We start from the raw sequence: 576716 nt of genomic DNA on the forward strand, positions 1-576716 counted from the left end.
TGTTCTATCACATGATATAAGTCTTGCTTATTTCAATATTTTACTACAGCCATGTGACCTGTTATGCACTCTTCCAGACTAACAGACACTTTTACCATAGCAAATAACAATCCTTTGAACTAACAGATGCTCTACAATAAAACTATTACTCAAACATAGTTTGCACTGTCAGAAAAAAATTGTCAAAATATGTACCCCAAAGAAGTGCACTTTTGTACCTAAATAGATTATATTACTATCTCAGAAGTAGATATTGGACGCTTATTAGGACCACAAAAACACATATATCTACTGGCATGCTTTTTGGGTCTTCTAACTTCCTGTGTATTTCTAGCCATCTCACTGCTATGGCATGATCATACAGTTGCAATGCCAGCGAGGTGCTTTTTTCTAAGCTCTATGGTTCACAGGCTGCATATAGTCAGTATAAGCAGAGCGGCACTGTGCCATTTATCTGCTCTCTCTCTCTCTCTCTCTCTCTCTCTCTCTCTCTCTCTCTCTCTCTCTCTCTCTCTCAGTAGTGCTGTAGCAAAGAGCTGCTGGCTCATTAGATCGACAGGCGGTGAATCCCACACTGCCTTCACAGGCCAAGTCATCCTCACATTCACATGACATCAGTGCCAACGGCCTACAGCCACAGCTATAATCTCAAAGCTGAGGCAAATTTGTCGATGATGTAATGTCAACAGCTATGGTTGGTAAACAATGAACAAGAAAGGGTGAATGAATTTATGTTTCCCTTTAGGTTTTATGTAGTACGCAGAATGAATGTAATAGAGTTTAGGGGAAATATATTTAAAGGCGGAGTCCACGATGTTTGAAAGCCAATGTTGATATTTGAAATCACCTAAACAAACACGCCCCTACCCCAATAGAATCTGGACCTTCGGTTGATAGACCTGCCCCACACATACACAACCCGGCAAGGATGTCGGTTAGTAGACACGCTCCTTACTGCTGATTGGCTATAAGTGTGTTTTGGTAGTCGGCCCGTCTCCTTTTCCAAAGCGTTTTTCAAACATCGTGGACTCCGCCTTAAACATATTTTACGCTTGTGTGAGATCTACTTTATACAATTAGCACACTTTATGTAAAAAATGTAGTTTTTGAACTAAAAGTGAAAAGTAGGTTGAACATGCTTGATTAACGTTGCATACTGTACAGTACAGACTTATATTATATCATCATATGCTTCATATTAGAGCATGTGATTACTGTTTCTTTTAGCATGATAGTTTTACATTGATAATACTTCAGGTAGAGTGCATTTACGTTACTAGGGTGGTTGCTAGGGTAATCTGACCCAAGTCAAAAGAGCCCACCTGTAGAATTATAATATTCTGGATCCTATCTTAATATATGCTAGGTCTTTGTCATTTTAAAATCATTTAACCTTCAACACCTTTCCTTAGTAAGCCACACCACTTGAGATATCATGCATAGGTGTACAAATGGTGGGACAAGTTATCTCACCAATCCATGATCTACGATCCTTCAAAGTTTAGCTCCAGCCAACTCCATCACACCTGACTAGATGTTTCTAGCAGTCTCAAACACTTCGATAAGCTGCTTTAGGTGTGTTTGAATAGGGTTTGAGCTAAACTCTGTAGGACTTTGGACCTTGCTGGAAACCTCTGGGTTAGGGGAATGTTCAGCCCCTGATCTGAAGAATGAGCTATACAATAATAGTAAATGACTTACCTTTCGTTCAAATGCCTAATGCATAAATAGCAATTTCACACAGAGGCTATATAAGAAAATATGCTTGGGTTTGATACATTGCAACAAAACAGAATAATGTACTGTCATCATTTAGTATTAAACTAAGCACATTAAATTGCCATACATTTAATAGTTACTGTGTGTACTTTCGTCGTATAAAATGTGACCCGGTCTGTAAAAACTGAGAAAAAGTGTGATATGTGTGATTTAATGTTTTCTACATAAAGACATAAAGAAACTTCTGTGAAAATATAATCTTGATATATTTAATATTGACTGAGGTCATGTCAAAGATTGCAATCCATATAAAAATCAATGACTGAAATCAGACTTTGATGCTCCTAATCTCATAATTAGATCGAGAATTTCGACTCTGAGGTGTCCAGTAACTGTTTTAGCCACCCATGTTTACATTCACTATTTTGTTGTAGTGCATTACCTTTGCAGATTTAAGGATGAAGGCTGATGATTTGACACCAGCCTTGTGTTTCATATCCGTCTGTGTAATCTTAGTGTGAAACGTGCAAAGAAGATGTGGACAGCATGAAAGCATAAAAACAGAGCCATTTGGGTCTAGACCTGCTGAGTTGACCCAGTCCAGCACGGCAGAAACAGTGACCCTTAAACAGCGGATGATGAGATGATGATGAGAAAGAGTGCCATGGATGAGAGCCAAGGTTCTGTCTCATCCCTTTAACTGTTAGAAAATGGATTGGTGGTTAGCTGGGTAATCTGTGTGTGTGCGTTCGAAAAGCTGTCTTAGCTAAACATAAAGGGAATATACTGCCAACGCCAAAAATAAAAAACACACATGCACACACAATGAGGTGCTTTAGATGCTGGGGCCAAATTTCAGACTGAGAAACAGCTATGAAATGGTTCACAATCAAGCTTTTGCTTTGATTGTTTTGGAAAAAACCTATCAATGCCCCAGTTAGACAGGCAATGGGTGTTTTGATGACATTTACAATGATCATTGGTTTGATTCCCATGGAAAACACATTTAATGAAAAAAATCTATAACTTGAATGCACTGTCACTTTGGAGGAAAGTCTCTAGCAAATGCATAAATGTAGATTTACCGTGCAATAGAAATATACCAACCATTAACTTGCATAGATATAACCCTTAATTTGCATAGTATTTTATTCACTTTTTTTCAAATATACAGAACATTTCGTAACACTTTACTTGAAGGTGCGTGCATAAGACTGACATGACAACTTTATAATCATGCATGACACGTGTTATGATCATGAAGGAGATTTTATGCACGTTTATGACAACTGTCATTAAGTGTCATTCATTCAGAGATGACATTGATGGAGATGTCTTTGTTATGACAACTTGACATAAACCAGTACATCGTAGCTTGTCATAAATCTGCCATAAACATGACATAGCTTAAGAAACTACCTAGCTTTATGGGGTAACATTACATTAAACTGTCATTTAAGTGTTAGTAAGTGTTAATACTATGTCAAATAGTTTTATAAAAGCATCATGAATATTTTTCTTGACCTCAACTACAGTGGTACAAATTGAACTTGTCATTAAAATGTCAATAAGTGTTAATACTATGTCAAATAATGCAAGTGTTAAAGGAATAGTCTACTCATTTTCAATATTAAAATATGTTATTACCTTAACTAAGAATTGTTGATACATCCCTCTTTCATCTGTGTGCGTGCACGTAAGCGCTGGAGCGCGCTGCGACGCTTCGATAGCATTTAGCGTAGCCCCATTCATTCAATGGTACCAATCAGAGATAAAGTTAGAAGTGACCAAACACATCAACGTTTTTCCTATTTAAGAAGAGTAGTTTGGTGGTACAAAATAAAACGTAGCTCTTTTCTAAGCGGATATAAAAGAGGAACTATATTTTATGGCGTAATAGCACTTTTGGGAGTACTTCGACTCGGCACAGTAACACCCTCCCTCTCCCATTATGAGAGGGAGAAGGGGATCGGACTTTTCAGGCGAGTCGAAGTACTCCCAAAAGTGCTATTACGCCATAAAATATAGTTCCTCTTTTAAATCCGCTTAGAAAAGCGTTATGTTTTATTTTGTACCACCAAACTTGCTCGTATAACTACTCGTCTTAAATAGGAAAATCGTTGATGTGTTTGGTCACTTCTAACTTTATCTCTAAATGGTACCATTGAATGAATGGGTCACAGCACGCTCCAGCGCTTACGTGCACACACACAGATGATAGAGGGATGTATCAACTCTTCTTAGTTAAGGTAATAACATATTTTAATATTGAAAATGAGTATACTATTCCTTTAATACTATGTCATAACAAAATGCAACAGACATGTCAAAACATTATACTTAATTTTATGTATGTGCACAATACATTAAAAACAAAACTAATAGAACTTTCTGACATAGAAAAAAATAACAAAACATTTAATTAATTCATTTAATGTAAATGACTGTTTTGCAGCGATATGGACCCAACGCTGCATGGCTTAACCCTGCATGGCTTAAAAAACTTTGTGATATACAATGAATTGGCAATTTGGACCATACCTCTGTAACTTGGTTAAAAATTATAGGAAATTTAAGGCAGAGAGAGAGAGAGAGAGAGAGAGAGAGAGAGAGAGAGAGAGAGAGAGAGAGAGAGAGAAAGAATTGGGATGTTACGCTAACAGGCTTTAAACGCATCATACAATGTGTACTATGTACATATATCATTTTATGATTTTCAACATAATCATCTGCATTTTAAAGAAACCCGAATCTCTCAGATGAACATAACAGAAAATAACTTTCCCAAGACATTAATTTTTTGTTTTGCTCTAATGCATGCATAAAAGAGACAACGTGATCAGAATCCATCTACGTGGCTTTAAAGAAATCATTAAATTTCTTTCGGCATGCTGTTCTATCAGGGGCTTTTCAAGCCAAGGGCACTTCAAGAAGATCTTCATTCCCTTGATAAGCAACAGATGGAGGGCTCCTAGGTGGATCCTACCCTATCGCAAAGGGTCATCTGATCCATTTGCAATATAAACATCAATTCTCAATAAACCTTCAAAGGTCTCCATGGGCAGAGATGGGCATAAATACATGGAAATGTATTTCAAATACAAATACAAAATACTGTGTCGAAAAATGTATTTAAATACAAATACAAAATACTGTGAGGAAAAATGTATTTAAATACAAATACAGTATTTTGTATTTTGAAAATACACAAAATACATGTGAAATTTGTGATTCTGTGCAAGTATCCCTATTAGGCTGAAATCTATCTGGGTCTATTTCTGAATGCCAAAAAGGATTTAGATGTGTGCAACTACTTAGAAACTTTCATTTTATTTTACGTACCTCTTGCTTTCCCCTGCCCTGTAAAAAATAGAAAACTAGAAAAAAAACTTGGTAACACTTTACTTGAAGGGGTGTGCATAAGGCCGACATGACACATTCATAATCATAACATGACGTGTCATGAACATGAAGAAGATTTTATGCACATTTATGACAACTGCCATTAAGTGTCATTTACTCAGTTATGTAATTTTTAATGCAAAGATGACATTGTTTGAGATATCTTTGTTATGGCATTAAGTGTTAATACTATGTCAAATATTATTAATACTCGGTCAAATTAACATTACGAACTGAAGAATATTCATGATGCTGTTATAAAAACTATTTAACAGAGTATTAACACTTAATGACATTTTAATGACAAATTATATTTGTATCACTGGTAAAAAGAGGTCAGTTATGTTGTCTTGGTTAATGTCAAGTTGTCATGGCAAGTTATGATGTATGGGTTAAAGCAACACTATGTAGTTTCCATGTAAAAATGACTTACAGCTCCCCCATGTGGTTGAAAAGCGCAACAGTGCCTGGTATCAGACACTCTTCTGCAGGCAGGGGGAGGGGCGGGCTGTGTTTCTTACCCTCCACCGCCACTTTCAGAGTGTGCGTGTAGCAGCTAGGAGGCTGCTCAGGTTGCAGCAACAGTACAATTTGTCCAGTTAAAAGTTGTTCTATCACTGAAATAATTTTAGAGACATTATTTAAAGGTAAAAAAAACTACATAGTGTTGCTTTAATGTCAAGTTGTCATAACAAAGACATCTCAAACAATGTCATCTTTGTCATTTGTTCAATTATGTCATTTTTATTGCAATTAATGACAGTTGTCATAAACATCCATAAAATCTCCTTCATATTCATGACACGTGTCATGTTATGATTATGAATGTGTCATGTCAGCCTTATGAACACCCCTTCAAGTAAAGTGATGTTTTATAAAAACATCATAAAAACGTTTTCATGTGTCGTCAAAATGACCCACAACCTAATCAGTTTATATGTTAAGAAATCCATGCATTTACATACGTCTCAAGAGACAAATTATTCGGCAAACTAATTCCTCTCATTGCTGCTTTTTGATGGTTTTGAGAACAATTACTCACGAGTCGCCCTCTGTCATTTCACAGAATTATACAATGGATAGCACGTCAAGCATAAAAGCCTTTTAGGTTTACACAGTTTTTCAATATTTTACTATGTTCTTACCTGATGAATGAATACATGCCTATCTTTTTTCAATACTGTATGTGCACTTAATCTTTGCACGACATGTCATGAATGTGTTAGCATTTAGCCTAGTCCCATTTATTCCTTAGGATCCAAACAGGGATGAATTTAGAAGCCACCAAACACTTCCATGTTTTCACTATTTTAAAGACTGTTACATAGTTACACAAGTAAGTATGGTGGCACAAAATAAAATGTGATTTTTAAGTGAATAAAAAATGAGAACTATATTGTATGGCGGAAGAGCACTTAGTTTGCAGCACTTCAACCTCTGGCGTAGTAACATCATTACTCCTGTGAAGATGTTACTGCGTACTGAGGTCGAAATGCTGCAAACTATGTGCTCTTTCTCCATGCATTGAAAAAAGAGAGTTATGTATTAATTTGTCTAAGTTGAGGTAAGAACATAGTAAAATATAAAAAAAACTGTGGTTTTCCTTTAAGTCAAAAGTGTAGACCAATTTGTCAGCGTTCAACACTCTATCTCAGTCGTGCAATGTGCAAGTGCAATAGCGTGCAACTGCCTGCCAACATGCAAGTGTGAATTTGAATTTCCTTTTGCGACAGTTATAACACAAATCACATCACACCAAATAATTGAATCGCCTTTGCTTTATTTCCCACTCCAACATTTCAATTATTGCCCACTAAAAGCTGCAGAGATATATTTGCTTACCTGAACTCTGTTGTCTGGTCTGAACTAGTTGATGCATGAAAACAGCACCCTGACTGGTTGACTGACTCAAAGTATTTTGAGTATTTTAAAAATACAAAAATACTCATCTTAAATGTATTTAAATACAAATTACATTTCATTTTTTGCAAAGGCTTTAAAATACAAAATACAAAATACTATTTTGTATTTCAAATACGTATTTTAAATACATGTATTTGAAATACTGCCCATCCCTGTCCATGGGAAATGTTCAATGAAGATGTCCTTGGTATGTGTGTAGTCACAGTTTTGGCAACTTAACTGATAATGGATTGAGCTAAACCACAGTCACATCAGTAGTTTGTTTGGATTGGTTCCATTGCATGAAAGCCAGCAGATATGGTGCTTCATTTTTTTATGCAAACATAATTCTGACAACCCCTGTGGTATTTGGCATATGTGATCTACAAGAACATGGAAGTAGAGATTTTCTTTTTTTTAAAAGTAAGTTACCTGGTTGCCTTAAAATTTAGATTTAAAAAAATCTTTGCTGCCATAAATTTTTCTCGGAATTACAAGTCATTTTAACTTACTATTATTTATCTTGACTTGAGATGAGTTGTTATAACTTATATTTAAAAAAATGTTGACTTCATTTTATAAGTTGTAGCAACTTATCTCTTGTCAAGATAAATAATAGTAAGTTAAAAAAAACTTGCAGTTGATTAAACTAAAGAAAATTAAAGGGATAGTTCACCCCAAAATTAAAATAATGTCATTAATGACTCATGTTGTTCCAAACTCGAAAGACCTCCGATCATCTTCGGAACGCAGTTTAAGATGTTTGATATTTAGTCCGAGAGCTTGTTGACCCTTCATTGAAAATCTATGTACGGTATACTGTCCATGTCCAGAAAGGTTATAAAAACATCATTAAAGTAGTCCATGTGACATCAGTGGGTCAGTTAGAATCTGTTGAAGCATCGAAAATAAATTTTGGTCCAAAAATTACAACTTTATTCAGCATTGTCTCCTCTTCCGCATCTGTTGTGAAGTGCATGTGCGAGACTAAAGTCACGTGACTGCAATGACGCAGATGACGTGTTATCCTCAGACATGTTTGCAAAGTATTTTTTTAAACTTACAGCGGTTTCTCCCTCAGACTGTATATGAATGATGTTTTTATTACCTTTTTGGACATGGACAGTATACCGTACATAGATTTTCAATGAAGGGTCAAAAAGCTCTCGGACTAAATATAAAACATCTTAAACTGTGTTCCGAAGATGAACGGAGGTCTTACAAGTTTAGAACGACATGAGTGTGAGTCATTAATGACATTATTTTCATTTTAAGGTGAACTATCCCTATAATGTTTACAGTTTGTGCATTTTCATTTGTATTTAATATTTAAACTTTTGATGGTGTTTTCAGGCAACTAAGTTGGATTATTTGCTTCTGTTATTCCAAAAAATCTCCAACAAAGGCATGAGAAAGAAGACTCTTATTTGAAACCTGATGCAAGACCAATAAGATTACTTTCCTTACAATTCAGATGGCTATTGCGAATCTCGCTGCTACAACCTTACGGTAATTTATAGGCTTGTTAAGGGAGTTTCTTTGCACAGAGGCGGTTTTCATTTTAAAGCTACCACCAAATTTTTATGTTCGTACCCTACAATTATGAACAGGAAGGGCTTCCAGTTTTCCATATTATGGGCTGCACTAAACCAAAATCAGCTGGATTTACACTGCCAGCTCTGTTTTAGCATCGTTTTTCATGATTACATCTGAGTTGGCTTACTGCCTCTTTCTATTCAGCTCATTCTGTGAGCATTACACCATTATGACTGTCAGTCATTCCTCTGCATAAAAGGCTTCATTTGAAAGCCTCAATGAAAATCTCATATCTTACATAAAACAGCCTTGATTTATGTCTTTTCTGTTAAAGATGTAACGGTCCTGCATGGCTCAGATACAGCCTTTCAACATCCAGGCAAAGATACAGGAAATTTGCAGGTTGTTTTTTCTGTCTTATGTTTTTTCTCAGTCAATATCTGCCAACAGCAGGTGGTAAAAATAAACTGCCGTACGGCCCCTGGTGGTGCAAAGTGCTAGACTTCAAATTGAGAGGGATGGTGGGTTTCGGTAGGGTTTTACTCTGAGTATGCCACAGACACATTATAGTCTAAAGGCATGGGATATAGAAAGAGTATAAGAGAGGAATGCTTAATCTACCAATATCCCCGGGCCCTTCTGTGATATGAAACTGCATTCCAACAATCTATATTTGCAAAAGTCTGTTACTGTGGGTTCACACCAGACGCGTTTGAAGCGTCAAATTCGCATCTACCACACGTAGTTGGACGCTTAAACATTTTGAGTGTTCTCGCTTCATTCGCGCATGAAAGCTGTGCGTGAAATTCTAGTCCTCGAGACATTCACGAGACATTCTGATTTGTGAACACGGCATGTTTTTCTGCCAAAGTTCAGATTTTTCAACTCGCGCGTTTCCCACGGCAACGCTCAATTTGCGAACTAAACACACGAATGAGCCGGAATCGTGTCTACCGTGCCACGCTAAACGGCTCATTCATGCCGCGAGACCTCCAGACGCGCGTTAGCGCATCTTTACATTGACTTAACATTGAAATCACTCGCACTTGATGCCTCTAACACGACTGGTGTGAACGCAGCATTAGGCCTCCAACTTTCATCAGTTTGCTTAAAGAAATTAAGGTAAAATTCAGAATGTGGTCACTTTGGGGGCTTGAAACTGATATTAAAACAAAATGGGGGGTCATACTGAAAGAATACAATTTCCGATTAATAAAGTTTGTCAGGCTAGTGCACTTACATTTACACAATTTGGCCCACAGTGCATTATAAGGTATACATTTTTATCAGTATGTGTGTTCCCTGGGTTCACACGCATTATCTTCTGCACTAGTAATGCTACCACTGAGCTATACAGGAAAATATTCTATAGCTGATAGAGCATGGTGTAGCAACATCAAAGTCATTGGTTTGATTCCCATGAAACAAACAACTAATAAATGTAAATGTACTTATTTCTGCTTACGTGTCATTGTCACGTATCTGTTACTTAACTGTTTTCTCCTATTTTCTTACCACTGTCACTTCCGTTTAGGGTTAGATTTACATAAAATGACACCCTTACCCAAACCCAACTCTAACCCTAACGCCAGGCGACAATGGTTTAAAAATCACAAAATATAATAAAATTAATAAAAGTATAAACCAAGACTTAAAGTGACATCCTAACGCAAACACCAAATCTCCGAAGCGACTATGGTTTGAAAATAGGACAAAACAGTTGAGTAACCAATACGTGACAATGACACGTAAACAGAAATACGTGATACAGTCAAAAAAAAGTGGGAAAACGTGACAGTGTCACGGAAAAGAATCACAAATTTACGTGACTATAGGTACATAATTTCGTGATACAGGGTTGGATGGTTATGTCACACACAAAAACACTTTGCAGAAAAGTCCTATTGAAACAGTACTATCAAATGTCATAGCCGCAGTATATGTCTTGTTAATATGTTTAAAGTTACTGAATTATGTTTAAATAATAAATGTATAAATATTATGCATTAAACATGTTTCACCAGTTTTACTGTAATTACATTTGTGTTATATCGACCTCATACACTATCAGAAATAAAGGTACAAGAAGGTACAAAAGTTGTTTTGTACCTAAAAGGTGCATATTGGTACCTCAAAGGTACACATTGGTACAATACCTTAGAGGTGGTTCCTCAAAGCTACAGTACATATCTGTGCAAAAATGGTACATGTTAGGGCCTTTATAAAAGGAATAGTACCAGTGACAACTTTTGTACCTTTTATTCTAAGAGTGTATCGACCAATCAGCCTTCTTAATATCAGTAACGTATCAATAAAAAAAAACATTGGTCGACCACTACTCATGGGTACATATATATACCTAAATGGTACATATAAGGACATTTTAAAAAGTGTACTTTCCCAGTGACAGCTTTTGTACCTTTTTATAAAAGTGTAGATCTGTTTCAATGTCATACAAACATTTGTTGGCAAATCCGTCTAGTATCTGTTGTCATGCATGCATTAACTGTATTAGCCAAGAATATCATTATTGAACTGTTTTCGAGTAGTCAATACAAAGCACACTGCATTAGCACAGTTTGCTTTCATTGTGCATCAAGGTAATTTTTCAAGAATTATATTTGTATGTTTTAAGAGACATTTACATTGATAAATATGCAAGGGATTACATGTGATTTTATAATACATCTGGAAATTGAGGCACAGTGTGAGAAATATGCAAAGATGTGGCCAGGCTTTTCTCAGAATAATCCTATAATCTCACATTTATTCGTCCCTCTATAAGAAATGCTTCTGTCCTAGACTGGCAGTAATTATTTATTATTTATTGCAAGATTTATGCATTGTGGTTGCTTAATTTTTTAAACTCTCTCAAGTTCATTCATGCTCTGATGATATATTTAGGCTCGGCTAAAGCTTTGCGTATACAGATATATTTGGAGGGTACTTGAAAGGTAAAGTATAATGTAGATGCTAAGTGATCTTGAGCTATCTTTATCCCTATTCCGATTTTAGTGCCAACATGGTACAGAAAAACACATATAACCTTCAGCATTATTTAGCTGTATGTTTATTGGCCTTTAATGGGACCAGTCTACAGTACAATTCTGTATGCCTTTGCAAATGTTGTGCGAATGAGATATAGCCTACACAATATTGTATTTGTTCAGTAGTTTAACTCTTTCCCCGCCAACATTTTTTTTTTGAAGTTGCTAGCTAGTACCAGCATTTTTAGGATTTTCACAAAAGTTTATTGTCTTCCAGAAAATGTTCTTCTTTAAATATATAAACATACATTCTTGCTGTGCCACCCTTGCCCGTTACGCTGGAGTTCCCAAGCAAGGTAACCATCACCATTTCCTCTAAAGTCACTGGGTTTTGATGATGTCCCCATCCAGCTCTAGGTAGGTACTCCAGATAGTACTTTTTTCTTAATAGTACTTTTTTACCATTTCTTAATAATTGATTTTATTGTACCCAAGCAATATTGAAAATAATGTACTTAACCCCTTCCTTGTACATTTTTAATAAATTTTTTGTTGCTCAAGAGTTGATTTTGTCTTGGTTGTTTAATGATTTAATAACTTAATAGGATTTTGGCCTTACTAGATAGTTAGATATTTCATAGTAGTGATGGGGACGAGACCACCTATGCCGAGTCAAGACCGAGTCTTTGTAGGGTCAAGACTGAGTCGAGACCGAGTCTGTTGGTTTTCCAATACAGTCAATGTTTGAGGAAGCAAGTCTAAGTCGAGACCAAGTCCTTTAGGAGTCGAGACCGAGTCGAGACCAAGACCATAAAAACATGTCAGTTTTCATATTCATGATTTAATATCACCCTAGTTAATAATCAACAGTTAGGTCTACATATTGGGAATTGTTTAGAGGAGCAGTCTTTTACTATCATTAAAAAAATCCCTACCACATGCATCATTTCTGCCTATTTTTCTAGAGATAAATAAACGGCCCTGATGGCAATATCTTTGCATTGCACCATGGGATGTCATTTTCATTTGAATTCCCATCAACCTTGCATTTTATTATTATTGTTGTGTGTGTTTTTTTATATGAACATAAAAAATGCGTTGGTCTCGAGGACTCGATCTGAAATTACGAGTCCTTCTCCTCCCACTGTGGTCCGAGCCGACTAAAGACCGAGTCTTTCAAGGAACAAGTCCGAGATGTGTCCGAGAAAGCAGAAATCGGTCTATTTTATAGTAATATAAATTGAAACCCCTCCAACTATGTACTGGTATCCGATATGGGTTGCACCCCATCTCTCCCAAACCATTCCTCTGGAAAAGCACATTGACCCTTTCCATCATTGGGATGTTTTATTTCTCTCTGTGTAGGAAAGTCCTTTCATCAACACCTAATGGGGCGGTTTCCCAGACAGGCATTAGTCCTAGACTAAAATAAATGTAAGCGCTGTCCAAACTGAAAACAACTCGCACTGAAATATCTTAAAATACATCGTTGCTCTTTGTTTTCTCTCAAAATGCACACCAGTAATGTTTTTAGTAAGGCATCTTTGTTAAAACTAGTTATATTTCCTAATTAAACTAAGGCCTAGTCCTGGTTTAAGCTAATCCCTGTCTGAGAAACCACCCGGGTGATTCTCACGAAAACTTGGTTTTGAAAATGTCGAGCATGAAAATGTAAAAATTGCTTAAATTTACTTTTTTTCCCACCAGACATTGAAAAACAAAGTCTGGAGTAAATGGGAACATTAATTTTTAAAACTTTTACTTATCATTTAACACTTTTTGTAACATAATTAAAAAAATTAGTCCTAAAAAATCTCATTACCGCAACAGTCAGAAAACATCAACACTGACATATTTTCAAAATGACATGACAAACCTGAAAGAACATAATTTGGAGATTCTGCACATGCATTTAAAATCAAAGTATTATGCTTCTATTAATTAAATTAACATTTAATAAGCATCTGTTGCGGTAATGATAATCAAAATGTCGTGTAAGCATTCTGACAAGACAATATTTCAAATTAACTGTAAAAAAATGATCTTACCTGGTAGCCATCTTGAAGTAACTGGTCCATGTGCTTGGTCATTCAAAATCAAACTTTATTAAAATTCTGTATGTGTGCTTAAACTGTTCTCAAAAAGTGTTGCGGAGGATAAGAACATCAGGCATGGACACATAATTTTCCTAATTTTTCTTCATTATTATTATACATGAATATTCAGTAAATATTTTTTCTGTCATCTAAAGTAGTCTAGCAAAACATCCATTTATTTTTGTTTCTTAATATTTTTGTGTTAATTTGATTAAATTACAACATAACGCATGTTCAAACACAGCCGGACACATTGCGGTAATGAGAATTCCAGCAGAAAATGAGATCAAATTTACTATTATAAATTCTTATGTTGAAATCACACATTGTGCAAGGTAGAACACAGTATTGTGTTAATTCTGATGCTTTTTAATGTTACTATATTACACATTTTAAAGCTAAAATCATTAGTGCCTTGGTGTTTCAATGGTTTCGTGAGAATCACCCACCCCAATATCTAATACCAACAAAATGCTATGAGGGCCCCATCCTTCAGCACCGAGGACAACTCACATTCATTGTCTAAGCAGAATTTTTAAATTGCATTATTAAACATTTTATGAGATTCAGTGCAGTTCATGTCAAATTGTATGGAAATAGAAGGTAGTTTGGAGAGACATTGTTGTAAAGTTTCTGCCCCAGGTCTCTAATCATTTGATCTAGTCCTGTGTGATCATAGGCCGACAATAAAAACTGGATGTTGGCAACTGTTAGGGCTATACAGTAATGTGCTTTTTCCTATTCTACAACCTTTACTGTCGCTAAAAGTCTCTGAAGCTTCAGGGTAGCTGCAAGTTCCCTCGCCAGTCTACAGCAACCAGTCGCCCTCCAGTGTGAGGGACTCACACCATCAATCAGTCGGACGGCTAATGAAATATCCAGTGGAGGGTGGAGGAGGTTTGCCTTGTTGCAACGCAGAGCCTCAGGACAAATGGCAGGAAAACATCATCGCCAATGAAATCTCAGAAACTACAATTCCACTGACAAGCTGTAACAATAAAAGCTTTCCTCAAACATGTGAAATCCATCAATTTGAGTGAAAATAGTTCCTCTCGCGACATTAATCTATGATATTTTCTTTATATCATTCATCCATTTCGGCGAAAAATTGCCAAGCGAGCATATGTCCCAGTGTAAATGAAATATGTCCGAAGAGTTAATTTGTATTAATGAGAACCTGTAGTGTGTTTTTTTTAAGCTGCCCTTTAGAACCGCTATCCTTTAAGAGCGTTTACAAAAAGAGTCTCTGTATTGTCCTCATGCACTGTGCCACCTGCACACGAGGAGGGCTAACAGCCATCGCTCCGGTGGCACAGAGGGGCCATGACAGGGCAGAGAGATAGCAGCTAAAGCGCTTATTTCCTCAATCTCTTTATCCTTTTTAACACTGTGAGATGTTGACAGTAAGTCAGTTAACTTCAGCCAGTGGCAGCTGCATGGGTTTTGCATAATTAATTATTTATACCAAGCCAGACACAGTAATTACCATCCAGATGAATATGATATTCTAATCAGCCACGCTTTCATTTTAATTGCCCTCCAGCATCTAACTGTCAGCGGTGGCCGGGCTTGATGAAGTGAAGACTCACCAAGTCTATTAGACATCTGCCTCAAGACCAGTGGCTCCATTAGCCGGTAATTCAGCTACTATCAGTTTAGATCAATACAGCTAGAGTTTGTCTTGGAGATGTCATCTGGTTTGTCATTTTCGCCCCAAATGTAAACTAGAAAGAAACGAGTGTTCGTCTGGTTCAGTTTGTTTTGGACCGGTTTAGATTGAGGCGATATGAAGGCTTTACAATAATATTCCAGTGACAGATGGTCTGTGTGAAGTATTAGCCAAACACGTACGGCAGCCAACGTGTGTACGCAGAACATAGGAGGTTTATTGGATTCTCTCATATGTGGACAGTATTATGGTAATTCATGCAAAGTTTAATGTGAACTATATTAGCTTATAAAACCTGAAATATGGAATTGTCTTTAGGTATTATTTTATAAATGTCTTTTATTTAATAGCCTGTTGTGTCACTTCTTCTTGCATTTATTGTTTGTTTGTTATTTGTTTTACACATTGGTATATGGCAAGCTGAGGCTTTAATGGCGCAGTTTTAATGATGCGAATTGTGATTGCCCTTTAAACACAAGCTATTTGCTTCAAACACATTACTGCGCAAGTTGAAAATATTCAGCTCAAGGAAAAAAACTTCATGATAAATCCCACGAGTAGCGAGGAACGCGATGCATTTGGTGTGTACGCAGTTACAGTACATTCATGCATTTGAATGCTTTTATCTAAAGGAACTTACTGTGCATTACAAGGTACACATTTTTATCGGCGTGTGTGTTCCCTAGGTTCAAACCCATGACTTTTTACGTTGCTCATCCAATGCTCTACCACTGAGCTACACAGGAACATGACTTATGAGTAGTATAGATAGCAACACCATAAACAAACGGCGTTTGTGGCCCTAACTTAACTTACGCTAGACATCCGCAATGCCAGCCTTGTCTCACTGTAGTATTTACATGTACCTAAACATAAAACACAAAACATACTTTTTTGTACATTTAAATAAATGCTGAAGCATATATGAAGAATTATTTGCAACATTTAATAATAGCATTATTACATTTTTATAGCTACAAAACGTAAAACATTTACAAATCTTTCATACCATAAAAATTGCTGTATAATTTTCCTTTAAACAGTTTATCGATAATGTTACCACCCTAACCCTACCCCAAACATTTTTTATACAAAATGTTTACAATAATGTATTATTTTTATATCATGCGACGTAACAGACAGATATGTGTAGGAAAAAAATTATAACAATAGCAACAATTTAGCATTTAAAAGATATTTTAAGCCGCAAATACAGCCCTACTCCTAAACTACCCAAAACAGTTAATTAAATATTATGTAGTGTTAGAAATAAGAAGCATAACAGACAGACAAGTGTAATCACAAAAACTTATTTATTGCGAAATTTCAAAAGCAGTACCGAAAGTTGTTAAAATAATGATGTGCTGTAGCCGCTGTCCTCTCGGGAGTACATAGAAGTATAAAAGTTATTAATCCACAAGAACATCCTCTAATCCTCTCTGTTAAGGCACGCATTTCAAATTTCAAACGCACGCTGACTGAAATGTACCATTAAGGTTTTTGTGTCAATCATATAAATTTTAAAGATATGGATTACAGTGAATTAATAAAATTAACATCTTTTGTGAATTTTTGCTGTGTTTTGGTGTATTTATTGTTGCATAGGAGAAAAAGCTTTTTTGTGTGTCATGGCAAACAAACTAAATATTACAAAATGGTGAAATGATTACAGAAATGTTATTCATTTTAAGGTTTTAAAGTAGTGTCTTGTTTAATATTGTGTAATTCTCTGACAGTCATGAACATTTCATTAGGTAAATGAGTAAACTGTCTTAAATAAATAAGTCATGAAAACATGTCATTAATATGAATAAGAAACGCCAATGCCCGTGATTTTAATATTTATGAATAGGAATGCGTACAAATTTGTACGTCTTGTAAAGCTGTTAATACGTACAAATATTCCAGTGCAAATTATGTCAAAACGTCGATATTATGCATTTCAGTGTGTTTAAAAAGTAAGTAAATGCACTTTTGGTCCAACCACATGAGATCACGTTGGCAATGCGCTAGAATCAATAACAGAGTCAATTTGAGTCGATTATTTATGTCAAATCATCGTTAAAGCGGATTAACTACTACACTGCGCTAACGTTATTGTTTAAAATTAATGATGTATATCGTCGCTGCCCGATGAAAATCACATATGTCCAAAACGGTTACTTTTCAGGAAGTGAAAAAAACACTGTATTTCAAATGCAGTTGAATGTAGCGTTGTCATACTTGGTACAGCATATTTACATGTAACCATATTCTTGCCAGTGTAATGATATAATCCACATTTGACCAAAATTGAGTTTAAATGGACAGTAACCGTGGGCGATACGCGTTCTTCCGATCATTAATTAGAATGGCCAAGTCGCGTTTCATATTGACAGATGAATACGCTCAGTTTATTAAATAGCCTACGTCTTAGTTTATTAAATACGCTTAGTTTATTTAATATTAATTATGAATTTATTAAATGTCTCTTGCAACTATGAAGGGACATTGAATCAATACACTGACATGGTAATGCTAGACAGATACTTGTTTGCATAGTCCTACCATAATTTTGTAACTCCTAAACGTACATCTGGCGTCGGGGGTAAACGTTTACCTCGATGAAGGAAAGTCATTCTCTCACCAGGCTATGTTTATTCGACTATCCAGTGCTGAGCTTCGATGAAACTTCACGAGACCGGCGAGATACTTCCACAGGGCGGGAGATACGCAGCGTGATTGACAGCTTTGACACCAAATGGATATACGTGAAGATCAGATGACATGATTCACAACTTTTCATTGGCCATTTAGATATGTGAAGCATACTGTATACAGAAATTAACCTGGACATTTAATCCGTCTAAAAATCTAAAAATCTGCAAAATGGACATACGTGGTTTTCATCGGACAGCGACGATATATTAGTTACAGATCGGCTGCCAAATCTCTCTTCGCACAATAGTGATGCATGCTCACCGTCTCCCCTCGTCCTTAGGAAACCAAAACATTTTTATTTTCGACAATGTACAGTAGGGTAGCCACTAGGGCACTAACTTCTTTTTCGAGGGCGCACGATGTGAAGTTCGTCATAACATGCATGTAGGCCCATCATGTGTGTGGTTCGTAATTTCAAAATATGTTTTCTGCATGTCGAGTGAACCTATGCAGATGCTTCTAAAGGATAAAAGAGACACTCGCGTTTGCTAGATACTTGCATAATTTCATGTGTAATCAGAGTTTAGTGTTAAGTGAGTGTCTTGCGTGTATTTTGTGAACGTGAGCGTCTCTTTTATCATAAACGGTTTTGACGCGTGGGCAGCAGGCACCTATTTTGACAAAACATGTGATGCACATGGTTCACATGACGCAACAAACACACATGACACTCTGAACACATATTTTGAATTTGCGCCCCTCGGAAGAGTAGTAACCAGCCGCCACTGTTGACATGGCCTTACTCTGTCAATATTATATATCAAGGTTTTATTTTCAAAGAATGTTCTTTTACATACTGTAGGGTGATTTTTGTAGAAAATAATAAATCCCAAAAAATGACCTTCGCTGAGTTTTCACAGGCATTTTTAACATGCCATTTTGCAGGTTACTTTAAACAACTTTTCTGGGTGGACTACGGAGTATGTCTATAGTACATTTTATTACTTAAAAATCCATGAAATGACCCTTTTTAAACTTTTAATGATTTTAAATCATTCTTATGCTATTGACTGGCTCATTTACCTTGTTCATTCATGCCCAGGAACATATAAATGGGTTACTAAGTCCCTTCAAATTAGATTTATAGTTTCATTGTCCCACACCACAGAGCCATTCATAGCCCTACATCACAGTAGATTGTCCAGATTACTGAGGTTTCATTTGTAGCAAGCATAGGGACAGCGAATATAAGCAATTTGTGTTTGAGCAGATAGTGTGTAAAATAAAGACTGGCCTATAAGCATAGGTAAACGCATTAGCGGTTTCATTAGCTTTTTTAGATAATATCTCTGTTCTTGCTTTGAATCCTTGATAATTCCAAAATATTCTGCTAATCCTTTACCTGTACCGCTTAGACCTTCAGTGCTGATTATAGTATAGTGCCATGGATTTATGCATATATTTAATGAATCTCTGTCAGTCATTCTTTCTCTTGATACTATTAAAGAGTACAAAACGTACATCTAACAACATTTTGCTGTACCCACAAAACAACTGCATCACAAGTTGCTCCTGAATCTACTCTGCATTTGGTTACATTTCATCCATGATGAAGAAAGTGAAAAATACCATACCAGTTTGTAATACTGTGCTGTTGCAATACTGAACTTTGCAATAGTATGGAATCATCTTGTAATTCTGTGTAACTGCATTCTCACTTCGTTTGAAAAGAGTCAGCGGTGAGATTGAGTGTACTTGCTATTGATCTTCTGCAACAGTTCCCACTGATGGCGAGCACAAAGTTGTGTGTGGATGACTGAAGTTTCAGCTGTTTGAGTTTTTGGTAAAGCATCTTCCACTCTTTTAGTCTAGAGGAACAAAGACGGAGCTGAACTCTCTTGTAATCCTGCCTGCAAGGCTTGAGCAGAGGGGTCAGAGGGAAGCCAATGAAATCTCAGCTAGATCTGAAGAGGATGGTGGAAGTGGAAGACAGTGTCTGGGAAGAAACTAATGAGAAGAAGCTGTTATCTGTTACTTTAAGTAAACTTTAACAAAATTTGGGGCAATGGTGAAAAAATAAATATATCTGTGATAATTTTTTTCTAATAATCCTGGTAAATGTGTAAAGTCCGAAGTTGAAATGTGACAGGTTGATCAAACACAACACAAAATGGAAAAGTGTTCGTATGGTAAAAATGTCTTCTGCTATAATGATAAAAGTTAATATAGGCTGTAATCTTAATTTAAATATTTAGTTTAATAATGTAGATAAGAAATCTGTAGATGTGTGTTAACTCTTTTGCTGCCAGCGTTTAAAAAAAAAGCCAGCGCCAGCATTTTTCATGATCACAAAAGTTTAATGCCTTTTAAAAAAGGTTCTTCTTTAAATATATAAATATACAATATATCAAATAGAAGAACAGAACCTCTGCTTTAAAAAAAATGTCATCCTACCTTCATTAGTTCTCTTTTTATCACCTCTCAAAATATGTTTCTTCAAAAACACAACATTTTGAGCAAAAAGCTGAGATAATTCCATTTTTGTGAAAGACTTTTATTAGAGATCAGATTCAGAGCGATCCTCAAACATACACGGACATACAGCTGCTTGCCCTTAGGGCGATACTTCCGGGTTTTATAAGTTGTGAATAATAACGGTATTGCGGAAAACCGGAAATTCTCGTCATTGGCAGGGAAGCGTTTTCTCTTAATTGAAGAGATAACTCGTCAATTGCAGTGAAAGGGCCCTATTTTAACGATCTGAAACGCAAGTGCGAAGTGACTTTGTGGGCGGATCTAAGGCGCTGTTGCTATTTTCCCGGCGGGAGAAATAACTCTTGCGCCAGGCGCAAATCAATAAGGGGTTGGTCTGAAGTAGGTTCATTATTCATACGTGTGGTTTGGGCCTAACGTCAAATAAACCAATCAGAACACTATCCAACATTCCCTTTAAATGCAAGGGCGCAAGTTCCATGGCGGGTTGCTATTATTATGACGGATTTACCAGGCGCACACCAGGAGCGGTTCACAGCCGAGGAGACCGACGTTCTTGTAAGAGCAGTCAAAGACAGAGAAGTTGTTTTGTATGGGGATAGGAGAAACCCGCCCAAATCAGCGTCGGTTAAACAGGCGTGAGAGGAAATAGCCACAATTGTCTCATCAGCTGGCATCCCCATCGTTGCGGGAAGCGCTACAATGATGTCAGGAGACGGGGGAATCCCAAGCTTGCCAGCATAAATCGGGCACGCCTTGTAACGGGAGGTGGATCTGCCTCTACAGCAGAGGACATCCCTGCGTCCACCGTCACCGCTCAAAGGGTTTGTGGGCTTTGAAATCAGACCCAAGAAACGCAAGCAAGGTCCAACCCCAAAGTACACTTACAAATCAAGTTCATATACATTAAGGTTTCTTATGAAAACATTTTAATTATTATTTACATAAAATAAACGTAATACAGCCATACAACAAACTTATGAAAATATTTTAATCGTTATTTGCCTGATAATTTTTAACACAGCCACACAAAATAAATAAAAACTATAACCACAATGCTCACTATAAAAAATGGACTTAGTGGGTCTTTGAATTTAAATAAAATAAACATGTATATGCAACACAAAATATTTATATTCCTTGTGTAAACATAATTTAATTGATTAGGATTAAAATGTTTTGTTTGAATGTAAAATGAACACATTATTCTCACATTGATTAAAATTGATTGAATTGAATACTTAAAACAATAAAATTGGGTTTGGACACAAAACGGCACCTCCTGAGCAGCAGGGGCAGTATAGCTCATTGAGAAGGACATCGATTGCCATAAAAGAAGAATAAAGATCGTTTTTTTGGGCGCCAAAATGAAGACTTATGCTGCGTTCCAGGCAGGCTTTTAAACTCGTGAGTTACGACTTCAAAACCACGACTCACGACCCTATGCGTTCCAGGGAGCCTGTAACTCGTGTTTTTACAACCTTCTACCGGTGAAAGTGCACTGGAACGGCAGTCAAACCCGTGACTTCCCACCCGTGAACTCGTACTAGATCGATGTACTCCCAGTTCAGAGTCGTAAGTCGTGGTTTTGAACTCGTGAGTCACGGGTTACCGGTTGCCTGGAACGCAGCATAAGCACAGCAGTCACTGCCAGTCAGTCAGAAGAACTCTCTCAGACGGACACCACGTTATTAAAGTAAGTTATATTATTTATTTATGTTCGCTTCATACGTGATATATCTTCACTAGATAGACTATTTTTTTGTTTACAATATGTAGCCATTGCAATGACTTGTAGTAAATATTAGTTTGGAGGAGGTTGGTGGAGTAAGTCAGTCAAGCTCATAAAGAAAAACACAGCGTTTTAAAAACGTCAGCTGTTTAATGTTATTTCACGTTTGGTAGTTTTATCTGAGTTGAAAACTGTCAGCTTTGAGTTGACTTTTGAGGCACTTTTTACTCAGTTGTTCTATGGAAACCTGTCAGGACAAATAAAACGCTAACCAAAAGTTATTCTGTCCAGAGTAACGTTATCCATGTAAGTAATTTACCAGATGATATCAATTAACTACATTAATAATGACATTGCGTATGAAACAAACGGTCTGCTTAATCAGATGAACAGACCCGCGTCAGTTATTCATGACTTCGCTACGCCACGAGCAACACTTGATTCTATTAGAAAAAGCTTTTTTAAATGTCTCGCGTGACGTCTGGTATATTAACTGAAAAAAAAATCGCTTTGAAGTGCCACACCTTAAAGCTGACGTTTTCAGAAGAGCACCTTGTTGTTTTAAGATCTCATTTTGTCCAAAATTGCGTCCTATGACAGATATAATACTTATTTCATTATTGCTCTGTGTATGTGTGGTCTTAATCATTTGAGGTTATGTGTTGATTTCACCTCTGAATACTTCCTCTTATAGGTCCATCATCCTTGCATGCGCTACACAGCATTGGTAAGTCATTTCTTTCACTTTTGTACTGCTGTTAGGAGCTAAATCTTATTTTTGTAACTAATATACAATTATTATTCTTTGACTCGCAGTACTCAAATATACAATGGTTGGTTAATTTGTTTTCAGATAAATGCTGAATTTGAAAGAATCACTACTGTCTTATGTTCCTGTGTCACCTGGACCTCCAATCCAAAAACATGATGAAACTCTTCTATCAGAAAGGAGGACAGCTAGCAAAAAAGGCTTCAAACAATTAATAATCAAATGACAGATGTAAGTAATATAGATTCATAGACATAAAATGTGTAAACCTTGTTGGAAGTACAGAACATTTAGTATGTTTTAGTTACATCTTTTGGCACACGGGTCATTAAAACACCTGGGAAGATTTAAAGGGGTAGTTCATCCAAAAATAAAAATTCTCATCATGTTGTTACAAACCTTTATAAATGTCTTTGTTCTGATGAACACTAAGGAAGATATTTTGAGGAATGTTTGTAACCAAACCAATCATAAGCCCCATTCACTTCCATAGTGGGGAAAAATAATACTATTGAAGTGAATGGGGCTCATGAACAGTTTGGTTGCAAACATTTCTCAAAATAAATATCTTCCTTCATGTTAATCAGAACAAAGACATTTATACAGGTTTGTAACAACATGAGAGTGAGAAAATGAGAGAATTCACTTTTGCTGTGATTGTCAGGTATGGTAGCACACACTCGAAATGTGGCCTCTTTTTTTAACTCAAACCAGTGTAGTGAACACACACACACACACACACACACACACACACACACCCAGAGCAGTGGACAGTGCAGCTGCCTTGCTTTGTATATTTGTAACCAATTGTAACATGCTGTGGCAATGCACATGGGTCTGTATACTTACATTTATTTGTTTGCATTGTACTAATTTCCACTGACACTTTTATTGTAACAGTAACCTTTTTTCTGTTTCTTTAACTACATTTGTTTGTTTTGTACAGGGCATGGATGAAGTCAGCATCAGTGAGGTCATTTGAAGACACCAATGTTGGGATTTGTGCTCTCAAACAACATGCTTCTTGTGATGAAGAAGAGGATCTTTGTATAGTCCTGGAAGGCATGAAGGTGTTGCAACATCGTGCCATGTTGTTTGAGCTGATGTATGCCTTAAACCTGAGCTATCCTGATCTCCGCTTTATTTTTGAGGAAATCCAAAAGATTTTAATGGAACTGCATTGAGAGTAACTTTAACGAACAGTTTCTTTCAGTGAAAGGATCAGAAAGACTGTGCTGCTCATTTTTGACTTTGTTTATCTGTTTTAAGTGTTTTCTCTTATTAATACATTAACCGTTTGCTGCTCAGAGTCGATTTTGGAAATGGTTGTTGTATTTTGTTTTTGTTGAATCTATGATTAACAGTTTATACAAATGCTGTAGCTCTGACTTTCTGAAGGATTGATATTTTCCAGTTTGTAAATCCATTTTAAAAATAATAGTACTTACTGTTTTGCATGTCTCTTTGGAATGCAGTGTTTGTGTTTTAGGACTTCTAAATCTACTGTGATAGTAACTATTTTAAACATTTGGGTCAGTTTCATCCTAATATAACTAGGGCCTAGTCATGAATTAATCTACAACCTGTTTGGGAAATTGCCCCTTTATGTATGTACTGCATGTGCTGATTGTTGTAATAGTTATTGACTGTTATTGAATTAATGTGTAGTGATTTAAATGAATTGATGATCTGAAAGCAGTGGTTTGCCTCAATATCACTAAACATTTGTACAAAACTCTTCACTTTTTATGCCAATGCAAATGTATTTTGTATTTAAAAAGAAATAAATAACATTTGGATAATTATGGGTGATTATTCTGGTGCCAGAGACATAATGAAATTGCTTTAGAGTTACATAATCCCATAATATAAGCATTAAAAAAGCATGTTGGAATTACAGATGAAAATCTAGTCCCCTTACATAATTAAATTACTTAAACATTACAAAATAAATGTGTTATAGTAAAGAGAAATATCACTTTGAGTCAACATATTTGTATTAGACTACTTAAAATAATTTAAATGTTTTGGTCTGACACATAAAAATTATTTGAGGAAAATTATTTTGGTTTTAAACAATCGGATCATGTGGGACCGATGTACACATTAAAATTACGTAAATTGAAAGGATTTTTTTTTCAGTGTACAATGATTTCCTTATCTCATGTGTTAATATTTTTTATTGTAACAATTTATGATTTGCAAAAATATCTGTTGCATCTGTGTAGATTAGATAAGCAAAGTGTGTGCGCGTTGTGAACGCTATACATTATGGTTAAGCATGCGCCCTTAAAATAGCATAATGAACCACGCGCAACGCACCACTGACTTTAGACTAGTTTTTTTTTTTTTTTTTGGTCAGTGGCGCAATTGTTTTTTGAAACTGCAAAATAGCATCAGGGATTGGTTTGCGCCGGAACACGCCTCCTTTTTTGCGCTGAACCACCCAGGGAGCGCAAGTTCATTCCCTAGTTTGCCGACGTGCGTCTGTGGAGGGAAAAACCCGCTGTGCGCTGGTGCAAAATACGAATGATACATGCGTCACTGACAAAGTCAATTGCGCTGGGTACAAGATAGGGCCCAAAGAGTTAAAAGTGCTGTCTGACTTGATTATTATCCTGAACTAAAAACTAAATTGAAACTATTAAAACATGTTTGATATTTTAAATCAAATAAAATATATAAAAATGAAGTAAATGACAATTAGAAATGTTGAGGCACAAACATTATTAACTGAAACAAAATAAAAACTAAAACTGAAACAAATACATTTAATACAATTTTAAAAATTATTACACGGCTCGTTGGAATGCTGATTGGCCAGTCGCAACATTTGCAGGTTTGTTTTTCCACATAACAACCACTCAAAACACACAGTAAACTGGATGCTGCAAATCATTTTGACAGGTACAGTTTATAAATATGTATTTTAATAAAATGTATTACATTATATTTACAAATGATTAAACCAAATAGTGTGTTTGTGACATTTCAATGTCGTGTCTTATCTTTAAACCGAAAGTAAATGGGTTTTCTTTGCGGAAGGTCTGCATTCGTTAAAAATGAGCAAATAAAATATTTTAAATCAATATTTAATGTACCTTACTTATGAGATAAACAGTGTTGAGGAAAGTTACTTTTAAATGTAATTACGTTACTTAATTACTTTTAATGGAAAGTAATCCTTAAGTTACTTTTAAGTTACTTTTTTTACTTTGGCTGAGGTTTAATCTCTTTCAGGCCTCGCTGGTGTTTTTTATGAGAAGTTCTGCATTCAGAATTTGTATATTTCCATGGCAAAAATGTCAAGCTCTGGCCTACCATCTCCAGTGTGTAATTCTACGTGACTATGTTCAGTTTAATTCAGTACATTATATTTTTTAAATCAAATTAATTAAATGGAAAAGTAACTCGCATTCTTTTTTTTAAAAAAGTAACTCAAATATTAATGTGAACATTTATAAAGTAATGCGTTACTTTACTCGTTACTTCAGAAAAGTAATATTGTTACATAATGCACATTACTTGTAATGCGTTACCCCCAAGTTGTAGCTCGGTCAAGCTGATCTTAAATCATTTGTTTTTATCTTAAAACTCGATTTTAAAACATACGATTTTTGGGTTATCAAAAATAGGTTATCCCGACAATATCCTAATTAGAAAAAACAAAAAACATCTGAACGCTCTAATTTAACTATTTTCTTCAACATCCTGAACACCCGCTACTAGCCTGTTGCCTGCTAGCATCAGTTACTGTTTGTTCTGTTTACCTTTTTCTCACATGTAAGATTACTATTCACCTGTTCAAATGGTAATATTTTAGATGTGTGTTTGGACACTAAAAAATATCAAAATAAAAGCTTATTCAAAAAATATTAAAACTACAATAAAAATAAAATAAAAACTTAAATAACTTGTAAAATGAGTCTCTTGTATGTTCTTTTTAAATAAGAGCCATGCATGTCAGTCAAGCAGGTCTGATATGACATAAAAATCAAAGATGTGTTCATGCAGATTCATAGATATAGACTATAAAAACTTCGTACCCAAATCCTAAAAGCAACAGAACAAGTAGTATTTCTATGACATATTTATCTAACTCATGCATTTCATTTATTATGACTGAAAAGTCATATAGCCTTTGAAGATTCAATATTTTAGATCACCTAAAGTTGATGCCATATCATTACATTTCTTGCTGTATTTCCTGAGTTTGATTGAAGTTCACGTTGACCTCATTAGAGCTCTGCTGCAGTAACCTTGCAATCCACCTCATTAATGGGGATTCACTTCATCTGCGTCTTCTGAAAGATTGGAATTGCAAAGATGAGTCATAAAAACGCAGTTTGAACTACATTTGTGATCATAAAACCTCATGGGACAGTAAAAGCATGACTGTTTTTTAAAAAATATCCTGGTAAAACTCGGAGAATTTTGTAACAGGTACGTCAATTAGTATTAGAAATGTTTTTTGTAAAAGACAGCAAGATCAAGGTCTATATGATTATAGTATTTCTTGTTTGCATATATGTTCTATGTGCTGTGAAATAAACAGTTGTTCTGTTGCATTTGAAAATGAAGAGTTTGGTTCCAAAACGCGATAAACGCCATTTTTGAAAAAAATGAGTTACTGCCAAAATCAGTATTATATCAGGTCAGTAGTTAAAAGTAAATTCTTAATTTTACGCAAAATCCAATATCCGTTGTGTTATTCTGTCATCTTTTCTCCCTTTTTTCCCAAAATGCGATAAACGCCACTGCTCCTTTTTTACAGAACGCAATAAATCGATTTCTGATATTACAGCCCACCAGTCACGCAATGTAAACAAACAATGGCAGACGCGCTGAGTCCACGGAGACCTAGTGTTCCTCATCTACTTTGTACTTCGTGATCAACAAACAAAACAAAATAATACTTTAATTGCATCGCTAAACCTGTGATGGTTTTCTGTGATGGGAAAGAAACGTAAGCCATCAGCATCTAATATTTTCCCTGAGAGGCACTCGGGAGACGGGTGCTTGTTCTCCCGACAGCATCAAGCTTCTCATGCTAACACATTGACCCCAGGGGATCTTATGAAAAACGTTCCATAATTTTACTCAAAGTCAACGAAAATCGAGCAGGACCAAAAACATTTTACAGCTGATCTCTGTGAAAGACGTTAAGCGACGACGTCAAATAACCGCAATGACATGATCTTAATATGACAAAGTAAGTGTTTTGATTAATGACATTAATGTTTATATTTTTAATTAGTGTGTACAACTAGTCAACTAAATGAATATAACATGGCAAAGATGAATGCACATTTATATAGGCTATTGATTCAATAGATTTATAGCATTTTGAAAAAAAAAACTTGTTATGGATTTATTGCATTTTGTGGAAAAAATATCCGTTTCTATAAAAAATCTTTGAAAATCAAATTATGGATTTTAATTTTTTATGTTATTATAACCTAAAGATGCTATGTGAAAGTTTGTAACAGAAAATAGTTGTTTTCATCTTGTCACTTTCTTGGTATAGAAAACACGTTTTTACCAAAATTTGTCAAAATGGATTTATTGCGTTTTGGAACCAAACTCTTCAAATGTAACTTTTTAGTCATACGTCCTGCTGTGCAGCTGGCAGAGTTTAACATTAGCGATACCAAGGTTATTGGTTTGATTCCAATAGAGCACATTCATTGTTCAAGTGTATATTGTGGGTTATGAGCTGGAATGGTTTGGATAAGCATCTGCCAAATGCATGAATGTAAATGTAAAATCAGTGTTGAAACACAATGTGCATTTTCTAAAGGAAATATCCATGAATGAATAAATTCTTAAAAAGCAAAGGCTTAAGCCTTTGGCTTTGTTTAAATAAAAAGCTTTTCAAATTTATTTCCATTGTCATGTCACTCAACATGTATCTTGTTTTCAAACCCAATTTAGTATGCAAATATGACCTATTAAATATTTTTTATGTAAAATACTTAGTACATATGTCACAAGCCAAGGGCGGGCCGCTAATGTTTAGCCACGCCCCTTCTAAACTTCCACCTCGAGGAGGTCCCCAAAACCAACCCAATGACCAGACAACAACGAAGAACAGGTAAGTATAAAAATATTCTTTATTTAGTTAAATATTTAAAAAGTACTGGGGAATGGGGAAAAAGGGAAATTAAAACTAAAGTCCAGCTCTGCCCTCCAGGGGGCCACGAGCAAGTGAGTAACAGGGGGTGGGGGTTGCGTCGGGGAACGGGCTCCCGCCTCTAGTTCCCTCTGCCCGTGGCGCGCTCCTCTTCCTTCCTGGAGGCAGAAGAAATCAAAGTCAGTGTTTGTATGGACTTGTTCCTATTCCGTGTACCTGTAGCTCGCTCGAGGCGGTTCACCGCCTATCTCGTACAGCTCCTCGCTGGTCGACTCACTCTCCTTCCCTGTTCTCTCTTTCTCCACAGATGATTACTGGGACACCAAGACACAGTGAATCGGTTTCCAATGGTTTCTCTCACCTCGTCGCTGACTACAGCTTTGGGTAGGTATGGCTCTCTTCACAGTTCGTTATCCCGACATTCACGCTGTCTCTCTCTTTCCACAGATGACTGCTGAGACACAAGGGCACAGTGAATCGGTTTCCAATGGTTTCTCTCACCTCGTCGCTGGCTACAGCTTTGGGTAGGTATGGCTCTCTTCACAGTTCGTTATCCCGACATTCACGCTGTCTCTCTCTTTCCACAGATGACTGCTGAGACACAAGGGCACAGTGAATCGGTTTCCAATGGTTTCTCTCACCTCGTCGCTGACTACAGCTTTGGGTAGGTATGGCTCTCTTCACAGTACGTTATCCCGACATCCACGCTGTCTCTCTCTTTCCACAGGTGGCTGCTTGTCGCTGACTACAGCTTTGGGTAGGTATGGCTCTCTTCACAGTTCGTTATCTCGACATTCACGCTGTCTCTCTCTTTCCACAGATGACTGCTGAGACACAAGGGCACAGTGAATCGGTTTCCAATGGTTTCTCTCACCTCGTCGCTGACTACAGCTTTGGGTAGGTATGGCTCTCTTCACAGTTCGTTATCTCGGCATCCACGCCGTCTCTCTCTCTTCACAGATCTTCACGACACACTCCTCTTTCCTGTCGATCAGGCAGTTTTAACAGGTTATATTTCACTGAACAGGGGGGCGGACTTACGGTGGCTGGCTATGCGGTGCGTCAACTAGACGGTGGTTTCCTAGGTGGCGCCGGGGGCCAAAACCCTCTCGGCGAGCTCGTTGGTCTATAGAGGGGCGAGAACCGTCACGCCGGCTCACCGGGTCGAGCGCTGCCCTTTCCTCGAGACCCGTTGGTCGATCGAAAACTGGACCGGGGCGCCCTTTCGTCGAGACCTCGGGCCGGCGGATCTCCTTCGCCTCAGGCTCTATGTTGATCAAAAAGACACAGGTAAGGGAACAATATCATGGATGATACTCACGCACCGTCAGTAGCACAGTTCTTCACCGCCACTCCTAAGCTCAAGTCCGCCGAGCGTTTAGCTGGGAAAATACTTTGAGACACACTCCGTGATTTGAAGACTGAAACACACTCACAGCATAATTATGTACAGGTCTTACTCTAGGACCGTTCTTTCCTCTTCGTCGTCTCAAGAGCGAGTGACTGGAGGCGGGGGTACGTCAGACAAGACAACAGCAATCCCACTGCAATACACAGCATTACACAGCACCACTTCAAGTGAAAATTTCTACATCCAAAACTCACCCACCACTCAGTGCACACATTAGACGCCCGTCTTCCTTGACTTTGCTCTGGACGAGAATGTAGCGATGGTGACACGGCCTAGTGTTGGTTTTCGTCGCTGGAGTTGGTTTCCTCACACAGACCCTTCGGCTCACCCACCACACTAGCTCAGGGGTAGGGCCTTCCACTCTCTTTCAGAAACACTCAGAGAAGCATACAGGTCACATATATATACAACACTCCCATAAGAAGGTTTCCGTTACTCACAACTGCTGTAATTTCTCCGTCTTAGATTGCCTTCACACTGCAACAATTCCAGATACACAGACAGGGCGTTTTCCAGCCACCATCAACACTTTTCCGCAGACGTATACTCACAACGGTGCGTCTTGCCTTCGTTTCTTTCCTCCAAGACCAGCATTCGTTTAATCCCTTCACCTATAAGGTCTTCGGTATCTTCCTCAATGTAAGTCTAGAATCCAGACGAGAGAGAGAGAGCAATACAACAATCCAGAACAGCGTACCCGGTGAGCCTAACTCAGCGCTCCATACACACCAACAGCGGGGATACTAAGCACCCAAACTGTGGTTCAGACTGCTCTAAAATACTCTCCTGAGTGTCGTCCTCATCCAATCACCCGGCGCTCCTCTCAATAACTCTCAGCTGTATGTAATTCAGCTGATTACAGCGTTCGCGGCGCTACCGGATGTCCGGTGTCTTCTCTTACCGGCCCGGGCGGAAACATCCGGGCGGAACCAAACTTGCCCAATTTTTGGTTCCGCCTAAAAGATCGTCACTCCTGTGACATCCTCCCCCGCCAATGCATTCTAGTCCCTGGAATGCCTCGGCGTCGTCCACTCACCGTACCGGGCAGGGGGGCGTCCTCGGCTCTCCCGTTGGGAGCGTCTCACGGGTGACTCGGGTTCGACTGGCTCGGGTACTACCTCTGGTTGCATCTGGGCCGCCGGGGGTTCGACCGGCTCAGGCACCAACTCAGGCGGTATCTGGGCCACTGGGGGTTCAACTGGCTCGGGTGCTATTTCTGGCTGCCTCTGGGCGGCCGGGGGTATCGCCACCTCAGGTCGACCTGGTACCACAGCCCATCCCTCCATCCAGGGGGCCGCCGGTACTGGCTCTGTGGGCCCCTCTATCACAGCCTCGGGGTAATTCGGACAGGGGCGGAGCATGTTCCGATGTACTACGCGTTCGGGGCCAGATTTTCCTTCGGGCCGAATGGTGTACACCGGCTGTCCCGGTCTCTGCTGCTTGCACACCACATACGGGATAGCCTCCCAGCGGTCGCTTAGCTTTCCCTTTCCTTGCCGCCGGTTATCCCTCGCCAGAACCCTCTCACCTGGTAACAGGGGGGCATCTCGAGCGGTCCGATCATACAAGCGTTTGTTCCTCTCTCCTGCCATCTGTATCTTCCTAGAAACTTGTTCATACGCAAAGTGTAAGCGCTGGTGATGGCGCCCCACCCACTCCGTCACACTCACTTCTTCCCGGTCTGCTGCTACTCCCAGGACCAGGTCAGTGGGCATCCGTACGTGCCTGCCGAACATCAGGTAAGTAGGGGCATACCCCGTCGTGCTATGAACACTGTTGTTATATGCTTGCAAAAGGTTTGGTAAAGCACTCACCCAATCGCTCTGCTGCCGTTGATCTAAAGTCCCCAGTAGCCCCAATAGGGTCTGATTGAACCTCTCACAGCTTCCGTTCCCCTGGGGATGATACGACGTGGTGTGGGTTTTGGTACATCCATACAACTGGCATAATTCACGGATTACCTTGGATTCAAAGTTTGCCCCCTGGTCGGAGTGCAGGAACTCGGGACACCCAAATGTCTGGAACACATTTCGCCATAGAGCTGTGGCGGTGGTGTTGGCTGTCTGATCGAGCGTCGGGACTGCCCAGGCGTATTTAGTGAATAGGTCAGTGATTACCAGAATATTTTGATATCGATCTTGAGGGCGGCCCAGCGTCAGGAAGTCCATCGCCATTATGTGGAGGGGGGCTTTCGCGTGAATGGGTACCATCGGTGCTCGGGCCTCCCGTCTGGATTTAAACAGCATGCACCGGGGGCAAGCTTGAATTAAGTCGTGCACAGACGCCTCCAATCCCGGCCAATAGAAGAATCTACGCAGTAGGGATACGGTCCTCTCCTGTCCCTGGTGTCCCAACTGGTCATGATAGACTGAGACCAGGGCGTTTACCTGGTTGGCAGGCACCACGATCTGGCACACTTCTTCGCCCACTTTCGGATCGCGGGTCTTCCTACAGAGCACTCCCTCCTGTAGCTCCAGCTTCTCCCACTGTCCCAACAACTTCTTTCCAGTCTCTGTCTGGGCCAGCCTTTCCGCTGGCGTGGGCCGTCGGCCCTGCTCTACCCACGTCCTCACCTGACACACGTCCCGGTCCTGGGCCTGCCTCTCTATCCAACGGCGGGGGTCCCACCCCCAGTTCCCTGGTGCAACTTCCTGCTGGCCTCCTGGCGCCTCCACGGCCCCTATCATATAGCCCTCCTCACGGCTATTCTCCCTTCGATACCCCTGATGCCTGGGGCTCTTTCCCTCTGGTAGTCTGGAAAGGACGTCCGCGTTCGTGTGCTCTCGTCCAGGCCGATACTGCAGCTTGTAATCGAAGTTGGCCAGCTGAGCCACCCATCGTTGCTCCACGGCCCCCAGCTTCGCCGTCTGTAAATGTACTAGAGGGTTGTTATCGGTGATGACTGTCACCTTAGCTCCCCAAAGGTAGTCCTTGAACTTTTCGCTCAAGGCCCACTTCAGGGCCAGCAGTTCCAGCTTGAAGGAGCTGTAGTTCGCGTCGTTCCTCTCTGCCGGGTGGAGACTCCGGCTCGCATAAGCGATCACCCGCTCCGTTCCCTCTTGCCGTTGGGCCAATACTGCCCCCAGTCCCAGGTTGCTCGCGTCTGTATATAAGACAAAAGGTTCAGAAAAGTCAGCATACGCCAAGATGGGAGCCTGTAACAACTCCTGCTTCAGCCTCTGAAAAGCCATCTCACAATCATTGTCCCAGTTAATAGAGGGCGATCCACGGCCCCGGCTTCGTCCCGTGCCAACCAGCAACTGGTTAAGAGGCTTTGCAACCTTCGAGAAATCCTTAATAAATCTCCTATAGTATCCCACGAACCCCAGAAAGGATCGTACTTGCCTCACAGTCTTAGGTGCGTCCCAATCCTTTACTGCAGCGACTTTCTCGGGGTCCACGGCCACCCCCGCTGCGCTGACCACATGGCCCAGGAACTTCACTTCCCGCCGCAGCAAGTGGCATTTGTCCGGCTGCAGCTTCAGCCCGTACCTTTCCATGGCGCGGAAGACTTCCTCTAGGTGCCGGAGGTGGGAATCGAAATCTGGGGAATACACAATCACATCATCCAGATATACCAACACTGACTCCATCAACTGACCTCCAAGACAGCGTTGCATCAAGCGTTGGAAGGTGGCCGGAGCGTTGCAGAGCCCGAAAGGCATCCGGTCCCATTCAAATAGTCCGAACGGGGTCGTGAAGGCGGTCTTCTCCCGGTCTGCCTCGGCTACTTGCACCTGCCAATATCCACTGGCCAGATCTAAGGTGGAATACCAGGCCGACTGCGTGAGGCTAGCGAGGGAGTCTTCGATTCGTGGTAAGGGGAAAGCGTCTTTCTTAGTTACCAGGTTCAGCTTGCGATAGTCAACACAGAACCTCCAAGCTCCTGTCTTCTTTTGTACGAGCACGATGGGGGCCGCCCAGGGACTACTACTTTCTCGGACAATACCCCGGCTCAACATGCCCTGCAGGAGTGTACGTACTTCCGCATACAAGGTAGGTGGGATCGGTCGGTATCTCTCCCTACTTGGCCCTGCATCCCCAGTGGGGATGTGGTGTTCCACCACCCTGGTGCACCCGTAGTCCTCGTCGTGCCTCGCAAACACATGTTGCCACTTCCGAAGGAGTGCCTGCAGTTTCTGTGCCTGTACCTGTCCCAGGTCGTCCCCTTGCAGCGACTCACCCGCTAGGTGCTTTGGCACACCTCTCCCCTGGTTACTCACTGGGGCATCCATTTGGGTCAGGGCCACCTCGATCACAGTGGGGCACACCTGACGAAAACTGACGTCCCTCTCTTCCCTCACTTGGTGAGGTGTGACCATCGTCAGCCGAGCCAGTCGTTGATGCCGGTATAACTGTACTGCATAAGGGTGCTCGTTTCGTACTCTTACCGGGATTCTCCCCCCGTGGACCGCTGCTAGTCCCCGTGCTACCTCCACTTGTGGACAATCTGTATGTGGCTCTACCAACACCCACTCCTCTGGGTTCGCTTCCCGAAGGGGCACTCTTGCCCATACGATAGCCTCACTCCTAGGGGGAATAGACAAAGCAAAACGACACATTACTCTTCCCACTTCCTCCCGATCTCTACGAACCTGATTTAGTTGGACCCGACGGCAGTCGGCCATTACACGCTCCCACTTGGGTCTCTCAGTAGGTGAGATCCTCGGACCAGGCCTAGCCTGGAATATCTCCTCCCAGCATTCGGAGAGGACATTCATGCCCAATAAGGCTCGGTGGGCGCCCAAACACTTATCTTCGACAATGATCACACCTTTTTGGGGGACGACTACCCCATGCACCTCAAGATCCGTCAGGCGATAGCCAATGTAGGGGATTTCTAGGCCATTAGCGCCCTTCAACGTCAGCCAGGGGGCCTCCGCCCCTTTTGTTCCTCCCTGTCCGAATATCTCCTTGGAGAGGCTTTCTGCGAACATCGTTACCTGTGAGCCCGTGTCTACCAGGCACTGAATCCATTTGCCACACACTTTTACTTCTGCCACCGGGCTATGCCCGACCATCTGTTGCCTAGAGCTGTCCCTTCTTCCCGGGTCTTCTCGAGGGGTCCCGGCCACACGACCCACTGTGGCCGGTCGTCCTAAAAACCCCCCTCTGATGCCCTGCGGGGCCCACACTGACGGCTATAATGTCCTGGCTCACCACACCGGTTGCAGATCGGCCGTCCCTGCTCATCCCATTCGAAACGGGGCCGAACATAGCGGTTTGGGCGTCCAGGTGGCTCCCGGCTGCGTCCAGGTGGCTCTCGGCTCCTCTCCGAGTATGCTCGCTCTCGGGGTGCCGGCCTTGGTTCCTCCCGCGCCTTACCTTGGCGCAGCTCTCCCAACAGAGCACTAGATAATTCTGACATCTGCTCCCGGACATCCTTCAAGAGTTCTGCTTTCAGAGCCTGCTTCCAATCCGCGCGTTCTGGTTGTGTTGGCACGCTCTCATTTACAGCCGCGCATACTGGGGTCTCACTCACCTCGACCTCATCGCCCTCCAGAGCTAGCGCCTCCTTCCTTAGATCTTCAAATGTGAGGTCGGGGTCTCTCCGAAACTGGACCCTCAGGCTCTGTCTCACGGGGCCCTCTTTCATCCCCAGAAGGAACTGGTCGCGCAACAAAGTCTCTCCGTCGCCCAGCCCATGATCGCGGCGGGTCTGTAGCCGGGTGAACTGTTCACGCAGTCTTAGGGCAAATGCTCTAATGGGTTGTCGGGGGCCTTGTTTTATATTAAAAAATTGGGAACGGAGGACGGCTACAGGGGTGTGGTCACCATATTGCTCGGTGAGAAACTGGAATATAGTTTGGGCACTGGTTCGGACAGCTTCAGGGGCGGCCTGTACTTCTCGCCGCGCTTCTCCCTCTAGGGAGTTCAGCACGAACTGTAGCCGCTGGGCTACACTAAGGCCTTGTAGGTCGGCTAAATACTCTAACTGAGCCTTCCATTCCGTTAGCCGTACTCCCGACTCTGTCCCTCCATACTTCTGGATCCAAGGGCTGCCCATAAAAACAGGCACCGCACGGGGTTGGGCTGCGGGCCCCGCGTTGTCGGTCATTGGGCTAGTCTGGTTACTCAACTCGAGGTGGAACCCTGCCGACTACGCCAAAATCTGTCACAAGCCAAGGGCGGGCCGCTAATGTTTAGCCACGCCCCTTCTAAACTTCCACCTCGAGGAGGTCCCCAAAACCAACCCAATGACCAGACAACAACGAAGAACAGGTAAGTATAAAAATATTCTTTATTTAGTTAAATATTTAAAAAGTACTGGGGAATGGGGAAAAAGGGAAATTAAAACTAAAGTCCAGCTCTGCCCTCCAGGGGGCCACGAGCAAGTGAGTAACAGGGGGTGGGGGTTGCGTCGGGGAACGGGCTCCCGCCTCTAGTTCCCTCTGCCCGTGGCGCGCTCCTCTTCCTTCCTGGAGGCAGAAGAAATCAAAGTCAGTGTTTGTATGGACTTGTTCCTATTCCGTGTACCTGTAGCTCGCTCGAGGCGGTTCACCGCCTATCTCGTACAGCTCCTCGCTGGTCGACTCACTCTCCTTCCCTGTTCTCTCTTTCTCCACAGATGATTACTGGGACACCAAGACACAGTGAATCGGTTTCCAATGGTTTCTCTCACCTCGTCGCTGACTACAGCTTTGGGTAGGTATGGCTCTCTTCACAGTTCGTTATCCCGACATTCACGCTGTCTCTCTCTTTCCACAGATGACTGCTGAGACACAAGGGCACAGTGAATCGGTTTCCAATGGTTTCTCTCACCTCGTCGCTGGCTACAGCTTTGGGTAGGTATGGCTCTCTTCACAGTTCGTTATCCCGACATTCACGCTGTCTCTCTCTTTCCACAGATGACTGCTGAGACACAAGGGCACAGTGAATCGGTTTCCAATGGTTTCTCTCACCTCGTCGCTGACTACAGCTTTGGGTAGGTATGGCTCTCTTCACAGTACGTTATCCCGACATCCACGCTGTCTCTCTCTTTCCACAGGTGGCTGCTTGTCGCTGACTACAGCTTTGGGTAGGTATGGCTCTCTTCACAGTTCGTTATCTCGACATTCACACTGTCTCTCTCTTTCCACAGATGACTGCTGTGACACAAGGGCACAGTGAATCGGTTTCCAATGGTTTCTCTCACCTCGTCGCTGACTACAGCTTTGGGTAGGTATGGCTCTCTTCACAGTTCGTTATCTCGGCATCCACGCCGTCTCTCTCTCTTCACAGATCTTCACGACACACTCCTCTTTCCTGTCGATCAGGCAGTTTTAACAGGTTATATTTCACTGAACAGGGGGGCGGACTTACGGTGGCTGGCTATGCGGTGCGTCAACTAGACGGTGGTTTCCTAGGTGGCGCCGGGGGCCAAAACCCTCTCTGCGAGCTCGTTGGTCTATAGAGGGGCGAGAACCGTCACGCCGGCTCACCGGGTCGAGCGCTGCCCTTTCCTCGAGACCCGTTGGTCAATCGAAAACTGGACCGGGGCGCCCTTTCGTCGAGACCTCGGGCCGGCGGATCTCCTTCGCCTCAGGCTCTATGTTGATCAAAAAGACACAGGTAAGGGAACAATATCATGGATGATACTCACGCACCGTCAGTAGCACAGTTCTTCACCGCCACTCCTAAGCTCAAGTCCGCCGAGCGTTTAGCTGGGAAAATACTTTGAGACACACTCCGTGATTTGAAGACTGAAACACACTCACAGCATAATTATGTACAGGTCTTACTCTAGGACCGTTCTTTCCTCTTCGTCGTCTCAAGAGTGAGTGACTGGAGGCGGGGGTACGTCAGACAAGACAACAGCAATCCCACTGCAATACACAGCATTACACAGCACCACTTCAAGTGAAAATTTCTACATCCAAAACTCACCCACCACTCAGTGCACACATTAGACGCCCGTCTTCCTTGACTTTGCTCTGGACGAGAATGTAGCGATGGTGACACGGCCTAGTGTTGGTTTTCGTCGCTGGAGTTGGTTTCCTCACACAGACCCTTCGGCTCACCCACCACACTAGCTCAGGGGTAGGGCCTTCCACTCTCTTTCAGAAACACTCAGAGAAGCATACAGGTCACATATATATACAACACTCCCATAAGAAGGTTTCCGTTACTCACAACTGCTGTAATTTCTCCGTCTTAGATTGCCTTCACACTGCAACAATTCCAGATACACAGACAGGGCGTTTTCCAGCCACCATCAACACTTTTCCGCAGACGTATACTCACAACGGTGCGTCTTGCCTTCGTTTCTTTCCTCCAAGACCAGCATTCGTTTAATCCCTTCACCTATAAGGTCTTCGGTATCTTCCTCAATGTAAGTCTAGAATCCAGACGAGAGAGAGAGAGCAATACAACAATCCAGAACAGCGTACCCGGTGAGCCTAACTCAGCGCTCCAGACACACCAACAGCGGGGATACTAAGCACCCAAACTGTGGTTCAGACTGCTCTAAAATACTCTCCTGAGTGTCGTCCTCATCCAATCACCCGGCGCTCCTCTCAATAACTCTCAGGTGTATGTAATTCAGCTGATTACAGCGTTTGCGGCGCTACCGGATGTCCGGTGTCTTCTCTTACCGGCCCGGGCGGAAACATCCGGGCGGAACCAAACTTGCCCAATTTTTGGTTCCGCCTAAAAGATCGTCACTCCTGTGACACATATGTGAAGTTTTAGCTCAAAATACCATATAAATAATAATATATATAAATAATAAATAATAATATTTATTTATTTATTTATTATATTCCTTAAAACCAAAAATAGGAAATCTGGTAAAAATGTCAAAACACAGAAATTAAGGCTATAATGTTAAACATTTCATGCTAAAATTGAAAACTTATAGTAAAAGTTCAACCAAAAATGAAAATAGTAAGTGAATTCAGAACACTTAATATGCTTTGAAGAAACAATCAATGTCAAGATATGTTGTTTTGGAGATTTTTTAAATTATTTTTAAATATTGTCTTTTGTCTCTGACCAAGGAAGAAATTCATGCAGTTTAGCGCCATTTTTTTTTTGTATCCCTTTAAGTTTTCAACATTTCCAAACTTTTCCTGAAATATCAACACATTATAAATTTCCTACAGCCTTTGTTGTTCCCTTATAAAACAATGATGTTTCGGTGAATGGGTACCATTCTGAAACTATATTATGTGCATGTCGGTGTGTTTCCAAACTATTTGACACAAGCTGCTGAACAGGAATGCCTTCCCTATTTCACCAATCCCTTTGAATTCAGATCCTAGATAGTAATCTGGGCTGGGGAAACCGTCTACAGTTTAAATTGAACCCTTAGAGACTACTCATCCAGAGAGGGAGAGCAATTATTAAAAGCTGTGGGGACCTGGAGGTAGACCTCTAGTCCCATAACTTGTGTTGAAGACAAGTTAAGGGCCCTTGGCCCCCATTTAAATCAGACCTGGGTTCAATGTACTCCCAGCCGAGGAGCCTACAAAGTACACATTGAAGAACTGGCAACATGAGTCTTCCTCAGTTGATGACTTCCCTGGTTCTTGATATACAAAAACGTTAGGAAAGTCTCAGATCTTAATGAAAAAATGTGCACTGCATGCTAATGTAAAACATGAATCCAGGATGAAAGTAAGAATATTACCAGAACATAATTATTTAAAAATAAGTCTTAAGGTGAGAAAAACGTATTGTTAATGCTGTTTCTGCACTTTTGAATATTTATAACCTTTTTTAACAAACCATATTTTTTTAATGAAATGAGCAAACATAATTTATAACATTTAAATCCTCATGGATATGTGTATTTTTCTATACTGTCAGAAAAAATGGTCCCTAGCTATCATTGGGGTGGTACCCTTTAAAAAAGTCCAAAAAAAGGAGTTTATATACACTCAAAAAAAAATTCATTGGATTAACTCAATTAAATTGTGGGCAGGATTTCCATCCAATATGAACCCCTAACTCATAAAAAACTGCTTTACACAATTAAAATATATTGAGTTTGTCCAATTCAATTTAACGTAGATGGCAGTACTCCATTAAGTGTAGTTGCCTCAACTCAATTTAGTGTACTCTAAATAACTCAATTAAAGGGACACTTCACCCATTTGCATTAAGCTTTGTATAGTTTGAACCCCAGTCATGTTTTTGAATGGTCATGCATCATTCCTTCAGTTTTCACTGAGACAGGAGAAATACAGATTTCAGTGTTGCACTTCCTTCTTTCAATGATGTAAAAATCATCATATTGCATCATTGAAAGAAGGAAGTCCAATATCTTTGTTGAGGGGGTGAGACTACAAACACCCATTTTCTCGGTCAAATAGGCACCAAATTCGAAATGTATGTTAGATTTCGACTACAAATATGACAAACTTTCAATAAAGATTAATGTTTCTACGGGTGAAATGCTCCTTTAAGTGTAGTTTGAATAACTCAATTTATTGTAGTTTTAATAACTCAATGTAGTGTAGTCTGAATAATTCAATTCAGTTATTTTATATAAAACATTTTTATACTAATTAGCATGAGCACATGTTAGCACGCTAATAATAATAACATATAATACTTTGGATGAGCATGCGAGAAGAGACTGATCTCCAAACAGGCTATGTTTTAAAATCTAAAAGAAATGCTTCTAAATCAATAAGATAAACAAACATTAAACACTATTAAGTCTTTCTCTATACCTAAAGATGCATAAAATAACTCTCCAAAAGCAGTTGCATGTAAAGCATGCTGGGAAATACAGATCCACGGCCCAGTTAGTAATAGCAACAAAAATCATTTATGTTGTCCCAACATAAAATTATTAAGTGGACTGAACATGATAAAATTAGGTTGAGATAAAAACGGTATTCTTTTTCCAGAACCCAAACTCAAACTAATTGTGTTAACGCAATTAAAAAGAAATCAATAAATTATAGTACATATTCATTTTGTGTTAGACTAATTTAATATATATAGTTATTTCTTTTAATGAGGTATTTTAAATTAATTGAACACAATTTTAATGTGTTTTTTTTAAGAAGGGCTTGAATCATTTTTGAGTGTACCGATGTACATATTATTGTTACCAAAGAGTGCATATTAGAACCTCAAAGGTACACATTGGTATCAAATGTATTCCAATCTGTACCTACAAGGGATAAAATGGTCCCAAGCTGTCACTGACCAGGTCCTAATACACCCATATGTTACTGGCAAAATCATATTTCTCATGTTCTTATCTATTCCTATCACCATACTTTCATTTACAAATAAATTAAATGGAGTTCCTTATGAAACATCATATTTCTGCACAGCTCAAATGCATTACAATAGCAGACATTATTATTTCAAGCCTAGTAACTTTCTTTATTAGTCTTCATAGCTGTCGGGAAAACCAAGTGATTGCTTATCTCTCCCATTTGCATACAGAGATAATTGTAAAATGGCTCAAGCTAATCCGCCCTTAGAACTGTATACTGGATCATTTTCTAGCTTTCAATTCATTAATGAAATTTGTTTGAGCACTGGCTTGAATCATTGCAGTAATTATGCCACAGAAGTTATTATTTGAAGTTATCTCTAATTATGTGTTTTGTGTCCCAGATTTGCATACATAAATTGCAGTAATTTTGTCACAATAATTAATATGATTTGGTCAACATATTATTATGCATAGAGCAGGGTATATAAGGGGAGCCTGGAGCAAAAAGTAAATATTTTAAATATTGAATTAGGTTTCTGTAAACGAAAGCTTTTAGTTTTCTTTTTTTTTAGAAAATCAATTTAAATGTAAATGTCTTTACAATGTCTTCAGAAGTACAGATATGAAGTTGTACAGATGTAGTGTTTCCAATAGCTTATTTAGTGAAGCATTGTGTTAGGAGCACAACATTTTTTTGGGTATGAGATCCAAGGTAACACACATAAACTTACAATATGTTTACCTTGTATGTTTATTTTGGATAAAATCTAATGTGTAAATCTAATAGGCTTAAGTTGTTTTAGTATTTTAAAATTGTTTTGACAAACATACCTTGCCAAAAACTCACTTGTGTGCATCTCGAAACAAAATAATGTCATTGACTGATTGATATATATTTAAGATATGCCGGTGCAATCTGTTTTTAGTTAAGACAGCTCAAACATACATTTAAGTCTGGGACTAGACTTAAACCCTATCCAGGAAACTACATATAAGTGTTTCAATACTTTAAATAAGAATGCTACTCAAGCCCTTAATATAGCCCTTAAAAAAATTGAATTTTTATCTTTCACAAATACGCCATACTAATCATTCATGACAGCATTAGCCATTTGCTTGCCAGGTGCTCTGCTGTCCAAGTGGCTGACCCGGAGAACGCTGGGTAATTCTTGACTTAAACACAGTAGGAGCTGTTTATGTTTTGAGGCCCAGACCACAGGGTGTAACAATACCACCCAATTACCTTATACACGCCTATTCAAACTGACACCAAGACACTGAGCCAAGTCCTGTCAAATATGAGCTCATAAATAAGTGCATAAATCAAGCAATATAAGAGATGTAGTGTCAATCATGAAATATACAGTGTGTTTACATTTTTTACTTCGCTTTGAATTAACAGTGTAAGCATTAGCAGTATGTAAACATTATTCTTATTAATTAACTAGAATAGCTCCAATCTACATAACGGTCAGCAAATTAAAATATTTGCAGATTTTTACAGTCAGTCAGTGCATACATTTCCTGTGCTGACTTACTGCCACTGTGCTGTTGTGTTGTGGGTTGTTGCCAGCACTGTAAAAAAAACTACTTGTTGCACTCACATTTTTATGTTTACTAAACTTGAATTTAAAATTATTTTCAACTTTCTTGACTATTGAGGAGTTGCTATAAATTATAAAATAAAGTTAAGTAGTAGCATCTCCTCACTATAGTCAAGAATGGGCATTAAAACTTCTCAAAGACTTGCTAAAAGAGAAAAAAATGGAGACATACAAGTATGAAGCAGAGGATCTTAATAAGGTATTACGATCATTTTATGCATCTGTGCAAAGTTTCGCGGAAGGATAAAAATGTTAATTTAAAACAAATATGCCAATAAAATGTTTCAAATTCATATTCATGTTCAGTTTTTTTCTTATGTGGCAAGTAGACGTGTAATAAGCGGGATAATGTAGAGGCAGCCGGTAGTAATCGGGTAAATAAGCCCCTTCAGTGTGATACAAGACCCTTCGCTTTGCGTTGGGTCCTGATCACACTGTCAGGGCTTATTTCCCGATAACTACCGGCTGCCTGCCTCTACATTATCCCTTACATAAACCCTTTAGATGCGTCTGCAGCAGGCACTTATTTTGACAAGACACATGATGCACACAGGTTCACTTGATATGCCGAACACATATTTTGAAATTACGAACCACACACATGACGGGCTACATACATGTTGTGACGAACTTCGCATTGTGCGCCCTCGAAAAAAGAAGTCACCGGTTGCCACTGAAAAAACCTTGATTTCTTTAATATTGACTGAGTAAGGCCATTTCAAAGATCAAGTAAAATCAATGAGTAAAATCTCATTTTAATCTCATAATTAGATTGTGAGACTTTAGCCTGCATGGATTTTACAGACATGGTGACATTTGGTGTGGGGTTGAGCAAGTCTAAGTCCATAAGCAACTACCTGCAACAAAATATCACTGAATATATCTTTTTCTATCTCTTCTCGGGATGCATCTGATCTTGGCAGTTGTCCAGTCAAGCTGTCATTTCAAGGCCTCCACCCTTACACTACACTGATGTGGGGGCACACACACCAGGGCGTTTGTGCCTGGCATCTGCCAAACATACTGAAAACTGTCAGCCACTCAGTCTGTTTGTCAGTGAGTAATTGGCACACACCAAAGCAGACACATGCAGGTGGCTGTCTGTGCTCTGAGGTACCTTCACTTCCTTCACTAGAGGACCCCTGGGATGAGTTTGAGCTGGAGCCCCGCTGCTCCAGGCTGTATTGTGTATACATTACAGCCAATATCCTGCTCTCCTCCACAAAGCTTAAGTGCCCGCATAAAAAATAATTGGCCGTCTGGAGTCGTACATTATGACATATGTTCATTTTTAAGGTCTTGCACTTTATTTCTTAAAGAAGGACCATTCCTTTTGGTTGTTTGTTTATAACAGATGGCATTTGTTCTGAGGTCCTGTCCCGCACATCGGCAGAGTTAAAATTCAACAACATATGTGATTCGGCAGGGGTGTTAGTTACGCTGTACTAGCCAAATCCCAAACAGGTTTTAAAGTCAGGTCTCTCCCTGGTGCCTCTCTAAAGCTCTGGAGTCATGCAAAAAAGCTTTCTTAGGCTGTACTGTGATTTGCAGGAGCTGGACAACTACTAGTTGCCTGTCAAAAAAACATGGAGGAGTAAGTAAGCAGAACACACAGCCCATTCATGATAACTGCATGAAAATACAATGTGCATAAATAAAAGCATAATTGTCACTTTTGGGTGAACTTACTGTTTAACTCATACTCATTCCCCGCCAGCCTTTTTTTTTAAGTTGCCCACCATTATTTGTGATTTTCATAAAAGTTTCACAAAATGCCTTCCAGAAAAATGTTCTTCTAAAAATATAAACATACAAATATATCAAATGAAAGAACAAACCCTCTGCTTTCAAACAAACCAACAAAACGGGGGGGAAAAACGTTTCATCCTATATATATTTTTCTCTGCTTATAAACTCTTAAAGGGGTCATATCGTGAAAATTTGATTTTTTTCATGTTTAAGTAGTATAATTGGGTCCCCAGTGCTTCAATAAACCTAGAAAATGTGATAAAGATCAACCCAGTAACTTATTTTGAGTAAGCAAGTTTCTGCAAGCATGTGAAAAATTAGGTTGCCTGTTTTGTGAGGTAGGTAGCAAGGCGAATTACAATAATATTGCCCCCTTTATCTGCACTAACCAACCACGGCACTGCAATTTAGTGCAGAGAGAAAGAGGGAGAAAAGAAGGACTTGACAGCACAATTAAGTTTCAATTAAAACAAACCACCATCATTGTGATCAGTGCTTGCATTTCATTACCTCATTTGCATTTTAAAGGACACACCCAAAGCAGCACACTTTTGCTCAGGCCTACAAATTTGCAATTTTAAAATGTTATAATAAATTATCTATATGGTATTTTGAGCTAAAACTTCACATACACACTCTGGGGACAGCAAAGATTTATTTTACATGTAAAAAATATCTTATAATATGACCCCTTTAAATATGGGTATTTTTCTTAAAAAATAATTTTTTTAGCAAACAGCTGAAAAATGCATTTTTGTGAAGGAATTTTGTTAGAGATCAGATTCAGAAAGATTATCAAAACATACATAGAGTTTAAAATAAGTAAATAACGTTTTGGCTTCAGGTTTTTTTCCCATAAATTGGGTAAGTGCGATCTAGTGGATAGTCACGGTATTGCAGATTAACATAAAAATTCCTCAGAAACATGTTTTTTATGCAAATATTTTCTCTTAATTGACGAGATAACCTGTCAAGTTAATAGTATGTTTTTATGTATTGCTATATGCATGTAAAACCTCATTAGATGATGTCAGAATCTCATCATTACACTAATTGTTTCCTCTGCTTGGTTATTTTTGTGTTTATACCACGGGCCTGTTAAATGCTTTATTCTGATTGGTTGAGAAATGTTCCACAGGTATGCATTATTTTTTGATATACGCACTCCTAACGTTTCAAATGTCTTGAAATAACCACCAGAGTTTGTCTGTGGTAACCGTGGTATAAGCGAAATAATTGCTTTCGGTCCTTTGAATTACTCCGCTTCGCCTCGTGCCGCTTTACCACTTTTGATGTGCATTATTTTCGAATAATTCAATGACCCATCATCAATTATTCCTTAGCTTACTTAACTGTTCCTCCCAGACACAGTGAGAAAAAGTAACAAAGATGTATAGTACTGTAGTTTTATAAAGTTTATTTCTCATTAACATTTGCTGGCATGCATGCATGCATGCATTCATCCCATACAACTCTGCTATATTCACATGTACTGTAAGGCCTGTCGCCTGTAGAGCTGTCGACTGCGAACAGTCACGTAAGCAGAATTGCAGAGGATTTATATGAGGATCTTAAAAAGCCTGAATTTCTTAGCTGCTCTCTAAAGTTTAAATTGATTTCTTGGTGAACCAATGAATCATTATGAAATAAGTTTAATAGATATAAACTAGTTTAATATCCCCAAGATAATAGGAGACCCTGAGAAATTATTTCATAGCATGGAAATGCCTTGCGCCATTAAAAATGTGCCCTTATGTAAATCAGTCATTGCCAGAGTCTCTGCTGAGGCTGAAGATTTTAAGGCTTTGGTTTACAATAAAGATGTTAGAACTGAACTGTATAGTTAATATGCATTTCACATGTATGTACGTTGCTGTAAACCTGTGGTTTCCTGAAGTGATTGTGTCATTAAACAACTACTTGATACATAACGTGCACTTATTCTTCTCTGTTTCTTTGGTAAAAACAGCTTCAAACTTAAATTTGTCCATGTTTGCATGTGTTAAAAAAACAAAATAGTTTAAATAGAAATGTGAAATAATTCATCCATAATTATAAACTTTATTATTGCAGAGATCAAACAATAACATTTCTTTTTTACATACTGTAAATAAAGGCATATTTAATTCTTGAAACAAAGTCATTTTGTATACTTCTTAATGTTTCCAACCAACTCAGCAGGGATTTTATTGAAGCTGGAAGGTAATTCCACTAGCGGTGGTGCATACTAGATTATAAAAGCAGTAGGGTATTGTAAAATCATTTACGAGTCTCAAAAATGATATTTTTCACAATTCATCTGATTTGTATGTAAAGCGCATCTTTGCGAGTCAAGACAATGAGACCCATAAGAAATACCACTCGGCATAATGCAGCAGTGCGGCCCTCCTGTTGACACTCGTCAAATCAGGTCGTTGTAAACCAGAAGCAATGGGTTCCCTGCTGAGTCCTGTGAGCCAATCAACTCAAGCCTCTGGGAGGCAAAAATGTAACGCATAACAAACGTCGCTACACTGATGCGTGATGCCTGAGTTTTACTTAAGTAATTGTGCTGGGGAGTGACAGGGCTTTCGAAACATCTAGTGTGCAATGAAAAAGTTTTCTACAGTATTTATTTACATGATGTTTATCCTATATTGACCTGGATGGGTCTTTGTTGTACACAAGTGTAAATGTCTATTCAAAAGAGTCATGAGGTCGGTGGTAAACAGTGTGTTCATGTGAAAGTCCTATTAAAGGTTTCGTTTTCACAGGAGAATTTTCGTCTGGGACGTAACAAAAAGAATAAACAGAGTACTTCCGCAGTGAGATCATGTGAAATGGTGGAGTTTTCAAAATCTCATTAATCTTATTTTTTAACACAACGTTGTAAATGTGTTCCAAGGGGGGGAAAAATGTTTATACTTCTAATGCAAAAACGCAATGGCTTTCCAGACTGCTGTTTTTCTATTTGAGCTTTAGTAGACATGGATATGCTGGCCTCTTGGGACTGCCTTGTGTGAAATGGTACTCTGGGGTACCAGAATGAAAGTCTAAGATGCATTACATAAAAGTCCCAGATGGCCAATCAGAGTTTACGCTGTGGATTATTGGCTCAATTAAAAGGTGATGTTTGGTTTTTTATCTATAGGAGCTTTTCCAAATGGTTAAGGTTCAATAAAATTCAATGCAGCAGGTGATGTATATGTCTGGGTACATTGAATAGAGAGGGTAATGTTCCTTTGGGTGGGTACAGGCTAGACCTCTGTGTGATATAATAATTTAGGTTTCCTGAGGTCTAGCGTAAATACCAGTACTTATAATGTTTGGTGGAAATGTTTCCCAAATGATTCAATTCTTTTTAAATACATGCATTATGAATGGACAAGAATTAGAATGAAAGAAAGCTTCAAATGAAATACATTTAAAAGAAAATAAAGGAAAGGTTCACCCAAAAAACGAAAATTCTCTCATAATTCACCCATTTTCATGCCATCTCAGCCTTGCATGTCTCATGACAAAGTATATGAGATACACAAAAGACAATTACATTTGAAGTTACCAGTTTGCCATAATACCTGAATTTAGATCTGCTATGTGTATTAGATCTAATAAACTCAAAATGTTGTTTTCTCTCACAAATGTTATATTTAAAAAAATGCTAGGCTATTTTCAACCCAGCACTGGGTCAAAAATGTATACATTTGACCAACACTATAAAAAATCTTTTGCACTTACATTTTTAACTCATTCCTCTCTAGCCGTTTTTTGAAAAGTTGCCCGCCATCACTTTTTGTGATTTTCACAAATGTTTCACAAAATGCCTTCCAGGGAAAAAAATTCTAAAAATATATAAACATGCAAATATATCAAGTGAAAGAACAGACGCTAAAATTTTTGCAAAAAGCTGAAATAATTGCATTTTTGTATAGGAATTTTGTTAGAGATCAGATTCAAAACGATTATCAAAACATACATAGAGTAATTAGTAAATAAAGTTTTTGCTTCAGTTTTTTATAAATTGGGTAAGTAGACCTTATTAACATTAAAAATTCGTCTGGAACTAGCCTGACGTTGTCATACTCAATTCAGAATTTGAGTCTGATACCGCTCCATTGGGCTATGATTATGGGGCGTGTCTCAACCGAAAAATGCCTCTGCACTCAATTGGATAGACCTACAACCAATCAGAGCAACTGAGTGAATGACGTATGTTGAAATGACGTCTTTAGCAGTCTGACCGAACTGCTAGTTATTTCGCTACAATGACACTAACATTGTGATAAAACTAAGTCTGAGTTAGCAAACGTACATCAATACCTACTATGTTTACAACATTTCATTTATATCACAACATTAAAGCATAACTAAACCCCTGGTCAGAGCCTGACTCCACCCACTGGCAATATTTGAAAAATGCAAGAAAAGTGGACAGATCCCAACGGAGATAGAGGGGACGAACCAAGCTCGTACCAAGTGTGTGGTGAGATCGTAACAAGGGCGTGGTGAGCTTGAACCTGCTTACGTCACGAGTCATTTTTTGGACCCAACATCCAATAGGAAAATTCAACTGCAGTAGCCACCGTTCAACCTGAAGAGGGCAGCACTCAGACGTTTTTACACCATATATTGTAGTATTGAAACACTTTATATCCAAATGTCAAAAAATGTACTAAAATCAATGAACAGCACTAATAAAGCATCATTCTTACAGATCAGTAACTAAAAAAAGTTGGTTTAGGGTTTAGTTACTCTTTAAGTATTAATTCATACAGTCAGACTATTTCTTACCATTTGTACATTAGGCGAACTTCATCCACGACGATACCCATTACGTTGGCCTCAAAAAATATCGGAGCCTAGCATGTCCCTCCACTTATTCAGCAACCATGATTCCGGGCTTCCAAAAAAACGCTGGCAACGACCGCTAATTATATCCATCTCGTCATGCACGCCGAGTTGCATCACCGTGATACCCATTTCAGTTGCTTCTTTAACTTGGTCCTCCATAAGTACGAACAAAGGAGAAACAACAATGACAATAGGGTTTTCATGTCCCGTTTTCATAGCGACCATCGGAGCTAGCTGATAAATGAAACGTTTGCGAATCCCGTAGGAAGCAAGGCAAAAACATCTTTCCGATCAACAAATGCCTTGATCGCGTTTCTCTGTTGCTCTGTCGATATCTTTTAGAATAGACTCAATGTCAGAATCCACACATTTGAATTCTACAGCGGCAGCCATTTCGTTGTAAACAGATTCAACGCACGCGCTCTTTGGTGACGTGGTTGATTACGTTACTGTTGATCATCTGTCCATTATCGTATAAAGCCCGCCGTGACAATTTGATTGGTCGACCAGCTTTGGGTTTCGCATAGAAGCTCCTCAACGGAAAAACCCCAGACCGATCTTTCCATTTTCAAAATGTTGTGGGCGGGGCTAAGATCGGCTGGCACCCAGGCTAGGATGAAACACTTTTTTATGCAAACGTTTTCTCTTAATTGATGAGATAACTCGTCAATGGCGGAGAAATAATAACGCTCAATCAACTAGGATTTACAAGTCATTTCAACTATCTTGGCAAGTGATGAGTAACTTAATAAATCAAGTTGAATTTGCTTTAGCTGTGTCAACTTAATTTTATACTGTAAGTTACAGCAACTAATCACTAGTCAGTACAGTTAAAATGACTTCTAAATCAAATGTATGCTGGGTTGTTTTACCGCAAAATGCTTTTTCATGTTTTAAATCATTGTTTGGTCAAATATATACATTTGGGATTTTTTTAAATGTACATTTTTTTGTTTTTTTTTACTTTTTTGAGTCATTGGGTGACTTCGAATACATGCTCGTGAAGAAAATAGTTTAGTGAATGTGAAAGTGTACAGTAGCATGTTCCTCTGTAGCAGCAGATGTGATAATCTTCATTCTTAACTTAACATATTGGCTCCAAATAATAGATACAGCACTTTCAGGATCCACACTGAATACCTTACAATAGACATGATAGATTAGCTATTTGGTTTACACTTTAACAGACATAGATGCAGTTAATTGCGTCTGATACACCCTCAGAATGTAACACATGTGACTACAGTCAATACATAATCCTTCACAACATGACATTTCAAAATGGTTTGTTAACCCACTGGAGCCATTTGGATTACTTCAATGATGAATGGATGTGCTTTTTGGAACATTTTCAATCCAGTTTAACATGATAAAAATGATGGCATTTTAATATAAACATTTAATATAATATTTAGCAAGGAGGCTAATTCATATTAATTTTTACGATCTCATTTGTAAGTTTTAGTACAATCTGCTTTCACCCCAGTGATATTGAGTTCTGGACTGGAGTTAGTGATGGGACTTGTGTTTTCTACGAATTATAATTAAATTACAAATTTATTTATACAGAATCGCCAACTTGTAAAATACACATTGTTTTTTGTTATGTTATTTAACACATTTTTTGTGAGATCTGGTTGCCAGGTCATCTAGGATGTCATGAGGGTTAGCAATTTATGAAAAAAAATTCATTTATTTTGCGGTGAACTTTTTCCTTTTGTGTTTCTATAATAATTTGTCTGTTGTGTATCTGTACTGATTTTTACAATTGCATAAATTCCCCTTTCTGTCATTCCATTACAAATATTTATTTAACATCTTTTCGAGTCTGGCCAATACAGTTCCAACCTGTGATTTAACAAGTATGCGAATTGTATGCTTCAGCTCCCATCGGGAAAGTTTACTCTGTTAAGTCAATGATCTGGTATGAATTATAGTACCTGGCAAAAAAATGTGTGGCCCCTCACCTATCAACCACAGAGCATTGCTATTCCTGCTTGACTAATCAATAAAAAATATGCGCTCTTACCCAATTAGTCTGACACACGGGGAGAGAGGTGAGGAAAACATATTCCATGTTGATACACATCTAAGGCTGTCAGACACCCCAGGTGGTATTGATTTAGCCTAACCGCTCCAACTAAGCAGCAATCTGATGGCGCTCGACCCCTCATCATTAAACCCTTCTTTGGAGTTCTGTAGCCCCCTAGAGTAAGCTGCCATTCTAGACCCATCCACGCTCATTCGGTTCTCCCCTAATGTCATGACGACGACCCCCTGCTGGTGATAATAGGGGTGCAAATCAGGTCTGGGCATCAACATACATCTCATCCCTCAGGTGTTAGCCTGCTGGTAATGAGGACAGGCGCTGCATTCACCCCACTTCTTCTCCCATCATACGCACATACAGACAGCCAAATGAGTAGAGGAAGGAGCTCTCTGCACCTGTTTTGGGCTTGATTGGAGGCAAGATGAGTTCCACATGGCACCCAATTACGTTCCTGGTGCATTTTTCATGTTTCGGTTTGTGTTTGCTGGCAGCTTTGTTTGTATTCACAGTTCAGTTCTAGTGGCCTGATAAATGTGACCGGTCGTTATAATATATTTATTCAGGTTCAATAGAAAGATGTATGCTCAACATGCGTGCAAAACAGCACAGCCCTGGAAGCGGGCGGATCAATATTTGAATTGCTAAACAAATGGATGTTTTCGCACCGGCAGTCCAGGACGAAAATTATTCGGAGGGTGCAAATTGCTTCTGCTCTGACCAACTGACCTTTGACTTCTCTCATTTATAGCAGCCGTGTGATCTGAATGCAGTTCCAGCTTCTATTAATCACAGAGATGAGCAAATGGTACATCTGTAATTAGAATTGGTATTATGCTTAAAATTGTCTTTTATTGACACCAGCCAATACATTTTGTTCATTAAAAACGAGCAACGTAAACTAAAATTGTAGTCGCTGATCATTAGGACTTGAACCCCACCAAAGAAAGTTTTAGCATAGACGAAATTAAGTCTTGTTTGCCTAAGGTAGCCAATTATGTTTCATTTAAAAAAAAAAAGTATGGCATAACAATAATGCAGGCTGTCTATTGACTTTTATAAGTTTGTTACAAAAAGTACCTTTTTTTATTTGATGTCATTACTACAACTTTGAATTAGGGCTGTGCAAAAAATCGCCTACGATTCTCGTGCGTGTTTCATCAGTAAAGCCAGTGATTAGTAGTAAATCCCCATCACCTGCTTTCAGATGGAGCAGCATTTACTACACAGATCCATATTTTACAGAGAAGCTACCCTGCTGAAAAAAACAATAAAACCATTACAGAAAATTGTAATGGTTTCCATTAAAATGCCAATAGGAACCATTAGCTTTTACCATTAAAACCACTACACTGTAGTGTGTTTTGGGCAATATTCCATTAGAACCAATATATAAAACCAATAGAACCAATACATACCATTAGAGACCAACAAAAACCAATACACTGTAGTGTGTTTTGGGCCATATTCCATTAGAACCAATAAAATTCCCAATAAAACCATTAGAATTTTCTGTAATTGTTTTATTGTTTTTTTCAGCAGGGAAGGCAAAATTGCATTCATAATCGAGGAAAATCAACTCAGAATACTACTTGAATACTTTGAATACATAAAAAAATGCACGATTTTGGAAACAGAATACATTATGCATGCTCTGTGTGTGAGGGGCTACATTTACAAGCCAAGTGTTGTACAGCATCACCCTGAGATATTTTAGCACGCGATCAATAATTCCCCATAAACCCGATCAGAGAGCTGAGCTTTGAAGTCCTCTGACAAGTTAAACCCGTCCAGTGTTTAGAGCGTTAATGGCCTGAGACGCTTTATATTGTAGAATTTTCATTTTCGCACAACACAATTGTGTGATATTCAGAGTATTAGAGGATCTGCTATGTACTGAGTCCTTGATAGCCTTAAGTTGTAGCTTAGGGAAAAAACAAGGCACCTGACACTGAACAGAGCAACTGCTAGAAACAACGGCACTTTGAACGGATGACGGCACCAGATAAACTTCTACATTTTTTCTGAGGCAGGTTTATTTGAGTGGAGTAAAATGCCCTCTGGTAACTTTCCTCTGAAATGTGAGCTGTACATTTGAGCTAATGAGACCAGTCTGACTCCTACAGTAAGTCTATGAGCAAGCTGTCGATCAATTAGCAACAGCGCTACTTTTACATTCCTCCATGTCTTATTTACAGTTTGCTTTGATCGATACACTGAGTCCTGCAAGAACAAAATCCACTCTCTGAAGAAAAGTGGATTTTTTAGAGTTATTGCTCTCTTTTTTGTTTCTTGACGTCTTTTTTTTACTTAAAATATCTTTTTCCATCTCATTGCTCAGTCACTAAGGTAACCACATCGGCAGGAGGTCGATATGGTGCAACTCAAAGCCAATTCAAGAAGTGGTGGTGACATCTCTGCATGGTGCACTGTGAACACTCTTCAAAACCCATTTCAGCTCCGCTGCTGCAAAGTTTAAGCTCAAATATCACATCAGAAGTGTGAAGTTTCGTCTTTGTGACAGGGCAGTGTGTTATAAACAGGAACTAATTTACACAGGTTTACAAAGAAAAAATGTGAATTGACTAACACTTTTAGTTTGGTGACATGCTGGTATAGTATGTAATGGGTTAAATATCATTGTATACCTTTTTATGGCTTTCACTTGTATTGCTTTCAAAACTTAACAGTATATATTGCCGAGCTAAAACCTGTTCTACACATGAGTAATAATCTTGTTCATTAGATGCTTTAAAAGACAAAGAGATTAGATGAGATTAAATGAGAAGGTATTTGAAGGCATGATCTCTTCCCCCTTACTAAGCCTGAAGGGGGCTGACCACTGATACTCAATTACTTCTCTCACTTTGTGGTCTGAGACTCCAGAGGCCAACTGCGAACATCTGTCTGTGGCTGAGACAACACACTCCATCTTCACCTCATGATGCAAGAATGTGACATCGGGCAAGGCCACACGAGAGATGTCTGCGGCTGACAACGTGTGGTACCTCATCCACGCCATCCAAAACATATGGGACTACCCAAGACGCTGCCGTAATTGGTGCTTCCTGGATTGGAACCTTACAGGCAATTGGTTGCTGGGCAGACTGTATTCATTTTGGGAAGGCGTTTGTAGCAAGATCCTGTCAACCAAATGCTGATGACAGCTTACAACACCGTGCAAGACCCCCAAACATACGGGCTGTTTTTGCACTTTCCTCCAGTTAAAGTGAGAACAATGACAGATTTTAGCCATTTAAAGATGACAATAAAACAAAAACAAACTCAGTTTACAATTAAAAGATGTTTACATTATTAAAACAGCTGTGGTCAAGATAACCGTGAAGCAGGCTTGTAAAAAAGGTGCCTGGACGGAGTGGGACAATGAAGCAAGGTAATAAGGTGGAGTTAATGAACAGACTACTAATAACAATTTGTTTTTCAGCGTGTCAGGTTCTACAAGCCAATAACTCATATGAAGTTAACTATGGGGGTCTGCCCTGTGTGATTTGGCTGCCCCTTCTACAAAAATCAGTTCAATTAAGGGGATGCTATGAACCATTAATTAGCCTGACCAATGAAGCTTGTAATTTGGCATATGCAGTGCTCCTACAACAATAAAGTTGTAGATATACAGCGGGTGACTCCAAGTGCTAACATTTGAAGCCACACAGAGCTCAAAAAACAGGTATGAATCATCTTTAGGATTTGGAAATTCATTTTAGTTCATTGATCACAGCGGGATAAATGAGCAAATTGGTAACAACACAGTCTACTTTCATCTGCTTTGGCAGTGGCTATGTTTGATCACAAGCTTTGCTTTCTCACGGAAGTCTACCAAAAACGTCAATAGCTTAGCATTACACTCTCTATAGGATTTGTCAATTATTGGGATAGTGTGCAAAACAAAAGCCTGATGACAAGTTCCAGGATGTGGGCAGCTTCTGAAGGCTGGATGGTCTGTTCGTTGTTCGGCCTAATGATCTGGTCTTGCTGAGACTTTAGGGGTTAACACAGTGGAAGCATCAAGTGCAGAAACAGGGGGGTACAAAAGCAGAAAAATCCCCCGCAGCATCTACAGGCCAGGAAAATGCACAAGAGGATATACTGTAGAAGCAATTACAGCATTTTGCTTGAGGGCTTCTGCTACACTGAGGGGTCGACGGAGAGGTAAGAACAATCAATGCAGCCTACTGAGGGGTCCATGTCAGGCCACTTACTAGGCAGACCACCCCTGTGAGTTTGACTGCCCGATTGCAGCTCCACAGCAATCTGCCCGAACACCTTTCCTTCCTTCTTGGCTTGCGTCAAGACATCCACATCATATAAAGAATACAGGTGGTAAGACGTGGAAGGTGCAAATGGGACATGAGTTGGGAAAGTGGAGCTATAGACGAATAAGGGGGGAAATGTTCTACGGTCACCTGTCTTGTCCCAAAACTTGGCTGCAGTTCAATAGAGAACTTGTGCTGTCTGATTGACACCACCCTGCGGAGAAACATTTGTCAGAGGTGGACAAAGTGCTAGTGGGGTCATCTCTCACAGGACCACAGCCTCCTCCAGACAGCAAAGGGTAACATGTCAGGTGGACACACACCTAATCAGGGCTGCCACACAAAGAACTACATAAACTAACCCCATTGTCCTTCTCTACAAGACTCTTTCTAGAATACTCCCTAGATAAACAAGCTTTGACCTTCAGTGCACTTTGCACCAACCTACAATCTTTACAATTCTTTGACAGAACAAACCGTCTGTCTTGGCTTTTTACTCCCCAAAGTGAGAGCACTGGTACTGACAGTGATCTGTACGAAACCATTACCGTCGGAGTCTTACGCCATAGTTCAGAATACATTACAGCTACTGTCTTGGTTCTCTCATTGGAACGCGCCGATTCTTAATCTTCCGGTTTAAAGGGTTCATTCAGTCCTATTAATTGTCATGCTTGTGGTTTGTCAGAGACTCATTAATGAGTAAGCCTGTTACGTGGCCCTGTCGGTTCCGCTCCGGTGGTCACATCTGCCTGCGCTAACCTCCGGAATCACAGAGGTGTCAAATTGAGGTGCACACCCAGCAGGTATTAGCATATTGTCACTTTTGCCATTAAAAGCAAAGCTGAGAAGATTATGATCCCATTCAGAGGGAAGAATGACACAGACATGAATGATGGCACATCATAAGATCCTTAATAAAAGGGGAGCAGCGAGGAAGCATGGAGATGCATACATAATGCTGAGTCTAATCAGAGCTCTTTCTCGTTCTCTCTTGCTTCCTCTCTGTCTCTCTCTCTCTCTCTCTAAACACTATTTTTGTAGTCTTGTGCAACCAGACCTTTGGCTAAACTGGTATGGGTACACAAAATCCACAATGCAGGTAATTCTTGCCAACTGTCAACAGAAACTGGAATAGACTGTGTGAGAGACATCTAAAGAAACCAACCACTTGTTTAACATGCTAATAAGAGATACAAGTTCATCTGAAATTGATTATATTGGTTAAATACAATACTCTTCTTAGTAGGCTATCTTTATAGTTTTCTCATAAGGCAATGAGGTAGAGTAATTGCCAAAGTAGGGTAACCCATATGTGGAATGTGACTTCTGCATTTAACCCATCCAGTAAAAACTGAATACATGCACTGCAAGTTGTTAGCACCAAAACACCCTGAGCGGTGCGGTGAGCGGTTCATCAATAAGCTTTTTACTTGAATCGTACTTTTTCATGGAGCAGACCTGACTTACATTTCACTGCTGGTCATTATGCTCTCCATATAACCATGTATGTGACAAATTAAATCTTGAATCTCTCAAATTCAAATAAGAGAAGGGATCTTTCACTTTCAAAATCATGTTCCAAGTGATGCTTGAACTCATAACTTCAGCATTGCTGCATATTGCCTAAGGAGTCCCACAAGCTGACCGATTGCACCACTGGAGCTCTTGGACACACACAAATTGTAGTAGTGCTTCTTGTATGACTAGTTTATGACATGTGTACATAGAAAGTCAAATCTCTGGTCTCTGTAATTTAAAGCTTACTGGTTAACTTGACAAAGGGATTTCTTTAATTTCTTAAAATCATGCTCCAGGTGTGGTTCGAACTCACAACCTTGGCACTGATCTGCTGTGTACTGCCTTATAAGTACCGCGTGCTGACCGATTGCACCACTGGAGCGCTGGGATGGCATGCAAATTACAGTGCTGCTAGTTGTAGTTGTACAGTATTTTTAGAGTACAAACCTTTTGTTGCATGTATGTAAATTATTCTTTGAGATTACATTGATCATGTAGGCTATCCATACATTTACAGCAAGTAAAAGCCTACTATTTTTACTTTGACTGAAAGAAAACAACTTTTAAATGTGTTATTACAAAAATAACAAGTTTGATGCAATTTTTTAACATCAATCTTAAACTGGTGGTCTTCTTCCTCCAATGAGTTTTTCAGTTTACGAAATAGGTAATTGGCATTGCTGAGTGCAACTAAAGGGGATGAGAGATAAGAATCTCATTGGTTTATTGCAAGTTATGCCCAAAACATGCCCATTACTCATTATGGGAATAGGAACAACCCTTTTAGACCATGCGCTAGGCGCACAAACCATTTTTCCCATCATTAAATTAGCAAAAGTGGATTTGGACACACCCTTTTAGACTGTGTGCCATGTGCTTTAGACCATGCACTTAGATTGTTAAAATAGGGCCCTAAGAGTTAACTTGGCAGACAGAGGATTCTTTCATTGTTAAAAATTGTGCACCAAGTAAGCCCAGGGCCGGTAATTGCTATAGGAAAACTAGGCGGTTGCCTAGGGCGACAAATGTGTCGGGGGCGCGCCCCAGTGTCCCGGGGGTGGGGGGGTTGTGTTATATTATTATGCAGGTGCGTTGATCTAAAATAATTTTACTTCGCTACATTCGGTGGGGTTACTGGGCTACTGTCAAATTGTAATAATTATATTATTTATTATGAATAATAGAATTATTACAATTCCCATATAGCACCGGTGAAGCGCCTGTGTAGAACCATACGGGGGCCATATAGCACCATATGGTTCTACATGGCACTATATGGTTCTATACGGGTGCTTCACAGGTGCTATATGGCACTAAAACAGTTCTTCTATGATTACGAGCAAAGAACCACTTTTAGTGCTATTTAGCACTGTTTGTGTAGATAATAATTACACACAGCACAAACTCATATATTATTACTTTTATTTTGTATTAAATTAATCTAGATTAATCTATGCCCAGGAATAATTTATTTTCTTGCTGCTCCACATTTCCTCAAATAATTCTGAATGTCAAAGGTCTGATACCACATTTCTGGCAAAAAGTCATTATTTCTTTAAAATAGCATGTGTGTCAACCTAAACACATCTTTGATACATAAACCCAGTCAATTAGATTATTGCTTGTCTGAGGGAGAAAGGCTTTCATGTCTCTGAGCAACATCAGACGGTAAATGGGGCTAAACCTAATTTCTGTTAGGTCATACGGACAACTGGAGTGAATTATTTGGCTGTGAGAACATGTTTGTGTTGTGTTTCCTGAGGGCAACACTGATTTGTTTATGAGCCTTTCCCATGCATAACAAATTAAAATTGTAGTATGACTGTACAACAAGAAAAAATTCAAGCCACACTTATAAAGGGACTTTATTTTAGACATTTTTTAAATAAACTTGTTTCTCTGTGTGGCAAAGCCACCACTGCCAATCTGTGTATATTGTCAACGTGTGATCTTCAGTATACTTTACAGGCCATGACAATATGGGCTTGGTAAGACTGTAAAATCCCCCTGGAGCATAATGGACCACATCTTCTCATTATCCTACAGGGCAGTGTTAGCCCATATTAAAACAGGCTCTCAAACAGCAGGACTGAACTAGTGATAAAATGCGGGTATAAACCGTTCCTATAGGAAATCAACCACAGCGCATTCGCAGAATCTAAAGTGGAACTTGTAATATGTTAGGTGTTTTTATCACATCGTTTTTTTCTGTGCAGACATTTATGTAAGTGATTTTATTGCCTAAGCCTGCATCATGGGGATAGGAAAAGCTAGTTTATTAGATTAGCACAGGAAAAAAAGACATTTTCAAGGGGATGCTGATCTTGTTGTTTAACTTATAATTGTTTCTGTAAAGGTATTTCATACCTGCACAATAAATGTGTTACAACTTTTGCTTTGTGTTATAGAAAGCAGGTTAGATGTAAAGCCCAACAAGTTCAGTTTGATGCATATGACACACTTTTGCTGGAAATGCTTCAGCAGCGTGGAAAATGTCCTCCTCTGGTTGAATTAAACAGGATTTCCAAAAGACGTGTGTGTCGCGTTCTTTAAAGATTGCATAACACACCGTTTCTGCCAATCATATGTTAATCTTGGTTACCTATATAGTATTATTTCATCCTTATTATGTCTTTCGTGTTGTCAGATTTATAAAACACAGAACAGCCTTTCCGTTTTCCCCGGAAAAAGTCAAACTCTTGAAGGCGTATGGTGGGTGGAGCTAAAGAGTTACGAGTTCAAGCAGCATTTGGATACTAATCCAACAGCTGTGACATTGATGTAAATAAAACTTAAATAAAAACAGTCAGGTACAGCAATACATGTATATGATCCAAATCGGATACAATAAGGTGCCGTAATTTTTGATGTTGTATTTTTATGCATTTGCCAATAGACGGGTTGCCTAATTTTAGTTGGATCTGTTTTTATGTCTTTATTTTTGCATTGTTACTCTGATACATGTATGAATTATAATGTTAGGCTAGTAACGTAATAGTCGCATCTACTGGTATGTTAACATCAGGCACCCAGCACTGGCTCTGTACTATTATCCACGCAACAACTCCTTGGCATTTTGACTTACAGACACCGCTACTAGCCTACAACACAATGCACGTCTCTTCTTTCTGCCTCTCGGTTGCACGCGCAATCGGTTATGATGTCGCCGAGCAACCCATCTATTTTAAAAGGTGTAAATGTCATAAGTGCAGTACAATGGCAACTGAGGCGGAAAATGTTTGCTGTTGTTCTTGTTGTTTACATTACATGCACGTATGCAGCGATTGCAAACAAAACACGTGACATTTTGATTTACTTACAGCCTGTGGTTCCGACTCCTTAACGGGGTCTTTGGAGCACTTGCCTGTGGAGCAGTCAAACTGAGCCTTGTTGGTAAAGCAATCCTCTCCGAAATGCAGGTAACCTATTCACAATTATGTTGCTGTCCATGAAAAACTAAATGGATCCACTGTTATTTGGTTTACTTGGAAAGCTAAACAAGATATTCTTCTCTTTACATCCAAAAACACAACTCAAACCATCTTAATATAAAATAATGTTGTTGCATGCCGTGCAGTAATACCTGTGACTTGTACTCGACAAAGCTACGCTTATGCGCATTTTGCTCTCACTCTGATTGACATGCGGGTGTGCTTTTCCAGGTCAATATGAGGTCAATTAGACATAACGGGAATAAACTTCACGAAACTTGTAGGAAAGAGGAGGCGTGATTTTGGCCCAGAAATACTCTGTCACAAGCTGAACTGCTTTTTTGACACTTTGCATTTGTTTAGCATGAGGATAACAACTCTTAAACTGTGTAAGTCAGTATGCATGAACTACCCAGCCCAGTCACACGAAATTACAGAGGTGCAACCTTCCAGTCTCTCTGATGAAGCCAATACGGAAGTGACTTAAACTGCAATTCATCGAATGGCCGCTACAGGCTGGCTCCAAATAGGAGACAATCCCCATAGACCTCCATGTTAAAATGGGCAACTTTACAGTAGATAAAATGTTTACAGCCTGGTACCAAAATTGTTTATGGTATTTATAGCTAATTTTGCCCTTCATGACAACTGTAAGGGAGGTGATTTTTTTGTAACTCATCTGTTTAAATAATATTAAGCCTTAAACTTCTGCATAATTAAGTGATGGTTGAACAGCCACTGCCGAGTCAAGCTAAGTGGGCGTGGTTTCAGCAACCAATCACCTCAGCTTCACCCACGTCCTGCCTCTTTCCCCATTTTCGGATGTCCGCGAGTAGTGTGCGGTGAAGCGCGGCCAAGATGGTGACGGCAGGCAACGCCTACTTTAAGCTTCAAAAACGATCTTCAGAAACCTATGGGTGACGTCACGGACACTACGTCCATCTTTTTTTACAGTCTATGGAAATTAAGTACCTATAGTTTATTATTTTCCGTGATACTGTTTGTTAATGTGCCATTGTCACGTATTGGTTACTCAACTGTTTTGTCCTATTTTCTTACCATTGTTGCTTCGGTTTAGGGTTAGATTTACATAAAATGACATTCTTACCCAAACCCAACTCTAACCCTAACGCCAGGCGACAATGGTTTAAAAATCAGAAAATATAAAAAATAAATCAGAAAAAAATAGTATAAACCAATACTTAAAGTGACATCCTAACACTAACACCAAATCTAACCCTAAACCGAAGCAACAATGGTTTAAAAAATAGGAAAAAGCAGTTGAGTAACCAATGACACATAAACATTGAGTGACAGTGACACATAAAGAGAAATTTGTGATACGATCACAAAAAATGCGGAAATTTGTGAGAAAAAGAATAAAAAAAATATGTAACTATAGGTACATAATTTCAACTGGGTAGGAAATACCATTAATAGACATTATTTGTTGTAACAATTATTTGTTTGTCATAATAAATAATGATCAGCTGAGTTTTGAAATATTTTTTAAGTACAGTTATTTAAATTGAAGGAAATATGTGTTTGAAATAGATTTTATATTTATATCTGATCTGGATTGCAATCTTTTAATGCTATCTCTGGTTGCATTGCATTGAAGGAAAAGTACTGAACAAGCAATGTATCTTACATTAATTCCTGACAGATTATAATCACATATTCCATACCACCAGCTAAATTATAAAGCTTCATCATTGTAAGAACAGCTTAGAATGATATTTAGATAAATCAAAAGATGCTTTGTGATTGCACCTCTGCTGGTTTGGCTGAATTAATAGGTTTCAGTCAGACAAATAAAATTAATTGAATTCTGAGCAATGATGTCGCAAGAGCAGTTTTGCAGTTGCTTGCTTATGCTGATGTTGGATTTGCTAAGATTGCACAGAATCTCGATAAGCACACAGGGACTCGTGTGATGTCAGTAAGTTTTATAGCACCGGAGCTGCACATATATAAAGCTGCTGACTCTACAATCTAAGGCATGTGTTCTTTTACTGCTATTACACTCTTCTTAATCTAAAATGCTCCCGACAGCCTACAGTAATTAATGAGGGTGGGATCCTGATGTAATTTAACTCACTCAGGGTAGAGATATACATTACATTGGACTGTATGGATCAGGGAGACATGTGCATGAGGGCTATCCCAAATCAGAGCACATGTGTTTAGGAAAGACCGCTCATTAAGACCAATATTTCACAATGTTTTAATTGTGTCGTGGATCAAAGATGCCTTGAAAGCCTCTTCACAAAATAGCTATAGGATATGTATTAATTGAGCAGGCTTGTTGTCAAATCCTATAGTTGTTATACATTCCTGCTAGCATGCTAACTTTCTTCCATCTCATTAGCAATGCTCAGTGAGAATCCAAAATGGTTGTTAGTTGTAAGCCCTCCTTTTAGGCAGAGCTGTCCTAGTAACTACCCAAACCTCACCCTTCAAAATTTATCATGTTTGTACTACAGTTAAAACCATGGTTAACACAAAATAACACAATATAAACCTCGAATGTAACAATGGGCTACTCGTGTTCAATGTGAAATTATAAGTAATTTTTCATTTGTTTAAAATTCCATCTGGTATTAATAGACCACGCTTGCGAGTTATTGACCAAAGCAAAAATACAGGGACCTTTTCACATCAGGTCACTTCATGTGTTTTATATGATTTGTTAATATTGTTTCATTTACATAGGCCACACAAATGCGTCTTGGCAAAATGGATATCAATCCGATCTTCTACTCCCGCGCAAATTGTAAATACACTATTCATTACTCCCCCTTAAAAAACTTAAGGCGACGCTTAAGGCAGCACTTACTGTATGTTTACTGTATGCTGGGCAGGGGACGCATGTCTTATTGTTCGGCTTGAGCTGGATCACGCAGTACAGAACGGCAGGACAGTGAAACAGCGTGATAACTGACAGGACCATGATGGGGGAAAACGCTTGACACAGCTCTCTCAAAGTTTTATTTCTTTGTTTAACATAATCGAGTTTTGCATTGGACTATTTTTTTGGTTCTAGAAAGCTTTTTGACCCACTGTCGTCGCTCCATAAAGCAATTAGTGTGTCGTCTTTGTTTGTCTGGCTCTCTTCCGGCTAACTTGCGAGTGCTTACGTTTGGAAGGAGTGTCTAGTTTCATCTTAAATGCATCCTAGACCACCTCCTGAAGTGGTATCAGATTTAAATCCATCTCAGAAACGTTTTGGAGGGCATTCACACCTGGGGTCTCATTTATAAAGCGTGCGCATGCACAAAATGGGGCTGGAAACGTGCATACGCCAGTTCCCACGCAAAGTTTGTGATCTATAAAAAACAAACTTGATGGCAAAATGGGCTTAAAGGGTGGGATCTGAGGATGATTCATGTACGCACACTTGCAGGTGATCTGTGATTTATAAAGGGAACATTGCTTTGTTAAGTCTTAAAATTTTTTGACGTTTGCCATTTTTGGCTTTTGTGCGTACGTAAACTTTCAGTGAGGATCCTACGCACAGTTTTATAAATGAGACCCCTGTATACATTCACTTTGAGACACAACTTGTTTTTATGAGAATAATTGCCAAGACCGTGGTATATGTATTTCAGGATAATTTTGTGTGTACGTGTCCTGTCAAGCACATAGAGATGCTGTGTTTGTGTGCTTTTGAAATGCGCGTCTCCATGCACGCGCCTATGAGTGTGTGTCCATTTGAGTATGTGTGTGCATCTGTGCACACAGAAAAAAATTGAGCGATTAATATGCTTATTAAAGCGATTATTATCATGTATGCATGAGTATCTTCTGCTTTGCCACAAAAATGTTTTCTGTCTCTTATGACTGGGTGGACCAGCCGTTAATCTGATTGTGCCACCCTGCCCTTTATATAGCCTCACCACTGAGCGATGCTATAGAAACACCAGGGCTGCGTTGAGCCCGACAAAACATTGCACAATGTTTATTAAACAGAAACAGTGATGTTGAACACCCTGTTGTGATGACGCAAGAGTTGCAACTATGGTAGCTGAGAGGCCATTATTTGTGTTCTTTTTAATGTTTCAGGCCCCTAATGAAATCGTAATAAATAAGTGTTTAATACTGTAAAATACGCTCAATGTTACAGTCACTGCCCTTGCCGTCCAGAATGAAAGAGAACATTCCAACTTAAACCCATTGTGCAAGCTGTCTCTTTAGTACTCTTTGGTTTATTTGCATATTGCTGCTGATTGGACTGCGGTTCTGACAAACCCACCAAACAAGAGAAAACGTATCTCAAACCCTGTTGCACATCGGTGCACACTGTTTATAGGAAACATGAAAAACCTTTAACATCTGAAGAATCTGTTTTTAAAAAGATTCTATTAAGGTTAGAAAGAAACTGTTATTTTAAAAACCTTTGACTGAATAGTTTGACTGAATGGTGTAATGTGAAGAACCATTTGTAGCACCTTTATTTTTAAGAGTACAAAAGGGTTCTGTGGATGCTGAATGTTCTTTGTGTAACCATACAGACCTTCAAACAGTGGGGGCCGGTGACTTCTTTTTTCGAGGGTGCACGATGCGAAGTTTGTCACAACATGTATGTAGACCGTCATGTAGTCATTTCAACATATGTGATCGGCGAGTCCAGTAAATCTAATGTTTTGTCAAAATAAGTGCCTGCTGCAGACGCATCTAAAGGGTTTCTGATAAAAAAGACACTCACGTTTGCCAGATAGTTATTTAATCTCATGCGTAATCAGAGTTTACTGTTAAGGGAGTGTCTTGCGTGTATTATGTGAACGTGAGCGTCTCTTTTATCATAAACTGTTTTGACGCGTGTGCAGGAGGCACTTATATTGACAAAAAATGTGATGCACATGGTTCACATGACGCAACAAACACATATTTTGAAAACACGAGCAACACACATGACACTCTGAACACATATTTTGAATTTTTGCCCCTCGGAAGAGCAGTCACCAGCTGCCACTGCCTACAAAGACATTTTTGGAACCTATATTTTTAAAAGTGAACCTTTCTGTTGCACAAAAGATTTTTGTAGGTTCTACAAACAACAAAAATGTACATTCTTTTAAGGGCCTTTGACTAAAAGATTCTTTGGTGAAGCACAAATATCGCATCTCCGTGAAGAACCCTTTTTTAGCTCTTTTATTTTTAAGAGTGTAGAGGTGCACGTTTATGTCCTAGCATATGTGATTATGTTTGTGCCGTAATATAAAGTATTCCTAGGTGTTCCATTTGTCTCTACGATTAGTGCTTAATTTTCATTGGTGTCCAAACATTTAAACATTAAAGCCAGTCCGTGAAGCACACACCGGGGTTGGCATTCGCAAGTAAGTTGCAACAAGTTTTGTAATTGGCAAGATTAATAACATTTACAGCGTGGCGATGCAAATCGTCCTCTCAGCACATGAATAATGGAAGGCGAGCCATCACTTTGAATAATTCATCTCAAAATATCCTTTAGTGCAGTTTTTAATGACCAGGGGCATTTCTAGATATGTGACAACAGCACTATGCCAAAGTAATTAACGAGCGCAGCAGCACTCACTTAATTGCTGTGAGAAAGTTCCTCGATGCTGGCAGGCTCTGGAACCGGGGGTTGAAATAAACAGGAGAGCTGAGGTTAGTTATGGAAGACCCATAGAGAAAACGCTCCACAACGGAGACTCAGTGGCTTAACGCACACCGGGTCTGATCACCACTCATGAGTAGAATATTGATGTTGGGAATTAATTACTTGTTTTACATAGATCCAGACAAAGCCCTCGGAGGCAGAGCAAGCTTTGGGAGTGGAGCACACTTTGATGGAGGTGGGAAATTAGAATGGGGCTTTAAAAGCTAAGTTGATGTGCGCGCTGGGGAAGAGACTAACGATGGCTGAGATCGCCGATGATTACAATTAGAATTACTGGCGGACTCGCTTGGAGATTTATTTCACGAACATTGTTTCTTTCAAAATGTATTGCTTTGTTCTTTTAGACTGAATCAAAGTGTGTTCGTCTAAGCTGTCAATCATTAAATAGTCCTTTTATCTGCAGGAATTTTTTCTCACTGGACATAAATGTAAAATATCATGATAAAATAAGAATCTTAGATTTAACTTTAGATTCCAGGCCTTTTAACTGGATTAACCAGCACGTCATCCTCGTTTGATCATACACAAAGTTTTGCTAGTGAATAGCCTGATTCAATTGCTGCAGCTAGACCAGCACTATCTAACATAAACTAGCTTGGATAATTTTTGTGACAGTGTTCTGGATCTTGACAGTTTGTGAATTAGTATAGATAGTGCTATGGATAAATTTATCCTAACGCCAGTGTTGTATTTGAGTCCAGTTTATTTGAGTCTTAGTTCAGACTCCAATAAGCTGGACGTGACTACAACACTGCCTAATGCTTGTAAGTGGTACATTAAAATAAGTTTCGGACATTACCTTATTGTGTATTCACTTCACAAACTATCATTGACATATACTCCTACAATTGCTATTTATGTACATTGTGTTCCCATTAGACCCTCTTTTGATTTGATTTGTTTTACTTCCCTTTGATTTTCTATTTTTCCTCTCTCCTCTTGTTTCTATTACAGTAATTACCTCTAACAAACAACTAGGACCCATAGTCCTTTAAGGTATGTAAGGCTTTCACCTCCCCATCTCAGACAGGAGAAGGGTCGACTCAGGCCTTGCAGAGAGCAGAATCGATCCACACAGCGTAATGATGGCTGAGAGATAGCTTGCTTTAGGGACTGATCTGGGCACTGCAGTTGGATTAAGGGAACCATGGATTGCCATCGATTTCTATCTGATACAATCATTTCATTCAGACTCAAATCTCCTGCCTCGTAGACAGAGACAATCCCTGCAAAGATCTTTTAATTCCTACCTGGGACCTTCATCACAGACCCCCAATCACTACATGTTTCACAATCCTGCCAGGTTAAAAACTATTGTTGTTCTGGCTATTACTGCCAAAGTTATTACTGAAGCCACAACAGAAGACCCTGCTAGTCCCAAAGGGCTCTGCTTCCTTCGTGACTGTGCAGAATAAAGTTTCAAGGCAGGTTTACACCATTTTTTCTTTATGACCCTATATTTTTTTTACTGAGAGACAGATTATCTTTTCCTTTGCATTTTCTCTGCAGAATGCTAAATCTACAGTATTACTACAGTAATGCAGTACTGTATTGCATATATTTATATGTGTGATATATTGTGCATTAACTTCCAACCAGTCAACATCATCATGTTGCATGAGTATTTTGTCCTATTAAATGAACGGGGTGGTTTCCATGTTGTTTACTGGGTTGCAACGTTGCCTTCAGTCACTCAATTTGGATCTCTTACATCCTGTGCATATAGATCAGCTTTCAGTGTTTCATTTGATTTGGTAAAGAAGTTATTAATTTCTTACCATCCAGGTTCTGTTTGAGAGTAAACATTTGCAGATCAGCATCAAAGATATTCCCGGCTGGGAGCTGATCCATTTTCCTTGATCCATGTTTCTATCGGCTTATTATGTTAGTCTCTTGCCATGCAGATCAATTGCAGCCTTGTGCATCACAATTTAATTGACAGCTTTCTTAAAGGCTTATAATAAATCGCACACTTCAATTAGTCTAATTTAAGTACTAAGGGACTGATTCGCTCCTACGAATAAAAGCAAACAGGCATGGGATTTATTGATTTTACCCAGCTTTTGTTTAGACTTTGATTAAATCTCTGTATTATCTCCCATAAAGGTGTATAGAGCAGGGAAGTGTTGCTCTTGTAAAGTTCACATCTAAGGCCACACAAGGGAACACAAGCAAAATTCTGAATTTTTGTTTTGTGATGTTATAATATGTTTTTATCTGGCTGTGGCAATACTATCATTTGCATGTTTTCCCAGAGCTCCAGTGGCGCAATCGGTCAGCACGTGGTACTTATAAGACAGTACACAGCAAAGCAATGCTGAAGTTGTGAGTTTGAGCCAGGGCCGGCGCCACGAGGGGGCGTAAGGGGGCGTCGCCCCCTCATCGGCACTCTCCCGCCCCCTCAGATCACCATTAATGTTGAATGGGATTTTAATGATAATATTTTATTTAAAATCACATTTGCCTTGTGTATTGTCTTCCTAAAGTGAATTTTACGGTCTAATTATTTAACAAAACAAAAAAATCAAGTGTGCATGTATTCTACCGTGACATTAATAAACACACGTCCACTCCATGGCTTGTTACACTTCAAGCGGCGCCACTAGAACTGTGAGGCGATGACGTCAAAGCGCCGCGAGAGCGAGACGAAATTACACTTTGCATGATTTCTCGAATCGTTCTCGCGGTACTTGGACGTCATCCTGCTGTTGGTTCTTGCAGCGCCGCATGGAGTTGAACAAGCCTATTGTGTTGAAAGCTTGACGCACGTCGACAATGAGCCCGCGTTCTCAGTCTCAGCGGTAAATCAAGATGTCGAAGTGCGAAAGTATATCAAAAGTTACAGAAAGGAGTGGGAGAGTGACCCGGGCCTGCCCTGTAGCAATGGATATATGTAAAGTAGCGCTGCAAATTCTGCAAACCGGACTCCGGATTATCACACATCAATTATCGGAGCATTTCAGGTGCACAGAACCAAATGTTCGGCTGTCATGTCAATTCTGGCACCATGAACTTCAGCCAGACTGTACATTGTTTCGAAAAGTTCAGATGTTTATGTTCTTCAGCATCCTTGCAAGTTAAAGTACAACCTATTATTGTTCTGCATTTAACGTTAAATGTAAGCATACGATCTCTCTCTCTCACACACACCTGTGTATCAGAAGTAAAATACGTGTATTATTATTAATATTAATAGATAAAAAACAGACATTGAATTTATAATTAACGAATAGGTATTTGAATTAGTCTATCCTAAAGCATAGCTAAATGTGTAAACGAGTTATTGTCATTTTGCTATTGTGGTTCTCTATCTGCTGGTGTTTAATTGCTAGCTTATGGTGCATTACTTGTGGCAGTTTAAATAACTACGTTAAATGATCAAATTGAACCAAAATTTTGATAAAATGTTGCGTTTGGACCGTTTTTGCGCTAGAAACCATTTGCAAACACTGTCCCCCACCATTACGTTAAAATTATTTGCACTACGGACTACGTCTGGGTCTGAACTTCAAATGAGCAGTGCTGTGCTGTTAAGTAACATTAGGTATGCTTTTTTGTTGTTGTATATAGTAAAAGTGTTCAGATCATGTACGTTGCTCACTATAGCTGTAGTTTTTGTGGTTGTATTACAGAGATGTTTGTTTATATAACACGTTAAAGCTTAAGGGACGTACCAACGCAATATGTATTTTCTAGCTTGGGGAATTAAATGCATTTTGTGTTATCGCCCCCTCTGGTATCATCAGCGCTCGGGCTGGCGCCGGGAATGGTTTGAGCCTCACCTGGAGCAAGATTTTAAGAAATTGAAGAATCCTCTCTATCTCTGTTGAATTAACTGTTAATCAACACTACAGGGACCAGCAATGAGCAAAAGTCCTAAACTAGTCATACAACTAGCAATACTCTACTTTGTTCATTTTCCCAGAGCTCCAGTGGCGCAATCGGTCAGCGCGCGGTACTTATAAGGCAGTACACAGCAGAGCAATGCCGAGGTTGTGAGTTCGAGCCTCACCTGGAGCATGATTTTAAGAAATTAAAAAATCCTCAGTCTCTGCTGAGTTACCTAGTAAGCATTTATCTACAGAGATCAGAGATTTGCAAAAGTCCTAAACTAGTCATACAACTAGTAATACTCTACTTTGTACACTTCCCCAGAGCTTCAGTGGCGCAATCAGTCAGCGCGCTGTACTTATAAGGCAGTACACGGCAGAGCAATGCCGAGGTGTTTAGTTCGAGCCTTACCTGGAGCATGATTTAAAGAAATCCCTCTGTCTCTGCCGAGTTACCAAGTAAGCACTTAACTACAGAGATCAGAGATTTGCAAAAGTCCTAAACTAGTCATACAACTAGTAATACTCTACTCTGTACACTTTCCCAGAGCTCCAGTGGTGCAATCGGTCAGCGCATGGTACTTATAAGGCAGTACACAGCAGAACAATGCTGAAGTTGTGAGTTTGAGCCTCACCTGGAGCATGAAATTAAAGAAATCCCTCTGTCTCTGCCGAGTTACCTAGTAAGCATTTATCTACAGACACCAGCTATTTGCAAAAGTTCTAAACTAGTTATACAACTAGCAATACTATACTTTGTGCACATTCCCAGAGCTCCTGTGGCGCAATCGGTCAGCGCGTGGTACTTATAAGGCAGTACACAGCAAAGCAATACCGAGGATGTGAGTTCGAGCCTCATCTGGAGCATAATTTTAAGAATTTGAAGAATCCTCTCTATTTCTGTCGATTTAGCTAGTAAGCATTAATCTACATTACAGAGACCAGCAATGTGCAAAAGTCCTTAACTTGTCATACAACTAGCAATACTCTACTTTGTACACTTTCCCAGAGCTCCAGTGGCGCAATCGGTCAGCGCGCGGTACTTATAAGGCAGTACACAGCAGAGCAATGCCGAGGTTGTGAGTTCGAGCCTCACCTGGAGCATGATTTTAAGAAATTAAAGAAATCCCTCTGTCTCTGCCGAGTTACCTAGTAAGCACTTATCTACAGAGATCAGAGATTTGCAAAAGTCCTAAACTAGTCATACAACTAGCAGTACTCTACTTTGTACACTTTCCCAGAGCTCCAGTGGCGCAATCGGTCAGCGCGCAGTACTTATAAGGCGGTACACAGCAGAGCAATGCCGAGGTTGTGAGTTCGAGCCTCACCTGGAGCATGATTTTAAAAAATTAAAAAATCCTCAGTCTCTGCCGAGTTACCTAGTAAGCACTTATCTACAGAGATCAGAGATTTGCAAAAGTCCTAAACTAGTCATACAACTAGCAATACTATACTTTGTACACTTTCCCAGAGCTCCAGTGGCGCAATCGTTCAGCGCGTGGTACTTATAAGGCAGTACACAGCAGAGCAATGCTGAGGTTGTGAGTTCGAGCCGCACCTGGAGCTTAATTTTAAGAATTTGAAAAATCCTCTCTATTTCTGTGGATATAACTAGTAAGCATTAATCTACACTACAGAGACCAGCAATGTGCAAAAGTCCTTAACTAGTCATAAATCTAGCAATACTATCATTTATATGCTTCCCCAGAGCTCCAGTGGTGCAATCGGTCAGCGCGGTACTTATAAGGCAGTACAAAGAAGAGCAATGCCGAGGTTGTGAGTTCGAGCCTCACCTGGAGCATGATTTTAAGAAATTGAAAAATCCTCAGTCTCTGCTGAGTTACCTATTAAGCATTTATCTACAGAGATCACAGATTTGCAAAGTCCTAAACTGGTCATACAACTAGTAATACTCTACTTTGTACACTTTCCCAGAGCTCCAGTGGCGCAATCGGTCAGCGCGCAGTACTTATAAGGCAATACACAGCAGAACAAAGCCGAGGTTGTGAGCTCAAGCCTCACATGCAGCATGATTTTAAGAAATTAAAGAAATCCCTCTGTCTCTGCCGAGTTACCAAGTAAGCACTTATCTACAGAGATCAGCAATGTGCAAAAGTCCTTAACTAGTCATACAACTAGTAATACTCTACTCTGTACACTTTCCCAGAGCTCCTGTGGCGCAATCGGTCAGCGCGCGGTACTTATAAGGCAGTACACAGCAGAGCAATGCCGAGGTTGTGAGTTCGAGCCTCACCTGGAGCATGATTTAAAGAAATCCCTCTGTCTCTGCCGAGTTACCTAGTAAGCATTTATCTACAGAGATCACAGATTTGCAAAGTCCTAAACTGGTCATACAACTAGTAATACTCTACTTTGTACACTTTCCCAGAGCTCCTGTGGCGCAATCGGTCAGCGCGCGGTACTTATAAGGCAATACACAGCAGAGCAATGCCGAGGTTGTGAGTTCGAGCCTCACCTGGAGCATGATTTTAAGAAATTAAAGAAATCCCTCTGTCTCTGCCGAGTTACCTAGTAAGCATGTATCTACAGAGACCAGCAATGTGCAAAAGTCCTTAACTAGTCATACAACTAGTAATACTCTACTCTGTACACTTTCCCAGAGCTCCTGTGGCGCAATCGGTCAGCGCGCGGTACTTATAAGGCAATACACAGCAGAGCAATGCCGAGGTTGTGAGTTCGAGCCTCACCTGGAGCATGATTTAAAGAAATCCCTCTGTCTCTGCCGAGTTACCTAGTAAGCATTTATCTACAGAGATCAGAGAGTTGCAAAAGTCCTTAACTAGTCATACAACTAGTAATACTCTACTCTGTACTCTTTCCCAGAGCTCCAGTGGCGCAATCGGTCAGCGCGCGGTACTTATAAGGCAGTACACAGCAGAGCAATGCCGAGGTTGTGAGTTCGAGCCTCACCTGGAGCATGATTTTAAGAAATTAAAGAAATCCCTCTGTCTCTGCCGAGTTACCTAGTAAGCATGTATCTACAGAGACCAGCAATGTGCAAAAGTCCTTAACTAGTCATACAACTAGTAATACTCTACTCTGTACACTTTCCCAGAGCTCCTGTGGCGCAATCGGTCAGCGCGCGGTACTTATAAGGCAATACACAGCAGAGCAATGCCGAGGTTGTGAGTTCGAGCCTCACCTGGAGCATGATTTAAAGAAATCCCTCTGTCTCTGCCGAGTTACCTAGTAAGCATTTATCTACAGAGATCAGAGAGTTGCAAAAGTCCTTAACTAGTCATACAACTAGTAATACTCTACTCTGTACTCTTTCCCAGAGCTCCAGTGGCGCAATCGGTCAGCGCGCGGTACTTATAAGGCAGTACACAGCAGAGCAATGCCGAGGTTGTGAGTTCGAGCCTCACCTGGAGCATGATTTAAAGAAATCCCTCTGTCTCTGCCGAGTTACCTAGTAAGCATTTTTCTACAGAGACCAGCAATGTGCAAAAGTCCTTAACTAGTCATACAACTAGTAATACTCTACTCTGTATTCTTTTCCAGAGCTCCAGTGGCGCAATCGGTCAGCGCGCGGTACTTATAAGGCAGTACACAGCAGAGCAATGCCGAGGTTGTGAGTTCGAGCCTCACCTGGAGCAGGATTTTAAGAAATTAAAGAAATCCCTCTGTCTTTGCCGAGTTACCTAGTAAGCATTTATCTACAGAGATCAGAGAGTTGCAAAAGTACTAAACTAGTCATACAACTAGTAATACTCTACTTTGTACACTTTCCCAGAGCTCCAGTGGCGCAATCGGTCAGCGCGCGGTACTTATAAGGCAGTACACAGCAGAGCAATGCCGAGGTTGTGAGTTCGAGCCTCACCTGGAGCATGATTTTAAGAAATTAAAAATCCTAAGTCTCTGCCGAGTTACCTAGTAAGCATTTATCTACAGACAGCAGCTATTTGCAGAAGTTCTAAACTAGTCATACCACTAGCAATACTATACTTTGTGCACATTCCCAGAGCTCCTGTGGCGCCATCGGTCAGCGCGTGGTACTTATAAGGCAGTACACAGCAAAGCAATGCCGAGGTTGTGAGTTCGAGTCTCTGCTGAGTTACCTAGTAAGCATTTATCTACAGAGATCACAGATTTGCAAAGTCCTAAACTGGTCATACAACTAGTAACACTCTACTTTGTACACTTTCCCAGAGCTCCAGTGGCGCAATCGGTCAGCGCGCAGTACTTATAAGGCAATACACAGCAGAACAAAGCCGAGGTTGTGAGCTCAAGCCTCACATGCAGCATGATTTTAAGAAATTAAAGAAATCCCTCTGTCTCTGCCGAGTTACCTAGTAAGCACTTATTTACAGAGATCAGAGATTTGCAAATGTCATACAACTAGTAATACTCTACTTTGTACACTTTTCCAGAGCTCCTGTGGCGCAATCGGTCAGCGCGCGGTACTTATAAGGCAGTACACAGCAGAGCAATGCCGAGGTTGTGAGTTTGAGCCTCACCTGGAGCATGAGTTTAAGAAATTAAAGAAATCCCTCTGTCTCTGCCGAGTTACCTAGTAAGCATTTATCTACAGAGATCAGAGAGTTGCAAAAGTCTTAAACTAGTCATACAACTAGTAATACTCTACTTTGTACACTTTCCCTGAACTCCAGTGGCGCAATCGGTCAGCGCGCGGTACGTATAAGGCAGAACAAAGCCGAGGTTGTGAGTTCAAGCCTCACCTGCAGCATGATTTTAAGAAATTAAAGAAATCCCTCTGTCTCTGCCGAGTTACCTAGTAAGCACTTATCTACAAAGACCACCAATGTGCAAAAGTCCTTAACTAGTCATACAACTAGTAATACTCTACTCTGTACTCTTTCCCAGAGCTCCAGTGGCGCAATCGGTCAGCGCGCGGTACTTATAAGGCAGTACACAGCAGAGCAATGCCGAGGTTGTGAGTTCGAGCCTCACCTGGAGCATGATTTTAAGAAATTAAAGAAATCCCTCTGTCTCTGCCGAGTTACCTAGGGAGCATTTTTCTACAGAGACCAGCAATGTGCAAAAGTCCTTAACTAGTCATACAACTAGTAATACTCTACTCTGTACTCTTTCCCAGAGCTCCAGTGGCGCAATCGGTCAGCGCGCGGTACTTATAAGGCAGTACACAGCAGAGCAATGCCGAGGTTGTGAGTTCGAGTCTCACCTGGAGCATGATTTTAAGAAATTAAAGAAATCCCTCTGTCTTTGCCGAGTTACCTAGTAAGCATTTATCTACAGAGATCAGAGAGTTGCAAAAGTCCTAAACTAGTCATACAACTAGTAATACTCTACTTTGTACACTTTCCCAGAGCTCCAGTGGCGCAATCGGTCAGCGCGCGGTACTTATAAGGCAGTACACAGCAGAGCAATGCCGAGGTTGTGAGTTGGAGCCTCACCTGGAGCATGATTTTAAGAAATTAAAAATCCTAAGTCTCTGCCGAGTTACCTAGTAAGCATTTATCTACAGACAGCAGCTATTTGCAGAAGTTCTAAACTAGTCATACCACTAGCAATACTATACTTTGTGCACATTCCCAGAGCTCCTGTGGGGCCATCGGTCAGCGCGTGGTACTTATAAGGCAGTACACAGCAAAGCAATGCCGAGGTTGTGAGTTCGAGCCGCACCTGGAGCATGATTTTAAGAAATTGAAAAATCCTCAGTCTCTGCTGAGTTACCTAGTAAGCATTTATCTACAGAGATCACAGATTTGCAAAGTCCTAAACTGGTCATACAACTAGTAACACTCTACTTTGTACACTTTCCCAGAGCTCCAGTGGCGCAATCGGTCAGCACGCAGTACTTATAAGGCAATACACAGCAGAACAAAGCCGAGGTTGTGAGCTCAAGCCTCACATGCAGCATGATTTTAAGAAATTAAAGAAATCCCTCTGTCTCTGCCGAGTTACCTAGTAAGCACTTATTTACAGAGATCAGAGATTTGCAAATGTCATACAACTAGTAATACTCTACTTTGTACACTTTTCCAGAGCTCCTGTGGCGCAATCGGTCAGCGCGCGGTACTTATAAGGCAATACACAGCAGAGCAATGTCCAGGTTGTGAGTTCGAGCCTCACCTGGAGCATGATTTAAAAAAATTAAAGAAATCCCTCTGTCTCTGCCGAGTTACCTAGTAAGCATTTATCTACAGAGACCAGCAATTTGCAAAAGTCCTTAACTAGTCATACAACTAGTAATACTCTACTTTGTACACTTTCCCTGAGCTCCAGTGGCGCAATCGGTCAGCGCGCGGTACTTATAAGGCAGAACAAAGCCGAGGTTGTGAGTTCAAACCTCACCTGCAGCATGATTTTAAGAAATTAAAGAAATCCCTCTGTCTCTGCCGAGTTACCTAGTAAGCACTTATCTACAAAGACCACCAATGTGCAAAAGTCCTTAACTAGTCATACAACTAGCAATACTATCATGTATATGCTTCCCCAGAGCTCCAGTGGCGTAATCGGTCAGCGCGCGGTACTTATAAGGCAGTACACAGCAGAACAAAGCCGAGGTTGTGAGTTCAAGCCTCACCTGCAGCATGATTTTAAGAAATTAAAGAAATCCCTCTGTCTCTGCCGAGTTACCTAGTAAGCATTAATCTACAGAGATCAGAGATTTGCAAAAGTCATACAACTAGTGAAACTCTACTTTGTACACTTTCGCAATCGGTCAGCGGGCGGTACTTATAAGGCAGTACACAGCAGAGCAATGCCGAGGTTGTGAGTTCGAGCCTCACCTGGAGCATGATTTTAAGAAATTAAAGAAATCCCTCTGTCTTTGCCGAGTTACCAAGTAAGCATTTATCTACAGAGATCAGAGAGTTGCAAAAGTCCTAAACTAGTCATACAACTAGTAATACTCTACTTTGTACACTTTCCCAGAGCTCCAGTGGCGCAATCGGTCAGCGCGCGGTACTTATAAGGCAGTACACAGCAGAGCAATGCCGAGGTTGTGAGTTGGAGCCTCACCTGGAACATGATTTTAAGAAATTAAAAATCCTAAGTCTCTGCCGAGTTACCTAGTAAGCATTTATCTACAGACAGCAGCTATTTGCAGAAGTTCTAAACTAGTCATACCACTAGCAATACTATACTTTGTGCACATTCCCAGAGCTCCTGTGGCGCCATCGGTCAGCGCGTGGTACTTATAAGGCAGTACACAGCAAAGCAATGCCGAGGTTGTGAGTTCGAGCCGCACCTGGAGCATGATTTTAAGAAATTGAAAAATCCTCAGTCTCTGCTGAGTTACCTAGTAAGCATTTATCTACAGAGATCACAGATTTGCAAAGTCCTAAACTGGTCATACAACTAGTAACACTCTACTTTGTACACTTTCCCAGAGCTCCAGTGGCGCAATCGGTCAGCGCGCAGTACTTATAAGGCAATACACAGCAGAACAAAGCCGAGGTTGTGAGCTCAAGCCTCACATGCAGCATGATTTTAAGAAATTAAAGAAATCCCTCTGTCTCTGCCGAGTTACCTAGTAAGCACTTATTTACAGAGATCAGAGATTTGCAAATGTCATACAACTAGTAATACTCTACTTTGTACACTTTTCCAGAGCTCCTGTGGCGCAATCGGTCAGCGCGTGGTGCTTATAAGGCAATACACAGCAGAGCAATGTCCAGGTTGTGAGTTCGAGCCTCACCTGGAGCATGATTTTAAAAAATTAAAGAAATCCCTCTGTCTCTGCCGAGTTACCTAGTAAGCATTTATCTACAGAGACCAGCAATTTGCAAAAGTCCTTAACTAGTCATACAACTAGTAATACTCTACTCTGTACTCTTTCCCAGAGCTCCAGTAGTGCAATCGGTCAGCGCGCGGTACTTATAAGGCAGTACACAGCAGAGCAATGCCGAGGTTGTGAGTTCGAGCCTCACCTGGAGCATGAGTTTAAGAAATTAAAGAAATCCCTCTGTCTCTGCCGAGTTACCTAGTAAGCATTTATCTACAGAGATCAGAGAGTTGCAAAAGTCCTTAACTAGTCATACAACTAGTAATACTCTACTTTGTACACTTTCCCTGAGCTCCAGTGGCGCAATCGGTCAGCGCGCGGTACTTATAAGGCAGAACAAAGCCGAGGTTGTGAGTTCAAGCCTCACCTGCAGCATGATTTTAAGAAATTAAAGAAATCCCTCTGTCTCTGCCGAGTTACCTAGTAAGCACTTATCTACAAAGACCACCAATGTGCAAAAGTCCTTAACTAGTCATACAACTAGCAATACTATCATGTATATGCTTCCCCAGAGCTCCAGTGGCGTAATCGGTCAGCGTGTGGTACTTATAAAGAGGTACACAGCAGAACAAAGCCGAGGTTGTGAGTTCAAGCCTCACCTGCAGCATGATTTTAAGAAATTAAAGATATCCCTCTGTCTCTGCCGAGTTACCTAGTAAGCATTAATCTACAGAGATCAGAGATTTGCAAAAGTCATACAACTAGTGAAACTCTACTTTGTACACTTTCGCAATCGGTCAGCGGGCAGTACTTATAAGGCAGTACACAGCAGAGCAATGCCGAGGTTGTGAGTTCGAGCCGCACCTGGAGCATGATTTTAAGAAATTGAAAAATCCTCAGTCTCTGCTGAGTTACCTAGTAAGCATTTATCTACAGAGATCACAGATTTGCAAAGTCCTAAACTAGTCATACAACTAGTAACACTCTACTTTGTACACTTTCCCAGAGCTCCAGTGGCGCAATCGGTCAGTGCGCAGTACTTATAAGGCAATACACAGCAGAACAAAGCCGAGGTTGTGAGCTCAAGCCTCACATGCAGCATGATTTTAAGAAATTAAAGAAATCCCTCTGTCTCTGCCGAGTTACCTAGTAAGCACTTATTTACAGAGATCAGAGATTTGCAAATGTCATACAACTAGTAATACTCTACTTTGTACACTTTTCCAGAGCTCCTGTGGCGCAATCGGTCAGCGCGCGGTACTTATAAGGCAATACACAGCAGAGCAATGTCCAGGTTGTGAGTTCGAGCCTCACCTGGAGCATGATTTAAAAAAATTAAAGAAATCCCTCTGTCTCTGCCGAGTTACCTAGTAAGCATTTATCTACAGAGACCAGCAATTTGCAAAAGTCCTTAACTAGTCATACAACTAGTAATACTCTACTTTGTACACTTTCCCAGAGCTCCAGTGGCGCAATCGGTCAGCGCGCGGTACTTATAAGGCAGTACACAGCAGAGCAATGCCGAGGTTGTGAGTTCGAGCCTCACCTGGAGCATGATTTTAAGAAATTAAAGAAATCCCTCTGTCTTTGCCGAGTTACCAAGTAAGCATTTATCTACAGAGATCAGAGAGTTGCAAAAGTCCTAAACTAGTCATACAACTAGTAATACTCTACTTTGTACACTTTCCCAGAGCTCCAGTGGCGCAATCGGTCAGCGCGCGGTACTTATAAGGCAGTACACAGCAGAGCAATGCCGAGGTTGTGAGTTGGAGCCTCACCTGGAACATGATTTTAAGAAATTAAAAATCCTAAGTCTCTGCCGAGTTACCTAGTAAGCATTTATCTACAGACAGCAGCTATTTGCAGAAGTTCTAAACTAGTCATACCACTAGCAATACTATACTTTGTGCACATTCCCAGAGCTCCTGTGGCGCCATCGGTCAGCGCGTGGTACTTATAAGGCAGTACACAGCAAAGCAATGCCGAGGTTGTGAGTTCGAGCCGCACCTGGAGCATGATTTTAAGAAATTGAAAAATCCTCAGTCTCTGCTGAGTTACCTAGTAAGCATTTATCTACAGAGATCACAGATTTGCAAAGTCCTAAACTGGTCATACAACTAGTAACACTCTACTTTGTACACTTTCCCAGAGCTCCAGTGGCGCAATCGGTCAGCGCGCAGTACGTATAAGGCAATACACAGCAGAACAAAGCCGAGGTTGTGAGCTCAAGCCTCACATGCAGCATGATTTTATGAAATTAAAGAAATCCCTCTGTCTCTGCCGAGTTACCTAGTAAGCACTTATTTACAGAGATCAGAGATTTGCAAATGTCATACAACTAGTAATACTCTACTTTGTACACTTTTCCAGAGCTCCTGTGGCGCAATCGGTCAGCGCGTGGTGCTTATAAGGCAATACACAGCAGAGCAATGTCCAGGTTGTGAGTTCGAGCCTCACCTGGAGCATGATTTTAAAAAATTAAAGAAATCCCTCTGTCTCTGCCGAGTTACCTAGTAAGCATTTATCTACAGAGACCAGCAATTTGCAAAAGTCCTTAACTAGTCATACAACTAGTAATACTCTACTCTGTACTCTTTCCCAGAGCTCCAGTGGCGCAATCGGTCAGCGCGCGGTACTTATAAGGCAGTACACAGCAGAGCAATGCCGAGGTTGTGAGTTCGAGCCTCACCTGGAGCATGAGTTTAAGAAATTAAAGAAATCCCTCTGTCTCTGCCGAGTTACCTAGTAAGCATTTATCTACAGAGATCAGAGAGTTGCAAAAGTCCTTAACTAGTCATACAACTAGTAATACTCTACTTTGTACACTTTCCCTGAGCTCCAGTGGCGCAATCGGTCAGCGCGCGGTACTTATAAGGCAGAACAAAGCCGAGGTTGTAAGTTCAAGCCTCACCTGCAGCATGATTTTAAGAAATTAAAGAAATCCCTCTGTCTCTGCCGAGTTACCTAGTAAGCACTTATCTACAAAGACCACCAATGTGCAAAAGTCCTTAACTAGTCATACAACTAGCAATACTATCATGTATATGCTTCCCCAGAGCTCCAGTGGCGTAATCGGTCAGCGTGTGGTACTTATAAAGAGGTACACAGCAGAACAAAGCCGAGGTTGTGAGTTCAAGCCTCACCTGCAGCATGATTTTAAGAAATTAAAGATATCCCTCTGTCTCTGCCGAGTTACCTAGTAAGCATTAATCTACAGAGATCAGAGATTTGCAAAAGTCATACAACTAGTGAAACTCTACTTTGTACACTTTCGCAATCGGTCAGCGGGCAGTACTTATAAGGCAGTACACAGCAGAGCAATGCCGAGGTTGTGAGTTCGAGCCGCACCTGGAGCATGATTTTAAGAAATTGAAAAATCCTCAGTCTCTGCTGAGTTACCTAGTAAGCATTTATCTACAGAGATCACAGATTTGCAAAGTCCTAAACTGGTCATACAACTAGTAACACTCTACTTTGTACACTTTCCCAGAGCTCCAGTGGCGCAATCGGTCAGTGCGCAGTACTTATAAGGCAATACACAGCAGAACAAAGCCGAGGTTGTGAGCTCAAGCCTCACATGCAGCATGATTTTAAGAAATTAAAGAAATCCCTCTGTCTCTGCCGAGTTACCTAGTAAGCACTTATTTACAGAGATCAGAGATTTGCAAATGTCATACAACTAGTAATACTCTACTTTGTACACTTTTCCAGAGCTCCTGTGGCGCAATCGGTCAGCGCGCGGTACTTATAAGGCAATACACAGCAGAGCAATGTCCAGGTTGTGAGTTCGAGCCTCACCTGGAGCGTGATTTTAAAAAATTAAAGAAATCCCTCTGTCTCTGCCGAGTTACCTAGTAAGCATTTATCTACAGAGACCAGCAATTTGCAAAAGTCCTTAACTAGTCATACAACTAGTAATACTCTACTCTGTACTCTTTCCCAGAGCTCCAGTGGCGCAATCGGTCAGCGCGCGGTACTTATAAGGCAGTACACAGCAGAGCAATGCCGAGGTTGTGAGTTCGAGCCTCACCTGGAGCATGATTTTAAGAAATTAAAGAAATCCCTCTGTCTCTGCCGAGTTACCTAGTAAGCATTTATCTACAGAGATCAGAGAGTTGCAAAAGTCTTAAACTAGTCATACAACTAGTAATACTCTACTTTGTACACTTTCCCTGAGCTCCAGTGGCGCGATCGGTCAGCGCGCGGTACTTATAAGGCAGAACAAAGCCGAGGTTGTGAGTTCGAGCCTCACCTGCAGCATGATTTTAAGAAATTAAAGAAATCCCTCTGTCTCTGCCGAGTTACCTAGTACAGTGGTTCTTAACGTTATTCCTGGAGGCCCACTGCCCTGCACATTTTGTATGTCTCCCTTATTTAACACACCTGATTCAAATCATCAGCTCATTAGAAGAGCTCTCCATGAACTGAACTGAGTCTTTCAGATAAAAGAGACATACAAAATGTGCAGGGCAGTGGGCCTCCAGGAATAACGTTAAGAACCACTGACCTAGTAAGCACTTATCTACAAAGACCACCAATGTGCAAAAGTCCTTAACTAGTCATACAACTAGTAATACTCTACTCTGTACTCTTTCCCAGAGCTCCAGTGGCGCAATCGGTCAGCGTGCGGTACTTATAAGGCAGTACACAGCAGAGCAATGCCGAGGTTGTGAGTTCGAGCCTCACCTGGAGCATGATTTTAAGAAATTAAAGAAATCCCTCTGTCTCTGCCGAGTTACCTAGGGAGCATTTTTCTACAGAGACCAGCAATGTGCAAAAGTCCTTAACTAGTCATACAACTAGTAATACTCTACTTTGTACGCTTTTCCAGAGCTCCAGTGGCGCAATCGGTCAGCGCGCGGTACTTATAAGGCAGTACACAGCAGAGCAATGTCCAGGTTGTGAGTTCGAGCCTCACCTGGAGCATGATTTTAAAAAATTAAAGAAATCCCTCTGTCTCTGCCGAGTTACCTAGTAAGCATTTATCTACAGAGACCAGCAATTTGCAAAAGTCCTTAACTAGTCATACAACTAGTAATACTCTACTCTGTACTCTTTCCCAGAGCTCCAGTGGCGCAATCGGTCAGCGCGCGGTACTTATAAGGCAGTACACAGCAGAGCAATGCCGAGGTTGTGAGTTCGAGCCTCACCTGGAGCATGATTTTAAGAAATTAAAGAAATCCCTCTGTCTCTGCCGAGTTACCTAGTAAGCATTTATCTACAGAGATCAGAGAGTTGCAAAAGTCCTTAACTAGTCATACAACTAGTAATACTCTACTTTGTACACTTTCCCTGAGCTCCAGTGGCGCAATCGGTCAGCGCGCGGTACTTATAAGGCAGAACAAAGCCGAGGTTGTGAGTTCAAGCCTCACCTGCAGCATGATTTTAAGAAATTAAAGAAATCCCTCTGTCTCTGCCGAGTTACCTAGTAAGCACTTATCTACAAAGACCACCAATGTGCAAAAGTCCTTAACTAGTCATACAACTAGCAATACTATCATGTATATGCTTCCCCAGAGCTCCAGTGGCGTAATCGGTCAGCGCGCGGTACTTATAAGGCAGTACACAGCAGAACAAAGCCGAGGTTGTGAGTTCAAGCCTCACCTGCAGCATGATTTTAAGAAATTAAAGATATCCCTCTGTCTCTGCCGAGTTACCTAGTAAGCACTTATCTACAGAGATCAGAGATTTGCAAAAGTCATACAACTAGTAATACTCTACTTTGTACACTTTCGCAATCGGTCAGCGCGCGGTACTTATAAGGCAGTACACAGCAGAGCAATGCCGAGGTTGTGAGTTCGAGCCTCACCTGGAGCATGATTTTAAGAAATTTAAAAATCCTAAGTCTCTACCGAGTTACCTAGTAAGCATTTATCTACAGACACCAGCTATTTGCAGAAGTTCTAAACTAGTCATACAACTAGCAATACTCTACTCTGTACTCTTTCCCAGAGCTCCAGTGGCGCAATCGGTCAGCGCGCGGTACTTATAAGGCAGTACACAGCAGAGCAATGCCGAGGTTGTGAGTTCGAGCCTCACCTGAAGCATGATTTTAAGAAATTAAAGAAATCCCTCTGTCTCTGCCGAGTTACCTAGTAAGCATTTATCTACAGAGATCAGAGACTTGCAAAAGTCCTAAACTGGTCATACAACTAGTAATACTCTACTTTGTACACTTTGCCAGAGCTCCAGTGGCGCAATCGGTCAGTGCGCAGTACTTATAAGGCAGTACACAGCAGAGCAATGCCGAGGTTGTGAGTTCGAGCCTCACCTGGAGCGTGATTTTAAAAAATTAAAAAATCCTCAGTCTCTGCCGAGTTACCTAGTAAGCACTTATCTACAGAGATCAGAGATTTGCAAAAGTCCTAAACTAGTCATACAACTAGCAATACTATACTTTGTACACTTTCCCAGAGCTCCAGTGGCGCAATCGTTCAGCGCGTGGTACTTATAAGGCAGTACACAGCAGAGCAATGCTGAGGTTGTGAGTTCGAGCCGCACCTGGAGCTTAATTTTAAGAATTTGAAAAATCCTCTCTATTTCTGTCGATATAACTAGTAAGCATTAATCTACACTACAGAGACCAGCAATGTGCAAAAGTCCTTAACTAGTCATAAATCTAGCAATACTATCATTTATATGCTTCCCCAGAGCTCCAGTGGTGCAATCGGTCAGCGCGGTACTTATAAGGCAGTACAAAGCAGAGCAATGCCAAGGTTGTGATTTCGAGCCTCACCTGGAGCACGATTTTAAGAAATTGAAAAATCCTCAGTCTCTGCTGAGTTACCTAGTAAGCATTTATCTACAGACACCAGCTATTTGCAGAAGTTCTAAACTGGTCATACAACTAGTAATACTCTACTTTGTACACTTTCCCAGAGCTCCAGTGGCGCAATCGGTCAGCGCGCGGTACTTATAAGGCAGTACACAGCAGAGCAATGCCGAGGTTGTGAGTTCGAGCCTCACCTGGAGCATGATTTTAATAAATTAAAGAAATCCCTCTGTCTCTGCCGAGTTACCTAGTAAGCACTTATCTACAGAGATCAGAGATTTGCAAATGTCATACAACTAGTAATACTCTACTTTGTACACTTTCCCAGAGCTCCTGTGGCGCAATCGGTCAGCGCGCGGTACTTATAAGGCAGTACACAGCAGAGCAATGCCGAGGTTGTGAGTTCGAGCCTCACCTGGAGCATGATTTTAAGAAATTATAGAAATCCCTCTGTCTCTGCCGAGTTACCTAGTAAGCATTTATCTACAGAGATCAGAGAGTTGCAAAAGTCCTTAACTAGTCATACAACTAGTAATACTCTACTCTGTACTCTTTCCCAGAGCTCCAGTGGCGCAATCGGTCAGCGCGCGGTACTTATAAGGCAGAACAAAGCCGAGGTTGTGAGTTCAAGCCTCACCTGCAGCATGATTTTAAGAAATTAAAGAAATCCCTCTGTCTCTGCCGAGTTACCTAGTAAGCATTTATCTACAGAGATCGCAGATTTGCAAAAGTCCTTAACTAGTCATACAACTAGCAGTACTCTACTTTGTACACTTTCCCAGAGCTCCAGTGGCGCAATCGGTCAGCGCGCGGTACTTATAAGGCAGTACACAGCAGAGCAATGCCGAGGTTGTGAGTTGGAGCCTCACCTGGAGCATGAATTAAAGAAATCCCTCTGTCTCTGCCGAGTTACCTAGTAAGCATTTATCTACAGAGACCAGCAATGTGCAAAAGTCCTTAACAAGTCATACAACTAGTAATACTCTACTTTGTACACTTTCCCAGACCTCCAGTGGCGCAATCGGTCAGCGTGCGGTACTTATAAGGCAGTACACAGCAGATCAATGCCGAGGTTGTGAGTTCGAGCCTCACCTGGAGCATGATTTTAAGAAATTAAAGAAATCCCTCTGTCTCTGCCGAGTTACCTAGTAAGCATTTATCTACAGAGATCAGAGATTTGCAAAAGTCCTAAACTGGTCATACAACTAGTAATACTCTACTTTGTACACTTTGCCAGAGCTCCAGTGGCGCAATCGGTCAGTGCGCAGTACTTATAAGGCAGTACACAGCAGAGCAATGCCGAGGTTGTGAGTTCGAGCCTCACCTGGAGCATGATTTTAAAAAATTAAAAAATCCTCAGTCTCTGCCGAGTTACCTAGTAAGCACTTATCTACAGAGATCAGAGATTTGCAAAAGTCCTAAACTAGTCATACAACTAGCAATACTATACTTTGTACACTTTCCCAGAGCTCCAGTGGCGCAATCGTTCAGCGCGTGGTACTTATAAGGCAGTACACAGCAGAGCAATGCTGAGGTTGTGAGTTCGAGCCGCACCTGGAGCTTAATTTTAAGAATTTGAAAAATCCTCTATTTTTCTGTCGATATAACTAGTAAGCATTAATCTACACTACAGAGACCAGCAATGTGCAAAAGTCCTTAACTAGTCATAAATCTAGCAATACTATCATTTATATGCTTCCCCAGAGCTCCAGTGGTGCAATCGGTCAGCGCGGTACTTATAAGGCAGTACAAAGCAGAGCAATGCCAAGGTTGTGATTTCGAGCCTCACCTGGAGCACGATTTTAAGAAATTGAAAAATCCTCAGTCTCTGCTGAGTTACCTATTAAGCATTTATCTACAGAGATCACAGATTTGCAAAGTCCTAAACTGGTCATACAACTAGTAATACTCTACTTTGTACACTTTCCCAGAGCTCCAGTGGCGCAATCGGTCAGCGCGCGGTACTTATAAGGCAGTACACAGCAGAGCAATGCCGAGGTTGTGAGTTCGAGCCTCACCTGGAGCATGATTTTAATAAATTAAAGAAATCCCTCTGTCTCTGCCGAGTTACCTAGTAAGCACTTATCTACAGAGATCAGAGATTTGCAAATGTCATACAACTAGTAATACTCTACTTTGTACACTTTCCCAGAGCTCCTGTGGCGCAATCGGTCAGCGCGCGGTACTTATAAGGCAGTACACAGCAGAGCAATGCCGAGGTTGTGAGTTCGAGCCTCACCTGGAGCATGATTTTAAGAAATTATAGAAATCCCTCTGTCTCTGCCGAGTTACCTAGTAAGCATTTATCTACAGAGATCAGAGAGTTGCAAAAGTCCTTAACTAGTCATACAACTAGTAATACTCTACTCTGTACTCTTTCCCAGAGCTCCAGTGGCGCAATCGGTCAGCGCGCGGTACTTATAAGGCAGAACAAAGCCGAGGTTGTGAGTTCAAGCCTCACCTGCAGCATGATTTTAAGAAATTAAAGAAATCCCTCTGTCTCTGCCGAGTTACCTAGTAAGCACTTATCTACAAAGACCACCAATGTGCAAAAGTCCTTAACTAGTCATAGAACTCGTAATACTCTACTCTGTACTCTTTCCCAGAGCTCCAGTGGCGCAATCGGTCAGCGAGCGGTACTTATAAGGCAGTACACAGCAGAGCAATGCCGGTGTTGTGAGTTCGAGCCTCACCTGCAGCATGATTTTAAGAAATTAAAGAAATCCCTCTGTCTCTGCCGAGTTACCTAGTAAGCATTTATCTACAAAGATCGCAGATTTGCAAAAGTCCTAAACTAGTCATACAACTAGCAGTACTCTACTTTGTACACTTTCCCAGAGCTCCAGTGGCGCAATCGGTCAGCGCGCGGTACTTATAAGGCAGTACACAGCAGAGCAATGCCGAGGTTGTGAGTTCGAGCCTCACCTGGAGCATGATTTTAAGAAATTAAAGAAATCCCTCTGTCTCTGCCGAGTTACCTAGTAAGCATTTATCTACAGAGATCAGAGATTTGCAAAAGTCATACAACTAGTAATTCTCTACTCTGTACACTTTCCCAGAGCTCCAGTGGCGCAATCGGTCAGCGCGCGGTACTTATAAGGCAGTACACAGCAGAGCAATGCCGAGGTTGTGAGTTCGAGCCTCACCTGGAGCATGATTTTAAGAAATTAAAGAAATCCCTCTGTCTCTGCCGAGTTACCTAGTAAGCATTTATCTACAGAGACCACCAATGTGCAAAAGTCCTTAACTAGTCATACAACTAGCAATACTATCATGTATATGCTTCCCCAGAGCTCCAGTGGCGCAATCGGTCAGCGCGCGGTACTTATAAGGCAGTACACAGCAGAACAAAGCCGAGGTTGTGAGTTCAAGCCTCACCTGCTGCATGATTTTAAGAAATTAAAGAAATCCCTCTGTCTCTGCCGAGTTACCTAGTAAGCACTTATCTACAGAGATCAGAGATTTGCAAAAGTCATACAACTGGTAATACTCTACTTTGTACACTTTCCCGGAGCTCCAGTGGCGCAATCGGTTAGCGCGGTACTTATAAGGCAGTACACAGCAGAGCAATGCCGGTGTTGTGAGTTCGAGCCTCACCTGCAGCATGATTTTAAGAAATTAAAGAAATCCCTCTGTCTCTGCCGAGTTACCTAGTAAGCATTTATCTACAGAGATCGCAGATTTGCAAAAGTCCTAAACTAGTCATACAACTAGCAGTACTCTACTTTGTACACTTTCCCAGAGCTCCAGTGGCGCAATCGGTCAGCGCGCGGTACTTATAAGGCAGTACACAGCAGAGCAATGCCGAGGTTGTGAGTTCGAGCCTCACCTGGAGCATGAATTAAAGAAATCCCTCTGTCTCTGCTGAGTTACCTAGTAAGCATTTGTCTACAGAGACCAGCGATGTGCAAAAGTCCTTAACAAGTCATACAACTAGTAATACTCTACTCTGTACACTTTCCCAGACCTCCAGTGGCGCAATCGGTCAGCGCGCGGTACTTATAAGGCAGTACACAGCAGATCAATGCCGAGGTTGTGAGTTCAAGCCTCACCTGGAGCATGCTTTTAAGAAATTTAAAAATCCTAAGTCTCTACCGAGTTACCTAGTAAGCATTTATCTACAGACACCAGCTATTTGTAGAAGTTCTAAACTAGTCATACAACTAGCAATACTCTACTCTGTACTCTTTCCCAGAGCTCCAGTGGCGCAATCGGTCAGCGCGCGGTACTTATAAGGCAGTACACAGCAGAGCAATGCCGAGGTTGTGAGTTCGAGCCTCACCTGGAGCATGATTTTAAGAAATTAAAGAAATCCCTCTGTCTCTGCCGAGTTACCTAGTAAGCATTTATCTACAGAGATCAGAGATTTGCAAAAGTCATACAACTAGTAATACTCTACTCTGTACACTTTCCCAGAGCTCCAGTGGCGCAATCGGTCAGCGCGCGGTACTTATAAGGCAGTACACAGCAGAGCAATGCCGAGGTTGTGAGTTCGAGCCTCACCTGGAGCATGATTTTAAGAAATTAAAGAAATCCCTCTGTCTCTGCCGAGTTACCTAGTAAGCATTTATCTACAGAGACCACCAATGTGCAAAAGTCCTTAACTAGTCATACAACTAGCAATACTATCATGTATATGCTTCCCCAGAGCTCCAGTGGCGCAATCGGTCAGCGCGCGGTACTTATAAGGCAGTACACAGCAGAACAAAGCCGAGGTTGTGAGTTCAAGCCTCATCGGCAGCATGATTTTAAGAAATTAAAGAAATCCCTCTGTCTCTGCCGAGTTACCTAGTAAGCACTTATCTACAGAGATCAGAGATTTGCAAAAGTCATACAACTGGTAATACTCTACTTTGTACACTTTCCCAGAGCTCCAGTGGCGCAATCAGTTAGCGCGGTACTTATAAGGCAGTACACAGCAGAGCAATGCCGGTGTTGTGAGTTCGAGCCTCACCTGCAGCATGATTTTAAGAAATTAAAGAAATCCCTCTGTCTCTGCCGAGTTACCTAGTAAGCATTTATCTACAGAGATCGCAGATTTGCAAAAGTCCTAAACTAGTCATACAACTAGCAGTACTCTACTTTGTACACTTTCCCAGAGCTCCAGTGGCGCAATCGGTCAGCGCGCGGTACTTATAAGGCAGTACACAGCAGAGCAATGCCGAGGTTGTGAGTTCGAGCCTCACCTGGAGCATGAATTAAAGAAATCCCTCTGTCTCTGCCGAGTTACCTAGTAAGCATTTGTCTTCAGAGACCAGCAATGTGCAAAAGTCCTTAACAAGTCATACAACTAGTAATACTCTACTTTGTACACTTTCCCAGACCTCCAGTGGCGCAATCGGTCAGCGCGCGGTACTGATAAGGCAGTACACAGCAGATCAATGCCGAGGTTGTGAGTTCGAGCCTCACCTGGAGCATGATTTTAAGAAATTAAAGAAATCCCTCTGTCTCTGCCGAGTTACCTAGTAAGCATTTATCTACCGAGATCAGAGATTTGCAAAAGTCATACAACTAGTAATTCTCTACTCTGTACACCAGGGCTATTCAACTCTTACCCTGGGGGGCTGGAGCACTGCATAGTTTGGCTCCAACCCTGATCAAACGTACCCACCTGTGATTGTCTAGTGATCATGAAGACCTTGATTAGCTTGCTCAGGTGTGTTTGATCAGGGTTGGAGCTAAAATCTGCAGTGCTCCGGCCCTCCAGGGTAAGAGTTGAATAGCCCTGCTGTACGCTTTCCCAGACCTCCAGTGGCGCAATCGGTCAGCGCGCGGTACTTATAAGGCAGTACACAGCAGATCAATGCCGAGGTTGTGAGTTCGAGCCTCACCTGGAGCATGATTTTAAGAAATTAAAGAAATCCCTCTGTCTCTGCCGAGTTACCTAGTAAGCACTTATCTACAGAGATCAGAGATTTGCAAAAGTCATACAACTGGTAATTCTCTACTTTGTACACTTTCCCGGAGCTCCAGTGGCGCAATCGGTTAGCGCGGTACTTATAAGGCAGTACACAGCAGAGCAATGCCGAGGTTGTGAGTTCGAGCCTCACCTGGAGCATGATTTTAAGAAATTTAAAAATCCTAAGTCTCTACCGAGTTACCTAGTAAGCATTTATCTACAGACACCAGCTATTTGCAGAAGTTCTAAACTAGTCATACAACTAGCAATACTCTACTCTGTACTCTTTCCCAGAGCTCCAGTGGCGCAATCGGTCAGCGCGCGGTACTTATAAGGCAGTACACAGCAGAGCAATGCCGAGGTTGTGAGTTCGAGCCTCACCTGGAGCATGATTTTAAGAAATTAAAGAAATCCCTCTGTCTCTGCCGAGTTACCTAGTAAGCATTTATCTACAGAGATCAGAGAGTTGCAAAAGTCCTAAACTAGTCATACAACTAGTAATACTCTACTTTGTACACTTTCCCAGAGCTCCAGTGGCGCAATCGGTCAGCGCGCGGTACTTATAAGGCAGTACACAGCAGAGCAATGCCGAGGTTGTGAGTTCAAGCCTCACCTGGAGCATGATTTTAAGAAATTAAAAATCCTAAGTCTCTGCCGAGTTACCTAGTAAGCATTTATCTACAGACAGCAGCTATTTGCAGAAGTTCTAAACTAGTCATACCACTAGCAATACTATACTTTGTGCACATTCCCAGAGCTCCTTTGGCGCCATCGGTCAGCGCGTGGTACTTATAAGGCAGTACACAGCAAAGCAATGCCGAGGATGTGAGTTCGAGCCTCATCTGGAGTTCAATTTTAAGAATTTGAAGAATCCTCTCTATTTCTGTCGATTTAGCTAGTAAGCATTAATCTACACTACAGAGACCAGCAATGTGCAAAAGTCCTTAACTAGTCATACAACTAGCAATACTCTACTTTGTACACTTTCCCAGAGCTACAGTGGCGCAATCGGTCAGCGCGCGGTACTTATAAGGCAGTACAGCAGAGCAATGCCGAGGTTGTGAGTTTGAGCCTCACCTGGAGCAAGATTTTAGGAAATTAAAGAAATCCCTCTGTCTCTGCCGAGTTACCTAGTAAGCACTTATCTACAGAGATCAGAGATTTGCAAAAGTCATACAACTGGTAATACTCTACTTTGTACACTTTCCCGGAGCTCCAGTGGCGCAATCGGTTAGCGCGGTACTTATAAAGCAGTACACAGCAGAGCAATGCCGAGGTTGTGAGTTCGAGCCTCACCTGGAGCATGATTTTAAGAAATTAAAGAAATCCCTCTGTCTTTGCCGAGTTACCTAGTAAGCATTTATCTACAGAGATCAGAGACTTGCAAAAGTCCTAAACTAGTCATACAACTAGTAATACTCTACTTTGTACGCTTTCCCAGAGCTCCAGTGGCGCAATCGGTCAGCGCGCGGTACTTATAAGGCAGTACACAGCAGAGCAATGCCGAGGTTGTGAGTTCAAGCCTCACCTGGAGCATGATTTTAAGAAATTAAAAATCTTAAGTCTCTGCCGAGTTACCTAGTAAGCATTTATCTACAGACAGCAGCTATTTGCAGAAGTTCTAAACTAGTCATACCACTAGCAATACTATACTTTGTGCACATTCCCAGAGCTCCTGTGGCGCCATCGGTCAGCGCGTGGTACTTATAAGGCAGTACACAGCAAAGCAATGCCGAGGATGTGAGTTCGAGCCTCATCTGGATTTCAATTTTAAGAATTTGAAGAATACTCTCTATTTCTGTCGATTTAGCTAGTAAGCATTAATCTACACTACAGAGACCAGCAATGTGCAAAAGTCCTAAACTAGTCATACAACTAGCAATACTCTACTTTGTACACTTTCCCAGAGCTTCAGTGGCGCAATCGGTCAGCGCGCGGTACTTATAAGGCAGTACACAGCAGAGCAATGCCGAGGTTGTGAGTTTGAGCCTCACCTGGAGCATGATTTTAAGAAATTTAAAAATCCTAAGTCTCTACTGAGTTACCTTGTAAGCATTTATCTACAGAGATCGCATATTTGCAAAAGTCCTAAACTAGTCATAGAACTAGCAGTACTCTACTTTGTACACTTTCCCAGAGCTCCAGTGGCGCAATCGGTCAGCGTGCGGTACTTATAAGGCAGTACACACCAGAGCAATGCCAAGGTTGTGAGTTCGAGCCTCACCTGGAGCATGATTTTAAGAAATTAAAGAAATCCCTCTGTCTCTGCCGAGTTACCTAGTAAGCATTTATCTACAGAGACCACCAATGTGCAAAAGTCCTTAACTAGTCATACAACTAGCAATACTATCATGTATATTCTTCCCCAGAGCTCCAGTGGCGCAATCGGTCAGCGCGCGGTACTTATAAGGCAGTACACAGCAGAACAAAGCCGAGGTTGTGAGTTTAAACCTCACCTGCAGCATGATTTTAAGAAATTAAAGAAATCCCTCTGTCTCTGCCGAGTTACCTAGTAAGCACTTATCTACAGACACCAGCTATTTGTAGAAGTTCTAAACTAGTCATACAACTAGCAATACTCTACTCTGTACTCTTTCCCAGAGCTCCAGTGGCGCAATCGGTTAGTGCGCGGTACTTATAAGGCAGTACACAGCAGAGCAATGCCGAGGTTGTGAGTTCGAGCCTCACCTGGAGCATGATTTTAAGAAATTTAAAAATCCTAAGTCTCTACCGAGTTACCTAGTAAGCATTTATCTACAGACACCAGCTATTTGTAGAAGTTCTAAACTAGTCATACAACTAGCAATACTCTACTCTGTACTCTTTCCCAGAGCTCCAGTGGCGCAATCGGTCAGCGCGCGGTACTTATAAGGCAGTACACAGCAGAGCAATGCCGAGGTTGTGAGTTCGAGCCTCACCTGGAGCATGATTTTAAGAAATTAAAGAAATCCCTCTGTCTCTGCCGAGTTACCTAGTAAGCATTTATCTACCGAGATCAGAGAGTTGCAAAAGTCCTTAACTAGTCATACAACTAGTAATACTCTACTTTGTACACTTTCCCAGAGCTCCAGTGGCGCAATCGGTCAGCGCGCGGTACTTATAAGGCAGTACACAGCAGAGCAATGCCGAGGTTGTGAGTTCGAGCCTCACCTGGAGCATGATTTTAAGAAATTAAAGAAATCCCTCTGTCTCTGCCGAGTTACCTAGTAAGCATTTATCTACAGAGATCAGAGAGTTGCAAAAGTCCTAAACTAGTCATACAACTAGTAATACTCTACTTTGTACACTTTCCCAGAGCTTCAGTGGCGCAATCGGTCAGCGCGCGGTACTTATAAGGCAGTACACAGCAGAGCAATGCCGAGGTTGTGAGTTCGAGCCTCACCTGGAGCATGATTTTAAGAAATTTTAAAATCCTAAGTCTCTACTGAGTTACCTAGTAAGCATTTATCTACAGACACCAGCTATTTGCAAAAGTTCTAAACTAGTCATACAACTAGCAATACTCTACTCTGTACTCTTTCCCAGAGCTCCAGTGGCGCAATCGGTCAGCGCGCGGTACTTATAAGGCAGTACACAGCAGATCAATGCCGAGGTTGTGAGTTCAAGCCTCACCTGGGGCATGATTTTAAGAAATTAAAGAAATCCCTCTGTCTCTGCCGAGTTACCTAGTAAGCACTTATCTACAGAGATCAGAGATTTGCAAAAGTCATACAACTAGTAAAACTCTACTTTGTACCCTTTCCCAGAGCTCCAGTGGCGCAATCGGTCAGCGCGCGGTACTTATAAGGCAGTACACAGCAGAGCAATGCCGAGGTTGTGAGTTCGAGCCTCATCTGAGGCATGAATTAAAGAAATCCATCTGTCTCTGCCGAGTTACCTAGTAAGCATTTATCTACAGAGACCAGCAATGTGCAAAAGTCCTTAACTAGTCATACAACTAGTAATACTCTACTTTGTACACTTTCCCAGAGCTCCAGTGGCGCAATCGGTCAGCGCGCGGTACTTATAAGGCAGTACACAGCAGAGCAATGCCGAGGTTGTGAGTTCGAGCCTCACCTGGAGCATGATTTTAAGAAATTAAAGAAATCCCTCTGTCTCTGCCGAGTTACCTAGTAAGCATTTATCTACAGAGATCAGAGAGTTGCAAAAGTCCTAAACTAGTCATACAACTAGTAATACTCTACTTTGTACACTTTCCCGGAGCTCCAGTGGCGCAATCGGTTAGCGCGGTACTTATAAGGCAGTACACAGCAGAGCAATGCCGAGGTTGTGAGTTCGAGCCTCACCTGGAGCATGATTTTAAGAAATTTAAAAATCCTAAGTCTCTACCGAGTTACCTAGTAAGCATTTATCTACAGACACCAGCTATTTGTAGAAGTTCTAAACTAGTCATACAACTAGCAATACTCTACTCTGTACTCCTTCCCAGAGTTCCAGTGGCGCAATCGGTCAGCGAGCGGTACTTATAAGGCAGTACACAGCAGAGCAATGCCGAGGTTGTGAGTTCGAGCCTCACCTGGAGCATGATTTTAAGAAATTAAAGAAATCCCTCTGTCTCTGCCGAGTTACCTAGTAAGCATTTATCTACAGAGATCAGAGAGTTGCAAAAGTCCTAAACTAGTCATACAACTAGTAATACTCTACTTTGTACACTTTCCCAGAGCTCCAGTGGCGCAATCGGTCAGCGCGCGGTACTTATAAGGCAGTACACAGCAGAGCAATGCCGAGGTTGTGAGTTCAAGCCTCACCTGGAGCATGATTTTAAGAAATTAAAAATCCTAAGTCTCTGCCGAGTTACCTAGTAAGCATTTATCTACAGACAGCAGCTATTTGCAGAAGTTCTAAACTAGTCATACCACTAGCAATACTATACTTTGTGCACATTCCCAGAGCTCCTGTGGCGCCATCGGTCAGCGCGTGGTACTTATAAGGCAGTACACAGCAAAGCAATGCAGAGGATGTGAGTTCGAGCCTCATCTGGAGTTCAATTTTAAGAATTTGAAGAATCCTCTCTATTTCTGTCGATTTAGCTAGTAAGCATTAATCTACACTACAGAGACCAGCAATGTGCAAAAGTCCTTAACTAGTCATACAACTAGCAATACTCTACTTTGTACACTTTCCCAGAGCTACAGTGGCGCAATCGGTCAGCGCGCGGTACTTATAAGGCAGTACAGCAGAGCAATGCCGAGGTTGTGAGTTTGAGCCTCACCTGGAGCAAGATTTTAGGAAATTAAAAAATCTCAGTCTCTGCTGAGTTACCTGGTAAGCATTTATCTACAGAGATCGCAGATTTGCAAAAGTCCTAAACTAGTCATAGAACTAGCAGTACTCTACTTTGTACACTTTCCCAGAGCTCCAGTGGCGCAATCGGTCAGCGCGCGGTACTTATAAGGCAGTACACAGCAGAGCAATGCCGAGGTTGTGAGTTCGAGCCTCACCTGGAGCATGACTTTAAGAAATTAAAGAAATCCCTCTGTCTCTGCCGAGTTACCTAGTAAGCATTTATCTACAGAGATCAGAGAGTTGCAAAAGTCCTAAACTAGTCATACAACTAGTAATACTCTACTTTGTACTCTTTCCCAGAGCTCCAGTGGCGCAATCGGTCAGCGCGCGGTACTTATAAGGCAGTACACAGCAGAGGATGTGAGTTCGAGCCTCACCTGGAGCATGAATTAAAGAAATCCCTCTGTCTCTGCCGAGTTACCTAGTAAGCATTTATCTACAGAAACCACCAATGTGCAAAAGTCGTTAACTAGTCATACAACTAGCAATACTATCATGTATATGCTTCCCCAGAGCTCCAGTGGCGCAATCGGTCAGCACGCGGTATTTATAAGGCAGTACACAGCAGAACAAAGCCGAAGTTGGGAGTTCAAGCCTCACCTGCAGCATGATTTTAAGAAATTAAAGAAATCCCTCTGTCTCTGCCGAGTTACCTAAAAAAGCACTTATCTACAGAGATCAGAGATTTGCAAAAGTCATACAACTAGTAAAACTCTACTTTGTACACTTTCCCAGAGCTCCAGTGGCGCAATCGGTCAGCGCGCGGTACTTATAAGGCAGTACACAGCAGAGCAATGCCGAGGTTGTGAGTTCAAGCCTCATCTGAGGCATGAATTAAAGAAATCCCTCTGTCTCTGCCGAGTTACCTAGTAAGCATTTATCTACAGAGACCAGCAATGTGCAAAAGTCCTTAACTAGTCATACAACTAGTAATACTCTACTTTGTACACTTTCCCAGAGCTCCAGTGGCGCAATCGGTCAGCACGCGGTACTTATAAGGCAGTACACAGCAGAGCAATGCCGAGGTTGTGAGTTCGAGCCTCACCTGGAGCATGATTTTAAGAAATTAAAGAAATCCCTCTGTCTCTGCCGAGTTACCTAGTAAGCATTTATCTACAGAGATCAGAGAGTTGCAAAAGTCCTAAACTAGTCATACAACTAGTAATACTCTACTTTGTACACTTTCCCAGAGCTTCAGTGGCGCAATCGGTCAGCGCGCGGTACTTATAAGGCAGTACACAGCAGAGCAATGCTGAGGTTGTGAGTTCGAGCCTCACCTGGAGCATGATTTTAAGAAATTTAAAAATCCTAAGTCTCTACTGAGTTACCTAGTAAGCATTTATCTACAGACACCAGCTATTTGCAGAAGTTCTAAACTAGTCATACAACTAGCAATACTCTACTCTGTACTCTTTCCCAGAGCTCCAGTGGCGCAATCGGTCAGCGCGCGGTACTTATAAGGCAGAATGTGAGTTCGAGCCTCATCTGGAGTTCAATTTTAAGAATTTGAAGAATCCTCTCTATTTCTGTCGATTTAGCTAGTAAGCATTAATCTACACTACAGAGACCACCAATGTGCAAAAGTCCTTAACTAGTCATACAAGTAGCAATACTATCATGTATATGCTTCCCCAGAGCTCCAGTGGCGCAATCGGTCAGCACGCGGTATTTATAAGGCAGTACACAGCAGAACAAAGCCGAAGTTGGGAGTTCAAGCCTCACCTGCAGCATGATTTTAAGAAATTAAAGAAATCCCTCTGTCTCTGCCGAGTTACCTAGTAAGCACTTATCTACAGAGATCAGAGATTTGCAAAAGTCATACAACTAGTAATACTCTACTTTGTACACTTTCCCAGAGCTCCAGTGGCGCAATCGGTCAGCGTGCGGTACTTATAAGGCAGTACACAGCAGAACAATGCCGAGTTTGTGAGTTCGAGCCTCATCTGGAGCATGAATTAAAGAAATCCCTCTGTCTCTGCCGAGTTACCTAGTAAGCATTTATCTACAGAGACCAGCAATGTGCAAAAGTCCTTAACTAGTCATACAACTAGTAATACTCTACTTTGTACACTTTCCCAGAGCTCCAGTGGCGCAATCGGTCAGCGCGCGGTACTTATAAGGCAGTACACAGCAGAGCAATGCCGAGGTTGTGAGTTCGAGCCTCACCTGGAGCATGATTTTAAGAAATTAAAGAAATCCCTCTGTCTCTGCCGAGTTACCTAGTAAGCATTTATCTACAGAGATCAGAGAGTTGCAAAAGTCCTAAACTAGTCATACAACTAGTAATACTCTACTTTGTACACTTTCCCAGAGCTCCAGTGGCGCAATCGGTCAGCGCGCGGTACTTATAAGGCAGTACACAGCAGAGCAATGCCGAGGTTGTGAGTTCGAGCCTCACCTGGAGCACGATTTTAAGAAATTTAAAAATCCTAAGTCTCTACTGAGTTACCTAGTAAGCATTTATCTACAGACACCAGCTATTTGCAGAAGTTCTAAACTAGTCATACAACTAGCAATACTCTACTCTGTACTCTTTCCCAGAGCTCCAGTGGCGCAATCGGTCAGCGCGCGGTACTTATAAGGCAGTACACAGCAGATAAATGCCGAGGTTGTGAGTTCGAGCCTCACCTGGAGCATGATTTTAAGAAATTAAAGAAATCCCTCTGTCTCTGCCGAGTTACCTAGTAAGCATTTATCTACAGAGACCACCAATGTGCAAAAGTCCTTAACTAGTCATACAACTAGCAATACTATCATGTATATTCTTCCCCAGAGCTCCAGTGGCGCAATCGGTCAGCGCGCGGTACTTATAAGGCAGTACACAGCAGAACAAAGCCGAGGTTGTGAGTTCAAGCCTCACCTGCAGCATGATTTTAAGAAATTAAAGAAATCCCTCTGTTTCTGCCGAGTTACCTAGTAAGCACTTATCTACAGAGATCAGAGATTTGCAAAAGTCATACAACTGGTAATACTCTACTTTGTACACTTTCCTAGAGCTCCAGTGGCGCAATCGGTCAGCGCGCGGTACTTATAAGGCAGTACACAGCAGAGCAATGCCGAGGTTGTGAGTTCGAGCCTCACCTGGAGCATGATTTTAAGAATTTAAAAATCCTAAGTCTCTGCCGAGTTACCTAGTAAGCATTTATCTACAGAGACCAGCAATGTGCAAAAGTCCTTAACTAGTCATACAACTAGTAATACTCTACTCTGTACTCTTTCTCAGAGCTCCAGTGGCGCAATCGGTCAGCGCGCGGTACTTATAAGGCAGTACACAGCAGAGCAATGCCGAGGTTGTGAGTTCGAGCCTCACCTGGAGCATGATTTTAAGAATTTAAAAATCCTAAGTCTCTGCCGAGTTACCTAGTAAGCATTTATCTACAGACAGCAGCTATTTGCAGAAGTTCTAAACTAGTCATACCACTAGCAATACTATACTTTGTGCACATTCCCAGAGCTCCTGTGGTGCCATCGGTCAGCGCGTGGTACTTATAAGGCAGTACACAGCAAAGCAATGCCGAGGATGTGAGTTCGAGCCTCATCTGGAGTTCAATTTTAAGAATTTGAAGAATCCTCTCTATTTCTGTCGATTTAGCTAGTAAGCATTAATCTACACTACAGAGACCAGCAATGTGCAAAAGTCCTAAACTAGTCATACAACTAGCAATACTCTACTTTGTACACTTTCCCAGAGCTACAGTGGCGCAATCGGTCAGCGCGCGGTACTTATAAGGCAGTACAGCAGAGCAATGCCGAGGTTGTGAGTTTGAGCCTCACCTGGAGCAAGATTTTAGGAAATTAAAAAATCTCAGTCTCTGCTGAGTTACCTAGTAAGCATTTATCTACAGAGATCGCAGATTTGCAAAAGTCCTAAACTAGTCATACAACTAGCAGTACTCTACTTTGTACACTTTCCCAGAGCTCCAGTGGCGCAATCGGTCAGCGCTCGGTACTTATAAGGCAGTACACAGCAGAGCAATGCCGAGGTTGTGAGTTCGAGCCTCACCTGGAGCATGAATTAAAGAAATCCCTCTGTCTCTGCCGAGTTACCTAGTAAGCATTTATCTACAGAAACCACCAATGTGCAAAAGTCCTTAACTAGTCATACAAGTAGCAATACTATCATGTATATGCTTCCCCAGAGCTCCAGTGGCGCAATCGGTCAGCACGCGGTATTTATAAGGCAGTACACAGCAGAACAAAGCCGAAGTTGGGAGTTCAAGCCTCACCTGCAGCATGATTTTAAGAAATTAAAGAAATCCCTCTGTCTCTGCCGAGTTACCTAGTAAGCACTTATCTACAGAGATCAGAGATTTGCAAAAGTCATACAACTAGTAATACTCTACTTTGTACACTTTCCCAGAGCTCCAGTGGCGCAATCGGTCAGCGCGCGGTACTTATAAGGCAGTACACAGCAGAACAATGCCGAGGTTGTGAGTTCGAGCCTCATCTGGAGCATGAATTAAAGAAATCCCTCTGTCTCTGCCGAGTTACCTAGTAAGCATTTATCTACAGAGACCAGCAATGTGCAAAAGTCCTTAACTAGTCATACAACTAGTAATACTCTACTTTGCACACTTTCCCAGAGCTCCAGTGGCGCAATCGGTCAGCGCGCGGTACTTATAAGGCAGTACACAGCAGAGCAATGCCGAGGTTGTGAGTTCGAGCCTCACCTGGAGCATGATTTTAAGAAATTAAAGAAATCCCTCTGTCTCTGCCGAGTTACCTAGTAAGCATTTATCTACAGAGATCAGAGAGTTGCAAAAGTCCTAAACTAGTCATACAACTAGTAATACTCTACTTTGTACACTTTCCCAGAGCTCCAGTGGCGCAATCGGTCAGCGCGCGGTACTTATAAGGCAGTACACAGCAGAGCAATGCCGAGGTTGTGAGTTCGAGCCTCACCTGGAGCATGATTTTAAGAAATTTAAAAATCCTAAGTCTCTACTGAGTTACCTAGTAAGCATTTATCTACAGACACCAGCTATTTGCAGAAGTTCTAAACTAGTCATACAACTAGCAATACTCTACTCTGTACTCTTTCCCAGAGCTCCAGTGGCGCAATCGGTCAGCGCGCGGTACTTATAAGGCAGTACACAGCAGATCAATGCCGAGGTTGTGAGTTCGAGCCTCACCTGGAGCATGATTTTAAGAAATTAAAGAAATCCCTCTATCTCTGCCGAGTTACCTAGTGAGCATTTATCTACAGAGACCACCAATGTGCAAAAGTCCTTAACTAGTCATACAACTAGCAATACTATCATGTATATTCTTCCCCAGAGCTCCAGTGGCGCAATCGGTCAGCGCGCGGTACTTATAAGGCAGTACACAGCAGAACAAAGCCGAGGTTGTGAGTTCAAGCCTCACCTGCAGCATGATTTTAAGAAATTAAAGAAATCCCTCTGTTTCTGCCGAGTTACCTAGTAAGCACTTATCTACAGAGATCAGAGATTTGCAAAAGTCATACAACTGGTAATACTCTACTTTGTACACTTTCCCAGAGCTCCAGTGGCGCAATCGGTCAGCGCGCGGTACTTATAAGGCAGTACACAGCAGAGCAATGCCGAGGTTGTGAGTTCGAGCCTCACCTGGAGCATGATTTTAAGAAATTAAAGAAATCCCTCTGTCTCTGCCGAGTTACCTAGTAAGCATTTATCTACAGAGACCAGCAATGTGCAAAAGTCCTTAACTAGTCATACAACTAGTAATACTCTACTCTGTACTCTTTCTCAGAGCTCCAGTGGCGCAATCGGTCAGCGCGCGGTACTTATAAGGCAGTACACAGCAGAGCAATGCCGAGGTTGTGAGTTCGAGCCTCACCTGGAGCATGATTTTAAGAAATTAAAGAAATCCCTCTGTCTCTGCCGAGTTACCTAGTAAGCATTTATCTACAGACAGCAGCTATTTGCAGAAGTTCTAAACTAGTCATACCACTAGCAATACTATACTTTGTGCACATTCCCAGAGCTCCTGTGGTGCCATCGGTCAGCGCGTGGTACTTATAAGGCAGTACACAGCAAAGCAATGCCGAGGATGTGAGTTCGAGCCTCATCTGGAGTTCAATTTTAAGAATTTGAAGAATCCTCTCTATTTCTGTCGATTTAGCTAGTAAGCATTAATCTACACTACAGAGACCAGCAATGTGCAAAAGTCCTAAACTAGTCATACAACTAGCAATACTCTACTTTGTACACTTTCCCAGAGCTACAGTGGCGCAATCGGTCAGCGCGCGGTACTTATAAGGCAGTACAGCAGAGCAATGCCGAGGTTGAGAGTTTGAGCCTCACCTGGAGCAAGATTTTAGGAAATTAAAAAATCCTCAGTCTCTGCTGAGTTACCTGGTAAGCATTTATCTACAGAGATCGCAGATTTGCAAAAGTCCTAAACTAGCAGTACTCTACTGTGTACACTTTCCCAGAGCTCCAGTGGCGCAATCGCTCAGCGCGCGGTACTTATAAGGCAGTACACAGCAGAGCAATGCCGAGGTTGTGAGTTCGAGCCTCACCTGGAGCATGAATTAAAGAAATCCCTCTGTCTCTGCCGAGTTACCTAGTAAGCATTTATCTACAGAGACCAGCAATGTGCAAAAGTCCTTAACTAGTCATACAACTAGTAATACTCTACTTTGTACTCTTTCCAAGCGCTCCAGTGGCGCAATCGGTCAGCGTGCGGTACTTATAAAGCAGTACACAGCAGAGCAATGCCGAGGTTGTGAGTTCAAGCCTCACCTGGAGCATGATTTTAAGAAATTAAAGAAATCCCTCTGTCTCTGCCGAGTTACCTAGTAAGCATTTATCTACAGAGACCACCAATGTGCAAAAGTCCTTAACTAGTCATACAACTAGCAATACTATCATGTATTTTCTTCCCCAGAGCTCCAGTGGCGCAATCGGTCAGCGCGCGGTACTTATAAGGCAGTACACAGCAGAACAAAGCCGAGGTTGTGAGTTCAAGCCTCACCTGCAGCATGATTTTAAGAAATTAAAGAAATCCCTCTGTTTCTGCCGAGTTACCTAGTAAGCACTTATCTACAGAGATCAGAGATTTGCAAAAGTCATACAACTGGTAATACTCTACTTTGTACACTTTCCCAGAGCTCCAGTGGCGCAATCGGTTAGCGCGCGGTACTTATAAGGCAGTACACAGCAGAGCAATGCCGAGGTTGTGAGTTCGAGCCTCACCTGGAGCATGATTTTAAGAAATTAAAGAAATCCCTCTGTCTCTGCCGAGTTACCTAGTAAGCATTTATCTACAGAGACCAGCAATGTGCAAAAGTCCTTAACTAGTCATACAACTAGTAATACTCTACTCTGTACTCTTTCTCAGAGCTCCAGTGGCGCAATCGGTCAGCGCGCGGTACTTATAAGGCAGTACACAGCAGAGCAATGCCGAGGTTGTGAGTTCGAGCCTCACCTGGAGCATGATTTTAAGAAATTAAAGAAATCCCTCTGTCTCTGCCGAGTTACCTAGTAAGCATTTATCTACAGAGATCAGAGAGTTGCAAAAGTCCTAAACTAGTCATACAACTAGTAATACTCTACTTTGTACACTTTTCCAGAGCTCCAGTGGCGCAATCGGTCAGCATGCGGTACTTATAAGGCAGTACACAGCAGAGCAATGCCGAGGTTGTGAGTTCAAGCCTCACCTGGAGCATGATTTTAAGAATTTAAAAATCCTAAGTCTCTGCCGAGTTACCTAGTAAGCATTTATCTACAGACAGCAGCTATTTGCAGAAGTTCTAAACTAGTCATACCACTAGCAATACTATACTTTGTGCACATTCCCAGAGCTCCTGTGGTGCCATCGGTCAGCGCGTGGTACTTATAAGGCAGTACACAGCAAAGCAATGCCGAGGATGTGAGTTCGAGCCTCATCTGGAGTTCAATTTTAAGAATTTGAAGAATCCTCTCTATTTCTGTCGATTTAGCTAGTAAGCATTAATCTACACTACAGAGACCAGCAATGTGCAAAAGTCCTAAACTAGTCATACAACTAGCAATACTCTACTTTGTACACTTTCCCAGAGCTACAGTGGCGCAATCGGTCAGCGCGCGGTACTTATAAGGCAGTACAGCAGAGCAATGCCGAGGTTGTGAGTTTGAACCTCACCTGGAGCAAGATTTTAGGAAATTAAAAAATCTCAGTCTCTGCTGAGTTACCTAGTAAGCATTTATCTACAGAGATCGCAGATTTGCAAAAGTCCTAAACTAGTCATACAACTAGCAGTACTCTACTTTGTACACTTTCCCAGAGCTCCAGTGGCGCAATCGGTCAGCGCTCGGTACTTATAAGGCAGTACACAGCAGAGCAATGCCGAGGTTGTGAGTTCGAGCCTCACCTGGAGCATGAATTAAAGAAATCCCTCTGTCTCTGCCGAGTTACCTAGTAAGCATTTATCTACAGAAACCACCAATGTGCAAAAGTCCTTAACTAGTCATACAAGTAGCAATACTATCATGTATATGCTTCCCCAGAGCTCCAGTGGCGCAATCGGTCAGCACGCGGTATTTATAAGGCAGTACACAGCAGAACAAAGCCGAAGTTGGGAGTTCAAGCCTCACCTGCAGCATGATTTTAAGAAATTAAAGAAATCCCTCTGTCTCTGCCGAGTTACCTAGTAAGCACTTATCTACAGAGATCAGAGATTTGCAAAAGTCATACAACTAGTAATACTCTACTTTGTACACTTTCCCAGAGCTCCAGTGGCGCAATCGGTCAGCGCGCGGTACTTATAAGGCAGTACACAGCAGAACAATGCCGAGGTTGTGAGTTCGAGCCTCATCTGGAGCATGAATTAAAGAAATCCCTCTGTCTCTGCCGAGTTACCTAGTAAGCATTTATCTACAGAGACCAGCAATGTGCAAAAGTCCTTAACTAGTCATACAACTAGTAATACTCTACTTTGTACACTTTCCCAGAGCTCCAGTGGCGCAATCGGTCAGCGCGCGGTACTTATAAGGCAGTACACAGCAGAGCAATGCCGAGGTTGTGAGTTCGAGCCTCACCTGGAGCATGATTTTAAGAAATTAAAGAAATCCCTCTGTCTCTGCCGAGTTACCTAGTAAGCATTTATCTACAGAGATCAGAGAGTTGCAAAAGTCCTAAACTAGTCATACAACTAGTAATACTCTACTTTGTACACTTTCCCAGAGCTCCAGTGGCGCAATCGGTCAGCGCGCGGTACTTATAAGGCAGTACACAGCAGAGCAATGCCGAGGTTGTGAGTTCGAGCCTCACCTGGAGCATGATTTTAAGAATTTAAAAATCCTAAGTCTCTGCCGAGTTACCTAGTAAGCATTTATCTACAGACAGCAGCTATTTGCAGAAGTTCTAAACTAGTCATACCACTAGCAATACTATACTTTGTGCACATTCCCAGAGCTCCTGTGGTGCCATCGGTCAGCGCGTGGTACTTATAAGGCAGTACACAGCAAAGCAATGCCGAGGATGTGAGTTCGAGCCTCATCTGGAGTTCAATTTTAAGAATTTGAAGAATCCTCTCTATTTCTGTCGATTTAGCTAGTAAGCATTAATCTACACTACAGAGACCAGCAATGTGCAAAAGTCCTAAACTAGTCATACAACTAGCAATACTCTACTTTGTACACTTTCCCAGAGCTACAGTGGCGCAATCGGTCAGCGCGCGGTACTTATAAGGCAGTACAGCAGAGCAATGCCGAGGTTGAGAGTTTGAGCCTCACCTGGAGCAAGATTTTAGGAAATTAAAAAATCCTCAGTCTCTGCTGAGTTACCTGGTAAGCATTTATCTACAGAGATCGCAGATTTGCAAAAGTCCTAAACTAGCAGTACTCTACTTTGTACACTTTCCCAGAGCTCCAGTGGCGCAATCGCTCAGCGCGCGGTACTTATAAGGCAGTACACAGCAGAGCAATGCCGAGGTTGTGAGTTCGAGCCTCACCTGGAGCATGAATTAAAGAAATCCCTCTGTCTCTGCCGAGTTACCTAGTAAGCATTTATCTACAGAGACCAGCAATGTGCAAAAGTCCTTAACTAGTCATACAACTAGTAATACTCTACTTTGTACTCTTTCCCAGCGCTCCAGTGGCGCAATCGGTCAGCGTGCGGTACTTATAAGGCAGTACACAGCAGAGCAATGCCGAGGTTGTGAGTTCAAGCCTCACCTGGAGCATGATTTTAAGAAATTTAAAAATCCTAAGTCTCTGCCCAGTTACCTAGTAAGCATTTATCTACAGAGATCAGAGATTTGCAAAAGTCATACAACTAGTAATTCTCTACTCTGTACACTTTCCCAGAGCTCCAGTGGCGCATTCGGTCAGCGCGCCGTACTTATAAGGCAGTACGAGTTACCTAGTAAGCATTTATCTACAGAGATCAGAGACTTGCAAAAGTCCTAAACTAGTAATACTCTGCTTTGCTCCAGTGGCGCAATCGGTCAGCGCGCGGTACTTATAAGGCAGTACACAGCAGAGCAATGCCAGGGTTGTGAGTTCAAGCCTCACCTGGAGCATGATTTTAAGAAATTTAAAAATCCTAAGTCTCTGCCGAGTTACCTAGTAAGCATTTATCTACAGACACCAGCTATTTGCAGAAGTTCTAAACTAGTCATACAACTAGCAATACTACACTTTGTGCACATTCCCAGAGCTCCTGCGGCGCCATCGGTCAGCGCGTGGTACTTATAAGGCAGTACACAGCAAAGCAATGCCGAGGATGTGAGTTCGAGCCTCATCTGGAGCATAATTTTAAGAAGTACTCTACTTTGTACACTAGCAGTACTCTACTTTGTACACTTTCCCAGAGCTCCAGTGGCGCAATCGATCAGCGCACGGTACTTATAAGGCAGTACACAGCAGAGCAATGCAGAGGTTGTGAGTTCGAGCCTTACCTGGAGCATGTTTTTAAGAAATTAAAGAAATCCCTCTGTCTCTGCCGAGTGACCTAGTAAGCATTTATCTACAGAGATCAGAGATTTGCAAAAGTCCTTAACGAGTCATACAACTAGCAATACTGTCATTTATATGCTTCCCCAGAGCTACAGTGGCACAATCGGTCAGCATGCGGTACTTATAAGGTTGTACAGCGCAGAGCAATGCTGAGGTTGTCAGTTCAAGCCTCACCTGGAGCATGATTTTAAGAATTTGAAGAATGCTCTCTATTTCTGTCGATTTAACAAGTAAGCATTAATCTACACTACAGAGACCAGCGATGTGCAAAAGTCCCTAACTAGTCGTCACAACTAGCAATACCATCATTTGTATGCTGAGGTTGTGAGTTTGTGCCTCACCTGGAGCATGATTTTAAGAAGTAAAAAATCCTAACTCTCTGCCGAGTTACCTAGTAAGTATTTATCTACAGAGATCAGAGATTTGCAAAAGTCCTAAATTAGTCATACAACTAGCAATACTCCTGTGGCGCAATCGGTTAGCGCGCTGTACTTATAAGGCAGTACACAGCAGAGCAATGCCAAGGTTCTCTCTGTCTCTGCCGAGTTAACTACTAAGCATTTATCTACATCTATAAAATAACTTGTATTCGTTCACAAAGCTCCAGTGGTGCAATCGGTCAGCGCCCAGAACTTATAACCCAGTTTGCAGCAGAGCAGTGTTGCAGTTGTGAGTTTGAGTCTCGCCCAAAAGTATTTTATGAACCTATAGTATGTGTAGCTTTCTCATGTTTGATTTTGTGGCTCTTCATATTTAATTGTAAACATTATATGCTTCATTTTTATTCACAAGTCAAAATAAAGTTAAATCATGTATCTCAACTCATGATTAAGACTTAATAAAAACAAAATACTTGAATTCAATACTTTAACCTAACCGTTAACCCTGAAATAGATGGGCAACTGTAAGGTGGCCCATATCAGCTTTGCTGTTAATACAGGCAACATATTAATACAGACATAAAAGTTATAAAGGTCTTGCCATGGAAGTAATATTACTTCTTGAGGTCAGGAGAAAAACCTCCCTTTGAAAATCCTGCCGGTTGAAACTACTTTGCCTTCATCGTTACAATTGACCCTTCCCATTGATTTATCACAATCAACTGGAAGTAAAGGGTAATTCAGGCACCATCTATGCACTGAGCAAAGGCACCTTGGGACTGCGACAGACAGTTCACAACCTCCCATCAATTTCAAGATGATAAAAACAAGAGCTACAGAGTAAAGGTGCGGGGCTGGAGACCAGGAAAGACCGGGAGCCGGGCAGCTGAGAGGGTCCCTAAGGTGTTTGCTTGTTAATTAGCTGCATAAAAAAACAATCAGCTTAACAAGCAAAATAGTTATTAGACTCCCCTCATGAGGGCTCTGATCACTTTGACAACTGTTGTAGTAGATAAAGGGTATGCAAGTGGAGCAGAGTTGCATGATTTTGCCTAAAACAAAAAGGAATTACTTTGAAAGCTAGAGAGCCTGTGTTTTATTCTCATTTTAAACTTTGAGGCTATTCAGTCACAAGTATAATGTTAACCAGTAACACTGGCCAATAATGCAATTGTCAAAATGTGAATGAGAGCAGCAATATATAGCATTCTCTGAATGCTTGTATAAGCTTTGACAGAAATCGCAGGCATTAGAAGGGAATTTGGGCTCTTCCCCATACAAACAAAATGAAATTCTCTTTTGCATGGGCTTGTAACTTAAGTTGGTCCTTACCGCTCTCCAAACAGCTTGCCATAAGTAATTGGTTTATTTATACTAATGACACCAGTGAGGTCTGGACACATGCAGTGCAAGGGGCAAATACACACGCGTGAAACTGGACATCACTACTGTAGCTGTCATAACTGGAGCTGAGCACTGAGGCCAGGCAGATGCCACGGTTGAGGTGTGGATGGCAAAAGAGTGCTTGGCTTGGATGAGGGCCATCCTGTCCCACAGTGATGTGGACAAAAGAGTGCTTGGCTTGGATGAAGGCCATCCTGTCCCACAGTGATGTGACCAGAAGAGCTGCTTTCATTACGAGCTGCCGGGGAACTGGGGGGATCTGGTTTAATACCAGCCAGCTGCCTGAACTGAGCGTTTTAATACATTGTTTGTAATTTGTGTGGTTGATTGAGATTGTGTACATATATGTGTATGCTTAGTTTAAAGATATGATGAACATTTTTTAACATCTGAGGTGGTTTCTTACTATTTTATGGGATCGTAAATTAGCCCAATTTTTATCTTTCTGTCTTAAACAACAGATCGCATCTGTCATTTCAGAAGTACCTATAAGTAACAAAATAAATTATGTTACTTTTTTGAAGTTTTGAGTTCCAAAGGTTCCAAAGAATACATTGAAATAATATGTTAAATTGTTCTCTGATATCTACATAGAAGATATGTGGCTTTATTAAGTATAAAAAATATCCAGAGACGCTTTTACATGGCCATTTACAACTCTAGGATTTGCCTTAAGAATGAAATGGTCTATTATTACTTTATTTGAAATGGTCATGAATAATAATGTTGAGCTTTGCTCTGATTGGTTGCTTCTCAGAGCAGTTCAGTAGCTCTTTGTTTGTGTGTAAGCAGACCTTGGGCTCTATTTTAATTATCTAAAATGCACTGTGCATAGTCTAAAAAGGCGTGTCCAAATTTACTTTTGCATATTAATGACGGGAAAATTAGGTTGTGCGCCTAGCACACTGTCTAAAAGGGTTGTTACTATTCTCGTAATGAGTAATGGGTGTGTTTTGGGCATAACATGCAATGAGAGTCATCCTCTTTAAAAGCCAGTTGCACTTGCGCCACGCCAATTCCCTATTTAGATGGTAAACAGAAAAATTAAAACGAGGAAGAAGACCCCCAATTTAAGAATTTTGTTAAAAACTGCGTTGTTTTTATTTGTATTGAAATTGTTTTTTTATTTTAAGTCGTTTTCTTTCAGTCACGGAAGTAAAATTAGCAGGCTTTTAATTGCTGTAAATGAATATCCTACATGATCAGTGTAATCTCAAAAAATAATCCATAAAATGCAAAAAAAAGGATTAACATTTTTTATTTGTAACAAACAGGAAATAAAGAATTTACAAACGTGTAGAGAGACTAAACTTTTAGCATTCGGACAGCGCTGTGAGTGTTTAAAAAAAAGCATTACTTAAAAAAGGTTCTCATCTCACCATATTCACAGGTACAAAGTCATCATATACAATAAATCCATGGGTTATAGCATTAAAAATAGCTAAAAGTAGCTTAAAGTAAAACATTTAATTACTTATCAGGCTACAGGTGAAGTAGCTCTTTACGCCTTCTAACGTCTCATAATTGGTCCTCATTTATGTCCATAAGACTCAATAATAATAATCTTTTACATTTTAATCCTTTAATTTTTTATATTTAAAAACAGTTGTGTGCTGCTGCGCATCCATGTGTGTGATAAGCAAACGCGCGTTGTCTTCCCGTTTATAGCCGCATATTACTAACGCGCTCATTAAATAACAAAAACAATATTGCGCCATTGACTTTAGACCAGGTTTTTGTTGGTCAATGGCGTAGTCTATTTTAGTTGTCTCAAAATAGCAATGCACCAACAATGCGGCTGAACACACCTCGTTTTCAGACCAGAACGCCCTTGGGCGCAAAATTAGGCGCAAATGCATTTTTATTTGTAATGCATTTGTTATTTAAACAACATGGTGCTAAATGTGAAAATGATATATGCATTGCGCCGGTTGCATGATAGGGTCTCTTATGTTTAAGCCTGTATCAGATGAAGATACAGAATTTTAGGCATAATCAATTGTTAGGAGATTGTTAATGGAAATGTCGTATGAAAGAGTCGTACGTTTTTTTTGTAGGTTGTTTATTTTTTGGTTTGTGTGTTTTCAGTATGGACCTGTAAAACGTAACTGTAAAGTCAATAGTAGAACTTCTGCCTGAACGCTTTAGCATTAACTAGCATATAATGCTAATTCAGTAGTCACAACTTTGTTTTTAGGATTGTAACAGCATTTTAATATATTTAATGTGTAATTTAATGATGGGCGTGCATCTCGACTGTAACGTCACAGTTGGTGTAATGTTGAGATTGGCCTGTTTTCCAGCAGTCTTTTGCAAGCATAAGGTTTACACAAGGTGCTGGTATGCTGATGACCACCAGCATGGTCATACCAGCAACAAGTATCCTTTGACCAGCAACAAGACCAGCATATGTTGTGTTTTGTTGCTGGTATGCTGGTGACCACCAGCTATACCAGCACCAAACCAGCATAGACCAGCATGGCAATTATTCTGGTCTATGCAGTTTTTTTCAACAGACATCTGTGTGACCAAACTTTATCTATTAATTAAGCTATGCCATAGTCATAACATTATGTAATATCAAAAGCGTTATCCCTTTCTAAGTCAAAAAGTAGTTGTTTACAATAATGTAACGTTTTAAAAGTTACATTCCCTAGAGATGCTCTTTTGCATACAGCAGATTGTTTTTATTATCTGATGGTCCCATTTATCAGTAAAAAACTGTGAAAGGTTTGATTCACCACCATAAACACTGCATTTCAGTTGATGAACGGAAGGCTGTGTGCATGCATGTGTAAACAGCGTACATGCTTTAAAGAAAAGTGCTGTTATTTCAATTTGCTGCTTAGCAATATTTTGTATGTATGAAGCAAGAAGGTGAGAATGCATAAATCCTTGCAACATACGCATTATTGCTGTTTTAATGTTGAACTTCTGCTAGCATCTGAGCGTTACAAACAACATTTGCTTTAACAACACAATCTGTTCCTCATGGCGGCCATTTGGTTTATTGACTATATACGGCTCACCAACTTGCCACTGTGTGCAATGGCGAGGGTGAAGTCTTCGCTCCAATAATCCACTAAGTGACAACAATACCATTTTAGGAGCAATCCAGTGAATTATGTAAACTGCTCGGGAACATTTCACCTGATATTGCTGCAGTTAATCACAGAGAGGTCTTATGAAGAACTGGAAGATGCTCATAAATCAGTTTAGGGTTGTGTGACGCTCAAGCTGTTTTTTAGCGTGTGCGGCATTGTCCCGAGTACAAAGTAATCTCTTTTATCAGTTTTAAGAGAAGCGCACACCACCACGAAATCTGTTTTATTTATTGTCAGTATAGCGCGCTTATGCTAATGTGATGAAATTGTGGAGCAATTGACCGTGCACGATGGCGCAAACCTCACCGCGACCGCCTCTCCGAGAACCTAGTAAAGCTATTTGCCGAAGAATTCAATTATAAAGATGTGAATCCCCGCAGCATTGGGAAGCTATTACACTTTATTGTACTCAAAATTTTACGCCCTATTCTAACTCTGCACATTTGCAAACATAAACACTGACCTGCGCGTAATTGCATAGTGCTCAGGAGGCATCTGGATATCAATTTTTAGATATTACCTAACACGATTACAGCACAAGATCTTTGCTTGGTGTGCTGATGTTTCTTTCAGGTATTTTAGCGTGCCTTTTGGGCGACCACCCACAAAGCTAAAATCGCTTATATGAAATATGAGTAGTATGTCCAAAAGATCAGTATGCAAAAAAAACAGTATACAATAAATACCAAGATCGCATATTGTTTTTGTCATATCCACATGCGGTAAGAACAACTTAAACAATAAACAGGGTTTGTATTAGTCTGTAAAAACACGTTAACCTTTGTCTTTTTTATTAATCTGTAAAACTGAAGGTCTAAAGGCCTTGAATCACCTTAACAAAGTAAAAAAGAAACCACTTCGCAAAATCATTGCTTCACACAAATGGCTGCATCTCTGTCCAAGAAAACATTATTTATAACATGTTTGTGTGTCTCTCTGGTGTGTGCACATGTGTTTATCTACTTGCTTAGATGAGGTGCGTTAATGGGGTCTTAAGGTGAAAACAGTAATCCATCAGAACCCCCTCCTCTGTGTCCCCTGACCCCCTTGAGAAAAAATCAGAGGTTGCCTATCTAATCTAAAAATCCCCCTACATTCCCCAAACCTGTGACAGTTTGAGAGAAATGGCATCCTGTGTTGACAATATGTAATATGGGGGCTTATAGTGTTCAGCGCTTTAGTTTTAGCCTTCATATTCCCCCTGTGAAGTTCCTTTGGGAGGTGGCGGAGTACCAGTGGATGGTGATTGATTCGAGAGGTTCCGCGCACCGCCTGTTTAAGTTGCCCTTTACTACAGTTCACTGCTTCTTCACTTTAAAGGCTGTGCACTCTTCCTCTGTGTTTCACTTTTTTTGAAGTGTCAGCAGAAAATGGAGAGATTGTTTGGTGCGTCTTTTACAACAGGACAAGAACCTTGTTCACCAACAAAAACAAAATGAAAAGCCTCAGAGATTGGTCTTTTAATAGCTAAGGAGATTTAATTAAGTTATGTTTCTTTTCAAATTCTTTGGGAGAAATAACAAAGAGATAAATGACGTAGGCATTGACCTACTATAAAGTTTATGTTGATGGCATAGCCCAGATAATTTGGTCTTGGAAATTTTGAGAAAGGTTTGTGCGCTTCTCTGACTTTACTGCAAAAGTTATGCTGACAAACGTGTCCTAACTAAGATGCAGTAAGATTCCAGCAACGAGCAATTTGTCTGTCCACGCCAGATGTAACATGGTGTTAAAATGGGACAAAATTAATCAAAAATCACAGCTAATTAGAAGAGCATGTAGCTCTCTCTTTAAGCACACTGCTGTCCTGCACTCTCATACAGGTATGTGCAAAATTTATTTTAATAAATTAAACAATTTCACTTTCAATCATTAAAAATACATCATCAATGACTAAAACACAAATTGTACCAAACGCAGTTGTTTGTTTTTATAGAGTTCACAATTTAATTTATTTATTTTCATGATCTGAGGTCTTTCATAACTAACAATTATTATTTATGATGCATAGAACTTCAATCAAATGACATATTTGTGCGGGTGGAGCTGTCAGAGAAATAGAAACTGTACTAACTGGCTGGTTAGTACAAAAACGCGCTGAACTCAAATGCGAGTGAACTCAAATGTTCAAGCGTCCAACTACGCGCGAATAGGGCGTAGTTGGACGCTTGAATATTTGAGTTCACTCGCTTCATTCGTGCGTAAAAGCTACGCGTGAAATTCTAGTCATTCGAGAAATTCACGTCATGGGAGGGGCTCCGGCGACTCTGCTGAGACTCCGCCACTCCTCTTGCTTCCTGTAATCACGTCACTACTACAGCCAGGTCCTGATTGGTTAACGCTGCGCGGAAATCAGCCAAAGTTCCGATTTTTCAACTCGCACGTGTCCCGCGGAAATGTTAAATTTGCGCGGAAACCGCCATCCGCCCGCGCGTTACGCGCCGCGCTTACTGCGTGTACCATGCCGCAAGATGCCTAATCGTGTCTTTGCATTGACTCAAAGGACAAGTTTGGTATTTTACACTTAAAGCCCTGTTTTCAGATTGTTTATGATGAAATAGAACGGCTCTGACCGAAACCTCGACATATGCGGCTGCCCCGAGAATTTTCGGGTGTTTGTGTTTCACCTCCCACCCCCACAATGGGTCCAATGGTGCACCGGAACAATCCCTCCCAAAATGCACCAAACCTTCGCCCACAAAGACGTGAAACCCACCGAGCGGTCAGGGGCGCCCACCGGCACGCCCACACAAAAATCGCTGCAAAATACGCATTCCAACAGGTTTTTGCCAACTCCATTGACTTGTATTAGATGTGCTGTGAGGTAGGGTATTACTCCGCGCCGGAACGTTGTTTGTATTCTTGCAATTGGCAAAGGCGGATTAGCGCCACCACCTGGGCTGGAGTGTCTATTATTTAAGCTCTCAACGGAATAATGTACGTGTGTGAGGCGTTTGGAAAAATAGGTCCACAAGTTAACAAAAATGCTTGAACACCTGTTGGAAAGCATCTTTTGCACTGATTTTTGTGTAAGCATATCAGTGAACACCCCTGACCACTCGGTGAAAAAAAATCTGAAAACAGGGCTTTTAAGTGTAAAATACCGAACTTGTCCTTTAACATGTAAATCACTCACGCTTGCCACGTCTGCCCCGTCTGGTGTAAACCCTACATTAGAATGAGCCATTGTTATCTACATTCACCATGGGTCCCCTTACATGAAAGCCGCCATTTCGCACCGCCATGTTTCTACAGTAGCCTTAAATGACAAACAGTTCTATAGAGCAAGTTTTGTCACTACGTTGTCTCAGATAATGACGTGTTTGTCCTATGGCGGCTACCATAGCTTCACAATGCATTTCGAGAGGAGTGTGCTGTGGAATGAGCCTTTGGTTGCAATTCACAATCTCACTGCTAGATGCCACAAAAAATCTAAACAACACCTTTAACCTAAAAAAATCCATAAAAATGTGGTAAAATTCCAGCAGCTAGGGTGCCGTAAAAATAATGGGCACTATAAATTACAGAAATTTTCCGTAATACAAAAATACATTTTATTTCGGTAATTTCAACCCAAAATGCTGGTTTGTTTTTAAACCATTGTTGGGTCAACAATAAACATTTTCTGGGTTCATTAAACCCAGTGACTTTCCGTTTTGAACCATCACTGGGACTAAAATAACCCAGGAATTTTTAAATATAAATTTCTTTGTTCTGGTGAACAGAAACTAAAACTTTAATGAGCCCCTTTCACTTTTATAGTATTCTTTTTTCCTACTATAGAAGTGAATGTGACTCATAATCAGTTATAAACATTCCTCAAAATATTTTCCTATGTTTTTATCAGAACAATGAAATTTATATAGGTTTGTAACATCATTAAAGTGAGAAAATTATGACAGAATTTTTATTTTGGCATGAACTATCCCCTTAAGTGTGTTGTAGTGTGTCTGAAAATTAAGAAAAAGTATTCAAAAACATTATTGAAACTCAAGAGGAGACTTATTACTGTTCAGCACTGACCAGAGGGAAATTATATTAATGATGTGAAATCTGATTGGTTGATAGGAATGTTGTTCCAGGACCAACAAGAACGCTGAATGAGAAATAATATACTTAATGGTTTTCTCCATCATTTCATCATCCATCGTGATTTGATGAATACCTTCTGCCACAATCTATTAAAAATGTAAACACACATCTGTATTAAATAAAATTCAGTTTCTGTTTGCTGTAATGAGCACAGTGATAATTGTACTGGGCTTATCTATTATTATCTATAACTAAGTCTAATTTGCATAGTTTTGAAAGTAATGACAGTGGCTGATGGTGCAGCATTATTTCAGTGTATAAACTGTATGTAGATTTTTAAACCTTTCCAAAAAGGCACACACAGAAGTGGCATAACTGTTTGGTGAGTTCAGCCCAGCGTAATGATTCATTTTTTTAGTTCATCTATTCTGAAAATCTAACCATTGTAAAGCGTCTGGTTGGGGGTACTTTGTAGCAAAACATGAATGCATTAAAATAAAGGACGGTTTCTGTCTGGGAGAGAGTTTCATTGGTTTGCATTTTTTATGAGAACAGCTGCTTCACTCTCTCTTCTGCTCCCAAACAGGCTCACTTAATCACACAGTTGATCCCCACAGTCCCACTGCCCGCAAAGGCAAGACAGACAAAACTGAAAGACGAAACTATCAAAAAGATGATACCTGATAGCAAAAGTGAGATGTTCTTGATAAAACAGGTCATGCAAATGAGTTGATCTCTGCACTACAGATTAAGGGCGGTATTGTCCCCTTCTGACATCACAAGGGGAGCCAAATTTCAATTACTTATTTTTTCACATGCTTGCAGAGAATGGTTTATCAAAACCATTTTTTAGATTAATAGAAGCACTGGGGACCCAATTATAGCACTTAAACATAAAAACAGTCTGATTTTCATGATATGTCCCCTTTAATGGCAAGTGAGTGGGTCCAATATCACTGGTCTTAAAAAGTAGGTGGGTCTTGTTCCGATGCCCATTACTGAGACACTTTTTTCCTTCACTTCTACATCCTTCTCTATTTCTGTAAAGGACCTGAGCAACACAACAACACTATTTCTTAATTAATTAAATAATCCATGCAAATTAAATTATTAACCCGCCACAATAAACAATTAATTAATTTAATCATTGACCTTGACAACCACAAGCCATCACTGAGCTGTTTATTTGTAATAATCCATCTGTTTCCTCCCAGCCAATGGTCACAAAAGGGCATTTGGTCCAGGAAAGTTAAACCATAGAGTCTGAAATAGTGAGATGTCTGACACAGGATTGACAGACAGCAGACGGGCCAAAGCATGGCTGTCTCAGCACATCAAGGTGTAACAGTAGCAGTGAAGAGGTTTCAGCATTAACCCACAGGGATGCCCATTCTGCTCAGCCAATTATGGCACTGCCTGCATTATGCAGAATAATGCCAGATTCCTGACAAAACTATACATTTCAACCATGTTCTGTGTGAATATGCCGTGAAACACACGCATGTATTTTTTATGTGAATGTGCTATAAAAGAAAGGTCAACCAGTGTCCCTCACAAATATGCCCATCATACACATCACACAGACATTCGCCAACGCACGCACGCCATCATATCTGTTTGCTGAGCTCATGTAGACTTGCTGGAGACCCTGAGGTTGTAAACTATGCCGTACTTTATTAGCATCTCCTGTATGAGATATTACTCTACTACAGTCATTACACTGCTGCTGATATCAGGACTGATGCACTGAATCATTCACAGTTAATCTAAAGATTCATGTGTGTGCAGTGTCCAAACTGATTCAAAAGGACAAATTGCAGCATTTCACAGGCGCTGTAATTTTCTCAGTGTTTTACAGTATTTTATTTCTACAAGAAGTGTTCCTGTAGTTTAACTGGTAGAGTAGTGTGTTAGCGCCACAAAGGTCGTGGGTTTGATTTGCAGGGAACACACATACTGATAAATATATATCTTGAATGTACTGTCAGCTGCGTTATAAAAAAGTGTCTGGGATATGTTGAGCCTCAATAAAAAGTTGTTACCGAAGAAACCATCTCTTAGCTGTTTAAACCAGGTATTAGGATGTGTTTTCATCGATTGGATCACAAGTGGTAGAGAGAGGAACATTCCGCTTACACCTGATATTTTAATCTGCCTCTTTTGTCCACTTTTGACCGCTTCTGTCCTGATTACTTTGAGGGGATGATCTGTGGAGCGAGTCCCTCTGTTTTCGTTTAAACGCGAGCGGAAGAAATGACTGGTTTAAATTAACGCAAACTAATATTAGGTCAGAGTCCACTGCTTGTGTTGTTAGTAAACATGCTGCATAGTGTTTTGTATATGTATATGTGAGAGCTTTATCTAATATTTCTGCAGAATTTATGAAATTAGCTCGCGTAAATTTCACATGCTCGCAAAATGAAACTAATGAAAGACGTGGAGAGCAGCCACTTTGGTTTTATCAATGAAAGCCTTAGGATAGCGCTTTACACTGTGTATTAGTGCTAGAAGTCAAAAACATGTAAAACATTGTGCTCGATACATCACATTAGATAAATAGGCAGAGAGTAGGTGGTGTCTTGTGGCTGTTTGAACACATTCGACCACATGCACGTTTACACCACAAAAGCAATCCGGTCAAAAGTTTTTTCGACTACTTAATACCAGCTGTACTATCTTAATACCAGCTGTAAACAGCCCCTCGGATAAATGAGAATTTAAATATAAAGGCCAAAATAAGGTAAAATATTTGTTTTTATGTATTTTATGAAGTAACAAATTATGTAGCCAATGAAACGTGAGTAAAACACTAATCCCGTCAAAAAACGGTAGTTTCTTGTTTATATAATAACGATCAACTTCTCTGATTGTTGGGCATTTTACAGGATTATTGGTATTTTTACAGGATTATTGGTATTTTTACAGGATTGTGGGTAATGTAGTTCATTCACTGTAAAAAAATTCCGTAGAAATTGCAGCTGGGTTGCCGGTAACTTACCGTAGATTTACATTTATGTTTTTTACTGGCAACATTTTGTTCAAAGTGAAATGAACATTACACATTTACAAGTCTTTGTCTTTACATAGTGAAACTAAAAAAACAGCATCAAGCTAAACATTCTGGGAAACAAAATCTGAAGCAAAAAACAGAAAAGGTTGATGAGGATTTCTGGTTCCCAGAATGCTTTGCATGAGGCTGTTATTGTATTTTTTTCTGTAAAGATAAAGACTTGTTAATATTTAAAATTTATTTAACTTTTAACAAACTCTTGCCACCAAATAACATTAAATTAAATTACCAGTAACCCAGCTGCAATAACATTGTAATTTCTATGAATTTTTTTTACAGTGTGAAATTCAGCTATTTGTCGAATTCTTTTCAAATGAAGCTAATCCAACTTTATAGTTTCTAGAAGTGCACTGTAAAAAAAAGATTTTTTGGTTCAACTTAAAAAAGTAAGTTATTTGGTTGTCTTAAAATTTTGAGTTCATTCAACTTCAAAATATTAGTTGAAAAAGTTGTGTAAAATTGTTGTGTCAACTAATGTTTAGGTTGAATTAACGTAAAATTTTAAGGCAAGCAGGTAACTTACTTTTTTAATTTGAACAAACTTTTCTTTTTACAGTGACCATGGTTCTCAAACAGGGGGCCTCGAGGTGGTGCACCAGTTTATGACATTTTATAAAATACATAAATTTGTTATAGATTCTGTGTAATTAAATCTCAGAAAAATAAGGCTACAGCACTAAATTTTATCATTTAATATATTTTGATAAATTACAATTTTATAAGTTTGAAATCGTTTTATGTCATGAATTTTCCTTAAGGGTGGGCCGCAAAGGGATGCGCCTCACATTGAAAAAGGATGAAAACCACTGTTCTACAGAAACATAAACTATCACATAAACAACCTCAGAGATCATAATGAATCTGTCTTTAAATGTATATGTTATCGTTAAAAATCTATTTCTCTAAGGAGACTTTCTAAAGGCGTTTTTAAACTTCTGGAACCCCACTGCTTTACTCATTTAAATACGTTAAGTGCATCAATTCAGATCAAGCTCTAAAGGGGATTTGGTGAAAATTGGACATATCACCACTGTGAGTGGGTGGCTGCGATGTGTAGTCTCATAAGAGCAGTCTGCCCTCCCCTGCCTCGTGGCTGGATGGTTGCCCTGGCCACCGCTGGTACAGAGGCACATTTAAAGAGATCGGCTGGGACGGGACACTGAAGGTCAGTCTGAGAAATGCCTGCAGCAATTTCTCCTCACACATGCTCTCTCTCTTTCTCTCCCTCTCTCTATTTCTCAGTCTGTTGGTTATAAATCCTCTGGCTATCAGTTGCAGTGCCCCTGCTGGCACTTTCACAAGCTCACACGTGTCTGCAGGCCCAGGGTGCTGTGCGACAGTCTCTGAGCAGCCAGTGCTTTGACAGACCCTGAATGTGTGACTGAGCACACTGACGACAGCCGATTTTGTATTTTTTAGATTTTATCATTCATGACAATATTTTGCCGGCTGTCCTTGAGATACTCACAAGAGTTTTAACTTTGGCTGTGAAATGCAAGAAGAAGGTCTAACTGTGCTCTCAGTGGTCTTGTGTGATGAAACTGAAATGAATAGAGATATTTCATGCCAAAAAGTTTACGGTGCAGTTCAATTGGTAGAGCATTACTTTAAACAGTGCAAAAGGTGACATTTTAGCATTTGGCAGATGCATTTTTTCAAAGCAACCAGTCAAGCTACACATTTTATCAGTATGTAAGTTACATGGGAATCAAACCCACAACCTGTTGCGCTGCTAACACAATGCTCTACCTGTTAAATGGTTTGATCATGTGTTCGATCCCCATACGCACATCCTGATAAAATGTATTCCCTGTAATGCACCGTAAAACCGTCTGCCAAATGCATCTCCAGCACTGGAAGCTAGTATGCTAAATTTGTTTATTATGCAGGCTCCATGGGTCAACAATTTTTATCAGAAAGACTATGCTGGTTCGACCTTAGTTTTGCTGATTCACAATATGTACGGTCCATTGGCTACATTGCCCGCAACAACTTATCCTTATCTGATTGGTTGATCATTTGTGAAATGCTACATATAAATGTAAACAACTGACATTTTTTGCTTAAAATCATAAAACAGTGGCACGTTTCAAAATGATAGCATAGCATGTCAGACCTCAAAGGAATATTCAATAGCGTTCGCTTTGAAAATGTTGGGACATTTTGAAAAGAGCTATAGGAAGCTGGCGTAGAGCCCGAACTCTTGTTACTTTTTCTTGGGGACGCTTGCCAAGCACGCAGACAGATGATTATAGAGATGAACAGCCTTGAGCTCCATATTTTACGAGGAGGAGCGTGTGAACTCTCAAGTACGGAGATGTCCGGGTCGGAGTCAAAAGAATCACACAGCAAGAAAACTAAATGGGTGTAAAGGGATTCATGAGGCTTATTCTGGATAAGAAGGAAGGATTTTACTCATTACTCTTCCTCCCTCTTTGGGATTTTCTCTGAAACACCTTTAACAGTCAACATTGAGGTGACACACTGGAATGCTAAAGCAATGTCAATGAATTATTTTGAAGCAAAAGTTCACACAAGATGTAAAATACTGTCATTATTTACTTAATTCAAAACTGTACCGCTTTTTTGGAGACTAAGCTATGAGCTCTTTCTCTGCAAGCATGTGAAAAAATAGGTCATTGAAATTTGGCTCCCCTTGTGATGTCAGAAGGGGATAATACCTCCCCTTAATCTGCACCATCCAACCACTGCCAATTAGTGCAGAGATTAGCTCATTTGCATTTTAAATGACACACCCAAAAACAGAATATTTTTGCTCACACCTACAAAGTGGCAATTTTAACATGCTTTAATAAATAATATATTGGATATATTGAGCTAGAACTTCACATATGTACTATGGGGACCCCAAAGATTTATTTTACATCTTAAAAAAGTCTTGTAAAATGTCCCCTTTAAATTAAATTAAATAGGGTCATGAACAAATCATTCATGACTTATTCATGAAAGTACGCTGCCAAGTTGCTACACAGTCATTGTTACACTTAAAAATAGTTTATATTTGCTGTAATGGAGGATTTAATGGTGAGGGATGACTTAAACTTCATCAGTTTCAACCAATGCAACCTCATGGCAATCATATATTTTATGAGTTACTAATTCTTAGTAATTTGTACAACTACACTTGTATGTTTTTGTGTGACTTCCATGTGACGTTGGGGTAAGGGGTGTGGTTTCCTTACTGTTTTTATGATAATCGTCAGTGGCGGCTCGTGACTGCTCATCCGAGGGGCGCAAATTCAAAATATGTTTTTGGAGTGTCATGTGTGTTGCTTGTGTTTACAAAATATGTGTTTGTTGCGTCATGTGAACCATGTGCATCACCTGTTTTGTCAAAATAAGTGCCTGCTGCACACATGTCAAAACCATTTATGATAAAAGAGACGCTCACGTTCACAAAATACACGCAAGACACTCCCTTAACATTAAACTCTGATAAACCCTTTAGACGCGTTTGCAGCAGGCACTTGTTTTGACAGGACACGTGATGCACATATGATCACTCGACGTGCAAGACACATATTTTGAAATTACAAACCACACACGACGGGCTACATACATGTTGTGACGAATTTCGCATCAAGCACCCTCGAAAAAATTTTTTTACCGTCCGCCACTGATAATTGTACGTTTTTGTATGATTCGCTTCGTATGTATTCAGATGAATTAGCCAACTCGTAAAATACATGGGTGATTCTCACGAAAACTTGGTTTTAAAAATGTCAAGCATGAAAATGTAAAAATTGCTTAAATTTTCTTTTTTCCCCACCAGACATTGAAAAACAAAGTCTGGAGTAAATGGGAACATTAATTTAAAAACTTTTACTTATCATTTAACACTTTTTGTAACATAATTTAAAAAATTAGTCCTAAAAAATCTCATTACCGCAACAGTCAGAAAACATCAACACTGACATATTTTCAAAATGACATGACAAACCTGAAAGAACATAATTTGGAGATTCTGCACATGCATTTAAAATCAAAGTATTATACTTCTATTAATTAAATTAACATTTAATGAGCATATGTTGCGGTAATGATAATCAAAATGTCGTGTAAGCATTCTGACAAAACAATATTTCAAATTAACTGTAAAAAATTTATCTTACCTGGTAGCCATCTTGAAGTAACTGGTCCATGTGCTTGGTCACTCAAAATCAAACTTTATTAAAATTCTGTATGTGTGCTTAAACTGTTCTCAAAAAGTGTTGCGGAGGATGAGAACATCAGGCATGGACACATCATTTTCCTAATTTTTCTTCATTATTATTATACATGAATATTCAGTAAATATTTTTTCTTTCATCTAAAGTAGTCTAGCAAAACATCCATTTATTTTTTCTTAATTTTTTTGTTAATTTGATTAAATTACAACATAACGCATGTTCAAACACAGCCGGACACATTGCGGTAATGAGAATTTCAGCAGAAAATGAGATAAAATTTCCAATTATAAATTCTTATGTTGAAATCACACATTGTGAAAGGTAGAACACAGTATTGTGTTAATTCTGATGCTTTTTAATATTACTATATTACACATTTTAAAGCTAAAATCATTAGTGCCGTGGTGTTTCAATGGTTTCGTGAGAATCACCCACATATGAATTCAGTGAGATCAGACTGCATCAACCATCACCATTCAGAAACGTCTCTTTACACTTTGCTCATTTTCTTGTTCGTTTGTTTGATAAATGTATTTATTTTCATTGCTTGTGTGACAAACTGTATAGGTTTTTCCATTACCACAAAACCTGGACAAAGTGCACTGAATGCTTTTATGGACTGAATGAACTGATTTCATGAAACTTGAAAGCAATTGGTACAATACTTGTATAGGAATGTAAATAATGCTAGAATTGTCATTTTCAGGTTTAAGGACTTTAAAGACTAATAAAAACTTCATGAATTATGTATGCACAGAGAATTTTGGTTTTGTGAGGCATAGTTTCCTGCTTGTTAGTTGCTGCGTGTGATAATTAAGGACGTGCTCTCTTGTGTTTCCAGCGGATTTATTTTGCAATGTTACCCGAAATAAAATAAGCAAACATTTGTAGCAGTTAATGATTCACATCATCATTCCTCAGAGCACCGCTTCAATTCAACGGACTTCCTTCGACTTCTAAGTAAAACAGTCCCCGTGCCAACTAGCTTACATCTCACTACTAACATTTATCAAAGACTCGCTTTCCCCTGACGCTCCAACAAGAATGCGGGAAAAAAGTCGCTCTACTTTTATTCATGTGTGCAACTGAGGTTTTCAAACACTTTTATTCCACAATCCAGGATCTTTTTTGACCTAGAATGTGTTTCTGGGAAAACCAAAACAGCTTGTCACACGAGTTCTGAATAAATAAATAAATAAATAAACAAGGACGCACATCTGGATGGCGATGGTTGACGTTGATGAAGTTTAAAGCATGCCTCACCATTAAAGCCTACATTAAGACAAAAATAAACTATTTTCATGTGTAAAAATACTGTGTAGCAACTCAGCAGTGTTCTTTGATTTATTCCTAAGGGTACGAGAAAGGACGATATGTAAAAACTTAAGGAGTGCAAAAATTCAAGCTCACCACAGGAAATCAATTTATATGGGCAGCACAGCTAAAAATAGTGTAAGACTAGCAATACAAAGAATTAATTGGCAAGATTTTGGTAGAAGACACCACTGTTTTTGTGTTTCAAGCTGTCGTGTTTTTTTTTCACACTTTCTTTTCTCCCCTCAATACATTTTTTTTGTTTGCCTGCCTTCGGCTGTCAGAATTCAAGCGGAGCGAATCAATCCAAAAATTTTATGAATCTCAGTCAAAGGCTGATTCATTTCACCGAAAATGATGATATATGATGCTCTTAGTGTGACAAGGAAGCTTTAGATAATAAGTGCTGTGTCAAACTTCACTGAGTTATGACTAGTATACAAAATGACTAGACGCTGATGGGACTTTTGGTGTGGGCTGCGCTTGTACGGATTTTAATGAGATCTCGCAGCGTGTTTAAATATTTAACAATTCCTGGAGTAGCTCCTCTATCTGCTGTCAGGAACACCGATCGCAATTTCATCCCAATTTTGAGAAATTGTGGCATGAACGTTCAGCTCATTTTCCCTTGCATCTGTTTATATATGTTTACAGTCTTCTTGGCGCTTTTTATACGGATACCCATAAATGCAGGATGTTTGTGCATTGTAAAAGCGGTATTTTATCGGGCACTCATCTATATCAACAAGGATGACTCAAAAGGTTTTATAGGTGAATCTCATGAAGAATTTCAGGAACACATATGGGTAAAAATACAGCACTGTTGCATGGCCAAAACTATGGATTACAGTATATAACTGTAATACAGTAAGCTACTGTAATACAGTAATCAATGAGAATAGAAATTGGAAACAGCTTAACTGTCATTAAAATTTCTTTCATAAGAATCAATCATAAAGTAGGTGCACCCTTACTTTATTTATATTCAAACTTTAGATAACATCTCGTTGCAATTTTTCTTATGCCAACAAAACATACTTACTCCCTCACTTTCTTCTCCATCCATAGTATTCTATATGCTTCTATAGCTTCAGACTTTCTTTGCAACTGGCAGTTTCAGTAGGCCCGTAGAAGAAGGGTGTCAGTGCCAAGTCTCTAGATCCCAAACCAGCCCACCCTCATATACCACCCCAACCCCCTTACCAAGCTTCACTCATTATTCATGTTCATAGGGACAGCTTTCATTTGATCTATTACTTAGACGGGGGGACCACAGACTGCTGTGCAGCTCCATCCCCGCTGGATCTTTAATTATTGCAGAGAGGGTTTTCTCTATCTTGTTCTTTGTTGTGCTAATGAAATATTGAAGTGGCTGATGTAGATTGTGGGGCCTGCTGAGGAAGACGGTGGCTTACCTTTCCCCTCTACACAAACCTTCTGGACCCTGACCTGATTTTCAGTATTTGAAATGCACATGTGATTTAATATATCACATGTATATTTAAAGGTTGATGGGTCAACGCATTCGGCTTTGTTTAATTTTTGATTACTGTATAGATCTCGTGTGGTACCGTTCTGCATATTCAATCTGCATTGGACTGAAGAGTCTGCTAAATGAATGGATTTAAATATAAACCATTGCATAAATACTTTAGAGTGAAATAAAAAATTAAGGTTGGCGTTTAGATTTGCTTGTATGGGTTTTAAATATGCGTAGCCTATGTGAAGCATGGTTTGTTGTAGTTTATTAAAACTTGGCATCTTCAAGCACACTTTCTATGTTATGAATAATATATTTATAGTGGGTCCAATATATAGTGAATGATATATTTAATGTGTCTGTAGGATAGGCAAAACCCTCTATATGCGTCTGACATGTTTTCTTGTAAATTAGCATTTTTTATCAGGCTCTTATGTGTAGGTTCAGTAATTTCAATTTAATGGGCAAAAAAGGTTATTAGTCAGTAACTAAAATGCATTATTTTCACAAATGTCATTTCATTGGTATTTAAAGGGCCCCTAATCTAGGTGTTTTCAGCAATATTAAAATAGTCTCTAGTATCCACAGAATGTGTCTGTAAAGTTTCAGCTCAAAATCCACCACAGATCTTTATACGATGTTGAACATGGCCATTTGTGGCTGCAATGAAAACGTGCTGTTTTTGTGTGTCTCTTTAAATGCAAAGAAAGCTTCTGTTTCCCGCCCCATATGGAAAGTAGGGAGTAAAGCGGCGAGCCCTTACACATGTGCTTTGGACTACATCACACGTGTCTCTGGCAGAAGATTGATCTACGCACTCATACGGCGGAGTCTGTGAGTGGTTATGGTTGGGGCTTAATCAATGTGACATCACATTGATAGGGGATCTCCAACGGCCTGTTTTGTGTGACTGTTGCGGTTTACAGGAGGTTAGACAAAGAAGAAGAGATGAATTTGTATAATAACAGGATGTTTCTGCACACGCACTGGTGACTCATTTTCTGATAGAACACATTTAAAAGTGCATTTTAGGTTAAGGGGGCTTTAAAGGGACATTCCACTTTTTTTGAAAATATGCTCATTTTCCAACTCCCCTAGAGTTAAACATTTGATTTGTACCTTTTTGGAATCCATTCAGCTGATCTCTGGGTCTGGCACTATCACTTTTAGCATAGCTTAGCGCAATCCATTGAATCTGATTAGACCATTAGCATCGCGCTCAAAAATAACCAAAGAGTTTCGATATTTTTTCTATTTAAAACTCGACTCTTCTGTAGTAACATCGTGTACTAAGGTCGACGGAAAATTAAAAGCTGCGATGGCTAGGAACTGTACTCTATATTACGCACTGCCTGAAAATATTCCCCCTGCTATCAAAGTAACCAAGGGGACTATTTTCGGGCAGTGCGTAATATCACTATGCCTGTTACAGAAGCAAAGTCCTTGATTATTACACCAGAATAAGAGTCACAACTTAAAATTTTCCTTCGGTCTTATCACACGATGTAACCACAGTCAAGTTCCAAATAGGAAAAATATCGAAACTCTTTGGTTATTTTTGAGCGCGATGCTAATGGTCTAATCAGATTCAATGGATTGTGCTAAGCTTAGTGGTAGCGCCACACCTGGAGATCAGCTAAATGGTTTCCAAAACAGTAAGAATCAAATGTTTAACTCTAGGGGAGCTGGAAAATTAGCATATTTTCGAAAAAGTGGAATGTCCCTTTAACAATTTGACAATTTGACTGTCTTTTGGACAAAAACCTCCATCTTTGGACATAACAGTAAACAGTTGCAAAATCACTAAAGATGCAAAAAATGAAAACCATAATGTAAAAATGAAGAAACTGAACAACACATGTTGGGGGTGCTGTGATACATGTTGTATTCAGATCCAAGTACTCACAAGGGGTCCAAGTACTCATAATGGATCCAAGTTTGAATGTAAGTCATGGTCGAATTGTCCAACTTGGCGTTTAATGGATTCTGCCAACAAAGTGATATTTTTGAATGGCATGAGGCCTGGATTAAGCAGACTTTAAGCAAAGGTACTTAACGGACGTATAATACCAGCCGAGAGCATTCAGGTAATATCTCATTGATGGAGGTGGCAATTAGTGGCTTTTGCATCTGAGCTCTTCATATGTTCATTCTGTCTATGTCATATAATACACTTTAATTTAAAATGACAAAAAAACTGTATTTTTGTATCACGGAAAATTTCTGTAATTTATTGTGACCGTTACTTACTGTATTTTTTGCGGCACCCCAGCTGCCGGAATTTTACAGTTTTTTACAGTTTTTTTTACAGTGTACAGAAGACTACACTGTAAAAATTTCCGTAGAAATTGCAGCTGGGTTGCCGGTAATTTACCATAGATTTACATTTATGTTATTTACAGGCAAGAGTTTGTTCAAAGTTAAATGAACATTAAACATTTACAAGTCTTTGTCTTTACAGAGTAAAACTAAAAAAGCAGCACCAAGCAAAACATTCTGGGAAACAAAATCTGAAGCAAAAAAACAGAAAAAGGTTGATGATGATTTCTGATTCCCAGAATGCTTTGCATGAGGCTGTTATTGTGTAGTTTTATTCTGTAAAGATAAAGACTTGTTAATATTTAAAATTTATTTAACTTTGAACAAACTCTTGCCAGTAAATAACATAAATGTAAATCTACGGTAAATTACCGGCAACCCAGCTGCAATAACATTGAAATTTCTATGGAATTTTTTTACAGTGTAGAATATTACAGTCAGTGAAAGTATTAGTGCCATATATATACGGGACTAACTGTACATTTTGTCCACAGACAGTATTTTATACTCAAGTACATTTTAGCTTAATATATGACTGAACCTAATTTATAAAAATTCAAGGAAATCATCCAGCAACAGAATATATATAAAGTAATTCCTTCAGAAAGCAACCGCAAATAGATGGAAAATTGATCAATCTGACGGTATAACCATCGGGGACCCCTGTGGACAAGAAAATGTGCAAAATTTATCTCAAACCGGTTAAATCGTAGAAATATCAAAGACCATTACGCTTCCCACACAGGACATGTAAATATGCTATTTCATGCTTTAGGTGCGTCGCAAAGCATTAATAATAACCCCTGACAAGCTTATATGCAAAATAGGCAGTTAAATGTTAGAAAATAAACAAATAATTGCATCTACAGCAAGCGTCTGAATAATTGGTTGGGGGGGTGTAATTGCGCAGTGGTGTGGAAAGCCATCTGACAGTGATCTACCGGAGACCATTAATTGCCATATGAATTTACCCCAGTCTCTTCTCCCCACTGCTGAGGCATCAGGGTGTGGGAGACGGGTCATTCCGTCTTTTCCGGCCCACATCCTCACTGAGCTCATAATTACTAAAACCATTAATTAATCTTGCTATCACTGGGTGAATGCAGCGCTTGCCATGTAAATGAATTACGGGGTAAGTGCAGTATTGTTAGCGCATGACTATGCATGCGTGGACGGGTGGAGGGCGTGGCACTTGTGCAGAGGTACTTAAGCCGCCTTCACATGCTAGCAGAAATTTGATAACTCCCACTTTTGAAGATATGATTATGAGCTTGTTGTGTTAAGGTGCTTTGTTGTTGGAAGGATTGGAGGACGCCAGGTTCACTTACGTGAAAATGTTATTTAAACACTACTTTAACAACAAGACAAGGCAATGAAGCTCTTACAGATAAACACTAAACACAGCAGACATTCTTCTCCCAACTGTCTTTTTTTTACAGTTTAGGGCTCGCCCATCTTTTGATTTGGGTATCAAAATAACTTCTCAAAGGTAAACATGACATCAGAGGGCATTCATGTGCAATTTTTACCTAGAAACCTGTATTTTTACGATAACTCCGATAGCACATGAAGGAAGCATTATTCTGCATTCCTGACAACTCGGAATTAGGATATTTCCGATCTCAACCCAGAAATCATGTCTGGAACGGCGTATTTAATGTTACTAAACACTTTGAATGTTTTTATGCAACTAAACTACAGTATTAGTAAATTTAAAAGGATAGTTCACCCAAAAATGAAAATTCTTTCATCATTTACGCATTCTCATGTTGTTACAAACCTTTATAAATTTCTGCTGAACACAATTACATGGTTTGAAAAGTGTTTGTAACCAAACCGATCAGAATCACCATTGACTACTAAAGTAGGAAAAATGAATACTATGGGTGCTTCGGATCGGTAACACAAGAGGGAGAAAATTATGACAGAATTTCACTTTTTGGATGAACTGTCCCTTTAATGTATTAATGTTACTAAATACTTTTAATGTTACTTAATTCAGAAATTTTGAGGTGAGAAATATCCTAAATCCGAGTTGGCTGTTTGTAAAGACCCCTTAAACGCCTACGCTCTAGCTGGAGGCAAAACATATTGAAGAACTTATGCTGCGTTTACACCAGCCACGGTAGAGGCGTCAACCGTGCGTGATTTCAATGTTAAGTCAATGTGAAGAAGCGTTGATGCGCGTCTGGAGGTCTTGCGGTGCGATTGAGGCGTTTGGCGTGGCGCAGTAGACGCGATTCCACCTCATTGTGAATGTCGCGAATTGAGCCTCTGGCGCGGTACGAGCGAATGGTTCTTTTTGTGCATTTCGCGTTTGACGCGAATTTGTGGCTGACGCCCGAGTTTAAAAATTTGAACTTTGGCGGATTTCCAAATGCTTGCTTTTTCTGCGCGTCTACTTCGCTCTAGACACGCGAATGCATTCAAAATGTTCAAGCAGCAAACTAGATGCGGTAGACGCGATTTTGACGCCTCTACAGTGGCTGGTGTAAACGCAGCATTATAGCAGGCTCGCTAAAAGTTTGAGGTTTTGACTTCAAAATGACGTTTTGTTGTGTTTTTGGCTGCCAGAATAGAAGGAACAGCACTTTTGGTTCAAAACTAAAGTTTTACCGGATCCCGGCAGACATTCCTTCACACAAATCAAGAAGACAATTGCGGTTGAATGCAATACGGCGTACAGACTAGATGGAGAGACGATCATAAATAACACTCATGTTTGCAGTGCACACTTCATATCAGGTCAAATAATCTTTGCATATTTACTGGTGTGTCTAGAACAAATCAACAAGTCTTTGGTATAAAGTTGCCAACCTTTAGCGCACTAGCTAGCTTAAATGTTAAACAAACATACAGCAATAGATGTGTGTGCCATCCTTTGAATGGTCTCTTAAAATAATCCACATTGCTAATCATAGTTATCCTAGCGATTTGTTACATAAGACAATATAAATAAGCCTTGACAAAATTCCCCAACTACCTAGGGTGGCCATTCGTGCCAGTTCCGCCGGACACGTCCTGAACATGTTTTCGGGTTCGTTCTCCGGAAGTCGCGTTGGTCGACCGCATACGTCATCAATGTTTAATATTTCGGGTTTAATTTTAGAAAACCAACCGTTACATTTCAAGGTAAGAATGAAACTACAATGATTGTATGTCTTAAAAGAAATAAACATTAATTTTCTAATGTATTTTAACTAAAATGTGAGAACCTCGATGACTTATGCGGGCAACCAACGCGACTTCCGGAGAACGAACATGTTCCGAAAACATGTTTGGGACGTGTCCGGCGGAACTGGCACGAATGGCCACCCTACAACTACCCGAAAGTAAATCATATGTTGTATAGGATATATCTAAAACCTGGTTAAAATTAGGGGTGGGGTAATTTACAAAAATATCTGTCACGGTCCCGCAGAATCAGTGACTGTACATATTCAGACAGTTCCAAACCTTCTTCTACATCCATGTTTAATAAATCCCCCTTAAAGCGTGCTAGCTTACGCTTGTCAGCATTGCTTTTTGCCTCCAGCTAAGCCCCGCCCACCCGGAGACGTTGCAATGTTTACAAACTTTTAAGGGGTTTATAATTAAAGGAAGAATTTTAAAAGTTACATTTTCGTGTATAGTCTCTAAAGCTGTCAACTAAGCTCCACAAAAGAAAAAAAATAGCATTTCTTCAGCACTTTAAATTTTAGGGCAGTACAATAACTTTGTGAAAGAAGCTCAGTAAAGCCGACATGAAAATTAAATATAATTGTATTTATTTTCAGATTTAAAGATTTTTTTAATATTTAAATGACCCGATTAAATAAAACTCATTGTGGATATAGATGATTAAATAACACCAATATTTAAAATTGTATAAATAAACTATTTCAGTGCAATAAAAAGAATCATGTATTAGAACTCTTGAATTGAATATAATGGCATATTGTACTTAAAGTGTTTCTTTAACTAAACATGTCACTCTTAATTAATGACCAGAGTCCGTGTCCAAAAGAAACAGCCACAAATCAAACAACCTTTAAATTGTCTAGATCAGATCTATTGCTTTTAATATCCCCATAAACTCCCCTGTTTCTATCTCCTATAGGGGTGAACAGAGAGCTGACCAACAATAAGTTCTTGTGTTTAAATCTAATTGAGGTGATTGATGAATTCTCAAACGTCTTTAGTTCAGTTCCTGTGTTTCAGTGGGAATAATTCAGAATGCTTTCACCCCACCTATGAGAGCTGACATCCAGCTACGGCACCCCCAAAAACTTTTCCTCTCGTGTTTTTCATTGCTAAAGCTCTGTGGGACAGGGAATATGTTCTGACATGTCCAGATACGAGCCCGAAAATATATGCTGGCTGCTTGCCACCAACCTCTCTTTCAATCAACAGGCTCAGCTGACTGAGACCCTACAGTGGGATCAGGGCTGAATCATAACATTATACTACCATCTAGTGTTTTGTAGAGGAATTGCATTGCTTGTTGATGACCTTGTTGTTTAAAAGTGACAATTGTTCCTGATTAACTGTTGCACTTGTCGTAGCACTTGTTGTGGAGAGGGACTTGCGTCCACGATGATGCAGGAAGGATTCTGGATTCTCTTGTAAGCTTCCTCCACCCTGAAATCAAAAAGCATCATGTCATGTTTATTTTTTATTTGAGTGACACCTTACATTTCTTATACCAGCGTTTTTAAGTATAATGAAGCAATAAGGAACAATGAAGTATGTTGTTTTGTTTATGCTCCCTCTGAATATGCCTGGCAACCCAATTTATTCAGTAAACATTTATGTTTTGAATACTGTATAGTTTATAGTTTTTAACTTTATTTTTTGGTATTTCAATGAAAAACATATTACATTCCAAAAACTAAGTTGTTTCAATTCAGCATAGTAATTATAAAAAAATTATTCTTTCAATTAACTCAAATTTTTTAAGGTAAGTGGTTGCAATCAATTTATTAAAGCTATATTTAAACAAAAAAAGCAAATAATACACTTTTGTTTAGATAGCTTAAATAAATTGATTGCAACCACTTACCTTAAAAAATTGAGTACATTGAATTAATAATTTTTTCCAGTGCATGGTTTGAAACAACCCAATAATTTTAGAGAGTATTTAAGCATTCACCCCACTTAGGCCCAGTTTAAAAACTGTTAAGATTAAGCCAGGATTATGCATTAGGTAAATTATAAGGCTTACACTCAAAAAATGATTCATTCAATTTACTCATTTTATTAAGGTAAGTGGTTTCAATCAATTTATTTAAGCTACATTTAAACAAAAGTTTTTTGTTTTGTTTTTCAGGTTTTTTTCTAGACTAAAACACATGTTTGAGGTGTCTCGCAAGTACGTATCTTAAAATATGCCAGTGCCATTGATTTGTCTTAACAGTTTTTCTCAGTCGCTTTGGTACATTTCTCAGATCAGATTTGAAATTCTCAAAACTACCTGTTTAATTCATCATTAAAAACATTATTGTGTCACTTGTGCACATCAAAAAAGCAGTTTCTCATTTCTTTGAGGAAGTTGCAAATGCTTGGTACATCCATGCAAACGATTATGTAATTCTCTGCTGTTTCCTACATTATCATTTGTTTATGTCATGTTGATCAAAATGTATTATAGTGGGTCTCTGTTGAATAGTCATATAGCATATTTCTACACATTCTCATTAGACTTTTTCCTAAATCTGTCCTGAATTGGTAAATTGACACCTTTTTAGACACTCTCCACTGGGATCTCATCTCTGAACAACAGAGGGGTCAAATTGGAGATGACTTGCCAAAGTACGTGATAGTTTGGGGCAATGTTAGTTTCTATCCCTCCAACATGGTTTGATCCTCTCACTAACTCTCTATTCCTTAACCCCACTGAGGTATTTTTCTCAGCATGGAGATGAAAAGTATAATGGGTGATTCTCACGAAACCATTGAAACACCACGGCAGTAATGATTTTAGCTTTAAAATGTGTAATATAGTAACATTAAAAAGCATCAGAATTAACACAATACTGTATTTTACCTTGCACAATGTGTGATTTCAACATAAGAATTTGTAATTGTAAATTTTATCTCATTTTCTGCTGAAATTCTCATTACCGCAATGTGTCCGGCTGTGTTTGAACATGCGTTATGTTGTAATTTAATCAAATTAACACAAAAATATTAAGAAAAAAATAAATGGATGTTTTGCTAGACTACTTTAGATGACAGAAAAAATATTTACTGAATATTCATGTATAATAATAATGAAGAAAAATTAGGAAAATGATGTGTCCATGCCTGATGTTCTCATCCTCCTCAACACTTTTTGAGAACAGTTTAAGCACACATACAGAATTTTAATAAAGTTTGATTTTGAGTGACCAAGCACATGGACCAGTTACATCAAGATGGCTACCAGGTAAGATCATTTTTTTTACAGTTAATTTGAAATATTGTCTTGTCAGAATGCTTACACGACATTTTGATTATCAATCATTACCGCAACAGATGCTTATTAAATTAATAGAAGCATAATACTTTGATTTTAAATGCATGTGCAGAATCTCCAAATTATGTTCTTTCAAGTTTGTCATGTCATTTTGAAAATATGTCAGTGTTGATGTTTTCTGACTGTTGCGGTAATGAGATTTTTTAGGACAAATTTTTTAAATTATGTTACAAAAAGTGTTAAATGATAAGTAAAGGTTTTTAAATTAATGTTCCCATTTACTCCAGACTTTGTTTTTCAATGTCTGGTGGGAAAAAAAGTAAATTTAAGCAATTTTTACATTTTCATGCTTGACATTTTTAAAACCAAGTTTTCGTGAGAATCACCCATATGATCGCCAGCCACATACACAGATGACCCTTCTGGTTGGCATGGATGTGGCATGTAATGACATCACAGCATATGCCTGCAGAGGCTGGATAAGACAATCTAAAATATTCTTTCCACGCTGCATCGAAAGAGAAAATATTCATGTGTACAGATAAGACAGTCAAATTGCTTAGTCGTGTTGTCAATATAACAGTTTACTCTGGAGGGATGTTCCGATGTAAACTATAGCTAAAGTTTTGATGACAATTATGTGGGAGTTTGGTTGCGAGACTGGACAAGATTCACATTTACACTTCTACTGTTTGTACTGTAATTTGTTGACAGGCCATGTCATTGCAATACAGAAAGGAAAAGATAGCACTGCATAGCACAAAAAAGTAGAAATGTGAACATAGGACAATCTCCTTAGGGAATACTGTACATGCAGTGCTGTAGGAATTACTCCTGACGTTCCTGTCTGCTGGGCCACAAATTCTCATCCACATCACAACGACACAAGGACTTGTAATTCTGATGGCACTGACATGTTCGTTGACACACAGGGCCGGCGTCAAGGGGGGGCATTCGCGGGCAGGGCCCCCCCGAACAGGTTGTTGTGCCCCCCCTACAAAGTTTTTTATTACTTTAATATATATCAAGAATAATTAAAATAAATTAAACCTTGTATGTTCCATGACTTGTCATGTAATCAAATGAGGAAAATATTTTTTTTTAATTAAATTTTCTTTAATTAAAATAGACCAGTTTCTCTGATTGGATGTATTGCCGCGTCTCACCCGTCTTACGTCTTTAGCATATTTGTTACTTGATACTAGCAACGTGTTTTTTCGCGGCATTTTATGGATCGTGTAAAATGGATATTAGAACATTTAGAACGAACCAGCACCGCCTGCTTCATCTTCATGCAAACACAGACTGGCTCAAACTCAGAGATTAGAGGTCGAGGTGGAATTTACAATCTACAGGACACTGTTTTAAGGAAGTTTAATGTTCTTACACGCCGTCTTCAGCTATTTTAAAGGTAAGTTAGCGTTGTTTTAAATTACGTAAGCTTAGATGTGAAGTGTGGCTATAGACCGTTAACAGCATTACGACGTGATTATGGTAAAGCGGCTTTTTTAAAGCTAGAACGCGGTGTGCGCTGCGCTATGAAACCCATTCATTCCAAAGGCTTGCGCCGCGCGAGGGCGGTTTGTTGTTGCGTCGAGCCAAGCGCGAGCCGCGGTCGAAGTTCAATAGTTTTGCGCATAGTTTGTGGTCTTTTGCACTTTATACGGGAAATGAGCTGACAGTCTGTACTAGTTGTATGAGTGTGTGCTTGCTGTATTTGTTGTTTTAATGTCTTGTTTTTGCAAGTTATTGTTGCTATTGCGTGCCCCCCGTTGGAAGCCGAGTGCCCCCCTGTTAGTTATGGTCTGGCGCCGGCCCTGTTGACACATATATATTTACTTTGAGACATGAACTAAGGACTTTGAGCAAGAGATTGTCTTTTGCAGGTAATTCATGGTGTTTTGCTATTTGTACGAATTGTTTTGCGAAATGCATGTCAAGGATGATTCGAGAAATGTACCAAAGCGACTGAGAAAAAAACTGTAAGATATACACCTAACATATTTTTGTTTATAAAAAATGTTTAAATGTCTTTATTTAACAAAGGCCTAGTCCTGGCTTTAGCAAAGCATTGTCTGTGGAACCAGGCCTAGGACATTTCAGTGGCTTTTATAAATGTGACTTCGAAAAACTTTTATCAGTGTGCATCTTGAGGCAAAATGATGACACATGTATTTTAAGAAATGTCAAAGCAAGTTGTTTTTGGTTAAGACACTTCATATTTCATTCTGGCATAGGCATAAGCCATGACTGCGAAACCAGTTCTTGTAAATCTCTGTGAACAATGCTTCGATATACCTCTTTTACTTTTACACATTTGGCAGACACTTTCACCCAAAGCAATTTACAGTGAAGGTATAGAAGAGCTTTACTTTAAAAATATATATATATGTAATGCCTAAATGCCACAGAAGTCAAGGTCGGATGGTGCTTTCGTTGCATGTTTGGGGTCTTGTTATGGAGCAAATGGGTAGGTACATGCCTTTAATTTGTACATTTTGAGGGAAAGCACTACCGTTTTTCAATATTTTACTATGTTCTTACCTCAACTTAGATGAAATAATACATACCTATTTTTTTCAATGCGTGCACTATTGATCTTTGTGCAGCCCTTCTTGAGGTTGTTGGGATTTGGCATGGCCCTATTCATTACTGTGGCTCCAAACCAAGGTTTTATTTTGTCCCACCATACTTAGGGGCCAGTCACACCAAAAGTGCTTTAAACGCTTGCAAACGCAAGGCGCGACGCACTGCCTTTTTTAAAAAAAGAGCAGTGCGACGCGGCTTTTCATATTGCTAAGCAACCACCGAGTCAGCTGTCTTGTCAATCAAATATTGAAGCGTGAGCGCTCTTTTGCTGTTAACTGTCTTATTAGCAGAAACTTTAAAAAGAGGACGCTTGCTCTGACCTTGTTTGGGGGTGAGAGGTGCACAAACACGTTAAAGAGAGTGAGCGAGTGGAGTCCGCTTCTTCAAAGCAATTGTAAACTTCCCTCACCACAACGTAAGACCCACCTCTCCCCTCATTCGATTGGACAATGGAAAGACACGAATGACATCAGGCGCTTCTCCGCTCTCAGCGCTCCTTCAAAAACGCGTGCGCGGCAGGCGGCAAAAAACCGCAAGGCGCTCGGCGCGCATAAACAGCGCCCAAACGTGCCCTGCCCATAGAATATCATTCAAAAAAGGTGCCTGCAACTGCCATAAACGCTTTTGGTGTGACTGGCCCCTTACTCATGTGACTTCTCATGTAACAGTCTTTAAATAGGGAAAACATGGAAGTGTTTGGTGGCTTTTACATTCATCCCTGTTTGGAGCCATAGGAATGAATGGGGCTAGGCTAAATGCTAATAAATTCACGACATGGTATACAAAGATTAAGTGCACGCATTGAAAAAAGATAGGTATGTATTAATTCGTCTAAGTTGAGGTAAGAACATGTAAAATATTGAAAAACGGTGGTGTTTTCCTTTAAATTAATATAAACTTGCAAAACACATTTTAACCTACTTAAGTCTGAACAGTTGGTTGACCTCAAGCTCTGTCTCCTCAATAGTCTTGTCCTGTCCCCTGTCCCTCAGTCGTCTCAGCCTTTCCTCAGGATTGACAGTAAGTAGAAGCACCAGGTTTGGCCGGAGGAGGTCGTCTGGCCACTGGTAGAGTTCTGAGCCTGGTCTAGGGAGGTTTTCCACCCTCCCACTGACAGCTGTGGCTATAGCATACGCTGCTGTGCTGTGCCAGTACCTATCAGAGATGAATAAAGCAGTCTCAAAAGGGTTCAACTCCCATTTCTTCTCCTCATACGTGGCCATAGACCACGAAACCAGCTTAAGTCGCACGGGTATATATTGGTAGAAATTATGTAAAGCTCATGTTCCATTAAGATATTTTGTAAATTTCCTACCGTACATATATAATAAACTTTATTTTTAGATTATAATTTTTTTATTTTCAAATAGTTGCCAAATATCATCATATCCTAAGAAACCATATATCAATGGAAAGCTTTGTTTAAATTTCAAAAAACTAACCCGTATGAACATTCATTTTCATACATGCTCAGGATTATTCAAAGTCATGTCAGTGCATCTCACTGCATTTTGGATTACTATACAACATTACTGCAAATCCAGCATAAATACAAATACCAGCTACAGTACATTCTTCAGCATGTTGTAGTGTACAAGTACTAGATAGATCATGTGAGTGTATCTGTGGCTTTACCTATCAACTATGACAGGAGCTCTCAAGGACTCTTTTCCCACATGAGCCGCAGTGATGTAGTTCCCCAGAGCATAAAAGGCCCTGCGGATGAGGGGTGGTTCTGAGTCAAAGCGCTGTCTGAATGGAGCCAGGCACTGGGGAGGAGATTTCAGCAATGTGGCATTCAGAGATTCCCGCAGGGCTTCTGTGAGGGTAGTTTTACCTGGTTCAGAAGATATGGATGGAGAGTCCTTCACTAAACTATATGGTAGTGTTAAAGTTGGACAGAATTTGTTTGAAATACACTTATAACAATGTGTGCCATGCATAAAGTGTTTATATAGTGTGTACTTTCAGAAAAATAGTACAAGAAGGTACAGAAGTTGTCACTGGCGCAGTACCTTTTTTAAAAAGTATTTTGTACCTAAAAGGAGAATATTGGTAAATCAAAGGTACACATTGGTACCTTAGAGGCTCATATGGGAATCTTTTATTATGTGGTCTTTTGTGTATGCTGGTTATGTGTATATTTTTTATTGTATATCTTTTTATGTGTATCTTTTTTGAGTACCTATATGGAATTTTAATTTGTAAAGCACTTCTTCTCACGAAGTTCTTAAATGTGCTATAAATAAATGAAGTTGAAGTAATGAGGTACCGGTACCTTTATAAAAGATAATGTCCCAGTTGCATCTTTTGTACCTTTTTTTCTGAGAATGTACTATATGCTGCAGAACTAATGTGGTATATAATAAAGCATTTAGGGGTGGTTTCATGGACAGGCCTTACTCTAGTCCCAGACTAAAATGCATGTTTGACCTGCTTTAAAGTCAATTTTTCTTAAAATAAATCCAGATAATTTACTCACCACCATGTCATCCAAAATGTTGATGTCTTTCTTTGTTCAGTCGAGAAGAAATTATGTTTTTTGAGAAAAACATTCCAGGATTTTTCTCATTTTAATGGACATTAATGGACCCCAACACGTAACAGTTTTAATGCAGTTTTAAAGGACTCTAAACAATCCCAAACGAGGCGTAATGATCTTATCTAGCGAAACAATTTTTATTGTTCACAAGAAAAATAAAAAGTATGCACTTTTAGACCGCGGCTTCTCGTCTGTCTCCGGTCCTGTGGTGCGCCGGCGCGACCTCACACAAAGCGTCATCACGTCAAGAGGTCACGAATGACGAATGCGAAACAACGCCCCACTGTTTTCAAGTGTGGCGAAATAGGGCCATTCCGACATTGTTGTATGTCTAATGATTAAATAAAAAAAAATAAAAAATTATGTCAGTTTATTTTTTAAAAAGGTCCGCAAATGTGCATTTCATATTTGTAACACGTGACCTTTCGACGTCATTATGCAATTACGTGAGGTCGCGCTGGCGCGTCACAGGACCGGAGAGAGCCGAGAAGTTGTGGTTTAAAAGTGCATATTTTTTATTTTTCTTGTCAAAAATGACAATTAGGCATTCACATGACCCTTATGCCTCGTTTGGAATCGTTTAGAGTCCTTTGAAACTCTGATGAAACTTCAATTTTAAACTGCATTAAAACTGTTACGTGTTGGGGTCCATTTAAGTCCATTAAAATGAAAAAATCCTCAAAAAACTTAATTTCCTCTCGACTGAACAAAGAAAGACATCAACATTTTGGATGACATGGTGATGAGTAAATTATCTGGATTTTTTTTTAAGAAAATGGACTAATCCTTTAATTTACTACTGACATATCAGTGCCATTATTATGTCTCAAGATGCACACCAGTATTGCTTTTTGCTAAGTTTTTTTGTGTGTAAAAACTATTTAAATGTCCTACTACAATTGAGGGACTAGTACTGGATTAATCTAAACCCTGTCCAGGAAACCGCCCCCATATAGTACAGCAAATATGTTGGTGTCTCTGTATTAACCTGTAGCATCCAGTCCTTCGATCACAGTGACAGGAAAACCATCTTTTCTGCAGGACTCCACCTGTTCATCCACTATCTGCAGCACGGCCTTTGACTCAGGTAAAATGTCGCTACACTAAGATGGGCAGAGAAAGAAGTATTTTCTTATACTGTATCAGATAGACTACTGAATAGATTAAATTAACCATAACCTGTGCAACAGTAACTGAATAGCACCAGTGTAACATAATATGAATTTATGTCCCATCTGAAAACAACTATTGACATTCTAATGTTTTTTCTTACAATTGTGATACAGTCAATATTAAAAATATATTAATATATTATATAATATATTAAGATATGAATATATTAAAGAAAAATTTTATATTTTCACATAATGTGATTTACGTAGACAGGTTTTAGAAAACTGACTAATGACTGAAATTTGACTTAGCTGGGTTTTTACAAGTTTACCATTTAAACCATTAGATTTATTACCATGAGATTTATTTATGTGGTATGTTTTGGGGACACTTTCTAGTAGGACTTTGGTGTCCCAGAGTACATATGTGAAATTTTAGCTCAAAATTCCATATAGATGATTTATTATAACATGCTAAAATTGCCACTTTGTAAGTGTGAGCAAATTGTGCCATTTTGGGTGTGTCCTGTTAAATGCAAATGAGCTGATCTCTGCACTAAATGGCAGTGGTTGGATAGTGCAGATTAAGGGGCAGTTTTATCCCCTTCTGACATCACAAGAGGAGCCAAATTTCAATGACCTATTTTTTTACATGCTTGCAGCGAATTGTTTACCAAAACTAAGTTAATGGGTTGTTCTTTAACACGTTTTTTAGGTTGATAGAAGCACTGGGGACCCAATTTTAGCACTTTAGCAAAGTCAGATTTTCATGATAGGTCCACTTTAATGCTTTCCACATGTTTCTACAAGTTTAGTCTCATCCTATTTGTTTTAAATACGTACCTCCTGAAGAACCTTATAGGCTTCATCCATACAATAAAAGACATCGGAGTTCCTGATGGCCAGTGTTGATGGATGATAAACCGGTGATGATGCGGGCGTGATGTACTGTCTCTCCGCCTTCTCCGCTTGCTTGACATGTGACCACGCCTCCTGCCAGCAGTACTGCCCCTCGCGTTTGTATGAAAACAAACATACCGATTCATTCTGATAAAATGTCTTTAATATTTCCTTCGAAATGCCTGTGGTGGATTTCTCACGAATGCAAAATCCTTTAACGACGCTGTCATTAACATCCGGAATAAACGCAGTTGTCTCAAAGACATCGCAAAATCGTGCAAATTTTTCAGACAGTTTGCTCTTAATTTCTGCGTGAGTTTGCGCTTTCTGAATCCGGTTATCGGAGTGGATGTATAGCGAGTAGAGTTTCCCATAATCGTTAAAAAACCTCTGATGATCCCGGTGCAGAGCCTGGGGACTAGAGCTCAATGTGTAGTAGAGCGGTTCGGTGCGCGAATCAAACTCGACACCAAACACGCGCGGACACAACTGTCCAAAGCGAAACATTGCTCTTGACAACATTGTTGTGCTTAACAGTAGGCTATATAAAGACTCCACTGTCGGTTTAGAGAGAAACGAAACTAGATGGGAAAACGAAAGTAGGAGTACCGAGTCACTGACGCGCCAAACAAGAAAGAGCTTGAAAAAACTATCATAACAACCAGTTTACAATGAACGCACGATAACAAGTTCACAAGTTAGGTCTCATTTCCTCTTAGGTTCCAATATCCAATAGACAATAATTACATAAGACGTTGCCAGGCTGGATTTTTGCATGGACAATCTAGACACGTCCCTATGCGTGCATGTCAAAGGTTATCCCAGTCAATGAGATAATAGGCTATATATCATATGTTCCTGAATATGCGCATTCTGCATGAGCTAAAGTTCAAGGGGTTTACCGACTGGTTTTTGCTCCCTAACACGCGATCGGTAATTTTTAGCTACAGATGTTTGTTTGAGGACAGTTTGAAGCATACATCTTCATCATGTAATCAAAACAAAGGAAATTAATGAATCGTCACCATCTGTTACTATTTTTTCCTTTCGGACATTTAGTAGGCTACGTAGAATCAAGCAACGCATGCTTTAGCAGAATTAATGCACCGTTTTCCCGTTTATCCCAGATGGGACATGACATCAAAGTTATATATAACTATAATATAATTGGGGGGGGGGCATTTATTTTGCCTATGTCACAGTAAGAGGTAAAACACCGGTCCTGGACGTTGCCCTGTCGATCAGAGATAAATCTGGTGTACATTGAAACTGCACGATAACAAGTTAGGTTGCATTTTTGTTTATAAATACTGTAATACCGATACAACATGCAAACGTTACATGTGTTGAAAGTTTTTTGTAAAAACACTATTTAATAACACATGTATTATTATGTATTTACTTATTTTAGCATTTAAATGTTGTTACTGTAAAATATAGCTCATAGATAGCATACTACAGGGCGTTGGTCGTGGTTATGAGATTATACAAAGAAGAATGATACTCAAGCTTAAGTAATCAGCTGACGCTCTTTGCCTTTCGTTTTCCGAACCGCCCAACAAGAAAAGAAACTGATCAGCATCCTTCGGCTCAGTATAAAAGGGGTGGCAGTAACTTTTCGTCCATCACAGACTATAATCATGCTGACACCAAGACAACTACTGCAACCAAGTTTTGCGGGAATGTTGATGCAGAACATCCGCATCATCATTTCAAACCTGTGGATATATGTTTGTATGCTGATATCAGGCGCACGGGGGCAAAACACATCTGTTAGCAACAAACAGCCCACGATTCGCACCAAGGATGAGAATGAGGGACCGAATGCTCAGCTGACAACTCCGAAAAGTGTAAACTACCATTTTACCAGGCAGTGCAATTACAAATGCGGCTTTTGCTTCCATACGGCAAAGACTTCGTTCGTCTTACCTATTGAAGAGGCAAAGCGAGGATTACGACTTCTGAAGGAAGCAGGTAATTTAACATTACTACATTGTTCGAATTAAAGTTACAAAAGCTGTTATTGGGACTGTACCCTTTGACCTATACAGGTAGGTACGCATGAGGCTACCGTTGAGGTACCAATATGCACCATCAGGTACAAAAGTGTAGCTTACATTGACAGCTATTTTTACCTGAGAGACCTGAGAGTGTACGTTGAAGTTGATAAATTTCATCTGAACTTTTCAGGAATGGAAAAGATCAATTTCTCAGGTGGAGAGCCGTTCATGCACCAGAGGGGAGATTTCTTGGGACAGTTGGTGCAGTACTGCAAACAGGAGCTGGAGCTGCCGAGTGTCAGCATCGTCAGTAACGGCAGTTTAATAAAGGAAACCTGGTTTCAGAAATACGGTGAGTCGTGTGATAAACAAGACCAGCAGATGGCAGCACGTGATAATAAAAGAGAGTGAATTGTCAGCAATAGACGTTGTGTGTATTTTGTTCTAGATTCACTGATCACCGGCTTATCTGGCAAGTTTTATGAAGAAAAAAAACGCACAGAATCAAAAATGTAATGATACATTTTTAATAATGATAAATAGATAAAATGTATAATTATAATGATATTGATGAAATATTCTTCCCCTACTCAGTGTAGTTTTTAAGAAAAAAATCAACTTTGTTTGCCAAGCAGAACAAACACAGCAACAAAGACGCTGTGGCGCAATACTGATGTATTCAGGTCACATGTGTAATTCTTACAACGCACTCACCATCCAAATATTTATGCCTATCCCTTGAAACTTCCCTTCACGCTGCACGAGTGCACATATCTAGGAAATTTGTCATAAAGAAACACCCTAAAACCTTAATAACTTGGGGGGTAAATTACATGCCGTCTCTCAATTCGAAGACTCCAGCCTCCGGAGGTCGCATGTGCAGGCTGCATACGTCATCAAGACTGGATTATTTAAGTTAACTGAGCATTGCATTCGCAAGTCATAAGCATATTACAAGAATTTACGATATATTAAGAATATTAATCAACTTTATAATTGTTAATATTCTGAAAGGAGACAGTCTTGATGACGTATGCACCCTGCAACCGCGACCTCCGGAGGCCGCAGCCCTCGGACTGAGTAACGGCCACAGTAAGTGCGAAAACCAAAGGTGTGTTCGATTTCATGCGGTGCTGCGCAGAACGATCGGTTTATGACGTCAAATTAACGCGAGATCAATTCGTATAGTAAACAGTAATAAATGAAGTAGGCTATAATTACTATTGTACACTCTGTTAAAGTGTTCTATAGTATTAACTATAGTAATTCGTTAAACTTTAGTAAAATATTGTATTATTACTATATTTAACCTACTATGGTAAGGTTCAAAACACTTTTGTATCTAGATTTTTTTTGTAGTTACTAATGCTAAAGTATAATACAGTATTTCTTCATTAGTGGGGGGTTACAGTTGTTTCGTAAAGCATTTTGTATTAGCCTTTCTGAATTTATTGCTTATTTCCCTCCTCTCGTTGTTCACAGGTGACTATTTGGATATTCTGGCAGTTTCTTGTGATAGCTTTTATGAGGACACCAATAAAGTCATAGGTCGAGGTCAAGGAAAGAAGAGCCATTTGGATAATCTCCATAAAGTTTGTAAATGGTGCCGGGAATATAAAGTGGCATTCAAAATCAACTCTGTAATCAACACCTTCAATGTGGACGAAGATATGAGAGAGCACATCACTGGTCTAAACCCAGTACGCTGGAAGGTATGGTGAATCTGTTTACTACAGTCCAAATATGACTTATCAACTCAGGCTGTAATCATTTAAAACCTGGTGCTTACAATACCAGAACTTGGGCATAAAAAATGAAATGTAAAGCATGAGTGCACTGTTACTTAAAAAAGTAAAAGTATTGTAATGTTCACACAGGTATTCCAATGTCTGCTAATTGACGGTGAAAATGCAGGGGAAAACAGTCTACGTGAGGCAGAGAAATTTGTCATCAGTGAGCAGCAATTCCAAGAATTTCTGGACCGCCACCAGAGCGTCAAGTGTCTGGTTCCAGAGTCAAATCAAAAGGTATGTTGAAAAACCAGGTTCATGCTTTGTCTCAATTTAAATTAAAATCAGCATTGCACTACTTTACAAGTACTTTCGATTTACAGGCAATTTACAGTACTTCAAACAAACATACCGTTTTAAATCATTACTAAAGCCTTTATTATATTTTTAACAAATATGCATTGCTAGTTCTGAAACAAATGGGAAACAGAAACTAATAATGAACTTAATATAACCACACTATTGTTTTATTATGAGTTGTTTATTTATATGTCCATTTTCTTTTACAGATGAGAGATTCCTACTTGATTCTTGATGAATATGTAAGTAATATCTTTGTCCAAATTATTTTTTATTTCAGATTAAACTATCATCACACTGTAAATGATACCTTTGTATTGCATTATGTCATGATGTCAGTATGAGAGAAATCATGAATGGGAATATAATAAGGCCCACAGTAATTTTCCCCATATTTTCTGTAACTTCAGCCTTCATATAATCTCTTAATCATGCTGTCTCATTTAGATATCATCAGAATGAATGCATCATTGTTTTTTTTTACTCTGATGCTGTAGATGCGTTTCCTGGATTGTCGAGAGGGAAGAAAAGATCCCTCAAAATCCATCCTGGACGTTGGTGTGGAAGAGGCCATCAAGTTTAGTGGTTTTGATGAGAAAATGTTCCTCATTAGAGGAGGGAAATATATCTGGAGCAAAGAAGACATGAAACTGGAGTGGTGAACTTTTTACTCATGTGTCAACATGGATGTTTCATTTAATATTAAATGGTAATGCACTGTATGTTTGTAAATATTGTTGCATGTACATTGCCGTAAATTACAGACATTCAATATAGCTAAACAGATAATATTATTAGATTGGTGTATAAATGTTTGTATAAATTATTTTTAGGAGCCTCTACAACAAAAATTTAAACTTTTAAAGTAAATTCATAATATATGTATTTCATTTTAAACTTTATTTTTGTATAAATGTTATTAATAAACATATTTTTATATTTGTTGTATTTTGCAACATAATATTCATAATTTAGCCTTTATGTTATGTCTAACTTTATCTGCACTTTATGTTAGAATTGTTAATGTAGTAATGAAGGAAGTAGTTTGCAGTAAAGTAACACATATCAAGGTATTATATATCTGTATGCGTCATCAATATTTTAAAAGCATTAATATACTTTGATAGAAATAAGACTTTAAGTTTTAGTTATCTAATTTGTTTTCATTAAGTAATAAAGTCTCAGTTTAATTTTTAACATTGTGTTATTGTGTACTTGAATTTTGTTTGTATATTGTATAAGTATTTTTATATTTGCTATCTGAAAATAAATAGTTTTCTTAACGATTTACACTGGCTGACATTGTTAAGCTGTTATGTTATATGATGCTGAATTAGATATACAGTATATACTGTATATGCATTGTTTCTTCTTTTTTGGTCAAAAGAATAGCTGCTTGACAGATCGTATCCCTGTAAATGATCAGCTAATCCTTTCTCTTGAGTTGATACGAATATTACAATGTTTACATGATACAATGTTGATACATAAAGGTTGAGTTGACTGGTCAATTTATGTCACATCATGTCCTCCGGTGCGGACTATGGTGCATTCTGCGCAGCGAGTAATTATTTTTGCATCGCTGCGGCGCCAACGCGCCTGAAAAGGGTGCATCACGATCGTTTCGCTCCCTATTTGAGCGAGTTTGCTGCGCATCTACACTTAAAGGGGACATTTCAAAGATGTAAAATAAATCTTTGGTGTCCTCAGAGTATGTAAGTAAAGTTTTAACTCAAAATACCACAGATAATTCATTACACCATGTTAAAATTGCCACTTTATTGGTGTGAGCCTATACATTTTGGTCTGTGTTAAAGGCAAATGAGCTGAAATGTAAACACTGATCACCATGATGGTGGTTTGTTGAAATTGAAACTCAATTGTCAATTATTTTCTTTCTCTCTCTTTATGCTAAATGGCAGTGCTGTGGTTGGATAGTGCAGATTAGGAGGCCAAATTTCAATTACCTATTTTTTCACATGCTTTACAAAACTAAGTTACTTGATTGTTCTTTTTCATATGTTTTAGGTTGACAGAACTTAAACAAGGTAAAAGTCAAATTTAATGATATATCCCCTTTAAAATAACAAACTTGTGTGTGGTAAAAAGTCATGAAAAGTGAACTTCCCTTTAGACAGTTATTTCTTCATCAGGTCTCTTGGTGGATCCTGGTTGCCACAGAAGCTCTGTTGAGAGAGAAAACAAGCTCTGGTTACAAAAAATAGGGTGAAATATCCTTTCAAATTTGGCATATCTAAAATGAAGACATGACAAAATGCTAATTGTGGTTCATGCCAACTATATATTGGTTTGCTGGTTTGTTTCATTTGTTTTATTTATTTTTTATAAGAATTAATACAGTAGGTCTCTATGCTAACAGTGATCGGCATTCTTCAATGCTTAATCTTGCCTCCTGTCTGACGTGAGGCACAATGTAGAAACTGTGAAGCTTTTATAATGAGTCACCATGATTTTGCCAAGTATAGGCAAAAGTTCATTTTCAAAGAAGAGGAGAAATCTTAAATTACTGTCACTAACAGAAACAAAGTCAAGTCAAATGTGTTGTTTTGTAAGCCACCTACTTATGAATGTTTGCTGTGGGAGAATTGTTCGAAATTGAACTACTGCCATGTTTATTGTTCACTATGCAGAGATTCAGCTGGACTGAAAGCAATGTTTCCAGGATGGGTCTGAATTACTGATTTTGTAATAAAGACACCGGTAGACATTCTATTTGTAATGTGTTAAACTTTTGTAGGCCAAAAACTTTTTAAAAAAAAGCCCAAACTAATAGTGGCCATTATTATACTAAAATAGGTGCATAGTACAGATTGATTATCATGTATTTATTCTAAAAAAAAAATATTTCTAAATAAAGTTTAAGATAACTATATATTTGCAAAACAGTATAGTAATAAAGTAACTCAGCAGCCTTATTAATACTAAGTATAATTAAGATACACAATCATTTTAATGAATACAATGACAGTGTGCTTTCTGCTTACTGTATGTGAAGAGGCATGAAATTGGCTTCAGTGATGTCATCACCTGCGCATAAAATTTCCATGACTGATACCTCTTTGGTCTCCTTAAAACAAAACCAAAAGTATTTTAATCCAATATTTTTTAACAGGTCTTACTAAATTACTTTCAAAAGGGGTATGTTGTTGTGAAACCATAGACTGTATGCAATAACACGTGACTTCGTTTGAAAACAACACGCTGGCCGTTTCTCAATCTGAGGGCTGCAGCCTCCAAAGGACGCATAGGCTTCATACGTCATCAAGACTTATTTCCGAATTTTAAAATTGTAAAGTTGACTATTATTTTTAGTTCATCGCAAATTGTTTTAATATGCTTATGACTTGCGAATGTAATGCTCAGTTTACTTAAATGAACCAGGCTTGACGACGTATGCAGCCTGCATAATGCGACCTCCGGAGGCTGCAGCTTTCAGATTGCTCTAAACTTCGCCCCTCCCAAAATTTGACAAAGTGAAACTTACTGCATTTCATGGCATGTTTGTTTATTCAGTGCAAGAAATACAGCTCTTCTCGTTGGTGGAAGGCAGACGGAACGAAGACGGAAACATCACTGAAGATATAACAAACTAAAAAGAGCAACACAGAAGTTTTGCTCCCTTTTTGTCTGGTAAGGAAAATCATTTGATACGTAACGTTAATATAGTTCATTTGATCAAGAAAATACATTTTTAGATCAAGAAAGTAATAAACATTTAAGTATCGACGTCACAGCATTATCACAACATTAGCTGGAGGCAGTTGTTGCCCATGCATTAGCTTTAAAAATCCCCTGATCTTTTAAAGATTAGTTCACAGATTTAATCGATTTCATTATTATTACTTCTAGTTTGTTTTATTAGTAGGTACGCACATGCAGTCTGTTTGCGGTAGATCAGCGCTTATTTTACGCGTGATTTTTTACGTTTAAAACAGCTGTGAAACTCATCGCGTGTCGAGTTGTTGAACAGTTTATTATCTGGACTTCCTGTCTTGCAGGTGGCGCGTTCGACTTCATGCGTCACCGCAAGAACCGACGTCAAAGTTCCGCGAGAGCGGTTTTAAAGCAAACTCAACCGTTTGATTTCGCGAATCGCTCTCGCGGTACTTTGACGTCATCCGGCTGTCGATTCTTGCGGCGCCGCATGAAGTCGAACAAGCCTATTTTCATTAGGTAAAAATTAAACAACCGTCCAGCCAAATGAACAACTTAATTTCTTAATAACTTAAAAGCTTAATAATTTAAAAAAAAAAGTCTAGGTTGTAAACGTGTACTTTTTAAATTATTTATTCAATTCAGTTAAATTCAACTTGATTTGTGTAACGCTTTTCCTTGCAAATTTAATATAAAAAGCACAATTTCCATAGAAACCAAATCTTTGGTTAGCTTAAATCCACATAAATGTATTCTCATTTTAAACATTTTTATTTCCAGAAATTTACAGCAATGGGCACCAATCTGTCTGCTCTAAAAGAGCATGGCTACACATTAGTGAGTGAAGAAAAGAATAAGATCCTGGTAAAAAATGAAGGTGGCGACCAGTTTGTCATTAAAAAGTTGAGAGCTAACCAGGTAAGTTAGACAGTTTGATTATAATGAGATTTGAAATTTAAATGATTATAAATGAAACATGATTAAACTTAGATTTGAGAGTTTGTTTCTGTTTTTAGGATGAATTACTGTTTCTCCTCCACCTCAGTCATCCACACATCGTCCGTCATGAGGAGTTCATCACAGGTTGATCAAAAAATTTCAAATTCATACTGTTCATCTCTCAGGGCTTAATTAGACTCTCACTTTTTTATCATTTTAAAGCTCTTGAAACTGTAATGTGCTTTCAGATTCTGACTGTTTGTATCTTGTAATGGAGCACTGCGAAGGTGGAGATCTTGCTCAGAAAATCAGCAACAAAAAGGAGGGAACCGTTAAATTTTCTGAGAATGAGGCATGTATATGCTAAAACATTCATTAGCACATGCATTTTAAATTCTGTTCCTGGTTTTTAGTTATTTTACTTCCAATCAAGCACACATGTAAAATCTAATTATATTGTCTTTGACTAGTATTGGAACTTGCTGTTGACCCTCCAAGAGCAGAATTGAGGATTTGTGACACTGTAAAAGAAAGTTGATTCAACTTAAAAATATTAGTTGTCACAACAAGTGCACTGAAAAAAGTGAAAAGTTAGATCAACTTAAAATTTTACTTTCATTTCACTTTAGGTGAACATTTTAAGTTGAAAAACTTAAAGTTGATCCAACTTTTCATTTTTTACACTGTTTAAAGCAAAAATGTGTGAATTCCTCAAATCCTCATGTTTGTCACAGTTTTTTTCTCTGTATGCAGTTAGTTGTTAGACCGTATGTAGACAAATTACTTCAAATAATTGAATATCAAATGTTGCATTTGTAACAAAATAAAATGTAAATTCACATTTTACTGATTTACAGATTCTGGAATGGATTGTGAATACCTGCATGGCTTTGAAACACCTGCATGATCAACAGCTTCTGCATAAAAACCTGCAGCCTGAGGTAAAGATTTAATTTAGTTGATCTTTACATATCATCTATATGGGATGAAGGGAGTACTAGAGCCTAAAATTAAGTTAAAGTGCTCTGAAAATGCATCTAATTTGGCTGTTTTTTCTTATTTGTGTGATTTGTAAAGAGAATCCAACGGAAATTGTAAATGCAAGTCATACAAATGGGCTTTTTACACCACACCATTTTCAACTGAAAACAGAAAGCTTTTTATTTACACAACAACAGCATTTTTTGCCTATTAACAATGTGGTCATCTGTTTTAGTACAATGTTGTTGTATTAAGGGAAAATTCTCCAATTTTTTAAGTTGCAAAAGTTTATCAGTGTACTGTATATGCATAAAAAGCATGTATAAAATGTATACTCAGAGCACTTTTTAAAAATGTTTTTACTAGCACTTCCAACTTTACAAAATATTGATTTTCTCATGACAGAGCATATTATTCACTACATTCGGAACCATCCGTCTTGGCGAGTTTGAAGCGATTCGTCAACGGTATTGTTTGCTTCTTTGACTCAAGCTGTTTTACCTGGATTAAAAATTTTGCACTGCATTTCACTATGTTTTAGCATTAGAGGTCTGTTAACTATATTGGAAAAGTACTGCAGAAAATACCAGTTTATTTACCAGTCAATTACCAATTATTTTTACCATGTGTATCATTGTTTTTTGCTGTATCTATTAGGTCCACAGAAGAGCAAACAGCAGAAAATAAACCCTCATATGTTCCACCAGAGATTCTGAAGGGCGAACCTTATGAAGAGAAAACGTAATTAAACATCAACAAACAGTGATTATATATATATATATATATATATATATATATATATATATATATATATATATATATATATATATATATATATATATATATATATATATATATATATATATATATATATATATATATATATATATATATATATATATGAAGAGTTTGGTTCCAAAACGTAATAAATACATTTTGACAAATTTCGGTAAAAACGTGTTTTCTATACCAAGAAAGTGACAAGATGAAAACCACTACAAACTTTCACATAGCATCTTTAGGTTATAAAAACATAAATAATTCAAATCCATAACTTGATTTTCAAAGATTTATTATAAAAACAAATTCTTTTTTCCACAAAATGCAATAAATCCATGACAGTTTTTTAATTTAAAAATGCTATAAATTTATTAAATCAATGTATAAATGTGCATTCATCTTTACCATTTTATATTCATTATTTGACTAGTGGTATACATTGATTAAAATGGCATTAACCAAAACACTTACTTTGTTATATTAAGAACACTGTCATTGCTGCGGTTATACTTGACGTTGTCTCTTTACATTTTTACAGCGATCCGCTGTAAAATGTTTTGGTCCTGCTCGATTTTCGTTGACTTTGAGTAAAATAATGTAAAGTTTTCATAATATCCTCTGGGGTCAATGTTTTAGCATGAGAAGCTTGATGCTGTCTGGAGAACAAGCACCCGAGTGCCTCTCGCGGAAATTATTAGATGTGGATGGCTTACGTTTCTTTCCCGTCACAGAAAACCATCACAGGTTTAGCAATGCAATTAAAGTATAATTTTGTTTTGTTTGTTGATCACGAAGTACAAAGTAGATGAGGAAAACTAGGACTCAATGTACTCAGCGCGTCCGCCATTGTTTGTTTACATTGCGTGACTGGTGGGCTGTAATTTCAGGAATGGATTTATTGCGTTCTGTAAAAAAAGGTGGAGTGGCGTTTATCGCATTTTGGGAAAAAAGGGAGAAAAGATGACAGAATAACACGGCGGATATTGGATTTTGCGTAAAATTAAGAATTTACTTTTAACTACTGATCTGATATAATACTGATTTTGGCAGTAACTCATTTTTTCAAAAATGGCGTTTATCGCGTTTTGGAACCAAAAAATTATATATATAATTTTTTTTATATTATAAAAGCTCTTATATTTAGATGCTCTCATATTTAGATTCAGTAATTTCTCATTTTTCAATGTTTCCCTGCAAAACCCTTTAAGTGCATGCATATAACTTTGATTAACTTTTATATATATACATCCTGTGTATGTATACATGCATACATATTTAAACACACACACACACACACATTTCAGACTGAATACTTAAACCCTGGCAATAATCACTTTCACAGTGAAATATGGAGGTTGGGATGTGTCCTCTACGAGCTGTGCATGCTAAAGAGTCCGGTGAGATTTTACTTTTATCAGATTGAAGCTGAGTTAACAAATTTAAAGCTAATGTTCTAAAACATACTGTACAAATACCAATGCAGTAGTGAGTAAAAATGATCCATTTTAGACATACATGTCAACTAACTCTCAATAATTTTCATCTACATGTCACCACGGCACCTCCTGGTGAATATTTCACTCGAAAACATTATAGCAACTAACATTTTAGTATGTAGTGTTTTGTTTGAACCTATTGATAAATAAAAGATTTTATTGATTATCTAATTTTTGTCCCCAATTAGTTTCCTGGAATACTTTCAGTTGAGAATGTCCAAAAGATACTCACATCCTCCTATGAAGCTCTTCCTCTGACCTTCTCCGAGGAACTTCGTCAGCTGGTAAACGACACACTTCAGGCCAATCCAGCGAGCCGTCCGTCTGTCAGCGAGATCTTGACCAGACCTTTTATCATTGATTATCTTTGTGAAAAGGTAAGCTACTTTATCAAATATATATTCATATGGCACTAGTTTTTAAACAAAATGATAAAGAGCACTGAAGAAATGTGTCTCTTTTTTTCAGAACAAGCTAACTATTAAGAACCTTTATAGGACACTAGAGGAACTGAGAACCCTGGCTGATGGTTTGGAAAGAGTCCATTTCAACACAACTGTAGGTAGTCTCACAGGAGGTGTAGTGGGATTGGCTGGAGGAATCACATCTGTGGTGGGACTTATTCTCTCACCGTTCACTTTCGGAGCATCTCTGATAGTAACAGGAGTGGGAATCGGCACGGCGGTAGCTGGAGGAATAACAGCTGGTGCCAGCAACATAACAAACATGGTTAACCAACGCACAAACCGGCAAAAGATCAAAATGCTCATAAAAGAGTTCCAAGAAAAAATTACCTCCACAGTTTGCTCCATTCAAAACATCCAAATAGCCGTGGAAACTTTAGATAGACAGTTTTCCACAGACGATGGTGCATTTTCTAACGCACAATCTGGGGCAAAGGCTGGAGCTCGACTTGGACGAGGACTGGGAGGAATTCCGGAGATGCTCCGTCTAATTGAAGTTGTAAATTTTGGAAAGATTGCAGCTCAGGCCGCAAGAGCCATTCGTGTGGCTGAAGCAGCTACAGGAATTTTGTCTGCACTTTTTGTAGCTGTTGATATTTTCTTTGTGTTTCTGGACTCGAGAGAAATCCACAACATCCGCCAAGATTATGCTTTAAGAGCGAGTCGACGAGAATCAGGATCCACCAGCAACCAAAGCAGCGAGTTGTCTGACCAGACATCAATTAACAGTGACACAACAGATCTACTGCCTTCAGATACTCAACAAGCAGAACAGCTGAAGTCCGAGACCATGAAATTCGTGACGAAAATAAAGGAGACGACAGAGGAGCTTCAGGAGATTCTAGATACACTGCAAGACGCAATTCACCCAGTGTCTGAGATGCCTGATAACTAGAAATTGCAGTGTGTTCTTTATTCATATATTTATTAGTCTTACCAAAGGTTAGGCATCAGTTTATTCTGGGTTTCATGATAAAATATCTAAATCAGTATTGCTAATCTCAATAATGATCAAAGAAAATGTTGAGAAGCAATAAAGGAAGCATTGTAGCTTGCTGTACTCTCAATTAATCACATTAAGAATTGGACTTCTTGCCTTTATTTCCTTATATATTTTGGAAATATAAAGCATAAGCATCTTTACCTGTTTTTCTGTATGCGAGTGGCTGCTTAATGTAATTTTCTTTCTCTTGTACTTAAATAAATGTATCGCTACAAAGCAAACATTTGTATTTTCTTTTGATTCAATTTACTACATTTTACCAGGTCTATTTTACATTTAGTGCCTAGTTCGTTATTTGTTTTTATCATTCCATAAATGTATCCCCTCTGCCTGTCTCGTGCTAAAAATATGGTTACGTAGCAGTTTAGCCAGTTGCTGTGAACATGTGAACATTAAAGGGGACATTTCACAAGACTTTTTTAAGATGTCTAATAAGTCTTTGGTGTCCCCGGAGTGTGAAGTTTTAGCTCAAAACAACATATAGATAATTTATTATAGCATTTTAAAATTGACACTTTGTGTAGGTGAGTGTCGTGGTTGGATAGTGGAGATTAAGAGGCGGTATTATCCCCTTCTGACATCACAAGAGGAGCCAAATATCAATGACCTATTTTTTCACACGCTTGCAGAGAATGGTTTACCAAAACTATCTTTTTCACATTTTCTAGGTTAATAGAAGCACTGAAGACCCAAATATAGCACTTAAAGATGAAAAAAGTCAGATTTTCGTGATATGTCCCCTTTAAGATATGACATAAAATTAAGCCAATCAGCATCTCAAACGAGCCACAGACTGGACTGTAGGGGCTGAATAAAGCAAACAAGTAGGGATCGACCGATATGGATTTTTTTTTGTGCTGATGCCGATACCGATTTTTGTTTCATCAGCCTTAGCCGATGACCCATACAGGCTGCCGATTTTCTTGAGACGATATTTGGAGCCAATACTGCTTTGCTCACTCAATTTACATCATAAAAATGGCACGATGATGCCAAATGTTACAAGTTTTAATTAAAACATTTAATAAACTTAAAAAAAAACTATATTTAACAAATAGTAAAAACAGGTGAGGGTGCTATGGAACCATGAACTGCACTCTCCACAATGACGAGGAACTATCAGCAAAGGATACTGATTTCTAGCACTTTACTACTACAAATATATATAGAGATGAGGGAAAAAACCTGCTTTGTCCATCTATCATCAGCTGTTAGGCCGAGCTTTCGATGTTGTCATGGAAAGGTTGGTTGTTTTCAGTCACATGACCTGCAATCGCTTGCGGCTTCCAAAACATCGAACACAGCAGCCATGTACAGTATCAGCCGATGCCGATACACATAAAACTCGCAAAAATCGGCCCGATATATTTCATCAGTAAAGTTTTGATAGATGACAACTGTAATCAAGGTACAGTAAAGATTATTATAATGTTGTACATGAGTCAAAACAAACTGTGTATGTGCACTGATGGATCACATTTCACCAAGTGCAACATCTAACAACATTGCAATCAGGGACAAGTTCTCAATTTATTCAGAAAGTATTTAGATCACCTTTACTCTTTTCAGTTTCTTGTGTTGCAGCCTGATATTACAAACTAATAAATTCATGATGTTTCTCATTGATCTACACTTAATTTCGTATCCCATAATGATAAAGTGAAAAACAAATTTTAGAAATATTTAGATTTATTAAAAAGAAGAAAAAAACTCAAAACTTATTATCACATTTACAGACCCTGTACACTGTAAAAAGAAAGTTGTACACTTGTTTAATGTCCATCCATATTTATTTTTCAATCTATTTTATTAAAATAGAAACAGAAAATACAGGAAATATGTACAAAAAAATAAAAAAATTAATTTTCAGGATTAAATGTCGTCTTTAGGGATCGTCGGTTTTTAGTGTGACCTCTCTTGGCACTAAACACATCTTGAGAATTTTTAAGAAGAATGAAAGTTGGATTAACTTTAAAAATTACTTCAATTGGTAACATCTAAAAATTACATTTTTTTAGATAATACAGTACATTTCCACATCATTTCTGTCGATTCATAAACAAACTCATCACTCTCTTTTACTTATTAGATAATATGAGATGAATCTCAATTTATAATAAACATGTGTGTAAATACATTAATGTCATTAATGAGCCAGAAACTTTAACATATTTTACTTAAGTGACAATGTTAAACAGTAAATGGGTATAACAGGTAGAAACACATGATGCCAGTCTTGTGCTAAATAGTAATTGATTATTTACTAAGGGACAGAAATTATCCCTGCCTGCAGTCTCTGATGTGCATGTGCATTTAACCATACCCACAGAATGACACAGGTGAAGCACAGGCATGATTTAACACTAACCCCCACAGTATGACACAGGTGAAGCACAGACATGATTTAACACTGACCCATACAATAACACAGGTGAAGCAAAGGCATGATTTAATACTGACCCACAGAATGACACAGGTGAAGCACAGGCATGATTTAATGCTGACCCACAGAATGACACAGGAGAAGCACAGGCACGATTTAACGCTGACCCACAGAATGACACAGGTGAAGCACAGGCCGATTTAACGCTGACCCACAGAATGACACAGAGCACAGGCCCGATTTAACACTGACCCACAGAATGACACGGGTGAAGCACAGGCATGATTTAACACTGACCCACAAAATGACACGTTTGAAGCACAGGCACGATATAACACTGACCCACACAATAACAGAGGTGAAGAACAATCATAATTTAATCTGACAAACAGAATGATACAGGTGAAGCACAGGCAAGATTTAACACTGACCCAAAGAAAGACACAGGTGAAGCACAGGCATGATTTAATACTGACCCAAAGAAAGACACAGGGGAAGCACAGGCATGATTTAACGCTGACCCACAGAATGACACATAAGAAGCACAGGCATGATTTAACGCTGACCCACAGAATGACACATAAGAAGCACAGGCATGATTTAACACTGACCCACAGAATGACACATAAGAAGCACAGGCATGTTTTAACACTGACCCACAGAATGACACAGGTGAAGCACAGGCATAATTTAATGCTGACCCACAGAAAGACACAGGCGAAGCACAGGCATGATTTAACGCTGACCCACAGAATGACACAGGTGAAGCACAGGCATAATTTAATGCTGACCCACAGAAAGACACAGGCGAAGCACAGGCATGATTTAACGCTGACCCACAGAATGACACATGTGAAGCACAGGCATGGTATAACACTGACCCACAGAATGACACGGGTGAAGCACAGGCACGATTTAACACTGATCCACAGAATGACACGGGTGAAGCACAGTCATGATTTAATACTGACCCACAGAATGACACAGGTAAAGCACAGGCATAATTTAATGCTGACCCACAAAATTACACATGTAAAGCACAAGCATGATTAAACACTGACCCACAGAATGACACAGGTGAAGCACAGGCAAGATTTAACACTGTCCCACAGAATGACACAGGTGAAGCACAGGCAAGATTTAACACTGTCCCACAGAATGACACAGGTGAAGCACAGGCAAGATTTAACACTGTCCCACAGAATGACAGGGGTGAAGCACAGTCATGATTTAATACTGACCCACAGAATGACACAGGTGAAGCAAAGGCATGATTTAACACTGACCCAAAAAAAGACACAGGTGAAGCACAGGCATGATTTAACACTGAACCACAGAATGATGCAGAATTCAATTCCAACCCCAGTCAATTGACTTATATGCATGTTTGAGCTGCCTCAATTTAAAACATCTTGCACTGACATATCTTAACATATATCAGTGACACAGTCACACCAGTAATGTTTTTATTTGTAAGGTATGTTTGTAAAAACTACTTAAATGTCCTAATATAACTAAGGCCTAGTCCTGGATTAATCTAATCCCTCTCTGGGAAACTAACCCATATGTTATATCCAAATATTAGCCCAAAATCCCCAAATCTTAATCGTTTGGAGTTGTTCCAATCTAGTTTACTTCTTCTCACATGTACCCGACAGAGGGCGCGTGTGTTGAGGTTTCGTTTTAGAGAGACACATACACACATATAACTACAGTAGATATAAAGAAGCCCACTGTCTTTACAGCACGGCAGTAGGAAATGCTGCTCAGACTAATGGCGTCTTCACAACGCGTCGGACCGATCAGCTGATTCTAATATCTGGCTGCAAAACTACAAGAAGACATAAGGTAAAATAATCGTAACTGTACGCTTTGAATATATCTGTCTTCAGCTGTAATACTATTTTATGTACCGCGTTCGCAATACACGACATCGACTCCATCAATCAATAATGAAAAACAACTTGTGCAGCGTTCGTCCTTTTAAAACAACCTCTTTGTCAGCCATCTAAAAATGTAACGTCTGCTTTATGCCAATGCTATTGATTACGGTTAGCTATAACGGCGAACTCTAACGTTACTTTCTTACAGGATGTGCTGCTCTGATCAGATAGATTTGTTTACACGACTAATGTCTAAAAATGTCTGTTTACTATCACATTCAGTTTGACTGTATCTAAATCGTGCACGCTTTGACCATTAAGTTATATCGCGTGCAATGTTTTGGCCATGATGCCCAGAAATGCTGCCTACTGTAAACAGCACAAGGGTTTCCAACCCCTGGCCCTTTAAAGCATACGATGCACTGAGTTTGCATTAAAACATTTGCAGGTGGGCAGCAGCTTGTTATGTGTCTGACCGTGGACCCCATGGTAAATAGCTTTGAATTAGGTTACAGGGATTTTCATGTTTTCAAATTGTCTGGTTTATGCAGAGACATGAAGTAATCTCTTCCTTAGTTTGTGAAAACTAGCATGTGGTAGTCTGCAAAGAGATCCAGGGTAACCGTCTATAGATCTTTAGATGTATCTGTAGATAGAGGTGATGGAAGAAAGAAAAGGGCTGGATTTTTTTTTGTCCTTGGATGTAGGAATTGGTTTTCTGTAAAACAGATATATTCATTGACATTTTGTATTGCTGTTGTGTCTGCTTTGTTTTAGCCTTTTAATTATGACCCAAATGTATGGATACACCTGAAAACATTATGATCGATAAGAGTCAAAATTTGAATGTGAAAAAATCAAAAGCGTACTTTGTAACTTTTGCCATTCTGTCGCCATTTTTTTTTTAAACCTAAAGTTGCAGGTTATTTTATGTACATATTTTTACATGAGTTTAAAGGCACACTATGCAATTTTCAGGCTAGAGGTCACAGTGTTTCCCATTAATTGTTTAGACTTTGGCATCTTATTTGTCCCATCTTAGTTTCAAAACAACTAAAAAAAGCTTTAAAACATCTCATGATAACATAAGGATCCCAAATGTTGCGCTGTTTTTTCTGCAAAGCATCTCTCAGTCACAGTCAGTCGCACTGACTCAATTTTGTGGGCTGATGTTGTGGTTATAAATCAGGATTTACGCAGTTTATTGGAAGTGACTGCTGATTGATTGCTTTGACAACAAAACTGAAAATATGTAAATGATAACAGCTTTATTCGGCATTCAGATGTATAAAATTACAGTATGTGACAGTTCAGATATTTAAAGTGAAACAGATCTTAAGTGCCAAATCTGAATAGAAATATGAAGTGATGACATCACAAATATGCTAATTAGTATTTAGCGTTATCCAGCACCATAGTCTCACAAAATTGCATGGGAAACACTGAGGTCGCTAAACAACAACAACGGCCACAGCATTATGATGATGTCAACGGGACACTCCACTTTCTTTGAAAATAGGCTCATTTTCCAGGTCCCCCAGAGTTAAAATTTTTGTTTTTACCGTTTTGGAATCAATTCAGCTCATCTCCGGGTCTGGCGGTACCACTTTTAGCATATCTTAGCATAATCTTTTGAATTTGATTAGATCAGTAGCATCGCTTAAAAATGACCAAAAAGGTTTCGATATTTTTCCTTTTTTCAAATCTTGACTTCTGTAATTACATAGTTTACTAAGGCCGACGGAAAATTAAAAGTTGCAATTTTCTAGGCCGATATGGCTAGGAACTATACTCTCATTCCGACGTTATAATCAAGGACTTTGCTGCCGTACCATGGCTGCAGCAGGCGCAGTGATTTTACGCAGAGCCCGAAAATAGTCCCCTGCTATTGAAAGTTACCAAGGGGACTATTTTCGGGCACTGTGTAATATCATTGCGCCTGCTGCAGCCATGGTACGGCCACAAAGTCCTTGATGAATTACTTCGGAATGAGAGTATAGTCCTAGCCATATCTGCCTAGAAAATCACAACTTTTAATTTTTCATCCGTCTTAGAACACAATGTAACTACAGAAGACTCAAGTTTTTAAATAGGAAAAATATCAAAACTCTTTGGTCATTTTTGAGCAAATGCGATGCTAATGGTCTAATCAGATTCAATGGATTATGCTAAGCTATGTGGTACCGCCAGACCCGGAGATAAGCTGAATGGATACCAAAACGGTAAGAAACAAATGTTTAACTGTAGGGAAGCTGGAAAATTAGCTCTTTTTTTTTTTAAAGTGGAGTGTCCCTTTAAGGAGCGTGGAACGATAGGCATTGTAGTCTTCACGTCAATGTCCATTGGAATCGATTCACAAAATCAAATCACTGACAGGATTCACAAATCATTGATTGAAATAATTTTGAATATTGAAATATTACAATAAAGCACGATAGATGTTGCTATTTCTGGTTTCTGGATACTTCATTGCAAAAAATCACTTTCTTACTCAGTATTTTTATCTTGTTTTCAGTAAACATATCTTAATTCTTAAATCAAGATCCATTGCCTTGATAAGCAAATTTACCCAAGAAAATAAGTAAAGTTTTTAGACAAAAAATATATACAGTTTAAGTGAATGTGTGCCTAAAACAAGCAAAAATAATATCTGGCAATGGCATGAGAATTTTTTTCTTGAATTAAGTATTTAAGAAAAAGTACATTTATTTCAAGATTTTTTTCTAAACCGCATTGTCAGATATTTTTATTTTATATTATTTAGCTCTAGTTAAAACTATGATTTTTTTATATTCAAACATTGTTGAAAACATCTAGGTCAGATAATGTAACAACACATATGAAAAAAAAACACGGTGATTGTGATTTTTAGATGTTTTAATATAAAAATCTTACATATTGTGCCTTAAAGTCGAATGACATCAAATTGGCATTAGCCATGAAATCAGACTTGTGAGCTCAAATGATAAACCGTTTTTATAAGCTTACCATGTGGATTTGTTAAGGAGATCGTTTTCAAAGACCAAAAATGTTTAGAGAAGGGCTTACGTGATTGTAGTGGTCTGTTTACATTAGAGCAGAGCCCTTATCTGATGGGTGTGTTATCTAAAGTTGAATTTGTAGGATAACAATGCATTTAAGTGACTGACACTGACCAAAAATTTTGTCTTTTGGAGAATGCCAAGTCCTGTTGTGCATTTTAGCCTTGACAGATAAACATTTATGTGCCCACATACTGTATACTGTATCACAAATATGTGATGGGGTGGGGATCAGTCTATAAACAATACCATTAATGGCCTGTGTTCTAAATGTGACATAATCTTATTTTTTCACCAGAAAAAAATGTAAATCATACTGAGATTAGATAAATGAGTTAGTCATAACAAACAGAAAAACACAAACTAGGCCGCTCTCTGATTCACCAAACTGGCAACCTACAATGCATTTATTTTAGAAAGTTGGTTTGTGGTGATCCAGCTGCACTGGCAAAATTTAAATGTAGTCATTTGCTTATAAAATATTTGCTTTAATACATAAATGTTGGGCAAGTGGTTAGCTAGAAGGCTGTGTATGGACTGTCTATTCCAACAAGACAATAGTAAGATTTGTTACAACAATTTGTAACTTTAAACTCTAAATAGCTTCACCTTGCCTATCGACCATTTAATATCTCTTCCTGGTCCTTGCATTTAATGTACATGACTTAGAAACTTTCACACCACACTTTTTGCCTTGATTTGTTTATAGGAAATCCATAAAGACAGTGGCTGGCTTTCTTAATGTGTTTTAAAGCTTGGCAGATAAGCATCCTATATTTTTAACCATAAAATGGCCTTGTTTGACCTTGTCAGCCCACGCACACATATATTTTATTCGCTAAATGCATTACTGAACACTTAAAGCTGCTGAGCCGTTGTCAACAATTCGTAATGTGTAAGTTCTGAGATAAAGGGACCATTTTGCAATTGAATTACAAGAGGCACTATGACAACAGGCCTTTTATTTAACTCAGGAACTTATTGCCGTACCAACTAATAATAAATAATAAACTACAATAATCTTTTCCAATCAAATATTATATATTTACCATAAAATTCATTAATGTTAAAAAAAAAAACACGTTAGTTACCACGGAATATCTCCTTGTTTAAATCTGTCTTGCTCAAGGCGACATTTCACCATAAGCAGTAGGGCTTCTTCTGTATTAAATTCTACGCAATCCTGCTTTTTTCATGACATACCATGTTTTCACTATTAGCCAGGCGCCATTTATCAAAGTAGCATTGTTGCAGCCTACCAGCTGTGGTTGAGATAGAGAACGCTTTATAATTCAGACACTTACTAGACTGCCTGGCTCAGGGTAGAAGGTGACCTCAGCTGGGTTCAAATCTGAACCGAATTGCAGAATAAAAGAATACCAGTAGTTATGTGTTTAAAAGTTACACATGCACAAACAGTTTTTTTTTAAAGTTAATTTGCCAGGAATACGCAGTTGGCACACAACCTCGCCGAAAGTACGCAGTTTAACATCTGCCATCATTGCTCATTGGCACTCAGCTTTGCAATTTAGGCTTTTTTGAGCCATTCAGCTGAAACAGGAAAATAATGTCATCACAAAAACGATTGGCTAATGACATCACAAGTCCTTTATTTGCTAGTGTATAACCTTGGGGTTTGATGCTTTATATTTGTACTGTAGTGGTTAAAGGGACCATTTAAAATGTCCGCCAAAAAAAAATATCAATTTATACCCCACACTTCAAACAGACGGGGGCAGTATACCTCCAGAAAGTGAGTTGGTCTATTTTAATTTAGCAGCTGCAAATTTAGCAGCATATTTCAAGTTTGATTTACATTAGCAACTAAGTTATCATTAGTCACAAAAAAAACATTCGGTCTCATTAAAATTGCAATGTTTTCCGCTACGTTTCGTGCGTCCATTTGGTGTTCATTATCATCGAAGACATTTCAAGCTTCTTAGCTAATGTTACATTTTAGCATCAGCTTGGTAGATAACGGGTGAAAACCGGATCGGATCCGTGGGTAGAGCTAACTATTAAACGCTAACAGCTAAAGATGCGCGATAATTTGCATGCGACAGTCATTGCGCTTCTCGTCAGTGAAGCCGGTTTCTTGATTAAAAGTGAATCGCCACCAGCTGCTTTCAGATGGAGCCACATTTACTGCACAAAGCCGTAGTTCATGTACAAGCTGAGCATAGGTTATCGCAATGCCTATTATAAGTGAACTTCTAGCGAAATACTAACAGCATCTTACTTGCCAATCGAAAAGAAATGTTGTCATTTCGGAGTCGAACCTCATTTCTTTCATGTCCATTAGTTGTCTCCAGCGAGGAAAAGCAGTGCCAGTATTTACTCTGGTTCGGTTACTTTATTTATCATATTTAATTTGTGATTCCGAGCGCGTTGTTCCCTGCAGCAAATGGTTGTGGTAGTGGTAAATGTCTCTTGCTTTAGCCATTCTTCCGCTCTCTTCCCTGACCTGAAATACGTCCGAAAACCCTATTGCAAGGCAGGAAGGCATCAAGGCATGTCCGAATCCATGGCTGTCCGAATTGCATTTCTCTGAGCTGCCTTCATGCCTCTTAAGTCAACAAGTCAGCTGCCTTAGTTTATGGATGCAGCGGTAGTAGTAGAGGGCTGTACTCCCATACATGTGACTTATTCGTGTATTGCAGTTTGGCTTGCGGTTATGTGCGTGGCCGCATACCGCCTCCCATGGTCGAAACTGGTATTACAACACCAGTCGGGCTGTAGCTAGTAATTTAGCATGCTAATTCAGATTGATATTTCTGCAGCACTATACCTTGTCATTTTTTTAATGACATCTTTGCCCTTATTTCTTCTCATTCTTTTGATGCGTGTAGCTAATTTTTAAAAATCTTTTACCTCAATTATTACAAATGGCACCTTTAATTGGAGTGAAACTGAAAAAGACTGAAAAAGTTTGTCAATCCTTCTTTTGGTCTCTAACAATAATGTTGGTTTATGACTTTATGGATGTGTAAAATGGTTGACCTTTTCATGAGCTTGCCACAAATTTAAACCATGGCTTACCTGGGTGACAGACATTTTTATTCATTCAGTTCTCACAGTCGGTAGCCACTCAAGTTGAAAGCTCGCGCCCACCCTAGAGTATCAAGCATTGCCACATGTGGTTGGTGATATAATGAGACATTTGCATGTTAATAGCTTGATGGTAAAGTGTGAACTCATCAGGCAGTGAGTACTGCAAATCTATGCAGATACTGCACAGCATCATCCAAATGACTGGACCACCACGATGTTAATTGAGGCACTACTTTAGCAACAGTTGAGTCATAGAAATAAATTAATCTGCTCCATATTTTGAACCAAGCTAATGTTTTTCTTTTTAACTCGATTTGGTAAAATTTTATACATGATTTATGATTCATTCTGTGTTATTGATAGCCTGTTAATTTGTATTAAAATTTCACTGGTTAAGTTTACCTCAAGGCTATTTTGGATGACTCAGTAACCATTCTTTTTTACTAAAAACATCCAAATTCAATCAAAACCTGCCATCCTTTTGCCTATACAGTAAAAAATGATCTCTTGAGCAGTACCATTTAGAGACGGTATTAATATGTACCATTTAGGTACATATACAGTATGTAGCCTATATGTTTAGGCCAATTCACACTGGTCCAACAACAACCAACAAACTGCCAACAAGGGTTTCACACTGACCCAACAGACTCCAGCTGACGTTGGCGTTTGTTAGACCAGTGTGAATTTGCCTTTTGAGGTACTAATGTGCAGTCTTTGGTACCAATATGCCAATATGTACTCTGAGGTACTAACATGAACTTTTATGCTGCATTCAGATCAGTAGGGCTGTTCCGAATACCATTTTTTTGAGCTTCGAAGCTCTAGTAGAAACTAAATCTAATATTTGAAGCTTCGGAAGGAGGGGCAGAACATATTTTTCTCTTTAATAAAGGCAGGAATCTCTCTGTGTGTGCCTGTCACGCGTCCTGCGAGAACAGCATTAGTATGCAACTAAGTTCAACAAACTAATAAAACGGTAGCATACTTTCAAAATCAAGTTTATTTATAACCCTTACACCATCCAATATGTTTTTTCATCAGTAGAACAATATAGAAGATATTTTGCAGAAACCCCAGTGCTCCGTTATGCATGTCAACCGATCCACACACTTTAAGAGCTAAAGCATATATATCCAATACAAAAGTAATCCATCATAACTCCGTGTGACATTTTGATGTCTTGTAAAGCAAATCAATCAGTTTTTGCAAGAAACTGAACTTATTTACAACACTATTAGCGTGAATGCCAAAGCAGGAAGCGCGCTTTACGTTCGAGGCAATCTCTTCTACTGGTGGGGTTTGGTAGCTGTTGGCTATGGATGTTGGTCTCTCTGCGCCACCTTCAGAGCGGGTGCGTGAAGCGCACTTCCTGCTTGGCAAAAGCTCTGCATTAACGCTGTAAAAAAATATATATATATATATATATATATATTCGAATCTCAAAATTGAAAATCGAATGTGAACCCACGGAACGAATATTCGAATATTCTGGTCCAGCCCTACAGATCAGCTGCTGTAAAGGCGCCGAGCGCGAGTGATTTCAATGTTAAGTCCATGTAAAGACGCGTTGAGGCGCGTGTGGAGGTCTCGCGGTGCGAATGAGGCGTTTAGAGTGGCGTGGATGTGATTCCGGCTCATTTGCGCCTCTAGTTTGCGTGAATGGTGCGAATTGAGCATTGCCGCGGGAAACGCCTGAGTTGGAAAATTTGAACATTGGAGGAAAAATGCGTGCGTTAACCAATCAGGAGTTTACTCTAGTGACGTGATAACATGAAGCGAGTGGAGTCGCAGAAACCTATGAAAGGCCCTCCCATGACGCGAATTTCCGCTTGATTGTCTCGATGACTAGAATTTCACACGCGGATGACGCGAGTAAACTTAAAATGTTCAAGCTACAAACTAGATGCGGTAGACACGAATTTGACGCCTCAAACAAGGCTATTGTGAACCCACGGTTATGCAGGGTTAACACAAGACGCAGTAGAGTTGGCAAGCGCGAGTGATTTACATGTTAAGACGCAGACACGAGTTGAAAAATCTGAGCTTCTGCGGATTTCCACGCCGCGTTAACCAATCAGGAACTTGCAGTGGTAGTGACGTGATTACAGGAAGCGAGTGGGGTCTCAGCGGAGTCGCAGAGCCCCTCCCATAATGCGAATTTTCTCATGAATGTCTCGAATGACTAGAATATCACGCACAAATGAAGCGAGTAAACTCAAATGTTCAAGCGTTCAACTCTGTGCGAATAGCGCGTTTTTGCCGCCTCTACTGTGGCTGGTGTGAATGCACCATAAAAGTGCAAAGGTGTACTTTTGAAAAGGTACTTTGGACTGCTAGGGACCATTTTTGACAATTTTTCTGACAAGTGTAGAGTTCATATACAAAAGAGATACTCAATCAAATCAAAAAAAGAAGGTGCAACTTATAATAAAAAATTACACTAAATGAAAAAATGGTGCAACACTCTTTGTAGACGATAAATAAAGGGGACATATCATCCCCAATCAGACTTTTTCATGGTTAAGTGCTATAATTAGGTCCCCAGTGCTTCTAACAACCTAGAAAATGTAAAAAAGGTCAACCCAGAAACGTAGTTTTTGTAAACCATTCACTGCAAGCATGTGAAAAATATGTAATTGAAATTTGGCTCCCGTTGTGATGTCAGAAGGGGATAATACCGCCCCTTAATCTGCACTATCCAACCATGGCACTGCCATTTAATGCAGAGATCAGCTCATTTGCATTTTTAAAGCACACCCCAAAAACGGCACCTGCTCACACCTAGGGGCAATTTTAACAGGCTATATAATAAATTATCCGTGGGGTATTTTGAGGTAAAACTTGCACTAGTGATGCACCAGTTTGTTGAAAAAGTAGTTTTTTGTCATTTTATCATCCAGCTTCCTGAGGAATAACCTTGAGATACTTTTTCAACTATATTTTTACAAAGTCATTTTTCAAAAAAATAATAAAATGAACATATTTTTGTCTACCAAAATTATTTCAAACATTCAAGCATATGAATGTCCTTCTGATAAAGGATTTTTAAGTTCATGACAAAGTGAAGCGACTGTAAACGTTTGAAAGGCATTGTATGACTTCAAGCAGACTTGTGAAGCCAGGCTCTTCCTTTGAGAGTCAAAATATTAAAGCAGTTAGTGACTTGATGAACACAGCGGTGCAGCAGTTTAATGTGACAGAACATTGAGTGCCTGTTCAAATAGAGCTTTTGGTGTAGATTATAATAAATTATAATATAATTAAGTTTAGATTTTAGACACTCAACTGGTGCAATCACAGGGCAAATGTACACACTGCAAAAAAAGACTTTTTTTACTAAGTATTTTGTTTTCAGTAAATATATCTAAAAACTCTTAAATTAATATGTATTTTCTTGATCAGCAAAATGACCTAGGAAAATAAGTCTAGTTTATAGAAAAAAGCGAATTTGTGCTTAAAACGAGCAAAAAACTGCCAATGGAATAAGAAAAAAATTCTTGAGTTAAGTGTTTATGAAAGAAGTAAACTTATTTCAAGAATTTTTTTCTTATTCCGTTGGCTGATTTTTTTACTTGTTTTAAGCACTTATTTACTTAGTTTATATTTTTTGTCTAAAAACTAGACTTATTTTCCTTGGTCATTTTGCTCATCAAGAAAATACATCTTAATTTAAGAATTTTTTGATATTTTTACTGAAAACAAGACAAAAATACTAAGTAAGAAAGTCATTTTTGCAGTGCATGCCTTGTGATGCAGTGAATGCATGCGTTTTTTGTTAAGCTGTGTTTGCTAAAGAAAACGTGAGGGGACCAGTTTAGACATGCAAGTGAATTCTGTCCCGATCGTCTGTGATTTACAGCTTTTTCGTAACTGCTATAGGCGACTTCTGTACCTTTCCCATCTTATTTGTGTTTCCAGTGTAACCGTTGACAAGACACATATTTTTGTTGAGGAGCTGGCATGCTCAATTGTGTTGGCTAAATGTTTCACTTTTATATTTATCTGAAATTCAAAATGTAACAATTATTTTTCATGTATAAAGTTGTAGGTGTTTCACTTTATTTTCATCTTGTAATTTAGTAATGTGTTGTGTTTTTAAGACACAAAAACATTCCCAGATAACCTCTGGCTTTCTGCAACCTGTTTGAATGTATCTGTCAATAGAAATAAGTGTTCCACAGATAAATTATCCCACTCCTTGTGTGTCTACATATGTGGACATCACATTTTTGGTTGTTTGCACCATAATACTTAATTCTGTGTAACTGGAATCTGTTATACACAAACGTGGACAATTGCACTGCTTCATATTTAAAGAAAAATATTTGGTTATTATATTTATTGGTTCTTCCTAACCCCAAAAGGCACAAATGGTGTGCCATATGGCTTATATGATGGAAGATGTCTGTTTAGATCTAATTTAGTGTTATTTTGTCTTAGCCTTCACACTAAAGTGAAATTAAAACGTTTCAGTGTTGCATTTCTGCTTTAATTATTCATCTTTGTAGATAATAGCGTTCTTGTAATCAAACTGGGAAACATTTTTACAGACCATCTGTAGACAGAGTAACGTGGATATTTAATAGAGAAACGTTCTCATTCTGTCAGGTTGACCTTTACATGATATAAACTGATGAGACAAGATATTCCTGCACCGAAATCTGAAAATTTGATCTATTAAAAATTAGTCTGTAAAAACCCAGTATAAAATCATACTGTTATGTAAAGAACATTTTGTGACCTTGAAATCTGTAAGGTTAATTAAAGTGAAATCAATTATTGAAATCAAACGTTGATGGTGCTAATCTCATAATTAGATTATTAGACGTTAGCCTGCATTTTAAAGACGGGGTCACATGTGTCACTTCCTCGTGAATTAGTTTTTATAACAGTAAAATACTACTGCTGGAGCGACATAATTTAAGCACATTGTTTTCAGCTTATACTGCTGGATAAACTGGTCATACCAATTAACTGTGTTCCATCTGATTGATTCCCAACCAGACGTATGTGTATTCACTTAGTGTCAATTGCATTTTGTGAATCGCACTGATAATAGCCACTTAAAATGAACACATTTCTGGTTTGGGGTGATTAAGCCTCACACATGGGGCAATGGGGATCAACCACTTCAAACTTTGTTTTGGACCAAGATGGCCTATCTGCAGCCCCACCAGCTGGTAATTCATCTAAACTAGTTTAGACCGGGCAATTATCAGTTTCAGCTAGCTAAAGATTATATTAAAAAACATCTACTAGCAGGTTGGATTTTATGCCAAAGCTAAAAATTGGATAAAGAAAAGCAGGTTGTGCATTTGGCAGAAAAAAATGGCCATCTCTACAGAACCGTTTGGACGGATCTCATCCTAGTCACATACTGTAGAGAGACACCACAATAATCCTTTCCAAAGAGCTGACTATTAATCTTGCCCGTGACGTTCAAGGAGGTTTCTTTGGAAAAGAGACTGATGGTGTTGGTGTCATTCATGACGCATGCCAGGGTTAAAGACTGCCACCGGTCTGTATTTGTATGCAAGACTGTTATTGTAGCCTTGTCTGACTCACTGAACTAAAAAATAACCCTTGGTGATCACTGAGGTATCAAGATGAATAAAGCAATAGTAGAGTTCAGTTCTCATCATTATGATGAAGGCTGAAGATAATTGTTCTTGCTCGCTTGGAGGGTTTCACCTCTGGGATCCCGAAGTTTAGAAAGATGATGTCAAAAATAAAAGAGTGCTCAGTCCCTTTGGGTAATAAAGTGGGTCTTTTGTAAGGGCTAATAAACGATGGTGGAACCGTAACATCTGTGATCTTCCTTGACCGTTTGAAAGCTTTTGTCATTACAGTGTCCTTCTGGGTATTTAAAAGGTGTAGTCATGAACTTTCAGTTGCCTTTATTGATTCGTTTGTCTTCCAACCGTGAGTGTCTCTAATATCTCAGTTGTTTCTATTTAAAGCCAATGAGATGAAATTGAGATTTTAACTTAAAAGGAAAACACCACCGTTTTTCAATATTTTACTATGCAATGGAAAAGCGCCATAAGTGCTCTTCCGCCATACAATATAGTTCTCATTTTTATTTGCTTAAAAAATCGCCACGTTTTATTTTGTGCCACCATACTTGCTCAATTTTGATTTAATATCTCTGCTAAAGCCTCCTGTGTTTCAAAGAAAAATACCTTAATAATCTCACAAGTGACTCATCTAAAGACAAACCCACCTTATGTGTAAAGCTACTGCATTCTCCATTGTTAGTGTTTGAAGCCTGAGCTCTTATTAAACCTTTATTGAGCTTGTTGAATGTTTATTTTGGCATTCACACATGGCGGATTAATGAGGATATCATTTTTACAGGAAACTAGAAATGACCGGCTTTACACAAAGACAAATTCAGTGCTTATTTACTACCTCAGTGTGAGCCCCAACACAGCCTGCAGTCGGAAACAAGTGTTTAATGAACGCTCTCTTGTTTTTTTCTACACGTTAGAACAATAAATCACATTTGGAACAATAAATCACATGTAAAGTTACTTTTTATAAGAAAATCTTGCTATAAAGAACAGGAAATAATAGTTAAGCTAGCCATCATGCCAACAAACCATTGGATGAACATTTTTGAACATTTGAATTTACAGAATTTCCAAAAAGGCATGTGTCCTCAACTGTCCACCAGAGCCGGACTAGTTACCTGAAGGTCACTGGTTTGAGTTTCGTGACTGACAGGTGCCTGAGGTGCCCTTGAGCAAGGCACGTTTCCCTCAATAGCTCCCGGGTGTTGCAGTGATAGCTGTCCACTGCTTTGGGTGTTTGTGATTTACAGTGCGTGTGTTCACTACTCACTGGGATGGGTTAAATGCAGAGGTCACAATTTCAGTATGGGCTACCATACTTGACAATTACATCCATTTTTACTTAAATCAAAGCCAAAATGTGATTGGTTGCTTTTCTTGGGCGGTCCTTGTCCATTAAAGCTGCTATGAAGCTCAGACTTTTTGTCATTGTTGTGTTTTCTTTATATAACGTTCAAGGCATTAACCCTCAATCGGTCCTTAGGGTCTATATGAGCCCAAACGACATTTAATTGGTTAAAAAAAGGTTCCCTTCATCTCAGAGATGTAAAACTTTGTGACTTTCCTAAATAATCTATCTTTACATACACAAAAAAAACTGGGCTTGATTCGGTTGTTCTAAAGGTATGTACATTTTTTCAATATGACCCCAATTGAAATTGAATGGGAAATGCAAAAAATGATATATATCAATAAAAAAATAAATATCAATAAATCCATTATAAATCTGAAAATTTTGACACAGAAATGAAGGCCTGGTACTTGTGCACAAATGCAATGCAAAAAACACATGCTCACACAAACACACGCAAATACACAAACAAACACACACACACACGCTCGCGCACACACACTCACACACACACACACACATGTTCTCTCTCTCCTTCTCATGCACACTCTCTCTCTCACACACAAACGCGCGCACACACAAACCCACACACGCACACACAAACACACGCATGCATGCACGCACACACACACACGCACACACACGCATGACTACGACAGAGAGCATTTTTATCAAATTTGGCAATTAAATTCAGCCACAAATGTAGAAAAAAGATATAAAGGAGTGCAACCAAATGCGTGCACATGCACACACACACACACACACACACACACACAAACACACACACACACAAACACACAAACACAGACACACACACATGCTCTCTCTCTCTGCCTCTCACACACATTCTCTCAAGCACACATGCTCTCTCTCTCTCACTCACTCACTCACTCACTCACTCACTCACTCACTCACTCAAACACACACACACAGTCAAATTTCTATGGCATTTTGTCAAAACAGACATTTCAAAATGCATCAAACACTATAAAAAATGACTATTTGAAATAATATTTATTTTTAATATCCTTTCTAATGTTTATATGAACATAAATTTACAAAATGTATTACAAAAGTAATGATTTGAGCAGTTGTCCATATCTTGGAATGAGAATAGGGTCTCTATGGGAATCTGCCTGTCGAAATGATTTAATTCCTGCACTGTAATTATTTTGTTATTTTTTTTAATAAAACAATGCCTGAATTCAACACCTCACACCTATATCAATATCTAAAAACAATTAAAATCAAATTTAGATCATAATTTATGTGAATTTTCATAAAAAATTTGATATTTTTCAGTAGGGCTGCACGATTTGGGTAATTTTTCCCATTGCGGTTATTGATGCTAATATTGCGATGTGCGATTATACTAAATGGTATCATGAGTCAACTTGATGGGTTTTAAGGAAAATCCACACACAGTTTAGTGATAATGCTAAAATGTGTATTTGTAAAACTAGAAATGTTTTCGTATTGCCACGTGATGTAGCAACTGCTCAGTGTCAGTAATCCTAAATCCAAAATACCGCCATACAACAGACATAGAGGTTTTTTTAGCTACCAGATCACTGACAACCTACTCTGCATCCATCTTCGCTCTGGTATAAGTGACGACACACACCACACACGTGCATGTCACACATGCACTGCCTTTTTGTTCGTTTTTCTTCCTTTTTTTAAACAGCAAGGAAAATCATCAAACTGTTATCAGAAAGTTTGTGTTAACAAATCCACACATTTATTTATTTAATATAATTGCAACATTTTGCTGTCATATAATCGCACAGGCTGACATCGCGATTGCAGCACTATTTTTCAGGCAAGCCAATGGTGTAGTTGAGGATTTTAGAAGTAAAAAAAAATATGATGTATTATTTGAATTATTGAAAATGTATATTTTTCTTACAATTATGCATTCAATTTTGGAGTCATATAGATCCCAAGGGCCAGAAGTGTAAACCGAAAACGAGGAGGGTTGGATTTCTTGTTTACTGTGATTCATTTTGCAAAAATTGTTGATAAGTCCCTGAATGAGTCTGTTTATGACTGTCTGTCTATTCTTATCACAGTCTATTGTGTTTGTTGGCATCCAGCTAATCTCATATGGGGATATGTTGTCAGAAAGTGTTATGAAAGCTCACAGTGTTACGTTATTATGATTGTGAAATATTATGCTCTGATAAATGAGTCGAACTTGGGCCCATGGTGCCCTGCTTTTCTTTTAAAGAATAATGTGGAAACCAACCACATGCCTGTTGAAGTTGATAAGAAAGAAGAATAGTTTACGAGTCTGGGAACATTGTGTATTCTGTTTATGGATTGAGGCAGAGATTTACAAAAACCATATCTTTGATTGTTCAGACATCTGTAGCGCTCAATTCGAACTGAAAATAATAATAAATACATTTTATTTGTATGATTTTTTATAACATTAATATGGGCTGTCCTTTAGAACTAAAGCATTCAGAAAAACTAAGACTGTGCCCTAAATTGTCCCCTATAGGGTTCCCACGGGTCCTTGGAATCCTTGAAAGTTTGTGAATCTGGGAAAAAAAAATTCAAGGCCCTGGGAAGTTTTTGAAAATATACATAGATACAGATCTGTTACGTCTTTGGGTTCTTTCTCTATTTTACCTTTTCTCATTTACTCGCTAGTTAACCTATTAGCGCTTCCCCCAGGTGTTCCTCATTTTCTCACCTGCTCCTCATCTTGTGATTTACCTCCATATATATAGTTCCCTTTTTTCTCCCTTCCTCTGTTGGATTATTATATGATGGTCACGTTGTGTTGTGTTTCACTCTGTGTTAGATACGGAGCCGTGCTCCTGTCCTGTCCAGTCGAGTCGTGTATTTGTGAAATATCTGTGATAAGCAGTTTCTCCTGTGTGTTACCCAGTCTGCTCTCTGTACAGTTACTCTGCTGAGGAGGTGTGTAGAAAGAGCCTTGGAAACTCAGGCGCTCCAGTATTTCTCCTCTCTCTCTCTCGAGCCCGTCGCTGCTGCCGCAGCCGGTCACAGCCTGCCTTTGAACGCCGCGGTGTCGGCCAAGTCTGTCTGCCTACCCCTGGTTACACAGCCACGCGGACAAGTTTTGCTTTTCCTTTTAAAGGACTGTGACCTCCTAAGTTTCATTACCTGAGTGGCTTTGCCTGTGTTTTGTTTTATTTTCTTGTTCACCAAGTGCCACTACCTGTACGGCTCGAACTGTGTTTATTAAAGCAAAAGACTCACCTGCTAATTTGCCTTTGGTCCTCTTTGTTCCCGTGACAGAATAATCCAACCAGACCACATGAATCCCGCGGTGGATAATCCTTTTCAGGCTGCCATTGAGCTGCAAGGTGCTATGCTGGGCAGACATGACGAGGAACTCGCTGCTACCCGTCATGCCGTTGATTCTCTCGCTGCCCAAGTAACCGATCTCTCCCAGCAGCTTCACCTTCTCCGCATAGAGCCCTCTCCCCCGAGACTTCCGGAGGCTCCGGAGCCGCGTGTGAATAATCCCCCGTGCTACTCTGGTGAGCAGACTGAATGTTTATCATTTTTGACGCAATGTGAGGTTGTTTTTTCGTTTCAGCCTGCCACCTATGCTAGAGATCGTTCCCGGATCGCCTACGTCATCTCTCTTCTCAAGGGACGGGCTCGAGAGTGGGGAACGGCTGTTTGGAACACCGATGCAGGTTGTCTGGCTCAGTATGTCCTGTTTAAGGAGGAGATGTTGCGGGTTTTTGACCGGTCTGTCCATGGGCCTGAGGCTTCTCGCCTGTTGTCCAGCCTCCGCCAGGGCAGGCGCTCGGTGGCGGATTTTTCCGTGGAGTTCCGCACTTTATCAACCTCCTGTGGATGGAATGAGCCGGCGCTGGTGGCTCGCTTCATTGAGGGTCTAAATGCTGATATCAAGGATGAGGTACTGGCTCGTGAGGTTCCATCCCGTCTCGACCCCCTCATCGACCTAGCGCTACGTGTTGAGAGACGTTTCGAGCTGCGCCGGAAGACGCGTCATGTGGAGACGTCACTCCTCTCTTCCCCGGCTGCCGGTTCCTCTTCCTCAGCCGTCCCCGACACTGAGCCGATGCAACTAGGCGGGATTCGCCTTTCTGCTGCCGAACGCCATCGCCGCATCTCCAACCGGCTTTGCCTCTACTGCGGCTCGGATGATCACTTTGCCTCCTCCTGCCCTTTAAAAGCCAGGGCTCACCGGTAGAGAGAGGGATACGGGTGAGCGCCGCCTCTTTTCCCCCTCCTCCTCTCTCTCGGACTACCTTACCGGTCTCCCTCCGCTGGCCGAGTTCCTCGGCTTCTTGTCTGGCCCTCATTGACTCTGGCTCCGAGGGTAGCTTCGTGGATGAGGCATGGGCTTTACGGCACGGCATTCCGCTGGTGAACCTTCAGGAACCCACAACTGTATTTGCCTTGGATGGGCGGATACTAGCTAAGGTTGGTCGTGTCACTGCACCTGTGAGTCTCATCGTATCTGGCAACCACCGAGAGACTATTTCTTTTTTAGTTTTTCACTCCCCTATTACCCCAATTGTTTTGGGCCATCCTTGGCTGGTTGAACATAACCCTCAGATTAACTGGTTAAAAAGCTCCATTCTGTCTTGGGGTCTGTCATGTCATGTGAAGTGTTTAGTCTCTGCTGTGTCTCCTGTTTCTTCTGTTTCTGTGTTTCAGGAAGAACCGGGTGATTTATCAGGGGTTCCTGAGGAGTATGCCGATCTGCGAGCGGTTTTCAGTCGTTCCCGGGCTGCCTCTCTTCCTCCGCACCGTCCTTACGATTGTTGCATCGAGCTCCTCCCGGGCACCACGCCCCCCCGGGGAAGCCTTTATTCCCTTTCGGGTCCCGAGCGTAAGGCTCTTGAGAAATATCTCTCTGAATCTTTAGAGGCCGGTACTATTGTCCCTTCCTCCTCTCCTGCTGGTGCGGGGTTCTTTTTTGTGAAGAAGAAAGACGGTTCGTTGCGCCCCTGCATTGATTACAGAGGTCTTAATAGCATTACCATTAAGAATCGTTATCCACTACCCCTAATGTCGTCGGCTTTTGAGATCTTGCAGGGGGCGCAGTTCTTCACAAAACTGGACCTACGTAACGCGTATCACTTGGTGCGCATCAGGGAGGGGGACGAATGGAAGACGGCTTTTAATACCCCCCTTGGTCATTTTGAATACCGGGTCCTCCCCTTCGGGCTCGTCAACGCCCCCTCCGTGTTTCAAGCCTTGGTCAATGACGTTCTCAGAGACATGTTGAATATTTTCGTGTTTGTTTACATTGATGACATTCTAATTTTTTCCCCCTCTCTCCAGGTGCATGTGCAGCACGTTCGCCAGGTCTTACAACGTCTCCTCGAGAATAAGTTATTTGTTAAGGCTGAGAAATGTACGTTTCATGCGCGCACTACGACTTTTCTTGGCTCCGTGATTTCCCCCCAGGGCATTAGTATGGATCCCTCTAAGGTTAGTGCCGTCACTGATTGGCCCGCTCCAGACTCTCGCGTCTCGCTTCAGCGGTTCTTAGGGTTTGCCAATTTTTACCGTCGGTTTATTCGGAATTTCAGTCAGGTGGCAGCCCCCCTTACTGCGCTTACGTCTATTAAGACCCGCTTTAGTTGGAGTGACGCTGCCCAGACGGCTTTTGATCACCTTAAGTCTCTTTTCTCATCAGCCCCCATTCTTATTTACCCCGACGTCTCTAGAGAATTTATCGTTGAGGTGGATGCCTCCGAGGTGGGTGTCGGGGCTATCCTCTCCCAGCGCTCGCCCGCTGACGGGAGGATACACCCTTGCGCTTTTTTCTCCCACCGGCTTTCGCCGGCCGAACGTAACTATGACGTGGGGGATCGCGAACTCCTGGCCATACGTCTCGCGCTTGGGGAGTGGCGTCACTGGCTCGAGGGGTCGTTATTCCCGTTCGTGGTCTGGACAGACCACCGTAATCTCGAGTACATCCGTTCGGCTAAGAGGCTCAATGCTCGTCAAGCCCGTTGGTCTCTCTTTTTTACGCGTTTTAATTTCACTATTTCCTTTCGACCCGGTTCAAAAAACATAAAGCCTGATGCCCTCTCTCGTCAGTTCGCTCCCCCTGATTCTGTTCCCACCGTGGAAGGCATAGTTTCGCCGCAGATGGTGGTGGGAGCGGCGGTCTGGGGAATCGAACGTCTGGTTAAACGTGCTCTTTCCAACACTATCACACCGCGTCTCTGCCCCAAGGGCTTACTTTTTGTCCCACCTTCCGCTCGACGTGCCGTTCTCCAGTGGGGGCATGCCTCCAAGATATTTGCACATCCTGGAGTCAGAGGTACTATTGCCTCGATCTCCCAGAGATTTTGGTGGCCCACTCGAGAACGTGACGTCCGCCGCTTTATCGCGTCTTGCTCTGTTTGCGCCCAGACTAAGTCTAGCAACCAGCCCCCCGCTGGCCTCCTTAGACCTTTACCCATTCCGTCGCGACCATGGGCTCAGATAGCGCTTGACTTTATCACTGGCCTCCCGTTGTCCGGAGGCAAGACCGTAATTCTCACCGTTATCGACCGCTTCTCTAAGACCGCCCGTTTCATCCCGCTCCCTAAGCTTCCCTCCGCTAAGGAGACTGCGCAGATAGTCGTTGACCACATTTTTAAAGTCCACGGTCTCCCCGAGAATGTCGTGTCAGATAGGGGTCCACAATTCTCCTCCCTATTTTGGAAGGAATTTTGTCGCCTCATCGGGGCTTCTGTCAGCCTTTCCTCTGGTTTCCATCCGCAAACCAATGGACAGGCTGAACGCGCTAATCAGACTATAGGGCGCATCTTACGCAGTCTCGCTTTTCGCAACCCCGCTTCTTGGTCCGAACAGCTCCCGTGGGCAGAATACGCTTATAACTCCGCCCCTTCTTCTGCCACCGGTTTATCGCCCTTTCAGAGCTGTCTTGGGTACCAACCACCGCTGTTTCCCGCCTCCAATTCCGAATCTAAGGCGCCCTCCGTCAAGGCTTTTATCGAACGCTGCAAACGCACCTGGAGAGCGGTGAGGTCCGCTCTTTGTAAGTCTCGGTCCGCTACCCGTCGAGCTGCCAATAGGCATCGCATTAAAAGTCCGCGTTATATGTGCGGACAAAGGGTCTGGCTTTCTACCCTCAATCTCCCTCTCCAATTCCCCTCGCGCAAGCTCGCCCCCAAGTTTATTGGACCATTTCGTATCGTTCAGATTCTTAGCCCGGTTTCTGTTAAGCTCCGGTTGCCCTCTAACCTTCGTCGCGTTCATCCGGTATTTCATGTCTCATGTCTCAAGCCCGTCATTCGCCCCCCCCCTCGCCCCGTTACCACCCACATTCACGTAGAGGGTTCCCCTGTCTATCGTGTCCGTAAACTCCTTGATGTTCGCCCCCGTGGTCGGGGTCGTCAGTTTCTGGTAGATTGGGAAGGTTACGGTCCGGAGGAGAGATGCTGGATTCCTGCCCGGGACGTCCTGGACCGCTCGCTCATTGATAATTTCTATCGTTCTCGTCAGTCCTCCTCTAGTGCGCCAGGTGGCGCACTTTGAGAGGGGGGGTACTGTTACGTCTTTGGGTTCTTTCTCTATTTTACCTTTTCTCATTTACTCGCTAGTTAACCTATTAGCGCTTCCCCCAGGTGTTCCTCATTTTCTCACCTGCTCCTCATCTTGTGATTTACCTCCATATATATAGTTCCCTTTTTTCTCCCTTCCTCTGTTGGATTATTATATGATGGTCACGTTGTGTTGTGTTTCACTCTGTGTTAGATACGGAGCCGTGCTCCGGTCCTGTCCAGTCGAGTCGTGTCTTTGTGAAATATCTGTGATAAGCAGTTTCTCCTGTGTGTTACCCAGTCTGCTCTCTGTACAGTTACTCTGCTGAGGAGGTGTGTAGAAAGAGCCTTGGAAACTCAGGCGCTCCAGTATTTCTCCTCTCTCTCTCTCGAGCCCGTCGCTGCTGCCGCAGCCGGTCACAGCCTGCCTTTGAACGCCGCGGTGTCGGCCAAGTCTGTCTGCCTACCCCTGGTTACACAGCCACGCGGACAAGTTTTGCTTTACCTTTTAAAGGACTGTGACCTCCTAAGTTTCATTACCTGAGTGGCTTTAACTGTGTTTTATTTTCTTGTTCACCAAGTGCCACTACCTGTACGGCTCGAACTGTGTTTATTAAAGCAAAAGACTCACCTGCTAATTTGCCTTTGGTCCTCTTTGTTCCCGTGACACAGATCATTGAAAGTGCTTGAATCATTTTTTTGCAAGAAGTTTTCTGGAAAAAAATAGTAGGATAGGATAATATCATGCTAAACTGTTTGCTTTAAATGCTTTTATCTTCTGTATGCGAATGTTGATTCATACCAAAATGCTTTTTTGCATAGTTGTGTTTGACACATGAAATTTTCTCAGGTTACGTATGTAACTGCTGTTCCCCGAGAAGGGAACGAGACGCTGCATCTCCCTTGCCATACTTCCTGCTTCCCTGTTACGCCATCTTTGGCAATATTTCAGATAGCGATATACTTCTTGGCTTCCCCGTCACCCTGTATTTGTCGTTAAGCCTCACCATTGGTTAAATTTGATATATACATTCAGATGCACTTACACCTGAAGGCATCCCCTAAGTGTCACCGCAGTGACGCAGCGCAAGTTCCCTTGAAAGGGAACTGTAAAAATGTATCTTAAAAGTAACATGATGTAACCTTGCTTTCACTTGAAATGTGTCCCCAAATTTAGTTCTTGAATTTGAGGGCATTGGACCAAGAAAGTCCTTGAAAGGTCCTTGAATTTTAAGTTAACTAAGGTGTGGGAACCCTGCCCCTATACCCTCATTCACTAGTCCCTACAAGACTTAAGAGAATTAATGAAAATGAGTAAGTGAATTTAAAGGTATAGGTCACCCAAAAATGAAAATTCTGTCATCATTTACTCACTCTCATGTTGTTACAAACCTGTATAAATTTATTTGTTCTGATGAACACAAAATGTGTGTAACCAAACTGTTTGTGGACCCCATTACTTCCATAGTATTCTTTTTTCTTACTATGGAAGTGAAAGGGGTCCACGAACGGTTTGCATTCCTCAAAATATCTTCCTTCGTGTTCATCTAAACAAAGAAATTTGCAGGTTTGTAACAACATGACAGTGAGTAAATGATGACACAATTTTTATTTTTGGGTGAACTATCCCTTTAAACAATGTGGGCACCATATGGTGTATGGGTGTCATCATCTATTAAGATCATCTGTGAGCCTCACTGTGAATGGGTAGTGGCTAGCTGTGAAGTGTACATCGATTGGTCATACACAAATTATTGCTGTGCATCATGGGATTGAATGAGTGCACTTGATAATGTCCACTATGTTTTCAGTTACCACTAAAAATAGCAGGCCCCTCAAGTGCACTATATATAAGGGGCTATTTCAGACAGATGTATTGTAACAACTGTGGTTTATTATTTTGGGAGACGTTATGGTTACTATGGGATTTTTTTATGAGATAATACTAATCAGTGGGCTTTGCCTTGTTTGTCAGTTAGTATAAGTCACAATGGGAAACTTTTTGAGATGCTGTAGATCATATTGCCGCCCGAGTTCAAGATAAATGATTGTTCTTCTCAGTTCAGTGATCTGATAAGTAACTGAAATATGAGCGCAGAGATGTTTTCAGAGGGCTGCGTTATTGTGGATTGCTTGTGTTGTTGTTGTTATTGTTGCTGTGTTGGGAGGTGATAATTGCTCAGAGGATTGCATCTCGGTGAACTAACTTTCCCATTGCACCTTGTTTCACATGGAATATCTCTGTAACCGGTAATGTTAAAACCTGGTAATAGGAATAGAAATCGATTAGAAATTTGGTGGTTTATTACTTATGCTTTTTCCAATTTCATTTAAAAAATATGTAGTTTGTTTGTGAAGCATTTGTTTACTTTTTGTTGTTTATTTGGGGAACACAAAATTACATATTAGGGAGAATGTTAGGGACTGATAGCCCCAGTCTCAATTTTTTCCATTGTATGGTGAAAGATTCAATGAAAGCAAATGGTGACTCAGACTATCAGTCCCTAACGTTCTGGCATTTGTGACTTTTGTATCCCTTTAGGAATGCATAGCGATTAATCGCGATTAATACAGTAGAATAAAAGTTTTTGTTTACATCATATATCTGTGTGAACTGTGCATAATAATTATGGATATTTAAATAATATGCACATATACATGTATAATTATATATTATAATTAGTTATTATACACATTTTACACAGGTGTAAACAAAAACTTTTATTCTGCTATAGATTAATCGTGATTAATCGTTATGCATCCCTACTTTAAATATTTTGGTTCTTTAGATAAACCTTTATATACAGTATCTCAAGGTGCCAACACAAATCTTCCTCTTTTATATTTGATGATATATCTATTGAGTGCACTTTTCTTGCGGCCATGTAGATGAGGTGGTAGAGAGAAAGGCAAGAGCGATCGAGATGGATAGATGTGGACGAGTGAAATGTTGTGATAGACTGAAGAGAGAGTGACGTAAGCCCCAGCCTGCAAAATCAGCTTTTTTTAGCATCTTCTCTCTTGAGAGACAGGAAGCCACATTACTGCATTACCAAGCCGTCAATTCTTGACACCATTTGACTTTTAAGCCAAAACGGGCCAAGTGTTTGTGGAAATGATTAACGATTTTGCTTGACATAAAAGCCCTTTGACTTCCTATGAAGTGTGGGGTTTAAAATAAAAAGCAATTAGAAGCATTTTTTTCAATCGACTGTCTGTTATTCATAACCTCTCTATCATCATTGATAAAGTTAAACAAGTGCATTTCTTAAAAAAATTGAAAAGTTTACCCTCAAGCCAGTTGTATATGACTTACTTCTTTAAGCCAAATGATATGTTTTTTTTGTAAGGAAACATTTATATTTTAAATAGTGTTGTACGATATGCCCCATAGTTAGATCATCCTGTCGTCAGCCTGTAAGATTGCCGATACACAATAATATTGGGGACCGTGCAATAGTTTACTTATTTATTTATTTATTTTCAGTTTTTTTACTCATTTGTGACAAGCCACTGGATTGGTGGACAAAAACAGAACCTGATTTAGAGCAGCTGGCAACACTGTCACAATAGTAACCTTTTTAAACTTGATGCCATTAATCCGAGTGCGTCATTGATGCCCAGGCGTTCTGAAATTTCCTGCATGCCAGGGAGCGGGAACAACTCACTCACTGGTTTAAAACCCCTGCGCGCCTCTCCAGTGCAAATAAACATTTATTACAAGCTCCGGAAGAGTCTGAGTCGTGTGCATTACAAGTTCACGTGTGAGAAAGAGCATTACAAGCTGTCTCGCGCAAACAGAACCCCACAAGCCCTCATATGCGAGAAAAAGCATGCAGTGTGCATGTTAATGTGAAACAATGATGATAATAATAATAATTTAAAAGTAGAATTGGCCAACAAGTCAACTATCGTCATGAAGGCCTGCTATCGGGCCATAAGTCTGACTACTGATAGTATTGTCTATCGGCATTCGGCACAATCTTAATTTTAAAGCAACATGCCGACTTTTGGGGACTTTAATCCCCCAGAGATAGATAAGTCCATACATATCCTTTTCATCAACGTGCACCCCGTAACTCTGTCTGACGCACCCACCGCTAGCCTAGCTTAGCACAAAGACTGGAAGTAAATGGCTCCAGATGGCATACTGCTCCCAATAAGTGACAAAATAACACCAACATTTTCCTATTTATATTTTGTGATTTGTATAGTCAAGGTCATAGACACAGCCATCTTTTAACCGTATGTATGGAGCCATTTACTTCCATTCTTGGTGTTAAGGTAGGCTAGCAGTGGGTGTGTCGGACAGAGTTATGGCATGCACGGAGTTGAAAAAGGTATGTATGGACTAAGGGTGTCACGATTTAGATTTTAAATCGAAATCTATCGAAATTAAGTCACAACTTTGAACTTCGAATTAAAAAAATGGAATCGTCAATGATGCCACGCCCCCATGTCACGTCGCGGAAAAATACATGTGTTGAGTCCTGCGAGTCAACCTCCATTAACTTCGCTTGCTACAGCCAGTAAAAAGATAGCATGGCAGATGCAGGAGACACCACGCAAGCTGCTCTTTACATGGAAAACAAAAAACAAGCACGCACCTCCCGCCTTCATCTGAACTCAATCAGAACCGAGCATGCACGTGTGCACAGCAGAACGACGTCTGTGCCAGGACCGGTCGTTTCTCTGAACTGAGATCTGTTTAAGTTTCACAACAACTTATTTCAGTTGCTTAAGCGTTATGAAAACAGCATTTAAACATCACTTATTGGGGTATAGTCTCACAATCGTGTCTGACGGTAGTAAAAGCTTTTTTAAGGTGCAAAGTACTGACAGATGTTCATCTGCCAGTAAGTTTTGTTTTATCAGGTATGTGCGTGTACCTTATTTTTCCACTGGCAGCACGACTAACATGGCAGGGTTCGGGGTTCCATGTCAGATATTATATTTCATAAAAGTCTAGTCTAAAAATGGCATAGCAGCCTGTTCCTTCAAAAAAAAAGTACAAATCGAGAATTGTGACACTCCTAGTATGGACATATCTAACTCTGGGAGATATTGTGAATAAGCTAAAGTCCCAAAAAGTTGGGGTGTTCCTTTAAACTTTATAAACTATGCATGTTTACCAGAGAGTTAAAGGAATAGTCTACTCATTTTCAATATTAAAATATGTTATTACCTTAACTAAGAATTGTTGATACATCCCTCTATCATCTGTGTGCTGCAACGCTTCGATAGCATTTAGCTTAGCCCCATTCATTCAATGGTACCAATCAGAGATAAAGTTAGAAGTGACCAAACACATCAACGTTTTTCCTATTTAAGACGAGTAGTTATACAAGCAAGTTTGGTAGTACAAAATAAAACGTAGCGCTTTTCTAAGCGGATTTAAAAGAGGAACTATATTTTATGGCGTAATAGCACTTTTGGGAGTACTTCGACTCGGCGCAGTAACACCCTCCCTCTCCCATTATGAGAGTGAGAAGGGGAGCGGACTTTTCAGGCGAGTCGAAGTACTCCCAAAAGTTCTATTACGCCATAAAATATAGTTCCTCTTTTAAATCCGCTTAGAAAAGCGATACGTTTTATTTTGTACCACCAAACTTGCTCGTATAACTACTCGTCTTAAATAGAAAAAACGTTGATGTGTTTGGTCACTTCTAGCTTTATCTCTGATTGGTGCCATTGAATGAATGGGGCTGGGCTGGATGCTGTCGAGGTGTCGCAGCGCTCCGGCGCTTGCGTGCGCGCACACGGATGGTGGAGGGATGTGTCGACAGTTCTTGGTTGGGGTAGTAACATGTTTTAATGTTGAGAATGAGTAGACTATTCCTTTAAGAGTTATAAGAACAGCATTTAAACATCACTTATTGGGGTATAGTCTCACAATCGTGTCTGACGGTAGTAAAAGCGTTTTAAGGTGCAAAGTACTGACAGATGTTCATCTGACAGGAAGTTTTGTTTTATCAGGTATGTGCGTGTACCATATTTTTCCACTGGCAGCACGACTAACATGGCAGGGCATCTTCGGGTTCTATGTCAGATATTATATTTCATAAAAGTCTAGTCTAAAAATGGCATAGCAACCTGTTCCTTCAAAAAAAGTAAAAATCGAGAATTGTAACACCCCTAGTATGGACTTATCTAACTCTGGGAGATATTGTGAATAAGCTAAAGTCCCAAAAAGTTGGGGTGTTCCTTTAAACTTTATAAACTATGCATGTGTACCAGAGAGTTAAGGTCAGGTGGAAGGCCCAACGTTACAAAAACCCATCGCTTTTTCTCTTAATAACTCTGATGAATTTGTTTTTGATGGATAGATGTGCTTTTGGGAGCTTCAAAGTTGGAGCACTATCCAATGCTATTATAAAGCTGAAAAGAGCCAGGATATTATTTAATATAACTCCAACTGGGTTTGGCTAAAAGAGGAAGGTCATATACACCTTGGATTTTTATTTTTAGACGGACTATTCCTTTAAGTCTACAATTGTGATGACTCACTCCTTGTTTTCTTTGAGTGTTAAACCCACAACCTTCTAGTTAGCAGATCACCACATTAACCACCACGTCACACTGCCCTTTGCAGCGCTGGCTGATGGTTTTACTGCACGACCCCTGATAAGTGAAAGATACCTGACCATCCCTCAAGGCACAACTACGTCATAAAATCTGAAAGTTTCTGCCCCGCCTCCTTCCACAACTACAGAAGAAATCTGTCATAAATACTTCAGGCACCACCAGATGAAGCGTATCTGCCTCGTGCCCCCTTCCCACGTTGCTTAGCAGCCAAGCCAGGGTGTTTCTCACAAGCATTTCCTGTAAACACTTAAGGGTACGCAAGCCTCTCAGTGCACAACAGCCCACTTCGACATGAGAAAATAGAAACCACTGTGTCTCTCATACTCAAGACATCCAAAAATATCCCTCTCCTGAAAACTGTAAAAAGCAGAAGCGTAGGCAGAGTGAAAGTGTGATTTATTTTTTCTCCTCACCTTCACACTCACTTCCCCTTTGCTTTTCTATTCTGGCAGCACCAGACGAGGAAAAATAGCTTCGCCTGACTTATTCCCATTCCATTACATTTGAAAAGCAGTCCCGAACGTATATCGGAAAGCACTTCGAGGCCACGCTTTCGGTTACATAATATAAAGGCGGGTAAATGGACTTGACCCTTTCACCACTCCGTCTATCAGACCTTCTTTGTACAAACTGTGGCTAATTTAATGTGCATTTAAAAGGCTGGCCATCACATTGGTAGCGATACCGTGTATGTTAGTGACTGGGCAATAAAGATGCACTTATCGTTGCCAGTCTGGATTCACAATGCTTAAAAGCTTTGCGCTGTCTGTATTGCCGTATTAAAGCGTGTAGCCTTTCTGTAACACAGCATGTTATGTGTTTCAGCTCTCCAGCAGGAACCATGACCACAGCTAGGTACCGACCCACCTGGGATTTGGCCCTGGACCCACTGGTGTCTTGTAAGCTGTGCCTAGGAGAGTTTCCTTTGGAGCAAATGACCACCATCACCCAGTGCCAATGTGTCTTCTGCACCCTGGTGAGTAGCATCTAAACATAGGTCTCAAAGTTCAAACTCATCAGATAAGAGAGCAGCACCCCTGCCGACCAAACAAAGAGCAGAGCCAGTCATCACCAAATGTTGTTTTGGATGCTGGTCCCCAGGGGTGGTGGGTATCAGCAGGGAGCTGGACATACAATATTGGATGAATACCCTGGTCACGACACAATATTGTTGCCTTTTTGTTTAATGTGTTGTGATTTATTTGTAATGCCTTTTATTTATTACGATTAATGTATGTTGCATATCAACAGCATTCTTCTCATCTTGTTTGTTCTTTATAAAGAGTTAAATAAAGTGCTCATGTATAGCTTAGTGGTAGAGCATTGCATTAGCAGCACAAAAAGTCATGCGTTTAAACCCAGGCAACACGCATACTGATACAAATGTAAACTTAGTAGCACTGTACGTCGCTTTGGAAGTAAAGTAATATTAAAATTTGTCTGCCTCGGTTTGAAAATATTGATTGTTTTATGTATTTTGTACCATTGTGTTTACTCACTTTGGATAATAGATTTGTGCCTTTTACTATTATTCAAATGGAACATCTAAAAATACATTGGTGTGATTCTTGCGTAAGCCTTTTTAAGCGTGTCTAAATTTAGGCGCAGAGTTTTTGTGCCAGCAGTGTGTTCACAGTCCAGCTTGTTCTTTTCATTTGCTGTGTGTATGAATAAATTCCAACATAAAAAAGCAAAACCTGATCAGCATTGCTTTCCCTTCATTTTCTGTAAGTACAGTTAATAAATCTCTTTTTTCATGTTATTCATTAAAGGGGACATTCCATGAAAATCAGACTTTTTTCATGTTTAAGTGCTATAATCGGGTCCCCAGTGCTTCTACCAACCCAGAAAACATGAAAAATAGCAACCCTGTAACTTTGTTTTGGTAAGGCTCTCTCTGCAAGCATGTGAATAAATAGGTCATGCGGATTTCGCTCCCCCCATGACGTAGGTAAGGGCTCCTATTATAATGATACCGCCCCTTCAACTGCGCTATCCAACCATGAAGCTACCTCGAGTGAGAGTGACCGAGAGAAAGTATGACTGACAGCATGACGCGTTTGTATTCCCTCAAACACAAACAGGAGCCTACAATCTTATAACTTGTAGTTTTAATATTTCTAAAGATTGAATTAACGTTCTAAAGGATTAACCTGCAAGAGAGAGAGCGAGTGAGTGAGAGAGAGCGAGTAAACGAACGAGAGAGAGAGAGAGAGAGCAACGCGACGGTTCGCTTTCAAGTAAGTTATGTTTAATGTGTTTCTCTGAAGTTTATATGAATGAACACGAGGATTAATGCACTGCACGAGACAGAGTGAGAGAACAACGCGTATTCACTATCATACACAATAAGTAAATATGTTGTTTAATGTTTCTCTGAAGTTTCAAATGAATACGAGGAGTAACAAGATGGACGAGAGACTGACAGAAACGCGAATGTGTTCAATCACAATAAACTTAAACATGTCATGTGATCTGTTTCTCTAAAGTTTAAGCATTAAACGTGTTGTTTTATTACAGATCATTGAAATGTGGTTGTGTGGTTTGGTCAAAAAGTAAACTTCTGAGTGTTTGTGGAAGTGTAATTTATTGTAACATGTTGAAAATCATTGTGCCTGTTTAAAACACTGGCAGCATATGAGACCTTAAAGTCTTTATTTTTATTCCACAATGTTCCCCATCTGCTGATTAGCATGTATTTAGTATGCATAAAACAGATAATTGACTTTTTAAACTTGTTCAAATATATAATGCTTAACATCGCTCACTAACTTCTTTCGTGAGAGAATCTCCCTCGATGCTCTGTCATGTCTACAGCGTGAGCGCTTGAGACTCCGCCCACCTGAGCAGCTCGTTTGGATTTAAAGGGATACACACAAAAACGGTGCATTTTTGCTCAGACCCATAAAGTGCCTTTTTTAACATGCCACAATAAATTACCTATATGGTATTTTGAGCTAAAACTTCACATAATATACTCTGGGGACATCAAAGATTTATTTAATATCTTAAAAACGTCTTGTGGAATGTCCCCTTTAAAAGAAGGTACACTGCCATTTTCCGCAGACGTACGAATGCACCTGACGTCGTAAACACGACTAACGGCCGAAGTATGTGTGTACGTGAGGGTCCTAGTACAGTGCTCGTGACACAATTTTCTTCACCAGAAAAGTGACGTATACTGTAGGCATGGGCCAGTTACCGGTTTCAATGTATTCAATGTAGAAAATGTTTGTGGTTTAAAAACCTTGGTATACAGTATACCAAGGTTTTAAAACCACAAACATTTTCTATGATACCGTTTTCAAGGTATGAACTGCGTTTACATAAAATTGAATCATGTAATTGAATTTATGTTTACATTTCCATTACATATTTTTGAAAGAATATTATCATGTAAAGGCTTTATTTTTACCTGGCATAAACATTGTATGTTGCTTAAAAATAAAATGTATGGTGTCCAGTTGAAAAGTTGATGTTTTTATATGCAGACATTTGAAAATAACAATAATAATAATAATATTTTAGTGTTACAAAGGCAATACCGCAAAACCGTGGTATTTTTGTTATCATACCGCCAGAATCTCATACCGGCCCATGTCTAGTATACTGCACAGTACAGATTTTTGAAACCCCATGTACATTGTACGTGTAGATCGCGCATGCGTGTACAGGAGAATGTAGTTTGTAGCCCAGGAGATGCGTTGCATTTTATCGCAATGTGCATGCGTTGCACGTCTGCGTACACATATGAGTCAAATAAACTATGCTTTGAAAGGCTGTGCGTTCGATCTTTCGTGTTAATACTAAAACATAACATTTTCCTTGTCAAGCATTTTAAAATGCTCAGATACACGTCTTTTTGTTTTTGTTTAAAAAAAACTATTTAGTAACAAAAAATATTAACTGATATTTTTTCAAGATTTTTTTGCTGTGTGTGTGTTAATATATATGAATAGTATGGTTCCAAAACGCAATAAACGCCATTTAAAAAGAAAAGGTACTACCAAAATCAGTATTTTATTTGGTCATATTAAAAAGTAAATTCTTAATTTTACGCAAAATCCGATATCCGCCGTGTTATTCTGTCATATTTTCTCCCTTTTTTCCCAAAACGGATAAACGCCAATCCTCCTTCTCTGCAGAATGCAACAAATCCGCTCAACAGCGCACCATTACACGCACTGTAAACAACAATGGCGGCGCGTTGAAAACACACAGAATCATACTTTTCCCCATCTACTTTGTACTTCGTGATCAACAAACAAACAAAAACAAAATCATACTTTGTTTTGGCATTGATAAACCTGTAGTGGTTTTCTGTGGCGGGGAAGAAACGTAAGCCACTCGGGCGAAGGAAAAATGCCGGCTGTTGTTTGTTCTCACACGACAGCGTCAAGCTTCTGTCATGCTAACACATTGATCCCAGTGGGTCTTATGAAAAACTTTCCATTATTTTACTCAGTCAACGAAAATTGAGCAGGACCAAAACATTTTACAGCTGATCGCCGTCAAAAAAGTTCAGCGATGACGTCCCACGAATAACAGCAGCAATGACAGTGTTCTTAATATGACAAAGCGTTTTGATTAATGCCATTAATGTTTTTTTAATCAGTGTATACCACTAGTCAACTAAATGAATATAACATGGCAAAGATAAATGCACATTTATATATTGATTTAATAGATTTGTAGAATTTTGAAAAATAAACATGGATTTGAAATGAAAGTCATGGATTTATTGCATTTTGTGGGGAAAAAAATCTGTTTTTATAATACATTTTTGAAAATCAAATTATGGATTTGAATTTATAATGCTATTATAACCTAAAGATGCTATGTGAAAGTTTGTAACAGAAAATAGTGGTTTTCATCTTGTCACTTTCTTGGTATAGAAAACACGTTTTTACCAAAATTAGTCAAAATGGATTTATTGCGGATTGGAACCAAACTCTTCATTTATAAATAATAAAACTAAAGTATTTTGTCATGGCTTATTCAAAACAGTTTGCGTACTGGAGAATAATTAGTCTTGGAAAAGTGACTGCGTCTTCATTAAATTGAGACATTACTGTACACAATGTAATTATTTTGAGAAAGTTAGCAGTTCATGTTTCAAGTGATGTTTCTCTGCTCCAGTGCTCGCCCTTGTAGACACATTGAGCAATAACAAAAGCAATTTGTTTACAGATTGTATTTTTTCGTTTTTGTCTTTTATCTTGTAGTTACTATTTTGTTTTGTTTTTTAAAGTGCCTGAAGCAGTATGTGGAACTTCTCATCAAAGAGGGCTTTGAAACCGCAATCAGCTGTCCAGACTCGGCCTGCCCAAAACGTGGACATTTACAGGAAAATGAGGTAAGGTTAACATTTATAATGCGGGTGCAGTTTATATAGCTTATCTTAGGAGAATTTTAAGTAGAAAAATACTAATTTAAACATGATAAAGAAAACAGCTAATGCAAAATATTTGTTCAGACATTGGCTATCACTGTGCAGAATTCATACAATATTTTTCAAACTGATTTTTGTTTATTTGTCGGACTGTGTATTCTAGATAAATGGAACTTAAATAATTTTCTTACTAAATAAAAATAGGCTGTTAAGTTAACGTTAATTAGACTGATTAAATTTTGGGGAAAATGCATTTTTATAAGTGCCTGCTGCACACACGTCAAAACCGCTTATGATAAAAGAGACGCTCACGTTCACAAAATACACGCAAGACACTCTATTAACAGTAAACTCTGATCACGCATGAGATTATGCGAGTATCTGGCAAACGCGAGCGTCTCTTTTATCATAAACCCTTTAGACGCATTTGCAGCAGGCATTTGTTTTGACAAGACACTTGATGCACACAGGATCTCTCGATGCGCAGAGCATATATTTTGAAATAAGGAACCACACACATGATGGGCTACATACAGGTTGGGACTAACTTTGCATCAAGCGCCCTCGAAAAAAGAAGGCACCATCCGCCACTGCATTTCACATGCTTTTAGTTTTGACAATTTAAATATTTAAGCACAAGAAGACGCAAAACATGTATGTAAACATATGAGCATGGTCGAATGCAAAGCATAGGCTTTTTTACTCTTATACGTATACACAGACGTTCAATGCATGCGTTTTGCAACAAAATCCAATGCATCTCCTGGGCTATGTATGACGGCCTCCTCATTTTCGGAGACAGCTTCGTAAAAAAAGTTTGTCCGTTAAGGGCTTCTGTAGAAACATGGCGTCACAAAATGGCGACTTCCATGTTAGGGGACCCTCAGTATGTAGATAAAAATGTCTCATTCTAAGGTAATAAAAACATAAGGGTTCATTATAAAAGGTCTTTTACACACCTGATAATATAGTTTTGTATATTATTTCGCATTTCTGTCAAGAAATCCTTCTAAAAATGACACACTGCACCTTTAAAGTGCCAATATGAAATTTGTTCTTGTTGTAGTTTGTAGCAACTTTATTATAAACACCTGAGGCTATGATATACTGCAAATATAATACTAATGGGATTTCTGACAGATGTGTTTTCAACCAAACCTGGCATGGATGCTGGATACAAACATAGAGCAAACGAAATTCTACTGAGCATCAGTATCAGATGTCTTTCAGTATGAAATGTATGCTGAGATCTCAACAGTTTCACTCTTTCCTCAGTTGCCTGCATCGTGAAATCCTCTGTAGTCTGAGGTCAGTGCGAGGGGAGGGTTTCTCCTCAGGCTGTGGGCTCATTGTGAGGATGCTTGGCTCATTTAGTATTCAAAACAGTTAAATCGGAGGAATCGGAACCAGGAACCGAGCATTAGAGCAACTAATGTGTCGGTCTGGCCATCTTAAAAGACAAGTGTATCACTTCTGTGTCAAGATAGTGTAGTGTAACTGCGAAAATAATCACTTTTCAGGTTTTTAGGTTTACAGAACCCATCTCTGAAATTAGTTGAGCCAATGTTGCACTGGTCATTATGCTTAGAGTTTTTTGTAAGTGGTTCATTTTCAATATACTTATTTGTTGTGTGATCTTAAGACATTTTTTGGGTGATACAGTAGGCTATATATTGGATGAAATAAGTGATATTTACAATATGTGACCCAGCCTGTGAAAACCCAGCTATTTTTTGGGGGGGTTAATGTTTTTTTTCCATAAAATCATTATACATAAAGAACGTTCTGTGAAAATATAACCTTGATATCTTTAATATTGACTAAGTATTAAAGGTCCTGTTTTTCTTGTGATTTTGAAGCTTTGATTGTGTTTACAGTGCGCAATATAACATGTGTTCATATATTCAGGTTTTACGTGTAAAAAAATCTTTCACACAATTTACTTTATCTCTATACTGCTGTTTTCACTGTCCTAAAATGAGCCAATGTCTTCTTTGTTCTATGAGGTCCCTCCTTGAGAAATACATAACGAGTTCTGATTGTGTAGTTTGTTTAGTGTGTTGTGATTCGGCAGCTTAGTTTTGCTGAGCCGTTTGAGCTTAGCTGCCGACTGACTTATTCCTGTGGGCGGAGTATAGTCAAAAATTCTTATATTGACGTCATTAAAGCAGGAAGTAAAGGGCTGTAGTCCAAACCTGCCGTTTGCTGTAGGCTTTGAAAGGGAAATTCTGTTAAAGAAAATATATCGCCTGGCATTGAAGTTTGAGCTTTATTATTTTACAGGTATTATTTATGCTCTAACAGCAACATTACACACTAACTAAAGTTTTGAAAATGGGATCAGGAAGAAAGTGACCTTTTAAGTATAAAAATTATTGAAATGAAAGTGAAATTAATGGTTGAAATCAAATGTTGATGCTCCTAATCTCAAAATAAGATTATGAGACTGGATTTCACAGGCAGATTCACATATTGAAATGGGGTCCTTAAAAATTAAAGGGTTAGTTTACCCCAAAATTAAAATCATTTTATATTATCAGTTATCATTATTAGTTATCATAAATCACTTCGATTGTCTTCAGAACACATTTTTAGCTATTTTTGATGAAAACTGGAAGGTTTGTAACTGTCCCATAGACTGTAGTTTGATTTTCCCAATCACATGGAACACTTTTTGTGCACAAAGAAAACAAAACAAACAAATGGTTTAAATAAAAAAAACTTTTGGCAACTTCGTCAGCAGGCCACGTTCGCCGCATTGAACGTGACCTGCTGAAGAAGTTGCCAAAGGTTTTTTTATTTAAACCATTATGCAAACAACATAAGCAATGTTTAAACTTGTTAAACCTACTTAAAGGATTAGTCAATTTTATTAAAAAAAGTCCAGATAATTTACTCACCACCATGTCAATCACAATGTTGATGGGCCCTATTTTAACCATCTAAGCGCATTGTCTAAAACGCACAGCGCAACGTCTAAATGGGCTTGTCCGAATCCACTTTTGCTAATTTAACGACGGGAAAAATGGTTTGTGCGCCGAGCGCATGGTCGAAAAGGGTTGGTCGTATTGTAATGGGAGTATTTTTGGCGTAACGTGCAGTAAACCAATGAGAGTCACAGCTCTCATCCTCTTTAAAAGCAAGTTGCGCTGGCGCTATGTCTAATCCCTAATTAGATGACCGACTTTGTAAACTGAAAAACTAAGCGGAGGAAGAAGATCCCCAGTTTAAGATTAATGTTAAATAATTGTGTTGTTTTTCACTTGTATTGAAATTGTTATTTTTTTATTAAAACCTTTAAAACCCGTTTTTCTTTTAGTCATGGAAGTAAAAAAGCAGGCTTGTAATTGCTTTAAATGTATGGCTATCCAATATCAAGTATGTAAGATAAGGTTTGTACTCTAAAAATACTTTATTTGTAACAAACAGGAGATAAAGAATTTACAAACGGCTCTCCTCACATTTCAGTACTTTGGACAGCGTTTTTTTTAGCAAAGAGTTTTTTTAAGCATTACTTAAAAAATTTTCTTATCTCACCATATCCGCAGGTACAGAGTCAATACAATAAATCCGTGAGGTAGCATTAAAAAAAAAACATTTAAAAACAGATGCATTTGTTTAAAGGTGAAGCAGCTCTTTGCGTCTTCTAACGTATCATAATTAGTCCTCATTTATGTCCAAGAGACTCAATAATAATCTTTTACATTCAATCCTTTAATCTTTCATATTTAAAAAGCATTTTTGTGCTGCTGCGCATTCATGTACTTTGTGATAAGCAAACCCGCGTTGTCCTTCCGTTTATAGGCGCATATTACTAATGCACTCTTTAAATAACATAAAGCACATTGCGCCATTGACTTTAGACTTTAGACCCGTTTTTTGTTGGTCAATGGTGTAGTCTATTTTAGTTGCCTCAAAATAGCAACGCGCCAACAATGCGCCTGAACACACCTCGTTTTCAGACCAGAACGCCCATGGGCGCAAAAGGGGGCGCAAATGCATTTGCCATTTAAACAACGCGGCGCTAAACGTGAAAATTAGGGTGGAAACTAGCGAAAGACACTTGCGTCGTGCATTGCGCTGCATTGCACCGGGTGTAAGATAGAGCCCGATGTCTTTCTTTGTTCAGTCGAGAAGAAATTATGTTTTTTGAGGAAAACATTCCAGAATTTTTCTTATTTTAATGGACTTTAATGGACACCAACACTTGTTAGTTTTAATGCAGTTTAAAATTGCAGTTTCAAATGACTCTAAACGATCTCAAACAAGGCATAAGGGTCTAGCGAAACGAGTCCTTCGAATCCTGGAATGTTTTCCTCAAAAAACATAATTTCTTCTTGACTGAATAAAGAAAGACATCAACATTTTGAATGACATGGTGGTGAGTAAAAATCTGATTTTTTTTTAAAGAAAATTGACTAATCCTTTAAGTCTGTATGAATGCAAAAATAATGTATTTTGTGTCTGTACGCTGGCAATACGTCAACAGCATGCGTCGTAGTCTGCTCGTGAACGTGCACTGAACGACCAAGGAGGGAAACAAATTGTTGAATCAAACCGCACAAAAGTGTTTTGGTCGCTTCAAAATATTATTATTGAACTAATAATGGAACATAGACATTTTAGGCGATCTCTTTCATTCTTTTTTGGGCTTGATTGTGTAAATCAAACTGCAGTACATGGGACAGTCACAAGTCTCCCGGTTTTCATCAAAAAAATCTAAAAATTGGTGGTTTAGAACGACAAATGAGTAAGTGATTTATGATAAAATTTTAATTTTGAGGTGAACTAACCCTTTAACCTATGACATTGTTACCACATGGTCCACCATATAAGCTACAAGTACTGTAGATATGATTTAATATATTGATATAATATACATAAATATTTTAAATATATAAAATATGTGAATGTTATAAATTTTATATCTCATATAGCCATATTCTTAAAACAGTGATTACACTAGACATCATGTCTGATATCTGGACAGTGTTTACCCAGATTAAATCATAATTTAAAATGTAATATCTGCAAATCGAAGAGTGATCTTGTTTCCATCAGACCATACTGTGCATAATTGCTTTTCTCTCTCTCTCTCTCTCTCTCTCTCTCTCTCTCTCTCTCTCTCTCTCTCTCTCTCTCTCTCTCTCTCTCTCTCTCTCTCTCTCTCTCTCTCTCTCTATATATATATATATCTCTCAGATTGAATGCATGGTGGCCACAGAGATAATGCAGAGGTACAGGAAGCTCCAGTTTGAGAAGGGTGAGTGGAAACAGTCTGTCTGTCCATCAGGGGGGCGATCAGCATCACCTGATCAGACACGTGTGCATGTTTGTTTATGGTGAGCTCCATGGTTCCTGTCCTAGATGCCTGAGGGTGACTCACCTTAGACAAATAGGCCAAGGCGGTGGTACGTGTGAGCATGAAGGTAAAGAGGGGGGACTCGCATTGCACACGTGTACGTCCAGCTGACCTTATGCTTAAACAGGTGCTAGCTGCATCTCAAACAGTAACAACATGCCATCTGTCGACATATCAATGTCACCCAGTAGATTAACCTTATTATGTGAACTGTCTTTGTTTTTCATTTTTAAACTCACATTGTCTGCATAAGCAACACGGCTTATTATAATAACTGGGTTGGCAGATATAAATTTGATAGACACATCTGAAGTCTTTTGGGTGACACTCCATGTGAAAACCCAGGTAAAGTAATTTTTTTGTGATGATATTACGCAGCGCCAGAAAATGGTACTTTCAATAGCAGGGAACTATTTTCGGGCACTGCATAATATCATTGCGCCTGCTGCAGCCATGGTACGGCAGTCCGGAATGAGAATATAGTTCCTAGCCATATCTGCATAGAAAATCGCAACTTTAAATTTACCATCGGTTTTAGTACACGATGTAACTACAGAAGAGTCAAGTTTTAAATAGGAAAAATATCAAAACTCTGTGGGTTTTTTTGAGCGTGACGCTAATGGTCTGGTCGGATTCAGTGGATTGTGCTAAGCTGTGGTAAAAGTGGTACCGCCAGACCCGGAGATCGGCTGAATGGATTCCAAATTTTACTCAAGGGAAGCTGGAAAAAAAATATGGAGTGTCCCTTTAAAGGCATTAAGGCATTAGCACAGACTGTCCTGAAGTGCCTTCAGTTTTTAACATGCTTCAAATCAGATTCATAAGGAGTTATTCAAAGTCTCACATTAATTGGATATGCTTGATCAAAAATAATGCATGTGATGAGACATAAGACCCTTTAGCTTTGGTGCCGTATGAATCTTCTCTTTCATCATATTCATCAGTAGGTGATCCCAGGCTTTGTTATGCCTCCGGTTGTCTAAACCACAGGATACATTTGAGTGATATCACCCTTTCCATCTCTTGTGTATTGCATGCCTTTGAAATAGGACACAAGGGAGAAAGTTAAATGTGGTTACATGTGGCACTCGCTGGGAGTTAATGTGTTTTGTTCTTTATAGAGTGTATTTTACTTTAAACTATGGTACCCCGACTATAAACACATGTATGGCGTATAGATTAACACTGGGATTGACTATAAGAATGTAAAATTAAAAACAGTACAAATATCATAGTTTTAATAAATAAATTACAAATCTTTTCACTTGGAGGCTTTCATTTTGTTTACATTGCAATGCAAATCACGTCAAAAGGTTGTAATAAAAAGCCATTCTTTTAACGTTACATACAAGGCTTCAATTTAAAATGAATTTTTTATAGTTATAAATGCTCACAGACAGTAGGCTAGGTGGCGGTATGTGGTATTGGCACCTGCATGCTATTAAAGAGCACCTATTGTCCGATTCACGATTTTACATTTCCTTTGGTGTGTAAGAGTGTATTAGTACATGTCAACGATATGCAAAAGGTACAAACCCCAAAGTAAACAATGATGCGAGTTATCGTCTCCAACGTAAATCTCTTTTCTTGGACTACAACAAACACACGATTTGGCAACAAATCCTGGGCCTGTTGACATGGACAAGACCGACATTATCATAATTCTGCCCGCTTCGGACTTGCAGCCTGTAAGTTAACTCCTGTTAGCATTGCATTGTAAGCGCATCTTTTAAACATGGTAAAGAGCGTCACATTTCCGGCTTATGTCAGAGGTAATCAGACCGATCACAACGTACAGATTAGCTGGCATTTTTCAGATTGATGAGTTTTGTACAAAATCAGTGTATTTCAGGAAGACCGAGATATCTGAAGCTACAAAAATGTATGGTGGAAAATAATGTGTTGTTGGAACCATAACCTACGCAAACACATTGTATTATACCAAATACACAGAATAACGTTGTTTTTTAGCAATGAAATAGGTGCCCTTTAAAGCTATGGTCTACGATTTCAAAGATTGTTCATTATTAATAACCTCGTTTAGATGCTGGTTATGGTTCTACAGTAAAATCCTAACAATATGAAGAGAAAAGAGAATGAAAAAATCCATTCACTCTATTGGGTGTGAAGCGGCAGAAAAGTTGACCAATGTAAGCTGTCCGGCCGGACAGCTTACATTGGTCAACTGCTCTCATCCAATCCCCGCTCGACTTGAAACTGCACCTTGCACTCGCGTCTCCACCCCTTCGCACCCCGCCCCGGCCCCTCCTGCGAAAATAAATTTCTGACAGTGTATGGTAGCTAGCAAAGTAGCAACAGCTCACAAATGGAGAAAAAACAAACCGACAGCAGCAAGCGGTCCGGTCAAGGTTGGAAGAAAGAGAAGGAAGAAAAAAGAGCAGAGATAAAAAAATAATGTGAAGAATGCCGGACTCAAAGTCAAATTAATATAGGGTCCACCATTGACCATTGGAGGAAGCTTCAGGGAGATTTGGGACTGAAAACCGACGCTGACACGGCTGACTTTTTGTTGAGCAGGTTAACATTTATTTATACTTTTATGGTGTGAGGTGTTACGTAAATATCAAGATGCGCTGTGTGCTGCTATAACAATTACTCAAAACCTTAGCAATACTAACTAATAATTATTGTGCACTTAATGTGCGCTAGGTAGCACTTTTGACCAGGGTAAACAAGGCTCAGGAGGGGAATTGAATGCCAAACGTTGTTGTGAAAGTAAATAATGTCAATCAGTCATAATTGTAAGTGTTCATTCCTTCAAGGCTTTATGTGTTCACTGCTTTTAACTAAATCTCTTTAAATCTCAGTAAATCTCTGTTCCGATGTTTACTACCGGTGATCGCAGCTTGAATGAGTGACGTTGTTCACATCGTTTCCCGGTTGGAGGGGTGTGTGTGTGTGGAGGGGCGGGTACGTTTTTTAAAACTTCTCAACCGTCTCAGGCTTTCTCAACCGATTTTCAACATCGTAGACTACAGCTTTAAAAATACAAGTACATTAACATCTGCTGTTCAGCCCTTTCGGTATAAACTGGAGAGTAACATAAATGATGAACAATACAGAAAGTCTGACGGTACATTCACACGGGCGAAAGCATTAACGCTTGACAGAAGGCTTGTCTTAAGCATGGCCAACAGCCAATCACAGTGGCCGCAATACATGTGTCGGTCTTCCATAAAAGTAATTGGCTGGCTCTGTTTAGGTTATTTGCATAAGGTGATCTGATTGGCTGAGGCATGCGTTGCCGCTTGAAAGTTGAGAAATGTTCAACTTCTGCCGCGAGCAATGCAGTGATGTGACTAGGGCTGAAACGATTCATCGAGTTACTCGATTAATTCGATTCAAAAATTCCTCGAGGCAAAAATTCTGCTTCGAAGCCTCGTTAAATTCCTATGACGTGCACTACACGCGCCAAGATCATATTCACACGGACCGTTGTTCAATGTTCAGGAAGCACATCATAGCGCGTGGTACAGTTTGAATTTAGTTGGCGCGATGGCGGAGAGCGAATATGTCCATAAACGCCAGAGAGAGAATATCTAAAGTTTGGGATCATAACATTATCATTACATTCAGCATCTGAACCGAAAACATCCACTGCTGTTTCACCAAGCGTTGATGAAACAAGGTAACGTAGCTTCTGCTGATTTTAATCCCATACTGTATTTGTAGCGATGTCGTTATGCAGTTTGACTAGATATGATGTTTAGCTTTGATGTTTTTAAGTAGTAAACGTATTTACGTTCAATTGCAGGAGAGTATATCTTAAAAAAGAACCCCTTCACACACGCATGCACTTTACAGGTGTGTGTACAAAAAAACGGCACCACAGTGCAATCATATATGGGCAACTTGTAATTAAGCAATATCGCTCGAGTAGGAGTGTGATATAGCTCTATATCATCACGGCTGTGATTAGGCCAGAGGCACGAGGCCGTAGGCAATCACAGCCGTGATGATATAGAGCTATATCACACGACTCCGAGAGCGATATTGCTTTTATACAACAGTTCGACGGCACACGTTTGAAAAACGAAAACAGGAAAACAACAACGGAGTTATTTTAAAAGCCTATTTGTTTGGGAACTACTTTCTTCCGCCACGGATTTGAAGGCCAGAATGACAGGTAAAATAACGTCAAAAAGATTTGCATGCGCAGGATCATATCTGTGAGAGTGTACGTGACGTTGCAAGCATAAAATAAATTTGCGTGCGCAAAACCAATTTTGTGAAGGTGTAAATCAAGTTGCAAGCGTAAGAAAACTAGTTTTGCATCATTGTAGTGTTAATCGTAAGTGTAATTCATGTCTTGTAAAACTGAAACCTCATATTTACACTAAATAAGTATGAACTGTATGCATCTGACCTCAGTTTTTCCGCGCTTACACTTTTTGCACGGTTTTTGCGCTGAAATACTGCCAAAAGCATTGCAAGTCTGCAAACAGTGGTGTGCAATGAAAAACACACGTTCATGAACGGCAAATATGAATTAATCGCACAGAATCTGTCTCTGTGTGTAAAATAAACCAGTTGTAAATGACTATTTCCTGAAATAACCCGACATCTACTGGTCCCTCTGCGCTTGCAGTTTTGTCACGATTCTCTCACTGATTTGAGTTTGCAAGCGCGGGTGGGAAGGCGGGGCTATGAAATGAGGCACCTGATGACTCATTGTTTTCTCTGTTCTGATTGGTTAAATATAACGAGAGTTACGTATGTAACTACGGTTCTATGAATCCCGGATGACCGCCAGAGGCGGTGCTTAAGCACTGAATGATCCATCTCGCGCATGCGCAGGTCGAGTGTTTATACCAACAAAGTCACCCGTGACCCCTGATGCCTACGGAGAGTCTATAACTTCCGGTGACATCAGAGGATCTGTTCCTACAGAATCTTCTCGCGAGTACACGGGAATTCTGAGTGACAGAACGCTCTGGCGGTCATCCGGGATTCATAGAACCGTAGTTACATACGTAACTCTCGTTCTATTTCATCCCTACTGACCGCCAGAGGCGGTGCTTAAGCACTGGATGACACATACCAGAAAAGTCACGAGGAATTTAGCACGTACCTGATTGAGAGGACAGCGCAGAGTCTGGCAACAGGACCAACTCCAGTGGATGGGGGGTGGCGACATTCACCCGGTAGAACCTGGAGAAGGTACACGGGGATGCCCATGATGCCGCCTCACAGATGCGCTCCAGGGGCACGCCGCGCAGGGCCGCCCATGAAGTTGAGACTGCCCTGGTAGAGTGGCACCTCACCCCGGATGGCAGGGTGTGACCACCTCCTTTATATGCCTGGGTGATTACATCCACCACCCATTGAGACAACCGCTGTTTGGAGAGAGCACAGCCCCTCCTAGGACCACCATAGCAGAGGAAGAGCTGGTCTGACTGCCTTATACTTGCAGTCGCGACAACGTAGGCTCTGAGAGCCCGTACGGGACACAGCAGCTGTAATCTGTCCTCCCCTTCTGGGGGAGTAAATTGTGCCAGGTGGATAGGCTGGTTAAGGTTGGTTGATGACAAAACCTTCGGAAGAAAAGCTGAATTCGGCCACAGGGTAACCCCCGAGCCATCGGAGTTCCACCTCAAACATGAGTCACTCACGGAGAGCGCATGAAGTTCCCCAACACGTTTCGCTGACGTGATAGCAAGGAGAAAGGCAGTCTTAATAGAGACCCACTTCAGCTCTGCCTGAGCCAGGGGTTCAAAGGGAGGTGAACATAGGGAATCGAGCACCAGGTGTAGATCCCAGGCTGGAGCGCGTTGTGCTCGTGGGGGGCGTAACCGCCATGCACCCTTCAGAAAAAGGGACACCAATCTGTGACACCCCACCGTGTCGTTGTCCACCCGAGCATGTCGAGAGGAAATGGCTGCCACATATACCCTCAAGGTAGCCGGGGACCGGCCGCCATCCAAGAGTGACTGGAGAAACTCTAGAATCTTTGGAACTGAACAGTGCACAGGGTCCACATTCCTGTCTGAGCACCATGTAGTAAACAGCCGCCACCTGTTCTCATACTGCACCCGGGTAGAAGGCGCCCTTGCATTCCATATGGTATTGCAGACGCCATCTGAACACTCAGTCAGCAGCGGGTCGGGCCCTGCAGTGACCAGACCCACAGCTGCAGGCGGTGAGGATCGGGATGCCAGATTTGGCCCCGTAACTGAGACAGGAGATCCCTCCTGTCTGGGAGGCGCCACGGTGAATCGTTGCAGAGACTGTACAACAGTGGAAACCATGTTCTTCCCGGCCAGAAGGGGGCTACCAACAGTAGCCTGTGACCGTGTTGGAGGACTCTCTGCAGTGTTGGAAGAATCAGAGGGATTGGTGGAAAAGCATAGAGGAGAACCTCTGGCCAATCGTGTGCGAGAGCATCCTGGCCCAGAGGGCTGCTCTTCTCCGTCCAGGAGAACCAAAGGGGGCAATGGGTCGATTCCTCTGAGGCAAAGAGATCCACCCCTGCCCTGCTGAAGATGTCCCAGATGCTGAGGACCACATCCGGATGAAGCCGCCACTCCCCCGGCGGAGGCTTGCAACGGGAGAGTAAGTCTGCCGCCTGATTCTGCTCCCCAGGCAAATACATCGCCCTCAGGCTGGCCAGGTGTGGCCCTGCCCACAGCAGGAGATCCTGGGATGCCTGCAGCAGTGGTGCAGACTTGGTGCCTCCTTGGTGGTTTATGTGAGACACAGTCGAGACATTGTCTGATCGCACAAGCACATGCCGGCCTCCCAGGAAGGGAAGGAAAACCTGCAATGCCTTGTGCACAGCCCGCAGTTCCAGGACATTGATGTGCTGTGAGCGCTCCTGCACAGACCACAGCCCCTGAGCTGTTCGATTCTGCCACACAGCACCCCATCCCGAGAGGGAAGCATCTGTTGTGAGGATTTCCCGACGAGATGCGATGGAACCCAAGGGCATGCCCTGCAGGAGAAATGACCTTACTCTCCATGGGGCCAGAGCAAGAAGGCAACGACGTGACACCTTGAGTTTCCTGTGCCGGTGCCACTTGACATCTAGGTGAAAGCTGTGCAACCACCTCTGGAGGGGACGCAGCGACAGCAGTCCTAGAGGAATCACGGTAGCGGCAGCTGTGAGTTTCCCTAGGAGGCGCAAAAACTCCACATAGCATAACTGCCTGCCCCCCCGAAACAGGAGGAGGCGGCGGAGGATGTCGTCCACCCGCTGTGGTGATGGGCGAGCCTTCATGGTGATTGCATCGAGAGTCATCCCGAGAAAAAGCGTGCCCTGCGATGGAACCAGGCAACTCTTTGTAAAATTCACCCGGAGGCCCAGGCGGGCCACATGAGAGAGAAGACACGACGTGTCCAGAGCCACCTGAAACTGGGATGGCGCACAGATGAGCCAGTCGTCCAGATATGGGAGAATCTTCATGCCCCGCGACTGCAAGTGCGAGAGGGCTGCCGTCACACACCTGGTGAACACCCGAGGGGAAAGGGAGAGACCGAATGGGAGCACTCGGAACTGGAAATGACGCCCTTGAAAGGCAAACCGCAGAAACTGCCGATGGTGTGGAGCTATAGGGATGTGGAAGTAGGCATCCTTCAGGTCTACTGACGTAAACCACTCTCCTTTGGCAATTGTACGTAGAACCTCTGCAGTGGTCAGCATGTGGAACCTCAGAACCTTCAGGAACCTGTTGAGACCCCTTAGGTCGAGGATAGGACGGAGTCCGCCATCTTTCTTTGCTACCAGAAAGTAAGTTGAGTAGAACCCCCCGGGGTGCAATAGGGGATCTACTGGCTCGATGGCGCCCTTGTCCAGGAGGGCGGACAACTCCTGGGTGAGGGCTTGGGCTTTTGCCGGGTCGCTTATGATGGTCATCTTGACCCGGCCATGGGCTGGGGGCCGGCGTCGGAACTGAAGTTTGTACCCGTGGGTTAAGGTTGAGAGCACCCATGGGTCCCTGATGGAAGCAGCCCAATAGCTGAGCTGCTGCTGGGAAAAACAGCCGACGGCCGACCCCCGGGCTTCAGCACCGGGGTCCCCGGCCTCTAAAGGTTCCAGAGGCACGACGGGTTGGAAAGGACTGAGGTTGTCCTGAGGGCAGCCGGTCAGGCACCCGAAAGGTCGGTGCCTGCTGCTGAGCAGGCTGTGGACGTGGGCGCAGAGACCTTAGGTAGCCCCTAGGGTGAGCCTGTGGACGAGAGCTGCGCTGTGGGGCAGCTGGAGGACCTCTAGGCCTGCTAGGAGGCGGAACGCTTCTTTGAAGCCCGGACAGCTGCTGTCGAGTCCGTCCGGCTTGGACCGTGCGCTCAAGCGCTTCCAGAGCTGCGGAACCAAACAGCTCCCCTGGTTCCACCGGAACACTGCGGAGGGTTCTCCTACAGGCCTCAGTGAGAGGAGATTGTGCCAACCATACCTGGCGGCGAGCCTGCACAAGAGTAGACATCAACCGCCCCAATTCCCTAGACATCAATGCGAATGCCTGTAGTGAAGCATCGCTAAAATTGTGGACAGAGGCATCCAACTCAGTCTCCTGCAGGGAAGTTGACAAAGCGAGCATCAGGTGGGACATGGAGTTACCGATGCGTCCCATGCGGGCCGCTGCATCATAGGCCTTACAGAGCAGGTCATCTGTAACCCGGCACTGGGGACGAGGGCACCTAGCATCCGGCCTCAAAGCCTCATCAGGTGAGATGATAAGAGCCGCTATTGTCGGCTCAACTGCTGGCATGCGGTCCAATCCGAACTTCTGGGCGTCCTGCATGGCTGCCAGGGTCCGGCCATCGGACGTTGCATGAGAGAGGGCCCTAGAATCCCTCCAACATGCCTGCAACTCCCTCAAATACTCCTCCGATGGGGGCGCAGTAAAGCTGACGGAGGCTGGGACACGCCTGAAAAAAGCACTGGCCGGAGCCGGCTGAGTTTGCGGGACGTCCAACTGGAGACGAGCAAGAGCCATACGAATGATGGCTCCCATAGAGCAGTCCTCAACACCACCAGTAGAGCTATGGGTTGAAGAACGGGAGCAGGCCCCAGAAGGTTGGGAGGCTTCCATCTGTGGAAGTACCTCTGGCTCATATTCATTAAACTGGCCAGCTGACGCTGCCATGGAAAAGCACATCGTCCTCCGACTCCAAGGAGGCTGCCGAGGGGACAAAATCATCTGGCGGCTCTGCTCCAGTACCGGACTGGAAAGCCAGGAAGAGGGACTTCATAGTATTGAGCTCCGCTGTTAGTTGGTCCACTTTAGAGGCAAGCCGGGGTCCCTTAGCCTTTTTTGCAGGAGTGGGGCCTGCAGCCTCAGCAGCCCGACGTTTAGACTGCCCAGACTGATCTGGAACCAGTCGCTGGGCTGGGGTCAAATGTCCAATCGACAAAGTAGAGCCCAACAGTTGCTCCACCTCAGCCAGTCTAGCTGCCCTCACTGCCCGAGGCATGAAACCGCAGTTCATGCAGGGGTCGTCAGAAAGACCCTCCTTTAAATGTTCGAAGCCAAGACATGAGGGACATAAATCATGGCCATCCTCAAGCTGCAGAGGAGCCATACAGGCCGAGCAGGAGTGGTTGCCAACCATGCTGGCAACTGAGAAAAAAGGTAGCCTCGGCGGAAACGCTGCCACCAATTAGTCACAGGGGCACACCTATGCTGGGAGCGGGAGCGAAAACACTACCTTCACCAGCTAAGGGTAAACTATCCCAACGAAAAAATAGACACAGAATGCAGTACAGATGCCGGGAGAGGGAGCGAAAGCACAACCTTCACCAACAAATGTAGCAAAAAAGAAAAAAGATTAGCTTCAGCGGGAACACTGCCACCAATCTAGTCACTGAGGTACAAATATGCTGGTAACGGGAGTGAAAGCACTGCCTTCACCAGCTTAGGGTAACGAGAAAATAAGACACTAAACGCAGTACCGGTGCCGGGAGCGAAAGCACAACCGTTACCGCAAACGTTGTGAAGCCAGTTAAGGGTAAGCGCTATTAACAAAAACCGGCACAACCGAGTTGGCACGAATACACAAAGCGCCGTTAAGCGCCGAAACGATTAACAAAAAACTGGCACAACCGAGTTGTTGCAAAATACACAAAGCGCAGTTAAGCGCCGAACGATTAACAAAAAGCTGGCACAACCGAGTTGGCACGAATACACAAAGCGCCGTTAAGCGCCGAAACGATTAACAAAAAACTGGCACAACCGAGTTGTTGCAAAATACACAAAGCGCAGTTAAGCGCCGAACTATTAAAAAAAAGCTGGCACAACCGAGTTGGCACGAATACACAAGCGCAGTTAAGCGCCGAACTTTTAACAAAAATCGACACAACCGAGTTGGTACTAAATACAAAAAGCGCAGTTAAAGCGCAAAAAGACGTTTAACAAAATAAACCGGCACAACCGAGTTGGCACAAAGTAACTACACGAGCGCAGTTGAACAATCAACCAAAAAACTCGTCCGTGTTACAACAATAAATCGCAGATGAATCAATAATATAAAGGTAACTGTTAACGTTAGATTACAAATGTCGGGAGAGGGAGCGAAAACACAGCCGTCACCAACAAATGCACCAAACGAGCAGTTATATAAAAAGTTTGTAACTCACCTGTCGGTAGATTTCGTTGCGGCCTTTGGAGGGCGAGCAACTCGCTGCTCCGACAATAAAATGTCACAAGGCCACCAGCAACGAATGAAACACAATATCCTGTAGTCTTTTGCTAGCGCGGAAAAAACAACCTGCGAAGCGAGAAGATGAAAAGGAACAGATCCTCTGATGTCACCGGAAGTCACAGACTCTCCGCAGGCACCAGGGGCCACGGGCGACCCCGCTGGCACAAACACTCGACCCGCGCATGCGCGAGATGGATCATTCAGTGCTTAAGCACCGCCTCTGGCGGTCAGTAGGGATGAAATAGAACGCCAGTTTTCTTCTCAACCCTTGCTTAGTCTTGCTTACTAGGAGACTGCTGCTAGTTTTTACTTAGAACTTTCGTTCATACATGAAGTTTATTTAACTAAGTTCGGGAGGAGCATGGTCATGTGATCCAACCAATCAGTGCAAAGAGGTGCCTATAAATGGCCGTCCCTCACCTCTGTCCCGTGACAGATTTTTTTCAGCATCCCTCCTCCACCCCATCACCTCACTCTTATCTAGATTCATTTACCACAGTTAAAGAGGGGGGAGTACTCTGGGTTCGGGCTAAAATTCCGAGCTCGGAGCCCTCTCCTCGGACAGCACGCCAAATATGCTTTATCTCATTCCCTATTGATTACATGTTAATGCGAACTCGTGAAATTACAGTAAAACTGCTCACATTAATATGGCTTCATTCATAACCGTAGCGATTTTGTTACTTCTGTTGTTGTTTGATTTTTCTGTGATAGTAGGCCTGTCTTACAGTAACTTTTTTAGGAAATATTAACTAGAATATAGTTTGAATTTGGAATTATATGCTACACTGTTCTACTAAAAATAATGAATACATCCACGTACTCCATCCTAGACCATAATAATATGGCAAGGAATGGAGTAGTCTACTATTTATAACATTAGTTAATAAGAAATGACTCAATGTAGCACCAAATACTCCATTCTGGTATATACTAGAAGCTGCCATGCTTTGTTGTTCTTTCTCTGTTTTCTTTGTTTCTATTTCATTTGAAGCTGCTTTGGTATGATGAATAATTGTTAAAAACGCTACATAACTAAAACTAATTAATACATCCATGTACTCCATCCTAGACCATAATAATATGGCATGGAATGGAGTAGCCTACTATTTATAACATTATTTAATAAGAAATGACTCAGTGTAGTACCAAATACTCCATCCTAGTCTATATACTTAATACATAAACCTTTAAGCTGGCTGACATGTGTTGATTCAGAATTAAGCAGGTGTTTTGTAATATGTGATATATAATAATGTTATATATATAAATATAAGAATATATATAAAATATATAAAAGTGAATTTTAGTTATGTAGCGTTTTTAACAATTGTTCATCATACCAAATCAGTTTTAAATAAAATAGAAAAAAAGGGAAAGAACAACAAAGCATGACAGTTTTTTAGAGTCATTATAGTAGTATTCCTGCAGGCTCGTGGACGATACTGAGAAAACTCCTGCCGTTATATTGAACCAATCAGAAAAGAGAAAACAATGAGTCATCAGGAGCCTCATTTCATAGCCCCGCCTTCCCACCTGCGCTTGCAAACTCAAATCAGTGAGAGAATCGTGACAAAACTGCAAGCGCAGAGGGACCAGTAGATGTCGAGTTATTTCAGGAAGTAGTTTTCCTCCGTATGCAACAAGTCATTTACAACTGGTTTATTTTACACATAGAGACAGATTCTGCGCGATTAATTCATATTTGCCGTTCATGAACGTGTGTTTTTCATTGCAGACCACTGTTTGCAGACTTGCAATGCCTTTGGCAGTATTTCAGGGCAAAAACCGTGCCAAAAGTGTAAGCGCGGAAAAACTGAGGTCAGATGCATACAGTTCATACTTATTTAGTGTAAATATGAAGTTTCAGTTTTACAAGACATGAATTACACTTACGATTAACACTACAATGATGCAAAACTAGTTTTCTTACGCTTGCAACTTGATTTACACCTTCACAAAATTGGTTTTGCGCACGCAAATTTATTTTATGCTTGCAACGTCACGTACACTCTCACAGATATGATCCTGCGCATGCAAATCTTTTTGACGTTATTTTACCCTCATAATATAACAATTTATTGGTCACAAAGTGCAGTTTTAAGATTAGTTAAGTCGAGAATATATATGTATAATATTCAAATCTGCAGTCGATAAGTAAAGATAGCGCCAGTTTGGACGTCTGCTTAGCAAGATTCGGTACTCGAGATCCAGAGCAATGAGCGGACGTCAGGGTTCACTCGCCCCGCTGACCACCGCCCTATCTGGGCTACATCTGTGACAGGGATTCCCTGGCTCTGGTATTGGCCCGCGGTCTGTGTTTGATGGTCAAAATTGAGATCAAATCAGCAGTATTTGGTGTCATGAAACTGTTACTTGTTTTCTTATTCATATTTTGTGTTGTTATTGTTTTGGCGCGAGGTAAAAGTTAATAAAACTATATTTATTTCCCATTTAATCTTAACGCGATACGAGCACTCGCTTATTATTAGGCTTTTTTCTTGTCAGTACTATATAAAACTGTTTTTAAAAAGTGTCAGAGAGATGTTTTTGCATGCTGCTTATAAATATATCAGTGGCGATATCTCATAATTTATAGTCACGTCACGATAAAATAAATTATCAATTGTCCAATTTAAAAGCTGCAGTGCTTACCTTGCAGTTCCACAGTGTTTTCGCGTTCTGAGGAGAGAGATCGCTTCAGAGAATTAATTGTTTTTATTCCTTTTTCCAAGTGTTAATCGTCCACACGATGTGACAATACTCCACTTAAGTTTAAAGTTACATCCAAGAGCGCTGATCTTTGACGGGATAAGTACTTCCGATTGGGATTCACAGACTGATTCACGAGCTAGTGAACTAATGAGACACAAGGAGAGTGTTTAAAAACAGCGGGTCTGTGCTGTCAGAGATGAGCCTAATAAGAACCTCCATTCATTCACTAATACTAAAATGACGAAGTTATTAATGTCGGAAGTTATTCTCTCCCGATCGCGCAATGCATCACATATGCTTAAACTTTTATGTAGCCACGCAACAATAATTTCAGCATGCATTCACTGTATACAGCGGGACGTGATTTTTCAAACGGATTCTTACCCTAAAATGCACCGCAATGCAAGTGATGCAAACCAAATGCAGCGTTCTATTAAAAATGAATGTATGTATTTCTGCCGTACCAAAATGCAATGAAGCAACTGAACGTCTGTGTGGGGTGTCACTCTTCCTCACGCACAGCACACGCGTGCACACACACAAACACAGGTGCACGTGTGCGCGCACACACACAGGTTGTTACCATAGCAAATAGGCTCACCCCAGAAATTATATATTATTTGTTAGTATCCTAATGGTAAATGCTGCAGGTGTAGAAATGTACATAAACCAGACATTTACTTTGATGTCAGGGCTAGATTACAGCATGAAACCTGTTGTGCATATTAATAAATTAAAGTGCTTAATTGTTGGCACTGGCACTTATAAACACTAAATGGGTAAAAATTGAAATAAATAGGCTTACTTTTTGGAGCCAAATACTTCTGGGTTTTTTTAGAAATAAAAGCCAAATGCCTGAACATTTTACAGCCACGTCATTTTTGTTATGCATTATTTGTTTTGGTTGTTTAAAAACACACACAAAATTTTTATCCGATTACTCGATTAATCGATCGATTCAGTGCTAGATCAATCGACTACAAAAAGAATCGATAGCTGCAGCCCTAGACGTGACGCCGACGGATCCACAATTCAGTTAGGAAACGCATTAAAAGTGAATGGGAAACGTTAATGCTTGCGCCCTGTATGAACGTACTGTGAGAGGTAAGAAAGTGGGGAGTAAAACATTCTCACATTAAAAACTATAGTAGATACTATAGTTAAGCAATATCGCTCGAGTAGGAGTGTGATATAGCTCTATATCATCACGGCTGTGATTAGGCCAGAGGCACGAGGCGGTTGGCCGTGTGCCGGAAGCAATCACAGCCGTGATGATATAGAGCTATATCACACGACTCCGAGAGCGATATTGCTTTTATACAACAGTTTGACGGCACACGTTTGAAAAACGAAAACTAGAAAATAACAACGGAGTTATTTTAAAAGCCTCTTTGTTTGAGAACTACTTCTTCCGCCACGGATTTGAGGGCGGCCAGAATGACAGGTAAAACTTTCGGCTGCTTTGAATCTCATAACAACTCAATGGACGGAAAAGCCGTTTCTTTATATTACCGTTTCTTGGTCACAAAGTGTAGTTTTAAGATTAGTTCAGTCGAGAATGTATCTGTATTATATTTAAATCTGCAGTCGATTAGTAAAGATAGCGCCTGTTTGAACGTTTGCTTAGTGAGATTCGGTACGAATGAGAACCAAAGCATGAGCGGATGTCAGTGTTCACTCGCCCCGCTGACCACCGCCCTCTCTGGGCTACATCTCTGAAAGGGATTCCCTGGCTCTCATGTTGGCCTTGTTTGTTTATGATCGTCAAAATGAGATCAAATCAGCAGTGTTTGGTGTCATGATCAAGCTTGTACTTGTTTTTTTGTTCATGTTTGGTGTCTTTTGTGTTGTTGTTGTTTTGGCCCGAGGTGAAGGTTGGTAGAACTGTACTTGTGGGGCGTTGCTGTTGCTTTCTCATTTGTTCTTGACGCGATGCGAGCACTCGATTGTTGTTGTTGGACTTTGTTCTTGTCAGTACTGTACAGAACGGTTTTTTGTGGGTGTCGGAGGGATGTTTTTGCATGCTGCTTATAAATATATCAGTGGCGATATCTCATAACATGTTTTAATAGTCACGTCACGATAAAGTAAATGATCAATGTCCACATTTAAAAGCTGCGGGGCTTGCCTGCGGTTCCACGGTGTTTTCGCGTTCTGATAAAATATAGCTCCAGAAAAAAACGAGTGTTTATATTCCTCTTTCCAAGTGTTAATCGTCCACACGATGTGACAAGACATTTCTCCCATTAACTTTAACGTAACATACAAGAGCACTGATCTTTGACTGATCAGACTGATTTATGAGCTAAACTAATAAGACACACGGAGAGTGATTCAAACGGCGCGTCTGTGTTGTTCCATTCAGAGATGAGCCTGCTTAGGACCTCCATTCACTAGGTGGCGGAATAATACGAAAGGTGAAGCGGTTACAGTGCCGTTATCAGCACAATATCGTATAGCTCTTAGCCAATCAGATTCGAGAACCAGAAAGAACTGTTGTATAATATTTAATATAGCACACTGTACTAATATTTCATAACAACCATTACACGTTATTAACCAGAATGCACTATGCACAAAACATAATAACATCTTAAAATGAGTATTACATGTTGAGATTTTTTAAAGTAATAAAAATATTTTAATAAAGGATTTTTCTCTAGAAGGCAAATACAAAGTATTGCAGCATACAATTTGTTGTTGTTATATTCAAAACCAATATGGCTTTCATTAATCTTTTTTATATTAAGAAAGCAAACTGGATCAATTGTTATTAAATTTGACTCAGACTTTTTTCTCTTTTTCTCTGACAAAGCTTTCATATGTATCACTTTTATGGAGCTGTTTTTTATTTTTGGAGCATGAAAGCACCATTTTCACTGTATGGAAAAGAGCCTGCGAGGTATTTCTTCCAAAAGAAAGTCTGGATCAACACGGCTGTTTCTGTAAGGACTGTAGAGTTTCGCATGAGGATTGTGACAGCAATATCATCATAAATAAGTGAAACAAGAAACAAACCCATCATTGTTCCTGCTAACTGGGGCGGAATTATGAATTTAACATATCAAGGCTTTCAGAGACCGAGCAAAATACAAAAAAATATGGAGAAAGATTGTGTTAGGTTTGTGAGAGATTCACAGTGCATGTAGGGACAGATAAGAGCGTGTGTCATCCTGACTCAACAAGACTTCTAAAAATGGCAATCAGCACATATTATGAAAGCAGTCTTTTTACAGTATTTGCCCTGACCGTACTTTACATAGATAACTGAGTCATACAGTATGATGTTTAAATGAATATTTCACCCAGAAAATTATCTTATAATATTCTCACTTTCATGCCTTTCTTCAGCTGAACACAAATAAATAATTTTATATTAAAATGCAGTCATGTTATAATCTTATATGGAAATCAACTAGAGGTCATCTTGTGTACCCCGACCCAAAATGACCTGAATAATTTTTTACCCAAACCCAACATGCATACATTTTTTTTACTATTACTTTTATAACCAGTTGGAGCTTTATTTTTTTTTACATGGCAGATGTGCTAAAATCACTTCAGCGCCTCTCATGGCTTATTGCTTTAATGATCACTTATTTAACTAATGAATTTATGCAAAACTATGATAAGTTGTTGCACTGGTAGTGTCTTGTTCCTCGGGGCAGATGAGACTCATCTTTGATGGTGTAACCATGGTGACCCATCTGCCCGAATCTGTTCTAAGCAGCCTAAAATATACACTCACAGGAATCGTAATATTCTTCCTCTCACCCCAACAGAGGTGTTGCTGGACCCACGCCGGACCTGGTGCCCGTCTTCCACGTGCCAGGCGGTATGCCAGCTGAAAGAGTCTGACACGACACTTCCGCAGTTGGTACGGTGCAACGTCTGCACACACGAGTTCTGTTCCGCCTGCAAGGCCAGCTGGCACCCGGACCAAGACTGCCAGGAGAACGTCCCCATGACCTCCTTTCTACCTGGAGAGAGCAGGTACTTGGTGTTAAACACTCTCTTTCTCATTCATTAGCATTTATGTATAAAACAATTTATCATGGCTTTTCAGGGTATACATTTTTAATCTGTATGTGTGTCAGTGAGAATCAAACCAATAGAGACAGAGCGCAGCGCGTCATAACCTGAAAACCACGCCCACCGGGGGGGAAAGCAATCCAACCGTCTCCATTGACTTTGTATTGCGAGAAGCTGCCTTCTTGTCATTTCTGGCTTATAACAAAAAACTGAATAATGCCTAAAAGCTGCTGTGTGACAATATGTACAGCTAACAAGCCAAAGAACCCAGAAATAAGTTTTTATAAGCTGTCGAGCCGTAAAACCCAGTCTTTAAGGAGAATAAAGTGGATCGCCGACTACGTTTCCCCCTAGTGGACGCAGTTTTACTAATAGGAGTACTATGAAAAGTTGCCTGTTTCCATTTCTGTGTCTTTAAACGCTCGTTTTTTGAATTCGACAGCTTATAAAAACTTATTTGGGTTTTTTTTTGCGTGTTAGATGTACACCTTGTCACACAGCAGCTTTTAGGTATTATTCTGTTTTTAAGTTTAATCTGTAAATAAGTTTTTATAAGCTTTTAGGCATTATTCAGTTTTTTGTTATAAGCCAGAAATGACAAGGAGGCGGCTTCTCGCAATAAAAGTCAATGAAGACGGTTGGATTGCGTTCCCCCCCGGTGGGTGTGGTTTTCAAATTTGCATAACTGCGCTCTGTCTCTATGACCTTGGTGGTGCTACTGTATGTTCTACCAGCTGAGATACTCGCTCAGTTTTGTTTGGGCTTATTGATGTACATTTAAGCGGGCTTTTTTTTCCACACTGTTGAGCACTCGCATCATTCAGCTTCAGAATTGATGTCTGCTCTAGATGTCGAAGAGCTCTCTGCTTTCAGCTCAGTGAGTCTGAGATTCACTCACAGGTGTTAGTTGACATTCATGTCACACACAAACTCGATTCACAAGCAAAAGCATCACTGAGGAGAGTGTCTGACTCTGATCTTTGATCTGCGGGCAGGTGGGATTGAGCACTTAGCTGGAAGTGAACTGGAGTGAATTACATACTTCACACATCCTATCAAGATCTCTGTATCTTTTCGCATTTCAATATTGCTTTGTGTCAACCTCCGAACATCAAACAAATGATGAAGCGTACCATCTCAGAGTCAGAGAATGTTAAATGTGGCCTTTAAATTTTTTTTTACATTAAAGTAGTGCTGGGCAAAGATTAATCGCGATTGATTGCATACAAGGTAGAAGTGATGTTTTTGCATAATATATGAGTGTGTGCTGTGTGTAATTATTATGTATATATAAATACACACACATTCATGTATGTATTTAAGAGACATTTACATGTGTGTGTGTGTATGTATATATATATATATATATATATATATATATATATATATATATATATATATATATTTATATTTTTATATATTCTACATAAAATATTATTAATAAAAATGGATATATAAAAAAATTCTGAAATGTATACATGTGTGTTTGTTTATATACATAATAATTACACACAATACACACACATATATTAGGCAAGGATGCACTTTTGTTTTGTATGCGATTGATCGCGATTAATCTTTGTTTTTCTTTTTTCAGTCAAAAATAAAAAATTTTGAGGAAAACATCCCAGGATTTTTTTTCCATATAGTGGACTTTGGTGAACGGTTTGCAGTTTCAATGCAGCTTAAAATTGCAGTTTCAACGCAGCTTCAAAGGGCTCAAAACGATCCCAAGCGAGGCATAAGGGTTTTATCTAGCAAAACGATCATCATTTTCACAAAAAAAGTACTTTTAAACCACAGCTTTTCGTCTTGCACTAACCGTGTAACGCATCAGCGTGACCTTACGGTTACGTAATCACATCGAAAGGTCACGTGTCACATATGTAAAACGCACACTTGCGGACCATTTTAAATAATAAACTGACACAAAGACATTAATTATTATCATTCCACAAACAACAATGTCGGAATGGTGCTCTTTCTCCACACTAAAGCGGTAGTTTCGCATACGTCATATGTGACCTTTCAACATGATAACGTAATATGTAAGGTTACGCTGGCACATGACAAGGCCAGTGCAAGACAAGAAGTTGTGGTTAAAAAGTACTTATTTTTTATTTTTCTTGGCAAAAATTACGATTCGCTTTGCTAGATAAAGCCCTTGTGCCTCGGGTTGGGATCGTTTAGGGGCTGTTTACACTTGGTATTAAGATGTGTTTTCGTCGATCTGATCACAAGTGGACGAGAGAGACACATTACGTTTACATCTGGTATTTAAATCCGCCTATTTTGTCAACTTTTGACCGCTTCTGTCCTGAATACTGTGAGGGGGTGGTCTGTCGAGACTGTGGACGAGTCTCTCTGTTGTCATTTAAACACAGGCGGGAGTAATTATGAGTTTATATGGACGCAAACTAATATTATGTCGGAGTCAGCTGCTTGTGTTGTAAGTAAACATGCTGCTCGGTGTTTTGTATATGTATATGTTAAAGCTTTATCTGAATTTTCAGCTCAATTGATGAAATAAGATTGCAAAATGAAACTGCAGAGATCAGTCACTTTAGTTTTATCAATGAAAGGCTAAAAATAGCGCTGTACATCGTGTGTTCATGCCAGAAGTCAGAAAAGACGTAAAACATTGTGTTCAGTACCTCAGATTAGATAAATGGGCGGAGAGACTCATGGTCTCAACCACATGTGCATTTACACTACAAAAGCAATCCGATCGAAAGGGTTTTCGACTACCTCTGAATGTGGTTGAAAGTGGTCGAAAGTGGACAAGCTCAAAACATTTTGAACACTGTTTACACCTGGCATTAACGTCGTCCACTTGTGCTCAGATCAACGAAAACACATCTGTATATTAAGTGTAAACAGCCCCTTAGAGACCTTTGAAGCTGCCTTGAAACTGCAAACCGTTGAGGTTCACCAAACTATATGGAGGAAAATCCTGGAATTTCTTTTCGACTAAAGAAAAAAGACATAAACATCTTGGATGACATGGGAGTGAGTGAATTATCAGGATTTTTTATGAAAGTGGAATATTTCTGTTAGAAGCTATTTCTACCTGATAATTTCAAAAATATGAAATAAATACTGATACATTTTTTACTGATTATATTAAAAATAATTAAAAAATGAAAAAGTTAGCTATTTTAAATCCAATCTAATGCCAATAAATTCAGCTCCTGTCCTGCGTTACCGTTTTCCCCAAGACTGTCTTGGTTCCCTTGAAATCATATTGGTAGAGTCAATATTGTTTGCAATTCCATTTTATGTCGTTCTTAAATGACCTACTGTCAATGTTGGGTTATTTTCAACCCAGCGTTGAGTCATAAAGGGACAAATGCAACCCATTGGGTTAAATTAAAACAACTCAGCATTAGGGATGTAAGAAAATATTTGATACATGATATAAGTATTATGAAATTTCATTTGGCAAGGCTGCTTTAATTAAAAAATCTATATTTTTAAAATAAAAATGATGAAAGATTCATGGCAGTTGTTTCGTTTGGAGTTTACATCCTGACCACTAGACAGCATTCTTCTTATCTCTGAACTTAAACAGTGACAGGAAGTACTAACATAGGGACTCGCCACAATTTTTTGCTAAGGTGGTTTTGCATATTGTGGTGTGCTCTCAATGACAGCTTTCCTAAAATTTGATCCTATTATATTCCGAAAAAGGAAATCTCAGAATATACCATCTCGCTGTACAGTATTGCAATGTATTGCAACATTTTGCATCGCAACATTCTTGCCAATACACAGCCTTACCCAGCATAGGTGAAATTACAGCCCAATGGGTTGGGTTCATCCCTTTTTGACCGAACCCTGGGTTGAAGTGATCCCCAGCATCAGTAGCGGAGTGGCCATCGGGAGAATCGGGACATTTCCCGGTGGCCCGGTAGTGTTTTGAGGCTGCGAGGGCCGGTCTGATAATAGTTATACATTGCAAGTTAACCCCGTCTGGCGGCCTGATGTGCGGCCGCTTCCCTCTGGTCAAACTGTGCAGCCTCTTTGCTATATATATGGCTATATATCATAAATAAAATTTAGAAGGGTAACTTTGCAGTATCACATTTTATATTTCCTACTATTAGATTTCTATTAGATTTCCATATTAATAGACATGAGTATTCAACTTGAATATATAAATATCCTCACAACATTATTATTTCTCAAAACTTTGACAAAAATTATTTTCAAATTAACTGTATTCTTACAGTTATTCAAAGATGCACACATTATTCCAGATATGATTTAAATATTAGACGAGATTATATAACGGCAATGAACGTCTCATATCCACATATAAATTAACATTACAGCATAATGAAATTAATAAAAAGACAAGGAAGCAGGATTGGCATGTAAATTGTATTATTATTAGCGGGAAAAAAGCAATATTACTGAAATAAACTCTGAGGTAATGCGCCAAACACGTTAAAATAAATAAGCAATAACCATGGAAAAAACATTATTAAGCTATCTCTCAAAACTTTATATGACAAAAATTATATTTAAAGGAAATATTCTTACAGTTATTCAAAGATGCACAAATTATTCCATATTACTCCGTTTATGAGCACATTCGTCTCTGGTCTCGCTCTGTTATGTAATAGCTGATTGAGGTGCGCATCTCCGTCTTTTTTAAACCAGGTATCATTTTGTATAGTTACTCATTTAGGAAATTAGCCATGATTTAATGATTTTATTATTATTATGAAAAAGTTTGGTTTTTTTTAGGCAAATTGATTACGATTTGTATTAGCCTACCCTAGTTTTACTACAAATAGGCTACGAAACATTTTTTTTTACCACGGAGGGCCGGTGGTATACGAAATTTCCCGGTAGATTTTTTGGTCCCACTCCGCCTCTGCCCAGCATTTTTCCTAGTGTGGGATTAAAATGTGAATTTATCATATTATTACTATTGTAATTATTAAAGGAAAACACCACCGTTTTTTTATATTTTACTATGTTCTTACCTCAACTTAGATGATTTTTTTCAGTGCGTGCACTTTTAATCTTTGTACAGTGCTTCTTGAATGTGTTAGCATTTAGCCTAGCCTCATTCATTCCTATGGTTTCAAACAAGTTTTATTTTGTGCCACCATACTTACTCGTGTAACTACTCATGTAACAGTCTTTAAATAGGGAAAACATGAAAGTGTTTGATGGCTTCTAAATTCATCCCTGCTTGGATCCCAAGGAACGAATGGGGCCAGGCTAAATGCTAACACATTCACGAGACGCTGTACAAAGATTAAAAGTGCACTCATTGATAAAAGATAGGTATGTATTAATTAGTCTAAGTTAAGGTAAGAACATAGTAAAATATTGAAAAACGGTGGCGTTTTCCTTTAATACCTGCACTACTAATACTAATTAATTGTAATATTTAAAATTATATTTCAGAGCTCCATTAAGCAGCAATGTGAATCAGATTCTGCCCCTGCAGTTGTAAAAAAATTCAGACATTTCACTGACTATGAAAGTACAGCTGCACGGTGTCACTTCTCTTAGATCAATAGAGCAGGGATTGTCCTGGAAATAAATGGGCTTGTACCTGTCAGCTCGGTCCCTGTGGGTCAGCCGCTCCATTACCAGCACTGACTCTGGGCCACAACTCCTTAGTACAAGGATATGGGCTTGTCGAGGCGAAAAAGAGTCAACTCTTGACTTTTTTTTAGCAGTTCCTCTTTTAAAATCAAAGATTAAGTCAGTTTCATGCAAAATTAAAAAAGTCCTTATTTTGCTCTAGTATCTCTCATCTTTTCTTTTTAGCACATATTAAAGGATTAGTCAATTTTCTTAACAAAAAATCCAGATAATTTACTCACCAACATGTCATCCAAAATGTTGATGTCTTTCTTTGTTTAGTCGAGAAGAAATTATGTTTTTTGAGGAAATCATTCCAGGATTTTTCTAATTTTAATGGACTTTAATGGACCCCAACACTTGCAGTTGCAGTTTGCAGTTTCAAAGGACTCTAAACGATCCCAAACGAGGCATAAAGGTCTTATCTAGCAAAACGATTGTCATTTTTGGCAAGAAAAATAAAAAATATGCATTTTTAATCCACATGTTCTCTTCTTCCTCTGGCTGTGTGACCAGTCAGCGCGAAATCATGTATTTGCATAATTACGTTAAAAGGTTACATGTTACATATATGAAACATTTGCGGACCAACAAAAAACTGACACAAAGACATTAATTAGTATCATTCGACATACAACAAAGTCAGAACGGTCCTCTTTCTCCACACTTGTAAACACTGGGGCCTAGTTTCGCATACGTCCTCCGTGACGTGATGTATTACGTGAGGTAGCTCTGGCGCGTCACAGGGCCGGAGTATGACGAGAAGTTTGACGGTCGTTTCGTTAGATGGGACCTTTGTGCCTCGTTTGGGATCGTTTAGAGTCCTTTGAATATGCAATTTGAAAATGCATTAAAACTGTTACGTTTTGGGGTCCATTAGAGTCCAATAAAGTGGGAAAAGTCCAGGAATGTTTTCCTCAAAAAAACATAATTTCTTCTTGACTGAACAAAGAGGGTCATCAACATTTTGGATGATATGGTGGTGAGTGAATTATCTGGATTTTTTTAAGAAAATGGACTAATCCTTTAATATAAGCATCAGTTTTATTTGTTTTTACTCATAACTAAGTAATACTTTTAGTAATACTCTTTTTTTTGTTCTCACAGTTCTTTCTTTAAGGCCAACGATGACAACACGCCCATCAAACGCTGTCCAAAATGTAAAGTGTACATAGAGAGAGATGAGGGATGTGCCCAGATGATGTGTAAAAACTGCAAGCACGCTTTCTGCTGGTACTGCTTGGAGTCTCTGGACGTAAGTTCTCACAGCATCTGTAGTGTAAAATATCTCGGCTATCGTCATGAGATGTTAGTCAGAATCTCTGAGCAGCTGTTTTTGTATGAAATGCAAAAGTGGGGAGTGATTAATAATGACAAATTTTAATATTGTGCTCTGTATTCCAAGTCTTCTGAAATCATGCAATAGCTCTGTGCAAGAAACAAATTCATTTTCGAGTTACTGTATGCACTAAAAATCTTTTCCCCTAAACACAAAGAGGATTATATGAGGATACCTTTTGTCTATATCATGTGGTTTCTTCTGACTTGTAATTTAGTATAATACCTCCATGGTGATTTTTTTTTAAGTGTCCATCCAAACATCCCTTTTCACATCTCCTTTTGTGTATTCCCAACAAAAGAAACAATACAGAGTGAAATAATAACCAAATTTTCATTCTTTAGAGCGCTATTAGAGCACTAACAGCATGCCACGATATCCTACTGTATTTTAAGTGGTCATGTGTCTGTCATTGAGGGCAACACGTTTGGCTGTGAATGCAACAGTGTCCTTCACTCAGCTCTTCTGAACACCCACAGTGATAATGAGCGCTTTCTCCTAATACTGTGTTTCTAACAGGATGACTTCCTCCTGATTCATTATGACAAAGGACCCTGCCGGAACAAATTAGGCCACTCGCGAGCCTCCGTGATCTGGCACAGAACGCAGGTGGGTGCACATGTTTTTTCCTCCGTTTTGTTGCTGTGAATCCAGCATGCGCCCATGCACATGCACTTACACGTGGGTCCATTCAGAAACTAGCGTTTATTCAGCAAGGTGGTTCTGTGCTTCAAAGAATACACTTACAATGTGTTTCGAAAAGGACGGGTGATCTTTGGACTACCTTTAAGTTAGGGATTATGAATCAAACATATTTATATTATAAATTAGATTAATAAAGAAGTTATTCTTTATGCCTTTAAATATCCACCCCACACAAATACACACATTGCTTATGTCTATAGGACATTCTGTGCTGACATATTTTTCAGTGCTGTGTAAGGCTCATTAGACATACTGTCCATAATGTATTTCCTATTACCTAATTTTTCTACGGCTCATAAGATTAGCAAAAGCTATGTGTAATAAAGTCTCCAAAGGATGACATTAGAAGGAAGCTACAGTATGGAGAAAATGGATTTTGAAGTATTACTACTAACATTGCTGATAGTTTCCTTGTTGGGCCATATTGCACTTAATTTCATAAGAATATGCCTTAAAGATGCAATGTGACCGAAATGCAATATGCAATATAATATGCAAGCAATAAGGTACGAGAGGCTGTGCTGTATCGTGAATAAGTAACGGCTGAAGGGCAACCCCTTCAGCTGTTACTTATTCACGATACAGCACTTGCCTCGAGTACCTTATTGCTTTTATAAAACGGTTACCACACAATATTAAAGTAAAAAAAATATTACTGCAACTTTCATGAAGTTAAATCAATAAAAGCATTCCTTCCGCTAGAAAAAATAGTCCCTGACTGCGAACAACAACATGAAAGCTCAAATAAAAACAACAAACTGTTCTCAGACTTTAGCCGTTTCTCAATATGCGTTCTTGTCTGTACTTGCATTCTTGTGGACTTGTGAAACGTCATCAGTCGCGGCCCAAGTACTGTTCCAATTCAAAGTTCGCATCAAGCCCAAGTTCACATAAAATCCCCGGATGTGTTCTTGATCCGCCCATTTTATCGAGGATGCATCAGAGGAGACTTGTGTGGACTTATGACAGCGAAGTTTCCCATAATGCATTTCGCGTCAGGAGTTCGTTCTTCTGAGTCTGAACTTGCAAGTTCGAACTACGAAGGACACAAGTCTGAGTTTGGCGTACTTGGTATTGAGAAACGGCTTTTGTCTCATTATATGTTTATGTGTTGCTAAGGGTGTTGCTAAGGGCGCAGTGATATTAAATAGAACCGTTGGGTAAAGCGGTCATAGCAGTGTTTTATTGTGAATAAAGCACACCTGTTGACCAATCAGAATCAAGGATTGGAACTAGCCGTTTTATAAACATAACTATATTATCGGTGGTGTATAAACACCCTACAAAATGACTTGTATTGTTTTTATTACCTTAGAATGAGCCATTTTTTTCTACATACACTGTGGGTCCCCTTATATGGAAATCGTCATTTCGCGCCATCATGTTTCTGCAGCAGCCCTAAATGGACAAACTGTTTAAAGCGTAACTAAACCCCTGGTCAAAGCCTGACTCCACCCACTGGCAATAAAATGCAAGAAAAGTGGGCAGACCCCAACAGATATAGAGGGGACGAACTGAGCTCGTATGGTATGGTGAGATCGTAACAAGGGCGTGGTTAGCTTGAACCTGCTTACGTAGAGTTCTATTGCTTACGTCACGTGGTACCGCAACGTCCAATAGGAAAATTCGATTGCAGTAGCCACCGTTCAACCTGAAGAGGGCAGCACTTGGATGTTTTTACACCATATATTGTAGCATTGAAACACTTTATACCCAAATGTCAAAAAAGTTACTCCAATCAATGAACAGCACTAATAAAGCCCCATTCTTACAGATAATTAACTAAAAAAGTTGGTTTAGGGTTTAGTTACTCTTTAACGGTTTTTGTTACTACATTGTCTTAGATGATTACATGTTTGTCTTGTGGCGGCTACCGTAGATTCACTATACGTTTCGAATTAAGCTACATTTTATGGCGTAATAGCACTTTTGTGAGTACTTCGACTCTGCGCAGTAACACCCTCCCTCTCACATTATGAGGGGGAGAAGGGGAGCGGACTTTTCAGGCGAGTCGAAGTGCTCCCGAAGGTGCTATGGCGCCGTGAGGTGTAGTTACTCTTTTAAATCCGCTAAGAGAGAAGCTGCTTTTTTTTGTACCACCAAACTTGCTCGTATAACTACTCGTCTTAAATAGGAAAAAAGTTGATGTGTTTGGTCACTTCTAACTTTATCTCTAAATGGCACCATCGAATGAATGGGGCCAAGCCAAATGCCATCGAAGCGGCGCAGCGCGCTCCAGCGCCTACGTGCACGCACACAGATGATAGAGGGATGTATCAACAATTCTTAGTTAAGGTAATAACATATTTTAATATTGAAAATGAGTAGACTATTCCTTTAAGAAGTCAGAATGCATGAAATACCATTGAACCACCCCTTTAAGTGTACACAAGCGTACCTTGCAGGTACAAACCCCCAAGCCTCGCAAAGTATACTGACTTGTATGCATACATGTGTATTGAGGAAAACTGCAATACCTCTCCGGGCCAACAGTACATACTACATACTCCTGTACGGGTCTGCGTGTACGAGTCAAAAGTATACCTAGGCTTTTACTCATTAGGGCTTTTTTCTTGCCATTATAATAATACTGTATAGGGATGCACCAATGTATCAGCCAATAATCCGTATCGTCAAACACATCAGAACTTGTGCTGTGTGATTATTTTGAAGAGACAATGACAACAGAACTGCATTATATAGGCTCTGCACACTCATAATACTGCATTCTAAATAATAGGGTTTTGTATTCGTCTGCCTTGATGTCTTTTGAAATATCACTATGATAAAGCAGTACATATCGCAACCATGGTGATATACACCACAACGTGTGCTGCTTATTGCTTGACTATAAACCTTATGAACATAGAGTACGTAGAAAATCTTTTTTAAGCGCTGACATCATTATATGCTGAACATAATGTTGAAAAGGTGAGCTGGCCCTGAAACTATAAAGAGATCTGCACAAAGACATCTGTTGCTCAGCATGGAACAGTGAGTCGCATTAGGCATCATAAAAGCACGGCAGCTCTGCGCCAGCCCTCAGAGTTTGAATTTTACAAAGCCTCAGTCTGTATAGCATCAGAATTTGACTCTTTATATTATAAATAAGTAAAGATGGAGCTGCTGGGCTGAGCCGCACCTGGTTCTGAGCCTTGAGCTTTTCTTTCATTTCACTGCTCTCCTCTTCATGCCATTTGTTAATCGTGTGGTTTTTCAGACTGCAAAAGAATTTACATAGACAAAGTAAATGGAGAGTGTGTGCAAATGGGTCCCTTGATGAATCGCTGTAATTGTCCTTATAGAAATTCTGGGAAGTTTGTCTATGGAAATAGAGGCCAGTTATATGTTTTTGAAGTTGTTAAATATGAATATAAGTTTCATACTGTGTCTTAGAGTGATGTGAAGCAAGCATAATTTTAGGACCATGATTACATGTTTTATGAATACATCTTTTCCAGTAATAAATTATAAAGATCTGATGCCCCTATGTGGTGAATTATGGTGCTGCATTGGATGAACACTGTCAGAAAAAAGGTACATAATTATACCTTTTCTGTCACTGGGATGGTACCCTCAAAGATTCATGTTTGTACCTTTTATGTATACAATGCATTGAAATGTTGAACCTTTTGGGGCTACATTTATACCCTAAGGACCTATTGCGTACTTGTAATAGCCCATTTTGTACCAGTTTCATGTTAAGGGTACACAACATTTAACTGTGCCTTTAAATGCACACAATAGGTCCTTGAGGTACAGTAATGTACCCAAAAAGGTACAACATTGTATTATGTTTTGTACCTATAAAGGTACCAAACGTAACCTTAGGGTACCACCCCACCAAAAGAAAATGTACAGTTTTGTACCTATTTGAACATCTCAGATCATCATACAGCTTGTTGTTAGTAGTTTAAGTGAATACTCATTATGACTATCTGAACTGAATTGGTCACCATGGTTTCGTGGTCTAAGCAGCATTGACTGGATATATCAGTAGACCACCAGTCTCATGTAAATTTTTTTTTAACATCTTTCATATTGACTTCATTGTTTTTTCCACAGGTCGTTGGAATCTTCGCCGGTTTCGGCCTCCTCTTACTGGTAGCCTCACCATTTCTGCTGCTGGCCACACCTTTCATTTTGTGCTGCAAGTGCAAATGCAGTAAAGGTGACGATGACCCTCTTCCCACCTAACAGCTCGTCCCGAAGAGTCGCTGTGTGAGGAATTCCGGTCATCTCCTTTAATCGTTTTTCTTTTCTTCCTCCGCCTTTGAGCTCTTCATCAACCGGTGGGACTTGTAACATGAGCAACTCATGCCACGGTTACACAGCAGCATAGCTGGCTGAGTAGGCTACATCGCGGCAGGCTCAACGAGTCCAAAGGGGACCTCATGAGCCGCTTGCTTAGGTGGAGGATTTGAGAGGTAGAGTATCCTCTCAGCAGTACCGCAGGAAACAGCATGGTGATTGTATGGGGCACTTGTATTTTTTGTATGTGGTGGATGTTACGCATATGTGGCTGTCCTGACGGGTTCTGTTTTAACACAAACATTTAGTCGGTGTGCAAAGAAGCAGTTCAGTTATTTCTTTATCACTAGTATTACACAGAGATGGGGCTTGTCTGTCAGTTTCAATGTGAGCATATATCATTTCTTTGTCTCAAATGTATAAAAACATTGCAGTTTTAACATGAAGTCTGTTAATCTAAACCCACAGAAAAATGAAAGCCCTATTCCAAAACCTAGTGAGCTGTCTTGCTTTCTCTGCCTATAAAGGCAAACTTGGAACAAGTGACAAATTTGAAACGCAACTCTGTACGTCTAACAATTCATTTGAATACATTAGCATGTTGCTAAGTTAAAAGCGTTTAAGCTAATAACCATTAAAATAAAATACACACTAAATAATTTTTAAATAGACTGGACTACTTCTCATTAAAACTCTTAGTATTGAATATGTATCTATAGTCTATAGTGGATTTATTCTGTCACTGAGCTTGTTGAAGTGCATTCTGGGATTGCCTTTCCTGCAATGGATGCATGCTGTAATGCCTTTAAAATTTTGGCCAAAAGAAGGTATTTTAATAAAGTTGCCTACCCTTTGAAACAGCCTTCTCTCCAGCAATGCACCTTTCATGCCTTACAGTGTTTCCAAAGGCAGCTCAAGAGGTTTTGGAACGGAGGAATATAAGCGTTATGATTTAAGGGCTGTTCTGTGAAGTTTAATCTTATCCAAACACCTAAAATTGCAAGTAGCTAAATGCAAACGGTCCAAATACTGAAACCAAATTATTAAAATGTATCATTGTTAAGAGCCTTTTAACCTAAACTGCATATATGCTTTGTAAACAGACTTAATTTCGGTCTCTACGGATCTTTTTTGGATATGTCAAGATGAGTGCAAAGATATTTTGGAGATTTTATGGCTATTAAGCTGTATATTTTGTCAGATGGTTTAAAACTTGTATACAGTTTGTATCACTTGCAACATTTTCAGTTTTGGAACAGTCTCTAATTCTAACAGGGATTATACACTGATTCAAGCTTCAGCTCTGTATCTATGCAAGTTTATACAAATTGTAGATAAAAAATGTGGCGTTTGCTGTCTTGAATTGAATGGTTGCAGGTTTATGTATACAGTGGTTTTCTAGCTAAAGGAGAGCTATATCAATGTATGTTTAAAACAGTTCAGCATTTCTGAAAACATTGGAAAATAATTTCTTGCTTTAAATGGACTTTAGAGTTATACTATTTCAATGTTATCATCTTGCCTGCACCACATGGCTCATTTTTAAAAGCTATTGTGTCATCATATGTTTCATAAATACAGGAATGGAGCACCAGCCATATTTGTAGCTGGACTATATGTAGCTCATCTCCTCAAAATCCTTTGTGATATTTTCTCATCTAACATTTGCAATTTATCTTTTATAATGAGGGAGTGCCATATTGGAGGGTGATGGTGAAGGGGTTGTCTTTTTTTAATAAATTTTTTCCTAGCCCTAAGTTACTTATTCTCAGTATATTAAGGGCCCAAGCACGGGGGCCTTAACATGCTCGAAAAGTCTTGAAACTTGGCACAAACGCTGGAGTCGTCGCCATTCGGACCGGGCAAAGGCTGGTACACGGGTGTGACGGGGGCTCTGTAATGAAAAAAATCTTGGTGCACATATCGTGCATACATGTTTGTAAAACTTGATATGTGCATAGATATTATCATTCCGAACAACTTTTGTGATTGTTTGAAAAGTGCATGTAGCAAACTTTTAAATACTCCTCCTAGGGAATTTATGTGATTGACAACAAGTTTGGTGAACATGATGCCAAGACATTGGAGATAAATTGTAAAGGGATTTTTATATCTCAAACGCTGTTGCCATGGCAAGGCAACAAATTTATGGGGAAATCAGAAAGAGGAAAGTCTTATATCTAAGGCATACATTCTGATTGTGATTAAAATGTAAGGTGTATGTTTGGCCATGGAGTCTGATCACATTGATGTGGCTACTGCAAGTCCCGGCATAGTGCCACCAACTGTCGCCAGGAAGTGTGTCAGTCACAAAAGTGGATTACAGTTGCATGCGATTAACTTTTAAATACTCCTTTTAGGGGATTCATGCGATTGACACCAAATTTGGTGAGCATGATGCCAAGACATAGGAGATTTTAAATTGCGAACAGATTTTTGATATTTAAAACGCTGTCGCCATGGCGAGGCAGTAGATTTATGGCGAAATCAGGGAAACAGGAAGTGTATTATATCTACTGCATACATTAAGTGATTTCAATCACATCTGAGAAATATTGGTTTGGTTATGGGGTCTAATCATATTGATGTAGATATTGTAAGTCACAGGCATAGCGCCGCCAGCTAGCAACAGAAGGTGTGTCTCGTAAAACAGACTTTAAAATTGTCCGCATATATTTACCGAATTCAATACAGACATGATCAGAAAAATGTAGAGACGTGGCTGATGTATATTTGTTAAAATGGTTTTGTGATATGTTGCCATGGCAACCTGTCAAACTTCAATATTACATTCAGGTGTATTTAAGGCTCTGAGCAGGCTTAAAATGTCACGAAATTTGGCACAGACGTCAAAGTTGTTGGTCGGTAGGCGTGTGCAAAACTTGGGTGTGGCAAAAGAGTTCTGTAGTGCCCGCTTTTGAGTAAAGTGGTGGGGTTAGTTTTGCCTACAGTCCCCGAACTAGTCAGTAACAACATTCAAATGGTCCACTAATATTTACTTACTTAATTGCATGTGCCCACCATGCATCATTTTCTGGAAACCACTATGTAGCGATGGCAACATTGTCCGAGGGCCTGTCTTGCAGCTATATTTACAAGTTATTTTTTATGTTAATCACATCCATTCTTTTGTAGCAACTTGCAATTTCACATTTTAGCCTTAAATTTTGGAGTACCTCAGTCAGTTGGAGTTTCTCTTTTGTAGGGTTAAGGTTTTGTTCATTCCTTTTCTGTCTTTTTATTGGTTTTGCTTACCTAGATCCTTCTAGAATAATAATTTTAACACTTAACAACTTTTGTGATGTTAAAGATACCATTAATGCATACATAAATAAATGAACACATGGCCAAAGTATGGACTAAACTAATCATTTGCTATACATTATATGCAACAACTTTATTAATTTTTTTTTGCTAAAGTACATCTTTTAACATCATAATAATGGTTATTCTCAATTTCTATAATATTCTGTTAAGAAAACTGACTTATAATTAAGTAAGTGTTTGACACCTTTAGCTACAGTATATCATTCCCTAATTTGAAACCATAGCAAAAATATGATAAATAAAAGCAAAGCACATCATATGTCACTTATGAATAGCACAGACGTTCCTCTGTTGAGTGAAACCTAATTGTTGTTGTTTTTTCAGCAACATTTGACTATTTCTGTGCAAATAACTATTGTAATGCATACGCATACATGTATATATTGATAGTGCCAAGCAGATTTTTATGACATTTGGAAAGAAAACACTTTTTGGGTAAATATGTACTCATGAGAGATTTTGATGTATGGGCTATAAAATCTCAGAAGAGTGAGTTTCATTTATAGTGTATGTACATTTGGTCTCAGTATCCATTTGATGTTTTTATGTTTATGTAATATACTTGTGTAATATAATTGTTTTCCTTCAGGGTTATTGAAATAGCACTTTGGCTTTTCATTTAGTTGGTGCCTATTTTGTTTCTTCTTTTTGGGTAGCATAGAAAATGTAATTTGTTCCTTCAACATATTAGAAAATATTGTAACTAGGAAATGCATCTTAAAATACAGTATAGATTTTACAAACAGCCAAATACTGTATTGTTCCTGTTTGTAAGAATTTGCCTGTTGCACAAAACTTAGCTTTGCCAGTTTGTTTTTATTAACACATTAAACTATGTATGTGTCTGTCTGTCCAACAAACAATTTGCTTTCTTTTTCCATAAGGTGGACCCTTTGTATTAATGTTTCTGGTTTTTAGCTATATTATAATTTAGCTATATTTTAGCCATATAACAGCTGTAAAACATGGCAATTATTTTTGCCTATTTTTGTATGTAATTTAGGGACCTTGTCAGTGCACCTTATCAAAATGGGTTTGCCTTTCAAATCTTCTTTAGATGACCTTTTTATGTGTTTGTTTTTGATACATCATAAAGAAATGTGTGTTTTCTGTAAATTGGCACCAGATCCCACTTGTACAGTTGCAATGTTGTAAAATTGCATGTGTGTGATGTCTTGAGGTATAAAAAATACAACTACAAGAAATACAACATTACCTGTATTGTCCGTGCCTAATAAAAAGCATACATATTCATGACATTTGTTTATATTTGCATTTTATTAAAATGTCAAGGAAACTGCTCAAAATACAACTAGAAATTGTATGATATAATTCTAAATAATTCAATAATTCTCAATCTTTGTAAATAAATGAGTTTTGGACAAATAGGCTACACTTATAAGTATGACTGGACCAGAGAGATGTAGTGTCTGAAGTCCTGTAATAATTAGTTTCCTTTTAATTAATTAGTAATATTTAGTTGCATTTTAAAAGTGCCCGCAAAACAAGCATATTTAGGTGATGCTTTTAATTTTATTTTTTAGATTTATTGTATAGTTTATAACAAATTTTACTTTAAATGATAATATAATTATAATATATATATATATATATATATATATATATATATATATATATATATCGTGCATAATTGAATACACGCCACTGTATATTTAATGTTTTAATTATTAATACTATGTAACCGATATTTAATGGTCATTTTTTGTTACTACAAACAAACATCGTCAGAAATATTACATAATAAAAGACCACACTTCCGGCTAATTTCCGGAAACAGAATCATTGGATTTTTTTCCCCTCAGATTATTATCCAAAGGGGATCCACGCAAATGTGTGGACGGAAGTGTGAGAGCTACTGTACAGCATAACAGTTCGCGTATTTTAACACAAATTAATCGACTTTTAGCATTTGCCAGTTATTTCCACGTCAATATTGATATTTGTATGTATGTTTTTTTAAAGGCGTGGTTAATAACCGGAACAGCAACTGGCCGCGTATATTTGCAAATAACAGACAACAGATGTTGACAGCTGTCGCTTGGACATGGTGCTTTGACAAGTGATGTTACATCTCCAGTATGGAGTTTTTTATATTTTATTTATTCCTTTTTGCTCCATTATCTGTCCGTTGTGCGGTGACACCAGTATCTGTTGAAGAAGACCTGAGGAGTCGGGAAGAGGCGCAAGAATTTGGTAAGTTTGGAGTTAGTTTATTTCAAAAGAGAGAATAAAAGCTATTTAAAAAGATCATTTTAGGGTGAGATCACATATGCCGTGTTTTTAAGAGCAGCTGTGTGGGTGTTGTCTTTATCAGTGTAGTTTTTTCTTCCTTTTCCTGTTTTAGCAATGCATGTGTTGTGTAAATGGTACATTTCCTCTTGTCATGGAAGTTCCTGCATGTTCAATTGAATTGACTAACTTATATGAAAGATCGTATTGTATCCATATGTTTTTAATGGTATACATAAACATTAAGGCTGACCATAGATAAGTGCAATGCCTTGTCTAAACCCCAAATGCAGAAGGAAACCATACTTGATTGGTTTTCAAAATAAAACAAGAATTTTGCATGAATAACTATGTATGTGCTTTAAATCACTCAGATACGCTCAGCTCCTTGCTGTCAGACTTTGAGGTTCTTCCTGCATCAAGTCTGCATCTTCATTCGCTCAAAAAAAGGGACGTTGATCCCCAATCTCATGTCGACCGGCTGGTCAGCTTCACAGCACTCGAAAGGTAAAACTCACAAATTGACACGTCCAACTTGCTATTACACAGTTAAAAAGCTATAAATAAGAAAAATCAGATTGTGCCTAGGGCAGATCAGATAATATCTGCGGTGAAACTTCATGCTGTGTCCTCTGACGCTGTTTAATTTTTGTCTGTATTTGCATTAGTCTTCTCTGATCTGTACAACTTGTTATCAAAGTCGTTAAATTGTAGGTATTTTACGTTATAAACCTGTTAAACTACTTTTATCACTCTCTCAGTGGTAGAGCATTGTGTTAGCAGCCCATAAGTTCATGGGTTTGAACCCAGATAACACGCATACTGATAAACATGTATTCCTTGTAATGCAGTGTAAGTCACTTTGGATAAAAATGTCTGCCAAATGCATAAATGTAAATGTTTTAAACTGTATATTTTCCTCGAAAGGCACTTCAAGTTGTACTTGACAACCAACACAGAACTCTTCACAGAGGACTTGAAGGCTGTATTTGTAGACAAGAATGGAAATGAGGACCAATATGAAGTTCAGTTACAGAATTACTTCAAAGGACATGTAGTAGGTAAGATATAAAACAAGTATATTGGATATTTGTATGAGGCTGGGTTAGATCTACAAATCTTTGTCGTATGATATCCTATCAGGAGAGGAGCACTCGCGTGTGCAGGCACACATTGATGGAGATGAGTTTTCAGCCCATATTCTCACCAATGAGGCAGAGTATAATGTAGAGGTGAGTTGCTAACACATTTATATGTGATCTTTTCAATCTTCCCAGCCTTAAAGGAGATGTGTGGTAAAACATTTCATATCCCATTTGAATGTATCGAGACTATCATACTGTACTAAACAAAAGCCATCCGTTGATTGATTTTGCTTACCAATGGCAGAAAAACCTATTTAAAAACATTATTTCATCATTATGGGGACATATGAAAGTCCAATGTTCTGTTTTCATCTGGTTCACAAGGTTTTCCCTCTCACCTGTTTTGTTTCTGTTAGCCTTTGTGGCGATTCACAGAGAAACCCGCTGATGGACGTTTGCTGGTGTACCGCTCAGAGGATATAAAGAACATCAGTCGACTGTCATCATCTAAAGTGTGTGGATATGTGAACACTAATGCCGAGGACATGTTGCCACTGGAGGCCAGAGCAGTTGGTCATGAAGAGGATGAGGAGGGTGTGTATCTTCATGTGCATGACACAGTCCTGGAAATTAAGCCTTTAATATCTCAAAAATAGTGTATCTCATCTGGTAGAGCATTGTGTTAGCAATGCAAAGGTCATGGGTTTGAGTCACAGGGAGAACATACATGTGATCATAGATATGTATAAAGGCTAGATGTCTCGCCCTCGCTGCTTGCCAATTGAGTGGAACGTCTGCATTTTGGCGGCCATCTTACCACAGGCAGGTCGCTTACTGGTAGCATTTTTAATGGTTCAGGTACTTTTAAATGACCATGACTTGCTTAATTTTTTACCGATATTCAAATGGTTTGGTTTGTTATAAACGTCAAAGATGTACCTATGACACTGCATACTTATACTAAAAATAAATAAAAAGATCATGAAACATGTTAAAGCATCCAGAATTATAGCCACGTTAATAACGTTTGTAAAAAAACAAACCGTTTGAAAATTGGTAGAAAATTAAGCAAGTTATGGTCATTTAAAAGTACCTGCACCATTAAACTCAATGCTACGAGTGAGCGAGCTGTCTGAGGTAAGATGGCCGCCAGGTGATGCCGTTAGAGACTACGTATGAAGTTTACATGTGCTTCAAGTCGCTTGGATTAAAGTGTCTGCCAAATGAGTAAATGCAATGGAAATTAAAAAAAAAACATGACATTTATAGTCTTTACGAAAAAAATCTATTGAATCACATTCATTAATTTGTGGAAAATTACACTTTTATGCTATGGGAGTTGGGAAAATATGATTTGCCAGTAATATTAAGTCAAATACTTAAAAAATACTTAAAAAAAAACAACTAAACATTGATAGGGTTGGTGACGTGGTGTAGTACGATCTCTGATCCGATCATCAGGGGAAAAGTATGCATGTGAATCATAGTATTTTCTCACTTGGATGCAAAAATACCTTGTGAGGAATTGTTCTTAAGTTCACGTATGTATCATATTTATTTACCGCTTATTAACGGTATTTTAAGGTCACGTTCTTCCTGATCACATTTTTCAAACTTTAACAGTAACTAGAGCATAAATAATACCTGTAAAATGATAAAGCTCAAAGTTCACTGCCAAGGTGATATATTTTCTTTACCAGAATTCCCCTTTCAAAGCCTACAGCGAACGCCAGTTTGGACTACAGCCCTCTACTTCCTGGTTAAATAACGTCAATATAAGTATTTTTGACTAAACTCCGCTCACAGGAATACGCCAGTTGCCAGCTAAGCTCAAACGGCTCTCCTAAGCTAAGCTGCTGTTGAATCACAACACACTAAACAAACTACACAATCAGAACTCGATACATATTTCTGAAGGAGAAAGAACAAGAATGAAATCCGCCCTTTTTTAGGACAGTGAAAGCAGCGGTGTTGAGCTAAGTAAATTGTGTGAGAAATTCCTCGTTGTTTATACGTGAAACATGAATACATGTTATTTTGCGCACTGTTAACACAATCAAAGCTTTAAAAACACAGAAAGAACGGGACCTTTAATCAAAAATGCCAATCTCTTCAACTCCTCGAAATGATCTCTCTTTACTTCCGATCATATGGTATGGCGGGTGGGCGTGGTCCAGGAAAAGATTAGGAAAAGTAGCGATTGTCTTATTTTCCCCATCGTGAAGTATATCCGAGTGAAATGGCTTCTGAAATGATAAAGGTAGGGCTGAACTTAAATTCGTCCACACAAGATTTAATCAAATCCAATGGATGAAATCAGGTCCTGTACCCCAGTAGAAAAAATCCTACGTTATTATTTACTGAATGTTTTGTTTTACTCCTAAATATGTCACAGTATAAGCATATTCAGTTACAGAAAATATGTTGCAAGTGTTACGTTGTGGTATCAAACTGTTTTGTTTCAGCCAAACAGACGGTAGATAACTTTTATCACATGCTCATGATGAGAGAATAATCATTAATGCATCAGTGTGTAGGAGTTTAACTGACAAAGGCTATCCATTCAAGTGTGTTGTCGCCCAGCAATGACCTCCTGCCCTAAATAAGAATTGATACTTGTCTAGAAACAAACTACAGCTAGTAACCATGGTTAGTAATTAAGTTGACTAATAACACATTTCTTTGTCCTCTATTTAAAGAGCAAAGACATACAGTCTTCTATTGTATTGTAGGCAACTTCATGGCTCTATTGAAGGATGTAGAAGCTATGGATTTTTTATATATGGACGTGAGAATTTGTTTTGTTTCATAGCTTGTCAATTAATTTTTGATCTCCTGGTTTTGCGTTCAGAGCCACATGACAGAGAGAAGAGATCTTTGTCGAACCACGGCAAGAAAAACACCTGCACTCTGCTGTTAGTGGCGGACTATCGTTTCTTCAAGCACATGGGCCGTGGAGAGGAGAGCACTACAATAAACTACCTGGTGAGCACGGCAACATTCAGGAACACATGATGACATGCACAGTGTATTCAATTTTGTCTGCGTTTGTTTATTTCAGATTGAACTGATAGACAGAGTGGATGATATTTACAGAAACACTTCCTGGGACGAGGAGTTTATAGGCTACGGTGTGCAGATTCACCAGGTGAACCCTTCAATAATGGCTTTTATTGCAAATATGCAAAAAGTTTCGATATGTATCGTATTTTCCGGACTATAAGTCACTCCGGAGTATAAGTCGCATCAGCAAAAAAAACATATATAAGTCGTACTGGACTATGCGTCGCATTTATTTAGAAAATGATTTCACAAAATCCAAGCCGAAGAACAGACATTTAATCTGGAAAGGCAAGTTATTCAACTAAACAATAGCACAGAACAGCAGGCTGAATAGGTGTTTGTACATGTTAAAGTAACATAAACAGTTATTTACACGATACACAATGGCATACAACACATATCTGGGAGGCTGAATAAGCTAAATTAACATGACAAGTCAAATCAAGTTCAAAAAGATCCCAAAGTCATTCCACATCACTGAATCCATTGAATTACATAAATACAGGAGCAGCATAGAGTGGACTCTCGCAGCTGTAGACAGTAATGGTTTTTGTTGGTTCATATGAAATAATTTTTACGTTTAAGTCGCACCTGACTATAAATCCCAGTACCCGCCAAACTATGAAAAAAGTGTGACTTATAGTCCGGAAAATACGGTAATCAAAATCTTGGGCGCTTATTCTTCTTAGTTTTCATCCTTTACCTGCTACATCTCTTTATTAATTCAGTTTGCAGTGTTTCCCATACATTTATTTATTTGTGGCAGCCCATGGCAGTGTACACAGCATTTTTGGGCAGACACGTGAAGTATAGGCTTTGCATGTGTCTCCAAACCCGAAAATGACCAACCTGACTGCATGTTAGTTACCCCTTGTTTACCTATCCACCTGGCAGATGTGCTGCCACAATTGAACTTTACCTCTGTGGGAAACACTGGTTTGGTATGTTAGAGTCAACTCACATACAAAGTATTTAATGCTAGTTTAATGAGTCCACAAAAGTTTTTAGGTTTTGTCACATGGCTTGTCCAACCAGTCAGTGCGAAGAGGTGTTTATAGCAGTCCCTCACCTCTGTCCCGTGACAGTTTTTGCAGCATCCCGTCAGCTAGTTCATCTATCCCAGTTAAAGAGGGGGAAATACTCTGGGTTCAGGCTAAAATTTCGAGCTCTGAGTCCTCCCCTCGGACAGCACGCCAAATATTAATGTGAACTTGTGAATTATGTTGTGTTTTTATTTTAGTTGCTTGTCAAAAATATATAATTGCTTAATTTTACTTTTAGAAGCGATTGTTATTTTTTATAAAATATTTTTATAAATATGACATACATACCCCACAGATTCTCATAAACAAGGAGCCCACAAAAGTTGGACCAGGAGAAATTCACTACAACATGAATGGTAGCCCATCAGGAAGAAAGGATGGTGTGTGGGATGTGAAGAAACTTCTAGAAGTAAGTGCCAGACATTTTTTACCAGCCAATTACTTCCAGATCAATCAATTCTTCTGTTAAAAGTAGTGCTTGGGAAATGCTGTCACATTGACTTTTAAGGTGCCAGTATGTACAGTACTTTTACTTTGTCATCTCTGTTCCCTATAGCAATTCAGTTTTGACATCGCAGACAATGCCTCTGCGGTCTGCCTCGCTCATCTTTTCACCTATCAGGACTTTGATGATGGCACTCTGGGTCTTGCGTATGTGGCTCCTTCCAAACCAAATGGATTAGGTGGACTCTGCCCTAAACGTAAGGCTGTGGTCAACTTTAAATCGACAGAATACTCTTTTATTATTTTTTTTAAACAGAGCTTGACTTTGCATATTCATTTAATCTTACAGCCTATAAGCCATCACACTCCCATAAAGGGAAGGACTATTACCTGAACACTGGCCTAACTAGCACTATGAATTATGGGAAAACTATTCTGACCAAGGTTTTTACAAACAGCACTTGTTTCTGTTTACCAGAGCTTGAAATATATGCTAGATGTTAATTATTAACAGGCGAGACAGTGATGTATTGTTTCTGATCTCCAGGAAGCAGATCTTGTGACCACCCATGAGCTTGGTCACAACTTCGGAGCAGAACATGATCCAGACAACATTCCTGATTGTGCTCCAAGCGATGACCAGGGTGGAAAGTATGTCATGTACCCCATTGCAGTCAGTGGAGATCATGACAACAACAAGGTATTGCTCATCATGGAATAAGTTTATTTCCTTTATTGCCTTTTATTGGCCTGCTATGTTTTAAACAACACTCTATTTATTCAACTTCAGCATTTACCTCTTCCCCACCCTTCGGCATTTACCACTTCCATCCTTTGTGCACCATGGTAATATCTACAATTTAGTGTTGAAACTAATAATTGTGTTGTGAATCAGAAGTACTTTAGAAATATTTCTGAGATAAAAATAAGCTATTTCTAGTTACTTTACCCAGTAACACTTTTGTCAAAGTTTTTTCTTATAAAACAAAGAGCAAAAGGCAGCTATACCGATTACTAGAAAATCTGTTGATTAAAATCCGCAATTGAGGTTCACGATTTTTATTCTAAATGAACTGATATACAGTTTTTGTTTAGCAGACAGCAAATTGTGCAAATAGTCACTTAGTAGGGTTCCCACGGGTCCTTGAAATACTTGAAAGTTTGTGAATCTGGTGGAAAAAATTCAAGGCCCTGGGAATTTTTTGAAAATATACATACACAGGTACAGGTCGTTGAATCTTGAAAGTGCTTGAATCTATTTTATCCAAGAAGTTTTCTGGGAAAAAAAATCTATATTTATTCCCTGTGTAGTGTAGGATGATATCATAAAAATTCTAGACTTTTTAAGCACACATGCGAAACTGTTCACTTTAAATGCTTATATCTTCTGTATGCGAATGTTGATTCATACCAAAATGCTTTTTTGCATAGTTGTGTTTGACACGAAATTTTCTCAGGTTACGTATGTAACTGTTGTTCTCTGAGAAGGGAACGAGGCGCTGCTTCTCCCTTGCCATACTTCCTGCTTCCCTGTTACGCCATCTTAGGCAATATTTCAGATAGCGATATAATTCCTGGCTCCCGCATCCCCCCTGCCTTTGTCGTTATGCCTCACCATTGGTTGAAATTGATATACACATTCAGACGCACTTACCCTTGGAGGCGTCCCCAAAGTGTCACAGCAGTGACGCAGCCCGTGTTCCCTCAAAAGGGAACTGTAACAATGTATCTTAAAAGGTAAAACGATGTAATCTTGCTCTCACTTGAAATGTGTCCCCACATTAAGTTCTTGAATTTGAGGGTATTGGACCTGGAAAGTCCTTAAAAAGGTCCTTGAATTTGAAGTTTACTAAGGTGTGGGAACCCTGGTTTCTACTTATTCATCTTTTTCTTCTCACAGCGCTTCTCCAGCTGTAGCAAGTCCTCGGTCATTAAGTCTTTAAAAATGAAGGCCCAGGTGTGCTTTAAGGAGAGGAACAGGAAGCTGTGTGGTAACTCTCGTGTGGAAGAAGACGAAGACTGTGATCCTGGACTCCTTCATCTCAGCAATGATCCCTGCTGTACATCTAATTGCAAATTCAAACCAAATGCCCAGTGCAGGTAAAAAAAGTGTGAAACTCTGCATGAATTTAATTTATGTCCTAGCATTGCACTAGCGCTTTATGAATGTCCAGTGCTGATAACTGAAGAATAGTGATAGGTTGACCCCTAAGAGGATGTTTTTGAGACAGTACAAATTTTTTTACTTTGTGTAATTGCAAAAAACTATTGGTTAAAAGGACTGCAAATTCATTATACCATATTATATTTAATACATTTTAATATGTTAGCCATTGTTCACCCTGCTTTTTAGATATGGATAATGCCAGCAGACATTTTATAGGTCATTTTGGTCGACAAATACTAAAGAATAGGGTGGTCAATAAGTCCACAGTTACAAAGCCCTCATTTTTTTACTGCAGATCTATAAATGTCAGTGTTTTGATATTGTTTTCTGTGAATCTCAGTGACAGGAACAGCCCCTGCTGTAAGGGCTGTCAGTTTGAAAATTCAGAGAAGATCTGTCAGGAGAACATCACTGCCACCTGCAAGGGCATATCAAAGTGCACAGGTGAGTCCACATATAGTGTAGGTGTAACTGGTATTTTGGGATCTCAGTCACTGTTGGTTAAACCTGGATATCTGTGTATTTTAGGCAACAGTAGTGAGTGCCCTCCCCCTGGAAATCTGGCTGATGAAACGGTGTGTGTGGATAAGGGCCGCTGTCGGAATGGTGAATGCAAGCCTTTCTGTGAGGCTGTGCATAAACTTGAGTCCTGTGCCTGCAATGGTAAACTTATAAAAAAAAGTAAAATTTTTTACTTTGATTTTCCATGTATAACCCGAAGGGTTTAGGTAGGCTTACTAGAAGAAATTACTATTTATTGTTTTCTGGGCTTGAGATTAAAACCCGCCAAATGCGGGTAGATTTCCACTGTGGCGGGTAAGACAGCCAATCCCACTAGCCACTTTGGAAGGTTGAATATAATTAGTTATGCACAATTTTAAACAATGCACATTGCGACACTGGGAAACTGCAACTCCCATGAGCACTACCTGCACCAAACGCAACGAACAGTAGAGGTTATTTACCATAGAGAGCTTGAGGGCTAATGGATATGCGAATGCACGGGACGCAGTCTGAGCGCAAACACTCACACTATGTGAAAGATAAAACAATTGCATGAAAGTGATTGAAGAGATTTAAAGTGCGTGCACACTCTCTGGGCAAGAGCATAGCGCATACCTTAAAGGTGCAGTGTGTAAATTTTAGTGGCATCTAGTGGTGAGGTTGCCAATTGCAACCAACGGCTCAGTCCACTGCTAACCTCTTGCTTTTGAAACACATTAGAGAAGCTACGGTAGCTGCCACCGGACAAACATGTCATTGTTGGAGACAACTTAGTAAAAAAGTTTGTCCGTTAAAGGCTTCTGTAGAAACATGGCTGCATAAAATGGCGTCTTCCATGTAAGGGGACCCTCTGTGTATCTAGATAAAAGGTCTCATTCTAAGGCAATAAACACATAACGGTTCATTATGAAAGGTCTTCATACATCCCTGATCATTTAGTTTTGTATATTATTTTGCATTTTGTCAAGAGATCCTTCTAAAAATTACACACTGCACCTTTAATGCACACTTCCCAGTTTTGTCCAAAAACAAAATAGAAATCCGCGAGCGGAGAGGTTCGTGCAACATTTTATGTAGGCTACTTTGGGCAACAATAATGCCCTCTCTACATGTGTCAGTAAAAGAGCGCCTTAAATTCTTAAATCACTTTTAACAAAAACCATGATCAAACTTATAAAATACAATCTACATAAACAAGTTTAAAGTAAAAGTATAGATTACTATTTATGCCTAAGTGTGGGTTTACACCAGACGCGAGTTCAGCTATTTGCGCGAGTAGATTACATACAAAGTCAATGCAAAGACGCGATCAGACGCGTCCTCGCGTGGGGCGATGTGAATGATGCGATATGTGTGGCACGTTTGCCGCGAAAACATGCGCTATTTGTCTCAAACGCGGCTTCGCCCAAGTTGAAAATATTTAACTCGAGTGAAAAATTCGCATGACACGTAGTTAAATCCTGCGAGTAATCTAGAGCGAGTAATGCGATGCCCAGCATTTTGTGTGTACGTAGCATAACTGTGGGTTCACACCAGATGCGAGTTCAACAATTTGCGCGATTAGATTTCATACAAAGTCAATGCAAAGACGGGATCAGACGCGTCCTCGCCTGGGGCGATGCGAATGACTCGTTATGGGCGGCGCGTTTGCCGCGAAAACACGCGCTATTTGCCTCAAGTGCATCTTTGCCCAGGTTTAAAATATTAAATTAGAGCAAAAAATTTGCATAATACGAAGTTAAATCCCGCGAGTATTCTAGAGCGAGTAATTGTGTTGGGTTCACACCAGATGCGAGTTCAGCGATTTGTGCAAGTAGATTACATACAAAGTCAACACAAAGACGTGATCAGACGCGTCCTCGCGTTGGGCGCTGCGAATGACGCGATATGGGCCCCTTTTGGTGTGTACGTAACATTACTAAAGCACCTAAATATTTTATATAATACTGATATAACTAATAAATGTAGTCTTAATTTGGTTGTCAATTTGCATTTGAAAGTCAATCTGCATCGAATCTAAAACAAGTAAAATTACTCAAATTAAAGTCGATGTCAAAGGCATGTTTAATCATCTAAAATTTATTTTACCAACAACAAAAATAAATTGTGGCCAGTGAAAATGCTGAGTGGCTAGTAACTTTGGAAAACAACTAGCCACTTTGGCTGGTGAGCAAAAAAGGTGATGTCAAGCCCTGACTATAACATATTATTCATTTTAGTCATCTGGCATTAAAATATACCATGATAAATATTTATTGGTCAAAATAGTTATTTCTTTTAATGCAGTAACACTCCTAGAAGTTAATTTAATTTTACAGTAATATTAAGACTGTAACACCAGTCAAACTATTTTGGTTGTTACATTTTTTTTTTCAAATTTAATAACCATTCTTGACGTACTGTAATTGTTTTCAGAAACTGAGAACTCATGCAAAGTCTGCTGTCGAGATAAGTTTGGGCTGTGTACTCCTTTTTCTACTGGTGAAGGGAAGTATCTTTATCTGCGCAAGGGCAAACCCTGTACTGTTGGCTTCTGTGACGGGGCCGTAAGTAAAGATTTTTAAAAAATCACAATTTATCAAATGAAACATACTTTGCTTGGTCATGCTATAATGAGTAATACAATATGTTTTTAATTTCAGGGTAAATGCATGAAGCAGGTGCAGGATGTCATTGAACGTTTATGGGACTTCATAGACCGATTGGATATCAACACATTTGGTAAGAGATAGCAGGGTGATTTTAATCAAGCAATGTGCATTGACTTCATTAATGCTTTTTAAAGGGTTAACTGACATGATTAACTATTTCCTGTCAATGTTCAGGAAAGTTCTTGGCTGACAACATAGTTGGATCAGTGGTGGTTTTCTCTCTACTTTTCTGGATTCCTCTCAGCATACTGGTGCATTGTGTGGTAAGACCACATACATGCTGTTTATTTAAGTCAATGTAATGTTTTATAGAAAAAAAAATACTGTTGTCATTTCCTTACCCTCATAAACCAAACCTCAATGTCCATGAACACACAAATGAAGTTAAGGAGACTGTTGACTTTCGTGTGAGGACCAGGATGTAATTTAATGCGTACATTGAATATGTATAAATGAGATTGATACAGTTTTGGAAGCTATTTGGTGTAAATTGGTCTCTTTAAATGATACTGCAGTGATAATCTCTCTTTTTTGTTAACAGGACAAAAAACTAGATCAACAATATGAGAAGGACTCCAAATCCTTCTTGTACCCAAGTGTAAGTTCTTACATACAAATTGACTTCTTGATATCTGTTTTACTAACACACTAAACCTGCATTGGGGTCATTCAGAAACCAAAAATAACAGAATAACATTATGCACATGTGTGCTGCTGTTAGCATGGCAACTTATGTCAAGGCTAGTAAAGGGGGAGCTTGGCTGCACATGTATGACTTGTGGCTTGTTTGCTCTGACCCGCGTGGAACAGCAGCAGATGGTGGTGGAGGTGTGTAGTAGAGCCCTCAACTCAGGTGAGTTTGTGTTGAATGGCAACCCCCATGTGTATCCTGAGTTAACGTGATGAGCCTGCGCTGGTTGTGGGGCGACTGTGTACCGCATTGGCACCAATGCAGTTGAGCTTTTGCTGTATGTCTCGTGCGTTCAGTGTAAGGATCTGATGTCTGTTTGGAAGCAGGCCTGTATCGGCGCACCAAATGCGGGGCATCGCGTTACTGTGTGTTCACACCAGACGTGAGTATTTTACATACAAAGTCAATGCAAAGATGCGATCAGACGGGTCCTCGCGTGGGGAGATGCAAATGACACAATATGGGCGGTGCGTTTGCTGCGAAGATTAGATTACTTGCGGGATTTAACTTTGTGTCATGTGAATTTTTTGCTCGAGTTGAATATTTTCAACTTTGGCAAAGGCGCCTTTGAGGTGAATAGCGCGTGTTTTCGTGGCAAACGCGCCGCCCATATCGCATCATTGACATAGCCCCACGCGAGGACGCGTCTGATCGCATCTTTGCATTGACTTTGTATGTAATCTACTTGCGCAAATCGTTGAACTCGGCTCTTGTTGTGAACCCATAGTTATAGTGAATGCACGCCATTGACATTGACATACAGTAGATACTGCATATGAGATGGATGGCTTTCTTTTCTCTTGTCTTCAGATTTTAAATTTAATTCAGGAGATGTGAATGGACAGTATTGGTGTAGTTAGATTATTTTGCTGCATTTATCACAAATGTAGCATGCTTTTAATGTTATGCACAGAGATGGGCATCAGTTTGTCTACATGAGTGATCAACAGATACATCCACCTATAGCTATATATAGTTATAATATATAGCTGCTTTGAAACAATGCGTATTGTAAAGAGAGCTAAGCTGAATAAATATACTTAAAGGATCAGTATGTTAGAAATTTATATCAATTAATCATAAAATGGCCCTGATATGTCACTAGACATTAAGAAATAATTTTTATTTCAAATACTTATATCACTGACAAAAGTGATCTGGCCAGGATATTGTCATTTAAAAAGTGGAGTTGCAGCCCTCAACTGATGTTTATGTTGTCATTTTGTGTTGGCCATCAGTTGTGTGATTGCAGTACCAGTTTTAGCCACAAGTTTTGTGATTGCAATACAAGTTTTGGCCACAATCCTACATACTGTTCATTTAATTGAATTGTTTACAGTATAAGTCAAAATTTTGGAAACACCAGACTAAAATGTTTCCCCATGATCTTAAAAATATGTCTTTGTTTGAACTATAAAATTCCCGGTATTCCTGGAGTCATTTTGCGTCGGTGTGCATGAATCTAATGTCTGTGATCAACGCATGAGAGCGCATCTTTCATTATTATACAACAACATGACAGCTAGAAGTACATCATACAAGTCATAGAATCAGGATAATGGATGAAGTGATTTTTGGAATTAGTGATTAAAAAGCAAAAACTGATTTTTGTTAATTTGTTCAAAACAAAACAAAGGTGACTACATAATTTCTATAGTTAAATGTGTGTCATTCAGTAGTTTTGATGTGTCTATTTAGTCTATAATGTGGAAAAAATATGTGTTTCCAAATTTTAACTAATACTGTAACTCTTAAAAGTTTGCATGATCAAATTTCACCCACAAACTGTACTTGAATACTCATGCCCATCCCTAATAATGCAGAGCAAAGCAAATACCATGATAAATAGTTTCAAAGGATTGTGTATCACTTACTGATTACTTATAACTTCTACCTTTAGAAGTTAGAGATGCCGAGTGGTCCGGAGTCAACTCCCATCTGCATTCTGAGACCCCCTCATCTGGTTTCATTACCAGCACGACATACGGGCCCCGTCGTTTCACCATCACAGGAGACGTTTACCGCCCAAAGCCCAACCAGCCTCTCCGGCGCACCCAGAGCAGATCTGCAGCGAATGGACACTATCGAGGAGCAACCCAGCGGAGACTCCTCTCACCAGGACGAGGAGATGCAGGAGGAAAGCTTCCCTCGGAGCGGCACAGCTGCCAGGTCCTTCGAGGACCTCACCGCACAGGGAACGCCAACACACGGGGACAAGAGACGGCTGAAGAGGCAAGCGCGCATTGAAAGTAAGGAGACTGAGTGTTGAGGACTGCTCATAAGTATATGCACCCTAAATAATTGTGCATGATTCAAGGTCACTAGATGGGTTCCTTTGGTATATTATATGCACTTAAATAAGCCTTAATTTGATTTTGGTGCAGTCAGGCCTATTTTGTACACTAAAAAAATTGTTTATTCAATTTGCTCAATTTTTTAAGGTAAGTGGTCACAATCAATTTATTTAAGCTACATTTAAACAACAACAAAAAATTTGAAAAACTGTTGCTTAAATAAATTGATTGCAACCACTTACCTTAAAATGGAGTAAATTGAATGAATAATTTATTTCAGTGTAGATGTACTTGTGATTTAAAGTGTATGAGGTTCGTTTGTTCTTAACAAACCTTTATTATAAATATGTGGTCACCTAAATAAATAAAAATCTCAGACAGCCAAGATAAACTACTGAAATCTAGTAAAATGTAAAAAATTAAAGACGTGTTAAATACAGCATATCGGGACTGCATTTAGTGTGCTGTTTACCACAGTTTAAATGTGTACCTTTGATTTGTAAAAGCAAGCAAAAGTGATGCAGACTGTAATGCACTGATGACGAAAGTTTAATGTTGACACGGTTCCAATGTGGTTTGTTTGCTTTTATAAACAAAGTAAAAATAGTTTTGTGCTACACTGAAAACAATGATTCATTCAATTTACGGTTGCAATCAATTTATTTAAAGGTGCAGTGTGTAAATTTTAGCGATGTCTAGTGGTGAGGTTGCGAATTGCAACCAACGGCTCAGTTCACTGCTCACCCCTTGCTTTTAAAACGCATAGAGAAGCTACGGTAGCCGCCACCGGAAAAACATGTCAACTTCGGTGACAACTTAGTAAAAAAGCTTGTCCGTAAGGGCTTGTGTAGAAACATGGCGGCACAAAATGGCGACTTCCACGTAAGGGGACCCTCTGTGTTTGTAGATAAAGCGCCTCATTCTAAGGTAATAAAAACATAACGTTGATTATAAAAAGGTCTTTATACACCCCTGAAAATATTGTTTTGTATATTATTTTGCATTTCTGTCAAGAGATCCTTCTAAAAATTACACACTGCACCTGTAAGCTACATTTAAACAAAAGTTTTTTTTTAAATGTAGCTTAAATAAATTTATTGCAACCACTTACCTTAAAAAATTGAGCAAATTGAATGAATATTTTTTTCAGTGTAACAGCATTAGAGGCGGTTCACATTTTGCGTCTTTTGCGCGTGCAAATACATTATTTTGAAAGTAGATGCGCGGCAAGCGCACTCAATAGTGAGCGAGTAATTTTTTCAGGCACGTCGGCACTGCAGAGAATGTTTCAACTTTTCAGAATGTTGCATTGAGGAAAGCGACTGCGCTTGGTTTTAGTCGTGAAATGTGAACCGCCCCTTAACCTGGAATATTCTGTCAATACAGTATGTGCCTTTTGTCTCACAATTTTAGTAGTGTGGTACTGTAGCTACAGTTTGCCTGAGAATGCAATAATCCCATAAATATTAGGACATATCTCATTCATTTATACCTCTTTAAGGAGTAAGACTACAGCATCATTCTGAATAAGGCTTCGAAATAGTTTAATGACTTAATGTTACACTGGTTACTGTATGAGAAAATTCAAGCTATGCATATGCAGTATGCACCATATATCCAAGTGCATGAATTTAATTTCAGGCATATATGGGAACCACTAGATTGAATGCTTTCAGTTTGAAACTTTCCATGTAATTTTGCGGTTGCACAGGGTGTCTAAAATATTGTTTTTGCATTTTTAAGATTTGGTCAATTGTATTTCGCTCATCGTGACACAAACACATTTTCTGTTCATGCCACTAGAGCTGCTATTGTATATTTGATGTGACCAAAGTCAATATTTCAGAATCACTAGTATTTTCCCCACTGTGAAATGTCTATAAAGTTGCTCTATGATGTAAAATTTTAAGAGGAGTTGAGGTTTGTATAACTGGAAAGCCTTGTGGTATGTCTTTTAGGCAGTAATAGTCATAGCTAAACTACATTTTTCTTTTCAGAGTTGTTTTTATGTGCCATACATGTCATTGGACTAAATATATATTTTTATGTTTCTTATATTCTTGTATATCATATCATAAGTAATGATTTATACACCTCACTTGAATGCCAAACTGTATATGAGGTCACTCTGCTGTCATTCAGTGTATGTGTGTGTGTTTTAGTATTATATTAGATGTGAATAAACTGTCTCCATTTATAATCTGATTCTGGATTTGTGCTGAATAAAAGCATTTCTATAGCCAGAAAATAACGAATTACAAAATTTGTAAAAACATCAAAAACTTTATTGGATATTTTAGAAATCAATCCAAGTAGACTTTGAACTGGTGTCCAATGATATTGTTTGACCCAACAGTTAAACTAGGTCTTGTTTTAGGTCAAGGAACAATTTAAACTTATATCTATATACATCTATATAACAAAACCTGAGTCAAAACACAATCAAATTTAAACTACAAGAACCAAGCTGTTCTTGAGTTTAATCACACAGTAGACTGCTCTCTGGGCTTTTCGGGTCCACGTCCCCCCAGTAGGGCAAAATAAAAGGCAACGCTGCCACCCGACTTTCAAGAAGTGTCCATAAATGCTCTGCCACAAACTGGTTGCCTTTCTCAGAGAGATGCAATCCGTCCGAAAGGTACACTGAGAAATCCTGAGGGAGAATGCATTTGTTGTTTTTCTAGTACTGTACCAACGTTTTACCAATTTGTGTGACATTGGAGTCTGTTGAGCGACCGTTACCTGTCCATCTTTTTGCATGAGTGTCCAGAGATCCAGAACATCGACAGCACACTTTCCTGCAGTCTGAACGCAGGCCTGTGCATACTGACCAGCCACAGAGTTCAACCGATTCAATGCTGAACCTAACAGAAGAAATACAGTTAAAAAAAATCACATTCTACATGTGTACAGTACACGCAAGGCTATGTTCGTAATTAAATAGTAGTGTAGGTCACCATAGGCTTATTATAGATGGTTTCATCAGATGCACGTACGTTGTCGCAGTTAGGCATCTGGATAGAACTTAACTTCTGATTGTTTAATGGTCTGGCTAATGGCTAAAATGACCTCTGGAACAAATACCTCGAAAGAAATACTTCGAAAATAACAAATGTTTTGGTTTCCTAAAGACGAGGAGAGACAACAATCATGGATCAACGCTATGTGAAGGGAGATTTGGCAGCCGATCTATAGTTAACCCTGTATTAGGGGTAAACCGATATATCGGCCGATGATGCTTGCTATGCTTCTCAATGAAAGCCAGAGGGCGCTCTCGTGCAGAAACTTAATATACTTGCAGAAAAAGAATCATACACGTGCAGCTATGACACGCAGCTCCTGGAAATGGCTTAAGGATATATTTATATTGCTGTTCTTCAAACCTTTTCAGGTATTTTCATGATAATAAAGAATATGTAAAATGATTATGTTTGACGATTTTGCTTTTTCAAATGCATGTTATAAACGACTCAAACTAACAGTGATTTCAGATCGATAAGGACTTACTGATCAAAAGCTGTAATACATGAAATAGCTTTGCGTAATATCGGCTGTGCGATTCAGAATAGTCATCAGCCACGTATTATTAGTGTATATCGGCATTTATCGGAGCACCACTACATTGTACACATTATATAGTACATATTTTACACCGTAACGTTAGCTCAGTGTAGTTTTAAGCTATGATTTGAACTAAGTTAATCTACTTGTTTATTTTGCTTGTTATTTAGAAATAAACTACTCTGTTGTTGTGAAAGTTTACCGGAAGTTATGTTTGTTACACGAAAGCCATTTGTTTATGTTGTTACTGCTGAAACCATCGATATATTAGGGCTGGGACGATCAATTGTGCAAATGCGTGTTTTCTTAGTGAATGAATTTTAATGAATTGCCGTGAAATGCCGGCACATCCAAAAAACCAGAGGGCACTCTCGTGCAGAAACTCCATTTCTGCTGCAGAAGAAGTACCATTACAAACCCTATTCCAAGAAATGTCTATAAGCATTTTTATATCGCTGTTCTTCAAATTGTTTCAGGTATTTTCATGATAATAAAGAATATTTTGAATGATTTTGTTTAACGAGTGTTGCTTTTTTAAATGCACGTTATAAACGACTCGGACTCATAATGATTTTAGGTTGATAAGACTTCCTACTGATCAAAACGCTGTAGTACAAGCACGACCTGTGCATGAAACGCCTTGCGATTCAGAATCAATTTCAGAAAGATAATTTGAAAGGAAAACGCGATTAATCGTCACAGCCCTACTATATATTGTCAACAATTTTTATGGTATGTGATGTGGTATGCATAATAAATGATTTACATCACATTTAGCTTAATTCAGCAAGAGGCATCTAGCCATCATTTTGCATTTTTAATTATACATTTTTATATGATAGTATGAATTCAATGACATATTATCCCAAGTAAATTAAAAGGATAGTTTACCCCAAAATTAATTTTCTGTCATAATTTAACTCACCCTCATGTTTTTCTAAAGCTGTATGAGAACCAAAAAAGGTATTTTAAAAATGTTGGTTAGCACACACTTTTTTTATTAACCATCCTTTTAAGTGATTTTGAGTTAATTGCATTGTGGGATACAGTATTCTGCACTACATACTACTGTGTATTATGCAGTAGTACACTAGTATTCCGTCATACTGTAAGCTTACGTTTTGAGATACAGCCTCGATCTAGGTACATTTTGCATGTTAGTATGTTTGTGTGTGACCTTTGAGCAAGCACTCTTTCTCCCAGGCGTCTTCCTGAAGTGGTGGTGGAGTGATGAAGATGATTTTATCTTTGGATACTCCTGCAGACACCAGCTGGCTGACAATGTCTTTTAAATTGTCTGAGTACTCTTGGCAGGGCACGTGCTGTTGTGGGTTTTTGTCTGTAAAGAAACCCCCGCATCTTATTTCTCCGAAGTTCAGCTGATGCACAATTCGTGCAGAAATGCTTTTACCTTCTAATGCACAATCATTTGCCCCAAAGAAGACCGTCACGGCTGCTATAGGGGCATCGGAGGCGGGCACGATGCGAGGCAGAACTATTTTAGCCCATCTTGTGTTATACCCTGATAAGCCCCTGTTCACCACGTCGCATTTTCTAATAAAACAATGCAATGGCAAAATCAGAGCAGCTGTTGAGATATACATGCAGTGATTAGTGATACATATGCTATGTTGTGAAGGCATCGCAAACCTGGCGAGTTTATGAGCAATATCAGAGCCCCATCCATTCACCTGAAAGGAAAACTGAAACAATGTATGTCAGCGCAAGAATCACAATACAAACCGCACAATATATATCTGTCAATATATATCTTACTTGTGTTATTGAGTCGCCGAAGAGAATAATTTGAGGCCATACAACTTTCTTCAGTGTCGACATGGTAACCGCAACCCAGCAGACAGTTTTCCAATTTACACTTGAAATCTAGTAGGAAGTCGCAAGCAATGCGCTTCCTCTTTCTACAGGGGTATCGTATGATCGTACAGCAGTTTAGAGTATTTTAACGCTTGGAATCAATGTATTAAGGAAACACATAAATGGATGCTGGTGCATTGATCTTTAATACATCGAATACTAGTTGATGGACTACACTGACATTTGTGTGAATCGATTATGATCGGTGAACTACAACTCCCAGTCAAAGTGTGCATTGAGCATTTTGGGAGTTGTAGTTCATTAATCTCCAATCGTTAAAATGAAATCATTGATTTTATTTGGTTTTTAGTATGTGTTAGTTATATAATATGTATATCTTTATGAATAAACTAGTGTTCTCCAAAATCTTAATGTTTATATTAAAACATCCCAATCTGTCACTTCAGATTTTTAAATCATCATTCAAGATACAGTAAGTTTTTTAACAAAGCACTTTTTGATATATTCTTTAAATAATTTCAGAATAATCTTTATATTTTGTTTATTTATATATTTATTTATATTTATTCAAGAATCAGTTTTAACGATCTATGGTGCATTTGATATCTTATGCTGTTTCTCAATCCGAAGGCTGCAACCTCCAGAGGTCGCATTTCTAGGCTGTATACGTCATCATGACTGTCTTATTTCAGAATATTAACATTTATAAAGTTGACTATTATTCCTTTAAATCGTCAATTGTTGGATTATGCTTCTGACTTGCGGTTTATTTATAACTAATAAACCAGTCTAAACGACTTATGCAGCATGCATATGCGACCTTTGCAGGCTGCAGCCTTCGGATTGAGAAACGGCCTTATTCTCAATAAATCAAAAAGACTGCTAGGCCACTGCAGGTCTTACAAAACCGTGTGAACACAAATCCCCAAAATCTCCTTCATCCCTGTGTCCCAATTCGCATGCTATTATAGACCCCATTCACAGTTCACGTCACAGGCAATTCCCACTGCGCATGTCGGGGTCAGAAAAGTCATTACAGCAGATTGAGTTGCGTATTAATCGGTATCGTCAAAAATGTCTACTTGCGTTGTGGGCTTTGAAAATCGCACCAGGTCTGGCCTTTAAGTTTTTCGGGATTCCCGCAGAATCTCAAAAACAAAAAAATACACATCTGTGGCTGTAAGCAATTAAACGTGCAGACTGGGGCAATGCAAAGATCAAAGAGGCTTGTGTTTGTAGTGCCCACTTCATTTCAGGTAAGTCATCATTTTTCAGCCCTGTTAGATTACACTAGAAAGCCTAAATGGTATGAACAGTTTGACCCCATGCTGCGCGCGCACCCGATAGTCATTCAATGTTTACAAACCTTGAATGGGTATATACATTACCATAACAAAACGGTACATACTTTTAGGGTATAGAACATAGTAAGCGAACTGGTGGACAGGCCGCAGGACTCTACATGACACTTTACCTCCGCGAGTGCGTACGTCCCCTTTAAGAAGTGCTGGGTGGAGCTGAACAGGAAGTGAAGTGTCAACGCAAGTCTATCCAAAACAGAGAGAGAGAGAGAGCGCGCCGCTTTGATGAATTGATCTAATAGTCATTACACTCCTTCTCTGCTACATAGTGCCTTCAATATAAAGGTATGCACATCGTGCTTGACTATCAATATCAAATTCACATAACATGTTAAAATAAACGAATACATAACAGCCGTTGAGCTTGAATAAACGTTAGTAAAGTTAGACGTGGGGTGTTGTTGTGGGTGGGGGCGAGTGTTGTTTATCCTAGCAACGGCTTTCCGTTACTTTCCGCAATAATTGGGCGTTTGGTGAGCTCGTGTCTAATAGTAATATAATGCAGTGCACGATACGATAAGAGCTAAAGGGTCTCCGTCCATTCCTAGAAAGTTGCTCAAAGGTTGACATCAGGGGCGTGGGCAGCCACGAGTCCCTACCGCTTTTGACCCTTTAAAGACCTGTATTTACCTGTAATGCTTTTTCATGCGCAAGTTACAACGTTTGTGTGTAGATCTTTACATTTTGATAAGGTTTAGTAGTTTGATCTCTGCGCTCCGTGATGGTGGGTTTGCACATACTGTTTTATACGGTTATTATTGTACTTCGAGTTAAGCGAATTATGTAATACTACAGTAAAGGCCAAAAAATACATTTGTGCAAATATTTACCCAGTTATTTGGCTTTCACTTTAATTTTTTTTCATGAGCTGTAGGTAGATTGTTATAAGAAAAATTAAATTGCAGCTTTTTGGTGCGTTGACGTAATTTCCAGTGAAGAGCCAATAGCGTTTAGTTTACCTCACAGAATGATAAGATGCTAAAGTGCAGAATGATGTTATAAATAATCGTTGATTCCTATTGGCAAAAGTGAGACACTGTTAATATGAATGTTTTTAAAATGAAAATTTAAAGCACACTTTTTTAAGCTATACTTATATTAACATTTTAATACTAAAAGTTAATCTTTCATGGGAAATTTTTAATATTTGGCCTTTGTACATTTCACAATTCTCGTACCATTCTCTGGCTTTACTCAGTGAAACTGTAAAGTTTTGGTTTCCCCTAGTATATTTGCATGTAGTAGTTAGATAAATGGTACTGATGTGGATAATCTCCTCAGACTCTGCTGCCATCTGCTGGTGAGCTGGAGAACAGCAGCGCTGGCGTCATGGTGAAGGATGTTTCGAAAGGTCAAGAAGCGGCACAGCAGCAGCAGCTCCCAGAGCAGTGAGATCAGTACTAAAAGCAAGGTGACCTCAACATCAGTCATCAAGTACATACTTTATAAGCAAATTGAATCCATATGTCATTTAAAAAAAATACTGTGTACTAATATAATTTATTTGGGACATTTATATGGAGTAAGCAAATTGGGATTCAGCTGGTCTTGTATTCCAGAACCATTTTTTTTTTTAAATTTCCCTGTCCAGTCAGTAGATTCCAGTTTGGGAGGCCTGTCTAGGTCAAGCACAGTCGCAAGCCTTGACACAGACTCCACCAAGAGCTCAGGTTAGCTTGATACTTGTAGATGAAACGTACATTATGTGTCTATTAATAACAGGGCCCTGTAAAAGTTCCTCTCTTTGTTAACCCTTCAGGTAACGCTGTGTCTGACACCTGTGCTGAGTTCAGGGTGAAGTATGTGGGAGCCATTGAGAAACTGCAGTTTGAGATGAGCAAAACCCTCCAGGAACCTTTAGACCTCATCAACTATATTGATGCAGCTCAGGTGAGGATCTAAAAAGCTTTATTTAGAGTCTGCTTAGGAGCTCAGATGCAAAAGTGCATCTGACGGGTTTTTTGTAAAAAAAAAAAATTGATTCTTCCAACAAACCAGTATTTCTGAATGGCCTGAGGCTGGGATTAAGCGGATTTAAAACAAAAGTATTTGACGATGAACGTTATTTCATTGTTATAAAAGGCACATAAACTACTTTCTTTGGTACTATTATTTAATTGAGACTGAAAAAAAACCTTGATAATAACTCATGTATTTACTTAAAAGCAAGATGGAAAGCTGCCGTTTGTGCCTGGAGATGAGGAGATGATTCTGGGAGTGTCCAAGTACGGTGTTAAAGTGGCCTCATTGGATCAGTGTGTGAGTTAAGGTTTTTAATTCCCATTTGACTTTACCTTTGATTTTAAAGTGCATGGGGTGGGCAAGGCTTATTCTAGTCCCATACTGAAGTGCATGCATTAGCTGTCTTAATTTAAAGGTGCAGTAAACCCTAAACACTAGCCCTAAATCTACAGAGTGCGTTTTTCCTCACAGGATGGGCTAGCATTTCTGACATCTGACTAATGTCACGTGTCTATATGGAGATTAACCAGAACGCTCACACAGATTCCGGAAAATGACTGTCAGTGTGAACAAACCCAAATCAAACTACTGTATTCACGGAAAATACCCAGTCACTTTTTCTGTGTATTTTCCGGAAACTCTGTGTGAAAGGAGCTTTGGTTGTCTCAGATGACAACATGCTTGTCCTGTGGCAGCTAATGTATCTTCTCTATGTGTTTTGTAAGAGAGGGGTGAGCGTGGACTGAGCCGTGGTTGCAATTTGCAATCTCGCCACTAGATGCCGCTAAAATCCACACTGGTCCAACAACCACCAACAAACAACAACAACAACATTCTAAACTCTCATTTACTTTGATCCAACAACGACCACTCACGTAAACGATGAGTGCGTTTACATGCACAGTCTGACGCCGATTATGCTCAATACACTGATAACACGTTGGTTCATGTATAAGCGTAAACGGTTTTCTTTTACAGGGGAAAGCCCATAAACGGTGTAAACAAAAAACTATCGGCACATACAAGAAGAGATACAATAGTACAGCTTAAGGCTATGTCCACACGAAGCTGGTGCATTCCCTATCCGATCTTTTTTTTCCTTGCTCTAAAAAAATAATCCGTAAACACGAAACCACTGAAACCGACTGAAAGCAGTGTAGTATATATGCCGGACCAGTATGGGGCGCTGTAATTCTGCCACAGATATACACTATACACGGAGAAGAAGACTTTGAGCATGCGCATAACCAACGTATGGTGTTGTCCATTATCGCTTGTTGGTCACCACAATTACGTAGAAGCAATAGATTTTTCTGTAATAAAGCTAGTAGGCTTTAGTAGCTTCTGTAGCACGAACACAATCACGTAGTCCGCCGTTATTGTTGTTGCTGTTACTTGTGACGCTTCCGACACGTGATGTGATGACGTTTTCGCTTCACAAAATATACAGATTGGCTGTACAGACAAAACCGCAAGGGTGTCGGTTTCAGATTTATCCACTTTAGGACCCGGTTTCAAAAAATAGCAGATTCAGTCTCCCAAAACGCCGGATCCGTGTGGATGAAACGCCAATACGATAACAAATTTATACGTATACAGTGATACGCATCTCCGTGTGGACAGCTCATTAGACTTTTGCACAGTACTGTATTACCAAATGAAATACGGATTTGAGTGTAGTGACATGATCAGAATCTAATATATTGGTTTTCTGTGTCCCACAGGATGTGCTTCACCGTCATCCCCTTTACCTGATAGTCCGTATGCTTTGCTATGATGATGGCCTGGGTGCAGGAAAAAACCTGCTAGCGTTGAAAACCACTGATGCCAAACAACAGGAGTGCAGTATCTGGGTTTATCAGTGCAGTAGTGCGGTAAGTAGTGCTTAAAGGGCCACTCCGCTTTTTTGAAAATATACTCATTTCATCAGATATTACCCACTGCCCGAAAATAGTCCCCTGCCATTGAAAGTTACTAAGGGGACTATTTTCAGGCGCTGCGTAATATCATTGCGCCTCCTGCAGCCATGTTACGGCAGCAAAGTCCTTGATTTATTACGCCAGAATGAGAGTATAGTTCCTAGCCGTATCTGCCTAGAAAATCACAACTTTTAACTTTCCATCGGTCTTAGTACACAATGTAGCTACAGAAGAGTCAAGTTTTAAATAGGAAAAATATCGAACTCTTTGGTTACTTTTTAGCGCAATGCTAATGGTCTAATCGGATTCAATGGATTAATGCTATGCTATGCTAAAAGTGGTACCGCCAGACCCGGAGATGAGCTGAATGGATTCTAAAACGGTAAAAATCCAATGTTTAACTCTAGGGGAGCTAGAAAATGAGCTTTTTTTTTTTAAAGTGGAGTGTCCCTTTAACACTATATATGCAATAGGAAGACCCTGCTTTTCGATGGGTGTATTTAAAGATCTGTGAGAAAAGGAATGGTTGTTTAATAGTTTAATGAAACCTATTGGCTTAATGTTGCTTTAATTGTTTATACCACCAGCACTCATTATGAATGTTCAATATATTGACCAGCTTAATTGGGACAAGCTGACAGTTTAATTGTAACACTTCGGAGTTCTCATTAGTCAAGTGTCTGCCTGTCCTTTATCCTTTTATTAACGGTTACATCTTTTGTGCTCTGCAGGAACAAGCCCAGGCCATCTGCAAAGTTTTATCATCCTCTTTTGACTGTGCTCTGGCTTCAGAAAAATCCTGAGGTCGCTTCGGAAAACACCTGTGGGAATCTGGTAGAAGTTGCCCTGTTTTAAACTGATGTGAAAGAAATGTTACAGTCTCTCAGTAGTCGGTACTTGTTCGGCACGAAAGGGCAACCATCTCCATCACATGTTTACACAGTAGTCGATACCCAGCATTCGCCCCTGACATCACCCAAAAGTCCTGCTAGCAAGTTTGGACTACGTCTATTTTTCTACCTAATTTAATCTTATTTAATGTACATATACAGTAACCTCAAAGCACAATTCTCACCATGGACCAGTAACTATGGATCAGTGATCCTAGTGGGATTTGAGCAAAGCATGGTACAGTAATGTTAGTGTGTAACACAGGGATTTTTTTATTAATGATGCTGTAAACCACAGACCCTTTGCACCTTGTTTATGTAGGGGTGCAACAGGTACTATGACAATCAAGCTGTTTATCAGTGTGCCCCTCCCCTGTAATCCTCCAGTGTCCTGGTCCAGCTGGGATCGGATCAGTTAATACGGTACAATAAAACAGTGCTAATGTAATCACATCAAGTGGAACTTTCTCATTTAAATACATTTTAATTGTGTGAACCGAAAAGCAAAATAAAAGCGTCACTTGAATGCATGTGAATACAGATTTTTAAAGGGACAGTTTACCCAAAAATGAAATTGTGTCATTATTTACTCACCCTCAAGTTGTTCCAAACCTGTATAAATGTCTTTTTATCAAAAGATATTTTGAGCAATGTTTGTAACCAAACAGTTTTTGAGCACCATTGACTTCCATAATATTTTTCTTTTCTACTATGGAAATCAATAGTGCTCCTGTTTCCTGCTTGATTACACATCTTCCTTTGTGTACAGAAGAGGTAAAAATGTATACAGGTTTGACAGGTTTTATACAGCCTTTAAATGTAAAACTACGAATTGCAGATGAGAACATACACATTAGTTAATTATTAAATGTGACTTTTATCCACTAGATGGCAGTGGTTTTCAAGCACCATTCTATTACTTAAAAGGGCCATATCATGAAAATCTGACTTTTTTCATGTTTAAGTGCTATAATTGGGTCCCCAGTGCTTCTATCAACCTAGAAAATGTTAAAAGAACAACCCAGTAACTTAGTTTTCTCTGCAAGTATGTAAAAAAATAGGTCATTGAAATTTGGCTCCCCTTGTGATGTCAGAAGGGGATAATACCGCCTCTTAATCTGCACTATCCAACCACAGCACTGACATTTAGTGCAGAGATCAGCTCATTTGCATTTTAAAGGACACACCCAAAAATGCCACATTTTTGCTCACACCTACAAAGTGTCAATTTTAACATGTTATAATAAATTATCTATATGGTATTTTGAGCTAAAACTTCACATACGCACGCTGGGGACACCAAAGATTTATTTGACATCTTAAAAAAGTCTCCATCAGACACATCACATTTCCACGTCAAAGACTTGAAAAACACAAACACAAATTAATGTACAGATCTTGTTTAATTCCAGTTTTCCCATTTGTTTGTACATATATGTATATATTTATATATTACCTTCAATGACAGTTATGGTAAACGGGGGTGAACAGAAGTTAAAACTGTACTGTAACAGTACATCTAAACATAAGTCATTATCATCTCTGCTTACAATTAAATATGCACAAGGCAAAGTCTACTTTTATTTACACATACAGAAGGCGACCAGTTGCCATTTATATACAGTCAACTGAACAATGCTGGATAATTACATCCCTTCACTGCCCGAGTTACGGGTCATTCTGGTCCAAACTTCATCAGTACTAACATTAGTTTCATTAAAAGTTACATAACAGATTATTTAGTTGCTCTGCAACCACATCAAACATACGTCACATAAAACGCTCTGCTGTGTTACTGCCGCAGTAATAACTCTATTGACCGGTTAAACATTTCAATGCCTTAGAAACGGTTAGTAAAAGTTAAGGAACGTGACTGACAATGATGAATGGTTTTAATTTAACAATACACACTAAAGAGAGAGAGAGAAGTATTACTGTTAGAGGGAAGACTCATCTGGATAAAAGCAGGGAAATAACCCTAGAAACATTTTGATGGGTAAAAAAAACAGTTTGCAGATGCTCAAGGTGACATCACACACATGTTAAAGGAAAACAACACCGTTTTTCAACACTTCACCATGTTCCCACCTCAACTTAGATGAACCAACACATACCTATCCTCCTTCAATGCGTACACTCAATCCCTGCACAGCGCTTCCTAAATGTGTTAGCATTTAGCCCAGCCCCACTCATTCCTATGGATCCAAACAAAAGTTTTATTTTGTGCCACCATACTTACTCAACTTTAAATAGGGGAAACATGGAAGTGTTTGGTGGCTTCTAAATTCATCCCTGTTTGGATCCTAAGGAATGAACGGCGCTAGGCCAAATGCCAACACATTCACCACGCGCTGCACAAAGATCAAGTGCACGCACTAAACAAAGACAGGTATGCATCAATTCATCCAAATTGAGGCAAGAACATAGCAAAACACCGAAAAACGGTGGTGCCTTCCCCCAAGATTCTTGGCAATTATGTTAAATATAATTGATTAGGTTTAGAAATGAAACCCACACATACCTCTCAAGGTAAAAGTCCATTCAGTATATTCCTGCACACTAAATGAAGTATGAAATAGCTCTCCAAAATCAAAATATCAATCGAAGACAGTTCAGACTAATAAATATCTATAACTTGAGGCTCTTTAATAGTTCCTGTAATCTCCCTGTAGGTCACCAAATATTCACCGACCCTCATGGTGCACAAAACTCTTCAACACAACACAAATACAGTCACTCTGTATCCTCTTTTGTGCTGATTTCTCTCATTCGAGCAGTGCATTTCCCAGGTGTGAGTAATAGGAGGCCTACGTATATATGCAGCGCTGGGGCAGGTAGTGAAAACGAGGGGATCGAAGCTCCCCTCAAAGGCAAGACAGCGCTCTCATAGCATATTTCTGGTTTAGCACCATTACAATGCCGTCCTTGGAAATCATACATACGAAGCCAAACATATACATCCTTCTTTTTTTCCATAATTCCATGCCAGACATGGAATGTGGCCGATACAAGACAGATGCGTGTACAAATCTCAGAGTTTAGTGTGAACAGCTCTTCTCATCACCATTGTGACTGTTACAAATAAGTCAAAAGTGCATTTATTGCATCACAGTAACACAGACATCATATGGAATCGTATCTGGTCCACAAACCAAATAAAAATGAACCTCAATCTCCAAACTTGCATGTTGTGTTTAGGTGTTACGAGACCGTAAAGCCATTGGATCATAGCAGTAAGGGCCAGTGATCTACAATAGCTCGCCGGTGAAGGAAACTCATGGATGATGCCGCACGAAAGGGTGGTGATGTCATCAACCGTCAGTCCATGATGAAATGTACAAATGAGACTGGAAATGCTCCTCTTCTCATTGGCTCTCCTTCAATGTGGCCCAGCTACAGAACAAAAGAAAGATGTTATAATCAGGGTTCCCACGGGTTCTTGAAATCCTTGAAAGTTTGTGAATCTGGGGGAAAAAATTCAAGGAAGTTTTTGAAAATATACATACACAGATATAGGGCATTGAAGGTGCTTGAATCTATTTTGTGCAATAATTTTTCTGGAAAAAATCCATATTCCCTGTTGTGTAGGATATTATCATAAAAATTCTAGACTTTTTAAGCACACGTGCTGAACTGTTCGCTTTAAATGCTTATATCTTCTGTATGCGAATGTTGATTCATACCAAAATGCTTTTTTGCATAGTTGTGTTTGACACATAAAAACGTCTTGGGTTACGTATGTAACTGTTGTTTCCTGAGAAGGGAACAAGAAGCTGCGTCTTCCTTGGCATACTTCCTGCATCCCTGTAACTCTGTCTTTGGCAATATTTCAGATAGCGATATATTTCCTGGCTCCCGCGTCACCCTGTCTTTGTCGTTAAGCCTCACCATTGAATTTGATATACACATTCAGACGTACTTACCCCTGGAGGCGTCCCCAAAGTATCACCGCAGTGACGCAGCGCGAGTTCCCTCAAAAGGAAACTGTAACAATGTATCTTAAAATGTAACACGATGTAACCTTGCTCTCACTTGAAATGTGTCCCCACATTTAGTTCTTGAATTTGAGGGTATTGGACCTGGAAAGTCCTTGAAAGGTCCTTGAATTTGAAGTTAACTAAGGTGTGGGAACCCTGTATAATGGATAATAATGTTGCCATGATTTTCCTTCAGTCAGAAAAGATGCATTTTTCCATTTTATTTTATTATTAACAAGTATTGTGTGTTCCAAAAAGGGTAGAAAACTTTTGATGGACACTGATGGAGACTTAAATAAGTGAAGTCTATGGTTGTGTCATGCTGAGATCACAGGAGCTCTCTGCAACCCTCAGTAAGGATTAAAAATGTTAAAGCACTTTATAAACAATTCATCAACTTGGAAGCCCGTCTGTGAGACTATCAATCATTTGAAGTCTATTTTAGGCAACATCGGCATACCATATTTAGACAAAGACCAGACCGGGAAGTCTCACACTGGTTAGTCTAAAAAACATCCAGAATTGCCTTTCGAGAATCTTAAGGGATACTCCTGCCAAAAATCTAAATTAGCCCATGACCCTCAAGCAATACGAGATACACATGTCCATCATCCCTCAGACAAACACATTTGGAGTTACTTTACTAAATGTCCTTGCCTTTCCAAGCTTTATAATGGTAGAAAACAGGGATCAGAGAACAACTTCTGACTTTAAACCTCCCATAAAGTGCATTCTTCGTTCATAGAGGTAATCCGCACGGCTCCAAGGAGTTAAAAAAGTTATTTTTTGTGTAATCGATGTGATTTTGTAAGAAAAATGGTTGCACTTTATTTTACAGTACGTGTACTTACCTTGTACATATATGGTAAATAAGTTGTACTTACCGACAAATATGTGGTACTTACTTTTAGGTATCTACATGGTAATTCATTGGTATCATTACTGTACTTACCAGTAGTACATACTTGGTAGTTATTATGTAACTCTAGGTAAGTACTGGGTAATAACATATACATACTTATAGTGTAGGTGTACTGTAACTAACGAGAAACACTAGTGTACTTACAAATAAATGTACAATATAAGTATTTAGTATTAACAGGCAAGTTAGGGTAAATGACAGGTATTTATAGTGTGCATATGATAACTAATATCAAACACTTCTGTACTTACAAATTGTATATACACGATAAGTGTGTGGTACCTGTAGGCCAGTGTAAGTTAATGACGGCACATATGGTGTATGTATACTGTAACTAACGAGAAACACTACTGTACTTACAAATTGTATATACACAATAAGTGTGTGGTACCTGCAGGCAAGTGTAAGTATACTTATACCATATGTATATGATAACTAAGAACAAACATTACTGATGTGCCATTTTGGTACTCAGACTCAGTATCTTTGTCCTTTTAACCAACCATTGACTATCATACGCATTAACTACTGGGTACATTCACTAGTACGTCCATGGTTACTGCATGGAAACAGGACTGTAAAATAAAATGTTGCTTTTTACACAGTTATTATATAGGACCTACCACCTAAGATGTAGCATCATATACATGTCACTGTGAGGCAAACCCAACCATTGACTATCATACGCATTAACTACTGGGTACATTCACTAGTAAGTCTATGGTAACTGCATGTAAACAGGACTGTAAAATAAAGTGTTGCTTTTTACACAGTTATTACATAGGACCTATTACCTAAGATATAGCATCATATACATGTCACTGTGAGACCCAACCATTGACTATCATACGCATTAACTACTGGGTACATTCACTAGTACACACTTATTGTGTATATACAATTTGTAAGTACAGTAGTGTTTCATATTAGTTATCATATATGTACACTATAAATGTCATTTATCCTAACTTGCCTGTAAATACTAAATACTTATATTGTACATGTATTTGTAAGTACAGTAGTGTTTCTCGTTAGTTACAGTATACCTAGTCTCAGCCTCAGACGTCACGCCCACAAACTGTTGGCTGAACGTCTGATGTTTTTCGTACACTTTTCTGGAAACCCTGTGAGAATGTTAAAGTCGGCTTTGATTGGTTGAAAAAAAAACGGATTTCCAGGAGACGCGAGTGTCGCGATTAGCTTCGGTCCCTGGAAAATAAAGCTCTGACGTTCCATTGAGTGAAGAGAGTGTTCACGTGGATAATAATGAGCAGTTATCATGATCAGTTAAACATTGGATTCTTAAAAATATGCAAAGTTTGCGACATCGACTCTCTAAAAGACGTCCAAGAGTTTTGCTTGAGGCAGTTAGTGGAGTCAAAAAGTTTGGTTCTCCTGAATTGCTTGTATGTGCTAAAAAGTGGAGAGATATGCTTCAAACAGACGTTTAACGGGAGCGTCTCACTGGTGTGGCTGTTGATGAAGTGCACAACGTTGTCCTATGGTGAGTAATGTTGTTTATTTAGATGCTAATCGGTTGCGGCTGGTCATTTCAATAACTGACTTGTTGCCAGCCGGCTCGTTGTTGTGGGGAGTCCGAAACGTGACGCTAGATGAAACAAACTGTGATTGGTTGTTTGACATGTCGGTCAAACAGCTCGTGGGCGGGATTTGTCCAGAAAAAGCAGCGAAAAACTTTGAAGGTCTGGCTACGCGAGACTACAGTATACCTACACTATAAGTATGTATCTGTTATTACCCAGTACTTATCTAGAGTTACATAATAACTACCAAGTATGTACCACTGGTAAGTACAGTAATGATACCAGTTAATTACCATGTAGATACCTAAACGTAAGCACCACACATTTGTCGGTAAGTACAATTTATTTACCATATATGTACAAGGTAAGTACACGTACTGCAAAATAAAGTGCTACCGAAAAAATTATCTTTAAGTTTTAAACTTTATAAACTATAATAACTAGCTACCCTAAAAAGACCTGTATTAACCCCTTGGAGCCATGTGGATTACTTTTGTGAAGGATGGATCCACTTTTTGGCCTTCAAAGTCAGACATTGTTCCCTGATCTGTGTTTTTTAGCGTTATAAGCTTGGAAAAGCAAGGACATTTACTAAAATAACTCCAAATGTGCTTGTCCGAAAGATGATAGACATGTGTATCACGGATTGCTCGAGGGGGAGTAATCATGGGGTCATTTTGATATTTGGTTGGAGTATCGCTTTAAGGGGTACCTCGATTATAGAAACTTGTATGCTTAAATACTTTATGGGGCAGAGTTTAGATTAATCCAGGACTAGGCTTTAGTTAAATTTGGACATGTAAGTAGTTTTTACAAACAAACCTTATAAGAAACAATACTGGTGTGCACCTTGAGACAAAACAATAGCATTAATATATACATTAAAGGTACAATCCACTTTTTTTGAAAATATTCTTATTTTCCAGCTCCCCTACAGTTAAACATTTGATCTTTACCTTCCTGGAATCCATTCAGCTGATCCCTGGGTCTGGCGGTACCACTTTTAGCATAGCTTAGCATAATCCATTAAATCTGATAAGACCATTTAGCATCGCGCTCAAAAATAACCAAAGAGTTTAGATATTTTTCCTATTTAAAACTTGACTTTTCTGTAGTTACATCGTGTACTAAGACCGACGGAAAATTGAAAGTTGTCATTTTCTAGGCAGATACGGCTAAGAACTATACTCTCATTCCGGCGTAATAATCAAGGACTTTGCTGATGTAACATGGCTGCAGCAGGCGTAGTGATATCACGCAGTGCCTAAAATAGTCCCCTTAGTAACTTTCAATAGTGGGGGACTATAGTATAGTTCCTAGCCATATCTGCTTAGAAAATCGCAACTTTTAATTTTCCGTCGGTCTTGGTGCGCAGTGTGGCTGCAGAAGAGTCAAGTTTTAAATAGGAAAAATGTCAAAACTCTTTGGTTATTTTTAGCGCGATGCTAACGGTCTAATCAGATTCAATGGATTATGCTAAGCTATGCTAAAAGTGGTAGTGCCAGACCCAGAGATCAGCTCAATGGACTGCAAAACGGCAAACATCAAATGTTTAACTCTAGGGGAGCCGGAAAATGAGCATACTTAATAAAAATAAGATCCGTCAGAACACAGTGTTTTTTAAATGAAGGCAGCTCAAGTCTGGGAAATATTACATGCATATTTTTTCTATAAGGACAGAAAAAGACTAAGTGCGCTCTCCAGCTATTGTCAATTAAAGAAACATCAAAACTGTAAGTGTGTTGGAGATGCAGTGAAGCGCATCCACATGTAAATAGCATTGCAGTCATGCAGACGGAAGACTGAGCTTTGGGGATTTGGCTGGGCTGCTCAAAAGCGTCCTGTGAGAGTCAAAGACTAAATACAGCCAGTAGAAATCAAGGAGATTTGGCGGAAAACAAGATGCAGCTGGTCTGCATTCAGCCAGAAGGACACTGAACCAGGCTGACAGCCAAATGAACCCAAATATGATGAAAAAGAAATGCTCTTTTCCTGTGGTTCCCCCACTCTCAGTATTTATGTTTAAAGATGCATTGTGTAACTTTTAAAAGGATCTCTTGTCAGAAGGGCAACTTTATAATCAGTGGTGTATAAAGACCTTACATAATGAACTGTATTGTTTTTATTACCTTAGAATGAGCCGTTTTATCTACATTAAAAACACTGCCGGTCTCCTTCCATGGAAGTCGCCGCCATGTTTCTACAGTAGTCCTAAATGAACAAACTGTTCTACAGAGTGCGTTTCGTCCCTACGCCACCTCAGACGACGACATGTTTGTCTTGTTGCAGCCACTGTGTGCGTTTCAAAATTTAGGGGTGAGCTGTGGAATGAGCTGTTGATTGCAATTTGCTATCTCACCACTAGATATCACTAAAAACACACTACTACTTTAAAGGCGAATTGTGTCATTTCTAGGGTGAGCTGTGGAATGAGCTGTTGATTGCAATTTGCTATCTCACCACTAGATATCACTAAAAACACACTACTACTTTAAAGGCGAATTGTGTAATTTCTTTGCCACAATATGGAATCATCTGGTTCACCAAATGATCCCCATGTTTGCCAATCTCATGGAGTTGCATGCATTCAGTTTAATAAGGTAAAGATTTGGTGTACACCGGTGAAGATACTCACCCACCACTCCTGGTCCTCCTCACCATCTACCACAATGATTTCTCCCTCGGAAAAGGTCAGCTCATCCGGGTTATCAGCTACACAGTTATACACGGCCTTCACACGCTTTGGCTTCTGCTCGTGACACACATGGATCAGATTTGGAAACACAAGATTGTCAGTTGGTATGTTATACCCTGCTAGTCCAGCCTTGCTCATAGTTCACTTTCACAATAAGCACTGTACCAAATGTTGAAAAGAGATTTGCTTTTTGTTTAAATGGTGCCTTTGCTATACTGGACATTATCCATTAAAAAAAGGTTTTCTTGAAGGTGAACGTACCAGGTAGGTTTTCCTGGACATGTGGGTGGGTGGCAGAGACTGGCCAATGGTGATTTGCGGACATCCGGGAACTTCTTTAGCTTTTCAGAATTAAAGAAAAACAGGAAATGACCTCTTAATAATAGGGCTGATGAATTGACAATATTCAGTAATAAAAGTAGTGTTCAAACAATGTCATTATCAACTAGTTTGGTCTGTGATGTCACATAGTGCCCCACTGCAACAGTATGAGCTGTGCCTGAAGGAAAATTATGTCATTATTTACTCACCAAACCTTGTGTAAATTTCTCTGATTTTCTGAACACAAAGAAATAAATTTTGAGCAATGACTGTAACTAAACCTGTTTCTTACTTGATTACAAATGAAGAGTTTCGTTGCAAAACGAGATAACCACCATTTTTTTAATTGTTCAGAAATCTCGTTTTTTGGTTGTGCATTCCAATTAATTTCAATGCAACTGCAGTTGGTTTGTTTTGATTTAAACCTTCATAACTTAAAAAATACAGCTAAGTAGCACCATAAAACAAAATAATAACATGATAACATAATAATAAACATGTTTTGACAAAAATGTTAAAAAATGGATTTATCTCGTTTTGCAACGAAACTCTTCAAATGTCTTCGTTCGTGTTCAGCAAAGAACAGACATTTATACAGGAATTTAACACCCAATTCTTGGGTGAGCTATCAATTTAACTCTTTCCCCGCCAGCATTTTTATGATTTTTACAAAAGTTTAATGCCTTACAGAAAATTTTCTTCTTTCACTCTTTTCCCGCCATTGACTAGTTAACTCTTCAATTAAGAAAAAATGCTTTCCTGCCAATGACGAGTATTTCCGGCTTTCCGCAATACCGCTATTATACTTATAAAACTCGGAAAATACTTATAAAACGTGGAAGTATCGCCCTAGGGCTAACAGCTTTATGTCCGTGTATGTTTTGAGGATCGCTCTGAATCTGATCTCTTTCAAAAGTCCTTCACAAAAATGGAATTATCTCAGCTTTTTGTTCAAAATTTTGTGTTTTTGAAGAAGCCTACCCAGATTTGAGAGGCGATAAGAAGAAAACTAATCAAGTCAGGATTAAACTTTTTTTTAAACAGAGGGTCTGTTATTTCATTTGATATATTGCATTAAAAGAAAAACATTTTCTGGAAGGAATTAAACTTTTTGTGAAAATCATGAAAAATGCTGGCGCTGGCTTTAAAAAAAAAAAAACGCTGGCGGGAAAAAGTTTAATATAGATGGTTTCAACAACAACATATACAAGCGGCTTTCGTGGTCCACACGTAACTTCGATAAACTCCGCTAAGAATAAATAACAATAAAGTACTTTAAATTGGATTACCTAGTAAACCAAAACATTTGTTATTTTCAACAAGGTTTTTGTTCAAGAGTTCAGTTTAGCAACTAGACAGACCATTAAAAAAACTGAAACCGGAAGTGAAGTTCGGACCAGACGCGTATCGCGTCACCGCACGTGCGTCCGTTTAAAGGTGCAGTGTGTAATTTTTAGAAGGATCTCTTGACAGAAATGCAAAATAATATACAAAACTATATTATCAGGGGTGTATAAAGACCTTTTTATAACAACCGTTATGTGTTTATTACCTTTTCTACATACACAGAGGGTCCCCTTACGTGGAAGTCGCCATTTTGTGCAGCCATGTTTCTACAGAAGCCCGTAACGGACAAACTTTTTTTACTAAGTTGTCTCCGACGATAACATGTTTTTCCGGTGGCGGCTACCGTAGCTTCTCTATGCGTTTCAAAAGTGAGCCGTTGGTTGCAATTCGCAACCTCACCACTAGATGCTACTAAAATTTACACACTGCACCTTTAAACTGTCTATATAAACATATCAAATGAAAAAACAGACCATCTGCTTAAAAAAAAACATGTTTCTTCCTGTCTTCATTTGTTTTTTACAACCTCTTAAATATGGGTACGTTTGTTCAAAAATGCTACATTTGGTTGGAGATCAGATTCAGAATGATTATCAAAGCATACATGAGGTTAACACTGAATTAAATCAGTTTTCAATTTTTTATTAGTTGGGTAAGAGCAGCATCTAGTGGATAATAGCGGAATTACAGATTACCTTACCTTAAAAACTCGTCATTAGCACTATTCGGACAGGATTCGATTTCCAAACAACGTTTGAATTTCAACATGGCCCCCACGACGTCTGTGATTTCACGTACCGATTCGGACGGCATTAAAATTCTCAGGCTATTCCAGAGATGGGAGTGTCTGTTTCATGCATTTTGGCATTGCAGAAGAGCACGTGCTCTGGATACGCGTGTTTGTAAGGTCTGATATTTTGCTTTAAATGTAAAATTATTATAGAAAATGTAATTTATTAATCTAATTTTAACAAATCAAAATAACTTAAACAAATACTACTAAAGTAACCTATTTGTTTTATATAACTGTCTGCTTATAATAAACCCAAAGAAATAATAATTAATAACAATTTATTATCTTTATTAATTAACATTACCATTCCGGAGTTGACCAAAATAAGGTTGAGTTTACCTTATACTGATATTACAGTGGCCAGTCTTAACTTGTTTGATATTCAGCTCGTCTTCTTGATTTAATTATTTTATTTCGCCAGATGTAAAAAAAATCCATATCTGAATGAATGGGATTCAGGAAGTACAATATATGCACGTTAGTAAGACCTTATGGCAGATCACGTTGGCCAAAACACGACAAGAACCGCGTTTTCAAAAGATATTGCAGGCAAACACAGACACTAGCATCCGGACGGGATTAAATTTCTCAGAGGACCTCTGAGTTCTGCAAAAAACATTAGGTAAATTGCTCTGAAATTTTTACGGAGGTCGTCAGAGAAAAACAGAGACATTGCCAATTCGGACAGGATTAAAAACACAGAGGACCTCTGAGAAGCACAATTTTCTCAGAGGTCCCCCTGTAAAACTAATCCTGTCCGAATAGGGCTATTGGCAGGGAAATGTTTTCTCTTAATTTAAGAGATAACTCGTCAATGGCGAGGAAAGAGTTAATAAAGACATTCCTTCAACACTATTTTCATAATCGATTATTATTGATTAGTCGATAAGTTGTTGCAGCCCTATTCAATAATGCAGAAAACATTTTATAAGCCAAACACCAACTTGATAGTTAAAATGTTTCTTTTTTTGACATGTACCTGGTCTCTCGATGGATCCCGAGCGCACCAGCAAGCTTTTGTTCGGGCTCTTTTCCGCGCTGCAACCAACAACATAAAAATTCACATTTTTATGTGAATACAGCGTACAACGTTTCCTTCCATTCCTGCAATATAGAGTTAAAAAGCTAGGATATTTCAACTCGGGTCATACTGGGTAACACCATTAGTAATCCGTGTGGCCTCATTGTCTCTTCCTCTGATGCACGTGTGAGTGTTTGTGTGTGAACCAGGACTTGAATAAGAATTAATGACCTCAGTTTCCTACAGGCATTTTCCAAGTCTACAATCAGAGAGATATACTCACCTTTGACTCACCGCAAAGAAAGTTCAACTGGAGGACTTGTGACTAACAGCAGTTTGATTTTTGGACTGACTCTATCACTGGTTACTGTTGTGTTGACAGAGGCTGTGTGTATGCGCATGTGGTTGCGAGTTACGCAGTATTCTAACCTTGTAGCCCAGCTGATGTTCTGACCAGGAATGGTTTTGGGCTGTATACTCATTGCCTCCATCATATTGCCAGCTTTGGGCTTAGAAGGGGGAGGACCACCCGGTGCGAGGACTGAGGGGAGATTAAGGCATTAGACGTTTTCAGGATTATCATTCACGATAGTAAAATAAAGTCAACTGTTATGTCGATCAATCATTTAAAAAAAAAACGAACTCACCAGAGTTGGATGTGACTCGTAATGGGGGCGCTGGTGGGTGCATGTTCGGTGGGTCAGAGGAAGATCTCTGCCTGCCTGTCAGATCCAAAGTCCCAGGTTTCCAACCAGGTGAGCCCTGAGTAATTCCAGGAAGACCAGACGGCTGACCTGTGGAAAAGTACGAGAGTGAACAAGAGACTCCATTCAATACTCGGAGATATTAAATGCTCACAGGCTCTCAAGAGAAGTCTGCTTTTGTTTACCAGATGTGTGCATGCTGCAGTGAGTTATGGTTAACCGGATGTCTCCGCTGATGCATTGCAAGTGAAGATTGGCAAGCTTTTTAATTAATTCTCTATCTAGGGATTGTGGGACTGACAGAGTGACATTATGCAAATAATCGTTTTTTCTTTCACCAATGTATAGTTTTGCTTCAAAGGACATGATGGAGGCTATATGAACTGATTGGAAACACAAGGCACATACTGCCAAGCATTTGAGCTGAGCTCCTGCCCAGAGACTTTATGAGGACACATTTAGGTCAGCATCTTCACACGACCATTGCCATGGAGCTTTGTGGTGTAACTGGGTACGGTTAAGAATTCAGGAACAGGTCAAATGAGATTTCGGCCATTTTGGATCAGACAACTTCAAGGCTAATAATATTAATGTGGCCTCTTATGTCCTGAAACTTAAAAGGGACATTGTTTTGAAAATATGCTAATTTTTCAGCTCCCCTGGAGTTGAGCGTTTGAATTTTGCCGTTTTGGAATCCATTCAGCTGATCTCCGGGTCTGGCGCTGGCACTTTTGGCATGGCTTGGCACGGTCCATTGAGTTTGATTGGACCATTAGCATTGCGCTGAAAGATAACCAAAGAGTTTTGATATTTTTCCTATTTTTATCTATCATGGTAATCTTGAGTACCTATAGAGTAGTATTACATTCTTCATATATCCAAAGAGTCTTTAGTTTGATCAGATTTATAAAAGATAGATCAGCTTTCCAGATTCTTTTTGAATAATCCCGAGCTCCTGGAGAGAGCACACAAAACATTATCCCACTTCTCTGGATAACTTATGATTCACTACATGGTCATGCTGATTACATTATATGCACTTATGTGCAGATTGCCAATAAAACGCAGACATTTGATGCAGTTTTACGTAAAGGCACAGTAAGTAGGATTTACTCCCATCTAGTGGTGAAATTGTATTTTGCATTCAAACAAATAGTGCTCTCTAGCGCCTCGCTTTTCCAAAAAAGTGTTGCAACTACGGTAGCCGTTACGTACCAAGAAGCTATGACAACATGTTTCAGCTGGTTCACGTGACACTGGCTCTGACCGAAAAATGCGTTGTGGCAAGCACGTTGCGGTAGGCTAGTGCTTTTTGTCCCTCTTTGCTATTACAGTTTTTTAATATGGCGGAACGACATGGAAGCCTTCTTGGACTTACCCGTTCAATGGAAGTAAAGAGAAGAAATTCTAAGCTTACAAAAAAAAAATCAGATCATTGACACCCATGAGGAAATATTTATGAATAAAGACATTGATTTTGACTAAAAAAAAATATTGAAAAAGTTACATATTGTCCCTTTAACATCTGCGACTCATGACCTGGTTGGGACCACCCAATTTCAACAAAATCCAGCGTTAAACAAACACGCACAACTCTGCTGCAACCCTACATAAACATCCTATATCTATTGTTTCCATAATGCTGGGTTTACTGGGAAGCTGAACAAGCTTAACCCTTTCAGACCCTGCGTCCACTGGAATGGACATAACATGTTTTGTGGTTCAAACCATTAAAAATGCTAATCAACCAATCAAATAAGGCACACTGAATAAACACTGGAAAAATCAGGTCTTAAGGGGTTAGATTTCCCTCACAAACAACAACACACTTCTTTGCTGACGTTGATTTCGTGCCAGCTCTTGGTTGGTGTGTGTGTGCGCTAATCTGGTTAAAGTGCCCATATAAGGACTTCCACTGTACTTCCTGCACTGAAATTGCCCATATAGGAAATAAAGCAAGATTGTTACGTATTAATCTTTCATGTTACTCTGTCATACATCCAGTTGCTTTTTTGACACTTTGCCTATATTTAGCATGAGAAATCAAACTCACCGCAAAGTGAGTATTTTTTGTGTAACCTTTTTATTTAACGTTAAAAAAATAAGAAGTTTTGTATCAAGTATATTTTAAATTTCAATCCATAATCACCTGCTTTCTCTTCATCATTTGCTAAATGAGATGAAGTGAATAGTGAAATATGAAATACTTAAATTTCGAGGTGTTAGAGGTGCAAGCCATATTTAAAAAAAAAAAAAAAAACCAAATGTCCTTTTTCAAAAGAAAACACATGAAAAAATAATTCCAGCCTTGGAAAGAAGTTGTTCTTTTATGTAACATAAATGCAAAATGCGGACTGGCTTTACAATGAAATTCGTATGACATCATCGACACATTTATTTTTAAAAATGTATTCATTAAATACATTTAAAAAAATAAATTTGTTGATGATGTCATATTGGACCCACCAGGTCCACAGGCATGGCGGAGTTTAAGAGGTTGAAGTGCTTTCTGCAAAATGTAAACCCAAAGCGTATTTCAGTGATTGTGTGTTAAAATAAATTGTGAAATATGACATACCTATATTTCGAGGTGGTAGAGGTGGAGCGGAGCTGGACAAAGTGACGGGTGAGTTGGTGTTGATGATGGTTCCATAAGTCTCATTGTTGACCAGGTTGGGTATGAAGCTCCGCTGCTTGTCTTTGACCAGACTGGACGTGCTGGGCTGAAGAGAATTACTTCCTGGTGTGTAGCAGCTGATGGGTCTTTCATCCCGTCTGTGAGGGCTTGACTGTTGAGACAAAGGTCAAAGGTTAAGACCAATCTGACGCAAACGAGACACTTCCTTGAGGTTTTGAGTTCATTCTTACCTTCTCATCTAGATCTTCATCACTTTCATCCAGGTCCTCATGTTGAAGCCTCCACTCGTACTCTACGTGTACATGAGCGTTGAACTTCCCCGCAAGTGCCTGGTTCAGCTAAAGATACATTTACAGTGAATCAACAGCTTTCATTCCTAAAGCCACGTTAGCCCAAAACTAGCCCAGTTGCGTTTACAGTAGCTTACCAATTCCTCGCACTGTATATGTTTGAGTCGCCTGGCGATGTCAAGCGGGGTCTCGCCTGCCTCATTAGCTAAACACACAGGATAAAACACTTGTTAGACAGTTTATGGGGTCACACTCACTAAGATGCTGTTAAAATTAGTAAGTAAGCCTGGGAGATTAGCATTTTCTTCTCTACCTTCAGGACTACTGGCTTCCTGTGGTGAATTGTACTTTATGAATAAGACAAAGCCAAGACTATCCAGACAGCTTGCTCACAAAAGACGCTGGCAGGGAGCTGAGAGAGGAGATTCCCTGGCACAGTTTACTCTCCCACATACACACATAAGAGCCACATATGGCTCCGAGCTATATTTTGACCCCATTGTTGGTGGACAGACTGTTAATGAGAAAGATTCCTGTGCATAACAACAGGCTTGCACAAACCCTCCCTAATCACCACCACATCGAGTTTTCCCAGAAGTCCGCAAAAAAACATGGTGAGAGAGTATCCTGAAGAGCACCGCTAGACAAAACAATAAATCTCGGAATTCAAAAAAGACTCCAGAATTTTTTTTTTACCGTTTGTGGCATTTAGCCCATGTCTATTAGACTGTGGTCATCCGTATCCAAATAATTTACAAAAATTATTCTTAGCAGAATTGTGTACATTATTTCTCTTATAAAAAACAAACCAAAAAGACTGATGACTCATAATGAACAGATGTTTGACCAATCAAATGCTTTCTAAAATGAGTATGCCCCTCCCCCAATATCACCTGTAATAGAATTGTCTATTAGTAACCCCTTACATGGCGCAAATCCCTTTTAAGTGGGGGGGTCAGCATGTGATGTACACCTTCAAATTAATATAACTCTGGCATTTTTTGTTAAGAAGCCTAATCTTGGTCTTGTTTTAAAGACAACACTTTAGGGTTTTTCACAGAAGTGTCTGGAGGTGAAATCTTTAAAAAAAAATTTTTATAGCAGTTTAAATTTATTTTAAGAAATAAAAATGTCAATAACAATAATTTTATAAAAAAAAATTTAAACATGTACAAATTTCACAAAAGCCATAAGTCTTAAGTTGTTGTGATCCAAATTTTAAGTTAAAATCATGAAATCTGGTGTCACATTTTTTGTGGTTTTACCAACAACGGCCACTAGGTGTCAACGGTTTGCTGCATACTCTTGTCACAAATTAATAAATTACTGTCACTGCATTATTATTAATGCAAAAATGTTTTGAAATATGAAAATTACATTCTTATGCTGCGTTCACACCAGGCGCGGTAGAGGCATCTAGCGCAAGTGATTTCAATGTTAAGTCAATGTAAAGATGCGTTTACGACCCATCTGGAGGTCTTGCGACGCGAATGAGGTGTTTAGCGCGGGGTTGTAGATGCGATTCGCCTCGTTCGCGAAAATTATGCGAATTGAGCGCTGCCGCTGGAAACACGCAAGTTGAAAAATCTGAACTTACAGCGTTAACCAATCTGGAGCTTGCTCTATTAGTGACGTGATTACAGGAAGCGAATGGAGTCGCAGAAGCCCTTTCATGATGCGAATTTCCACGTGAATGCCTTGATGACTAGAATTTCACACACGGCTTTCACGCACGAATGAAGAAAGTAAACTCAAAATGCTCAAGCATCTAACTACGTGCGGTAGACTCGAATTTGACGCCTCAAACACGTCTGGTGTGAACCCACAGTTAGAGCTTACCAATGATAAATAGTTTGTCAACATTTTTGAAGATTTATAATAGGATATAGTGTTATGAATAAATAATAATTAATATGCATTTCTATGTGGGTGGAGTCATGTTACAAACTGTCACTACATTATTTATATCATCAGATGACCTTGAAATATGAAGCTACATTTTGTAGCTTTCCGGTGATATATAGTTTGTTGTGATACATAAAAATGTAAATGCAAAATATTTAAGTAATGCCACTTAAGGTAATACAAAAAGAAAAAGGACTGAATCTCCTGTTTCATTAAAAAACACATGGGAAAAGATTATTGGCAACTAATCTCAAAGGGACTTATTTTACATAACACAAACGGAAATTTCGGACTGGTTTCACCATTTATGGATTTTCTGGCAGAGTTTAAAAGTGCAATGCACTTTTTTGAAGAATCTCTTGACAGAAATGCAATATAATATAAACAACCATATAATTAGTGGTGTATAAAGACCTTACAAAATGAACTGTATTGTTTTTATTACCTTAGAATGAGCCGTTTTTATCTACATACACGTGGGTCCCCTTACATAAAAGTCGCCGCCATGTTTCTACAAAAACCTTAAAGAGACAAACTGTTCTACATACCGCGTTTCGTCACTAAGATTTCTCAGACGATGACATGTTTGTTCTGTGGCGGCTACCGTAGCTTCTCTATGCGCTTCAAAAAGGAGGGATGAGTTGTGGACAGAGCCACACTGCTAGATGCTGCTAAAAGTCCCACATTGCACCTTTAATGGTGCGTTCACACCAGACGCGGAAGAGACGGCAAGCGCGAGTGGTTTACATGTTAAGTCAATGCAAAGACGCGAATAGGCATCCTGGGGCACAGTAAGTGCTAATAGCGCGTGGGGTGGATGGCGCATTCCACGCAAATTGAGCGTTGCTGCGTGATCCACATGATTTGAAAAATCTGAATTTCGGTGGATTTTCGTACCACGTTAACCAATCAGGAGCTTGCTCTAGCAGTGATGTGGTTACAGGAAGCAAGCGGAGGCAGAAAACAAAACAACAATGGAGGACAATCATCATTACTACACAAGAAATCTTCGTACTTTTACAGGAATTAAAAGGATCTTGTTTGGAAGAGTGAGGAGGTCGAACAATCTGGTAAGTTTTCTCAATTTGAGCTATATAAGCACTGCCCATGACGCAAATTTCTGTGTGACGTCTCGAACTGTGTTGGGGGTAACGCATTACAAGTAACGTGCATTACGTAATATTACTTTTCTGAAGTAAAGAGTAAAGTAACGCATTACTTTATAAATGTACACATTAATATTTGAGTTACTTTTTCAAAAAAGTAATGCAAGTTACTTTTTTAGTTTAATTATTTTGATAAAAAAATATGTACTAAATTAAACTAACTGTAGTCACATTGTGCACTATGCGTAAACGCCTGTGTGGGAACAGTTTGAGTCAGAAACATTTTTGTGATGAAATATGCAATTTCTGAATGCAGAACTTTTCAATCATAAAAAACACCTGGAAGGCCTGAAAGAGATCAAGCCTCAGCCAAGAAAAAGTAACGAAAAAGTAACTAAAAAGTAACGTTTTCATGAAAAGTAACTAAGTAATGCAATTAGTTACTTTTTTTCGGAGTAACTTAATATTGTAATGCATTACTTTTAAAAGTAACTTTCCCCAACACTGATCTCGAATGACAAAAATTTTAAGCGCGGCTTTCACACGCGAATGAAGTGCATAAACTGAAAATGTTCAAGCGTCCAACTATGCGCGAAAATCGTGGTTTTTGCCGCCTCTTCCGCGCCTGGTGTGAACGCACAAGTAAGAGGTTCCAGTGTTTTCCGCAAAGGTAAACCCAAAGCGTATTTCAGTGACTGTGTAGTTGGATTTTCTTACCAATATCTATAGAGGCCTTTCCTCTCAGCAGCAGTTTAAGACACTCACTGTTGTCCGTCAAGCAGCAGTAATGCAGCGCTGAGCTTCCTTTAACCGTTTGCTTATCCAGGTTCAAACTGCAGAGGGAAACATAAAATGTTCCTGTTTTATAAACATAAAACTTCAACTTTCTTCTGCAGCCACAGCTATAAAAGCCACTTTAACCATCGAGACCAGCATGTTTAAATAGCTCTGGTCACACAACGACAAAAAAGGCCTTCATTCAGATGTATTTGGAGAGCTGTGACAGTTGGTCAGCAAAGAATGGAAATAAAAACGGAAAGTAATTTCGGCTGTCTGGGTCGTGCCTGTTTTGGGTGAGGAAGTCCACGATATGAAGGGAGGTCCTGTCCACCAGTCTGACGGCCAGATGAAGAGCTGTCTCGCCTTGTTCCTACCACAGCAAAGCAAACAGAGACATGAACAAACAAACAAACAAACATAACGTGTTATATTGAAGCTTGGTTGCTTCTTGCGTTTGTGTATACGCTACTAAGGAAAAGTTTGGTGATAAATGTGACCCTGTCTGTGAAAACCCAGCTAAACTAAGCTAGAAGTTTTGTAAAGCCAACAACTAAATAACTGTCATCCAATCAGAGGTGAGATAAGCTTACATGTCCATTGGCCAGAGGAATAGGCTCCATTAGATCCACCCCCTCAGCGTAGACCTGGATCAGGGAGAAAATATCTCGGGCTTTCACTGCGTCACACAACGTGTGGAGTTTGGAAAGACCATCGGGACACTTCTTTCGAGCGAACCGTTTCTCTGTGTATTTTGCCAGGATGAAGTCTTTTCTCGCCTGCCTGTGCCATTAAACAGAAAATGAGAGGGATACGTTAAAAATAAAAAACAATGCAAAGGCGACACATTGAGTTACAAGACAAATTCCCAAAAAACAACTCTGGCTTGCATGTCACTGGACGGATTTGGTTTGATCACATCTTCCGCCGTCAAACAAGCCTCCATGATCTCATTAAACCCAGCGTTCCCCACGTTCTTGGCCAGCTGAACACCACAGCACACCACGTACACACAAACACATGCATGAAATCAACCGTACAGCAAAAACTAGATGCATTCAACATCGCCAAACGTGGTGCATTTATTCAGTCCATTTCATCTGTTTTGTTACTTAATTATATTCCAATCAGCATAACAATGTGTCCTGGCAAGCAAGTTTTGTGTAATTGCCATAATGATCATAAATGGCTCAAACATTTAAGCTGCAATCATGCGTGTGTAATGACTCCCAAAGAGTCTGATTTTTATTATAAAGAAACCATATAAAATTCAAAGCATGCAGATTGCATCAAACCAAGTGCAAACCGCAAATAAACCCAATATTAAAATCTGAAGAGATAAGCTTCTTAAATTGAACATCAAGCACTAACCAAGAGTTCAGAGGTGCTGAGGACATCTAGCGTTAAAGACTGGATTCTGGAGTAGTGCACGCCCAACTCACGGTGGATCCCAGAACACTCGATGCACGTCAGGATGCCCAGGTTGGTGGACAGCCACGTTGGACCTGAGGAGGAATAAAAGATGCTCACGTCACATGCTTGCAGAAGAAAGGTTTTCACTCAAAACAATACCAGTAACATTTCAGTAACATCTAGAAGAAAGTAGCCAATGACAAGACGGATTGTTGTCACCATTTACATGACGAAAGGGAAGTATACTGTTATGCCCCAATCAGACTATAAGCGACTAGCAGTAGCAGAGTGACTCTCATTCATTTTAGTGGAAGTTTGCTGACTTCTGGCGACACGAGCGAGAGGCACCGTTGGCAAACGAATGGGGCATGTCCAGTGGAGCTACAAAGTTGAGAAAAGTTTAACTACCAATGAGAGCGAAGCAGTAGAGTTCACATCATCCGTCTCTTGTCAGTTACTGGAGTGGACGGTACTCATTTGTTTATGACAACTAGATTTAGAAACGTCTCTAAACAACCTCATTGAAGGAGATGAGTGACACACAGTGACAAAGTCACTTGTAATGTGTACGGGCATTACTGTGCGTGCACACCGCCAGCAACCAGCAATGGGTGAGCGACGCGATCTCATTCATTTCAAAGGAAGCTTGGCGATTTTCTGCGACACTAGCGACAGCAACCGCTGGCGTCAGGAAGTGGGCGTGTCCAGCAATGCAACAAAGTTGAGACCTTATAAGTAAAGTTCAACATTATGCAAATGATGAGTGACTTTCAAGGACGACAACCAATGAAAGTGAAGCAGTGGAGTTCACACCGTCTCTTGTCATTTACTGAAAGGACGGTTACTCATTTGTTTATAGTCGTTACTAGGACAACCAAAATTAGAAACGCCTACTAACAACCTTATTTAATGAGACGAGTGACACACAGCGACAAAGTCGCATGTAATGTATACGAGTGCGCACCATAGACTGTAAAAAAGATGGACGACGCAATGTCGCTTCCTTCCATTGTAATGAATTGAAGCCAAAAATGTCCAATCATGGGCGCTGCCATGTTATGTAAAAATGTCAATTTGGACCCAGGCCACGCGCAGAACGGTATCAAACTTCCGCCCAAACGCTCTCCCGCCCAATTCAACCATGGCAATCTTAACGACACACCCCATTTCTATAGCATAACATTACTAGCTAAAATGAAACTTAGCACAAAAATGAACAATTGAACATATATTAGCGTCATAACAACTACCTTAAAGGACCAAAACCATCTTTCGGAAAATTTTATTGGAAGTGTAAATAATTTTTTTATCATTTAGAGCCGGGTCCCGTTTGCATGGAGAGGACCGGGTTTATGGGAGTACTGCAGCCACCCACCAGGGGGCGATCAAAGAGTCAGCAGATTCACTTTTCAAGATTTTTGAGCCAGCAACTAGCGACTAGCAATGGCAGAGCATCGCAATCTCATTTATTTCAATGGAAGGACGATTTTCAACAACCCAAGAGACAGTGACCATTGGCGACAAGAGGGGGCATGTCCAACGATGCGACAAAGTTGAGAAAAGTTTAACTTCATGCAAATGATGAGCGACTTTCGGGAGTGAAAACCAATGAAAACGAAGCAGTGTTCACGTTGCTAATCAGTAATTAGAGTGGATGGTACTCATTTATTTATGAAAACCAGATTTAGAAACACCTCCATACAATTTTTTTGAAAGAGATAACACAGCGAAAAAGTAACACAGCGACAAAGTCGCTTGAATGTGTACGAGGCATTACCGTCAGCGATTAGCAATTGTGGAGCGACGCAATCTCATTCATATCAATGGAAGCTTGGCGACTTCCAGCAACACGAGCGAACGAAGCGAACGAAGCAGTGGAGTTTCCATCATCTGTCATTCGTCATTTACTGATATGACAGTTACTCATTTGTTTATAGTGTTACTAGGACATACAGAATTAGGAACAACTCCTAAGTCATTTTACAAAAAAGTTGTAAAAGAAACTAAACTCAACCGAACTTAGTAAAAAGACAAATACTTTTGTGTTTTTAAACCATAATTAGGATGACCACATGTGCCATTTTTCAAGGAAGCGTCCTGGCCAGGATTTTGTTTGCGTCTTCCGGAAGTCGTATTTGTCGACCGCATACGTCATCGAGGTTTATTATTTCAGGTTCTATTTCGGAAAAGCAACCATTACATTTCAAGGTAAGAATGAAACTACGATTATATACGTTTTAAACAGAACCTCGATGACGTATGCGCTCAACAAATACGACTTCCGGAAGATGCACACAAAATCCTGGCCAACCCCCACTGATGATTTTATTACTTTTATTATTATTCATTCAAATTCAACCCTAGCCAGCTTCCTTTACAACCAGCTTCCGCTTTGTTCTTCCTCTGAGCCAATTCCAAACAACCCTTCCTGTCAATTTCCAGGTCATTTACCGGGAGCTCCGCAGTCACAGCAGACGTCGTTGCCGGCCATCCGCTTGACCTCACCCAGGATGGCCTTGGTGAGCTCCTGGACGATGTTGTTCTCGCCGACGTGCTGGTCGCCTTTAAAAGCGTTATTGAGTGCCTCCTCTTTGCTGTTTTGCAACACTGAGATCCATCTGAGAGGAAACCCAGGGATTATGAGAGGAAATAAAGAGCAGTGATGGCAAATAAAACAAGTTTAAGAGAGTAATAGTGAAGCTTTTGTGACAGTTTCCCATTAAAAAGATAAAATATGAACTCACATTTGACACTCCGGCTCATCTTCTGCCTGGAAATGATATGTTCTGTCATCTAAAAGTAATAAATAAGAGAGTTGAATGAAGGAAAAAACTGATACCTATTGTCAAATGTTTTTTGTGATTTACTGTTTTCTACATAAAATCATCCTACATAATGTAAAGAGCATTTTGTGAAAATATAACCTTGATATATTTAATACTGATTCATCTTATTTTAGGATTGACATCAATCAGTAAAAATCTAACTTTGATGCAAGACTTTAAATATACAATGTTGCCACGTCCAAACAAAAACGGTAATACTATTTTTTTTCGTACCTCTTTGTTAGCATAAAGCCAACAATTTAACTAAAAGCCTGTTAAGATACTCCCTAACAGTACTATAGCTATACAGAGGATCCTGTTGTTCTAAATGGGTTTTATAAAGCAGAGATAATTCCAGTAAGCAATAAGTTGTACTTGCTGAAGGGCAAACTTTCTCATAAGAGTAAAACTGTAAAGAACCACTGGGAATGAGGATAAACTGAGGAAATAAAAGACAGGACAGGCTGAAGATAACCTCCAAAACTCCCACTCATGACATAACACGTGAACTTGTTTTTCTCTCTGGCGTCAGTTTCCTGTGCCCAGATGAGGAAATACTGAAACATGGGAGAAATTCCCCAGCCCGTACTAGTGTTTCCTCACAGATAACACTAAACACTCGGTTAAATTGGTATTTCTAATAAACACGCAACAGCTCAGAAGACAGCATCAACAAAACCGCCTAAACCAGCTTAGCTGATTTATGCAAGTCTGTGAACCAACACCAGGCCAAGGATTTGTAAACAGTGGTACAGAATCTGACCATCTGAAAACTATGATGTTGCCCTTTGCAAAAAAGGTTCCGGGTATAAAAATCCAACTGTTTTCCTTATAGGGGAAATTATTTTTTAACTTATAAATGTTTAACTCTTTCCCCGCCCACATTTTTTATTAAGTTGCCAGCCAGTACCAGCATTTTTCATGATTTTCACAAAAGTTCAATGCCTTCCAGAAAATGATCTTAAAATTATAAACATACAATATATCAAATGAAAGAACAGTTTAATCCTACCTTCATTACTTCTCTTTTTATCACCTCTTAAATATGAGTAGGTTTCTTCAAAAACACCAAATTTCAAGCAAAAAGCTGAGATTTATTGCATTATTGTGAAGGACTTTTGATAGAGATCAGATTCATGGCAATCCTCAAAACATACACGGACATAAAGCTGTTTGCCTAAGGGGTACTTTTAAGTTGCGGATGAGCACCGTCTGGTGGATAATAGCAGTATTACAGATTGCTGGAAATACTCGTCATTGGCAGGGAAGCGTTTTCTCTTAATTGACAAGTTAACTCATCAATGGCGAGGAAAGAGTTAAAGACAGACTCACTGTATGCATATACATGGTTGTTAATGGCATTTGCTTCTGTTTCTGTTCTGTTCAGCATTCGTCATTAGTTCAACATAATTTAAATATATCATGTTTGACAGATCAATTCTTGGTAAAGAACTACACCACCCATGATCCTTCAGAGACATTCCGACCAACAAGAAAAGCAAGACAAACTAAATTTTTGAATCAATTAAATTTAAAAGTTATTAAAATGAGCCTAATGTCTAACGTATTGAAATAAATCCTGATGCTATTTGTTGGAAAAATACAAATGTGTAAAGCCCGGGATACACTGCACGATTATTGACTGTCCCAGACGAAAGATTGCCATCGTGAAACTATCGTCGCGATTTCTGTGATCGTGGCTCTCCATCGGTGGTGCTATGTCGTACAGTGAGAGAGGTTCAAAGACGTCCGTTTTCCCGGTCTTGCGTCCAAAGATAGCCTACAATAGTTTTCTGACGTGTCAGAAATTCGGCATGATCACCGCACAGTGTGTTTGCTGCTACGACCTGCGTGCCGGTATTTGTTTACCACGAGCGCATGCTGGTGACGTTGCGCAACGTGTTTCCTTCCGTGTCATCATCGTAAAGTCTATATGCCTCTCGTACCCGAGTTTAAACGATACATGTCGCACAGTGTGATAGGTAATGATCTTATAAGAGGACAAATATCATGCAGTGTATCCCGGGCTTTAGAGAGAGTCAATTTCTTCTTTTCACTGACTTTAAAGGGGACATTTCACTTTTTAAAGAGTACGTATGTGATGTTTTAAGACAAAATACCATATAGAAAATGTATTATAGCATGTTAAAATTGCCACTTTGTAGGTGTGAGCAAAGATGTGCCGTTTTGGATGTCCTTTAACATGCAAATGAGCTGACCTCTGCACTAAATGGCAGTGCCGTGGTTGGATAGTGCAGATTAAGGAGCGGTAATATCCCCTTCTGACATCACAGGGGGAGCCAAATTTCAATGACCTATTTTTTGACATGCTTGCATAGAATGGTTTACCAAAACTAAGTTAGTGGCTTGATCTTTTTCACATTTTCTAGGTTGATAGAAGCACTGGGGACCCAATTATAGCACTTTAAATGCAAATGAGTTACTGCAATCACCAACAAATAGTGAGCTCTTTTAATTAAAAATAGATTTGATTCCTGTGAATACAGTTTGAAACAATAGTATCTAGGGCTGTCACTTTTGTGAAAAAATCATTTTCGATTTTTAATATATAAGTGTTCATTGAATCGATTGTAAAATCGATTTTCCATGTCTAAAAAAGACGTTTCCATTTAACGCCAAATAACAGACAAATGCAAAGAGAGCGTCTGAAACGCACAAGTCAGCAATATTTCTTATTCATTGTCATTAAGTTTCGTGCAGAATAAAAAACAGCAACAGTAGTTCAACATTCTCTAAAAAAATATGCAGAGTGGACTGCTGCCATAAATGAAAAACATTACTGCAGGTTCAACCGGCTGCTTTTATGATTTAGGCAATTCACAAATAATTTTAAATAATGATTCGATCCATTTCAAACAACTGTTCAAAAATGAAACTTTAAATAGACTTACTTGAAGTTGAGAACATGCTGTGTATTTTTTTATTAAACGTAACCGACACTTAGGCGGCACTAGGCATGCATAATGAAATGCGCAAAAAGACTAGGGCCATTACAAATTATTGGTCAGGAAAACAAGTCGATCAACATTTAAGGGGTCAAGAGCAGAGCGCTTTTCATTCACTATATGTCCATCTGTTGAGAAGACGCACTCCGACCGCACTAATGTCCCAGGGAAACTCGGGTACTTCGTTGCCAGCTGCGTATTTCGTACTGCCAATCTTCCATCTCAAAAGCGGGTCGCTGTCAGCTCGCAAGGGTGGCTCCTTGTCATATCTCATCATCTCCTGTAAGGTCACAATTTCGACGCTGTCTCGTGTTGCACAGGTTTATTGACGTTGTCCTCCATTTTCTTTGCAAAACACTAGATGCAGCGATTGAAAGCGTGAAACTATAGGTGCGTAAAATTGCTGGGTATTTTCTGTCTAGCTTTCGCACACCTACTGCACTTTCGGGATTCTTTATTTTCTTTTTCTGCTTGTTTGTGATTTTTGTTACATCTATATTTTAACTGTTTAATTCTTTTAAAATTAATAGTGTACATATTTGGTTAAAATCGATTGCCTATTTTCGTTTTCGAAACGTTTTTTGGTTGGTCCGATCGATTGTGCAATCGATTTTCGAACGAAAAGTGACAGCCCTAATAGTATCTTTAGCAGCATTAGCGCTACAGTGTGCTAACAAACACATTTAGAAAAGCTTTTGGGTAATATTAACCAGTCAATCAGTGACTGTGGACGGGGCATTTTCAGTGTGATGTCACATTAACAAGATAATAACAACAGCATGTCTAATTAGTTTAATGGGCATTAAAAAAGAAGGAGTGGGTGGATTTTTTTCATTGTACGGTTGTTGTATTGCCAACAAACATTTATGTCTAAACCTTGCAAATATGGATTTTTCATAAAATGTGCCTTATAAAGAGGTTTTACAGAGCTCATGCATCAGATTTACAGATGTGTGTGTGAAGTAACAGCGATGGCTGTAACCGTACGAGAGATGAGGTCAAAACTCTTCTTCTCCTCTGGGTTGTGCTTCACCTGACAGGTAAGAAGATTGAGTTTGGCAGGAGGTCTGTTAGCCTGAGTCACAGAGAAACAGAGGAATAGAGACAACATATTAGTTACCAAAAAAACATAATAAAAATAAGTCTTATATTTTAAGTTAAGTTTTAGAATTAGACTAAAGATTGATGTGCTGTTCATGAAGGTGCCCAAAACCTATCCCTCCTGCTAGTTATTTTGATCTAAAGAGCACTGTGGCAAAGCAAATGTCTCCATAAAAGACCAAAGAATGGCTGATGTTCTGAGAGGCTCGTATTGGGAATATTCTGAAGCGTTCAGCCATTGAAACAGCACTAATGAGAAAAGAGGCTCGTTGGCTTGGAAACAAGACTTGTACCCGGTGTTAATGTGTGTTTTTTTGTGTTCGGGTTGTTTGTATATCAACATCAAGATTAAGGGCCAGATTTACTAACAGCTTGAGCAAGTGCAAACCATCATTTGGCGTTAAATAACGACTGTCGGGATTTACTATAGAAGCGCAGTGGATAATTAACACTCAAAAAAGATGTGGTCTAGTTATTTTTGCATATGCATTTCTAGGAGTTTCCTTTTCGGATGCTAAATTTATGGGAGGAGATTATTTAATGATTCACGCAACGTGATTTACTAATGTTTGCACATGTGATATTACTGGTATTTGACGCATTATTTAACGTGGAAAAAAGCACGTTTTAAATCATTTCGCGCTTCAAATGGCTGAAATTGTTGCTAATGGCAGAGGCATCGCGAGATCAGAGAGCGCGTGGAACTAATTAGAGGATTTTTTTAACATGTATCAGTTTATTTGGAATGCCAGAGGAACATATTATTCAAAAATATTGTTTGCCAAGCCATGTTATATTGATTTTATCACTAGGACAAGTCACACAATACCAGGTGTTTCCAAACATCTTGTAAACCTTCATTTTTTGTCCTCCGGTAATTTTCAGTGGCTTCGTTAGCTGGGATTTCACACCCCGAATTTTCTGCTGCGATGTCCGTGGTGCTGAACTGAAGCACATCAGGCATAATCAGTTCACCCGCACCTCATCAGCTCTGCTTATTTGCGACCCTGAACTAATTTGTGCTGCTCTTAGTAGACTGCGTTGGTCATTATGGAAATCAGCCATTGCGCCTGTGTTATTTAATTTGCACCTTTTTAGTAAATAATCAGCAGATATTACCACTCCCATCAATTTTTTGGAATTGTGCTCGTATATTAATTCGCCCTGTTTAGTTAATCTAGCCCTAAAGATCTAAATGTCATAGGCGAAGTTAGGGTGGGGAAAGGGAGGCACTGCCCCCACAGACCAGAGCCAATTATAATTTTGTCTGAGCTACCAATGAAATAGATATATAAAAAAATCATATTTTATTTGTCTAATTTCAATAATTTAATGAGTAGACTGATTAACTTATGCTTTAAAACTATTTTAGCCTTTTAAAAATCATGAAGATGCACTCTCTCGCTAATCTCAATGTATTGCAGTGCCCTTGTTTGCTGGTAGGTGTCCCCCCAAAGCACAAACGCGAGATGCCGCCTATGCTAAATGTACTAGAAAAAGCATGCTTTTAATGCTGTAAATGGTTTCCATTTCATTTATTTGATTTTAATCACCTCTCTGTCTTTGTAATTACAATGACCTAAATTGTCCAGCGATATAACAAATTATATAAACATGTTGTTGCTCAATTAATATGGTATACAGACTACAAACATAATAGTTATTTGAAAGTGAGGTCAGCAGTTTACATACCGTCCCATGTGAGATTGTCAAATAACCATTCTTCACTGTGCATTTTCTCTTCTGCCAAACTTTCCGTAGCCTGGGGACCGAACAGGAAATGACATCATCATCCATCAGCGAATCAATTCACCCATAGCAGACTTGAGTCAAATAGTCAATACATGATAAATTACATAGTACTGTATGCTTTATTAAACATGAACTAAATAAATAAGCTATTTAAATGCACGTTCTGTTACTCTACATATTTAGTGTTCTGTAGCTCAACTGGTAGAGCATTTTGTTATCACACACATACAGATAAAATGTATTCTTAAAATGCGCTGTCCGTCACTTTGAATAAAACCATGTGTCAAATTAATACCACAATTACCCATCACTCTTTTTGTAAAGATTCCCGCTGCGTTCTGTCCCGTGTTCTTTGTTTCCCTGGGGCTGGTGAAGACTGTAGGTGGCGCTCTGCCTAACCTGCGAGTCCTATGTAAACGAAAACAAAAATGTCTATACTCCGCAGGTAGAAGCAATAGCAAGAAAACGCAGACATCATCACCAGGCAAAAGAAATGGAAAGTCACTCCAGTGAGGAAATGGGAACAGTGGGGTTCAAGTGTCCCCAGAGAGCTGAGCTCATTTTGAAATGCACTGCTTTGGAGCACACGGCTCTGAGCCAGTAATGACAATGCTCCCATTTTAGTACTAATGTTGTTTTTTAGCTGAATGGAAGCCAGAATGGGTTGAACCCCGACAGTGTTCCCTGAAACTCCTGGCTTATATTTAATGCCACGGCACTCTTGGTTGAAGAACAGCCGACAGCGGCAGTCTTATTTAAACTGCATTTGAAACTTTAGCATTAGAACCAATCAATATTATTGGAAAATGACTTTTTTAGGCATAAAAGCAAATGTTTGTGTGTAAGCAGATGGCAGAAAGTGTGTACCAAGATGACACTTACTCTCCTAGACTTCGTTGCCAAAGGATGGTAAGCATTAAAGAAAAGAAAAAGCATGAAACCTATTGCACAATACTGGTACAGTTTACTGGTACAGTTTTTATTAAAACACTAAAGCTCAAGAATCTAGCTAGAATCATAATTTTTACAATCTAAAAAGAAAAATAATGCATTATAATTAAGCAGAAATGTATTAAATGACTACATTTAAAGTAAAACACACCCTCGAGTGCCTTAATAAACTTAAAATAAATGTTACTGCATTTTAATATTGCATCATTCTTCTAAAGTAAACAATGTAGTACAGTATAATCGGATGACAGGACAGTAAGATCTATGAAAACAACTAAAAACCTTGTATTAGGGGCGGTTCACATTTTGCATCTATAAATTTGTGCGGAAAACGCGACCGTCTGTTGGTTTTTGTCACATAACCTGCGGTGCGCTTGCAGCATTCTAGAAAGTTTAAATGTTTTTAACTCGAAGCGGTGCGGACGCGCCTGGACAAAACAAATGCACGCCTATATTTGAAATAACAAACTTGAGCGTGCAAAAGAAATGCGAAATGTGAATCGCCCCTTATCCATGCCAGGCCAGTAGACAGCAATGTTACTTCGTAAACCTAGACAAAAGTACAAAAAAGACGCATCGAGCAACTTTGTATAGACGGATAATGCGGTAGGCTTGTGGCGGAGTGCACGATTTCTGAAAAACGGGCCGACTAACAAAACACACTTGTAGCCAATCAGCTGTAAGGGGCGTGTCTACTAAACGACATTGTTGCCTGGGTTGCGTATGTGTGGGGCGGGTCTATCAAAAGAAGGTCCAGATTCTATTGGGGTAGGGGGGTGTTCGTTTAGGTGATTTCAAATGTCAACATTGGCTTTCAGAGATCATGGACCCTGCCTTTAATGTTAAAAACTTTGCTAGCACAAACCCAGTCCTGACTTATGGTTGTCAAGTACTTGCGCATGCCTGTAGATTGAACACATAATACGCATGCGCATGACATCACCATTTTTAAACATTTGCATTTGTCATTTACACTGAAATGGTAATGCTGTTGTTTTCAAAAACTTGGCATTTTTAGGATCTGAAAGCGTGGTTGGCGTGTAAATGAACAAACAAAACGCATAAAATTTGATGTGTAAACTACCCCTAAACCATTTGCTACCAAGTTTAGTAAACTACTAAATGATGCAGTGGTTTGTGGATAGTGTTGTATTGGGTTCGAGAAAGGACCAACCTCCTTCTGCTCCACCTGCAGAGCTGTCTTCAGAACGTCCCGTAACTGGGTTAACTGTTTGCGCTCTTCATCCTGCACCTGTTTGATCTGAGTAAGATGACGCAAACAGTAGAAATAAATATTATCAGCTATCATTGCTATAATATACACATTCATTTTTTCTAATTGTTAACACAATAATGTATACTATCTAACAACTTTATTTTCTACGGAGCCTCTAAGTGGACATGGAGCAAAAATTAAATAAAGTTTACTTTTGCGCGCTCACGTGAAACTTCCGCGCGCTCACGTGAAACTTCCGCGCGCTCAGGTGAAACTTCCGCGCGCTCAGGTGAAACTTCCGCGCGCTCACGTGAAACTTCGGCGCGCTCACGTGAAACTTTTCACGTGCACTGCCGATAGTTTCACGTGCGCGCACAAAATTTTCAAGTGAGCGCGCGGAAGTTTCACGTGAGCGCGCGGAAGTTTCACGTGAGCGCGCAAAAGTAAACTTTATTTAATTTTTGCTCCATGTCCACTTAAACTTAAAAAAAATTCTCCACATAAAGGTTTCGCGTGAGCACATGAAACTAAACTTTAGTTTTTTTTACTCAAATGTCACCTTAGAGGCTCGTTAATTTTCAGACATAAACAAGCATTTTCTATAGCTTTTAAACAATATGCATTGAAAAAAAGCACTATACTAATAAATCTGAATTGAGCTGAAAAAAATGCTTTTGTAGAGATAGACACAGGATTTAAGGGCATTTGTGTGAACCTGTGTAGTAGAGGTCTTCTTTGGTCCAAAGAAATGTACCTGACCCAAATCACTTTTTACTCGAAGCCATATTTTTTAAATCGATAAAAACCCGACCCAAGACAAATATGAGAAAATAAGACCCGAGTCCGACCCAGAGACAATTTTTTTACCCGACTGGACCCAAATGTAAAGGCACCGACATGTTTGCAGTCTGCACCCCTACACGCACCAGTCAGACATTGGGGTGGTTCCCGGACAGGGATTATCTTAAGACAGGACTAGGCCTTAGTTTAATTAGGAAATATAACTAGTTTTAACAAACATGCCTTACTAAAAACATTACAGGCATTGAGGCAAAACAAAGGGCACTGATGTATTTTAAGATATGTCAGTGTGTAATGGTTTTGTTATGTGTTCTGGTTGTATTCTGTGTATTTTTGTATTTTGGACTTTTATTTTGACATCCTGCTCTGTTCAGACTTTTATTTTGAAATCATCATGCCATGTCTCGCTTCACACTTCCTGTTTGTTTCTGTATTTAAGTCACTTCCTGTTCACCTGTCCTCTGCTGATTATTACATCGCCCCAACCTGTCTGTATATCTGCCTGTTATCTGTTTATTCTGTTTACCTGTATCTGCCTGTATTTTTGACCTGTGCCTGTTCCTGGATTTTGTGATTGTTATTCTGCCTGCCCTGAACCTTAGCCTGTTTTTGGATTTTGATTTGGATTTACCTTTGGATTTGTTTGCTGGCCCTTATTGGGATTTTACAATAAACACCTTTTGCACATGGATTCACGTTTTCATCGCTTTCATTAAAGCAACCCGTTACAGAATAATCAGCCATAACCCGGAATCCAGCGAAGGTCTGTAACTTCCCACCAGCAACATGAAACCTGTTTTTGCCCTGTTAGAACTCCGCCAGAACCACCGCCCCATTGAGGAATATGTGAGTGATTTCTTGGACTTGAGTTATAAGGTACATTATGATGACATTACTCTGAAAAACCTGTTTTATAATGCCCTGGATGATAATCTGCGTTTTAATATGCCACGCGATATGGATGTCTGGTCTCTAGAGCAATATATTGACTTTGCGTTGCTGTTGTGTGGTTCCCCCTTCACTGTGGGTGTTGCGGATACACCTTCAGAGAATATACACAACACACCAAGCCATTTCATGCCTGTTCTGCCCAAACCTGTATATGTCATGCCGGATTTGTCCATGCCTGTTCCCAAAATGGCCGCCACCATGCTTGATCCCAAAATGGCTGCCATCCTGCCTGTCCCTAAAATGGCCGCCACCCTGCCTGTTCCCAAAATGGCCGCCATCCTGCCTGTTTCTGCACCTGCACCTGTTTATGAGAGAGCTACAACCATTCCGGCACCTGAGCTTCAGAGAGCTATCATCACCACCACACCTGCACTCATGAGGGCTATTATTCACCCAGCACCTAACATCAAAATGGCCGCCCTGCCTGAACCGACGACCCCAGAGGTATGTCTTTTTGACTCAGTAATCCCTGAATTTGCCATAGCCCTGTGGTGCGTTTGGTCTGCCTTCTGCTCTGCTGTTCCCTATGTTCCTCAAGACCCTGAACCCGAACCCCTGGACTCGTCTGATCTGCCCGACTCGTCTGATCTGCCCGACTCGTCTGATCTGCCCGACTCGTCTGATCTGCCCGACTCGTCTGATCTGCCCGACTCGTCTGATCTGCCCGACTCGTCTGATCTGCCCGACTCGTCTGATCTGCCCGACTCGTCTGATCTGCCCGACTCGTCTGATCTGCCCGACTCGTCTGATCTGCCCGACTCGTCTGATCTGCCCGACTCGTCTGATCTGCCCGACTCGTCTGATCTGCCCGACTCGTCTGATCTGCCCGACTCGTCTGATCTGCCCGACTCGTCTGATCTGCCCGACTCGTCTGATCTGCCCGACTCGTCTGATCTGCCCGTCTCGTCTGATCTGCCCGTCTCGTCTGATCTGCCCGACTCGTCTGATCTGCCCGACTCGTCTGTCCTGCCCGACTCGTCTGTCCTGCCCGACTCGTCTGTCCTGCCCGACTCGTCTGTCCTGCCCGACTCGTCTGTCCTGCCCGACTCATCTGATTCGTCTGTCCTGCCTGATTCGTCTGTCCTGCCTGATTCGTCTGTCCTGCCTGATTCGTCTGTCCTGCCTGATTCGTCTGTCCTGCCTGATTCGTCTGTCCCGTCTGGTTTGTCTGGCTTACCTGGCTCACCTGTCCCGTCTGATTCACCTGGCTCAACTGACTCATCTGATTCGTCTGGTCCACCATCTGGAATATCGCCACCCTGGGCTGTGGAAGCTTTCCCAAGTTTTTTTTGGGGGGGGGTAGTACCCGGACACAGGAAGGAGGCAGAGGACACCGAGGCGGAGACCGAAGTGGACTCTGATCCTTCCTCTCCTTGTGTTACAGGCCTATCCTTATCTCATGACCAAGCTTCATGTTTGCCCCATGACCCAGGTCCAAGCCTGCCCCATGACTCAGGTCCAAGCCTGCCCCATGACCCAGGTCCAAGCCTGCCCCATGACCCAGGTCCAAGCCTGCCCCATGACCCAGGTCCAAGCCTGCCCCATGACCCAGGTCCAAGCCTGCCCCATGACCCAGGCCCGCATCTGCTCCATGACCCAGGCCCGCATCTGCCCCATGACCCAGGCCCGCATCTGCCCCATGACCCAGGCCCGCATCTGCCCCATGACCCTGGATCATCCTGGCCACATGACCCAGGACCTCCCCTGAACTGCCCTGCCTTTGCCAAGAGGTCCTGGCCCGCCCACCCGCCCTCTATTGGACTGTATGTTTTGTTTGTTGGGCTCCAGGAGTCGCCCTTTAGAGGGGGGGTTCTGTAATGGTTTTGTTATGTGTTCTGGTTGTATTCTGTGTATTTTTGTATTTTGGACTTTTATTTTGACATCCTGCTCTGTTCAGACTTTTATTTTGAAATCATCATGCCATGTCTCGCTTCACACTTCCTGTTTGTTTCTGTATTTAAGTCACTTCCTGTTCACCTGTCCTCTGCTGATTATTACATCGCCCCAACCTGTCTGTATATCTGCCTGTTATCTGTTTATTCTGTTTACCTGTATCTGCCTGTATTTTTGACCTGTGCCTGTTCCTGGATTTTGTGATTGTTATTCTGCCTGCCCTGAACCTTAGCCTGTTTTTGGATTTTGATTTGGATTTACCTTTGGATTTGTTTGCTGGCCCTTATTGGGATTTTACAATAAACACCTTTTGCACATGGATTCACGTTTTCATCGCTTTCATTAAAGCAACCCGTTACACAGTGCAAGTTGTTTTCAGTTTGGACAGCTCTTACATCTATTTTAGTCTAGGACTAGTCTAATCCCTGTCTGGGAAAAAGCCCCGTAAATTTAAAACTACCCGAGATCTGATGCCGCTAATAGTATACCCGCCAAATGTCAGAGGCACACATTAAGCTTTTAGACCGGAACTCGCTCAGGTTTTCAGATATAAGTGGACCCGTGAAGACCTATACTGTGTAGGGTTACTGCCAGTGGCCCATTCATAAAGATTCATCTTCATTTAATACTAATCACTTACAAAAAAAAGTATTTTTTACTTTTAATAAAATTTTGTTTTTGGTTTTTAAGGTATTAAATACTTAATTAGTATGGCTTTTCATAATGCCTGATACAAACTCTCTAATATTAGAGCTTAGATGAGTCTCACCGAATGCAAGTCTGTAGCGAGTTTTTCTATTGAGGGTTTTAGGTTGTCCACTGCTTTTAGACCATCCTGAAAGAAACTACATCAAAAGACATTATGTCAGATATCATCCTATAAAAACATATCACCTTTAATCACCTTTATGGCTTTGTCTCACAACTTACTGAGCTGCCAACCCATACCGTACTTTTGAGCAACAAAGGTCGGTGCACATTTGGAGAATTCCTTCAAACATATAAAATGTGCCTATGATGCTCTTATAAACCGTCTAGGTTGTCAGCTCACTACATTGTGACAGACCTATTATTTTATGACGGATATGACCAGACTCACTTGCACTGTGCATGAAAGTATTTGATGAGATTCTGCAGCAGGTCGACCCCCTTCTTGATCTTTATTTCGTTGACTTTGAGAAGGTACTGTAAGAAAACAATAGGAGACACTGAATCACACACGGTGCACAGGAAGCTCCTGTGGAATTATAGCAACATAACAGGAATCTCCATCAAAGAGAGATCCTCCTCTGACCTCACACATCTGAAGCTGGAAAAACCGCCGCTCTTTCTCCATCTCCTCGGCTATCTCGGCTCCGCTGATCTCCGTCCGGATCATTCCATGCTGTCGGGCGTGCTCTTTCTTCTCCTTCTCTATTTTAGAACTGCATGAAACACACACAGACAACCTTAAAATTGAGGCGCAAACACACAAACGGGAAACACAAACTCTTCCACTCATGCAACAGGGCATTCTTTTCCATATGCTCCAGCTGCATATTGTACCCCACATTACGGAAGCAGCACTTCCTCTGTGGGGAAGGAGAGATCGAAAGCGTCGGCCCTGTTCTTCAAAGAACGTGGACTTCAGAGAAAGCCTCATGCATTTAGCTCAGGCCTTCCAGATAGGACTTTTAACCCCAGCAGGCCATGAAGCAGGCTAACAGTCTGTTTCTGGAACTTTGGCTTTCATGATCTGACACCTTGCGGGAGATTTGTTACCAGGAGATGGCTAAAAACAAGATGCCATTCCGAAACAAAATATTTTTAGAGATATAGAAAGGTAAAGTCAAATGACAGACTGTGGTAAAAAGCATCGAGTGCTGAATAAAGTGCTGTGTTAGCATGGGGAGCTGCCGTGAAGTTTCATTTTTGAGTTTTGCGCAAAATCTAAAACAAATTTAAAAAAAATTAAGTTTAAGTCTCAAAATAGATCATAATCAGTTAAATAATTTTTAAATATATTGTATTCTTACAAGAAAAAAATTCATCTCAAACGCATTGATAAGTCAGATTACCGCCACAATATGTAAAATTTTCACCACTAGAGGTCGCTATTTCGATTTCAATAACAAATATAGCTGCAAGCAGCGATGGCGGGCCCTCGCACGTTATTTTACCGCTATACGATGCCTCTGAGAAAACGATGCACGGTGAGCAAGTGCATCAAGTGGGTAAATATCAGTGGGCTATTTCATGTTGTTATTGACCCATTTGGGGACTGTAGGTAAAAGAAACCCCACATTTTAGACAAACGGGGGCGCTGGTGAGCCACTTAAGAGACACGCCTATGTCTGACCTTTTTGTGCACACTTAACAGCCGACAACTCTGATGTGTGTGCCAAGTTTTAGGTTAATCTAAGCACGCCAAGAGCCTTAAACATGCCTGAAATTGAAGTAAAATTTTATGCGTTGCCATGGAAACAGCGTTGGAGATATCAAAAATCCCTTCGCAATTTATCATCTACTATGCCTCGGCATCATGTTGACCACTTTTGGTGTCAATCGCATGAAAATCCTAGAAGGAGTATTTAAAAGAACATTGGATGGAACTGTCAAAAAAATCCACCTTTGTGACTGACACACTTACTGGCGCCTGGTGGTGGCGCTATACCCAAGACTCACAATAGGCACATCGATGCGTTCGGAATCTTCAGACGAACAAACGTCCTGCGTATCATTACAATAAGACATTTTTTGCCTTTGATATTAGACACTTCCTGTTTCTCTGATTTCGCCATGACTTTGTCGCTTCGCCATGGCAGAACCGTTCGAGATATCAAAAATCCCTTCGCAATTTAGCAAGTACAATGTCTCGACATCATGTTCACCGCGTTTGGTGTCAATCGCGTAAATCCCCTAGGAGGAGTATTTAAAAGTTCATCGCATGCGTTTTTGAAACAATCAAAAATGGCCGACTTCCTGTTGGGCGGAGCTAATAGGTTTAAGGGCGAAAGTTGTTCGGGTCGATGAGTTCTATATGTGTACCAACTCTCGTACATGTGCGTACATTTTTGCCCGATCTGTGCCCCAATGTTTGTTTTTGAATTACAGGGGGCGCTACAGAGCTCCCTTGCCACGCCCGTGGTCCGGCCTTTGCCCGGACCTGATGGCCGACGACTCTGATGTCTGTGCAAAATTTCAAGAGTTTTTGAGTATGTTAAGGCCCCCAAATTGCCCCGAAACGTAAAAAAAAAATAAAAAAAAAAAAAATAATAATAATAATAAAAATAATAATCCGAGCAAAAACAATAGGGCTTCGCACCTTTCGGTGCAGGCCATTCTGGCCTGCTCCTCGGTGCTCGGGCCCTAATTACAAAGGAAAACCTAATGACATTATGAAGAAGAGTGGAACGATTGGAGATGTTGGGTGCATCCCAATTCAAGGTCTGGATCCTTTAAAGGCCGCAGACTTTGAAGGCAAAACTCGGTAGCCTCTAAAGTCCACGAAGCCAACAGAAATGAGACGGTGTAGTCTACGGGGGGAGTTGCGTCACTCGCTGCTCCCACCCACTACGCTTGTCAGGGGGACACAGCAGCCGAGACTTATCAGACTTTTAAAAATAAATATGGAGCCAGCCAGTTTTTTTTATTTTATTTTAGATAATATGACACATTAATGCAGATTAAACTACCCAACAGTATGTAAAATTTACCAACCTTATAAATATACAAAAGTAAAACGCAACACGCACAATACACTTACCTAAAGGATTATTAGGAACACCATACTAATACTGTGTTTGACTCCCTTTCGCCTTCAGAACTGCCTTGGCATTGATTCAATAAGGTGCTGAAAGCATTCTTTAGAAATGTTGGCCTATATTTATAGGATAGCATCTTGCTTTTAATGGAGATTTGTGGGATGCACACCCAGGGCACGAAGCTCCCGTTCCACCACATCCCAAAGATGCTCTATTGGGTTGAGATCTGGTGACTGTGGGGGCCATTTTACTACAGTGAGCTCATTGTCATGTTCAAGAAACCAATTTGAAATGATTTGAACTTTGTGACATGATGCATTATCCTGCTGGAAGTAGCCATCAGAGGATAGGTACATGGTGGTCATAAAGGGATGGACATGGTCAGAAACAATGCTCAGGTAGGCCGTGGCATTTAAACGATGCCCAATTGGCACTAAGGGGCCTAAAGTGTGCCAAGAAAACATCCCCCACACCATTACACCATTGCATTAATGAGAAATTGAACAGGTGTTCCTAATAAACCTAACAATAGGTGAGTGTATTTCAGCAATAATATTAATTCTAGGGATGTAACGATTCAATCGCGATTCAATCGCGGTCCTCATTAAAAATGCCTGTCTGAAATCGATTCTGAATCGCAAGGCGATTCTTTGTTTTATGCACAGCTTGTGCCTGTATTACGGCATTTGGTCAGTAGGAAGTCCTTATCAATCTAAAATCATTATGAGTCGGAGTCGTTTATAACGTTTATTTATAAAGCAACACTCGTTAAACAAAATTATTCAAAATATTCTTTATTATCATGAAAATACCTGAAAAAATTTGAAGAACAGCGTATAAATATTCCTGTGTAGACATTTCCTGGAATAGCGTTTGTAATGCTACTTCTTGTGTGGCACAAAGGGAGTTTCTGCATGAGAGCGCCCCCTGGCGTTCGGATGTGCCGGGATTTCACCGTAATTCATTCAAATTCATTCATTGAGAAAACGTGCATTTGCACGATGAATCGTTACACCCCTAATTAATTCACATCACTAAAACAATTTATAAAAATAAATCAGTGATAATGACCTTTAATTAGCAAAATATACACTTTTATTTAACTACAATTCTGATTATTTATTTCATAATACCCAGACATCACAGGCGCGCATTGAATCTTGGGATAACCAAGGCTGTGAAGGATCCACCTACGTGTATGGGCCACACAAGGCCAAATTTTGAGGGTGCATGTAAAGAAACTTTCGAATTGGGACAGCCAACGTCACGGCCCAGGACGTCATTGGCCTTCAAATACAGCCTTGCAAGGCCGCAGCCAATGAATTGGGATGCACCCGTGGTTTTTACCATCTGGGGACATATGGAATTCGCTAATCATGTTTACAGTTGAGGTAATGAATTGATGTTATTACCGGTAAGTTTGATCACATCATATATTGTCTTCGTAATGAATTAGCCATTATTGGAAAAACGGAGGATAGCCCAGATTTTAAGTTCCTAAAAGGGAATTACAAGGGAGACAAGGGACAAGCCATTATTTAAAACAGGAATTTCTCTGGATTTACAAATCCTTGGGAACCTTTGGGATAATGCAAGTACACAACTCCATGGAATACATCATAATGTGCAAGTGGCTTTTGGATAATTTATTACAAAAATGTTACATATTGTGGCTTTAATTTAACTGAATCGATTTATTTTAATAGTTTGTTTCAATTAATTATTGTCTTATTGAAGAAAAACAAAAGTTCAAAAATGCAAAAATGCTTCTAGTAATGAATCTGTACAAAACTGAAGAAATAGTCTAAGCAGACTCCTCCATGCCAGGACATCACCTCCACAGGTGATTTGAAAGAACAGTCCACCATTTTCTGTGACAAAATTAAATATCAAACCAATTAACTGCAAACAAAATGGTGGAGCGTTGCTTTCATCGGTGGAAACACAAACCACACAAACAGGCAAATATGAATCGCGATTGGATGCTCTACACCTACTCCCCTAAATCATTCTATTGCCTTACTTTATCACATAACACAACAAAGTTTAAAGCATTTTCATTAGCAGGATTTATAAAAGGCTACACAAATGAAGGCTGCCGCACAAACTGAGCTTTGCGTAAAAGCCGAAGCCTTGCGCAGACACAGAGATCAAAGTAAACTCAGACTGTATCGGTGGTGACGACGAAAACCAGTTTAACGGAGTCAGGGCCAGTGCCGCATTAGAGGAGGGTTTCGCTTCTTTCTGCCTGGAAACATGAAGGCATTTGTCACAAACTAATATGAGAGATTAAATCTGGTATTGGTGAAGTGAAGCATGTATTTGACTGCCAATGATGAAAAGCAACAATGACTACGTTTACATGCAGACTCATAATGCGATTATAATGAGATTCTGGAAATATTACAATTACACTTCATCTCATGTAAACACAATACTTCAATCAAAATAATGTGTTTACGCTCATAATCGCAGCAAGTATAATTGTATTAAAATGTGTGGCAGATACCGATTTTAATCGCAATAAATTGCCATGTAAAAACTTTAATCGCATCTGTACCGCACTTTTGTCACGTACATTAGAAACTGTTTATACCTTGTAGTAAAATCTTCTTTGGTCGAACAGATCACAAGTGGACAAAAGAGACACATTCACGTTTACACCTGGTTTCTCTTGTACACTTTCAACCAGTTCTGTCCTGATTACTGAGGGTGAGTCTATGGGCGAGTCCCCCTCTGCTTTCATTTAAACGCTAGCGGGAGAAATAACAGGTTTTAATTGGAGCGCACTAATATTATGTAAAATAAGCTTGATAAAATAAGCTCACGCAACTTTCACACGCTCGCAAAATGAAACAAAAACAAAAGAAGTGGAGAGCTGCTGCTTTAGTTTTATAGTTTTATCAATGAAGGCCTAAAGATCGCACTGTACACTGTGTGTTTGCGCTAGAAGTGAAGAACGATGTAAAAACATTCTGCTCGGTACATTACATTAGGGGCTGTTTCCACTTGGTGTTAAGATGTGTTTTCGTCGATCGGATCACAAGTAGACGAGAGAGACACATCACGTTTACACCTGGTATTTAAATCCGTCTCTTTTGTCCACTTACGACCGCTTCTGTCCTGAAAACTGTGAGGGGGTGGTCTGTCGAGACGGTGGGCGAGTCCCTCTCCTGTCATTTAAACGCGAGCGGGAATATTGACGAGTTTATATGGACGTAAACTAATATTATGTCAGACTCCACTGCTTTTGTTGTAAGTAAACATGCTGCACAGTGTTTTGTACATGTATATGTTAGAGCTTTCTCTGAATTTTTAGCGCAATTGATGAAATAGGATCACGCAACTTTCACACGCTTGCAAAATGAAACTGCGGAGATCAGCCGCTTTAGTTTTATCAATGAAAGGCTAAAATAGCGTGTGTTCGCGCCAGAAGTCAGAAAAGACGTAAAACATTGTTTTCAGTACCTCAGATTAGATAAATGGGCAGAATGAAGGCAGTCCGTGTGGCTGTTCAAACACATTTAACCACATGTGCGTTTACACTACAAAAGCAATCTGATCGAAAGTGTTTTCGACTACCTTTGAATGTTGTTGAAAGTGGTCGAAAGTGGAAGCATTCAAAACGTTTTGAACACCGTTTACACCTGGCATTAACGTCGTCCACTTGTGATCCGATCAACGAAAACGCATGTTAATGCCAAGTGTAAACAGCCTGTTTGATCAATAGGCAGAAACTAGTAGGCGGTCTTATGTGGCTGCTCGAACACATTCGACCACATGACCTACAGTACACAAAAAAAACACACAATCTGGCCGAATGTGCTTTCAACTACCTATGAATGTGGTCGAAAGTGGATGAGTTTAAAAAGTTTTACAGCCTGTGTACACCTGTATTTAGCGTCGTTCACTTGTGACACATTTGTCAAATTTCTGTCTTCATCACAGCACCAAATAACAAAATGTGTCCCTGCTTGTAATTTAACGTAAATAAATTAAAACAGTTAACAATAACACTCCCATATGTGAGTGCTGTGCATTTATGGCTTATGTGAATTATAACCACAATTATTAGCGAATGATCAAAAAACAGTAGTAAATATCTTACTGCGATTAAGTCCTTAGTCTGGTTATTGGAAATAATCACATTATTGGGCTACATGTAAACGAAGTCATTGATATTTCTAAAGACAAGACCATATAAGGCTCCTGGCTTTAAAGGTAAATCAACTACACTCTTAAAAATAAAGGTGCTTCATGATGACATGGAAGAACCATTTTTGGCTGAATGGTCCATAAAGAACATTTAACATCCGCAAAACCTTTCTGTTTCAAAGCACCTTTCTGGTTCTTTGTAATGAATAAAGGTTCTTCGGATTATAAAAATCTTTGACTGAACGGTTCTTATGGCATTGTTTTGCACCTTTATTTTTAAGAGTATAGTCAACTGATGTGTTATAAAAATATATATATTACCCTTTCAGAATAGAATGTCCCTTGCAGCTTGGAAAATATATAGAAAGTGCTATATAAATGTCATAAGTTGTTCCATGCAGAAACATTCAGTGTGATAGAAAAGGCATACAGGATGTGAAGTGGCAAGATTGAAAGGTCATTGTCCAGCGTGTTGGGCAGCAAGTGACAATCTTGATCACTTATTTTTAATACACACACACATTCAATCTCTAAAATTAGGAAATATATCTAAGCAAACATGCATGAAAGTAATGGATTAATGGTGGAGATTTTTTAAAATGTCTTACACTTTAGTCTCATAGTCTTTCCAGGCTTTATCAAAGGGCTTCTTCAGATCCTGCAGGAGACAGAAAGGAAATTTATTAAACATATGGCACAACTTTCATATTTAAAGCGTCACCCATATTAAAATGAAAAACTGGGCAGAGCAACAGGCTTTAGCATCAGCATAAGGTCTTATACACATTAGGTACGTTTACATGCAACCAAATAATCTGTTTGTGATGGCTCAATCGTATTGAAAAGCCTTCATGTAAACACCTTAATCAATACAATTAACAGGACAATAGGATGCAAATTTGGATCGTATTGAAGGGGGTGGTGCATCTGTGATCCGATCAGCAGGAGAAAAGTACGCATGTAAACGCGTGAATCGTAGTATTTTCTCAATCGGATGCAAAAATACCTTGTGCACATGCACAGAAGTATTGTGCTTCAAGTTCACGTGTTACATTTACCCATTATATCACTCACAGAAACATGCAATAGCAAGGCAATAGCATCACGCCCATTATTAAAGTAAGTGTGTTAAGGTGTACTAAATTCTGCAGCGTTTATGTATACTTTTAAAACATTAGGCTACTTAAAGTAATAAAATAGTGTTGTGCCTTTTGAAAAGTACTTTCTCCAACTCTTGACTTTTATGCAGAGATAAAGCGTGAACTCGATGAGAGATGCTGTCCGCAGCGTAGCGTAGCGGAGATCATTCACCAGCATGACAGAACAGCGCATTATGCGCCCCTTATGATCTTGTCATGAAATAAAATGCACCCGTGTGATTTCACGGATAGAGAAATCATGGATAATTTGCAAACTTCAGATGCTGTGGAAAATATACATCACCTGTCTTTACAGAACCTCTAAGGTATGTGTGTGAATGTACACACAGATTCGGGAAAATCATTAGCAGTGTGAATGTACCAAAAATCAAACGATCCGGGACAAATCCCAAATGCAGTTTCCGTGTATTTTCCATAATCTCTATGTGAAAATTGCTAAAGATAAAATTTGCACTCATCTGCCAAGCATAGTGCATGCCATCAAACATGTAAGACATTATGTCATGCTTATAAAGAAAGTACCTAATGTAACGCCAGTGCTGACATTTAGTAATGACATCATTTGAAATCATCAGGGAAACTCTCAGCTTATGCAAACACAATGTTCCAGTGGATTTCTCTAGGAATTTTACAGACAGATTACACTAATATCAGAAGCCTGCGACTGTAGAAGGGCTTCTTAAGCTTCCTAAAATCTAAATGAATGTACTTTCGTAACAGATGTTAGGAACAGCTTAAGTTGTCGCATCTAGCCAAGCAAAAATAGCTGAGAAAAGGAACTTTAAATAGGCATATCCACAATAAAACTATAAAGGATTTTTCCATGATGAAAGCATAAGAACATTTCAAGATGATCAGCCAATGACACTCCACATACATTGATATATTGGTGGCGGCATGACACGCTTGTGGTTTCATGTGTATAGCCAATCTATATATTTTGTGATACGATGATGTCATCACCCCACGTCTAGTCAGACGTTTAATCAGACACTGCTACATGATGTAACAGACAATGTCATGGCAAAGTGGGTGGTCGTGAGCATTAAAGCCACATCAACACTAAATCAGAGCTTTCCCTATCCTATCTTTTTCCTCATTCTAAAAAAGTCCGTAAACACAGTGCCATCTCATGAAATATCTGCCTACATACGAAACCACTGAAACCAACTTAAATTGATGTAGTGTACATGCCAGACCAGTATGTGGAGCTGTAATTCTGGCACAGAGATGAACTAAAAACAGAAAAGATGACTTGGAGCATGCGCATAAACCTTGTTGTTATCCATAATCATTTGCTCATCGCTCATTGTAGTTGCAAAAGAGCATGTTGTTGCCCGCCATTGCTGTTATTGCTGTTGTTACATCACGTAGCAGTGTCTGACTAGGGTCAAAATGTGGGGTGATGACATCATCGTATCACCAAATATATGGATTGGCTATACACAAGAAACCGCAAGGGTGTCGTGTGCAGATTTATCCACTCTGGGACCAGGTTACAAGAAATAGCAGTTTCAGATTTCCAAAATGCTTCTGGATGACCATTTTTGCGTATACTGCTAAATGCGTCTCCAGGTGGTTGACCTCTAAGGGGGCGTGCACACACTTTTTTACGCGGCTGAAAACACCCGGCGGACGCTGACCCCATTTTGCATGGTATTCTATTTATATTGACCACATCAGCATCAGCCACTAAAAAAAACTATTCAATAAAATATTTTAAGAAAACAGCATATGCTAATTTTGCATGTGTGCTATCATTGAAACAGAGATCAAAGGAGAGAGAGAGATCATCCACCGAAAGCAAGCCTTATTTAACATTTTCAGAGGATTTTATATGAATGTTGTTGAATTTAAAATCGCTCTTGAGGTTTGAATGAGAAAGATATTCATCGTAGGCTCATTATAGGAAAGATCTCAATACCAAAAGAGCATTTAGGGATTCAAAGAACGGCCGCTCAGCAATCCGCCCTATTAACTGAAGAGCACATGAGGGTGATTCTCACGAAATCCAGACTTAAAAGGTGTCCAGCATCAGATTTTTTTAAAAGCCATTGAAGCCATTTTTTGCACATATAAGATTATGGTCTGAACTTACTATAACCATTATTTTTAGAGGATTTAAAAAATATTTCCTATAGAATAATTTACATTTTTTAGATTATCATTATTAAAAATATAATTACCGCAACATGATATTACATAAAATTTATGCATTTACAAACTCATGTTTCGGTAATGAGAACTAAAAAGTTGTCTACTGTAGGTACTATGACAAACAAAATTTCTACTTTTATCTGGAGAGAAAAAATAAGAACTTCTTACCTGGTAGCCATCTTGAGTGTCACAGTCAATTATGTCCCTTCCAACAATTTTTTAAAAATGTTAGTTTCTTGAGGGCTTAAACAATGATTGAAAATTGTTACGGAGGATGAGAAAATTGGTTTTGGACACATTTACATTCCTTATTATTGTCTCTACATTTACCAATGATCACCAAATACCACATGTTTCTTTACTGTAAATGTTTATAGTATAACATGCACTGAAGCTTTTTATTTTTTAGATTTTTCAGGGAGCTACACTGCGACCAAAATGGTCGCATATGCGACCTTTTGAACTGTCGTTGCGACCCTAATTTTTAATGGGTCGCAAATGTGCTACCTAATGTTTTAGACAATATGCTATGATTTACTATGAGCATTTATTAAAACAGAAATGTGGATTTTAAGAATACGTTTTATAACGTGCTCTGAGCCATCAACACGTTGGCTTCATTTTGTGTGAAAGCACGTCGTGTCTCTCCCTATCAGTGTGCATTTGCGTGCTCAGCTGTTTCTCTATGAATTAGGTGCGACACGACGCAAGCGCAGTGTCTTCCATGTTTCTGAACTTGAGCAGAGGTCTTTCTTCACTGAGGACGCGGAACCCGTATGGTTCCGGGTTTATATTTTAAATGGTCTGTCGGGTCCGGTTAGGTCCTAGTTTAATTACTTTGGGTCCCAAGTCTGATTAATGTTGTGTTTACAACCCGAGTCGATCGGACAACGGCCATGAGCGCCACCGCGCCAAAGCTCGAGTGCAGTTTCAGCGTGCCTTCGGTTTCTATGGCGATGGTTCTTGTTACGACCACGCGCTGCATTTGCTTTCTCACATTTTTTTAATAATCTTATTATTAATAAACCATATCTTTTCTAAAACCATATCCATATTAAGTTTGGACAGAGATTGTAGCAAAGAGCAATGCTAATGTCAAGCCCATTGCACTGAACGAGCAAAGCAATGTAAAGTCTGTCACTGGGACAGCAAGTAGACTTTTAAATCTGAAATAATGAGTGGATTAAGCTTTTTAATTCGGCAAGAGAGAAAAAGAAAGATAGAGCAGAAGCAGTAAAAGTGCCTATCTAATAGAAATTATTACCATTATAACATCAGTCATAACATCAGTCACATTTATAATCTATAGACCTGCACTGTCTATTAATATACTATACCTAGTATTGTATTATATTGAGTTTGATAAATTGGGGTCTAATTGCTTCATATATCAGTGCAAAAACAGTAAGTGTTTTCGTGGTGCTTTGACAAACAGTGTCAGCTTTGTTAATGGCAGAGAAAGTTTGGGGTGGTTAGATTGATGAAATATAATGTGAAATTAATATTAATTTTCAATAAATCAAAGTATTGTGTTGTGTCACACATTATTAGTTCCTTGTCACATGTATAGTAGACCATTATTTGTCAGTGGGTAATAATTGCCCTTTTCACCGGCTACGACCACCAAGTAAATTTCAGATCTGTGGGAAGGAAACACTGCAACGTTTAAGAAAACAAGAAGGCATGTGGTTTAAAAGATGGCAAGTAAAATAAAAAGCATATCTGTATGCAATACAGTTTCATTATTGTTCATTATTAACCAGAGCGCCTTAATAGAACTTGAAAAAAATATGTGCGACCAAATCATATTTTGCGCCAGTAACTGAAAAAGTTGGTAGCGCAAGTGCCACCAGTGGAAAAGGTTAGTGTAGTTCCCTGTTTTTTAATTATAAATATTTCCATGTCAAAGAATCCAAATTCAGTCATGGACACGTTGCGGTAATGAAAATTTTCCCCTTAAATGTGGAACAAAACAACAAAATTTGATGTCATTTGAAATCATGTGCAAAATAGCATGTAAAGAGATGTAACTGTATGCTTCTTATTTTCATACTCTTTCTTTGCATTTACTTTTTTATCAAAATGTTTCATGACAACCCATGAGTATAATTTCACGAGAATCACCCATGAGGTCTACAGAAAATAGTGTTCACATTTCTGAATGGCAGACATGATAAACACTGTTTAAACTCATGTTGCTTTGATCGAATCGTATATAATCGTTTCTACCATATGGCACCAGGATGCATGTTTTTAACAAGCTGAGTCACAATGGCGTCACCTGGATTTTCAGACCACATATCAGCCAGAGGGCTTGGAAAAGCCTGACTGGGGGTGTTTTACAGTTGAATGAGCGTCTACAGAAAGGCCAACGCTGAAATCACACCCTCTGAGGCCGACAAAACCGTCTACTCCAGCAAAGTCAGTTTGATTGACTGAACAGGGAATGTCTCGTTCACACACACACACACACACACACACACACACACGCACGGTAAAACAATAGAGGCAGCTGAGGAACAGAAAGCACAATCATCAGGTTGATGGGTTTTTGTATGATGTCAGCTTGTCTGCTTTCCGCCAGCTTAAGCTCTTCCGACCCAACACACATCTCAGGGTCAGATTCAGAGGGGACGCTGACGTCAGGCACATTACAAAAACACCCTTTAACAGGAAAATAAGGCAATTTTTAATACTTAGATTTTCTGCATTTGGAAATGATTGTACCTTGTAAATGTAAATTAGTATGCATATTTTCTTAATAGCAGAACGCTGTCTATTGTGTAATTGTTTGTAGTGGAGTGCCCTGTCTCAATATTTTCTCGAACATGCGCTGTTGTACGCGTACTGCCCGTGCGGTCTAAATTTTGTGTGCACGTGGAATGACCGCAGACCCTCCTGATGACGAAAATGATGTAAATGTCAATTTTATCTCCAGGCAGGTATCTTTTGAATGACATATTTACTTGTCCCAAGGACAACTACATGAGAATGCTTAAAGTGGAATTGAACCCTAGACATTCTAGCCTGTTATTTATTTCTATTTTGCATTTTACTTGAGAAAAAAAAAGAAATTTGCACGATTTCGATAAATTTGATTGATAGTGTGTTGAAGAGGAATTTCCGTAACGGTCTTTAAAGGAATATTCCATTTTCTTAAAAGAAAAATCCAGATAATTTACTCACCACCATGTTATCCAAAATGTTGATGTCTTTCTTTGTTCAGTCGAGAAGAAATTATGTTTTTTGAGGAAAACATTGCAGGATTTTTCTCATTTTAATGGAGCCCAACATTTAATACTTAACACTTAACAGTTTTTTTCATCAGAGTTTCAAAGGACTATAAACAATCCCAAACGAGGCATAAGGGTCTTATCTAGCGAAACGACTGTCATTCTTGACAAGAAAAACAAAAAACATCGACCTTCAAACCACAACTTCTCGTCTAAATCCGGTCGTGATGCGCCAGCGTGACCCCACACAATACGTCATGACGTCAAGAGGTCACAGAGGACGAACGCGAAACTCCGCCTCATTGTTTACAAGTGTCGAGAAAGAGGACCGTTCCGACGTTGTTGTATGTGGAATGATACTAATTAACGTCTTTGTGGCAGTTTATTGTTTACAATGGTCCGCAAATGTGCATTTTATATATGTAACACGTGACCTCCCTACGTCACCACGCATTTACGTTTGGTCGCGCTGGACCGGACCTAGACGAAAAGCTGTGGCCCAAAAGAGCATATTTTTATTGTCAAAAATGACAATCGTTTCGCTAGATAAGACCCTAATGGCTCGTTTGGGATCGTTTATAGACCTTTGAAACTCCGTTGAAAAAACTGTTAAGTGTTGAGTTAAGTGTTAAATGTTGGGCTCTATTAAAGTCCATTAAAATGAGAAAAATCCTGGAATGTTTTCCTCAAAAAACACAATTTCTTCTCGACTGAACAAAGAAAGACATCAACATTTTGGATGACATGGTTGTGAGTAAATTATCTGGATTTTTCTTTTAAGAAAATGGAATATTCCTTTAATGTACTCAATTAACCAGAATGCACTGCGCAAAACTGAGTCATTAGCTCCACCCACTAACCACTGATCAATGCAGCCATCAGGCTTGTTCGACTTTATGCGGCGCCGGCAAAAGTTCTGCGAGAGCGATTTAAAAGCGAACTCATCCGTATGATTTCTCACGGTACTTTGACAGCATCCAACTGTCGATTCTTGCACCGCCGTATGAAGTCGAACAAGCCTAACAGCTTCTTTTACCGCTCAACCTGCCCTCAAATCAATTCAAGTCAACTTGAAGTTAGCTGGCAGACAATTTTTTATTTATTCTTTCGCAGAGTTTACCGGAAGTTACGTGATGACTACGAAAGCCGCGTGTTTATGTTGTTACTGCTGAAACCATCTATATGTGATGAAATATAGTGTTGGAGCATAATGTTGTTTTTAGGGTGGAGTTCCGCTTTAATGTCAAGCCCTGGTTATGTGTGTTCGAACCATTGCTCTACCACTGAGCTATACCAAAGTACTTATTGTCTATTATTGTATGATGTCCATACACATTAAATTGACTTCATTTAACAGCCTGTTGTTCCAAAGACAGGTAACAAAACTAAACGACCTTCTAATAACCCCCCAATACATTTCATTTCAAAGACTCACTTAACATACTGACAGGTTAAATGAAGCACAGGTTCAGGTTAATGACCGGAATGATGGCATAAGTTGAGACCCACAATCCTCATCCATTAGCTCCAGTCCCTGCTGAGCTCAAATATCGAGCACAATGCTGATATAGACCGCTCTGAAATCATTAGCACTCCATAACCGCTGCTGAAATAAGACAGCTGCCTCTGTCCTTCCAATCACCTTTACGGGAAGCTGACGTAAAGCAGGATTTATTTCTCTATATAAGAATCTGTTATGACTCAGTAGGGGTTGATGCCAGACCAGCCATTTAACCTAATTGTTGCCTAAAAAAGTAAGCATGAGTTACAAAGTTCTGAACAAAAATTGTGTTAAAAGGTACAATGCTTTTCTGCAACACAGCTAGAATTACTGACCATAGTTAAAATCTTAAAGGGCCCCTATTATGCAAAATCCACTTTTACAATGTGTTTGGACATAATGTGTGTTGGCAGTTTGTGAACACATCCACCCTACAATAAAAAAAATCCACCCTCGCCTTCTTTTTTAATCCTCATTAAACCAAAGCGGTCTAATTACACTCATGAGGTCACATTGATAAAGCCACGCCCACTTACAGTCCTGCATTACTATAGTTTCCACCCTCAGCGAGTTGTACTCTGTTTACTAGTAGAAACTATTATCTCAGACTGTATTAATCAGATCTATTTTAACTGAAAGGGCCCCCTGTCTGTTTCTAAGGGAGTAAGGAGCTGTAGCTCATTTGCATTTAAAGGTACAGACATTAAAACAGCGCTTTTTGCTCCCACCCAAATAGGGTCATTTTGGACATGCTATAATAAATGATCTATGAGGTATTTTGAGCTAAAACTTCACAGAGACATTGTGGGCACATCTGAGACATATATAAAATCTTGTAAAAAGGCCATAATAGATGCCATTAAAGTTTGAAATTTTGCTATAATCCCTAACCCCATAAATAAGCATTAAAGGATTAGTCAATTCTCTCAAAAGAAAAATCCAGACAATTCACCCACCACCATCTCATCCAAAATGTTGATGTCTTTTTTTGTTCAGTCGAGAAGAAATTATGTTTTTTGAGGTAAACATTCCAGGATTTTTCTAATTTAAATGGACTTTAATGGACCCCCAACACGTAACAGTTTTAATAAAGTTTAAAATTGCAGTTTCAACAGAGTTTCAAAGGTCTCTTAACGATTTCAAACTTCTCGTCTATCTCTGGTCATGTGACGCGCCAGCACAACCTCACGCAATGCGTCATTACGTCAAGAGGTCACGGATGACATATCGAAACTATGCCCCAGTGTATACAAGTGTGGAGAAAGAGGACCAACGTTGTTGTATGTGGAATGATGCTAATTAATGTCTTTGTGTCAGTTTATTGTTTAAAATGGTCCGCAAATATGCGTTTCATATATGTAACACGTGACCTTTCCACGGCATTACGCAATTAGGTGAGGTCGCGCTGGCACGTCACAGGACCGGAGATAGACGACAAGTTATGGTTTAAAAGTGCATATTTTTTATTTTTATTGACAAAAATGACAATCTTTTCACTAGATAAGACACTCATTCGTCATTTGAGATCATTTAGAGTTCTTTGAAACTGCAATTTTAAACTGCATTAAAACTGTTACGTGTTGGGGTTCATTAAAGTCCATTAAAATGAGAAAAATCCTGGAATGTTTCCTTCAAAAAACATAATTTCTTCTCGACTGAACAAATAAAGACATAAACATTTTGGATGACATGGTGGTGAGTAAATTATCTGGATGTTTTTTAAGAAAATGGACTAATCCTTTAATATCCGTGATGCCTTCTTTAACAAGTACAGCTTGGCTAATTTGGTGGTGAAAGGCAGTGATATTCAGAATACAACCTTAGATGAAGCTTATCTCAGTGTAAAGGTATCCCTGAGTGTCCATCAAGGCCCAATTACAGCTCTTTCTGGGGTCTCTCTGATGCAGTTAACTGTTCTTTTCATCCTTAACTACGCATTTAAGGAATCACGTCACCCATGCAGAATGTCTTTTTCAGCCCCATCACCAATAGAAAGAGAGAGCGAAGTCTCCTAGGAAACGAGACAGGGATCTGAACCGAGCACCTCATTAGGAGTAAATCACATCTGGCTACTTCCTAAGAGCTAGAAAGACAAGTGTCACGTGGTGCAGAGAAGGTCACGAAGGTTATGGTAAACATTAATGAATGTAGATGTCTAGAAGGAAACTGTGAGAATCAGTTCAGCAGAGCGTCTAACCAGCTGTCTTTCATACAAGTAAGCTCATCTGAGCATATACAGACAGGAGCATTCGAGTAACAGGGGCTTTTGCTGAGGGGAACCTGAAAATTGATAAGCTGACATATTGCCATCACATTATGACAGAGATGTGCAACACCATCTACTTCCCCCCAAGATTGTTCGTAAAATTATTCAATATTATTGCCACTCATCTGCTGATGTTTGAGGGTAACTTTATGGCCCCCTAAATAATATGATTTGTTACCGCCACAATAATGCAAGAACGCACATACATCTTGCAATGTGTTGGCCAGCTGTCCACATCTGTGTTCGTGCATTGAGTAAAGTACATTTGAGTCCAAACGTGTCATTCCCAACACTTATCAACTGAGGCCTGTGTAAGCCAAGGAATATTATCTATCCATTATGTATGCACTTGTCGATGCACATGCTTGAGACATCCACTGGTCAATATGATGCTGATAAACTGCCAAAAAGCCCAAGAAAACCGTTTATAGGCTTAAAGTAATGAACTTACCCCTTTAACCCCTTTCAGATCTCCCTTCAGCAGACTGTCCAACGGAAAGGTAATGATGTTATTCATGTTCTGAAACTAGAGAAAGTGATGCATTAGATAAATCTCTTCCATTCTTCCCAGCAATGTAATTGTCTTCCTATAATGGTTATCATAACCGTGTAAAGATAAATACACAACGGCAAAGAAGAAACATAATTATCTGTCACAGCAGGAGAGAAATGAGATGGTTTAGGTGAATAATTCATGCATGCACAGCAACAGTAGGGCCATTATTCATCCTGTTTGCAAATACTGACAAGAAAATAACCCCAAAATTACAATATAACTGGAAATGTTCAGCTTAAGTTTATGTAAACTGTAAAAAGTTGGATAAACTTAAAAAAATACTTCAGTTTTTCTCACTTTTCACTTTAAAGGGATAGTTCAACCAAAAAAAAAATAATGTCATTAATGACTCACCCTCATGTCTTTCCAAATTCGTAAGACCTCCATTCATCTTCGGAACACAGTTTAAGATGTTTTATATTTAGTCCGAGAGCTTGTTGACCCTTCATTGAAAATCTACGTACGGTATACTGTCCATGTCCAGAAAGGTTATAAAAACATCATCAAAGTAGTCCATGTGACATCAGTGGGTCAGTTAGAATGTGTTGAAGCATTGAAAATACATTTTGGTGCAAAAATAACAAAAATTACGACTTAATTCAGCATTGTCTTCTCTTTTTTTCTGTTGTTAAGTGCTTGCGTGGACTAAAGTCACGTGACTGCAGTGACGCGGATGATGAGTTATTCTCAGACATGTTTGCGAAGTTTTTTTTCAAACTAACAGCGTTCGTTTCCACAAAAACAAAGCAAAAAAAAAAAAACACAGCTGAGGTAAACCAGATAACACGTCAGCCGCGACGTACATCATTCGCGTCACTGCAATCACGTGACTTTAGCCTCGAGCATGCGCTTTACAACAGAAGCGGCAGAGAAGACAATGCTGAATTAAGTCGTAATTTTTGTTATTTTTGGACCAAAATGTATTTTCGATGCTTCCACACATTCTAACCGACCCACTGATGTCACATGGACTACTTTAATTTCCTTTCTGGACATGGACAGTATACCGTACATAGATTTTCAATGAAGGGTCAACAAGCTCTTGGACTAAATCTAAAACATCTTAAAATGTGTTCCGAAGATGAATGGAGGTTATGAGTTTGGAGCGACATGAGGGTGAATTGAAGTCATTTTTTAAAATTTAAAACGATCCACCTTAAAGGGATAGTTCACCCAAAAATTGCAATTCTGTCATCATTGTGTTGTTTAAAACTTGTATCAATTTCTTTATTATGTTGAACACAGTAAGCACACAGTTGACGGTACCCATTGATTTCCATAGTATTTGTTTTTCCCAAAATTGTGCTCACCATCATTTATCAAAATATCTTATTTTGTGTACAACAGAATAAAGAGTTTTCATTTTTGAGTGAACTATACCTTAAAATTGTCTCACTTCGAGTGAAATATTTGAGTTGACAAAACTTAATTTTTTAATTGTTACAAATTCAAGTAATTTGTTTAAGTAGATCCAACTTTCACTTTTTAGAGTCTTGTAACCGCTAAGGCACATTTGTGAAAGCTTATCCACCCTGTAGACCAGTAACTCAGGATCAGATTTTAGACCCAGAGGTCGTTAACAGCTTATACAAAAGCTGTTTGAAATTCATGGGATTCTGCAGACATTCATAAACGTCCTCACCAGGTTCTTGAAGAGGGCTGTAAGCTCCTTGGTGAAGACTGAGAACTTGAGGAAGGCTGATCCCAGGTCAGGGTCATCCCTGTAGACACAGTTCTCTCCAAACTTCTCCAGAGCTTGGGTGTACTGCTCCTCGTTCTCCACGTGAGCTAGAAACAGATGGAAAGTGTCAATGTAGTATACAATACAATTTGTAAATGGGATAAAAATCAATAGTTCAACAATTTCATTCAATTACCAAAATTCATTAACATTTTTTATCAACATGGTTGACAGTCAGTGGCGGCCAGTGACTTTTTTTTCAAGGGCGCACAATGTGAAGCTCGTCACAACATCTATGTAGCCAGTCGTGTGTGGCTCGTCATTTCAAAATATGTTATATATGATAAAAGAGACGCTCGCGCCCGCCAGACACTCGCTTAATCTCTTGTGTAATCAGAGTTTACTGTTAAGGGAGTATTTTGTGAACGTGAGCATCTCTTTTATCATAAACCCTTTCGACGTGTGTGCAGCAGGCACGTATTTTGACAAGATGCATGATCCACATGGTTCACTTGACTCAACGAACACATATGGGTGATTCTCACGAAACCATTGAAACACCACGGCACTAATGATTTTAGCTTTAAAATGTGTAATATAGTAACATTAAAAAGCATCAGAATTAACACAATACTGTGTTCTACCTTGCACAATGTGTGATTTCAACATAAGAATTTATAATTGTAAATTGTATCTCATTTTCTGCTGAAATTCTCATTACCGCAATGTGTCCGGCTGTGTTTGAACATGCGTTATGTTGTATTTTAATCAAATTAACATAAAAATATTAAGAAAAAAATAAATGGATGTTTTGCTAGACTACTTTAGATGACAGAAAAAATATTTACTGAATATTAATGTATAATAATAATGAAGAAAAATTAGGAAAATGATGTGTCCGTGCCTGATGATCTCATCCTCCGCAACCCTTTTTGAGAACAGTTTAAGCACACATACAGAATTTTAATAAAGTTTGATTTTGAGTGACCAAGCACATGGACCAGTTACTTCAAGATGGCTACCAGGTAAGATCATTTTTTACAGTTTATTTGAAATATTGTCTTGTCAGAATGCTTACACGACATTTTGATTATCATTACCGCAACAGATGCTTATTAAATGTTAATTTAATTAATAGAAGCATAATACTTTGATTTTAAATGCATGTGCAGAATCTCCAAATTATGTTCTTTCAGGTTTGTCATGTCATTTTGAAAATATGTCAGTGTTGATGTTTTCTGACTGTTGCGGTAATGAGATTTTTTAGGACTAATTTTTTCAATTATGTTACAAAAAGTGTTAAATGATAAGTAAAAGTTTTTAAATTAATGTTCCCATTTACTCCAGACTTTGTTTTTCAATGTCTGGTGGGAAAAAAGTAAATTTAAGCAATTTTTTTGACATTTTTAAAACCAAGTTTTCGCGAAAATCACCCATATATTGAAATGACGAACAACACACGACACTCCAAACACATATTTTGAATTTGCGTCCCTTGATTGCTGTCAAAAAAAAGTTCAGCGAAGGCATCCCAAGGATGACAGCAGCAATGACAGCGTTCTTAATATGACAAAGTAAGTGTTTTGATTAATGGCATTAATGTTTATTTTTTTAATAAGTGTTTACCACTAGTCAACTATGAATATAACATGGCAAAGATAAATGCACATTTATATATTGATTCAATAGATTTATAGCATTTTGAAAAAAACTTGTAATGGATTTATTGCATTTTGTGGAAAAAATCATCAGTTTTTATAATAAATCTTTTTGGATTTATGGAATTATGGATTTGAAATTTTTATGTTATTATAACCTAAATATGCTATGTGCCAAACTCTTCATATAATGTCATATAGGTTATTAAAAGACATATTTATAATTATTTTTTGTGTAATATTAAACTGTACCTGTCAAAATGATTTGCAGCATCCATGTTACCGTGTATTATTTGTTTTTAGCGCTTGTTATCTGGGAATAACAAACTTGCAAATGGTGCGACTGTCCAATCAGAATTAAGCATTCCAACGAGCCGAGTAATAAATAGAAATAAACCAGAACAACTTATATCAAACTTCTGAGCAATTTCCTGTAGTATCAAATGTTTGGCTCCAATCTTATCATTCTTTCCTACTGTTGCTTTTTTTCCGGTTAACTGTGCTGTCCCGTCTTTTAGCATTATCTATGATACACTACCTAATCACATAAGCTCAACAAAACCACTGACACACACACAGACAGTAAATGTATTGTTTCAGTAAGCCTTTTCACGCTGTCCATTGTTACTGTATGATAAGACAAAAAAATCCTGATAGGGTCTGATGGAAATGTAAACAAACCAAAAATGCAGAGCTTCCTCCTTTTCCTATCCAATTCCCAAATGTCGTCCTCTCCAGGGCTAAAGCACAACCCCTGGGTATGTTTCAAAACACGGAAAACAAGCAAGCATGTAATTCGCTTGTTACGGCGCTGTCATGCGCTGATGTCGCAAACTCCCCATAGTTTGTCTGTAGGGAAAATGTGTAATTTACAAGTACAAACATGTTGTAAAGTGCCGGGATGCTTGTCAGTGCGCAAACCAAACAAATGTGGCAATTGCCACCTGAAGCTTCTTCATGTCTCCCTTGTGTGTGACCTTCTTCTCACAAACGGGTTACCGTTATCAGCATTCCTTGCACAATTTCAACAAACAAAGACCTTCACCAAGAATAGCCTCCCTCGTCCACACTATGTTTAATGACTCAATGCCCTCTAATGAATAATACATTTGGTTATTTTTTTTTCTCACATTGTGTGTCTAAATACGAAAGGCACAAAACTACAGGAAGTGACACAGTTGTGTGCTATATCACTCTCTATCTGGTCCATAACTGTGGTTTTTGTGGCAAAATGCAGACATCTGTGCCTTTATGTGGATGTGCAGAACTGTAGTATTGCCCAGGTCACAGGCTAATGAAGATAATGGGTATGCAAAGGTTGTCCATTCAAATGTACCCACTCAGTACTGTTTACCTGATCAGGAAAGTCAGAACAAGGCTTTATTCATCTTCTTAAACATGTTTCTGCTATATGCTCATTGACTGTTGGGCTTAATGAATGACTACACCTGGCTCAATAAATAACTGTAATAAATACAGATGAGGGCACAAATGTGCAATATCTGCATTAATTATCTCCAGCAGAATCTGCTTACGTGAGTCTTTTGGGACCGCTGACTGCTACTGACCGTAACCCACTTAACGGTGTATTATCCACAGGCCCATTGTTAAACAGCCTGGATTGTCTACATAGAAGGTTAACTATGGCAGCATCGCTATTAAAGGCAGGGTGCATGATCTCTGAAAGCCAATGTTGACATTTGAAATCACAAACACGCCCCTACCCCAATAGAATTTGGACCTTTTCATGTGATAGACCCGCCCCACACATACGCAACCCAGGCAACGATGTCGCTTAGTAGACACGCCCCTTACTGCTGATTGGCTACAAGTGTGTTTTGGTACTCGGCCCGACTCCCTTTAGTGTTTTTCAAAAATCATGCACCTCGCCTTTAAAATGGATCCTAATAACTTGATAATTTGATCATTTTCAAATGAGGAGCTTAGATGCAAAAGCTACTAAACGCCATCTTCGCCAAAAACGAGATAATGATATAAACCGACTCCTCATGGCACGTATAATGCTTCAAATCCACTTAATCCCAGCCTCAGGTCATTCAGAAATATCGTTTTGTTGCCAGAATCCATTAAGAGTCTGACCAAATATAATTAATAAGAAATTTACAAGAAAATATGTCAGACGCACTTAGCAAGTTTAGCATCTGAGCTCTTTTAGTCTTTAAATGGCCACTTTCATTACACTAATAGCACTCCCCGTCCAAGTGCATTGGGGATGTTTAAAGAGCTATCATTTAGCCTTACCCTCATGCCATCTCTTCCTTCTTTCAGTTGACCACAAATGAAAAATTTTGTATTAAATATTATAAAAATTTTGCCATGTTACCTCAAACAGGACTCAAAATCCAAAAACACATGCATTCATCATCAGCGTAATCCAAATCACTCCAACTGGTTTATTTATGTCTTCTGAAGTAAAACGATACAATTGTAAAAGAAAACTATTAAAAAATTTGAACTTATTTAGCAAATGATATGTTGCATACCTATGGAAACATTCAGGCCAGCACCGTAAATTCAAACATGGGGGCAGATTAATAACACTTAATCTCATTATACTCATTAAAAAGTCAAATGATTTCTTTGTATGTATCATTTCTAACCAGAAAACCTTCAGAACTGTTTGCTTGCCATGACACATTAAAAACTAAAGTCACTAAGAACAGAAGCATCTGTCAAATATTTAACATATTAATGTTAGACTCTTCAGGAACAGATTTTGAAACAGAAACAAAAGTCAAGTCAACTCTGTCTCCTGCCCCATGAGGATAGTGTCAAGTTATCGGTGAAGGAAAGAGATTTTGAGCTGTGAAAAAATTATGAGCAGTGAAGATTTGTTTCTTCAAACCCTCTATAATGACTCATATCACTGGCTTAAAGATCTTACTGACTTCTTAAACCTGTTTTTTCACCAACAAGATGATGCTGGAGAAAGTGCCCAATCCAAGTCATGTTCCACACATTATCTGATCTGGAAAAACTGGCTTTGTATTGGCTTTAAATCATGCTGGTCTCTATTTATTAGGGATGCACCGATACCACTTTTCCCACCTCCGAACCGATTTCGATACTCGAATTTTGCGCACGCACACACACACACCACACACATCAGGTGTATAGTGCTTTCTGCTACATCTAGTATCATTTAAATGTAAAAATCAATCATTTAAAATGATTTACAAGTTACATGAAACATTAGTAATTATTTACCATGGCAGTTTTTAGGAAAAAATAAAATAGGTACGTTTGGTCAAAAAAGTATGCTAAATATATTTTCCTTAATTACGCAGAAATGTCACATTAAAAAAGCTTTAGTGTGCAGATGGTTATTTTGGAAATTATGCACTTGACCGGACCTTTTATGCACATCCCGGGTCATAACTGTTAAAACACAAAGAGATTAGATGCATCGTTGCTCAGCACATACTGAATTGCATCCATCCAACAGCTTACTGGGACTTTATAAATCAGATCTTTAAAACAGCCTACAGTTATTGTGTGTGTGCGTGTGTTGAATGACGCATTTCAGCCGTCCGCTTCACCAGTGAATTAACCCAGTTTGCAAGTAAGTTACAGTGTTTCTTTGAATTTAAATATCTCTAAATGTGCGTTTGTTCCTTCACATGAAGCTATTGAGTGTATTAAAAGACTTTGAAAATAGTGCATAAAACGTTTATGGTGCTTTAATAATAATAATTGTCCTTTTAATAGCTTGTCAGTAACAACCATAACGCACAGTATCGAATTGCATCGGTCCTGTAAGTCCGATATCCGATCCAGCAAAAAAGGCCGGATTGGCCCCGATACCGATCCAGAATATCGGACCGGTGCATCCCTAATATTTATATATCTTAATGCTAAATAATTAAGCCTTTCTGTAAAATTTAAAAGCCCTTGGACTTCAAGCCCATGGTCTACTGGTCTGAGGGTCTAGACTCTCTGAAGCAATTTAAGAAAAGTGTCTTTTAATGTATCCGGTGAAATACCAAACTCAGCAGGTGTCTGAAGTCCTTGTGAAGTTCTGAAAATTACAGCAGATCTTGTGATCTCCACATGGTTTCACATTCACACCAGGACTCTTCACACGGAGACCAGTATCCACCCGATGCCGCCACTAATGTTATGACAATAAATCTCCAGGCCAGGTGGTGTCTATAACCTCAACACAAGCTGTGTTTGGTCTTCAAACATCCTTGTCTTGCTTTCTGCTGCAGTGAGCCGATTAAGCATTTGGATTGTTTTTTGTTTTAAAAGCGACATTTGAGCTCTGCACATCTTATATTTGCCTCCAGCAGTAAAACGCTGACTCAGATCTGTTTTCTACTTTACAGTAATCCAACCCTTGCAGGCGGTTTGCCATGGTGTGGCCTTCTGACTGACAGACTGTTGAAGGAAAGCGTTACTGTCTGTTGATGCTTCACTTGCTGTTCTTAAATGAGAACTCATATGTGTGAATGTTATGTAAATTAATATTGGTTAAATTATCTCTAAACACCCTAGTACAAACATAGTAGGCTGGTAATGCTCTAAATGCAATGTTCATGCAATGCAGACATCCAGACGAATCTGCTATCTGTATTAGGCAGTGCTTATGTGGTCACAAACAGTCAGCCATGTGACCACAGACAAGATTGTGAATTCAGATGAGACTGGGACTGATCCAGGTGAGTAATGCTTTAGTCACTTAAACACAACCTGTGTATAGTGTCTCGTAAGGTTAAAAAAATCCCCCTTCATAAAACACTTCTGGAGTTTATTTTAAGCCAACGATTGCTTGCGGTTTTGATCCAAGAAAAGTGTGAAAAGAATTTAGCGCCAATCACTTGACTATGTTGACGCCTGAAAGTGTGAACATTGAATAAATGTAGATGAGATTTACAAGTAGTTCAACAGAGAGCTTGTTTACACCTGGCATTAAAGGAGTAATTTACCCTAAATATTTAATAGTAGGAATAAAAATACAATGGTCAAGTCTTTGGGGACCATTATTGGCTGAACTACTGCTTTAAGATGCATTTTGGTCGATCGGATCACAAGCAGACGACACTCAAGACAGGTTTAAACGGGGTGTAAAACGCTTCGACACATTCATAAGTAGACAAAAACGCACATTCCCACTTCTCTACAGTCAATCACATTCATAAGTAGTCGACCGGATTGCTTTTGTGGTGTAGATGTGCATGAGTCATTCTCACGAAATCCAGATTTAGAAGGTGTCGAGCATCAGAATTTTTAAAAAGCCCTTGAAGCCATTTTTTGGCCATTAAGGTCTGAACTTACTATAGCCATTATTTTAGAATATTTAATAAATATTTCCTATAGAATTATTTACATTTTTTAGATTAGCATTATCAAAAATTATCATTACCGCAACATGATATTATATTAAATATATGCATTTACAAAGTCATGTTTCGGTAATGAGAACTAAAAAGTTGTCAAATTTCAACTTTTATCTGGAGAGAAAAAATATGAACTGCTTACCTGGTAGCCATCTTGTGTGTCACAGTCAATTATGTCCCTTCCAACAATTTTTTTTTTGTTAGTTCCTTGAGTGCTTAAACAATGATTGGAAATTGTTGCGGAGGATGAGAAAATTGGTCTTGGACACATTTATATTCATTATTATTGTCTCTACATTAACCAATGACCACCAAATACCACATGTTTCTTTACTTTAAATGTTTATAGTATAACATGCACTGAAGCTTTTTATCTTCTAGATTTTTAATTATAAATATTTCCGTGTCAAAGAACACAAATCCAGTCATAGACACTTTGCAGTAATGAAAATTTTCCCCTTAAATGTGGAATAAAACAACAAAATTGGTTTGTATGATGTCATTTAAAATTAAGGTGCAATATAGTACATGAAGAGATGTTTGTAACTGTATGCTTCTTATTTTGATAGCATTTACTTTTATTATCAAAATGTTTCATGACACCTCATAAGTCACGAGAATCACCCGCATGTGGTCAAATGTGTTCAAGCAGCCACATAAGACTGCCTACTTTGCATTCAATGATCTAATGTTATGTACTATGACCAATGTTTTTACATCAGACCTGACTTCACACAGTGTACAGCACAATATTTAGGCTTACATTGATAAAACTAAAGCGGCTGCTCTCCGCCTTTTTCATTTTCGTTTCATTTTGCGAGCGAAAATTGTGCAAGCTTATTTCATCAATTGCTTTGAAAAATCAGAGAAAGCTCTTACATATATCTGTATAAAATGATGTGCAACACGTTTACTAACAACACAAGCAGCGGACTCTGACCTTATATTAGTTTGCGTCAATTTAAAAGCGTCATTTTCTCCCGGTCGCGTTTAAACGAAAGCAGAGGGACTCGCCCCCATGAACCACCCCCTCAGTAAAGGGCGATTTATAGTCGTGCGTAAGTTCTACGCCGTAGGCTATCCGTAGCCTGTGCGTAGCTCTGCGTAGCCCAGTGCTTCTCAATTATTTTCTGTCACGCCCCCCCCCCCCCCCCCCCCCCTAGGAAGAGGTAAACATTTCGCGCCCCCCCAACTCACCGCCACGACTGTAAATAGTATAATTTATCTATAAAATTACACATCTGCAAAACATTGTATCGTTATTAACATTGAGAAAACACAAAAGAAAACACAAAAAAAGAAATATCGATCAACTTACAACAAAGAATAACTTAATTAACATTGTTTTTTAGTCTGTAACAGAAAAGACTTAAAATGCATCAATTTGCCGGAAATAAAAAAATCAAACCTTATTTAAAGTATAATATTTTTTGACCATTTGATACTGAAAAATTAAATTAAATATAATCAATAAATAATAATAAAAAATACAACCGGCTTATCAGCGTGATTGGGGTGTAATGTCTTTAAGTGACGGTGCAAAAAATATCACTTCCTGAAAAAGTATTTTCCCCGGGGTCTCGGGCGCCCCCCCTGGTGTCGCTTCGAGCCCCCCCTGGGGGTCCCGCCCCACTATTTGAAAAGCACTGGCGTAGCCTGACGTGCACCTCGCAAAAATGTTAACAGCGCGTCAGATCTACACAGACCGTAAGGGCTGTGATTGGTCCACCAGAACCCCTCCCGTCAGGTAAAAAAAACTGCGTCATAGGTATTTCCGTTTGTTACGGTGAAAACAAAGATGAGCCAAGTTGAGGAGTGATTTAACTCAAACTGCATCAAAAGTCGTTGTCTATTTACTTCCATCATTGCTGGTCTTCTCAAATCATACACAACAAGTTACTGTTTCTTCTTCGTTGGTGGGTTAACTTGCCAAGCTTCTTCTTCTCTGACGGTCGCGCTACTACTGTGGTTACACACGTGGATACTGCCTACCAGCGGTTTGCGCGTGTGTTTGCACGTCGACGCGGAGGACGACGCAAAAGTATAAATGAAAACCGACGCGGAACCTACGCCGTAGGACCTACGCACGACTATAACGAGCCCTTAATGAGGACAGAAGCGTCCACTTTTGATCCGATTGACCAAAATGCATTTTAACACCAGGTGTAAACAAGCTCTGTTAGCACATTGCAAAGGAATCAATTCCCAGGGAACTTACACACACATACACACACACACAAAATCTACATCCTACACAAAATAACATCTGACATTACTCTCCACAGTAAGGCAAACAATTAAAATATAAAATTATGCATTTCTAAGAGTATAAAAGTATCTATACAACTATTTCTGTTTTTCTCTCTGCTTCCTTCAGCTCACTGTCAGGCTCTGAGCAGAATGCATAAATAATCCAGCGCTGTCAGACAGAAGTGCTTGCTTCATGGGCTGAAGTGAGAAAGCTTGGCTGTGTCAGGAGTGAAAGTTGATCTCTCTGACCTTGCTGGAAGACGCACCCATACGCTTACTCAGTTTAAAGCTCAGAGTAAATGAGATGAAACGAGCCTGAATAAACATGGTAAACGACGTAAACACGGTGCGACTCGGCAGATACGGAGATTTGAGATATTAACTGCCCCGCATTTTAAAGTACAGCTGTGTTTGTTTAGGAACGTTTGAGCAAACACACCAAATGGAGCTAAATGGAGAATGGAGAAGTTCACACAAACCCTTTAATTAGCACAACTGACAAAATGTGTCTCCTTCAAATATACCCGTGTCTACCTTTACATCCACAGTAGTTCACACACAAAACCACACACTGAGAGAGCAGTTAAAAACAATGGCTTAATAATACAGTGGGTTTTTTGTGGGGGGAAATTTTAAGAAAATATAGATACATTTGAGTGTTTTTTTATTTGTAATACTCTATTGATAGTCATAAAATGCAATATAGATTTTTTAAACAAAATCATATAAGATGAATGGCTGTTGTTTCATTTGGAGTTTACTTTCTGACCAATAGATAGCATTCTTTTTGTCTCTGAACTGACAGGAAGTACTAGCATAGGGCGCCATCATTTTTTATGCTAAGGTTTGCATATGGTAGGGTGTTCTCAATTACAGATTTCCTAAAATTATATCCTACTATATTCCCCAGATAGAAAGTAGTGCAATATATCGGCCCAGTTTACAGGACTGCAATGTATCACAACATATCAGAGACACTTCAAGGTTATTGTTAGTTTTTCTAAATTTAGTATTTGTTTACTGTATTTTTTGGACTATAAGCCGCGTTTTTTTCATAACTTGGCTGGTGCTGTGTCTTATAGTCAGGTGCACCTTGTAAGTCATCAATTTTGACATTTATGAGGCAAGAGACATCATTACCGTCTACCGCAAGAGTCCGCTATATGCTGCTCCTGTATTTATGTAATTCAATGGATTCAGTGATGCGGAATGACGAGTCTGCGAATTTCACGCTATTTGGCTTGTTCGGTTAATATAGACTATTTAACCTTCCAGATACGTTCTGTATGCTAAGGTTTATCGTTTAAAGGTGACATAGAATGATTGAACGGAGTATTTATCCTTGTTCTGTGATGTGACATGTAGACATTTTTTTTTTGTTTGGGTCTGTAATGCCTTAGAAGCTTCCTAAAAACCTCTCTCAGATAGCTCTATTAGGGTGGTGGATTTTAAACAAGTGGTTTTGCACCTATTTGGCTCCCCCTACTGGCTTAAATTGCAATCTCATTACTAATTGGCTGACTTTGCTGCCACTCAAAAAATGTAGCCAATTATTTTAAAGTGGAGGGGCAGTTAGATGCCTGTGATGTCATAAGCATCAGTTTTTCAGATTGGGCTGTTTTCTGGCTGACATTTCTAAAAAGAGGAATTTCTATGAGACTGAGATGTTTAGCATGTTTGGCACTTTTTGTATGTTTGTGAATGTGGGTAGACTACCATTATTCAACAAAGACAAGGTTAAAATGGTTTTTCATTCTCTGTCCCCTTTAAATAACTAATAATATTACTTTAACGTACAGATATCTATTCAGCCTGCTGTTCTGTCTGCTATTGTTAAGTTAAATAACTTGCCTTTCCAGATTAAACGTCTGTTCTTCGGCTTGGATTTTGTGAAATAATTTTCTAAATAAACGCGACGTATAGTCCACTGCGACTTATATATGTTATTTTGTCTTAATGATGCACTTTTGAATGATGCGGTTTATACCCCGGTGTGGCTTATAGTCCGGAAAATACGGTAAGTAACATTATCATTTTTATTTCATTCTGCCAACTACCAAAAACATTTCTGCCAAGTTGCTGAAATTATTTTTTATTTACATTTATTTACTGAACAACTTAAAGGAAAACACCACAGTTTTTTAATATTTTACTATGTTCTTACCTCAACTTAGACGAATTAATACATACCTTTCTTTTTTTAATGCGTACACTTAATCTTTGTACAGTACGTTGTGAATGTGTTAGCATTTAGCCTAGCCCCATTCATTCATTAGGATCCAAATAGGGATAAATTTAGAAGCCACCAAATACTTCCATGTTTCCCTATTTAAAGACTGTTTATGAGAAGTTACACGAGTAAGTATGGTGGCACAAAACAAAACGTGGCGATTTTTTAAGTGAATAAAAATGAGAACTATATTGTATGGCAGAAGAGCACTTAGTTTGCAGCACTTTGACCTCGGTGCACAGTGACATCATCAACTTCTGACTACTCCCCTTCTCGCACAAAATTCCATCAATATTACTGCGCTCAAGGTCGAAGTGCTTACAGCATCTCATTTTGGGAAATCTTATCCATACACTAAACACTATCAGCTAAAATTGGGAGTCACTTAATTCGTCCCACCCTAACTTCTTGTTTTAGTGGAACTTACATAAAAACATTGACTCCACAAAAAATCTACAGCTTTGATGAATCTCATTCTTACACAACTACAACAACATTGTTTTTCACTTTGCTTGTGTTCACTGCTGATTCTACTAAAGTCATGATAACAGACAGGTGTTAATGTGAAGTGGGGCAAAAATCACAGCAGTGAATTCCACACTCCCGCAGTGATTATAACACACAGTTACTGTTTTCCCCAGGTGTGAAGTAGACCTATTTCTACAGAGCAACATGTGACCCAGCAGAGCTGTTAAAAACATCCATTTACCACAGTTTGGAGCTTTCTGATGAGGAGACCTGTCTCTTTCATGTCAACCGTGAGAGAATTACTGCCCAAGCTGTCTAAAACCATCTAAGAGCAGATGTCCCTAGCCCTTTTCACAGAGACATTACGGAAAATACACGGAAAATGCATTTACATCCAGGATTTGTCCAGGATCATTTGATTTTTGGTTCACCCTCACTGCCAATGATTTGTTGGACTCTGTGTGCGTTCACACAGATACTGTAAAGATCCCGTAAAGACATGTGCCGCTTTTAAAGTCCTGCACTTGGTAGTTTTTTCTCTGCAACGTCTATCATCCGTTATTTCTCTCACCAGAAACCACTGCGTGCATTTTTGTTTATAATAAGACCATAAAGGAGCGCGTGACACGCTATTCTTTTATGCGGCTGAATTATCTCTGCTTAGAACGCGAATAGTGACGAACTCCATAATATCTGCTTCAGTCCAGTTTAAAGACATTTTTCGTTGTGAATGTTAATCTGCATGTAAACCCCTCATTTTGTTTCCATGAAGCGCGCGTTCTCACTGCGGCACGCCCCTTACAGCATTGTTTTTGCGTCTCATTCACACTTTTCAAGTATCTTACGGCAATGTTACTAGGACCTCTGTCCGGGAGCGATCCCAGAACATTTACGGGACGTGTTTGCATTCACACAGAAGCCTGTCTGCCAATTTTATGGGTATTTTTTGGGACCAAAGTGCTATGTAAATGAGGTTCCTGTTTCTCACCAATAAAGGCACCGTTTAGAAGCAAGAAATTAATCAAACCTTCACCTGGTGTCACCAGGCCTATACGCAGACCATTTTTGTTACTGTGGAAGAACATTTAGTGTTGCATAAAGGCTTATGCAAAAAAAGCTTTTCTAATGCAACTACTTGATTTTTGGCAGCTACCAACTGATGCACTATAGCTATATGTATTCAGCCATCCAGTGCATACATTTAATACATTTACAAGTTTTTCAGCATCTGATATTTCACAGAAAATGGCAGGCAATGATGCTTAGTTTCGATAATGTCACAGAGATGCAGTATTTATTTACACTTTTTGGGAAGTCAACCTACAAACAGTTTACTTACAGTTTACATTACACTTTCAGAAAAAGTATTTTACTGACCGATGCTTAATGCAGTGGTGTTAAGTAACTATACAATAATATTTGGGTGATTCTCACGAAATCCAGATTTAGAAGGTGTCCAGCATCAGAATTTTTAAAAAGCCCTTGAAGCCAATTTTTTTGCACATGTAAGATTAAGGTCCGAACTTGCTATAACAATTATTTTTATAGGATTTAAAAAATATTTTCTATAGAATTATTTACCTTTTTTTAGATTATCATTATCAAAAATGATCATTACCGCAACATGATATAGACTGTTTCATCGGACGCACGTGATACACGTCTGGATCCGAACTTTACTTCCAGTTTTATTTTTTTAATGGTATGACTAGTTGCTAAACTGATCTCTTGAACAAAATGCCTCGTCAAAAACAACAAATGTTTTGGTTTCCTAGGTAATCAATGTGTTGTTATTTTTGCTTGTTATATAAATAAACTACGTTTAAAGTACTTTGTTGTATTTATTATTAGCGGAGTTTACCGGAAGTTACGTGCGGACCGCAACAGCCGCTTGTTTATGTTGTTACTGCTGAAACCGTCTATTATATAAAATATATGCATTTACATACTCATGTTTCGGTAATGAGAACTAAAAAGTTGTCTAGGTACTATTACAAACTAAATTTTAACTTTTATCTGGAAAAAAATAAGAACTGCTTACCTGGTAGCCATCTTGACTGTCACAGTCAATTTTGTCCCTTTAAACAGGTGGGGTTTTGTTTTTGGAAATGTTAGTTCCTTGAGGGCTTAATGATTGAAAATTGTGGCGGAGGATGAGAAAATTGGTCTTGTACACATTTATATACCTTTTTATTGTCTCTACATTTAACCAATGATTACCAAATACCACATGTTTCTTTACTTTAAATGTTTATAGTATAACATGCACTGAAGCTTTTTATTTTTTAGATTTTTTAATTATAAATATTTTCATGTCAAAGAACCCAAATCCAGTCATGGACACGTTGCGGTAATGAAAATTTCCCCCTTAATTGGGGAAAAAACAACAAAATTGGTTTGTTTGTATTGTTTGTATAGTACATGAAGAGATGTTTGTAACTGTATGCTTCTTATTTTGATAGCATTTACTTTTTTAACTTGCTACAAGCTGCTAAAAAGTTGTCTGTTATGCAAATACTGAACCTATGCAAATACGACTAAAGTAAAGTTCGAGGTGTGTGGACCAGTAACATGCAAATAAGAGAAAAAAACAGATTTGTTTCATGCTTGGTGAATTGCCAATCAAATAAGTGTACCAGAGCAAAACTACATAAAAGCCGGCAAACAGGAAACAATAACAGTCCCAAGCTCCAGGAACCCCATCAGCATGTATATGGGCGACAAACACACGGAGATAGAGACACAAAAGGGTGTGTCCCGCCACAGCTGTCCCCTGGGGTGTGGGAGACAGCTGTCCTGCCTGAACAGAGCCAGCAGTGTTCCTGGAAACATCCAGATCAGCAGAGCTCGCCCCTGTGTTCTCGGCCGGGCCTCCTCTTGTAGTTGAAACAAACTCAGTGTCTGAATGAGCAGTGTTGTCGAAGCTAAAGCAGGCAGCACAATGGAGAGGCGCCCAAGCTTAGTACCGGCACAGTTCTCTGGTGCAAGCAAATAACTAGAGCCATTCAATCTAGAATCACTCGGAAACACTCCGGAGCTACTTATGTGCTACTCAAGGAATGTGGTCTTTCCCATTGGATCGACTAAAAGAACCTGTCAACGTGGGTTTGAGTCCAATTGTCTTCACAAAGACCAAAACAACACTTAGTAAACACCGCACCCATAGTAAAATCCCACATAACTGTACAAGTACTGTATGTTGTTCAGAAAGACTTTATGGCGCTTCAAAGAACATTTGGACTTTTAATGAGGATAAAACGTTGTAAGATCAGTGAATTTGTTTCCCAAGGCCTCCAATTTTTATTTAAACTAACGCTGGTCCATCAAAACAAGCATGAATAATTTAATTTAATTGAAGAACACACTCAGACTGAACATCCTTAAATACTATAATGCGCTCACATCATTTTCAAATACGATTGTCCCCCCCTCCCCACTCCTCCACTTTATGATCTGTACCAGAGTACGCTTATGTCATTAAAAGATGCAATTGTTTTAAAGAAAACTGCGCAATAGAGTTTATCGTAATTATAAGTTAATGGCTTATTAGATGTGTTTGAAATGTGCTGCGCAGATCGTTTGGCGTATGACAACAAATAAAGAGATTTAAAAGCATATTAGGAGCAGTCTGCTCTCCATCACTCTTGTGCTGCTTTAATGTTAAAGGGACATTCCACTTTTTTGGAAAATATGCTAATTTTCCAGCTCCCCTAGAATTAAACATTTGATTTTTATCGTTTTGAAATCCATTCAGCCAATCTCTGGGTCTGGTGGTACCATTTTTAGCATAGCTTAGCATAATCCATTGAATCTGATTAGACCATTAGCATCGCGCTCAAAAATGACCAAAGAGTTTCGAAATTTGTCCTATTTAAAACTTGACTCCTCTGTAGCCACATCGTGCACCAAGACCGACAGAAAATTAGCAAAAAGTTGCGATTTTCTAGGCAGATATGGCTAGGAACTATACTCTCATTCCGGCGCAATAATCAAGTTTATTACTTTGCTGCTGTAACATGGGACCTGAGACCACCTCTGCAAAGCGTACCAGGGTACGCTCAAGCGTACCGCAACGTGGAACAGTACGGGGCGATCACACTAGCCAAACGAACGGTACTTTGAAGTCAAATGTACTCGGGTACGGAAAGGTTCACATAATGTGAGTACACCCTTATTGATTGCACTGTAGTTTAAATAATGGATAACAGTAAAGTAGTAAAGAGGCTGAGATCACTTACCCAAACCAGAGGTGTAGATGGCCTTAACTGACTTCTTCATCTTGTAAAGAACACTGCGGTCGACATCCAGTGCCTAATCACACAGAGAGAAAACACAGAAATATAGTTAACATGTAGTCTCATCTTCAGATATCAAAGTCTGTTCACCAACCATGTGACATATATAACTGGAAATACTTTTTATCAGTATAGTTACCACTAATCTGACTGGCTAACTACACACAACAAGGGCACATTGTTTTTAATACGTTTGTGCTGTGCCATTAAGTATTTTTATGTTAATCTATTATTGAGGTATAACAATAATAGCAGCAAGCTTTCCCAAGCAGCACCAAAAAAACTGTGATTGGTTGATTTAGATGTCAGTCAGATGCCTCTTCCTGTTGAAGTGGTAAAAAGCACCAGACATTTCTTAAAGACTACATTACATATACAGTATCTCAAATCTTATTTATGATTATCAGTGCTACTGTAACTACACGTATCTATCAAAGACTCAGACTATATATAAATCACACAGTAAGGAAGGACTAAGGCAGGAGTCCTTCACAGTTAGAACAGCTATAAACACAAACTCCCCTCTGTCAAAGCACGTTGATTCCCAAAATGTCCAATAAAATTGACAGTGTGCCTTCTGTGTAAACGCAAACACGTCCCGTATTTGTTTCTGACCTAGTAACATTGACGTGACATTTACAGAACGCGTCCTGTGTGAACAAAAGGCAGAAACGATGCCGTAAGGGGTGTGACACGACGTGTCATCACAATAAGGAGTTATGGTTGACAGAGGGGTTTTAAATGCTGATGTCTGCAAACTGGAAAGAAGCAGAGATATGGGAGTGGATATTAAACCACAAAACTGTATGACACTTGCATTACATGTGAACGGCCCCTACGCTAATAGGAATTTGTTTCTCTTTCCAGGTATTGTTCTCGAATATGAGGACTGAGACTTACAGGCCCAGTTCCTGCTGCTGTGAAGTTCATCACACCACTGACCTACCTGCAACATTATGCCCAGCCAGGGGCGTCGCTAAACCCCTTATACTGGGGCACGTGCCCCAGTGTAAATCTTTTGTGCCCCAGTGTAAATCTCAAGTTTAAATTTTAGCAGTTATCTAGTGTATTCATTTAGAAAGATAATGGCGGCAAAGCGGATCAATATGCAATGTAGTTATGTTTGTTACAATGCAATGTAGTTTTTTTATGCAGTTATGTTAGTCACTAACCCCCTTATGCACTTGTTTGTGATCAAACTAGAAAAAAAATGCACACACAGCACAAGGTTTTTCTAGAGAGAAATTGCGAATGATAAGCAAACTTAAGATGCTTTGGATGAAATGTATGTACGATTGCAAATACAATGTTACGTCACGTGTTTTACAGGATCTTTACGAGATGTGTGAATGAACCAAATATGACGATCCCATACAAATCCCAGACACATTTTCTGTGTATTTTCTGTAATCTGTTCTGAAAAAACTCTTGGGTGTGAGCGTTTTTGTGTATGTGTGCAAAGAGCAGTCCCTGCTGTCCAAGTCTGCAGGTGATTCATTATTCAAAAGCAATCTCCTAAAAATATTCATACACAATCCGTGCTCAGCAGGAGCAAGGGAAGTCTGCAGGCAGGCCCAAGCAGCTTAACGTGCTGTGAGCATTCACAAAAGAGGATTCCCTAAGGAGCACTGCAGGACACATGAACCCAAAGGTACATACAGCAATATGCCAGGTGAGATAAGTATTAGGCATATGCAAGTAATAAAGTCAATATGGCATCAAAACTTAATGTACTTTCCTGGAAAATTGTCACATAATATATATAGTTAAATGTATAGTTCACAAAAAAATAAAAAGCCTATTTGAGTTGCTTTATTCTGTGGAAGACAAAATAAGATGGTAAGCACACAGTTGACGGTAGGGGAGAGCGGGGTAAGTTGTCACACTGTTCATAACTTCAAAACTATTACATCTACATTCAACACTGGACTTTTTTGTATAGATAAAATCTCAAATTGGTTTATTTGTATCACCATAGCTTTTTGTATCAAATTACACGAGAAAATCTAAAGGATACTGAAATATGATAACAATCGAAACTGATAAACAATCGAATACCTGCAGAAAGCTTTAATAAAGGGAACTAATGTATGAATGTGATAGTTCCTCTGCTGAAATCCAATCTTCTACTAAAGCAACTGAGATCAGATCTGGTCACACGATCAGACATGATTTTCCTTTTTATCTCAGCCTCCCGTTCCCTGCCTGTATTCCTGTATCTGTTACACTGGCCCTATTTTTGGCCCCGTTTTCACAAGCAGCCTCAACTGTCACCAAAATGGAAAAGGTAAATCCTGGTTTTATTAAAAGGGCTTTGTACTATTTATTTTTCAAACATTTCTTCTGCGTGCTTCTATCCCTGACGTCTGGCCGTGTTTTATTTTGCTGTATTGGGTTTCAGAGCACCAAGCAGAACTGATGATGCTTTTACATATGTTGAGGAGGCGGCAAGTGAATCACCCAAACCAAGACGTCTGACAAAGCAAAACGAGAGCTTACTGAGAAAACAGTCAAGTTATTAATATACTGAAATAATGCAAAAAGAATGGAAAGAAATTTCACACAAATACCACATTGTTTGGTAAAACTATTAACGCTTTAGCAGACACAGCTGAAGTCGCGGCCTGCAAAATGAAATCTTGCAGCCAAATATTGTTTTATACTTTTTTGTAGTTTATATAGCCTAATATGCTAGAAAAAGCTGGTCTTTACCTAGCAAACTAGGGCTTAACTGGTCACCAAGCTTTCCTGGTCTGATCAACCAGACCAGGCTTAAAGACCAGCTTAAGAGTCTTTAGTTTTTGTTTATCGGATTTATAAAAGACGGATCAGCTGTACCGTTTCTTTCCGAATAAACCCGAGCTTCTGGAGACTTACCATAGATGGAGCGAGTCCCGAGCAAGCAACACCCACAAAACATTATCCTACTATCTCTGGATAAATTGTGATTCACTACATGTTCATGTTGTTTACATTATATGCAGTTACATGCCGATTTCCAACAAACCAAAGACATTTGGTGCAGTTTTACCTAACGCCTGCAACTCCTAACCTGGTTGGGACCGCCCAATTTCAACGAAATCCAGCCTTAAACAAACATACACACACAACTTTGCTGCTACCCTGGATAAACAAACTATATTTTTTGTTTCCATAATGCTGGGTTATTCGGGAAGCTAAACAACAAGCCTAAACTTTCCCTTACAAACAACAACACAGTTCTTCGGCGACGTTGATTTTCTGTGAGCTCTTGGTTGGGTTGATGTGTACAATATAAGTGCCCATATAAGGACTTCAACTGTACTTCCTGCAAGGAAATTGACCATAAAAAACAAAGCAAGATTGTTACGTATGAATCTTTCATGTTTAAAAAAACTCTCAAAATTGTATGAACCCTGGCTAAGTGCATTCGGCACAAAAATACTCTATCATACATCTAACACTTTGTCTGTGTTTAGTATAGATGGTTTCATCGGACGCACGTGATACACGTCTGGATCCGAACTTTACTTCCGATTCGTTTTTTAATGGTCTGACTAGTTGCTAAACTGATCTCTTGAACAAATGCCTCATCGAAAATAACAAATGTTTTGGTTTCCTATGTAATCTATGTGTTGTTGTCTTTTGCTTGTTATATAAATAAACTACGTTTAAAGTACTTTGTGGTTATTTATTTTTAGCGGAGTTTACCGGAAGTTACGTGCGGACCGCGACAACCGCTTGTTTATGTTGTTACTGCTAAAACCATGTATAAGTGGTCTTCAACATGGTGCCAAATCACATTCTATTAATAGCCTCAATTTTATTATTTATACATTACTTGGCTGTCAAATTTACACGTTGATAACGCACAATTTCTGACCCTAGACTTAGCACCTTGTTGGATAAATTGAGACGCAGTAAAAATTTAGAAAATTTAATTTCGAAAAAAATTAGTCATCAAACGTCTAAAATCATCTTTTTTTGTACGTTTTCTGAGAGGTGTACCATCCTAAATGATTAATCTGATACAAATGATGTGTGTCAATCCACTTGTGTGTCTGAGACTTTGGTTTCGATTTTAAAACATGCAAGAATTAGAAAATAAAGTGCAGGACTTGCTTGATGTTAAAATACTTATTTAGAGACTCGAAAACGATCTTCCTCGCGCAGACTAACACATCTGCATGCACACCGGCGCACGACCCTGATATATGCACATATAGACAGAATAACAGTTTTAAAAATATCTGTTTTGTCAAACATTCACGCAGATATAATCTGTTATGTCTTATGTCTGTTATGTCTGATGTGTCACATTATATTAGATCCTGATGTGTCACATTATATTAGATCCTTGCGTTACAGTAGATCTTAAAACTGTCTGTCTCAATGTCAATCAAACAATAAAAGAAAGAAAAAAGTTAACATAAATTTATATTGTTTTTGACTTTGTGTTTGAAGGTATGGGTATATAATTTAAGGTAAATATAAAACAGATAAAATGTGCGATTAAGTTGCGATTAATTAATGACAATCAAGCGATTAATCTAGATTAAATTATTTAATCGATTGACAGCCTTATTAATTACATATTTTTTATATTAGCTTGACTTCTTCCATGTATGTTAACATTATAAACAAAGATAAAACATATCAACAAGTAAAATAAAATGAAATCAAGTAGAAAAATAAAAGTATTAAGTCAATTATATCAAAAAGTAGCCCTCCAGTAAAAAAACATTAATTTCACATTATTTTAGCACAAAAGCCAGCCTTATGCAGCTGGTTGCCAGTAACTTACTGTAGAAGATAAAGACTGAAAATGTTTCATGTTCATTTAACTTTGAACAAACTGTTGCCAGTATATAACATAAATGTAAAATCTACAGTAAGTTACTGGCAGCTAGTATTAACTACGAACCCCAAAGACCGGTTAAACAGTAAACCATGTTACTTAATTTGTCATAAAACTCTATATATCTTTTCTAAAACTTGAGTTGGCCACAAAGACGGCATCAAAGCTTTTATGAAGCCTCATAAGTGACTAATTTAGACTCTACCCATACAGTTTAGATCTGTAGGTCAATTTCCCCTTTTACATGTCTAGACTTCAAATGTCTAGCTGTATAAACTACGAGTTTCCCTTTCATGTTGCGAAATAGATGCATTAGAGTGATGGGCATTAAAATCTGACAGTCTGATCGAGTAGCTCTCTGTTATCTGAAACCGCCATAAGACTCCATTTATCTTCATCTCTGCAGGCCCTGTACTGCTTTACTTTTAGAGAGGGTAAATAATCTCATTTTATTGGTCTGTGTAAGTGAGGCACTCAACAACATAACCCACACGTAAAGACGAACTTGATATATCCACTTCTGTGAATGCCTGTAAAACATCTGGTTCATTACAGAAGGCAAGTACTGTATGAGTATCACATAGAGCCCTTGAAGGGGTGGTAAACCGGGGTCCATTTAAAAATGTGTGCATTCTTAAAAAACATTTTATTTTTCACATGTTACCTTTATTCAACATCGCTGTTTCCATTGTACTAAAAATGGCCAGATAAGTTCCTGGTTCTATTAAATACGCTCAGAAAACACTGCCCCAGTGTGTTGCGAGTCGCTAACCACCTACCACACGTTGTCCGGAAACATCACACCTCTTTCCATTACGGGAAAGAGGTGCTTCAGTGTATTGTAAACAATGTCATCAATATTACCTTTTCAACTTGAGCCTGAATCAGAACCAGGAAATATTTGTGAAGAGGATCCAGCAGAACATGTGCATTACAGACTGCGGATATACAGTGATCACTGTTGACTGTATGGCACCGTTAGTTTTGTCTTTTTAGAACGAGTGCAGCCAAATATCTGGCGCCAGAACTATGAGCCAATACTAAAACATTTACTACATTGGCCGCACAAAACACAGAACCATGTTAAGCGTGCCTGTAGCTATAGGAACATGTGAGAAAACCACATAAAAGCTCTAATAAAAGATAATTGATCACACAAACGCCAACAAACACCAACTTTCAATGTTCGCTGATGGGATTTAAAATAAGTTTGTAGGTGTTTGTCCAATAAGTATGAATTAGCATTATCGATTCTTAAGATCTTGAATCGATTATCATTGTTCGATTTGATCCGATCTGATCCGATCTTCGAGATTTAGATAAGTGTTTTTTGAAAAAAGCCTGAAATGGTGCCAGATAGGGGTGCGCGGAATGACCAAAAATCTATTCCACGGAATAAGTCATTTTATTTCACTTTATTTCACGGTAACAGTATATTTCATGGTATAGATGTTTTTAAGTTTATATTGTTTTTGGATTATAAAAATGTGCAGTTATTTGCCACTCACTGTAGCTTTTAACTGCTCACCACAGTTTTAAAATATGGACAAGTTTCTAGGTGTTTGTCCAATAAGTATGAATTAGCATTTAGCTAACTGGCTAACGAACCCAAACAGTGTCGCCATTTGTTTACGACATAAAAAGCAGCCCAACATGGCCTCACCCCCTTTGTTGTGTGTTTCCAGAAGCAGGGTTTGTGTACATTTTAGGGTTCATGATGTCACTATGGCAGAAATATTCGGACTGGCACATTCACACTTTAATAACACCAAAAAACTTGATCGCTTCATGAGCCAAAAGCCATAAACTTTTAAATGCAAAAATGGTATGCAAGTACAAAAAAGACGAGGACCTGGCAAGACTGTCGAGCAGCCTCACAAATGCGTACAATACACAACGACACAACAGAGGTTTATTGCTAAACATAATGCTGTTAAATTATTTTCATCAAAGCTGTGAGTGATAAGCACGTGAGACGGCAGACCGTTGCTATGGTTATCTCCGTGTCAATCATCACATTTTCACATTTAAATGCGGTTGTCACTCCTGAAAGTTTGCAGTGTGTATGAGACCCCAATGTGTGGAACTCCAGCTAAACAGTCACTTATTTTGCATCGCCCGCCACAAGCTATTTGTCTGCAACACGACAAGAGGTCATAACGGAGAAATAATTTCGTTCATTTGTAAGGACATGAGAGACCGATCAGTGTTGTGGGTGGAGCAGGCTTCAGGGAGTTTTGTCAAGCAATGTAACCGAGGTACCATATCACTTTGATATCTCTTGATTTACTTGTTTTGTGTATGTAATATACGTTGTCAAATATGTTTAAACCTAAATAGACTACCTAAAGAAGTAGTTATGTCTCTTTATATTAATTGTCCTGTTATTGACGTAATGCGTCGTTAAACGTCGTTAACGTCGTTAAAAAATGGGCAACCAGATATTCGAATAGTTCGAATATTCGTGGTTTTTTTAGGGAGAATATTCGAACGTCATTTTTGAGCAATTTTGACAGCCCTAGATGTCACTAACTCAGAAAGAAGCTTACTGTAATTTAACCTTTGGAAAGTGATTTTTGAGAAAATATCTACCTTCGGATTGAACTTTGAGCGTTGTAACCTCGCAGATGTTGTTAATGCTCAAACAGCAACATTACACACCAACAAAAGTTATAAGCTAAAATCATAATTAAGGACCCCTTTAAACTTCTTGTACTGTTTGTTAGCACTAACAAGTGTGTGAAGCAAAATTCATCACTCAGTTTGTATAAGGTATTTGCATAAAGTTTCATTTTAAGCTTTATTTGACTGCAGAATGCAGGGCGCAAAGGTGCAAAATGGGACAATGACCAAAATGGTCTGCTTTATTTGAAACTCAACTCGAATTAAAACCACTTGGTAAAAGTCTGTGAAACCATGACCTGCATGTGGGTTTGATTTCCGTTACCCATGCTCCCTCTTTTGTTTTACTGCTAATAAAAGGTGTATGAATGATAATAGCATAACTGCATCAACCCAATATACTTTTTGGTAAGACCATCCATACATGAAATAAAGGATAAAATGCTGCCAACACTAAAAATATATGTATTCATGTGTCTTTAACAATAGGACTTTGTGCAGCCAAGATTCATAATCGAGCTGTTATGACAGCACAGTAGCATTTACATGCCTCAACATTTATCTTCATCAGTCTTAATTCAAGTCCTTGTAGAATTAAATGGGGTCCTTGAACAAATGCAGAAGCCAGAACTTACCAGGCTAAGTGCTCATCAAACTTAATCCATCAATGTTAAAAAAGTAATGAAGGGAGCCACATCAAATGAGATGTGTTTATCTCTGTCAGTATTTAGCCTGTTTTTTATTATGTACTTGAAATACATTCTGACAGGCTCCTGTGTGCTAGCTTTTGGGCTGTTTAATAAGCATGCAGAAGCAGACAGAATGTTAAGTCACTGTTTCTGACTTATGAATGACTTAATGAATTACACACCTGCCACATACTCACGCTTGGCTGAGAAAATGCCTCACTCAATTTCAAGGTCTTCTGTAAAAGCTATAAATTTAGGATAATGGACAAGTTCCCTGCTGAAAAAACCAGCATACCTGTACCAGCAAGGCCAACATATGTTGTGTTTTGGTGCTGGTTTGATAGTGAACACCAGCTAAACCAGCATCAAACCAGCATCAAACCAGCACCAAACCAGCACCAAACCAGCACCAAACCAGCATTAGCACCAGCATCCCATGCTGGTCATACCAGCATATGTTGTGTTTTGGTGCTGGTATGCTGGTGACCACCAGCTAAACCAGCATAGACCAGCATAATTCCCATGCTGGTCCATGCTGTTTTTTTCAGCAGGGTTAACTCTCAAAGTTACAAAACTACATACAAACAGGGTGTGTGCACTATGCAGTGTAGTGAATCTGGAGCCATTCAATTGGGTATATGCTAATTTTACCCAAAAATGCTAGGTTTGCTTACACTATCAAAAAAAAAATGGTTGTCACTAGTTGTCACTGGGACGGTACCCTTTCAAAACATATTTGCACCTAAGAAGTACCTCTGAGTTACATATTGGTATCAAATGTATACATAACTTTATCTAAATGGTGCATATTAGGAGGACCTTTAGAGTGATTCCCAAAAAGACAGCTTAGGACTATTTCTTGATCATTTTTCATGGCAGTGTATTAAATACCGGCCGGGTCAATTGAAATTTGATGTCACAGCTTTTAACCTGCTTTTGAGTCTAGAATGCAAACTAGCCTGAATGATACAGCATTTTCCTATTACCATATGACCACAATTACATTTACATATCAAAGCCTATTAGGTATTGAATAACTTGACCCACCCTGATAAACGGTGCTCCTGCAACTCAACTGTTAAGAGCATGGTGCTAGCATTCCCAAGGTCTCAAATTGCTAACCAATAAACCCTGTTAAATTGGATCACAGTGCCAAATATACAAGATATTTTAAAAAAAGTTTACACCAAACTGACTCCAATGTCCCCAACTGTCTCACGTAATGTGCTGAATCTGCCGAAAATGCACCAGTTGGGACTGACTCGTGCCAAATAGGGGTGAGACGGATCACAATACTCAGGGAGCTACACTGCGACCAAAATGGTCGCATATGCGACCTTTTGAACTGCCGTTGTGACCCTAATTTTTAATGGGTCGCAAATGTGCTACCTAATGTTTTAGACAATATGCTATGATTTACTATGAGCATTTATTAAAACATAAATGTGGATTTTAAGAATACGTTTTATAACGTGCTCTGAGCCATCAACACGTTGGCTTCATTTTGCGTGAAAGCACGTCGTGTCTCTCCCCATCAGTGTGCGTTTGCGTGCTCAGCTGTTTCTCAATGAATTGGGTGCGACGCGACGCAAGCGCAGTGTCTTCCATGTTTCTGAACTTGAGCAGAGGTCTTTCTTCACTGAGGACGCGGGACCCGTATGGTTCCAGGTTTATATTTTAAATGGTCTGTCGGGTCCGGTTAGGTCCTAGTTTAATTACTTTGGGTCCCAAGTCTGATTAATATTGAGTTTATAACCCGAGTCGATCGGAAAACGGCCATGAGCGCTACCGCGCTAAAGCTCGAGTGAAGTTTCAGCGTGCCTTCGGTTTCTATGGCGATGGTTCTTGTTACGACCACGCGCTGCGTTTTCTTTCTCACATGTTTTTAATAATCTTATTATTAATAAACCATATATTTTCTAAAACCATATCCATATTAAGTTTGCACAGATTGTAGCAAAAAAGCAGTGCTAATGTCAAGCCAATTGCACTAAACGAGCAAAGCAATGTAAAGTCTGTCACCGGGACAGCAAGTAGATTTGAAAATAAAATAAGTGGAATAATATTATTGAAATAATAAGTGGATTAAGCTTTTTAAATCGGCAAGAGAGAAATAGAAAGATAGAGCAGAAGCAGTAAAAGTGCCTATTTAATAGAAATTATTACCATTATAACATCAGTCATAACATCAGTCACATTTATAATCTATAGACCTGCACTGTCTATTAATATACTATACATAGTATTGTATTATATTGAGTTTGATAAAAGGGGTCTAATTGCTTCATATATCAGTGCAAAAACAGTAAGTGTTTTCGTGGTGCTTTGACAAACAGTGTCAGCTTTGTTAATGGCAAAGAAAGTTTGGAGTGTTTAGATTAATGAAATATAATGTGAAATTAATATTAATTTTCAATAAATCAAAGTATTGTGTTGTGTCACACACTATTAGTTCTTCGTCATATGTATAGTAGACCATTATTTGTCAGTGGGTAATGATTGCCCTTTTTACCGGTTACCACCACCAAGTAAATTTCAGATCTGTGGGAAACACTGACTGCAACGTTTAAGAAAACAAGGTGGCATGTGGTTTAAAAGATGGCAAGTAAAATAAAAAGCATATCTGTATGCAATACAGTGTCATTATTGTTCATTATTAACCAGAGCGCCTTAATATAACTTGAAAAAAATATGTGCGACCAAATCATATTTTGCGCCAGTAACTGAAAAAGTTGGTAGCGCAAGTGCCACCAGTGGAAAAGGTTAGTGTAGTTCCCTGATACTGTTTTTGAGACACGGATCTGATCATTTTTCGGATCAGCAAAAATCTAATAAGAACAAATAAAGAAATTACAAACATTTATAAAAAAGAACAAAGTTGATCATTAAGTAATGTCTAAAATTAGCATTATGTAATTGAATCAAATTAATAATAACACTGTCTTTATAATATGAATTAAATATAATTATAATTTTTTAGAGCTACCGAAGTGATTTTCTCTTTGTTTTGGGTTGTTTGATTAACAATAATGACCAGACTTAAATAGGTTAATTGAGGTTACTGTCTCTTTAAGATAAGCACAGACTGGTTTCTGCCTAATCGATACATAAACTTAAGACATAAACAAATGTTTTTATTAGAAAAAGAATACTGTGGAAATCATTTTGTTTGCATGTGCCCTGTCAAGAACAGAAAGATTTTACGCTCGATTGCTTTTTGAAACGCGTCTCCCCATGTATGCACTTTGAGTGCACTTAAATGCTCGCACACACACACACACACACACACACAGACGGAGGGTGAATTCCAAACGGCTCAGCATGAACAGCTCCACATAAAAACGTTACGCTGTTTTTCATTGCTCTATTCATCAAAAATGTATTTAAATCGACTACAGTATGAGACACACCACTCTCTCTATAGTCTACACATCAAGAGTTCTGATCTTCAAAGGGCATAGAGATGATCACGTCTGACTGGAGCTGGACCAGGCACGTTCAACCCCATATGCGTCTGTGCGTACAGAAAGCTGCTCACTTCAGCTTGAATGTTAACATTTGCAAGCCTTTAAAACACGTGCAACTAATAAACGTTCCCCATTTAAATTTGCGCATTAATCCGCCATTCGCATGCGAGCCGAACCGTGGGTTGTGATCCGTATAGATTGCAGATCAACTGCGATATGTCACACCACTAGTGCCAATGGTGCAGAACACACCACAAAGACTATACGGATTGTTGGCTTGGTGCATCCCGGATATTAAAAGGTCAAATAGCAAAAAGACCCAGTTTAAATCCCAGGGTCTAATACTTATATTAAGTGACCTTTAAAATTTAAATGCTAGAGAAGCTCTTATATTTTTGCCATTTTAATGCCGTTTAATTCCTTACCCAAAAGTGTCACATCGTTATAACCAACATCACTCAGGTGATAATGGGAGATGCAGCATCTGCCACAAAGATGACACATTCCTTGTACTTGGCATTATTATGCTGTTCTGGCACTGGCGTTCTGAACAGCTTCACGCTGCACACTAGCATCTTTCATTCGCTTTATTTCCACATTGCCAAAACATTACAAAACCGAAGGTTTGATGACTATCCCAGCACAGTAAAATAGGGACCTTCAAGTCAATATGACGTCAGGCACCATCTGTCCTGCTTGAATCTGGACAGCAGCATGTCTGAAGGTGCCAGGCCATGGCTGGGGTGACTGTGTCACTCTATATTCCCCATGTTGGTGGAGAAAGAGCCAGGTTTCAGAGCTGCTCGGGCATAAGTGACCCTAATTTATGGGTCACCAGGGAAGAGCCGCACAAGGGGGAAAACTTTCTCCTGACAGATGCTACCGTGTGACAATGGAGCAGATCAAAACCTTAGTGCAATGCATTGTTGCTTCAATAACAATCACTCTTTTTTTACACTAGGTAGTAATATCTTTAAAATTAAATGAATCACAAGACAGTTGCAAAACCTAGTAAATAGAGAGTTGGCTTGTAACCCGAAGGTTGCTGGTTTGAGTCTCACAACCGTTAGATAGCAACTGTTGGGGCTGTGATGGTTGTTATAACCAATGCACCATCGCGGTGGTGCAGCGCACTCACATACACACTCTTAAGGGCTCATTATAGTTTTCGGTAGGTCCTACGGCGTTTTCATTTATATTTTTGCAACGTCATCCACATCGACGTGCAAACACAAATGCAGACCAATGGTAGGCAGTATTTACGGGTGTTACCACAGTAGCAGCGCAACTGTCAATGAATAAGCAGCTTAGCAAGTTTAACCCACGCGAAGAAGAAACAGCAACTTCTTGTGTATGTTTTGGGATGACCAGTAGTGATGGAAGTTAATAAACAGCGACTAATTTAGTAGTTTGCGTTAAATCACTCCTAAATGTGGTCCATCTTTGTTCTTCATCGCAACGAAAATAAGAGGTGTTGTATTGGACCAATCACAGTGCTTGCGGTCCACGTAGAACTGACCCGCTGTTAAAAATTTGGCGAGTTGCACGTCAGGCTACGCAGAGGCTACGGATAACCTATGGCGTAGACCTTATGCACGACTATAAATTGGACTTTAACCACCACAGTGATTTGGTCCATTACTATTGCTTAGGGGTGGAACGGTACATGTATTAGTTTCAAAACGAATCGGTACGGGGGTCATGGTTCGGTGCATGAATTTAAACGAAGAATACACGGTATGAAAGTAAAAAAAACTTGCGTGCAAAATAATTAATGTAATGCGGAACTACTGTTAGATACGCGGGTTCTTTATGGACAGCTAATCTGTTGCCCCGCTTTAGCTCTGATTGGCGCCGATGCAGCCGAGCTCCGCCTATGTATGCGCTCTATCAGAGCCCGTCTACATTCTGGCACTCTGCAGTTTTTTGTCACGTCGACGCCGGTCCAGTCAGTTAGTGAGCAGCGATAGCGAGGATGGCAAGTGGTGTTCCACAAGAGTTAGACGCTCCGCCAGCCTCTTTAAGATCGCAAGTTTGGCAAAACTTCAGTTTTCCAGTCAGTTACAATAGTACAGGCGAGAGAGTGGTGGAAAAGACAAGGACTGTGCGTCAACGTTGTTCAGCAGTTGTTAGGTATGTGAGTGGAAATACATCTAATCGGTCTCACGCATTCACCTTGACACACACGCATTTCAGTCAGTTCACACGCCACACTTTGTATTTCTCATGCTGAGAAGTAGGAGATAAATTGTCCTGCTAATATACAATTAATGGATGAGGCGCAGTTCTGTCGAGTTCAGCTGCTTTTTTAAAGTGTGCTCAACTTTACGCAGCGCCATCAGCGTCAGAGTACCGCGAGAAATCTTGCGGAGGAGGCTGATTTCAAATCGCTCTCGCGTTACTCTGACGTCATCCACTTGTCGTTTCTTGCAGCGCCTCGTGAAGTCGTACACACCTATTAATTCATTTTACAAGCCTATTTTTTTGTTCTTTAGTACATTAATATGAAATAAGGCCAAAATGTAATTTTAAAATGTATTTAGGTAACACTTGTAATACATTTGAACCCATATTTGTATGAAAGATGAGTACAAGATTACTTAAAGTGGTATACATTTTTGAAATACGAGATAGTATGTTAAATGCATTTCAGTTCACATTCATGACATCTCTAAATAACACTGATAAGGACACCTTTGTTTATTAAGATTATCTTAAGTACTAAAAAAAATGTCTTCTTCATTTTTGTTTTGCTTTTCCCTCCATTGTACCGAAAGTGAATCGAACCGTGGCCCCTGAACCGAGGCACGAACCGAACCGGGACTTCTGTGTACCGTTCCACCCCTACTATTGCTGTGTTAAAAATACTGCCCCCGTCACAGCCTTAGCAACTGTGGTGTACTTAACCTTAACCCCAACAGCCATGACTTATCATAGATGCTTAAAATTGCTTTATGGTTAGATGATGTTTAATTCTTAAATTTCAAAGTTTGCCAATACAGCAAAACAAAGGTTTTAAACAGCACAGACATTGAAAAGTCTTCGACAAAAGGTTTTAACAAAACCAAACAGATCATTTTCTCTTACAATAGCTTATAAGAGAATTTATAAAACTGTCATGTTCGGTTGAAAACCATACACACCAAAATAACATGTGTGTAGGCCCTGCTCACCAACATCTGAGAAACAGCCTGACCACAACCGGCCATTAGCTCAGGAACAGCTGACCGCTGCAAGCCTCGAATCTGCCATCTGACCCTAGTTAAGCCAGGGATTAAAACAAAGATTTAAAACATTTCCCCTAAATTGAATAAGGTTTTAAATCTTAAAGCTTTTGTAAATTAGGCTGAATCCAAGACATCCATATATCCAAAAGACACTGTATTATTAAAAGACATTGCAATTCAGTATTTTTAAGTAAACAACTTTCACTACATGTACATCACTACAATACTTATGCAATTAAAAGACTTGCAATGATTTCAGTAAACAAGTTATGGGAATTTTTGAAGTGCTAAACCAAAAATAGCCAAAGGGAAAAAAGCTGTAGTTTAGTGTACAGCTATTCATAAACACAGTTCTGCCCAGCTGCTGAACTACTATTGCATTCGCACATATTTGATGCTGGTATGTCAATCGTAAGCCACACCCCTCCCCCTCCATTCCCACCTACCCAAAGCAAGAAAACAAAAGCGACTGTTGGGCGCAACACATTTCTAATTTATCATTTTACTTCCTCTCACTGCATGCCTTCTAACGCAACCCAGATGCGAGTGCCGCCCACTTTGAAGTGCAAATGAGAAATCAAGAGAGCGTCGTCTGCGGAGCACGTGTCTGGCTCCCGTCTGGTGTCATTTTATTCCCACTTTCATCCCCGCCCCAAACCAGACCAAAAAGAAATCCAAACAAAGTTGAACTTGGGCCAGAAGGGGCCGTGCGGAATGCAATTATCCAATTCATTGGGGATAAGGAGCCAATTAATATCCAGGGTTGACGGAGGCACCAGATGTTTAGTTTGACAAACAAACTTACTTAACAGGCAAAAGGGTGGTGCAGTTTTGGGCCGCTTTCCTTCATGTGTGATATCTGACACCACTGTAGCCTTTGTGAATGAGAACCACGAAAGAGGTGTGTTATTATGGAGCAGTCGGATACTCCAGACAGGCAATAAACTCCACCCTGTGTGGTCCGGTGATGTGGGTGTGGTGGCTGACTCGCAAGTGTCTAATTTGTCTCAAACCTGTTTAATTTATCTTCATGTGAAGAATGCGTTGTGTGGCAATATGGAGAGCAGCGCCACAAAGTGCTTGTGTGAGAGCTGCTTATGCACGGTATTATATATATGCAAGTGATCTGGAAATTTCCTGAAACTCCCTTGAAATTTTGGAACAGGTCGAACAGATGTTTTTGAGCAGCGGAAGGGAACTCGACCTGGTGGTTTGCTCTGTATTTTAGTGTGCACACTCTGACTCAAGATCAGATGGAGACATCAGTATCAGAGCTCATGGTTTACATGTGATCTGTTGTAGTAAGCAGGTTAACAGCCGAATCAACGTTGAACTCTTGATAGTTACAACAAAATCATGAAATATTTCTCCAATGATTTGAAATGCAAATGAAACCAGTGCCACTTAAATAAGATCTGCTCATGGTTTCATTTTGCATTATTTTTGAAAGGGGTCATATTATGAGATTTTTTAAAGATTGGTGTCCCCAGAGTGTGTATGTAAAGTTTTAGCTCAAAATCCCCCATAGATAATTTATTTTAGCATGTTAAAATTTCCACTTTGTAGGTCTGAGCAAAAATGTGCCGTTTTTGGGTGTGTCCTTTAAAATGCAAATGAGCGGATGAAATGCAAACACTGATCACAATGATGGTGGTTTGTTGAAATTGAAACCCAACTGTGCTGTCAATTATTTTTTCTCTCTCACTTTCTTTAAGCACTGAATGGCGGTGCTGTGGTAGTGCAGATTAAGGGGCGGTATTATTGTAATTGGACTTGCTACTGTCACAAAGCAGACGAAATCTGAACGACCCAAATTTTCGTCCATTCAGCTTGGGTACACAAACGTGACAACATTGATCGGTCACCAAAATGATGACCATGTAGGTTTTAGGGGTGTAACGGTTCACACTGTTCACGGTTCGTATCCCGGTTTTATGGCCACGGTTTCGGTACTTGTTTGGCACTGTTCAAAAGAACTCTCTTTAAGTTAGTAACAAACTTCAGGGTTAACTTCAAATTCAAGGACCTTTCAAGGACTTTCCAGGTCCAATACCCTCAAATTCAAGGACTAAATGTGGGAACACATTTCAAGTGAGAGCAAGGTTACATCGTGATACCTTTTAAGATACATTGTTAAAGATTCCATTAGAGGGAACTCGCGCTGTGTTACTGCTGTGACACTTTGGGGACGCCTCCAATGGTTAGTGCGTCTGAATGTGTATTCAAATTCAACCAATGGTGATGCTCAATGACAAAAACAAGGTCAGGCGGGAGCCAGGAAGTATATCGCTATCTGAAATATTGCCAAAGACGGTGTTAAAGGGACGCAGGAAGTATGGCAAGGGAGACGCAGAGTCTCGTTCCCTTCTCAGGGAATAACAGTTACATACGTAACCAAATGCGTTGATGGTGGATGGTGGACAAAGTGCATTTCAGATGAGCAGATTAAAACACTGCTTTATGTTTTAGGCATGTTTATAACACAGAGCTTTCCATTTTACAATCCAAAATGTAATCTGCTGTAACCTTAAATAACTTCCAGTTGCCATGGATGTGGAAATGTCAGGTTCTATGCGTTTGTCAGTTCGCTCTCAGTTTTGATGCGAGTTTCAACATAGATGTATAACTGCTGCTAAATTACATAAAGCGAAAGGTTTCTCACTTGTTGTTTCATGTATGTAAGTGCTAGGGATAAACATGCAGATAGGCGCCAATCCCGTGGGTGCTCCAGGGCTCGGCTCGAGCACCCACCGAAATGGCCAAACACATATGCACAGTTGCTTCACATTAACTTCACATGTCGCGTCTAAAACCATACAGAAAACATGAACGAGACACTTTCCTCAAAGCGCGTGGGCACTTCAGAGCATCTTTTGTTTCTAAGTAACCTAAGCATTGCTTGACGCTGTGACGAGCACCCACCGGCGGAGGAAGAATTTGCCGTCTATGAACACGCCTGTTAGTTAAGAACTGTATCTGATCCTTGTTTATATTTTTAGATTTCAAAATATATGTATGGCTTATATATAAGACCTATATGCATCAATGTGCACATGCACATACGCATGCGCGCATGCACAGTTGAAGCTGAGATATTGGAGAATTACTTTCCCTTTGGTGTAGTTGTTATTCTGAAATGGTAACTTAATTTCCTCTCTAGATGTATCATGGAAGTACATAGAGTGATTCCACGGCACTTTAATGGAGTCATCACTGCCATTTAGAAACAAGAGTAGCTTTTTCCCAGTCATGGGCTATTGCACAAAGAGGAATTTAAGGGGATGCAAAATACATTCTGCCGTCATTTACTATGACTAAAGGAACTATGGTATCCAAATTGTTGAGTTTCCATTACAGATTTCCGCAAAACTTAAGCATTATTTTCTAAATGTCGACAAAAACCTATTGAGAAATGACGGTGTTTCCATTAACCGATGTTATGCGTCTAAAACGTAATCGGCAACTTCATACAGTACCTTGCAGATGCAGACCGACATGCAGATGACATCAGGGCAGTTGTCTTACGAATTGCTCTCGCAGTATTTTGATGTCATGCGCTTGATGGTTCTTGTTACGCCACATTAAGTCGAACACAACTCTTTTGTCTTGTCCTCAAACCAAACACACGGTGCCATTTTTAAAGAATGATTATGTGACTTTTACGCACACCAGGTGACCTGTAAATGTAAAAAAAACATGCTTCCATCACAGTTTTGCAATATATTTCTATTTCGAAAAACCACCTCACCCGAACGTAAAAACTTTTTTGCGATATGTGTGAGTTTATGCGAAATGTGTTTCCAAGCAGCTACTGTTGCTTGACCCCAGTGTTTGTGCATAGCAGAAACTGACATCCATCAACATTACTCTTAAAATGTTAAATATGGTTTGCTGACGCTGCATGTGGCATCAAAACAAGAATTTCAAAGAGCTGTACGCACAGACGTTTTTTTAAAGCTGCATGCAGATATAGGAACAGTAGGGGCCTCTGTTCTGGGGGCACAAACTGGGGGTGTTTGAGTGCCTGTGTGGTGGATTGTGGAGAGCGGGGTCCATTAATCTGATTGCTACGGTGTCTCTCTTCTCTCTAATGCTTTGACAATACACCTTGTCTAGTTCATAAGACCGATTGGTATCACAGCAAGAGTCTACTAGCTGGGACACAATTTGCTTTCACACACACACACAATACAGGCTTAAAGCACAGGGGGTGTGGGATAAAAGCCTTTAATGCCACAGTGTCCTAAAACAGCAGCAGTCTTTTTAATATTTGTGTCGGCCTCAGCACTATCCCCAAAGGAGTGGAGCTCATTCTTAACCACATTTCCTGTCAGCCAGATGAGGAAAATAAAACTAAACTTCAGTTTCATTGTGGGTTGTTAAAACATCACAAGGAAATTGATTTAAAAATAAAAGAGTTTTTGTGTAAACTGGTCAAGGATGATCCATAAGGCAGGTAAGGAGGGCAGCCGTAAAAAGTGCATGCGGGAATTTAATTTCGGCTATGGGAATGCAGAAAATAAAAGCTACAACACATTTAAAAACACATGAGTGTAGCATCTACTTCCTGTTGGAGCCATGTAGGCTGATAAAGTGGTTAAAGTCACTTTTAAAGTGCCCATATTATGAAAAACTCACTTTTTCTGGGTTTTGGGGTGTTATTTTGTGTCTCTGATGCTTCCACACGCATACAAACTTGGAAAAAAATCCATCCATGCTGTTTTGAGTGAGATACAGGTTTCTGAATGTCCTCTGCCTTGAGTTCAAACTCAGCTCCGTTGTGACGTAACTAGCCGTTTCGTCACATTTCGTTTTAATTTTCCCGCCCACTACCCCACTCGCAGGTCTCCACCCACCAGGGAGCTAGAGAGAGCACAGAGCAGTCACTTCGCTGATACCTCTATGCTGTTATCATGTCTCACGGAAATAACAGTGCAATTTGGATATTATGGATTATACTCCCGCCTACTTTTAAAAACAAAGTTTAAATGCGTGTTTATTGGAACCCGGAGTAATCTTATATACAGTGTGTTACGACGCAAAGAGTCCTCAGATTGTAGGCGATAAGACGTTCATGTGAAATCTGATGTAAACAACAGACTATGTATCTATATTTCACGGATTATACGCATTTGTGGACAAAAATGGTCATTGGATTTTATTGGACTTTCATGGATTATTCACACATCTGAAACAGACTTGATTCAATTCGCGATCTTTATATCAACACAAAAGGTAAGTCGTCACGTTATATTTTGCATGTTGTCATCTTCTGTCACAAAAATACTACATTTATGGTGCTAGAGCATCTGTATCTCAAAACAGAGATCATACATTGATGCTAATGCCGTGAATTATACCTTTTAAATGTATATGTTATTGTTTGTAGACAGTCTATATAGATATTTTTTGCAGGCTATACAGCGTGGTTTGGAAAATTAAAAAAAAATATTTAACGGCTTTATTTCACAATTCTACATGAACTAAGTAATAGTGCTTTGCCAAACTAACCGAGACCGGGCCTTACCGATCCGGCTTTGAACTAAGTAATAGTGCTTTGCCAAACTAAAAGTGTTTTGCCAAACTAACCGAGACCGGGCCTTACCGATCCGGCTTTTCTGACAAGGCCAACGTACCCCCGAGTCTCTTATAACTTTACGGTCCGGACCTCCCGCTAGCTTCTAGCAATTAGCAAGCTGCCCACAAGCAGTATACATCCCCCGCCAGGTCTAAATTTCTGCCATTTGTGAAAATAATGCGTTTGAAAATGTTTTATAACGGGAATATGTTAGTATTGTCCAGGGAAAACGAGTGTATTGTTGAGACTGCTACATCACAATTTACTCTCGAATCATTGTGTCATGAGTTTCTTCTCCTGGAGTGTACTTATTAGTGATAGTTTTTTGCAATACAAACCGTTAATAATAATATATAAAAATAATAACAGTATGGTCTGTACTGCTCACGATACCACTGAGCATGCGCACGGGCACATGACGTTACTAGTGGGGCGTGATCAAAAGAGCAGCAGCTCATAAATATTTAATGGCAGCTCAAAACGGCACAATCTGAAATGCACTGAAACCAACGCTACTAGAGATGGGTAACAATCTTTTCCTACAGGCTATTTCGAGCAAACAACTTTTGAAACATGCTTTATGGAACTCATACACCTATATAACTTGTGGAAAAGCAGTCATAATATGGGCACTTTAAGGAAAAACATGTCACTTAGCCAAAAAATTTGTAAGCTATCCTGCAGCTTTTTCTATCTACTTGGCATAGGAAGACCAATATCTTTATAATCGTTAAGGTCACAATAAAACAAGTTAAACAACATACAAAAGAAAACGCTTGCCAAAGTCTTGCATATTCCCCATTCATAGTAATACCACTGCAGCTGCATCATACTTTAAATATTTATAGTCTTTGCAGATTAGGAATAGAAAAACATGCACAATGGAAACATGAAAACTGTAATTTTGATAACGGTGCAAAAAGTCTTTGCCTTGTGCCTTTTTATAAATAAAAAAAATTAGGTTAATACACTATAAAAAAAACACTACGGCCTTCACTCGAGTGATTTCACAAGGCTAAATAATACGCTCTATTAACGCTAACCTTTTATGAAGATTCTCCTCTTGTAGTGTCATGGGACTGCCCTAAGCAACCAGTGTCATACAAACAACCTTAACAAACACCTTATCCCTCAAGACTGCTTTTAAGTGCTCCTTAAAAACAGAGGTAACTACAGAGCCAAAAGGGTTAAACACTCTCCCAAACACCCACACACAGAATTGAGTGTGACATCCCTGTATAAAAACATTACTAATGGACTAATTGCCCATGAAGGAAAACAAAACTTTCCCTGGCAGTTCAACTCAACAGTGTGTGTGTGACAGAAAAACAAAAGGAAAAAGCACAACACACTGACACTTTTAAAAATAAAGTTTCTTTAAAGGTTCTTCTGCTTAAAAGGTGATGCCATAGAAGAACCATTTTTGGTTCGTCAAAAAACCATTTATGGCGTTTTCCATTGCATAGTACCCCACGGTTTGGGTCAGCTTACTTTTGGGAGCTTTTCCACTGGATGCAGTACCCAATACTTTTTTTAGTACCACCTCGGTCGGGGTTCCAAGCGACACGAATTGATACCAAAACATGATGCAAAAACACTGTAGATGACTGATTGGTCTGAGAGAATCTTCACTACCAGCGTCACAGCTATAAAGATTAGCTTTACCTTTATGCCAGCTTGCGATGTCTCGAGTACACCTGTTGTCATCTGCGCTTTGCTGTAAGTTCCCAAACTCCCTTTTAGCAATGAAAAAATCCACAGGTTGTGAATCAGGAACACCATACCAGTTTTTTTCCAGACTTGCAGTTTATGCTTGCATATATGCTTAAACGCAACTTAAATGAGGCTCAGCTGAGCATGTCGACTAACGCCACCGGTGTTTGTACAGAAACTGTCATGCGAGACAGAGGTAGTGATCAGTGGCGGCCGGTGACTTCTTTTTTTGGGCGCTCGATGCAAAGTTTGTCCCAACATGTATGTAGCCAGTCATGTGTTTGGTTCCTTTATTCAAAATTTGATGTTCTGCGCATCAAGAGATCCTGTGTGCATCACAGTTTTTTTTTTTTAATCTTTGTTTCCAACATCTACTTGTGGTGATCAATTTTAATTTTGTGGCTGAAAAAATAAATTAATGTATGGGAATGTTCAACAAAGCTCTCACATGATGTGACAACAGTAGGCAGTGCAAATATAAAGACACGCCTATAATCCCTCCCACTCCGAAGTGTTACTAAACTCGATGGAAAAGCTAACCAAGCCAAAGTGAGGTGAGCTGACCCGACCTGACCCAAACCAAACCGTAGGGTACTATGCACTGGGAAAGCGCCATTAGTCAAAGAATCCTACTAGTGGGTCGCACAGCGGGATCAGGTGGGATCACTTGCTACGCGTACGGTGCTGCAGAGATCGTCCGCGGAGGCGAGTCTAAACACACGTGTTTGTGGATCCGAGTAGAAATCATAGACTGACCGGACAGCGCTGTGTCGTATCACTTTACAGGGGATTGGAAGGAGAATAGGAACATTTTAAGATTGCCAAGACAATCACTTCATGTGACTTTCTTCAACAAAACAATCTCAAGTTATTTCTGTCGCACGTCATTACGCCAATTCTACGTCATTGCACTTGTGCATATGCTCCACACTCCAGTCCTATAGGTGGCGGAAATGCACCTTACAGTGGGTTTGCCAACCGCCACTTAAAAAGAAAAGAAGAAGAAGATTGCACATGCGCAGAGCATCGCAGTTTCAGTTATCTTTCCAATCAAGTGTTTACAAGTACTTTTGAGTAGATTACAAAAGGTATAAACCACCCCTCTCAAGCGGATTAGGTTTTTAATCGGCTTGGCTCTCTTTAATCCGATTGAGGTGTTTACATGGAGCATTTTTATTCAGATTGAACATTTAAACCGATTACAAATGTCCATGTAAATGCAGCTACTGTCACTACATAGCTGGGTCAAAGTCCTTTTGAGAAACTTTGAAATATTTAAACATGCAATAGTCAGATTTCAGTAAATAATCAATAAGAACAAAATAAATTTACAAAATAAGCATGAGAAATCTGTGATGATGAGTAGCAAACATAAGTCTGTTGTTTCCTGTCCTTGAAAGCTCATCAGTAGATCAGTCCATTTGACTTTAGTGGCAGCACTTGTCAAACAGGAAGACCTTTTGCTCTGCACTGACCACTTCAAAGAGAATCCTCTATTTCATGTCTTTCAGGGTCGAGCGCATGACAGTGTTACCAGACGTATTGGTCTGACCATAAAACCTATGGTCAGCTGTAAACAGCAAGGCCCCATTTTTTTTCAGGCAAAACACCTGTGAAATAGTTGAAGTTAAAATATAGGCCTGGTTTCACAGACAAGGCTAAAGCCAGGACTAGGCCTTAGTTAAATTTGGATGTTTAATCACCATTTATAAACATGTTAGAAAACGATGTTACTGATGGTCTAAATGTTGAGACTGGTGTGCATGTTGAGGAGTGCAAGTTATTTTCAGTTGATACAGCTCAAACATGTGTTTTAGTCTAGGACTAGCCTTAAGTCTTGTCTGTGAAACCAGGGGTTATTTTTTTTAAATATAACTTTAACTTAACTTTAAGTGAACTTAAGGCGGTGCACATAAGGACAGACACTGGCTTCCGTTTTAACATCTGCTTTTTAATTTGAAAGACTGCTAGGGAGAGTGTGTAAACTCCAGGAGACCGATGAAGGTTTAAAAAGTGAGGAAATGAAGACCAAATGTGTTTGAAAACTCTTTTAAAGAAACAGTTTTCACCCACTCCATATCCCAGGGACTAGATGTGGCCCTTCATGTCGCTTTCCACTGTGTGGTTCCATGCAGCTCGGTACCACACGGCTCAGCTTGCCTCGCTCTACTGTGGCTCGGTGTGGATTTCCATTGCCGTTTGGTGCCGCTTCAGAGTGGTTGGGATTTATAGACTTACGGTACATTCACACGGGGCAAAAGCGTCAGAGTTTCCCCACAGCACTTTTCAGTTCGGCGGCCCGCCAAAGCTGGGAAACCCTACCGCCTTAACTTCGTCCAAAAAAAAAAAAAATTGTTGCACAAAAGACGTCAAGTGCATCTTGGAGAATAGCTTGGACGGGCTTCACACCACGAGCAGCACGCGCGCCACATGGCCAAATGAGAGAAAGACGTGGTCCGTCACTGTCTGGAGGATAACTAGCCAGTTGATAGATCTCGGAGAATCACGCGTGCCACACGGCTGAAATGGTCCGTCACTGTCTGGAGGGTAGCCAGTTGATAAAACGCATGTGCGTGAGAACTGTAAGTGGACTTATGTTTTGGGTTTATTTAAGCCAGTTATTGTATTAGTCTATAGTTCTTGCAAATTTAAAGTAAGTTAGCTGATGATTTTGTTGTTTAAGCAACGTACTAGCTAGGTTGCATGTGCCTGTTGATTAGATATAATTGTTGAGCGCTCTTGCTCACGTTATTTATGTGCATTATTAACATGCTACAGTAGTTACACTCCTTTAAGATAATGTAATTAATAGTGGGAAATAATCAGTTTCTACTAGTGATGCACCGATGTTTTGGCCGCCGATATTTATTGGCCGATTTTTGATGAATTTGAAACCATCGGCATATCGGCAATAGCCCGAGAAAGGCCGATACCGATTGTTTATTAATTAACTGCATAAATAAATCCACTATATGTAAAAAATGAGTTAATGTTGTTAATAAAATAAATGCTGAATAGCAAAAACCACCTTTGAAGGTTGTCATGCTGTCTTATTATATTTGTTTTAGCTTAATTTGTGCCTCTCTTATTATGTTGGTCAGTTGAATGTTAATTCAAATCCATGTTCAGTAAAAATAATTTGATGCAGAAATAAACTAGCTAATAGACCAACTGTATAGTATTGTATACAAGTGTTTAATATCGGTATCGGGCAGAAGTTGTCTGTCTAAATCAGTATCGGCCCAAAAAAATCCTATCGGTGCATCCCTAGTTTCTACAATCTTTGCGCTATCTATCATCATTCGCCAGACGTTCTACACCATCTGCTTCAGTTTGTGTTTATTAACCCTTTAGCCTACTTCATCACGCAGCTATTCCAATTAGAAGTATCTGTTAAAAACATTTAATTCATTAATAATCTAGTATGTGTTCATTTTCTGTCATAGTTTCTGTCAAGTTTTTACTTGAGTGTTTTAAATCTAAATATTTTTTTATTTTCATCATAACAGGTACGCCCCCCGCCCCTTTGATTGCCACACACCCCCAGCCCACTCGCTTAACTAACACATTTTCTGTGGGAAACCCTGGTTAATAATGTGAAAAATTAAATACTTACTAGGGATGCACAATATATCGGCCGACATATCGTTATCGGCCGATAACTGCTTATTTTTAATATTATCGGTTATCGGTCTGATAGCAAAATTAGGCCGATAAATGATGGATTATTTTGGTTTGTTGAACCACTTCACTTGCTCATTGCTGGCCATGTGAAGTTTTGATTGGTGCTTTCTGTGACATAGCACAAAGATGACACGTGTTGCGGGCTTAAGAAGACTATGCTAATCTAGCGCAAAGACAAGATGTCCGCGGTCTGGGAGTTTTTCATTGTGAAAATAATATGAATATTTATCGGCCTATATATATATAGGCCGATAAATATATATATATATATATATATATATATATATATATATAGGTTACCGGCCCCCAAATATAAAGAGTTATCGGTATCGGCTAGGGATGCTAAACAATTAATCGCGATTAATCGTTAGCAGAATAAAAGTTTTTGTTTACATCACATATGTGTGTAAACTGTGTATAATAAATATGTATATATATAAATATGACCACATTCATGTATAATTTTAAGAAAAAAAATGTATATATTACGTATTTATATTTATATATAATATAAATTATACATAAATATACAAATGTATATACACATGTAAACATTTCTAAAACATATACATGCATGTGTGTACATTTATTTATACAAATTTATTATACACAGTTCACACTAGTGTTGGGCGATATGCCCTATTTTCAGATCGTCCTATCGTCAGCCTGTGAGATCGGCGATACACGATAGTATCGGGGGGCGGAGCAGTAGTTTACTAATTTTTTTATTTGTTAATTTTTTACTCATTATAACAAGTCCCTTGATTGGTGGACAAAAAAAGAACAAGAGCAACACCTTCATGACCGCAACTGATGCCATTAATGCGAGCGCGTCATTAAAACCCTATGATTACTTAATAACTGTAAAAACATGCATCTGCGCACGCACACACATGTGCGCGCACATACAAACAATTCAATGCATTGGTTTAGTGCTGTTGCAGAAGACTACACGTGTCAAGCAGTGGTGCTCTCATGAGGTGCCTTTTTAAACGCATCGGTCCAGCGGAACGCGATCATATTTTAAACACAATCATATATTAAACACGAGGAACGTGCTACAACTCCTTGAAATGCATATCATAAACAGGATTAATACCTAGTGATCTGACTTCGGACAGAGCGCAGCTTTCTGCACGTAAGCGAGAGTGAGGCGCTAATATGCAGCGGGTCATATTTTAAACAAAAAGTAAAGTTTGCCTCAGCTCGCATGAAACGCATTAAACTGAACAAATACATAAGGATTACTACTTTAGTTTATGTTTAGACTTCGGACAGACACGAGAGCGCGTGCACGTGAGACAGAGAGAAGCGCAGCTGCTCATGACGCGGCGCGCTGGATTTAGTGGTAGAAGGAGACCAAGACGCGCGCATTAAGTGCAGGTACGTGCAAGAAGGAATTCTCTCTTTACAAGCTCTCCACGTAAAGTGAAGCACACAAACCCTCATGTGAGGAAAAGCATGCATTGTGGGTGTTAATATAAAACTATGATGATAATAATAATAATAATAATAACCATTCACCAACTATCGTCTTGACTATCGCCATGAAAGCCTGCCATTGGCGATATGTCTGAAGATCATCGATACACGATACTATCGTCTATCGGCACAACCCTAGTTCACACACATATATGATTGAACAAAAACTTTTATTCTGCTAACGATTAATCGCGATTAATTGTTTAGCATCCCTAATACTTTTACATTTAATAAGAATAGGTTAGTAATGCATCATTTTGACACACATAACACGATTCTCCACATTACGCAAAATAAACGATTTACCACATTCACATTATTGAATCACCACAAAAAGCCAAGCCATTTTTAAAAAACTCTGCAGGATTTTTTTTTTTTTGCACAAGCTTTCAGCATCAGCACCGCCAGCATTAAAAATTCAGCTGCTGTAAAAATAGCAGCGCTGCAGAGCTCTAGAGAGCCTGTCCAAATGTGGCCTTGCAGGTGGCATTTGCACAGTATAAAAATTCCCTGAAGACACTTTATTTCAGGAATCATGGATTTTTAGTATAAGGAATATACAGCTGCAGATGAAAAAACCATTTAATCAATGTGAGACTAAGTGTGAAGAAGAAACATGAAAGATAGACACAAAGATCAAAAGGACCCACAAACAAATCCCAAACAAAGCCCTTTTCACACAGAGATTACGGAAAATACATTGGAAATGCATCTGGGATTTGTCTGGGATCGCTCGATTTCTGGTTCATTTACACTGCCAATGATTTACCGGAATCTGTGCGTGCATTCACACACAATACCATAAATATCTCGTAAAAAGACACGTGACGTATTTTTTTCCACAGCGTCTGAAGTTTGTTATTTATCTGTGATTTCTCTCTCTAGAATCTATGCATGTGCATTTTAGATCATAAGGAGCACATGATGCGCTGTAAGGGTTGCTGGTGAATGATCTCAGATTCAGCGCGAATAATGATGAGCTACACATTTTAAACATAAAATATTATAAATTACTAATTCCTACACTAAAGCTGGCAATCAAATCTTTTACAAAGCTGCTCGCCATTGGTTAAAGCGACAGTGTAATACGATTATCAGACACCTCAGGGGAACTGACAACCATCCTTAAAGGGCACAGCAACAAATCAATGCGGGAACTTCATTAATGAAGAGGTAAAGCTTGACAGTTAACAATGGCACTGAAAGGGGAGTAGTTCCTGGTAATCTGTGACAAACCCCCGGACCAGGGCCTCCCTGCCCCCATTAACACTCAACAAAACAAAGGCCAGTGCACTTCTGAACCCCAGCAGATCAATGCACGCTGCTCCACCCAATTAATGGGATTTCCTCAAACTCACTCTTCAAACGTGTCATTGGGAACTCCGGAACCTTTGGCCTTTACCGTGCGAGTCACTGCAGGATAAAGACATCCAACTTGGCGGGAAATGATCGTGACTCCAAGGTGGATCCAAGATACTGACAAGTTACTGCCAGAGAATTATATTGCAGTACTAGGGCTGGGCGATTTGAACTAAAATCAAAACCTCGGTTAATCTAACATTTGACATCGGTTACGATTAATAAACGATTATTTTTTGCCTCATAGTTCACTGACAAGGTTGGAAAGTTTAGGGCACACCTTAAATCAGCCTGCAATGCAATTATTCACATTTTTCCCAAAATAACTGCATTACTGAAAAATATTAATAGACTTAACTCTATGCAGATGTTGCATGTCATTATGTACAATTGATGAAACTTTCAGAATGGGAAGTTATGAACCAAAGAATCATACAACCCCCATGACTAATTATAGACATAAGATACATACATAATAAGTTGTATCCAGATAGCAATATTATTGTAATGAGATGAGTAGGGCAAAATACATACTTGGACTGTATCCTTTACACGTTTCTTGTATTCAATCCATTTTTTCTTAACTGGGCACTGATGTCTAAGACATTAATTCTCATCTGTAATGCTTTTGGTGTTAATGTAGACTAGAAGTTCCCCCGTTCTCTTTCTCCGTCATCTCTGAAGTGTCTAATTAAACTCACGCGGACGCGTCTTTTCGCGGTTTTGAGTGAGTGAGATGTGATGACATTACCCGGGCTGCTTAGAGACCCATCGGTAGATTAAACTGAGCCTGTGCGGTAAAAACCCGATCGCGCATTCCGTATTTTTGTCATAGGTGCCTGCACATTCGCGAGTACTTCTTAAAAGAAAGTACTGTGCTTCTTTTGGGCACTAGATGATCCTGCTGCTCAGTTAAACAGTGTTTGAGTTCTCCTCCATGTTTCGCTGTGCCACTGACAGGACGGGGCGGAGTTACGGAACATCACACGCAGCAGTTTGTTTTTAAAGGGAAAGTATTAACAGGATTAAAAACCGAAATAACCGACATGATAAAATAATGTCGGTTAGAGGTTCTGAATTTCGGTTTCGGTTATTTTTCGATTAATCGCCCAGCCCTAACAACTACATCAATTTACTTAATAATCTACATGCATTTTTATAACTTGTCTAATCTGATTATTATTTATTTATGCTTGTTCAAAACAAACACACTTTAAGGACTGTAATGATGATCTGTGATTTTAATATTAATTCCTAGGTGCCTAAACCCCTACACTGTACCTGTTCCACCAGAAAGCTGTTAGTTTCATCTGAATTGCTTGTGAACTCAGTGATTTTAAAGTAATCTGGGATGTACCTTGTTACAACAGCCTAGACCAAATGAGCTGGACATACCAGTGTATTTTTGGTCTGTTTTTCTGAGCACCCAATATGGATGCACTGGTCACGCTGGTCTACCTGCAACAAGAACCAGCCTAACCAGCTAGTAATATTAACCAGGCATAGTAGACCAACACTGGCCACCTAAAAAAGTGATCTTTTTGGTCGAAAATGAGAACCTTGGTTTTGGCAGAAAGAAAAAATGACCAAAAATATATACCGAAAATAAACGGCCTAGTGATAGACCGATATATCGGCCGGCCGTGAAAATGCCCCGATTGTCAGGGAACTACGGCTTTGTGTGAAAAAAAATTGAGGGAGCGCGGAGAAGTTTAACTACATTGTAAAATGACTCATTCCCACTAGCATGTTATTTAGACAAATGCACAGAAAAGTACTTTACCACTGTTTTGCAAATATAGTTTTCTAAACCTTTACACTATTTAGATATACACAGATTGTGGAAAATGCACTGAAGGCAATTTTATGGGATTAACACACTGTGTGAAACAGGCTACACACACTGTTAACATTTCAATGGAAGCATATCAAGATATATCAAGCCACATAAGGGTGGGAAGCACTGTGGCCTTATATGTGTTTAAAACACTTTCTAAACATAAACTGGGATATGAAGACTAGCTATTTTTTAACTTGGCGACAGAAAAACTAGTGTTTTTTGTCTTGGGAACATATTTCAGACATCTTAGAATAAATACATGCTAATTAAACTGTACTATGTATCTATCTTAGTATAATAATGGCTACTATTAGCTTTAAAAATACAAAACAAATATGTTTTTGGCTTACAAAAGTAAAACACATTATAAATAGGATGTCTGGCAGTGTTGTCATTCAGATCCATCCTTGCAGCTAGCAATACATCGTGTCTTTATGGCTGTGTTGTGGTGGAGAGATGATTCAGAGATCATATGAAGCACTGATGCTTATTGATTTTGAACACAATGCCCTTAACTGACCTCCATAAATCAACATCAAACTGCCACTCCATGAGAGGGACAGACAATTAAACTAAAAGCACCAATATGTTTTCCAAGCAAAAAATGTGCATGAAAGAGTGCACTAAAATTGTATGGTCTTAAAACACACATTTGCAAGATGACATAATGCTGCGTTAACAACAGCTGCGGTAGAGGCGTCAAGCGCGAGTGATTTCAATGTAAAGACGCGTTTACGCACGTCTGGAGGTCTCGCGGTGCGAATGAGGCGTTTAGCACGGCACGTCAGATGGGAATCTTTGCGCGAATGATGCAAATTGAGCATTGCCGCAGGAAATGCGCAAGTTGAAAAATCTGAACTTTAGCGTAAAATCGCACCACGTTAACCAATCAGGAGCTTGCTCTAGTAGTAACGTGATTACAGGAAGCAAGTGAAGTCACAGTAGCCCCTCCCATGACACAAAATTCCACATGAATGTCTTGAATGACTAGAATTTCACGCGCAAATGAAGCGAGTCAACTCAAAATGTTCTAGCGGCCAACTACGCGTGAATATCGTGTTTTTGCCGCCTCTACCGCGTCTGGTGTGAACACACAGTACTTTGAGGATGCAATTTAGTAATGCTAAAAAGCAGCAACACTAAAATGCAGATGTATTGGAATAACAGTCTACATAAGAGTACTGTTTGGGTGTACACACATTACGCATACCGTACCGTACAAGAGGTTTGACCTCAAACTCAAAGTACGATTCGTTTGGACAAATGTAGGTTGACCTGTGTAGGTTTAAGTATGGTTCGTTTGGCTAGCGTGGACGCTCCGCACCGTGCCATTGAAACAATTCAAGTATTTTTGTTGCTTTGCTTAATTTCCCCAGTGGGCCAATTTTTACAACTGCTATCCTAAATTGTTATCCGTTAAATTGCTTTAAATGGCAATAATGGAAAACGTCATTCTCCAAAACGTCCCTCTATCTTGTCCCCTTGATTATCAGTCAAAGCTTCAAGTAAATTAGTCTCTTAAGTGGCTGGAACAATAAGACCCTTGAGAGAGGCATTTTTAAATGTGATAAGACAAAACTGAGCAGCCCATCCGAGATGCAAAAAGTTGCTCTCAAAACCAACAAGCTAGCTCTGACAGTAATCCTTGATGGTATCCAGTGTAAAATTAAACACAAAACCACAAACTTACAATGATTCTACAAAACTTCAAATTGGAGGATAACACTATTTATGTGCCTGAAGCAGTGACCACAAAGCCTAAAGAGTGAAAAAAACAGCGTGCAAGAGGAAAACCAAAAACAATCATTCAGCTGTAGACTTCCTGAGTGCCTCCAAGGACAGTACACAGTTACCCATTGGCAGAATTACCTTGAAAGTACAGTATTCACTTAACCAATGTGTTTAATGTCCTACTTCAACCAAGCAAACAAACACACAATAGAGATTTAAGACCTACATTATCACCAAATACATCAAATTGTTCATTATTACCCATCAGGTAAATTTTATCTAGTTAATCTATTTAATTTAGTCTCAATATTTTAGATGTCTACTAATTTTTTTTAAGGTCCCTGCAAACAAAATCTGTTCATGTGGTTTATCCTCATTTTTACTGTGATTTTGAAGCTTTGATTGTGTTTATAGTGGGCAATATAACATGTGTTCATGTTTTACGTGTAAAAAAACGCGGTATTTTTCACACAATTTACTTATCTGTATAGCGCTGTTTTCACTGTCCTCAAAACAGGCTGATGTCTTCCTTGTTATGTGAAGTCCCTCCTTCAGAAATACGTAACAAGTTCTGATTGCGTAGTTTGTTTAGTGTGCTGTGATTCGATAGCAGCTTAGCTTAGCAGAGCCGTTTGAGCCAAAGCTGGTGACTGACTTATTCATGTGGGCGGAGTTTAGTCAACTGACTGTTTTACTGACGTCATTAAAGCAGGAAATAGAGGGCTGTAGTCCAAACCGGCCGTTCGTTGTAGGCTTTTAATAACACACTAACTATGGTTTAAAAAATGGTTTCAGGAAGAACGTGACCTTTAACTTTCAGGCTGTAATGCAGGGTTCACACCCGACGCAGTAGATGCGACAAGCATAAGTGATTTACATGTTAAGTCAATGCAAAGAAGCGATTAGGCATCCTGCGGCGTGGTACACGAGGTAAGCGCGGCACGAATGGCGCAGATGGCGCGTTCCACACAAATTGAGCGTTGCCGCAAAAAGGCGCGAGTTGAAAAAATCTGAACTTGTAATTGCCGTGTAAACCAAACAGGACCTTGCTGTAGTAGTGACATGATTACAGGAAACGAGCAGAGTGGCGGAGTCTCAGCAGAGTCTCAGAAGCCCCTCCCATGACGCGGATTTCCGTGTGAATGTCTCAAATGACTAGAATTTCACGGGTGTATGAAACGAGTGAAGTCAAAATTTCAATCGTCCAACTATGCGTGAATAGCCGAAGCGGGAGGAATTCTCGACATCTTCTCGACATCACCAATCCCAGCAAGTAAACTGTTGCCTACATCCGTGTGTTTGTTGTAGTCCGAGAAAAGAGATTTACATTGGAGACGATAACTCGCGTCATCGTCTTATGGGGTATGTACCTTTTGCATATCGTTAACATGTACTAATACACACTTACACACCAAAGGAACTTTAACAAACGTGAATCGGATAATAGGTGCTCTTTAACAGAAATTGTATGACTAAACTGCATGGGTACATCCCAGCATAAATGCACCATGCTATCAACATACTGTGAGAGATAATCATATAGCTACCATTTCAACATCACTGCAAAAAAACAAAATCTCAACACACTATGTTATTGTTCATTTAATTCTTTACATTCAAAAGCAAGTGTAATATAGGCTGCAGCATCTATGGTGACTATAAGCTGAAGCTGTGATGATGGAGGTCCCACAGGAAGCTGTCTCCATTCAGCACAACACAAAAGCAGCACAGCCTATCAGAGCTGGGAAAAGCTATTTATATCTCACCAGGGCGAGGCTTTAATCATTTACTAAATGTTTTTATAATATACACTGTAGACACTGTCAACTTTTGACTGCTACACTTACATATTATGAAAGACAAGAACCATATCTAAAGGTCTGATGGTGGACAATTAATGCTACGTAAATCAATAGGTTCAATGTAAGGTGCCTTCACATAACAGGTGCTGGTCAACTATTACTATTACTAGCACCATTTTAGGACTATTATACTATTATACGTTCACATTTTTCTATTCAATGTGCCGTTTATCCATAACAGCATCATATTTGACCTTAAAGTGCAATGAATGAGCAAACATATTTTACCTCAGAGTTTTGTGTATTTCATCAAGAAGATGAGACAATGCAATACAACACTTGACTGATAATGGGTGAGGCAACAACAAAGAGGGGCGAGGATTTGGCTCCCCAATAACTCACTTAAGTTACCCAAGGGGGGCAATAGCTGACTCCAGTGGTCTGCTAACCACACAATAAGCTTTTAACACGCGTAAAATAGCAGGTTAAATAAACTTAAATCTCACCTCCTCGAGTGCTGCTACGGTATTTCTGCAGTGAGTCATTTTGGTGGTGAAGTTTGAGGCGGTGGGCGATTTATAATCTTCATTAGTCTCCGCCACAAACTCCGCCACTGTGATCTGATCCGGCATTTTATTTTCCTTTCGCAAAAACCACAAATCTGTTTTAATCCTTCTAGTTGCCGTTTGCGGTACACCTATCTGTCGAAATTCAGCAATAAGATGAGGAAATGCAACTCTGATGAGCGTCCTGAAGTCCGAACATCGCTGTGTTTCGTCCTCGGCGGATTAAGAGAAGTTGGAAATTAATACGAATAGTAGCCAACTACGGAGAAGTGCAGGTTGTACGACGGGAAATCTCTGTCCCACGGTGTTGGTTCACACTTCATGCAGTTTAAGTGCAGATACTGTCCACTCGTTTGATGATAAAGCGATCAGATGATGTGTTTGTCATTTGTTAAGGTACAGTAGTGTATCTTGTCGTGCTGAGATTGCTGCAGGGCGCGCGGATCGATAAGAGCTCTCGCAGCGCAATTCAATGAAGGCGCAGAAATTGACAAAGTAAAGGTGGAGGACATTCAATGGGAAAGCGGTGACCAATCAGGAACAGGAGCAGCTAGTCTACAGCCAATCGGAATGTGAGTAGGGCGTGGTCTGTCTGTAGATTGCCTTTAGGATCGTGAGCGCCTCTCTTAAGGTGGAGAAGGGAAATTTATTGTGCGTGTAAATACAGAAATTGATATTCAAGGTATTTTTGATGCTATCAAAAAAAATCTTTAAAGAAAAGTTGTGGTTTTTTTTTAATGAACATTTAATTCTTAAAATGTATCGTATTATGCATTGCATGTTTACATTTTTAAAGTCACCATGAAACCAAAATTGTTTTTTTTTTTTTTGCTTTTAGTATTTATATCTATAAAGGAAGGTAAAAGCATTCAAAACGAATAGTCTTTCACCTCCTCTAATACAGATAAATTACTTTAATGACATCATTTTGCACTTCAGCTTCTCATCATATTCCTGTGAGGTAAAGCTATTTTAAAAGGGGGAGGAGCCTTGATTTATGTCCCGTCCTAACTTCCTGTTTCAGGGGGAAATATACATAAATTTCAAGCACTACAGTGAGTCTGTTTTTGTTTATTCAAATAAAGGCCATTTTTAAGTTATTCTTACTGACACTTCATGATTTCATTATGTCAGCTGTTCCTCATTCTGTAAATGAAAAGGGCACACAATCATTTAAATAAAGCACTCTATATATGTCACCTATGTTGGCTACAAATAATTCAGTTTGAAAAAAATTGTCTAAACAGTCTTCCTTCATAAATTCTTCATTCATTCCTGTATGTAATTGTAGTTTAAATGTATCAGAATGGGCCATCAGAATGGGTATTGCATCATATTTTGGAGATGTTATACCCTGCCTGTGGTGATAGAAAGAGTCTGAATCTCATGATCAATAAAAAGACAGGCACATTTATTTTGACTTTAAAAACACCTTGGTCTTTTCTGTGCTTTGTGATAAAATATAAATGTGCTGGTGTTTGCCAGCTCATTCAAACCTTCGAAGGGCGTTAAAATAGGGCAGTGCCAATCTGAAACACAGGGCCAGCTCTTAACCTCCAACACTGCATGGCTGCCCACTTACCAATGCACGTTGTCTGGAAATGAATTTTCTGTCCTAGCAACACGAGTTTGAAATGCAAAAAATAGTAATTGTGAATAAAAGCATCTACGGTGGTGTGTTTAAAACATCTGGCTTTCAGAACACACTAATGCCTCTATAGGATCTATAGGGTCATGTGTCCTATTATATCAGAAAATAAAGAAAATAATTGTCACTGGGGTGGTACCCAGGGTTTAAATTTGGCCGTCCGGGGCTGAGCCCTGACACATAGACTGACGGTTTCACTCAGTCCATGTCTGTGTGCAAGTAGTACCCACTGCTTTCATTCATTCCTATGGAAGGAGGGTTCGCACTTGCTAGTGCCTTTTGGCGCAAATGTTCCCAAAGATTACAAGAGTAAACTCTAGAGACAGGTACAATTACAATTGAGGCAAAGTCACACTGTCATAAGCCACACTGTGATGCCATACTATCTTTTAGTTTTTTGGGTTTGTGTATATTCACCAAAGTTTTTTAAACTCACACCCACACACTATGTGTGAAAGGACCCTGGGTGACATTTAACAAAAATCTGACCTTACCTGTTTAAAATCACATAAACACTCTTTACCAAAACAAATGATTGTAAAAGTCCTTATACAGTATTTGTAGTAATCTTTATTTTCATTCCCATAACGGACTGCTATCACTGCAAGCAATTTTCTATATGAAATTTACTTACTTTTATACACTTATGTACACTTATACATTTAAGTACAAATCTACCGTGAAAACATTATACTGAAAGAAATGTTTTATTTGTTATATCAATGAGCATCTTCTTAAATCAGCTCAAGCAATATCTGTCTTGAAAGTTTGCGCACCTTAACCATTATTGGAGACCTCTGATGACCCTGATGACCTTGAGACTAAACAGTTGTCTTTTGATTTGTTAATAAAGGTTATGAGTATTGCGAAATGTTTTAATTTATTAATATTTTGAGCAAGACTTTATTATCTCTAATTCACTGTGCTCTAAATGCCCTTTAAAAGAGCTGCAATGGTTTCAAATAATCTTCTCATAATGAAGAGTGTAAGCAAGAGGGGGATTCATATGACCTCTGCTGGTGTCTCTTTGAACAACCATGACTTTGTATAACCTACTAAATTTATTATTATGTAATTGCTACAGAACATCTGAATTTTAACCATTTATCTGGTCTAACAATGTTCTTAAAGGCATCATACTGTATGTTGTTTACATTAAATTTAGCAAAGTATAACTTATTAATCATAACATGATAACCATTGCAACGTGAAATTGCTAAACCTATTTTACAGTTTTATTGCATGTATGCCTATATATCCAGCCACCATCACCAGCTTTGTTGTTTTAACAAAGTTTTAATGTCCAGACATATTTATTTTTCACTCTTTTTTAAGATACAAACCAAAAATACAGGAAATATATACACAGAATTAAAAACAAAACAATTTGAATGTCTTCTTCGGGCATCAGTCAATATTTAGTGTGACCTCTCTTGGCACGAAACACATTTTGAGTTTTTTTTTAGGAGACTGAAGTCCTGGAGTAATTCGATTAGAATTAGAAATTGGAATTTAATTTCATTTAGGTTTAAGAGATCCTGCAGCTATTGCTCAAGTGGAAGGAGATTTTACCCTAAATACTTGACACTTCAGCTTATACTTTTACACAGTGTTTAATGCTACATACACATTTCCTGTATTTTCTGGTTTTATTTTACAAAAAGACTGAGAAATAATTATATATGATCACTATAAAACTGCAAAAACAACAAATCTAATGGTAGCATGGTGGCCTAAGACTGTTGCACAGTAGTGTATATAAACCATAAACCATAAAAAACAGGCAACAGTGATTATGAGTTTTAATGCAATGCATGAATTATTAACTTCCATTTAGCTGGTCCACAGCAACTTATAAGTATAAATACAATTGCACTATATAAAGTCACAAAAATGTACATTATTATTTGATAAAACTCATACTGTTTGACCTTTTGACCTGTACACATTCAACCCTGATTGAATAAAGCACTCACAGCCAACAGATATACACCTGCTATGAGAAAGTTGCTCATTGCTATTCATGAATATAGCTCCATTAAATTGATGAAGGGGTGGGGATGTGTTTTGATCCAGAGTACAGTACTTACTATTGATTTGACAATGCAAGATAATGCCTTTGGGCAATTCAGGAGGTGCAGAAAGCTCATGAATCTAATGAGCCAAAAGTGTTCAGGACATTAGACTGACAGGGTTGTTGATCTAAATGTGGTTGCCAATTTATTCATACAACAAAGCAGGTTAATTCATATTGCTGTAAAGGTCAGGGTGAGTGTGGGTAAGTGTAGATTGCATGGTGCACAGCTCCAAAAAGATTCAAAGCTGCATAGTGAGATTTGAGTTTCCTGGGCAACCGTGAACAATGGAAGAATCTGGGAATGAATATATGCTGGTCAGAATCTATTGCCGTTTGTTGCCTCATACACAGTGTGGCTTGCTGAGGAATATTTGTTAAAGATGGGACACTATTGGCTGTGTTAGTCCATGTGAGCTGCGTTAAAGGCACAATATGTAATTTTCACCACTAAAGGTTGCCAAGCAGTAAAAAAGGTGTAACTTGAAGATGCTTTGAAGTGTGGAATGAAGTTGTAGTCTCACATGTTAATGGTTAACATAATGAAATAAAGTTTTATAATGATTCTGTTATAACATAGGCCAACAGAAAAGGAAACTCCTCATGCATATGCAATAAGGTCAGTGGCAAAAACACACTAAAAAGGGCTGATAGGAGGAAGAAAACATCAACTGGACGAAACTATTGGAAAGACACAAAAAGATACGCAAGTCAATGAGGTAAAAAAGACATCATCATGATAGTATTGGATTATTGATTTCACCAAGAAAAGTCACCTTGCATTAGGCAACATAGTGACAATATAAATGGATCTATCTCTTAATCTATCTCTCAAGAGAGACCAGTTTGACAGCTTAAACTCAGCTTTTTCATAAATATCCAGCATGCTATGCATGCTACACTGCAGTTCTTTCTTAACTTCTTAAGACCCGAGCTTTTGTTTGTCTTGCACTTTAGATTTCTTCCAGCTATTTAGGGTTAGAAAGAACCAATAAATATAATAACCAAATATTAATCTTTGAACATGAAGCAGTGTAATTGTTCACGTCTGTGTGCATGTTCCAGTTACACAGAATTTATATTATGGTGCAAACAACAAAAAAATGTGACGCCCACGTATGTGGCCACACCAGGTCTAAGGAGGTTAAATATTACCATAGCTTTATTTCAAACCTTTTCAAGTACTATAGCAATAAAAGTTTTTTAGCAGGGTTTCCCCAAAATATTGTTCAAAGCCTACGTGTAATTATATGAGGAGAACAGATAAATAGTATACTCACTTGACCTGTTGAAGGACAGTGGCTTGCTTATGTATGAATTTGTTTGTTCTCCTCTATCCCAGACTGTCCGATATTAACTGTTTTCTGTCTTAGGGTAGTATAAGAGTGATTTTTTTGTGTAATCCCAGAATACACTATGTGTTTTCTGACAAAAATGAAGTAAAGTATAAAAAGTACAGATACACTTACTTTACTTTGATTATGAAATCTATAATGTTCATCTATTTTTAATAAAGGCACAATATTGACCATAAGGATATAATAATTCACACTAGCCTTAAAATCTGTTTCTTTTTTAAAAAAAACATACACATTTGTGACCTTGTCTGAGAAATCCAGGCTATAAAGATTATATAGAGAACACATTATGATTTTCATTGTGTCACCTATTGTCTATACACATGCATCGCTCTTCTGAATGATGGTAAACTCAAAACAGAAACATAAACTCGCACGCAAAGCATGCTGGGTTATAGTTACACTGTAAAACCTAACAGTTAACTTAACTCAAACCATTTAAGTAAACCGGTTGCATTAGGCTATTTAAGTTTTAAAACACATAAATTTAAGTACAGTGAACTTGAGTCATGTGCAATTATGCACTTATATTTAAGTAGTGTGAACTTAAATATAAGTGCATAACTGCATATGACTCAATTTGTTTAAGTTCACAGTACTCAAATGTATGTGTTTTAAAACTAATGCAACCGGTTTACTTAAATGGTTTGAGTTGAGTTAAGTTTTAGGTTTTACAGTGTATAGTTATATTAGCTTAAATAATTCAAGTAGTTAAACAAAATTATTAAGTTAATTTTCTTCTTACAAATTTAAGTGGATTTTAGATGATGAAATTAAGTTAAATTTACTCAATAATGTCTTAATTTAAAATTATTTAAATTTTTGTGTTATTTTTACTTTTTACAATCTGTTTTTAATAAAATGTACTCAGTTAAATTTACTAAGGCAATCATTTTTTACAGTGTAGGGTCATTAAAGGTCAGTCACTAATTTCAATCTTTGACATGACCTACTTAATATAAGGATGATTTCATATAAAATACTAAATCGCAAAAAATATATATTTTAGTTTTCACAGACTGGGTCAAATTTTTGTACCAGAATTTTGTCCCATGAATAAGAATGTTGATGTTAAATAAATTACAATGCACATAAGCAAATATGCTAATGTGAAAGAAAAAAATGATAATGTAAATAAATACACTTTTTTGTGGCTTTTATATAAACAGTAAAGTAACCAACAAATAAGAAGTGCCTGACTTTTATGTCCATCCATTTAATTAATAACTTCTGGCTGTGATCCCAGTGCTAAAAGATATCATGTTTTCGTTTGTATACAAATAAATTTCAAACAGAGTGGGTTGCAAAGAAACGAATGTATTATTTTTATATTTTCACCACATTGAGACCCTCGTTAGATCCACTCCACTGCATGAATTGCCTTTCAGATTGTGTTATATGGGTACAGTTAAAGCAAAGTTGCCATAGAAACTAGAGTCAAGATATCATTAGATTTTGACAAACACTTACTTGTTGTTTTGTCTGACACTTAAAAAGAGAACTAAAAATAATATCTTGCTTCCTTCTTTTTATCCTCTTAGTGAAGATAAATACAATTCTTTAAAGGGGACATTTCACAAGGCTTTTTAAGATGTAAAATAAATCTTTGGTGCCCCCAGAGTACGTATGTGAAGTTTTAGCTCAAAATACCTCACAGATAATTTATTATAATATGTTTAAATAGTTTTTTAAAATGCAAATTAGCTGATCTCTGCAATAAATAGTAGTGCCGTGGTTGGATAGTGCAGATTAAGGGGCAGTATTATCCCCTTATGACATCACAAGGGGAGCCTTATTTTAATCGCTGGATTTCCAGATTTGTATCAGGCCTAGTATCTGTACATTTTATCTGACAAGAGCCTATATTCATAAGGTTTCTAAGCTCATAGTATGCCAATTGCCAACCCCCTTGTCTGGCATACAAGAGAGAAAATGAGGCTAACAGTATGGCAAGTAGTAACTCTCAAAAGATCTTCTTCAAGTGTTTGTGTATTACCCACTCACCCAGACTCAAACAGAAGTGCTGAGTCCTTCTTTACAAACTGTTCTCCATATGTCTGAGGATTTGTGTTGAACAGGTGTTGTGCAGAGACTTAGCAACAAAGCCTTGTACCAACATTATGTGCTGACCTGTTAATGATTATGTTTGTAAACGTAAAAACCACTGAGTTAAGCAGGAAAAAGACAAAGAGCAGGTGTTTGCTATTATGAAATGTATTTGGTGGTGTGATTTACATCTAGTTTGTGGATATCCTGCATATGCTTTGCAATAGCTTTTTACAGAGGAAAATGTTATTACTGATGAGTTTGATGCAAATGCTGTTAAGTATAAAGCTGTATGTATGAACCATTGGTAAAATAATGTAGATTCCGGTAAAACATATGAAGTTTACTGTATATTGAAATGTTCACAACAAGAACTCAAGAACAAGAAAGTAGAGGAGTAAATGTTTTCTGGGCACTTTAAATGTATGACCCAAGTTGGGTGGAGTTATTAATTTAACACTTTTGGGTCCTTTTGAAGCTTGAAGGGTTTTCTTGTTACTATGGTTACGATGGTGCCCCAGAGACATGTCCCCCACGTCCCTCGCATATTATATGGCCATGGGATGGTGATTGCTTTGGTCACCATCCAATTGTAACCAGAAAACCCAAAACAGCACATTTGCTTTTGGGTTCAAAAACAAAGACATCGGGGATTCAAACGACATAAGCATGAGTCAATAATGACAAAGTGCTACAGTGTATGTTTGCTCTCCTTGAACCTAATTAATGTTTAAGAGAAACAACTGAGATATTAAATAGATTTAATGATTTTTTTCTTTTTATAGAGTAGCCTACTGCTGCTATAACACAAAAAGGTCAATTTTCAATCATTTGATCCGAGCTACTGATGTACATTTATCCTTATAAAAAATAACCTTAATTTATACAAAGGTACAAAAGGGACATAAAAGGGCATATTACATAAATCAGATTTTTTTCCACATTTAAGTGCTATAATTGAGTCCCTAGTGCTTCTATCAACCTAGAAAATGTGAAAAAGATCGTCCCCTTGTGATGTCAGAACCACCCCTTAATCGGCACTATCCAACCACAGCACTGCCATTTAGTGCAGAGATCAGCTCATTTCCATTTAAAAGGACACAAAAATTGCAAATTTTTGCTCACACCTACAAAGTGACAATTTTTACATGCTATAATAATTGATCTGTGGGGTATTTTGAGCTTAAACTTCACAGACATACTCTGGGGTCACAAAAGACTTATTTGACATCTTAAAAAAGTCAAAAGTGAAATATGCCCTTTTACCTCCTAAGATTCGAGCTTTGATTTGTCTTTTTTAAAGATTTTTTCCAGCTATTTTGGGGTTAACCAATAAATATAATAACCACTTTTTTTTCATTGAACATGAAGCTGTGTAATTGTCCACATTTGTGTACAACAGGTTCCAGTTACAATTAAGTATTATGGTGCAAACAACAAAAAAAATGTGAATGTGGACATCTAGGTCTTAGGAGGTTAAAGGAATATTAGTGTCTATCAGGTCATAAGGTACAAAGACAAAAGTATGTACAAACAGGGTGCACATTCACTGCTCCAATCACAATTAAATTTTGTAAAATATAGCTTTGATGTACTTCATCATCTGTTTACCAAAGGCAAAATAACGCAAGTCTTATTAAATTCTAAAACAGCAAAATGAAAAATGAAAAAAAAAACTAAATAAACAAGGCCTACTCTATTAAGTCGTTATTTTGGATATAGTGACAAATTTTGCAATATCACTAATGTCCTTATGATTTTCAAAATAACATTCTAATCACCGAAATGAAAAGAACAAGACACTGCCCCCTACTGTAGGACTGAGAAATGGTAAAACAATAAGACAACATAAAGTACTACTGAATGTAAATATAAAAATATGCTTTAGATAATTTATTCCCTAGAACTTACCATAGATCTACAGTTAACTTTACTGTTGCCATTAGTTTCAGTGTTTTTATTGTAGTTCATCAGATTACAAAGCAGAAAACAAAACTGATCACTCTCTCTTAAAATGTGTTTACAGAATGAATTGAAGAATGTTGTTGTTATTATAATTAAGAACTTATTTTTCTGTTTGTTTTTAGCAAATAGTACAGAGTAATAGTTGGTTTCCAATATGACCAGTGGGTGGCAGTGTCTGACTGTGTTGCAGACTGCAGAGGGATAGTTCTCCTAAAACAACTCACGTGTTAAAGGGATAGTTTACCCAAATATGAAAATTCTGTCATCATTTACTCTCTCTCATGTTGTTACAAACCTGTATTAATTTCTTTGTTCTGATAAACATAAAGGCGTTATTTTGTAACCAACCCTTTTTGAGCCAATACTATAGTGAATGGGGCTCATGAATGGTTTGATTAAGAACATTCTTCAAAATATCTTTCTTTGTGTTAATCAAAACCAATACATTTATACAGGTTTGTAACAAAAATGAGCGTGAGTAAATCATGACATAATTGTCATTTTTGGGTGAACTATCCCTTTAACAAAGAAAGAACATTGTGACCTGAAACAACAAAAAGAGTATTCACAAAAATAGTTTGGCATTTGCCTCACTTTTATAGTTCCTCTATAACAGGTTGTCTCGGTGCCTGTTGTATATTCATAAGGCAAACAACTAAATGCTATCAAACATGCTTTAATTCATGTTCAGGTCACACGCAGATTACATCACATCATCCGAGTGAAAACCACATCATGTGACTTAAATATTATCTCCTAGGCTAGGCACAGGAACCAATGAATGCACATTATACTCATATACTGCACACATTATTCCAATACACCACAGTGCCCATGGTCTTTGTTTATTCTGTGAATACAGATCTCTTGCAACCTTAACTGAGATGTCACAAAGAGTTTGTTGAAATATAATATATATATATATATATATATTTTTTTTTTATATATATATTTGAGACCTAAAATAAGATGAAGTGTGGTGCTGTAACAATAGGCCTTTGGCCAAAATATTATTCTGTACAGCTACTCAAGCATGTAAACGGATATGAAAATAAGTGGCTGTGCTAAGAATGATTTGCATAGGATGTGCTTAAAACACACAATACAGCATACAGGGGCCTAAATGTAAGTGTTTGCCAAATGCTTAAATGCCACCACTCAAAGGTTTATTGGAGGTTTATTGTTGCTATTACAGTAAGTTTGCAAAGATGTGATGTCATTGCAGAGTAACTTGTAAGTTTGAATGAATGAATATCCCAGTTTAATACAGATTAAGCTTAAAAGTAATCATAAAAAGTGTTGCGACACTTACAAAGGAGAATTTGGTAAGCAACATGTAAACATTGTACATATTGATAATATGAAATCATGCACTTGCCACATTTACTTAACAATATTATATTGCTTACATACAAACATAATTCAATACTATATGTGGTGCATGTTTTCTACTGCTTGGCCTACACACATGTTGATACATACAGTAGTAATTGAGTTGGGAGGGATTATGAATGAATGGGAGTGGCAGTGAAGTTGTCTGCCCTGAGCAGCTGTATTTTGATGTAATGGAGGGGTTGGGCGACACAGTCCGCCTACACGAGCTTTGTGTTGATGTTCAAAAGAGAAAAAGCACTGATAGTCCGCGACCAGAGGAGCACAAGAGGACATCGCAGCGAACAGACAACGCCAGAAAAGGAGAGAAAGAGGGAGACGGAGTCAGACTGAGGGAAGACGGCGTTTTGTGGGATTTCAAGGGAGCCGAGAGCTGGACTGAATCATGGCCATCACGACGGCTTGCACTGGCTTTACAGTACTGCAGCCAATCAGTGAGATTATTAATCTACCGCTGGACCAGGTAACTGTCACTTTAACATACATTGATGCTGCGCGTTTCTCGCTAGCTGATCTGGAATCGTTTGCTATAAATACAGCACACATCATCTCTGGCATCGACTGCGTGATATAAGCGTTTTATTATGAGCTCAGTGTATCACATTACATCCTCCTGTTTGTCATTATATATTACACAACGGCAGTTTTTCCTTTCCTGCCTGTGTTTTTGCTAAACATTGGCTGATGACAAGTGAACCATGGCTGTGTCGTAAAACATAGCGTGTTGACTGGCTAGTTTTGAGAAACACGCGCCCACGATGCACGAAAACGCAGGCTCGTGACTCTGACGTCCCAAATGCTGTCTATGTAGTTAGCTCAGGTTTTAAAACACAGCCGTGGTCACGATTATACTTGATTTAAAGAGACGGTTATTGTAAAAGACGAGTGGATTAACAGGTTTGTAAGAGTTAAACGGTTATTAATAATGAAAGAAAACGAGGCTTTACAGAGCTTATTTGTTTCATTTTACACAATGTTGCATTATACGTCATTTTGTCGTCACTTGTTGTGTTGACTAGATTTTTAAAGATTTAAAAATTTTAATATTTAAAAAAAATTATACAAAACTATTATTATTATGATTATTATTATTAGTAACAGCAACAATAATAATAGCTAAAAATAAACTATTATTTTATGCTAATCGTATTGCATATATGGAACCAAAAGTTTTGTTTTCATCTTAAAACAAATGTGGCTTCATACTTGGAGTTTTTTGACGTCCTACGTGCCTACCGACAGTTTTGTGACGTCACACATATAGAAACTGATGCTTTACCACATCTGAACTACTACCTGCAACTGCATGTAATATTTATTGTAATCTAAATAAACAAGCAGATTAAGAACAAGTACCTTTAATCACAGATGGCTCATGGGTTGATATCTTCATTTATTTAGATTGGGTGAATGAATTAATAATGCCTTGGGATATATTAAAATTCCTTTCTTTCACGCTCTTTCCAACAAGTAATATGATTGCATTGTTTTATCCTTGCTGAACATTGCTGCTGTATTATGCTTGGGGATGCATTAAAGGTCCAGTGTGTAAATTTTAGTGGCATCTAGTGGTGAGGTTGCAAATTGCAACCAATGGCTCAGTCCACTGCTCACCCCTCGCTTTTAAAACACATAGAGAAGCTATGGTAGCCCCCACTGGACAAACATGTCATCTTCGGAGACAACTTAGTAAAAAAAAGGTGTCCGTTAAGGGCTTCTGTAGAAACATGGTGGCACAAAATGGCGACTTCCATGTAAGGGGACCCTCGGTATGTAGAAAAAAAGTCTCATTCTAAGGTAATAAAACCATTACGGTTCATTATGAAAGGTCTTTATACACCCCTGATAATATAGTTTTGTATATTATTTTGCATTTCTGTCAAGAGATCCTTCTAAAAATTACACACTGCACCTTTAAAATTTGATTTCTTGTTGCAGTTAAAAATCTGCCTGCCATGCAAAAAAGTTTTTTTTCACGAACAGTAGGAGTCAATGTTATGCATTGCATCTTAAAAATGTATATGCAGAGCCAATTTTGTCAATGTGGTGTAAGAGGTATTTTAACCTACAAAAAAGTAGTTCACATCTCTGGTCGTGCAAGATTTTTTTCATCCTTCCTGGATCATGCTGCTTCATTACAATCTCTTTATAAACACATGAATGAAGTTTGATGAGGTGTATAGATAACGCATCTTTACAGTTGCCCTGTACCCATGCATACTGTACCCGTATTGTCTTTTTAAACTTCTCTGACCTCTTTTGCTGCGGCGCGTGTGGAATGTGGCTAAAATGCAGTCGCTCTGGTGTGTGAACATTCTTGTCTCTATTTGTATTTTCTCCAAATTGTTACAAATATTTAAGTGCATGTCAGACTTTGAAGTGTACATACATTAATGGAAGCATCCCTCTAAACATTAATCTGTAGTAGCCTTCTCATCAGGATAAATCAAGAATGCAAACAATGTGGTTTATGGTCTGTAAATCTATTTGGTTATATCCATAGTGCCATGTGCTGGCATGAATCTCAGTCAGACTTTGTTGAATGAGATTTTTGGCAGATAGCACAATGATTCCATTCAGGAGATCATTTTAATGTGACAGAAATCAATAATATAACCCATCATGAAATGAGCTGTCAGGATTACAACTTCCTGAGCCTCGGCCAGCCGGGAGATTGCATAACATTTGGATTGCTAGACTGGTTCCAGTTTATCTGCAAAGGAAGATGAGAAGTGTTTAATTTGAGACTGGGATGTTAAAATAACCATGTCACTGAGGGCACTTAGATAACCAATTTGCATATGAGCCTTAGGGCATTTGTATATTGCTCCACGGTTTACTGGCTTGTGTTAATTAAATAGCTAAATAAATAAATTGAATAACAAAGCAACAACCAATAATGCGAGTCTGGGGCAGTTTATCTCTTTTTTGATCCAACCAGTGTGTGGGTGTGTCCTTGAAAACACTAAATTAGTTTAATTTAAAAATAATAGGATATTAGTATTGAATTGTAGTAAAATACATGATGACTAATGCCTTGTCCTTCACACAGTGGCAAGGCTCACTTCACTTTCTGAAATTCTGGTTGACCTAATGACCTTCAGAGCTGGATGGATCCTAGTTTAAGGAAGACTTAAAATAGACCACAGTCCTTAAAGTTATGTCACTAGTACACACTAGAGCTTATAATATTTCATAATATTTCATATCAAAGCTCTTAATTCACTGAATGAAATCGTATTCAGTGGCATGTTATCAGGAAGCACACAGGTCTCTTGTCTCCTACCCCAGTGAGCCCAGCAGATGCACAAGACGTAGCCATGATTTCTCAGAGGAGGATTCTCTCTCTCTCTCTCTCTCTCTCTTTTAATAGTAGTCTCTTGACACCAGTTGCCTCTGGTGGAGTCTTGCTTATGGAAGTGTTGAACTGCTCTTTTTGTATTATTTTCTGTTGATGTGCTGAAGTACATTTTGGTCATAATGGACCTTGACTTTCTCTACAAATCATTTTTAATGCAACATTTACCCTGTCTCTATTTGGCACATGTTTGGACTTTTGTGGACCTGACAAAGACTGTGTTGGAAAGCTTAGGGGGTTGTGCACACCAAGGCTTTTACGCCTGCGGCAGGCATATGTTTTCAATTGTTTCCATTGGAAGCTTGCCATTTTTCAACAAAGGGAGCAGCTAACGTTTTTTTTCCACGCTGAAAGTCCGAGTTTGACGTTTTTTCGCGCTCAGCGCTGGGCGCCGAGAGTTGAAAAAAATTCAACTTCGTGTGAAAAGCTCAGCTCGTCAATGTCAGTTCCCACACGGCCATCCAATCACAGTAGAGGAGGGGCGGGACAAATATCACAACAGGCAACCGCGCATCATACAACGACTGATAAACAAAGCAGAAGTATTACAGCAACCAAAGTGCTCAGTTGAAACAACAACTGGCATTCGGCGTCCTCCAGGCGTTTTCTGCCGCGCTTAAAAGCTTTCACCCCCTTAGGCAGCTGCCTCGACTTTGCTCTGGACAGCCTTTATAGGCAGGGATACACTCACCTAAAGGATTATTAGGAACACCATACTAATACTGTGTTTGAACCCCTTTCGCCTTCAGAACTGCCTTAATTCTATGTGGCATTGATTCAACAAGGTGTTAAAAGCATTCTTTAGAAATGTTGGCCCAAATTGATAGGATAGCATCTTGCAGTTGATGGAGATTTGTGAGATGCACATCCAGGACATGAAGGTCCCGTTCCACCACATCCCAAAGATGCTATATTGGGTTGAGATCTGGTGAATGTGGGGGCTATTTTAGTACAGTGAACTCATTGTCATGTTCAGAAAACCAATTTGAAATGATTTGAGCTTTGTGACATGGTGCATTATCCTGCTGGAAGTACTCATCAGAGGATGGGTACATGGTGGTCATAAAGGGATGGACATGGTCAGAAACAATGCTCAGGTAGGCCGTGGCATTTAAACGATGCCCTATTGGCACTAACGAGCCTAAAGTGTGCCAAGAAAACATCCACCACACCATTACATCCCTACCACCAGCCTGAACAATGGTAACAAGGCATGATGGATCCATGTTTTCATTCTGTTTACGCCAAATTCTGAGTGTCTCAACAGAAATCGAGAATCATCAGACCAGGCAACATTTTTCTTCAACTGTCCAATTTTGGTGAGCTTGTGCAAATTATAGCCTCTTTTTCCTATTTGTAGTGGAGATGAGTGGTACCCGGTGGGGTCTTCTGCTGTTGTAGCCCATCTGCCTCAAGGTTGTGCGTGTGGTGGCTTCACAAATGCTTTGCTGCATACCTCAGTTGTAACATGTGGTTATTTCAGTCAAAGTTGCTCTTCTATCAGCTTGAATCAGTCGATTCATTCTCCTCTGACCTTTAGCATCAACAAGGTATTTTCGCCCACAGGACTGCCGCATACTGGATGTTTTTCCCTTTTCACACCATTCTTTGTAAACCCTAGAAATGGTTGTTCGTGAAAATCCCAGTGACTGAGCAGATTGTGAAATACTCAGAGCGACCCATCTGGCACCAACAACTATGCCACGCTCAAATAATCAGTTTTTACATTTTTGCGCTATCTATCATCGTTCGCCAGACGTTCTACAACATCTGCTTTAGTTTGTGTTTATTAACCCTTTAGTTTCACATCACCACGCATACACCCCTTTGATTGCCACGCCCTCGGCCCCGCCCACCCGTCCAACCCTACCACCTTAACTAACAAATTTTCTGCTGGAAACCCTGCTGCGGGGTATTTTCAGCTAAAACTTCACATACGCACTCTGGGGACACCAAAGACTTATTTTACACTAAAAAAAATCTCATGATATGACCCCTTTAAATAACCTCACATTGACCCCTACAGGGACATAATCCAGCTTAAAAAGAACACGGATTAATAAATTATGTTTTGATCTCGCTCTATTGTATGTAGGTGCATGCCCATCTGATTCATCAAGGCCCCAGAGTGCAGACTAATTTTTAAGAAAGTCCTTGTAGAGTTTAAAGTGTCAGCTCTAACCAGAGGGAGTGAACGAGCACCTTAGTTTTTCTCTATTGTAATTGTTTTAAGTAGACTTGTTTATACAAGAAGGTGCTTCTGTAGGACTGGGTATATTACCATGCGGCAGTTCTTCGGTAATTTACTTTGATTTTTATACAGTTGAGGACTCAATAAAAAGGCAGAAGTGCTGGTTGCTCCATCACCCCTGCTGGTAAAGCTAATGGGTTGTTGAAAGAAGTTGCTCGTGACTGTGGCAGGTGCATGTACTGTAGCAGCAGATCTACACAGTGAAAGCTGACACTAACAGACCGTCCTGAAGTGATTTTCCATCCTTTCAGACGTAAGCAAAATCTTTCGTTTTCTCCCAGATGATGCCTGTTGCCCAGGTGTGATGTTTTTTACACATGCGCCATGACTCAAAATGAAAAGGAAATTGATCACATTTCAGCATCTATACTTCCCACATTACTTATTGTCAGTCTCATTTCCAGCCACCGTGGCTCTGTGGTAGTGATGTATCCTAGCAACCGGAACGTTTTGAGGCTCATTGTGAGTCATTACAGTCGGATCGTCGGTATGCCCTCGCTAGATCTGTCCTAGCACTTCCTGGAAAAAATAGCCTACTGCTTTGAAAACATTTCACTTTTTAGTTGCAAGCTCATTAATAGATAGTAAGGCTGGTGGAAGTCCAACAGAAGGGAGTTTGCTGACTGTAAGAAGAAAGTGTTGCATGGAGAACTGTTTTTGATTCAGCTTGCCGTTGCATTGTAAAACTGATGCACTTTTTCCTAGTTGTATCTTGAAATTACAGGGCGCATTAAAGGAAACTGGTAAATGGAGGCATTAGTGGTCATCAGTTAAAAAGGAAGTGCAGAGATCAGAGAGAGAGAGAGAAAGGGAGACTAAAGTGTAATTTATAGTCGTGCGTAAGTTCTACGCTGTAGGCTATGCATAGGCTGTAAGTAGCTCTGCACGCACCTCACCAAAAATTTAACAGGGCGTATATTCTACGCGTACCGCAAGCGCTGTGATTGGGCCACTAGAACCCCTCCCATCAGGTCAAAAATCTCTGCGTTGCATTCCTTCGTAGGCATTTCACAACTTTTCATTTTCTGTCAGTCTTAGAACACGATGTAACTACAGAAGAGTTAAGTTTTAAATAGGAAAAATATACTCTTTGGTTACTTTTTAGCGTGATGCTAATGGTCTAATCAGATTCAATGGATTGTGCTAAGCTATGCTAAAGTGGTAGCGCCAGACCCTGGATCCCTGGATTCCAAAACTGTAAAATTAAATGTTTAACTCTAGGGGTGATGGAAAATCAGCATATTTTCAAAAAAAGTGGAGTGTCCCTTTAAGAGTCTGATAAAAATTCTCATTTACAAAAAAACTTAGAGCGTTTTGCATCTGAGCTCTTCAATTCTTTCTCATTTCATTAGTAGCGTCTTATTTTAACCCTTTGTTGTGATTGGCTTCCAAAATAAAGAGTTGCAATCGACAGGGAGTCTGTGAAAAATGTTGGCACTTGTTTTTAAATTATCACATCACTCCATTTGGGTGACAGACCCACGGGCAAGCAGACTTTAGTTACTTCTATCTTTTTGGCTAGACTGGTGTATTGTATAAAGCAGGATAAATGGCAGCTGTTTGTCATGCAGGGAAGGTTTGAATGGTGAGCTATTTATAGCAAACCAAGGAAGCTGTGTTGGATCGACATGAAGAGATGTAGCAGGAAGCTGCTGCCTGTGACAGAAGCTTTTTGTGTTGGACAGTGTAGTTTATATATATATTCACACACTCACCTAAAGGATTATTAGGAGCACCCTACTAATACTGTGTTTGACCCCCTTTCGCCTTCAGAACTGTCTCAATTGGCATCTACGTGGCATTGATTCAACAAGGTGCTGAAAGCATTCTTCAGAAATGTTGGCCCATATTGATAGGATAGCATCTTGCAGTTGATGGAGATTTGTGGGATGCACATCCAGGGCACGAAGCTCCCGTTCCACCACATCCCAAAGATGCTCTATGGGGGCCATTTTAGTACAGTGAACTCATTGTCATGTTCAAGAAACCAATTTGAAATGATTCGAGCTTTGTGACATGGTGCATTATCCTGCTGGAAGTAGCCATCAGAGGATGGAAATCGAAATCGAGACTCATCAGACCAGGCAACATTTTCCAGTCTTCAACTGTCCAATTTTGGTGAGCTTGTGCAAATTGTAGCTTCTTTTTCCTATTTGTAGTGGAGATGAGTGGTACCTGGTGGGGTCTTCTGTTGTTGTAGTCCATCCGCCTCAAGGTTGTGCGTGTTGTGGCTTCACAAATGCTTTGCTGCATACCTTGGTTGTTACGAGTGGTTATTGCAGTCAAAGTTTGTTTTTCTATCAGCTTATTCTTTTCTGACCTCTAGCATCAACAAGGCATTTTCGCCCACAGGACTGCCGCATACTGGATGTTTATCCCTTTTCACACCATTCTTTGTAAACCCTAGAAATGGTTGTGCGTGAAAATTCCAGTAACTGAGCAGATTGTGAAATACTCAGACCGGCTCGTCTGGCACCACCAACCATGCCACGCTCAAAATTGCTTAAATCACCTTTCTTTTCCATTCTGACATTCAGTTTGGAGGACCACACCCCTAAATGCATTGAAGCAACTGTTATGTGATTGGTTGATTAGATAATTGCATTAATGAGAAGTATAGCATATATATAGCATATATATATATATACAAAAGTATATACAAAAGTCTTTGGCCACCACCAGCAGTTTGTTGTTTTTGCAAAGTTTTATTGTCCATCCATATTCATTTTCACTCTTTTTTTAATATACAAACAGAAAATACAGGAAATATGTACACAAAATTAAAAACAAAAAAATTTCTGAACTAAATGTCTTCTTGAGGCATCAGTCGTTATTTAGTGTGACCTCTCTTGGCACGATACCTCTTTTGTAAGCTTTTTTGAGGAGACTGAAGTCCTGAAGTCATTTGATTAAAATGAGAAATTAGGATTTAATTTCATTTAGGTTTAAAAGGTCCTGCAGCTGCCGGCTATTGCTCAAGTGGAATGGGAGTTTACCCTAAATACTTGACACTTCAGCTTATACATACACATTTCCTGTAATTTCTGGTTGTATTCTAATAAAAAGACTGAGAAATAATTATATATGATCACTATACAATTGCAAAAACTACAAATCTAATGGTAGCATGGTGGCCTAAGACTTGTACTTAGACACAGTACTGTATATATAAATGTATATGTGTGTGTGTGTGTTTGAAATTATATATGTGTATGAAACTAAACTATATAATAATAAAACTAAACTATGCCAGAATGAGGAACCGGACTACAGGTTACATGGTTGAATAGTTTGCTTACGCAATGCAGTCAATGCTACGGATGTGGATACAGATATTTTTTTAAACACTTCTTTTAATGCTAGGTTAATCTTATCTTTGTTAATTGTTTGCTTGTGCCTGAAACAACAGCCTATTACATTTCCAAGCGATTGATTTTAGTGATGTTGGACAATAAAATGGCTAAATTATCCCATACACTGAAGGAGCGGTGCCATGCAATCCGTGTTTATAAACCAAAATATCATTAAGACCTCGGGTGATTTCTTTTGATCAGTAAAAATATCTATACTACCCAGAAAACACACCTTGTGGTGTGAGGTTTTGATAAGAGCAAGCATCACGTAATTTTGTGTAAAGCTATTTCATTTTACTGCTCTGAATCATTGATGCAGTGATGTTGTAAAGATGGAGACATGTGGGCCTTGGGTTCAAACACTGTCCTCTATGTTTAGCATGGAGAAAATGCATGAAAGTTTTGTTGTATGATGTTATTCATGTTAAATTCATGTCTCATGAACTAACATAGAGATCATTCATTGGTAACAATCTGCTTTTTAGGGCTTTCCCTAGTGTTTTTTTATTAAGGGTTACTTGACTGACAGCACAGTAAAGTTAGCCTGTAAGTTGATTTTAATACAGGGCTGAATAAGGGTGAAAAAACTCCCTGTTGGCAGTTGGGTCAAGTAAAGCTTCGGAGAAAGTGTGGCTTATCTTAAGCACTCCTTCTGCAGTCAGCAGAGTAGCTCCTTATCTTTGCCTGCAGGTAAAGTTGTATGCGGACTTGCTAGTGCTTATTTCAGAGACGGATTGCCAAGTGAATCAGTAATGCAAGGGATGTGGGGGGGTGTGCTGGCAGGATGTTAGACGTGCAGCCGAGCTGGCGGTGTGTCACACAGTTGTGAAATGAAGATTCCCATGGGAAACTACAGGTGCCGCATGCAGGTTCAGCAGGCCCGACTTGACGGCCTTGTTTCTTTCTTCCAACAAGCAGATTTCTGCTTAATGCTTATCTTAAAGACAAAAATTCCTTGTTGCACTTTTTAAGTTTAAGCAACTTGAATTTACAATTTATTTAAAGCCGTTCTATGCAGTTTCGGCGTTTTTGTCAAACAGTGACCCCTAGAGTCACTGGAGAATACTTGCAACTGTCGTAATTTCCCACTCTAGTACTCCGAAGATAATGACCAGGCAATATTTCACAATTTCATACAAATATTAGGCTACTGCATAGTCTACTAAACTACAGATGATGGTAATAGGATAAGAAGTTTATTCCAAGTGTAGAGTGCATATAATAATAAAGTACCGCGTTTGCTGGCTTATAACGTTTTTACATGATTGCAGCTAAATCACAAGTAAACATTACAAAATTCCATGACAAATTAATTTGTGTACGTTGCATTATTTCATAACGTTCGTTATAATGTCATGTCACTATACATGATTATTGCTATTTATCATAATAGTTTGCAAATTGTGCATGTTTACACTATTTACAACCTCTAGGCTTATTTATGTCCTGATAATTATGTGAGATATTGACAACTGTTGTCATGATAATCGCATGACATACTACAAGCAAGCGCAACAACATACAACATAGACCGCAAACAAGTTTACAAATGAGAGATTTACTTACTAGTCCATCAACAAGATCGCCAGATCAGCATCCCATCCAGTGCTGTCTTTTAGCTCACGCCAACGAGTAAAAACCTGACTGAGTGGGACTCTTGTCCGGTTCCTAACGCGGTCAGATTTTCTTTTCCTACTCTCTTCCGAACGCGCTTTCTTAACTTTTAAATGGTTTAGCCTCACGTCTCAAAATTTGCGCGTGCAGTTGTTGTTATAGGCTTGATCGACTTCATGCAGCGCTGCAAGAACCGATAGCCGGATGACGTCAAAGTGCCGTCTCGGATCATTCTCGCGGTACTTTGACGTCATCCGGCGGTCGGTTCTTGCAGCGCCACACGAAGTCGAACAAGCCTAACGTGTGACGTCGTTGCCGTAAAGCAAGTCGTGATTCTTGCGAGATTTGTCAGGGGCGGTTCTCTCAAGCTTGCATTGCTGGTTTTGTTAACGGCGTCCTCCCCGAGCTTCAACAGGAGGATGATTCACCCTACTATGACTTTGTTTACAACTGAAATAAATTTGAAGCTGTTATATTAAGGTAAAATAACTGCATAGTGTGTCTTTAAACTTTCTTGACTAATATGGAGTTGCTATAAACTTTTAAAAATAAAATTGAAATAACTTAAGCTAATTCAACTTTATTTTTATAATTTATACAACTCATCACTAGTCAAGAAAGTTTTTACAGTTTGGTGACAAAGGGGTACTTGTATAGCTTGTTCAGGTACAGGAGGGGTACAGATAGCCACTAAGGATAAAACAACACCATTCATGTTATCCATAATGCTATGATTAAACTAGACGTTTCAAGCAATTTTGCACTTTGGTGCATTCAAGTTCAACTTTGATGAACTCTGAACTGTGAATATGTGTGACCAATAGATAATCTGTTTATTATAGTAGGATCTATTCTGGTCGGGGAAAAAGTAAAAATAACAGTATCGCACAAAACTATTTTGTACAATAGAAGCAAAAGGAACAATATCAATGCCATATCGGTCTGAATAGATATTTTCAAGCTGAAAGTGTGAAGGCGACATAAGGTTTGTGAAGTCTTTAATTTTGTGTAAGGAACAGACTATTATTTAAAGTCACAATGAAACGGAAGTAGCCGTTGTCTTATTTTTCCATTGTGATGTATATGTGAGTCGATCGATAATTGATTGGATCATTGGAAGTTGGGTCATGTTGCTATTTGCTAATTGCTGCAATCTTTTCCCGGGCCGCCCACTCGGCACACTGTAACAAATATGCAGCATGAAGTTAAAACAACTTGGTTTTGTAAGTCAATTCAACCTACTTTAAGTTTTGGCTTAGTTAAAATAGTTTAACTTAATTTTTTAAGTTAAAGTTTGATAAAAATATATATTGTTTTGACAAAAAGCTGCGTTTAGCAGTGTATTCATGAATATCAGCTGACGTCACTCACATCTCAAACTTGTCTTCTGCCATTTTGGGTACCTGAAGTGGTCGCAAAAGAACTATAAGCTATGCCTTCAATATGTTGTGGGCATCAACATCGCTATTTTTACAACACTAAGAACGCTCGACACAACATGAAACTTTGCTCGAAGTATCACCTGTGTCTCTACACGTGAACTCCAGCATTGAGAACATTGTTTGTGTACACAGAGTTTACTTAAAAGAAGGTTTTGAACAACTTACTTTGGTTGTTTTGGCGTTCGCTCGCCGCCATCTTGCCAGTCAAGATTTATCGATCTCTGAATGCGACATTAGGAGGGAGGAGAGTAAAGATGGATAGCTCCTAAAGCATAGTAACATATAAATGCACGGATAATTCGTTGTTTTGTCGCAAGTGAAAACAATATTAACCTTCTAGTTAAAAAAGAGCCTCATATGTGATTCATTCCTTTGCATTCGCAAATTCGATTCTTTATGTCTGGCAAAGGCGACGAGCGAACACCATAAAGTCAGTTGTTCTAAACCCTTTTTTTTTTTTTAGTAAACTTTGTGTACACAAACAATGTTCTCAATGCTTGCGTTCATGTGTAGAGATCCAGGTTATACTTCGAGCAAAGTTTCATGTTGTGTCGTGCCTTCTTAGTGTTATAAAAATAGTGGTAGTTCGGTAGCAGCGGACAGCTGGTGGAAGAACGCATCAGGGATCGAGTAGGCATCACACCCAAACCAAGATATTTTTTTAAGTAGCGTTTCTTTTCATGACAGTCGAGGTGAGAAATGTTGTCTTTTGTAGCCATTTCCCGTATCCGTAAAAATCATAGACAGTAAAAGATAAGAAATCCGTAAATCGTAGCAAGCTAGCCAAAGCTTGTCAGTAGCCTACTGGTACTCGGTAGGCACTCAAGATGGCGGCAGGCAACTGAATGACGTAAAAGGTCACATGACTGATATTCATGAATACCCAGTGACCGGAGGTAAAGAGAGGTTATTTGCATTTTTGATTAAAGATTATGGGGGCACATTCATTTCTTTTAAATAATGTAGCTCATAGATAAATCGTTTGTAAAAAATATCGCAATTCATAAAAAAAATCTTTCCATCAATTACAGCTTGTAGCTGATTATAAAGTTTGAATGTGCAGATAGACACCATCTTGATCTTGTGCAGAGATCTCTGTTAATCCTGTTACCCGGCATCTATAAAGCACAATACAATCAGTGTCGCATAAACTGTCAAATAAGTTTACCATCCCTCTTTTGCTTGTACAGGACACTGGTCTCAGCTCAAAGCTGAATAGCCTCCCATTGGTGAAGTTTTGCTCTGTTGAGCAGTTGGTTGCTCAGATACTTGCGAGGATCTTGTTTTGCTCACAAGCGGGGCGTTGATGTGGAGTCAAATGAAACAAGTATTGTTTACCCCCGGTTTGTTAATGGAGCAGCGGCAAGTATACTTGGTGTGCAGCATCTAGTCAGTTATAATAATGTGAAGCATCAGTAAAATAAAGACATTTGTTTAATACTGTGGCTGTCTTGGGTATTAAAAATCACGAATCATAAGAGAAAACACTTGGAATAACTAAATTTGTTTGGCCATATATCCTGGGTTTTTCTTATTTCTCACATTCTCTTATTCATTCTGTCAATGAACCAACCAAGTTCCAATGATTTGCAAATTGGTTGCAGGTGGTATCAGAGAGAGGGACATTTGTGGGAGACAGGAATTGAAGAAAACATTAGATTCGGTTGTGCCTTGTTGCATTCGAAGGCAGCATTTATCAGCTTCCCAACGTAGCCTAGCCAGTTTGTATGAACATGAGAATCTACCCCAGTGCACCTTAAAGGGGACATATCATGAAAATCTGACTTTTTCCACGTTTAAGTGCTATAATTGGGTCCCCAGTGCTTCTATAACCATGAAAATGTGAAATCGATCAACCCAGTAACTTAATATTGGTAAACAATTCTCTGCAAGCATGTGAAAAAATAGATCATTGAAATTTGGCTCCCCTTGTGATGTCAGAAGGGGATAATACCGCCCCTTAATCTGTACTATCCACTCACGACACTGCCATTAAATGCAGAGATCAGCTCATTTGCATTTAAAAGGACACACGCAATGATAAAGATTTAACCTGTAGTCATTTCAACTTCAACAGTTCTTTACTGTAGTTAATAGTCAGAAAGGATTAGATTGTGTAACTACACATGTGAAGTGAATGTTGGTCTGTTTGTTTATTTACTGTATATTATCCTGTCTGTGAAATCCAGACTAAAGTCTCATGATGTAATTTTGAGATTAGGAGAATCAAAATTTGATTTCACTCATTGACGCAAATAGAGGCCCATCTCCCATTTCTCACATCTTTGCCAAGATTCCTTGTCACATTAACCATGTGACAATCATTGTGTCTAAAGTTATGTGTGTCTGTATTCCCTACAGTATAAATGTTTCCTTTCCCTTCCACAGAATTATTTTATTGGGTTCTGCCAAGTCATTCATGTGAATGGGAATCTGGCCATCCACTTTAAAACTATATCCATAGATGACAAGCTTTTTCTGCACACATTCCTGACATGACCCTTGAAAAATCAATACACCAAGGGCTTAATATATTAAACACTATTTAATATATTCATTCCAGACAGACATCTCATCTTTAGGCACCAGCTGGTATTAAAAACCTTCCCTGACACACAGTTCAATCGGGTTTAAGTGGTTGTTCAAATGGCAATGCTGATGTTGACCTTAAAGGGATAGTTCACCCAAAAATGAAAATTCTGTCATCATTTTCTCATCTTCATGTTGTTCTGTGTGCTTATAATCATTTATCAAAATATCTTCTTTTGTGTTCATCAAAAAAATAAATGTATACAGGTTTAGAACAACATGAGGATGAGAAAATGATGACAGAATTTTTGGGTGAACTATCCCTTTAAGGTTGTATGGCCTTGATTATCTGTTGAATTAAACATGCGTTTTATTTCTGCTGTATATTTGTCCATTCTGAGTATAGCTGTGCTATTAGTAGTTGTGTATATGATTTTCAACAACTGTTTGAGTGTAGTCGGGGATCCAGATTGTAAACATGGCTAACTTGAGGGTTTATTTTCCTTTCCACTTCTCAGAGATACTTGACCTTGCTTCACCTCATCTCCGCTGTATATTTGTTATTCCTGTAGTGTGTAAATGTTGATTCTACGAGACTTATAGTAATATTTATAGTAATGCTGCTTATATTTAAGTCAGGAAACTACACCTTAAAGGATACATATTATACAAATCTGACTTTGTCCATGTTTAAGTGCTATAATTTGGTCCCTAGTGCTTCTATCAACCTAAAAAATGTGAAAAAGATCAAACCAGTAACTTAGTTTTGATAAACCATTCTCTGCAAGCATGTGAAAAATAAGTCATTGAAATGTGGCTCCCCTTGTGATGTCAGAAGGGGATAATACTGCCTCTTAGTCTGCACTATCCAACCACGGCACTGCCATTTAGTGCAGAGATCAGCTCATTTGCATTTAAACGGACACACCCAAAATATGGCACAAATGGTCACACCTACAAAGTGGCAATTTTAACATGCTTTAATAAATTATATATGGTATTTTGAGCTAGAACGTCACATGTGTTCTCTGGAGACATCAAAGATTTATTTGACATCTTAAAACAGGCTTGTGAAATGTCCCATTTGATGAACACTGTAGATTTGTACTAAATTACCTATTTTAATAATAAAAAAAAAAAAAAATTAAATTGTTATTGCAAAGTTGAATGTCCTAAATATTTTTGAATATGTTGGTTTGTTGGGGACCTAAGGTCTTTTAGCTCAGCCAGGTCCCTACAAACTAGAAGAGGGAATGCATTGACATCACTTTTCCACGTGACCATGCCGGAACTCGTCCCCGTCGAGTGGCAAACCTTCTACAAAATGACTGGCTTTCATAGCGGCTGCGGCGCAAATACTAGTAAAACTGACTATTATCAGCTTAAATTGGATTTAGTTAAATTGGACTTGTTAGCATAGGTGGACAATACTTAGTTACATTAGTTACATTTTCAAAGCATCTGTGCTTTAATTAGGATGTTTGTTTTGGGAAAAACATTACTTCACTACATCCTAAAGCATAGAGTCATACTGTGTATTCTTTAATATTGCATATTAAAATTTATTTAATACCTAATTACTTTTAAATTGTGTACATTAACTTGAATAAAAGTATGTTAATGTACGTAAATATTAAAACATTGTAAATACAAAAACATTTTTGTATTCTTGCAATTGGCAAAGGTGGATTATAGCCACCACCTGGGCTGGAGTGTCTATTATTCAAGCTCTCAGCGGAAGAATGTACAGGTGTGAGGCGTTTGGAAAAATAGGTCCACAAGTTTACAACGAATGGTAAAACGCCTGTTGGAAAGCATCTTTTGCAGCGATTTTTGTGTGAGCATATCAGTGAACACCCCTGACCACTCGGTGAGTTTCACGTCTTTGTAAATGAAAGTTTAATGCATTTTAGGAAGGATTGTTCCAGTGCACCTATACACACATTCTAGAGGTGGGTATAGGTGGCTTTAAGTGTAAAATACCGAACTTGTCCTTTAATAAAATAGATTGAAAAATAAATATGGATGGACATTAAAGGAGCGGTGAATCAAAAACTCAATTTTAACTTGATAATTTGTTATATAAGGGGTCATCATACTTAAATGAACATCCTGCAAGTTTCAGAACTGAAAACGCCCATGCTACTGAAATATAACCGTTTTTGGCACCAAGCCAGCTAAACACTCCAGTCTAAAATTCGGAAATCTATGACGTCAAAGTAGAATTGAAACACCTCCCCATAACCAAAAGGACACGTCTACTTTTGTAGCCCCGCCCACAGCTTCGCATGACACACGTGTGTCTCAGTAAGTAAACATGTCTTTAAAGATTGACAAATTTAACCAAAATGAGTTTTTAAATACATTTTTTCTGAGAGACTTTTATTTTGACTCGGTGATCTGTTATGATACCATGGAAATGCATTTGCGGTTTTGGAAGAACCGCGTGGGAACAACACAGAAGCTAAATACTTCAATTCGGAGGCTTGGAACATAACATTAGCAATATGCTTGGATAAAGTTTGCTTTTGAAGAAGTTCCAGCTCGTGTGGGGAGTGTTTGTTAACGTTGTGTACACGGATTCATTTGTAAAGAAGTCGATGCTGGATTTGCAGAGAGACTGTGATTTAAAGCACCACTTATATTGGATCTGACAACAATGACACAACAGTATAATACACAGTAAGACATTTTACTTTATTTAAGTTACTGCATTTCACTATTGCTTAAGAGATCGCTTGATATGTCCTGTTGTAACATCCGTGTCTAAACACTTTTGTTTGACTGTTTTAATTTACTAAAAACATTAAACGATTAATAAAGGTACAACACTTAACAATACGACTGTAATTTAAAGGTAGAAATATACAAAGTTAGTTATAAGGAAGGATTTATCAGCCGCAGTTTAGATTCTGATGCCCGTTTACTGTGTTGTATACGGTAATTTAGGCGAGTTCCGTTTGAAAGGTCAAACACTCAACAAAGCTTATTTTTTATCATATAACTGTGGTATGTAACATTACGTGAATGTAAAAGCAACCTCACAAGCACAATAGAAATATACAAAGTTATTGATAAGGATTTATCAGCCGCAGTTTAGATTCTGATGCACGCTTACTGTGTTTTATACGGTAATTTAGTCACGTTGAGTTTTGTTTCTACTTTAATATACGTATTGTCATTTATGTGTATCATCTTTAGCACCCAGAATCTTTTGTGGCTCAAACATATTTGTGTTCGGCCGCTATTTTTATCACATTAATGTTTTTAAAACATTTCCCCACATGTAATGACGGGGAATGAAGCTGTCCAATCATAGCAGTGGGTGTTTACGTTCAGGTCTTCAATGCGGCCCGCCCCTTCAAACGAACCATTTCTCCATATAGCCACTAATCAATGTTACAAAATAGCCTATTACTTATTGCTTTTGATGTTTTTGAATGTAAAAACCATGCGAACATCATAAGTAGACATCAGACAACAGTATAAAACAATAAAATCAACAAATTCACCGCCCCTTTAAAACTTCTAAAACAACAAGTCTGGTGATGGGGTGCCTAAGACTTTTGCACAGTACTGTATATATTGCATGTTTGCCGAGCTCTTTCCATTTAGAATACACAACCACTAATGGTGCGTCATTTAAAAAACCTAATACAAGTTGGTTTAGTTTTCACTGAAGTACTGTATTTACACAGCACACAGTGACCAGACTCTAATATTGACCTTTAATTAGGCTGTCCTCTCTGTTCCCATATGTAGCTATTCTCGTATATTTTTCTCTCAGATGAGAAGGCAGAAGGTGCCTTCGGAAAGTGAGCCAGATGGCTGGCTGCGAGGAGGAGACAGTTTAGAGCCACAGGGGGACAAAAATCTGTCATCAGTCTCTCTTTATATGTCTCTATGCCCATACCACAGACTAATGCTATTCAGACTAGTGGTTAAATGGGAAATGTTGAAACGATGAGTGAGTGTTTCTGTAACCATCTTTGACTTTAATTGTATTTGATATTGGGTTTCTGTAGAAATGATGAATGGTGGTTGCAAGAGTGAGTGAAATGCAGTTGCTAACCCTAAGAATAAACAATGACAAGTGGCATTGTATGGTTTTTAGTAATTATATGTCACATAAAAGGTTCTTTGCTGTTGCCTGGGGTGCATCAGTGCATTAACTACCAACGCAAGGCACCTGCACGCAACCCTATCACCAACTTCAAAAGCAGTTTGAGTGATTGGATATGTTTAAAGGGGACATTTTACAATAATTTTTACAAGAATTTGGTGTCCCCAGAGCATGTGTGTGAAGTTTTAGCTCAAAATACTATATAGATAATTTATTATAGCATGTTAAAATTGCCACTTTGTAGGTATAAGCAAAAGGGTGCTGTTTTGGGTGTGTCCTTTTATATGCAAATGAGTTTATCTTTGCACTAAATGTCAGTGCTGTGGTTGGATAGTGCAGATTAAGGGGAGGTATGATCCCCTTCTGACATCACAAGGGGAGCCTAATTTCAATGACCTATTTTTTCACATGCTTGCAGAGAATTGTTTACCAAAACTAAGTTACTGGGTTGATCTTTTCACATTTTCTAGGTCGAAAGAAGCATACTGGATGTTTTTCCCTTTTTAACACCATTCTTTGTAAACCCTAGAAATGATTGTGCGTGAAAATCCCAGTAACTGAGCAGATTGTGAAATACTCAGACCGACCCGTCTGGCACCAACAACCATGCCACGCTCAAAATTGCTTAAATCACCTTTCTTTCCCGTTCTGACATTCAGTTTGGAGTTCAGGAGATTATCTTGACCAGACCACACCCCTAAATGTATTGAAACAACTGCAATCTGATTGGTTGATTAGATAATTGCATTAATGTGAAATTGAACAGGTGTTCCTAATAATCCTTTAGGTGAGTGTATACCTGTAATGCACTCTAAGTTGCCTTTGATAAGAGCATCTACCAAATGCATACAAGTCACAAGTTGGTCATAATTTTCAGTTCACGTGAATTTGAACTTGCTCAGCCAGATTTTTCAATAGCAGAGTTGTATTACAAGTGTAGAAGATGAAACGTTACGCTAATGGCGCTATAATGTTTATTTAGTGCAGTCCTTATAGCATTAAGAACCACATTCCAGTGCATTTTGGAAAGCACCAACAGAAGAATTTAAAGTGATTTCCTTGCATTTCAGCCTCAGCTTGTTCTTCTCACCAGATTAGATTTTTTTTTGTTCATTTCACCTGTACCTGTTTATCTAACTAACAGTTGTAAAACTAGCTGAAGCCTGTTTGGTTTTCAAACTGTGTCAGTCTTATAGCAATGGTAGGTTGTGTTTAATTGAGGTTTAATGTCTCAGATTAATTGTCTGTAATTCTGTGGTGCACTTTAAGGGCTTTACAGCAGGGGTGTCAAACTCAATCCCAGCATTCCAGTTGTTCTCAAAGGGCCGTTTTTATCTGTAAGGCTATATTATTACACTGCATGTTTACTGTACCTCTGCAAATGATTACTACTGGTTTTGGTAATAGCATGACTTAATACCTAGCTTTGAAAGTAGAAGCTTAGGACAAATAATGACACCGTGTATTCAAGTGTACAACTATTGTTGTATGGAAGCACATGCTCAGATTTCTGTGTGATCCCTTTATTGCCCATGCAGGTTATAAAAATCAGATGCAAAACCTGTAAATACGGTGGATTATTTAGGCCAAATTTTTCTAAACATTTTTTCTAAATTGGCTAAGCATACTTAAAGGGAAAATTTGTAATTACCCCTGATTTACTCACCCTCAAGCCATCCGAGATGCATATGTCCATCATCGTTTAGACCAGTGTTTCAAAACCATGGTCCTCGGGCACCCCCTCCCAGAAAGGGGTGGCCGAGGCTCTTTTAAAATCAATGCTCTGTCGATATCTTTTAGAACAGACTCAATGTCAGAATCCATTCTGAACTCTACAGCGGCAGCCATTCAACACACGCGCTCTTTGGTGACGTGGTTCATTACGTTACTGTTGATTATCTGTCCATCATCGTATAAAGCCCGCCCTGACAATTTGATTGGTTCGACCAGCATTTGTCCTAGCATAGTAGCTCCTCAACGCAGAAACCCCAGACCCATCTGCCCATTTACAAAATCTTGTGGGCGGGGCTAAGATCGGCTGGCACCCAGGCTACAAAGTCATGACTGTTTAAAACACACTTGACATCACATTCATGATTTTATGGTAAAAATTACACATTTTTTGCGTCAATCCACAAGCATTTAAACCATAAATAAAGCAGTGTCACTTTAATTGAGCGTGAGCAGCGCAGCAAAAATAGAACCGACGCCGAAACGATTGCAGCACTACTGCTACAGCGGTGCGAGCTCGCGCTGCTCATGCGTGTGGTGTGCATGCTTGTTAACATGTGCGCTGAAAAAAACACGCGCCGCTTACGCACTGCTCACACTTGCGGTGTGAAACCAGTGTGGACTGGAGCCACTCGCGTTTCTACTACTCTACGGCGTGCATATTTTGCGTCTATGTATTTTTTGCCTAATTAGAATGCTCTGGGTCTCTTAAGCTAGTACAGTAGTAACAGGGGTGGAGATTTTAAAAGCCCAAAAAGTGCATCCATCCTTTACAGATGTAACCTACACAGCTCCAGTGGATTAACTCTTTTACCGACAACGTTTTTTAAAAAAAGTTGCCAGTCAGCGCAAGCATTTTTTTACAAGTTTTCTTTTTATAGAACAAACAATATATCAAATGAAAGAACAGACACTCGCTTAAAAAAAAAAAAAAAAAAACTTTCATCCTACCTTGATTCTTATCAACTCTCAAATATGGGTAGGTTTATTCGAAAATACACCAAATTTTGAGCAAAAAGCTGCAATAATTCCATTTTTGTGAAGGACTTTTGATAGAGATCAGATGCAGAGCAATCCTCAAAACATACACAGAGTTCTTACCTTTCACGTGAGGCGTTACTTACGGGTTGTATAGGTTGTGGAAGAGGGACACCTGGTGGATAATAGCGTTATTGCGGAAAGCCGGAAATACTCATCAATGGCAGGGAAGCGTTTTCTCCTAATTGATGAGTTAACTCATCAAAGGCGGGGAAAGAGTAAATAAAGGCCTTCTTAAGGGGATCGCATACCGTCCGCGCAGCTCAGCACAGCGCCGCGCCGTTCTAAAAAATCGAACACATTGTTTTCTATGAGTATACGCACACCGGCGCCGCCAGGTGGCGCCTGTCCGCGCCGCCCAGCTGTGACTCAGGAAGTTGTTCTAATCCCTGTCGCGCCACAGAGCGCCACTCACATAGTTTAACATTAAGTAACATCATATGTGTCCCAAATCATTAACAAGTAACATTGGCTGCTAACGTTTATTTTGCATTTTGAAGTAGACGCTATCTGACGAAGCTCGCACTATTTAATGTGCACTTCCGGTTTACAATACCTCCGAGTTCTCCTAGGCGCGGCGCTGAGCTGAGCTGCGCGGTCGGTGTGCGATCCCCTTTAGGGCAATCGGTGCGATTTTGTATGAAAATATAACTTTATTAATTATAACTTTGAGCCTGTATCACATGAAGATACAGAATTTGGGGAATAATCAGTTGTTTGGAGATTGTTAATGGACGTTTCTGAGTGGTACGTTTCAGTATGGACCTGCAAATTGTAACTGTAACTGAACTTCAGCCTAAACACTAGCATATAGCATTAACTAGCATATAGCGCTAACTCAACAGTCACAACTTTGTTTTTAGCAGTGTAACAACATTGTACTTAAATGAACACTCCACTTTTTTGAAAATATGCTCCACTATAATGTGCTATCACTTTTAGCATAGCTTAGCACAATTCATTGAATCTGATTAGACCATTAGCATCACGCTTAAAAAAACCAAAGAGTTTCGATATTTTTCCTATTTAAAACTTGACTCTTCTGTAGTTACTTGTGTACTAAGACTGACAGAAAAGTAAAAGTTGCGATTTTCTATGCAGATATGGCTAGGAACTATACTCTCATTCTGGCGTAATAATCAAGGACTTTGCTGCCGTAACATGGCTGAAGGACGCGCAATGATATTACGCAGCACCCGAAATAGTCCCCTGCTATTGAAAAATACTAAGTTGGAAAATGAGCATATTTTCAAAAAAAGTGCAGTGTCCCTTTAATGTGGGGGCATACATCTCGACTGTAATGTGACGTCACGGTTGGTGTTATGTTGAGATTGGCCTGTTTTCCAGCGTTCTTTTGCATGCACAGGGTTTACATAAATAGAAGGAAACAATCGTGTTTGAGGCTTACGATATGTCATTACATTTATAGAACTTTTATTATACCTATACCTAGGTAAATACACTTTTACATTCTACGGCACCTTTAAAGCCGATAAAAAGACCAAGACTGGGAGATTCATAGCACAAGCACCTGAAAGGGTCAAGGAGATCACGAGACGTCTCAAGGGAACGATGAAAATAGATCTGTGAAAACAAATCGGGAGTCTTCAGGTTAATGCATTGTGCTGCATGAAAAGCTATTGTCATGGCACACTTCAGTGAGGGGTGAGAGAGGACGACCTGCACTTACAATAGTGGCTGCACTTTATCTCTGTAATGCATGAACTAAACTAGAGAGAAGTGAATGGATTGTGACGCATAAATAAAGCACGACTGGGTGAAAAGGGGAAAATCGTGATGGATGGTTGCTTTGTCAAGCCGGCGCTCATTTGCATGATAGTAGGCACACAAAGATGACATCATACTTGTACACACGCTATTGAGAGTCAGATGTGTCTCAGTGATTTGCAGAGGGCCTACTACTTGTGCTGGTTTTACAGTATGAACGCTGTGCATAGTATGCAAAATTTGCAAAAATGCGCAGTACACAACCAGTGGACAAAGCAAGGAGTACTGTTTGCCTCGGAGCAATGCGCTCGACTTGTCCTCCCATCTTAGTGTTTTACATGGAACATTTATTATGTTGTCTTATTTGTTATGTTTATTGTTGTATAATACATACTGCATAATTTATCGCATACTGTTTGCATAATCACTATGACTATACACCATATGCTAGTAGTATTCCTTTATGAACATTGCCTATTAGCAGCTGGCTAGATGGCAGAAAACTGCTTTCATGGCAATCATTCAGTATAAGGTGTCCATTAGCTGATGGAAATGTGGCAACTCTCCTCTTACCGTTGTTATTTATCAATATCAGTGACTAATTTGTGGTTAATACAGGCTATTGTTTAGGAAGTATGGATTAAAATATTGTTTTATTGTCTTGATTATGTCATTTATCATTCTGTGTTTTGAGTTTTACCCCCAGAGTATAATCACACAGAAGCCCTGCTGTATTGAGAGTAGCACTCGGGACAATATGAGTTGATGAAAGATTTTTACAGGAGCACGTAAAGTTGAAACCTATAAATTTATTACGGAATGGTTCTGGAAATTAAGGAAGACCAAATATAACACAGCAGCCTATACTGTATGAGCTTATTATGGGTAAAACAAGTACAGGGAGCAAGTCCAGACTTTGTACACAGATGCTATCTGGATTCACATCAGGTGTACACTTGAGTGTTACTCACATGTAACAGTATTGTATGCTAGATTATTTAATGACACAGAGATCTTAACTTGAATCATATCAGAACATGTTAAAATTTGTGCCGTTTAAAGTAAACAGGGCTGGTACATGAACAATACAAGGGAGGTTATTAATATTAAATGGGTACGTAATGGTTCAAAGGGGAGCTAAATTGGTTGATAAAGCTAACACGCTTAGTAAAGTCATGAGGGTAATTTTTTACTGTATGTTTCAAAACCAGTTTAAATGCAGAATTATGCAATTTTGGTTTTCACCTTTATGCTTAGTGGAATAACCGCACTTCCTTAAACTCTTGCTATTAGTCGAATCGGTGGCATTTTCTGTACTTGCATTGTGCTTCGACCCGCTACTACTTTTAATAATTTTTAAATGAAAGTTTTTAAATAATGTGATTATTGTGATCTGTTTCATTCACATATTTGTTTTAGCTATTTTCCTGATCATGCATATTTCTCTCTTTTTGTCATCAGGTAAATTTTGTGGTGTGCCAGCTCTTTGCCTTAGTAACAGCCTTCTGGTTCAGACTCTATCTGCACCCCAGCAAGACGAGTCCCTTCATCCGACATGTAGTCGCCACCCTGCTGGGCTTCTATCTGGCCCTCTTCTGCTTTGGCTGGTGAGTGTCAATTTGCTTTTATACCTTATATATCTCAGGTCCTGCTTTTTAATTCATTGCAGGGTCATTGATTTTTCTGGTTAGCCATCCATTCATTTATAATGAGCGTGTGGTGTGCTGGCAGAAGCCCAGAGCCAGCACTTGACACTGCATGTGCTGTCTGTTTGTAAAACCTGATAAACAAGTGTGCTAACATCTTTATTGATTGGTATGCATTACTACATTTCTTTTGAATATTCCACATTTTTTGGAGTGTTTTGTTTGCTATTTGAGGTCCATGTTGATTGTAAGACAGGGTTTTTTGCACCAATAGGGATAGTTTACCCAAAAATGAAAAGTCTCTCGTCATTTGCTCACTCTCATGTTGTTACAAACCTGTATAGATGTCTTTCTTCTGATGAACATAAAGGCAGATATTGTGAGGGGTGTTTGTAAACAAACCGTTCATGAGCCCCATTCACTTCCATAATATTATTTTTTCCTACTATGAAGGTAAATGGGGCCGACTTGATCTCATGAAAATCTTTGTTGTAGTCAAGGCAAATTTGATCACTTTATCCGTGTCAATGTCACGGATTTCAGTTTTTTTCTGTGATGGGAGCATGGATGTCTTTTCCGTGTCACTCCCACGGATTTCTTGTGTCATTTTATGTATTGTTTTCTCATTGTTTTTTCCTATTTTCAAATCATTGTCGCTTGGGGTTGGTGTTAGAATCACATTCTGTTACATTTTTAGACTTCTTAACCCAAACCCCAACTCTAACCCCAACTTCAGGCGAGAATAGTTTTAAAAGCGGAAGAAAAACACATAGAAACCATTACATAAAAGTACATCCTAACACAAACCCCAAATCTAACCCCAACCCTAAGCGACAATGATTTGAAAATAGGAAAAAAAATATAAGAAAACAGTTCATAAAATCAGTGAAATGGAAAAGACATCTGTGCTTCCGTCACAGAAAAAAGCTGAATTCCGAGACATGGACACGGTTAAAGTGATACAATTTTCTGTGACTATAACACGGATTTCCATGAGATCATGTTGCTGGGGCTCATGATCAGTATGGTTTCAAACATTCCTCAAAATATCTTCCTTCGTGTTCATCAGAACTAGTGCTGCATCACGATTAGAAGTTTTTGTTTACATAATATATGTGTGTGTACTGTGTATAATATGTTTATATAAATACACACGCATACATGTATAAATTTTATATTATATATAAATATAAACATGTATATACACATGCAAATGTTTCTTAATTATATACATGCGTGTGTGTGTATTTATCACTGATCTATATAAATGACTGGATTGCGCATGATGTCACGATTGTGAAGCCACCGCGCCGCCATGTTGGTATACCCAAACGTCCTATTAAATCAATGGACGTTATCAGATTTTAATGATAAAAAATCACTTTACAAGTCTTCGTTTTTATATCTGAAGTTACCCTGTAAATTATTATTACAACGCAAACGTCCTAAGCATGTACATAGTTATTTACTGAAAGTTTTACATTTTGCTTTTTAATCAGTTTTTATACATTCATCTTCATTACAGTATCAGATCAGCGGCCATGCAATAATTTGCTGGTTTTGTAATTATGTTATCTAAACTTACAAGTTACCCAAACTTATAATAGAGAAATGATGTTGACCGTGTAGCTGAATGTCAAAAAAACTTTATTTATACCCGTGTCATTAACAGAATGCAGCAGACACACTCACCTTAATGATTTTTTATAAATCCATTATCCTGCCCGATTAAAACATAAACATTGCAAATAACACCAGAATTAACAATTAATTTACGTAAACATATCCTAAAAATAAATATTGTGTGACTGATATGCTGTAAAGCAGGTAAATTTAGATGATGATTTTGAATGGAAGTCAATGACACCCTCTGCCGGTTGGGTATACCAAGATGGCCGCTCGAACTCTGTGCTGGCTTCACCTCACCCTGTTACGTTAAGCGTTCTATGCGCAATCCAGTCATTCATATAGATCAGTGGTATTTATACATAATTATTATACGCAGTACACACACATATATTATGTAAACAAAAACTTTATTCTGCAAACGATTAGTCGCGACTAATCGTGAGGCAGCACTAACAAAATAATTTGTACAGGTTTGTAACAACATGAGAGTGAGAAAATGATGACATAATTTGCATTTTTGGGTAAACTATAAAACAAACAAAACCAGAAAAGAAAGTTCGCCCTGGACACCTTTTTTACAGAATGCTGACTGAAAAACATAAAAATGAAATGTCTGTATAACTCAATTAAGATAAGCTAAAGTAGATCACTACTTAAAAAGCTAGTTGTTTTTGAATGACTAGTTGACCATTTGATCTACGGAAATGAAAGTGACGTGGTATGGTGGTGGTAACCCATACCGGGAAAGTGACTTCTGCATTTAACCCATCCAGTGAATAGTAAGCACACACACATGAACCAATGGGCAGCTCCCTGCAGCCAATGGAGCAATTGGGGGAAAAATGCCTTGCTCAAGGTACCTCAGTTGCAGCCTGTCTGCTGTGAGAATCGAACCAGCTAATGGCGGGTTACAAACCCAACTCTAACCTGGATCTACCTAGTTTGTATTTCCATGTTCCATGTTGACTGTGTGTGACTTAAAGGATTAGTCCATTTTTTTTTAAAGAAAAATCCAGATAATTTACTCACCACCATGTCATCCAAAATGTTGATGTCTTTCTTTGTTCAGTCGAGAAGAAATTATGTTTTTTGACGAAAACATTGCAGATTTTTCTCATTTTAATGGACTTTAAAGGCAGAGTCCATGATGTTTGAAAGCCAATGTTGATATTTGAAATCACTTAAACAAACACGCCCCTACCCCAATAGAATCTGGACCTTCTGTTGATAGACCCGCCCCACACATACGCAACCCGGCATTTGGTTTGATTTGATTGGCTATAAGTGTGTTTTGGTAGTCGGCCCGTCTCCTTTTCCAAAGCGTTTTTCAAACATCGTGGACTCCGCCTTTAATAAAGCCCAACATTTAATACTTAACTTAACACTTAACAGGTTTTTTCAAAGGACTATAAACAATCCCAAACGAGGCATAGGGGTCTTGTCTGGCAAAACGATTGTCATTTTTGACAGGAAAAAGAAGATGCACTTTTAAACCACAACTTCTCGTCTAGGTCCGATCCTGTGATACGCCAGCGTGGCCCCACGCCAATGCGTAGTGACGTAGAGAGGTCACGTGTTACATATATGAAACGCACATTTGCGGACAATTGTAAACAATAAACTGACACAAAGACCATAATTAGTATCATTCCACATACAACAACGTTGGAACAGTCCTCTTTCTCAACACTTGTAAACACTGGGGGGTTGTTTCGCGTTCGTCCTCTGTGACCTCTTGACGTGATGATCTTTTGGGTGGGGTCACGCTGGCGCATCATGACCGGACCTAGACGAGAAGTTGTGGTTTAAAAGTGAATTTTTTTTCTTGTCAAAAATGACAATAAGATAAGACCCTTATGCCTCGGTTGGGGCTCGTTTATAGTCCTTTGAAACTCCGTTGAAAAAAACTGTTAAGTGTTAAGTATTAAGTGCTGGGCTCTATTAAAGTCCATTAAAATGAGAAAAATCCTGCAATGTTTTCCAAAAGAAAAACATAATTTCTTCTCGACTGAACAAAGAATGACATCAATTTTTTGGATGACATGGTGGTGAGTGGATTATCTGGATTTTTTGTTGAAGAAAATGAACTATTCCTTTAACAACTAACCAAATTATTCCCATAATCACAAGTCATCACAAGATGTTTTTGTCGAAACGTTGTGACATTGTGTGATCACAAGTCTGTGTAAAGTATGAATGCATTTCCTTTTAGGAAGTCTTGCTTAAGACGACACCTGATAAAAAAACGATCATATTGAGCAATCTTCTATACAGTAGGTCTCTGTGCAGAGGTCAGAATGCCTACGTCACTTAGTAAGCTTTTATGCAATGAGAAAACTTACACAATAATGGCGTTGCCAACGCAGACTAATAAATTATATACAAGGATTTACTACGCCAATGTTTCTCTGAATTCAATGCATTACATGGTTTCCCATAATCCTGCACATTATCTCATGTTTATTTCATGTAACAAAAAGGAACTGGACTGATATATCCCATTGTAAATGCTGATTGTAAATAAAGTCCTGTGTCTTGCGCAGACAGATTGATTCTCTTCATAAGAAATATATATTTATATAAATATATAACTGACAGTCTTGTAATATAGTTCATGTTTCAAGTTCTTGCTTTTAATATTACCATCGTCTCTATTTTAGGTATGCCTTACACTTTTTGGTCCAGAGCGGTCTTGCGTATGGCGTTATGATTTTCACAGGAGTGGAACACATGCACAGGTGAGTGCCAGGCTAATGCGGCATCAAATCGGCTGTGCTTTCAATAACAGAAGCAAACAGATCACAAATCAAAATGGCAAATGTGCCATAGCACAGTGTTATGTCCTACAGTGAGCAAATGGCACAGTCAACAGTTGCATTTAATGCATTTCACTGTGTTTTTATTTAAATATTGGAACAATATGGCAAGTTATTCATTCAGCCTCTCGATTGGTTCGTTGAAGATTAATCCATCCCGCTTTCACTCATCCGTTTCACTCTTATCAGTAAATAAGCCCAAGGGAAGCAGTAAGCGTCTGTTGTCATCGTTTCCTGCCTAACTTGCATACTGAGTGACTGCTGGCTCTGATCTGACGTCAGATGAATGGATGTACTGGATCATGTGGTGCATTGGGATGCTCGGGGCGGCTCTTAAAATAAACAGTGCTGCTCGATACAGATTACTACTCAAACCAGCACGTATAGAGCCATTGGTTGTGTTAAAAACACAGTGTCACTGCCACAATGTGGTTAGTAGTTTAAAAGTCACAGGTTTAGGGGAAAAAAATTCTGGTTGTTTGAATGAGACAATTTGGCTGTAAATGTTGTTGGGTGATTTTGTGGTTATTCGTGCAAAAGGAATGCCATTTCAGTTTTGTTTCTTTATGTGTCAGTTTCTGGGTAGGGGTGACAATTTTATTTTTGTAACATTTGACTTTGAATAGAACGGTGCATAAGTCCATGAGGATGGAACAGTCACACCGACAGTGATGTTTTTTGTCATCTGAGGTCATCTGTTCTAGGTCACTTATCTTGCCACATTTATCAGAATATCTAGCCAAAAGCTGTGTCAGGATGATTTGTGACCTGCTGCTGGAGGACCAGGTTGTGATGACAAGTTGACTTTTATTGCATCATTGATTATTATCAGATAAAGAGTCCAATAATTCCATGTGTACTAACAAACATAGATAAATGGTACAGTTATTGTAGAAATGTTTCAAGTTTAACACGTTAATTCAGTATGTCAACAAATAAATTATTTAAGCTCATTTCACAGTTGAACACAATTCATGTAGGTCAGCTCATAGATATGCATTTACCCAGAAAGGTACAGTCACAAGACCATAATATGAGACTAAATATGCGCTAATATGAGACTAAAACTTTAAATAATGATGATGGGAAGTTTTAAAGTTGTAAAAAACACATTTCACAGTGAACTGTGGATCTAAAACCCAAGACCGTTTTAACTCAATTCCATGCAGACTGTAATGCTGCATTTACACCAGCCACAGTAGAGGTGTCAAGCACGAGTGATTTCAATGTTAAGTCAATGTGAAGACATGTTGACGCGGTCTCGCGGTGCGAATTAGCGTGGCACGGTAGACGCGATTCCACCTCATTCGCGCGTCTAGTTCGCCCGAATGGCGTGAATTGAGCGCCTGGCGCGGCACACGCAAATGGTGCTTTTGTGAATTTTGCGTTTGACGCGAATTTGCGGCTGATGCCCGAGTTGAAATATTTGAACTTTGGTGGATTTTCACGCTGCGTTAACCAATCAAGAGCCTGCTTGCTGCTGTGGCGGCAGCCTCACCCGGAGTCACTCATTCAATATGAAGGAACGCTTGATATGGTCTGTCACCCGGAGCTATATGACACAAGTTCTCATTTCTATAGAGACAGGAATAAAAAGGACCTCGCTTGGAAGAGTGTCAGTGAGGACCAGTGTTGGGCAAGTTACTGAAAATTAGTAATTAGTTACAGTTACTAGTTACTTCTTTTAAAAGTAACTGAATTACTCTACCAGTTACTGTATATCAAAAGTAATTAGTTACTTAGAAAAGTAACTTTTAAGTTACTTTTATGTCTGCTTTTTAAACTTTTTTAACAGTCAAACAGTAAAATGATTTGGATAGGCTATTTTTCACGTAAGACTCTAATATATCACATACTGTAGGAGCCTATTTTGCTTTAGATTCAACCTTTGAATATTTTTGTTAAAAATTATCTTAATATGTAAACTTAGTTTATTTATGTATATCATTTAGACCATTTAGACAAATATTCTGAATGTTTACAAAAATATATGATGTGTTAAAATTGAGTATTGTCTATTTAAAAATTTGGAGACAATTGTGTCAACATGTAATATTTTCAAAAATAAATTAAATTTTTTCTGATTTCATATTTATTTTAATAAGTTAGAAACGTCTCTGCTGTGTCCTGCTGACAGGCGTGATGCGCGTGCAGCAGATGAGGCAAATTATGGGTCCTCCGAAGGTTAGACCGCCTCATTTCAGTTCTCTTCGCGAACTTCTGAACGCCTTGAAAGGCCGAGTGCTCACCTTTTATTGCATGCTTAGTAGGGTGCAGCCCTTGAATTGGAACACAGCTTGTGAAGCTTGCGGCAGGGACTGCGCTCTTTGGTCATATATTGTTTGTTTTCTGTTGGATTTAAATGATACACAGGATTAAAGGAAGATATTTAATCAGAAAACGGAGTAGTTTACATGGATTGTTTTGTCGGACGGACACACAGCGAGTGGATTGTTTTGTCAGACGGACACAGAGCGAGTGGATTGTTTGTTCGGATACGGAGAGACTGAAACTAAAACTAAAAGCGAACTCACACATACTATGGAGTTTTAACACGGGTGTACAGCGCAGTGTGAATATTTTAGTGGAAACAACAATCGCGGATCGTTCTCTTCCATGAAGCCGATGTAAACATCTAAGAATATATGAACATTTCTTAGATTTATTACCTTTGTGGACTACAAATACAAGTTGATGTCATACTGCGATTGCTTGGTGAAGAAAATTTACAAACATGAGACCGGATGGATTATGATTTTTTTTTATTTATTTTAAACAAAGGTATGTTGTCCCATTTAGATTTTTCATGTTCATTCTATATGCACTGTCAGCTATGATGAAGTGTAATGAATCATTGCGCCGCCAACTACGGTCCTGCGACGTCAGATATGTCTTGTCTATTTTTTACAAAATAGAGTAACGCGAGTAACGAACTCATTTAAATTTCAGTAATTGTAATTGCGTTACTTGATTTAAAAAAATACTTTGTTACATGCTCGTTACTGCTAAAAGTAGTGGAGTTACAGTAACGCGTTACTTTCATCACTGGTGAGGACATTGGGCATCCTGGGCGTGGCAGATGCGATTTTAACGCCTCAAACGCGGCTGGTGTAAACGCAGAATAAGCCAGCTGTTTTTAAATGCTACTGTGCTTATTTACAGCCTTTATATCAAACAGGTCACGTCGGGTACAGAATTAAATTAATGCTTCTACGGGTGTCCCGATTTCTATTTTAAATCGAAATTAAGTCACAACCTCCGGCTCTTTACATGGGAAACAAAAAATAAGAAAGCGACTCCCACCTTCAGCTGAACTCAATCAGAACAGAGCATGAACGGCGTCTGTGACAGGACCGGTCGTTTCTCTGAACTGAGATCTGTTTAAGTTTCACAACAACTTATTTCAGTTGCTTAAGAGTTATGAAAACAGCATTTTAACATGACTTATTGGGGTATAGTCTTGCAATCTCATCTGACTGTAATAAAAGCATGTTTTTAAGGTGCAAAGTACTGACAGGAATGTTCATCTCACAGGAAGTTTCGTTTTATCAGGTATGTGCGTGCATCATATTTTTCCACTGGGAGAACGACTAACATGCCGAAGACTAACTAACATTTTCGGGTTCAAGGTCAGATATTATATTTCATAAAAGTAGTCTAAAAACGGAATAGCGTGCTGGGGAGGCAGAGGGCTATGATTCAGATTTTTATGGAGTACAGAGAATTTGATTGGCCGAAGAGACCAATTATTATGAAGAAGTTTCATGGCCGAACACTTCATTTTACCACAGTGATGAATAAAAGTGCTTTAACAAAAATTCAAGTTGTTTTGTACTGTAAGTGCAAGTCGACAAGTTTTTTCTGATAACTGTTGGCATGTCTCAAATACTATCTATAGAAATCTAAACTTTGGTTTCCACTAGACAAGCTAGACCTTGAAAAGATGCTTTAAACTTAATACTTGAATGTTTGATTTATCTACAGTACTTTGTCCGCTGGCTAGTCACACAGGTTGTGTTATGTAAACTCTGTGTATTGGGTACGAGATAGTGTGTCATGTTACACAATCTGTAGCTCATACTGGTTATGAAACGATAATTGTGTTACGTATTTTTTTCTCTGTAGTTTGGACTCCAGGCTGGTAGTCATTAGAATTTTTGTCCCTAAAAAAGTAAGAGCACCAACCTCCAATGTAAAAACACTAGAAAACGTCTGATAAGAAGGAGATCATAGACACAGAGCTTTCCTGTAGTGAGCGATTTCAGCATTATAGAAGAAACCCTCAGAGACTCCAGGAGCTGATCGCTGTGTAATGAAACCACGCTCGACTGCTCGGTGGAGATGAGAACCGAGAGCAATGGATGATGGGAAACTTAAAACACCGGTGGAAAAATGATATTTGTGCTTGTTTGTGTAAAGTGTGTGGGGTCGTTTCATAACACAGAAAATGTTTTTGGGGTTGGTGGCCTAAAAATGTAAACTTTTGAAAATGGGTTTCAAAGTGCAAGTTTTTAAAAACCACTGATATCGTCTCCATGTACAAAACCGTGATTTTGTGAGAACGGTGATGTCATGAGATCAAGGATTGTTTTATCCAAAAAACACAAAGAAAAGAGTTTTCTATTTTAGTACATTTTTGTCATGCACATACACTATGTGTGCAGTGGTTTTAAGAACAGCTCATTTAAAAAAATGTTAAACTTTAAATAAACTTGATCTGCCGTTTTTTGTATATAAACTTATGTTTATTTAGGCCTGTTTACACTGTATTTACACTTACAGTAGTGTTTACTCTGATGATATAGACATAACCCTTGTGGGTTGTTCAAATTCACCTCAACCCATTAGGTTTAAATCCAATATCCATGCCGACTATGAGACATTGTTCACTGCCTGTGCCTTTCTGTTGAAGGCGTTCATACCAGAGGCAAATGAAGTGAAGATAAATTGCGCTATTCGCACGTAGTTGGATGCATGAACATTTTTTAGAGTACACTCAATTTCCTGGCTTTCGCTAGCTTGTAGTCTTGTGTATATATATATAAGCAAGATCCTCTTTATTCCAGTTTCTATAAAAATGTGAAGATGTGACGTACAGTTAGGGATGGGCGATATGGCCTAAAATCCATATTGCGTTATACATTGCAGCCTCTTGCGATAGCGATATGTATTGCGATATAATACTTTCAATAGACACGTTTCAGAACAGGTTATATAGACCCTTACAAAAGCCAAACTGCTAAAAAGTAAGTAAAAGTAAACTGTTATGGCCAGATTAGTCTTGTTACCTCTCTTAGCTGGAACTTTTGCCTGACACACTCTACAGCATATATATTATTGTATATTACCATAATGCCAATTTTGCGCGTGGAGCAGCAGTTAACTTATGTAACTTATGGCTGAAATCCAAAAAATAGATGTTGCATCGGTCTTTTTCACGAGTTCCTCTGTTTCACTGACGCTTTCATCCATGTTTATTCGGCTGCAGCTCGTGGCTCTAAAGTTCGCGGGTAGATTGTGTCATCAACACGCATTATCGCGATAGTGCAATAGATTTTAAATCTCTATCGTATGCCAATTTTCTATCGTTTATATTGCATATCGTTTATATTGCCCATCCCTACGTACAGTTCCAGGTGTCCACATACAGCGATGATGATTTTGATGTTTCATATTTCTGCTTCCGCTCGCTACGTCGTAATCACATCTCTACTATAGCAAGCTCCTGCTTGGTTAACATGGTTTGAATATCTGCCAAAGTTCAGATTTCTCAACCAACTTTTCAACAAGTCAAATGCCCGAAATGCTTAATTCGCACTGCAGGATGTGTATCGCGTCTTTGCATTGACATTACATGTAAATTACTCGCGCTTAACTGTGTGTTCACACCAGACGCGGTAGAAGTGACAAAAACGCGCTCTTTGGTTGTAGTTGCACGCTTGAACATTTTGAGTTTACTCGCTTCATTCGAGCCATTCACATGGAATTTCACTTCATGTAATCACGTCACTACTAGAGCAAGCTCCTGATTGGTTAACGCTGCGCAAATATCCGCCAAAGTGGCAACACTCAATTTACGCAGAACGCGGCAACTGCACCTTCTGCGCTTTGAGCGCCATACACGACACACCTTCTGCGCGTCCTGAGCCATTCGCGTCCCGAGCCATTCCCGTCCTGAGCAATTCGCGTGGACCGCGCCGAGCCATTTGCGTGTTCTACGCCGCAGGATGCCTATTCGCATCTTTGCATTGACTTGACATGTAAATCACTTGCGCTTGCTGCTGCTTCCGCGTCTGGTGTGAACGCACAGTTACACTTCATTCATGTCTGGTATGAACGCATCTGCCAAAAACCTAGCTTAAGAGATATTTTTATCTGCCACACATAAACAAGACAAAAATACACATTTGAATGTATGATGAAACGATTAAAAATGTGTGTTGCAGTCTATTTCCAGTGTGTCTGTGTCAGCCCGATTTCCATATTTCCAGTTACAGCCAATAAAACCTGAATCAAATTGAGCAACTTCCTACTTAATTGATTGCACACAATGAAATTTAATTGTGATAACACGTTTAATGTAGAATGAAGTTGCTTTGACTCATTTTCATTAACTACATTGAAAAGGCTGAGTGTATTTAGCACCTGGAGTATCATTATATCAGACATCATAAAGATCTGCAGAGCTGATAATGCAAACCCCTAATTTCACAAAAACTGAGTTTTATAGGTGTGCTGGGGGAAAATGTGACATAATTAGATTGTTGTGCTATATGTGAGGCGTATAAGTTAGTGAATAAAGTCTATCTCCCCCAATAATATTCTCTCTCTCTTTCTCTCTTTTGGCCTTACAGGAATAGATTACCCAAAACTAAAAAATCCTTTGTTTTTGTTGTTTTAGAATAAGAACACAAATTGAGTTTAAAATGTTTACGTTTATGAATATAAAAAAGTGGATTATAAAGTATACTGTCAAAAAAGCATAGTCAAGTCTTCTGAAGTCATAATCTCTGTGTGAGAAACTTGACTCCGCTGCAGCTTAGACATCTCTTTCATCCTTGTTTAAATCAAACACTGGTTCCCAGGATCTCACAGTCTTTGTGTTTAACACCAAACATCATATGACGTGTCTTAGTGATTAATCCAGTGCTCCCATCCATCCATATTTCTCAACACCATTATTATTATTATTATGCTGGCTTCACGTGGTGTCTAAAATAGAAAACACATAAAGATATCAGTCACTACAGCAATTGTCCTTCCCTCCGATATTTTTAAAGTTTACGGCCTGTCCAGACTCGTGTATCACAGTAATCTCAGAATTTTCTGGTCATTTGAGAGAGACCGTTCATGTCCAATTTCTGACTAGGATACTCATATTTACAATAGTTCAGATAACACCTCCTTAAATGACTCATAACTTAAAAGTAGTCATAAAAACTGTGCTTTATTTATTCTTTATGGACTTTTCTATCACACAATGGTGTGAATGTTCCCAGTCTCATTAAAAACAACACTTTTATGACATTATTTATTGTTTTAATATGTTTTCACTGAGGAATGTGAGGGACAGGTTTATGGCACAGGCGAGACCGCATCCGCCCAGTACTGATAGCCACTCATCTCTCCGTCTCACCTATATAAATTATCATCTCTGGACTGTGTTATTGGAAAATAGAGCCAATCAGGAAATATCGTAAAAGAGAGCTGCTTGTATCATGGGTCACTGGAGCTCTTGTCTGTCTTATTGCAGGTGAATTTAGTATATGTGGGTGCGTCTCAATCAGCCCAGTAAGATTTTGTATATATCAAACAGACACAAGATATACACAGCACACAGCTTTAAAGTTGTTGGATGTAGCGTAAAACATTGTAATAAGGCACATAGCCTATGAGGCACCAGCAAATAAGGCACCAGCAAATGACAATACTAATTTCCATATTTTCATACTTCCCATATTAGTGACAATATGCATAAGAAGATGAGTCCACCCATCCACACAATGGCACTTTTAAAGGAAAAAATGGGAAAAGATAAAAAATCATGTCTATGTCCAATCCCTCACTTATTAGTAACATAAGGTTAAAAATACAAATTTTGTCCGTAATTTAACTAAGGTTTACTACAGTGTGACTCCAAAATGTTTTATCTCATATGGCAACATACCGTAATACTGTTATACCGGCTGAAGAGTGAAAAATACCTTGATATGAATTTTTGCTCATACCGCCCACCCCTAGTTTAGATGTTCTTTTCTCTTTATGCAATCACTGCGGTCTGCTCACTATATTTGTTTGTTTTTCTGGTTTGTTGATGTGTTTGCCTTGTTCCCTTGATTACTGTTATTGGCAAAGCTCACATGGGAAACATTCTGTGTGAGTCTTAGGAGAAATAAGGCTGAATGAAATCATGTGTCATTCTCACCCTGTGATTTGTTGCATAACACTTCTCTGCCTGTTAGCATCCTGGCCAGCATGTTTTTTTCAAGATTTAAAGGTCCCACATTCCACTTTTAAGTATCATATCAGTACATGGTATATTTGAAGAGTTTGGTTCCAAAACGCGATAAATGTCATTTAAAAAAATTGTTACCACCAAAATCAGTATTGTATCAGGTCAGTATTAAAAAGTAATTTTTTTATTTTAAGCAAAATCTGATTTCCGCCGTGTTATTCTTTCATCTTTTCTCCCTTTTTTCCCAAAACGCGATAAACGCCATAAACGCCAGTCCTCCTTCTCTACAGAATGCAATAAATCCGCTCAACAAATCACTGCGCACCATTCCACACATTGTAAACAATAATGGAGCGCCGCTTTGAATACACACAGAATCCTAGTTTTCTTCATCTACTTTGTACTTCGTGATCAACAAACAAACAAAACAAAATAATACTTTTGATGGCATTGATAAACCTGTGGTGGTTTTCTGTGACGGGGAAGAAACGTAAGCAACTCGGGTGAAGAAAAATGTCGGCCGTTGCTTATTCTCACACGAATTCATTAAGCTTCTGTCATGCTAACACATCGACCTCAGGGGATCTTACGAAAAACTTTCCATTATTTTACTTAGTCAATGAAAATTGAGCAGGACCAAAACATTTTACAGCTGATCGCTGTCAGAAAAGTTTAGCCACAACGTCCCAAGGATGTGTTATATGACAATGTAAGTGTTTTGATTAATGACATTTGTTATTTTTTTATCAGTGTATACCACTAGTCAACTTAATGAATATAATATGGCAAAGATGAATGCACATTTATATATTGATTCAATAGATTTATTGCATTTTGGAAAAAAAATGCGGAAAAAATAATCAATTTTTATAATTAATTTTTAAAAATCAAATTATGGATTTGAATATTTTTGAAGGTCATTATAACCTAAAGATGCTATGTGAAAGTTTGTAACAGAAAATAGTTGTTTTGATCTTGGTATAGAAAACACATTTTTACCGAAATTAGTCAAAATAGATTTATTGCGTTTTGGAACCAAACTCTTTATTTCTTTTATAATAGATTCCTGCATTACTGAAGGAAATTTATCTCATTCAGTCACAAAAGACCAATGGTGTTGGACAAAATGTGATATTGAGTGATGACTGTGGTCTGGCTCACAGTTAGATTTTTTATTAAATCCAATGGTGTTCATTGGACTTCAACCAAACTTTGATGCTCCTATTCTCATAGATTATCAGATTTTAGCTCATCCATAAGGTCAAATTAACCTAATTTTATACACAGTGGCATTGTCATGCTGTACATTGATAAAATGTAAAGCCATGTCAAAGATTGAAATTAAAGTAAAATGACTTAAATCAAACTTTGATTCTCATAGATGATCAGACTTTAGCATGTCCATAAATTCAAATGCAATGTGAACCCCATATAAGATGATAACATGACATTTAATATAAAATAATTTGTTTGTATTCAACTGCTATTTAAATAGACAATCCATGGTACTTTATGTTCCCTTTAAGTGAACTGGTTAACCCGCTCCGGAAAATGCAAACAGTTCAGTTTCTATCTGTACCATCTCTGTACATCCAGGCCACTACCTCTGCACAATCTTCCTACAGTATACTGGAACAGAAGACGGTCTTTGATAGCACACAGTAATGCTCAAAGCTCTTATGAAGGGCTTCAGTGTGTAACCCGAGCAGGCGCTGCCTCTCATTGCTGCATGTAGGACTGTAGATATGTTAAATCAGCTGTGAATCCAGTGGCATGATTCACAAACATTTGCCCTTTGTGAGAAGTCAGGGAAATAAAGTGGAACACCAAAATGCTCTGGAGTTAGGTGGAAATCCAAATGCCTTTGCCTTAAACTCAATTGGTTTCAGTGCGTGTTATCTTTCTTTTTGAAGAAGCATCTTAATCGCATCGTGGGAAGAAGTTAATAAGCCGAGTAAAAATTATGGTTTGATAAAGTTGCTCTGATCGTACGCTTTAGGCAGCGATAAAACAAAGCAGATTTGTTTGCTCTCTCCCGCAATCTGGTAGTATGCAAATTACTTGTATGAATTGGTTTACATTTGATATGTTATTCATTAACAAATGTTATTTCAGTATAAGTAGATAAAGGCCCGGAGTATAGTCTGTCTTTTTTTGTATGTGTACATTTGTACATTGTCGAACGCGTACCTTGCAAAGTATAGTTTATTTGACTCATACGTGTACACAGACGTTCCTCGCATGCCCATTGCGACAAAATGCAATGTATCTACTGGGCTACATACTACATTCTCCTGTAGGCGCATACACGACCTAAAGGGGGTCGCACACCAGACGAGAAGTGTCGCATCTAGGACAACTCTGAGGTATCGTACACCGGAAGTGCACATTAAATAGCGCAAGCTTAGTCAGATGGCGTCTACTTCAAAATATACCTTAGCAGCCAATGTTAATCACTAATGATTTGGGACAAATATGATGTTATTTAATGTTAAACTATGTGAGTGGTGCTCTGTGGTGAAACAGGGATTTGAGCAGTGTCCAAAGTCACAGCGGACAGACGCCGCCAGTGTGCGTACATTCAAAGAAATTAATGTGTTTAATGCTGCGTTTACACCAGACATGGTAGAGGCAGCAAGCGCGAGTGATTTCAATGTTAAGTCAATGTGAAAATGCGTTGACGCGCGTCTGGAAGTCCCACGGCGCGGATGAAGCGTGTAGCGTGGTACAGGCGTTTCCGCCTCATTCGCGCATCTAGTTCTCGCGAATTGAGCGCGGTACGCGTAAATGGTGCTTTTTGTGCCTTTTACGTTTCACGCGAATTTGCGTCTGCCGCTTGAGTTGGAAAATTTTTACTTTGGCGGATTTTCGCGCCGCGTTAACTAATCGGGAGCCTGCTTGCTGCTGTGGCGGCAGCCCCGCCCGGAGTCACTCATTCTGCATGAACGCTTGATATTGTCCGTGAGCAGTCACCTGGAGCTATACGAGACAAGTTCTTATTTCTATAGAGACAGGAATAAAAAGGACCTCGCTTTGATACAGTAAGTGTCAGTGAGGACATTGGGCAACCTGGTAAGTTGTAAATACACGTTTCACGTGACGTTTATCGACTCGCGCCGTTTATTTTCCCCCTATAGTAAGCTGACTAAATAAAAACGGGTAACTCTCTCGATAAATGCACAATCAACATCAGCCATCCTGCAAACAGACAACCGCATAGCACTTGCCCCTCCCACAAGAAGCGGATTTTGCCTCTGACGCGTGTCAAATGCTTGGCTTTTCCGCACGTCTACTTCGCTCTTGGCGCGCGAATGCATTCAAACTGTTTAAGCGGCAAACTAGCCACGGTAGATGTGATTTTGACGCCTGAACACGGCTGGTGTAAACACAGCATAATGGCCGATTCACACCGGCTGCGTGGCGTGTGCGTCTCAGCTGCGTGACGTGTCCGTTTTTATTTAGGCTCCCATGTTAGCAGGTTTGACAGTTCACACCGCCTGCATGACACGCACGTCTCACGTGTAAACGCGTGCATGCTAGGAATAGGACCGACGCCTATCACGCCACACGCAAGCGTCTTGGAAGTGTTTTATAGGCAAAATATATGTCACCTATAGCAACAGCAGCGCCTTAGCGCTGCGTCAGGCGCGCTTCTGGTATGTACAGACACAAAAAACGCGACGCAGCCGCCACGCAACTGACATGCAACAGATACGCCACGCAGCCGGTGTGAATCAGCCCTAAGATTCATGGCGCAGCGCTGTGCTTCTCATCCGATGTGCGACCCCCTTAAACATACAATGTATGCAGGGTTTCAAAAATCTGACGGTGCGTGTACTGTACAGTACGCCTCACGTATGCCTAAAAACTGAACCCTACTTCGGCTTTTATTTTTAGGCTGGTGATGCTTTTTTGGTAAAGATACTGTATTCATGAGGCTCAAAAAATGCTCATCCTAAAGTTAAATAAATTATTAAATAATATGTAATGTTCTTTTATGGTATCGCACCTTTATTTTTGAAAGTATAGTGGCACAGAATTTACACACTGAAACAATTAATATTACATGATCTACGGGGCTGTTTACATGTGTTTTCATCGATCGGATCACAAGTGGACGAGAGAGACACATTACGTTTACACCTGGTATTTAAATCCGTCTCTTTTGTCCACTTTCGACCGCTTCTGTGCTGAATACTGTGAGGGGGTGGTCTGTGAGACGGTGGGCGAGTCTCTCTGTTGTCATTCAAACGCGAGCGGGAGTAATTATGAGTTTATATGGACGCAAACTGATATTATGTCGGAGTCCACTGCTTGTTTAGGAAGTAAACATGCTGCACAGAGTTTTGTACATGTGTATGTAAGAGCAAGAGCTTTCTCTGAATTTTCACTTTCACATGCTTTCAAAACGAAACTACGGAGATCAGCCACTTAGTTTTATCAATGAAAGGCTATAAATAGCGCTGTTCACCGTATGTTCACGGTAGAAGTCAAAAAAAGATGTAAAACTTGTGTTTAATACCTCAGATTAGATAAATGGGCGGAGAGAAGGCGGTCGCGTGTGGCTGTTCGAACACATTCAACCACATGTGCGTTCCGCAACTCCAAAGCAATCCGATCAAAAGTGGTTTCCACTACCTCTGGATGTGGTTGAAAGTGGTCGAAAGTGGACGAGCTCAAAACGTTTTGAGCACCGTTTACACCTGGCATTAACGTCGTCCACTTGTGATCCGATCGACGAAAACGCATGTTAATGCCAAGTGTAAACAACCACTTGAATCCGTGCCTTTATGTAAAAATGACGGTTTTGTATATGTTTCAAGTTTGTCTCCTATTTTGTCATCCTCTCCACAGATACTGTTTTGTGGTTACCATGGGATACCTCACTTTCTGTCAGATTACCAGAGTCTATGTGTTTGACTATGGCATGTACTCGGCAGACTTCACTGGGTAAGTTGATTAGTTGTGTATTATTGTTTTTAAATAAAGCTTATTACATAGCTATGACATGAACGTATACCTCATAAAGCCCTCATCCGACTTATATTTATAAAAAACACTGTACATATTCTGGCTTTCCATAACCTATGGTTTGAATAAGCTTGAATTTAGCGATACAACAGTACTCCAGGTTTAGGAACATGCATTTCAAGTCCCGTTTTGAGCGCAGTGATTTATTTCCTATATCAAAGTTGATTGAAATAACCTTTGGTCAGTGTAAAGCTGTGGTCAGTGCAGATGTATGAATAATAAATGATGGCAATGAGAGGATGAAGAGATGGAGAAGTAAGACATTAGAGATATGCTAGACTTGCATCCAATACTTCTTTTCAAGCATCACAGCTACAAATATATAATCTAGTTGACTTCACTTATTGATAATAAGTCAGTTGGTGGATGTTAGTTGACTAGTCAACATGCCTGACCCATCTCTAGTGAATAAACCCACCTACTTACAGAATCATCTCTTTCTCTTTCAAGGCCCATGATGGTTATCACACAGAAGATTACCACATTGGCATTTGAGATTCATGATGGTATGTAATGATTTTACACAATTTCATTTTTTATATTTCAAATCTGAAAAGCCATAGTAGTTAAAGATGGTAGATCCATAATAGCTTTTACCAGATTTAATACATAAAAAAAAATTCTGGTTGGAGTTTCTTCTAAACCCATGCCCCATTTTGATTCAAACTTTGTTTTGTAAAAGTTTGGAGATTTTATGGGGTGGTTTCCCGGACAGGGATTAGCTTAAACCAGGACTAGGCCTTAGTAAGGAAATATAACTAGTTTAAACAAACATGCCTTCCTAAAAACATTTTGAGGCAAAACAAAGGGCATTGATGTATTTTAAGATATGTCAGTGCAAGTTGTTTTCAGTTTGGACAGCTCTTACATTTATTTTAGTTTAGGACTAGTCTAATCCCTGTTCAGGAAACTGCCCCTATAAATGTTTAATGTCAAAGCCATAGGGGAATGCTGTGGGAATGCTTACCACTGTAGGAATTTTTCATTTAAGCATCACCGAGACCAAAATAATCCCTAATGCTGGGCATGCAGATTTCGAATTCTGACAGTTGGGAGGTCGCAAACCCCCAAACACATCATAAGTGAGTTTGTCTGAAAATCATATGGGTGCAGTGATATATAAATAGGGGTGCAGTGGTACAGTACATGACATTAAGAGTTTGGTTAAAGTTCAGAGGTGCACGAGCTTGCAAAAATAATCATGCCCTTCCAGAATCATGCTGACCAGATTTTTAAAATGAAAAGTGTGGAAATTTCCTAGTTCAATGGTCAAATATCCTATTTGTTATTATCTATGAATTAAAGAAACGGGGCCAAATTCTTTTTGAATGTTTTTGTCTTGTTGTTATGGGTTTGTGGATATCAGAACACCAAAAAATGAACTGTCCCTGGAAAACGAGGACATCTGGTCACCCAGTTTAACTGTGACATTTATAGTAAAATCTAAGTAACAACCCATTTACTATAACATATGTGAACTTTATTTTCATTTAACGTGTTTAATGTAGGGCCTCAGCATGCCTAAAAAAGCTTTTACTGAAGTTGTAAGGATGTTTGATGCACAATAAAACTTCTAAAAAATGTGGTCGTGCTGGATATTCAAAAAGTAGGCGTACAAACTCTACAGTATTACATTTTAGGCTATATGTCTTCTATAATGTGCCACCTCCTGATCGGTTGACTTCAGACAAATCACCAAATTGGCTGGTTAACACACACACTCTCAAATTTACACCGACAGTTCCCAAAGTTTTTAGACATGTTTAAAAATGATCGAGAGGTCGTACGGCGCTCAAAACCCTAACCACCTCACAAGCACCCGTGATTTCCACGCGATATCTCCAGATCGATCAAAAAATGTATGTGTTCAATGGGCTCTGAACATGTCAGTTAGGTTTTTTTTAAGGCCGGGACTTACGTTAATTAAGATTAATTAATTACACAAAAAATAACACGTTAAACATTTTTAACGCATTTTAATCACACTTATTTTTGCACCGCGGAACATTTCTCATTGGATAAGTTTCGGTGGACCGATTATACTGGAGCACCAACTAGCGTTCATGACTTCAGACAACAACAAACCACAGTGAACATGAACAAAGAAGCTGATGAGATCACTTTGGTTGGCCCCGTGGATGGGAAATTTTTTTTATCAAAAACGAACGGATGAAAGCGTCGATAAGAGCATGGTTGTGTGTAAGCTATGCAACAAGGAATTCACATACCACCGCAGCACATCGAGCCTCAAGTATCATCTCAATGCAAAACATATAGCAGCTAGCATGGATGTTAGCCCGACTCCGAGTACAACGACTTGGTTGAACAAAAATAAACAATATTTTGTTGCTTAAGCTTATGTATTCAGTCATTATTCATGGTATACTAAAAATCCATGTGAACAAATAACTTCTCAATGTTCTCAGGTCAAATATTTATATGTGATTAAAATGTGATTAATTTCGATTAATTAATTACAGAGCCTCTAATTAATTAGATTAATTTTTTTAATCGAGTCCCGGCCCTAGTTTTTTTGTATCAGAGTAAACCTAAGAACTTTTAGTGTAATTTCACCCATATGTATAGTGTTCGTCAGTTTTTGGTTTCATAAAGTTTTGCAAACTTGAACTGAGATTTGTTGTCTTTTTATATGTTTGTAAAAAGAATTAAAGCTCCCATTCTTTCTGTGTTTTTAAAGCTTAGATTGTGTTTACAGTGCACAATATAACATGTGTTCATGTTTCACGTGTAAAAAAAACGTGGTATTTTTCACACAATTTACTTATCTGTATAACGCTGTTTTTACTGTCCTCAAAACGGGCTGTCTTCCTTGTTCTACGAAGTCCCTCCTTCAGAAATACGTAACGAGTTCTGATTGTGTAGTTTGTTTAGCGTGTTGTGATTCGATAGCAGCTTAGCTTGCCGTTAGCTTAGCTTGCCATTAGCTTAGCTGGCGACTGACATATTCCTGTGGCAGAGTTTAGTCAAAAAACTGTTTTACTGACGTCATTAAAGCAGGAAATAGAGGGCTGTAGTCCAAACCGGCCGTTCGCTGTAGGCATTGAAAGCCGAATTCTTTAAAAAAATATATATCGCCTGGCAGTGAACTTTGAGCTTTATCATTTTACAGGTATTATTTATACCATGTTATACAACAGTTTTTTCTGGTTCTCGAATCTGATTGGCTAAGAGGCGTGCAATATTCTACTGATAACGGCACAGTAACCGCTTCACCTTTCGTATCATTCCGCCACCTAGTGAATGGAGGTCCTCATTTACTTTATCGTGACGTGACTATTAAAGCATGTTATGAGATATCGCCACTGATATATTTATAAGCAGCATGCAAAAACATCTCTCTGACACTTATAAAAAACGTTTTCTATAGTACTGACAAGAACAAAGTTTAATAATAATCGAGTGCTCGTATCGCGTTAAGAGTAAATGGGAAAGCAATAGTAACGTTATACAAGTATAGTTTTATTAACTTTTACCTCGCGCCAAAACAATAACAACACAAAAGACACTAAATATGAATTAAAAAACAAGTAATAGTTTGATCATGACACCAAATACTGCTGATTTGATCTCATTTTGACGATCAAAACAAACAAGGCCAACATGAGAGCCAGGGAATCCCTGTCAGAGATGTAGCCCAGAGAGGGCGGTGGTCAGCGGGGCAAGTGAACACTGACGTCCGCTCATGTTTTGGTTCTCATTCGTACCGAATCTCACTAAGCAAACGTTCAAACAGGCGCTATCTTTACTAATCGACTGCAGATTTAAATATAATACATATACATTCTCGACTGAACTAATCTTAAAACTACACTTTGTGACCAAGAAACGGTAATATAAAGAAACGGCTTTTCCGTCCATTGAGTTGTTATGAGATTCAAAGCAGCCGAAAGTTTTACCTGTCATTCTGGCCGCCCTCAAATCCGTGGCGGAAGAAGTATTTCTCAAACAAAGAGTCTTTTAAAATAACTCCGTTGTTGTTTTCTAGTTTTCGTTTTTCAAACGTGTGCCGTCGAACTGTTGTGCCTCTGGCCTAATCACAGCCGTGATGATATAGAGCTTTATACAACAGTTCTTTCTGGTTCTCGAATCTGATTGGCTAAGAGCTGTGCGATATTGTACTGATAACGGCACAGTAACCGCTTCACCTTTCGTATCATTCCGCCACCTACTCGTCATTTTAGTATTAGTGAATGAATGGAGTGTCTTATTAGGCTCATCTCTGACAGCATAGAGGCGCTGTTTTTAAACACTCTCTGTGTGTCTCATTAGTTCACTAGCTCGTGAATCAGTCTGTGAATACCAATCGGAAGTACTTATCCCGTCAAAGATCAGTGCTCTTGGATGTAACTTTAAACTTAAGTGGAGTATTGTCACATCGTGTGGACGATTAACACTTGGAAAAAGGAATAAAAACAATTAATTCTCTGAAGCGATCTCTCTCCTCAGAACGCGAAAACACTGTGGAACTGCAAGGTAAGCACTGCAGGTTTTATATTGGACAATTGATAATTTATTTTATCGTGACGTGACTATTAAAACACGTTATGAGATACTACACTTTGTGACCAATAAATTGTTATATTTAAAAATGGCGAATCCGTCCATTGAGTTATTATGATATTCAAAACAGCCGAAAGTGTTACCTGTCATTCTGGCCTTCAAATTCGTGGCGGAAGAAAGTAGTTCCCAAACAAAGAGGCTTTTAAAATAACTCCGTTGTTGTTTTCCTGTTTTCGTTTTTCAAACGTGTGCCGTCGAACTGTTGTATAAAAGCAATATCGCTCTCGGAGTCGTGTTATATTGCTCTATATCATCACGGCTGTGATTAGGCCAGAGGCACGGGGTCGTAGGCCGACTGCCGGATGATATAGAGCTATATCACACTCCTACTCGAGCGATATTGCTTAAATATCACACTCCTACTCGAGCGATATTGCTTAAATAGCAACATTATACACTTAATAGGGTTTAAAAAATGGGATCACAAAGAACGTGACCTTTAAGATTGGACATCACAAAGGCAATTTTCAATGTTTGTTGATTCTCATGTGCAGCTGTCAGACAACAAGACGCTCGCCAGCAAATGTAGCTGACAGGATGTTTCATTTACATGGAAGTCTAAAAGGGTAAAACCTAAGCCAACCTAAAACTGTAACTCCATTATTTTGCTACATTACAGACACTGGTATTTCCTTCAGGAAATGCAAATCTATGACTTCTTTCCATAAAGGCTAATCTGTAACACTTTACAGTAATGCTGTTTTTGTTAACATTAGTAAATACCTTAGAAAACATGAACTAACAATAATAAATATACATTTTCAACATTACTACTAATTTAACTACTTTACTAATCTTTACTAATCTTTTTTTAATGTCAGTTAATGCCAATACAGTTATTTACTGTATGTTAGTTCAGGGTGCTATTATAAGAATTAATCTTCCAATTCCTGGGCAGTTTTACTATGATGATGTAATTGTCAACTTTCCATCACAGAAACTTAAGAAAAGTCAGTGTTAGGAAGGTTTAGTGTTTACAATTCAGTAAAAAACTATTTATTTTGTGTGCTGTTTGTTTAAAGTGCAAGATTATTTATAGTCAACATTTGAAATGGTTCAAAAAGTTCATAAAAGTTGTCCTAAGACAAGAACTTTTATGAAAGGTTTTAAACCACTTCAAATGTTGACTATATAAAATATTTTACTATATCTAACTGGTGGTGGTGGGGTTGGGGGGATTCAACCACACAAGCTAAAACCACTACTGTTAGTAAATGCTGAAAATAACATGAACTAATAATAAATGCTGTAAAAGTATTGTTCAGTGTTAGCTAATGCATTTACTTTATTATAAAGTGTTACTATTGAATCCTCTCTATGTGGCGTGTCTTTGTATGTCATTGATTTACACTGCTGGCTCTGCACTCCAGCGAGTTGGAATTGTTTGAGTTGCAAGCTGGATGTTTCGCATGAGAAACCACACTCACCTCATTCGACTCATTGTGCCTTCTTATGTAACTGTGAGATTTGTTTACGTTGATGCTAAGTATGCTGCATTTAAACATAATTCTGGATGATCTGGCTCATTGATAAAATACTGACTGGGTGGCTTCAGGATTAGCAGACTTTCCTTCCACTTAGTATGTTCAATATTTGGTTTTAATGCCCCCTCAGGTTAGATTAAACCATCCAAATACTGTATGAGCTTTATGGTACAAATTGGATAAAACAACAAACTTAATTGGACAATAATTTGGAAAAATGTAAACACTGTAGTAGGGAATCTGGGTTTTGTTATATTTATTTATTACAAAAAAATGCATAGAAAACAAAAAGCTCACAGCTAATAAAGCACACATTGACTACAATTTTATCTGTTATTTGTTATCCTCTTTTGTAGTAATATTTACTGTATAGTGATTGTCCTGGGGTTTGTCTTTAGAAACTTTCCACATGTGTTGCCAAGTCCTCTAAATTCTCCACAAAGCTTCGCATTCAATGCACTGACACTTTTATAGTCTCTTTCCTTACATAAAATCTTACAGCTTCAGAAGACTTTGAATATAACCCAAAAAATAAAGACCAGTTTGTTTTTCTTTTTGTCATTTTAGAGCTTGACTACCCCAGTCCTCCTTTACTCTCCTTATACATAAAAACAACCAGAATAATCGTAAAAACGTGTGTCATATTTGTTGAGAAAAACATATGGGTGTACGCTAAAAAATGCTAGGATGCTTCAATACACAGTTCAGTCAGCTATCCACCGTATTTTTGACGTAAATGTGTGCAGCGCCATCTTTGAGCTCCTTTGTGTAAGACTTCCGGGGAGGCATTAAAGCTAATGGTTGTCATATTGCTAGGGACACGAGTGTGCCGTGTGGCTTTTTAATGTTCATTATAAAATCCAGGAAGAACGACATAATTTGTGCAGTTAGGGATTGCCATAGCTGGTACAAAGCAGTAATAATCTCTACAAAACATTTGTTTTAACCATAATCCATGCACAAGAGCTGAATGTGTATGTGGCGCACGTGTACCTATGATCTGTATCCATGCATCCATCCAGTAAACAATAAATACAAAATTGTTTAAAAAACAACTAATATTATGCTGATAAAAATATGCTGATTTATTTATTCTGCTATTGATATATTATTACAAAAATGCGATTACAGTACAGAATATATACAACACAAACACAGCTTATTAGTTCATGTTTATAATAGTTCTTAATGTGTTTGCGCATACTTTTGTTATTTTTAAGTAAATAATTTTAAAATAAGCAAATAATTTCATAAGCTCATGTCTCCATCTAGTGCGTAAGAAGCAATGCAATAATATTTTCATAAAATGAAAACAATACTGAATACATGTAATAGTTTAATTTGTTTTTTTAATAGTTTTTTCAAATAACTTACAATGTGTTGGATAAGAAAGATGCTGCTGACTGTCGGACCGTGTGAAGCTTGATGTATCACCATAAAAACTCAAACAAGTTGATTAAAAATTGCCATTTAAAAAAACTCACACCAGAGGGACAGTTGTGACCATCACTTTAAAGATTAAAAACACAAATTCTTTGTCTATTCCATGTACAAACACTCGACTGACTTTCCCATTGTAAAGATACTGGTATGCCTTTGTGCTTATATAGTTGAGCCTTGAAGACCAATCACCAAAATAATTTTGATATATCAGGCCACTTCTCAATTACATCCTCTCAATGAGTCATACATGGCAGGTGTAGTAAATATTTACCTTAAGTGTTTAAATCATGTTTAATGTGTGCTCCCACTGTTTTCTACTGGCCACCTATTGAAATGGACGTCTCGCACAAAGTAGGGAAATACCTCACATCACTTAGTTCCGCTTTTGAAAATAAGGTGGATACACAAACCCCAATCGCAGGGCTAAATTAACCTTAAAGGGATACCAATTTTGTCATTCACTCACCCAAGTTTTTCCAAACATGGTGCTACAAAACTGTTTGGTTACAAACAATGCTCAAAGGGCCCTATTTTAACGATCTAAGTGCATTGTCTAAAGCGCACAGCGCAACGTCTAAATGGGCGAGTCCGAATCCACTTTTGCTAATTTAATGACGGGAAAAATGGTTTGTGCGCATGGTCGAAAAGGGTTGATCCTATTTTTTTAATGAGTAATGGGAGTATTTTGGGCGTAATGTGCAATAAACCAATGAGAGTATCAGCTCTCATCCCCTTTAAAAGCCAGTTGCACTGGCACTATGTCTAATCCCTATTTAGATGAAGGACTTTGTAAACTGAAAAACTAAGCGGAGGAAGAAGACCCCCAGTTTAAGATTAATTTTAAATAATTGTGTTGTTTTTCACTTGTATTGAAATTTTTATTTTTTTATTAAAACCTTTAAAAATCGTTTTCTTTTAGTCATGGAAGTAAAAAAATCAGGCTTTTAACTGCTTTAAATGTATGGCTATCCAATATCATCAAAAAATAATTTACAAGTATGTAAGAAAAGGTTTATACTCTAAAAATACTTTATTTGTAACGAACCGGAGATAAAGAATTTACAAGCGGCTCTCCGCACGTTTCAGCACTTGGACAGTGTCATGATTTTTTTTTTAAATGTTTCTCATCTCACCATATCCACGGGTACAGAGTCATCATATACAATAAATCCGTGAGGTAGCATTTAAAAAAAAAACATTTAAACAAATGCATCTGTTTAAAGCAAAGCATTTATTTACTTAGCAGGCTGCAGGTGAAGCAGCTCTTTGCGCCTTCCAACGTCTCATAATTAGTCCTCATTTATGTCCAAGAGACTCAATAAAAATCTTTTACATTCAATCCTTTAATCTTTCATATTTAAAAGCGTTTTTGTGCTGCTGCGCATTCATGTGTGTGATAAGCAAACCCGCGTTGTCGTCCCGTTTATAGGCGCATATTACTAATGCGCACTTTAAATAACAAAAAAACATATTTAGACCAGGTTTTTGTTGGTCAATGGCGTAGTCTATTTTAGTTGCCTCAAAATAGCAACATGCCAACAATGCGCCTGAACACACCTCGTTTTCAGACCAGAAAGGGGGCGCAAATGCATTTGCTATTTAAACAACGTGGCCCTAAACGTGAAAGTGATAATTGCGCCGGGTGTAAAAGAGAGCCCAAAATATCTATAAAATGTTGGGGTGATGAACTGTCCCTTTAAATGTTGGGTTTGTCCATATTTTACCCAAACATTGGTTGAAACAACCCAGGGTTTTTTTAGAGTGTGTGTAAATAATAGAATTTAAAAATATTTAAGTAATCCGCTCTCATTTTTTCAACGATTGGCCAAGTGCCCAGTTAATCGGGGCAGCTGATAAGCTAGAATCGATTACAGTCCAGTCATAGTTTTTAGATGTGTATTTAACCACAGAGCTCAATTTGAGTCACTTTTACAGTCTCACAGAAATATTAACACACCCTCCATGTTTCCTTTAAAAGCCATTCTGGAAAGATTAATACGGCACATACCATTTCCCTGAAGTATGAGCACACCAACAGCTGGCTGAAACTGTAGCCCAGCACTTCTTAGCTGATGATTCACTATGAACTCTGCATACTCTGATCTACAGTAATGCAGCCAGCAGAACATGTGACATAATAATCTATTGCATTTATAAAGTTATGCAACAAACTCCTCCCTCATTCAGTTTATAGAGAAATGAACTCAAACCAGTCCTAAATTACCTTTAATATTCTGCATTTAGTATTGCTTTTTTCAGAATCCCTGGGGTGTGACATTATATTGTGTTTCCTATTGACACAAGTCAAGTGGAGTTATTTGTTTAACACTTATGGGACATTGTAAAGCTTGAAGGGTTTCTGGTTACTATAGGCGTGGAATGTGACTGATGTGGTCACCATCTACTCCCACAGTAACCAGAAAACCCCCAAACACTTTAATTGTGGGTTCAAATGACAATGAGGGTGACTAAATAATGAAAAAGTTTTAATGTGAACTATCCCTTTAAGGCTGTATTACACCGCACCAAAAATACTAAACACATAGCTGTTTTTGTGAATGGATACAAAATAAAAGTGGGCATGATCACACACTAAACGACTGAGGATCACACATTATGCCAAAGATAAAATTGGCTCTGCACCAAACAACGAATGTACAAAAGCATGAACTAAAATGTAAAAATATATTGTATTTATTGTGCACTTAATGCACTTGCATAATGAAATGTGTAGTGTGACCTCTAATAATAATTGTAAGTTTACATTCAGATGTCTTAATGTGTGGCCACATACATGTGATTATATATTCTGTTTGTACTTGCCATCTGTGTGTGATTTTTTTTTGACATTGGCGTCATTCACACATATTTGCTGTCTTAGAGTTTATCTGCTGTTTCTTCAGGGTAGTGTAAACCAGACTGCAGTACTACTACAGTATAGTACAAATCACTGCTACTGCAGTAATCCTGCAGCTTTATAATCACCTTGAACATGTTCCTAATTTGCAATGCATTAAAGGGCTGTATTTGATATGTTGGACTATGTTTTGTGTTATTTCCACAGGTATGACCAAAAGAGAAGAGCATCTAAAGCCCTCTCAGAAGTATCTTGCTGTCAGGTATGTGTGAAAGGTATGTTTGTGTGGGTTGAGATCACTCTTTTACTATCTGCCTGATTAAAAAAAAGTGTGTCCACTATTAGGGCTGTCACAATGATTAAATAATCGTCTCATCGCGAATTCTTTGACCTCATCGCGATGATTTCAAATCATCGCAATGATTGCACATCTCTCCAAAAAACACAAGGGGGAGCTGCAGCACCTGTATAAACGACAGTATCAGATGGTGTTGATTAACTGACAGTGCAACGCAAAACATTGCAAAACCATTTAATACAGTGTTAAAAGCAGCATTTAAAGAAATGATGCAAAACTTTGATAAGCATTATGAACTGCCAGGTAAAACATACATTCTCTAAACAGCAATTCCAAATTTAGGGAAGTTAATGATGCTATTCTTAAGGATCTGTAAGGAATTTATTTTTTTGCAGCCACTACAGACATGTGGTCCAGTACTAATATGACCTTAGTAGGATTGGCTACTAGTTATGGTATAGTTAGTTTATTTTGATTAGCATTTTTATTTTCAGTTATTTTTCAGACACTTTATTTTGTTTCTTTTTTTTAATGAACAATTTTCAGTTTTTGAAAGATATATTCATTAAATAAAGTGATATTTGTAGCAAACGTATACTGTATTTTCAATCACAAGTTGAATTTGACTTAATGTCTGAAGTATCTTAAAGGCACAGTGCATTATTTCTGTGCCACTGTCGGCATCAAACAGAATGGCATGAATAATTCATCATCATTTATCATTGATGAAAGCAAAACTTGTTTAAGAATGCTTCAAAATGTGACCCTGTCAGTAAAATCATCCTACATTAGGTAAAGACCATTCTGTCAAAACTTAACATTGATATTTTTAATATTGACTGAGTGAGGTCATGTCAGAAATTAATGACATAAATCAAACTTAGATTTCACAGAAAGGGTCACAAAATTTTAAGGAAGTTTTTATTTTTAAAAAAGGGCAAAGCATATTTACATTCCTCAGAAAGTCAACCCACATATTGGTCAGAAGAAAGAGTTTTAATATTAAAACTGCTGCACTTCCCCTTTCTTTAAGTATGGTATGGAAACTGTTACAACATACCAATAAGGTGTGTATTAATCCCTTTAAACAGTGCACAAAATTCACAACAGTTTTGAGTATAATCTTGCACTGTCATTTTCAAAACAACCCAACTGCTGCATGTCCCGAAAAACAGCTTATCAAGCAGGGCCTGAAGACTGTTGCCAAGCAACGGAAAATTCCCACTTTATCATGTGAGCTAGTGTCCACACAGGAAGTTGTCAGGATTTTAAAGGGGGGTTGGGAAGTCACACCCTAGAACTAAACAGTGCAGTTTTGAACTATGAATTATGAAATCCTTGTTATAGTACTGAAAAAACGTTTGTGGTCGCAGTGTTAAGTATCCTAACAAAAGTTGATAAGTGCTATTGCTGTCCCACTGTCATGTATGTTCATCACCAGATTAAGCCAAATCAAATTCATAGTTTCCCCCCAAAATTTAAATCTGTCATCCTTTATTTAATTTACTCAACTCGTTGTGTGAGTTTTTTATTTTGATGAGCAAAAAAGAAAATATTTTGATAAATGATGGTAAGCAAGCACACAGCTGCTGCAACCATTGACTTCCATAGTAGGAAAACAAATATTATGGAAGTATTGTGATAAATGATGAAGAAGATTTTTTTATGGTATAAATTATGGTAAGAACACAGTTGAGGGTACCCATTGAATTCCATCGTAGTTGTTTTTCCTACTATGGAACGGAATAGTTACAATCAGCTGTGTGTTTACCATCATTTATCAAAATATTTATTTTGTTTTCATCATAAAAAAGAAATTCATACAGGTTTAGAACAACATGAGGATGAGAAAATGATAACAGTATTATAATTTTTGGTTGAAAGATCCCTTTAACTCTTTCTCCGCTATTGACAAGTTATATCGTCAATTAAGAGAAAACATTTGCCTGAAAAAAATTTTTCCTGATGAGTTTTTATGGTAATCTGTAATACCGATAACCCAATTTAAAAAAACCTGAAGGAAAAAATTATTTGTTAATTTTACACTCCGTGCATGTTTTGATAATCGTTATGAATCTGATCTCTTACAAAATTCCTTCACTAAAAATGCAATTATTTCAGCTTTTTTCTCAAAATGTGTATTTTTGAAGAAGAAAAAAAATGGATTTAATAGTTCATAAACAGAGAAATAAAGATATAAAGTATATTTCCCGTTTTGTTTAGGGTCTGTTCTCTCATTTGATGTGTTTGCATCACAAAAAATGCTAGCGGGCAAAACTTTTCAAAAAAAAAAAAAAAAGCTGGCGGAGAATGAGTTAAGCTTGCTTTTTTGACAAATTGACTATTAAAAATCAAATACTTTTATGTACTAAATCTTGCATTACATTTAACAGTTTTTTACACTATTGTGGAAGTGTGTGCAAGGACCCTAATGTTCTTTAATTAGTTGTTCCATTGATTTCCATTCATATGCATGCAAATCCATTCATCAAACGCAAGCTTATGCAATTTTTTTTATTTCGGCTTGTTCCAGAGTTTGGTGAACTCTGATCTGCAAATATATATCACGTGAAAACTTGAAACCAATAGATGATCGATACGTCACAGGTTGACCTCTTCAGGTAGAGGGAGAATTGAAAATAACAGTAACACACAATGCTATTTTCCCACTTTATGTACATCTCAAACTAGTTGTTTTTAATTGTAGGAACATCTTTACAATTAAAGTGCAATAACAAAAAGTTAATAAAATAAAAAGCTTTTTTAAAGTAAGAAACATTTATGGAATTGTTTAATGATTTTTACATGTGAGGTGGTCAGCAGCTTGTAAATACAATCACTAAGGTTGTAACTGCTGATGTATTGCTGGTTACATACATTATTTTATTAAACTATATATAGTTTAAATGAGCATATAATGAGATGAGTGCCATGTCTATATACATTTGACACGTTTATTATCTTCTTACTTCCCTGACCTGGGTACCTGATGACCTTTATTCTTCTCTCTCTCTCTCTCTCTCTCTCTCTCTCTCTCTCTCTTTCGCTCTCTCTCTCTCGCTCTCTCTCTCTCTCTCTCTCTGCAATGTCTAATGACCTGCGCATTCTCGAGGACGTTTTGAAGTTGTGTTTGACTTGACGCGACGCTGCTAGACCTCGGAAGATAATGCGCATGGTATTAAAAACGCGTCGTGCAATTTCGTACTTAAGAGCATGAATCCTACCTTTCATTGAAATAAAAACACTCGCTTCGCGTCAGTGGAAAGTGGTCGCTTGAATATGACCAGGGGTTTCTTTCATAAGATTTGAACTGAGGCGGGTCTGCATTAGCGCGCACCTGTCTCGTCCGTCTCCATGGTTCTTTTTGCGCGTTCCCCCGGGCCCCGCCCATTTACATCCGTTGCGCATCTTTATCACCTTGCTTTTTAAAATATTTTTTTACTCAGTAACGGATATGATTTAAAATGTAGTTAAGTACAATACTTTAAATAAAACATACTTAAGTAAAAGTAAAAGTACAGATTTTAAAAACTACTCAAAAAAGTAAAAAAAATACTCAATTACAGTAACGTGAGTAAATGTAATTCGTTACTTTCCACCTCTGTAAATAATTGTGTTGTTTTTCACTTGTATTGAAATTGTTATTTTTTTCATTAAAACCTTTAAACAGCAAACGACACTTGCGTCGTGCATTGCGCCGGGGGTAAGATAGAGCCCTGTATGTTTACATGACAATTTTATGTTTTTCTCTTTTATGATTTCTTTACAGAAAGATGCCCAGCCTGCTGGAGTATCTAAGCTATAACTGTAATTTCATGGGAATGCTGGCAGGACCGACCTGCTCCTACAATGATTACATCGCCTTTATAGAAGGCAAATGCTACGAGCCCAAACACCTGGAGTCAAACGGCAAAGAGAACGGAAAACTGAAGCAGAGCGACCCTTCACCTAAGGTACAGCGACCCATCTCCTGTCTTTCATCCTCTAGTGATCACGTGTTTCATATCAGAGCTGAGATTTGGCTTTTGTTCCATTTAGTGTAAATAGAGAGAGTCACGGTAAATTAAACAAGATTAAACATGAAACCTTGCGTGAGGAAGAACCTGTTTTTTTTATTTTTGGTGAGGAAACTTGATTCGTGAGGAACAATGCTGGTGTTGTGTGACTGTGTTAAGCCAGATAAAGGACGTACACAACATACTGTAAAGGCGCATTTAAGCTAAACACTACTGTTTAAGCTTCTGGCGAATACTTTTATTTTAAGCAACACAGTGCTTTCAATGTCATACACATTTTATCAGTATGCGTTCCCTGGAAATCAAATTCAAGACCTTTGTACTGCTAAAGTAATGTTTTACTCTTTATGTGTCCTAAAGAGAGCTGGGTTTTTACTTATGTTTTTATTTTGCAATGAAAACCTTTACAGACAGAATCTCATATTTCTCATATAAGCAGTTTTGTATAGATGGTAATAAAAGCGCTCTTAACACCATTTCCTCCTCAGGAATAATACAGTGCTTCTCTCTCTCAATTGAATGGCTTTCAGCAATGGTTTTAACCATCTCCCAAATCACTTGTAAATGCTTCAAAGCTCATTAAATACTGTCAGTGATGTATGAGTTTCATCCCCAATTGACAAACAACAACATAACATTTGCTGAATCAGCTCAGCAGCAAGAAGAAAGGAATTTGCATTCAAAAACTTTTCTATCACACAATGACGGCTTATTACTGATTTGGGAAACCCGGCACTAAACAATTCATGAAACAGCATAAATGTCTAAATTTTATATATTTATTATTTTCTTTACTTAAGCAATGAAGTGAACATTACTTAATATTTAGTTTTTTGCACATACACTTAAAAAATCTTAGTTCATTTAACTTTTAAGCATATAGATCCATTAAACTAAATAATTCAAGTAAAATGAACCTAAAAAAGTAGGTGTTGTAAGGAATACCATAATGAATATTATGATTATTTAAGCTTTTTCACAGACTAAGAACTGATGAGAACTTTAACTACTTAAATATTTGTTAATAAAATTTCATAGAGGTTTATGCTCTTACATAATTAATAGTGTTGTAGTCAAGACCACCTAAACCGAGACCAAGTCATGACCAAGACCAAGACAGGCCAAGACCGAGACAAGACCAAGACTTTAAAGGGTCAAGACCAAGACAGGCAGAGACCAAGTCAAGACCAAGACAGGCCGAGACCAAGTCAAGACCAAGACTGAAATCAACTTAACCATTTATTCTGAACTGTCTTTAAATGGCTCGCCATCCACTTAACACAATGCAAAGTGTTTTTAGTAATAAAATTAGAAAAATTGTCATTGGGAGAAACTTAAACAATGCTTATACAATGCCAACATCATATGCCAAACCTGAATAAACTGCATAAAATTAATAATAAACAATAAATTTGTGATGTGCCATCAGTTGTGGTCTTGACCTTTCTTGAAATAAAATTCAGAGTCCTCTTTGTCTGAGACCGAGTAAAAATGGTCGATTCCAAGACGAGACCAAGACCATGGTTAACTAAATGGAGATGCAGAGCAATTGATATTACTAATTATTTCAAGTTAAAACAACTTAAAATTAAGTTTACTTTAAGTAAACTTGCTGAATTAAGTTGGAATTACTAGAAATTTTAAGTTCAAAGTTGTTTTAGTTCACATTACTTAAAAAAAATTGAGAAAAATTGTTGCCCTAAAAAATAATAAATTTAACTTCTCTGAGTTAACACCACACTGTAAAAAATACTTTGCTGCCTTACATTTTTTTGTTGACATCAACTCAGATTTACAAGTCATTTAAACTTATTTATCTTGACTATAGATGAGTTGTTATAACTACAGGTGAGTTGTTATAGCTTATAAAATTAAGTTGACTTTTCACAATTATTTTAAAAGTTGTGACAACTCATCATGTTGCACTTATTATTTTTAATAGTAATTAAAGTGATAGTAATGATTGTAAGCTGATTTAACTTAAAAATGTAAGTTGCTATAAAATATAAAAATAAAGTTGAATTAACTTAAGCTAATTCAAGTTTTATAATTTATAGCAACTTCTTACTAGTCAAGAAAGTTGAAATGAATAGAAAATTCAAGTTGATTTAACTTAAAAATGTAAGTGCAACAAGGAATTTTTTTACAGTGTAGCTAAAGTGTTTTTGCCGACTGTGCCACAGCTTGAAACTATTTATTGACAGTTTAAAACACATTTTTAAGATGTGAATGATCTTATGTGATCTCAGTGATGATATTTGTGTTGTTCCTGTAGTGGGATGTGATCCAGAAGCTGTGCACGTGCGCTGTGTCCCTGATGGTTTATATGGTGATCTACACCGCTTACCCCACTGATTATGTCATCGATGACTCATTCATGGCCTCTAACCCCTTCTACATCCAGGTCCTATACCTCTACATCTCCATGCTGGCATTGCGCCCCAAGTACTACTTTATATGGACGTTAGGTGAGTAGGACAGATGGGCACTGGGTATTATTTTTGAATAATACATTTTGATCTGTATATACGGGTGATAAAGATCATCTGCTTCCTTCAATGTTAGAAATTCTTTTGGATGATTTAAAGAAGTCCTTGCATGTTCAGACAGTGTGTTGTGTTATACTGCCATCATGTGTCAAAAAAAGGCATTACATTTTCTATGTGTGATGCTAAGCACAAATTATTGTATATTTGCAAGTTCCTATCATGATTGATTTTGAACAGAGCCAATAACCACCAAATGTGATCATTCCTTGGCAAGAAATCCCATCACAGAGATGACGTTTTTTGTAGGCCAATCCCGGAAGTTAGCGGGACACTGGTTCCCACACCCATACATTTTTCCTATAGACTTTTTAGTTATTGCAATAAATAAGCTATGTGTTTAACAAAAGTTTATGACACATGTTTTGTCCAACAAGATAATCTTCACAGAAGTTTTTGAAGTTTAAATGTTTTTCTATTTCTAATAAACACCTTTAGACTTTTTGTGTTCATCTGTGAAGATTAACTTGTTGGATAAAAAAAGTGTGATCAACTTTTGTCAAACACATGCAGAGCTTATTTTTTAAGATAATTCAAAAGTCTATGGAAAAATTAATGGGCTTTTTAGCACAAAATGTCCTGGTAACTTCCAGGTAAAAATACGTCATCCCAACTAGTTTGTAAAAAATTAAGATCTTATTGGTCATTGCTAAAAATTATAACAACATTTACATGAAAGCTGCATTAGAATAATGTTTGTTTCTTTTTCTTTTGTGAAACAAGTGTACTGATTTTTGTAAAATAAAAATCTCAAAATTTTTTGGTGAATTTTTACATTTCTCCACTGTATTAATTACAAATAAATCCTTACTTATTCTACAGCTGATGCCATCAATAATGCAGCTGGTTTTGGGTTTAATGGCTATAACACAGACGGTACCCCAAAATGGGACAGAATATCAAACTTAAATGTACTGGACATTGAGGTAAGAGACAGAATCTGCTAAAGTAGTTCCACCAGTATAAGTGGACCCAAATCCTAACATATAATTTTTTCCTTATGTTCCACACAGTTTGCCACCAGCTTTAAGATGTTCCTGGATAACTGGAACATTCAGACAGCCCTTTGGTTAAAAAGGTAAGCGCCTTAGAATAGGCATAGGCCGGTTTTAAAGAGTCAAGGTTTCAAAACCACTAACATTTTGCAAAGTATAAGCTGGGTTTACACAAAACTAATTAAATGATTGAGTCATGTACTTTACATTTAATATATATTACAAAAATATTTTTTATATAATTTAAAGGCTTTTTTTTCACCCGGCATACATGTTGTATGTTGCTTAAAAATAAAATGTATTGTGTCCGGTTGTTTGTATATAGACGTTGTTTGTATTTTTGCTTAAAGGATTAGTCCATTTCTTAAAAAAAATCCAGATAATTTACTCACCACCATGTCATCCAAAATGTTGATGTCTTTCTTTGTACAGTCAAGAAGAGATTATGTTTTTGAGGAAAACATTCCAGAGTTTTTCTCATTTTAATGGACTTTAATGGACCCCAACACTTAACACCTAACTCAACAATTAACAGTTCTTTTTAACAGAGTTTCAAAGGACTCTAAATGATCCCAAACGAGGGATAAGGGTCTTATCTAGGGAAACGATTGTCATTTTTGACAACAAAAATAAAAAATATGCACTTTTAAACCACAATTTCTCGTCTATCTCCGGTCCTGTGACGCGGTAGCGCGACCTAACGTAATTGCGTAATGATGTCGAAAGGTCACGTGTTACATATATGAAATGCACATTTGTGGACCTTTTTAAAAAATAAACTGACACAAAGACATTAATTAGTATCATTCCACATACAACTACGTCGGAACGCTCCTCTTTCTCCACACTTGTAAACACTGGGGCGTAGTTTCGCATACATCATCCGTGAACTCTTTACGTGATGACGTATTGCATGAGGTCGCGCTGGCGCATCACATGACCAGAGATAGGTGAGAATTTGTGGTTTAAAAGTGCATATTTCTAACCTAAGTGTTGGGGTCCATTAAAGTCCATTAAAATGAGAAAAATCCTGGAATGTTTTCCTCAAAAAAACATAATTTCTTCTCGACTGAACATAGAAAGACATCAACACTTTGGATGACATGGTGGTGAGTGATTTATCTGGATTTTTTTTAAGAAAATGGACTAATCCTTTAAAGGCGGGGTGCATGATCTCTGAAAGCCAGTGTTGATATTTAAAATCACCTAAACAAACACGCCCCTACCCCAATAGAATCTAGACCTTCTTGTGATAGACATACGCAAACCAGGCAACGATGTCGGTAAGTAGACACGCCCCTTACCGCTGATTGGTTACAAGTGTGTTTTGGTACTCGGCCCGACTCCCTTTTCCAAATCATGCACCCCTTCTTTAAGGTTATCATACCGCCAAAATCTCATACCAGCCCATGCCTTCCTCAGAACAAAATCATTTTGAAAATCACATTTTAAGCTGTTATGATGCCGTTGCTTGCAGGGTTTGTTACGAGCGTTGCCCGTACAATCCGACAGCGGCCACGTTCCTGCTCTCGGCCCTATGGCATGGAGTGTACCCGGGGTATTACCTGACCTTCATTACGGGCATCGTCATGACGAAGGCAGCACGAGCGGTGAGTGTTTTTTAAATGGGATGAGCTACCAAAACAAGGTCTAGCTAGTTTATTTTTATAGATTCGTTCTGAGCTCTTTCAGGTAATGGAAAGTTTGTAAAAAAACTAAGACATTTAAGGCTATTATTTGTGAAATCACATTCTGTATATCTGCTGTGTGGTAATGATCAAAGTTTCCCCAACTAAAATATAAAGTAGGTCATTTGGTAGCAGAGGTCCTTTTAAAAAGCTGCTCTGAATATAAACTATCTATCTAGCCCATGTATTTCGCTACATGCTCTGTTGGATCCTTAGCAAACTCCATAACAAATCCACTACCATTTTTTTGTATTTCAGGTCAGGCACAATGTAAGACAGCACTTCCTGAGCTCAGCCACACTCAAGCTCATCTACGACGTGATCACGTGGGCCTGCACGCAGATTGCCATTTGTTACACTGTTGTGCCATTTGTACTGCTGACAGTGGGGCCTTCACTTAAGTTTTATAGGTTAGTAATGCACCAATATGTGACACTTTTTGTTTATACAGCATAATACAAGGACAGATCCTGATGCTGTTAGGGACCTCAGTGGATCGGCCATTTCAGTTTATTTACGAGCAAGCTTGGGTGATAAAACATTAATGAGGAAGAGAAAGGATTTCGGAAGATATCATAAACTCACCCGTATCGTTGAGCCATTGCTGAAAGTTATTAGCGGACGACGTGAAGCTGACAGGTAAAAATGAGAATGTGAATTTATCTTTACCCGGCTGGTGACACTTTATGATCTGCATGGGAGTGGATCATTTATTTCACAGGCTCGGCTGAGATAAAAGAAATCTGTGACGGTCATTTGTCGGAACGGTGTTAAGTGAGTTCACCCTTGAAAAGCATAAAGCATTTTAATTAAGGAGCGCTGCGATAGGATTGAAGGGGGTCAGAGCCCAGCTGGGTCAAGAAGCATATGTTCAGAAGATGTTGGGTCTAAGGGGACTTCATTGTTAAGATATGGAGTGGTAAAGCCTAGATTTTTTTTCTTTGTTTTGCTGAATACAAATCAAGATATTTAAAAGGATATTTTTAAACAAGCAGATCTTGGGCACCATTTACTTCCATAGTGCCCCAGATCTGTTTGATTATTAAAGGTGCCGTAGAATGTAAAATTGTATTTAGCTAGGCATAGATGAATAATAAGAGCTCTGTTCATGGTTATGGCACACCGTGAGCCTCAAAAGCGATTGTTTTCTTCTTATGTAAACCTCGGGCATGCAAAAGACTGCTGGAAAACAGGCCAATATCAACATAACACCAACTATGACGTAACAGTCGAGATGTATGCCCCAACATTAAATTACACATTCAATTAATTACAATGTTGTAACAATGCTAAAAACAAAGTTGTCACTGCTAAATTAGTGCTATTTGCTAGTTAAAGGCGGGGTGCATGATTTCTGAAAGCCAATGTTGATATTAAAAATCACCTAAACAAACACTCCCCTACCCCAATAGAATCCGAACCTTCTTTTGATAGACCCGCCCCACACATACGCAACCCAGGCAACAATATTGGTTAGTAGACACACCCCTTAATGCTGATTGGCTACAAGTGTTTTTTGGTAATCTGCCCGACTCCCTTTTCCAAAGTGTTATTCAAAAATCATGTACCCCGCCTTTAATGCTACATGCTAAGGTTTAGGCGGAGGTTTTACTATTGACATTAACTAATACTTACGTTTTGTAGGATCTATACTTAATGGTGCAATGTGTAATTTTTAGAAGGATCTCTTGAAAGAAATGCAAAATAACATACAAAACTAAATTGTCAGTGGTGTATAAAGACCTTTTAAAATGAACCGTTATGTTTTTATAACCTTAGAATGAGACGTTTTTATCTACATACACCGAGGGTCCCCTTACATGGAAGTCGCCATTTTGTGCTGCCATGTTTCTACAAAAGCACTTAACGGACAAACTTGTTTACTAAGTTGTCTCCGACGATGACATGTTTGTCCGGTGGTGGCTATCGTAGCTTCTTTATGCATTTCAAAAGCAATGGTTGGGCAGTGGACTGAGCCGTTGGTTGCAATTCGCAACCTCACCACTAGATGCTGCTAAAATTTACACACTGCACAAAATTCTCAAAATCTGTATCTTCGTCTGATACATGCTCAAACATACAGTCAGGTCCATAAATATTGGGACAGAGGCACATTTTGTGTTATTTTAGCTGTTTACCAAAATGTATTCCAGTTACAGTCATATTATGGCTTATATTATAATATAATATTGGCTTACAGTGCATGCTCTCAGCTTTATTTTGAGGGTATTCAGTTCCAAATTGGCTGAAGGATTTAGGAATTACAGCCGTTTAATATGTAGCTCCCCTTTTTTAAAGGGGTCAAAAGTAATGGGAAGGTTGACTTAAAAGCTGTTTTATGGACAGGTATTGTCTATTTGTTAAATAATTTCCTCATGAATGACAGATGTTAAAGGTCTGGAGTTGATTTTAAGTGTTGTATTTGCATTTAAAAGCGTGGCTTTTTCTTTATCATGGAGAGGATAATGCGATCATCCACCACTGTAATCCTATATAGACATACAGGATTTTTATGTTGCTGAGCTAACCAGTGTGTTGTTTTTTATTCAGGATGTACCAAAGTGTTGATCTGGCCACTCTTAATGTTCCTGCTATCTCTCTGATGGATTTGTTGTGTTTTTGAAACCTAAATATGGTCTGTATCACTTGCATGGAGATGTCCCTGACAGTGCCGGTCCGAGCATCTTAGGGGCCCTAAGCAGAATTTGTTTGGGGGCCTCATCGCCAATTTCTTAATTAAAAAAATAAAGAAATTACAAACATTTATTTAAAGAACAAAGTTGCACATTAAGTAAGGGCTAAAATTAGCATTAGGTACAGAAATCAAATTAAATTAATCATAACATACAAACACATGTGTGTCCAGAAAGCTTCTTACTTTAGTGCCTTTTTGCGGGTTAAATGGTTTAAAATCACTTGAAATGTTAACATTTGCAAGCCCTTTAAACACGTAAAATTATAAACTTTCCCTATTTAAATTTGCATATTAATCCGCAATGTCCTTTTCTTCTTTCTCTTTTCGGCACCAGAGGGATACATATTGTTCTGTGACATGGCTTATCATTTATTACAGTTACGCGCACTTGCACACCGGCGCGAATTGTCAATGCACGCGAGGTGTCTATATTGCACATGAGTCTCAAACGCTAGCTAGTTGTCTGCAAATCAGATTTTTTTGTCTTGAGTTTTTCATTTATTCATTTGTATTCATTCATTCATACATATTCATTCATTTATATTACTTGTTTAAGTTATTTAATTGTAAAAAAAAAACAATTGGGGGCCCCCTTGGTGGCCACGGGGCCCCAAGCGGCTGCTTAGTTCGCTTATGCCTCGGGCCGGCCCTGGTCCCTGAACCGAATGATTTGGGTTCACAGCCACAGCTTCCAAATGCAAATACCACACTTAAAATTAACTCCAGACCTTTAACATCTGTCATTCATGAGGAAATTATTTAACAAATAGACAATATCTGTCCATAAAACAGCTTTTAAGTCAACTGTCCCATTACTTTTGAGAGCATGCACTGTAAGCCAATATTCATAATATGACTGTAACTGGAATACAGTTTGGTAAACAGGAAAATTACGCAAAATGTGCCTCTGTCCCAATATTTATGGACTGTATAAGGTCTGTTTGCTTTAAGAGGTACCAGCCACTGACTGACAGCCAATCAGAGCAGAGCTCAAAATTATTATTCATGACCCTTTTAAATAAGGTAATACACTGCAAAAAATAACTCTCTTATTTAGAATTTTTGTCTTGTTTTCAGTAAAATATCTAAAAATTCTAAAATTAAGATATATGTTCTTGATGAGCAAAATGACCTAGGAAAATAAGTTTAGTTTTTAGACAAGAAATATTATTTTTAAGCAAATTTTCCTCAAATGGAATAAGATTTTTGTTCTTGAGTGTTTATGAAAAAAGTTAACTTATTTCAAGAAATTTGTTCTTATTCCATTAACAGATTTCTTTTTTTGCTTGTTGTAAGCACTAATTTAATTAAAGTTTATATTTTTTGTCTAAAAACTAGACTTATTTTCCTAGGTCATTTGCTCATCAAGAAAATACATCTTAAGTTAAGAATTTTTAGACATTTTTTACTGAAAACAACACAAAATTACTAAGTAAGAAAGTAAAAAAATTAAAATATCAAAAAATTCTTAAGTTAAGATGTTATGATGAGCAAAACGAGAATTTTTAATTCATTAATTTAAGATTTTTTTTATATTTTTACTGAAAACAAGGCAAAATACTAAGAATTTTGGTCTTGTTTTCAGTAAAAATATCTAAAAATTCTTAAATTAGGATGCTTTTTCTTAAAGCAACACTATGTAGTTTCCATGTAAAAATGACTTACAGCTCTCCCATGTGGTTGAAAAGCGCAACAGTGCCTGGTATCAGACACTCTTCTGCAGGCAGGGGGAGGGGCGGGGCTGTGTTTCCTACTAGGGCTGCAGCTATCGATATTTTTTGTAATCGATTAATCTAGCACTGAATCGATCGATTAATCGAGTAATCGGATAATTTTTTTGTGTGTTTTTAAACAACCAAAACAAATAATGCATAACGAAAATGACGTGGCTATAAAATGTTCAAGCATTTGGCTTTTATTTCTTAAAAAAACTGAGTTATTGACATTTGGTTCCAAAAAATAAGCCTATTTATTTCAATTTTTACCCATATAGTGTTTATAAGTGCCAGTGCCAACAATTAAGCACTTTAATTTATTAATATGCACAACAGGTTTCATGCTGTATTCTAGCCCTGACATCAAAGTAAATATCTGGTTTATGTACATTTCTACACCTGCAGCATTTACCATTAGGCTACTAACAAATAATATATAATTTCTGTGGTGAGCCTATTTGCTATGGTAACAACCTGTGTGTGTGCGCGTACGTGCATTTGTGTTTGTGTGTGTGCACGCGTTCTGTGCGTGAGGAAGAGTGACACCCCAGTCAGACATTCAGTTGCTTCATTCATTGCATTTTGGTACGGCAGAAATCCATACATTCATTTTCAATAGAACGCTGCATTTGGTTTGCATCACTTGCATTGCGGTGCATTTTAGGTTAAGAATCCTTTAGAAAAATCACAACATCACGTCCCGCTGTATACAGTGAATGCATGCAGCTGAAATTATTGTTGCTTGGCTACATAAAGGTTTAAGCATATGTGATGCATTGCGCGATCGGTCAGACTCGCGTGAGAGAGACAATGCGTGTGTGTGAAGGGGTTCTTTTTTAAGCTATACTCTCTTGCAATTAAACGTGAATACGTCTACTACTTAAAACATCAAAGCTAAACATCATATCTAGTCAAACCGCATAACGACATCGCTACAAATACAGTATGGGATTAAAATCAGCGAAAACTACGTTACCTTGTTTCATCAATGCTTGGTAAAACAGCAGTGGATGTTTTCGGTTCATATGCTGAAAGTAATGTAATGATAAGAATAATGAACCCAAACTTTAGACATTCTCTCTCTGCCGTTTATGGACATATTTACTCTCCGCCATCGCGCCAACTAAATTCAAAATGTATTACGCGCTATGGCACGTGTAGTGAGCGTCATAGGAATTTAACGAGGCTTCGAGGCAGAATTTTTGCCTCAAGGAATTTTTTTAATCGAGTTAATCGAGTAACAAGATGAATCGTTTCAGCCCTAGCTTGTAGCAGCTAGGAGGCTGCTCAGGTTGCAGCAACAGTACAATTTGTCCAGTTAAAAGTTGTTCTATCACTGAAATAATTTTAGAGACATTATTTAAAGGTAAAAAAACGACATAATGTTGCTTTAATGTAGTGCTGCCTCACGATTAGTCGCGACTAATCGTTTGCAGAATAAAAGTTTTTGTTTACATAATATATGTGGGTGTACTGTGTATAATAATTATGAATAAATACACATACCAGGGCTTGACATTACCTTTTTTAGGAACTTGTCCTTCGGACAAGTAAATTTGTGTTTCACTTGTCCATGCACAAAAGTCACTTGTCCGGGTAAAGTTTTATAATATAATGTATTTTTTGTGTTTTGCTAATCAGTGGCAGAGCAAGGGATTTTTCATAGAGGTGGCCAGCCAGGGGCCAGCAGTTACTCTGGGGTGGCACATAAAATCTCTATCATTCAACCTTAAAATACTTTTAAGTATTATAGGTGTGTTAATCAGAATAACATACAATTGCTACAACACTTTAATTTTAATTAAAATGAATTGAGATTAACATACAATTTATAGTCATAATTCAACCTCATGTTTTTTAAACTATTTAATCAAATAAAACTTTTGAAATTTACTTTGAAACCAGAATTTATATGTCCCATTGCTGAAAAAACTATAGAGACCAGAAAATCATGTGAATTTTGTAGGCCACTGAAATGTATTTTACTAAGATTCATTTGGCTGCTTCTTGCTACTCTTTCTGAAAAAGGATGGTGTGTATCTGCTGCCTTTCTCTTCATTTTTCCCACATTTCAATAATTGTCTGACATTAAAACACTAAAGCAAAACATCAAAACCTTACCATGTTTTAAAAAACTTATCAGGATAAATGTATCTATATTATCTGTTATATATAAAATCAATCTTAAACCTATAGCATTTACGCTGTAATGTTTGTGTGGGATTTTTAATGTACAGTGACGAACTCTGTCAGATTCGCGTGACGCATGCACACGCAGGCGCGCTGAAAGAGAGATTCTCATTATGTGTTTTTACCGAACTTTAAAAGAGAAAAAATACGGACTTAAATCGGCTTTTTTGACACACAGTGATATATTTACGTTATATTTACGCCGGAGCCTGAAGAAACATCACTCTCCACTCCACGCCATCCTGCGACTCCCGCCCCTCCGTGTTCGTTGATCAGGTTTAATGCGTGCCCAGCTTGTTTAGTAACAATAACAGTAACATGTAAACGTGTGTGTGTGTGTGTGTGTGTGTGTGTGTGTGTCGGCACGTCGCGCTCTCTGTTCAATATTCCGCTCGGTGTTTGCGCTGCGTGTTCTGCTCTGTCGTTAACGGCACATAACGTTAAGTAACATTGTTTGAAATTTAACTTGTCCAGTCGGACAACTATTTTTTTCTTACACTTGTCCTACAAAAAATCCACTTGTCCCGGACAAGCGGACAAGCCTTAATGTCGAGCCCTGCATACACACATGCATGTATATAATTAAGAAACATTTGCATGTGTATATACATGTTTATATTTATATATAATCTATATTATATATAAATATAAATATTTATTATATAAATATATTTTTTTCTTAAAATTATACACGTATGTGTTTGTATTTATATAAACATAATTATTATTCACAGTACACACACATTTATTATGTAAACAAAAACTTTTATTCTGCAAACGATTAGTCGCGACTAATCGTGAGGCAGCACTACTTTAATGAGCAAAACGACCCAAGAAAATAAGTCTAGTTTTTAGACCAAAAATAAACAATTTGTGATTTTGTGCATAAAACAAGCAAAAAAATCTGCCAATGGGGTAAGCAAAAAATCTTGATTGGCAGATTTTTTGCTTGTTTTATGCACAAAATCACTTAAATTTGATGTTTTTGGTCTAAAAACTAGACTTATTTTCTTGGGTCGTTTTACTCATTAAGAAACACATCATAATTTAAGAATTTTTAGATATTTTTACTGAAAACAAGACAAAAATACTAAGAACATTTTTTCAAGAAAATAATTTTTTGCAGTGTAGGTAGAATGAAATGGTCTACACTGCAAAAAATGATTTTCAAGAAAAAAATTCTTAGTATTTTTGTCTTGTTTTCAGTAAAAATATCTAAAAATTCTTTAATTAATTAATTAAAAATTCTCGTTTTGCTCATCAAGAAAAAAAAACATCTTAACTTAAGAATTTTTAGATATTTTCAATTTTTTTTTCGTTTTTCATGATTTTTTTTTTTTTATTATTTTTTGCAGTGTAAGGGCAAATTCTAGGTTTGTAAAAATGTTTCTGGATAATTTTTGCACTGTAATAAAGCCACATACACTCTATGTAGATATCAGATAACAATATAACATATTATTTCAATGCATTCTTTGGCACCTTTAACATTTTTCAAAATATCTTTGTGTTCAGCAAAACAAAGATACAGGTTTGGAACAACTTAAGGATAACTTTAACATCTTCCTCTCTGTATCTCTTCAGGTCGTGGTACTGCTGCATTCACCTGATCTGTTTGTTGCTAATACTGGTTTTACCCGTCAAGTCCACACGCTCACATGAAAAACAACACCAGCAGCATCAGAACAGCATCCAGGCCAGCGAGCACAACTGCATCTCAACTCCGGACAATAACTTCAACCGGAAGCAGAAAGCCACGTGAGGACAGGGAGAGCCGCTCGCACAAGCACAATGCTGTGAGGAACTCTGACATCCATACTGAGAGACACCGAGCGGCTGTTTCTCCCTGAAAAACAACAAAAGAGACATAAACTCAAGCAACAACAGTGGATGGAGAATAGAGGTGCCAAACCCAATGATCACCCTCATCCAGACTGTTGTGCTTTGTTTAACAGAGGATCTTTATAGGATGAAAATTAAGTGTATTTTGGGACTTTATCATAGGAAGCGACGAATAGTTGACTTATTGGTTAATCTGAAGTTGCCTTAAACCCTTATGTATTTAGGGCCAGAAGCCTATCGTATGGGAATTGTGTTTTGCAGGAATGGACCAGTCATTGGCTGAGAGCTTCACTATGTTAGTGTAGGAAGTGTAGCAATGAAATCAACCTACATGGTACCCATAAAGTTTCTGCGTTTGGCAGTGAATTAAACAAATAACCTCATTTCCATTCATCTAAAATGTCAGATAACAGAAGATTTGTATGTTGCCAAACTCATACTATAGGCCTTTATTTCCCATCCATTGCCATTTTTATTTGTCTCTTTATTTTTTGTAGCTTCATAATCTGTGGTTTTCTTTGGCTTGTCCAGTGCTGTTGGGAAATGAGTGTTAATCTTAAAGGGAGTGTATTCATTTCTGTTATAATAATTTCCATTTTTTATGTTGATTTTTATCAAGGGCTTTCGGTTTAATTAATGTTTGTATTTATGAGATTTGTATGGATTGTAGGTTTCCTCAGGGCTTCAAAGTCTCATTTTAGACCACGACATATGAATAGATGTTCCTCTATGATCAGAAGACCGTTTAATTTTACTCAATACCGCAGCTTGTTTGTTAACAAAACCTGTATTGTTATGTTACACACGCATATGCGATAAGTGCAATAGCCGTATTACATAGTTTCCATTTTAATCAACCAATCAAATTTCAGAAATAAGTTTACAGTTTGTTTCAAGTTTAAGCTTACAACTAGGATTAGCTGCTTGTAGACCATTGTTTTTCACTTATCATTTCCCTCTGATTTTAGGGTTCGGTTATGGTTGGGGTTTGGGGTGGTTTTAGTTTTTTTGTTGTCCTTGGGTCAACACAATATAGTGCCACAAGTTCATCAATCGGGCGTATGCAGATGCATTTAATGTCAGGCACTTTCAAGCTTGTCTGTGCTTTTGTTGGGCCCAAATTAAGCCTGCAACGGTCTTTGTTAACAATTTTATTTTCTAAAAGGTGTCAAAAGACTTTTTTGGGAGTAAGTGTTTTATTTTCCCCCCACATGTTTTAGGTAAGTTAAAGGTATGAGAGAGCTGGGGCAAAAGTACCATTTTTCAGAAAAATTTAATTTTTAGACAGAGATATATTTTTCCTGTTGTCAATAACTCACAAGTGTGGTCTATCAATACCAGGTGGAATTTTTTATTAAATGTAAAACAACTTCAGTATAATTTCACTTTGAACATAAGTAGCACACAGGTGGGTCAAAAGTTGGTGTTACACTTGTTTTTAGTAATTATACATGACCATGAGCTTGTTAATATGTAACTGCAAACATATTTTGTCGTTATCTTGGCAATAAATAATTAAATTACATTTATTTTTATTTTAAATTTAAGTGTCATCAAATGTTCAAAAGCAACCCAACAGTACAAATTTGAATTGTTAAGAATAAAACATGTTTTCAACAGTTTGAACGCTATGAAAATTAAATTTAATCTAATTAGAATAATATTAATTTCAACATATACAATAGTATTAGCAGCAGGACAAAAGTTATATGTGTTATTTTCGTCCCGACAGGAACTCCTGATATTTAACCCTCTGGGGTCCGACCATTTTGGGACACCGGAAGAGGTTCTGACATGCTCTTACATTTGGGTTTTTTTTTCAGTTGCTTTAAAGCATATTAATGGCTAATATCACATAACACTGTATTCAGCACAAACTGTGCTATAATAATATTTAAGTAAAATGTATGTACATATTTGTATTTTTACCAGATTTACTTTTATTTTGAAAAAATCTGAGAAGGCAAACTTCAAGATGTGTTTCAGCACTAAATAACCTGTAGATTGATCAGTACTGTAACACATAAAACGAGAAACACAACGTGTTATAAGAAAAAAAATATCGCTTTAGGAATTTAATTATCATGGTTGAAAGCATCTTTCTGGACCTACACGCTCAAACGGTTACTAAACGGGATATTTGTCAGCTCTGTCAAGGGTTGCGTGCTAAAGATGCTGTCATAGTTTGAAATGCAAATGTAATCAGGGCACGGAAAAAAATCACTTGTTACTTTCGTCCCGCGTTTTTCGCCCCTGTTCTCCTCTAGTTTATGTGCTAATGAGGGCCTGAAGATTCAGTTTGTGTTTGTGACCCTGGACCACAGAACCAGTCATAAGGGTCAATTTCCTGAAACATCATCTGGAAGTTGAATAAATAGGAAAATTTGAAAATCTGGGAGTGCAAAAATTCTAAATACAGTATTGAGAAAATCGCCTTTAAAGTTGTCCAAATAAAGTCCTTAGCAACATATATTACTAATGATAAATACATTTTTGATATCTTCAAAATATCTTCATGGAACATTATCCTTACTTAATATCCTAATGATTTTTGGCATAAAAAAATCTATAATTTTGAGACTTATACAATGCATTGTTTGCTATTGCTACAAATATAACTGTGTGACTTATGACTGGGTTTGTGGTCCAGGGTCTTATTTGTTAACTTTGAAATGAAGAAATTTCTCAAATTTTCAGTTTAATGGAAGTGTTAAGAAAAATCATGTGAGCAGGTCCATAAACAATGCCAGTTTTAAGATTTTTTTTTTTTTTTTTGAGAAAACGCACTGAACCAGACTGCTTTCGTAAGCACACTTCTCTAAGCTCTTATTGTGTTAGGATTCACAAAACAATAGGCATGAGATTAATAACAGCCCAGAATGTACAAGTCTAGCAACTATAAAAACAATAGGAATATTAATGTTTTGTTGCAGGATTAATGTTTAAGGTTGCAAACAGTTTTTTTGTATTATACAGTGATTTTGCATAGCTAAAAATAATTGTGCTAAAAGAGTCTCACAAATCAGTCCAGTAATTTACAGTTTGTCTTTTTTTTACTTTTTCCAGAAAAATATTTAGAAATATTTAGCTGCCCCAAAGGAATATTTTCCTCAGTTACCAATGTACTAACCACATAACCAGCACATTAATGCAAAATTTACTTTAAAAGTACCAAATAGTGTAGGTAAACAAACTGCATGCATACAACGAAAGGGTTATTCATACAGGTTTACAATAGGATGAGAGGTTTACCCAAGATCTTAAAAAAATGATTTATTTGGTCGTATAAGAACATTAATTTTATACCTGCTGAGATTCGGAAATAAATGATTTTCCCTCTTAAATTTTGCACTTTTAATAGAGCTAAAGTAGAAAAACTGCCAGAGTAATGCAATATTAAAAATTATGTAATGCTTACAGTATGTGATTACTAAAAAAATGCTTGAATTTGCCCACAATGTTACTTTAACTAAGTGTATGGCTTATTTTAAAACAGATTTGAGTGTTTTCAGCTTATTTTGTAAACATGTTTTTTTTTTTTCAAAACGATGTTAGACAAGTCTTGTTGTTTATGTTAACATTGACCTTTTGTTCAGATTGGCTGCGTTCAGCTGCATACAGCATATCTTCCATTTGTCAGGGCCCAAGTAATATTCAATGCATAAATCAGTGTCATTTATCTGTTAAAATTCAGTTACATCTCATCGACTTTCATACCACTTCCAGGTACTGATTTTACTAAGGATGATGTGAAAATGCTTATTGTCTCTTTTCCACTAAACACTTGAGCTTTTCGCTTTTTCCATTCTATTTGGTGGTCTTTCAAATGTTGGTGATTTGTGACCCTTTATAAAAAATGCAAACCCACCCAAATTATTATGTGATAAGGTTGAAAGTAATGTCTTACCAGTTTCAATATAAATCAATTTATACGCAATATAAAGTCACTTTTTCTAAACCAAAACTTGTCAGATTGTTGCATTAAGATCTGTCAGTGGGGGACAAACCGTATCTTTCAAATGTTTCACTTTCTGTATTTCTTTATTGAAATGAGTGTAATGGTCATAAATTGAGACATTTAAGGGTATTTGAGTGCTCAAAAGTCCTACCAAGCCAACAACTTTTTATTTAGGACAATAATATAATTCCACTACCATGATGATAAAGTCAAAACAAATAAACAGTATCTTTCCCTGGGTGTTAGAGTGTTTTCAATCTTTATTTAGTATTATTTTTAAATTATTCTTAAATTAATGAAATAACAGATTTACCGAAGATATTGCGCTTCATCAAAATAAAACATTTAGACACCACACTGCAAAAAGTCTTATGAAAAAAAATCTTTAATATTAATATCTCCACACAGTTTTTATAACAACGGTAATAACTGCAGTAAATGTAAACTAAAAAACATAAATATTGTACAATAAATTAGCTTACTACTAATAAGCAATTATTTGATAACCAGTTTCTCTTAAATTAATTGCCATTACTTCATTAGAGAAAATGAAGTCGAAATAGAACAACAACTTACGCGTTAAAACATACTGTAAGCAGGGCGTGGTTTCAAGCAATGGGCGTGGTTATGTCAACTCCGTTTTAATTTTTTTCCACACCTCGGCTCAGCAAAATGGCTGTGCTGTAGTCAAAATATGAAGTTGCCACCCGGCAAGAGGATTATGAAAAGCAAATCAACGTTATTCTATTGGATTACGGTGGACCTTGTTTTTCTCTAGGACAGACATGTAAGTTGCCAGTTACGATTTAAAATATTCTCAACAAACAAGTGTGTTGTTCAAACGTGAGTTTGTAACTTGCCAACATGGTATGTTTTTAAGTATAGTATGTTAGTAAGTTAATGTAAATTAATTGACATTTTAACAATGTTTTGCGTCACTGCGCACAGATCAACATGTCTTGTGACTTTAACTGCTGTCAAACAACATGTGCTCATCCAGAAACAACTGTTGGGACATATTGCATGCATTAATGCGTCGTCAAGTCACTTCATAATGTCATATTTGCTTACAACGGTTTGTCTTGCACTCTTTAAATCAAACGGTATTTTAATTCCCATGCGCTCAGCTTTAAATACACATAAGTTATGTTGAGGAAGGATCTTTATGCGAAGCTGCTTGCAAAAGTTACTTTTCTCATTCAGGATTCACGATGATGGTGAACTTGTTTACCTCTGTGCCACTGTCTCACACCATGGAGACATCTGAGTGTCATAACTATTAAAAGAGCTCAGTTATATATTTGGGACTCGGTTGTCGTGGCGCGTTTGCCTCACTTTAATGTAATGTAATATCCACGTGCTTTCAGCGAGCATATATGCAGTGACAGACATACAGTTTTTTGACTTTCTCTTTATATAAATGAACTAAAATTGCACTAGTTTACTGTGACGTTATAAAATGAAATATAATATAAATACATAAGTTAATAGGTAAGAGGGTTATGCAAATGCGCCCCGAGAGACTTTAGATTAATTACCTTTTTTGTTTTTTGAAAATTGCAACCATTATTGTTTATACAAATGAAGTGTTTTGAATATAAAATAGTGAAGTTGGCAATATATTCAAGAGTAAAATGATCCAGTGTGTAATAAAAATTATGTCTTTGAGACACTTTGGCTAACTTATATATTAGCAAATAAATTATTAGTTAATAATTGAACAATTTAAATAAATAAATAATTACATATTCTTAAAGAAGTTAAAAAACGTCACAATAGTCTTATTAATATTCATGATTTAGCACTCGTTTCGGTCAAGTTCATAAATCGGCGCGTGCGTGCGCTGGGCGTTGGTCTAAACAGAGGCGGGGCTTTGCGCCTCATGCATTAATTATGAGCGCGTGGAGTGACAGGCAGAGCCCCGGCTTGTTAGTACGCACAATATGAGTGACAGCGTGAGTGGAGTATCAACTGCCTTCAGAAAAACAGGCTTTGGAAAACCAAGTCTCAGGAAACACTGGCATGAGGTAAGTCAGCCTGTTACTTCTGACTGTAATAAAGTCATTTTACATGAATGCATAGTTACAGGTTTAATGTTGACATGGGTTATCTGTTCTTTGTGCACGTTGGAGCTGGAGAGAGGGGGTGAACCTTGCACAGTCAATATTTGACAGTGGGGCTCTTGTGACGCTCCATGTGATTGGCTGTTTCCAAGCATTGTCTGATCCCTCTCAGGAGGGATGCTTTGAAAGCACCGAAGGGTGTGTCAGCAGTTCAGAGATGAACAAAGGATGATGAAAGTGGATGAGTTAGATTATCTTCATCTCTGCTTGTATCTATTTGATTCATTTAGTAGATAGAATATAGATATTTCTGGTTGACCTAAACTAAGGTGATTTTTGATGTTATGGCTCTGCTAGCTGGTTAAGTCAATTGTCATGCCTGGCATGTGGTCAACTGGAAACCAGTTCATCTCGGATGGGTTGTACCAGCATGCTGAGCTGAGTTGGCAAAATAGCCTAGAGGTGTCAGCAACATGAGTTTCTACTTCTGCTATTTGAATGCTCAACTGTATTACAACATGTGCTTTTTATGTTTACATAAACATCTCAATTTCCTCTGTCCTAATCTACAGTTGCCCGTAAAGATGTTTGTACAAGCCTGCTTAAAAATGTATAAATGGCATTAGATAACAAAACATATAACCAAGATGCGCGTGTTTTGAAATAAACCGCAAAAAGAAAGTGTAGCAAAAGGAAGTTTAAATACAACACACAATGTTGTTTTAAATTACGACAAACTTTACTGTTAAAATTAAAGTAAAGTGAAAAATGTCTATATTAATGTGGTGACCCAAATCAGGTCAGTAACCACAATAGACATTGAAGGGGACATGTCCCCCCAATAATGAGAAACATTTAAAGGGACACTTCACTTCACTAATTTTCCAGCTCCTCTAGAGTTAAACATTTGATTTTTACAGTTTTGGAATCCATTCAGCTGATCCACAGGTCTGGCAGTACCACTTTTAACATAGCTTAGCATAATTCATTGAATCTGACTAGATCATTAGTATCGCACGAAAAAAAACCCTCAAAGAGTTTTGATAATTTTCCTATTTAAAACTCGACTCTTCTGTAGTTACATTGTGTACTAAGACCGACAGAAAATTAAAAGCTGCGATTTTCTAGGCATATACGGCTAGGAACTATACTCTCATTCTGGCGTAATAATCAAGGACTTTGCTGCCGTAACATGGCTGCTGCAGGCGTAGTGATATTACGCACTGCCCGAAAATAGTCCCCTTGGTTACTTTTAATAGCAGGGGACTATTTTCATGCGCTGTGTAATATTATTGCGCCTCTTGCAGCCATGTTACGGCAGCAAAGTATCTGCCATATCTGCCTAGAAAATCGCAACTTTCAAATTTCCGTCGGTTTTAGTACAATGTAACTACAGAAGAGTCAAGTTTTAAATAGAAAAAATATCCAAACTCTTTGGTTATTTTTGAGCGTGATGCTAATGGTCTAATCAGATTCAATAAATTATGCTAAGCTATGCTAAAAGTGGTACCGCAGGACCCGGAGATCAGCTGAATGGATTCCAAGACGGAAAAAATGAAATGTTTAACATATTTAAAAAAAAAAAAAAATTGGAGTGTCCCTTTAATACACATTTTTATTATGCATATTACATACATATAGACCTGAATGTTTTGGTCTCTCCAATGTTCAGATGTGGTTATGTCCTTGACACAAAGTTTGGACATTTGTGTGAATTTCAGGGTGACCTGATACTGCACATATGCTCTGATGACCTTTGAACCAGATGTTAAGTATTTTCCTAAACAGTAGGTTATGCAGATGCTACTAATGCATAAATTAAATATAAACTTTAACTATACTATGTTGCCTGTGGTGACATTGTCTGCATGATTAGAGAAACAAAATGTTCTTCTGATATAAGTGCCTTTTCATTTTAATGAATGGGCTTAGACTGTGCAATGCATTTCTGAGGCCAAGGTTAAGCCTTGCAAATATTTTTCCTTCTAGGGCACATTAGGATTAAACTACTGCCTCTGTGCTTTATAATAACAGTTTAATGTAAACTGCTGTCTGATCATTTATAAAAATGCTGTTTCTTTGGCTGGATTTTTAATGAATCGCATGCTGCTATATCAGTATCATTCGTACTTATTGCACAGACAGCATTAGAGGCTTTTATCCTAATATCATTCAGGCTAAATCAATATTGATATGGCGGTGGTCTCCTACTGGCTGTTAAGTTACCATACGGTTCATCATTAACTTGAATGATTTGTGCAATTCGGCAAGACGAGGCTTGTTACCGTCTGTCTTCCCATTCCAAATCTGTGTGGAATGTAGGTTTGTTGTAGGAGTAGAGCCCAGGTTTTAGAGTTCAAACGGTTACTTGATTTTACAGTATAATGAGCGAACAGAGAAGAGTTTCATTTAATGATGTATCATTCCTGCTGTCTTCAACATTCTTCAGTGGAGCTCCTAGTACAGCCATGGATGTGACCACCTCATTGAAGATGAGCTCCATGACCACCCAGAGTCTCTTCAGCTATGTGGAGGAGGAAAATTTATCGGCCCTCAAAGCTCATCTGGACAAATACAGAGATGTGGACACCAGAAGTGATGTGAGTGTGCAGAAATCCATGCTTTTTTACGTCATATTTCTAGGTTAATTGTAACTAAATGTATGTTTTACTGTATCTGTGGCATGCTTTTGGTTATGACAGACAGCGACTTTTGACTCATCTGTTTATAAAATCTGTGTTCTGATCACATCAGTCTTAAACTTCATGTTTGTGTTATGATTATAGTTTAAAGGGGTAATTGGGTCCTCCAGTGCTTCTATCAACCTAGAGGAGGTGTAAAAGATCAACCCAGTAACTTAGTTTTGGTAAACCATTCTCTGCAAGCATGTGAAAAAATAGGTCATTGAAATTTGACTCCCCTTGTGATGTCAGAAGGGGTTAGTACCGCCCCTTAATCTGCACTATCCAACCACGGCACTGCCATTTAGTGCATTTTAAAGGACACACCGAAAATGCCACTTTTTGCTCATACCTAAAAAGTGGCAATTTTAACATGCTATAATAAATGATCTATATGGTATTTTGAGCTAAAACTTATCATACGTACTCTGGAGACACCAACATTTTTGTGTATTTACTGTTAAGGCGTTTTTATTCATTTACACAGAGGGTTAAAATGAGATTTACATTACCTACTGAGGGATGAGTTAAAAATGAGTTGGAAACATGCCATGCATGCGGTAAAATATATGCATTAGATCAAAACTATTGATTTAAATTTGCTTCTCTATTATTGATTTATTGTGCACTAAAGCATTGTCATCCGGTTAAGAGCGGCCAGACTCCTCTGATGGTGGCATCAGAGCTGGGAAGTCTGGAGATCGTGCAGGAGCTCATCAGGAGGGGCGCAAACGTCAACTTGGATGATATTGTGAGTTGTTTTTCACATAAAACTCAAAACATTCACATCAGAGACGCAAGAAAAGATAACAAGATCGAACAAAACACACATTGCTTATAAAAATGAGAAAGTTAAGTTTTACTTTATTTGCTAAGTTTTATATAGTCTCATGTTGCAGGGGCGGAGCGGGACCAAAAAATCTATTGGGAAATTTCGTAGACCACCGGCCCTCTGTGGTCAAAAAATAAATAAATACTAAGGTCTCGTATCCACTTCCATAGTAGGAAAAAAGAATACTATGGAAGTAAATGGGGTCCACAAATGGTTTGGTTACAAACATTTCTCAAAATATCTTCCTTTGTGTTCATTAGAAAAACGTAATTTATACAGGTTTGTAACAACATGAGAGTTAGTAAATCATTTTTGGGTGAACTAATCCTTTAACAGGAGGAAAATAACTGCCATGTAGAAGGACCAATCATACGTAGTGATTTTAAAGGGGACTTATCATAAAAAATCGGACTTATGTTTAACTCCATGTTTAACTGCTATAATTGGGTCCCCAGTGCTTCTATCAACCTTGAAAATATGAAAAAGATCAAAGTTTTGGGTAAACCATTCTCTGCAAGCAGGGTCCGAAATTAACTTTTTGGCTCACCTGCCACGGGGACTGGTAGATGAAAAAATCCACCAGCCAAGCATATTTTTTACCGGCCAGAATAATAAACAGCCTTTTTTTGTCACATGTACATTAATTTCATTTGCTGTAATCATGGCATTGCTCGCAAAATTTCAAAATCCCTGGTAGCCCTTCGGGCAGGCACTCTTCAGTTTTTGGTAGCCCGAAATGAATGCAAGTAGCCCGAATAAAAAATACATTACTTTTAATGTAGAGTATTAAAACAAAACATCTATCAAAACACAAATAACACATATCAATTGTCAGTACATATCAATCATCAGTTCAAATTTTTCTTCTAACCAAAGTGAAATATCTATACATCAGATTCTGAATCTGAAGTATTAAATGAAGTCACAGATAAGAAAATGCCACTTGACTTTGTGGGCATAGCACAGGCTTATTCAATTAGATTTACCACAGGCCAAATTTTGCCAATACAATGCTAATAAGGCCTCTAACCACAATGTTTAATCTGCTATTCTTGTTGTTGTTTTGATGCTGTTGTTTTTTAACAAACAAAAAGACTGGATTTCCATATAAACCAACTTTTCCTGCTCATCCCCACATCAGATATACTCACCATTTAAAAGTGGTTTAGTGGGTCACAAAACTCACAGTTTGGATCATCCAGTTACAGATTGGATAATTTTTTCGATCAGAAAAAACAGGGGCTACTGTCGCTTTAAGAGCGATTGTGCACATAGTCACTCTCTTCACTGCCCGTACAATCTATATCACTTTAAAGCTTGTTGCGAGACATAATTTTCTTACGTGAGGATAGTAATGACTGACAGGACGAAGGAGGATTTGCCCAACAAATCCATGACAAATCATGACAGATTGCATCGTGTACTGCATCTTTTAACGCGATCGCGAAAGTGAAAGTAGAACTTGAACGCGCGCTCAAACGTAATTTAAATACCCTGAATTTCATACACCATTATTACACATCCAAATCTGTGAAAGAATGCATAAGCATTTAAATATATTTTTTCCTCCCTATAAGTCAAGATAGCCCGACGGGCAGGGCGGGGATGCATTGATAGCTAATATGCAGCAGATAGCTGCAGACCGCAAGTTACCTGCAGTACTAGCTAGAAACAGACCGTCTCTAGTGTGAGACTTGGAGCGTAGAGACGTTCTGTGGCTAGCTCACCTCGTCCCCAGATTAGTTACTGGCAAACACATTATATTGCATTAATATTTTGGTATGAAAATCACCCGCCAGTGTGGCGGGTAGCCTTTTGAATTTAGTCGCCAAACGGAAAATCTACCCGCATTTGGCGCTTGGCGGGTGTTAATTTCGGACCATGTCTGCAAGCATGTGAAAAAATAGATCATTGTAATTTTGCTCCCCTTGTGATGTCAGAAAGGGATCATCATATAATTGTACCGCCCCTTAATCTGCATCTAAACACGGCACTGCCATTTAGTGCACAGATTAGCTCATTTGCATGTAAAAGGACACACCCCAAAACGGACAAACCCCTGCCGCGTTTTTTCTGATTAAATAATTTAAACATAAATGTTTCAACCTTACTGATGTCTTCTTACCTGTTCTGAGGACGAAAGTAATCTCTGCTTCAGTATTTAATCCCTTCAGTATGATATTCCCCAGATCATTGCTTAAACCTTTACAGATTAAACTGCGTCATTTGTATAACAAGTTTAAATTCAAAGCAACTGTTGACCAAGCTACAAACTTTTCACTATCTGCAGCACACATATGCGATATAGTAGCGGGGACCTCTTGGATGTGACGCAAAGATGAAAGCCGGAAAAGATTTTTCCACACTGTAATAAAAGATTTGTTGGTTCAACTTAAAATTTTAAGGCAACGAGGTAACTCCTTTTTTTCTAATTAATTCAACTTAAAAAATTAGTTCATCTAAAAAAATTGTGTAAACTAATATTTTTAAGTTGCATTAACAATTTTTTTCTTATGGTGCATAAAAACAGACCCGGCTGATCAATTTACAAAACATTATTATAAGCTTCCCATTGTGAAAATCAAAAGTTAATTTGCGTTTATTTTTACCTTCCAAAAGTTACAGATTGCAGCTTTAATGACTGACCATATTTTACTATTTTAACATTCTATCATACTTTGCTATTTTAATTTGAACAGACTGGAGCTGGTGGTCTTACCGATCAGTGCCTCACCGTTGTCTTTGCAAATATCTTTTCATACATATTTAATATTTAGACATTACGAAGCCATTACGCCTGCACTTCAACCATATGAATGATTTCATAGGTGTGGGTGGGCCATAGAAACTATATAATTGGCACCCTGTACCATCATTTTGTAAATTACTAGATGACTATGTTTACATGCCCATACACACACATTCAGCTTCTCAAACCAACAGACGCTGAGCGGTATATTAAATAACCTCTTCAGTAAATCGAAGTATCTTCACTATGTCCACTTGGTATGACCAGCTGGTATGTTTTAAAGCTCAGCAAATATCTTCTAAAGATAAGGAGTAGTTTCCTGGAATCATATTTGTCTAAAACTAAACAAATATGTTTTTATGTTATTTAAGGATTGCTGGACAGCATTGATTTCAGCTGCTAAGGAGGGACATGTTGAGGTGGTGAAGGAACTGTTGGAGAACAATGCCAATGTGGAGCACAGAGACATGGTAAGATCCAGCTAACATATATCTGATGTCCAACAGCTGTACTTTTAATTTATTTTAATGTATTCATACTTTTCTGCTTTTATCTTTATCTTTTTTTAAATGTACTATTGTACATACTCTTTTTAAACTGTGTCCTCAACTTTCCCACCCAGTTCCCTGCCTTACTGAGACATGTGATGCATGCATTTAAGTTCTGCTTTCCTGGCAGTTCCTGGATATATTTTATCAGATTTTCAAAATGTCTTGTGGTCATGCATTCTCTATGGTTGTATCTCAAGTCATATTGAGCCAATCTAGACAGAAATACACAAATTCAGACATGTGTAGGTTCAAATGCTGTGTAGGTAGTTTGTAATAATACAGAAGAGACTTGTAGTCACTCCCTGACTCAGGGGGATTGTGTTTATTTTGTGAGTGTAAAATTATACGGGACAGTGTATGGAAATATAATAACCTTACCTGGGAATATTTTTTGTGTAGGGTGGATGGAGCGCGCTCATGTGGGCGGCTTATAAGGGCCGTTTGGAGGTGACACGTTTGCTGCTGGAGAAAGGAGCGAACCCTAACATCACCGGACAGGTCCGCAGAGCTCGTCCTCTTCCCGCATCAGACATTTGTTGTACATTAAAAATGATGTTTGCAATGTGGCAATCCATTTACAAACGTGAGCGGAAACGTGTTTGTGTGTAATTGATTTATGTCTGTCCCAGTAGTACAGCGTTTATCCCATCATCTGGGCGGCTGGAAGAGGTCATGCGGAGATAGTTCAACTTCTGCTTCTGCATGGAGCCAAAGTCAACTGTTCTGACAAGGTGCCTTATCATTTCTATCTGAAGAAATGCTGACATGAGCTGCTACCTGATTCATAAACACAGATGGAGAACTAAATAGCCATGTCAACATTTTCCTATGAATCGTCTTAAATGTTTTTTATAAACAACAGTAGCATATCAATTTGTTGCGAGCTTTGTTCGTTATTATAATTCATAATGCTATTATGTTTTGAACAGTATTTGTTTATCATATTTCTTCTGGCGCTCACTGATGTTTATATATTTAATACGAATATACGTTAGTTATTTAACCAGATTGAATTGCTAAGTGTTGAATGAAGAGTCACTCTATAGCACAGCCATATCATTGCATTTGTTTTTTAAAGGTGCAATGTGTAACTTTTAGGAGGATCTCTTGACCGAAATGCTATATAATATACATAACTATATTATTAGTGGTATATAAGGACCTTAATTGTTTTATAACCTTAGAATGAACCATATTTTATCTACCCCTTACATGGAAGTCGCCATGTTGCGTCGCCATCTTTCTATCGAGCGCGTTTTGTCACTACGTTGTCTCTCAGACAATGACATGTTTGTCCTGTGGCGGCTACCATAGCTTCTCTATGCGTTTCGAAAGGAAGGTGTGAGCTGTGGACTGAACCATTGGTTGCAATTCACAATCTCACTGCTTTTCCAGCTCCCCTAGAGTTAAACATTTGATTCTCACCGTTTTGGAATCCATTCAGACGATCTCCGGGGCTGGCGCTAGCACTTTTAGCATAGCTTAGCACAATCTATTGAATCTGATTACACCATTAGCATCGCGCTACAAAAATAACTAAAGAGTTAAAATTGCAGCTTTTAATTTTCTGTCGGTCTTAGCACACGATGTAACTACAGAAGTCAAGTTTTGAATAGGAATAATATCGAAACTCTGGTTATTTTTAGCGAGATGCTAATGGTCTAATCAGATTCAAAGGATTGTGCTAAGCTATGCTAAAAGTGGTAGCGCCAGACCCAGAGATCAGCTGAATGGATTCAAATACGGTAAGAATCAAATGTTTAACTCTAGGCGAGCTGGAAAATGAGCATATTTTCAAAAAAAGTGGAATGTCTCTTTAAAGGCGGAGTGCATGATTTTTGAAAAACACTTTGGAAAAGGGAGTCGGGCCGAGTACCAAAATGCACTTATTGTAGGCAATCAGCAGTAAGGGGCGTGTCTACTAAACAACATTGTTGCCTGTGTTGAGTATGTGTGGGGCGGGTCTATCAAAAGAAGGATCAGATTCTATTGGGGTAGGGGCGTGTTTGTGTAGGTGATTTCAAATATCAACATTGGCTTTCAGAGATCATGCACCCCGCCTTTAATCAAATAATTTTTTTACTTATTCACAATTATTATTGAGAGTAATACAGTTTATTTGCTTATTGTAATTATAGGCTATTTACAGTTCCCCAACAATATAACAATCACAGAGCATTCTATGAAAAATCTTTAGTACAGCTTTTTGATTGGATCAATGTGTTTTATTCCTTCACTTTTAGTATGGCACCACACCTCTGATCTGGGCAGCCAGGAAGGGCCATTTTGACTGTGTGATGCATCTGCTGGAGAATGGGGCCAATGTGGATCAGGAGGGAGCGGTATGCAGTTTTTGTAGTGAAAATTAAAAATGTTTGTACAATTGTAGAGAGTTGGGTCATGAGTGGTATAAAATGCGTCAATGTCTAGAAAACTATTTACAAAAGGTACATCATACAGTACTCTGCAGCCTGTAATAAAAATGAAATAAACATGATTTCACAGTATATATAGTAGTAGTGGCCACCAAACACTTCCATGTTTTCCCTATTTAAAGACTGTTACATGAGTAGTTACATGCGTAAGTATGGAGGCACAAAATAAAATGTGGTGATTTTTAAGATAAAATGGGGCTAGACTAAATGCTAACACATTCAAGACACGCTATACAAAGATAAAGTGTACGCATTGAAAAATATAGGTATTTATTAATTTGTCCAAGTTGAGGTAAGAAAATAGTAAAATATTGAAAAACAATGGTGTTCCCTTTCAGTCGGTCACTACGACGTCACGTCGTGACCGACGAATTGGGAACCGCTTCGCGGGTGACCTATCTGCTTCGAGAAACCTTTAAAACGCCAATGAACTTGGCATGCAGATAATTGCATCTGCCGGCGCCGCCCCGCCGCACAGCTATTTAATAAGCGGCAGGTGCAGTTATCAAATCAGCTTTTTAGCTTCGAAAGCTGGCAGACTGACTGCTCACGAGAAGCTACTCTCTGCTCTTTGGAGAACTCTGCGTGTTCGATTTGGTTGGGCAAAGGCATTTCAGCGGAGGCTCGCGGGTGTTCCACCTCTCTTTTTAATTTTTTGACTTTTTTCTCACTCTTAGTTGAGTGTGTGCGTAGCCGTTCCCCTGTGTGCTTCATCAACATCAGCACATTAAAAGAGTATTTCCTCTAAAAGAGTATTGCGGTGTTCTGCGTCTTTTTAAAGACAGCATTTCACTTGCACTGAGACGGGAGCGTCTTTTTAAAGATGTCTTTCCGTCCGTGTTTCTGGATGCGGCAAATGTATGGGTCCCCGGGTGGCCACGATCGTTTTCTCTCATGCGCAAGAGTGCATGCTGAGGCTGCGATCGTGGAGGGTTCATACTCCTAAGAGAGCATGAACCTCTTGGATGGCGGAGACGGGTTTCGTACCTCCGGGAATGTCACCCCCGTTTTTCCGTTGCGGAGCCCCGTTAAAGGTGCGGTGGCAAAACTCCGGAAATCTTATCTCCGTATAAAAGGTGCTGAATCGGTTAGCTGGTTCGTCCAGTGACTCTCAGCACCCCCATCCACAGCCAGAGGTGCCGTAAGAGACGGGTGGCGCGTGTTCTACGCGCTCTCGTCCTCTTTCAGTCCTCACGAGGATTCTATGTCTGTCACAGCATCGGAGAGGGGGTCGTCTATTCGGTCGCCGACTCGGACCCACTCCCGCCTTCGGGTTGGGTAGGGGCTCCCGTGCTCGACCCCGAGTGGCGGCCATGTACGCTCGGGAGCGCGGAGACGGTCTGTGTGGAGCGGAGAGCTCCTCCCCCACCGCACCGTCCCGCCTAGATGATTGGCACTTCAGGACTGCAAGAACAGCCCCAACCTTCTGTGCCTTTCTTCCCGGGGTGCATGTTGGTTGACACGGTCGTGGAAAACTCGTTTTCCTCCCGGAACCGATCGTTCAGCCATCACCTCTCACCTCTCCTGACGGCGGGGCCGCTAAGGGTTATGCTGCTCCAAGCGACCAGCCTCCCTCCCCTCACAGACCCACGGGCTTGTGAGAGGCGGCCTATGCCGTGCGCGCCATGGCGTGATGCAGGTCCGCCAGGCTAAGGCACTGAAGGATCTGCACAGGTGAGGTCACGGTCCGGCAACTAAAGAATCCTGTGTGGCTCTGACCTGGCGCTACGAGCGACTGGGTTCACCCCACAGGCCGCCGGACGTGCTGTGCCCACCCCCGGTGGTCCAGGAACGCCGTCTCTGGTTGTGTCTTGCGGGCATTAAGTAGGTCGTTAATAATCGTCCTAATGTTCCATTTTAGACCAGCCATTTCGGCGACGCGGCTGAGAGTGTCCAACAATGATCGGCCGCTTTAGAGCAGACTGAGGCATCATGCCACGTCGGAGCCTAGCTGCCCCCTCCGTTACGTCAGTATATTGGTCTGCTTTTCGCCGAGGGCGTCCTGCTGCGGCTTTTTTTGTTCCTTCATCCCGGCAGCTGTGAGGAACCTGTCGTAAGCAGTACACCCGCCCACTCAGCCCGCTACAGAGGTGGAAAATGAAACTTAGCGGCTCTGAGTCGGGCGATCTGAAGATGGAGAGGATCGCTCTTCAGGAGATGGTGAAAGCATCATTCTCCCCCCCACCCCGGAGGAGGGCCGGGTGGGGAATCCTTGGTTTCGTTTTGTGTTCCGCCGACTTCAATCGGCACCCACTAACCTCAAAGAGCGAATTCCTCTTCTTTCTCCAGATCACCGGAGGCATATAGGAGTTTCGGACGGGCTCAAAACCCTAAGTTCTCCTCTTCCTCTTTCGCCAGCGGATGTATCGAGCGGGACATCTACAACGGAGCCTTTGCTCAGCATCCATCAGCGGTTTCGGGTGAGTGTTTCATTACACACAACATCTCACAATGCGGCCAAAGAGCACGCGTCGTTGAGTTCCCCGTCTCCGCTCGCCACGGGTACACACATCGTGCCGTTAATTTCCTCTCGCTCGGTATCTGGGGGCCTGAGCTTCCCAGCCCGTCGCGTTGGCTTTTACGCACGATCCGTCTCGGTTACGCATTCAATTTGCCCGGCTACCTTACAAATATTCATGCATTCGCTTCACCACGGTGAAGGCTGTCGATGCGCACGTATTGCGTGCGGAGATTGCTGTCCTATTGGCAAGGACGCGATCAAGCCGGTCCCTCCAGCCGAGATAAATTCGGGGCTTTACAGCCCTTCATTGTACCCAAGAAGAGTGGCAGGTTGCGTCCGATCCTAGATCTGCGCGTACTGAATCGAGAATTCACAGAATTCACATTCACAGCATGCTGTTCAAAATGTTTACGCAGAGGAGCATATTTTAATGCATCCGCCCATAGGATTGGTTCGCAGCTTTTAACCTGAAGGACGCGTACTTTCATGTCTCCATACTCCCCCGACACAGGCCGTTTCTCCGCTTTGTGTTCGAGGGGAGGGCATATCAGTACAAAGTCTCACCGTTCGGGCTTTCTCTCTCTCTCTCTCCCTGTGTCTTCATGAAAGTTGCGGATGGCGCACTGCAGCCCCTGAGAGAGAGAGCGGTGTTTGCGTTTTGGCGTATTGGCTCATAATAGCTCAGTTTCGTCAGATGCTGTGCACACACATAGATCGTGTATTTAAACACCTCGCTCGTCTCGGTCTTCAGGTCAACTGGGGAAAGAGTAAACTTTGCCCCGTGCAGAGGATCTCTTTTCTCGGAAAGTAACGGGATTTGGTCAATTTAACAACACGTCTCATAGAAGCGCGTGTTCAGTCAATTCTGGCTTGCCTCAACATTTAAAGGCAGGGTTGCGGTTCCACTGAAATAATTTTAGAAACTTCTGGGGCATATGACAGCAGCCGCGGCCGTGACACCGCTCGGGCTGCTCCATATGAGACCGCTTCAGTGTTGGCTTTATGACCGAGTCCCGAGGAGAGCGTGGCTCACCGGCTTTCACAGTATTATAATTACATCGAGATGCCGTCACACTTTCACCCCGTGGTCAGACCCAGCGTTTCTCAGGGTGCGGGTGCCACTGAGAGGTCTCCAGGCATATTGTTGGCAAAGATGCCTCTACCACGGGGTGGGCAGCCACGTACGGCGGACTCGTCGCTTCGGGGGTCTGTTCGACATTCCAGCGACATTAGCATAAATTGCCTCGAGCTGTGCACTGTATATCTTGCGCTCGTCCGTTTCGTCAACGTGATTTGATGCTTAAGATGTAGTGCGCACCGACAACACTGCGGCTGTAGCGTATATCTATCGCCAAGGCGGTGTGCGCTCTCGTCACCTGTCGCATCTCGCCCGTCTCTCCTCCTCTGGAGTCAGAAGTATCTGAGGTCTCTTCGTGCCATTCACATGTCGGGGTCGCTGAACACAGCGGCAGTCGCGCTCTCACGAGCAGCGCGCTCCGGCGAGTGGCGACTCCACCCCCGGTCGGTTCAGCTGATTTGGAAATGTTTCGGCAGAGCGCAGTTAGATCTGTTTGCTTCTTCAGAAACAACCCATTGTCGCCTGTTTTATTCATTATCCGAAGGAACACTCGGCGTGGATGCACTGGCACACAGCTGGCCGCGGGGTTTTCCCCAGTAAGCTTTATTGCGCAGACACTGTGCAAAGTCAGGGAGGACGAGGAGCGCATTCTATTAGTTGCGCCGTACCGGACAACTAGGAATTGGTTTTACAGAGTTCACTCTCCTCGCGACAGTCCCTCCCTGGCTGACTCCTTGGCACATTATGGCACCCTCGCCCCGATCTGTGGAACCCCCATGTGTGGTCTTTGGACGGGGCGCGAAGGTTTTAGGTGGTTTACCCCAGGCGGTATCTAACACCATCGCTGCAGCGCGAGCACCGTCTATGAGACAGGCGTATACGCTGAAATGGAACCTGTTTGTTGTTTGGTGTACCTCTCAGCGAGAGGACCCCCGAGAATGCTCGATCAGTATTGTGCTTTCATATCTCCAGCACCGCTTGGAGAAGAGGCTGTCACCATCTACTACTAAAGTAGATATCGCGGCAATATCCGCGCATCACGCACCTATAGACGGTAGATCTGTGGGTCAGCACGATCTGGTCATTAGGTTTTTAACAGGGGCACGGAGGCTGAATCCTTCGCGCCTCCCTCTATTCCTCCTTGGGACTTGTCCATGGTGCTGAAAGTTCAGCACTGCCCTTTCGAGCCTCTGCTGACGGTGAGCGTCAAGTTTCTCACTATGAAAACTTTGACGCCCCTCGCATTGGCTTCTATTAAAAGGATAGGGGATTTTCATGCATTTTCGGTCAACGATTCGTGCCTTCAGTTCGGGCCGGCTGAATCCAGCGTTAAACTGAGACCCCGGCCGGGCTACGTGCCTAAAGTTCCCACCACTCCCTTTAGAGATTGGGTGGTGGACTTTTCAAGCGCTGCCTTCGGAGGCAGACCCAGCTATGGCTTTGTTATGTTCTGTACGTGCACTACGTGTGTATGTGGATCGCACTCAAAGCTTTCGGACCTCAGAACAGCTCTTTGTCTGATACGGTGGTCAGCAGAAAGGGAAAGCTGTCACTAAACAGAGGATGTCTCATTGGATTGTAGACACAATCGCCCTGAAATATGAGAAACAGGGCATTCCTTGCCCTTTTTGTTTGAGAGCCCATTCAACCAGAAGCGTGGCTTCATCTTGGGCTTTGGCTCGTGGTTCCTCGCTTTCAGATATTTGTAGAGCTGCTGGCTGGGTGACACCTAATACGTTCACTAGATTCTACAGTGTTCGTGTTGAGCCGGTATCCTCTCGAGTTCTCTCGTCAGATCAGTGAGAACATCGAGGAACGGCTCCTGTGTCGGCTTGGAGCCTTTCTTTTTGGCTGCGCAGAAACCGCACCATTATGGAAGGCCATTAAGGCAAAAACGTTACAAAAAATGTTTTTTGTCTTTTCCACCGCTTGGTGACCGATGTTGCGGAGCATCGGCTGCCAGCCTCTCACTAGATGTATTCTTGACTATCTGGGTGAGGCTAGCGCCCACATTGCGCCCCCTAGTGGTTTCTTTGTGAGTATTTCCGTGGAAAGTTTATGATTTACCACGTTTCCCTTAGCGGAGTTCGTTCCGCGCCTCTCTAGTGTTGCTAAGAGAGTGTATTTTTATAGACCTCGTGTCTTTTTATCCATCACCTTAGTGGTAGACCCCTAGAGGGTTTTTCTTCCGCAGCGATCTTAGTCCCGCCTGACGAGTTCGCTTCCCAGTTCGCCTAGTCACTATCGTGGGTTAAGGAACAAGTAGTGACCGGCCTCTGCTTCAACCCCATTTCCGTTCCCTTAAAGAGGAGAGTCGGAGGGTTTATGCAGGCACTGGAAGGGTCAGCTTCAGTGGCGCTTTGGTAGGGATTCCCAATTCGTCGGTCACGACGTGACGTCGTAGTGACCGACTGAAAGGGAACGTCTCGGTTACATATGTAACCCTCGTTCCCTGAAGGAAGGGAACGGAGACGTCACGTCCCGTCGCCACAATTTGCTGTTCCACTGCTGATATCGGCCGGACACTTTTCTTTCTGTCCAGCTTTCTCAGCAAAAAATAGCTGATTTGATAACTGCACCTGCCGCTTATTAAATAGCTGTGCGGCGGGGCGGCGCCGGCAGATGCAATTATCTGCATGCCAAGTTCATTGGCGTTTTAAAGGTTTCTCGAAGCAGATAGGTCACCCGCGAAGCGGTTCCCAATTCGTCGGTCACGACGTGACGTCTCCGTTCCCTTCCTTCAGGGAACGAGGGTTACATATGTAACCCAGACGTTTTCCTTTACGGTACTTACTGGACATACCGTAATAATTTGGCAAAAATGCAAAGCACAGGGTATTAGGGAATCTGGGTTTATACGAATATACAAAAAATGCATACAGTAGGAAACATTGTAAAGCAAACACTGACTACAATTTCATCATTAAATTATTAATATTTATCAAACATTAATACTTTTGTGGTAATATTTTGTAGTCATTGTCCTGGGCTTTGTCTTTATAAACTTTGTACATGTATTGTGTGAAATCTTTTGCCAAGCCTCTCTTCTCAAAACTGAGTTTCAGTTTATACTCCAATTTAGAGGTAGCATCGGTTTTGCCAATTAATCGGCACCAATAGTTCATTGGTGGAACAATCGTCTGTCTGCAAAAAAATTCATGCCGATAGTGTTTCCGAGTGCGTCTGTTGCTTATATCATTATGAAGTAATAATTTGCTAAATGGATACTGCATTTGCATAGAAACAACAGAAGGAACCTAAGTTTGTCGTCAAAGCTGACAGGACGCTAATATTAGTAGTACCTCAAACAGTTGCACAAAAATACACGCAGATAAATTCAACCTAAATATTTAATGTCATCATTATTACTGTCGGTTTGCATTAGTTTATATCCAGCTGGTTACTTATATCCATGATTTATTCATATTTTAAGTTAATAACGAGAGAAAGCGATCTATATGCAGTTGTCGAATACATTAACATATCCAACGAATCAAAATTTAATTTCAGTTCTTTTTTATTATGCAATACATCTTTTGTTATTTTAAGATAATCATTAAATGTTTGAACGGAAGAAAATAAAGTACAAGACTACACATTTAATATACATTTATGTCATTTGAATTTTACCAGTGGGAGTATTTCACAGAAGAATTAACTTTAATACTTAATAATATAATTTATATTATTATTTATACATTTATTTAATTTAGTACAATTTTATGATTCAGTACTGTTGTTTTATTACTTTTGTAATACATCTCAGCACTGTTTCACTTTGAGTGTGATGTTTGTTTTTATCCAGTATCCATTTGAGAAAAATGATTGGTCGATTAATCGGTTATCGGCAAGCAGGGACCAGCCTGTGCGCTGTTTTAAATGTGCGTAATAAATCAATAAACTTGAAACTTAGTTATTGGTATCGGTAAAATCCACTATCGGTCGACCTCTACTCCAAACACACCAATGAAACTTGCATACAACATTTTTAATGTATCTTTAAAAAATAATAATAATAAAGTGTGAGGATGTCAAATGTTTAAAGCTGGACGTCACATTTGGCAACTGCTGCAAACACCATACTCCAGTCTCACAAAAATATAGGAGGAGCAAAATTTATATTCATGTTCATTTGCTTAGGTGGAGTTTTGTGCTTATGCTGGGGGGCACCTATTAGAGATAGTGTGGCTTCATGGTCTTAAAATATAGTTTAAGTGAATTAAAACTACTTTAGCTCAGTAATTTACTCAGTCTACCTATAAAATATTAAGACTAGACAAATAAATCCATTTCATTTATAGCTGATATAAAATCATAATTGTCTCTGTTCTGGGGGGCAGTGCCCCCCTGGCCCCTCCAAACTCTCCCTATGTGTACTGGGATGTGCATTCTCCAATATGGGTTTATTTTTACCTCATATCTTATGTTTTTTTGCCCTAGGAAGTTAAGACAAATTGACACAGCCTACATTCCCCTATATACTTTCTTGACAGACTACATTCCTCAGTGTTTTTGCTTTGAGTAACCGTTTGTATTTTAGTGTACTCACACTCTATAGATTGAAGTGATTAACATGTCCTTGTCAGATTTCACAACCTCTTGAGGTCTTGACTGACTTTTTTCAAGTGCACCAAATGTTCTGATTGTAGTATGTGCTATCATAGTAAACTGCTATTTATGAACATGAATATATTATGTCCTAACATAATGTCCTCCTGTTAGAACTCAATGACTGCGCTGATAGTGGCCGTCCGAGGCGGCTTCACAGAAGTGGTGAAGGAGATTCTGAAGAGGAATCCCAACATGAACATGACTGAAAAAGATGGCAACACAGCACTGATGATTGCTGCCATAGAGGGCTACACCGAGATCGTACAGGACCTGCTGGACGCAGGCACATATGTCAACATCCCTGATCGGGTAAATGCATAGCTTGACTTTTAACGCAATAGTTAATACTTTTCAGGAATTTCGGAATTCTTATTAATCTTGTGTACGTGTGTCTTAGAGCGGTGATACGGTGCTGATCGGTGCTGTCAGAGGAGGCCACGTGGAGATCGTCCGAGCTTTGCTTAATAAATACGCCGATATTGATGTCAGAGGCCAGGTAACTGCCTCTTTCCTGTGAACCATTGTCCTTCATTTCTTTATTTTTAACTCCTGTATCCATCAACACTTCATCTCGAGTTCCAGTATATACAGAACAGCCTCTTTGTTTTGTGGCTCATATTAAAAATACATTATTAATCCTCATGTGATTAAGGAAGTAGATGTCAAGATGACCTAGAGATGATCACTGTGGCTCTTCATTATAGGACGGTAAGACCGCCCTGTACTGGGCTGTGGAGAAAGGCAATGCAACGATGGTACGAGACATTTTGCAGTGCAACCCGGACACTGAGGCCTACACTAAGGTAGAAATGAAATTGAGGACGTAATGTAATGTATAATGTATAAATCCACTTAATGGTACAAATAATTTTATACAGAATCATGCTTATTTATGTATCTGTGTGTGTTAGGATGCAGAGACTCCTCTTATAAAAGCCACCAAGATGAGAAACATGGAAATTGTGGAGCTTCTTTTAGACAAAGGGGCCAAGGTGTCTGCAGTGGATAAGGTAAAGCGTAAAATATTCATTGTTTTGAATAATAATCCTCCAAGGTCATGGTTTAAATTCACAAGAAATGCACATGCTCATAAAATATAATTGTAATCTGAGATGCAGCCACTATTATAGGACCTTTATTTAAAAGTGTCATTGTCTTCTCAGAAAGGAGACACAGCTTTGCACATTGCCATCCGTGGGAGAAGCCGTAAGCTTGCTGAACTGCTTTTGAGGAACCCTAAAGATGGCCGCCTGCTCTACCGGCCCAACAAAGAGGGCGAGACCCCTTACAACATTGACTGCACCCATCAGAAGAGCATCCTCACCCAGATTTTTGGAGCCAGTGAGTGTGCATTCATTACAGGGCCTCAGACTGCCACCAAAATTTGAGAGTGTGCCATTGAATTTTACATCCAGTCGCACATGTGCGACTAGTAAATGTGACTTTTTTTGTGATGTGACACTGAATTTGAAACAGCACATTGTACTTTCTGCATCTATCATCAAAGTATTTATTAGTAATACAGTGGAAATTTGTAAAAATGTGATTATTTGGTTAGCATGTTGATTTACAGTGTGTGCCCCTAAATTTTCTGGTTGCGCCCCTAAAATTTTTAGCTGTGCTCCTAGTGAAAAAAATTAGTCTGGAGCCCTGCATTAACACACATGACACAGCTCTGAGATATCTCTGACCATCATCTTCTTCCCCAGAGCACCTGTCTCCCTCTGAGTGTGATGGTGACATGTTGGGTTACGACCTGTACAGCAGCGCATTGGCTGACATCTTGAGCGAGCCAACCATGCAGCCGCCCATTTGCGTGGGTCTGTATGCCCAGTGGGGCAGCGGAAAGTCCTTCCTGCTCAAGAAACTGGAAGGTACGAGACCGAAATCTAAAGATCCATCGTGATTATGAGAGCATGATCTAAATGTTTGTATTTTTTTCTTCTTTAGATGAGATGAAGACGTTTGCTGGGCAGCAGGTGGAGCCGTTGTTTCAGTTTTCGTGGTTGGTGGTGGTCTTGACTCTGCTGCTGTGTGGATCTGTGGCTCTTGTCTTGGGTTTTGCCGTTGATGCGAAGCTGGCCATCGCTGTGGCCCTTAGCCTGCTCGCACTGCTGTATATCTTCTTTGGTGAGATTTTTTATTTTATCAAGTTAAAGGAAAACACCACCGTTTTTCAATATTTTACAACGTTCTTACCTCAACTTAGACTAATTAATACATACCTATCTTTTTTTAGTGCGTGCACTTCATCTTTGCACAGTGTGTCGTGAATGTGTTAGCATTTAGCCTAGCCCCATTCATTCCTTAGGATCCAAATGGGGATGAATTTAGAGGTCACCAAACACTTCCATGTTTTCTCTATTTTAAAGTTACATGAGCAGTTACACAAGTAAGTAGGTGTGTACAAAAAAGTGGCGATTTTTAAAAGAACTATATTATATGGCGGAAGAGCACTTAGTTTGCAGCACTTCAACCTTGGCGTGCAGTTTTTATCTGCTTAAAAAATTGCCACGTTTTATTTTGTACCACCACACACACCCGTGTAACCACTCATGCAACAGTCCTCAAATTGAGAAAACATGAAAGTGCCCGGCGGCTTCCAAATTCATCCCCGCCCGGATCCCAAGGAATGAATGGGGCCAGGCCAAATGCTAACATATTCACAATGCACTGGGCGAAGATGAAGTGCATGCATTGAAAAAGATAGGTATGTATTAATTCCTCTAAGTTGAGGTAAGAACATAGTAAAATATTGAAAAATGGTGTTGTTTTCCTTTAACAATAACAGTCCGAGTCCAAGATATTAAAATTAATTAAAACTCGCAAAATATTAAAACAGAAGGTTTTCTATGGCATTGTGTAGCATATTTAAAGTGTAGGACAGATTGGAGGAATACTTAAAGATTCTGAGAATTTTATGTGATTATTGTACAAAATGTAAAACTTCTTGTAAAATCTTTCATTGCATGCGTTATAGCAGTAATAGAGCCAAATATGTCCAACTTATTGAAGGGTTTATAGCGACAGATCATTGTCAGAATATTGTTACAGTAAGAAAGTATTCACACGTTACAGGCTACTGAAACTGTAGTATTAACAGGATAATACTGTACAAATAAACAACATTACCTTATTTTAATTTGTCCATGTGATATATTTTATAGACCCAATAAAAGGACTAAATTGTTGATGGACTGTTTTGTCCACAAGAGTGCAGCATTGTTCTTCAGACTGTATAGTAGTGATTGCACGAGATTCTGTCTGTTCTGCAGTGTCTCCTAATAAATTCTAACAACACTTAATTTACCATCAAGTGCCTTTGCCTATCTTTCTCTCTCAATATACAATAATATATAGTGTTGGTGTACTTTGGTGGGAGAAAAACAGGAGAGAGTTGGAGCTGGGCCTGGGGTCTTAGCACCAGACTGGCCCGTCACATCGGCTACCTGGAGCTGCTGTTGAAACTCATGTTTGTAAATCCCCCCGAGCTTCCGGAACAAACCACCAAGGCTCTGCCTATCAGGTACAAGTCAAAATTATCGATTTTTTATGCCAAAAATCATTAGGATATTAAGATCATGTTCTATGAAGATATTTTGTACCGTGAATATATCAAAGATTAACTTATCATTCGTTATATGCATTGCTATGACATTCATACTGTTTTTTATTCACATTTATATTGCCAATCACAGTGTTAATCTATTAAACCATACAAGTTTTTATAATTGGGGTACCTTTTAAAGAAACACTCCAGTTTTTTGAAAATAGGCTCCTCTAGGGTTCAACATTTGATTTTTACAGTTTTGGGATCCATTTAGCCGATCTCCGGGTCTGGCTGTACCACTTTTAGCATAGCTTAGCATAATCTAATCTGATTAGATTATTAGCAGTATGCTCAAAAATAACCAAAGAGTTTCGATATTTTTTCCTATTTAAAACTTGACTCTTCTGTAGTTACATTGTGTACTGAGACCTACGGAAAATTAAAAGTTGCGTTTTTCTACGCCAATATGTCTATGAACTATACTCTCATTCTGGCGTAATAATCAAGGAATTTGCTGCTGTAACATGGCTGCAGGAGGCGCAATGATATTACGCAGCGCCCTGAAAATAGTCCCCTGCTATTGAAAGTAACCAAGGGGACTATTTTCTGGGCGCTGCGTAATATCATTACAATATCGAAACTCTGGTTATTTTTGAGTGCGATGCTAATTGTCTAATCGGATTTAATGGATTATGTTAAGCAATGCTAAAAGTGGTACCGTCAGACCCGGAGATCGGCTGAATGGATTTCAAAACGGTAAAAGTCAAATGTTTAAGTCTAGGGGAGCTGGAAAGTGAGCATATTTTCAAAAAAAGTGGAGTGTCCCTTTAAAGGTAATTTTCTCAATATTTTGATTTTTGCACCCTCAGATTCCACATTTTAAAAAAGTTATATCTCGGCCAAATATTGTCATATCCTAACTAACCTACATCAATGGAAAGCTTATTTGTTCAGCTTTCATATTATGCATGAATTAAAAAATAGGCTGGTTTTGTGGTCCAGGGTCACATAGACACGCCCCTCTTTCCAAAACCCCATTTTTTTGCAGTATTTTTGTTTGCAGTTTACATGCCCTTGTGATGCCACATAGACAAAATTGTATATTTCACAGCATATCACACACATAAAACACCTAAAGCATCTTTCATTTATCCATTATAAGAGACAAACATTGCCCATTGATTTGGAAAAAGTACAAGGAGGCAATTTGAATATTGTTTTCACATCTTTGAATCCCTCCGCATTGTGTTAAAAAACGCACAGGTGTGACGCTCACTCTCAGTCAGTCTTTTTTTGTCTTCCATCTGCACAGGTTTCTGTTCACGGACTATAACCGTCTGTCGAGTGTGGGAGGGGAGACGTCTATGGCTGAAATGATAGCCACGCTGTCCGACGCTTGCGAGAGAGAGTTTGGCTTCCTGGCCAGCAGACTTTTCAGGGTCTTCAAGAACAATGAAACTCAGGGTATGCCTGTAGGATTTTTTTTAGAGTAAAAGAAAAGTTGAGCACAACAACTTTTTTTGTACTGTGTCTTTGGCCAAGTGTATTTATATTTTTTATTGTTGTATAAATATGATTTTATAACGAAATGTAAAAAATACAAAGAATACTGAATTTGACTTCTAAGGCAGCTAAAGATTACTGTTAAAAGTTTCAAGAAGCGGGTTCGGGGCCCCTCTGAGGTTTTTGTTGATATTAGTGGTGGTCCTTTAAATATTGTTTGAAATTAATTCAAAATATATATATTTTTGAAAAAAGTAAATTAGGCATCAAAAAAATACATTATTAGGCTAAAAATAGAAATGATAAAAACTTGATTGAAATCTAGTCAGTAAATTTAAAATGGGTATTTTTCTTCAAAATATTTTTTTTTGCAAAAGCTAAAATAATTGCATTTTTTGTGAAGGAATTTTGTTAGAGATCAGATTCAGAACAATTATCAAAACATACACGTGTAAAATTAATAAATAATTTTTTGCTTACGTTTTTTTATAAATTGGATAATCGTGGTAACACATAAAAACTCATCAGTAACACATTTTTTTCATGCACTTCTAATTGGCGAGATAACTCGTAAATGTCAGGGAATGAGTTAATGGGCACATTTTATGCAAAATCCACTTTTAATCCTTTTTTAATCCACATTAAACCAAAGACATGCTGTTTTGATTCTCTTGTTAATGTGACATCATAAACAAAGCCCTGGCCACGGTCACTAAATGACTGGTTAATTTAACACAAAAACGTTTTTTTAAGGTGGTTTGTTACCCCATTGCAGCCCCAATGCAACTAAAGATACTATTGTCGAAGACTGTAATCATAGTAATCAGATCTATTTTTAACCAAAATTGCTCACTGTCTGTTGGTAAGGGATTGAAGAACAGTAGCTCCTTTGCATTTAAAGAGTAACTAAACCCTAAACCAATTTTTTTTAGTTAATAATCTGTAAGAATGATGCTTTATCAGTGCTGTTCATTGATTTTGTAAGTTTTTTGACATTTGGAAATAAAGTGTTTCAATACTACAATATATGGTGTAAAAACATCTGAGTGCTGCCCTCTTCAGGTTGAACGGTGGCTACTGTTGTTGATTTTTCCTATTGGATGTTGGGTCCAAAAAATACCTTGTGACGTAAGCAGGTACAAGCTCACCACGCCCTTGTTACGATCTCACCACACACTTGGTACGAGCTTTGTTCGTCCCCTCTATCTCCTCTATTTTGAGCTGAAACTTCACAGACACATTCAAGGCACACCTGAGACTTATATTACATCTTGTAAAAATGGGCATAATATGTGACCTTTTAGGGGTCCTTAGCCTGAAAAGGGTGAAGACCTCTGCTATACATGGTTGCATAGATAAAAGAAAGGCAAAACCAATCACATTTAATCATACAAGAGTGTTATCATATTTCTGTATGCATACATAACTATAACTGCATTACTATCGATTGAATTCGAATAGTAAATCATTGAGAAAGATGTTTTTTTTAAGGATAAACTTTAGAGAAAATGTTCAAATCTGTGACTCAACAACACAAAGTTTGAATGGAGTACATTAAGTGGTTTGAGCAGAATTTATATCAGAAAAGTATAAACAGAATCATGTTCACCTTGCAAGACCTACAATTTAATATAAAACTAGGAAAAGCTTTTCAATTTGATTATCATTATTAAAAAGTAAATTAACCTTACTTTAAGGAGTTTATGGTTGCCAAGCAATGTGGTGTATTAATATAAAATTCAGTTAATGTGCGGTCACAGGTGTGTTTATCGGCTGATTGTTTAACAGCTGCTTTCAACATTTCTCATGCCATCTAAAAGCCTAAGCATTTGGTTTTATAAGCATCGTTTTACTATCATATCTTTTAGCAACATCATTTATTTAGCCTGTACGCAATTACATTTTTTTTACTTAAAGGTCCCATTTTTCCTGTTTTTTAAGCGTTGATTGTGTTTACGCTGTGCAATAACACGTTCATGTTTTGTGTGTAAAAAGTATTTTTCACACAGTTTACTTATCTCTAAGTATCGCTGTTTTCACTGTCCTAAAAAAAGGCTGATGTCTTCCTTGTCCTATGAAGTTCCTCCTTCAGCAATATTTAACAAGTTCTGATTGTGTAGTTTGCTACTGTTGCTGTTAGAGTATAAATAATGCTTGCAAAATTAAAGGGATAGTTCACCCAAAAATGAAAATAATGTCAATAATGACAACCGGATGTCGTTCAAAATTCGGAAGACTTCCGTTCATCTTCGGAACAAAGTTTAAGATGTTTTATATTTAGTCATAGAGCTTTCTGACCATCCATTTAAAATCTATGTACGGGATACTGTCCATGTTCAGAAAGGTTATAAAAAACATCATCAAAGTAGTCTGTGTGACATCAGTGGATCAGTTAGAATGTGTTGAAGCATTGAAAATACATTTTGGTCCAAAAATAACAAAATTACGACTTTATTCCGCATTGTCTTCTCTTCCGGTTCTGTTGAGAACTGTGTGCACGAGACTGAAGTCACGTGACTGCAGTGACGCGACTGACATGTTATCTGGTGCGCCCCAGCTTTTTTGTGTGCGCCCGAGCTTCATTTACAGTTCGTTTACAGAGGGAGATGCACGCTGTAAGTTTGAAAAAATAAACTTTTCAAACATGTTTGAGGATAACACGTCATCCGCATCAGTGCAGTCACGTGACTTTAGTCTCGTGCACGCGGTTCACAACAGAATCGGAAGAGAAGACAACGCCGAACAAAGTCGTAATTTTTGTTATTTTTGGACCAAAATATATTTTTGATGCTTCAACACATTCTAACTGACCCACTGATGTCACATGGACTACTTTGATGATGTTTTATTACCTTTCTGGACATGGACAGTATACTGTACATGATTTTCAATGGAGGGTCAGAAAGCTCTCAGACTAAATCTAAAACATCCTAAACTGTGTTCCGAAGATGAGCGGAAGTCTTCCGAGTTTGGAACGACATGAGGGTGAGTCATTAATGACATTATTTAAATTATTGCAAGCATTATTTATGCTCTAACAGCATCCTTACACACCAACTAAAGTTTGAAAAATGGGATTACGAAAAACGTCTGCATTAATATATTACTGTAAATGTTCTGAATTTAATGAACTTGTTTTTTAACAAATTTCTTTCACAGGAAAGAAGTGGAAGAAAACGTGCTGCGTCCCTTCCTTCGTGCTGTTTGTGTTGACGTCGGGCTGTCTGATCACAGGCATGACCCTACTGGCCATCTTCAAGGTAGATGTGGAGAACCTCACGGTAAACGCGGTTCTCATCGCCATGGCCTGTGTGGTGGGTCTGGCTTTGCTTCTGAACTGTCGGACCTGGTGGCAGGTGACCGACTCTGTGCTTCACTCTCAAAGGAGAAGACTGCACAATGCTGCCAACAGCATGCACAAACTAAAGAGTGAGGGATTTATGAAGGTGAGGCATTGTATATAAACCATATAGTATACAAATAGTGCCGTTTTGTAGGATGTCAATATCTGATTTGTGTCCTTTGTTCTGTCAGGTTCTAAAGTGTGAAGTGGAGCTCATGGCTAAATTGGGTAAAACTATTGATGGCTTTACTCAGAATCAGACTCGACTTGTTGTTATCATCGACGGCTTGGATTCCTGCGAACAGGACAAAGTGTTACAGATGCTTGATACGGTATGTGGGTGTGTTCATGCATGGCTCTACATTAAAGGGCACATATTATGTCCATTTTTAGTGAATGTGTCTGTGAAATTTCAGCTCAAAATACCCCAATTTATACCAATTTAGACTGTCATATGTCTATGAGTTCCCAAATGGGTGCTGCCTTAGAAGGTTGCCTTTTATATAGGCAGCTCATTGAGTTTTGGAACGAAGCTTAAAGGAAAACACCACTTTTTTTCAATATTTTATTATGTTCTTACTTCAACTTAGATTAATTAATACATACCTATCTTTTTTAATGCGTGCACTTTTGATCTTTGTACTGTGCTTCGTGAATGTGTTAGCATTTAGCCTAGCCCCATTCATTCCTATGGCTCCAAACAGGGATGAATTTGTAAGCCACCAAACACTTCCATGTTTTCCCTAATTAAGGAATGTTACATGAGTAGTAAAACGAGTAAGTATGGTGGCACAAAATAAAACTTTTGTTTGGAGCCATAGGAATGAATGGGGCTAGGCTAAATGCTAACACATTCAAGAAGCACTGTACAAAAATTAAAAGTGCGCGCATTGAAAAAAGATAGGTATGTATTAATTTATCTAAGTTGAGGTAAGAACATAGTAAAATTGAAAAACGGTGGTGTTTTCCTTAAAAGGTCTCATTGCCAATGTGTGAGAAGAACAAGCAGTTTCACCTCTTCGGCATCTCCGCGGCACACGGCGGTGCTCAGAGTTCCGTCTTGTTTAGCTCGGAAAGTTGAGATTCCTCTCTCCCAGCTGGACTAATGGAATTTCCTTCAGCTAAATGTCATTATTTGGGTATAATCCTCTTGCGTTGGCAGCCTGCTCACTGCTAATGAAATCTGCCATTTACCAGAGAGCCTTCAAAGTCCCTCAAAGGTTCCTTTGTGGCGCAATTAACCACATCTCTTTTAAATTTCGATCGTTTTGTCTTTCATTTTGATAAGAATTACCACATTGAATTTTTCCTTCAAGCTTAAATATTGTTTCAATTGGTAAGGCTGATGTTCCATAAGATAAATGACGGATATGACTGGACATGTTGCCATCAAGAGGCAATTGAGTTGGCTTAGAGAACTCCAATGTAAGCACATAATTCACAGCAGACACTAAACCAGACATGCGTGCCATTCTGACGATTTTAAACGGTGTACAAATCAGTATCCTGTGACACTTGGACATGTTACAATCTTTCGAATTAGTCTGGAAAGTCCCCATCGTGTTTGTTTTACTACAGTATGTTTGTTTGTGCATACGGTAATTATACAGAGTGGTTGGTGTATAGAGACACATGATACACTACATGTAATTTTAACTATAGGCATAAGATTGATACATCTAGTCTTTGGTAATACAATTACAGCTACCCTTGAAGGAATAGTCTACTCATTTTCAATATTAAAATATGTTATTACCTTAACTAAGAATTGTTGATACATCCCTCTATCATCTGTGTGCGTGCACGTAAGCGCTGGAGTGCGCTGCGACGCTTCGATAGCATTTAGCTTAGCCCCATTCATTCAATGGTACCATTTAGAGATAAAGTTAGAAGTGACCAAACACATCAACGTTTTTCCTATTTAAGACGAGTAGTTATACGAGCAAGTTTGGTGGTACAAAATAAAACGTAGCGCTTTTCTAAGCGGATTTAAAAGAGGAGCTACATTTTATGGCGCAATAGCACCCCTGGGAGCACTTCGACTCGGCGCAGTAACACCCTCCCTCTCCCATTATGAGAGGGAGAAGGGGAGCGGACTTTTCAGGCGAGTCAAAGTACTCCCAAAAGTGCTATTACGCCATAAAATATAGTTCCTCTTTTAAATCCGCTTAGAAAAGCGCTACGTTTTATTTTGTACCACCAAACTTGCTCATACAACTACTCGTCTCAAACAGGAAAAACGTTGATGCGCTTGGCCACTTCCAACTCCATCTCCGAATGGCACCATCGAATGAATGGGGCTAAGCTAAATGCTATCGAAGCGTCGCAGCGCGCTCCAGCGCTTACGTGCACGCACACAGATAGAGGGATGTATCAACAATGCTTAGTTAAGGTAATAACATATTTTAATATTGAAAATGAGTAGACTATTCCTTTAAAGGGACACTGCACTTTTTTTGAAAATATGCTACCCTTCCGGCTCCCCTAGGGTTGAACATTTGATTTTTGCCATTTTGGAATCGATTCGGCTGGTTTCTGGGTCTGGCGGTGCCACTTTTGGCATAGCTTGGCATGGTCCGTTGAATCTGATTAGACCATTAGCATCACACCAAAAAAATATCCAAGGAGTTTCAATATTTTTCCAATTTACAACTTGATTCTTCTGTAGTTACATCGTGTACTAAGACCGACGAGTAATTAAAAGTTACGATTTTCTAGGCAGATACGGCTAGGAACTATACTCTCATTCTGGCGTAATAATCAAGGACTTTGCTGCTGTAACATGGCTGCAGCAGGCGTAGTGATATTACGCACTGCCCGAAAAATAATCCCCTTGGTTACTATAGCAGGGGACTATTTTCTGGCACTGCGTAATATCACTACGCAAAAACATGCAGTGGCAAATATAGATTCAGACATGAGTGTGTTTGGTCTACTAGCCAAACTACAATATAAAAAAGTGTTTCTTAATGCATAATAAAGAGCAAACATTTTCATGTGTCTGCAGGTTCGTGTGCTCTTTTCCAAAGGTCCCTTCATCTCCATCTTCGCCAGCGACCCTCATATCATCATCAAAGCCATAAATCAGAACCTCAACAGCGTGCTGCGTGACTCCAACATCAACGGCCATGATTACATGCGAAACATCATCCACTTGCCCGTCTTCCTAAACAGCCGTGGCCTCAGCACCGCCAAGAGGCTCTGCATTGCCACACCAGCCAATGTGGACCAACTCAATGCTGAAGGTCAGTCCAGAGATGCTTCCTAATGCCTGGTTTGCACGCTTTTACTAAAAATGACAGACTGTGCTGGTAATTGGAAAGTATTTGGAAAGTATTTTTAAAGACAGCACACCAATGCTGGGACGTGAACATGATACATCTGCATATATCTCAAAGTTTAAAGACGTTCTCAAAAGTCATAAAAGTGCACTTTCACCAATAAATGTTTCCCATCCAGACATCCTTTACAGTATATACTCTGTGTTTGCTATTTATCCTTTGGAAAGTAATAACCTAATTTTAAAGGAAAACACCACTGTTTTTCATTATTTAACTATGTTCTTAGCTCAGCTTAGACGAATGAATACATATCTATCTTTTTTCAATGCGTGCACTTAATCTTTGTACAGCGCGTTGTGAATGTGTTAGCATTTAGCCTAGCACCATTCATTCCTTTGGATCCAAACAGGGATGAATTTAGAAGCCACCAAACACTTCCCTGTTTTCCCTATTTAAAGACTGTTACATCAGTATTTACACGAGTAAGTATGGTGGCACAAAATAAAACGTGGCCATTTTTTTAAGTGGATAAGAAATGAGAACTATATTGTATGGCAGAAGAGCACTTAGTTTGCAGCACTTCGACCTCAGGCACAGTAACATCATCACTCCTGACTACTCCCCCTCTTGCTTAAACTTCCGTAAATATTACTACGCCCGAGGTCTGTACTGTACAAAGATTAAGTGCACGCATTGAAAAAAGTTTAAGGTATGTATTAAGTTATTAACTCTTTCCCCGCCATTGACGAGATATCTCGTCAATTAAGAGAAAACGCTCCCCCGCCAATGACGAGATTTTCCGTCTTTCCGCAATACCGCTATTATCCACCAGGTGGCTATTATCCACTTCCGCAACTTTTTAAACCCGGAAGTATTGCCCTATGGCAAGCAGCTGCATGTCCGTGTCTGTTTTAAAGATCGCTCTGAATGGGAGCTCTATGAAAAGTCCGTCACAAAAATGGAATTATCTCTGCTTCTTAAAAATGTGGTGTTTTTGCAGAAACCTACCAATATTCAAAAGCTGATTACAAAAGAACCACTGAAGGTAGGAAGAAACGTTTTTTTTTGTTTGAATGCAGAGGGTCTGTTCTTTCATTTGGTATATTGTATGTTTATATATTCAAAGAAGAACATTTTCTGGAAGGCATTAAACTTTGGTGAAAATCATGAAAAACGCTGGCGCTGGCTGGCAACTTTTTTTAAAAACGCTGGCGGTGAAAGAGTTAAGTTGAGGTAAGAACGAAGTAAAATATTGAACAACGGTGGTGTTTTCCTTTAACATACAGTAAGAGTTGAAATAATTTTTGCTGGGCAATTTAATATTTTTTCTTTATTTCAGCAATGTGTAAGAATTTACAGCAACAATAGTAACAAACAAAGGTTGCACATTAGTTGTGTAACTAATGCTGTATTTATTAATTTACTTCAATAGTTTGTTTGCACAAATAAGCCAAATGTATTTTTTATTTTTTCATTTTGCAAACCAGTTAATTTGCTTTTATTGGAAAGCTCAGGCACTAAAATCGGTTAAAACCATTCGCCCTGTAATACTATGAAGGATAGATATGTGAATTATAAATAAATAAAGACTTATAGCTACATAGCAAGATATTGAACACATTTGTTCTTTGAAGCTTGCATTCTGACTTCTTTCAAGATATTTCATGATTGTTGCCTGCATCATCTGTGGTGTACTGTGTTTAATATAGATTAACAGCACAGCTTTTCTGTTCTCATACCTCCTCTGAACATCTGACTCTCTCCATCTGTAGCGTGGCAAGAGGACATGGACAGGAAGTTGCCTCAGAACAGTCTCGGGGAGCAGGGCAGACAGGGCAGTAAAACAGCATTGAACCGCAGGGTAAGATTAAGTCAACGCACCCACCGTTTGACAGAAGCCATATGGCTACGTTATTACCTCATTAATAACTCATTAATTACACATTTATAATGGTTTTTACTCCTAAAATGCTACAGTAAAACTGGGTACTCGCATATCAGACTATCAGAGACTAGAGCAACGAGAATCAGAACATGTTTTGTGTATTTGTTATTGTGTGTGTTTTGGAGTGGGGGTTCATTGTCAGAGACCCTGGATGTCGCCAAGGAGCGTCTGTAATTGATTTAATGTCTGTTTACTCTTCCTGCTGGGATGCCATTGCCTAATGATGGGGTGCAACAGCAGTGGGTCTCCGTGACAAAGCACTGGCACGGTGGCACGGAGGCGGGAGGCTAAGTGGCTCCTCCACTCACCCTGCGAGGGCTGTTTGTTAGCTTGGCTGTTTATCTGCCTCCTTTATTTGGCCCCTCTTTATTTCAGGGCCACGCTCCTCTCGCTTAACCTCAGCAGTTTCTTGGCCGGAGATCCTGCTCGGCATTACCTCCGATCTGCACGTTTTGGTGCAAAAAGTTGTTTTTAGCGGATTTACGAGCACTTCGTCTCGAAGACTCAGGTCATTGAAGAATAAAGGGTAGCTCTGTTAGCAGCGGGCCATATTTTTGGATAATGTGAAATTACATCCCGTTACATTTTGAGGTCAAGCCAAGGGTTCTGCAGGGGTCTGTTTTGGCATGATACAGGAGCAAAGACGACGTCTGATTAAAGGAATTGACTTGCTTCAGGAATGCTTAAAATGCTTTATTGGATTTATTATTGGATTTATGCAGAATTTGACACCCATCAATCAGAAACTTCTACGTTATATTTGCAACTGCATGTTCATTAAAGGGCACCTATTATGCAAAATCCACTTTGATTAGACATGCCATTTTGATTCTCTTATCAATGTGAGGTCACATTGATAAAGCCCCGCCCACTTACAGTCCTGCATTACTATAGTTTACACCCTCAGCAAGTTCTACTCTGTCCACTAGAAACCATTATCTCAGACTGTATTAATCAGATTTGTTTTACCTGAAAGCGCTCACTGTCTGTTTGTAAGGGAGTGAGGAGCTGTAGCTCATTTGCATTTAAAGGTACAGACATTAAAACAGCGTGTTTTTGCTCCCACTTAAATAGGGTCATTTTGGACATGCTATAATAAATGATCTGTGGGGTATTTTGAACTAAAACTTCACAGACACATTCTGGGCACACCTGAGATATTACATCTTGTAAAAAGGCCATAATAGGTGTCCTTTAAATCTTTTTGCTTCTTTGTCAAGTCCTATTTATTAAATTTTACCGCATTTAAATCCATTCTGCAGAATTTCATTGATTTTCTCCCAAAAGAACAAACAAAACATTCAGTTTCAGACTAACTTATGACTAATTTTATTGTAGACTTTATTACATAAGGCCGTACAGAATTACATTAGGCTTTGTAAAACCCTCTAGTTGTTCTGGATCATAAAGTGGCTACCTTATTGGTGGCCATGTGTTTCTAAGTAGCTGTAAAGTCACAAGTTTTGCATTAATGACATCAAAGCGGGCTTAAAGCTCTGACTCTCCAAAGCTCGTGACCAACTCTGCATTGTGCTTGCACTGGATCAGTTAACACTCATAGAGACGAACAGACATATGATCTCGGCCAGCCCTATCTCATGATGACAGAATGGACAGCAGTCAACCAGTCATGCACAATAAACTGGCCAGACACAACAGTGAATCAGCTCGGAAGAGCAGTCCAATGCAATAGCCATTTAACTGCGGCTGAATGACTTTATTTAGCTTGAAATATGAATGGATAGGATGTTAGGATTGTGACATATATTACTTTGTAACATATTTTGAAAACACAGTAGTGACCAAAAGTGATGTCCAACTTTGAACAATTGACAGTTTAACTTTTATTTAAATATTTATTAACATGTTGTGTTTGAACTGAAAGACATTCAGGTACAGGAACGGTGGGTCTTCTAAAATCTTTGTGGATCTTTGTAGGACACATACCGCAGAAGACAGATGCAGCGCAGTGTCACGCGGCAGATGTCCTTTGACCTGACCAAGCTGCTGGTCACTGAGGACTGGTTTAGTGACATCAGCCCCCAGACTATGAGAAGACTGCTCAACATCGTATCGGTCACAGGTCTGTGCGACCTCATTATAAGCTCATGCGTTCTTCATTGTTTAATGTTTGCATGGAATGCTAAAGATGAGTGTGATGCATTTACAAATGTATAATAGTAATAAAGTGTCTTCTGATAGGTCGACTTCTCAGAGCCAATCAGATCATTTTTAACTGGGACCGGTTGGCATCCTGGATCAACCTGACGGAGGAGTGGCCGTATCGCACCTCCTGGATCATTCTGTTTTTGGAGGAGGCCGATGGGGTCTCAGACCAGGTTACTCTAAAGACCATCTATGAGAGGTGAGCTACAACGTGCTATATACATTTGACACATAGTAGGTAGGCCATTTTTGTAGCCATCAAGCCAAATATTGAATTCATACAAAGAAATCAGAACATTTAAGTGTACAAGTTGAGTCATAATAAATAAGCCAAATCTCCTTCATGTTCATGGCACGTCTCATGTTATGATTATGAAGGTGTTATATCAGTCTTATGAACACCCCTTCAAGTAAAGTGTTACCCAATGCTCTACCACTTAGCTATACAGGAACATACAGGAAATGAGAAAAAAGGTAGGGCGGGACTTGATGTCATACATCGAGAATTGATTCAATCGTTTGAAGTTGGGCCATGTTGCTACTGTACTTGCTAATCGCTGCGATCTTTTCTTGAGATGTAATGCCACACATATTGAATTACGTTGAGAAAAAGAGCCATCAGGTGCCCAGGCTAGGAAAGATAAGGAGAAACGTACAAAAGTTGAAAGTGTGTATTCTGCTATGTCACTCATCTCAATATAAGTATAAAATATAATGAAGCATATCTAATATATCATTATGTAGCTTGCTATGCAATTACACATAGAGCAGTAATATTTTGTTCTGTCCAACTAGCTTATGATACATTGACTACCCATTCAAACGTTTTAGGATCACTTTCACTTATTATTAATATTTGTCCACATATTACTATACTTATTCAATTCAATTTAATTAAAACCATTGAATAACAGAGATGGAAAATAATGACGTCAATACCATGACTGAACCCCCCCAAATTAAACAGAAACAATGTAGTTTACAATTGTATTCAGGAATTGAATGTGTTAGTTTAGTGTAAGGTTTTATTAGCCTACGTTATTGAAGACAAGGTTAAGAAAAGATTTACCTACTTTTATAAAATAATGTATATTAAAAAGATAGAAACCATGGTTTATATTAGTATTATTATACATTAAATAATGCTTATATTTACATTAAATAATAACTGCTTATATTTTGTAAGTATTGTTATACATTAAATGACTGCTTGTATAATAAATACTTAAAATTATATTAAATAACTGCTTATATTTTTTAAGTATTATTGTACATTAAATAACTGCTTATTTTTTAAGTATTATTATTATACATTAAATAACTGCTTATATTTCTTTTAAGTATTATTATACATTAAATAACTGCATATATATTTTAAGTATTGTTATACATTAAATAAGTGCTTATATTTTTTGAGTATTATTTTACATTAAATAACTGCTTATATTTTTTGAGTATTATTGTACATTTAAATAACTTCTTATATTTCTTTTAAGTATTATTATACAATAAATAACTGCATATATATTTTAAGTATTGTTATACATTAAATAACTGCTTATATTTTTAAGTATAATTATACAATAAATAACTGCCTATTTTTTAGTATTATTATACATTAAAAAACTGCTTATATTTCTTTTAAGTATTATTATACATTAAATAACTGCATATATATTTTAAGTATTGTTATACATTAAATAACTGCTTATATTTTGAAGTATTTATTATACATTAAATAACTGCTTATATTTTTAAGTATAATTATACAATAAATAACTGCCTATTTTTTTAGTATTATTATACATTAAAAAACTGCTTATATATTTTTAAAGTATTATTATACATTAAATAACTGCTTATATATCTTATATATTTTTAAAGTATTATTATACATTAAATAACTGCTTATATTTTTTAAGTATTATTATACAATAAATAACTGCTTATATTTTTTAAGTATTGTTATACAATAAATAACTGCTTATTTTTTTATTATTATTATACAATAAATAACTGCTTATATTACTATTACTATAAGTATTACTATACATTAAATAATATAATTTACACAAATATTGTGCTTTTTTGACTGTTAAAATAGCTCTGCGGCCCTCCGATGAAATGTAAATCTCAGAAAATGGCCCCAAGCCAGTTTGAGTTTGAGACCCCTGCCTTATTGGGTTAATATATACCAAAGGGAAACGATATGTTTATGAGAAAAAACTATTAATTTTATGAAATTATTTAGTGCTTTGTGTATTCATATACACACAAATTATTTGTGCAGATAAATTCAAATATGTCGACTCGACATGCCAGTAACGTAAAGTCTCATGATGAAACATGCATATAACAACTAGTCAATGCGATAACCAAGGAGTTTTGATGTTATCGACCTGCCTCCTTATTTTAACGTTCCCCAGTGATCTTTATGTTTTCATGGATATTTCCCAAACTTACATACAGTACATCAACCCACTGGAGTCATTAGTTTAATGATGAATGTATGTGCATCCACATGTGAGTAAATTATGAGAGAAGTTTCCTATTTGGATGAACGTTTTAAACCAACATTAAAATACTGTTTAGTGTAATTCTGCCACAGACCTGAAGGTGGCAGTAAGAAATCTCTGCTTGTCTGTACCTTAGCACATTTCCTGTACATCAAGATGTCTCATACTGTATGTGAAGCTCTGAAGTTTACTTTTAGTTGTTTACATGCAACTGTTAGACAGCAGGAAACATCCAGAAACACAACCGTATGATGCTCAGTCCCTGCCTCATTAACACACTGTCATTGGATGAAGACTTTAATAATTGTCTTAATATTTACAAACATGCAACACACAGTTTCTGCATCTGCTGGTGTATTCTCTCTAGATGCTTTTGTGCGTGTGTTTGTGTAGATGCTGTGAAGGGAAAATCGAGGCTGTTAAGGCTGCTGATGCTCAGCATTTGGCCTTTAAAGGTTGCTCTCTGTCACAGTGCACTAACATGCTGTGACTCCCGGGGCTATAGATGTGTCAGAGCATCTTAGTGTCAGCATCTGCTACCCCTCTCTCTGTCACTGTCTCTCTCTTTCTCTCTTTCCCAGCCCCCACCCATGATGCCCTTTAGCGCTTTGTCTCACCCGTGCTTTTTTCGTACCCCGAGATCGTCCCTTCATTTCCTCGCCTCAACAATAGTTTTACCGACATCTCGGTGCAGGTGGTCGACAGAGGGCTTTTATTTTTCGCTGTGGATGCTAAAATAGAGGCCTGTCATGTTGTTCTGTTATCTGTGACAGATGTTGCTTAGATAACAAACTGTCAGATGTGCTGGTGCTCTTCTTCTTCCTTCTGTTACACTTTTGAGGTCACATGACCACACGTTTGTTTCTGTTGAGGCACAGCGGCCATCAAAGCACAGGCCTGCGTGCGTCCGCCCCATATCCTTTTCGGGAGATGTCTTTTACTAAGCACATGGCCAAACGTATGATTTTGACCGTTATAGACGTGCTCACCCCCAGAAGGAATCTCCTAAACTCTGTAGATTTTTATTTTGGCATGGATTTAGAAATATTACATTCTTAACTTGAATATCTATATCTAAAAATCTTTATCTGTCACGCTCCCTGGTAGTGTCACTTTTTAGTTGACAACCTACTGTATGTGGTCCACACTGATTTTAAGTGACCAGTCGGAGAGATTGATGTTAGTGATTCAGTTATAAAGGTCATCTGACATTCTTGATCTTAGTCATAAAGTCCGGTCTTCTCTCTGTGTGACAGCCAATGGACTAAAACTATCTGTGTAAGTGCAAGGGTTTGTTGCCCTGTTTAGCTTGGTTTTCAACATCCTTCTCTTTTTTCGTACACACACACACACACACACACACACACACACACACACACACACATTCCTAGAAGAGAGAAGTGGCAAAAACCCCTTTTCGTAACATTGCTCCACGGTCGGTCATTATAAGGCTTTCACAGCGCTTTTGTCTGCATGTTTATTTACACGTTTTGTTCGGGCAGTTTACGTAAGATGAGTCTTATACAACCCAAACCACAATGTCAAAGTCAAGTTGGTCAACTAGTTCTTCAAGAGTTATTCGAGTCAAGATTGTTTTTCTTCAAAAAGTTGATTTTATAATGCTGAAAGTAAACTGAAAATAGTTGTAATGTGTCACCTACACTAATAAATAAAGGTGCTTAAAGATGCAGTGTGTAAATTTTAAAAGGATCTCTTGACAGAAATGCAAAATAATATTAAAAACTATATTATCAGCGATGTATAAAGACCTTTCATAATGAACCTTTATGTGTTTATTACCTTAGAATGAGATGTTTTTATCTACATACACCGAGGGTCCCCTTACATGGAAGTCGCCATTTTGGGCCGCCATGTTTCTACAGAAGCCAAATGCGGCCCTCCAATCATCTTTATCTTGCCCGCTGTTAATTTTGTGTGATTTAAAACTTTAGCGTGGTTACTTTTACATTTCCACTGTACATAAGACACGACGGCTGATACGCTGGAAAAAGCAGAAAGGGGCTGCGTGGGTTACCAACCATCTGCCAGTGCGTAATTATCGGATCCGCATTTGACACACGTGATGTATTTCATTGTGTTCCAATCAAAACACTGTGTGCACTTTATCAATAACACTTGAATCCTTTAAAAACAATTTATTACTGATAAGTAAATTATTAACTATAAATATATTCGTAATTTAAGGCTCTTGTGCTGCAATGAGCTTCTCTTCCATGTTGACACGGATTTACGATTAAACTAAACGTTTATTACGACTGCCACTGGGGGAGAACTCCGACAGACGCTTACGAATGTAGTACAATGGAAAGGAAGTTTAGCCTATATATCTTTAAAATATTAAAAAAGAAAACGTGAAGTGCAATTTTAGTCATCAGGAGAAGAGTGTTTGGGAATACTTAAAGGATTACTCCATTTTCTTAAAAAAATCCAGATAATTTACTCACCACCATGTCGTCCAAAATGTTGATGTCTTTCTTTGTTCAGTCGAGAAGAAATTATGTTTTGTAAAGAAAACATTCCAGGATTTTTCTAATTTTAATGGACTTTAATGGAACCTAACACTTAACACTTAACTCAACACTTAACATTTTTTCAACAGAGTTTCAAAGGACTCTAAACGATTCCAAACGAGGCATAAGAGTCTTATCTAGTGAAACGAGAAAACGATAAAAAATATGCACTTTTAAACCACAACTTCTTGTCTATCTCCGGTCCTGTGAAGCGCCAGCATGACCTCACGTAATTGTGTAGTGACGTAGAAAGGTCACGTGTTACATATATGAAACGCACATTTGCGGTCCATTTTAAACAATAAACTGACACAAAGACATTAATTAGTATCATTCCACATACAACAATGTCGGAACGGTCCTCGTAGTTTCGCATTCGTCCTCCGTGACCTCTTGACGTGATGACATATTGTATGAGGTCGCGCTGGTGCATCACAGCACCAGAGATAAACGAGAAGATGTCAAAGGTTCTTTCAAAAGAACCATTTTTTAAATACCTTTTTATCCTCTTGTTAAGTCATGACGTGAGAAATACTGCTTCCGGGTCCAAGCCTTTACTCATTTCAATAGAGGATGTTATTTAAAAAGATGTTTATGAGCACTAATTATTTATATAACACATTGTGTACATTGCAGTTTCCAGACTGACAGAATTACAGACAGCAATATAGTAATAATTCGTAAAAAATCCATGTCCTTGAGTCCATGTCTGGTCATCTCGAATTTCTTTTTTGGAGATAAAAATTAGGATCTGATGTTATTTTGCTTTATAATACGAGTGTGCACTGCATGGCGTCAGACGTAACAAGAATAATTTTAAACTTTAAAGTTTTTACGAAATTTATAGCAGTTTAAATTTATTGTAATAAATAAAATTATATAGTATTATTTTATACATAAAATTATCAAAATTAGGTTTGTGTTGGTTTGCTGTGAGGTTTGCTGCATACTCTTGTCACAAGTTAATAAATTACAGTCACTGCATTATTATTAAATGGTTTTAAAATATGAAAACTACATTCTTAGACCTTTCCAACAATATATAGTTTGTTGTGATAGATTAACATTTACATGCAAAATATTGAAGTAAACTCAGGTGTCCTGCTTACGGGACAGCCCCAGTTAACGGGTTAATGTTCATTTAACTTTGAACAAACTTTTGCCAGTAAATATCATACATTTTAAGTTACTGGCAAAAAGCTGTCAGTAATACTGTTGTTTCTACAGAATTCTTTTTTTTAAGTGACCTTTGATGTACTAATATGCACCCTTTAGGTACAAATGTACTTTTTGAAAAAAAAAAGGTACCGTCCCAGTGACAGCTTCTGTACCTTTATTTACGAGAGTGTATTATGATGGACCTATCAGAAGCAATAATTTGAGATTGTAACTACTTCGAAATGTTAATAGCTTGCTAACACACATTTTTATAGACACAAACATCTGAAGGTAACTCCTTTGCCCCCCTTGGGTACTAAGGTTTGTTATCGCCACATCAACGCATAAAAGCACATCATGTACGACTGCGTGCTTGCAATTCATTCGCCAGGGATTTGAGAACTTGCACAGATTGTTTCTGGTTTAATACAACACAAATGAGTGTTACCTCTTATATTGCCTGTAGTATGGAAACAACTGTCTGGTCTCAAAGCGAGCCAGTCCTTTAATCTGCACCAGAATGTGAATAATCTGTTAATAACATCAGCTTGTTTTATGATTAACATTGAGACTTTGCAGGCTAAAGTAATCCGTCCAAGCAGCGTCACACAAAGATTACTTTGTCCTTAAGGTACACTGGGTTGTTTCACACTTTTATTAACCACCTAAACCAGACACAGTGCATGTGGATGTTTACAAGTGTTTCCTGCACGGCTATCTACAGCACCACAGCAAATAAATGTTGTGTCTGTAGTTTGACTTGAATGCAGATGAGATAAAAAAGATGTGATATATATAAGAAATAAATAGCAAGCTTTTCTATTAGCCTTTCACAAATAGCAAATTTTTTAATAAATACATTTTCTGAAGGTCTTTGTGCTTTCTATAGTAGATAGAAAGAAAAAGTACAGTCATCCTGTTCAAATGGTATAAAACTGTCAGAGTTTTTTAAGTCTGTGTATATTTCTTAAAGGAAAAATACAAATTACTCCTGCTAGACTGACGCCTCCTTGCCAACAACATTTAGTCAAATTGCAAGGAAAATGTTTAGCAAATTGCGTTTCTGCCAAACTTCTGCTCTTTTCTCTGTTACACTCTTTCAATCTTTTTGGACTTGTAGTTCAGACTTGAAGAAATAGGATCTTGCATGTTTGTGACTAGTTATCATATGTGACTTTCGTCATGAGACACGCAAGAACCAATGAGATTGACTGTGCCGCTGTATTTGAACTTATTACACTGATGTGTATGTTTCTATCCACCTTATTTCTGACGTAAATGCGGGCTTCGCCATCTTTGAGCTCATATGGGTAAAACTTTCAGTGAGCCACTACAGCTATTGGTAGACCTATTGCGAGGGATACGAGTTTGCCGTTTTGACTGCACTGTAAAAAATACTTTGCTGCCTTAAAATTTTTTGTTGAATCAACTTAGATTTACAAGTAATTTCAACTTATTATTTATCTTGACTAGAGATGAGTTGTTATAACTACAGGTGAGTTGTTATAACTTATACATTTAAGTTGACTTTTCTCAACTAAGTTGTGACAATTCATCTTTGTTGACATGACTTGTAAATCTGAGTTGATTTAACAAAAAAATGTTAAGGCAGCAAAGTACTTTTTACAGTGTGGCATTTTAATGCTTATTATGAAATCCAGAAAGACAGGCATAACTTGTGCAGTTAGGGGTTGCCATATTAACTGAAACAAACGCAGTAAATGTCTACAAAACATTTGTTTTAACTATAATACATGCACAAGAGCTAAATGTGTATGTGTCGCACGTGCATACTGTATCCACACCAGTGGCAGCTCGTGAATGCACTTCCGAGGATGCGCTAATTCAAAATAAGTGTTCGGATTGTCACGTGTGTGGTTCCCTTTTCCAAAATATGTGTCATGCGTGTAGAGAGATCCTGTGTGCATCACGTGTTTTGTTAAAATAAGTGCCTGCTGGAGACACGTCAAAACCGTTTATGGTAAAAGAGACGCTCACGTTCCCTAAATACACGCAACACACTCCCTTAACAGTAAACTCTGATTACGCATGAGATTGTGCGAGTATCTGGCACACGCGAGCGTCTCCTTTCAAGTTCAAGTTCAAGGCAGCAGGCACTAATTTTGGCATGACACGTGATGCACACACGATCTCTCAAAGCGCAGAACATATATTTTGAAATGACAAACCACACACATGACAAGCTACATACATGTTGTGACGAACTTCGCATCGTGCGCTTCAAAAAAAGAAGTCACCAGCCGCCACTGATCCACACATCCATCCAGTAAAACCTTTAATAGAAACTGATAGTAAACAATCAATACAATAATTATTCAAAAACAACTAATATTATGCTGATAAAATATGCTGATTTAGCTGGTTTATTTATTCTGCTTCTATATATTACTACAAATGAGATTACAGTACAGAATATATAGCCTACGACATAAACTGCTTATTAGTTAATGTTTATAATAGTTTGTGATGTGTTTGCGCATAACGTTACTTTTGTTATGTTTTAAATTATTTTTTTTAAATAAGCAAATAATTATATAAGCTCATGTCTTATCTACTGCATAATAATATTTCCATAAAATGAAAACAATACTGAATACATGTAATAGTAGTTTAATATGTTTATTATGGTTTGTTTAAATAACTTACAATGTGTTGAATGAGAAGCATAAGTTACTGTTGCTGTCGGATCCCGTGAAGCTTGATGTGTCGCCATAAAAACAAGTCGATTAAAAATTGCAGTTTAAAAAAACCTCACACCAGGGACAGTTGTGACATTTTAAACCATCACCTGAAAAGGTTAAAAACAAGAAGTCTCTGTATATTTGCACCTAAAGAGTTCATATTAGTGCATCACAGGGACATAATTGTACCAAAGAGAGCTTATTAGTACTTGCAAGATGCATATTAGTATCTCAAAGATACATATCGGTTTGGTTCCAAAACGCAAAAAATCCATTTAGACTAATTTTGGTAAAAATGTGTTTTCTATACCAAGAAATTGACCAGATAAAAACTACTATTTTCTTTTACAAACTTTCAAATAGCATCTTTAGGTTATAATAACATTAAAAATTCGAATCCATAATTTGATTTTAAAAGATTTATTATAAAAAATTATGTTTTTTTTCAGAAAAATGCATTAAATCTATTGAATCAATATATAAATGTGCATTCATCTTTGCCATGTTATATTCATTTAGTTGACTAGTGGTATATACTGATTAAAAAGCATTAATGGCATTAATCAAAACACTTACTTTGTCATATTAAGAACAATGTCATTGCTGCTATCATTCTTTGGATGTCGTCGCTGAACATTTTTGAAGCGATCAGCTGTAAAATGTTTTGGTCCTGCTCGATTTTCCATGACTTAAAGTAAAATAATGGAAAGTTTTTCATAAGATCTGCTGGGGTCAGTGTGTTAGCATGCAGAAGCTTGATGCTGTTGGGAGAACAAGCAACAGCTGGCATTTTTCCTTCGCCGAGTGCCTTTCGCATAAATTATTCGATTTTGATGGCTTACGTTTCTTCCTCGCCACAGAAAACCACCACAGGTTTATCAATGCCATCAAAAGTATTATTTTGTTTTTGTTTATTTGTTGATCACGAAGTACAAAGTAGATGAGGAGATGAGGAAAACTAGGATTCTGTTTACAATGCATGGAATGGTGCGCTCTGATTTGTTAAGCGGATTTATTGCATTCTGCAGAGAAGGAGGACTGACGTTTGTCGCGTTTTGAAAAAAAGGCGTATTTGTTCCTCAGACGTTGCACAATAAACGTGACATCCGACTATATTAATTATAAATCGTGAATGAAAAGTGAGATTGGAACGAATGTCCGTTAGTGAACTAATTGTATACACTATTTATATCGTAATTCGGTCAGAAATGTCAAGATTGTGAGATGAACAAATTGTTTTGGATTAAAAGGCTTGGATATTCCATTTCCTTGGACTTTTGGGGATTTAAGAACAATTTGTTTTGGACAATTTCACCGAAGCGGATTAAGGGAAGATTTTGAAGGTAAGAAAATATCCTAAATCGGTGCCGCCCGGTTCAGGTAACTAACAACTAGATTACAGTTTTATGACTGCTAAAAATCATATTATGCTTTGTGTGTGCGCTTAATGGAATCCCGAAAGTCTAAGCTTTACAACGATGTGCTGCATGACCGTATATTTAGAAGATTTAATGCTTCAAAGTTACAATGATGTAATGCAGCCACAAGTGTAAGGGAGGGGGTGTGCCGTGTACGGCACAGTGTTCCCTATCAGGTTAAAAAAGTACAGCTTTGTACCTAAAGCGTTCATATTAGTGCCTCAGAGCCATATAGCTTATTAGTACTTTAAAGATACATATTGGTACCAAATTAATACATGTATGTATCTATTATGGTACACATTACAACCTTTTTAAAGGGTACAGCCCCAGTGACAGCTGGGGTGCATATTTCCACCATTTTTTTTGTACAGTAAGGGTGAGTAAATTATGTGAGAATTTTCCTATTTGGGTAAACTATTTCTTTAATGGTCTCCCCTCTGTATGTTTGTAAAACCATGAGTCATGGATGTTTTTGGGTCTTTGTGGCTATTATTTCAGGTTTAGAATGTTTCATAGTGAAACTCATTCTGGCCATTTCGCCATAAAAAAGAAAGCAGACGGAAGTCCAAATGGAGAGAGAGAAAAAGAGACAAATGTTCTGGTGCCCATGATCTGTATTCAACTTTTTGAGCAGAGTCAGGTCCACTGAGAGTTTATTTATGGCTCTTTGCTCCGGTTTTCGCTTGTTACGAGGTGTGGCCCGCCGAGCCGGTTCTGTTCCGACATCTGGTGTCCGGCATGTGCCAGGACGGTATGACAGAACCCGAGTGGGCCGGGTAACATGCCCAGTAGCCCCTTATCAGTCGGCTCTGGCCCGGTAACATATGTCCCCTACCCCCCTGCTCTGAAAGGGGCCCTTGTTAATTAACCCAACAGGAGAGTTGGCGTAGCGTGCTGCTCCGGCTCAGCCAATCGGCGGGGAGACCGAATGTGAGAGCGTAGGAACGAGGACACGCCCCCTCACCTTTCCATCCACACTTCCCTCACCTCTCTCTCTCAGTCTCCTTCAGCACCGCAGCAACGTGCCAACTCTGTGTGACATTCACCGGTGGAAAAAGTGCACGAAAAGCCTTCCGCTTTCAAAAGCCTTGTCCCTCTCACAATGCTTCCTGTCACAATGCTCGGCTTATTCATTGTGGGAACAATTGCCTCTCAGTGCTGGCTTCCAAATCCAGGATTTGCGGCGATTTCACCGAAACTTTCTAACTAATGACACTCGAAGTGAATACGTGGAAGGCTATTGGAGCTAATTAGACAGGCTCTTCTCCCAAGTACTGAAACATTAAGATGACATATCGTTCATTCAGGATTACTTTAATTGGTACAATTATTGTAATTTTAGTCGCAATTACGCTCAACGATAAAAGCGCCTTCTGAAGCGCATTTATGTGATTTTCCTTTATGTGAAAAGCCTAATAAGCCTTTAAATAATTCTTCTCCAAAGCAGACGGCTTCCTTTATTCTGCTCTTTTGAACCTCTTGCTTTTGAGTTGGGACTTCTCGCTTTCCTGTCGGCTCCGCGTTGACGATTTGTATTTTTGTCACGTACCATTCTTGTCTCCGGCATCTCGTTGTGCCACTAACAACCCTGAGGTGTTTTCTTCTCTGCTCTTGGAGGGAAGCTATTGTCCACGAACCTGATGCTTCAAGAACTCTTCGGTGGACGAGGTAAACTACTGTAAGTAATTTAAAAGTGCAGCCTCTATTTGCCAAGATGCCCACAGGCCCTCAAAATCATTAGGCTCTTGAAAATCGCATCTATGTCATCTATTTTCTAAGATAGAAAGTGCATTTATTGGGGGCACAAAGTGACCTTGTGACGGCTGAGATGAGTTTGAAACTAGGGAAGAGGCTGAGGGACTTAAGGGTACTCTGATGCTTTTCGGATTGCTGCTGTAATGGTCTATCGAGCCATTTTCTGGCCCATTATTGCGAATAAAGGAAAAGCCATCATGCCAGCTCACAAGTGTCAAGGCCCATTAATTTTTCTTTAACCATTCCAGCGGATTGAAAGCATTGACATACAGAACTCTTAAGGTGTTATGTCAGCAAATCCGAGGTGCTGAGATTGGCTGGGGAAAACGTGGGTGTAAAACAAAAGAATGTACTCAATAACCTGTCAGACGTGCGGTTAAGACTGGAAGTCACACGTGATGAAAGATGGAGTATTACCAACAGCTTTGCACAAAGAGCAGAAATGGGCCTGTTTAAGCCCTTAAGGTCCTAACAACCATCCTGGAACAAAAAGATCTCATAGATTGACTATATAAAGGGTGAGGAATAAAACATAAGACGTAGGATAAATAGCATCACCTGTTAACCGGGGATTCATGGATGATGGGCTGCCGAATTAGCTTTGGTAAGGGATTTTATGAAGTATTACACTCCTCATCATCATAGTCTATTGAGATTGATCTTCATGTAATGGTCATTTCTAGATTGTTCCTTACTGTTTTTGTTATAGTTTATGGAAGGTGAATGTATCCCTGTCTTGGCTGAAGACACAGAACATACTTTATTATTTTGAAGGATGTGATTGAAATAAATCTGCTCTAGATGTTTGACCCATGGTTGTATAAAAATAGAAAATCGTCATATTGACCATGTTCCTCAAACTACTAAACTACTGCTAAAATTCCTCTTTCTGTTTCCTGTGAAGCTTTCAGTAACAAACATCATTTGACATCTTTCCATTGTGTTCCAGTTGGGACAGGTCTCAGCTTTCATGAATTAAAAAAATAAATCAGATAGTTGTTGTTTTTTGGGCCAGACGCATTTATTTACAGATGGGTATACTTATTATGGCCTGCCAGTTTAGTAAGTTTTGCTATACTTCAGTTTCTTGGTTAACATTGTTCAGTCCATTTTGATTGAACTGAACAACAATAGACGCTTTGATAGAAATGGATACAGAAGTTTAACCCAAAACCCAATCAGATCTCAAATAATAAAAAAAACTCTAGCATCTTAAATATATATGAGGGGGCAAGTTCACCTAAACGTTTTAAACGCGGCTGAAACGCCAGGCGGACGCTGACTGTAGGTGCTTTCCAGCGTTTTTTTAAACTAAGCACTTTGGTTGCTATGATTCTGTACTTATGTTTTGTTTATCAGTTGTTGAACGATGCGCCGGTTGGTTGTTGTGATATTTGTCCCACCCCTCCTCCACTGTGATTGGACGGCCGAGTGAGAAGTGACATTGATGAGCTAAGTGTTTCACCCATAGACTGTAAAAAAATATTAATGTAGTGTCCGTGACATCACCCATTGGTTTGTGAAAAGTGTTTTTGAAGCTTAAAGTAGGCGTTGCCTGCTGTCGCCATCTTGGCCGCGCTTCACTCGCAAATAACCGAAAATGGGTAAAGAGGCGGGACATGGGTGAAGCTGAGGTGGCTGGTTGCTGAAACCACACCCGCCTAGATCGATTCTAGTGACAGGAGTGGCTGTTCAACCGACACTCAAGTGGCCACGCCCTTAATTATGCAAAACTTTAAGGCTTCATATAATTTAAACGGACGAGTTACAAAAATATTCACCCCCCTCATAGTTGTCATGAAGGGCAAAATTAGCTATATAGACCAAAAACACTTTTTGTACCAGGCTGTAAACATATTATTTTCTACTGTAAAGTTGGGCATTTTAACATGGAGGTCTCGCTTTTGGAGCCAGCCTCTAGCAGCCAGTCGATGATTTGCAGTTTAAGTCACTTCCGTATTGGCTTCATCGTAGAGATTGAAAGATTGCCCCTCGGTTTCACCCAAAGTTGAAAATGTTTCAACTCTGGGCGCTTAGCACTGATGAACCCAACTCGTTGGGTGGGTTGTTTTAACCCATTTTTTTGATTAGATTTAAACATTTTCTGGGTGAATTTAACCCAACGGCTGTGTTTGTCCATTTTTTAGCCCAGTGGTTTTTAAACTGGGGGCCGCGAGATGGTGCCAGGGGGGCCCCAGTTTTATGACATTTCATGAAATACATTAATATATCATGAATTCTTTGTAATTAAACCTAAAAAATAAGGTTATTAATCAAAAGCACTACTTTTTTGTATAATTTAATGTTTTTTTTATTAAAATGTTGAGTTTTAGAACAGTTTTTTGTCACAGATTTTCTTTGGGGGGGTGCGAGGGGAATGCACCGTACACAAGGGGGGGGGGGGGTACGCTGAAAAAGTTTGGGAACCACTGTTTTAGCCATCATTGGGTTAAAAAAGAACCCACAATTTGTGTAGCCCCCATTTGCATATTTTCTAGTAAAATTACATTCTAGTATATTCTAGTAAAATTAAATTGAACAAATGTAATAAAATATTTAAGAAATTAAATCAAATAACAATACAATTTTATCTTCTTGTAAAATAATGAATATGTTTGCAAAATTATATTCATGTTTATATTCTATATTATAATCAAATTACCATACCCACCAAGCACATCTGTCAATTCCAGGTATAAGTCGGCACACCAGAGGCAAACATGCTTTTGTTGTCTGCTTGACTGAGCGCCTGGCAGCTCTCTACCAGGGGGGCACTGATGGATGCCATAACTTCTCTTGCCAACCCCCCAGTCCCATCTCTTTTAGCACCCCACTGGCCGACACCACCCACCCATCATATGGAACATGTCGACTTGAGCTGCTGACGGCAACTGTTGTTCTTTTCATGGCGGTAACATTGACTCTCCTTATGTTGCTCAGATTATAAATTTCTGTTTGTATTTTGCCTCTCTGGGCACCTTATGGAAGGGATGGGTGGAACTGATGCGTTTTGGCCTCATTGAAAGTGCCCCTAAACTGTCCACACAAGGGTGGCTGTATGCAAAGTCAAGTGCCACATTCAGTTCCCGGCCAAAGGGGAAATAGTGGGAGAATTATGCTCTTTCCCGTCAGCTGCCGTGTGTGGGAGTCTTTGAAAAAGAAGAAGAGGAGGAAGAAAAAAGAGCTAAGCTTTGAGATCGATTAGCATTTGGATAAACCCAGCGAGAATCCTCTCAAGAGCCCAATATAGAAGGCGGCCGCCCCGCAAGCCCGAACGACGCAACACGGCCCAAGTCAATAGAGCTATTGTTTGAAGTGACTTTTTGGTATTTTTGATCTTCTTTTTCTTTGTGTGTACATTTAAAATCTTGAATGGCACAGTTTAACTACCTTTGATCCCAGTGCTTCCATTAAAAGATGAATGATAGCACTTTATTTCCAGTTGCAATTTACTCTTGTAGAAAAGGCCTAGAATGTCAAAAGTAATTGCTAAACAAATCACTTGATGTTTAAGCAAACGTTTTTTTTCCCACCAACTTCAAAAGCAGTTGTTATAAAGAGAAGTAAAGGTTGTGTAAGGCTGAAGAAAGCTTTGCCCTTCCTGTGGTGCGATGTTACATATACATGTGTGTGTGTATACAGCACAAATGCTACCACTCAGCTGTGATGCTAATGCGGGTGATGTAAGTTTAAGTCTGGCCCCCTCTCAATCCTTTTCTCATCTCTCTCATGTAACCCAATAAAAATGAAACCTTCCCCAACACATTGATTTGTCTATTTAAGAGCGAAAATTTCCCTGAAGGCCTGCAGATGTGTCTCTGCCTCCTCGTCTGGTTCGTTTTGTTTTAGCCAGTCATTGGAATGACATCGTCATTCTGGTGTGTTTATGGACGCCTTGAATGTTTCAGTCTTAGTGTTGTGTTTGGACGTGGGCTGCGTCGGGTGTTTGCGCTGTCTCGCTGCACGCCAGATTAAATACAGTTTTCTCATCTACGGCTCCCTGAATGGTTTCAAATGTATGAGCGCGTCTATTTTTGTATTCCATAAACAAGTAGATGACAAACATCTCTATTTGGAATTACGTAATTACAAACCCATCATTATGGAGGTCTAATTTAAAATTGCTAGTGTGAATAATTGCCATGGTGTAATGGCGACACTGTGAGCGATGCTTACCTTTGCGAAATTTGCCGCCACAATGTTAGGGTGTTGTGGGTGGTTGCCAGGGCATTGCTGTGTGGTTCCTAAAGTCTTCCAAGTGATTTTTAATGTGCTGCTATGAGGTTGCAATGGTGTGCTTTGTGGTTGCTTACTGGCGCAAAGGAGCCAGTCCCCTAGACTATATTCAGTTGCTTAGATATGGCTTGGGTTCTTTCTTTTTAAGATTTTTATGGCTAGTTTATTGGAAAAATCTTTTGAAGCAAGATTCATCCTTCATCTCATTCATTCAATGCATTTTTCTGTGTCAGTCTATTATTGTGGTAAAATCTATTTAGGATTTACCCACCCTTAAACTGCATGTACAACCCAAACTGTGGTTGGCTGCTTAACATCTCTTCCTGTCTAAGTGGGCGGTACTTGGCTCGAATGAACTGTGTAGCTAGATTTTTAACTTGCGGTCTAGTGAGCACCGTAAATTAAGATCGGTACCCAGAAACATCTCTCAGACACATAACTGGAAATGAAAAATTCCTGGTTTTGAATCAAACTTAAAGTCCACATAAAATCTAAATTCAACTTTTTTCAATTTAAATAATACAATATGTTAGGCTTAAAGGAAAACACCACCGTTTTTCAATATTTTACTATGTTCTTACCTCAACTTTACGAATTAATACATACCTATCTTTATTCAATGCGTGCACTTCATCTTTGTACAGCACGTTGTGAATGTGTTAGCATTTAGCCTAGCTTCATTCATTCCTTAGGATCCAAACAGGGGTAAATTTAGAAGCCCCCAAACACTATGCTTTCCCTATTTAAAGAATGTTACATGAGTAGTTACACGAGTAAGTATGGTGGCACAAAATAAAATAACTATACTGTATGGCGGAAGAGCACTCAGTTTGCAGTTTGCTACAACGCACACCAATAACGGGTGCTCCGGTCCAGCGCTATACCACAAAGCGGATCATATTTGCGAATCTGCACCGAAAACATTGTGGAGGAGATCAAGTTGTAGGTTATTAGTATATAATGGCTTTATATTTTATTTGTTCATCACATTGTCGCTATTGTTAAACTTGAGATGTCTTTAAGTATAGCACATTATTCTAACTACTGTGCTTATTCCGATTATTCAGGTCAGACTACTATGTCTCATTTTTAAAGCTTGTCAGGCCCAGTCTTTAACTTGATAAAAGTAAATGCGATACCCATATCGCAGAGTTGCGATAACTTAAAATTATTTTACGTGTCTATCATTTGTGTATTGCGTGTTTAGATTGTCCAAATTAGATCGATCAGAAGGGGCCTTACTAAAATACCCACCTAGTAGGTCTTATACTGTTATACTATTGGCTAGACCGCGGGCGCAAAGAGCGGAAAATAAATATGGCAGGTACGCAAAATGGTACGTACATTTTTTTAGCCTGAATTAGATTTAAAGGATTAGTCAATTTTCTTAAAAAAAATTCAGATAATTTACTCACAACCATGTCATCCAAAATGTTGATGTCTTTCTTTGTTCAGTTGAGAAGAAATTATGTTTTTTGAGGAAAACATTCCAGGATTTTAATACTTAACAGTTTTAATGCAGTTTAAAATTGCTGTTTCAACGCAGCTTCAAAAGACTCTAAACGATCTCAAATGAGGCATAAGGGTCTTATCTAGCGAAACGCTTGTCATTTTTGACAAGAAAAATAAAAAATATGCACTTTTAAACCACAACTTCTCTTCTTCCTCCGGTCCTGTGATGCGCCAGCTTGACCTCACACAATATGTCATTACGTCAAGAGGTCACGGATGACGTAGCGAAACTACGGCCCAGTGTTTACAAGTGTGGAAAAAGATGACCGTTCCGACGTTGTTGTATGTGAATGATAGTAATTAATGTCTTTGTGTCAGTTTATTGTTTAAAATGGTCCACAAATGTGCGTTTCAAATATGTAACACGTGACCTTTCCACGTCATTACGCAATTACGTGAGGTCGCGTTGGTGCGTCACAGGACCAGAGGAGGACGAGAAGTTGTGGTTTAAAAGGGCATATTTTTCTTGCAAAAAATGACAATCATTTTGCTAGATAAGACCCTTATGCCTCATTTGAGATCGTTTAGAGTCCTTTGAAGCTGTGTTGACAAAAAACTGCATTAAAACTGTTAAAGGCGTTCTAAGCGAATCTGCGAGACGTTCGTTTTTGTTGATGTTTGAATTGTTTTCAAACAGACGGAGCGTAGCTAACTCCTCCCCTTCCACCTCCCTTCCATGCTTTCATGAATGCGCCCAACCCCCACCCCCAAATCCTTTTTGTCGTTTATTGGCTGGAACACTTTTTTTTTCGTGGTGCTAGGTTTGGCCACTTTGTTTATATTGAAGTTTGTGGAGCCTGGGCTGTCTACAGAGATCGCGTTTTTTACAGTTTGATCAGCGGACAGGCAGCAAGCAGATAGTGAGGAGATGTTTGGTGTATGTAACAAAAAATGTTTATGGTCTAAAACTCGTGAATTCGCTTAGAGCACCTTTTAAGTATTGGGGTCCATTAAAGTCCATTAAAATGAGAAAAATCCTGGAATGTTTTCTTCAAAAAACATAATTTCTTCTATACTGGACAAAGAAAGACATCAACATTTTGGATGACATGGTGTTGAGTAAATTATCTAGATTTTTTTTTTTTTTTAAGAAAATATACTACATCATATAATTACATCAGAAAAATATGTATTTCCTGTTTATTTCTTCATGATAATTAAATATCTAAATAATTTTTTTAATAGCTAATAAAAATAGCATTTCTCTAGGAATATGATATACCACAAGAAATACTGTTATCGCAACAATCAACAGTAGAACCGCATATTTTCTTAATACCGTGCAGCTCTAAGCCAGGTTTACCTTTTTATATTCTCCAGAAGTCAGCTGATCATGGAAAAATAATCAAATAACATGAGGGTGAATAAATGATGACACCCTGTTACTTTAAATGCTGTTTCCCATTAAAACAGGTTTCCTTAAATCAAATTACTGAACAGTGGAGAGTGGTGTGTGTGTGTGTGTGTGTGTGTGTGTGTGTGTGTGTGTGTGTGTGTACCTGGTAATTATCACGTTGTGGGGACCATTTTGATGTCCCCATGAGGAAACAAGCTTATAAATCAAACAGAATGATGTATCTTGAAAATGTGTAAAAGTAGTAAAAGGGTTTCTGTGATGGTTGGGGTTAGGGAATGGGGTAGGTAAGGGGAATAGAATATACAGTTTAAAATGCATTACGTCTATGGAATGTCCCCATAAAACATGGAAACCAGAATGTGTGTGTGTGGGGGGGGGGGGGGGGTTTGTGTGTGTGTGTGTTCATAACAGTCTTGTGACAGAGGAAGTTGGTTCTCTAGAGACGCTCTCTTGTCACTGGCTCCTGTTTGTCTGTGAGCATGCTCACACACACACAAATAAACAAGCCCAGCTGGATTTCGGAAGAGACACAATCTGCCTGGTTCTGCTTAATCCAGTGCGTGGGAAATAAACCAAACTCTTCTGACCAACACACAACGCCTCTCTGTTGCCCAGCCCTTCTTAAGCAAGACCTGTGTGCGTTAACACTTCTAAGTGGGATCTTTATGTCTGCCATGTCCTTGAGCTCCACCCTAAGTGTGAGACTTCTACCTAATGTCCATCATGTGGAAGGTCAGCTGACTGTTAGCACAGCATCCTGCCCTGGCCCGCTGACACACAGGCCTGCTCTAGCACAGTGTGGGCCTTTGTCCAGTGACTTCAACATCTGCTCTCACACCCGGCCATTCACTCGCCCTCAAACACACACACTTCTTGACCGAAATTGTGAGTCATTTGGTCACCGTCAGTATTTATGCGAGATACAGACATCAGAAGATGGTCTTGAAAATGACATCCTTAAAAATCCATCCCGGTCGAAAATTTTTACATTTGACCCAACAATGCGTTAAAGCAAAACAGCATTTGGGGTTAAAACAACCCAGTACAGGTTGATTTACAACCCAGTGGGTTGGGTTTGTCCCTTTTGACCCAACGCTGGATTGAATTAACGCAAACTCCCAACACAAACAGAAACACACTGCAGTCAAATACACAAATGTGTTGTTAGTGTCTTGCAAACCGATGATGTTTACAAAATTGGCTGGTGTGTCTTATCATTTTTTTGACCTCTCTCAACCAAGTATATTTATTAATACTACATGCAATTTCCATTACAACATGTCTATGTGATAGCTAAGATAGTGGGGTATTATCCGCAGCATAGTCCACCCCTGGTTAAAGGTCATACGAGTGTCATTGTATCATCTCTCTCATGTCCAAATTTTAGCCCTTAAAATCGGATTACTCGAGGCAGTGATATGGGACAGGGCCAAGCGGTGACCTAACCCCGTTCACAGCGCAATCCGCCTTGATCATTATAGAAATAAGGAATCTATTGTGTCCCCTCACCGACCAAAGATTGCAAATAACCATACCACTGGCGTTCCTACCCGAGAGATGTAGGCGTGGGCTGCAGGGCAGATAAAGAGATATGAAGAAATATGGTGCGCGCAAAATGTCTGCGTTCAGCAGAAGCGAATCTTCAGATTTATTTGATAGAAATTCCCACGCTCAATAAGATAAATTGTGATGGGAAACCATTTATCTGAAAGCGCCTGACGTCGGGCTGCAGAAATAACTGCAGAAACCACAAATGTTCAGAGATAGCAAGGTTTAAGTGTGTGAGCTTGTGACTTGTAGGTTAGCTTACCACAGCCTAGAGTAGATTTAACTAATCTATCTACTACTCAAACAACATGAACGTAAATTCATATATTATGATATTCATATCATTTTAAAGAATGTTGTTCATTATTTTATGTCAAAAAGGACATTAGTAGGGTTTTCACATGTAGGGTTTTTTATATTTTGTTTATAAACATTGAATAAAACGAGAAATGCACTGCCGAATCATTTTAACCCCAATCTTTTAGTTCCTGTACTTGTTTTTTAGATTATTCTGTATGTTAATAATGCACCTCATTGCAGGATCTCTAAAAACATCCCCACCACTAAAGATGTGGAGCCGCTGCTGGAAATCGATGGTGATATTCGCAGTTTCGAGGTGTTTCTTTCCTCGCACGCGCCTGTTCTTACTGCTCGTGATGTGGAGATGTTTCTGCCTTGCACCGTCAACCTGGACCCCAAACTAAGGGAGATCATTGCAGGTACACAGAAATGAATCGGCATGCACTGTAGACATCTACCTGTATAAGGCTATTTTAATGACTAAAGACTAATGGGGCATACACACCAAATGCGAGTTCAACGATTTGCGCGAGTAGATTACATACAAAGTCAATGCAAAGACGCAATCAGACATCGGGGCGATGTGAATGAAGCCAATTGGGTGGCGTGATTGCCGCGAAAAATTTGCACGACACATCGCGTTGCTTGCTCTAGATTACTCACGGAATTTAACTTTGTGTCATGCTAATTTTTCGCACAAGTTGAAAATATTCAACTCAAGCGAAAAATTCGCATGACACAAAGTTAAATTCCGCGAGTAATGTAGAGCGGGCAACGCGATGCTACGCGTTTGGTGTGTACGTAACATAAGTTTAACCTATACTTTAAAGGAAAACTCCACTTTTTTTGAATAGGCTCATTTTCCATCTCCCTTAGAGTGAAACATTTGATTTTTACCTTTTTGGAATCCATTCAGCCGATCTCCCGGTCCGGCGGTACCACTTATAGCATAGCTTAGCATAATCCATTGAATCTGATTAGACCATTAGCATCGCGCTCAAACATGACCAAAGAGTTTTGATATTTTTTCTGTTTAAAACTTAACTCTTCTGTAGTTACACCGTGTGCTAAGACTGACAGAAAATAATATTACGCAGCGCCCAAAAATATTCCCCTTGGTATCTTTCAATAGCTGGGGACTATTTTCGTGCACTGCGTAATATCTTTGTGCCTGCTGCACCCATGGTACGGCAGCAAAGTCCTTTATTATACGCCGGAATGAGAGTATAGTTCTTAGCCATATCGGCCTAGAAAATCACAACTTTTATTTTTTTGTCGATCTTAGTACACGATGTAACTACAGAAGAGTCAAGTTTTAAAAAGCTCTTTTTTTAGCACAAACTTATTTTTGAGCACGATGCTAACGGTCTAATCGGATTCAATAGATTATGCTAAGCTATGCTAAAAGTGGTACCGCCAGACCCGGAGATCGGCTGAATAGATTCCAAAGCGGTAAAAATCTAATGTTTAATTCGAGGGGAGCATGAAAATGAGCTTATTTTCGCGGAGTGTTCCTTTAACAGCAGTTAATGAAAGCATTCTTCCATTCTTTCTTAAGGATCATGTGCTTTATTCCCAGTAATGTAAATAATCTTGAATGTATAGTAAAGCAAATAAAACCACATGCACACAGTCATCTGTTTATCTGGTTTATTGCCGTAGATTTCATTTTTAAGAGTCGGAGCTGATATTATCTGATCACATGATCGGTCATCTGTGCTCTGCTTTGAGACGGCAGACGTGGCTTAGTGCAATGTGACAATGGGCCGGGCTTCACAAAGAAACCTTTATTTGCACAGAGAGATGAGTAAGATCTCCATTGTGTTCTCCTCAGGAAATGAAACATCACTGATGCCCGATGAGCAGCTTGTTTCTGAGTCACCCAGACATTTTATTTTGGTCGGTCTGACTGACTCAGAACTAATGTTTCCTACCAAATATATCCCGACGTATGTTTAAGCTCTCGAGACAAGATTTGAGGTCAAAGGTAAAATCAATTTCTTTGGGAGCCATTTTTATGAGGTGCTTTTATAGGTCGGTTTCTTTCACCCAAGTTTGGTCATCAGTGTTTTGTGTCTAGGAGAATCAAACCACAGAGGCCTTTTCTTTCCCGCATGTATCTTGCTAAAATTGCTTCTTCGTTTGGCTGTAGACGTCTTTGAGTGGGAGGAACTGAATGCCTTTAAAGTGCCGGCCAAGTTTCGAATCTTACTTTCTTGTACTCTTTTCTCTTTTTTTCCTGCTCCTTTCCTCTTTCAATCTGTCAGATGTACGAGATGCAAGAGAGCAGATGCACCTTGGAGGAGTCAGTTTTCCCACAATGCCCCTGCAAGATGCTACGGCGCGGCCTCACTCCGTGTTTGGGCAGCAGTCTTTGGCGTGTTCTCCTACAGGCTCATTTCCTGGGTCTTTCCCCACCGGTGGTGTGATGTCACCCTCCCAGCCCCACAGCAGTTACTTCAGCGGTCTTACCGGCCCACAACATCCCTTCTACAACAGGGTGAGACTGTCAATTGGACACATTGGTTATACAGTAGTCACACAGTATGTACATTATTAAATGTCTTTATTCTGATGAAAACGAAGAAAGATATTTTTAAGGAATGTTTGAAACCAAACCGATCATGAGCCCCATTTACTTCCAGTGGCAGAGTTCATGTGTGTTGCTCGTGTTTTCAAAATGTGTGTTTGTTGCGTCACGTGAACCATGTGCATCACGTGTTTTGTCAAAATAAGTGCGTCAAAACCGTTTATGATAAAAGAGACGCTCACGTTCACAAAATACACGCAAGACACTCCCTTAACAGTAAACTCTGATTATTCATGAGATTATGCAAACGCGAGCGTCTCTTTTATCATTAACCCTTTAGACGCGTCTGCAGCAGGCACTTATTTTGCAAGACACGTGATGCACACAGGTTCACTCGACGTGCAGAACACATATTTTGAAATTACAAACCACACACATGACAGGCTACATACATGTTGTGACGAACTTTGCATCGTGCGCCCTCGAAAAAAGAAGTCACCGGCCGGCGGCCGCCACTGTTCACTTCCAAAGTAGAAATAAAGAATACAAGGGAAATGAATGGGACTCATGAACGATTTGGTTACAAAATCGTTACGATTTTGGTTCCTTTGTGTTTATCAGAACAATGAAATTTATACAGGTTTGTAACAACATGAGAGTGAGTAAATGATGACACAATTTTCCTTTTTTGGTGAACTATCTCTTTATTCAGTCTTTTGAATTGATTCATTAAAATTTCGAAATAGCAAATTTATTGAAATAAATCACATTTTTTAAAAGACTTATCATAATAGCGAGTGTTAGTGCTTAGATCGGAGATGAAACTAGTCGTCGTCATAACTGTATTCATAATATTGGTGTATTCATCCATCTATTTATTTTTATAGTGATCATGCTTATATTTGATCCTTTGTACCACTGTCCCTTATCTGTTCTTCATTTATGTTATTTCTGATTATCTGTCCATCATTTCTCTCCACCTCTACAGCCCTATTTTCCTCATCATGTTTATCACCTGCCCCGACATTACCCCGGCAACCCCCATCACGCCCCCTCACGTCCACCTACTAAACTCCATAAGGACCCCAGCATGACACTAGTAAGTACACAGCTAGTAAGGTCTAGTGATTGCACAGCAAAGTACTTCAATACGTAGCAGGCAGGCACACAATTTTAAGTGCTTTGACCAAAATTATGTCTTGTTATTTGTATCTGTTTTTATACTTTGTATAAGCAGGTAAACAGGTTGTTATCACTACTGTACCTTTAAGACCATATGTAAATAAGCTCTATTATAATTGGCAAACATCTTTGCACATAAAGTATGTTAGTGCAATAGACATAGTGTTGTTATTTAGGATGCTGAACATTAAATGCTGATAGTTAAAGCACTAGTTAGCAGTCTTGGTGATATTGCACTGTGTGAGCATCACAAAGGTTGTGGGTTCGAACTCAGGGAACACAGCTACTGATTAAATGTAAACCTTGTAATGCACTGCAAGTCGCTTTTGATGAAAGGGTCTGCGAAATGCAGAAATGTAAAATGTTATGACATTGTAAACATCCAAATTTATTGACTACTTTTGCAGAACTTAGGTTTGAATTCAAACCCTTATTTTAACCTTGAAGAACCTACAGGGTCAAATTTGGCAGCTTTTAATTGCTGCTACCCAAACTCTTCTTGGGTTCTCCAGGGTTAAAAATGCAAGAACATTAATTTTACTGTATGGTGTCCTTTTAACTCTTTCCCCGCCATTGACGAGATGTCTTGTCAATCTGCAGTGCCGCTATTGTCCACCAGGTGGCGCTCTTCCGCAACTTGTAAAAACCGGAAGTATTGCCCTAGGGCAAACAGCTGTAAGTCCGTGTATGTTTTAAAGATCGCTCTGCATCTGATCTCTATCAAAAGTCTTTCACAAAAATGGAATTATCTCAGCTTTTTGCTCAAAATTTGCTGTTTTTGATGAAACCTACACATATTTGAGAGGTGATAAAAACAGAACACATGAAGGTAGGATGAAACTGATTTTTTTTGTTTGAAAGCAGAGGGTCTGTTCTTTTATTTTATATATTATATGTTTATATATTTAAAAAGGAGCATTTTCTGGAAGGCATTAAACTTTTGTTTAAATCATGAAAAATGCTGCCGTTGAAAGAGTTAAGTCCTAGTGGAATTTGTAAACTACAGAAACGACTGCAACACCATCATCATTGTTCACACCTCTCACTATTTTCTTTGTTAACCATCTCCCATACCCTCACTAAATGTCCATACTAAATATATCCTATAACTATCTTCTTTATCCTTTTTTTCTTCTTCATTCATCCATACTGTATCCCTCCTTCGTCAGGATGTAATCAGAGAAGACTCCAGTGAGGGTCTTCCCTCTCCTACATCCCCTTCTATGGTAACTTGGAGTGTGTATGTGTATATACACTCACCTAAAGGATTATTAGGAACACCTGTTCCGTTTCTCATTAATGCAATAATCTAATCAGCTAATCAAATGGCAGTTGCTTCAATGCATTTAGGGGTGTGGTGCTGGTCAAGACAATCTCCTGAACTCAAACTGAATGTCAGAATGGGAAAGAAAGGTGATTTAAGCAATGTTGAGCGTGGCATGGTTGTTGGTGCCAGACGGGCTGGTGTGAGTACATCTGCTCAGTAACTGGGATTTTCACGCACAACCATTTCTAGGGTTTACAAAGAATGGAATGAAAAGGGAAAAACATCCAGTATGTGGGTGTCCTGTGGGCGAAAATGCTTTGTTGATGCTAGAGGTCGGAAGAGAATGGGCCACCTGATTCAAGCTGATAGAACCGAGGTATGCAGCAAAGCATTTGTGAAGCCACAACACGCACAACCTTGAGGCGGATGGGCTACAACAGCAGAAGACCCCACTGGGTACCACTCATCTCCACTACAAGTAGGAAAAAGAGGCTACAATTTGTACGAGCTCACCAAAATTGGACAGTTGAAGACTGGAAAAATGTTGCATGGTCTGATGAGTCTCGATTTCTGTTGAGACATTCAGATGGTAGAGTCAGAATTTGGCGTAAACAGAATGAGAACATGGATCCATCATGCCTTGTTGCAACATGATCTCACAAAGTTCCGTGGGATAGTCACGGAATTTTGTGCTCATTTTTCCATGACATTCTCACGGATTGGTTACTCAACTGCTTTTTCCTATTTTCAAACCATTTTCGCTTCGGTTTAGGGTTATATTTGGTGTTTGCGTTAGTATGTCACTTTAAATATTGGTTTATACTATTTTTTCTGATTTATTCTTTTATATATTCTAAACTTTAAACAATTGTTGCCTGGCGTTGGGGTTAGAGTTGGGTTTGGGTAGGGATGTCATTTCATGTAAATCTAAGCCTAAACCGAAGCAAAAATGGTAAGAAAATAGGACAAAACAGTTGAGTAACCAATCCGTGAGAATGCCACGGAAAAAGACAGTCCGTGGCAGGGCCACGGAAAAATGCGGAGATCCGTGAGAATGCCGCGGAAAATGAGCACAAAATTCCGTGACTATGCCACGGAAATTTGTGAGATCAGGTTGCTTGTTAGTGCAGGCTGGTGGTGGTGGTGTAATGGTGTGGGGGATGTGTTCTTGGCACACTTTAGGCCCCTTAGTGCCAATTGAGCATTTTTTAAATGCCACAGCCTACCTGAGCATTGTTTCTGACCATGTCCATCCCTTTATGCCCACCATGTACCCATCCTCTAATGGCTACTTCCAGCAGGATAATGCACCATTTCACAAAGCTCAAATCATTTCAAATTGGTTTCTTGAACATGACAATGAGTTCACTGTACTAAAATTGGCCCCCACAGTCCCCTGATCTCAACCCAATGGAGCATCTTTGTGATGTGGTGGAACGGGAGCTTCGTGCCCTGGATATGCATCCCACAAATCTCCATCAACTGCAAGATGCTATCCTATCAATATGGGCCAAGATTTCTAAAAAATGCTTTCAGCACCTTGTTGAATCAATGCCACATTAAGGCAGTTCTGAAGGGGAAAGGGGGTCAAACACAGTATTAGTATGGTGTTCCTAATAATCCTTTAGGTGAGTGTACAGCATTAGACGAGATACAGTAAAGCCATTTGTTGCTATGTTGACTGCAAACACACAATCAAATATATACATGAGCAGCACGTGTCAATCAATTCTCAAGTGGGGCCGTCCTATCTTTGTCTCGATGCCCGGCCGCAGTGAATATATCTCACTCGTAGACATCCTGACTTTTTACACATTTGACTTCGAAACAGAATTAAGTGCATTTAACAATATTCACATATATAATTGGCTGTTTGCCAGGACAAAATGTAAATTGGTTAAAACAATTAAACTGATGCCGTGAACAAAGCTTAGACTCATTAAAGCAGTATAGCATCTTTGCTACAGCACAAGTGAAGATGTCACGGTCATTCACACTTAAGAATGTGTTGATATGGGAATTCTGGCTGATGCTGATTATAAGATAATTATTTTAATGTTGCAGATGATAAAAGCTATGATGGCCAATATTATAATAATTAATAAATTATTGGGACAGTTTTGTGGATAGGGCTTATCCTAGTCTCAGACAAAAATACGTTTTAGCTGCCTTAATTTAAAATAATCTTGCACTGATCTTAAGATATATCAGTGCTATTGTTTCGTGTCAAGATGCACACCAGTATTGTTTTTTTTTGTAAGTTATGTTTGTAAAAACAAATTAAATGTCCTAATATATCTAAGGCCTAGCCCTAGCCTAGTCTGGGAAACCACCCAATACTGTTTAGAGTTTTACATGCTACAGGGTGAAATATAAGCATGAAATTGAAGTGAATCTCAATAAAATGCTGTTTATTGTTTAACTTAATCTAACTTCAAATCTCAAACAATGCCAGAAATGTTTTTTAAGGCAATACCAATTACAATATTTAGAAAAAAGTTTTACAGATTTTACAGTGAGATCCAATAGTATGAGATTGGTATTAAAAATACTTATTATAAAATAATATAAATATACAAATATAAAATATATAAAATAATATAAATAAATCTCAGAATGTATTTGGTATGTCATCTGTTAGTGTTGTGACAGCATTGGTACGTACATAATGTCACAGATTTTTTAATCTTTGTCCTAAACAGTGGCTAACAAAAAATTTTGGGTAAACTTTATAAAAATCCAAAAGTTGAAATGAAAGTTTTACTAAATAGTTTTTTATGAGGACTCAAGACTAAACATCACCTCTGTCAAAAATTAGATAATAATATTGACCTAATGCTCTCGGCATGTATTATATGTTCATCTAATACTTCTCATGTGACCAAAGTGCCATTTGTGAAAAAAAGATGTTTTAATTACTAACTAATAACTTTTTCATTTTATTGGCATTATAGTGAAAGTATTGAACCTAAATGGAGAGTAATAAAAATGAATTTACAAGAAAACATCTCGCAATTAGAGCATTTTGCATGTTAACTCTTCACATATAGTGCAATACATGTATAACTTTAAATGATAGCAATTAAAATCTTATTTATTATACTTGATTAAATTTTTTTTAATTACTGAATTATATTAAACAGTTATTACTTCAAATTGACCTAAAATATACAGTAGATTACAATAGCGTTGGGCGATATGCCCATTGTGAGATTGTCTTATCGTCAGCCTGCAACCCTGTATTTTGAAATTATGTACCTATATTCACGTAAATTTGTAAGTCTTATGCGTGACACTGACACGGTTTTCTGCTGTTTTTTTGAACATGTCACGCATTTCTGTTTACGTGTCACTGTCGCGTGTTTGTTGCTCAACTGTTTTGTCCTATTTTGAAACCATTGGCACTTCGGTTTAGGGTCAGATTTGGTGTTTGCGTTAAGATGTCACTTTAAGTATTGGTTTATACCTTTTTTTCATTATTTTTTTTATATTTTGGGAAATCTGACCCTAAACCGAAGCGACAATGGTAAGAAAATAGGACAAAACAGTTGAGTAACAAATACGTGACAGTAACACGTAAACAGAAATGCGTGACATGTTCACGCAAAAAGGTGGAAAACCGTCTCAGTGTCATGCATAGGACTCGAAAATTTGTGTGGCTATGGGTACGTAGTTTCGTGATACTGGGTTGCGGCCTGTGAGATCGCCCATAAACGTTATCAGGAGGCGGGGCAATAGTTTACTCATTTATTTATTTATTCGGCACGCATATTACAAGCTCATGTGCGAAGAAGAGTCTGAATCATGCGCATTACAAGTTTACACGCGAGGAGTCCATGCCGTGCGCGTTCAGGTCCGAGCAAGACTCCAAGCACCTTACAAGTCCAGGTGCGTGCAAGAAGGAATACGTGCACATTACAGGCTGAAGCCCACAAACCATGTTTATGTGAAACTATAATAATAATAATAATAACTATCGCCAACTATCGTCATGAAAGCCTGCTGTCGGCCATATGTCTGACGGTCGTCGATACATGATACTATCGTCTATCAGCTCAAGATTACAAAATATAGAATATTGACTTGTATAACATAATCGGGCAGTTACAGTTCATGCCAAAATGCTCAAACATGACCAAATATCAGCCAATTAAATATTGTCATTTTATCACATTAGATATCACTATTAAACAGCTTCATATATACCCCAAATATAAACACCTCTGGGCGCCTCCTACATATTCTCCATCCCGGACTTATTTGTCTCCCACACTATCGCTGCATGATTTAAACTCACTTTTCAAATCTCCATTGTTTTGTTCCTTTAACACCACCGTCATTTGATTGGCTCTTTGGTCTTTGCTTCGTTCTGCATCATGTGAAAGTCGCTGCCATCAGAGGCAGCATGAATTAGCATCAGCAGAGCTAGGATGGCGTGTTGAACGAAGCTTCTCTTATCAGCACAGAGAGATGCTTCCTTCAGTGAGCACGTCTGTTTCCTTATTCCCGGCCCCTGGCCCTAATTACAATCTTATCGCACACTTCTAACACTCGCCCATCAGGGTGGAGCCGTTTTGTATTGAAATATTTTTTCCCCGTGAAGTTGTGAAGTCTAAATTGTCTATGTACATTGTATGTCTGTTCCGAGTCTTTTCCATCTTTTTGATATTTGTCCTTTATTGTCTTTTTTGTGTCCTCGTTTCAGTTGATTCCTCTTGTGCTGTTGATTTGGTTTGATCAAATCATAAAAAATGTCAAATCCATGCAGTTTGTATACTATTGGACAAATCATTAGGGTTTAGGTATATTGGTTTATGGATTTATGTTTTATTACCATTGTTTTTTTGTGCTGTTAGACAGTTTGCGTTGTAAAACGCGTTCGATATAAGATACAAATAATTTTTTTATTTTTAAATATAATTGAAGTGGGCTACTTTTTTAAGTGTCATTGTTAAAGTTAAATGTGTCCCTTATGCTTTATCTAGCTCTTTTTAAGTGCAAATCTGTCTTATTTAAATGGCCTTTAAAGAAACACACCTGATGGTGAATCAAATTCAGGTTAATTATACAGGCCTTCCTTACGACAAACCAGCTTTTCAAGTCAGCTATTCTTTCAGACAACCCAAAAGTTGATTTTGTGTATGTATTTGTGCCCATTTCTACCAGTCAAAAATAATGTAATTGCATTTTGATTAATTGATTGATTAATTGATTGATTGATCTTTGATGATTTAAGCATGTGACCTGATTCATCTTCTCTTTTCCTTTCTTCTCCTCTCCTCTCCTTCTCTCTCCTTTTGCCACTCCCAGATAAAATCACAACCCTACAGAATGAAACAGGTACACACATTTAAACCCTTGAGATTTCTCATCCTTATCTTGACTTATTTCACTTAAAATCATAAAACAAAATGTACTGCCAGTTTTCAATGTATATAGACTATATGGGCAAAATTACCCGCATCCACATGTGCTCATGCTACTCATCAAAAATATTAAAGGATTAGTCAATTTTCTTAAAAAAAATCCAGATAATTTACTCACCACCATGTCATCCAAAATGTTGATGTCTTTCTTTGTTCAGTCGTGAAGAAATTATGTTTTTTGAGGAAAACATTCCAGGATTTTTCTAATTTTAATGGACTTTAATGGACCCCAACACTTAACAGTTTTAATGCAGTTTAAAATTGCAGTTTTAAAGAACTCTAAATGATCCCAAACGAGGAATAAGTGTCTTATCTAGCGAAGCGATTGTCATTTTTGGCAAGAAAAATAAAAATCCTCCGGCTGTGTGATGAGCCAGCGCGACCTCGTGTAATTGCGTAATGCCGTGGAAAGGTCACGTGTTACATATATGAAACGCACATTTGCGGACCATTTTAAACAATAAACTGACACAAAGACATTAATTAGTATCATTTGACATACAACAACGTCGGAACGGTCCTCTTTCTCCACACTTGTAAACACTAGGGCGTAGTTTCAATACGTCATCCGTGATCTCTTGACGTGATGACGTATTGCGTATGGCGCGTCACAGGACCAGAGATAGATGAGAAGTTGTGGTTTAAAAGTGCATATTTTTTATTTTTCTTGCCAAAAATGACAATCGTTTCACTAGATAAGACCCTTATGCCTCGTTTGAGATTGTTTAGAGTCCTTTGAAACTGCAATTTTAAACTGCATTAAAACTGTTACGTATTGGGGTCCATTAAAGTCCATTACAATGAGAAAAATCCTGGAATGTTTTCCTCAAGAACATGGTTTCTTCTTCACTGGGCGGGGAGGGACGTCGACATTTTGGATGACATGGTGGTGCGTAGGTTGTCTGTATTTTTTTTTGGAGAAAATTGACTAATCTTTTAACATAAATAGATTTGAAATTGGGTCCTTCCTAAACTGTAAAAAGTAAATGTTGGATCAACTTAAAAAAATTGGAAACGCTTAAAAATTTGAGTTTTTTTTAACTTACTCAATTACTCACTTATAGTGAAATTTTTAAGTTGGAAATGTTTAAAAATATTAGGTGTTACTAAATGAAGTAATTTTTAAACGTTTTTTCACCTTCTACCCCTGGCTTAAGGCTAGTCCTAGAGTAAAACACTTGTTTGAGTTGTCTCAACTTAAAATAAGTTGCACATACAGATCTTAAAATATGCCAGTGACATTGATTTGTCTTAAGATACACACTAGTAAGGCATGTTTATAATAAAATGCTTAACCGTCTTAATTTAACTATGAACTAGTCCTGGCTTTAGCTAAGCCTTGTCTGTGAAACCAGGCCTTAAGTTTATAAAACTTAATTTTTTAGATATTACCAATTGACGTTTTTTTAACCTTATATTTAAGTTTATAAAAACTTTTTTAATTTTTTTTTAAGTAGAGCAGCTGTCACTTTTTACAGTTTATAAAGCTTTTGATGTTCTGCCAGATGTTGGAACATGGATGCAGTGATTTATTCCATACACACAAACATCTGTAATTCAGTGCACTGATTTTGGGTGATGGGGTCTTACCCACAAAATTTCAATTCAATTGGTCATTGGGTTCATTAGGATTCAGATCTGGGCTATGTACAGCCTATAGTCCATTCTTTCACACCAGAATTCGTTGATAGACCTCACTTTGTGCACATGGGCATTGTTGGGCCTTAAAGAAAAGAAATAAACTTCATATACATTTGATGTGTAAAATTATGTACACATACCCAATATATGCACTACAGTCGTAACAGTGACCTGTAGACAAAACAAGTTTTCTTTAATACAATAATCCCATATTATGGTTGCTGCCATTTTGAGATCATATGTCCAGCTAAATACTACTTATACTTTTTGTTTTTTTGTATCTTAGTAAACATGCCTGCTGATGATGAGTAGGATTACTTGAGTGCAATTAATTTAGGTGAACAGAGTTGTTGTTAACCATGTTGTGAACCATCATCTTACATCACTTTGACTACATGTCACAGCTGAACCACATATAGATACATGGCCAAGTCTTCCATGTATCATCATATGAAGAACAAGCTTGCAAGATGCTAATACTGAGTCATCTATAGCATTCATTTCCATAAGTTGATGATTAAAGGGGTCATATGATGCACTTTTATTTTTTTTATTTTTTAAAAGCTGTTTGTGCATATAGAAGATTTGTGAAGTTGCAAAGACAGTCTAAAACCCAAAGAAATATTCTTTCTAAAAGTGAAGGCTCATCCACGCCTTCCTAAAATACCTCATTCAAATATCTACATCACTGTGTGGGAAGATTTGCGTAACAGCTGCCAAATATATACTTAAAGAAGGCGTAACATTTTTCTCGCTGTAGTATTATTGCCGCTGCCGCCATGTCGTGGAGACGCTGTGCTTTGCGAGCAGATATTCCAAATATGGTAAGGGTGTAACATTTCCGTCTTACACTTGAGGTATTCGGTGAATCACAATGCACTGGATAGCTTTATTAAAATCTATGTTTTTTTTTTTTAGAAAGACGAGGAGCAAAAATAATGTGCGGTTTGTGGAAGATTATGTTTTTTTTACCTTAACCCATGCAATTTTGCATTGCACCAAATACAAAACAATTATGTTATTTTTAGCAACGTCAAATGACCACTTTAAAATAGACCACTTTATTTAGTTAAAGATTTCATGAGAATTTCAGTAATAGTGTCACTTCCGCAAGACCACAGAAAGCCTACATATCAATTGACTGGGCCGACCACAACAGGTCTGATGAAATCAGTACACAGGCCAAAAATCGACCGTTATTGCAAACTGGGTCACTTAACCACAGACAAACAGACCAGTTTAAAAATTAAAACAACAAAACTAAACCGCTCCCAATGTTCTCAACAAAGCTGTCTACGCTTGAAGTGCTTGTTGCGCCATCAATTGACAAATGCTCTCTTTTTTTTGACACGCTGCACGCCTACTTCAGCCAGTTTGTTTCCTGTTCTGTAAAATAAAGCATTTTTAAAAAAAAAAAAAAATTAGTTGCCAATATTTTTTGATGTTTGTGTATTTATGAAAAAATATATAGGTAACACTTTATTTTATGGTGTCTTTGTTATATATTACATGTAATTACTATAGTGGTAACAGTAAATTATGCACAATTACGTGAGAGTCCTTTTAGGTAAGCCGCGCCACTAGGCGGCCATGTTTGCAACGCCTCCGGGCAGTGATTTTTAGTCATGCAAGACTAAAGTCATTTTTGGTTGAATGGGGAAAGACAGATATCTCTTAAATAACGTGCTAAAATCACAATTAAACAACACATTTCTGACCAACAGTTAAACCTGACATCAACTGTGCCATAACTTTTGTCTCTTAAGCTCAAATTGTGCGTTTAACTACTTTGCCTGTGCATAGGTTGGCAAGCACCTCATGAGACTCTGTACAGAGCCACTCCCCATGAGAATCATCAGTCTTTATCGATTGATGATTGGTTCTTTTAACCGAAAGGCGGGACTTCTGTCAGAGCAGCTGTATTGAGCTTGCAGTTCCCCCCAAAATAAGAGTCCTCAATAATATTATATCCAATATCTATGATTACGTTCAACTAACCCTAAACCAAACCCTAACCTCAATCCTATAGTAAGTACATGTTGTTAATCATTATTATTCAGTACTTAAATTATAATTACACTGTAACAATCACAAATCGTAAAATAAAATGTATACTTAAATAGTGTTGTCTCAAGCTTCCAGCTGATTGGTCTGTTTTTCCTAAACATCACTCCTGGTGTTGATAGCCTTAAACTGGACACACGAGTTAGCCAGTCTGTAGTTAAGGAATAGTTGACCCAAATATAAATTGTTCACTCAAATCTATTTTCTCATAATATACTCATCATCATGCAATGCCTTCCTTTTAAGTTAAAGAGCACCTATTTCATTGCTAAAAACAACGTTATTTGTGTATTTGGTATAATACACATTATTTTCCACATACCAGACATTTTTGTAGCTCCAGATTTCACTTTCTTCCTGAAACGCACGAATTTGAAAAGCTCTCTGTCCCTGATTGGCCAGGTAATCTGTACATTGTGATTTGCTCTGAATACCTCTGACGTCAGATGCTCCTTACCATGTTTAAAAGATTTGCTCACAATGCAATGCTAACAGGAGTTAATTTACAGGCTGTGAGTCCGAAGCGGGAGGAATTATGATAAGGTCGGTCTTCTCTATGTCACCAATCCCAGGAAGTAAACTGTTGCCTACAATCCGTGTGTTTGTTGTAGTCCAAGAAAAAAGATTTACGTTGGAGACGATAACTCACGTCATTGTTTACTTTGTGGTTTTTACCTTTTGCATATCGTTAACGTACTAATACACACCAAAGAAAATGTAAAATCGTGAATCGCCACCATGTTATCTTCTTATACTGGAGCCAACATGAAATGCAAATATATCCATCAGTAAAGTAAACCAAATGACTCCAGTGGCTTACTTACAGTATGTTTGTGAGAAAATGAGTTAAACACAGACATAATAACTACTCACGAGACACAAGAACCAATGACATTATCAACGTGCCATATTTAGGTGGACTATTAAGGACAAGTTCGGTATTTTATACCTAAAGCTCTGTCTTCAGATTGTTTATTATGAAATAGAACTGTTTTGTCTGAAATTTGGACATATGATGCTGGAGCTGGCCTGAAAATTTTCGGTTTCTGTTGTATCACCCCACAACATCTACAATGACTGCACTGGAACAATCCTTCCTAAAATGCATTAAACTTTCGTTTACAAAGACGTGAAAAAGATGCTTTCCAACAGGTGTTTTAGCATTCGTGTAACCTTGTGGACCTATTTTTCCAAATGCCTCACACCGTACATTCTTTCGTTGAGAGCTTGAATAATAGACACTCCAGCCCAGTTGGTGGCGATAATCCGCCTTTGCCGATTGCAAGAATACAAACAAAGTTCCCGGCGCGGAGTAATACCGTACCTCACAGCACATCTAATACAAGTCAATGGAGTTGGACAAAAACTACAATAAAACCTTTTGGAAAGCATCTTTTGCAGCGATTTTTGTTTGACCATATCAAACCGAACACCCGAAAATACTCGGGCCAGCATCATATGTCCAAATTTCAGTCAAAAACGTTCTATTTCATCATAAACAATCTGAAAACATGGCTTAACGTGTAAAATACCGAACTTGTCCTTTAAAGAGATGGTCACACTGAAAAATAACAGTATCTATGAATTGAAAAAGCCCACCTCTTACAATAACGGGTCAAATCCAAAACATGCAACAAATGTTCTTTACTTTGACAATGATTGCCTGCTTTGCTTTTGTATGAGAAGCATGCTGCATATAAAGCATCATTGGTGTGCCTCTTCACTGCTCGCTTTGCCTGTCAAAGAATGTATTGTAAATCAATAAAATTAATAACTATTTATTATATTTGTGTGTAGGGCTCTGGTTGTGGGGTTTCTGGTGAGCCCCAAGTTCTTCTTAGTTCCCTAAGCATTGACGCAGTGTGCGAGAAGCTTGGGCAGCTCCAGGGCCTGGACCCCTGTATGCTGGAAGAGTACATCAACACAGTCAAAAAGGTATTTCCTAGAAGTGTGCTAAATTGAAAAGCATGCAATCGGTTTGAAAAGTAAAGCGTGCAGATTTACATCGCAAGAAATAGCCACTTTCAACAAAAAGGGTAGGCTACACTGCGGGCCTCCCATTGCCATTGTTTTACTGCATTTATTGAACTGAACCATATATTTTTAAGTTGGCTGATTTAATATGAGTATATTATTTTCTAACCCACTAGGTCAGCATAATCTAATGGTTAAGCTCCTCCTTTTACTGACCACTTTTCCAAAAGACTCATTTTCAATGTCCTATTTGTGAAACTTGCAAGTGCACAGTTGTCTAAACAGACAGATGACTGTAGAAGAAATACATGACTGAGAAACAGGGTGTGGTAAATTCATTCATCTCTGTAAATACCCATTCATCTATTGGAAAAGACTAGCTTTATCAGTTCCATGTGGTGTGCATAGAGGTTTCACAATAAGGGCTTTCTCTCCATTGGACAACATCTGAAGGATGCAATGACATTCCTGATGTCTCCGTTAGACATCCATTAGTCAACCTGCCAGCTGTGCGGCATCAGCCTGCATACTTAAATATCTCTTTTGTTGTAAAAGTGAGCTTTGTTTCACCATCCAACATACCAGCATGCACCAATTTGTTTCACTAAAGTGATGCTAAGATAAATTAACCTAGTTATTAGTTGTACCATTGGTGTTAAATTCTTTCATCCTAAATGTAGGCCAACGTGAACGGTCGAGTTTTGTCTCAGTGCAACCTTGATGAGCTCAAAAAGGAGATGAACATGAACTTCGGAGACTGGCATCTTTTCAGGACCATGGTAAGATGTTGAATACCTACATACTTGGATGTTTTTGGTATATTATTTAACTCTCGCAGTTAATCTGTCTATAGTGAAGTAGGTTGGATGAGGCTGAATAAGGAACACATGTAGTCGTGTTGATCAGATTTCCATTTGCGCTTATACAAACGAATGTTGTGTTGCCAACAAGCATGCAGCCATCTGGTCCAAGATGGCTGCTTTCTGGATGAAGGAGGGTTATTGTCAGTGGGAGCTCGGTGTCCACTTGAAGATCTGAATAGCTTGATGTTCACAAAATAAAGTAGCATTCTTTAGACTGGAACCAAGTCCAAATTGAACGACTTGGGGCTAGTTGTAATATTGGCATGCCTCAGAAGTTTCACATAGAATTTTGGCTATTTTACGTTTCTCAAAAACGCCTTAGTGAAGCATGCCACTTTTGTATTTTTTGGGTTTGTGTCAGTGTTGTTCTGTTAATACGTTTAATATAGTAAAGAAAAAATACAGGTTAAATACAAAAAGCACGTACATAGATACATTTGTAAAGTTACAAATTAAAGTTGCAAATTTATATGCAAATAGGGCTTGACTTGTAAACCGAGAATACCTGTATAAGATTCAAAAGTGACCCTGTATGTGAAATCCAGGCTTAAGTCTCAGTCTCATTATGAGATTAGGAGTATCAAAGTTTTATTTCACTCATTTATTTCGCTTTAATACCAATCTTTGACATGATCATACTCGGTCAATATTAAAGATATACATTTTATGTAGAAAACAGTATATCACAAAAATGATCTCGGTTTTCACAGGCAAATGATGTCTATCAGCATTTTGTCCTACATTTGTATAACACTAACAAGAAATATCCTTTAAGTTGCTTCTCTCAATTCATTATCTACCCCTTAAAGGGACACTTCACTTTTATAGGCTAATTAAATAAAATGGGCTCATTTTCCAGCCCCCCTAGAGTTAAACATTAAATTTTTGCCGTTTTGGAGTCCGTTCAGCCGATCTCCGGGTCTGGCGCTAACACTTTTGGCATGGCTTGGCATGGTCCGTTGAGTCTGGTTGGACCATTAGCATCGCGCTGAAAAATGACCCATGAGTTTCGATAATATTCCTGTTTGGAACTTGACTCTTTTGTGGTTGCATCGTGTGCTGGGACTGATGGAAAAATTAAAGGTTGTGATTTTCTAGGCCGAAATGGCTGGGAACTATACTCTCATTCTGGCGTGGTGGTCAGGGACTTTGCTGCCGTGCCATGTCTGCGGGAGGCGCAGTGATGTGCGCAGTGCCCGAAAATAGTCCCTCCTATTGAAAGTTACCAAGGGGACTATTTTCGGGTGCTGTGTAGAATCGTTGCGCCTCCTGCAGTCATGTCGCATCTGCGGGGTCCTTGGTTGTTGCGCCGGAGTGAGGGTGTGGTTCCTAGCCATGTGTGCCTAGAAAATCGCAAATTTTGATTTTCTGTTGGTCTTGGTGCACGATGTGGCTGCGGAAGAGTCAAGTTTTGGATGGGAAATATATCGAAACTCTTTGGTTATTTTTTTGGCGCGGTGCTGGTGGTCTGGTCGGATTCAGTGGATTGTGCTAAGCTATGCTGGGGGTGGTACCGCCATACCCGGGGATCGGCTGAATGGATTCCAAGGCTGTAGAAGACATGTTTGACACTAGGGGAGCTGGAAAATGAGCATATTTTCAAAAAAGTGGAGTGTCCCTTTAAAATAAATTCTCATGTAACTGTCGCCATATTGTACTGCTTGTCTGTTGTAGGTTCTAGAGCAACGGCAACTGGAGAGCCAGCTGTTGCGTGATGATTCGGGGGCGTGCGGTGACCAGAGCGGCATCGTTTTGACTCAACTCGAACCTCGCGGACCCTCTGAAGCACCACGAGATGTTGCGATAAACCCAGACAACTTCTCATACAGCCTCAACCTGAGCTTTGAAGAGCTCAGCAGCGTGGGACTCGAGGAGCCTTCCAGGCAACACGGTGCCCAGTGGCTGGTGCGTGGTATTGCTGCGCACACAAATACATTCAGCTGGTCAACAGTGAGAAACGGTCTGTAGATAAACACAGGTGCACAGCAGCCAAAGACAGTAATTAAACACAGAGGCAAACACAAACATATATGCCTACAGAGAAAATAAACTGGGCCGTTTCTGTCAGAGCATCTTTTTCTTCAGTCGCATTTTTTTTTTTTTGACACACTGGAACTTAGCTTCTGCTTTTCAGAAGTGTCTCATCAGAATGAAAATAGCATGTGGTTTACTGGGTGAGAAACGGAGCGTTTTCTGACCTGGATGGGCAGAGGAAGTGAAGAGCTGACCACACACACACACACACACACACAGTAGCTCTCTATCACACAGAGATAACTATTTCTGCACTCATCTATTAACACTTGGCAAGGTGTCACTGAACATTGCCACACACAAGCAAGAGCTCATAATGGTTTAGATTAGAATCATAGATGTTGGTGGTAAAGATCACTCCGTGTTGACTTCTCTAAATGACTAAAATACTTTTATCATCTACTCATGCACCTACTCGGCTTTTCCCATTAAAACAGCGTTACTCATTCCAGTGCTTCTTAATTCCGTTCCACAATAATGATCCACTTTTGGATTTCTTCTTTATTTAACACACTTGAGTCAATTTGTCTGCTTACTGTATTAGCAAAGGTTTGTGACTTAATTTGTAGTGTCAGATTTACAAAATGCATACAGTTTTTTAAATTCAGGCCTTTTAAAGCCACGTGATAGCCTTGTACAAGAGATTTTTTTATTATTACTGAAAATCTTGCCGTCCACCGCACCTCCCATTTCAACATTCATGATGTATGCGAGAAGCAGGAAGGTCTGTGCTTAATTTCTTCAACTCTTCCGTCTTTTCCGTGGTGTTGGTTTGATGCGCTTTTGTATGCAAACAGAATCTCCCATGTGTATTACAAACGTGCCAAGTTTTAACATGCAGAAGCATAAATGAGATTTGAGATTTGAATATCGACCTACATTTTGGCCTATTCCCCAACTAAGCATTTTTTTTGGCTTTAAGTTATATAGAATATAGTGCACGAGGCATAACATTTATTTTGTATTTGGATAATAAAAGCCATTGATCTCCATCTACTTGTGCTGTGTGCCAAAGAACAGCTTGAATGTTTGGCTTAATTACTCCTTTTGTTCACCACGGATAAGAAATAATAAGCAATAAATGTGTGGGTAAGGGGAAAATGTTGGTGTAGGCTATAAAATTGGTTCAATTTAAAAAATTAAGTTAATTTAACTTAAAAATATTAGTTGACAACAATTTTTACAACTTTTTGAGTTAATTGATATTTTTAAGTGGAATTATCTCAAAATTTTAAGGCAACCAGGTAACTTACTTTTTTTAAAGGGATCGACACTCTAATTTTCCAGCTCCCCTAGAGTTAAACATTTGATTCTTACCGTTTTGGAATCCATTCAGCCGATCTCCGGGTCTGGCGCTAGCACTTTTAGCATAGCTTAGCATAATCCATAGAATCTGATTAGACCATTAGCATTGCGCCTAAAAAATAAGAAAATAGTTTCGATATTTTTCCTATTTAAAACTTGACTCTTCTGTAGTTACATTGTGTACTAAGACCAACGGAAATTAAACGTTGCGATTTTCTAGGCAGATATGGCTAGGAACTATATACTCATTCAGGCGTAATAATCAAGGACTTTGCTGCTGTAACATGCTTGCAGGAGGCGCACTGATATTACTCACTACCTGAAAATAGTCCACTGCCAATAAGTTACTAAGGGGACTGTTTTTGGCTGCTGTGTGGTACCATTGCGCCTCGTGCAGCCATGTTACAGCAGCAAAGTCCTTGATTATCACGCCATAATGAGAGTATAGTTCCTAGCCATATTTGCCTAGAAAATCGCAACTTTTAATTTTCTGTCGGTCTTAGTACACGATGTAAATACAGAAGATTTAAGTTTTAAAAAGAAAAAATATTAAAACACTTTGGTTATTTTTTAGCGCTATGCTAATGGTCTAATCAGATTCAATGGATTGTGCTAAGCTATGCTAAAAGTGGTACCACCAGACTCAAAGATCGGCTGAATGGATTCCAAAACTGTAAGAATCAAATGTTTAATACTAGGGGAGCTGGAGAATGAGCGTCTCTTCAAAAAAAAGTGGAGTGTCCCTTTAAGTTGAACCAACAAATCTTTTTTATAGTATAGTATTGGTATTATGATGTATGTTGTTAGTGTATTGTAGATTTTTTCTCTATTGTTTGGTTTCCCAAGACCAAGAAATACAATACAATACAATACAATACGAACTTAAACAGGGAATAGATTATCATTTTCATTTTTGGGTGACCTGTCCCTTTAACTCTTTCCCCGCCATTGAGGAGTTATCTCATCAATTAAGAGAAAACATTTCCCTGCCAATGACGCTTCCCTAAGATTTTATGATAATCTTTAATTCTGCTATTATCCACTAGGTGTCACTCTTACTCAATTTATAAAAAACTAGAGCATCAGCTAATTCTACAACATTGTACACTATGTTTTGATCTTCATTCTGAATCTGATCTCTAACAAAAGTCCTTTACAAAAATGCAACAAAATATGGTATTTTTGAAGAAACCTACCCATATTTAAGATGTTATAAAAAGAGAACAAATGAAGATAGGATGAACTTTTTTTTCTGTTGTGTTTGTTTTTACTTTGTTTAAAAGCACAGGGTCGGTTCTTTCATGTTCAATATATTTGTATGTTAATATATACAGTACTGTGCAAAAGTCTTAAGCCACCATACCAAAATTATATTTGTTGTTTTTGCAACGTTATAGTGATCATATATAATTATTTCTCAGTCTCTTTAATAGAATACAACCAGAAAATACAGGAAATTTGTATGTACTATTAAAAACAGTATAAAAATGTAAACTGATGTGTCAACTATTTAGGGTAAACTCCCCTTCCACTTGAGCAATAGCAGGAAACTGCTGGATCTCTTAAACATAAATCAAATTAAATCCTAATTTCTAATTTTAAAGAAATACGTTTTTTTTTTATTCATTCTGCTCAAAAACGCTTAAAATGTGTTTAGTGCCAAAAGAGGTCATATTAAACACAGACGATGCCTAAAGAAGACATTTAGTCCTGAATTATTATTTTTTTTTTTATATTTCCTGTATTTTCTGTTTGTATCTTAATAAAATATATTGGAAAATAAATATGGATGGACATTAAAACTTCTAAAACAACATGTCTGGTGATGGTGGCCTGAGACTTTTGCACAATACTGTATATTTATCGAAGAAATTTTGTGAAATTCACAAAAAAATGCTTGGGGGCAACTTTAAAAAAAAAGGCTGGTGGGGAATGAGTTAAATGTCTAATTGTGTGTTTTTCTCACATATAATCCTTATTTTCTCTTTTTTAAGGCCAACAGTCACAGGGCACCCAGTATATCCAGTCTGAACTCTCAGGAATCTTCCAATGACATCTGTAGGCTGACTGATAAGCAGCAGGCCGAGTATCGCAATGCCTACCAGGAGTACATCTCCCACATGGCCCATATGGAAGCGTCCGCTGCTGGCCGGAAAAGTCCCGCCCAAGCTCCGGCCAGCCAGTTCCACCCAGCCAGCTCAGAAGATAACACGAAGGAAAGGGAGCAAGAGGGGCGTAGACCCTTTACAAATAAGAGCTCCAAACCTGGAGAAAACATGGCGGACTTCTCTTCCGCCCCAGACGGTCTGCTAGATCCCATTACAGAAGAGGATGAGAAATCAGAGCATGGATCTGCCTCTAAAGTCCCATCCAGACGCAAGAGCAAAGGTCAGGGGCCGTATTACCACAGCGTACCCAATAATGAAGAGGAGTCAGAGGATGAAGAAACAGACGCCACTCCACTTCTAAAGGATGATGCCTGGGCTGCAAGACAAGATCACGGGAAAAACTTAATCTCAGAGATGATCATGCAGGACAAGAAATCATCTGACTCTGGAGTGAGGTCCAGCAGGAGCTCATCCGATCGCTCGCTACCGGATGAAGAGAACGAAGCAGCCCAGGAGAATTCAAGTGAGAAGAAAGAAGAGACCAGCCTGATCGAGCTGACTCTTGAGAGTCCGGTAAAGAAGCGACTCCTTCCTCATAGGCTGAGTAACCTGCAAGATGAAGCCGTGGCCCGGATGTCCATCTGCTCCGATGCTCCATCAGATAGCAGCCTGCAAGCCAGCAGCCCTGAGGAAAGCTGGCCTGCTTCAGCTGTGAACAACCTCAACTGCTCACCAGATAATGCTGCTCACAACAACAACGTCAATAACAGCGCCCAGCGGCCTGTGACGCATCCCATCGATTGCCCTTCGCTCATTATATCTCCAGGCTCCAGCACCAATACCACCACGCTGACCAACCAGAACCTGCGCGGAGGCCACCGGAAGAGAACCACATCCACTGCCACTGAAGCCGCTGATGAACGAGAAAGTGTCCTTTAAGGACCTACTGGCGTTCCTCCAGTAAATTTATTCGTACTGGTATCTGACCACTATAGAAGCAACAGACGCTACATGAAACTTTTGTAATTTAGTGGTGTTGAGTATCTTTGTGCACTGTTAGTTCTCAAAACGTAAGGTTTTTTAATGTGTTGTGTGATTAGATTCTTTTATTATTAACACAGATCATCTTAAAATGTTACTGGGTGTTACTGTATTAGGTTAGCTGTTATTGTAGTAAGTATTAAAGTATTAAAAAAAGCAATACACATTGAGGTTGTGATGCGTTTAGTGCAAAAGCTGTTATTTCATGCACCGTTGCTTATATTAAAGATGTAGGATTTGTCCATAATATTAAAATCATCAAGTAGAGTGGGGATTTAACAACACATGGATAATGTTGGTGATTTTGTGATACTGTATTGTAAAAACTGCTATTTATATGTAATTGAATGCCTGGTTCATTCAGGTCATCTGTTTAGTTTGCTCGACTTTGTAGTGTTTTATAATTGACTTGGTTTGTGAACATCAGTGTTAGATTTTTTAAAAATAAATATAATTTTGTGTGTGTGCACTGATTTTTCTTACAACAAACATTTTCAGCTAGTTAAATATACTAGAGTCTGATCATATTGAATTTATTATGATTTTATTTTACAATATAACCAACACGTTTTGTGATTAAGTTTACTGCTATTGTATTTTTCTTTATACTGGCTGTTTCGTCACAAATATTTCACTGGTCAATAATGAGACTCGTGCAATATTTTATATTTTAAAAGCACTTGGAATGATTGTAAATTTATTAGTTTTGACATTTTCCATGTAAATAAATATTAAGTGCTCGTCTTTTCAGGGGTGAGGTTATTGTGACCAGCAGGTGGCGCACTCTTCATAGCAAGAGCAGCAGTAAAGGATTCAGGTCGTATTTACTAAGGAAAGATTTACAATCATTAATACTTAAATTGTACTTTGCAGAAATATAAAAAAAAAAACAAGAGCTTGTATTAGAGCTGACTGTATTCTTGTTTTAAGAAAAAAAAGTTACTTTGACACCAAACAATTCAACTTGAATTGAAAACCAAATGAATTACAAATTTAAAAGTAAAATTCAGACCGTGTCTCTGATTTATTAACTTGCATTCTGTGGGCTAAATGAAAGACAATTAGGTTAAAAAGTCTTTCTGTAGGCTACTAATAAAATAATTTACGTGCTGTTACATAACGAGGCAGCTTAAATTGCACTAAATTCTGATCATAATGAAGTCAAACATCCGGGTCTCTGATCTGCCTCGCGCTCGTTAGGTTAATACTACAGGCCTGCAGTCAATTTTACACAGCTGTTGAACAATTCACAAGATTAAGATGATATTTTATAAACTGACATTTAGTTCATACACTGCGATTAAAACGAATGAGAACCTGTGAAAGGTGTGAATAGTCCAAGACAATTATTCATTTCCTACTCTAGGACACATTCAGTAAAATATTTCTGCAACACCGAAAGAGAGAGAAAAAAATATAAGGTGTAAATCATAAAGCTTCTAGGCCATATGATCTGTGGAAATCATCACAAAAGTGTGTTTGAAATTAATTTTTAAACAGCCATATGGCAATGTTAAAGATTCATTTAGGTTCTTCTGGTCAATAATGGACAAATGTCCCACGGGTCAAGTGTGAGTGACACATTAAAAGTCCTGGACATTAAGAGGTACAACACATAAAATAGGTAGGCTATCGCTGGATCATTTTACACATGACTATAACAGACCAGTGTCAAATAAAGCATTTGATTTATTTAGTATTTAAAAAGGAGGTATGATTTACAATATTACTTTTATAAAAAGTCTCAGCATACAGTATAACACTTTGCAGATACTGACAGTCCAATTTCTGCAACTATACACACTCTTCGAGAGAGTTTTCACAAGGTTTCATCATGTCATTTTCAAATGTCCAGTCCTTCATGTGCCAAAAGAATTGACAAAAAAAGACAAGACTTAAACTTTGTACAGTAACTAACCACATCTTCTCCTATTCACACAGTCTTCACGAAAAAGAAAAAAGTAAGACGACTTCTCACTGTAGAGAAAAGGTTCCTTGTGGTCATTTTCATTTGTTTCCCTTATATTTTCAGGGAATATAGTGCTTCTTCCTCTTGAAGAAAGGACCAAATAAGTCTTTTTAGAAGATAAATAATCAACGTCCAAACTTATAACACATCAACTGGATTGTCCTTTTAGAAGCAACAAAAGTCTCTTGATTCAATTACAGGAAAGAAAAAAGTCCAGACCGAGAACCGAAATTGGAGGAAAAGTCAGTTCCCAGGTCCTGTGTGTTCTTGTGTCTTAACCAAACACCTGCAAAAGATTGAGAAAGAGGCGCATTTAGAGAATGCAAACAGGGCAGAGATCCGGACAGCCTGGCGCCAGAGAGGAAGCCGCAGTTTGAACATTTAACCAAACACTCAGAGACTGAGCAAAACCCTGGACTCCAGATGTACACGAGCACAACTTCTGTCTGCATTCATTTACACAGAGTCTATGCTGTTCACGCGTATTATATTCTACCATTTTAAATAGTACTTGACATAATAACCATCTATCGATTTAATTACGTATTTAACACGAGCAACAATTTTTAAAAAAAGACACGCGCTCTCTGACAGCACATTTCTCAATAGCCTACGAGAATTGATATGCAATAGTTTGTCGTCATTTAAAAAGATAATTTAAAACAGTGCGTATTTACCTGATTAACGGTAAAGTGTCCTGCTGTCCTCTGTGACCAAGTCTGACTGAAACTCCGGTGTCTAATGGAAAAAAACGCCCAATTATTTATACAGCCAAGCCTGCACATTAAAAAAAGCATTTTTGATGTGAAAATGTGAATTTTTAAAAAGCCACAAACATAGACTTAACAAGCAGTGTATTCACTTCTAGTTGTATAGTCTTGGGAGTTGATGATCATTGATTTACCTGTAATGAGAGGATGCTGATGTCTGTGTTCAGCGTTGTCAGGGGTGTTCTGGACGTCCCCTGCTCCGCTCGCGGGTGATGGAGACTGGTGATCGCCGAATTGGAGTCAAGTGCAATCTGCAGGTCCAGGATATAATCGATGACATGTTGCAGGATTTCCATTTTGCTCACGTTTTTGTTCTGCGGGATACTGGGCACCAGTTCCTTCAGTTTGGAGTAGCAGTCGTTCATGTTGTACAGCAGGCTTAGGGGATCGTCCACGGGGGTCTTGCTCCGTGTGATTCCCAGACTGTGTTCCGTCATATTCGCGTTGTTTTTCCTGAAAGACCTAACGGGACTTATCGCCTTCATGTTAACACTTCTGTGAGAAACGGTTAGTTGTTTCGCTGCGCGAGTTGCTTTTGTATGCGAGATTTCCTCTTTGCGCCGAGCTCTTGAGGCAAACGCAGTGGATTAGCGAGCTGTCATCGCTGTATATATACCCAGCTGGGTGGGTTGTTCACGCGCTGGTTTACATCGCGTTGATTGGTGTGCAGCGCCGTGTCACTCATCGATTTCGCGCAACGGGATTGGTCGCGGGGCTGAGCTATCAAGAGCCGCCCATTTCTTCCGCGTTCTTAACCAGTGAAAGCGCGTGTTTAGGGTGGCGCTCACTGCCTTCATAGCCTTCAGCTTCCAAGGATAATTTCTCAAATCAGTGTACCTGTTTCCGATCAACAGAATTAGTGCCTTGCAAGTATGTGGTTGTTTAATCTTTTATTAAATAACGCAACAATCCAAATATATCAAAACAAGCTTAAACTAATTGGTGTTCAGTTATTACATTGAACACATTACGTTATTATGTGAAATGCAGCAAAACTATATTAATAAGCAAATAAATATAAGCATTTCTTTATGGTTAAAATGTAGTTTAACTTACCAGCCCCATATTAAGTTAAAATCAGTCTAGTGTATTAACCTTTATCTATGGTACGTGTTTTCTTTATACCCACATCATATAATTTGTCATATACAAGCAATCATGACAACCACTTGCACAATATCTCTTTAGTCTTAGTATGGTCGCCAGTTGGTGGTGTTGACTTAGTGTTTATGTTTGTTTAAACGCATCATGAATGCAGGAGATTAGGTGTGCAGTCTGTAGGCCTATGATGAGGGTCGTTTAAGATGCAATAGTGATGACAGTTGGTCGGACTTAACGAGACAGGAGATCTACTCAGTCAACACCTCGTGCTCTCAAGTGCAGCAGGAATGGAATGTAAGTGGCATTCAGAAATGCTTAAATGAGTGGATAAATATGCAGTAAGTTTTACTTGGTATTGCAACAGAAGTGAAAATGCATTCTTCTGGAACTTGGGAATATTTTTTATCCTGACGGAAAGATATGCTTTGTGGATTACATTTCCATATTTTAGAAACAGTTTGTGGCAGATAGAGTGAAAGTGGTGGCAAGAACTGAAGAAAAAAAATCACTTTGTTTACACATGCTAAGCAACAATAGAGAGACATTTCCTGGTTGCTTGTGCATATCCGACTAAACAGATGTTTGCAGATGCGTCGGAATGCAATCGTGTTGATGTGTCGGAATGCATCTCATACAATCTCATTATCACTCCTTACAAAATAAAGTGCTTGTAAACTGTCCTCGGGGTCGATTCGCAAACCATGTATTTTATTGCATCATTTGCGTTTGTAAATTTTTAACTTTATATTAACGTCGTGCACTGAAAAAAAATCACAGAGAGCAATACTGCGTTGGATCTTGTGCATTTAAAAACACAAGACCATTGTGCTCTCGTCCGCATCTGCCGCAACTGGCTCTTTCCATTTTCTCCCTCGTCCTTTTTTGTTCTCACAGCTGTGTACATTTCGCATGACACCCTGACTGATCCCTGACAGGTGATGAATTGGCACCAAGCAAAGCAGGACTACAGAGCAGCGCCGCGAGCTCACGCTCTCGCAGACTCTCTGGCGCCAGCCCCGTGACGTCACCCATTCACAGCGGCCCTGCAGCCAGTCCTCGCGGCGCCGTCCAGGCGGCTGCTATGGAGACGGGGGCAGTTAGTTAGCCCCGCTTCTCAGCTGATCAATGGGGCCCGAGCGCTGAGAGATCGGTAACCTCGGGTCTCCAGCGCTCCGAGGCCCGCACACCTGCATTCATTTGCATTTCTTTGGTTACGTTTAACTTGGAGAACTCCTTTCGCCTTGCAGTTTTGAAACGGTTTGAAACAAATGAAGGAAGAGCAGGCTAACCTAAAGTTACCTTAATTAAAATGCACGCGTCTTTTGAGTTAGCATTATTACGTGCGCAAAAGCAGTTTAGTTGGGTTGTTTGTTTAACAAAGAATATAAATAACTTACACAAAGCGAATTCTATTTATTTCAGCAGCTTTGAAGTTTGACAAAGAAGTTTAATTAAGAAAAACATTTTACCCACGTTTTAAACCGCACGCGCTCATCTCAAATGCAGCATTTTTTCTCCGGTCACAATGCTAACACAGATAATGACAAGAAAACAATCTAAAGTTGGCAGAAAGTTGATGAGTTCTCCACGGGATGGAGTCAGGATGTCTGTACCGCCTCCTCTGCTGTTCCAGCTCACTGCAGCTGCACAATTCCTCCCGTCAACAAACACCAGCAGCTCCCATAGAGTAGCACTTTACCCACATACTTACTGTCGTCTGCGATCTTCCATGACAATGTTCATTATCACAACATGAAAAGAGTGTATCACAAACAGACTAAACACAGCAGAAAAAAATACAAAACTTAAAAAAACATATTAACAGGTTTACCCCCAAAACTCGCAACGTCGAGCACACTTACGTTAATGCAAACGGGTTTAATTTCTTAACAAAGCAATAAAACTAGGCAAATGAATTATTAATAGAAACGTGCGATTTAAAACCTTTCAGCCAAACCTTCCTAAAAAACAAAGTATTTCTGTCCAAATATAGCCTCATTTCAGCTCGATTCATGAGCGAAGACTTCGCGGCGGTTTTATTATAAGCCAGATTTGAGTCGCACTCTCCGCACGCATCTATCGTATCGGATCTCTCTCTCTCGCTCGGTCTATCTCTCTCTCCCCTTCTCTCTCTCTCTCTTGGTTCGGCTCTCTGTGGAGGGTTCCCACGCGTCTGTCGCGTGCAGCAGTACACGCATGAAAGTGTGGCGCGCGACTCTTGTAGCAACACCGACCCCATGGGCGTGGCGTTAGTGTTTGGCTAAGCTATTGTTCGCCTCCCAAAAGAGGGTCCTGAGAAATTGTGCAATGCAGAGACCTAGTTTCTTTTTGCGCTGCGTAATGCTGTTGGGCAGTTTGCATACATTCATTCACTCACAGTCGATAAACTCTCTAAAGCTGTCAAGGTCTTAATACATAGTGGACATGTAGCTCAGCTGTCCCACGGAAGTCGTTTACAAGTGTTATATTTCAGCAATGAAGGTTTTCTTTTAATCAGTTGTATAAATGCTTAAATTGTTTTCTCTATCAATGTATGAGGATTTACCTGAAATAGTTTTCTTGAATAAAATCCTTCGACAAGGGTTGACTATATATTTTTTCCAATATATTTCATCAACTTTGTTTCAAATGGTATATTTTATACAACATTACATAAAACTTATTCTCTAAACTCTCTTCTCTATAAACTCTAAATAATGGTTTATTATTATTATGTTATCCATCACATTGTTGCTGTTTCATGTATTATTTTGTGCATTATAGGGGCGGTTTCCTGGACTGCGATTAGACTGACAAAAAAAGTAAGAGCTGTCCAAACTGAAAACAACTTGCAATGACATATCTTAAAATACATCAGTGCCCTTTGTTTTGCCTCAAAATTCACAAGTAATGATTTTAGTAAGTCATGTTTGTTAAAACTAGTTATATTTCCTAATTAAACTAATCCCTGTCTGGGAAACCGCCCCTAATAATCTGCAATAGTTAATTCCAGACTAAAATGTATATCTGATGCCTTATTTTGAAAACAGCTTAAACTGACGTATCTTAACATATATCAGTGCCATTGTTTTGTCTCGAGATGCACAACACACTGTAAAAAATTGCTGTAATTATGCAGCTCGTTGCCAGTAAATAACATCAATGTAAAATCTACAGTAAGTTACTGGCAGCTAGTTGCCGGTAATACCCAGTAATACTGTAATTTCTACAGAAATTTTTTATTGTTTTTTGCAAGGTTTGTTTATAAAAATTACTTAAATGTCCTCTTATAACTAAGTTCTGGGAAACACCCCATTGTGTGACAACATGCTAATAATAGAAAAATAGCTTAGTATCTCTCCACAAAGATATTTACAAAAATAAACTTTTGAAAAGCTTAGTAGTTGGGACCAAAAGTTTTTAAGATGCATATGGTACAGTCTGACAGCCTGTTGATCACACAACCTTTCCCCAAGATCTTACTAATGTACTGCTTAAAGTAAAAATATATAAATGTCAACAGTATAGATAATAGAATAAAGCAGCATAATGTCTGTAAGCAGCCATATAGCGAAACCAGTAAAGAGAAGAGTGCGTGCTGGAAGAGAAATCCTTAAAGGCTCCTTTCTCAGTCCTAATGCTTTTAGTCTTGTGTCACTAGGGAATTGAGAGTATTTGGGAGATCTGAAACTGCCTGAGATTAATCTGATACGTCGAACATGCAAGTTTCTGGTTTTTGTGGTAGCTTGTGCCACTCAGACTGCTTTGGTTTTATTTTCTTTCTCTTTCAACTAAAGCCCGTGTGCTGGATTGTGAACACTGTAGTTTTTCTTCTGAGCCACTTCCCTACCGGCTTCTGCTCTCAGTCATCGGATTCTTACTCAATCTCATCTCTTTATATAGCTCACAGGGAAGAGAGAGTCAATGGGGAATTAGTTTCTCTCACTATTATTAAATAGCTGGAGAGCATTTTAGACAAGTGAGGGGTCTGGGGTTTTGTGTAGAAGGCTTTGCTCTCACGGTCATCAGTCAAAATGTTATTTTTGGCTTTTTTAGGAAAAAAGAAACATTTATGCTATCAGTGAATTAAGTTATTCGAACCATATGTTATGCGTTCATTGTGACAGGAAAATAAGCCTTGCATATTTGTCACATATTACGGAAAGTTTCTGGGCTAAATGGAAGCTGAGTTTTATCAGCAGGCTTAACCCTTCAATGAATAGCAAAAATTATACCACAAGTGCTGCTGCTGCTGGGTAAAGCTTTATGGTGCTTTTCCATTGCATAGTACCCCACGGGTCAAGTCGTGTCAGTTTACCTTACTTTGGCTTGGTTAGCTTTTCCATTAAGTTTAGTACCACTTTAGAGTGGGAGGGATTATGGGCGTGTCGTTATATTTGCGCTGCCTACTGCTGTGACATCATTCAAAAAGTGAGAGGGAGCATCGTTGCAATGCAGTGTTTCCCATACATTCGTTTTTGTCAGTCCACCACAAATCAAAATTGACCACCACAAAAAGATGTCTGCACATTGCGTTAAACACTACCTCTGTCTCACATGACAGTTTTTTTGTACAACCACCCGTGGTGTCATTCGATGCGGACGTGCGCGTCGCGGATGTGCCGCCACAAACTGCAAGTCTCTGTGGATGTTTTTCACCGCTTAAAGGGAGCTCAAGACGGCACATGCACTAAGCTAAAGCTAATTTTGTGTTTAGGAATGATGCTGGTAGTGACGATTTTCTCAAATCAATCAATAATCTACAGTGTTTTCATGTCACATTTTAGTATCAGCTCAGCTTGCTTGGAACCCCAGCCGAGGTGGTATTAAAATAAAGTATTGGTTACTACGTACTGCACCCAGTGGAAAGCGCCCAAAAGTAAGTTGACCAAACTGTGGAGCAATGGGAAAGCGCCATTAAAGTGATAGTTCACCCAAAAATGGAAATAATGTCATTAATGACTCACCCTCATGTTGTTCCAAACTCGGAAGACCTTGGGCCTCATTTATAAAAGTGCGACGTAGGAACTATCCTACATTTCATCTAAGACCATTTCTGAAATGATCGTAAGTGTGATTCAGAGAAAAGGAGCTTACGCACAAAAAAACGTGCGTACACCTCTTTTCCAGATGTGCGGTTTATAAATCACAAATGATCTTAAAATTGTGTGCAGCTGAATGCTTTTAGAACTCCGCCTTGTAAACGCCCCTAATTTAATTCATTAGCATATAAATATTACATTTTCAAAGGCCAAATTCTCTGACTGCTACAATGGCGAGTGGTAAGAAAACATATTTGTTGTGGTTTGCTTAAGTTTTTAATATTTCTAAATTCTAACATGGAAATTTTATTGACATCACTCAAGTTAAGGCGATTATTAGTGGATCTTTCAATTCACGGGTTTCATTTAAATATAGTTTTACTCGTAGGCTAAACATATATTATATATTATATTTGTGTCTTTAAAGTTTTGTTTCAGTTTGCCATGCCTCCTGCACGGCGGTGTTAAAATAAGATATTTTCGACTTTAAAATTCAAAGATCGTATCTTAAACTGTCGGAATATATTCCATATGGGTTCATTTGGATTTACAGATGTTTAACATTAAAATCGATGCATGGGAATAATTTGTATAAATTTTTGAAATACCCATCACTCTTAAATGTCGCATGTCCCTTGGATACATTGAGGCTTCACAATTTAGTTCCTTTCACTTTGTTTTAATCATTAAATTCGATCGGGTTTACTCTCATTCAATAAAGCACATGTTCTGTAACATTTACATGTGCCTTAAACACTGCGAAACAATTTTGCTATATTTTTTAATATTTTTTGAAAAGATGACGAACTAGAAAATCGTTTTCTGAACCTATAGCTTGGGCGCCATCTTTTTGCATTAGAATAGACCTACATTTTAAAATATCAAAATAGGCCAACATATTTTGTTTTGGAGTATGTTCTGGGACCTGGTTGAATTGTTTTGGAGTAGCCTGGTGGGCCTTCTCCACAGTTTGTTCATTTTCTGTGTGCATCATGGTTGCATGTTTTTGCGGTTCTATTCTGAATAAACAAACAGCGCAGTTTACATGCTTCGTCCTTGTTGCATTAGCTCATTAAGATAATTCTAAACAGATTTCTGTAATTCAAAAAACTCTGAATTGTGGTTGAGAACGTCGCGGTGCACTGTTGGAACGTTGTCGGTGGTTTGTCGTTCGGGCTGGGCTCGGACGCGGCGTGCGGGGGCTTCGGTTGTGTTTTTTTGTGCCCGATCTAAGCTCTAATACAGATGATGTTGACGCTGCAAAAGTTTCGAATATTTATTTATTTTTTATCAAACATATTCAACACTTTTTTTACATTAGCCAGGGGATGAAAGAGAAAAATAATTAAATTAAAACATGGAAATGCTGACATACATTAATACACTTAGCAGCTTTCTTGTTTATCAGATTATTAATAGATTTTAGGTAGCCTATTGCTTAACTTCTAATAGAAAAATACGGAATAATGGTTTATAATCACCATATTTACATTTATTTATAATAAACGTTGCAAACAAAAGTAACACATTAATCAAATAATATTTCTTATGTAATAAGATATCATAAGAGAAAAAAACTAATTAAATGTTTTCCAAAGTCTTAAGAAAAATATATGAATTCTAACAAAAGAGCACAAATCTAACCATTTTTTTTTCTTTTTTGAATAAGGACAACTCCAAAACAAATGAAAAAATTTTTCTGCATGTTGACCACAAAAGGTACAAAACAAAAAGTTTCGAATATGCCTACCTGCAATACTGCAATATTGCCACAAGGAAACATGCGTACGTCAAGTCGGAACCTGACGTGGAGGTAAGTACTTTTCCACGTCAAAGACAAGTTTTATAAATCTGAGCGTTTGAGTGGATTTGAGCGTACGCACGGTCTTAGATCAAATCTGTGCGTAAAAACGCTTTATAAATGAGGCCCCTTGTGTCTATCTTCGGAACACAGTTTAAGATGTTTTAGATTTAGTCTGTGAGCTTGCTGACCCTCCATTGAAAATCTATGCATGGTATGCTGTCCATGTCCAGAAAGGTAATAAAAACATCATCCAAGTAGTCAATGTTTCATCAGTGGGTCAGTTAGAATGTGAGAAACATTGAAAATACATTTTGGTCCAAAAATAACAAAAATTACGACTTGTCTTCAGCATTGTCTTCTCTTCCGGTTCTGTTGTGAACCGCGTGCACGAGACTGAAGTCACGTGACTGCTGACGTGTTATCTTCAGACATGCACAAAAAAGCTGGGGCCACCAGATAACACATCAGCCGTGTCGTACGTCAGCTGCGAACTAAATCTAAAACATCTTAAACTGTGTTCCGAAGATGAACAGAGGTATTCCGAGTTTGGAATGACATGAGGGTGAGTCATTAATGACATTATTTCCATTTTTGGGTGAACTATCACTTTAATTTCTAGAATTTCATGACATTATAATTTGAAACATGGCATAAAAAGCAAAACTATCTGTATCTATCGGTAATGGTAGATGTCATTCTAAGTAATCGAATATCAATATCGGCACAGAAATTTTGCATCGGTGCATCCCTAGATTTTACTCCAAAAAAACAAAGAATTCGAAATCAACAGCAATCATCAGTACAGTGTATTTAATGATAAGACATTATCTTATTGAAACCAATGATTATAAAAGAGAATACACACCCTGTTGTTTATGCACAGAGAACCCACGGTTTATTTTGATGGTAGATCATTGTGACTGATTGGAGTAATAAGATAATGGAATTAAAGTACAGGGTTTTAAACAGGGACATTAAAGGGCTGCGCTTTGTGCAGAGAACAAACAGAGTGATAATCATTGAGGTTGCGATAAACCATCAGGCTTTTAGCGATTCACTATAATATCATAGCACATCGTCTGTGAATACCTCTGGGTTATAAAAACACTTCGGGTTTATTTTTCAAGTGCTTGATGGTCATCAGGACATAAGCGGTACTGTGAACTCCGAGATCTCGGATCTTTTCAAACCACCACAGGTTTAAGAATATTATTCTAACAATATCAGATGTTCTCTCACTGGCACAGTCTGGGTTTTGATAATAAAGGCTCATGCAGTTTAGCTCTCTCTGTGGTGTTGTGGTAGCAGTAGGAGAATGGCATGGCTCCGCATGCATTCAGGCTGAAGAAAGATATCATGGCCGCATGCCAGTATTTCATAAGGGTAGGGGATTACATTCAACAGGTAGTATTGTATTCTGGAAAAATCAACAATTCTCTGGCGTAAACTAGATCAGCTTGTCGGCATAACACAATCTAATGGCAATTTGTAACTATTTGTTATGTGACTAATTTGTATGAAATTTTTGATCTCATACGCTTTACACTTTTCGCTTCTGGGATGTTGGGTTTAGAGCAGGATTAGGGGTAAGACTATTATCATTGTTGCTTTTTTGTAACATCATGCTGAATCTGTTTGTATAAGATGAGTTTAAATGCAAAAGCCTTCATCCAAAATGAGATGATATTAACCAAATATGCTCTCAGCACATATATTCATCAAAACACTTTCACTTCAAATGCGCTTAATCCAGGCCTCAAGCCATTTAGAAATACTGGTTTGTTGGCAAAATCCTTTAAACTCCAATTTTTCAGCAAAGTCCTCTCAAGGCCGAAGTATGGTCCACTTTTTACGTGTACGCGAGGGTCCACATACAGTGTATGTGACGCAATTTTTGTCATCAGAAGAGTGTGCGCACAGCCAGATATTATGAAAAATGCGTACATTGTACGCATGGTCATGCATGTGCGTAGGAAATGGATTGAATTTTGTCACAGTGGGAACGTCGTACCAGTCAAATAAACTATACTTTGCAAGGCTGTGTATTCGACAGTGCATGTACGTTTACATAAACACACTTGCACACATCACAGTACAAATGTTTTTACTTGGTTAAAGAAGTTTTTAAAAATATATTAGGATATTGACCGAATTTTTGAGCCTTTAGATTTATGCATGCGCTTAGAGGGTTTTGCAGCAAAATACCAATAAAATGACTAAAGTGACATTTGTGAAGATAAGGCATTTCAATTACTGACTAATAACCTTTTCATTGCCATTAAAGTGAAATTACTGAACCTAAACATAAGAGCCTGATAAAAATGCTCATTTATAAGAAAACAGGTCAACTTTTAATGATTGACTTCCTAAGCGTTGTTTTTTTACAGTTGCATTGCAATGGCAAACATATGGTTCTTTCATTTTGTCTTTCCAGGGATTCAAACCCAAGCAGTAGTGTTGCAAGCACTGTGCGCTACCAATTGAGGTACAGGACATGAGCTTTTGGGTGATTCTCGCAAAATTAGACTGATGAGGTGTCATGAAACATTTTGATAAAAAAGTAAATGCAAAGTAAGAGTATCAAAATAACAAGCATACAGTTACAAGCATCTCTTCATGTACTATTTTGCACATGATTTCAAATGACACTATACAAACCAATTATGTTGTTTTTTTCCACATTTAAGGGGAAAATTTTCATTACTGCAATGTGTCCATGACTGGATTTGGGTTCTTTGACATGGAAATATTTATAATAAAAAAATCTAAAAAATAAAAAGCTTCAGTGCATGTTATACTATAAACATTTACAGTAAAGAAACATGTGGTCTTTGGTGATCAGTGATAAATGTAGAGACAATAATAAGGAATATAAATGTGTCTAAGACCAATTTTCTCATCCTCCGCAACAATTTTCAATCATTGTTTAAGCCCTCAAGGAACTAACATTTTCAAAAAACAAACCAGGTAAGCAGTTCTTATTTTTTCTATCCAGATAAAAGTTGAAATTTTGTTTGTCATAGTACCTAGACAACTTTTTAGTTCTCATTACCGAAACATGAGTTTGTAAATGCATATATTTAATATAATATCATGTTGCTGTAATGATAATTTTTATAATGATAATCTAAAAAATTTTATTTTTTAAATCCTCTAAAAATAATGATTATAGTAAGTTCAGACCTTAATCTTATATGTGCAAAAAAAATTGGCTTCAAGGGTTTTTTAAAAATTCTGATGCTGGACACCTTCTAAATCTGGATTTCGTGAGAATCACCCTTTTGGGTACAAGTATCCTGTTGGCAATTCTAACATCCAGACCAATTTATTTGCAAAATTAAGTCACTAAAAAAGATGCCACTAATATCTTTCTCCCAATCTTGCCACAAAGTGGCGAAGACAGTTCAGTAGTGCCTGATTAGATCTAGCCTTTAAATCATATTGATTAACTGAACTCACTGTGACGAATTCAATTTCTCTGCCTCGAACCATCCTTGCCACATTTGGGAGAAAAAACATATGGGGTCAGGAGCGTTCAATGCAGGCTAATGTCATGGGGTATTGATTCTCCTGCAGCGTGCTTTATCGAGGTGCAGACTCTTGGGAATAGGACGGGCTGTGCGCATACTGATGGAGGTTGTGTTCTTCATCATCGGTTCAACACCTTCCCCACCCCCACGCCACCCATCCAATGTCTCAATGAATTATTCATGTTATGCTAATGAGCCTGTAAGGAATTTCAAGGGCCTCTTTAATAGCTGTTCAGTGTCCAGTGCTAGCAGTGGGGCTGGATCACGAGACAATGGGAAGCTGACAGAGATGGTCTTGGCAGTGTCTGTGCCCCGCACGGAGCCCCTACACACCGACTTTCCGGCGTCTGGTTAGTCGATCCATGCTGATCTGCCATGTACCCTGACCTGTGAGTGTGTGAAAGGGGATCTGAGAAAGAGAAGGGGATGTAAGCTGTGACACTTGTGCTGTTCCATGCCACTCCGGGTCTGTGAATCTGACATACTAAGTGGATAGCCATACTCTCAGATCCCTGTACTCACAGTTTCACCACTAAAGCACTCTGGAGTTTCACTTTGAATCAGGACTGATTTTATGACATATACATATTTGTATATATGCGCTCTCAAAATTAAATGTTAGTCAAAGGGATCTATAAAAGGTTCTTCACAGCGATGCCATAGGAGATCCATTTCTTGTTCTCCAAAGAACCTTTTAGTAAATGCTTTATTTCTTTCTTACATTTTATACAGTAGTTTGTGTGGATCCACACAGCACCAGAAAAAATATTTTAGGAACTTTTATGTAATTGTATATGAATATATGCACTATAAAGTATATAATCATATAATTGGTTGAATTGGTGCCGCTCTGTCGGCATCAAACAATGTTAAAAAGCACCAATTTCATTGCTAAAAACAGTGTTATTTTGTGTATTTGGTATAATACAATGTGTTCGCGTGGTTTATGGTTCGAAAGACACATTATTTTCCATAAACCATACATTTTTGTAGCTCCAGATTTCACTCTTTTCCTGAAACGCACTTATTTTGCACAAAACTCATCGATTTGAAAAGCGCTGTGTCCCTGATTGGCCAGCTAATCTGTACATTGTGATTGGCCTGAATACCGGAAATGTGACGCTTCTTACCACGTTTGAAAGATTCGGTCACAATGCAATTCTAACAGGACTTAACTTACAGGCTGAGTCCGAAGGGGAAAAGCCAGACAACTTCCGGCAAATTTAGATTTGCTCTGCAAGTAGTCTGGCAAAGAGGCCATTCAAGCCCATTTCTAATCGCGACACCAATCAGAAACGTTGGGGTGGGCTTTAAACGATGACAACAGCGCAGCGACGGTAAAGCAGATTTTTTTTTAAGTGGTTTAAACTTTTCCTTTGCGTTAAAACCCGAGCAAAGAACAACACTCGAAGCCTTCATATCTAAAAAAATATGTTATCGCTGTCTTACCAACTGGATCAGGCAAAAGTGTGGTATAGCTCTGCATACGTCATCTCCTTCATCTCTGTGATTGGTTTTAGGTCTATCCAATTGGACACAGAGGCATTTGAGAGACGTCTGTTGGTGACGCCCCTTTGGAAATGATTTGTCTATGAAGTTACTACTGAGAATGGTCTGGTTTTAACCAGGCTGGGAGGAATTATGATACTGTCAGTCTTGACTACATCACCAATCCTAGAAAGTAGTCCAAGAAAAGAGATTTACGTTGGAGATGATAACTGCGTCATCGTTTACTTTGGGCTATGTACCTTTTGCATATCGTTAACATGTACTAATACACACACACCAAAGGAAAAAGTTGTCTGTGCACTGGGGTAGGAAAAACTGTTTGACATTGAAAAAACTGTAAAGGATATGACTTATCTAATAGCCAACCCCTTTCGATATGGCACGTGAAACATCCAATGGGCCTATGAGATTATTTGTGCAGGGATTCTCCAGAAGGCCGGCTGCACTGTGCAGCACACTGCTTGGATGGACAGACAGGGTTAGTGGGGCTATAATAAAGCAGGCCAAACATAAAAGCCTGTCATTAGCCTTTCACAGATGCCCATAGTGCTCCCAGATCGGTTGGATGGCCGGAAGGGGTAAAAGAGCTGACCTGGGAGCCGCGCAAGAAGGAGCCGGCCATTAGCAGAAGGGTAGGGGGCCGCTGCCTTCGCCTGATCACAGAACAGTTCCTTCTTCCACAGCTCCATTACCATGTCAATCCCGGGGAAAAAACAGAGCCTGCCCGGGCCCAGCAGTGGGCCGGATCCATATGGAGCTGCCGGGTCCTGGAATGAATAGTGAATGGAACGGCTGCTGCTGGAATCTGCCTCCCAGCCTTTGTGAACAGGATGACCAAAGACAAGAGGGAGCTTTTGCAGATGGCCGGGGCTATAAATAGGTAGCTAGTCTATCTCCTAGCTGTCAGTCTGTCTATCTGTTTCTCTGCTCTGCTCCCCGGCTGGCCCAGGCTGCGGCAGGCTCAATAAATAAACCGTTCGTGGTGACATATCACATGTTAGGATGCGGCTGTAGGGCCGGAGGCCTGACAAGTCTCAGTCAAACATTCATTATTTGAATGCCTAACTACAGATAAACAAGTCTTGGGGCTCTCTCTTGTTTGATAAAAGAAAAGCAGGGTCCAAAATGAACAGCTGAGTGCCAAATTTGAGTTATAAAGGATTGGGCGAGTAAACAAAACGTGTTATTTGCTGGTGGATAGTAACTTTATAAGAAAGGGCTTTATAATACATCATTTTACGATACAGCTGAAATAAGCACAATGTGCAACTTTAAAGGATTAGTCTTAAAAAAAAAATCCAGATAATTTACTCACCACCATGTCATCCAAAATATTAATATCTTTCTTTTTTCAGTCGAGAAGAAATTATGTTTTTTGTGGAAAACATTCCAGGATTTTTCTCATTTTAATGGACTTAAATGGACCCCAACACTTAACAGTTTTAATGCAGTTTAAAATTGCAGTTTCAAAGGACTCTAAATGATCCCAAACGAGCCATAAGGGACTTATCCAGTGAAACGATTGTCATATTTGACAATAAAAATAAAAAATATGCATTTTTAAACCACAACTTCTCATCTATCTCCGGTTCTGTGACGCGCCAGCGCGATCTCACGCAATACGTCATCATGTCAAGAGGTCACGGATGACGTATGCGAAACTACGCCCCAGTGTTTACAAGTGTGTACTAATTAATGTCTTTGTGTCAGTTTATTGTTTATAATGGTCCGCAAATGCTGGCTTCATATATGTAACACGTGACCTTTCCACGGCATTACGCAATTACGTGAGGTCACGCTAGCGCGTCACAAGACCGAAGATAGACGAGAAGTTGTGGTTTAAAAGTGCATAATCTTTATTTTTCTTGTCAAAAATGACAATCCTTTCACTAGATAAGACCCTTATGCCTCGCCCGGGATTGTTCAGAATCCTTTGAAACTCCGTTGAAACTGCAATTTGAAACTGCATCAAAACTTCCACGTGTTGGTGTCCACCAAAATGAGTAAAATCCTGAAATGTTTTCCCCAAAAAACACAATTTCATCTCGACTGAACAAAGAAAGACATCAACATTTTGAATGACATGGTGGTGTGTAAATTATCTGGATTTTTTTTAAGAAAATGGACTAATCCTTTAACCATCCACATACTGTACATCTTATGTTATTTTGTAATCTTACTGTATCTCTCTCTCTCTCTCTCTCTCTCTCTCTCTCTCTACCAAATATATTATGTTTACCTAATTTCTGAGCCTTTTATACCTTCATTCAGAAAGGACAGCAAAGACTGACTGGAAGAGGAGTTTTTTTAACAAAAACATTGCACTTAGAGGGTTTTGCAGTGAAAGATGGTCAAATTTAAATGAAATGAGATTCGTGAAAATAAGGCATTTCAAGTAATAAGTAAAATTACTGAACCTAAATATAAAAGCGTGATAAAAATAGCGCATTTACAAGAAAACATGTCAGATGCACTTTCTCTTCAGCTCTCCATATGTAAAATTCTATGAATATATAAACATTTAAATAAAAATAAAAAATGCAAAATAAAGTTTTATATCCAGTACGTCCAGCTTTATATATGTCCAGCTTTACTTGCATTTGGCAGGATTGTCAAAAAGTAATTTTGGACTCTGCAAGGAAGTGTGTTTGATATTCAGACATCTCGCAGATGGACTTTAAAATGATAGCTAAATCCACCCATGTTGTCCAGATTGAGGGTTCTTTGTCATTAAACTAAGCCGTAGTATTGAAGCCCATCTGGCATGCGTGTGTGTCTGTGTATGCGCATACGCAAGCATGTGTCTTTGTCTGTGTGTTTGTATGTTATGACTGTATGTAGTGTATGAAACACTCCATGCTAACATATCACTCTTATGGCAGTATATGTAGTATGTATACTATGTATGTAGAATGCACATGCAAATGTTTGCATACAATACAGAAAGAATGTGCAGTATAGCCTACTACATAGAATACTGTATCCCACAATGCAATGCAATTAACCTTCCATTTCCAGTGTGGCAGGTGAATCAGAAGGAATATAAGGCTAAAATTTATTTTTTTCTAAAATTATTTGTCATTTCAAATGTATATTTGTGGATAATGCCCATTGCTTTACTATTTAAATATTCAGTATTGTTCATTAGTTTGAATGTTTTGTATAGCTCAGTGATAGAGCATTGCATTAGTAGCGCAAACATTCATGGGTTTGAACCCTAGGAACACACATACTAATTAAAAATGTGTACCTTGTAATGCACTGTAAGTCAGTTTGGATAAAAGCGTCTGCTAAATGCATATATAAAAATATTTTTGTTGTTGAATGTTTTGCAAATTACAGGTAATTGGACATTCTCCATTTATCTGGTTGGTCCTCGCTCAGATCACTTTTAAACACAGATATAATTTCCACATGCACACATACATTTACCTATGGAATGGCACCCAAACTAATCAGTAGATGTGATTTTTTTCTCTCGTGCCCAGCTGTAAACACTAAACTGCAGGACATCAGGACAGTTCAGGTTTGGGCCACACAAGGGAAAATAATTGCACTGCCGACTGCAGTGCCATGCCACCGTCAAATAAGATGCCACCTGGCCTGGCATGGACAGGTCACATGTTTTTCTTAGAATCACAAGAGATGAAAAATGAGCGAGTGAGCGAGAGAGTGACTTCATTGTCCAAAAAAGAGAGCATGAATTGTATGCCCACAGCCCACAACAATGAAATCCCTAAACAAAGCAGCCAGGTGGTCAGTGCAGGTGGCCTAAACCTATATAGCTCAATAGACTGTTTTGATTACATCACAGTCTAGAACTTATCTGGTAAATACATGAGCATGATCATATAAAATATCATATCAAATTATTTGAAATGGAAATATTTTTATCATCTTTTTTGTATGGTTGCTTGCTTCTGATTCAATGGTGGTTACAGTGAAAAACCGGACCAGTATATTCTTTTCACAAAATCTCTTTTGAAGCACAATATTGTGACTATATGCATTTGAACTCAGATACGGGATACAGAAAGTAAGACCCCAAAAGGGTTGTTGCTTGTTTAGTAAATTATATAGAAAGAGTCTCTTTTAGAAATGTCATAATCGAATAATGAGATGAGGAGAATTAAAGTTTGATTTCAATCATTGACTTCACTTTATTTTAATCTTTGACATTGCCTTATTCAGTCAAATAAATATATCAAGGTTATATTTTCACAAAATGTTCTTTACATTATGTAGGATGATTTTATGTAGAAAACCGTCTTTTGGCAGGGTCACAAATGGATAGCATTTTCTATTCAAAAGGCTTCAGGTTGAAATTAACATTAAGATTAAAAGATATATTTTTTAAATTACAAAAAAACATCCATTCAGTCTGTGTCACTCTTGAGTTTTAGAAGAGATCTCAACAATGGTTTAATGGATCGTATATGTATTTAATGCAAAAACGATGTAATGCCTTTAGTTTATCTTAAGTCACCTGTTTCTTTAAGTTCAGTCTGTGGCAGGTGGGGAGATTTTTAACATTGGGCTGTGTGTAATGGCTTAGCTTCTGAGCCGAAAGCATGAGGGGTTTAGCTCAGTGCAGCGTCTGTGAGGGTAGCAGACCTCCTGCCATTCACTGCAGTCCAGCCTGGGCAGCAGACTGTCAGGAGCGGGCAGATGGGCCGGGGATCAAGCCCCGCACTCTCTTCTCAACTGTCTCTGTCTTATGTTTGACAATCTTTCTGATCTTACTAGTTTATTCGTGTTTATTTATCTGCATGATTCAAATTCTTTCTTGACCTATTACTGCATTGTGCTTTTATCCAAAGCGACTTGCATTAATGGTAAGTTGTATCAGATGTGTTCTGGAAGTGAAACCCCTGATCTTGGAGTTGCTAGCGCTATACTTTATTTATTTTTATTTACACTTCCACGATAGTATAGGTGAAACATAATGTCGTACAATGTGAGACATAGAGGCACATAAAAGGTTCTGTCGCTGGGGTGGTACCCTCAAAGTTCTTTTTTGTACCTTTATGGGTATACAACACATTGAAATGTTGTACCTTTTGGGGTACAATATTATACCTTAAAGAGAGATTCTGTACCTGAAGGAACGATTTTTTACCATTAAAATTTTAGGGGTACAAAACAGTTAACTGCACCTTTAAGGGTACACAGTAAATCCTTAAGGTACAGTAATGTATCAAAAAAGTTACAACATTGTTTAGTATACATGTAAAGGTACAAAACAGAACCTTAGGGTACCACCCAGCGACAAAAAAGGTACAGTTTTAGGGGCCTTTCACATGTCGCACCTAAAAACCAGGGTTCCCACGGGTCCTTGAAATCCTTGAAAGTTTTTGAGTCTGGGGAAAAAAATTCAAGGCCCTGGAAAGTTTTTGAAAATATACATTTATAGATACAGGTCATTGAAAGTGCTTTAATCTTTTTTATGCAAAAAAAATCCACATTATTCCCTGTGTAGTGTAGTATAATAGCATAAAAATTCTAGACTTTTATGCTTATTTCTTCCGTATGCAAATGTTGATTCATACCAAAATGCTTTTTTGCATAGTTGTGTTTGACACATGAAAACATCTCTGGTTACGTATGTAACTGTTGTTCCCTGAGAAGGGAACGAGACGCTGCGTTTCCTTTGCCAAACTTCCTGTGTCCCTGTAACGCCGTCTTTGGCAATATTTTAGATAGCGATATACTTGCTGGCTCCCGCGTCACCCTGTCTTTGTCGTAAAGTCTCACCATTGGTTGAATTTGATATACACATTCAGACGCACTTACCCCTGGAGGCGTCCCCAAAGTGTCACTGCCATGACGCAGCACGAGTTCCGTTGAAAGGGAACTTAACAATGTATCTTAAAAGGTATCACGATGTAACCTTGCTCTCACTTGAAATGTGTCCCCACATTTAGTCCTTGAATTTGAGGGTATTGGACCTGGAAAGTCCTTGAAAGGTCCTTGAATTTGAAGTTAACTAAGGTGTGGGAACCCTGAAAAACGCGTGGCATTCTGAAAAGTTTGAATGTTTTTAACTCGATGCGGACACCCTGGAAAAAACTAGTGCGCCGCGTCGCTTCCATTATGAGCGAGCATACCGCGAGCCGACATTTGAAATAACTTGAGCGCGCAAAAGACGCGATATGTGAATCACCCCTTAAAACTTTTTTTCCGACAGTGCATTGTAGTTTAGTTTTTAGATCAAAAATATCAAATTTAAGTGATTTTTGAATTTTTCTTGAATTTAGTGTATTGTTAAAGATTTTTTTGCTTACCCCTTTGGCAGATTTTTTTGCTTGTTTTATGCACAAAATCACTTAATTTTAATATTTTTGGTCTAAAAACTAGACTTATTTTTTTGGGTCATTTTGCTCATCAAGAAAAAGCATCTTAATTTAAAGGAATAGTCTACTCATTTTCAATATTAAAATATGTTATTACCTTAACTAAGAATTGTTGATACATCCCTCTATCAACTGTGTGCATGCACGTAAGCGCTGGAGCGCGCTGCGACGCTTCGATAGCATTTAGCTTAGCCCCATTCATTCAATGGTACCATTTAGAGATAAAGTTAGAGTACTTCGACTTGCCTGAAAAGTCCGCTCCCCTTCTCACTCTCATAATGGGAGAGGGAGGGTGTTACTGCGCCTAGTCGAAGTACTCCCAAAAGTGCTATTACGCCATAAAATATAGTTCCTCTTTTAAATCCGCTTAGAAAAGGGCTACGTTTTATTTTGTACCACCAAACTTGCTCGTATAACTACTCGTCTTAAATAGGAAAAACGTTGATGTGTTTGGTCACTTCTAACTTTATCTCTAAATGGTACCATTGAATGAATGGGTATCGAAGCGTCGCAGCGCGCTCCAGCACTTACGTGCACGCACACAGATGATAGAGGGATGTATCAACAATTCTTAGTTAAGGTAATAACATATTTTAATATTGAAAATGAGTAGACTATTCCTTTAAGACTTTTTAGATATTTTTACTGAAAACAAGACAAAATACTAAGATTTGTTTTCTTGAAAATCATTTTTTGCAGTGTAAGCATTTCTCATTTTCAGGGATATACACCTTTGAAAGCTTTTTTTATAAATTATTTTTTGGCCATTTTCACCTTTAATTGACATGCAGTAAGGAAATAATACAGGGTGGAGAGAGGGAAATGGGACCAACAAAGGATGCTAAGCCGGGACTCAAACTTTGGTCGCTAAAAGCGCATCTGCGCTACGTGTTGGAGCACTGCCCACAACACCAGCATCTCCATTCTCCAACCATTATAAAGTAAAAAATCTTTTTAAAGCAAACGCACCTCTTCACCTCATTGAATGTCCTTCTGTACATTGGATTGTTCAAAACTATCCAAAAAACTACAGGTTAAATAGTGTTTCAAGCAAAGAGTGAGTATTCTTTCCTTTAAAATCTTTAAATCTGGTGGGAAATCCACCTGTGATGTTTTCCTGAGAGAACCGGGAACTGTCCTATTGTAGATGGCACAAAATTGATTTTGTCTACCGTTTTGTTGCACTCTCTCTTCTAAGCAGAAACTTGGTCAGTGGTGTCATTACTGTAAATCAAAAGCCTCTTTGGCATTATCTAGTTTCCCTTCTGGCTCTGAAGGTTAGAACAGATGTTGGAAAAGAGGACAAAATGAATCTCCCCCCACAGAGAGGAGCTTTTCTTGCGATGGCTAATGGAAACTCCTTGAAATGCTAATGTCCGCAGTGAGGGCGGCCCGGGCTTGCATAGTGATGGTGGGAATACAGCGCGATCCCCACAAACTCTCTTTTGTCATAAGGCTGCTGAAATATGCTCTGTACAGAACATCCAATATCCCGGTGAGAGGAAAAGAATCCCAAAAGAGCAGTACATCCAATCAAATTTCTCTATGAAACAAGGTTGCGTAAAGGAATCCCATCAGGCCGAGCCTCACATATCGTTATGTTCATGATTGTCAAACAAAAAACATGAAGGTTATAGTTTCAAGAAACTCTGCAGAGTTTATTTATTATGTGTAAATATGTCCGGTATTCTGCACTGAAAAAACGAACTTTTTGGTGTAGTAATATTTATTAGATTAACTCTCATAATTTCTACATAATAATATTAACATTTATTGAGAACTAGATTTTCCTAAGTAAAATGATGATAAATAGACAATTAATTCATGTAAAAAATGAACTGTGTGGGAATAGTAAGTCTTATTAGATATTTTCTTGTATTATTTAATGTTTTATAGTCACTGCACATAGTCCTAAAATAATTAAGTAAATTTTAATCAAAAACTTTAGCAGATTCAAGTAAAAAATCTAAGTAAAATTTACTTACATTTATTTGCACATGTTGTAAGGAATACCCACAATTCTTTGCGCCTGAATATTTTTTTTTTAACCTTTATCACCGAATAAGAACTGATAAGAACTTTAACTACTTAAATATTTGTTAGCAAAATGTCATAAAGGTTTAAGCTCTTATATTATTGATGTTGTTTTGTTGTAAATAATAATTTTGTGAAGTCACCGTTCAGGTGATCAGTGTTTCTTTACATGAACCCTGTTCAGAACATTGTATTGTAACTCTCTCCACAGTGCTGATAATGCATGTCAGAAACACAGTTTGTGTGCGTTTCTGTTCCGAATCAAGTTTATTCAATGACTGACTTGTTGTCAGTCATGAATTTTGTGTTATAATGCCATTTATAACACTAAAAATAACTAGGTCCATAGGAATATGTTAAAAAAAACAACAAACAGAAAATACGATTTATTTAATATTATTAGGACAGCAATGCTTCAATTTTCAAAAAAAACCCTAATAGACTTTACCTAAACGATTAAAATAAATCTCAAATCTAACCCTAAACCAAAGCGAAAATGGTTTAAAAAACAGAAAAAAATGATAAACCAATAAATAAAACGACAAAAAAAGATGCGCCGTTTAAGTGAATGGGAAGGACATTTTTTCGTGATCGTATCACAAATTTCTGTTTAGGTGTAATTGTCACGGATTGGTTACTCAACGCTTTTGTCCTATTTTCTTACCCTTGTCGCTTCGGTTTACGGTTAGATTTACATAAAATGACATCCTTACCCAAACCCAACTCTAATCCTAATGTTAGCGACAATGGTTTAAAAATCAGAAAATATAAAAAAAATCAGAATATTTTTTTATAAACCTATACTTAAAGTGACATCCTAATGCAAACACCAAATATAACAAACCCAGTCTCACGGAGTTGTGTATAAATAGCACAAAGTGTGAAAATTGTGCAATACATACACCAAATTCCACTTTGGCTTGCATATAATACGCCACCCCTTCCTATTCACTTAAACGACGCATCTTTTTTTGTCATTTTATTTATTGGTTTCTCTTTTTTTGGGCTTTTTTCACCATTTTCACTTGAGTTTAGGGTTAGAACAACTTTTTGTTATATAAAAATGACATCCTTACCCAAACCCCAATTCCCAACTCCAAGCGACCATGGCTTAAATATAATCAAAAACATGGAGAAACCTGTACGTTAAATAACCTCCTTAAGCAAACCTCAAATCTAACCCTAAACCCAAGCGAAAATGGTTTAAAAAATAGAAAAAAAATTTGAAACCAATAAATAAAACGACAAAAAAGATGCCCGTTTAAGTGAATGGGAAGGACTGGCGCATCACATGCACGCCAAAGTGGAACGCCAAAGTAGAATTTGGCATATGTATTGCACGGTTTTCACACTTTGTGCTATTTATACACATCTACATGAGACTGGGTAGAATCTAACCCTAAACCGAAGCGACAATGGTTTGAAAAGGAAAAATCAGTTGAGTAACCAACACGTGACAATGACACGTAAACAGAAAGTCGTGATACGATCACAAAAAAAGTGGAAATTCGTGACAATATCACGAAAAAAGAATCAAAAAGTTACGTGACTATCACGAAATTTCGTGAGACTGGGTAGGGACCAGAATATCATTGATTCTTGGGTTCTTTTGATTTAGGAAGGTAAGCAATGACATAGCAACCACCCTGCTCACAACTTAACAATTGTATAGCAATACAGTGAAAGCTCTACATACCCTACACTGTAAAAAATACTTTGCTGCCTTAATTTTTGTGACTCGGATTTACAAGTCATTTCAACTTACTATTATTTCTCTTGTCTAGAGATGAGTTGTTATAACTACAGGTGAGTTGTTATAACTTATAAAATTAAGTTGACTTTTCTCAACTATATTTCATAAGTTGTGACAACTAATCTCTGTTGACATGACTTGTAAATCTGAGTTTGATTAACAAAAAAATTAAGGCAGCAAAATATTTTTTACAATGTACTGTTGTGATTCACATTAATTATTTAAAAAAATGTGACACTGTAAAAAACAGGTTAAAGTTTCAATTAGATTAGGAGCATCAAAGTTTGATTTCATACATTGATTTCACTTTAAGTTCAATCTTTGACAAGATCTTACCCAGTCAATTTTAAAGATACCAAGGTTAAATTATGCAGGTGATTTTATTAAAAAACACATAGAAAAATATGATTTTAGGGTGGTTTTTACAGACTGGGTCACAAATGTATTTTTTGTTTACCTAAATGTAGCTATAAGTAGTGAAATTGTGATGAGATATAGTTAAACTTAAAATTCTTTGGACCATACATTTTAAAAATAGTAAATTTACAAAAAAGCTTATCACTGAAAAAAAATGTATTCATTGAATTTACTCAATTTTTTAAGGTAAGTGGTTGCAATCAATTTATTTAAGCTACATTTAAACAAAAGTTTTATATTTTATTTTACTTAACTAATCTTTTTTGTTTAAATGTAGCTTAAATAAATTGATTGCAACCACTTACCTTAAAAAATTGATTAAATTCAATGAAACATTTTTTTCAGTGTATTCTGCTTTCTTAACTTGGGTCTTAATAAGACATTTTAATTTTTGTCGCACTTGCTTTCTCTCTGCGTTGACACCCTTTCTGTTTTGCACAGACACCCTTTTTGTTTCTTTCTCTCTCTCTCTCTCTCTCTCTCTCTCTCTCACACACACACACACACACACACACACACACACACACACACACACACACACACACACACACACACACACACACACACACACACACACACACACACACACACACACACACACCCACACACACACCCACACACACACACACACACACACACACACACACACACACACACACACATGGACGTTCTGGTGTCCCCAGCAGCAGCTGGTAGAGGGAACTGAGCAGAACCCTTCTAAAGCCCTGCTGCAGAGGCCATGTGGACACTTTAAAGCTCATCTCTGCAGCCTGTGAAGTTGTTAAGGAGCTCTGCAACACTGGCGAATGGCGCTGTGAATTACACGCCAGCTGCAGCATGCACCCCTCTCCTTCTGTTTCTATCTCTTTTGGTCTCTTTTTGTTTCGTTCCCTCTTTCTCTCTCTTTATGGCAATAGATGTCCCCGGACGCTTCTGTTGCGGACAGGCGGGTGCCGGATTTGTGTAGCTCTGTGTTTTATGTCTAATATAGAGGCCCATCTGGCTATAGGAGGGATTTTTACCTGCACGTTGTACAGAGAGTTTTTCTTCAGCAGACTGGGTGCTTCGAGTCCTGAGTATGGTGGCATTTATTTTACGTATATGCATATCCAAAGTCGCTTACAGTGCATATACATTTTATCAGTAGGTTACGTGGTATGTGTGTTCTTTGGGACTCAAATCCATAACTTTTTAGCTCGTAACACAATGGTCTAAGTGAGTTAAAGGTTAAACTTTTAAGGCTGGTGAATAAAACAATGCATTATCACAGTGAATATAATATGTGACGTTTGATGCATTGTCCAACAAACTACTTTGAAACTAACCCCCATGATAGCAATAGACTCCAATAGGATTCACATCCATGCTATCTGAGTAACTGCTTAGCTACTTACATTGTTTGTAGTCTTTACATTTACGCATTTGGCAGATGCTTTAATCCAAAGCAATTTATAGTGCATTCAAAGGATGCATTTTATTTGTATGTGTATTTTTTGGGAATCAAAACCAGGACCTTTGCATTGCTAACGGCAAGTTATCTTTTTTGGTTTTATGCTAAATCAAACCCAAGCATTTCTTACAGTTCTTTGTTGATGCTTCTTTCTGTGTGAAAACTATTTAGTTGTAACAAAAAGTTAAAGTTCACATAACACACGCTGTTTCTGCTAATCTCATGTTAAGCTTGAGTACCTACAGAGTAGTATTACGTCCTTTATATATCCAGAGAGTCTTTAGTTTTATCAGATTTACAAAAGACAAATCAGCTATTCTTTCCGAATAATCTGAGCTTGTGGAGGTGTTCCGCGGGTGGAGTGAGTCACAAGCAACACACACAAAACATTATCCCACTATCTCTGAATAACTTATGATTCACTGCATGTTCGTGTCGTTTACATTATATGCACTTACTCGCCGATTGCCAAGAAAACACAAACATTTGATGCAGTTTTACTTACCGCCTGTGACTCATGATTCGGTTGGGACTGCCTCATTTCAACGAAATCCAGCGTTAAACAAACACACACGGACAACTCCGCAACTACCAGTGGCGTCCGGTGACTTCTTTATTCGAGGGCACTCGAAAGTTTGTCACAACATGTATGTAGCCCGTCATGTGTGTGGTTCCTTTTTTCAAAATATGTGTTCTGCGCCTCGAGAGATCTGGTGTGCATCACGTGTTTTGTCAAAATAAGTGCCATCGGTTTATGATAAAAGAGACGCTTGTGTTTGCCAGATACTCGCAAAATCTCATGCGTAATCAGAGTTTACTGTTAAGGAAGTGTCTTGCGTGTATTTTGTGAACATTTGTGAGCATCTCTTTTATTTAAACGGTTTTGACGCATGTGCAGCAGGCACTTATTTTGACAAAACACGTAAAGCACATGGTTCACATGACACAACAAACACATATTTTGAAAACGCAAGCAACACACATGACACTCTGAACACTTATTTTGAATTAGCGCCCACCGGATGAGCAGTCATGAGCCGCAACGGGCAACTACTCTGGAAAAACAAACTATCTCTATTGTTTCCATAATGCTGGGTTCTTTGGGAAGCTGAACAAGCTTGAATGTCCCTCACAAACAACAACACGCTTCTTCAGTGACGTTAATTTTGTGTTAGCTTTTGGTTGATGTGTGGGCGCTATTTCAAGTTAAGTGCCCATATAAGGACTTTCACTGTACTTCCTGCACTGAAATTGGCCAAAAAAGAAATAAAGCAAGATGGCTACGAATGAATCTTCTATGTTTGAAAAAAACTTTCAGAAACTTGTACGAACCCTGGCATTCAGCACAAAAATACTCTGTCACACGTCCACCTGCTTTTTTGACCCTGCCTATGTTTAGCATCAGGAATTTCAATCTTAAAGAGTGTTAATATGTCAAAATGCATGAAATAGCTGTAGACCCCTAGCCTGGCTCCGCCCTTCTACGTGCGTCAGCTTAATTTTCATTTCGCTTCAGTACAACGTCTGGGACTGCTGTATAGAGTTTCGTTTTCTCCGGCAAAAATCTGCAGGTCCAATCAGCGAACAGAGGGGGGTGGCTAAGAACGATGACGTTGAGGTTGTGTGCCAGACTGAGTGACATACGTCACGACCAAACGTTAGCGATTGGTTATGGCAGATTCAGAGTGACTCTGAGCAGATCCAATAGTTTTAAACTTCAACAGAGGACCCTCCTTAACAGAAATAACACTTGGCAATGGAGCGTGGCCAGACTCTCTGTACAAATGAAATGAATGTACGAGAGTCTGGTTGGACCAGGCTAGTAGACCCCCCCTTTTAAGTAAAGTGTGCACCATAAAGTCAGAAAATAGGAAACTGTGAATTTCCGTAAAGCAATACGCCTTGTTGTGTCTTGTATTGTATGCTATATGCTTTACTTGTAGACATAGCTAAAATACAAACCAACAAATTTGAGCATTGTTGTAGTCGAGTCCGCTCATTCGAGTCCAGACCAAAACCAAAAACTGTCTAGTCCGAATCAAGCTCGAATCCAGTCCTTGAACAGTTTTTAAACTTAGTCTGGACTCGGACTCGAATGAGCTGGATTCGACTACAACACTGAATTTGAGTGCTTGGTTCTGATTGGATATTAATGAAACAGCTAGCTTGTAGATTTTCGCTGCAAAACTACCAATTTTAAGTACTTGTTTCTAAGTGGAAAACAAGTCTATGCAATCATAATAACGCTGAGGGTCAACATCGATTTCAAATGTAGTCTTGAATACAAACATTCTCGTCGTTTCTGTGTCGTAGCTCTGAGTTCACATTTGCAATCAAGTCAGCACACAGCTGTTTGCACCTCCCATGTGTCACTCATTTGGATGAGAGCATCCGACTGTGGTGATACACACACCTGCGAGGGTGCCGGAGATACAGGCCTATCGCAGAGCCTCAAACCCCCCACACATGCCGCCTGGCACGTGCATGCTCTAGCATACACTCGTACGCTAATAAAGCTCGCGTGAAATGTACAGTACGATTGCCTGTGTCACTTGACAATCTGGCACCGTGGAGTTTCAACACAGATCTCTCAAGTCAAGCGACGGGAGCGTTCTCACACCACCTGACAGAAGTCCCACGTGTCACACCTTTACCGTTCCATCCCCTCTCTTCGTTTCCTTTTTCGACTCCGTATGAGGAGTCATTATGGCTGGAGGTGCTGTATAGGAGAGGAGCTTCTTCTCAGGACGAGGGTCCATCTGTCTTGCAGAGAAACGCTTCCTGTTTCTTTTTCTTCGCTCAGGCACGGCAGCGGGGGACAAGCTGCTTCTTCTGGTCCCTGCCAGCAGTAACTTCATTATACCAACCCAACACACCCTCCACCCCTGTTAGATGCGATCCTCAGTCTGGCATCCCTGACAGAAAACCACATGAATTTCACATGTTTTTTACATGTGTCCACATGATTTACACATATGTGCAAAAGCACGTGCACTTGAGAAATTCATGTGGCTTTGCTTTAAGGGATGATAGGGGTTTTACATTTAACATATATTCCTTTGTACATAATGATTGTCAGGTTTATACAACAGTATTTACTTGTTTACGTATTCACCTCTCCAAAGTGCTTAGCATAAAATATATTAACATCACAAGTGTGTTTTACTGTAAGTGCTCACCACTTATTTGACATGTTTAATATGTTATGCACCCTAATTAACTATTTAATTTTATATAATTTAGGTGTTCCCACATGCGAAATTGTACAAACTGTAGTAGATTGTAGTATACTGCGATGTTATAGTAATTAATACACTTTATTAGTGTATACTGCAGTGTTCTGTAGTGTTAACTGTAGTGAATTGATAAAGTGTATTAAGACTGTAGTATTCATTAATATTTACTATGGTAAGGATAAAAAATACTAGCATCTTAGAATTTTACTGCAGTTTACTATAGTAATGCTCAATGTGGGTGCTATATCTCTGTACTAAAAATTCATTGCTATTAGTAAATATGCTATTGTAACTTTGACAAGTACATTTTCTATATAGATTTAAACACAAATGTATTAATTCAGTGCAGATATTATAAGTCTTTAGACTGTAAAGTGTCTGTATTTTGATCTGATGTCACCACAAACCAAAAATTTGAGTGATCCTCTTTGTGTTGAGGCCGTGGCACTCGGAACAAACAAACCCATTGTAGCCATGCGGGACATTGATTGGCTCTATTTTTGCCTCGCCATGTGACTGAGCCAGGCTGTTCGACATCCGGCGTCAGCGCACACCTGTTTAGGGGTGTTCATTCGGAGACTTGTTTGCACAGACAACACGGGAGATGACAGAAAAAAACTTCATCTCCGCAGCCCCGCCATTCAGCTAATGCTCAAGAGATCCGACAATAAAGAAAAGCAGATTCTCAAAGCAAACTTGAAAAATAAAGCTGTCATATTACCTAATGCATGTGTGGTAATGCTATAGCTCAATACTTTTAATGTATTACTGACAATTTGCATCAATCTTAGATACAATCTAGTTTGTATATAATTCTAGGAGAAAGATCTGACACAACAGAAACCAGCAACAAAACCAATGATTACCTGCTAAATCCAGCCTGGAAATTTACATTAGTTTCTCATTACAGAAATGTCCTTCACTCTTTTAACTATATTATGTAAGCAATAGTGTACGAAAGGATGTGCTGTATCATGGAATAAGTCACAATACAGGCACAACATGAAGTGGAGTCAGTGCAACCCCTTCAGCCGAGACTAAGGGTGCGTCTCATTTCTTTCTTTTACCCCTTCACCTCGGTTTTGCGCGTTCATACGAGGCGAAGTGGTGTCTCAATTCTCAGTTTGATCAAGGGCTAGGGCCAAGGCATAGGGATACATAGCCCTTGAAACGAAGTGTGATAAGGAGCACACTTGAAAGAGAGGGGTAAACATTAACATAGGAATACCTCAGGAGAGCCGGCATCAAGACGTTTTATTGATGAACATCTAACTGTCAAGAAGTCATACAAATGAAAGTAACATTATTTTCTGCAATTTAATTGAGATTATATTATGACACTCAAGTTTTATGATACTTTTAATAAAATGTTCAAGCGGTTTTAATGGTAATGTTTTTGTTTTGAATCGCTAGTTAAGGCGCTAGCTAGCAGCTAAGTTATGCGCTATTTGTTGAGCTCCGCTCAGGCAATCGATACCACAACCTGAGACAACGGCATCTTCTTTGTTTGTCAACGCTTGTCTGTTTACGTAGCAGCCAGTTAGCGCAAGGGAAGGTGACGCAAACGGTAATCAAGTGGTGTCTCATTTTTTAGGCGAACGATCTGTCTTACCCCTTTCCCCTTTACTCGGTTTTGAGGGGCAAGGGGAAGACGAAGACAATGGGGAAGGGGTAAGACAGAGAAATGAGATTGGCCCTTATTCTCAATCGAATAATGGGTTTCAATGGGGACATTTTTGTCCAAAAGTTCCTGAGAGGAAGTATTTTGTGTACCTAGTAGAAAATAGATTTTTTAAAGGAAATGAAGGTGAAATATTTAAATTCCAATAAAAATGCACACCTGTGGCAAATTTTATGCAGTTAGCATTAACGTAGGAAAAGTTATCAAAAAAACAAAACTGAAAAAGACAAAAATGTCCTCAAGGATGCACAAGGGTTAACTATCTATGAGTAGGTACAGTGTACTTCATCTAATTCAGTACCTACTGTCACAAAATGCGATTTCGGACGCAGGGAGAATGTTAGCATATATTTACATTGCTAAGGGTGCTGCGCAGTAATACACAGAGTAGTTAGGTGCAACATTGATATCAGGACACAGCTATTGACCAAACAAGGACTGGAACTGTAAAAGTTAAAGATGTATACCCTCACTTCCTCTGAATCAAGAGGAGTCTCACCTGGAAGAAACATCTAGATTACTCAGTACATGACATGATGAAGAGTTGGAGCATCATTAGGCCATCATTTCAGGCAGGTGCACTTGCTCTGAACGGAAACAGATAAAAACAGGCCCTGTTGGATTAGTCAGACTAAGGTAGGATCATGTGCGCTAATAACTTATAAATGTTCGTAATGACCATCTGTTCCCAAGTGGAGTGTTCACTCTCCGTGCAGCTTTTGGCAGACATGCTGGAAGCTCTGGTCTAATTCCTTTGAAAATGCCACTCGTTGGCTCCTCGCTGGGCTGAGATAAGACCCGTTTTCAACTGAAACGAAAAGCGTCTGTACCGTCCTCCTTAACGTTCTGTGGGATGCATATGCGCACCCACATATGCCCTATAAATCAGGGCCTGCCATATTAATCTATTCTCATTTAGCTTCGCTTGTTGCTGTGGTTGATTGAAACATGTACAGTGTGCATTTTTTCCTCGCAGACATCTGCTGCTGCGTGTCAAATGATTACGCCTGTAGATTTTCAGTATGTCTGAAAGTCTCTGCTAAAGACCGCTACTCTTGCAAGGCAAGCAATCCAGCTTTCCATTTTAATCGGTAACCCCCAAACCACATTTGTCATGGTGGACGCATGGGCGCAACCTCTGGTGGTACGATTACGAGAACGAATGTTATCCGCAGTGTGTGTCTCTCCCTCTTTGGCTTGCAGCAGATTAGCGGGCAGAAGCTGAGCAGATGGGTGCAGACCTCAGCATCCGCACACAGAGCAGGAGGTTTACGGTCTTTACTGTGCTATATCTGAAAACGTTAGACCGTACATTGCTCTAATCTCAGCGTGGAAGGGCCTAGGAGGTCCTAAGAAGAAACGCGCACTGATTTTGAGGGAGTTAGAGGTCTTCTCGGGTCCAAAGAAATGTACCTGACCCGAAATGACCCGAATCACTTTATACTCGAACCTGATGTGCATAATTTTTTTTTTTTAAGAAAGACACGACCCAAGAAAACCCCAGAAAATCAGACCCGAGCCTGACCCAAACTAGTGGCAATTTTATTTTAACCCGACTGGACCAGAATGTAAACGGCACTGATGTGTGTGCATCCTGCAGACCAACACGCAGCAGTCAGTCACAGAAAGAAACTCCGGTGGCCTCGCAACAAATTTGGTGAGCTGCTCCATTTGTTTTACTTTGTTATCTGACGACAACACCAAGGTAACCGCTAAAATGTACTTAAAAATTGACTAACATATCTGTCTCAATGAAAATTATCCTCCCGCCAGCCACACAATGTCGCAAGCGCTCTTGGCAAACAGATGAGGTTGGGGCCCGATCGGGTTGGGGTCTAAAAGTTTCACATGTGCCTCGGGTTCACGGACCTCGGGTTTTCGGATCTAAGTGGACCCGTGAAGACCTCTATAGGGAGTATGTGAAGAAGATGAGCTCTTACCACAACAATAAAGAAAGACAGAAACATAACTGCCGAAAAAGACTATTTGTTTTTAATTTTTATTTGCTTAGGGCAGGGTTCCTCAAATCTTACCCTGACCAGAGCACTGAAGCTCCAACCCTGATCAAACACACCTGAGCAGGCTAATCAAGGTCTCCATGATCACTAGAAAATAACAGGTGGGTAAGAGCGCACACACTATCCAAACCAAACCGCGCTCGGGCACGTTTGACCCCCAAAGCCTGGTTTGTTTGACTAGTGTGATCGCTCTGTTCCGCACCCGGGCGCGGATTGGTTAATCGCGCCGCGGTCGGGTTGCAGAGGTGGGCCGGAGCGTGGTTCACTTGGGCTCAGGCGCGATTGTGCTCACACCACAGCTTTCCGCGCCTGAGCGCGATTCAAAAGGTGAAGACGTCAGTTGTGCGACCACTCACCTTCATCTGCCTCCGTAAAAACTTTTGATGCGAGCAGCGGGTTACGTGAATGTCCGAGCTGCACACGTGACAGATCAACTAAGCAATATGATGACATGTGAGAGGGTTGTCTGTAATCATGCACCAAACGTCTCCAAACAAAAAACACAGACTTATCATTACGGTGGGTTCCAGTGTTAATAGAAACACCCACAGAGCAGTTAAACTTTCCAATGGGTGCACACGTTGGAGTATGGAGTGTATAGGATAATAGTTAACAGGTGTACAGATCTTCCTCTGGGAGATAACTGTATCAAGTTCAGCCCACTAAAATGCTTTTTGTCGTGTCTGCTGAGCTAGTGTCATCTGCCTTTCTCTTCGTCTCTTTTTCTGTGGTTCCTGTGAGCCTAAACTCAGATGTTTCTTTATGATTCCTCTGTAGGTCATTGAATTGAAATGCGAGTGGTAAAAAAGGTGGGATGGACAGAAATCTGTCTCTCTGCATCAAACTGTGCTCCTGGTTTCCACGTGTCCTCCAACAGAGAGTCGTGCAGATCATCACGGGAGTGAATGCAGCGTATGTGTGGTTTCCATAAACATCGTAAGTATCCTCCGTGAGGACGGATGTTTCGCCGCCACCCTATTGGTTCCTTGTATATCTCTTCATTAACATGATCACTCAATCACTCACAGTCGTCCAACCTCTCAGCATGCGGCTGGCTGCAGTTTGTCATCATTTCCTCGCCGAGCTGCACGCTGACAGAAGTCTACCCCGATAGAGCGGAGTGGCTTCCTGGATACATCTGTGGGCTTGTTGGAGAGAATCAGACAATGATGGACTAATGAGTGTTAATTAGCGAGCTGCTCATCTGAGAGGACAGGGGTGGAACCAGGTCAAAGAAGGGACGCTATGGTAGAAATCATTACCAGCTTGGTTATTTATTTAGTTATATTCATGCATTTGGACACCTTTATCCAAAGTGAAAGTTTCGTAGACTCCATTTGCATACATTTAAAATCGTCATGACTATTTGTGACACGCCACAATAGATCCTGCCGTGCCTTTATTATTTACATCTGTCTTGCGTCTTCTTCAACCTGTGTCTATATTATCTCTGCATTTATTGCCGTTTTCCACGTTGTTGCTCCAGAATCGCAATGGCAAAACAGTAAACCCAGAACAAAGTCTGTCTCAGGGCAGAAGCAACTGTGCGAGCAGGCAGGGCGGCTTCCAAATGAGCTGTAGCGTGTTTGATCTCTTGCTAACTGCTCAAATCCTGCACAGCTTGAGAATGATGTGCTTTAGCGAATAGCTGCCCTGGCTCTTCTCAGGGCGACTATCTGGCTGGCTGCTGACAGTATGCATGTGCTTGTGTGTATGTGTGTGTGTGTTTTATCGGTACACACTCCCTTTCAGAACAATGGCAAGGTCTATCCTGCCCGTGCCTGCAGGTGAACCCAGGTCAGGGCATGATATGCTGCACAAGGCCAGCTTGCCAGTAGATCTTTCCTCTTACCTTTTAAAAGAAAATCATTTTTTTATCTCATTATAACAGTGAAGCTCTGTCAAAACCACATCAAACATACAGTATGTCATGAACCCGAGTCAGCACACGCAAGCCACTGACACCAAAAGCCAATACAAAAAGGTATTGTAATGTCACAAAACATGTCAGTAATATGACAATATAAAAAAAAAAATTTGAAGATCATACACACTGTAAAAAATAGTTGGTTCAACTTCAAAAAGTAAGTGTTCGTGCTCCTTCAAAATTTTGAGTTAATTCAACTTAAAAACATTAGTTAACTCCAAAAATATATTTCAAAATTGAAATTAACTCAGAATTTTAAGGCAGCACGAACACATAGTTAATAATGTTTATAGTGCAGTAAAATGTAGTAAAATATTTTTATTCTATCTAAAGCGATGGTAATTTTCAACATTACGAATAATGGAAATTCTAAAACAAAATCTGGATGTGTTGCTACGTACACACCATAAGCGAAGCATCATGTTCCACGCTATAGATCACTCGTGGGATTTAATTTCATATCATGCAAATTTTTCGCTTGAGTTGAATATTTTGGACTTGCACAAAAGACGCGTTTTATGCGAATAGCGTGTTTTCGTGGCAATCACGCTTGTAAATCCGCGTCATTTGCATCGCCCCATGCAATTTGCGTCTATTCGCATCTTTGCATTGACTTTGTATCTAATCTACTCACGCAAATATTTAAAATCACTTCTGGTGTGTAAAAATGTGCCATTTTTAAACTGTCATAAAAATACTATCTAAATACATTGTTGTCATTTTCTTTATGTTAAATATACAGTAATGGGTCTCATTCACAAAGCATGTGTATTCAAAAATTTGTTCGTGACATGTGCATAGGGGCGTTTTAATGAACAAATCATACAAACAAAAACGTTCATACTAAAATTTATTTTAGTACGCAATAGTCATGAACAAGGAAAAAAAATATAACAAAAATATATCTTATAGGGCTCTTTATCCTTGTTCATGTTTATTTCGCATGTTAGGGCTGTGCAAAAAATCGTCTACAATTCTCATGCGTGTTTCCTCAGTAAAGCCGGTTCGATGATTAGTAATAAATCACCATCACCTGCTTTCAGATGGAGCGGCATTTACTACACAGAGCTGAAGTTCACGAAGGCTAGGCAAAATCGCATAAATTATCGATTGTCCGTGATTATGAATGCGATTTTGCCTAGCTTCTCTGTGAAATAAGGCTATGCGTAGTAAATGCCACTCCATCTGAAAGCAGCTGATGGCGATTTACTACTAATCAAGGAACCGCCTTTACTGATGAAACAAGCATGAGAATCGCAAGCGATTTTTGCACAGCCCTAGCGTGTTGTTCTTACGTTTTTGCATACATTTAAAATAAATTTTAGTATGAACTTTTTGGTTGATTTGTGATTTGTTAGTTAAAATGTCCATAGGCACATTTCACAAATAAAGTCGTGCATACTTTTGCTTAGTGAATGAGACCCAATATCTTCCGACTTTTCAGTGAAATGCGACCTGTTTTTGTGACAGTCACCCATATCAATGATGAAACATTGAAACAATGTTATATTAATATGTGAAAGTGTGACATGTTTTGTCAAGTTTGGTAACCCAAACTCAAAATGTGACCTCAGCATTTAACCCATCCCAGTAAGTAGTGAACACATCCACACCCAGAGGAGGGGTGCTAACATGGCAACGCAGGAAGCAACTGCCTTGCTCAAGGGCATCACAGTCGCACACCAGACTCAAACCAGTGACCTTCAGGTTACAAACCGACTCTTTAAACATTAGGATAGGACTCTCAACACAGTCACATGGAGAATGCGGACATAATCTATTTTACAGGTATATACTAAACTTTTTTGAACTTGAAAAATATTTACCTGATGTTTTTTCTCCACGTCTCTTACTTTCTGGTCACGTGCGAGTACATGAGGCAGTATGAGTACTGGTCTGCTTAAAGAATGCTTTTAAACCCATTAGTGACACCTGTGTTTTCTTGCATGCGGTGAATGTGTGTGAGGATGATAGAGATGCCCTGGAGAATCAGGCGGCCAAAGCAGATTAGCAGGATCTCACATGCTGCATAATAGATACTGTACTCTCTCTCTCTCTCTCTCTCTCTCTCTCTCTCTCTCTCTCTCTCTCTCTCTCTCTCTCTCTCTCGAACCTGCAGAAGGCCACCCATCAGCTCCTGGGCTAAGCAGACTTTATCTTATACTAACACTAACAACATTGTGTCTGTACAATAACAGTTATGTGTTTGTATGCGCGCGATGTGCTTGAGAATGTGTGAGTCAGCAGGGTTTAAAATAGTTCCTTGTACAGGCCTAACAATTCACAGTAGTGCATTGATTGGCAAGTTAGGATGCATGTGTGAAAAATGCAAATAAGCTATGTGAAAAAGTTCAGTGCATTATTTCCATATAGGCTAATTTGTGTGTCCCTTGCATGTGCATGTTTAAGTGTGTCTCAACCAGTGCAGGGAGACAAGCAATATTATGATTGGCTCTTATTATGCCACATAACACAACATTTCTCTTTTTGCTATGAAAAGTATTGATAGCTGATTAAGGCACCATGATAATTCAATGCATCGGTTACTGAATTAACACATCGTTTAATAAAGAATTTTAATAAAATATGCAGGCGTTTTAGAGCAAATATTTACATTTCTAGTATTTGTGTGCATATGCATGTGCATGTGGATTGTACTGTGTGTGTGTGTACACGTGTGTGTGGCCTTAAGGTCCCTGCCAGACTGCTCGCTTCATGTGGGTTCAGTCAAAAGCTCTCACAAATGTCATTAACTTCCCAGCCTGTGGTTGATCAGTCCATGTGCTCACAAGCTGCTACTGACCAACTGGAGTGTACAGTATGTGGGTCTGTTTGTGAGTAGTTTACCAAGAAACATAAGTGAGCTACTTTCAACGGCTATCTAAGAGTTTGCCCTATTCCCTTCGAAGATCAGAACTCTTTGGGCCCTATTTTAACGATCTAAGCGAATTGTCTAAAGCGCACAGCGCAACGTCTAAATGGGCGTGTCCGAATCCACTTTTGCTAATTTAACGACGGGAAAAATCGTTTTTGCGCCGAGCGCATGGTCGAAAAGGGTAGGTCCTATTGTAATGGGAGTATTTTGGGCGTAACGTGCAGTAAACCAATGAGAGTCACAGCTATCATTCCCTTTAAAAGCAAGTTGCGCTGGCGCTATGTCTAATCCCTATTTAGATGACGGACTTTGTAAACTGAAAAACTAAGCGGAGGTAGAAGATCCCCAGTTTAAGATTAATGTTAAATAATTGTGTTGTTTTTCCCTTATATTGAAATTGTTATTTTTTTATTAAAACCTTTAAAACCCGTCTTCTTTTAGTCATGGAAGTAAAAAGCAGGCTTGTATTGCTTTAAATGTATGGCTATCCAATATCATCAAAAACTAATTTACAAGTATGTAAGATAAGGTTTGTACTCTAAAAATACTTTATTTGTAACAAACAGGAGATAAAGAAATTACAAACGGCTCTCCTCACGTTTCAGCACTTTGGACAGCGTTTTTTTTAGCAAAGAGTTTTTTTAAGCATTACTTACAAATATTTCTCATCTCGCCATATCCACAGGTACATCATATACAATAAATCCGTGAGGTAGCATTTAAAAAAAACATTTAAAAACAGACGCATTTGTTTAAAGCAAAGCATTTATTTACTTACCAGGCTGCAGGTAAAGCAGCTCTTTGCGCCTTCTAACGTCTCATAATTACTCCTCATTTATAAATATGTCCAAGAGACTCAATAATAATCTCTTAAATTCAATCCTTTAATCTTTCATATTTAAAAGCATTTTTGTGCTGCTGCGCATTTATGTACTTTGTGATAAGCAAACCCGCGTTGTCCTCCCGTTTATAGGCGCATATTACTAATGCGCTCTTTAAATAACATAAAACATATTGCGCCATTGACTTTAGACTTTAGACCAGGTTTTTGTTGGTCAATGGCGTAGTCTATTTTAGTTGCCTCAAAATAGCAACGCGCCAACAATGCGCCTGAACACACCTCGTTTTTCAGACCAGAACGCCCATGGGCGCAAAGGGGGCGCAAATGCATTTGCTATTTAAACAACGCGGCGCTAAACGTGAAAATTAGGGTGGAAACTAGCGAAAGACACTTGCGTCGCGCATTGCGCTGCATTGCGCCGGGTGTAAGATAGAGCCCTTTATGTGTAAACTTTAGAGGAAGTAGGACCATTGTGTCTCATTGTGTGGTCAAATCATAAAATACACTTGGCGAATTATAAGAGCAATGGAAAACAACATAATTTTTTTATTTTGAGCAACTGTTTATGCGAAGTGCCCTTCAGGGGCACAACATGCATTTTGGAATTCACCCACCATCTCCTTTGGTCTTCTCTGGATCAGGAAAGGTTGGGTGTTATCACTGAAAAAATGATTCATTGAATTGAATCAATTTTTTAAGGGTAGTGGTTGCAATCAATTTATTTAAGCTACATTTAAACAAAAGTTTAATATTTTATTTTACATTACTAATCTTTTTTGTTTAAATGTAGCTTAAATAAATTGATTGCAACCACTTACCTTAAAAAAATTGATTAAATTCAATGAATCATTTTGGAAACGTAGCCTGGAGTAAGATTAGTATCGTTAATTAAAGGGGGCGTTAACAATATGATTTCAGTCCAAGTTTTAAAGAACTCAGTTTTAACTACAAAAATGCAAATTTGTAAAAATGGTGACATCATACATAATATAGCGGTTTTAGCTGCTTTTGCCGTTTTTAAGTGTGATGAACAGTGTTGGGGAAAGTTACTTTTAAAAAGTAATGCATTACAATATTAAGTTACTCCCCAAAAAAAGTAACTTATTGAATTACTTAGTTACTTTTTATGGAGAAGTAATACTTACGTTCATTTTAAGTTACTTTTTCTTACTTGGCTGAGGCTTGATCTCTTTCAGGCCTTGCAGGTGTTTTATATGACTGAGAAGTTCTGCATTCAGAAATCGCATATTTCTATTGCGTAAATATCAAGCTCTGGCCTGCCATCTCCGTTTCTGATTAAAACTGTTTCTGCTAAGGCGCGCACACATAACAGTGCGTAATTCTATGTGACTATGCTCAGTTTAATTCAGTACATTATTTTTTTATCAAATTAATTAAACTGAAAAGTAACTCACATTACTTTTTTAAAAAAGTAACTAAAATATTAATGTGTACATTTATAAAGTAATGCGTTACTTTACTCGTTACTTCAAAAAAGTAATATTGTTACGTAATGCACGTTACTTGTAATGCGTTGCCCCAACACTGGTGATGAAGATCATTTTGACAAGTTTGTTGTCTGTAAACAAAAGTGAGAAAGATTTCCATTTTTAGTACATTGTTGTCGTGTAAATGTAACCTACGACTATTATAAAGCTGAAAAACAGCAGTAAAAAATCATTAACCAAACTAAGGAGTGGTGTCCCTCCCTGGACAGGGTTTTGAGTTATCCAGGACTATCTTATTTATTTTAGGACATTTAAAGGGGACATATCATGAAAATCGAACTTTTTCCATGTTTAAGTGCTATAAATGGGTCCTCAGTGCTTTTATCAACCTAGAAAATGTAAAAAAGATCAACCCAGTAATTTAGTTTTGGTAAGCCATTCTCTGCAAGCATGTAAAAATAGGTCATTGAAATTCGGCTTCCTTTATGATGTCAGAAAGGGATAATATCGCCCCTAAACCTGCACTATCCAATCACGGCCCCACAGCATTTAGTGCAGAGATCAGCTTGTTTGCATGTTAATAGACACACCCAAAACGGCACGTTTTTGCTCACACCTACAAAGTGACAATTTTAACATGTTATAATAAATTATCCGTATGGTGTTTTGAGCTAAAACTTCACATACGTTCTCTGGGAACACCAAAGATTTATTTGACATCTTAAAAAAGTCTTGTGAAATGTCTCCTTTAAGGGAAACCACCCCATAATATGAATAAACATGAAATTAAAACTTAAAATGGAAATTCCACCTACAATTTAAAATGTATTTTTATGTATTTTACGAGTTGGCTAATTTGTATTAATTGGCACAAAGCGAATCGTTCAAAAACATACGATTATCAATATAAATTAATAACGAAACCCCACCCCTAACCTCAACGTCAAAGGGTAAAAGCTTGTACAAATTTGTGGTCGTATGAATTACCCAACTTGTAAAATAGCATATGTATGAATTGGCATGAGAGATAGCATTGAAAATGCTCAGTTGTTCCATCCATGGTTAGGTAAAATATGAACAAAGCCAAATGTTGAGTTTTAGTAACCTATTTAGGTTGTTTTAACCTATCCTAAGGTCAAATATGGAAAGTATGCGTCTGTCCAAATTTCAGCCCAACCATCAGCTAAAACAACTCAGCATTTTAAGGGGGCATGTACACCAAGGCGTTTACGTCTGCAGCCAGGGGATATTTTCATTTGTTTCCAATGGGAGCATCACACTTTTCAAAAACATCAGCAGCTGCCGTTTTTTCCGCGCTCAGAGCGCCCAGAGTTAAAAAAGGTTTGACTTTGGGTGAAACGCTCGTCAATGTCACTTTTCACTCAACCGCCCAATCACAGTGGAGAAGGGGTGAGACAAACACCACAACAACCAACCGACAGATTACAACAACTTATAAACAGAACAGAAGTAGCATCCAAAGCACCCAGCTGAAAAAACGCTGGCAAGGGCCCACAGTTGGCATCAGCCTGGTGTTTCAGCCACATTTTTTAACACTTTGGTGTACACGCAATAAAGTCAATAATGACTTTAGTGTGTAGTCATTATTGTTTAAATAAAACAACTGTAAAACAAAACTAGATGAGGTTAAAGTTTGTGAACAAACTTTATGTTGGCTTGAGAAAGCCTAGTCTGAGAGTAATAGATGGAGCTGCAGTTGGGGCAGTTAAGTTAGTTGGGGCAGATGGGTTAGTTGGGGCAGAATTGGGCAGTTGGGGCAGAATGGGGCACTTGGGGCAGATGGGGCAATTAGAGCAGTTGGGGCATTTGGGGTAGAATTGGATAATTGGGGCAGATGAGGCAGTTGGGGCATTTGAGGCATTTAGGGCAATTTGGGCAGAATGGGGCATTTAGGGCAGATGGGGCATTTAGGGCAGAATGGGGCAGATGAGGCAGTTGGGGCATTTGAGGCATTTAGGGCAGTTTGGGCAGAATAGGGCAGATGGGGCATTTAGGGCAGATGGGGCATTTAGGGCAGAATGGGGCAGATGAGGCAGTTGGGGCATTTGAGGCATTTAGGGCAGTTTGGGCAGAATAGGGCAGATGGGGCATTTAGGGCAGATGGGGCATTTAGGGCAGTTGGGGCATTTAGGGCAGTTGGGGCATTTAGGGCATTTGGGGCAGAATGGGGCAGATGAGGCAGTTGGGGCATTTAGGGCAGTTGGGGCATTTAGGGCAGTTGGGGCATTTAGGGCAGAATGGGGCAGATGGGGCATTTAGGGCAGATGGGGCATTTAGGGCAGTTGGGGCAGAATGGGGCAGTTGGGCAGAATTGGGTAGTTGGGGCAGACGGGGCATTTGGGGCAGATGGGGCAGTTGGGGCAGAATTGGGTGTTTGGGGCAGATGGGGCATTTAGGGTAGTTGGGGCATTTGGGGCAGAATTGGGTAGTTGGGGCAGACGGGGCATTTGGGGCAGATGGGGCATTTAGGGCAGATGAGGCATTTGGAGCAGAATTGGCCAGTTGGGGCAAATGGGGCAAAATGGGGCGGTTAGGTTATTTGAGGCATTTGGGGCAGAATGGGGCAGATGGGGCATTTAGGGCAGTTGGGACATTTATGTTTGTGTTTGTGTGAGTATGATTGGGTGTGTAATATTGTGTTTGTGTGTGTAATTTTGTGGTTGTGTGTCTGTGTGTGTGTGTGTGTGTGGTTGTGTGTGTGTGTGTGTGTGTGTGGTTGTGTGTGTGTGTGTGTGTGTGTGTGTGTGTGTGTGTGTGTGTGTGTGTGTGTGCGTGTGTGAGTCTGTGTTTTTGTGGATGTATGTTATATATAATTTTGTGTTTGTGTGTGTATTTGTGTGTCTGTGTGTAGTTGTGTGTCTGTGTGTAGTTGTGTGTGATTGTGTGTCTGTGTGGTTGTGTGTGTGTGTAGTTGTGTTTGTCTGTGCTATTGAGTGAGTTTTGTGAGACAGAGATAGACTGAGAGAGGTTGAGAGATGATGTAATGTATTTGTATGAGTGAGAGTTGACAGTTAGAATTTGAAAATAAACACTCAGCCTAAACATTCTATGAATGTAAGTCTATGGGATTTTTTTGGGATGTTTGATCGGACGGTTTAGGAGAACCGTAAGTCCGATCCCTTAGAAAAGATATAGCACACCTCCTCAGATCAGACTGAAGGTCTGTGCAAAGTTTGGTGTCTGTAGCTTAAAAGCTCTAGGAGGAGTTAGAGTTAGAAATTTTAGTCTCAGAAGAAAAAGAAGAATAATAATAACTAGATAGGTACATTTCCTGAAGAAAATGTGAAGTGGTGCTTGCCGTGGCAAATTTCTGGGTAACATATATGATTATACTCCAAGCCAAAAGTAAAACGATCCAACTCCCGTGCCTCTACGATGTTCTGATGCTGAGATATAAGGCTATGTTTATCTGGTTGCTAGGGTACTGTATTTGGTTGCTAGGGAAAAAATTGACATCCACTAGTGATTACCCTCCGAGTCACGAGTCAAACGGTCCAACCCCCGTGTCTGTACAATGTTCTGATGCGGAGATATAAGGCTTTGTTTACTCTGTTGCTAGGGTACTGTATTTGGTTGCTAGGGAAAAAATTGCCATCCACTAGTGATTACCCGCCGAGTCACAAGTCAAACGGTCCAACCCCCGTGTCTCTACGATGTTCTGATGTGGAGATATAAGGCTTTGTTTACTCTGTTGCTAGGGTAATGTATTTGGTTGCTAGGGGAAAAAATGGCATCCCATAATGATTACACTCCGAGTCACAAGTAAAACGGTCCAACCCCCGTGTCTCTACGATGTTCTGATGTGGAGATATAAGGCTTTGTTTACTCTGTTGCTAGGGTACTGTATTTGGTTGCTAGGGAAAAAATTGGCATCCACTAGTGATTAACCTCCGAGTCACGAGTCAAACGGTCCAACCCCCGTGTCTCTACGATGTTCTGATGCGGAGATATAAGGCTTTGTTTACTCTGTTGCTAGGGTACTGTATTTGGTTGCTAGGGAAAAAATCGGCATCCCATAATGATTACACTCCGAGTCACAAGTCAAACGGTCCAACCCCCGTGTCTCTACGATGTTCTGATGCGGAGATATAAGGCTTTGTTTACTCTGTTGCTAGGGTAATGTATTTGGTTGCTAGGGAAAAAATTGGCATCCCATAATGATTACACTCCGAGTCACAAGTCAAACGGTCCAAACCCCGTGTCTCTACGATGTTCTGATGCGGAGATATAAGGCTTTGTTTACTCTGTTGCTAGGGTAATGTATTTGGTTGCTAGGGAAAAAATTGGCATCCCATAATGATTACACTCCGAGTCACAAGTCAAACGGTCCAAACCCCGTGTCTCTACGATGTTCTGATGCGGAGATATAAGGCTTTGTTTACTCTGTTGCTAGGGTAATGTATTTGGTTGCTAGGGAAAAAATTGGCATCCCATAATGATTACACTCCGAGTCACAAGTCAAACGGTCCAAACCCCGTGTCTCTACGATGTTCTGATGCGGAGATATAAGGCTTTGTTTACTCTGTTGCTAGGGTAATGTATTTGGTTGCTAG

General features: G+C 39.0%; 11 protein-coding genes, 3 long non-coding RNA genes and 85 other non-coding genes across 110 annotated transcripts; 93 read left to right on the plus strand and 6 right to left on the minus strand.

Moving 5' to 3' along the window:
* Window positions 1-21516: 21516 nt before the first annotated feature.
* On the plus strand, window positions 21517-24747 carry LOC141365352 (uncharacterized). Its single transcript, XR_012370563.1, has 2 exons — window positions 21517-23176; window positions 23892-24747. It is a non-coding gene; the product is annotated as an uncharacterized lncRNA (long non-coding RNA).
* Window positions 24748-70673: 45926 nt separating this feature from the next.
* On the plus strand, window positions 70674-70767 carry trnai-uau (transfer RNA isoleucine (anticodon UAU)). The gene is made up of 2 exons: window positions 70674-70711; window positions 70732-70767. It is a non-coding gene; the product is annotated as a tRNA-Ile (tRNA).
* A 583-nt stretch (window positions 70768-71350) lies between these two features.
* On the plus strand, window positions 71351-71444 carry trnai-uau (transfer RNA isoleucine (anticodon UAU)). Its single transcript has 2 exons — window positions 71351-71388; window positions 71409-71444. It is a non-coding gene; the product is annotated as a tRNA-Ile (tRNA).
* A 143-nt stretch (window positions 71445-71587) lies between these two features.
* trnai-uau (transfer RNA isoleucine (anticodon UAU)) lies at window positions 71588-71681 on the plus strand. The gene is made up of 2 exons: window positions 71588-71625; window positions 71646-71681. It is a non-coding gene; the product is annotated as a tRNA-Ile (tRNA).
* A 138-nt stretch (window positions 71682-71819) lies between these two features.
* Window positions 71820-71913, plus strand: trnai-uau (transfer RNA isoleucine (anticodon UAU)). Its single transcript has 2 exons — window positions 71820-71857; window positions 71878-71913. It is a non-coding gene; the product is annotated as a tRNA-Ile (tRNA).
* Window positions 71914-72745: 832 nt separating this feature from the next.
* trnai-uau (transfer RNA isoleucine (anticodon UAU)) lies at window positions 72746-72839 on the plus strand. Its single transcript has 2 exons — window positions 72746-72783; window positions 72804-72839. It is a non-coding gene; the product is annotated as a tRNA-Ile (tRNA).
* Window positions 72840-72967: 128 nt separating this feature from the next.
* On the plus strand, window positions 72968-73061 carry trnai-uau (transfer RNA isoleucine (anticodon UAU)). Its single transcript has 2 exons — window positions 72968-73005; window positions 73026-73061. It is a non-coding gene; the product is annotated as a tRNA-Ile (tRNA).
* Window positions 73062-73199: 138 nt separating this feature from the next.
* trnai-uau (transfer RNA isoleucine (anticodon UAU)) lies at window positions 73200-73293 on the plus strand. The gene is made up of 2 exons: window positions 73200-73237; window positions 73258-73293. It is a non-coding gene; the product is annotated as a tRNA-Ile (tRNA).
* A 129-nt stretch (window positions 73294-73422) lies between these two features.
* On the plus strand, window positions 73423-73516 carry trnai-uau (transfer RNA isoleucine (anticodon UAU)). The gene is made up of 2 exons: window positions 73423-73460; window positions 73481-73516. It is a non-coding gene; the product is annotated as a tRNA-Ile (tRNA).
* Window positions 73517-73654: 138 nt separating this feature from the next.
* On the plus strand, window positions 73655-73748 carry trnai-uau (transfer RNA isoleucine (anticodon UAU)). The gene is made up of 2 exons: window positions 73655-73692; window positions 73713-73748. It is a non-coding gene; the product is annotated as a tRNA-Ile (tRNA).
* A 129-nt stretch (window positions 73749-73877) lies between these two features.
* trnai-uau (transfer RNA isoleucine (anticodon UAU)) lies at window positions 73878-73971 on the plus strand. Its single transcript has 2 exons — window positions 73878-73915; window positions 73936-73971. It is a non-coding gene; the product is annotated as a tRNA-Ile (tRNA).
* Window positions 73972-74100: 129 nt separating this feature from the next.
* Window positions 74101-74194, plus strand: trnai-uau (transfer RNA isoleucine (anticodon UAU)). Its single transcript has 2 exons — window positions 74101-74138; window positions 74159-74194. It is a non-coding gene; the product is annotated as a tRNA-Ile (tRNA).
* A 138-nt stretch (window positions 74195-74332) lies between these two features.
* On the plus strand, window positions 74333-74426 carry trnai-uau (transfer RNA isoleucine (anticodon UAU)). The gene is made up of 2 exons: window positions 74333-74370; window positions 74391-74426. It is a non-coding gene; the product is annotated as a tRNA-Ile (tRNA).
* A 543-nt stretch (window positions 74427-74969) lies between these two features.
* Window positions 74970-75063, plus strand: trnai-uau (transfer RNA isoleucine (anticodon UAU)). Its single transcript has 2 exons — window positions 74970-75007; window positions 75028-75063. It is a non-coding gene; the product is annotated as a tRNA-Ile (tRNA).
* A 360-nt stretch (window positions 75064-75423) lies between these two features.
* Window positions 75424-75517, plus strand: trnai-uau (transfer RNA isoleucine (anticodon UAU)). Its single transcript has 2 exons — window positions 75424-75461; window positions 75482-75517. It is a non-coding gene; the product is annotated as a tRNA-Ile (tRNA).
* Window positions 75518-75655: 138 nt separating this feature from the next.
* On the plus strand, window positions 75656-75749 carry trnai-uau (transfer RNA isoleucine (anticodon UAU)). The gene is made up of 2 exons: window positions 75656-75693; window positions 75714-75749. It is a non-coding gene; the product is annotated as a tRNA-Ile (tRNA).
* A 138-nt stretch (window positions 75750-75887) lies between these two features.
* On the plus strand, window positions 75888-75981 carry trnai-uau (transfer RNA isoleucine (anticodon UAU)). Its single transcript has 2 exons — window positions 75888-75925; window positions 75946-75981. It is a non-coding gene; the product is annotated as a tRNA-Ile (tRNA).
* A 1039-nt stretch (window positions 75982-77020) lies between these two features.
* Window positions 77021-77319, plus strand: trnai-uau (transfer RNA isoleucine (anticodon UAU)). Its single transcript has 2 exons — window positions 77021-77058; window positions 77284-77319. It is a non-coding gene; the product is annotated as a tRNA-Ile (tRNA).
* A 138-nt stretch (window positions 77320-77457) lies between these two features.
* trnai-uau (transfer RNA isoleucine (anticodon UAU)) lies at window positions 77458-77551 on the plus strand. Its single transcript has 2 exons — window positions 77458-77495; window positions 77516-77551. It is a non-coding gene; the product is annotated as a tRNA-Ile (tRNA).
* Window positions 77552-78368: 817 nt separating this feature from the next.
* Window positions 78369-78462, plus strand: trnai-uau (transfer RNA isoleucine (anticodon UAU)). Its single transcript has 2 exons — window positions 78369-78406; window positions 78427-78462. It is a non-coding gene; the product is annotated as a tRNA-Ile (tRNA).
* A 1247-nt stretch (window positions 78463-79709) lies between these two features.
* Window positions 79710-79803, plus strand: trnai-uau (transfer RNA isoleucine (anticodon UAU)). Its single transcript has 2 exons — window positions 79710-79747; window positions 79768-79803. It is a non-coding gene; the product is annotated as a tRNA-Ile (tRNA).
* Window positions 79804-79941: 138 nt separating this feature from the next.
* Window positions 79942-80035, plus strand: trnai-uau (transfer RNA isoleucine (anticodon UAU)). The gene is made up of 2 exons: window positions 79942-79979; window positions 80000-80035. It is a non-coding gene; the product is annotated as a tRNA-Ile (tRNA).
* An 817-nt stretch (window positions 80036-80852) lies between these two features.
* trnai-uau (transfer RNA isoleucine (anticodon UAU)) lies at window positions 80853-80946 on the plus strand. The gene is made up of 2 exons: window positions 80853-80890; window positions 80911-80946. It is a non-coding gene; the product is annotated as a tRNA-Ile (tRNA).
* A 1247-nt stretch (window positions 80947-82193) lies between these two features.
* On the plus strand, window positions 82194-82287 carry trnai-uau (transfer RNA isoleucine (anticodon UAU)). The gene is made up of 2 exons: window positions 82194-82231; window positions 82252-82287. It is a non-coding gene; the product is annotated as a tRNA-Ile (tRNA).
* A 562-nt stretch (window positions 82288-82849) lies between these two features.
* On the plus strand, window positions 82850-82943 carry trnai-uau (transfer RNA isoleucine (anticodon UAU)). The gene is made up of 2 exons: window positions 82850-82887; window positions 82908-82943. It is a non-coding gene; the product is annotated as a tRNA-Ile (tRNA).
* A 370-nt stretch (window positions 82944-83313) lies between these two features.
* On the plus strand, window positions 83314-83407 carry trnai-uau (transfer RNA isoleucine (anticodon UAU)). The gene is made up of 2 exons: window positions 83314-83351; window positions 83372-83407. It is a non-coding gene; the product is annotated as a tRNA-Ile (tRNA).
* A 795-nt stretch (window positions 83408-84202) lies between these two features.
* Window positions 84203-84296, plus strand: trnai-uau (transfer RNA isoleucine (anticodon UAU)). The gene is made up of 2 exons: window positions 84203-84240; window positions 84261-84296. It is a non-coding gene; the product is annotated as a tRNA-Ile (tRNA).
* An 833-nt stretch (window positions 84297-85129) lies between these two features.
* Window positions 85130-85223, plus strand: trnai-uau (transfer RNA isoleucine (anticodon UAU)). Its single transcript has 2 exons — window positions 85130-85167; window positions 85188-85223. It is a non-coding gene; the product is annotated as a tRNA-Ile (tRNA).
* A 127-nt stretch (window positions 85224-85350) lies between these two features.
* Window positions 85351-85444, plus strand: trnai-uau (transfer RNA isoleucine (anticodon UAU)). Its single transcript has 2 exons — window positions 85351-85388; window positions 85409-85444. It is a non-coding gene; the product is annotated as a tRNA-Ile (tRNA).
* A 360-nt stretch (window positions 85445-85804) lies between these two features.
* trnai-uau (transfer RNA isoleucine (anticodon UAU)) lies at window positions 85805-85898 on the plus strand. The gene is made up of 2 exons: window positions 85805-85842; window positions 85863-85898. It is a non-coding gene; the product is annotated as a tRNA-Ile (tRNA).
* A 129-nt stretch (window positions 85899-86027) lies between these two features.
* Window positions 86028-86121, plus strand: trnai-uau (transfer RNA isoleucine (anticodon UAU)). Its single transcript has 2 exons — window positions 86028-86065; window positions 86086-86121. It is a non-coding gene; the product is annotated as a tRNA-Ile (tRNA).
* A 138-nt stretch (window positions 86122-86259) lies between these two features.
* trnai-uau (transfer RNA isoleucine (anticodon UAU)) lies at window positions 86260-86353 on the plus strand. The gene is made up of 2 exons: window positions 86260-86297; window positions 86318-86353. It is a non-coding gene; the product is annotated as a tRNA-Ile (tRNA).
* Window positions 86354-86953: 600 nt separating this feature from the next.
* On the plus strand, window positions 86954-87047 carry trnai-uau (transfer RNA isoleucine (anticodon UAU)). Its single transcript has 2 exons — window positions 86954-86991; window positions 87012-87047. It is a non-coding gene; the product is annotated as a tRNA-Ile (tRNA).
* Window positions 87048-87174: 127 nt separating this feature from the next.
* Window positions 87175-87268, plus strand: trnai-uau (transfer RNA isoleucine (anticodon UAU)). The gene is made up of 2 exons: window positions 87175-87212; window positions 87233-87268. It is a non-coding gene; the product is annotated as a tRNA-Ile (tRNA).
* A 592-nt stretch (window positions 87269-87860) lies between these two features.
* trnai-uau (transfer RNA isoleucine (anticodon UAU)) lies at window positions 87861-87954 on the plus strand. The gene is made up of 2 exons: window positions 87861-87898; window positions 87919-87954. It is a non-coding gene; the product is annotated as a tRNA-Ile (tRNA).
* A 127-nt stretch (window positions 87955-88081) lies between these two features.
* On the plus strand, window positions 88082-88175 carry trnai-uau (transfer RNA isoleucine (anticodon UAU)). The gene is made up of 2 exons: window positions 88082-88119; window positions 88140-88175. It is a non-coding gene; the product is annotated as a tRNA-Ile (tRNA).
* Window positions 88176-88764: 589 nt separating this feature from the next.
* Window positions 88765-88858, plus strand: trnai-uau (transfer RNA isoleucine (anticodon UAU)). Its single transcript has 2 exons — window positions 88765-88802; window positions 88823-88858. It is a non-coding gene; the product is annotated as a tRNA-Ile (tRNA).
* Window positions 88859-88987: 129 nt separating this feature from the next.
* trnai-uau (transfer RNA isoleucine (anticodon UAU)) lies at window positions 88988-89081 on the plus strand. Its single transcript has 2 exons — window positions 88988-89025; window positions 89046-89081. It is a non-coding gene; the product is annotated as a tRNA-Ile (tRNA).
* A 136-nt stretch (window positions 89082-89217) lies between these two features.
* trnai-uau (transfer RNA isoleucine (anticodon UAU)) lies at window positions 89218-89311 on the plus strand. The gene is made up of 2 exons: window positions 89218-89255; window positions 89276-89311. It is a non-coding gene; the product is annotated as a tRNA-Ile (tRNA).
* A 127-nt stretch (window positions 89312-89438) lies between these two features.
* Window positions 89439-89532, plus strand: trnai-uau (transfer RNA isoleucine (anticodon UAU)). Its single transcript has 2 exons — window positions 89439-89476; window positions 89497-89532. It is a non-coding gene; the product is annotated as a tRNA-Ile (tRNA).
* A 589-nt stretch (window positions 89533-90121) lies between these two features.
* On the plus strand, window positions 90122-90215 carry trnai-uau (transfer RNA isoleucine (anticodon UAU)). Its single transcript has 2 exons — window positions 90122-90159; window positions 90180-90215. It is a non-coding gene; the product is annotated as a tRNA-Ile (tRNA).
* Window positions 90216-90344: 129 nt separating this feature from the next.
* Window positions 90345-90438, plus strand: trnai-gau (transfer RNA isoleucine (anticodon GAU)). Its single transcript has 2 exons — window positions 90345-90382; window positions 90403-90438. It is a non-coding gene; the product is annotated as a tRNA-Ile (tRNA).
* A 328-nt stretch (window positions 90439-90766) lies between these two features.
* On the plus strand, window positions 90767-90860 carry trnai-uau (transfer RNA isoleucine (anticodon UAU)). The gene is made up of 2 exons: window positions 90767-90804; window positions 90825-90860. It is a non-coding gene; the product is annotated as a tRNA-Ile (tRNA).
* A 355-nt stretch (window positions 90861-91215) lies between these two features.
* trnai-uau (transfer RNA isoleucine (anticodon UAU)) lies at window positions 91216-91309 on the plus strand. The gene is made up of 2 exons: window positions 91216-91253; window positions 91274-91309. It is a non-coding gene; the product is annotated as a tRNA-Ile (tRNA).
* A 138-nt stretch (window positions 91310-91447) lies between these two features.
* Window positions 91448-91541, plus strand: trnai-uau (transfer RNA isoleucine (anticodon UAU)). Its single transcript has 2 exons — window positions 91448-91485; window positions 91506-91541. It is a non-coding gene; the product is annotated as a tRNA-Ile (tRNA).
* An 821-nt stretch (window positions 91542-92362) lies between these two features.
* Window positions 92363-92456, plus strand: trnai-uau (transfer RNA isoleucine (anticodon UAU)). Its single transcript has 2 exons — window positions 92363-92400; window positions 92421-92456. It is a non-coding gene; the product is annotated as a tRNA-Ile (tRNA).
* Window positions 92457-92828: 372 nt separating this feature from the next.
* trnai-uau (transfer RNA isoleucine (anticodon UAU)) lies at window positions 92829-92922 on the plus strand. The gene is made up of 2 exons: window positions 92829-92866; window positions 92887-92922. It is a non-coding gene; the product is annotated as a tRNA-Ile (tRNA).
* Window positions 92923-93058: 136 nt separating this feature from the next.
* Window positions 93059-93152, plus strand: trnai-uau (transfer RNA isoleucine (anticodon UAU)). Its single transcript has 2 exons — window positions 93059-93096; window positions 93117-93152. It is a non-coding gene; the product is annotated as a tRNA-Ile (tRNA).
* Window positions 93153-93522: 370 nt separating this feature from the next.
* On the plus strand, window positions 93523-93616 carry trnai-uau (transfer RNA isoleucine (anticodon UAU)). The gene is made up of 2 exons: window positions 93523-93560; window positions 93581-93616. It is a non-coding gene; the product is annotated as a tRNA-Ile (tRNA).
* Window positions 93617-93752: 136 nt separating this feature from the next.
* On the plus strand, window positions 93753-93846 carry trnai-uau (transfer RNA isoleucine (anticodon UAU)). The gene is made up of 2 exons: window positions 93753-93790; window positions 93811-93846. It is a non-coding gene; the product is annotated as a tRNA-Ile (tRNA).
* A 138-nt stretch (window positions 93847-93984) lies between these two features.
* On the plus strand, window positions 93985-94078 carry trnai-uau (transfer RNA isoleucine (anticodon UAU)). Its single transcript has 2 exons — window positions 93985-94022; window positions 94043-94078. It is a non-coding gene; the product is annotated as a tRNA-Ile (tRNA).
* A 138-nt stretch (window positions 94079-94216) lies between these two features.
* Window positions 94217-94310, plus strand: trnai-uau (transfer RNA isoleucine (anticodon UAU)). The gene is made up of 2 exons: window positions 94217-94254; window positions 94275-94310. It is a non-coding gene; the product is annotated as a tRNA-Ile (tRNA).
* Window positions 94311-94446: 136 nt separating this feature from the next.
* Window positions 94447-94540, plus strand: trnai-uau (transfer RNA isoleucine (anticodon UAU)). The gene is made up of 2 exons: window positions 94447-94484; window positions 94505-94540. It is a non-coding gene; the product is annotated as a tRNA-Ile (tRNA).
* Window positions 94541-94667: 127 nt separating this feature from the next.
* On the plus strand, window positions 94668-94761 carry trnai-uau (transfer RNA isoleucine (anticodon UAU)). Its single transcript has 2 exons — window positions 94668-94705; window positions 94726-94761. It is a non-coding gene; the product is annotated as a tRNA-Ile (tRNA).
* Window positions 94762-94890: 129 nt separating this feature from the next.
* On the plus strand, window positions 94891-94984 carry trnai-uau (transfer RNA isoleucine (anticodon UAU)). The gene is made up of 2 exons: window positions 94891-94928; window positions 94949-94984. It is a non-coding gene; the product is annotated as a tRNA-Ile (tRNA).
* A 598-nt stretch (window positions 94985-95582) lies between these two features.
* trnai-uau (transfer RNA isoleucine (anticodon UAU)) lies at window positions 95583-95676 on the plus strand. The gene is made up of 2 exons: window positions 95583-95620; window positions 95641-95676. It is a non-coding gene; the product is annotated as a tRNA-Ile (tRNA).
* A 599-nt stretch (window positions 95677-96275) lies between these two features.
* Window positions 96276-96369, plus strand: trnai-uau (transfer RNA isoleucine (anticodon UAU)). The gene is made up of 2 exons: window positions 96276-96313; window positions 96334-96369. It is a non-coding gene; the product is annotated as a tRNA-Ile (tRNA).
* Window positions 96370-96507: 138 nt separating this feature from the next.
* On the plus strand, window positions 96508-96591 carry trnai-uau (transfer RNA isoleucine (anticodon UAU)). Its single transcript is given in 2 exon segments — window positions 96508-96546; window positions 96557-96591. It is a non-coding gene; the product is annotated as a tRNA-Tyr (tRNA).
* A 351-nt stretch (window positions 96592-96942) lies between these two features.
* On the plus strand, window positions 96943-97036 carry trnai-uau (transfer RNA isoleucine (anticodon UAU)). Its single transcript has 2 exons — window positions 96943-96980; window positions 97001-97036. It is a non-coding gene; the product is annotated as a tRNA-Ile (tRNA).
* Window positions 97037-97165: 129 nt separating this feature from the next.
* Window positions 97166-97259, plus strand: trnai-uau (transfer RNA isoleucine (anticodon UAU)). The gene is made up of 2 exons: window positions 97166-97203; window positions 97224-97259. It is a non-coding gene; the product is annotated as a tRNA-Ile (tRNA).
* Window positions 97260-97397: 138 nt separating this feature from the next.
* trnai-uau (transfer RNA isoleucine (anticodon UAU)) lies at window positions 97398-97491 on the plus strand. The gene is made up of 2 exons: window positions 97398-97435; window positions 97456-97491. It is a non-coding gene; the product is annotated as a tRNA-Ile (tRNA).
* Window positions 97492-98063: 572 nt separating this feature from the next.
* trnai-uau (transfer RNA isoleucine (anticodon UAU)) lies at window positions 98064-98157 on the plus strand. The gene is made up of 2 exons: window positions 98064-98101; window positions 98122-98157. It is a non-coding gene; the product is annotated as a tRNA-Ile (tRNA).
* Window positions 98158-98286: 129 nt separating this feature from the next.
* trnai-uau (transfer RNA isoleucine (anticodon UAU)) lies at window positions 98287-98380 on the plus strand. Its single transcript has 2 exons — window positions 98287-98324; window positions 98345-98380. It is a non-coding gene; the product is annotated as a tRNA-Ile (tRNA).
* Window positions 98381-98518: 138 nt separating this feature from the next.
* On the plus strand, window positions 98519-98612 carry trnai-uau (transfer RNA isoleucine (anticodon UAU)). The gene is made up of 2 exons: window positions 98519-98556; window positions 98577-98612. It is a non-coding gene; the product is annotated as a tRNA-Ile (tRNA).
* A 136-nt stretch (window positions 98613-98748) lies between these two features.
* Window positions 98749-98842, plus strand: trnai-uau (transfer RNA isoleucine (anticodon UAU)). The gene is made up of 2 exons: window positions 98749-98786; window positions 98807-98842. It is a non-coding gene; the product is annotated as a tRNA-Ile (tRNA).
* A 359-nt stretch (window positions 98843-99201) lies between these two features.
* Window positions 99202-99295, plus strand: trnai-uau (transfer RNA isoleucine (anticodon UAU)). Its single transcript has 2 exons — window positions 99202-99239; window positions 99260-99295. It is a non-coding gene; the product is annotated as a tRNA-Ile (tRNA).
* Window positions 99296-99430: 135 nt separating this feature from the next.
* Window positions 99431-99524, plus strand: trnai-uau (transfer RNA isoleucine (anticodon UAU)). The gene is made up of 2 exons: window positions 99431-99468; window positions 99489-99524. It is a non-coding gene; the product is annotated as a tRNA-Ile (tRNA).
* Window positions 99525-100123: 599 nt separating this feature from the next.
* Window positions 100124-100217, plus strand: trnai-uau (transfer RNA isoleucine (anticodon UAU)). The gene is made up of 2 exons: window positions 100124-100161; window positions 100182-100217. It is a non-coding gene; the product is annotated as a tRNA-Ile (tRNA).
* A 350-nt stretch (window positions 100218-100567) lies between these two features.
* On the plus strand, window positions 100568-100661 carry trnai-uau (transfer RNA isoleucine (anticodon UAU)). Its single transcript has 2 exons — window positions 100568-100605; window positions 100626-100661. It is a non-coding gene; the product is annotated as a tRNA-Ile (tRNA).
* A 129-nt stretch (window positions 100662-100790) lies between these two features.
* trnai-uau (transfer RNA isoleucine (anticodon UAU)) lies at window positions 100791-100884 on the plus strand. Its single transcript has 2 exons — window positions 100791-100828; window positions 100849-100884. It is a non-coding gene; the product is annotated as a tRNA-Ile (tRNA).
* A 138-nt stretch (window positions 100885-101022) lies between these two features.
* trnai-uau (transfer RNA isoleucine (anticodon UAU)) lies at window positions 101023-101116 on the plus strand. The gene is made up of 2 exons: window positions 101023-101060; window positions 101081-101116. It is a non-coding gene; the product is annotated as a tRNA-Ile (tRNA).
* A 136-nt stretch (window positions 101117-101252) lies between these two features.
* Window positions 101253-101346, plus strand: trnai-uau (transfer RNA isoleucine (anticodon UAU)). Its single transcript has 2 exons — window positions 101253-101290; window positions 101311-101346. It is a non-coding gene; the product is annotated as a tRNA-Ile (tRNA).
* A 359-nt stretch (window positions 101347-101705) lies between these two features.
* Window positions 101706-101799, plus strand: trnai-uau (transfer RNA isoleucine (anticodon UAU)). The gene is made up of 2 exons: window positions 101706-101743; window positions 101764-101799. It is a non-coding gene; the product is annotated as a tRNA-Ile (tRNA).
* Window positions 101800-101937: 138 nt separating this feature from the next.
* trnai-uau (transfer RNA isoleucine (anticodon UAU)) lies at window positions 101938-102031 on the plus strand. Its single transcript has 2 exons — window positions 101938-101975; window positions 101996-102031. It is a non-coding gene; the product is annotated as a tRNA-Ile (tRNA).
* A 591-nt stretch (window positions 102032-102622) lies between these two features.
* On the plus strand, window positions 102623-102716 carry trnai-uau (transfer RNA isoleucine (anticodon UAU)). The gene is made up of 2 exons: window positions 102623-102660; window positions 102681-102716. It is a non-coding gene; the product is annotated as a tRNA-Ile (tRNA).
* A 129-nt stretch (window positions 102717-102845) lies between these two features.
* Window positions 102846-102939, plus strand: trnai-uau (transfer RNA isoleucine (anticodon UAU)). Its single transcript has 2 exons — window positions 102846-102883; window positions 102904-102939. It is a non-coding gene; the product is annotated as a tRNA-Ile (tRNA).
* Window positions 102940-103298: 359 nt separating this feature from the next.
* trnai-uau (transfer RNA isoleucine (anticodon UAU)) lies at window positions 103299-103392 on the plus strand. The gene is made up of 2 exons: window positions 103299-103336; window positions 103357-103392. It is a non-coding gene; the product is annotated as a tRNA-Ile (tRNA).
* Window positions 103393-103530: 138 nt separating this feature from the next.
* On the plus strand, window positions 103531-103624 carry trnai-uau (transfer RNA isoleucine (anticodon UAU)). Its single transcript has 2 exons — window positions 103531-103568; window positions 103589-103624. It is a non-coding gene; the product is annotated as a tRNA-Ile (tRNA).
* Window positions 103625-103762: 138 nt separating this feature from the next.
* On the plus strand, window positions 103763-103856 carry trnai-uau (transfer RNA isoleucine (anticodon UAU)). The gene is made up of 2 exons: window positions 103763-103800; window positions 103821-103856. It is a non-coding gene; the product is annotated as a tRNA-Ile (tRNA).
* Window positions 103857-104455: 599 nt separating this feature from the next.
* trnai-uau (transfer RNA isoleucine (anticodon UAU)) lies at window positions 104456-104549 on the plus strand. The gene is made up of 2 exons: window positions 104456-104493; window positions 104514-104549. It is a non-coding gene; the product is annotated as a tRNA-Ile (tRNA).
* A 350-nt stretch (window positions 104550-104899) lies between these two features.
* trnai-uau (transfer RNA isoleucine (anticodon UAU)) lies at window positions 104900-104993 on the plus strand. Its single transcript has 2 exons — window positions 104900-104937; window positions 104958-104993. It is a non-coding gene; the product is annotated as a tRNA-Ile (tRNA).
* Window positions 104994-105122: 129 nt separating this feature from the next.
* Window positions 105123-105216, plus strand: trnai-uau (transfer RNA isoleucine (anticodon UAU)). Its single transcript has 2 exons — window positions 105123-105160; window positions 105181-105216. It is a non-coding gene; the product is annotated as a tRNA-Ile (tRNA).
* A 138-nt stretch (window positions 105217-105354) lies between these two features.
* On the plus strand, window positions 105355-105448 carry trnai-uau (transfer RNA isoleucine (anticodon UAU)). Its single transcript has 2 exons — window positions 105355-105392; window positions 105413-105448. It is a non-coding gene; the product is annotated as a tRNA-Ile (tRNA).
* Window positions 105449-106036: 588 nt separating this feature from the next.
* On the plus strand, window positions 106037-106130 carry trnai-uau (transfer RNA isoleucine (anticodon UAU)). Its single transcript has 2 exons — window positions 106037-106074; window positions 106095-106130. It is a non-coding gene; the product is annotated as a tRNA-Ile (tRNA).
* A 129-nt stretch (window positions 106131-106259) lies between these two features.
* trnai-uau (transfer RNA isoleucine (anticodon UAU)) lies at window positions 106260-106353 on the plus strand. The gene is made up of 2 exons: window positions 106260-106297; window positions 106318-106353. It is a non-coding gene; the product is annotated as a tRNA-Ile (tRNA).
* Window positions 106354-106598: 245 nt separating this feature from the next.
* On the plus strand, window positions 106599-106692 carry trnai-uau (transfer RNA isoleucine (anticodon UAU)). The gene is made up of 2 exons: window positions 106599-106636; window positions 106657-106692. It is a non-coding gene; the product is annotated as a tRNA-Ile (tRNA).
* A 23048-nt stretch (window positions 106693-129740) lies between these two features.
* On the minus strand, window positions 129741-132171 carry LOC141365355 (uncharacterized). Its single transcript, XR_012370564.1, has 2 exons — window positions 131748-132171; window positions 129741-131404 (listed from the first exon to the last, which is right to left on the minus strand). It is a non-coding gene; the product is annotated as an uncharacterized lncRNA (long non-coding RNA).
* Window positions 132172-132202: 31 nt separating this feature from the next.
* Window positions 132203-142670, minus strand: LOC141365354 (UMP-CMP kinase 2, mitochondrial-like). The gene is made up of 5 exons (XM_073869625.1): window positions 141944-142670; window positions 140977-141091; window positions 139082-139283; window positions 138368-138601; window positions 132203-133041 (listed from the first exon to the last, which is right to left on the minus strand). Exons 1-5 carry the CDS (start codon window positions 142520-142522, stop codon window positions 132921-132923), a joined length of 1251 nt encoding a protein of 416 aa, XP_073725726.1. The 5' UTR covers window positions 142523-142670; the 3' UTR covers window positions 132203-132920.
* A 903-nt stretch (window positions 142671-143573) lies between these two features.
* Window positions 143574-147380, plus strand: LOC129417190 (S-adenosylmethionine-dependent nucleotide dehydratase RSAD2). Its single transcript, XM_055171694.2, has 6 exons — window positions 143574-143974; window positions 144191-144352; window positions 145483-145712; window positions 145878-146027; window positions 146300-146332; window positions 146588-147380. The coding sequence occupies exons 1-6, from the start codon at window positions 143641-143643 to the stop codon at window positions 146750-146752; spliced, it is 1074 nt and encodes a 357-aa protein (XP_055027669.2). The 5' UTR covers window positions 143574-143640; the 3' UTR covers window positions 146753-147380.
* A 711-nt stretch (window positions 147381-148091) lies between these two features.
* LOC129417191 (uncharacterized) lies at window positions 148092-149735 on the minus strand. The gene is made up of 3 exons (XR_008635690.2): window positions 149596-149735; window positions 149096-149178; window positions 148092-148276 (listed from the first exon to the last, which is right to left on the minus strand). It is a non-coding gene; the product is annotated as an uncharacterized lncRNA (long non-coding RNA).
* On the plus strand, window positions 149601-155649 carry LOC141365353 (uncharacterized). Its single transcript, XM_073869624.1, has 10 exons — window positions 149601-149741; window positions 150546-150683; window positions 150782-150848; window positions 150953-151056; window positions 151562-151645; window positions 152091-152152; window positions 152343-152426; window positions 153808-153862; window positions 154150-154338; window positions 154430-155649. Exons 2-10 carry the CDS (start codon window positions 150558-150560, stop codon window positions 155318-155320), a joined length of 1662 nt encoding a protein of 553 aa, XP_073725725.1. The 5' UTR covers window positions 149601-149741; window positions 150546-150557; the 3' UTR covers window positions 155321-155649.
* A 3856-nt stretch (window positions 155650-159505) lies between these two features.
* On the plus strand, window positions 159506-231467 carry LOC129417328 (probable E3 ubiquitin-protein ligase RNF144A-A). 2 transcript variants are annotated; one of them, XM_055171924.2, is made up of 8 exons: window positions 159506-159659; window positions 187647-187797; window positions 192073-192177; window positions 197416-197476; window positions 214732-214942; window positions 221696-221843; window positions 222447-222536; window positions 226698-231467. In XM_055171924.2, exons 2-8 carry the CDS (start codon window positions 187663-187665, stop codon window positions 226827-226829), a joined length of 882 nt encoding a protein of 293 aa, XP_055027899.1. In that variant the 5' UTR covers window positions 159506-159659; window positions 187647-187662; the 3' UTR covers window positions 226830-231467. The 2 variants fall into 2 exon arrangements, with proteins under 2 accessions (XP_055027899.1, XP_073725727.1); XM_073869626.1 differs by lacking the exons at window positions 159506-159659; window positions 187647-187797 and adding an exon at window positions 188436-188548.
* A 550-nt stretch (window positions 231468-232017) lies between these two features.
* Window positions 232018-248602, plus strand: LOC129417404 (disintegrin and metalloproteinase domain-containing protein 17). Of its 3 annotated transcripts, none has more exons than XM_073869627.1 (20): window positions 232018-232424; window positions 232835-232967; window positions 233388-233521; window positions 233604-233692; window positions 233962-234139; window positions 236397-236530; window positions 236607-236693; window positions 237947-238060; window positions 238208-238352; window positions 238445-238539; window positions 238643-238795; window positions 239996-240195; window positions 240603-240706; window positions 240791-240925; window positions 243182-243312; window positions 243409-243487; window positions 243592-243680; window positions 243959-244015; window positions 244228-244270; window positions 246009-248602. In XM_073869627.1, the coding sequence occupies exons 1-20, from the start codon at window positions 232310-232312 to the stop codon at window positions 246353-246355; spliced, it is 2562 nt and encodes an 853-aa protein (XP_073725728.1). In that variant the 5' UTR covers window positions 232018-232309; the 3' UTR covers window positions 246356-248602. The 3 variants fall into 3 exon arrangements, with proteins under 3 accessions (XP_073725728.1, XP_073725729.1, XP_073725730.1); XM_073869628.1 differs by having other exon boundaries at window positions 244231-244270; XM_073869629.1 differs by lacking the exon at window positions 244228-244270 and having other exon boundaries at window positions 232020-232424.
* Window positions 248603-248665: 63 nt separating this feature from the next.
* Window positions 248666-252057, minus strand: LOC129417406 (isoamyl acetate-hydrolyzing esterase 1 homolog). 2 transcript variants are annotated; one of them, XM_055172062.2, is made up of 6 exons: window positions 251740-252057; window positions 251614-251654; window positions 251375-251517; window positions 251141-251302; window positions 249145-249266; window positions 248666-249055 (listed from the first exon to the last, which is right to left on the minus strand). In XM_055172062.2, exons 1-6 carry the CDS (start codon window positions 251800-251802, stop codon window positions 248882-248884), a joined length of 705 nt encoding a protein of 234 aa, XP_055028037.1. In that variant the 5' UTR covers window positions 251803-252057; the 3' UTR covers window positions 248666-248881. The 2 variants fall into 2 exon arrangements, with proteins under 2 accessions (XP_055028037.1, XP_055028036.1); XM_055172061.2 differs by having other exon boundaries at window positions 251614-251666; window positions 251740-252055.
* A 1233-nt stretch (window positions 252058-253290) lies between these two features.
* LOC129418159 (integrin beta-1-binding protein 1) lies at window positions 253291-258388 on the plus strand. Of its 2 annotated transcripts, none has more exons than XM_055173082.2 (7): window positions 253291-253445; window positions 254442-254571; window positions 254752-254830; window positions 254920-255050; window positions 255327-255419; window positions 256847-256996; window positions 257773-258388. In XM_055173082.2, exons 2-7 carry the CDS (start codon window positions 254500-254502, stop codon window positions 257842-257844), a joined length of 597 nt encoding a protein of 198 aa, XP_055029057.1. In that variant the 5' UTR covers window positions 253291-253445; window positions 254442-254499; the 3' UTR covers window positions 257845-258388. The 2 variants fall into 2 exon arrangements, with proteins under 2 accessions (XP_055029057.1, XP_055029058.1); XM_055173083.2 differs by lacking the exon at window positions 253291-253445 and adding an exon at window positions 253637-253884.
* A 927-nt stretch (window positions 258389-259315) lies between these two features.
* LOC129417324 (arf-GAP with SH3 domain, ANK repeat and PH domain-containing protein 2) lies at window positions 259316-365654 on the minus strand. Of its 2 annotated transcripts, XM_073869630.1 has the most exons (29): window positions 365091-365654; window positions 330497-330569; window positions 314254-314399; window positions 312507-312581; window positions 302347-302396; window positions 299751-299831; window positions 295135-295264; window positions 294940-295025; window positions 294610-294685; window positions 290154-290240; window positions 288333-288436; window positions 287969-288038; window positions 286163-286250; window positions 282129-282177; window positions 281836-282002; window positions 279343-279476; window positions 278858-278956; window positions 278565-278750; window positions 278259-278344; window positions 277912-278027; window positions 274321-274388; window positions 274124-274231; window positions 273834-274044; window positions 271199-271345; window positions 270981-271092; window positions 270510-270568; window positions 267331-267410; window positions 267010-267123; window positions 259316-261324 (listed from the first exon to the last, which is right to left on the minus strand). In XM_073869630.1, the coding sequence occupies exons 1-29, from the start codon at window positions 365214-365216 to the stop codon at window positions 261250-261252; spliced, it is 3003 nt and encodes a 1000-aa protein (XP_073725731.1). In that variant the 5' UTR covers window positions 365217-365654; the 3' UTR covers window positions 259316-261249. The 2 variants fall into 2 exon arrangements, with proteins under 2 accessions (XP_073725731.1, XP_073725732.1); XM_073869631.1 differs by lacking the exon at window positions 299751-299831.
* A 10129-nt stretch (window positions 365655-375783) lies between these two features.
* LOC141365357 (lysophospholipid acyltransferase 2-like) lies at window positions 375784-447584 on the plus strand. Its single transcript, XM_073869637.1, has 13 exons — window positions 375784-376096; window positions 400262-400407; window positions 404736-404813; window positions 418201-418296; window positions 418828-418883; window positions 428950-429004; window positions 432810-432993; window positions 435332-435524; window positions 436425-436528; window positions 436616-436680; window positions 438075-438207; window positions 438544-438695; window positions 446470-447584. The coding sequence occupies exons 1-13, from the start codon at window positions 376019-376021 to the stop codon at window positions 446645-446647; spliced, it is 1518 nt and encodes a 505-aa protein (XP_073725738.1). The 5' UTR covers window positions 375784-376018; the 3' UTR covers window positions 446648-447584.
* A 3652-nt stretch (window positions 447585-451236) lies between these two features.
* On the plus strand, window positions 451237-530870 carry LOC141365356 (kinase D-interacting substrate of 220 kDa B-like). Of its 5 annotated transcripts, none has more exons than XM_073869633.1 (31): window positions 451237-451472; window positions 455198-455348; window positions 456082-456180; window positions 459382-459480; window positions 459961-460059; window positions 460194-460292; window positions 461805-461903; window positions 470258-470455; window positions 470544-470642; window positions 470851-470949; window positions 471058-471156; window positions 471310-471487; window positions 471856-472020; window positions 472097-472276; window positions 473507-473672; window positions 475009-475160; window positions 478359-478645; window positions 478734-478874; window positions 481550-481787; window positions 483596-483684; window positions 485707-485851; window positions 485971-486133; window positions 507211-507389; window positions 509238-509470; window positions 510489-510599; window positions 511852-511908; window positions 517260-517289; window positions 522878-523015; window positions 523735-523833; window positions 525592-525822; window positions 529251-530870. In XM_073869633.1, the coding sequence occupies exons 2-31, from the start codon at window positions 455217-455219 to the stop codon at window positions 530301-530303; spliced, it is 5157 nt and encodes a 1718-aa protein (XP_073725734.1). In that variant the 5' UTR covers window positions 451237-451472; window positions 455198-455216; the 3' UTR covers window positions 530304-530870. The 5 variants fall into 5 exon arrangements, with proteins under 5 accessions (XP_073725734.1, XP_073725733.1, XP_073725735.1 ...); XM_073869632.1 differs by lacking the exon at window positions 451237-451472 and adding an exon at window positions 452691-452712; XM_073869634.1 differs by lacking the exons at window positions 451237-451472; window positions 517260-517289 and adding an exon at window positions 452691-452712.
* Window positions 530871-532076: 1206 nt separating this feature from the next.
* On the minus strand, window positions 532077-533745 carry id2a (inhibitor of DNA binding 2a). Of its 2 annotated transcripts, none has more exons than XR_012370565.1 (3): window positions 533279-533745; window positions 533052-533151; window positions 532077-532660 (listed from the first exon to the last, which is right to left on the minus strand). XR_012370565.1 is itself a non-coding variant. In XM_055173015.2 (3 exons), exons 1-2 carry the CDS (start codon window positions 533627-533629, stop codon window positions 533056-533058), a joined length of 408 nt encoding a protein of 135 aa, XP_055028990.1. In that variant the 5' UTR covers window positions 533630-533740; the 3' UTR covers window positions 532077-532660; window positions 533052-533055. The 2 variants fall into 2 exon arrangements, 1 of the variants encoding a protein (XP_055028990.1); XM_055173015.2 differs by having other exon boundaries at window positions 533052-533112; window positions 533279-533740.
* Window positions 533746-576716: the final 42971 nt, after the last annotated feature.

This window comes from Misgurnus anguillicaudatus, chromosome 7 (genome assembly GCF_027580225.2).
Source record: "Misgurnus anguillicaudatus chromosome 7, ASM2758022v2, whole genome shotgun sequence".
Taxonomy (NCBI): domain Eukaryota; kingdom Metazoa; phylum Chordata; class Actinopteri; order Cypriniformes; family Cobitidae; genus Misgurnus; species Misgurnus anguillicaudatus.

Excerpts from the sequence above, each read along its gene's own strand:
- LOC129417324 (XM_073869630.1), bottom strand. The coding sequence starts at position 365,216 with ATGCCGGATCAGATCACAGTGGCGGAGTTTGTGGCGGAGACTAATGAA. Across the intron at positions 278,028-278,258 it reads GACTTCCTCACCCAAAACAG|TTTGAACCTGGATAAGCAAA; the intron begins GCACGACCCAGA and ends TTCCCTCTGCAG. Across the intron at positions 274,045-274,123 it reads ATGAAGATCTAGATGAGAAG|TCAAGCCCTCACAGACGGGA; the intron begins GTAAGAATGAAC and ends TTGTCTCAACAG.
- LOC141365353 (XM_073869624.1), top strand. The coding sequence starts at position 150,558 with ATGGGCACCAATCTGTCTGCTCTAAAAGAGCATGGCTACACATTAGTG. Across the intron at positions 150,684-150,781 it reads AAAAGTTGAGAGCTAACCAG|GATGAATTACTGTTTCTCCT; the intron begins GTAAGTTAGACA and ends TTCTGTTTTTAG. Across the intron at positions 150,849-150,952 it reads TCATGAGGAGTTCATCACAG|ATTCTGACTGTTTGTATCTT; the intron begins GTTGATCAAAAA and ends ATGTGCTTTCAG.
- LOC129417328 (XM_055171924.2), top strand. The coding sequence starts at position 187,663 with ATGACCACAGCTAGGTACCGACCCACCTGGGATTTGGCCCTGGACCCA. Across the intron at positions 192,178-197,415 it reads GACATTTACAGGAAAATGAG|ATTGAATGCATGGTGGCCAC; the intron begins GTAAGGTTAACA and ends TATATCTCTCAG. Across the intron at positions 214,943-221,695 it reads TTTCTACCTGGAGAGAGCAG|TTCTTTCTTTAAGGCCAACG; the intron begins GTACTTGGTGTT and ends TTGTTCTCACAG.
- LOC141365357 (XM_073869637.1), top strand. The coding sequence starts at position 376,019 with ATGGCCATCACGACGGCTTGCACTGGCTTTACAGTACTGCAGCCAATC. Across the intron at positions 435,525-436,424 it reads CTACTTTATATGGACGTTAG|CTGATGCCATCAATAATGCA; the intron begins GTGAGTAGGACA and ends CTTATTCTACAG. Across the intron at positions 436,681-438,074 it reads ACAGCCCTTTGGTTAAAAAG|GGTTTGTTACGAGCGTTGCC; the intron begins GTAAGCGCCTTA and ends CGTTGCTTGCAG.
- LOC141365354 (XM_073869625.1), bottom strand. The coding sequence starts at position 142,522 with ATGTTGTCAAGAGCAATGTTTCGCTTTGGACAGTTGTGTCCGCGCGTG. Across the intron at positions 138,602-139,081 it reads GCTCCTGTCATAGTTGATAG|GTACTGGCACAGCACAGCAG; the intron begins GTAAAGCCACAG and ends CATCTCTGATAG. Across the intron at positions 133,042-138,367 it reads AACCAACTGTTCAGACTTAA|GGTGGAGGAAGCTTACAAGA; the intron begins GTAGGTTAAAAT and ends TTTTGATTTCAG.
- LOC129418159 (XM_055173082.2), top strand. The coding sequence starts at position 254,500 with ATGTTTCGAAAGGTCAAGAAGCGGCACAGCAGCAGCAGCTCCCAGAGC. Across the intron at positions 254,831-254,919 it reads AGACTCCACCAAGAGCTCAG|GTAACGCTGTGTCTGACACC; the intron begins GTTAGCTTGATA and ends TTAACCCTTCAG. Across the intron at positions 256,997-257,772 it reads TTTATCAGTGCAGTAGTGCG|GAACAAGCCCAGGCCATCTG; the intron begins GTAAGTAGTGCT and ends TGTGCTCTGCAG.
- LOC141365356 (XM_073869632.1), top strand. Across the intron at positions 459,481-459,960 it reads ATGTGGAGCACAGAGACATG|GGTGGATGGAGCGCGCTCAT; the intron begins GTAAGATCCAGC and ends TTTTTTGTGTAG. Across the intron at positions 478,875-481,549 it reads TGTTACAGATGCTTGATACG|GTTCGTGTGCTCTTTTCCAA; the intron begins GTATGTGGGTGT and ends ATGTGTCTGCAG.
- LOC129417190 (XM_055171694.2), top strand. The coding sequence starts at position 143,641 with ATGCTGACACCAAGACAACTACTGCAACCAAGTTTTGCGGGAATGTTG. Across the intron at positions 145,713-145,877 it reads TAAACCCAGTACGCTGGAAG|GTATTCCAATGTCTGCTAAT; the intron begins GTATGGTGAATC and ends ATGTTCACACAG. Across the intron at positions 146,333-146,587 it reads ACTTGATTCTTGATGAATAT|ATGCGTTTCCTGGATTGTCG; the intron begins GTAAGTAATATC and ends CTGATGCTGTAG.
- LOC129417406 (XM_055172061.2), bottom strand. The coding sequence starts at position 251,802 with ATGTCGACACTGAAGAAAGTTGTATGGCCTCAAATTATTCTCTTCGGC. Across the intron at positions 251,518-251,613 it reads ATTGCTCATAAACTCGCCAG|AAAATGCGACGTGGTGAACA; the intron begins GTTTGCGATGCC and ends TTGTTTTATTAG. Across the intron at positions 249,056-249,144 it reads TCATGCAAAAAGATGGACAG|GATTTCTCAGTGTACCTTTC; the intron begins GTAACGGTCGCT and ends ATTCTCCCTCAG.
- id2a (XM_055173015.2), bottom strand. The coding sequence starts at position 533,629 with ATGAAGGCGATAAGTCCCGTTAGGTCTTTCAGGAAAAACAACGCGAAT. Across the intron at positions 533,113-533,278 it reads TCAGCATCCTCTCATTACAG|ACACCGGAGTTTCAGTCAGA; the intron begins GTAAATCAATGA and ends TTTTTCCATTAG.
- LOC129417404 (XM_073869627.1), top strand. The coding sequence starts at position 232,310 with ATGGAGTTTTTTATATTTTATTTATTCCTTTTTGCTCCATTATCTGTC. Across the intron at positions 233,693-233,961 it reads AGGCAGAGTATAATGTAGAG|CCTTTGTGGCGATTCACAGA; the intron begins GTGAGTTGCTAA and ends TGTTTCTGTTAG. Across the intron at positions 243,681-243,958 it reads GCATACTGGTGCATTGTGTG|GACAAAAAACTAGATCAACA; the intron begins GTAAGACCACAT and ends TTTTGTTAACAG.